The sequence below is a fragment of the Drosophila obscura genome, unplaced genomic scaffold (genome assembly GCF_018151105.1).
Source record: "Drosophila obscura isolate BZ-5 IFL unplaced genomic scaffold, ASM1815110v1 contig_194, whole genome shotgun sequence".
NCBI classification, from domain to species: domain Eukaryota; kingdom Metazoa; phylum Arthropoda; class Insecta; order Diptera; family Drosophilidae; genus Drosophila; species Drosophila obscura.
Window position 1 is genome coordinate 606,167 of NW_024542783.1, and position 576,716 is coordinate 1,182,882.

At 42.6% G+C, this 576,716-nt stretch overlaps 4 protein-coding genes and 3 long non-coding RNA genes across 30 annotated transcripts; 3 read left to right on the forward strand and 4 right to left on the reverse strand.

The window, feature by feature from the left end:
• Positions 1–24,506: 24,506 nt before the first annotated feature.
• On the reverse strand, positions 24,507–25,185 carry LOC121404360. Its single transcript, XM_041593694.1, has 2 exons — positions 25,022–25,185; positions 24,507–24,951 (listed from the first exon to the last, which is right to left on the reverse strand). Exons 1-2 carry the CDS (start codon positions 25,057–25,059, stop codon positions 24,537–24,539), a joined length of 453 nt encoding a protein of 150 aa, XP_041449628.1. The 5' UTR covers positions 25,060–25,185; the 3' UTR covers positions 24,507–24,536.
• A 37,495-nt stretch (positions 25,186–62,680) lies between these two features.
• Positions 62,681–64,749, reverse strand: LOC121404361. Of its 2 annotated transcripts, XR_005967938.1 has the most exons (4): positions 64,710–64,749; positions 64,142–64,646; positions 63,770–64,075; positions 62,681–63,702 (listed from the first exon to the last, which is right to left on the reverse strand). It is a non-coding gene; the product is annotated as an uncharacterized LOC121404361 (long non-coding RNA). The 2 variants fall into 2 exon arrangements; XR_005967937.1 differs by having other exon boundaries at positions 62,681–64,075.
• A 9,835-nt stretch (positions 64,750–74,584) lies between these two features.
• On the reverse strand, positions 74,585–420,192 carry LOC111075397 (forkhead box protein P1). Of its 23 annotated transcripts, none has more exons than XR_005967931.1 (8): positions 419,633–420,192; positions 363,418–363,595; positions 323,526–323,709; positions 314,815–314,859; positions 288,219–288,295; positions 241,365–241,466; positions 142,087–142,273; positions 74,690–74,760 (listed from the first exon to the last, which is right to left on the reverse strand). XR_005967931.1 is itself a non-coding variant. In XM_041593678.1 (8 exons), the coding sequence occupies exons 1-8, from the start codon at positions 420,175–420,177 to the stop codon at positions 231,021–231,023; spliced, it is 1,380 nt and encodes a 459-aa protein (XP_041449612.1). In that variant the 5' UTR covers positions 420,178–420,192; the 3' UTR covers positions 230,822–231,020. The 23 variants fall into 23 exon arrangements, 18 of the variants coding, with proteins under 18 accessions (XP_041449616.1, XP_041449618.1, XP_041449624.1 ...); XR_005967933.1 differs by lacking the exons at positions 74,690–74,760; positions 142,087–142,273 and adding exons at positions 114,369–115,108; positions 115,163–115,512; XR_005967932.1 differs by lacking the exon at positions 74,690–74,760 and adding an exon at positions 141,792–141,993 and having other exon boundaries at positions 142,087–142,270.
• Positions 383,461–384,528, forward strand: LOC111075400. The gene is made up of 3 exons (XR_005967939.1): positions 383,461–383,581; positions 383,654–383,827; positions 383,901–384,528. It is a non-coding gene; the product is annotated as an uncharacterized LOC111075400 (long non-coding RNA).
• LOC111075399 lies at positions 388,419–388,912 on the forward strand. Its single transcript, XR_002607937.1, has 3 exons — positions 388,419–388,556; positions 388,618–388,767; positions 388,823–388,912. It is a non-coding gene; the product is annotated as an uncharacterized LOC111075399 (long non-coding RNA).
• Positions 420,193–451,560: 31,368 nt separating the features above from the next.
• Positions 451,561–461,426, forward strand: LOC121404367. Its single transcript, XM_041593702.1, has 2 exons — positions 451,561–451,688; positions 460,697–461,426. Exons 1-2 carry the CDS (start codon positions 451,561–451,563, stop codon positions 461,424–461,426), a joined length of 858 nt encoding a protein of 285 aa, XP_041449636.1.
• A 90,131-nt stretch (positions 461,427–551,557) lies between these two features.
• On the reverse strand, positions 551,558–553,460 carry LOC121404368. The gene is made up of 3 exons (XM_041593703.1): positions 553,204–553,460; positions 552,489–553,129; positions 551,558–551,610 (listed from the first exon to the last, which is right to left on the reverse strand). The coding sequence occupies exons 1-3, from the start codon at positions 553,458–553,460 to the stop codon at positions 551,558–551,560; spliced, it is 951 nt and encodes a 316-aa protein (XP_041449637.1).
• Between the last annotated feature and the right edge of the window lie 23,256 nt (positions 553,461–576,716).

Here is a 576,716-nt window from a genome sequence, read left to right on the forward strand (position 1 = left end):
TGTTTGCTCTGCCGTCCGTCTGTCTGTCTGTCCGTTCGTCCGTCCGTCTTGTTGAGCGCCTGGATCTCAGAGACTAAAAGAGTTAGGGTAACCAAATTTGGTTTCCAGACTCATGTGATATCACACTGCTACAAGTGTGATTCAAAATTTCGCCCCGCCCCCTTCCGGCCCACTCAAAGGACGAAAATCTGTGGCAGGCACAATTTTAAAGATACGATAAAACTAAAAGCGCAGTATCGTAGAGAATGCCCATATCTACCAGATTGCCGAATCTGAATCAGATCGGATCATAATTATAGCCAGAATGAATTTTCAGTTGCTTCCCCTCCCCCTCCTCCCACAATTGACAACGCAACTCATTTTCCTTCTCGCTCGCACACTCTGCCGCGTTCAGTGCGCGAGCAACCCCTAGCGGAGGAGATGTAGAATCTAAATGGTACATGTAGAATATACATGCTAGATGTATAATATAAATAGTATATGTAGATGTAGATAACAGATGTAGCAAACAAATGTAAATTTTTTTTTTTTTTAAGTTCTAAATAATTATATGCTTAAAAATGTATATGCTGACTGAGTACGGGTATAAGTAGAGTCGCGTCCCCAGAAGCGACTCACACGTTCCTTCTCGTTTTTTTTGTATTCTTTAATATTAAATTTTCGAGTCGGTATATTAATTTTTTTGTGCATGAAAGGGTATATTCGAAGAGTTTTCTTATCCATAATTCTCTTTCATTTTTTTTTACTTTTGTTTCTTAACTCTCCCCTTTAATCAATTCTCCTTATTCCCCGCTGCTTTATCATTATATTTAATTCCGTTTCTTAACCTAATCTTCTTTCCTCTTATTTGCTACTACTCTTATACTACTAAGCTGCTGCTCTCTTTGCTCCGCATTCCTCACAATCTTATGTTACACCCACTGTTAGCTAGCGCTTCTTCGCTCTCATTCTCCCATACGGAGCTCTACTTCTAACTTTTTTTTTCGCTCTTGTTGCCTATGGCTCTACTTCTAACTTTTTTTCCGCTATCGTTGCCTATGGCTCTACTTCTAACGTTTTTCCGCTCTCGTTGCCAATGGCTCTACTGGCTCTCCTCTTTTATCTTCATATGGCATTCCCGGGGCATTACACTTTGGCTTTCATCGAAATTTCACCGGTACTAAATTTCGCTCTTTCGACTACGCGAACTGAACCCTTTTCTACCCTTTCATGCACTTCAGGGATTGCCAACCAGGCTATGGCTAGAACACGGGTCAATAGGTGGCACTTTTTCTCCTTCACATCCAAAAAAATGTCGGTTTTTTCATACTAAACCAAAATTTAAACTGCCCATCTTCGCTAATTGGGTCTAGCCCACAGTGGTTTTTAGAATTTAGTCTTACACACTAGAGACATGCAAACTATAAACGGTTTTTTTGGAGCCTTTTGGGACTAAAAAAAAGATATTTCGGTATCACTTTATATCGCCTTCAACAACCACATATAGGCTTCCCGATATAAACTTCACAGCCCCAGCTACGACGATCCGGCTATGCGCGAGCGCAAAGACTAAAACGTCTTCGTTTCCCTTCTTTTCGGCGCGTTAAAACAGATGTTCCTGGCTGTGGCGCTCCTCTGGGCAGAATTATGGGTGCCAAATCTATTGATAGGAGATAATTGGCTATGACCTGCACCAAGCAAAAGAAAAGGTATCTCAATCTGCTCACTCTTACCCGTGGGATTTGGCAACGGGCGGAAATTAATTATTAATTATAACCGAAGTTACAAACTTTTACTGGGCTTTTGCTACTGCTGCCACCACTTGCACTTTGAAAAAATTGTAACGTTGCTTTTGCTTCTCAACTTTTTGATTTAAATACGTAGTCCGAGCACTCGATACTCTCCGCTTGAGATCATAATTCAAAAAGGAAGATGGAGCTGCCACCGAGCTACCATGAGTCCTATCAGCACAGCCAAATGGCGTCCAAACGTCAAAGTTTTCTCCTCTTTCCTCCCCCAATGGAACCATTCGCAGATAACCCGCACAGTCTTAGAACCACTGACTTTGGACACCATTTATACTACACGATATTATTTTTTTCTACAACTACAGCCCTTACAGCCACTACAAGATCTACTGAAGAAAGGACAGAAATTTACGTGGGGAGAAACCCAAGACAGCGCGTTCAACGATTTTAAACAGTGTTTAAATGAGGCCCATTGTGGCCTGTTCAGACTTCAGAAAAACCGTTCGTCCTACAAACGGACGCAAGCGATTGCGGTCTCAGAGCGGTTTTGACCTAGGAAGATGTGGATGAAGAGCATGTAATTTCCTACGCAAGCCGCAAGCTAAAAAGCAAGGAAACGAAATACTCTGCCAGAAAGAAAGAATGTCTCGCCATCTACTGGGGAATCCACTAGATGAGGATGTACCTCGAAGGGTATCAGTTCATTGTGATCACAGACCACTTAGCCCTGAAATGGTTTAATTCCATCGAAAGTCCTACCGGCCGAGTAGCAAGATGGGCGTTGGGATTGCAACCATTTACATTCGAAATACGATATCGGAAAGGGAAGCTCAACGCAGTGGCGGACGGATTATCCCGCTAACCACGCGAAGAAGTGCGAATCACAGAACTAGTGGAATGCGCTTGGTACGAAACGAAGTGGAAGCAGGTACAAACGAACCCAAAACAATCGGAAGACTACACCATCAAGCACGACCGATTGTACCGGCACATACCAAGCCAAACCAACGAAGACGGCCAGCCATGGAAGCTATGTGCTATGTGTGTTTGTGTGTGTGAGTTGGTAAGGATAGTCCAGATGGACTGCCCTATTGCTCTGGCCACGCTGAATTTATTGCTAAATGTCAGCTGTTGATCAGCCGACAGTGTGCCCGTTTGTGGTTGGTTCAGGGTCACACTGTCCGATCTCATAATTGTCTTCCTTTAGACCGATGTGTCGGATCAATCTTTCTGCCTCTCCAGTTACGGTTGTTTTTAGATACCACATCTTCCGTACTGTGGGCATGTTTGTTTCATGAATCATGCATGAGAACTGGACATAGAACTGGGACCATTTTAGTATGTCCCCATCAAACTTGGGAATGTTGATGCGTTGAAGCTGCACGTCATTATTGCTTGATGTGGCTGGTTTTGCCAATGTCTTTGTACTCTTTTTCCAGGGTCAGGTAGGCTTCCATGTATCCTACTTCTACTGGGTTATCATATTCCTCATGAATAGTGAAATGGACTTCCTGTGCTTGAGTCCATAGTGATTTTATCAAATTACTTGATGTGCGCCCTCCCGCCTCTGAGAATTGTCTCACTATGGCCCTTTGTCGGTGACATAGTGAAGGCAATTTGCTGTAAGCCTCTATTGGAGCAGCAGCAGAAGAAGAGCATAATATAAGAGTTACGTTGGATTGTTACGCTCAGTTGCATTTACAACTCTCTCAGCATGTTCGATCGGCTCCCTTCTGGAGTGGGGCGAACGCTTGCATCGCTGGCTGCAACTAGTGCATCAAATGGATTTAAATTGAACGGCTGCTGCTTTTAATTTCACTGACACCGCATATCACCGTTTCGGAAACAACCATCTTAGAGCTGCTGGACCGGCGTCATCCCCACAAACAAGTATCGTTCTAGGAAAAAAATCCTCTATTTTTCATTGGCGCCCGAGCAGGGACAACGGTTATCAGCATTTTCGTGGAAATTAGCAAGACAAAAACAGTTAACAGTGCATTTTCGTCGTCTCGGCACAAGTTACTGTTTTTTTTTAGTCTTTGTGCGAATCAAGCTCTAGCTGGCTGGTCTGCGATATCTGATTCATCATCATATTAAGGGAAGTTCTTCGGAAAATTCAATGCCGAATCTACAGGTATTCTAGTACCAAAAATTGAGATCAATCAAGCCACCATTTTGTGAGTTGTGTGTGTGTGCCTCTGACACTACTCGACGAATTTTATCTTTTTCTTCCCGCTATGGACCAAAATTACATTTTCTCATGGATTCCGGGAATTAAACATTTTTATAGTACAATTTTTTTTTTATGGTTTAGTTTTTTTTTAAAAGAATTTTTGGTATGGTATCTGGTATTTTTTGTCATGTTTTTTTTCAGAGGAAGTGCTTCTATTTTTTACATAGCTTAAGTATCTTATATCTTATAAAGCACCACAAAAATTTGAAAATCCCGGAGTCTATCAGAAAAAGTAATTTTGGTTCACAGCCTAAATCAAATGTTCAATTTTGTCGAGTAGTGTTATCAGACTATGGATATTATCCTGACCCAATAGGACTAATTTATTGGCAAAATAGCCGCTATGGTCCAGCTCACAGCAAGTTGTGGTCAGGAAATAGCCTATAGCCTATTAAGTTAAGATTAATTAATTTAAGTTATTTTTTAACAAAGATTTTACCTTAATAGAACTAGTGTCGAAGGAAAACAAATGGAAGAAGGCATTGTAGTTACGGCAAAGGTTACGGAAAGACTCATGGTCAGAGTAATTAAAAAGACAGAGTTGAAGATGGAGCGGAAAGTAATGTCTAGTCGGGCGGGAAGGGACAGAAATGCTTATAAGGCTACTGAGGGCAGTGGAATCAACCTCACCAGCGAGAAGTTTGTGAAGAAAAAGCACTCCATAGCAAATCCTATGGCTTTCAAGATAGCGGATATCGAGGAGCCGGAGCCTACTCTCATAAGAAGGAAGATGTCTAGATGGTCCCAATTAAGGCCACGAAGTGCAAAAAGGATAAACTGTTTTTGAACGGACTCAATCATATCCTGATATTTTTGATAATGCGGAGACCAAACACAGGAACCGTATTTAAGGATAGGCCGGACCAGGGATACATATAAAAGTTTAGTGGTATAAGGGTCGGTGAACTCCTTAGAGTACCTTTTGATAAAGCCCAGGACGCCTCTGGCTTTATTCGAAATAGCGGATATGTGTGAGTTATAACACAGATTAGGTACAAAGATAATTCCCAAGTCAGTAATTTTGTAAAGGCGGTTTAAGGAACAGTTATGGATATTATAGTCAAAGAGGTAAGGCTTGCTGCGATGGAATGTCATGACGTTACATTTGGAAATGTTAAAGGGAAGAATGTTTATTAAGCACCAGTTGTTGAGGGCGTACAAATCAGGTGGAATAAAGGGGATATGGGATCACTATAGGAAAAACATAACTTCACATCGTCCGCATACATAAGTACTCGGGAATGAGTTAAGACTTGGGGTAGATCATTGATGAACAAATTAAACAACAGAGGGCCAAGATGGCTACCTTGAGGTACCCCCGACGATACAGAGACAGGCTTAGAAAGAGAGTTATTAAAACAGACACGCGAGATCGATTACAAAGGTATGCATTAAACCAGAAAAGAAGTTTAGGCGGAAACCCTAGGAGAGATAATTTATGTATAAGCAGATTATGATTTACTGAATCAAAGGCTTTACTAAAGTCAGTATAGACAACGTCAGTTTGAGATTGCTTAGCGAAACCCTCATGCACGAAAGTTGAGAATTCCAGGAGGTTAGACGAAATAGACCGACGTTTTACAAATCCATGCTGCGATTCAGAGAATAATGAACAACAAAAATGTTGGAGCTGGGAAGTAAATATTTTTCGAAGAGTTTGGGAATGGCGGATAAATTGGATCCCACGGTAATTAGAAACATCCGATTTAGAGCCCTTTTTATGAATGGGAATAATATATGACTCTTTCCAGACAGTGGGAAAATCGCCGAGCTCGAGAGATAGGTTAAACAGTTTAAGGAGGGGCACACAGAGAGAATCTGAACAAAGTTTAAAAACAGCACTAGGAACCATATCGAGGCCGGTGGAAAAAGAAAATTTACATGACTTTAAATTAATTAAGAGGTCATTATAGTCGATGAAGGGGGGTTAGGTAAAGTTATAACATGTTTTATTAAATAAAAGAAATTTACTCTTAGCGATTGAATACTTAGAGAAGTCAGATTGCGAACCAGCTCTTTTGAATCTTTTATACAAGCGAGATTTAATATTCCGAAGGTTTATCAAACGCGGGGTGAACGAGATAGGGCCACTAACATGACGCGAAGTTGAAATTAAAGGTACTGTAGTCTGGGCAGCAATTCACAACGCGTGCTTTCTCGTCTCTGTTCGACCCAAAACTGATATCGCTTTTCATTTTCTTTTTTTCTTTTCTCCTTCGTATTCTTCGCGCTCTCTTTACATTAAGAGTGTCTCTATATGTGTTGGTGCTGAGAGCACGATTACAGTGGGCTTAATGGCTAGTATTATATGTATGTACAGTGGTATTAGGGAATAGTACTGCTACAACTCGGCCTATCCTGGCAGTGAGGATCTCCTGATTCTCTTTTCCATGTTTCTTGTTATTTTGCTGCTCTCAGCCATTTTTCTAACATTTTTCTTTCTTGCATTTTTTCTTTGCATTTCGCTTGCTATGATCTTATTCCTTGAATCAGCTACATCCTCATCATTCTTATTTAAATTGCTTTCGTGTTCATCATTTTCATTTTCTAATTCAGTATTTACATTTTGTTCATTATTTACATCTTCTTCATCATCTAATTCATTATTTACATTTTCTTCATCATTTAATTCATTGTTAACATTTTCTTCATCATTTAATTCATTTCATAATATTCATTTTCCCTTTCTAATAACATGTCTTTGATTTTTCTTAACTTTTCATTTCTACTTTGTGATATTATTAAATTATCTTCGAAAGTATTTGTTTCTAATATTAAAATATTGTTACGACTGAGTGCATCTACATGCTGCATCCTTTTTCCAGATCTGTGTTCGAGATCAAAATCATAATTTTGCAATTCGAGTGCCCATCTCGCTATACGAGGGTTTAGGGTTTTATACCCGTACTCAAAAAAGAGTTAAGGGGTATATTAGATTTGTGTTAAAAGTGGATGTGTGTAAAGTATATATATTCTTGATCAGCATCAATAGCTGAGTCGATATAGCCATGTCTGTCTGTCCGTCTGTCTGTCTGTCTGTCTGTACGTCTTGTTGAGCGCCTAGATCTCAGAGACTATAAGAGCTAGGGCAACCAAATTTAGTTTCCAGACTCATGTGATATCACACTGCTACAAGTGTATTTCAAAATTTCGCCATGCCCCCTTCCGCCCCCACAAAGAACGAAGATCTGTGGCAGGCACATTTTTAAAGATACGATAAAACTAAAACCGTAGTATCGTAGAGAATGACCATATCTACCAGATTGCTGAATCTGAATCAGATCGGATCATAATTATAGCCAGAATGAAGAAATTCATTTTCAGTTGCTACACCCGTCTCCCCCGGCATGAAACACGATACTGATTCTCTTTCTCGCTCGCACACTCTGCCGCGTTCAGTGCGCGAGCAACCCCTAGCGGAGGAGATGTAGAATCTAAATGGTACATGTATAATCTACATGTTAGATGTAGAATCTTTATTGTATATGTTTATGTAGATAACAGATGTAGCAAAAAAATGTAGGAATCGGGATAGGGCCGGCAGTGCAGGGAGCGACTCGAAGTGGCCGCCAGTATTGAGTAACGCCCTTTTTGAGCAAAGGAGAGAGATCAATTAGAGCAGGAGGTTTGTAGGGTTAAGCAAGCGAGAGTCAGAGTCAGTCGGTGCCAGAGTTTCGCGAACTACACACACACACTACACATTAAGTTACACACACGACATATTAAATACACATAATCATAAGCCAATTCCCATAATATTAAATAAAGTTACAACAACTACCACTATTATAAAACTAACGTCGTCTTGGGCTTTAATCCACATCAGTGCTAAAACCCTGGGCCACACATTTGGGGGCTCGTCCGGGATTGAATTTTGATTAAACGTGTATAAAAACACCAACAATAAAAAGTGTCGTAATTGTGGTCAATGGTGTTGTGTTGTAGTGGAGCTCGAGTCATAAGTCGCAAAATTGCATTAACCAAGTCAAGAGTGTTAATGGACAATTGTTGGAGAGCGACAGAGACAAAAACGGAGCGTCAAAAGAATTTTCGACAATTTCGTGGAATTGTGAAATTCAGAAGCGACGCGCAGAAACGGCAGACTCAATAAGAACCAATTTCAAGGTCTGCGACAGAAGCCGACGAGAAACTGTGAAAGCGAAAGAAAACGACGAAAGCCACGAGAAACGACGAGAGCAGTGATAAAGGAGCTGGAAACGAAGACGATACGAAAGCAGAGGGAGCAGAAATCGTTACTGACAGCGGCGCGGGACTTTTTGGTATACAGACAACAAGCAACTGGCTGGAGTGTTAGTACTGTATAGCTGGAAAAGAGAGGCGTGAAGCAGAACGAGAGCTGTTTGATCTGGATGGGATCAAGCGTTGGGAGGCGGTAAGGTCGGATAGCAGAAGCGAGTTGCAAAGTACAGTTGCGAATTCTGGTGAGTTACGGAAATTGTCCTGGTCAGACGAGAGGATCCATATACATAAGTATTGATCGATGAGGAAGCGGAAACGAGCGACAGTGAGTCAAACAAGAACGAACGTGTTTAAGGAGAAAAATTTGATTTGAGTACAGTTTGAACAGTATGTGATTGCAGTTTGATAAGATTCAAGTAATGTTTGAGAGCCATTGCATTTATAAGAAAAATAATAAACTGTAATTGGAACAGTTGTAGAGCAATTGTAATTGGAAGAATAATAAACTGTAATTGGAAGAGTTTTAGGGAAATTGTAATTGGAAAAATAATAAACTGTAATTGGAAGAGTTTAAGAGCAATGGTAATTGGAAAAATAATAAACTGTAATTGGAAGAGTTTTAGAGCAACTGCAACTGGAGAAAATAAATAAACTGTAACGGCAAAGTTTGAAATTCATAAGTTAAAATAAAGAGAGATTAAAAAATTGGCATTGTTTGAGAGCCATTGTAACCGGCCTAGTAAAAGCAGCTAACTGGAGTGCCGAAGTTTGAGAGAAATTAGAATTAATATTTTTATTGTTATATTCTTTACTACATTATAATACCACACACTTTCGTATATTATTACCCATTACATTCTATATTATAAGAACATAAATTGTACAAGATGAGAACAGACGAGATTCTGGCACTGCTAGTTGCGGATTTGAGGCTTAAGTTGAACGAGCTGGGATTGGAGACGGTTGGTAGAATGGTAGATTTACAAAACAGGCTTCTTAATCACTATGATCTTCAAGCGGAGGTAGATGAGAGTGATGGGGATGAACAGGAACAATCATTCAGGTCAATAGAACCGCGGCAAGTTCAAAATGCAGAAATAGGAAACAGAGTGGCAGGAATTGGTTGCAGAGAAATGGAAGCTACAGTTTCAGCTAGATCGTGGTTCACGCTAAATGATGTTGAAGGTAGCGTTTCAGAGTTTTCAGGTTCAAATAGCTTGGATGTTAATCAGTGGATAATTGAGCTTGAAGAATGTGCACTAACGGTAGGGTGGAATCAGCTGCAGACTTTCATTTACGCTAAGCAATTGTTAGGTGGAGCAGCAAAGTTGTTCATACGCAGTCAGTGGGATATTCGTGACTGGAGTAGATTGAAGGAAGCGTTGATCGAAGAGTTCGGGATTAAAATATCATCGGCAGAGGTTCATCGGAGATTGGTTAGGCGACAACAAAAGAAAAACGAAACGTTGCAGGAATACTTGTATGCTCTGATGGAGATCGCAAAACCGATTGATTTAGAGGACCAAAGTTTGATTGAGTACTTTGTGGATGGTATTCCGGATAGTCGAACCAATAAGGGGTTGCTGTATCAAGCCAGAACCGTGCAGCAGTTGAAGAATCAGATTGAAGTTTATCAGAAGATGCGTGGTCCATTAAAGTCGTCAAACAAATATGAATCACGGAGTTTTGGTAAGGAAATAAATGAGGGAAAAGGTTCAGAGTCAGCTAGGAAATGTTATAAGTATGGAGGTACGTCACATATGAAGAAAGACTGTCCAAAGAACGATTTCAGATGTTTTAAATGCAACCAACTTGGGCATAAGGCCGCTGCTTGCAGGGTTGAAGGACAGGTAAAGCAGGAAAGAGCAAACTTAGTGCAAGGGAAGATTGTAACAAAACCATCAGGTATATTTACTTCTTCCGGGCTAGAGTTAAAGAATGTGGTACACACAAGAGGTACGTTCAAAGGTCTTGTAGACACAGGAGCGGATTTGTGCTTGTTAAGCCGCAGAGTTTTCCTTAAGTTAGGAAATGGTCAGTTGACAGGTCGCCAAAGATGTCTGACTGGAATTGGGGAGTTTCAGATCATCACGATTGGAAGTGAAGTCATTCCTGTGAAGATCGATGGAATCGAAATGAAGGTAGAGTTCAATGTTGTGTCGGATGAAGACATAGCTTTTGAAGCGATTTTGGGCAGGACAATCTTAAAAGACATTGACATGAAAGTCATCAAAGAAGGGACGGAATTCTTTAGACGATCGGAGGTGCAAGTAAAGAGCGAAGGGATACAGGATGAGGGTAACGAGGAACAAGGTTGTTGCTCAGAGCTGTTAAAAGAGTATAAAAGCTTGTGCATGATGAGTTCCGAAGAAAGTGACGATAAGGATGACATAAAGGTTTCACACTTATCGCAGCTAGATGCTTGTAAAGTGAAAGGGATGATCGAGGGATACAATCCAAAAAGAAATGCTAGTAGTCAGATAAGAATGAAATTAGTGTTATCAGACGAGTTACCAGTTTACCAACATCCGAGACGTCTAGCATGCAGTGAACAAAAGATAGTAGATGACCAAGTTCAGGAATGGTTGGACGAGAAGATAATCAAGCATAGCACGTCAGAATATGCATCTCCTGTAGTTTTGGTCGTAAAGAAAAATGGGAAGAAACGACTATGTTGTGATTATCGAAAGTTAAACGAAAAGATAGTGAGAGATAATTTTCCAATGGTGCAAATGGATTGTGTTATCGAGAAGTTAGAGGGAGCACGAGTATTTACCACATTGGATCTGTCGAATGGGTATTTTCACGTGCCTGTCGAGGAACAGTCACAGAAGTACACTTCATTCGTTACCCAAAATGGTCAGTACGAGTTCCAGTATGTTCCATTTGGTATATCCAACTCGACTGCAGTGTTCAATCGTTTCATAATATCAGTAATGCGTGATTTAATTAGGAAAGGTGATGCAGTCATTTACATGGATGACATTATCATCCCAAGTAAGGATGTTGAAGAGGGACTAGAAAGATTGGGAAGAGTGCTTGAAGTGGCAGCACAGAACGGATTAAGGATTAATTGGTCAAAGTGTCAGGTTCTACAGAAGAAAGTAACATTCTTAGGCTATATTGTTGAAAATGGAACGATCAAACCAAGTGAGGAAAAAACCATGGCAGTGGGTAATTTTCCAATACCCAGAGATAAAAAGGCAGTGCAAAGATTCTTAGGGCTGACGTCGTACTTCAGGAAATTTGTAGAAGGATACGCAGTAATCGCAAAACCGTTGCCAGATTTGCTAAGGAAGGATGCAAAGTTCGAGTTCAAGGAGTTACAGCAGATATCGTTCGAGCAGTTAAAGGCTGCGCTGACAAGTAAACCAGTTTTGAGGTTGTATAATCCTAGGTTGCAAACAGAAATACACACAGATGCGTCCAAGTTCGGATTTGGAGCAGTATTGCTGCAGAGAGACCCAGAGGATAGCTTGCTACACCCAGTATTATTTATGAGTCGCAAAACAAGACCTTGCGAAGAGAAATACCACTCGTACGAACTAGAAGTGCTAGCAGTAATAGGAGCATTAACAAAGTGGCGTGTATATGTCTTGGGAACGAAGTTTAAAATCATCACTGATTGTAATGCGTTCGCCATGACGATGAAGAAGAAAGAGGTACCGTTGAGAGTTGCGAGATGGGCGATGTTCCTACAGGACTTTGATTTTGATATAGAGCATAGGTCAGGATCGAAAATGAGGCATGTAGATGCATTAAGTAGAGTATCGTGTTACGTATTGACAGATAGTGTGATGCATAGGTTTGAAAGAGGCGCAATTGGCGGATGACTGGACAAAAGTAATTAGAAGTATTGTGGAGGATAAACGGTATGAAGACTATTACATTGCGAAGCAGATTTTGTTCAAAGACCCCGATAGAGAACTGATCGTAGTCCCATCCCAAATGGAGGGAGAAATAGTGCAAATTGCTCATAGGCAGGGGCATTTTTCTGCAAAGAAGACTCAGGAGCTAGTGGAAAAGTCGTATTTCATACCAAAGTTGAAAGAGAAAGTATGTCGAGTTGTGGAAAGTTGCGTAGAATGTATCTTGGTAAATGCGAAAGCTGGAAAGCAAGAAGGGTATTTGACACCGATAGATAAGGGCGATAGACCGTTAGTGACATTCCACATAGATCATGTAGGTCCAATGGAGATAACCAAAAAGCGCTATAACCATATTCTTGTTGTTGTTGATGGATTCTCAAAGTATGTGTGGTTATATCCAACGCGTAGTACAGGAACTGAGGAAGTCATAAACTGTTTGGAAAAGCAAGCCATCAATTTCGGAAATCCATGTAGAATTGTATCAGATAGAGGAGCCGCTTTCACGGCGAATGCGTTTAGAGAGTACTGTTCAGGGCAGAATATACACATTTGATGATTACTACAGGTGTGCCACGAGGTAACGGGCAAGTGGAGCGAATGCACAGGATCGTAGTTCCTATGTTGTCAAAGTTAAGTGGAGATAGTCCAGGTTTTTGGTACAGGCATGTAGCTAAAGTGCAGCAGTTAATCAACAATATTGAGCCGAGGAGTACAAAAATCACACCGTTTAAGATTTTGACAGGTGTTGATATGCGATGTTCGGATATTTCGGAGCTAAAAGAGCTGGTGAATCAATCATTAGTTGATGAATTGGATGAAGAGCGTGAGCAGATACGCAGAGAGGCTAGAGAGAACATAAAAGTTTTGCAGGAGGAGAATCGATTAGCATTCGATAAGAAAAGAAAGGTAGAAAAAGAGTACAAGGTTAATGATTTAGTAGCGATGAAGCGTACACAGTACACAGAAAGTCCATAAGCATGGAAGGTATGACGTAGAGAAGGTCGGGGATTGAGAAGGACCTTGTAAGACTTCGAGTGTGGCAGAGTACATGAAGGAATTCGGGGCGAATCCAGCGTCAGGAGGGCCGAATGTAGGAATCGGGATAGGGCCGGCAGTGCAGGGAGCGACTCGAAGTGGCCGCCAGTATTGAGTAACGCCCTTTTTGAGCAAAGGAGAGAGATCAATTAGAGCAGGAGGTTTGTAGGGTTAAGCAAGCGAGAGTCAGAGTCAGTCGGTGCCAGAGTTTCGCGAACTACACACACACACTACACATTAAGTTACACACATGACATATTAAATACACATAATCATAAGCCAATTCCCATAATATTAAATAAAGCTACAACAACTACCACTATTATAAAACTAACGCCGTCTTGGGCTTTAATCCACATCAGTGCTAAAACCCTGGGCCACACAAAAATGTAATATGTACAATTTTTTTTTGAATTCTAAAATTCTAAAAAATCATATACTCAAAAATGTATATACTGACTGAGTACGGGCATAAGTAGAGTCGCGTCCCCAGAAGCGACTCACACGTTCCTTCTCGTTTATTTAACGTTAATGTTAATGAATTGCAGTCGTTTCTTTTTTTTTTTTTTATTCCTTTTATTTTTTACAAAATTTTTTTTTTTTTTTTTTTTTTTTTTTTTTTTTTTTTTTTTTGGGGTGCATTAAGTAGAGTATCGTGTTACGTATTGACAGATAGTGTGATGCATAGGTTTGAAAGAGGCGCAATTGGCGGATGACTGGACAAAAGTAATTAGAAGTATTGTGGAGGATAAACGGTATGAAGACTATTACATTGCGAAGCAGATTTTGTTCAAAGACCCCGATAGAGAACTGATCGTAGTCCCATCCCAAATGGAGGGAGAAATGCAAATTGCTCATAGGCAGGGGCATTTTTCTGCAAAGAAGACTCAGGAGCTAGTGGAAAAGTCGTATTTCATACCAAAGTTGAAAGAGAAAGTATGTCGAGTTGTGGAAAGTTGCGTAGAATGTATCTTGGTAAATGCGAAAGCTGGAAAGCAAGAAGGGTATTTGACACCGATAGATAAGGGCGATAGACCGTTAGTGACATTCCACATAGATCATGTAGGTCCAATGGAGATAACCAAAAAGCGCTATAACCATATTCTTGTTGTTGTTGATGGATTCTCAAAGTATGTGTGGTTATATCCAACGCGTAGTACAGGAACTGAGGAAGTCATAAACTGTTTGGAAAAGCAAGCCATCAATTTCGGAAATCCATGTAGAATTGTATCAGATAGAGGAGCCGCTTTCACGGCGAATGCGTTTAGAGAGTACTGTTCAGGGCAGAATATACATTTGATGATTACTACAGGTGTGCCACGAGGTAACGGGCAAGTGGAGCGAATGCACAGGATCGTAGTTCCTATGTTGTCAAAGTTAAGTGGAGATAGTCCAGGTTTTTGGTACAGGCATGTAGCTAAAGTGCAGCAGTTAATCAACAATATTGAGCCGAGGAGTACAAAAATCACACCGTTTAAGATTTTGACAGGTGTTGATATGCGATGTTCGGATATTTCGGAGCTAAAAGAGCTGGTGAATCAATCATTAGTTGATGAATTGGATGAAGAGCGTGAGCAGATACGCAGAGAGGCTAGAGAGAACATAAAAGTTTTGCAGGAGGAGAATCGATTAGCATTCGATAAGAAAAGAAAGGTAGAAAAAGAGTACAAGGTTAATGATTTAGTAGCGATGAAGCGTACACAGTACGGGGTGGGGCTTAAATTGAAAGTAAAGTATTTAGGACCATACAAAGTGGTGAAAGTCCATAAGCATGGAAGGTATGACGTAGGACGTAGGAGAAGGACCTTGTAAGACTTCGAGTGTGGCAGAGTACATGAAGGAATTCGGGGCGAATCCAGCGTCAGGAGGGCCGAATGTAGGAATCGGGATAGGGCCGGCAGTGCAGGGAGCGACTCGAAGTGGCCGCCAGTATTGAGTAACGCCCTTTTTGAGCAAAGGAGAGAGATCAATTAGAGCAGGAGGTTTGTAGGGTTAAGCAAGCGAGAGTCAGAGTCAGTCGGTGCCAGAGTTTCGCGAACTACACACACACACTACACATTAAGTTACACACATGACATATTAAATACACATAATCATAAGCCAATTCCCATAATATTAAATAAAGCTACAACAACTACCACTATTATAAAACTAACGCCGTCTTGGGCTTTAATCCACATCAGTGCTAAAACCCTGGGCCACACAAAAATGTAATATGTACAATTTTTTTTTGAATTCTAAAATTCTAAAAAATCATATACTCAAAAATGTATATACTGACTGAGTACGGGCATAAGTAGAGTCGCGTCCCCAGAAGCGACTCACACGTTCCTTCTCGTTTATTTAACGTTAATGTTAATGAATTGCAGTCGGTCACTTTTTTGAATTTAATACCTTGTAGATAGACACGAAATCTTTTGAGTGCGTTGATGATCGCTAATGTTTCTAGCTCGAAGCTATGATATCTCGATTCGACATCTGTACTTCTCTTGGATAAGTCAAATATTGGATGGAATTTACTATCATTCTTTCTTTGAAAAAGAATGGCTGAAAAATCCGGAATGTTTTTCCCGGAACGATATTGTGGGGATGACGCCGGTCCAGCAGCTCTAGGTGTGGTGCTTCGAAAACGGTGGTATGCGGTGTCAGCGAAATTAACCAAAAAAAGGCAGCCGTTCAATTCAAATCCGTTTAATGCACTGGTCGCAGCCAGCGATGCCAACGTTCGCCCCAGTCCAGAAGGGAGCCGATGGAACATGCTGGGAGATGGCGTAACAGTGACTGAGCGTAACAATCCAATAACTCTTATACTATGCTATTCTATGCTATACTATGCTATGCTATTTTGCTGCTGATGCTCCAACAATGGCTCTTTAACCTAAAGAGCTTGCATCGCAGTGCAGCTCGGTTTCGTCGTGCGGATTGTAAATTGCTAAAATCGGAGTTTCTATCAGCTTATTTTTTAGCGTTTGAAATGCTTCTATCTCTACTTCTCCAAACTCAAATTTGTATCCTTTTTTTTTTAATCATATAATGGCTTTGTTATTATTGCGAAATCTTTGATGAACCTCCTAAAGTAAGAACATAGACCAATGAAGCTTTGAATTTCGTGCACTTTTTTGGGTACCGGGAAACTATTTATGGCGTCTATGCCCGTCTCATTTGTACATATGCCATTTCCTGTTACTGTATAGCCTAGATAATTTACAGACGATTGCAAAAATTCGCATTTATCAAGTCGAAGATTTAAACTCTTGTCTACTACCCTTTAAAAACTTCTTTAAGTATCTTAAAGTGGGTGTTGATATCTTCTGAAGCAATCATTATGTCATCTAAATAAATGATTACTCTACCATCTTTGACCATATCAAAAAAAATATTATTTATGTATCTTTGAAACGTAGGAGATGCATTCTTTAGCCCAAATGGCATTCTGGTGTATTCAAACTGTCCTAAAGGCGTTGTAAACGAGGTGTATTTGATAGAATCCTCATGCATGAATACATGATGAAACCCATTTTTTAGATCTAGCTTGGAAAATAACTTCTTGTTCGCTAACCTTTGTAACAGATCATCTATCAGGGGGATTGGATAGTTGTCTTTTATAGTTACTTTCTTCAGCCTACGATAATCTACACATAATCTTAGCTCACCAGTCTTCTTTTTAATTAGAACTATTGGTGACACGAACTCTGATTCGCTGGGACGTATATAACCTAATTCTAGGTTTTCATCTAGAATCTTTTGTACTTCTGTTTTTTCAATATATGATAATCTCCGTGGTGGACAATTGAATTGTTTATCACTCTCCACCGTGATTTTCATTACAGTTTTTACTTTGGGTTCTAGTGATCTATTGGCTAGCAAATATTGTTCTTCGTTCGAATTGTTCTCTTAATTTATAATTAATTTATTCCCCGACCTTGAAATTACCGTTTCGCTCTTGCACAAAATTGATGGCTAACATTTCTTTATCAAAATCATTTGGCTCGCTCTACGTTGATGTTTACGTTTTCATTGCCTTGTATATGTACCTTGTTTCTAATAGGATTTCGCTACTTTTGGCTTTGAATTTGTAATATTCATTTTATTATTTGATTTAACTTTGTGATAGTTCGCTACATTGACTTTTTCTTTTGGCTCCACTATTTCCGCTACTATTGACTTTACTTTTGGATGTACTTTTGACTCTTCTTTTGACTCTACTGTTGAGACTTTACATTGTCTTATACTTTAAGTTGTTTTTTGTGATGCCTTCCCTTACAGGCTGTACACAGTTATCATACCCTTTTATATCGATCAATCTGGTCTTAATATCGTTCACTGAAATCAATTGTAAATTGCATAGCTCTAAGTATCTCTACCTAGTACCATGTTGTACCTAGTAGACTCGTTGTTCACGACCATAGCTTCAATATTAACAGATATATTTGAAGTTATAATGTTACAAAATATTTTTCAAAAAATTACTAATTTACTATTATTTATTCCAACATAATTTTCATGATCTTCAGTGTAACGAGTTTTAAGTCCTTCAGGAACTATTGATTGTTTAAGAAATGAGATCGGACTTCCAGAGTCTAGGAGGCACTCTATGTAATATACTTTGTCATAACAATGAGGAAATTTTATATTATAATATCATTTCAGTTTCATTTTTAGTTTCTTTGATGTTCTTTTTATACAGCTTGCAATCTCTTGCCACATGCCCGTATTGACTACAGGCATAGCAAGCTCCATCTGGGCGTACGAAGTAGTGGTGGTCCCTTTTGGCTTACATCTGACATAGTTCCTGTGTACTTCTTAACGTCCATCAAGAAAGGGCGTATCTTAGTGGGTGGTGGACGAGGTCTGTTCAGGTGCTGGAATGCCATAATCATAGCCTCTGCCGAGACAAAACATTGAAGAAAGGCTTGATTGAGTAACTGTTGATCCGGGATTCCATCAATCAGGTATTGTATGGTTTGTTCATATTTAGATCTTTGGCAAGTAGAAAATTTTCATGATAGTACCCCACAAACTTTTCATCATATATCCATTTTCGTTGTGCAAACTTGCGACGAGTTTCCAGAATGTTGTCCTTGTTTCCAAACATGACACGAAGTTGATGTAGAATTTGATCAATGCCCGAGGAGAGAGGCGAGTTGTTTGCGAAAAACCAAGCACTGGCTTTGCCTTTAATGCGTGCGCAAATGAGTGAGCGCATAATGTCATCTTCAACTTTGAAAATGGCTTGAACATTTTTTATGCAGGTTAGCCAAACATCTATATCACCTTCGCCATTGAACTCAGGAACGCATTCTTTTATTACATTAAATGGGACAGCTGATTTTTTGCGTAGCTGTTCGTTTTCGTGTTGCAGGTTTTCGATGGTTTGTGGACCTGGAGCTGCCAACTTCTATTAATGTTCCGATTTCTTCTTTGTTGTCTTTTTCGTTGTCTTTTTTTAATTCCAACGAATTCAATTGGCGATTCTTCCTTCCTCAACGTTTCGTTGTGTGCGTCGAAATCAACGAGCAGGTCAGTATATCCGTCCTTGTCTGATACACTGCTAGCTGAAGCTGTGGGTACAGTGCCGTTGTCGGAGTCTCCAGAAATTTCGCCTGTGCCTTTTAATGCGTAGTTGATTTCGTTATTTTCTTTGTGTTTTGGAACTGCGCCTTAATTGTCGATTATTGGTTTAGGTCCACGCTCAAATGTAGGAATTTCATTCAGCATTGCAATCAAGCTGGCCTTACTAGCCTCTGTGGGCAGATTTAATCGAGCACACCACATCAATCCGATAAGTGTTGATGTCGAGACTATCTACGTTGAGCTACTGAGCCTTTTCAGTAGCTTTGTTTTGTGAGGTATTAAAGGGCGGTACTATTTCAAAGTTTACTGGACTTAAGCTTATATATATATGGTTTGTATTGAAAAATAGCGAAAGGTGTGAATTTGCTAGCGAGAGTTTAGTATGGGTCGATTGAAGACGCGGGCCAGTTCAAAACCTTTGAAAGCGATATATTTACGCTATGAACGTATAGAACTTTTGGCAGGCAGGTCACTGTGCCAGACAGCAAAACGTTTAATTACGGTGGTGATTGATCTTGAAGTGCATCTGCTGCGCAGACGAGCCTCCCTCACAGCCTTCGTCGGCTGACGAGTTTCGGGCAGGGGCAAATGACTCAAGAGCGCAGCGTCAGGTAGGCAATGTTGTGCGTAAGATATTAGCTCTGCTCTCTTTGTGCTGCCATGGGCCGGCGCTTAGCCGAACAATCTGTTTTTATTGTTTTAGTCAGTAGCTTTTAGTTGAGTGGGAGTTCTAACTTCAGTGGGCTTCTGAACCACTTCTGAAATTGTAGTCTGGGCAGCAATTCACAACGCGTGCTTTCTCGTCTCTGCTCGATCCAAAACTGATCTCGCTCTTCATTTTATTTTATTTTATTCTTTTCTTTTCTCCTTCGTATTCTTTGCGCTCTCTTTACATTGAGAGTGTCTCTATATGTGTTGGTGCTGAGAGCAAGATTACAGTGGGCTTAATGGCTAGTATTATATGTATGTACAGTGGTATTAGGAGATAGTACGCTACAGTACATAGGTATTGAAGAGATTGAACAAGGATCAATAAAATGCATTTGTAGGCTGCTCAATTTCATGAAAGTCGACGAGAAATGACCAATCGATCTGAGAAAGTGCAAGATTCAGGCACGTAAAATCTGCTTTGCTGAAGCAAAAAATAGCCAGTTGCTTAACGGGAGTTTTGATGGGATCAGAGGAGGGCAACAGCACGAAAATTTCAAGTGTGGGATGTTAAGGGTCTTCTGGGAGAGATAGAGGAGACCCTCTGCAGACCATGGTATTCGATATGTCGGAAGAAAACATTGGCTTTGCTGGACTGCACGTGGCTATAATAATTGCGAAAAGTGTCCGAATTTGATGTGGATTTGATGACAGTGCTGCATCTTCAAGTGTAAGATCCCAATGCATGTCATTCTCAAGCATATTCAATCGTTCGCATGCTTCGCGATACGTCCAACACAATTCTTCATCAACAGTTCGCAAAGATTCAAATGATGTCGGTCCACGAACACTTATTAGCAACAATCGCAAATAATAACACTCTTGATTGTTAGGATGAACTGTATAAATTCGTCCTATCGCATCTGAGTGAAACAATACTGGCTGACCATGAACGGCTTTTCCTCGTCTTCGCATTTGAAAAACTTTTCGGGTACTTCGGCGTATAGCAATGTTTTCGCAAAATCATCTGCTTTGTGAGGTCCTATTTCAGGCTGAGGTATGCATCAGTCTGTCCAGGGTCCGCTACAAGAAAATTTGTAGTTGGTAGGTGACTTCAGGTGTCGGGCTGGCTTAAAAAATGCAGTAGGCAAGCGAGAAATGATGATGCGCGAGTTTTTGTTTGCTGGTTTCTTGGTTTTATTCAGTATTCTTTTTCATTCATTTTAATTCTTTTACGTTGGTACTCTGACTCGTAGTTGAATGGTGCGCTGGTGGACTGCGTAGTGTGGTGTTTTGCTTTTGTGACTGCCTAGTGCAGTGTCTTGGGTGTGTGACTGAGCGACTGCCTAGTGCAGTGTCTTGTGTTCGGGCTGATGGACTGCCTGTGTCTTGTGTTCGGGCTGATGGAATGCCTATGTCTTGTACTCGGGCTGATGGACTGCCTGTGTCTTGTATTCGGGCTGATGGACTGCCTGCTCTTTCGGCCGATCTTGGCGCTTTTATGCAGCTGCCGATCGCACCTGAGACCCGGAAATAATTGCTTATTGCTAACTTTTGATTATTGGGTGACAATAATTGTGGGGCGTGGTAAGTGGGTCGAAGCTGGGTGCTTCGTTGACAATTGCTTAGTGGGTCAGTGTGTTTTGATGAGAGTGTTTTTAGCTGAGGTTGCATCGCAGTAGGTGCGGGCTGCTGTTGGGAATTGGGTTTTTGCTACCTCCTCATCGCGAAGGTGATATCTGTGATTCGAGGCCGAGTGGTTGCGAAATATCGCCAAGAAGTGGGTGACCGAGAATTTCGTGCTGTGTTTTTCGCTGATCGAGAGTTTTAAATTTTAGTAATTGCGTGCGTTGCTTAAGACTATTTTATTTTCCGGGGTGCTGACACACCGCTATTTGTGGAGAACCGTGGCTAGAGCCATTGTTCGTTAGCTCTGTGTATATCAGTTTGGTTATTGTCTCCCGCCAGCGTGGATGCGCTGACCCTCCGCCGTTTGTGACGAGACAATGTAACGAACCATGGATCCCATGGTTCGTCACAAGCAGACGACGCAGCTAACGCTACTCCCAGGTGAAGCGATCAACACCCAGCAAAAATGCAAACTCAGCACACGCCAAAAGACAGGAGACTAGCACAAGGGGCTTACGCAATTGTATTGTATTGTATTGTTTGTTTATTGTATTTCCTAGTGCTACAAGCAAGGGGCTTATAATTAGAGCACTAGTCACTAGGTGTCACATTAGTTTGGGATTAAACTTAGATCTAAATTAATCTTTTAATATGACATACTAATAAGTGGTTACATATATTGATTTGTTTTCTTATGCTTATTATGTTCGTGTTATTTTATTTTAAATTGAATTTGATTTTTAAATCTTAGTCTAGTGTAAGGTGGGCACCTAACTGTGTTTTGAATTGTGAAAGGTTTCGTATTGTTTTCATGTGATGTGGAAGATGATTCCATATGCGAATAACATTCACAAAGAAATGTCTCTCAGAGTTTAGTGTTCTATATCGTATGGTGATAATATTGTTCGTTCTTGCGGAATTGGTAAATCTTAATTTTTCATACAGATATTGGGGTTGTCTGGTGAGGATTATTTTATGTAGGAACGTAAGCATCTTATAGTCAATCCATTTGAAAAGAGTCATGTCGAAAATTTTATGTGAGAATGCAGAGATTCTGTCGCTGCGCCTTAATCTAAATATGTATCTAGCTATATTATTAAAGCAAACGCTCAACTTTTGCCTGTTTTCGTAGCCACAGTTTCCAAATGCCTCAATCCCATAAGTGAGTACAGGTACTAGGTATGCTTTTGCTATCTGCATCCGGATGCTAACTGGTATAAATTGCTTGGTAATATTAAGTGCCCTTAAGATCCCATATGTTTTTCCAACTGCTTTGCTCACATGATCATCCCACGACAGAGTACTATTTATTATAAAGCCTAAATTAGTTGTCTTCTCTATGTAGCTAATGGGAGTGTTTGATATTTCTACACGTCTCAATATAGTTTCATTTATTTTTTTCTTGTTTTTGTATATAATCAAGCATTTTGACTTTGTTGGATTGAGGCATAGACGATTTTTGGTTGCCTACGCACTAATTTTCTCAAGCTCTCTATTGGTAACATTTATACACTCATCTATTCGATTTAACGGTCGACTAACATATAATTGGACGTCATCGGCGTACATGTGCACTTTACAGTCGGACAATACTATTGGCAAATCATTTATATAAATGGAGAACAATATCGGGCCAAGTACTGATCCCTGTGGGACACCACACTTAACATAGGCAAAGGACGACATTTTCCCTTCAGCAACAACAGCCTGGCTCCTATTTAGCAGATGGGATGATAGCAACCGTACTGCAGAGTCAGAGAAGTTGTAGGATTCGCGAAGCTTTGCGATGAGGATGCGATGGTCAACTGAGTCAAAAGCTTTAGTGTAGTCAAGAAGAGTTAGGAACGTTACATTTCCGTCGTCTATTCTTTCACGGATATCCTCTACAATTTTTATCATTGCAGTTGTGCAACTTCTATTTGTTCTGAATCCAGATTGATTGTTGTTTAGTAATGTGTGCTCTGTAAGGAATGAATTTATTTGTTTAGCTACCAAGGTCTCGAACGCTTTTGACAGGGTCGGGAGTATGGATATTGGCCTATATTCTGCAGAGTTTTCTTTTGGGATAGGGATTATTTTAGCCTCCTTCCACTGTTCCGGGAACGTTGATGTGGTAATGGCTGTGTTGAAAATGTGAGTAACGTGCATGATGATTCTAGGGAGTATTATTCTCAAAAATTTCGGGCTCATATCGTCTAGGCCAGTAGCATTTGATTTAATCTTATGAATGGATTCTAGAACATCACAAGGACTAACACAACAGAAACTAAAGCTAGGAACAGTATAATTATAGGGCGCTGATGTCAAGTTCAGGGTTGGTGTTGGGTCCGGTACAACTAATTGCAAAAATTTTTTGTTAACTTCATTTACGTCCATGTCAACTAGTGAGTTTCTTGTTTTTTTGCCAATTCCTATACTTTTAATCACTTGCCATTTCTGCTTGCTACACAGAGCGTTGTTAAACTTTGACGAGTAGAAGGCGGTCTTAGCAGAGTATATTAGTTTAGTTACGTTTGATCTTAATGATTTGTACATATTAAAGTGGCTTTCAGTCTTATATCTTTTAAATTTTTTAAAAGCCTCATTTCGTTTGATGATACCCAGCTTTATCTCCGGGTTGAACCATGAGTTATCTGTTCGTTTGACTGTCTTTCTCTTAATAGGTACATGTTCACAGTAAAGATAGTCAATGTTTGATTGAAGTTGGGCAAGCTGAGAATTTACAGACAACATATAATGTATTGACGTCCAGTCAAGGATGCTAATGTCAGTGTGTAGTTTTTCAAGGTCAATGTTCTTGAAGTCTCTGTAAAAGGTGTCATAATTATCGTAGTCAGGATTAAAATCGTAGGTCAAGAAAATAAGGTCATGTTTTGAATACCCTGGTGCTGTGAGTTGGTCATATAGTAGAATTTTGTCAGTACTGTCGACAAAGAATAGGTCTAGTAGTGTGTTTCTTGTTTTTGTAAAGTGTGTGGGGAGCTGGTGGTTCACTATATTTAAGTCAAGGCTCAACATGCTATCTGCTAATGAGGATTCTCTAAGAATATCACAATTAAAGTCACCTGCTAGGATTACGTCTGTATAAGTCAAGGAAATGTCAGTAATAAGTGATGTCAGGTCTGAGTAGTCAATGTTTCGATTTGGTCGATATATGCAACCAAGAAGCATCTTTCTTCTATTGATGGTGATCGTTAGAAATAAGTATTCTATGGCACTATCTGGTCGTTGCTTACAGAGGATTTTTGCGGATATCTTGTTATTTATATATATTGCAACGCCCCCGGCATGCCCTACACGATCAGAACGAAATACATTGTATCCTCTACATTCAATTAACGAGTCACTTAAGTCGGGGACAAACCAAGTCTCGGACACACATATAACATCCACACCAGAGTCGATAAACATATGTCTGAATTCGTCAATTTTTTTTGTCAGGCTTTGTGCATTGATATGGCAGATTTGCAGACCCGATTTTTGCTTCACCAGAATTCTGAGGACCTGAGATGTATTCACATTTGTTAGTTCTAATGAACCGTCCATATCAAGTGTGTTTTAACACAACGAAAAATTTCATTATAGCTTATAGCTAACATGAAAAATTTGCCTATGGTTATATTATTGACGAAACGAGCTATTCTCGTCTCCAGCTGCAGGGCTCTCAGTAGCAGCTTGCATCTCCCTCAGATCCTCAATTTTGAGAACTTCCCAGATCTCACTTTCTTGGGTCACTTTGACGTGAACCATACCCCTGCGCGTAAACACGGATTGCTGCTTCCGATGCTTTTTCATTTTCAGAGCTTCTCTAAAAATCTGGTAGTTTTCCCTGGTAAGCTGCTCGTTGACATATACTGGGGCTGGTGAGTTTAGGCCGAGTAACTGCAGAGTTAGGGGCTGCTTGGTTTCCCGCCTGTACATACCGATGTTGCGCAGTAATGCCGCTTTGTCGCGCACCAGTTCCAGCTTGACAATGATGATGGGGTCAACGATGGAGTGGGAAAGATTTTTGTTCGGCCTCATACGATAGATATCCCTAATAGCAGGCGCAGGCGTGTGATTTAGGCTGTGGCACAAGTTGTTGAAGATATGTTTCAGCTTTTCACCTTCGACGTACGGAACTCCATGGATCCTCAGGTCGCATGCGACATTGGCCTTAGCCTGTGCATCTAGTTTTAACAAAAGCTGGGCTTCCAGATCCTCTACCTTTTTTGTAAGGTTTTGAGTCTCACCCAGCCTACTTTCTAGAAACTGGACTCTCTGTGTGAGATTCTGGATCTCATCAGCCATACTATTAAGCTTGCCTGTTAGCAAACTTAACAGCCGCTCTTCTGCCTCATTCATCTTTGTTGAAATGAGACTGACTTGCTCCTCAAATCGTTGGTTCAAAAGCTGAACCAATTCCGGGGCAGGCGTTTCTGATGTACGCGGTCCCTTCAGATTTGTTCCAGTATTTTCACGCAGACGTTTTGAGACAGGCTGCATTGTTTTGATTATGTGCTTTAACAGAGGCGAGGCTATACAGAATGTTGGTGCACTATTGGTGGGCGCCCTCTAGCGCGAGCTTTTGCAATATGCGTGGCAGATCGATCGCTAACAGCTGTGTAATGTCACCTCTAGCGCTGTTGTTTTCGTTGTTTACGTTCGTACTCACGTTTCCCACTCAGTATTAAGTGAAAAATTTCGTTTCCCGCTTTTTCCGTGCCTTCCTTTGCCAAGTTTGAGCTACTTTCGAGTTACTCGATGACCAGTTTTTTAAAAACAATAATAAGCCCACGGGCCAGCCGGTGGTGATCCGCTGACAGTGCTCTGATGTTGGTAAGCACCTTATATTTGTATTGACCAGCAGCTGATGTGTTGTTGTTTGCAGGTTTCACCGAAAAAAGCACTTGTTGACGGAGCGTGTAACTTGCACGTCTATTCTGATTGAAGAAAGAACAACAACAATAAGTACCTAAAATAATATTAAATAAATAAATATTCCTAACAATATATATTCCCGAAGTGCCAACGAAATTCCTTTCCCACGGTACCGGTGCACACCGATCACCTTACCTGGGACATTGGACACTTTTTTTTTTTTTGTATGTATAGGAGGGAAAAGCATTGAAAGCCGATAAGTGTGGGACTTGGAATTACCTCACCCACTAAAAACCCCCCTACTCTCCGTATCCCTCTCGCGGTACGACCGTTAAGTATTACTTCGCGAGGGGGAGATGGCATGAAAGCCGTCACTAGATCCTATCTAGGATTTGAATTTCGATTGCGCTGTCTTTCAGCGCGACGCAAGGATTGGATGATCTCTGCAGCGTAGGTGCTCACGGCATCCCAATTGTTTTGCGAGCTAAGTAGGATATCCATCAAGTCATTGACTATGAATGGCCTCCCAATGTCTAGGCTTAGCTCTTCCCGGTCAGCAGAGAATCTTGGACAGACAAAAAATACATGTTCAGCGTCTTCTATGGTCCGTGCACAGTGCGTGCAAAACGGATCCGACTCGCATTTAAACTCTATGTAGGTAGAATTTAAAGCACCCATTAGATAAAAGTTCGTCTCCCCAAAAGTTCTACTCACCCAGGACCCTATATCCGGGACTATGCGTCTAGTCCATATGCCGTTGGGTGTGTTACGCCATCGCTCTTGCCATCTACGTTGGGTCTCCGCCTCGCGGATGGCCTGGTCTTCGATGGTGGTTCCAGCGGCGAGAAGGTCAATTGGCGCCATGCCGGCCAATACTAGGGCCGCATCTTCGGAGACGGTGCGGTAATCACTAAGGACTCTCAGTGCACATTTTCGGTAGGCCGCTTTGCAGGTGCGGCTGTACGTTGGGAGCTCCATAGCTGGTGCCCATATTTGAGCAGACTACATGATGATGGCTCTGACGACAGAGCAGATGAGCAGTCTGCTCCTCTGTCTTGGACCGCCGATATTGGCCATTATGCCGGATAGCACGCTTTCTGCCCTGCCGGCTTTGACTCCGGTTGCTTCCAGGTGCTGCTTGAAGCTAAGCCTGTGGTCCAGCAGGACTCCCAGGTACTTGATAGCCGGGGACGACTCGATTTCGTCTGTTCCAACGACCACTCTGGCTGTCTCTACCTTTTTCCTGGTGCTAATCAGGACCGATTCGGTTTTGTGCGCTGCTAGGCTGAGGCCGTTTTCCTGGAGCCAGCACATCACTCGTCTGACTGTCTCGTTCGTGTTCTCCTCTACTTCTGACAGGGTTTTATGTACCGCTACTACCGCGATGTCGTCTGCGAAGCCAACGATGCTGCAGCCGGTTGGTGTGTCCAGTCGTAGGATGCCATCGTACATGACGTTCCACAGAAGCGGGCCGAGAACAGACCCCTGTGGAACGCCTCCTGTAACTTGCCGTCGTTTTTGTCCCGTCGACGTGTCGAACAGCAACACTCTGTTTTTAACATAGCTGACTACTATGCTCACCAGGTACTCCGATACACCAATTCTGGAGAGGGCGGCGATGATGCTTGGCCACCTTGCAGAGTTAAAGGCATTTTTTACATCTAGTGTAGTTACCAGGCAGTACTTCTTGGTGCCACCGTGCCATCTCTTCCCAGCTATGGCTTCGCGGGCTTTACCCACCACTGCTCTGATCGCGTCGGTGGTGCTTCTCCTCTTCCTAAAGCCGAATTGGAGATCGGATAGTCCCTGTAGGCTGTCAATTTCCGCTTCTATCCGATTCGCGATGATTCGCTCGAACAGCCCGTGGGGAAGACTTGCTCCTGCAGGCATTGGTTAAACGTCTTCGCTATCGCTTCCGGGTATGTTGTGGCTATCGTCCGGACTGCTATGGCGGGTATACCGTCGGGCCCTGGCGCTTTGCCGGTCTTCATGCTCTTAGCCGCATTTAGGAGCTCTTCCGTACCGATCTGTGGGGGTGTGGGGATCTCCCGGTGTCTGGGCACGTAGGCTAGTTCCTGTTGTGTGGGGAACAGTGCATCCACGATCCTGGACAATAATTCCGGACAGGAGGGCATTACCTTGCGCGCCAGCTTGCCCATCACTATCTTGTAGGCTAGGCCGAAGGGCTGCAGGTCTGCCTCCTTGCAGAGGTCCTTCCAGCAGTTTGCTTTGCTGCGTTTGATCTCCTTGGTGAGATGTGCCCGTTGTTGGTGGTAGATGGAGTGAGCTTCTGCCGCTTCCTGGGCTGCTTGGGGGTCTTGTGGTCTCCGCCTTGCCCTTTTCATGCTCCTCTGGTAGCAGCGTCTTGCTGCGTGGCTCCCTCTCCGCAGATCCGCTATTTCCTGCGACCACCAGTGCACTGGCTTTCGCATCCTTCCTCCCATTTGCTTTTTTTACCATGGCGGCTTCGCAGGCAATTTCCATTGCTGTACCTAGCGATTTAGCCTGCTGCTCTGCATTTCCGTGTATACTTTCGCTGCTTAGCCGGAACATGAGAAGCAGGCACTGGGTGTCCATGTCCTCCGTTTTCCAAGCTGTGCGCCTTATGGTTGTGGTCCGTCTGGTGGGTCCGTCGTCGATACAGCACGTTATGGCCCGGTGGTCACTACGCGTATATACACTTGCGACTTTCCAGGTGGCACTCCGTGCAAGTTGGGGGCTGGCAAATGCGACGTCGATTACCGATCCACGGTCACCCTTTGCGTATGTTTGTGTGCTTCCTTTATTCAGGAGCACCACGCTCAGGGTCGCGAACACGTCGAGTAGGACGCTTCCGCGTGCGTTTGTCCTTGTGCTTCCCCACTCGGTCGCCCATGCGTTGAAATCGCCAGCAATGATCACTGGGGAACAACTGCGTGCATCTTCCGCTAGGTCTTCGAGTATGTTGGCGTACTCTTCCAGTTCTATGCTCGGGGCAATGTAGCAGCTATATATGTGGATGCCGGCAATCTTTGCTCTGACGTACCCCACTGACGTATGACGGGCGCTTAAGCCTTGTGGCGAGGTTCCACAGCTCCAGATAGCTCCTCTATAATTTGAGTTTGTATTCTGTATCCATACGTCTGGTTGCATCGCTAGGTGTGGCTCACTCAAGATGGCGACGTCGACGTCCTCTTCTCTCACTGTCTGCATGAGCAGGTCCTGTGCCGCTCTGCAGTGGTTCAAATTAAGCTGCAGGAACTTAATTTTGCCCATTGGTGTGTGTATTTGCTGCCTTGACATATATAGGGCATGCCCTACTGAGGGTGCCATGTGCCGTGTCTTCTAGTCCTGCTCTTGTGCATAAGATGCAGGCGGGCGTCTGTTTGCAGTCCCTCGAGTTGTGCTGCGTACCTCCACAATTAAAGCATTTGCTTGTTTCGTCGTGGCTACTCCTGCATCTTGCCGCGATATGTCCAAATGCTAGGCACTTGAAGCACCTCCTGGGTTCGTTCTTCTGCCGGATTCGGCATACCGACCATCCAATGCGAACTTTTCCCTCATGAAGCAGCTTGTCCGCTGCTTCTCTGGGTAGAAGGATGTTCGCCGTCAGCGTTCCACGGTATGCTTTCCGGAGTTTCGGGACTGACTCGGTCGGCAAGTCTCCGTCTATCTTAGCGAAGATGGCTTCGAGCACTTCTTCCGGCGTTGTCCACTCCGATATGTCCCTGACCTCAATCAGAACCTTCTCGGAGATAGCCTTGACCTCAGCGATATTGCCCACCTTCGTCTGGACTGCCTTGAGGAGTTTTGCAGTGGCGCCGTCCCCGTGCTTCCCCATCTGCAGGAGGAGCTCCCCTGCAGCGGTTCGTCGAATTGCGGATACCGAGTCTCTGAACTCGAGGATCGCTTTATCGGACTTCACCGCCCTGAGTCATATGCTGTCATATGCTGAGGATATGACTCCTGGTCTTTGCACTTAACGACCAGTGCATCTGGCCTCTGTGTTCTCCTGGGCTGATTCACCAGCCGCTTCCGCTCTGGGCTCTTTGTGCTTCTTTTTTTCCGTGTTCTCTGCTGTGGTGTTTCGGCCAGCCTTGGTCTGGCTTCCGCCACGCGTTTTTCTGCATGGCCACGCTCGGGGCGCTTGTCGGGCTTCGGCTGCTTCTCCTTCCGTGTGTCGGTGGCGTCGAGTTCCTTCCATTCCACGCGATTCCTTTCCAGGCATTTCGTGCAGATGGCGTCTACCTGCTCCTCTTCGTGCAGCTTCTCGCTGACTGCAACCTGGATGTGCTTCATTTGGGCCAATGAGTCCTTCATTCCTCGGTTGATCGTCCTCACGATGGGCCTCTTTTCATTTACCAAGTAAATAAGTTCGTCCAGGATGCTTCCCAACTTGTTGAGCTGCGTCCTGCAAGAAGGTGCATTGCCCTTCGCCCTTTTTGATGATGTCCTCCTCGGTGGGGATTCCGGGCTTGCCGATGCTCTGCATCTTTTTGCAGTATCGGACTCCAGTTCGCTCTTATTCTCCAGTATTGTGGGGGGCTCCGATCCCATCGGCGGTGTTCGCGTCATTTTCCGCGACTTGGTAAATGCGATTTCCTGTTCTTCCTCTGTGCTTCCGGTTTTGTTTGTGGTTGGTGTGTTCATTTTTTTTGTGTAAATGGGTCCCCCCTTAGGGCCGTTATTGCTCTCCATGCGTGCAGTTAGCTTAAAAAGATCCCGTGGGTGCCTATCTTTAGAGTGAGGTCCACGCGAGGGTTGACTCCCGCCTTCATGGGGTCTGGGGTTCAGAGCCAGATCAGTAATAGCCAGGACATTGTCAACTGGGCCTGCACGGCCAGGCGGGTGGCGACGGGAGCAAACGTTTCCTAAGGCCTGCCAAGGTTTTAACGGGACGGGGGCAGCTGCAGCATTGGCCCAGCAGCCATTTCGGCACGATATCACTCGGCTTACTCAGGTGCCAGAATGCTGCAATCCGTCAGCCTGTTGTCTACAGTTCAGTAACGGGGCTTCCAGTATACCATAATTGGGACCTTACTGGGCTGGGGTACCAATGAGCCTTGCTAGGGCAAGGTTCACAGGCTTCTGTTTGCCTGCAGGGCGGTGGCTGCCGCCGTTGCATCTGGCGCCATCTGTTGGTGGGGGGGCACCTAACATCCGTGTGTGTATATACACATGTATATGCAGTGTAGGCAGTGTCATCGTGACCGCAGTAGTATGCTGGCGCCATTTAGGTCTCATGGTCTACGTACGTAGGTGTAGATCATGAGTGGCGCCCTCTGCCGGAGTTTGTCGGTAGCTTTTTGTCGGGCCGCTTCCGTGCACTGGTCCACAGCTGACGGCTCGATCAGCTGGCATGACGAGTGAATATCGGAGCGGGACGTGACGGCACAGTCAGATACAAAGATGACAATTAAACAACAAATCACAAGTGCAACAAGTGATAGAGGAGAGAGAGAGAGCAAAGAAAAAGGAGGATAATCTCACTCCTCCCCCCTGATCGACGTCCTGAGTTTCATCTTTCTCGCCGTCTTGGGGTTACAGAGGCTGCGTTGTCCATGCTTTGGAGGCTTCCTCGGTATGTACCGATCTCACGTGTTTTACTTTATTCAAGCTGCGCTCTTTTCCTGCAGGGAAATCGGCAAATTTGCCGTCCGTTCGGGAGCACCAGGAAAAACGCGTCCGCACTGTTTGACACACACACATTGGACACTTGTTGGCAGGCGATTGCTTAGGTAACCCTTGATTACCGGGCAGACCCCCCACATGCGCGAGCCAGTCAGCAGTCTCCGACTTTCCTTACCGGGAATATTGGACACTGACTGCAGGGCTAATGATTAGGTAACCTTCTGTTACCGATCAGCCCGTCTGCACGGCCCTTTCCACATTCTGGAGTAGAAATAAGATATCTGTAAGACATTCATGGGAAAATCGAAGGCCGGCCGATCTATAAAAGGCACTGCCTTGCATGAAGAAAAGGGCAGTCCACCTGCCATCGTCGGAGGCAGTCCACTATCGCCATCGTAGGCAACGAGTCCACCAGCCGAAGCAGTCAGGGAAATAACAAACACGGGAGTCAAACCACCATACGCGTCGTAGAACACTTAAACATAACATAGCCGGGTAGAATAATAATACGGAAGAATAAAGAAACCCATTAAAAATTAAAAGAACCAAAAAGTGTTGTGATTTCTATTTCAGTTTCTGGCAAAGTTCCTGGTTTTCCCGATAAAGTCCTCGTGAATTATAAATAACTTGTAATTCAGGACCCTGGACAGACTGATGCATACCTCAGCTTGAGATAGGACATTACAAGTGGCGCCCGAGCAGGGACTTTAAAGGATTTTTCGTGGAAACTTCAAGAAAACCGAAATCAGGGACTTCGTGAATTAAAGACCCACTGCCATCAAAAAGAAAATTGAATCAATAACAAGTCCGCGCACTTACATAACCCGGGCGAGAAAACAAACGCGAAAGTACACGCAGTGCCGATCCTAAAAGTGCCGTTCAACAGTGACTCAGTGCCCAAAAATCAACAGAAATCAACATGGAACATCACGACGATGAACAACCAGAGGAGGCATACCCTGCGGGACACTTTTCCAATCCAGGGGTCAGCACCGGCTGGATCCACAAACTCCGTAAAGACGAACTAGAAGTCCTCGCCGAAGAATTCGGATTCGGCAGCGAAGGAACGGTCGATGAGCGCCGAAAGAAATTTGCCACACTAGTCGCCGGGCCACTCGCGCAAGAAGCCTGGGTTCGCTTAGGAGATTTCGAGAGGCACTATGCCAAACCAGCCTCACGCTCTCGCTCCAAGTCACCACTGCCCACTACTCCTGGACCATCCGACACTCGCCAAATGGATCCTAAGACCGGATTACAAGTCCCCGCAGCCTATCGCATCTGAGTGAAACAATACTGGCTGACCATGAACGGCTTTTCCGCGTCTTCGCCTTTGAAAAACTTTTCACGAATTATTCCACGTATAACATTCGGGTACTTCGGCGTATAGCAATGTTTTCGCAAAATCATCTGCTTTGTGAGGTCCTATTTCAGGCTGAGGTATGCATCAGTCTGTCCAGGGTCCGCTACAAGAAAATTTGTAGTTGGTAGGTGACTTCAGGTGTCGGGCTGGCTTAAAAAATGCAGTAGGCAAGCGAGAAATGATGATGCGAGAGTTTTTGTTGGCTGGTTTCTTGGTTTTATTCAGTATTCTTTTTCATTCACTTTAATTCTTTTACGTTGGTACTCTGACTCGTAGTTGAATGGTGCGCTGGTGGACTGCGTAGTGTGGTGTTTTGCTTTTGTGACTGCCTAGTGCAGTGTCTTGGGTGTGTGACTGAGCGACTGCCTAGTGCAGTGTAGTGAACCCATGCATGTACATATGTAACACTCTGTTATATATATAAATACATATATAAGCGCGTACATATGAGCAGTGACATAAACAACTTATGTTTATGTTACACATTCCTTTTGCACAGTAACGATCTAAGACTTGAACACAGATCGGACAGCTACCAAAACTGCTGAACAGGCACACATAGGCGATGGGTCTCCCTCTCAAAAGCCCCTTAATCCTGATCTTGCATTTCCATTAGACTCAGGCAGAGACCACGCGCACTAATACTTATGCGGTGGTACTCTTTTCATATAATGCATGGGAGAACTCTCGCTCTCCGTTATACATAAGAACGATTGTACCCTAGGATAAGAACAAAAAGATATTCAATAAACATTCAGCTCGTTATGACTTCGCTCAGCCTTAACATAACATGGCGACCGTGACAAATTCGACACTGCTCGATTAAAACAACTTAATAATTTTAACATCTTAATCAAATCATATTAAAAGCTGTGGCCATGCCAAAGGAACAGATAAATTGTGTGATTGCATTATTGTGTTCCATGCTATGGTGTTACTGCTGCATAAATACAATGATGAACAACTGGAACAACAAGGACAGTGATGAACAACTGGCCCAACTGGAATAATAAGGACAGAAACAGCAAAGAAACATCTGAGTGAGTACAGGGATGAGCACCCAAATTAAACTTAAACCCAGAAGAAGTGGTTTAAAAGAACGGATCAGAAAGAGAAAGTCTGAAATCGTTAAACTTCTGTATAAAAACGACAATCCCCCGAAGTGGGAAGTCGCAGTGAAGTTACAGAGTGAACTCGAACACCTCGAGTCGCTATTAAAAAGTAAAAGCTCACCCTGTGCCACAACACAAAAACAAAATAGACAACTTGTTAATCACCGTCTTGCCCCCAGAGCCATACCAAAACAACAAAAGAAGTGCCCTGGAGACTGCCAAGGACCACTCTACAGCCCGACGTGCAACAACACTTGCATATGGGTGTTGCCGAAACGGAAAGAGCCTGCGAGATGACCAGCTCCAACACCCAATCCAACTAGCCTGTGCGAAGACACAGCACCGGCACCGCCAGCGCGACAAGCTGGAGCACGGACCGATAGCGTTACAGAGAACGCCCATCAAAATAATATTAAATACTATTAAAACAATATAAATAAATTGAATTTTTGTAATACCCGACGACAATTGAGTCGACCGGTAAAATAGATTGGCCTTTAAAGCCATTCGCCTATTAGGTAGGACAAAAATGTAATGATAACACTAGTCAACACGATTTTTCCTCAAGGAACAAAACCAACTTTTTCTTAAAGATTTGGGGCTTAGAAATGGTTTGATGATATTTTTTTTTTCTATGGCAGAACTTTTTTTTAAAGAATTTTTGAAAACTGGTATTTTTTTTTAAAGCTTTTTTCAGAGGTAACGCTTGTTTTTTTCACATAACTCTAATATCTTACGTCTGGTTGTAAAGAACTTTGCTATTTTGAAAAGATAATTGACGCAGCTAGAAGTTGATGCCAAACACTTTGTGATTTCAGCTTACCGTCTGGGAAATATAAAGCATTGAAATGCAAAAATGATGATTTTTGTGGGGTATTTTTTACGAAATTTTGACTTTAAAAACTCAGGAAAAGTCGAAAAAAAATTATATCTTGTGTCCTCTATTTTTTTGTGTAGGTGCGTTAATTTGGCATCGTTTAAGGTATCGCTCATTAAAATCTATGGAGAAACTGGAGCTAAAATTCGTTAACCAAACCTAAAAAATGGAAAAAATGAACAAAAAATACCTTTTTGAAGGCGGCGGCCCGGCAACTGCCAATCGAAACAAAGGAACGCGATCAGCAAGTACCAAAGTAACCCTTGTTCGTTTTTTTTTCCCTTTTTCCATTTTTTAGGTTTGGTTAACGAATTTTTTAATGATTTTACCTTAAACGACGCCAAATAACCTACAAAAAAATAGGTAAGATATAATTTTTTTTCGACTTTTCCTGAGCTTTTAAAGTCAAAATTTCGTAATAACCGCACAAAAATCATCATTTTTGCATTTCAATGCTTTATATTTCCCAGACCGTAAGGAAATAACAAAGTATTTGGGCTCAACTACTAGCTGTTTTAATTACCTTTTCAAAATAGCAAAGTTCTTTACAACCAGACGTAAGATACTAAAGTTATGTGAAAAAAACTATCGCTACCTCTGAAAAAAGCTAAAAAAAAAATACCAGACTTCAAAAATTCTTCAAAAAAAAGTTCTGCCATAGAAAAAAACCATAATTCTTTAAAAAATTTTAAATCCCCATATCTATCAGAAAAAGTCGGTTTGGATCCTTGAGGAAAAAAAAAGTTCGATTTTGTCGAGTAGTGTAATCGGATATTTTGAAATAATTTTTATAAATTAATTTTTTTTTTTTTATATATATTTGTGTTTATATAATGGTTGTTGCGTACTTTTTCTTTTGTATCTTATTGTGCATTGCATACAATTTTAGCAAAAGCATTGTGGATAGCAAAATAATTATTATTAGTAATAGTGTCCACAGTGAACCTATGTCTTCTGTGTGATCTTCTTTCGATCTTTGATTCTGTTTTACCCATGATTGAATTATTGGGTTTTTCTTTTATCTCAAAAATTATTTTTAAAATTTGATATATTATTATACCAATTACACTACTCGACAAAATCGAACTTTTTTTTCCTCAAGGATCCAAACCGACTTTTTCTGATAGATATGGGGATTTAAAATTTTTTAAAGAATTATGGTTTTTTTTCTATGGCAGAACTTTTTTTGAAGAATTTTTGAAGTCTGGTATTTTTTTTTTAGCTTTTTTCAGAGGTAGCGATAGTTTTTTCACATAACTTTAGTATCTTACGTCTGGTTGTAAAGAACTTTGCTATTTTGAAAAGGTAATTAAAACAGCTAGTAGTTGAGCCCAAATACTTTGTGATTTCAGCATGTCTGGGAAATATAAAGCATTGAAATGCAAAAATGATGATTTTTGTGCGGTATTGTTACGAAATTTTGACTTTAAAAGCTCAGAAAAGTCGAAAAAAAAATATCTTGTGTCCTCTATTTTTTGTGTATAGGTGCGTTAATTTGGCATCGTTTAAGGTATCGCTCATTAAAATCTATGGAGAGACGGACTAAAATTCGTTAACCAAACCTAAAAAATGGAAAAAATGAACAAAAAATACCTTTTTGAAGGCGGCGGGCCCAACTGGCCATTGGAACAAAGCAAACGAGCAGGGTTGGTACATTTGCTGCCTTCAAAAAGCGTTCTTTGTTCCATTTTGCCATTTTTTAGGTTTGGTTAACGAATTTTAGTTTCAAAGTTTCTCTATAGATTTTAATGAGCGATACCTTAACGACGCCAATTAACGCACCTATACACAAAAAAATAGAGGACACAAGATATAATTTTTTTCGACTTTTCCTGAGTTTTTAAAGTCAAAATTTCGTAAAAAACCCACAAAAATCATCATTTTTGCATTTCAATGCTTTATATTTCCCAGACGGTAAGCTGAAATCACAAAGTGTTTGGCATCAACTTCTAGCTGCGTCAATTATCTTTTCAAAATAGCAAAGTTCTTTACAACCAGACGTAAGATATTAGAGTTATGTGAAAAAACAAGCGTTACCTCTGAAAAAAGCTTTAAAAAAAAATACCAGTTTTCAAAAATTCTTTAAAAAAAAGTTCTGCCATAGAAAAAAAAAATTATCATCAAACCATTTCTAAGCCCCAAATCTTTAAGAAAAAGTTGGTTTTGTTCCTTGAGGAAAAATCGTGTTGACTAGTGTTATCTATGGACAATGGTTGGATACCGATAACAAAAGCAATTGTAAGAATAAGAGCAGAATTTGATAGATCTTTTAAATGTTTAAATAAAAATGTGCATATCACAATACAAACTATAACAAAGCATACAGAAATACTTATTGCACAATATAATAAAATAGTACTTATCTATCAAAATTGCCAAGAAAGACTTTCAGATTTACATGAAACCCAAATTATAGAAGTATTAGCAAACCTACAAGAAAAACTTCTTAAAATCAGTACAATACATAGCTTGCAACTTTCCTTACCAAATAATTACACCAGTTTAGCCAGCTTTAATAAATCATTTCTGCCCGATACAATACATATAGCAGAATAAGTAATACTAGAAACTACCTAGAAACTGACCAAGAAATAGAAACAACAACAGGCGGAAATGCGCAATTTTATGAGACAAACGAGGAATGGTTTCCAAGATGTTCGGAAGCAATTCAATGCTCTCAACGAGAAGTTCCTTACGTTGGAATCGCAATTTCTGGGCCTCAAACTCTTGAGCGAGTCACCAAGAAGGAAAATACCGAACAACAACCTACTGCTGGTCTTACCTAGTGGAACGCCTGCCTCTTACCTACCACCGATGGACTCATTTTCTACTCCTAGTGGCCAACCTTCACCGATGGATGTCCATCCGCCATCGGAGGATCCAGCCTTTCTCACGCCTAACAACATAGTAGTTGCCTCAAAAATCCATACCCCTGTCAATTTAACTTTGGACTCAGTTGCCAGTGATGGAATTCCTAACAGTAACCAGCTTCCAGTTGCAAATGATTTGCCGGTCTCTGTTACATTGAATGGTGATGGATCGGCAGCCTCTTCTAGCTCCTCAGCTCCCGCCCGGAGACTTTTAGGAGTAGCTCCACCAGCTCGCTTTTCCGGTGTTCCACTCAGCGCGGTGGTCCCCCGCAAAGCAATCTTTGTCTCTCCAGAAAGCCACACCGGATGATGTCAAACTACATCTAAGCTCTTATCTTCAATCGCCGCCGGATAACTTTATTATAACTAAATTTAATTTTACACTGTAAGGATGTTTTCTCAGGCCGGGGTACAGCCTCTCAGTCTGTCCAGGGCCCGATCCTAATATAGCCTATTTGTATTTTTGGGACCTAGAGATTGGAATGAGTGGCGAGGGAAAAGTGTAGCGCTCCGCGCGTGGGACCGGGACGGGGCCCTTACAACCAGGCACGGGAAGGAAATGCGCGGGGGGAATGGGGGATCCAGTTTCGGGGTGCCGTGCGTGCCCGCGTACACACCTTTCAACTGGTCCTCCGGGGGGAAAAAGGCGAGGTTTTCTACGGGGAAGGTGCTACGGGAAGGGGGAGGGGCGGACCACAGTCACCGTGCGTTGACCGCGTACCGATGCTATGGCCCGTCTCCCCAAGGATAGTGGTGGAGAGATGGAAGGGTACAGTTTGGTGGCAGCCGATACAATAGCCAAGAGCGTTTTATATATATTCTTTATTATATCCGTGGTTGGGTCCCTACCTATCGCACCGTCTCTTTCTCTGCCTACACACCCACGTAAGTGAGCCGGCTTACCCGTCCTCTTGCGCCTGGTTTGGTGTTACTTCGCTGATTCTCGGTGGCCTCCGTGTTGGGGAAATCTTCAGCGGGCAGGATTCCGTCGGTGTCGTTGGCTAGGTCCTGTGTTGTTGTCGTTGTTGCCAATCCTGGGGGCGGGGGTCACGGCGATCGCACTCGCTCTGGACTCTGCTCTGGAACTCGACTGCTCACCTCTGACACCATTTTTCGACTCCCGGCCCGCATCTTTTTTGACGCGTGCCAAGCCGCTTGATCAGGCCTCTGCCGGTAATTCTGCCCGGCCCTCGGCTACTTTGTAGCTTAGCTGCCGAACGCTGAGCCGATCGTCGATTATCTCTCGCGTCGCGGCGCTGCTCCTCTCTCGGCTGCTGTGGGCTGGCTTGGGGTGGTTTTCGGCTTTGTGCTAGCATTGCGTCGTTGGCTCTGCTGCTCATTTTTCTGACGCGTGCCAGTTATGCTTGGGAAGGGCTCTCTTCTCCCGACGGTCAGCTATGTTCTCTTTGCTTAGGCCCGCCTATCGCTCTCTTAAGCGTATGCTCCCTTTTCGTTCGCTCGGTTTTTCTCTTTTGTGTTCTTGGTACTGGTTCTTTGTTCTTGCTGCTGGTTCCTGGCTCTGGGTGCTGGTTCTTGGTGCTGGTTCCTGGTTCCTAGTGATGGTACCTGACTGCTCCCAGTGACCATCGTTCCCACTAATCAATGCTTAGTTTAACTTCTTATTATATATATTTTCGTTAACTGCTTACGTCTAATATGAGTAATAATATGGAGTAAATGAATAGTAATGAAAAATGAATAATAGTAATAGAAAATAAGAAATAATTAAATCAAAATACTGGCAGTCCTGTTTGCCGGCCCGCCTCGATGGGCCCGTGTGGGTTTTACCACTCTTGTGGTAGGACGGTGTCCACTGCCCTGTTGTTGTGCAGGAGCCTGCTCCTTCACAACACATAAGCGTAATATCTCATCTTTCAAAATTCTTCTTCCCGATTCTCTTGTATCCAAAGCTTTGGAACCGGCTGCATGGCCTGAGCACACTATTATGCATGAATTTCTGCCTAGAGACTCTACCCAGAATCCTCGAGTTACTCTCCCTAAGATTTCAAAAAACTAAGGAACCATTTCTCGATCCAATATCAGAACGTACGCAGTCTTTTAGGTAAATTGTCTAAAATACATACGGACAGTGCCTCTTTTGAATTCGACGCTATCGCCATAACTGAAACCTGGCTTAACTCCTCTGTCTCCTATCACGAAATTCTCGTCCACAAGTTCACCACTTATAGAATGGATCGTCCATCATTCACTGGTGGGGTTCTTATTGCAGTGAAAACGGCATTTGCATCCGAACTGTTTCCATTCAACAACATCCATGGTATCGAATTCGTTGCAGTCAAAATCCGTATTGGAACAGCATATATCTTTTTGACCTGTTTTTATATCCCACCCAGATCTGATGCCGTTGTTTATTTGAACCACCTTTCTGCAATTCGATCTGTAGTTTCTGCTTTAGGCTGTGCTGATCAGATACTAGTTATTGGTGACTTCAACATCCCATCTCTATTTTGGCAACAGGATGATTCAAACATGTTGCTACCTGGAAGTCAACATGATTTCGTCGAGGGGGTAACTGACGTCTCGCTTTCCCAAATTAACTCTGTCAGAAATAATAGAGATAGACTGTTAGATCTCATCTTTGTCAGTGATGCCTCTCGTACAACGGTTTTAAGAGGCAATCCGATATCTTTTCCTGAAGATCCGCATCATCCTACTTTATCTATATTTTTCGAGGTCTCTATTACTAACACCATTTTACCTTCAAAAAGTCGTATAAAATGTTTTCGCAAAACTAATTTTATCGATCTTTGTCTACATCTCTCGCAAGTTGATTGGTCCTTTCTTCAGTCCTCATCTCATATAGAGCCTACTGTCAATCTGTTTTACGAAACATTATACTCTGCCCTCGATACCTACGTCCCTGAAGTCACCGTATTTGTATCCTCTAAGCCTCCGTGGTTTTCCAAGTGTCTGTCTTACCTTAAAAATAAAAAATACAAAAGGTACCAGATAACTGGTTCTTTGTCTGTCTTTGCTCAATATTCTTCGGTTCGCTCTCAATTTCTTACGGTCAATAAGAAATGTTATAACGTATATCTTTCCCAATGTGGCAAAAATTTCCGTAGTAATCCCAAAAAATTCTTTTCGTTCGTCAACTCGAAACGCAAGTCTAACGCGTTCCCTTCTTCCCTTCAGTTACAGTCTAAAACTGAAACTTCAGATCAAGGAATTGCAAATTTATTTGCCACCTTCTTTCAATCGACGTACTCCTCGGATACTTATGACTCCTCCACCCCTTATCCATATCATCTACCTCATGTAAATAACGTGTTTCTTCCCTTCCTTGATGAAAGTACAGTCTTCGAAGGGTTGTCATCAATTGACATCTGTTTCTCTGCGGGTCCAGATAAAGTTCCGAGCTGTATTTTAAAATACTGCGCTCAAGCCCTAACTCATCCTTTGACCTTCTTATTTAATTTATCCCTGGAGCATTCTCGCCTCCCCATGATCTGGAATGAATCCTACCTTATTCCTCTTCACAAGAAAGGGTCCAGATCTAATATCGAAAATTATCGTGGTATTGCTAAACTGTCTGCCATTCCGAAGTTGCTCGAGCACCTTGTTACTCGTCAATTGCAACACGCATGCTCTAGCATTATATCCCCGACGCAACATGGTTTTTTTAGACATCGATCAAGATCTACTAACCTTTTAGAATTCTCGTCTCTAATCAACCGAGGATTTCAAAGTGGCTTGCAGACTGACGTCATTTTTACAGATTTCAGTAAAGCTTTTGATTCTGTTAATCATACTTTACTGATCCATAAACTCTCTTTATTAGGTTTTCCCACAAATCTTGTAAATTGGATATCATCGTACCTGTCGAATCGCACACAGCGTGTGTTGTTTAACAATGTCTTGTCGAATGTTGTCAAAGTAACCTCTGGATTTCCTCAAGGAAGTCATTTAGGTCCGCTTCTTTTCAATTTGTTTGTGAACGACCTGCCCCAAGTTATTTTGCACTCAGTTACTTTAATGTATGCTGATGACGTTAAAATTTGTTTTTCCTTCTCCGATTGGTACTTGCATACTCGCCTACAACTTGACCTTGATGAATTAAGCATTTGGTGTTCAAATAACCTACTTTTCTTGAACCATTCTAAGTGCAAACTTATGACTTTTCACCGCCGTGCACCACATTTGGTCTCCTATTATCTAGGACACCATGTCCTGGATCGAATCTCCAGGACTTAGGAGTCCTTTTCGATCACAAGCTATGTTTTAATAGCCATATTGCTTCAACTGTTAACAAAGCTAAGGGAGTTCTAGCGTTTATTAAGCGTTGGTCAAAAGAGTTTGACGATCCGTATATAACTAAAGCACTGTACGTCTCGTTGGTTCGCCCGATATTGGAGTATTGTTCTTGTGTGTGGAGTCCACAATACAAGGAGCAACAAATTATTATTGAATCCGTTCAAAAACAATTTTTAATATTCGCCCTTAGACATCTAAACTGGGACTCTGACAGACTCCTTCCACCATACCTATCTAGGCTAAAACTACTGAATCTACCCTCTTTACACCATCGCAGAATTTGCAATGGCGTGGTATTCATGCATAAGCTCATTCTCGGGATTGTGAACTCCCAAACGCTTTTGGGACGAATCGATTTTTCGGTTCCCTCCAGACCAACCCGTACCTTCCGCCCCATCCGATTATCCATATGTAGATCTAATTACTCCCAGCATGAACCTTTCCGGGTTTTATGCAATAATTATAATTACTTGTACCATTTAATATCTCCCGAATTATCCCTTGAAAAAATTATATTTAACATTTATCACCTTAGTTTAGAAAATGTGTAAATTGTATCTTTCCTTTCTGTCTTGTACATATATAATTAGTTTGTTTTTTTTTTCCTTTTTATTCCTATTCCATAATTAGCAGATAATTGTTAATTGAAATAAATAAATAAATAAAAGAAAAACAATGGCACAAACAAATATAGAATTTCTCAGCTCAGCCTCCAGGCTTATACCAGATTTCGATGGTAAACGGCGATTCAGTTGAAGTACTGAACGCTAAAATGTTGAACGTCCATTGAAGGAACTAAAACTGAAGTCGTAGCTGTATCCTCAGGAAATTCAACAACTTAAAAGGACTCTAGGAAGCTATCACATAGCAGACGGAATTTCTATTTCCCTTGCCACTAAAGATTCAACCCAACAAGCTGTAAGAGCTAAAACGAAGAACGTCCACGAACTCCGGCACACGCCCCGGCCCCCGGCCCCCCCCCCGCGTATGCAAGAATTGCTCCATCGAAAAAGTTAAACTTATCATGGAAGCGGGACAGTTCAATAACATGAACGAAGCTGTCTCCAAGTTCCTAAACAGTCGAACAGATGCAACCGGTAAAACTGATACCGTACTATAATCGGCAGAGTAATAACTCATATAGAGGAAACTTATACCGAGGCGGAAGCCGAGGTGGATACCAAGGCAATTACCGAGGTAGTTACCAAAGTAGCCAAAGCAAGACGCGGAAACTTCAGAGGAAATTTTCGACGTTACAACAATAGTAATAACAACAACTAAGTGGAAAAAACAACCGTCAGAACGGTGGATTCTATAGTGGTAATAATGCCAACTCCAACAGGCAAAATAATAATGTCCGACAGGTGCAAACCACACCGGAAAACCAGTAAGCCCCCTTAAGAAAACACAAACAGTAATGGTTCACACTATCAATCTTAACTTCAACCTTTTTGTTTCATTACAAAATGAAAAAACACACAACATGTATACATTATTGGTAGATACAGGTGCGGACATATCTTTAATAAAAGAAAATACAGACACATTTCGTAACATAGACTACAAAAATATCACACAAAGATCAGGTATTGGTGAAGGTTCAACCAATTCCAAAGGATTAGCATTTATAAAACTTTTCTCAGGAAAATATGCTATTCCACATAATTTTCATATAGTAGATTCCAACTTTCCCATTCCTTGCGATGGAATAATTGGTATAGAAAATGATTGGCTCATCCTGAGACCAAATAATTTCAATTATCCCATCAATATTCCAATATATCATACACTAGAAAACAATTTAACAATTTTACCAGCACGATCCGAAGTTGTCCGAAAGATTGCTATAAACACAGCAACTGAATATATATTCATACAAAATCAAGAGATTCAAAATGGAGTATACATTGGAAACTCTATTTCAGACTCTCAAAACACCTTCGTCCGAATATTGAATACAACAAATACAAATGCAATCATTGAATTAAATACTATAAAATTCGAACCATTAGATGATTATGACATAGTAAATACCAATCCTAATCATAATCAGACCGAAATTTTAGACAAGTTAGATAAAAACTTTCCTATTCAATTCAAAACCATTCTTACAGAATTATGCACCAAATACTGTAATATATTCGGAACAGAAAACAAATCGATATCAACTAATAATTTTTATAAACAAAAGATAAGAATGAAAGATGATGAACCGATATATATATAAAACTACAGAATTCCCCACAGTCAAAAAGAGGAAGTAACAAAGCAAGTAGAAAAGCTAATAAAAGACAAAATAGTAGAACCCTCAGTCTCTGAATACAACAGTCCATTATTAATAGTCCCGAAAAAATCATTACCGAATTCAGATACTAAAAGATGGCGCTTAGTGATTGACTACCGCCAAATAAACAAAAAAGTTTTATCAGACAAATTTCCACTTCCCAGAATAGATGATATTCTTGATCAATTAGGTAGAGCTAAATACTTTTCATGCCTAGATCTGATGTCAGGTTTTCATCAAATAGAACTTGAAGAAAGTTCAAGAAATATAACTTCATTTTCAACGAGCAATGGCTCCTATCGCTTCACGCGATTACCATATGGTTTAAAAATAGCGCCCAATTCTTTTCAAAGAATGATGACAATTGCATTTTCAGGTATCGAACCTTCTCAGGCATTCCTGTATATGGATGACCTAATTGTCATCGGTTGTTCCGAAAAACACATGATTAAAAACCTCACCAGCGTTTTTGATATGTGTAGAAAACACAACCTTAAATTGCACTCTGAAAAGTGCTCATTCTTCAGACACGAAGTAACCTTTCTAGGTCATAAGTGTACTGATAAAGGTATTTTACCAGACGACAAGAAATATGACGTTATAGAGAAATACCCAGTCACAACGGACGCAGATAGCGCTAGAAGATTCGTTGCATTTTGCAATTATTATAGACGTTTCATTAAAAATTTTTCCGATTATTCATGTCACATAACAAGATTATGTAAAAAGAATGTTAACTTCGAATGGACAGATAAATGTCAGAAGCAATCGAATATTTAAAAGTACAATTGATGAAACCAACCTTACTGCAATATCCAGATTTTAGCAAAGAATTTTGTATAACAACGGATGCAAGTAAACAAGCATGTGGTGCTGTTCTAACACAAAATTATAATGGAACTTAGCTACCAGTAGCGTATGCATCAAGATCATTCACAAAGGGAGAAAGTAATAAAAACACAACAGAACAAGAATAAGCTGCAATACATTGGGCAATAAATCATTTTCGACCATACATTTATGGCAAACATTTCACTGTCAAAACTGACCATAGGCCACTTACCTATTTATTTTCTATGATTAACCCCAGCTCAAAATGAACACGTATGAGACTAGATTTGGAGGAATATGATTTTACTGTGGAGTATCTTAAGGGAAAGGACAACCATATAGCAGATGCGTTATCAAGAATAACCATTACAGACTTAAAAAATATACAAACAACCAATACAGTATTAAAAGTCACTACAAGAAATCAAAGTAGACAAAAAACCTGCGCAGGTTCAAACACAGAATTTCAAAAGCAATCGATCTCTTCAAAGCCCAATATATACAACGTCATACAAAATGATGATGTTAAAAAAGTAGTGACCTTACATTTATCTTCGACTAAATGTTTCTTTAAACATGGGAAAAGATATTTGTGAGAATTAAAGTTAGCGACCTTTATACTAATGGAACCTTCGACTTAGGTAAATTTTTCCAAAGGCTTGAAAAAGAAGCCGGTATAAATAACATCAGCCAACTTAAAATGGCACCGAGCGAAGAAATCTTTAGTTCATCGGAAATAAAACAAAAAAAAATATATATATATTTTTTTTATACATAAACATACATGTTAGTTCACAAAATTCAAATATGGTTTTAAATAACTTCATATATTACGTTATTTCTTTAAAAAGGGAGGTGTAGTGAACCCATGCATGTACATATGTAACACTCTGTTATATATATAAATACATATATAAGCGCGTACATATGAGCAGTGACATAAACAATTTATGTTTATGTTACACATTCCTTTTGCACAGCAACGATCTAAGACTTGAACACAGATCGGACAGCTACCAAAACTGCTGAACAGGCATTTACCCGAACTCAGGCAGAACCCAAACGCCCTAACACATAGGCGATGGGTCTCCCTCTCAAAAGCCCCTTAATGCTGATCTTGCATTTCCATTAGACTCAGGCAGAGACCACGCGCACTAATACTTATGCGGTGGTACTCTTTTCATATAATGCATGGGATAACTCTCGCTCTCCGTTATACATAAGAACGATTGTACCCTAGGATAAGAACAAAAAGATATTCAATAAACATTCTGAATTAAGCCACCAACCGATGCGGTATGACTTCGCTGAGCCTTAACATAACAGCAGTATCTTGTGTTCGGGCTGATGGACTGCCTGTGTCTTGTATTCGGGCTGATGGACTGCCTGCTCTTTCGGCTGATCTTGGCGCTTTTATGCAGCTGCCGATCGCACTTGAGACCCGGAAATAATTGCTTATTGCTAACTTTTGATTATTGGGTGACAATAATTGTGGCGCGTGGTAAGTGGGTCGAAGCTGGGTGCTTCGTTGACAATTGCTTAGTGGGTCAGTGTGTTTTGATGAGAGTGTTTTTAGCTGAGGCTGCATCGCAGTAGGTGCGGGCTGCTGTTGGGAATTGGGTTTTTGCTACCTCCTCATCGCGAAGGTGATATCTGTGATTCGAGGCCGAGTGGTTGCGAAATATCGCCAAGAAGTGGGTGACCGAGAATTTCGTGCTGTGTTTTTCGCTGATCGAGAGTTTTAAATTTAAGTAATTGCGTGCGTTGCTTAAGACTATTTTATTTTCCGGGGTGCTGACACACCGCTATTTGTGGAGAACCGAGCCTAGAGTCATTGTTCGTTAGCTCTGTGTATATCAGTTTGGTTATTGTCTCCCGCCAGCGTGGATGCGCTGACCCTCCGCCGTTTGTGACGAGACATTGTAACGAACCATGGATCCCATGGTTCGTCACAAGCAGACGACGCAGCCAACGCTACTCCCAGGTGAAGCGATCAACACCCAGCAAAAATGCAAACTCAGCACACGCCAAAAGACAGGAGACCAGCACAAGGGGCTTAGGCAATAAGTACCTAAAATAATATTAAATAAATTAATATTCCTAACAATATATATTCCCGAAGTGCCAACGAAATTCCTTTCTCACGGTACCGGTGCACACCGATCACCTTACCTGGGACATTGGACACTTGTTGGCAGGCGATTGCTTAGGTAACCCTTGATTACCCACATGCGCGAGCCAGTCAGCAGTCTCCGACTTTCCTTACCGGGAATATTGGACACTGACTGCAGGGCTAATGATTAGGTAACCTTCTGTTACCGATCAGCCCGTCTGCACGCGCAGACTATAATTCGGCAATATATATTTATGTAAGAACCCTTTCCACATTCTGGAGTAGAAATAAGATATCTGTAAGACATTCATGGGAAAATCGAAGGCCGGCCGACCTATAAAAGGCACTGCCTTGCATGAAGAAAAGGGCAGTCCACCAGCCATCGTCGGAGGCAGTCCACCAGCCATCGTTGGAGGCAGTCCACCAGCCATCGTCGGAGGCAGTCCACCAGCCATCGTAGGCAGCGAGTCCACCAGCCGTAGCAGTCAGGCAAATAACAAACACGGGAGTCAAACCACCATACGCGTCGTAGAACACTTAAACATAACATAACCGGGTAGAATAATAATGCGGAAGAATAAAGAAACCCATTAAAAATTAAAAGAACCAAAAAGTGTTGTGATTTCTATTTCAGTTTCTGGCAAAGTTCCTGGTTTTCCCGATAAAGTCCTCGTGAATTATAAATAACTTGTAATTCAGGACCCTGGACAGACTGATGCATACCTCAGCCTGAGATAGGACATTACAACATGGATGGAACCATGGTTCGTTACAGCTTGACACAACGAAAATAATGCAGTTAGAGTTGTTGCTGGTGGTTGCGCATCTCTTCGCATTGCATTTCCGGGTGTGAAAGAAACGCGTTGACCGTTTTCAAGATGAACAGCTAAATGAACTACAGTTGGATGCCTATCATGAATCGGGAATGATAATATATGCCCCATACTGCTTCATTTGAACTGATGTATCTGCCCATTTAAAATTGAGTGATTTCATCAGTAACATTAGCAACTGATCCAAAAACAGCCATATCACTGCCCTTATTGATGTATTTGCAAATGTATTTAATAGATTGTTCTGAACTGTAGACCTCTGCGTTTATGTGCGCTTTATACATCTTAGATAATAACGGTGTATATGGCCCAACCCAACGATTATCAATCTCCAAATCTTGATTTTTAACTCTCAAAGTTAAATAATTAATTATAAATAATTTGTAATTCAGGACCCTGGACAGACTGATGCATACCTCAGCCTGAGATAGGACATTACAAGTGGCGCCCGAGCAGGGACTTTAAAGGATTTTTCGTGGAAACTTCAAGAAAACCGAAATCAGGGACTTCGTGGATTGAAGACCCACTGCCATCAAAAAGAAAATTGAATCAATAACAAGTCCGCGCACTTACATAACCCGGGCGAGAAAACAAACGCGAAAGTACACGCAGTGCCGATCCTATAAGTGCCGTTCAACAGTGACTCAGTGCCCAGAAATCAACAGAAATCAACATGGAACATCACGACGATGAATAACCAGAGGAGGCATACCCTGCGGGACACTTTTCCAATCCAGGGGTCAGCACCGGCTGGATCCACAAACTCCGTAGGGACGAACTAGAAGTCCTCGCCGAAGAATTCGGATTCGGCAGCGAAGGAACGGTCGATGAGCGCCGAAAGAAATTTGCCACACTAGTCGCCGGGCCACTCGCGCAAGAAGCCTGGGTTCGCTTAGGAGATTTCGAGAGGCACTATGCCAAACCAGCCTCACGCTCTCGCTCCAAGTCACCACTGCCCACTACTCCTGGACCATCCGACACTCGCCAAATGGATCCTAAGACCGGATTACGAGTCCCCGCAGCCACCGAATACCGCACTCCTGCAGCCCCATTTCCAAGGCCCCTAGCTACAGAGACTCACCCAGCGCCCGGACCGAGGGTCTTGCCAGCGATCGACCGACCCATGGAAGGGCACCACTACAACCACGCTGCACCAATGGCGGAACGCATCCGAAAGTGGGGAATCCAGTTTGACGGCCAAGATGACCCTCTATCATTCATCGAACTGCTCGAAGAACGCGCGCTTTCGTATGGGGTGGACACAAACCAGCTGCCGCGGGCCATGGCCGAACTTCTCACAGACCGTGCCAGCCGTTGGTTCCGCACCAGCCGCCTACAAAGTTCCTCATGGGAAAATTTCCGCCAGGAATTCTTAACGTTCTTCTTGCCACCACGTGATTTTGAACAATTGGAAGACCGGATCCGAGCCCGCAAGCAAGTGGCGGGGGAACTGTTCAAAGATTTCCTCATCGAGATACGTCTACTCATGCACCACGCTGGGTACGACGCAACCAAGGAGCTAACCAGGATCTACGACAACGCGCTTCCAGCATATCAGATGTACGTTCGCCGACACGAACTACAAAGCTTAGCACAGCTCACACTGTTGGCCACAGAGTTCGAGAGCATCCAAGAGCGGACCATTCCGACCACACATGCGTCCGCATACGCCTGGCCGATGGCTCGGTCAGAGAGATCTCACAAGTTCTACTGGCGCACATCAAGCTGGATCAACGAGATGTTCAAATCCCGCTCCTGGTTCTGCCAAACATGTTGGGACAAGTTATTGTCGGCATGGACTTCCTAGATGCCACCGAAACGACGATCCAATGCGGCTCCACGCTGCACACCGTCACCCCATGCCCACTGAACCCGTGCTTACAACCATCCACGTACAAGACGCCGAACCTCGATACCAGAAACTTCAACAAATCGCAACGAACCCTCGTCCACGACCTACCACAACGCTCACGGCACCCAATAACGCAACGCAGCACTTGACACCCAAACCAATCGCAACGAATACGAAGCAACGGCACATTACGGAGAACAGGAATTCAAGGTCAACACCAGCAAACAGCAACCAAGCAATCGGGAAAACGAGTCCCACGGTCACTACGGAGCAACCGCGTCCTAGGCCCAAAACAGGGAACACGCATCCCAAACAAACCACGAGGATCTCACACATGAGACAAACACACTTGAACCCGGCGCTCGACACAGGAAGCCCAGATCGAAGACAAGCAACAGAGCAAGCACGCACAGAATCCGCAACGGAAGAATTGAACACACGGACACCCTCAAAACCGACCACCAGCATCAAAAAAGGGCAACGGCAGCCACCATCCGACAGCCCAGCAACACGGAAAACAGCCACGCTAACCCCACGCTGGTCGGGGCCCATAATTGAACTGATATCCACAGAGCCCCTCAACGCGGGCCCGGAAACCAGGACGATAACCCCACGATACACCGACAGCCGCCCTGTCGTACCCACGGCCGACGCCACACCGATCCTCGCCAACACAATGGAGTATCTTCCGCGTACTGACATGATTCTTAGCGCCATGCAACGAGCCATGCCTAGAGCCATGTCCGAGATCTTCGTCGCCCACACAAGTCGTTGCTGCGATACCAGAGGCGTCATCACGACTCACCTGTTCACGTACCAGTCTGGCTGTAGTATAACACGAGTACTACACCCGGCATACCAAAATATCGTACCCATGGTCGACACCACACCCATCGTCGCCCACATAAACGACTACCAACGGAGGATCGAAACGCACAGCTCCTTCGACACAACCCTCTTACCCGAAGACCCCAGCCAGCCATTTGACTCCGAAGCCGCCGATCCAACCGAACATGAGCCCGAACCAGTCCCGGAGCCGTGGCCGCCGGACTTGGCCCTGCAGACCCAAGCATCCGTCGCCCAAACAAGCCATTGGTCCAACAAAAGAGACATCGTCGAGACCAGCCAGTTCATGCACCAGTCTGGAGACAATACCACCCAAGTGTTCCGCCAGAGCTAAAAAACTACTCTACCCACGTCCAACGCCTCCCCGATCATCGCCCACATAAGCGATTACCACCGGAGCATCGATCCGTCAAGCACATTTGACAAACCCATCCTTCCGAAAAACCCGAATCAAAACTTTGACCCCGAAGCCACCGAACCCACCGAAGACGACCCATGGATCCCATGGTTCGTCACAAGCAGACGACGCAGACAACGCTACTCCCAGGTGAAGCGATCAACACCCAGCAAAAATGCAAACTCAGCACACGCCAAAAGACAGGAGACCAGCACAAGGGGCTTACGCAATAAGTACCAAAAATAATATTAAATAAATAAATATTCCTAACAATATATATTCCCGAAGTGCCAACGAAATTCCTTTCCCACGGTACCGGTGCACACCGATCACCTTACCTGGGACATTGTACACTTGTTGGCAGGCGATTGCTTAGGTAACCCTTGATTACCGGGCAGACCCCCAACATGCGCGAGCCAGTCAGCAGTCTCCGACTTTCCTTACCGGGAATATTGGACACTGACTGCAGGGCTAATGACTAGGTAACCTTCTGTTACCGATCAGCCCGTCTGCACGCGCAGACTATAATTCGGCAATATATATTTATTTAAGAACTCTTTCCACATTTTGGAGTAGAAATAAGATATCTGTAAGACATTCATGGGAAAATCGAAGGCCGGCCGATCTATAAAAGGCACTGCCTTGCATGAAGAAAAGGGCAGTCCAACAGCCATCGTCGGAGGCAGTCCACCAGCCATCGTAGGCAGCGAGTCCACCAGCCGTAGCAGTCAGGCAAATAACAAACACGGGAGTCAAACCACCATACGCGTCGTAGAACACTTAAACATAACATAACCGGGTAGAATAATAATGCGGAAGAATAAAGAAACCCATTAAAAATTAAAAGAACCAAAAAGTGTTGTGATTTCTATTTCAGTTTCTGGCAAAGTTCCTGGTTTTCCCGATAAAGTCCTCGTGAATTATAAATAACTTGTAATTCAGGACCCTGGACAGACTGATGCATACCTCAGCCTGAGATAGGACATTACAACATGGATGGAACCATGGTTCGTTACAGCTTGACACAACGAAAATAATGCAGTTAGAGTTGTTGCTGGTGGTTGCGCATCTCTTCGCATTGCATTTCCGGGTGTGAAAAAAACGCGTTGACCGTTTTCAAGATGAACAGCTAAATGAACTACAGTTGGATGCCTATCATGAATCGGGAATGATAATATATGCCCCATACTGCTTCATTTGAACTGATGTATCTGCCCATTTAAAATTGAGTGATTTCATCAGTAACATTAGCAACTGATCCAAAAACAGCCATATCACTGCCCTTATTGATGTATTTGCAAATGTATTTAATAGATTGTTCTGAACTGTAGACCTCTGCGTTTATGTGCGCTTTATACATCTTAGATAATAACGGTGTATATGGCCCAACCCAACGATTATCAATCTCCAAATCTTGATTTTTAACTCTCAAAGTTAAATAATTAATTATAAATAATTTGTAATTCAGGACCCTGGACAGACTGATGCATACCTCAGCCTGAGATAGGACATTACAAGTGGCGCCCGAGCAGGGACTTTAAAGGATTTTTCGTGGAAACTTCAAGAAAACCGAAATCAGGGACTTCGTGGATTGAAGACCCACTGCCATCAAAAAGAAAATTGAATCAATAACAAGTCCGCGCACTTACATAACCCGGGCGAGAAAACAAACGCGAAAGTACACGCAGTGCCGATCCTATAAGTGCCGTTCAACAGTGACTCAGTGCCCAGAAATCAACAGAAATCAACATGGAACATCACGACGATGAATAACCAGAGTAGGCATACCCTGCGGGACACTTTTCCAATCCAGGGGTCAGCACCGTCTGGATCCACAAACTCCGTAGGGACGAACTAGAAGTCCTCGCCGAAGAATTCGGATTCGGCAGCGAAGGAACGGTCGATGAGCGCCGAAAGAAATTTGCCACACTAGTCGCCGGGCCACTCGCGCAAGAAGCCTGGGTTCGCTTAGGAGATTTCGAGAGGCACTATGCCAAACCAGCCTCACGCTCTCGCTCCAAGTCACCACTGCCCACTACTCCTGGACCATCCGACACTCGCCAAATGGATCCTAAGACCGGATTACGAGTCCCCGCAGCCACCGAATACCGCACTCCTGCAGCCCCATTTCCAAGGCCCCTAGCTACAGAGACTCACCCAGCGCCCGGACCGAGGGTCTTGCCAGCGATCGACCGACCCATGGAAGGGCACCACTACAACCACGCTGCACCAATGGCGGAACGCATCCGAAAGTGGGGAATCCAGTTTGACGGCCAAGATGACCCTCTATCATTCATCGAACTGCTCGAAGAACGCGCGCTTTCGTATGGGGTGGACACAAACCAGCTGCCGCGGGCCATGGCCGAACTTCTCACAGACCGTGCCAGCCGTTGGTTCCGCACCAGCCGCCTACAAAGTTCCTCATGGGAAAATTTCCGCCAGGAATTCTTAACGTTCTTCTTGCCACCACGTGATTTTGAACAATTGGAAGACCGGATCCGAGCCCGCAAGCAAGTGGCGGGGGAACTGTTCAAAGATTTCCTCATCGAGATACGTCTACTCATGCACCACGCTGGGTACGACGCAACCAAGGAGCTAACCAGGATCTACGACAACGCGCTTCCAGCATATCAGATGTACGTTCGCCGACACGAACTACAAAGCTTAGCACAGCTCACACTGTTGGCCACAGAGTTCGAGAGCATCCAAGAGCGGACCATTCCGACCACTTTCGCACCCCCGCGGAACACGCCAAGATACCCAAGGCCAGCTACAGAGCAGAGGAACAGTGACTCGCAGCGGACGCCATTTCGGAGACCACATTGGGAGTCGACAGACACACCAGGGAGACCGCCAGCTCAACCAAACAGTACGACGAATCCCGATATAGCACCTCGCATGATCACGACCCCCATAGCACCGCGTGGGAATGTGGCAAACGCGGCACACGGACCGTCGATTGCTGCCGCCAGAATACCTCGGGAAACGACATGCGTTCCCAACTGACACGGGATCAGCCGGGAACGACGCCTCCTCCAACCCGCGAATAAATAACTCTCTACACGTAAGCAACGGCCGGATAGTGGCGATGGCATGGAGGTAGCCATGCCACAAGTGACACAACACCAACCTGCAGCGCACATCAAGCTGGATCAACGAGTGTCATGTAACGAGATGTTCAAATCCCGCTCCTGGTTCTGCCAAACATGTTGGGACAAGTTATTGTCGGCATGGACTTCCTAGATGCCACCGAAACGACGATCCAATGCGGCTCCACGCTGCTACAGCTACGAGACCGTCACCCCATGCCCACTGAACCCGTGCTTACAACCATCCACGTACAAGACGCCGAACCTCGATACCAGAAACTTCAACAAATCGCAACGAACCCACGTCCACGACCTACCACAACGCTCACGGCACCCAATAACGCAACGCAGCACTTGACACCCAAACCAATCGCAACGAATACGAAGCAACGGCACATTACGGAGAACAGGAATTCAAGGTCAACACCAGCAAACAGCAACCAAGCAATCGGGAAAACGAGTCCCACGGTCACTACGGAGCAACCGCGTCCTAGGCCCAAAACAGGGAACACGCATCCCAAACAAACCACGAGGATCTCACACATGAGACAAACACACTTGAACCCGGCGCTCGACACAGGAAGCCCAGATCGAAGACAAGCAACAGAGCAAGCACGCACAGAATCCGCAACGGAAGAATTGAACACACGGACACGCTAACCCCACGCTGGTCGGGGCCCATAATTGAACTGATATCCACAGAGCCCCTCAACGCGGGCCCGGAAACCAGGACGATAACCCCACGATACACCGACAGCCGCCCTGTCGTACCCACGGCCGACGCCACACCGATCCTCGCCAACACAATGGAGTATCTTCCGCGTACTGACATGATTCTTAGCGCCATGCAACGAGCCATGCCTAGAGCCATGTCCGAGATCTTCGTCGCCCACACAAGTCGTTGCTGCGATACCAGAGGCGTCATCACGACTCACCTGTTCACGTACCAGTCTGGCTGTAGTATAACACGAGTACTACACCCGGCATACCAAAATATCGTACCCATGGTCGACACCACACCCATCGTCGCCCACATAAACGACTACCAACGGAGGATCGAAACGCACAGCTCCTTCGACACAACCCTCTTACCCGAAGACCCCAGCCAGCCATTTGACTCCGAAGCCGCCGATCCAACCGAACATGAGCCCGAACCAGTCCCGGAGCCGTGGCCGCCGGACTTGGCCCTGCAGACCCAAGCATCCGTCGCCCAAACAAGCCATTGGTCCAAAAAAAGAGACATCGTCGAGACCAGCCAGTTCATGCACCAGTCTGGAGACAATACCACCCAAGTGTTCCGCCAGAGCTAAAAAACTACTCTACCCACGTCCAACGCCTCCCCGATCATCGCCCACATAAGCGATTACCACCGGAGCATCGATCCGTCAAGCACATTTGACAAACCCATCCTTCCGAAAAACCCGAATCAAAACTTTGACCCCGAAGCCACCGAACCCACCGAAGACGACCCATGGATCCCATGGTTCGTCACAAGCAGACGACGCAGACAACGCTACTCCCAGGTGAAGCGATCAACACCCAGCAAAAATGCAAACTCAGCACACGCCAAAAGACAGGAGACCAGCACAAGGGGCTTACGCAATAAGTACCAAAAATAATATTAAATAAATAAATATTCCTAACAATATATATTCCCGAAGTGCCAACGAAATTCCTTTCCCACGGTACCGGTGCACACCGATCACCTTACCTGGGACATTGTACACTTGTTGGCAGGCGATTGCTTAGGTAACCCTTGATTACCGGGCAGACCCCCAACATGCGCGAGCCAGTCAGCAGTCTCCGACTTTCCTTACCGGGAATATTGGACACTGACTGCAGGGCTAATGACTAGGTAACCTTCTGTTACCGATCAGCCCGTCTGCACGCGCAGACTATAATTCGGCAATATATATTTATTTAAGAACTCTTTCCACATTTTGGAGTAGAAATAAGATATCTGTAAGACATTCATGGGAAAATCGAAGGCCGGCCGATCTATAAAAGGCACTGCCTTGCATGAAGAAAAGGGCAGTCCAACAGCCATCGTCGGAGGCAGTCCACCAGCCATCGTAGGCAGCGAGTCCACCAGCCGTAGCAGTCAGGCAAATAACAAACACGGGAGTCAAACCACCATACGCGTCGTAGAACACTTAAACATAACATAACCGTGTAGAAAAATAATACGGAAGAATAAAGAAACCCATTAAAAATTAAAAGAACCAAAAAGTGTTTTGATTTCTATTTCAGTTTCTGGCAAAGTTCCTGGTTTTCCCGATAAAGTCCTCGTGAATTATAAATAACTTGTAATTCAGGACCCTGGACAGACTGATGCATACCTCAGCCTGAGATAGGACATTACAACATGGATGGAACCATGGTTCGTTACAGCTTAACACAACGAAAATAATGCAGTTAGAGTTGTTGCTGGTGGTTGCGCATCTCTTCGCATTGCATTTCCGGGTGTGAAAAAAACGCGTTGACCGTTTTCAAGATGAACAGCTAAATGAACTACAGTTGGATGCCTATCATGAATCGGGAATGATAATATATGCCCCATACTGCTTCATTTGAACTGATGTATCTGCCCATTTAAAATTGAGTGATTTCATCAGTAACATTAGCAACTGATCCAAAAACAGCCATATCACTGCCCTTATTGATGTATTTGCAAATGTATTTAATAGATTGTTCTGAACTGTAGACCTCTGCGTTTATGTGCGCTTTATACATCTTAGATAATAACGGTGTATATGGCCCAACCCAACGATTATCAATCTCCAAATCTTGATTTTTAACTCTCAAAGTTAAATAATTAATTATAAATAATTTGTAATTCAGGACCCTGGACAGACTGATGCATACCTCAGCCTGAGATAGGACATTACAAGTGGCGCCCGAGCAGGGACTTTAAAGGATTTTTCGTGGAAACTTCAAGAAAACCGAAATCAGGGACTTCGTGGATTGAAGACCCACTGCCATCAAAAAGAAAATTGAATCAATAACAAGTCCGCGCACTTACATAACCCGGGCGAGAAAACAAACGCGAAAGTACACGCAGTGCCGATCCTATAAGTGCCGTTCAACAGTGACTCAGTGCCCAGAAATCAACAGAAATCAACATGGAACATCACGACGATGAATAACCAGAGGAGGCATACCCTGCGGGACACTTTTCCAATCCAGGGGTCAGCACCGGCTGGATCCACAAACTCCGTAGGGACGAACTAGAAGTCCTCGCCGAAGAATTCGGATTCGGCAGCGAAGGAACGGTCGATGAGCGCCGAAAGAAATTTGCCACACTAGTCGCCGGGCCACTCGCGCAAGAAGCCTGGGTTCGCTTAGGAGATTTCGAGAGGCACTATGCCAAACCAGCCTCACGCTCTCGCTCCAAGTCACCACTGCCCACTACTCCTGGACCATCCGACACTCGCCAAATGGATCCTAAGACCGGATTACGAGTCCCCGCAGCCACCGAATACCGCACTCCTGCAGCCCCATTTCCAAGGCCCCTAGCTACAGAGACTCACCCAGCGCCCGGACCGAGGGTCTTGCCAGCGATCGACCGACCAATGGAAGGGCACCACTACAACCACGCTGCACCAATGGCGGAACGCATCCGAAAGTGGGGAATCCAGTTTGACGGCCAAGATGACCCTCTATCATTCATCGAACTGCTCGAAGAACGCGCTTCTCACAGACCGTGCCAGCCGTTGGTTCCGCACCAGCCGCCCCTCACGAAATTTCCTCATGGGAAAATTTCCGCCTAACGTTCTTCTTGCCACCACGTGATTTTGAACAATTGGAAGACCGGATCTGAGCCCGCAAGCAAGTGGCGGGGGAACTGTTCAAAGATTTCCTCATCGAGATACGTCTACTCATGCACCACGCTGGGTACGACGCAACCAAGGAGCTAACCAGGATCTACGACAACGCGCTTCCAGCATATCAGATGTACGTTCGCCGACACGAACTACAAAGCTTAGCACAGCTCACACTGTTGGCCACAGAGTTCGAGAGCATCCAAGAGCGGACCATTCCGACCACTTTCGCACCCCCGCGGAACACGCCAAGATACCCAAGGCCAGCTACAGAGCAGAGGAACAGTGACTCGCAGCGGACGCCATTTCGGAGACCACATTGGGAGTCGACAGACACACCAGGGAGACCGCCAGCTCAACCAAACAGTACGACGAATCCCGATATAGCACCTCGCATGATCACGACCCCCATAGCACCGCGTGGGAATGTGGCAAACGCGGCACACGGACCGTCGATTGCTGCCGCCAGAATACCTCGGGAAACGACATGCGTTCCCAACTGACACGGGATCAGCCGGGAACGACGCCTCCTCCAACCCGCGAATAAATAACTCTCTACACGTAAGCAACGGCCGGATAGTGGCGATGGTAAGCATAGGAGGATACGCAACGAAAGCCACAAACGACACCGGGGCATCCAGAAGCTTTATCAGCGCAAACCTCGCCCGACAACTAGACATCAACACCAACCTGCAAGATGCATGCGTCCGCATACGCCTGGCCGATGGCTCGGTCAGAGAGATCTCACAAGTTCTACTGGCGCACATCAAGCTGGATCAACGAGATGTTCAAATCCCGCTCCTGGTTCTGCCAAACATGTTGGGACAAGTTATTGTCGGCATGGACTTCCTAGATGCCACCGAAACGACGATCCAATGCGGCTCCACGCTGCTACAGCTACGAGACCGTCACCCCATGCCCACTGAACCCGTGCTTACAACCATCCACGTACAAGACGCCGAACCTCGATACCAGAAACTTCAACAAATCGCAACGAACCCACGTCCACGACCTACCACAACGCTCACGGCACCCAATAACGCAACGCAGCACTTGACACCCAAACCAATCGCAACGAATACGAAGCAACGGCACATTACGGAGAACAGGAATTCAAGGTCAACACCAGCAAACAGCAACCAAGCAATCGGGAAAACGAGTCCCACGGTCACTACGGAGCAACCGCGTCCTAGGCCCAAAACAGGGAACACGCATCCCAAACAAACCACGAGGATCTCACACATGAGACAAACACACTTGAACCCGGCGCTCGACACAGGAAGCCCAGATCGAAGACAAGCAACAGAGCAAGCACGCACAGAATCCGCAACGGAAGAATTGAACACACGGACACCCTCAAAACCGACCACCAGCATCAAAAAAGGGCAACGGCAGCCACCATCCGACAGCCCAGCAACACGGAAAACAGCCACGCTAACCCCACGCTGGTCGGGGCCCATAATTGAACTGATATCCACAGAGCCCCTCAACGCGGGCCCGGAAACCAGGACGATAACCCCACGATACACCGACAGCCGCCCTGTCGTACCCACGGCCGACGCCACACCGATCCTCGCCAACACAATGGAGTACCTTCCGCGTACTGACATGATTCTTAGCGCCATGCAACGAGCCATGCCTAGAGCCATGTCCGAGATCTTCGTCGCCCACACAAGCCATTGCTGCGATACCAGAGGCGTCATCGCGACTCACCTGTTCACGTACCAGTCTGGCTGTAGTATAACACGAGTACTACACCCGGCATACCAAAATATCGTACCCATGATCGACACCACACCCATCGTCGCCCACATAAACGACTACCAACGGAGGATCGAAACGCACAGCTCCTTCGACACAACCCTCTTACCCGAAGACCCCAGCCAGCCATTTGACTCCGAAGCCGCCGATCCAACCGAACATGAGCCCGAACCAGTCCCGGAGCCGTGGCCGCCGGACTTGGCCCTGCAGACCCAAGCATCCGTCGCCCAAACAAGCCATTGGTCCAACAAAAGAGACATCGTCGAGACCAGCCAGTTCATGCACCAGTCTGGAGACAATACCACCCAAGTGTTCCGCCAGAGCTAAAAAACTACTCTACCCACGTCCAACGCCTCCCCGATCATCGCCCACATAAGCGATTACCACCGGTGCATCGATCCGTCAAGCACATTTGACAAACCCATCCTTCCGAAAAACCCGAATCAAACCTTTGACCCCGAAGCCACCGAACCCACCGAAGACGACCCATGGATCCCATGGTTCGTCACAAGCAGACGACGCAGCCAACGCTACTCCCAGGTGAAGCGATCAACACCCAGCAAAAATGCAAACTCAGCACACGCCAAAAGACAGGAGACCAGCACAAGGGGCTTAATATTAATAAATAAATATTCCTAACAATATATATTCCCGAAGTGCCAACGAAATTCCTTTCCCACGGTACCGGTGCACACCGATCACCTTACCTGGGACATTGGACACTTGTTGGCAGGCGATTGCTTAGGTAACCCTTGATTACCGGGCAGACCCCCAACATGCGCGAGCCAGTCAGCAGTCTCCGACTTTCCTTACCGGGAATATTGGACACTGACTGCAGGGCTAATGATTAGGTAACCTTCTGTTACCGATCAGCCCGTCTGCACGCGCAGACTATAATTCGGCAATATATATTTATGTAAGAACTCTTTCCACATTTTGGAGTAGAAATAAGATATCTGTAAGACATTCATGGGAAAATCGAAGGCCGGCCGATCTATAAAAGGCACTGCCTTGCATGAAGAAAAGGGCAGTCCAACAGCCATCGTCGAAGGCAGTCCACCAGCCATCGTAGGCAGCGAGTCCACCAGCCGTAGCAGTCAGGCAAATAACAAACACGGGAGTCAAACCACCATACGCGTCGTAGAACACTTAAACATAACATAACCGTGTAGAATAATAATACGGAAGAATAAAGAAACCCATTAAAAATTAAAAGAACCAAAAAGTGTTGTGATTTCTATTTTAGTTTCTGGCAAAGTTCCTGGTTTTCCCGATAAAGTCCTCGTGAATTATAAATAACTTGTAATTCAGGACCCTGGACAGACTGATGCATACCTCAGCCTGAGATAGGACATTACAACATGGATGGAACCATGGTTCGTTACAGCTTGACGTTGCCCGTCACTGTATCGGAGACCAAATTTTTTGGAAAACGTTTGGAGCATTTCCCTTTAACCATACATGGTGAATTAAAATTCAACGCACAACATGGACCGTGAATCATATTTTTGGTGACCACTTCAAACAATTCAGGATCCACTGTCGGATCTGGAATTTCTGCCAATATCACATCGTCAATTTGATTCGGCCTTATTTTTTCAATCAGCCAAATTAAAATATGTGCATGAGGCAAACCTCGTTTCTGCCATTCAATTGAATACATCCAACATTGAACAGACCCAAATTCACCGTGTTTGACAATTTAATCCATGAGTGATTTCAATTTTTGTCTGCGACGCAGCCAACGCTACTCCCAGTAGAAGCGATCAACACCCAGCAAAAATGCAAACTCAGCACATGCCAAAAGACAGGACCCCAGCACATGGGGCTTACGCAATAAGTACCTAAAATAATATTAAATAAATAAATATTCCTAACAATATATATTCCCGAAGTGCCAACGAAATTCCTTTCCCACGGTACCGGTGCACACCGATCACCTTACCTGGGACATTGGACACTTGTTGGCAGGCGATTGCTTAGGTAACCCTTGATTACCCACATGCGCGAGCCAGTCAGCAGTCTCCGACTTTCCTTACCGGGAATATTGGACACTGACTGCAGGGCTAATGATTAGGTAACCTTCTGTTACCGATCAGCCCGTCTGCACGCGCAGACTATAATTCGGCAATATATATTTATGTAAGAACCCTTTCCACATTCTGGAGTAGAAATAAGATATCTGTAAGACATTAATGGGAAAATCGAAGGCTGGCCGACCTATAAAAGGCACTGCCTTGCATGAAGAAAAGGGCAGTCCACCAGCCATCGTCGGAGGCAGTCCACCAGCCATCGTCGGAGGCAGTCCACCAGCCATCGTAGGCAGCGAGTCCACCAGCCGTAGCAGTCAGGCAAATAACAAACACGGGAGTCAAACCACCATACGCGTCGTAGAACACTTAAACATAACATAACCGGGTAGAATAATAATACGGAAGAATATAGAAACCCATTAAAAATTAAAAGAACCAAAAAGTGTTTTGATTTCTATTTCAGTTTCTGGCAAAGTTCCTGGTTTTCCCGATAAAGTCCTCGTGAATTATAAATAACTTGTAATTCAGGACCCTGGACAGACTGATGCATACCTCAGCCTGAGATAGGACATTACAACATGGATGGAACCATGGTTCGTTACAGCTTGACACAACGAAAATAATGCAGTTAGAGTTGTTGCTGGTGGTTGCGCATCTCTTCGCATTGCATTTCCGGGTGTGAAAAAAACGCGTTGACCGTTTTCAAGATGAACAGCTAAATGAACTACAGTTGGATGCCTATCATGCTTCATTTGAACTGATGTATCTGCCCATTTAAAATTGAGTGATTTCATCAGTAACATTAGCAACTGATCCAAAAACAGCCATATCACTGCCCTTATTGATGTATTTGCAAATGTATTTAATAGATTGTTCTGAACTGTAGACCTCTGCGTTTATGTGCGCGTTATACATCTTAGATAATAACGGTGTATATGGCACAACCCAACGATTATCAATCTCCAAATCTTGATTTTTAACTCTCAAAGTTACCGAATGGCCATTATCTTCAGTTGATCGACGCCGATATTCGGGATATCCATCGTTGCCCGTCACTGTATCGGAGACCAAATTTTTTGGAAAACGTTTGGAGCATTTCCCTTCAACCATACATGGTGAATTAAAATTCAACGCACAACATGGACCGTGAATCATATTTTTGGTGACCACTTCAAACAATTCAGGATCCACTGTCGGATCTGGAATTTCTGCCAATATCACATCGTCAATTTGATTCGGCCTTATTTTTTCAATCAGCCAAATTAAAATATGTGCATGAGGCAAACCTCGTTTCTGCCATTCAATTGAATACATCCAACATTGAACAGACCCAAATTCACCGTGTTTGACAATTTAATCCATGAGTGATTTCAGTTTTTGTCTAAAAACACGTGCTAAAATATCATGGCGATCTTTCGATGTTTGGCCAACAAACAATAATTCAGAGATTTCTTCCCACTGCGGATTACACGTGAAGGTGATGAAGAGGTCTCGTCGACCGTAACGGCGAACGTATGACATCGCATCTTGCGCGTACTCAAACATATGACGTGGACTTCCAACATACGATGACGGTAATATTATCATAGTTCCAACGTTTTGTGCATTACCTTCGTTGTTAATGACATCACGCAAATGAACATACTTTTCGGAACGTAAATTGGCTTGGATGAATCGAAGAAAATTTAACTGTTCCGATTCAATTGTTGCATACATGTCAACAATATACTGGTGGAAAAGTGCTCTACACCTCAGTATGTGGTTGTCTTGATTTTGCCGTATCTGCAGCCTGTATGCGTAATAAGTCATAGCACTAACTTTCTTTGTTCCTTCTCGACCGTTTACTGGATTTACCATTTTAATGTTGAAATTTTAGCCATCTTGTCCGCGCCAAAACAATATGGGATATTGTAGTGCATCATAAAAGCGATTAGTCTCGGATACACGTTCAAGTTGTTCATTTCTACGATGAAGCACAATATCACGATTATGGAATTGCTCACCAACGATGACTATTGCCACTTTGTCACCTGTTTGTGCATTGAAACGCCTTGCATGTTCGCCAACCGGTGTTTTATCAGCTCGAATAACAATTTTATGATCGTCAGATGGCATTCGATCAAGCGATGTTTTGAAAACCTGAACCAATTCGTTTTGCTCATGGAACATATTTTGCAAATCGAAAATAATTTGTCTCCGTGTGTTTGTAATAATGGCACACCGACGATCAGCTTCGTCATGCGCGTTCCCGATAAAATATAATTGCAAAAATTGATGGTCTGATAACAAAGGTAAGGTAGCAAAGAGCCAGCTCGATGGTATATTTGACCTTGAATCTGAATAAAATATATGATAGAATGAGAACAAACGTACAATTTGCATAAACAAAAATATTTAATTACCTTGAACGTTGGCATGAAGTTGTCTCTTATAATATTTGTTGCGCCAAAAGATGTCATTTGAAAACTCGAATTATACTTTCGTATATTGTTCAAAAAATTATTAGACTCAGGTGTCAATCCATTAAGTAATGTGCTCAATGGTTGTGGTGGGCTGCCTAATTCAGGCAATTTCACTTTACCACTCGCACAGCACATCCCATCTGCTTCACCTTTAAATTTTAATGCCTGACAATGGCGACAACGGTCGTTCATTGGACCAATTATAATTTGCCTATGAAAAGCGTAATCGGTGACACTACTGTACGCGAATGCAACACCTTGTAGATTTTGAATATCATTTGCAGTTGCATCATTGTTCCGTTGATTTGAACGGGACCTTGCTGTGCGTAGACGATTATTTTCATTGCGATGTGTAATGTCTTGGCTACTTTCACGGCTCCTTGAAGCCACAACTTGAAACGAATTTCGCGTTCGCCGACCCAAATTTAATCGTCTGGACATTTAACTTTAAAAACCACACAGGTTGGTTTAAAACGCACACATTTTCAAAAGCAACAAATATACTTACACAAATTAAAATTTTTTCAGAAAACAAATTTTCACACAAAAAGTTATAAAAAACAAAATCTATCATCAAATATTCTGTTCTACAGAATGACACAAAATGAAATGAAATAGGCGTTCAAACACACTTTTTTAGACCAAATTTGAGATTTTTTTTTGATTCATTTTATAATTTTTGTGGAGCCTATTTATAGAAAAGTGAAAACTCTGGCTATCATTTAAAAAAAACCATGCAATTTGGTGCACGCGTTGCGGAGAAATGAAATGAAATAGGCGTTCAAACACACACTTTTGGACCAAAGTTAAGATTTTTTTGATTCATTTGTAATTCTTGAGGAACCTTTTTATAGAAAAGTACAAATTTGTTTGTGCAAACCAGGTCACATTCTCTGGCTATCATTTAAAAACAGCATGCAATTTGGTGCACGCGTTGCGGAGATAGCCGCTTATGCACAGATTGTTTTCTACAAATTTATAGTATATAAGATATTTAAAAACAACTAAACAATATTAGGATTAAAAAAAAAACGCTATGGGTTGACAGCTTTCTGATTATTCTGTACTCAGAAAAAGAGACTTCCCATGCATTCGTTGATGACGGACCTGTCGCGCTTTATAAAGTTCTAAGAATTCGCAAACTGCATTTTGGTGTTCTTATCGCACATGCAAATCTATTTTTGGACACTGCTGAGCGGTGTCGGCAACACGAATAAAGACAGAAACAGTAAACTTTTTCCCAACGGGCCCTCGCTCTGCGCGCACTTAGGTTCCTAAATAAACCTTGATGTTGGGCGATCTCAGATTCGCTCCTTCTTAAAAGTTTTATTTTCGAGATTTAATTGAAACTAATTGTGGTTTATTTGTGTACCCTGTGTTGTGAACCGACCGTGCAATCTGTCCACTACCTGTGCTCGTTTAGTTAGCGTATTTTTGTGTACTAATTTCATATTTAAAGTCAATCGCTCTTTTTCATTTCTTCCGTGCATTTGTATTCACAGCTTTGTTGTTGTTGTCGTTTGCTCGATGCACTCTCTATGAGCCGCTCTCTACTCCGTTCTATCTCCGTTCTTACCGTTTCTTCATACATACTTGCACTGACGCTCTCTGTTCGTCGCCTCTCCGTGCCCGCCTAAAGCTCTGTGCTTATCTCGTCTCTCTGTGTTTATCTCGTTTTTCTGTGTTAAGCTTTGATTGCTAACTGCGTTTTGAGCAGCTACCGTCGAACGCTTGTTGTTGTTTTTGCGATCTTTGTTATTGTTTGTGCGTTTATCTGAGTGTTACAAGCGTGAGAGACAGCTTTACCATAAACACCGACTTGATTTCTACCTTTTCCCCATATATTTAGTACTTGCCATGCCAAAAAGTGTCGCTCGGTAGCCGTAAAGCAAATTTTCATCTACTGCTGGCTGTGTGACAACATGCAAATACGGTATGCGCTGACCTCGGCCAAATTGGTGGACGCGTGGTCGACTTGATTAAGTCTCGATGTGTCCTTAACTGGACATGCTGGGACTGCGGGAAGATTGAAAGCGACATGCGAGTTTTTATGAGACAAGCTCATAATGAATTCGCGGCCGTCAACTCTGGATTCCGACTGTTACAGGAAAAGTTTCTTTCTATGGAGTCTCATTTCAAAAATCTTAAAATTTTGACTGAGTCGCCTAAAAGAAAGAAAGGTAACAACAAGGTAAAGAAAGGTGCCCACTGGTATTAATGGTGTTTTCCTTGCAGTTCCTGGATCTCCTCTATCCCCAATTAGTTCACCGTCTTTAATAGACTTTGGTGCTGTCGAACTTGGATGTAATGGGGCACCGACTGTGGCTTATGCATCCGCCTCCTCAACAGCCGCCTCTCCCGGGCCTGTATCTGACTGCGATGTCAGGCGGGAAGTCAATGACGATCCTGTCGCTGGAGCTTCGGTGCCTTCACTGGAACCCACTGACGCTGCGGGCAAGATGGATGTGGAGGCTCCGTCTGCCTCGGCATCCATCGTCAACCCAGAATTTGGCCCATTATCTGCCGATTCTGCCCTTCGGGTTGAATCTGCTCCGCCGGTTCTACCTAATAGTTCTACCATCCCTCCTTCTATCCTAACTGCTGTCGCCCCACTAAAATCTATTTTCGTTTCTCGACTGACGGCATCGGCTACGGATGTCCTGGTGAGGGACTTTATCTTTTCTAAGCTTGACATTGATGATTCCTCAGGTCTTGTTGTCACTAAATTTAACTTTAAAGTTAAGCGCAACATATCTTCCTTTAAAATTCTCGTTCCTGACAAACATGTCAGTAGTTTGCTTGACCCCTCTTTCTGGCCTGAATATACTATCTGTCATGTGTTTACAAATCGTCTCTCTAGCCCTGAACGACAAGTGGGTGTCCTCCCAACTCCATCTCCGACTGCTTTTACTTCTGTCCGTCCAATTTCTCCTCTTTCCCTTAAGATAACCTATCAGAATGCTCATAGGTATGATCGTCCATCTCGTGGTGGCGGTGTCCTGATTGCTGTTCGTTCGGACATAGCTTCCCAAATCTTTCACGTCGAAGGGCATAATAACATTGAAATTATTGTTGTTAAGCTTTATATCTTGCTCTTACATTCCGCCGTCCTACAAATTCTCCACTTATATGCTTCACGTTTCCCATCTTCAGTCTGTTTCGTCCCAACTTAATGACTCTGATCGTTTTATAGTCCTTGGAGACTTTAACCTACCTAATATCTCATATGCATGCGAATGTAACGTAAAAGTGCGCGATTTTTACCATATAATTTTCATTGAAGAGGACTCAAACTTTGCGTTGTAACCTTTCCGCCTTCCAGTTTAAAACGAAGTAGAATTCTTCGCTGCCAACATTTTTTCTTCCCTGACTATACCCGTACTCAAAAAAGAGTTAAGGGGTATATTAGATTTGTGGTAAAACCCCATAAAACCCAACCCCGACCCCATAAAGTATATATATTCTTGATATCAATAGCCGAGTCGATATAGCCATGTCTGTCTGTCGGTCTGTCTGTCTCGATGAGCGCCTAGATCTCAGAGACTATAAGAGCTAGAAAAACCAAATTTGGTTTCCAGACTCATGTGATATCACACTGCTACAAGTGTATTTCAAAATTTCGGCCCCCACCTTCCGCCACCACAAAGGGCGCAAATCTGTGGCAGGCAAAATTTTAAAGATACGATAAAACTAAAAACGCATAGCGTAGAGAATGACCATATCTACCAGATTGCCGAATCTGAATCAGATCGGATCATAATTATAGCCAGAATGAAGAAATTAATTTTCAGTTGCTTCCCCCGCCTCCTACAGCAAGAGACCCGCTACTCATTCTCTTTCTCGCTCGCACACTCTGCCGCGTTTAGTGCGCGAACAACCCCTAACGGAGGAGATAGAATATGAATGGTACATCTATCATCTACATGTTAGATGTAAAATATACATTGTAGATGTAGATAACAGATGTAGCAAAAAAATTTGAAATATAAAATTTTTTTTTAATTTTTAAATTCTAAAAATTCATAAGCTCCAAAATGTATATACTGACTGAGTACGGGTATAAGTAGAAGCGACTCACACGTTCCTTCTCGTTTTTATATGGAGTTTGACACGAATTTTTCGATTCCGCAGTGCTGGATACTATGCTTTAAGCAGCCAAATAGTGGACAAATGCATAGATTATAGCCAGTGGTGCAGCAGTAGAGTAAATCCTTATTATTGTTCGTTGTTTGCACTGCCCACTGTACTAAATTGTCATCTACCTACAAACTCATGCACGCATTCATGCACTCATGCACGGCAACAGCCTATGCAGCCGTTCTCTTTCGCCTCTTCATCTCGCGCCTTTCTTTCTTTCCTTTGCTTTGCTATCATTCTCTCGATCTGTCACTCTCTCGCTCGCATTAGGGCACGGGCAATTCGGCCGCCTGCCATTTGATTCAGTCTTGATCTTGCAATCACTGCAAATTGTCTTGGAATCGAGCTATTCAATCCGACACCGTCTTGAACCAACCCCCGCGTCTTTAATCTGACCCCGTCTTGAAGTCTTTCAAAGGTTTTGAGAAGAAAGGACGATAGACTTATTGGTCTGAAGTCTTTTGGGGTTGTGTGTGAGGGTTTCCCTGCTTTGGGGATAAGAACTATTTTAGCCTTTAGCCAAGCGCGGGGGATTTTTCCCACTGTCAGTATCTTCCTGAAGATACTTTGCAGCCAGTTGATGGCCATGTCCCCGGCTTTTTGTAACTGAGCCGGAATGACTTGGTCCGGGCCAGGCGATTTGAAGGATTTAAAGCTGTTTACTGCCCAGCTAATATTCCGTTTAGTGAGGATGTGCACCATCGAGGTTTCACTTCACTTGGGGTGTATGCCGGCTCGATGGTCGTGCACCCAGGAAAATGAGTATCGAGTCGAATATGTAGGGAGTCCTCACTAGAGTTTGTCCACGTACCATCCATTCTCTTGAGACAGCTAACTATCCTTTTGACTCCGTATCGCTTATTTACTTCACCACAATAAACTGTGAATATGTCTTCTTGTACCCACGGATCTTCGTCAACTATCACTGCGGAGCACGCCTTATACTCCGCCTCGACATCCGCCCAGATACTGAGGATTTGTCCTCGGCGAACCTCGGAAGGAGATGCGGATGGATGTGATGCGCGTTTCCAAGTGAGACCAACGGCCAATAGCGGTGGCTAATTTTTCCCGTGCAGTAGTGGTGGCGGATGTATCCATTGTGATAGAGGGTCGAGAGCTGACGGGACTGAAAACTTTAGAGCTGGTTGGATCGTCTTGGATCCGAGCTGGCACCTTGAGAGTGACGGGAGAAGGGAAGGGAACCGACTTGGTCCACGCAGCAGGGCTGCTACTAGCTGCTCTGGGAGTGACTGGCGACTTGATCTTCTGAGTTGGCGTAGTTCCTGAGGCGGAAGAGGTGCGTAGTCGACGTAGAGAGGTCACAGCCAAAAACCCTTTGCTCTCCTTGTCACCCGTTGGCAAAATACGCACTCACACACGCAGGATTTGAAGGCGAAGGCGGATGTAGAATCCGCGGACTAGCGAAAGAAAGGATCGGCTAGGCACCACGCCCGAAAGCAATAAATCCTTTAAAACATACAAAAAGAACCAACGACTGGGTGAATGAAAGAGAAAATGCCTCGCGCGTTGCTGGAAAACAATTTTTATTACCAACTCGGATTATTTGTGATCGAGGTTCCCAAAATAATGAGTGAATTAAATTGATGCACACTGATCAGAGGAACGGCACACTGGCTGTGGCTCGAAAGAAGCCGACGTAGAGTATGAGTCGAGAGACGAAAATAGATTTTAGTGGAGCGACAGCAGTTAGAGTAGCTGAAAGGATGATCGGATTATTAAGCGGATTAGGTGACAACGGCAAAGAAGATTCAATCCGAAGAGCTTAATCCGAAAAAAAGAGACATTTCTAGAGATGACGAGATCCATACTGACAGCAGCGTCAGCGGCTTCGAGTGCGGGTCCAGAAGCGCCGCCGACGGTACAGTAGACTTCTCGTCTGACATCGCAGTCAGATCCGGGCACAGGGGAGGCGGTAGGTGATGAAGTAAGTGCCTCAGTCACTGGGATTGAGGGTGTCCCAGACAGTTATTATGCTTCTTTCTCTTCGGCGACTCAGTTAAAATTTTACAATTTTTAATGTGAGACTCCATAGAGATAACCTTAGACTCTGCTACTGATGCTGATCAAAAATATATCTACTTTAGAGGGTCGGAAACGGATTCTTCTTTGCGTTACACCACTAAGCAAACAACACATAGAGGCGTCAAATCGACTAAAAAATGCTTGCATACAATTTTTGGACGATTGGCTCCCAGGCCTTCGGGTCGGGAGCTGATAGCTTCGGCAGGGCATTCGGCTCTCTCCGGGCTGAGCCGAGAGAGAGCACCTTTGCAGCTGTGTCGAATATAAACCGTATGCGTGTGTTTTTTGTATTCAGTTCTTTATTATTGCTACACTTATTTTAAATTAAAGATTTTTTAGGGTCTCGTACAGTGTTTGGGGAATAATATGGCAAGGCTGCGCGGTACTTCCGCAAAGCCGTGCTTCGCACTCCCGTTCCGTCTTATCCCGCTTGCACTCTCCCCTCCCTCTCCACAGCCCGAAGTTTCCGCAATATTGTTGCGGCAAACTTGGCCGTTGCGTCCCATGCATTGGGATCCGCTACCATGTGTGGCACGAGGTGTTCGACGCTTATACTTGCACCTAGCTCCTCCTCTAGCAGGCGCCTCTCTTGCTCGAAGCGATGACACTTAAAGAAGACTTGGTGGGCGTCCTCCTCGATTCCGCGGCCGCAAGCTGGACACCATTTCTCTGATTCGTGGCCAAACCGCGTCAGGTACGACCTGAAGCAGCCGTGTCCGCTTAGCAGCTGTGTGAGTTGGAATTCCACCTCGCCGTGCTTCCACTCCATCCAGACCTTGATGTCGGGAATGAGACTATGCGTCCAGTGTCCTTTGGTCGAGCAGTCCCATTGTCTCTGCCATCTCGCGATACTCCCCATTCTAGCAATTGCCTTCGCTGCTCTCGTAGGAAGATTGTGGGTACGCGTTTGGGCCAGCTCGTACAGCTCCACCCTTTCCATCACTTGTTCCGCTATTGGGACAAGTCCCGCGATGACGATTGCGGCGTCGTCGGATATCGTCCTGAACGCACAGGCGATCCTAATCGTGCATAGGCGGTGTGTTGCCTCGACTCCTCGCATGTAGCTTGGCACCTTCGTCGCTTTGGACCACACTGGGGCAGCATACAACATATGGGAAGAAACAACGCTAGCGATAAGTTTCCTTCTTGCCTGTTTTGGTCCTCTGGTGTTTAGCAGGATTCTCGAGAGTGCTCGACATGTCTGTGAGGCCTTTGCGTTGATGTGCTCCAAGTGTTCCTTGAACGACAGTCTGGTGTCCAGCATTACCCCTAGGAATTTTAGTGCCCTTTGGGATGTGACGTCGTGTCCGTCGACCGACACTTTGGCTGTCTCCACCTTCTTACTACTGCTGATCAACACAGCCTCGGTTTTGTGGGCAGCTAGCTGAACCCCCGCTATGGCTAGCCACGACTCCACGGCTCGTATTGCCTCGGTTGTTGCTGCATCCGCCACTTCCAGGTGCTTTGACACCACGATGACCACATCATCGGCGAAGCCAATTATCGTCGTGTTCTCTGGCAGCTGTAGTCGCAGGACACCGTCATACATCGTGTTCCACATTAGCGGCCCAAGTACCAACCCCTGAGGAACTCCAGCAGCTATCCCGTACGTTCTCGAACCCTGGTCTCATACGTCAGGACCCTGTCCAGTCTGCCGTGTTGAATGCATTTTTTATGTCAAGGATAACAAGTAGGCAGTACTCTTTGTTGCCCCCTCTCCAACGTGTTCCGGTGATGGCATTCTCTGCTGTGGTTGTAACCTTTTCGATGGCATCCAGCGTCGATCTTCCTTTACGGAATCCATACTGGTTGGTCGATAGGCCGCCGGCATCTTCTATGGCATCGCTTAGCCTGCGCGCAATAAGCTTCTCAAACACCTTCCCCGAGTTGTCCAGAAGACAAATTGGTCGGTACGAGGAAGGATCACCTGGTGGTTTCCCTGGCTTATTAAGCAGAAGCAGCTTTTGCGTCTTCCATCGATTGGGGAACGCTCCTTCCTCGAGACAGTTGTTAAAAAGAGCTACGAAAGATGCTGGCTGTAATGCGAGTGCCAGTTTTAGCTTTCTGTTCGGAATTGCGTTAGGACCTGGGGCTTTTTTGCTGGGCAGGCTCCTCTCAACCTCTAGGACCTCGGCTTCCGTGATTGCTGCGATGTTTGTTAACGAAGCGTCACTTTCTGGGGGCCTTGTGGCTCTTTGCGGGGCGCTTGGAAACAGGGTGCGGACTATCGCTTCGAGCTTTCCGGGTTCCGTTGGCGCCTTACTTCCGGCGCTGAGCCGCTTCACTACGAGCTTTTAGGCCCTGCCCCAGGGATCGTGCTCAGCTGTGTCGCAGAGTTTGAGAAAACATTCCCGCTTGCTGCCTCGGATCGCGTTTTTTAGCGCTTTCCTGGCATACCTGTACTCCTCGTGGGATGCTTCGAATCGGTCTGTGCGCCTCGCTCTTTGCATCGCTCGTCTGGCCATCAGGCACCTTGTGCGAAGTCCAGCGATCTCTGCATTCCACCAGACGATTGGCTTGTGATGCCGCGTGAACGGCTTGCGCCGTCTCATGCTTGCGTCACAGGCCTCCTCCATTCTCGTCGCGAGCTGATTGGCCATCTCGTTGGCACTTTCACCGCGGAAGGCCTCCCACCTTCCGAGGCCTTGCGCAAGCGCACTAGGGCTGAGTGTGTCCTCCCTGTACGCCTTAACCTGGCTGACTGGTCGGCTGGATCTGGGATGATCGGCAATGGTGCATACAATCGCTTCGTGATCGCTTCCGGTGTACACACCGTGTGCGTGTGTAGCTATGCCTGTATGTGTGTTCTCTGACTTATAATTATAACGGGATGCGAAAGCAAGGCGAGCATTGCAATTGTATGTGTGTACTCAGACACGACAAAATATTTATCAATTCTTATTTTCCGAAACCGTTTTGAGTTTCGTTTCCAGGTTACGTAAATGTGTGTGTGCCATGTATTCACACATACTATGCTTGTGTGTGGGCTCTACAATTTTTTGCCGCTTAAACCGAAATTCGTTTTTCGTTTTGTTTTGAGGGCTGATGTAGCGACCTGAGCTGACCTGCCGCAACATAAATGTGGAATGGGCAAAATGGGTGGGTGCGTGGAAGATAAAAAAAAATATATAAAAATAAAAGCTGTTATTTGTTTATTTATTTGAAATTGCACACTTGCATATACATATCCCTTTTTTACACATGTATATACTAAATAAAATGTGTATGTATATAAATATTGTGCGAATGCCGTCGGCTTTCGAATTCGTTGCTGCCGTAATATCAACTTTGTCATTAAATTTATGTTTTTCAGATTCTATAAAACAAGTGATTTTAACTAAAATACATGTGCATACATGTCTAAAACAGGGCTCATACATGTCTCTCGGCTCAACCCGGAGAGAGCAGAATGCCCTGCCGAAGCTATCTGCTCCCGACCGGAAGGCCTGGGAGCCAATCGTCCAAAAATTGTATGCAATCAGTTTTTAGTCGTTTTGACGCCTCTAAGTGTTGTTTGCTTAGTGGTTACACACATCCATTCTTAGCACAAATACAATATACCCCTTAACTCTCTTTAAGTACGGGTATAATAAGATATCAAAATCTCTCATGGAGACGCCGTTCTTTAGCATCGGTAATGGGCATGTGCATGTGCATTTTGTCGTCACTGTACAATGATCAGGCAAGGCCTGCAAGCGTCACACATTTTGTGCAGCTGCTCGTTGGGAGATGCTTTTTTATTATTTTTTTTATTAATAAGTTATATATTTTTTAAGGATCTTAACATATAAATAAATTAATAAAACTTAAGCAACTTAGAAAAGATGCAATACAATTATTTTATGGTATTTCTAGATCTAATGATTTTTTTTGTTCAAAATAACGTAGAGAATTAATGAGAAAGTCGTTGAGATTTTCAATTCGTCGTGCTAATTTATCTGAAAAAAAAATATTTTTAATTTGTAGTAACTTTATTCATATATACATTTCCTTACCTTTGTCTGTTTGCAGAAATGTTCTTTCCGTTCCCTCACTTTCGGCAATCATTTCATCTTTAAAAATATTTTTTAACTTTGGTAAAACCAAAAGCAAAAAAATCAGCACGATAAATTTAATAGTTTTTTTTAAAATCAAAATCTTTAATAAAATTTTTCCCAGCGTATAAAAGTTTATTTTGGATTTTAGTTTTTCCAAAAGCCAAGAGTTCTGCGAATGGTATGGAATTTGAGCTGATGGCTTATAGTAGTGCGGTCTAGACCCGTACCACGGATGAAAAACTGGAGGCTCATGCCCATATTCCGCTACAAGTGGTGACGTAGCCGGTGGTACAAAGTGGCTGTTCGCCGGTGAAATATATTGATATCCTCCTTCGGTATTATCTAAAAAAAAACACAACTATTACATTAATTGACAAAAATTTTTGAGCAGTGTGATCCAACATTTTTTTAATTTCGGCTGACTTGTGTAAAGGAGGCCCAGGTGTAACGGCACAAAAGATCTTTAATATGTTGTTAAGCAAACGTTCGATTTGAATAATACTATCCAACAAAATCAAACTTTTTTATTGTTGTCTGGAAAATCCCAACTTTTTATACCCGTACTCAAAAAAGAGTTAAGGGGTATATTAGATTTGTGGTAAAAGTGGATGTGTGTAACGCAGAGAAGGAAAATTTTCCGACCCCATAAAGTATATATATTCTTGATCAGCATCAATAGCCGAGTCGATAGAGCCATGTCTGTCTGTCCGTCTGTCCATCTTGTTTGACGCCTGGATCTCAGAGACTTTAAAAGCTAGAGGAACCAAATTTTGTTTCCAGACTCATGTGATATCACACTGCTACAAGTGTATTTCAAAATTTCGCCCCGCCCCGTTCCGCCACCACAAAGGACGAAAATCTGTGGCAGCCACAAATTTAAAGACACGCTAAAACTAAAAACGCAGTATCGTAGGGAATGACCATATCTACCAGATTGCCGAATCTGAATCAGATCGGATCATAATTATAGCCAGAATGAAGAAATTCATTTTCAGTTGCTTCCCCTTCCCCCTCCAGCAAACGTCAAAGCAACTCATTCTCCTTCTCGCTCGCACACTCTACCGCGTTCAGTGCGCGAGCAACCCCTAGCGGAGGAGATGTAGAATATGAATGGTACATCTATAATCTACATGTTAGATGTCAAATATACATTGTAGATGTAGATGTAGATAACAGATGTAGCAATAAAATGTAAAATTTTTTTTTTTCCATAATTCTAAAAAATCATAAGCTCAAAAATGTATAACTGACTGAGTACGGGTATAAGTAGAGTCGCGTCCCCAGAAGCGACTCACACGTTCCTTCTCGTTTCGGATAGACTTTTTCAGAGGTAGCTTGCTTTTTTGACATAACTTAAGAGTACATCTATTAAAAATAGCACTACCCGAAAAAATTGAACTTTTTCTTTCCGCTGTGGACCAAAATGACTTCTCATAGATTTCGACTTTTCCCGAGTTTATAAAGTCGAAATTAAAAAAAAAAACGAGAAGGAACGTGTGAGTCGCTTTTGGGACGCGACTCTACTTATACCCGTACTCAGTTAGTATATACATTTTTGAGCTTATAATTTTTTAGAATTAAAATCAAGAATATATATTCATGTATATACATATCCAGATTCATGTGATATCACACTGCAACAATTGTGTTTCAAAATTTCGCCCCGCCCCATTCTGCCCACACAAAGGACGAAAATCTATGGCAGGCACAATTTTAAAGATACGATAAAACTGAAAACGCAGTATCGTAGAAAATGACCATATCTACCAGATTGCCGATTATAGCCAGAATGAAAAAATTGATTTTTAGTTGTGTCATGAATATATATACTTTATGGGGTCGGAAACGTTTCCTCCTCTGCGTTACTTTTACCACAAATCTAATATACCCCTTAACTCTTTTTGAGTACGGGTATAAAAATAACGAGAAGGACCTGTGAATCGCTTCTAAGGACGCGACACCAGTTTTATACCCGTACTCAGTCAGTATATACATTTTTGCGCTTATGATTTATGTAGAATTTTAAAAAAGTTTACATTTTAAATTCTTTTGCTACATCTGTTATCTACATCTACAATGTATATTCTACATTTAACATCAAGATCCTACATGTACCATTTAGATTCTACGTCTTATCCGCTAGCGGGCACTCTCGCATTGAACGAGGCAGAGAGTGCGAGCGAGAAAGAGAATGAGTAGCTTGGTCTCTTGCTGGAGGAGGTGGAGAAAACAATCACAGTATAAACTTATGTATACAGGTACTAAGTCAGTATTTATTTATTCAAGCTTATGATTAATATAACTTACAAAATGTATGTACGTATATTTCTATTTAAGTTTCTGGCCTATCTATGAAACAACCAAAAAGATCCTATTAGATGTGAGGACATGTCTGACAGCCAGATAATTCTTGATTCGATGTTTTGGATGGTCAACAGCTATGCTGGTGGGTCGATTTGTAAGAGCTTGGATTGTGGTATTAAATTACAATCTGAGTTGAGAGTATGGTTTTCCTCGATTCTCCTTAAGCTTCCGGCTAAAAAAATGGTTATTTACCACTCAGAATGAATCTTACTATTGAAAGAGTTGCGATATGACCAGTTTCCGAAAAAACAGGCAACCACTTGATTTGTAATGGTAATTTTGTGGCATATTTAAATATCCACCCTGCAGTACGGGTAAACGATTTGTAAGCAACCACACATCGATGGCAACGTCATGCAGCTCGATGACATAAGCGATGACCTGCCATACGATGGGTTGTTTACTTTAACACAGGGATGTCCTAGGAGCATAATCGATGACATAGTAAGCGAGAATTAGCCATAAGTCAGGCCTTAATAAGCGATGAATTTCCCTTGAAAAGTAAGGCCTTAATAAGCGATGAATTTCCCTTGAAAAGTAAGGCCTTAATAAGCGATGAATTTCCCTTAAAAAGTAAGGCCCTAATAAGTGATGTATTAAGTAAAAAATTTGGATATTTTGATGAAAAAGGCATGGGTAAATTCTGTTTTAAAATATTAAATTTCTTTTATTTATTGTTTTCTTATAAAAATGTATACACATTCACATTTTTGTGCTGTGTGTTCTTTTTTCCACAGAACGTTTTTGGTTTTTTTGATTTGCTCATGTTCTTAAGGCCGTCGTGCTCATTCCGGGCACTTCAACTAAATCGTCTTTAAAATAAGATGGGTTAATAACACTAGTCAACACGATTTTTCCTCAAGGAACAAAACGAACTTTTTCTTAAAGATTTGGGGCTTAGAAATGGATTGCTGATATTTTTTTTTTTCTATGGCAGAACTTATTTTTTAAGAATTTTTGAAAACTGGTATTTTTTTTTAAAGCTTTTTTCAGAGGTAGTGCATGTTTTTTTCACATAGCTCTAGTATCTTACGTCTGGTTGTAAAGAACTTTGCTATTTTGAAAAGATAATTAAAACAGCTAGAAGTTAAGCCAAAACACTTTGTGATTACAGCTTACCGTCTGGGAAATATAAAGCATTGAAATGCAAAAATGATGATTTTTGTGCGGTATTTTTTACGAAAAACTCAGGAAAAGTCGAAAAAAAATTATATCCTGTGTCCTCTATTTTTTTGTGTATAGGTGCATTAATTTGGCGTCGTTTAAGGTATCGCTCATTAAAATCTATGGAGAGACTTTGGAGCTAAAATTCGTTAACCAAACCTAAAAAATGAAAAAAATGAACAAAAAATACCTTTTCGATGGTTGCGGGCCCAACGCCAATGGGAACACAACAAAGGGTTGTAATTTGGGATCGCGTGACCCATGGGAATTGGGCTCAACCCCAAGGCAAAGGGGACAGCCCCCTAGTTCGAACGGCCAAACAACAAAAAGAATACACAGGATATAATTTTTTTTCGACTTTTCCTGAGTTTTTAAAGTCAAAATTTCGAAAAAATACCGCACAAAAATCATCATTTTTGCATTTCAATGCTTTATATTTCCCAGACGGTAAGCTGTAATCACAAAGTGTTTGGGCTTAACTTCTAGCTGTTTTAATTATCTTTTCAAAATACAACCAGACGTAAGATACTAGAGCTATGTGAAAAAAACAAGCGCTACCTCTGAAAAAAGCTTAAAAAAAAATACCAGACTTCAAAAATTCTTCAAAAAAAAGTTCTGCCATAGAAAAAAAACTATAATTCTTTAAAAAATTTTAAAATTTTATCAGAAAAAGTCGGTTTGGATCCTTGAGGAAAAAAAAAGTTCGATTTTGTCGAGTAGTGTAATTAATTAAAATTAATTTTAATTAAAATATATTGTTCAATTGGTTTACAATGCTCTCAGTAGATCCGCAGTGCATTTGCGCCAAAAACAAAACACCCGCCAAGATATGTACGTGTTCGGCTCAAGACTCGCAAGAACCACTCAAGAACCACTCGGGTGGTTTTTTTTTTCTGTTTTCGTTGTTGGAAATGAAAAATTTTGTCCAAAACGCATTTAATTTCGCAATATCACATTTTCTTCATTTTTTACAACGCACAATAGACTATTTTTAATTAAATGAAACACTGCACTTACCTGATAATAATTTTGCCCAAAATAAACAAAACCTGCGTCTCACTTTTCACCGCACTATTCTAACAACGTTGTCGACGCCGACGCCAAAACCGAATTCTGTTACGGCACGCGTCGTAACAGAAAGAAACAAAGAAAAAAAAAGAGTTTGGTCTGACCGACGCGTCGATCGCGACGTCGACGTCATATTCTACTCGTCTGTTGCAGCGGCAGATAAAGAATCCTGAATGACGCGTAGTTGACATTTGTCATCGCTCACTTCTGGTACTGCAGGGCATGATTTGTCATCTAAGTATATGTTATACACAACATTTGAAGCACGACGATCTTACTTTTGTATAATTTTCTTACACGAATCGATGCGAGCCTCTTTTTAGCCGATTTATAAATTGTATGGGATCCAACGCGAACACACCTTTTTTACCACGAGGTGATCACGGAAAGTGTAATTGATGGACGTTATACGCATGCAATACCTAAGGATACCTCAATCTCACGGTATATTGACCTGACCTGTAAATTGTATCGGAGTCAATTTGTGCCGCATAAGAGACTGTCTCTCTCGTCTTTTTGGTATCGCTGTTCGTAAAAGGGACACTTTGATTTGTTTGTTAACGCGGGGAGGCACGTATTTCGAAGAACTGGCAAAGCAGACATCGTATCTCTCTTTTTTACCATACACAATTTGGGCTCTCAGGCTTGTATATATAGAGTCTGAGCACTAGGCGTTAAAAAACACAGACGAACAAACGGATAGTCTGACATATCAATATTGACTCGGCTTTTGGTTCTGAACAAGAATATAGATATTTTATCGGGTCAAAGGCTGTTGTTTCATATATCTAGAAAAATTAAAACATGGTTCCTTGTACATATGGGTATTTTCGACGAAAAGTTCCACCACGACAAAACACTCAAATGTTAGTAAAAACACATTTGCATAAAATATGTTTCGATATAGATTTCTAAATCTATTGAAATTTAACTAATTTATTTTGTTAAATATTGAAATATAGTTGACATGGTGGCCTCTATGATAAATTTTAAGGAAAAATAGCTCAAAATAGTTTGTAGCAGCAGCATTGCATTAACACGTTAATATTGGAGAAAAAGTTCAAAAAATCGCAGAAAAAACAAATTCTGAGAAGACAGTTTATAAATATGAGACGTTTAACGACTCGAGCCAGATTAAAGCCACAATATATTATACTAAATAGCACACGTGCGTCGATGCATTTGATTGACGGTTGTTTTATAGGCTGTTTACATTGGGACTGCGTCATGCTTCTTTGCGTCTTGCCGGAGACACAGTTTTGTTTACATAAGCCTAGTATGCCTAAGCCTAAGCAGCAGGCATATCCTGGGCTCCCCAATATTTTATTGGCAAGTTAATGTGTCTGACTATCAGCAGCAGCAGATGGCGACGCCACCCGTGCCGACCACCGTGAAGACAAACTGTTTTGAAAGCAATATTTGATTTATATTTATGAAAATTTAAAAAAATATTATATTATAATATCCATATAATTGTCCTTTATATAATGCTGCATTAATTAGATTGTATTTGTCTTCATTATTAAAATATTTCATTTGGTTTCTTGTTCTCTTATTGCAATGTTTGCTTCGTGTTTGCTGGCAAAAGATATTAAATTGATATCTTTTTCGAGGTGGGTCGAAACATACAAAAAAAACAAGCAAATACTTCTGATACTTTTCCAGTATATATCGACCTTTTTGTTTTTTGATCTGAGTACTGCTTTCCGTACAGAGCCTAGAAAACAGTTTTTGCCGTAAAAAATTTCATATCGGTTTCATACGAATATCAACCCTGATTCTGTTCGCTAGGTGTTTTTTTTTTCGATCTGAGTACTAGGCTATAGGTTAAGCATAGGGACCCAGAGGTGGCAAAAAGTTGCGTCGGTCTCTGATTCATGTGCGTCTATTCGATATATTCGATTGCTTTTGCGTTTAACAGCACATTTTTGCACTTTTCTGCCTATCAGTGCAACTATCCCACTAATAACAACAAAAACTTGTGGATAAAAAATTAAATTTTGGCGCTAAAAATGTATGGTTGTGAAAATGTACAAAAAATCATTAAATAAAATAATTGAAACTGATTGTAGTATTATTATAAGAAATTTTTGTGACCCCCTGATGCCATTAGGATACTGCTGGAAACGAACTTCGATGATTTGAATGTTTGAAAATAATAAATAAATATGAGAATAAATTCTCTTTCGTCCATTTTCTTGTAGTCTTGCATTATTCTGTTGATTTTCAAAAATGTGTTTTTCTTTCCTTGTCATCAAGCACCCAAATCAAAATTCAAGACGCACGTCTGCCAATGTAAACGCCTTTTCTGCTTCATTGCGTCTATTCCGATATCGATAGTAGACGCGCCCAGTGTAAAAAGGCTATTAAAGTGGTCAAGGCCATAAGGGTCATGCCCATCTGCTAGATTCCTACTCTTTCCACGAGCCGAGAATGTTTGAGCCTCATATTGAATTATTTATCGTTACCTGATATTGATAAGATACCTCATATGAACCACTCCCATCTGTCAATATGATTAAGTCAATCAATGAATTTCATAATTTTGTTGAATGAAAGTTGACATATTGCTTTACACGATACACTTATATATATTAGGCAATGTAATGCTTTAAAATTTATGTAAGTTACATAAATATAGATATCATCGTACATATTACACTAATTTGGTTTACTTTTGGATGTATTTTTTTAATATCACCCTTTCTCAATGGAAATATGTTTACTTCAACTTTAACTACGCACCGAACTCCATTAAATGTGCATTTTTAATATCGTTAACAAAGCTTTCCTTCAGACAAAAAGACACATCAACCAAAAAAACGTAAATAAACACTATGAACAATATGTTAGACATGGTTTAGACGAATGAATGAATTGAGCCGTTCCCAAAAATCAAATAAACCGTTTTCTTGTCTACCGCCTTTTTATAAATTCCGACCTTTCAACAACATCTTATAAAAGTAAAAAAAATATCATCAAAACAAATTTTGGGCACCGAAGATTATATACTCTAGACTTTTAACGACTTGTTAAACTGCTTTCTATAATGCTTATAATGTATTCTATAATCTGTTTGTTAATCTTTTTGAGTATGCAGTGTGTGAATACAGTGTGTACAGGGTTTATAAGCTATCTTTACTAAAAATAGCTTTACTTGGAAAGAATTGCATTTAGACAGTAGTATTATGGTAAGATTATAGCCGATAGAATCATACGAAATTTCAATATACATTTAGTTGGATTCCATTCAATAAGTAAGCTGCTGATGTCAGCTATATTGTATGATATTAAACCGGGTCGATTTTCATACATGCCACCCTAGAATATAATTTTATTTTTTGATCATTTTATGATTTTACTAACTTACTAAGAACCAGACTGATTCGTGATCAAGAATTAATATATATATATATTTTTATGATTGAATATACTCGTACCTTATTCTGGATATTTTTAACAATTTACAAAAATTACAATACCCTGGTAGTGTAAAGGTATAATAAAATGTGACCACTTTCTGGGTAACTGTCAATTTTACTTTTCTTCATAAGGCTGCCCCTACCAAGTGTTAAGTCACTTGTGTATTCTTGTGGCGAAGACAACTGGCGTCACTGGGAATTTTTAGTATTCATGCTGCGTGCAAGTACTTTGATTGTGTCCGAGATTTCGAAAAGAGAAGTAAGTAATTACATTCGATATAACTTTCTCAATCTGTTTATCAGAACCAATTATTTTAAAAATTTTTTTAGTATTGAATGGTTTTATAAATTCGAAAAACACTTTCTATTGTAATAAAAAAATATGAAATTGATGATCAAGGAAAAAAACTTAGAGATATTTGATGACCGCTACGACGGGGCCATCGGCCATTTTAGCTTGCTAAATTTATAACTTCTGAACGAATCAAGATATTTTCACGAAATAAGCTGCATTTGAAAGGAAAATCTTTCAAAATGTAGTCTGCAAGATAAAATGGTGCTAAAATGTTTAGAAGCTTTGCAATAAATAGTCAAAGTTGAACTTTGATTCGGGATATCGGGATTTACAAATTTTTGTAGTACTTTGTTTTTTTTATGGTTACATTTTTTTGAAAGAATTTTTATTATCTGGTATTTTTTTTCATGGTCTTTTTAGGAGGTAGTGCTTCTATTTTTCACATAACTTAAGTATCTTGGATCTGGTTGCAAAGAACTTTGCAGTTCTGAAAAGCAGCTATAAGTCCGACCCAGACACTTTGTAGCTGCAGCTTAACGCCTGGAAGATATTAAGCTTTCAAATTCAAATTTCATCATTTTTTGTGGTTTTTTTTTTTTTTTTTGAAATTTTGACTTTCAAACTGAGGAAAAGTCGGAAAAAAATAATTTTTGGACAACATTAATTATAGATGGACGAATTAATTAGACTTCGTTTAAGGTATCGTTTGTAAAATCGATGGATAAACAGCCAAGTTGCAGCCGTTTGACCAAAACGACTCAAAACTCATTTTACCTGAAAAATACCGTACGGTACGTTGCTGGTCCAATGCCAAAGGAATACGTTGAGGTAGCAAAAATACAACACTTTTTCGTTTGCTTCGTTCCCAATCGGCAGTTGGGCCCGCAAACTTCCAAATTCCAATTATATTTTGTCTATTTTTGTCATTTTTTGAGAAAAAAATATACATTTTTTTTATTATAAAACTTATTTAAAAAAATTTGTTTTTTTCATACTAATCTACCTTGTAAAAATATCTCATAAACCTAAAATTTCAATAGAAGAACTATTTTCCGATTTCTTTTGAGATATCACATGCCTAATGGATGAAATATATGAAATCATTAGAATATTGACCTCATTTTTTGGCCACTTTGCAATTTTATATACCTGCATATTTGCACCGAACAGCTGTGGCAGCCCGATTTGGCTATCGACAAAGCTCTGTTAAATATAACAGACCTTTTTGTATGAGCTGGTACTAAAGCGTGTGTAAACCAGCAGTAATATTTTCGCTTAACAATACAGGGAGTAAAAAAATCGACTTTTGTGGATTCCAGAGCGCCTTGAAATGAAAAAAATGAAATGACTCTTTGCTGAAAAGTAAGACGCAAAGTGAGTCTGAAAACCGGAGCCTGCCTGATTAAAATAATAAAAGTACTAGGGTGGTCTAATAAATAGTCGGCCTATCTAAGAATATACGACATTTTAGAATTTTTCTTTTTTATTTGCCTCCATACAGGCAAGCTCCGGCTTTTATATTCACTTAATTTGCTCATTCCCATTTTCTAGTAGAATTAAGTTGTTTAAAAGTAACTTAATAAGGTTTTTAACAGAAAAAAATTTTGTCTGAATTTGTAATGAAAAACGTAACATTGTTTTATTGCATAGATTTTTTATACATTTTTTTATTAAATTTTTTAAAAGAATTGTACATTCTTGTCTATGGCAGAAATTAAAAAAAAAATATTTTTTGAAGTCTGGTATTTTATTTAAGCTTTTTTGCAGATGGAGCACTTCTTGCCATTATTAAAAGCTGATAAATGCATCTATAAAGCAGACCTGAACTATATACAGCTCCGCCGTTTGGGAAATATTAAGCTTTCAAATGAAAAAAATTTATGTTAATTATTGCGATATTTTCTTTAAAATATTTACTTTAAAAACTTAGGCGTCGCTGTTTATTACAATCTATGGAGAAACGGCTGAGCTAAAATTGGATGACAAACCCTACGAAAATCACATTTTACCATCAACGGATGGCCCACCAAGCCAGCTGGTTTTGCCATTTTTATACCCGTACTCAAAAAAGAGTTAAACGGTATATTATATTTGTGGTAAAAGTGGATGTGTGTAACGCAGAGAAGGAAACGTTTCCGACCCCATAAAATATATATATTCTTGATCAGCATCAATAGCCGAGTCGATCTAGCCATGTCTGTCTGTACGTCTGTCTTTCTGTCTGTCTGTCCGTCTTGTTGAGCGCCTAGATCTCAGAGACTATAGGAGCTAGGGCAACTAAATTTGGTTTCCAGACTCATGTGATATCACACTGCTACAAGTGTGTTTTAAAATTTCGCCCCGCCGTCTTCCGCCCCCACAAAGGACGAAAATATGTGACAGGCACAATTTTAAAGATACGATAAAACTGAAAACGCAAAATCGTGGAGAAAGACCATATCCACCAGATTGCCGAAGCAGAAATCAGATCGAATCATAATTATAGCCAGAATGAAGAAATTAATTTTCAGTTGCTTTCCCCGCCTACTTCAGCCAGAGATCCGCAATTCATTCTCTTTCCCGCTCGCACACTCTACCTCGTTCAGTGCGCGAGCAACCCCTATCGGAGGAGATGTAGAATATATATGGTACATCTATAATCTACATGTTAGATGTAAAATATACATTGTATATGTAGATGTAGATAGCAGATGTAGCAAAAAAATGTAAAATGTTTTTTTTTTGCTAAAATTCTAAAAAAATCATATGCTCAAAAATGTATATACTGACTGAGTACGGGTATAAGTAGAGTCGCGACCCCAGAAGCGACTCACACGTTCCTTCTCGTTTCGTTTAATTTTCTATAATCTACCACTAATCTCCACTTCTTTTTGTTTGTTGCATCCATCTTTTTTGATACTAGAAACACGGGAGCGCTCCAGGGACTGTGACTATGTTTGATAATATTTTGGTCTAACAGTTTATTTATATGATTTTTTATTTCTTGGGATTCAATTCGACTATATCTAAAAGGTTTTGTATATATTGGAATTTCGTCTGTGGTTTTAATCTTATGTTTGACTAGATTTGTGAATGAGAGATGATCGTTTTCTTCATAAAACAACTTTGGGAATTGTTTGCAAAGATTTTTTAAGGTTGATCTTTCTTCGTCATTAAGGTGTTCTGTCCTTAACAGTTTAAAGTTATCATTTGTGTCGCCATTGCTTGGTGCTATTATATTTGGTAGGGGATTTGATTCTAAGTAATCAGATTCAAAGAATTCGTCTACTTTTAATTGTGAATCTAGAAATAATTTCTGCTTCTGTTCTGAATAGTTCACAACTTCCATTAGACTATGTCCATTCTCTGCTCTATATAACCCTCCGTTGATGATTAAATTTTCGTTAATTTTTATGCTGTCGCAGATAAACACACCATTAGGAATACTAACTGACAATCGAACAAGAGCCTTTGATTCTTCATCGATTATATGTAGTTCAGTAGCTGAATTAAATTGTTGATGTAAAGTGTTTTCGAAATTTTTTCTTCGTAAAGTTGTTTTGGAATATTAACGATGGCTCCCACTTGTTTTAAAATATCCATTCCGATTAATCCATGAAAATATTCATGAAAGTGGAATAGCATTAATTGGAATTGTTGTCTGTCATTAAATTCGTTAAAAAGTGTGTGACGCCCAGCGCCACCACCCAAAGCGCCGGCGACACATATATTCCATATTATTCCTTTACATAGTCATAAATTATATACTCGTACATTCATACATATAAATAAGATTAGAGTAAGCGAAAAAACCCTGAAGTTCCTTAATAAAGACTATAAAACTAAAACGCGCTAGACCCATATCAGGGCACCAACAGCTGATCCCCGGCAATAAAAGGAGGATCGCCAGATCGAATCGGGGCAGTCCAACTCGGAAAGCCCTGGCCTAACAAACCAGAATTTTAACAGCGGATCTTGTGATAAAGGTAATATCTACCTTTCCACTCGTTCTGCTCAATACTTTACCTCTCCTTCCCAGAGTGTGTCCAAACCTCTGAATCCTCGCCAGAGTGTGCCCAAACCTCTGAATCCTCTCCAGAGTGTGTCCAAACCTCTGAATCCTCTCCAGTAGATTCGCGACCCCAGAAGCGACTCACACGTTCCTTCTCGTTTCGTTTAATTTTCTATAATCTACCACTAATCTCCACTTCTTTTTGTTTGTTGCATCCATCTTTTTTGATACTAGAAACACGGGAGCGCTCCAGGGACTGTGACTATGTTTGATAATATTTTGGTCTAACAGTTTATTTATATGATTTTTTATTTCTTGGGATTCAATTCGACTATATCTAAAAGGTTTTGTATATATTGGAATTTCGTCTGTGGTTTTAATCTTATGTTTGACTAGATTTGTGAATGAGGAGATGATCGTTTTCTTCATAAAACAACTTTGGGAATTGTTTGCAAAGATTTTTTAAGGTTGATCTTTCTTCGTCATTAAGGTGTTCTGTCCTTAACAGTTTAAAGTTATCATTTGTGTCGCCATTGCTTGGTGCTATTATATTTGGTAGGGGATTTGATTCTAAGTAATCAGATTCAAAGAATTCGTCTACTTTTAATTGTGAATCTAGAAATAATTTCTGCTTCTGTTCTGAATAGTTCACAACTTCCATTAGACTATGTCCATTCTCTGCTCTATATAACCCTCCGTTGATGATTAAATTTTCGTTAATTTTTATGCTGTCGCAGATAAACACACCATTAGGAATACTAACTGACAATCGAACAAGAGCCTTTGATTCTTCATCGATTATATGTAGTTCAGTAGCTGAATTAAATTGTTGATGTAAAGTGTTTTCGAAATTTTTTCTTCGTAAAGTTGTTTTGGAATATTAACGATGGCTCCCACTTGTTTTAAAATATCCATTCCGATTAATCCATGAAAATATTCATGAAAGTGGAATAGCATTAATTGGAATTGTTGTCTGTCATTAAATTCGTTAAAAAGTGTGTGACGCCCAGCGCCACCACCCAAAGCGCCGGCGACACATATATTCCATATTATTCCTTTACATAGTCATAAATTATATACTCGTACATTCATACATATAAATAAGATTAGAGTAAGCGAAAAAACCCTGAAGTTCCTTAATAAAGACTATAAAACTAAAACGCGCTAGACCCATATCAGGGCACCAACAGCTGATCCCCGGCAATAAAAGGAGGATCGCCAGATCGAATCGGGGCAGTCCAACTCGGAAAGCCCTGGCCTAACAAACCAGAATTTTAACAGCGGATCTTGTGATAAAGGTAATATCTACCTTTCCACTCGTTCTGCTCAATACTTTACCTCTCCTTCCCAGAGTGTGTCCAAACCTCTGAATCCTCGCCAGAGTGTGCCCAAACCTCTGAATCCTCTCCAGAGTGTGTCCAAACCTCTGAATCCTCTCCAGTAGATTCGCGACCCCAGAAGCGACTCACAAACGTTCCTTCTCGTTTCGTTTAATTTTCTATAATCTACCACTAATCTCCACTTCTTTTTGTTTGTTGCATCCATCTTTTTTGATACTAGAAACACGGGAGCGCTCCAGGGACTGTGACTATGTTTGATAATATTTTGGTCTAACAGTTTATTTATATGATTTTTTATTTCTTGGGATTCAATTCGACTATATCTAAAAGGTTTTGTATATATTGGAATTTCGTCTGTGGTTTTAATCTTATGTTTGACTAGATTTGTGAATGAGAGATGATCGTTTTCTTCATAAAACAACTTTGGGAATTGTTTGCAAAGATTTTTTAAGGTTGATCTTTCTTCGTCATTAAGGTGTTCTGTCCTTAACAGTTTAAAGTTATCATTTGTGTCGCCATTGCTTGGTGCTATTATATTTGGTAGGGGATTTGATTCTAAGTAATCAGATTCAAAGAATTCGTCTACTTTTAATTGTGAATCTAGAAATAATTTCTGCTTCTGTTCTGAATAGTTCACAACTTCCATTAGACTATGTCCATTCTCTGCTCTATATAACCCTCCGTTGATGATTAAATTTTCGTTAATTTTTATGCTGTCGCAGATAAACACACCATTAGGAATACTAACTGACAATCGAACAAGAGCCTTTGATTCTTCATCGATTATATGTAGTTCAGTAGCTGAATTAAATTGTTGATGTAAAGTGTTTTCGAAATTTTTTCTTCGTAAAGTTGTTTTGGAATATTAACGATGGCTCCCACTTGTTTTAAAATATCCATTCCGATTAATCCATGAAAATATTCATGAAAGTGGAATAGCATTAATTGGAATTATTGTCTGTCATTAAATTCGTTAAAAAGTGTGTGACGCCCAGCGCCACCACCCAAAGCGCCGGCGCCACATATATTCCATATTATTCCTTTACATAGTCATACATTATATACTCGTACATTCATACATATAAATAAGATTAGAGTAAGCGAAAAAACCCTGAAGTTCCTTAATAAAGACTATAAAACTAAAACGCGCTAGACCCATATCAGGGCACCAACAGCTGATCCCCGGCAATAAAAGGAGGATCGCCAGATCGAATCGGGGCAGTCCAACTCGGAAAGCCCTGGCCTAACAAACCAGAATTTTAACAGCGGATCTTGTGATAAAGGTAATATCTACCTTTCCACTCGTTCTGCTCAATACTTTACCTCTCCTTCCCAGAGTGTGTCCAAACCTCTGAATCCTCGCCAGAGTGTGCCCAAACCTCTGAATCCTCTCCAGAGTGTGTCCAAACCTCTGAATCCTCTCCAGAGTGTGTCCAAACCTCTGAATCTGCTCCAGAGTGTGTCCAAACCTCTGAATCCTCTCCAGAGTGTGTCCAAACTTCTGAATCCTCTCCAGAGTGTGTGCAAACCTCTGAATCTGCTCCAGAGTGTGTCCAAACCTCTGAATCCTCGCCAGAGTGTGCCCAAACCTCTGAATCCTCTCCAGAGTGTGCCCAAACCTCTGAATCCTCCCTAGAGTGTGTCCAAACCTCTGAATCCTCGCCAGAGTGTGTCCAAACCTCTGAATCCTCGGAGAGTGTCCAAACCTCCGCATCAATCTTCTCCTCGGAGTGTGCTCAAACCTCCGCAGCAATCATCTCCTCGGAGTGGGCTCAAACCTCCGCAGCAATCATCTCCTCGGAGCGTGTCCAAACCTCCGCCCCGATCTTCTCCTCGGAGTGTGTTCAAACCTCCGCCTCCATACTCTCGTCGGAGTACCCACGAGCCATTCGACCTCCAAACCTACGCAGCACGCAGCAAACAGCCACGTGCGGCCGAGTAGCCAAAACCGAAGGAAGATCCCGAAGGAAGACACGTCCCCACGATCCAACCTATTTCCAACTCTGTACAATTAAGACCAATAAAGAAACTTTTTTAACTTACTACTTGCTTGCTTTATTCTTGAACCGAGATATCCCTTTCAGTTACCACAGCCAGAAACCTAACAAATTTCTGTAGACCCGGCGCGGCGAGCATACGCCGGCCGAAGCAACGTCACAAGTGGAATTTAGGTTTTCTTACGTATATAATGTGTGTTGAGAATTGTTTTTATGGTTACTGGAATATTGAATTCTATATGATCATGGTTCGGTATTAATGATGGGTCAATAAATGAAATAGATGCGCCAGTATCTATTAAAAATCGAAGTGGTTCTTTGGATTGGCAAAGTTTTATTAAAATATATGGTAGATTAGGGGCATGATCATTTTTGTTTATGTATCCTGTCTGGGATGTGAGGCTTTTTTCGCGAAAATTTGCGCCATCATCTATATTGTGAAGGTGTTCAGTTGCTTGCTGTGCCTGTCCTAAAGTTTGAATATTATTTATATTATACCTAAATCTATTGTTAGGGTTACTTTCCTGTGGTGCAACTCTTTGATTGGGCATAGTTGTTGGTCTATTTCTATTTTCTTGTACGTTTGTACTATATCTATTGTAGTTGTGAGGTGAGTAACGGTTGTCGTAGTTCTTGTGGTTGTAGTCTACATATTTTCTTTGCGAATTTCCTCGATAATATATATCCTGTTCGTATTCTCCATTGGAATATATTGAATATCTTTCGTTTCGACGAAAATTGTTTACGCGTCGCGTCATGTTCCTTCTCGTTTTTTATTTTCTGGTGTCATTTTTTTTTTCTTTTTAAATCTGGTTTTTTTTTCATGGTTTTTTTTCAGATGTAGTGCTCCTATTTTTCACATAACTTAAGTATCTTATATCTGGTTGCATAGAATGACAAATGCAGCTCTAAATCAGACCCAGATACTTTGTATCTACAGCTTAACGCCTGGAAGATACTAGGTTTTCAAATTCAAATTTCATAATTTTTTGCGGTATTTTTTTTTTTAAGTTTACTTTAGAAACTTGTGAAAACTCTAAAGAAAAATAGTTCTTGGCCAACATTTTGAGTTTTAGATATTCATTATTCGTTAAAAATTTTTAAGCCCCGAAATCTATAAGAAAAAGTCATTTTGGGCCACAGCCTAATTCTCGTGTTGACTAGTGTTATCGACATTGACACTTACTAACACTGTAACGAAACATGAATCCCATGGTTCGTCACAAGCAGTCGGTGCAACCAACGCTACTCCCAGGCGAAGATATCAACACCAACAAATTCGAAGACTCAGCACAGGTCGGAAGACAGAGACACGTCGACCGAAGAAAGAAAGGAAACCTAGAACTCAGTCCACAAGCGGCCAATCGACGAAAAGGCACGGGCCAAGATTATATAACCAACCCCAACCACAGCAAAACAAAAAACCAAAGCTCTCAAATGACGAGGTCACAACCCATCTAAATGAAAACTCAGCACACGCGCCACCAAAATCCACAAAAATGGGAACAGCAATAGACAATATAACGAAAGATAACTACCAACCCCAGCACACGCGCGGCCGGCAGACGGGAAAACCCAGGACTCAGCACACGGGCCATCGAACGTCAAGGACATGCGATCACCACACGCAGCAAAATACAACCAATAGCATGGAAAAGTGCCGATCAACACGCTAAAGCGAAACCCGAGCCCGGCTCGGAGCAATGTCCCATACATTGCAGCACTGGCCCTATCAAGAAAGGGAAAACGCTATATACATCTGAGCTCTACCTGTACTAAAGCAGTTCACTTGGAGTTCGCAAATCAGCAGTTCGATTTCGAGTTCGCTTTCGAGTTCGCTTTCGAGTTCGCTTTCGAGTCGATAGGCAGTCCATCAGACAAGGCAGTCCATCGGGAATCAAGAAGCAACCTACACGCCGCTGTCAAGCAGTCAAAACTAACCAAGTAGCATAATAATCCGAAACAATAAACAAAACGATTAAAACTTTAAAGAACCAACCAGTTTTGTGATTTCGCTATTCATTCTTTTCAGTTTTTGGCAAAGTTCCTGGTTTTCCCGATAAAGTCCTCGTGAATTACAAATATCTCGTGATTCAGGACCCTGGACAGACTGATGCATACCTCAGTCTGAGATAGGTCATAACAAGTGGCGCCCGAGCAGGGACTTTAAAGGATTTTGTAGGAAAATTTCAAGAAAACCGAAATCAGGACTTCGTAGATTAAAGACCCACTGCCATCAAAGGAAAAATTGAATAGACAAGCGAAATTCACCAATAACACTACTCGACAAAATCCAAATTTTTTTTTCCTCAAGGATCCAAACCGACTTTTTCTGATAGATATGGGACTTTAATATTTTTTAAAGAATTATGGTTTTTAATGAACAATACCTTAAACGACGCCTAATTAATGCACCTATACACAACAAAATAGAGGTCACAGGATATTATTTTTTTTCGACTTTTCCCAAGTCAAAATTTCGTAAAAAGTACCGAAAAAAATCATAATTTTTGCATTTCAATGCTTTATATTTCCTAGACGGTAAGCGGTGAAATCACCAAGTGTTTGGACTTGACTTATAGCTGCTTTAATTATCTTTTCAAAATAGCAAAGTTCTTTACAACCAGACGTGAGATACTAGAGTTACGTGAAAAAAAGAAGCGCTACCTCTGAAAAAGGCTTTAAAAAAATACCAGATTTCAAAAAGTCTTCAAAAAAAAGTTCTGCCATAGAAAAAAAAAATTATCATCAAACCATTTCTAAGCCCTAAATCTTTAAGAAAAATTTGGTTATGTTTCTTGAGGAAAACTCGTGTCGAGTAGTGTAACTCACTCCCGTAATACGGGCGCGAAAAGAATCGTGAAATTATACGCAGTGCCGATCCTAAAAGTGCCGTTTAACAGGCACAGGAACAACCAGAGGAGGTTGGTCGTTGGTTGGTTACGCACCAGCCGCCTACAAAGTTCCTCATGGGAAAATTTCCGCCAGGAATTCTTAACGTTCTTCTTGCTACCACTGTATTTTGAACAGTTGGAAGACCAGATCCGAGCCCGCAAGCAAGTGGTGGGGGAACTGTTCAAAGATTTCCTCATCGAGATACGTCTTCTCATACATAAGACACTCTTTCAGGCTCCCAGGTCACTGCAGTGTCTTCCAAGCGGAAGTCATAGCGATCAGCGAAGCTTTGAGTTGGCTTTGTGAAGTCGCCACTACGGCAACTCATTTAAACATTTACAGTGACAGCTAAGCTGCGATCAAATCGCTAAATGCGATAAAATCGAGCTCGGCTATCGTGGCAAACTGTCGCAAATCTCCAAAGGCAACTGCATAGAAGATGAGCTGGCCAGAACTGGTACTACAATCCCCCTTCTCCAAGATAATGCCAATGGCCACTTGTAAGCACATTATGAAAGAGCACTTCAAGCTACTAACAGACAATAGGTGGCAAACTGTACCGCAATGTGGCATAACTCGGCAAACATGGCATAGTATCATTAAGAAGAGCACCACTGAGCTCTGCAAGCTCAGGAGAAAAAGGTTCTGACATATTGTCTCACAAGGGAAGAGGACATGATCCACGCGGTATCACAACGGGACGTAACCGGCCTAAGTGTATCGGTTTCCTGGCGATCCCGACGACCGCCTCAACCTAACCTAACCTAACCTACGTCTACTCATGCACCACGACGGGTACGACGCAGCCAAGGAGCTGAACAGGATCTACGACAACGCCCTGCCAGCATACCAGATGTTCGTGCGCCGCCACGAACTGCAAGACTTGTCTGAGCTAACACTGCTGGCCACGGAGTTCGAGAGTATTCAAGAGCTGACCATCCCGACCACTCTCGCACCCCCACGACTTACGCCCAGATACGCAAGGTCGGTTACAGAGCAGAGTAGCGGCGACTCCAATCGGACACCATTTCGGAAGACCAACAGAGTACAAGACAACGAACCCCGACACCAGAAACCGAAGCCAACGGCAGCCGTCATACGTCCGCAACCTATCCCAAACGATTTCGGCACCCATCAGCGCCAACATGACACCCATACCAACAACAGCAAACACACGACCATGACCTACCCCAACGAATAAAACGACCCAGATCACCACGAAGAACACGACACCCAGTCCAGCCCCAGGAAAGGCAAAACGCCGGCCTACAACGGAGAGCACGAGTCCGAAGCCAACAACAAGAAACAGCAACCAAGCAACCGGGAAAACGAGTCACAAGGTCACTACGGAGCAACCGCGTCCTAGGCCAACCACAGGGGACACATACCCCAAAGAAACTACGAGAATCTCATCCACGAGACAAGCACTAACGCACTGGAACCCGGCGCTCGACACAGGAAGCCCAGGTCCAAGACCAGCAAAAGAGCATGTAAGTACCATCTCCTCCAAGGAGAAAGTGAACACAGAAACACCCTCAGAGACGACAATCAGCCCTGAACCAAGACAACAACAACGACACCGACAACGACAGCAACAGATCGACAGCCCACCAACAAGGGAAACAGCCATGCCTCCCCACCCTGGTCGGGGCCCATAATTGAACTGATAGCCACAGAGCCCCTCAACGCGGGCCGGAAACCAGGGTGATGACCCCACGATACACCGACCGCCGACTGCCTGTCGTACCCACGGCCGACGCCACACAGATCTTCGCCAACCCATTGGAGTACCTTTCGCGTACCGACATGATCCTTAGCGCCATGCACCGAGCCATGCCTAGAGCCATGTCCGAGATCTTCGTCGTACAAACAAGTCGTTGTTGCGATACCTGACGCCTCGCGACTCACCTGTTCACGTACTAGTCTGGCTGTAGTATAACACGAGTACTACATCCGGCATACCAAAATATCGTACCAATGGTCGATACCACATCCATTGTCGCCCATATCAGCGAACTCCCCCGCAGAATCAAAGCACCCAGCGCGTTTGAAGCCCCCCTACCCGAACACCCGAACCAACACTTTCACGCCGAGATCGAAGACGAGTCGGAACCAGCCCCGGATGCGTGGCCACCCGACGTAGCACCACAAATTCAAGAATTTCAGGACGAAGAGCTACCGAAGTTCGCTACCCTCCATGGCACCTCAGACATCGCCGAGCATACCATCGTCATGAGGGATAATCGACCCATCAAGCAACGATACTATCCTAAGAACCCGGCCATGATGCGAATCATCGACGAACAAGTAGACCAATTGATAACGGAAGGTCTCATCGAGCCCTCCCGAAGCAATCACAGCGCGCCAATTGTACTCGTGCGTAAAAAGAATGGGAAGTGGCACATGTGCGTGGATTTTCGACAGCTCAACGAACATTCCATCCCGGACGCGTACCCACTGCCCAGAATGAACTACATCTTGGAACGTCTACAAAACGCACGATTTATCACCACTCTAGATCTGAGGAATGGATATTGGCAGATACCAGTGGCCAACGGAAATCGAGAAGCAACAGCTTTCACAGTGGAAAGTGATGCCTTTTGGACTAAATTCAGCGCCGACTACGTTTCAGCGGGCCCTCGACACAGTAATTGGGGCCGATATGGAACCCTACGCATTCGCATACCTAGATGATATTATCGTCATTGGGAGAGATTTTAATGAACACCTACACAATCTAAATGTGGTCTTTTCTCGACTACGAAGAGCTAATCTACGTGTTCAGTCGCATATTTATGCATTAATTAATATTACATCATATACACTTATCGAATAAGTCAGGTCGACCCATGTAACGGGAGACATAATAAAAAACGACAAAGCATTGTAGCTGAGTCAATAATAACCGCTTCTGCAGCAATTTTTGCCAACGATGCGATCGCTCTTCAGAGGTCAAAAACACTGGTGCAATTGCTGACTATCACAATTGCCTAATAACACAATATCATATTAAATCCAAATTAATTCAATATTAATTCCAATTCCATTTTACCATATTCTTACTAGACTCAGCACTTTCTGTACTTTTTGTTACCTATAAATAGAATTTAAGTTTGCTGAATAAAATCAGTATCAGAAACAGTACCATCACTGCCTGTTCACTCATTCTCTACAACTGCAATCAACAGAGGCTGTCGCCGTGTCTTCAGACCCTCATTTGCTCGACGTAGGAAACACTCTCCACAGTCGAACTGGTTCAGGTTCTAGTTGCGACGAAAAATTTGTAAACGGTTTATGTACCGTATGCATACCAAATCACACACACACACAAACATACATTAACACTACGCATAAATTCGGAAAAATGCACTTTCTTTCAAAAGCCGGATCAAATATCTGGGTCACATGATCAGTGAAAAAGGCATCCATACCGACCCCGACAAAATTGCCGCCGTCAAAGAACTCAGGCCTCCTACAAACATGAAAGAACTTCGTCAATGCATCGGGATGGCGTCCTGGTACCGGAAATTTGTACCAAACTTCGCGACAGTCGTCCAACCGATGTCCTGCCTACTCAAGAAGGGACAACCATGGATATGGACCGAAGCACAACAAACTGCTTTTGACCTACTGAAGGAACTTCTCACGACCGTCCCCGTCCTTGCATGCCTCAATTTCAACGTCAAGTTCTCGCTGCAAACAGATGCGAGAGTTACATGCTACACTCTTCCCGAGATGTCTGCAGCCAATACCTTCTAAGCTAATGTCCAACGAGGACACTATAAGAAGACCCCACTGTAAAGTTGTTGGCTAGAGTTGCCTAAACAATTGGCTAGAGTTGCCTAAACAATAGACATACTTAAAGCCAAAACGGAGACACCGATGACATAAGAAGGAATGGACATTCATTCGATTGTCGACAGCAGAACGGACCAGAGACTAATAAATGAGTCTCCACAAAAAAGTCAAAAATTTAAAATTAAAAAGAAAACCAATTTACAAATTGCTGCTGTTTCTTTGGGAAAACCATCCAATTACATAACTGGCGCAGCCGAAAAGGCTCGAATCTTGCTCCTAACTCGGTACCACATATATTCTAGAATTTAGATACATATATATGTACATATGTGAAACAAAGAATCAAAAGGAATCAAAAGCTGCGTAAGTGAAACAAAAACTATATAATTTTATGAGTGGATGTGAAATATGCCATAAATTAAACTAAAAACTAAAAGTTATAAAAAGTAACTAAATTGAGAGAATGCTTAGAAAATTGTGTGCCAGCTTATATGTGTGAGTATTTCCGTCTCTTTCGGTCTCACACGCTAACCATATTGCTGGCTCGAACAGTGCGGTACGGCCTCGATTTTGGGACTTCGTAGACTGCGTGTCGTCACTATCTGTCTCCCTCACACATGCACGCCTTAGATTTGGTACGCCGTGAACTAGGTGACGTCACTTTTTTGTCTCACCCACAAAGAAGGAAAAATGTTAAAATTAAAGAAGAAAGGAAAAAAGAAAAAGAAGAATTCAAAAGAAAAAGTACAATTGATTCGTTCAGTTCAGTGCGAACGGCGTATTAAGTACAAATTTCAACATAAAATTACACAAAATAAAAAAATTTATAAAAAAAAAAAGTTATGGATATAGTACGAATGCATAAAAATATACTCAAAAAAAAAAAAAAAACAACAACAAAAACAAAAAAAGCAAATGCTGTGAGTGTAGTCCAATCCAACATGTTCAGGGCGAACATTGGACGAAGGCAACACTCTGGCGAGAACAACCGACGGTTCAGACAGACACACTGGACGCGAGCAAACAAGTTTGCTCGAACCGGTCACTGAGGTGTGTCTGTCCAGCCACAATAAAATTGGTTAATAATTAACGTATATTTATATATAAAAAGAAAAATAAAAAATTTGAATATAATTATTACATGAAATGAGAAACTAATGTTAAATTTGTAATATTGTAATATTAGGTAAAACTACTCGAAATCCATTCAGACCAGTAGATGCGGTCAAACCAGATTGGCTCGAACTGCAAGTTGCGTGTTGAAGCTGAGTAGCTATACGGTTCCGACTGTGGCTGGTTCAATTCATTTACATGCGAGGTGGTTCCAGCACAACTAGACTGCAATCCTGATATAACTACAAAGCTCAAATCTCACATCCACAAAAGAAAAGAGAATACCAACACATCACACATACATGCATAAGTATCACTTAATAGAATTAATTATATGTAACAAATTAACAATTACAACACCAAATGAACATTATCACTAGAAGTAGAACTAAGCTAAATAACAGTTCGCCAACCATAAGGGAAACAAATCAACTAATTGTACGACCACAAGCCAAATATTCCACCATGGATTTCCCAAACTCTGTGCCAAATAATCCAGCAGATGTATGTTCATCCTTACGTATTCCGGATGCAAGTAGATTCCTACCCGAATATGACGGTGACGCAAAAAAACTTAATGAATTTTTGGAAAATGTCGAAGAAATCGTGTCGCTCATCACTTGTACTGAAAATAATCCGTACGGACTCAATTGGAATGAGATCAAGGAAGCCTTGATCATACACTGCTCTGACAAAAGAGATGAACAAACACTTTTGATTGAACTACACGGACTGGTCCAAAAGCAATTGTCAGTACAAAAACTCTTCGACCAAATTACAGAAATTAAGTCAGCCCTAGGAGAATAACATGACGCGACGCGTAAACAATTTTCGTCGAAACGAAAGATATTCAATATATTCCAATGGAGAATACGAACAGGATAGATATTATCGAGGAAATTCGCTAAGAAAATATGTAGACTACAACCACAAGAACTACGACAACCGGTTCTCACCTCACAACTACAATAGATATAGTACAAACGTACAAGAAAATAGAAATAGACCAACAACTATGCCCAATCAAAGAGTTGCACCACAGGAAAGTAACCCTAACAATAGATTTAGGTATAATATAAATAATATTCAAACTTTAGGACAGGCACAGCAAGCAACTGAACACCTTCACAATATAGATGATGGCGCAAATTTTCGCGAAAAAAGCCTCACATCCCAGACAGGATACATAAACAAAAATGATCATGGCCCTAATCTACCATATATTTTAATAAAACTTTGCCAATCCAAAGAACCACTTCGATTTTTAATAGATACTGGCGCATCTATTTCATTTATTGACCCATCATTAATACCGAACCATGATCATATAGAATTCAATATTCCAGTAACCATAAAAACAATTCTCAACACACATTATATACGTAAGAAAACCTAAATTCCACTTGTGACGTTGCTTCGGCCGGCGTATGCTCGCCGCGCCGGGTCTACAGAAATTTGTTAGGTTTCTGGCTGTGGTAACTGAAAGGGATATCTCGGTTCAAGAATAAAGCAAGCAAGTAGTAAGTTAAAAAAGTTTCTTTATTGGTCTTAATTGTACAGAGTTGGAAATAGGTTGGATCGTGGGGACGTGTCTTCCTTCGGGATCTTCCTTCGGTTTTGGCTACTCGGCCGCACGTGGCTGTTTGCTGCGTGCTGCGTAGGTTTGGAGGTCGAATGGCTCGAGGGTACTCCGACGAGAGTATGGAGGCGGAGGTTTGAACACACTCCGAGGAGAAGATCGGGGCGGAGGTTTGGACACGCTCCGAGGAGATGATTGCTGCGGAGGTTTGAGCCCACTCCGAGGAGAAGATTGATGCGGAGGTTTGAGCACGCTCCGAGGAGAATATTGATGCGGAGGTTTGGACACACTCCGAGGAGAAGATTGATGCGGAGGTTTGGACACGCTCCGAGGAGAAGATTGGTGCAGAGGTTTGGACACGCTCCGAGGAGAAGATTGATGCGGAGGTTTGAGCACACTCCGAGGAGAAGATTGATGCGGAGGTTTGGACACTCTCCGAGGATTCAGAGGTTTGGACACACTCTGGCGAGGATTCAGAGGTTTGGACACACTCTGGGGAGGATTCAGAGGTTTGGGCACACTCTGGCGAGGATTCAGAGGTTTGGACACACTCTGGGAAGGAGAGGTAAAGTATTGAGCAGAACGAGTGGAAAGGTAGATATTACCTTTATCACAAGATCCGCTGTTAAAATTCTGGTTTGTTAGGCCAGGGCTTTCCGAGTTGGACTGCCCCGATTCGATCTGGCGATCCTCGTTTTATTGCCGGGGATCATCTGTTGGTGCCCTGATATGGGTCTAGCGCGTTTTGGTTTTGCCATAGCGCGTCCCGGCTCAGCTTTTTTATAGTCTTTATTAAGGAACTTCAGGGTTTTTTCGCTTACTCTAATCTTATTTATATGTATGAATGTACGAGTATATAATGTATGACTATGTAAAGGAATAATATGGAATATATGTGGCGCCGGCGCTTTGTGTGGTGGCGCTGGGCGTCACACACTTTTTAACGAATTTAATGACAGACAACAATTCCAATTAATGCTATTCCACTTTCATGAATATTTTCATGGATTAATCGGAATGGATATTTTAAAACAAGTGGGAGCCATCGTTAATATTCCAAAACAACTTTACGAAGAAAAAATTTCGAAAACACTTTACATCAACAATTTAATTCAGCTACTGAACTACATATAATCGATGAAGAATCAAAGGCTCTTGTTCGATTGTCAGTTAGTATTCCTAATGGTGTGTTTATCTGCGACAGCATAAAAATTAACGAAAATTTAATCATCAACGGAGGGTTATATAGAGCAGAGAATGGACATAGTCTAATGGAAGTTGTGAACTATTCAGAACAGAAGCAGAAATTATTTCTAGATTCACAATTAAAAGTAGACGAATTTTTTGAATCTGATTACTTAGAATCAAATCCCCTACCAAATATAATAGCACCAAGCAATGGTGACACAAATGATAACTTTAAACTGTTAAGGACAGAACACCTTAATGACGAAGAAAGATCAACCTTAAAAAATCTTTGCAAACAATTCCCAAAGTTGTTTTATGAAGAAAACGATCATCTCTCATTCACAAATCTAATCAAACATAAGATTAAAACCACAGACGAAATTCCAATAGATACAAAACCTTTTAGATATAGTCGAATTGAATCTCAAGAAATAAAAAATCATATAAATAAACTGTTAGACCAAAATATTATCAAACATAGTCACAGTCCCTGGAGCGCTACCGTGTTTCTAGTATCAAAAAAAGATGGATGCATCAAACAAAAAGAAGTGGAGATTAGTGGTAGATTATAGAAAATTAAACGAAAAAATTGTTAAAGACAAATACCCAATGCCTAACATTAACGAAGTTTTAGATAAGATCGGTAGAGCAAAATATTTTACGGCACTAGATCTAGCTAGCGGGTACCATCAAGTGGAAATGGAACCTACAGATACGATAAAAACCGCTTTCTCAGCAGAAGGCGGACATTTCGAATTCATTCGTATGCCATTCGGCTTGACTAACGCACAAGCCACGTTCCAAAGAGTAATGGATAATGTCCTAGCAAATCTAAATGGAAAATGCTGTCTGGTTTATCTAGACGATATAATAGTTTTTTCACCTTCGTTACAGGAACATAATACACACTTAGGGCAGATATTCGAAAAATTATCCAAAGCCGGGTTTAAACTCCAACCAAATAAGTCCGAGTTCTTTAAAAAAGATATAGAATATCTAAACCCAACCCAAAAAAAATTTAAACCATAAAAGCATTTCCAATGCCAAAAACAAGAAAGGAAATAAAGTCATTTCTTGGCCTACTGGGTTATTACAGAAAATTTATTCAGGACTTTGCAAAGATAACAAAACCACTGATCCAAAAATTAAAAGGAAAAGAAGCAGTAAAAATCGATGAGGAATATGAAAGAGCTTTCAAAAAATGTAAGACCTTGCTATGCAATGACCCAATCCTGCGTTACCCAGATTTCACTAAACCATTTATATTGACTACGGATGCTAGTAACGTAGCCATTGGTGCCGTATTGTCACAGGGTGGCATAGGATCAGATAGACCGGTGTCATTTGCTAGCAGGACCTTGTCAGATACTGAACTAAATTATTCCACGGTAGAAAAGGAAATGCTAGCTATAATATGGGCTACTAAATACTTCAGACCATATCTTTTCGGGCAAAAGTTTACTATAAGGACGGATCATAGACCATTAACATGGTTAATGAATTTTAAAGAACCAAACTCGAAATTAGTTCGTTGGAAACTAAAACTTCTAGAATATGATTATGAAATAGAATATACGAAAGGGTCACAAAACACAGTCGCCGACGCATTAAGTCATGTATCAATGGACATTAATATGCATAGATCAGATACAGCAAAAAAATGAAACGAAATAAAAGTATCTGATAGCCCATTGAACGAGTTCAACATCCAAATAATTTTTAGAAGACACACTGATCAAAATTTAAAAGTAGAATTGGTGACACCTTTTAAAAACAAAATACGAAGAATATTTACAGAACAAAATTATACCATAGAAAAATTTGTAAAGATATTAAAAGATATTCTAAAAGCTAACAGAATTTACGCAATATTAGTTTCTGATATGGAATTTGAGTTAATTAAAGAATTTTTATATGCTTCTTTAATTAACTCAAATTCCATATCCATATTTCGCAAGTACAGAGTTGTATAAATTAGTTCGATGTAAATATATGCTGAAAGATATAAGTTCAACTGAGGAAAAAGAATCAGAAATAAATAAAAATCACTCAAATTCTAATCACAGAGGCATTGAAGAAACATATAATCATATTAAAAGAAAAATTTATTTCCCCCAAATGAAAAAAAAAATCTCACAAATAATTAATAATTGTGAGCTTTGTCAAACACTCAAATACGACAAAAGACCTCAAAAATCAAATATCAGGAAACTGAATCGCCTCCATACCCGTTAGCAATAGTTCACATTGACCTTTATTTTATTAACGGAAAAATTCTGTTAACAGTAATAGATAAATTTTCAAAGTTTGCTACTGGATACACTATCCCTGCCAGGGACTGTCCAAATGTAACAAGAGCACTTAGGAATTTTCTTACTACACACGGAATTCCAGAAAAACTTGTCTGTGACCAAGGTGCAGAATTTTCTGGAGAAATCTTTAGGGATTTCTGTGACCAATATAATATACAGCTTCATGTTACTTCATTTCAACAATCATCGAGTAATTCTCCAGTAGAGGGACTACATTCCTCATTAACAGAAATTTATAGGATTATTTTAGCCAACAAGAAAAACAAGATGCTAACTATAGATCATGAAGATATACTTAATGAAACGTTTATTACCTATAATAATGCGAATCACTCAGCAACAAAAATGACACCATACGAATTATTTACCGGACGGACACATACATTCAACAGGGAAGTTAAATTCAATAACGAACACGAATTCCTTAGCGAACTAAATGAATTTGGGGAAAAACTTTACAACAAGGTCCAGCAGGATAATCAGAAACAAAAAAATATTAGAACACAGAAACTAAATAATGAAAGGAATGAACCGATACCGACACAAGAAAATGACATAATTTTCAGGAAAGAAAACCGAAGAAAAAAATTGACTCCCAGGTTTACCAAACACTTAGTATTAGAAGACAAAGGACCGACATTAATAACGAAAAAAAACAAAAATTACACAAATCAAAAGTTAAACGATTGAACAAAAAAAATAATACATAATCATATAAACATACAATACATATACAGAATTATTACACAGAAGATCGATGTAAACATACACTTACTAACCCATATCATATTAGGTTCCCTGAACATTAATGAATTCTTACATTTACCGAAATACACATACATATATTATATAAACTAACCAAATAAATATTATTAATTAAAAATATATATTTATCTATTTATATATTCATATTGGTCTCGACACTATCACATTGGGAGAATTGCTAATCATAATCTTCAAAAGAAACAACATCGTATTGAAACTAAAGGAAAGTTCATCAAGTTTTCGTTCCGACCAATCGTTCCCTCTGGCCGTCTCTTCAATCCAGGGGGGGAGGTGTTACATGCTACACTCTTCCTGAGATGTCTCCAGCCAATACCTTCTAAACTTATGTCCAACGAGGACACTATAAGAAGACCCCACTGTAAAGTTGTTGGCTAGAGTTGCCTAAACAATTGGCTAGAGTTGCCTAAACAATAGACATACATAAAGCCAAAACGGTGACACCGATGACATAAGAAGGAATGGAGTAAAAAAAAGAGAGAGAGAAGAAGAGAAAGGAAGAAGCCCAGGTGCTCAACTTCTGACATTCATTCGATTGTCGACAGCAAAACGGACCAGAGACTAATAAAAGAGTCTCCACAAAAAAGTCAAATATTTAAAATTAAAAAGAAAACCAATTTACAAATTGCTGCTGTTTCTTTGGGAAAACCATCCAATTACATAACTCGAGCAACCTAAGAGTTGGCGCAGTTCCCACCCAAGAAATCGAAGGCAAAAAACGAGTCATAGCATATGTCAGCCGACGACTGAACCAGGCGGAAGAAAACTACTCCGCTACCGACAAGAAGTGCCTGGCGGCTTTTTGGCCTATTCGAAAACTACGCTGTTACCTGGAAGGATACCGATGTAATCACCGATCATCTCGTGGCCGATCATCGGTAGAGTGGCGAGATGGGTCTCCGAACTTCAGCAATACCAATATGATGTGCATTATCGAGCGGGCAAACAGAACGTAGTTGTATATGCACTATTCAGGCAACCATTAGGAACACTCGCAAGGGTCGAAGAGGAGAAGTCAGCCCGCCCTGGCTCCAGCGCAGGAAACTACAAGTCCACGATGAGCCTCAGAAATGCGCCGTCTACACTTACGCCAACGGGGAACTATATCGACATCTGGGCCGTGGCGCCGCCGACTCTGCGTAGGAAAAGATCAACGAGCCAGAATCCTCCACGAATGCCACGACCAACCCACAGCCAGCCCCCCAGGGGTCAGGAAAAACATCCCCGAATATCATAAAGGTACTATTGGCCAGGTTTTTACCGGGACGTGAGGAAATATGTCCTCGGCTGCGCAACCTGCCATAAGTTCAAAGCTCAACAACGCAAGCCGGTGGGTCAGATGCTCACTCGCAAAGCCGAAGAGCCATTCGCCACACTATGCACTGATTTCGTTGGACCACTATCTCGATCGAAGAAGGGAAACACGATGCTGCTCGTCTTTTTTGAACCTTTCACGAAGTTGGTCGAATTGGTACCACTTAAAAAGGCCACAACCGCTATCCTGGAACTGGGTATTCGAGAACGAATACTGAGCCATTTCGGCATACCCAAACGCTTTGTGTGCGACGACGGCACGAAATTTACGAGCCAATCGTTTCGGTCATTTCTACAGACAGCAGGAGTAGAACTGCAACATACCGCACCGTGCTGCCCCCAGGAAAACCTAACGGAAAGGGCCAATCGAACGGTCAAGACCATGATTGCCCAATTTTTAGCGGATCGCCAAAACACCTGGGACGAACTAATACCGGAAATATCACTCGCAGTTAATTCCAGCGTCTCTGAGACAACGGGATTTAGCCCAGCTTTCCTGCTACATGGAAGAGAGCCCCGCTTGCCTGGAGCACTTTATGACGAAGTCATGACAGGTACAGGAAGCCCCCCAGAGACCGCTCTAAGCAAGGCAACCAAACTCAACGAAGTATTCACCATTGTCCGAAACAACGTCCAGAGGGCAAGCCAAGAACAAGAAATGCACTACAATCTCCGCCGCCGGCAATGGCGCTCACGATCGGATCCCTAGTACTCCTACGACAACACCACCTCTCTAACGCGGCCGACGGATTCGCCGCTAAGCTGGCACTAAAATACGATGGACAATATCGAGTCAACGGATTTACATCACCGAACATTGTAAGGCTACAGCACCCGGGCAGCCGAAAATAGAAGATTGCTAACATCAACGACGTGAAGGAATTCCACGAGGTCAGGGATGCAACCGCCGAGGCAAACCCTTCCACTAGCCGTCCGCAACCTCCCTAGCCACGACTTAATCAAAAGTACTAAAAACACGCCCATCCATGAATCCCATGGTTCATCACAAGCATTCGGTGCAACCAACGCTACTCCCAGGTGACGATATCAACACCAACGAATTCGAAAACGCAGCACAGGTCGAAAGACAGAAAGACGTCGACCGAAGAAAGAAAGAAAACCGAGAGCTCAGCACACGCGCGGCCAATCGACGGAAAGGCGTGGGCCAAGATTATATAACCAACCCCCACCACAGCAAAACCAAGTAACCAACGCTCTCAAATGACGAGGTCAACACCCAACAAAATGAAAACTCAGCACACGCTCCACCAAAATCCACAAATATGGGAACAGTAATAGACAATATAACGAAAGATAACTACCAACATCAGCACACGCGCGGCCGGCAGACGAGAAAACCCAGGACTCAGCACACGGGCCATCGAACGTCAAGGACATGCGATCACCCCACGCAGCAAAATACAACCAATAACATGGAAAAGTGCCGATCAACACGCTAAAGCGAAACCCGAGCCCGGCTCGGAGCAATGTCCCATGCATTGCAGCACTGGCCCTATCAAGAAAGGGAAAACGCTATATATATCTCAGTTCTACCTGTACTAAAGCAGTTTACTTGGAGTTCGCTAGGAGTTCGCAAATCGGCAGTTCGCGTTCGAGTCGATTGGCAGTCCATCAGCCATAGTCAATCGGCAGTCGATCAGCCACGGTAGTCCATCGGGAATCAAGAAGTAACATACACGCCGCGGTCAAACTGTCAAAACTAACCAGGTAGCATAATAACCCGAAATAATAAACAAAACGATTAAAACTTTAAAGAACCAACCAGTGTTATGATTTCGCTAACCGTTCTATTTCAGTTGCTGGCAAAGTTCCTGGTTTTCGCGATAAAGTCCACGTGAATTACAAATATCTCATGATTCAGGACCCTGAACAGACTGATGCATACCTGAGCCTGAGATAGGTCCTCACAACACATATGTAATACTAGCTGGGGACTTCAACAGTAATGTACTGAGGGAAAATCACTTATCGGATGACATAGAAGCTACGGGATTAAAGTTAGTAAGCACATCTGAATCTACCCATTTTTCTAATTACTGTGATACTTTACTTGACTTATTTTTTGTAAACCATAGTCATAATGTTTCTACGTTCAGTCAGCTGTCCATGCCAATGTTTCGAAACATGACTTAATTTTCTTGACCTATACTATTAATACAGACTTAAACGAAAACATGATAGTTTATAGAGATTTTAAAAATATTGACTATGTCTTGTTAAGTGCTGACTTAAGTACATATGACTGGGACTCTATATATAAAAATTATAATATTGACTCACAATTGACTGTCCTACAAAATAATATAATATACCTATATAACAGATAAATACCTCTAGTGCCAAAAACTGACAAACCTCGTGGTAATACCTGGTTCAACGTGCAAATTAAAATACTAATAAAAAAACGGGACACTGCATTTCGAAATTGGAAGCGGTACAAAACAAGCCAGCATGCTGAGCAATATAAGCTACTTAGGAAGAAGGTGATTCAATTAAACAACTCAGAGAAACGTAAATATTTGTTTAACAAATTCATTAAGGCAGCATTAAGAAGCTGTATTGGTAAATCCAACAATGCACGCAACTGTGATGTCGATCTTGATGTACTCAATTAACAAGTTTTAGACCAAAAAGTACCTGAATTGAATAATACTGACTATCTTGAGCCAGTGCCCAAAATCTATATAGAAACTGTGATGATGTAAACTGCTTCTGTGATATTTGTACCTGTGATAATAGTTTTAGTTTTTCATGTGCATGAGTCAGATGTCCTTGAATCAATGTTAAAAATTAAGTCAAATGCCACTAGTATTGATGATATAAATCTAAAATTAATGAAATTGTTATTGCCAAAAATACGGCCTTAACTACTCACTACTACAACTCAATGAATAATTCCTGATTCTTGTAAAATAGCCAAAATACTACCAATTCCAAATCAGGAAACGAATACAGGCTAATTTCCATTTTACTTACCATTACTTAAAGCTAATAACACTAGTCAACACGATTTTTCCTAAAGGAACAAAACGAACTTTTTCTTAAAGATTTGGGGCTTAGAAATGGTTTGATGATATTTTTTTTTTCTTTGGCAGATCTTTTTTGTAAGGATTTTTGAAAACTGGTATTTTTTTTAAGCTTTTTTCAGAGGTAGCGCTTGTTTTTTTCACATAACGCTAGTATCTTACGTCTGGTTGTAAAGAACTTTGCTATTTTGAAAAGATAATTAAAACAGCATAGATTTTAATGAACGATACCTTAAACGACGCCAAACTAATGCACCTATACATAAAAATATAGAGGACACAGGATATAATTTTTTTTCGACTTTTCCTGAGTTTTTAAAGTCAAAATTTGTAAAAAATACCGCACAAAAATCACCATTTTTGCATTTCAATGCTTTATATTTACCAGCCGGTAAGCTGAAGTCACAGTGTTTGGGCTAAACTTATAGCTGTTTTAATTATCTTTTCAAAATAGCAAAGTTCTTTACAACCAGACGTAAGATACAAGAGTTATGTGACTAGCACTACCTCTGAGAAAAGCTTAAAAAAATACCAGACTTCAAAAATTTTAAAAAAAAAAGTTCTGCCATAGAAAAAAAACCATAATTCTTTAAAAAATTTTAAAGCCCCATATCTATCAGAAGACGTACAATAAGCTTATGGAAAGGACCCAGCGGCAGGCACTGCTCTGCATTACGGGGGCGCTGAGGTCAACCCCAACAAAAGCTCTCGAAACCATAATCGGAATCGACCCCCTGGACATCCACGCTCAACTGACTGCAGGAAAGGCGGCACAACGCTTAGTAGCATCAGGCAATATGTCTCTACAAGGATTCGGGCACAGCTCAATTGGCCGAGACATGACCAGTATATCTAACTACATGATCCCCCAAACTGGCCTGGATGTAAAAACAACCTCATACATGGGACCCGACGATTGGAAAAGGGGTCGGGACCAGACTCAATACCTCAACATCTATACTGACGGCTCCAAGATGGAAGGAGGAGTAGGAGCAGGCATATACTGTACAGACCCTGAGATAAGGCTATCCTATAAGCGACCGGACCAATGCAGCATATTTCAGGCGGAAGTCTTCGCCATACGGAAAGCGGCAGAGGCTGCTCAGTCTACGGATCGTCCACACGACGTGATCAACCTGTTCGTGGACAGCCAAGCGGCGATAAGATCCATGCAGTCGTCGGCGGTCAGTTCCAGAAATGTCTTGGCAGGCAGGGAGGCACTAGATATCCTAAGCACGATAAAGTCAGTGCGGATCTACTGGGTTCCCAGCCACCAAGGCATCGAGGGCAACGAGATGGTGGACGGTCTGGCTAAGGACGGCGTCGGGCTGCCAAACGACAGAACTGAGAACGTGCCTGTCTCCCTTAGAACGCTCCAAAGCGATTTAGAGAAACGGGCCGACACACAGGCAAGAAGCAGGTGGAGCAGAACCACCACCTGCAGAACCTCAAAAACCATGTGCAAGGAGCGCAATATGAAACTCAGCCACTACATACTGCACCTCCCACGGAAGGACTGCAGAATGTTGGTGGGAATACTCACAGGTCACTGTCTGGCCGCGGCACGCGAAAGGTTCATACACACCCATCCAGACAACTAAGGGCCATATTGGCCTATGCGTGGCCCCGTGAGGGCCGTCTGGGTTAACCTAACCTAACCTATCTATCAGAAAAAATCGGTTTGGATCCTTGAGGAAAAAAAAAGTTCGATTTTGTCGAGTAGATTTTCGTGTGGACAGAAGATTCACAATTGCAATAATAAACATATTGGAAGGTATCACAGAAAAAGTGTACAATGACAATATGTTCTTGACTCTTTTAGACTATAGTAAAGCTTTTGACACGGTTAATCACTAAATTCTTTGTTTTAAGCTAAGTCATCTACGTAATATTTCGCTTGCAGCAACAAAACTGATTTTCTCTTATTAAAGTAATCGGAGGCAGACTGTGCCCATTAATAATGTGTATTCGTCGTTCCTATGTGTCAAGCGTGGCGTTCCTCAAGGATCTGTCCTCGGTTCATTACTATTGTTGAGGAACGGGTGTTGCGTTGAATATTTTGAAGCAATAAAGGGTAGACAAATCTATATAGATTTCCAACAAGAACTATCGATAGATTAGTGGTGAGCAATTTACAATGGTATTTCATGGTGGCTCAAAAATAGTAGTATGTGACTTTAATGTCGTGATTTGAGAAGTAAAGATAATAATAGTAAGAGAGAGCTTTAAAAAACTTTGTGATCTTGCTTCGCTGGTCTATTGTATCCTCAATTGTCTCTCTGTGTTGCCACATCCGTAATTTTTTAGAGTTGCCGAATGGTGGTGCTTATGTGGCGTTGCCGTATGCGCCTAAGTGGCTGATATGATTTAAATTTCAGCTCTATTTTTTTAGGCTTAAATATCGTCGGCAACTTCTAAGTGTACTGCTCTTAATGTGAGGCATGTAAATAGGACTAGCCAACGCTTTTCCTTGTGCCTTCCAACGTTCACTAATATGGGGCCGAAATAATTGATACCCGTATATGTTAAGGGTCTTTCGAAACAAGCCAGTCTGGCAGCTGGTACTGGTGACATTTTGGGTACTTTTGGTGTCGAATTGACGATTTTGCATTTTTGACATTCCTTACGCAAAGTTTTGTACAATACTCGTAGACGTGGTATATAAAATGTGCTTCGAATTAGGTTGATAGTTGACTCGTGGAGCATGTGGCGAGATTTTTCCTGGTAGTACTTTGCAACTATAAAGGCGACTCTGAACTCTATTTGCAATACGATAGCGTTTTCTTTTGGATTCAGGCGATCTGCTCTTCCTTGTACACGTAGGATGTCTTCTGCGTCTAGGTAAACGTTCAGAGCAATTAATGGGCTTGACTTGTCCACAGCCTAATGGTGTTTAAGGGCGCTGATTTCCATACAATATGCCTTTGACTGCGACTGTTTAAATAGCCATGACTTTGCTGCATGTATGATTTCAGGACTTAAGAATTTTGGCAGTGATTTTCTGGCGCACTTTACTTGCAGCCGTTGGATGTATAGGATTAAGGTAGCTACGGCTCTATATAGACGTCTCCTGTCCGAGAATTAATCAAAATGCTTTAGTTTCGTTATTATGAAAAAATGCTTACGTAATTCGGATTGGTCGGTATTTTGATCAAAAACGACATCTTGGTGTGCCCATTTATCTTCCGATTGTCTAAGGAATTGGATCCACCTGGATGCATCGGAAGTTTTTAAGAATATTGTAGCTGAGTCCGCAACGTTTTCCTTCGTAAGAATCCAGCGCCCCTGTTTACGGCTGGTGTTATCCATGATCTCACAAACACTATGCATAATAAAGGATTTAAATTTCCGAGGGTCCGTAGTTAACCATTGAAGAACGGTTTTAGAGTCTGACCAGTTTGTGCTTGAATTGATTCTAAGTCCTGGAGAGTTCATGGTTCTTTTTTCTAGTCCCACTCTCATTACGGCTGCCAAAAGCTCCATGCGTGGTTTCAGACGGGTTTCAATGGTGCGACTTTACATTTGGCTGCAACTTATACCGTCGATGTCCTCTCCTCTATTTATGCGAAGGTAGGTGACTGCGACATAAGCGTCTTCACTTGCGTCTACAAATGTATGCAAGTCGATCTGGTCTGCATTTGCCAGCAGGTATAAGTAGTAGCAAGGGAATTCCAGTTCTCCAGCTTGAAGAAGTACGCTTTTCTGTTGTGTCCAAAATATATGTGTATTTGGAAGCTCTTCGTCCCATGTTATACCAGCTCGCCAGAGGTTTTGGAGTATCATCTTTAGACCAATAGTGTAGCATGATAACAGGCCCAGTGGGTCGAACACGTTCATAAATACTTGTAATGCTTCGCGTATTGTTGGGACTGTTTTACCATTCAAAACGTCTCTTTTCAATCTCGCAAATCTGAAAATATACATAAAACGTATATAAAATAAAATATATAAAATATACGTCTCTGGAGGGTTTCACTACATACCAAGCACCTGCGTCTTTTGGCTCAAGCTCAAATGCGTACCCTTTTGATATCAGATTATCAATTTGGCCCTGTATTTTTTCGAACTGTTCTGGATATTTGCTAATTTTAGCTCGAAGACATTCAAGGCGCTTCAAAGCGGCGGAGTAGGTTTCCGGAAGAATGGCTTCCGTATCTCGCCAAAGCAGGCCGACTTGATTATGGCCGTTAACCTTTTTACAAGTATCCTCGAGAATACTCATGGCCTTTTTGTCATCTTCAGAGTGGAGCTCTCGTAATGTGCTTGGATCTATAATAAAACTCTCCTTAACCGCTGTATCGATTTCACTCCAATTACAGCTACAATTATGCAAGGAAATATGTCTGTTTGTATAACTTGTTCCTTGCTCCATCCTAGTTAACACTTCGATGCGATGGGTGCGTTTCGTCGTCCTTCACTAATTTTACGGGGTACTGCCAAACCCCAGTTATTTGCACCAATTAGCAGCATTGGTTGTGCGTTTGAGTACGATTTTATTGTCAATCCTTGTAGCTGGGACGACGCTTTGTTTTGGTAGCGCGAGATTTTTTACTGAACGTACATTATTGAGCCATAGCATTTTGTGGCTTCCCAAAGTGTTTCGGGAGTCAAGGAAACCTGAACAATTCCCATAATGCTGTCATCGATAAGTGTAACGAATGAGCCTTCATTCAAAAAGGCGGAGAGAGATTTCACCAACAATAAGAAGCTATGGAAGGAATGTATCGAGGTGTTTGGAATGAGAATATGTTGGGCGATTATGTGTGGACTCTCATAAAGGAATCTGATTCGAATGACAAAGGAAGACAGCCACAAAACTTAAATTATTTTAAGAACAGTAATAAGCAGCTGAAAACCAAATTTATCACATACGTTTAAAAACTTGTAGCAACATAACACCAAATAAAAATTCAACCTCTTTTCGTTTGCTTTGTTCCCAATCGGCAGTTGGTCCCGCAACCTTCAAAAAAGTATTTTTTGTTTTTTTTTTTTCTTTTTTTATGTTTGGTTAACGAATTTTAGCTCCAAAGTCTCTCCATAGATTTTAATGAACAATACCTTATACGACGCCTAAATAATGCATCTATTTAAAACTAAAAATGTATGCCACGATAGTACAACGTACCGTACGGTATTTTTCAGGTTAATTGGGTTTTGAGTCGTTTTGATTAAACGGCTGCAACTTGGCCTTTTATTTATCGATTCTTTCAACGGACACCCTAAACGACGCCTAAATCTAAAACCAAAAAATGCATGCTAAGAAATATTTTTTTTTCTACTTTTCCTGAGTTTTTAAAGACAAAATTTCGGAAATGCAGCTACAAAGTGTGGCGTCCGAACTTATAGCTGCATTTGTCAGCTTTTCAGAACTGCAAAGTTCTATGCAACCAGATATAAGATACTTAAGTTATTTGAAAAATAGAAGCACTACCTCTGAAAAAACAAAACATAATAAAATACCATATTTCAAAAATTCTTAAAAAAACTAAACCATACAAAAAAAAAATAGCATAAAAATATTTAAATCCCGAAATCTACAAGAAAAAGTCATTTTTGTCCAGAGCGGGAAGAAAAACTTAAATTTTGTCGAGTAGTTTAATGAAACGAAAAGAATGTGTTTTTCGGGAAAATCAAATCAACTCTACTTGCTGGATCTGCTGCTGAATCGAAGCATTTTCTATCGAACATTACGAAATATAATTCTTGCTTCCAAATTACGTCATTTGTTCCGGAAATTGTGACTGACCAATGCGTGCCAACTTTAAAAATCATAGGGCTAATCTATCACAACGCTCCTCCCTGCTCCCGTTGCCAGATAGGGAACATACATTTCGACAAATGTACTTAATCGGTGATGATAGAGAAGTTGATGCACGTTGTGGAGTAAATACCTACCTGATACCTTCAGTTCCAATATCGCGATACTTTTCTGCATAATCTGAAAAATTGTAGCTTGTTGAAAATATATCTTTTAACTGTATTTTGCTCCTCGCCAAATTGGTAAAAAAGTCCATCATTGTTAAAAACCTCGACGGAACTGGATTAAATTTCACAAACTGCAGTTAAATCGCAAGTGCTTCCGTATGTCGAAGATATTATCCGATGCATACTCATCAGAGCTTTCAGAATTATTGCCTTCTCAATTATGGGTCAATGGATGAAATCTCTGCCAATTACCCACAACATATTCTTCTATTCTTTTTCTTCTGTTCGGATTTCTTGGAAAATAATCTTTATAATCAAAAACCGTCTTCAATATTTCCACCACTTTATGTTGGATCAGTGAGTTATTAATGTTTAGCAAAACATTTAAAAAACCTGCCACTATTAGTCTTTTATTTGCATTAAAATGTATGACAAACTACTAATATCCCTGCAGTTAAAGGGCAATATGAAAGAGGAAAACTATGATGCGGAGCAGACGGGTAAAACGGTAAAGCAATCGCCAGTTTATTGATATATGGCAAAGGTATTGTTTTCGCAATGAAAGTTGCGTATGAAATGAATTTAGTTAAATTGCTCACGGAACTCCAATGAAAAAATCGCTTCTGATCGTCGCAACCACTTAAAGGTAATGATAGAGTCAAGAAGCTATTTAAATGATTTTTACGCGCGCCACACAGAATAGCATACACACAAACACTAACATGTGTACGCTGCTGTTGTTTCCGGCGGGCGCGTCGGTGCGCTGTTGCCGATTATTTTGTCCCGTGAGCCGCGCGTGGCAATGCTGTGACAACGTAGTCGCAATGTTGCTGATTTATTTTCTCGTGAGCCGCTCGTGGTTATGCGTTGACAATGTGGTCGCGTTTTTGCCGATTTTCTCCTATACGTCGCTGCCGCTGCTGGGCGACCGCTTAAACGTGGTTCAGCGGTTGCCAAATTTCATGGCGTTTCTCGACGTCTCCATCTAGCACATGTGTCCAAAATTTGTATTCTCTGCATAGCTGTCAACATCTTGCCGATTCATCAATCAATACGCTTAAAAATTGATTGCGCTGACCTTATTCGTTTCTTCTCCTGAAATATGAATTTATTCAACTTAGTTGTAGAATGAAAAAAATAAGTAATTACTTTTGTCGTCTGTCGTCTTTATATTTAAGTGATAGCGATCCTCTCCACAACAGTACACCAATGTGTATATGACCGATGAGTCTCGTATACACGGTGCAATTGTTAATTGTTTTGTGGTCGTCAGAATGCATTGCATCCAATACGGTTTTAAACAATCTGACCAATTCATTATGCTCATGCAGAAGATTTAGCAATTGGTGTATCATTTTACTTTTAGTCACAGTAAAAATTGCACAACGCCTGTCTAGTTCTATTGTTGAACCTCCAACGAAATAGATCCGAAGAAACATATGATCTTCGTTTGGTGGTGGTCACAAAGCGCCCGCTCGATGGCGAATTTTCCCTTGAATCTGAATGTTTTAAAGCCATTTCGAAAAAAATAAAAATGAGAAATTCATGTTGATGCCATTACCTTATAACTCGGATTGTATCCGGGTTGATCAACAACTTCGGCTCCAAATGACATCATTTGAAAGGAAACGTTATATTTTTGTGTAATCGCCAGGAAATGTTTTGATTGTATTGTTTAATTTTTTTTTTAAAGAATTTTTTAAATCTTTTTTTTTATGGTTTTTTCAGAGGTAGTGCTTCTATTTTTCACATAACTTAAATATCTTATATCTGGTTGCATAGAACATTGCAGTTCTGAAAAGCTGACAAATGCAGCTATAAATCCAATCCTCGGGAAAAGTAGAAAAAAAAATTCTTGGCCAACATTTTAAGTTTTAGATATGCGCATAAATTAAGCGTCGTTTAGGGTATAGTTCGAAAGAATCGATGGATAAATGGCCAACTTGCAGCCGTTTGACCAAAACGACTCCAAGCTCATTTTACCTAAAAAATACCGTTGCTGGTCCAATGCCAAAGGAACACGTTCAGGTACCAAAAATTCAACCCCTTTTCGTGTGCTTTGTTTCCAATTGGCAGTTGGGCCCGCAACCTTCCAAAAAGTATTTTTTGTCTACATTTTCATTTTTGAGGTTTGGTTACCGAATTTTAGCTCCACCACATCTCCATAGATTGAACAATACCTTAAACGACGCCTAATTAATGCGTCTATCTAAAACAAAAAATGCATGCCAAGAAATATTTTTTTTAGAGTTTTCCTGAGTTTGTAAAGTCCAAATTTCGGGGAAAAATACCGCAAAAAAAATGACATTTTAATTTGAGAGTTTAATATCTTCCAGGCGTTAAGCTTCAGCTACAAAGTGTTTGGGTTGAATTTATATTTACGTTTGTCAGCGTAACTGTCACAGCGTAAATGTCGTGTTGACTAGTGTAATCAAAAGCTACAAATATTTTTCATACAAAAAGGTATTAAAAAAAAAAACTATCATAAAATTTTCTGTTCTACAGAATGACACAAAATAAAATGAAATAGTTCTAACACACATTTTTAGACCAAATTTGAGATTTTTATACCCGTACTAAAAAAAGAGCTAAGGGGTATATTAGAGAGAAGGAAACGCAGAGAACGCAGAGAAGGAAACGTTTCCGACCCCATAAAGTATATATATTCTTGATCAGCATCAATAGCCGAGTCGATAGAGCCATGTCCGTCTGTCCGTCCGTCCGTCTGTCCGTCTTGAGGAGCGCTTAGATCTCAGAGACTATAGGAGCCAGGGCAACCAAATTTGGTTTCCAGACTCATGTGATATCACACTGCTATAAGTGTGTTTTAAAATTTCGCCCCGCCGTCTTCCGCCACCGCAAAGGACGAAAATATGTGACAGGCACAATTTTAAAGATACGATAAAACTGAAAACGCAAAATCGTGGAGAAAGACCATATCCACCAGATTGCCGAAGCAGAAATCAGATCGAATCATAATTATAGCCAGAATGAAGAAATTAATTTTCAGTGGCTTCCCCCACCTACTTCAGCCAGAGACACGCTACTCATTCTCTTTCTGGCTCGCCCACTCTGCCTCGTTATGTACGCGCGCCCTCTAGCGGAGAAGATGTAAAATCTAAATGGTACATGTATAATTTACATGTTAGATGTAGAATATACATTGTAGATGTAGATAACAGATGAGGCAAAAAAAATGTAAAAATGCAATTTTTTTTTTAAATTCTAAAAAATCTGATGCTCAAAACTGTATATACTGACTGAGTATGGGTATATGTAATGTCGCGTCCCCAGAAGCGACTAACATGTTCCTTCTCGTTTTTTATTCATTTTTAATTTTTGAGGAACCTATTTATAGAAAATTAAAAACTTTTGTATACCCTTTGGCTATTATTTAAAATGTTAAGATATTTTTTTCATTAATTTTTAATTTTTAAGGATATTTATATGTTAATGTGTGTTTGTGATTTGGTATGCATATGGCACATAAACCGTTCACAATTTTCTCGTCGCAATAAGAACTTAAACCAGTTGGACTGCGGAGAGGGTTTCCTACAGTGAGCAAATGAGGGTCTGAAGACACGGCGACAGCCTCTGATGATTGCAGTTGTAGAGTAAACGAGTGAACGGCAGTGATGGTACTGTTTCTGATACTGATTTTATTCAACAAACTTAAATTCTATTTATAGGTAACAAAAGGTACAGAAAGTGCTGAGTCTAGTAAGAATATGGTAAAATGGAATTGGAATTAATATTGAATTAATTTGGATTTAATATGATATTGTGTTATTGGGCAATTGTGATAGTCAGCAATTGCACCAGTGTTTTTGACCTCTGAAGAGCGATCGCATCGTTGGCAGAAATTGCTGCAGAAGCGGTTATTGTTGACTCAGCTACAATGCTTTGTCGTTTGTTATTATGTCTCCCGTTACATGGGTCGACCTGACTTGTTCGATAAGTGTATATTATGAAATATTAATTAATGCATGAATGTACGACTGAACATTCTCCCGGCTGTTGAACTGGTGTTCAACCATCGCCCAAGTCGACTGAAAAGCGGCGTTATATACGGATCGGGGGTGATGATCCACGTGGCTCTGCTTGGTTGATTGTTGACGGCCTTGGGTTCCATGATTGATATTTATTCATTCATTCATTCTTCCGGAGAATGAACGCAATAATCAATTGCATTGAAATTGCTAGGGCAGCATAAGTAGCGATTTGATGATGCTGCACTGTGTTGAGATGGTGTGGCAGCCTTTGTTGATTGATTGCCACTAATTGCAGGCGTAGATCTTCCAATTCTTGAAGATAGTCTGATGTCTTATTCTCCAATTGTACAGTTTCTGGCGAAGGGGGTGTCGCTTGTAAGCGTATGTGTCCATATCGAGTGTAGGTTGATTTGACTTCACTGATTGTTGTGCTGAAGGTACTGATGCTTATTTCTGTATTGCGAGCAGTGCATCCAGGTGACAGTGAGAGTAGCCAGTTTCTTCCAGTTGTATGGTTGACGGAGAACCATTGCAAACTGCCTGAAGTCTCATTGTAGAGTGTGTTCCAAAAATCCATTTATTTGCTTGTTGAGTTTTGGACCACACCATGTCCGCCTTCGTGTGGGTCACTTCACATAAAGGTGCTGTTTTATTGTGAAACAACTGAAACTCACAGCGATTGTTGACATTGAAGACTTTTTGATGATCAAAGCAGATGTATTATGCGTTGAGTAGTTTAAAGCAGCGTCGAAATTCTTCTGGAGTAAATCCCATGAATTGATCTCGGTAAGTGTTCACAGTGATTTTGGTCGTTTTAAGATTGAACAAGCTCCAACTTCTTGAGTCCCAGACCGGAATTGGCATGATACTGAAAACTTCGAGCTGAACTGTTGAAACTAACGGTAGTGTCACCTTGAAAATTACGTGTGTGGCAGTCAGTGTTCCTTCGGCTCGCATGAGCCTGTATAATTGTATCACATTTTGTGTTGTGACAGGCAGCATTTGATCAGCTGGCAAGTGATCCCGGATTTGGCCTAGTTAATTGCTCAGGAGATACTAGCGTTGGGCTTATTGTCCGATGGTGAATGCCGATTAATACGTCAGATATGTCAGACTGCATACGTTGAAGACTCGTTGTCAGCAGAGTTATTTGTGCTGTGAGCCCTAGGTATGACTAAATTAGATGACCGCCGTGATATGATCCTCTTTCTCGGCTGATGGTTGCCACTTGTTGTTCCAATAACTTTAGGCGGTTGTCCATGGGTGGCTTATTCTTCCTGATTACGTTTACGTACGTACTACGTTCGTAGCAGACGTAGCAGAAAGTCTTCGTTGGTTTGTACCTTTTCGATTACTTCGGCCATTTTCTCAGCATATGTAGAGTCAAGTACGCCGAACAGCTGGTGTGCCACGTGTTCCACTATATCTAGCGGTGATCTGTGTTGTCTAGAAGTTTTTATTAGCATATTTCCTGTTTGTAGTTCTTTGTAAAAATGTTGAAAGTGTTGAAATATGGAGTTGCATGCTGGAAAGTTATTTAGTTCAGGGCACATTTGTCTTCGTTCGGACATTCCGGACATGACTTGCATGTCCTTCCAACATGGATCCAAGTCGTAGTATATAATCATGGTCCATTCGGAAGTGGTCATTCTTGAAGTTCCAAGTTTCTCATAGAATATTACAGGCTTGCTTGCAAATTGCGTCACATTTATTGATTGTGAAAATGCTAATGGCAGCATGAGAAGTAACACTAGCAATGTGTATGTTAGTGTAGGTAATGATAACCTTTTTCGCTGTGTTGGTGGCTCCTGTCTTGACTAGCATTTTTGGAGCGTTTTGTTGCTACCTCCTCTGAGAATAATGGGGCGAGACGACTGATGGGGCGTTGGTATACGCCGGACGATGTTTTGACATCAACCACTCGTACATGGTTGTCTTGCCCAGGATAAGTTTTGATGATGCGACCCATTTTCCACTTCATTGCTGGAAGGTTGTCTTCCTTCACCAAAACTAATAATCCTTCGGTCACGTTTGGAGCGGTGGTTTTCCATTTATGCCGAGTTTGTAGTTCGTGGATGTATTCCGTAGACCATTGTTTCCAAAATGCATGTTTTAAGCGTGAAACCAATTCCCAGCGCTTAACCAGAGTTTTTTCTTGACGATCAGTGTTGACGTCAGTTGCTGCGGTCAAAGGTTCACCGATCAGGAAACGCCCTGGAGTAAGCGCACTTGTATCCGTTGGATCATTTGACATTGGCGTTATGGGTCGGAAGTTGAGAATTGCCTCAATTGCGATTATGAATGTGTTCAGCTCCTCAAACGTCAAGGATGCTGTTTCTGTGGTTGTAATTAACAGCCTTTTCGCTGATTTTACCGCAGCTTCCCTGAGGCCGCCAAACGATGGGGCCCGAGGAGGAATGAATTTAAAATCCACTTGGTTTTTGTTGTAATGATTTGTGATCAGAGCATGTGCCTTTTCGCTAAATATTGCTTCTTTCAATTCCTTTAGCTTGTTGTTTGCGCCGAAGAAATTTGTTGCGTTGTCGCAATGAATAGTCTGACACTTCCCACGTCTGCTAAGGAATCGCCAGAGTGCTGCCAAGAATGCATCTGTTGTTAAGTAACTTACTAACGCCAGATGTACAGCCTTTGTGGAGAAGCAGCAGCAATGTATGCTTTATCTGGCCGTTTTCCTCTGATTTTATGGTGGATCATAATTGGTCCACAGTAGTCAACGCCTGCAATAAGGAATTGCGTGACTCTTTTTTCTGAAAGATTGCCCATGATCTGGAGCATCAGCTTTGGTCTGGCTATGGTGCATCTAATACAGCTATGTATGATGCTTCTAGCCATCGTCTTGTCGTTGATAATCCAATATTGTTGTCTTGCAATTGTCCTTAATGTTTGGGCACCGCAATGCACATTTTCCTCATGAAGTTCTCGAATAGTCGTTTTGACTATTGGGTCGTTGTACGGTAGCCGTAGCTTCTTCTAGTCTTCCACCAACTCGGATGAGTTCATCATCTCCTAGTATGGGAGATAACGAAATGATCGAACTCTTTTTATCCACTCTTTTATATCGTTTAAACTGTTTTAAATCCGCTTTCAACTCAACTTGTTGAATCGTTCGGTGGATCATAGTGCGAGCACGCCTTAGTTCTCCTGCGCAAGGTGTCGTTGCAGGTGCTCTATTAGTTTTCTAGCAGAAGCGAAACATGTACGCTACAATACGTTGTAGTTTGTTGAACGAGTTGCTATGTCTGCATGTGTATAACTCTTCTCCAAAAGAGCTAGATGCGATTGGCAAGCTGACATGCCTTTCTCTCGAGATTGCTGGGCTCAATGATGGGTGGTTTTGTCCATTTATCTCCTGATCCGTTCAAGAATAATAGTCCGTATAGCCATAGACTATGATCACTTAGCTTGCTTGCTAGGATTCCTCTTGAAAGGACATCTGCTGCGTTGTTGGCTGATGAAACATGACGCCATTGTAATTGGTTAGTCAATGTCTAGATTTTGGCGATTCGATTTGCCACGAAGGTGTGGTATGTGGACACCGATGCGTTAATCCTGATACTGTGTCAAGGTTCATATGGAGATCCCTTCTAACTCGATTGGTGAATTCAGCACCTAAAACTGGAGCGCACAGTTCTAGACGTGGTACTTTGAGCATAATAGTCGTACAAAGACCTGATTGTTTTTGTAGGTGGCTCGTACGTACACTGCCGCGCCATAGGCTCGTTCCGATCCTGGGTGACTGGCACTTTTCCATCATATACGTGCCGGGGAATCTCTATTGAGTTTAATGATTATAGGTCCTCCCGGTGCTCCTTCCATTCGTTTTGGAGTTGTAATGGCAGTTCATAGTCCCAATCAAGTTTAACCTCCCACAGCTGTTGCATAAATATTTTTGCCTTGACTATTACTGGGGCACAGAGACCCAGTGGGTGAAAGATTTGGGCCAATTCTGAGCACACGACCCTTTTGGTGATGCGTGTTGCTTGACTTTTTGTGGTTCGTCCTCGCAGTTGGTCTTGTTTTGGTATCCAAATGAGACCCAGCGTTTTCACGCTGTATTTCTCAAATGTTTCACCCAGTTTGACGTCGTTGACAACGTCCTCTTTGGGGATTCCTTGCAATAGCTGGTCGTTGTTGGAACGGTAGCAATATTTTATAAAGTTCTTGTTGAACTTGTATCGCTTCCTGAATGGTATCCGCTCCTGTGAGATAGTCGTCCACATAGAAATCGTTCTTCAATGCAGCAGATATAGGTAATCTGTTTTGGCTCCGAGTTGCCAAATGATCATATGTGACTGTTTTTAAGCGATACTACCTGATATCTTCAGATGAATTGTTTCTCCAGACTATAATCTGATGAAATTGATTTGCATGATGCATTAAAAACGACTGTTTCGTCATGTCATCGTCTTAGTCAATGTTTTATGTTAAGATTATTTTGAATTCTTGAAGTCTAGTGTAAGTAGGTTAGGGCAAGGCGGGAGCGCAATAAAAGCTCGCTCTTTCGCTCAAGGCGAATTCGCCCCGCTTTGCCACCGTAGGTTAGCTAGGCATAGAAAGAATTGTAATGATTTTTAGAATATAATCGTTAAAATTGAATTCGAGCGAGCGCACCGAGAACTTCTTTCGTCCCGCATTTTTAATAAAACTTTACGCCACCCAAGTACTTTCGGTCTTTCGCATTTAGAAAAACTATTCTAAATTTTCAACGACCCGTAAGGTAAATGTCGAAATACACCTTGTTTCTTCTTTTAACGTAAATTATCAGTTTAAACCTGCAAATATATATCTGCGTGTTAAAACATAGTTCCAAAGCATAAAATCAATAAAAAAAAAAAAATACAAAAGACAGCTTAAACTACATTTAATTACAAATAATAGCCAAAACCAAAGCATAAACAAAAAAAAAACCAATAACAAAACACTGTCAAATCACTGCACACACATCTAAGCACTGTTAACAAAGCATAAGTGAGCAGTCGGCCGAACGCATGGCAGCTAGTGCGAGTGAACTGCGATTGCACGGCGTTCCCTACGTGGACGGAGAAAATTTAAGAGCGATCTTCAACAAGCTCTGCTTTAATCTCCAGCTGACCCCACCACCAAGAATCCGGGATGTTTTCAGGGCCCGTAAAACACAAAGTAGTAACGTGGATCCCGTTATATTAATAAAATTAGAAAGCGTCCGAGAGAAGATCAATCTTCTCAGGAAAATTGGGTCATACCGGCGTGAGAGCAAGAGACAACTGAGCTTGCAGTTCGTAGGTTTTGACTCTGAAGCTGCAATTTATGTCAACGAGCAGATTTTAAAAGAGCATTACCTCAAATTCAAAGAGGCCATGAAAATGAAGAAGCACCGAATTCTCTCCGCAGTCGGCACGCGGCGCGGCCTTGTGCACGTGGGCTGTAATGAGAGAGAGGGCGTTCAATGCATTGAACGAATGGAGGAGCTTTTGCTACTAGCACCAGCTAGCGTACCCGCCGAGCCTAGAGAAATGGGCAAAAGAGAATAGCTTGGAAATTAATCCTAAACGAGAAGGAACGTGTGAGTCGCTTCTAAAGACGCGACTCTACTTGTACCCGTACTCAGTCAGTATTTACATTTTTGAGCATATGATTTTTTAGAATTTTAGAGTTAAAAAAAATAAATTTATATTTTACATTTTTTTGCAACATCTGTTATATACATCTACATATATTATGTATATTGTACATCTAACATGTAGATTATACATGTACCATTTATATTCTACATCTCCTCCGCTAGGGGTTGCTGGCGCACTGAACGCGGCAGAGTGTTCGAGCAAGAAGGAAAATGAGTTGCATGGTCGTTGGCATGATTGGGCAGGGGAAGCAACTGAAAATGAATTTCTTCATTCTGGCTATAATTATGATCCGATCTGATTCAGATTCGGCAATCTGGTAGATATGGTCATTCCCTACGATACTGCGTTTTTAGTTTTATCGTATCTTTAAAATTGTGGATGCCACAGATTTTCGTCCTTTGTGGAGGCGGAAGGGGGCGGGGCGAAATTTTGAAATACACTTGTAGCAGTGTGATATCACATGAGTCTGGAAACAAAATTTGGTTCCTCTAGCTTTTAGAGTCTCTGAGATCCAGGCGTCAAATAAGATGGACAGACGGACAGACAGACATGGCTCTATCGACTCGGCTATTGATGCTGATCAAGAATTTGTATACTTTATGGGGTCGGAAACGTTTCCTTCTCTGCGTTACACACATCCACTTTTACCACTAATCTAATATACCCCTTAACTCTTTTTTGAGTACGGGTATAAAAATCAAAATGTTTGGTAATTGCAAAAATAATTATTAATACAAGCAATCTGGAGAAACTTCACATTGACATGATCCGCCCTTTCATAAAATTGTGACGACTCAAGAACCGATTTACCTTTACTGCAAACTCAGCCCTGCTACATCACAACGAATCAACAACTATTTATGCCCTCGAACTGAAACGCTTTGCTCGAAGAGGCAGTTCATTGTCAATGCAATCTACTTATGGAACATCACCTTAAATCCATTAGGAGCGCAACTCAATTTCAAATTAAAATCAAAGAACATTAAGGAAACCATTATAAATAAGCAAAATAAATGAACTCATCAATATACAAAAAAATAAATAAATAAAAAATAATTAAATAAATAAAAATAAATAAAAAAAATTAAAACAAAACAACATTTTAATCTATAAGTATTCGATTTATGTACATAACTCTTGTCAAAACGCCAAAGTATAAGTATTAGATTTAAGTAGACAACATCCAAAATGAGGTATACATATATTCACCGAGTGACTAGAGTAATAAAAATAAGTCGCTCTAATGCCAGGAATCTTGTCGTTGCAGTTTCCAATTGCACAAATGGATGAGGAGTTGTGTGCAGACCTGATTTTTCCTGCCACAATCCATCCCAATTTTGTATTTTGCAGCAACGGGCCTCCTGAATTTGGCTGTTTTTGATCTGGGAGTAGTAGCGAATAATAGTGCTCTGCTCCGATCAGCATGTCGACTCTTCCTGGTTTATAGAAATCCGGATCTGCCTGTGGAATTAATTCTCGCTCGCCCACTCTGCCTCGTTTTGTACGCGCGCCCTCTAGCGGAGAATATGTAAAATCTAAATGGTACATGTATAATTTACATGTTAGATATAGAATATACATTGTAGATGTAGATAACAGATGTAGCAAAAAAATGTAAAAATGAAATTTTTTTTTAAAATTCTAAAAAATCTGATTCTTAAAACTGTATATCGCGTCCCCAGAAGCAACTCACATGTTCCTTCTCGTTTTTTATTCATTTTTAATTTTTGAGGAACCTATTTATAGAAAATTAAAAACTTTTGTATACCCTTTGGCTATTATTTAAAATGTTAAGATTTTTTTGATTAATTTTTAATTTTTAAGGATATTTATATGTTAATGTGTGTTTGTGATTTGGTATGCATATGGCACATAAACCGTTCACAATTTTCTCGTCGCAATAAGAACTTAAACCAGTTGGACTGCGGAGAGGGTTTCCTACAGTGAGCAAATGAGGGTCTGAAGACACGGCGACAGCCTCTGATGATTGCAGTTGTAGAGTAAACGAGTGAACGGCAGTGATGGTACTGTTTCTGATACTGATTTTATTCAACAAACTTAAATTCTATTTATAGGTAACAAAAGGTACAGAAAGTGCTGAGTCTAGTAAGAATATGGTAAAATGGAATTGGAATTAATATTGAATTAATTTGGATTTAATATGATATTGTGTTATTGGGCAATTGTGATAGTCAGCAATTGCACCAGTGTTTTTGACCTCTGAAGAGCGATCGCATCGTTGGCAGAAATTGCTGCAGAAGCGGTTATTGTTGACTCAGCTACAATGCTTTGTCGTTTGTTATTATGTCTCCCGTTACATGGGTCGACCTGACTTGTTCGATAAGTGTATATTATGTAATTTTAATTAGTTTGATGATATATGGCAAAGGTATTGTTTTCGCAATGAAATTTGCGTATAATATGAATTTAGTTAAATTTCTCACAGAACTCCCATGAAAATATCGCTTCTGATCGTCGCAACCACTTAAAGGTAATGATAGAGTCAAGAAGCGTTTTACATGATTTTTACGCGTGCCACACAGAATAACATACACACAAACACACACAAGGTCGTCACCAAGAAGATCAGAAGCCAGGAATAAACGTAACACGCTCTTGCTTAAGCCGGTCGTCTTTTCACCTCGCTCCTGCATTTTTTGCCTTTTTGCCAATTTAATTTCAATATTAATTACAACAAATCGTGTACATCTTAAACTCATCATAATTGGTCCTTTTTTGTGCCAATTATCTTTGTTTCGCTGTTTAACAATTGAGTTAATAATAACTTTATATTTCGAACGCGTATCAGACGTGCGCAAGCAATTTGTTAGTGCTTTTATCCATTCCGCTTTGGATCATTGCTCTCTGCACTAAGAGCAGTGGTACCTCGAAAGTCTATCTTTGTCTCCCGTCTTATACCGGAGGCTACAATAGAGGATGTCAAGCAACATCTTTGCTCTAGACTTAACGCCTCGCTTAATGATATAATTGTGACCAAATTCGTTTTTAGACATAAGCGCAATATTTCCTCCTTTAAGATTGTTCTTCACGAGTCTTCACTATCCAGATCACTCGACCCGTCTATTTGGCCTGAGCATACAATTATGCATGAGTTCCTACATAAAGACTCTATCCAGAGTCCCAATATTACTGGCCCTGGTTGTTCAAAAAACTAAATAACCTTTTTATTATTCATTACCAGAACGTACGCAGTCTGTTAGGCAAATTGTGTCAAATACATACGAATAGTTCTTCTTTTGACTTTAACGCTGTCGCTTTAACTGAAACCTGGCTTAACTCCTCCGTCTATGATCATGAAATTTTCGTTCCAAAGTTTATCACATATAGATTGGACCGTCCATCTTTTGCTGGCGGGGCTCTGATTGCTGTGAAAACGGATTTCTCATCCGAGTTGTTCCCATTCAACAATATCTATGTCATTGAATTCATTGCAGTCAAAGTTTGTGTTGGATCGGTATCGATCTATTTGACTTGCTCTTACATTCCTCCCAAATCAGATGTTGAGGTTTACTCTTATCACCTTTCTGCAATTCAGACAATTGTATCTACTTTAGGTTGCAACGATCATATTATTGTCATGGGTGATTTTAACTTACCACTTCTTTCTTGGCTGCCTAGTGATGAGTCTAACCTGTTGCTACCAAATCACCACAACGATTTTATTGACGGGCTTACCGATGTCTTCCTAGTTCAAATTAATTCCATACGAAATAGTAGGGATAGACTACTTGACCTTATGTTTGTTTGTGATGCTGCTCTTGCTACGGTCTCCAGAGTAAGTCCAGTATCACTTCCTGAAGACCCCTACCATCCAACTTTAGCCATATCCCTTGAGTGTGTCCGATCCAGTTGCGCTGCCAATCCCATGGCACCCACCCGCATACAGTGTTTTCGGAAAACTAATTTTGCTGAGCTAAATATTCACCTCTCGCACATTGACTGGTCTTTTCTCCCCGTGTTCCCGAACATTGACGAAACAGTCAACTCGTTCTATGAAACTATTAACGACGCCCTTAATGTATATGTTCCTGTCATCAAATCTTTGTCGTCAAAACCTCCTTGGTTCTCCAAGAATTTGTCTTATTTAAAGAATAGAAAAACTAGGCTCTATAAAAAGTATCAGAATACTGGATCTATGATTGTCTTCGCCCAATATTCCTCCGCTCGTTCTCAATTCCTCACTGTTAATAGTCTTTGTTATAATCAATACCTTTCCCGATGCAGTAAACATTTTCGTAGTGATCCAAAAAAATTCTATTCATTCGTTAATTCTAAACGTAAGTCCAATGCATTTCCTCCATCCCTCCATTATCAAAACAAATCTGAATCTTCTGCTGCTGGTATTGCAAATTTATTTGCCACCTTCTTCCAATCAACGTACTCGTCACATATCTACCATGCATCTACTCCGTATCCCTACCATTTACCTTATGCCAACAGCATTTTTCTGCCTTTCTTTGAGGAAAGTGATGTTCTAGAAGCTTTGTCAACGATTGACATATCATTCTCGGTGGGTCCAGACAAGGTACCAAGCTGTATTTTAAAACACTGTGCCCAGTCCTTATGCAAACCGATGACATATCTTTTCAACCTATCATTGGAAAGGTCCTGTCTTCCAGTGATTTGGAACGAATCCTATATCATTCCGCTTCAAAAAAAGGGTTCAAGATCACACATTGAGAACTACCGAGGTATTGCTAAGCTTTCCGCCATTCCAAAGCTGCTTGAGTTCCTTATTACCAGGAAATTGCAACACCTATGCAGGAGTCTGATATCTCCATCGCAACACGGATTTTTTAAACATCGATCAACATTGACAAACCTTCTCGAGTTCTCTTCTGCAATTAACCGAGGATTTCAAAGCTCCCTGCAAACAGACGTAATTTTCACGGATTTTAGCAAGGCTTTCGACTCCGTGAACCATTCTCTTCTCATTCACAAGCTTTCTTTAATTGGTTTCCCCACTTATCTTCTAAACTGGATTTCGTCATATCTTTCTAACCGCACACAACGTGTTTTGTTTACTAATGTGTATCGAATGTCGTTAATGTTACATCAGGAGTGCCACAAGGTAGTCATTTAGGTCCACTTCTGTTTATTTTATTTGTGAATGACCTTCCTCAAATTATAACATACTCCTCTACTCTAATGTACGCTGACGATGTTAAAATCTATCTCTCCTACTCTGATTGGTACCTGCACAAACGCCTTCAACTCGACCTAAACGAGTTGCAAATTTGGTGTTCAACAAATCTCCTCTTTCTGAACCTTTCTAAATGCAAACTTATGACTTTTTACCGTCGCACTCCACACTTTGTCTCGTAAGCTCTAGGAATTCATGCCCTCGAACGAATTTCGAGTTCTAATGACCTTGGAGTTATTTTCGATCATAAACTGTGTTTTAATAGCCATATAGCTGCAACTGTAAATAAAGCTAAGGGTGTTCTAGCGTTTATAAAGCGTTGGTCCAAGGTGTTTGATGACCCGTATGTCACCAAAACACTGTACGTCTCCTTGGTTCGTCCGATTCTGGAATATTGTTCTTGTGTGTGGAGTCCACAGTACAAGGAGCAACAGTCCATTCTCGAGTCGGTCCAAAAACAATTTTTAATTTTTGCCTTACGTAATTTTAACTGGAACTCGGATAGAATCTTGTCACCTTATCAATGGAGGCTACAACTTTTAGACCTCCCTTCATTGCGCCATCGCAGAATTTGTAACGGCGTTATGTTTGTACACAAGCTCCTAGTTGACTCAGAAGCACTTCTTGGCCTGCTTGACTTTTCTGTTCCCCTTAGACCTACCCGTACCTTTCGTCCGTTTCGTTTACCCTTCTGTAGGTCTAATTACGCTCAACACGACCCTTTTCGAATCCTATGCTCTAATTATAATAATCTTTATCACACCCTATCCCCTGAATTATCCCTTAAAATTATAGCCAGTTAGATATACATGTCCTTACAGTCCACTAATTTTTAATTATTTCCTATATCCACTTTTTTGTCCTTTAATTTTAATCATAATTTATGTTAGCAGATAGTTGCTAGTCTTCAATAAATAAATAAAATAGAGTCAAGAAGCGTTTTACATGATTTTGACGCGTGCCACACAGAATAACATACACACAAACACACACAAGGTCGTCACCAAGAAGATCAGAAGCCAGGAAACGCCGGAAGAAACGTGCCTGACGCTACTTCGTAGAATCGTGGAGGCACTTTTCCCACAGCACCCACACCAGGATGGGAGTTCTTCGCGCCAAGACCACGAACTGTGGCAGCCGATTTCCGCAGAGGAGGTGACGACAGCCATCCGGAGAGTCGGAGACAAGAAGGCCCCAGGACCAGACGGGATCCCCAACAAGGCCTTAAAGCTTGGAGCAACCACCAGACCGGAGGTACTCGTAGATACCTACAACAGATGCCTAAGGGAAGGAGTTTTTCCCAAGCAGTGGAAAATGCAGCGCCTAATCCTTTTGCCTAAAAGAAACAAGCCCCCGGAGGAACCGTCAAGATACCGCCCAATATGCCTGCTGGATACCGTCGGTAAAGTCTTGGAGAGGATCTTGTACTCTAGACTACTAGCAGTGATCGAAGAGAAGGAAGCTCTGTCAGAGTCCCAGTATGGATTCCGGAAGGCCAGATCCACGGTCGACGCCATCAGAGCGGTCACCGACATCGCATCTATGGCGATCGAGGGAACCCGATGGAGATTTGGCACGAAGGAGTACTGCGCGGTTGTGACCCAGGACATCCGTAATGCGTTCAACTTGGCGAACTGGACCCGGATCAAGGAGACCCTCGGAAGAATAGGAATCTCCATCTACCTGCTCAGGATAATAGACAATTATCTGTCGGATAGGGTACTGAGGTACGAAACGGAGGAAGGACCGAAGCTCTACAAGGTGACAACCGGAGTTCCACAGGGATGAGTTCTAGGACCTCTTCTGTGGAACATAATGTACGACGACGTCCTGAGAATCCAGCTAGCACTGGTCGTAGTGGCCAAGGAGCTCCAGGCGATAGAGGCGACGACGAGTGAGGCAGTCCGGATCGTGTCCAGATGGATGGAGAGTGCAGGACTGGACCTGGCCGGCCATAAAACAGAGGCCGTTCTCATCAATCATGCTGGACAACCGATTGAGCTACCGTGCCCACCTCGAGTACGTCAGCCAGAAAGCCTCCAGGATGCAGGCAGCCCTGTCGATTCTCGCCAACATTGTGGGTCCAAGGACAGGCCGGCGGCTACTCCTGTCAAGAGTAGTGGCCTCGATCCTGTTGTATGCTGCGCCGGTGTGGTCGTCAGTCCTAATCGGCAACAAGAGTCTCCGAAAGAAGCTGTCAGTGCCCTACAGGCTCTGCGCTCTTCGAGTGGTGTCCGGATATAGGACGGTGTCGGATGATGCTGCCCTGGTCCTCGCGGGTATGAAACCGGTGGACATCCTAGCGACGGAGATGACGCAGCTATACGCAGAGCGCCCGGAGTTAGGAAGAACGGCAGAGACCATCCGAGCATCGGCAAGACTGGCGTCGATAGCAACATGGCAGGCAAGGTGGAACACAGCCACTAATGGACGATGGACCCACAGGATTGTTCCAGACATCAAACCATGGATAGGGCGGCGAATCGGAGAGGTGAGTTATCACCTGACCCAATTACTGATGGGCCACGGAGGCTACAGGAAGTACCTGCACAGGTTTAAACACGATGACACCCCCGAGTGCCCGCATGAGAGCGAGGATCCGGAGCATCCGATTTACCACTGCACGAGGAACCGCTCAAGAACATGGTTCGTCCCACCACCAGAGGAGCTGATGGCCTACATGACGGAGTCCGAGGAGAATTGGAAACGCGTCTGCGACACCCTTATAGACATCCAGAGTGATCTTAGAGGGGAAAGTAGGCAACCCATCCCCGCGAAGTAATACTTTGCGGTGATCCCGCGGGGAATGAGGTGCGTAGCTGTGTGTGGTGAGTTTAGCTGGGAAGCCCCGGAGAGGAAATCCAGTTCGTTGACTAGTATTCGTTCGTTCTCTTTCGTAGTGACCAGACGTGTTTTTGTTTTGCGCTCCGCATTTTCCTTTTGTTTAACTTAAACAGCCGGTGTTTTTTATCTATAATTTAACTCTCTTACTAACATACATTAAAATCATTCTTTTACTGCGGGTGCATGCCTGTTAATTGTGTAAAAACACAACTTATTTAATAAATTTTGTGCGTCGGTTAGTCGTGTGTTTGTGTTGTTGCTTTTCGTAAGTACGCCCTCTCATTACATTTAGCCGCTCTTTGTCGTATTTATTGCCTTCTATCACTCTCTCTATCACCTAACTCTCAATAACTGTTCTTTCGCTCTCCCTTGTAACCTTTTGTGCAGTAACGCTCTCACTTATAAGCTGTTGCTGCAACCACTCTCCTCTCTCTCTTTTTTTCCGATTTCGCTTTAAGCATTGCTCTAAGCATTTGCTCTGCACAGTGGTCTGATTGCTATTTGTTTTGAACTTTTTTTTTCCCGAAGTGAAAAAAAAATAAAAGACATAAATATGGAATTTTCTGTCGTCTGTGCCAAAAAAACCTGCAAGAAGCAGATCACCCATGACCAGCCCAATATCCCCTGCTGGCTTTGCGAAAGCGTAGTGCACGCAAAATGTGTAGGGATCTCGGGCCGTGTAGGAGACGCCATTTCCCAAAACAACGGCCTACATTATAGTTGTGAGGAATGCCGTGCTGTGGAAAACGACATGCGTTCGTTCATGAGGCAGACGCGGAGTGGCTTCAAAGAGCTGATCGTGGGCTTTAAACAGCAGTACGATCGGCTCTTGGCCATGAACACTCAGTTCAGCAGTTTACAGCTGCTGGCTGAGTCTCCGAGGCGCAAGAAGTCTACTCTGCGGGACTTGCAAGTGCCGACTGCCTCATGTCCGCCGGCATCCGAAAAACTTACTCCGACCACTCCCTTAGTGCAGCAGTTGATTACGTTTGCTACTCCAAGGGCAACGATCGCTGCTGGTGATGCAGATTCGGGAGCCGAATGCGTCACTTCGGAGAGTATGCAGTTAGAAATGTCTGTAGAGTCCGTGTCCGTCGAGTCCGCACCCAACCCCTTAACTATCCCCTCAGTTTTGCTCCCACCAGCTAATAGATGTCCAGGACCACCGGATACTGCCATCACAGGTACTAGGCCTGTGGTGCCAAAACCACTGGTGGGAGTCCCACCAAAGCGACAAGTTTTTGTCTCGCGGCTAGCCCCTGACCTCACATCCAATGATGTGACCGCTTTTATACAAAGCAAAATAAAAGCCGTCGGCTTAAAGGTGGAAAAATTTAACTTTTCTTACGCCAGGGAGATATCTTCCTTCAAGATAAGTGTCTCCCCAACTCAATTTGAAACCATTTGTTCCGCCAAGTTTTGGCCAGAGCATTTGGTGGTTAAAGAGTTTAAGGCTAAGAAAAAGAATAGGCCCCCCATTACTCTTCCTAGCATTCAGACCAGTGCTCCATCTCTATCCTCATCTTCCACCTCTACTTCCACCCATCCAAAAAACTAACTTCCTCTCTTGTAGTTACCTACCAGAATGCTAGAGGCTTGCGTAGTAAGCTCAGCACTCTTTTCCTTGAGAGTCTCGCATTCTCATCCCACGTTATTGTGTTCACCGAGACCTGGTTAAAGCCGGACATCCTTAGTTCCGAAGTTTTGGCAGGTCGGTACACAATTTTTAGAAATGACCGTTCGTCTCGACGTGGAGGTGGGGTCCTTATTGCAGTGGACTCAAATTTCACGTCGGAACATTTCATGGTCCAGGTTCAACAAGACCTGGAATTCCTGTGCGTAAAACTGATTCTCTCAGGCTTTTCCATTTTCATTACCTGCTCGTATATTCCACCTTCCTCGGATATCTTAATATACGAGCTTCACTTGTCCGCTTTAAAAACTGTTTCGTCCTCGCTATCAGATAAAGACCATATGATAGTTCTTGCTGATTTCAATTTGCCAGGTACTGTTTGGTCTTCGGTAAACGAGACTTTATCGACGGCTTGCTAGACCTATCCCTGTCTCAAATCAACCATGTAAAAATTCCTTGGGTCGATTGCTTGATCTGTGCTTTGTCACGGATCCGACCATAGCGTTGCTAACCCGATCCCTTCCGCTCATTATACCTGAAGACTCCTACCATCCTACATTCGAAGTGTCACAATTGGCCCTACTGTATTGGATCGAATGAGTAGGCTATCCGAACGTGTCCGCTGCTTTCGTAAAGCCGAGTTTACGAAGCTTAATAACCTTATTAGGGATTTTGATTGGTCCGCTCTGTACTTGTGCACTGACGTTATGAAAGGCACACACATTTTTTACAATGTACTTGACACATTTTTTGATTCTTGTGTCCCACTTTCTTGTCCGGTTAGATCTGGAAAGCCTCCTTGGTTTACCAAGGAGTTATCCAGTCTAAAAAATTTAAAATCAAGACTTTATAAAAAATTTCGAGAAGTTGGTTCTCCCTCTTCTCTTTTCTCACTATGTAATAGCTCGGTTAAATTTCTCCGTTCTTAACGCTCAATGCTATAAGAACTACCTATCTCGATGCAGGATACGATTTTCACAGGACCCTAAACAGTTTTACAGCTTCGTAAATAGTAAGCGTAGAACGTCCGTACATCCATCCTCGTTATCTTTTCTCAATATGTCAGCAAACAATGATCAGGCAATTGCCGATCTTTTTGCCAAATTTTTCCAAACAACCTATTCTCATGAAAGCTACTCTGGTCAGCCGTATCCATACAGTTTACCAAGGTCGAATGGCATCTTCAGCCCCTTGTTAAATGAAAGCTCACTGCTTCATGATCTTCGACTAGTTAAGCCGGTGTTTTCACCAGGTCCCGACGGAGTTCCCGGCTGTGTACTCAGGTACTGTTCCGACGCTCTGTGTGGACCCTTGCTTAAACTATTCACCCTATCCATTAACTCTTCATGCTTCCCCCCCATCTGGAAGGAATCTTTTATTATTCCGCTCCATAAGAAAGGTAGCAAGTCTGATGCAAATAATTATAGGGGTATATCTAAGTTATCCGCTATTCCTAAAATGTTTGAAAAAATTTTAACTCCGCACTTGCAACATCTCTGCAAATCACTTATATCTCCGTCCCAGCACGGATTTATAAGGTGACGATCAACAACCACAAATTTATTAGAGTTTACCTCTTTTATCATTAAAGGCTTTCAAGGTAACTTGCAGACGGATGTCATTTACACTGATTTTAGTAAAGCATTTGATTCTGTAAACCATTCCCTTTTAGCACAAAAACTTGACCTTTTAGGGTTTCCGCCTAATCTCTTGAGATGGATTTCTAGCTACCTTTGTTCTAGGTCTCAAAGAGTCCTCTTCAAAAACTCCTTCTCTTCACCTGTTAAGGTTACTTCTGGAGTACCACAGGGCAGCCATCTAGGCCCCCTACTATTCACACTCTTTATTAATGATCTGCCTTCAGTATTAACAAACTCTCGAGTACTCATGTATGCGGATGATGTTAAACTTTGTGTCCAGTATAAGGACATTTCATTTCACTCTCGCTTGCAATCCGATCTCAATAACTTTCAATCATGGTGTTGTGCAAATATGTTACACCTAAATGCCTCGAAATGCAAAGTAATGACATTTCATCGCTCCAGCCCCCTATTGGCTCCTTATAGCCTCTGCGGTGGTTCTCTTGAGAGAATTACCTTGGTTGATGATCTTGGTGTTAAATTAGACCCAAAGTTGAAGTTTTCTGAACACATTTCTACCATGGTAAATAAGGCCATGGGTGTGCTTGGGTTTATAAAGAGGTGGTCAAAGGAATTTGACGACCCCTATATAACGAAGACTCTCTATATCTGCTTGTTCGTCCGATTTTAGAATACGGCTCTTGTGTATGGTGCCCTCAGTACAAAGTACACCAGGACCGTATAGAATCAGTCCAGAAAAACTTTTTACTTTTTGCTCTGCGTGGCCTTAACTGGGATGCAGGTGTGAGACTGCCATCTTATCCTCGTAGATTGCTTTTAATAAACCTTCCAACCTTAGTTAGTCGTAGAAAAATGCTTGGTGTGATTTTTATGCACAACCTGATCAAGGGTGATGTAGATAGCCCTGACTTGTTGAGCCGCATAAACTTTACGATTCCTATTAGATCTACTAGAAACTTCATTCCTCTTTTCCTTCCGCTTTGTAGTTGAATTATTCCTTGCACGAACCATTTAGGGTACTTTGCTCGGACTTCAATTCCCTTTACCACATAATATCAACTACTAATTCCCTTCCTCTTCTTAAATCACTAATACTAACATACCTTTCCCGTAATTAGTTATATTTTTTAGCTATCTTTGCATGCTTAGCTCTTTGAGTTGTGTTTAGCTCTAATTTTCCTCGAATTTTAGTCTAACACCTATCTTTCCCATGCTCGCGATCGGTTCGGTAACACGCGTCGCGCGTCATGCGCAGCGCCCCTCGGTCGGTTGGGCGGGAGGAGGGCTGCGTTTCTGCCTGGGTTCCGCGCGTAACAGGCTTCGGCTTGGTGTCGCATGGGCCACTTGATGGTGCAGTCATTGCATATCAACGTCCAGACAATAGTACGGGCCAGTCACGTCTTTTAAAGATTCTCAGCCTCCATGGCGTATCCATGAAAAAAAAAAAACACACACATGTGTACGCTGCTGTTGTTCCCGCGGGCGCGTCGGTGCGCTCTTTCCGATTTTCTTGTCGTTTGAGCCACGCATGGCAATGTTGTGACAGCGTAGTCGCACTTTAGCCGCACTTTAGCCGCGCGTGGATATGCGTTGACAATGTGGTCGCGTTCTTGCCAATTTTCTCCTAGGCGTCGCTGCCGCTGCTGGCCGACCGCGAAAACGTGGTTCTTGGCGTTACTCGCCGTCTCCATTTAGCACATGTGTCCAAAATTTTTGTTCTCTGTATAGCTGCGACTGCTGGCCGAATGCAAAAACGTGGCTGTGCAGTTGCCGATTTTCACCTGGGCGTCGCTGCCGCTGCCGGCCGACTGCGAAAATGTTTTTGCGCGGTTGCCAAATTTCTTGGTGCGTGGCACCTAAGGGGGCAAAGAAAACCAGCCACAGCCGTACATGAGTTGAAGGTTCGAAAAAGATCTGGTACGGATTCCTGCTACCTGGGGCCGGTAGTGCTGTGGTTCCTGCTTCTTCTGCTGTTCTGTTGACTGCTATATTATCCCTGACGTTGAATTCATGATTTGGGGTGGTCGGCTCTGGGTCTGACTTGTGGGGCACTGTTGTTACTATCACTCTTGCTTGGTTTTCCCCTACACTTCCCCGCACAATAATTCACTTTTCATTTCTCAAATGTCCCTGCTGTACCTGTCCCGGGTGCCATCTGTAAGGAAGTTTTACCAGGACGAGGTACAGTTTCTCAGTCTGTCCAGGGACCCATCCGAATACAGCCTATTTATGTTGACGGACGTAGAGATCAGAAGTGACGCGCAGGTGGGAGATGTGCCACGCCCCGAGATTCCGGAAAGCGCGGGATGGATGCGTGGCCTTTTAACCAGGATTGCAGATTTATACGGGAGGGGAGGGGCGGACCCACAGACACAGTATTTTACCGCGTACCGTGTTGCGGATCGTCTCCCAGGGATTTTGGAAGGGAATACGGGAGGCGAATATGGCTACAAGAGTGGATGGAGATGCTTTGCTTCCCCAAATTTCCGCCATAGCTGCAGCCTGAGGGCATTGAAATTTTTTTAAATTACGTTGTATTTAACTACTTCTGTTTGTCACTCGGTTCCCTACCCATAGCACCGTTTCAAAATCCCGTTCCCACTCATGCAAGTGTGGCGGCTTACCACTCTACCGTATGCCATCGGCCTGATGGCTGAAATTTAAATCTTTTTATAACTACTTCAGTTTGTCACTCGGTTCCCTACCCATATCACCGTTTCAAAATCCCTTTCTTACTCACGCAAGTAAGGCGGCCTACCACTCACCCGTATGCCAGCGGCCTGATGGATGTGCTCCTGTTTGAAGTCGGCTCCTGGGGCTGGGTCCCCGTGTCCTGTGCGGCCGATTTTGGCGTTGTCCTCTGAGCTCTCCTGCGAGGGTAGTTGTGACTTTCCTTTTCACATGCGGCGATCACGGCTTTTGCTTTTCTTCCGGTTTGCGTCGGGACGCTGCATTGCTCTCGGCTTTTGGGGGTGGCAAGGGTGGTAGGGCTTGTTTCTTCCCACTCTCGTTCGGATTGACGTCATTTCTGTCGCACGTTCTGCCGCTCTCTTTCGGTCATTTTATCTAAATTATTACTTTATTTCATGACGACATCATTTTCTGATCCCTTGTTGAGCCAATAAGCGTTTTTAATAGCTATTTTAGGCCTAATTTTAATAAAAGAGCCGAGAAGTTTGAGTACAATAAAAATTTATTAGTATGTAGTAGTGGCAGTACGCGCATTTATAGGATTGATACAAGTATAGAGACCGACGGTTCTGAAGGTCAATAACAGACTGATCGCAGGGCAAATGGGCCGACTGCCCGTGCCCTATGCATTACGAGAGCGTGAGAGCATAGTTCGGCGCGGCTTCTGAGCAGAGCACGAGCGGTAGAACAAGAGAGCTGCTTAAACGCAGCAGGTGCAGCAGCAACACGAAAGCAGCGGGAGACATAGCTGCCAGAACAGCCGCTTCCGGGCGTAGGCATATGCGTTATGCTGCTTGACCCGACATACTCCCCCCGTTGGAAGCCTGACTTTCAACAGCATCTTTAAGGGGAAGCAGACACAGCTTGTAAGCGGCTCGCTTTGTGATTCCAGATGCAGTCTTCAAAACAGCGACTCAGGCGACGCCATCTCTTCCGGGTAATAGTTCGACCACCCTAGCTAGTGGCCACTTCATGGGAGGCAGATTTTCATCCTTAACAAGGACCACGTCTGCGACTGCCAAACTAGGCTTCGGCGTGCGCAACTTTGAGCGCTGTTGCAGTGAAGTGATGTGTTTTTCCTTCCATCGGGACCAGAAGATCTGCTGCAAATATGAATCGCGCTGCCATCCGTGTAGGCAATGGAATTTTTGCTGAGTTACGTCAGGCTCAGCGAACGAAGCAGGAGGTCCGCCATTCAAGAAATGAGCTGGAGTTAAAACGTCCAGATCGGCAGGATTCTCTGAAATGGATACTAAGGGTCTTGAAGTAATACCTGCCATGATCTGGCATAACAGCGTACGCAGTTCCTCAAATCCAAGCACCGAGGTGTCTATAGCACGATAGAAGTGATACTTGGCCGTCTTCACTGCAGCTTCCCACAGGCCTCCAAAGCTCATTCCTGGCGCTGAAAAAATTGGTTGCGTTATCTGACCAAATTTATCGCGGCCTTCGTCTTGTGCATATGATCCGCTTTAGGCCGTGCAGAAAAGAAACTATAGACAAATCCTTGATCAGCTCCAAAGGAACAGCCTTAGTCTGAAGACGCAGACGAAGCATTTGATTGGAGTCTAGTTGCGTGCCTCTGGCTTGTAGAAGAAAGGGCCACAAAAGTCGACGCCTGTGATCTCAAAGGCATGAAAACCGTCTAGCCGCTCCTTCGAAAGATCCGCCGTGATGTGCTCCAATACTCTAGGCTTCGTTCGAAAGCATCTTACGCACTTTTTTATTGCCTTGGTTACCGTCTTTCGTGCATGGAAGCAAAAGAGTTCGCATACTTAGACTCAGATACGATGTCTACGGAGGGCGATTTTACCAGGAGAACCTTCCGACGAAGCTCTAGGGTTGGCTTAACAGGCAACACCATGGGTGGCCAGTCATCAGAGGATCCGCAAAGAAAGGGAGGTCCATGAGTCCAAAGAGGTGACTCGCTCAACTCTACTGGAAGAGCCCCTCGCGAGAGAATGTCGGCCGGGTGCAAGGCTGTGGGAACATAGTGCCATTCAAATTTGAGCAGTAAGTTCCTTTATCGTTGCCACTCTATTTGCGACAAATACGTTGAATCTGGACGGCTCGTCCCGAATCCAAGAGAGCGCAACAGCCGAATCACACCAACAGAACACTTCCCTTTGAATACCTTCATTCCGGCTATCTCAGATATGAGCCTAGCTAACAACTCCGCTCCACAAAGCTATAGCTTTGGTACAGTAAGTGTTTTTAATGGAGCAACACGAGATTTTTCACAGAGTAAGTGGCTGCTAAGCCGCTGACCCTTAGACACAACATAAATGCAGGCACCACCAACATTGAGGCTTATGTTTGGCGTCGCAAAATCCGAGAATTTCTAGCTGAAAATTCGGAATAAGTACGAACCGAGGAAATTCATAACGTCGAAAGTGGCCAAAACTGCTACATATTTCCTGCCACGAGGTGTTCAGTGCTGATGGCAAGCTTTCATCCCAGGACAACTTCTCATTGCACGACTGCTGGAGAAAGATTTTAGCCTTTGTATTGAGAGGTCCAGCTAGTCCAAGGGGGTCGAAGAACCGAGCTATTGTTGACAAGACGGAACGCCTGCAGGGATGCAAAGTCGTCGAACTTCAAATAAGTTTCCTTGTCCTCCTCAGGAACCCCATCGAGGATAGCAGGGACGTTCGAACACCATTTCCTCAGTCGGAACTGGCCTCTAGACAATATTCCTGTAGTTTTCTCACTGGCTCCAGATATCAACGTAGAAGTCACGGCGAAAAATCTCAGCCCCAATAGGAAACGCTATCTATTCATCCATTGCCAGCTGGTGCATCGCCCGCACAGATAAATACGAGGCAGGCTTCGTCCCATAAGTAACGGTGTCCAGCTTGAACACACGCAGGTGAGACCCTTACACATCGGTACATCTTGCAAATATTTCCCGTAATCGCAACTGCATGTGATCGAAATCGAGTAATAATATGGAAAAGGGTTGGATTACAGGACCGGCCATTAAAACGTCGTTCAGGGAATAACCAGATGAAGTAGATGCGGATCCATCGAAAACGACCCGATGCTTGGTAGTAGAGCTATCTTCCCTTGTGAAGCAATGGTGAGGCAAAAAATATCGGCAGGAGCTGATTGAATTTGCAGGGACCAAAGACATATGACCTCAAGGTAATCGTTTATGAAAGCAGCATACATAGATTTTACATCAGGACTGCGATCTAACTTCCGTTCAAAGGATAAGAACCTACGAATAGCTTGATGGTACGATTCTCCCAAGAGATCCAGATTGTATTTTACGGGCAGCCTGACACATTAATCGCCGTGAGCTTCACAATCTAGCTCTTCTTTGGTAGACTTTACTATGGGTTCGGTGCAATTCTCTACCTCCCAAAAACGTCGCAGCACTACCTCAAGTCTCTCGTCTAGGTTATCCTCAACAGCTACGGCCGGAGCGCGCGAAACCATTAAAGAGGACCCCTCTTTTACACGGGAATAACCTCCAGATATGACCCATTCCAAGCGAGTCTTCTGAATTGATGGCAATTTTGGCAATAGCTTGACCTGGCCAACACAGAGGAGTTCGTAAAATAAGCTGGCACCAATTAGAAGATCGACACGCTGCGGTCTATAAAACTCTGGATCACTTAGTGGCAGGTTTGCTGGAATATTCCAGTTGCAAGTGTCCATTCCGAAGCTTGGCTGCCGGTCGGTTATGCTAGAGGCTACGACAGCGGTGATAAGAGTTGAGTATTTCGATGAACGAGAGTGCAGGCTAACGTTGACCGAAACTCCATCCGTGACAAAGGTAGAATCGCCTATTCCTGATACTGAAGTCGATGATTTCATTTTCCGAAGCTGAAGCTGATTTGCGAAGCGAGAAGTAATTAAGTGTAGTTAAAAGCCGGAATCTAGCTACGCTCGACAGGGAACAAAAACTCCGGAACGATTTTTTACCAAGACTGTTGGCGTGGCTAGCAGAACGACATCAACCGTAGCGATGGCGCAGCTTGTATGGCAGTGCCATCGATGGCACTGGCTATGTGGTCGATGGCACTGGATCAGAGCGGCGAGCAAAAGCAGACGAAGGAACGACAATTATGTGTAAATTATTTTGTTAAAATGTAGTTTGTGATGTGCACAACCGAATTGTTTATTGCACAAATCACGTCGGGGTCACCAAATGTTGAGCTATATAGCGTTTTTAATAGCTATTTTAGGCCTAATTTTAATAAAAGAGCGGAAAAGTTTGATTAAAATAACAATTTATTAGTACGTAGTAGTGGCAGTACGCGTATTTATATGATTGGTACAAGTATAGAGACCGACGGTTCTGAAGATCAATAACAGACTGATCGCAGCAGGTGCAGCAGCAACACGAAAGCAGCGGGAGACGTAGCTGCCAGAACAGCCGCTGCCGGGCGTAAGCATATGCGTTATGCTGCTTGACCCGACACCCTAGTACAATTAACAATTAGTTAAGCTGTACGTGGTATTTATATGCTTAAATGCTAAGAAAATAATAAAAATATATAACCCACCCACACCTACCTCGATCTCGGCTGATTTCTACTGACTTGATGGTTGACTTCTTCTAACTGAACGATTGATTGATTCCGACTGCCTGCTGCGATTGTCCTTTTTACGGGGGACTGCTGTTCTCTTCTTTTCTGCTGATTCTGCATCTCTGCTGCTTTCAACCGCTGCTCCTTGAAACGGGACAACCGTCGTACTCCTTCTTACATGTATATATGAATTAGATTGCTTTTTAACAGCTGTTTCTTTTAAAACGAGTACTAGTGTTCATAGTTCCACACAACAGGCAGAAAAGGAAAATCGAACAAGCACAAGAATAACTTGCAGGAATTGAATTTGGTGGGAAGAGATTTGCAAGGCACCACTTATACAGTCTTAAAATCTTCCTGCTCCGTTAAAAATTATTGACCTTGTTATGGGACTTTATGAACTGTACAAGTGCTATTTAAATACTAAAAAATTTATTTCTTAAAAATAAAATTTAGTTTTATTATTTTGGTGATTTATTGTAAGTTATAGGGCTTAGATCAATCTTCTGTTCAATCTTCTTAAACTAGAATTAGTTTATATTAGTTTTAAAATAAATTACTTTTCATTCATATTAAATATGAGTTTTGTGTCCATTTTCCTTAAAAGTATACAAGTATCATTTCCGAACCCGAACCTTCAAGTTTTGCGATGAAAGTGCATTTAAGTATGTATGTTTAAATTGATCTATTACCCACTATTGCGTTACTTTCATATATTTTGGGTATATAATCACCCATATTTATTAGGCTGTTCTCAGTTACGACCGTATCAATACTTGTAAAATGTGTTGAAGTTTTACTTAAAGCATCAATACCAGAAAATGGAAGACTGTTCAATTGGTTGATTTCAGTTTCGGAACTGCCGGTATGGGTTGAGAAACTCTGAGGGCAGTTATCGCAGTGATTTTTGTCAGTAGACAAGCCATTGACAGATTGGCAGGAACTAGGCGATGACGACGGATCATATTTCCGAGGTCGTCCTCGCGATAAGTGTCGCCTCTTAACAAACTCGTTATCGTCGACCATCCAAAAAGAGCCGAAGTCATCTTCATATCGGACAAAACATTTGTGTAGCGATAGATTGGTACGTATCGCATTCTTCGTTATGCATAGCAGTTGTTTATAGAAAATTTATGTATGAGTCGTCAAGAATCGAAAACAGGAAAATGCATTGTAGAAAAACGGAAAAAGGTACATTGAAAAGTCAAATTTTCACGCATATATATATATTTTTGTAATAACACTAGTCAAAACTAAAAAAAAAAAACAAACATCAGACCGACTTAATCTGAAAGATTTAAGACTGCAGAAATTTTTGATAAATTTTAAAATTAATTTTATTTCTCAAGTCCATCAAAAAAAGTTGGTTTAATGCCAGGAAAAGAAGCCTAATTTTGTTGACAAGTGTAATTGATAATGATACTTTTTATATTTAAATATCCTGTCATAGTCAATCTATATTCCGATATCTGTTTTGGACTTCTCTCAGGTTTCGGTTACGCTAAAAATGCGTTGCTACCCGGATACAGTACATTGTACAGTACACTTCAGTACATTGTACATACATGTTAATGAATCACCTTAGATCTTTTTGTTTTAATTAATATATTTATTTTTTTAAGTGCCGAAAATTAAAACGGAGAACTGCGTTTCTATATTTATATCCGCATAGCGGTTTATATAACTCGAAATATATAATGTAAAAATGTGGGGGAAATGCCGTTAGGTACATTAAACTTATGTTCGCTGTGCAGGTATGGCAGGTATGTGTGGAGTTTAAAGAAAATATACCCGTATGTGGAAACGGACGTAGAGGAAAACATCTGACTGACTGGCTGGACCTGGTCCGACCTACACAAAGGCAACCCTTTAGCTACCCTGTGTTCGGCTCCCTTGAAATCAGGAACGACCCAGAAAGAAAGCTAAAGACTTATTTGTTAGTAAAGTACAGTTCAGTTTAATGGTGTTTTTAGAGCTTTTCTATCGCGATTTTCAATAGACAAATAATTTTAATCGATATATGAATCATATATAAGCGTAAATTTAAAAGACAGAAATTATGCCAAGCATAGAAAGGTAAAAATAAAACGGATTTTCAAAATTTGTTTAACATTTCAAGCCCTAACACTGGTGTTAAGGTGGATTTTGGGCAACTATTCGTTTTCGAGAGTTTAGCAAATAACCAAGCCATTCTCACGGGACAAATATGGAAGTGATTTTTGCGGCGATCAATTCAAACTCAGATTTCAGAGAAAGTTGAGGCAATATATTAATGCAAATTTCTCTTTATGTCGTGCATTGCTGATTCGTAGTTTTTTTCTAATTTAGGAAAAAACATCCTATGTGTATAAGAGCATAAGAGTGTATAAAATATAACTTGGGCTGGTGAGTTCGTGTGCGTAAAAAAATATTTGTTTAATATTTGTTTTTTTTAAGAAAAAAATAAAAATAAACCAGGTCAGGACTTGAATTGAGGACTCCCTACACATAAAAAAGATTAGTTTAAGTAAAATAAAAAAACAACCGAGGGACCACCTGTTTGGAAGTCTTGACTTATCCCAACAGACCACACTTTGATTTGATTAAAGTAGGCCTAATGCAGCCTTTTATGAATTTTTTTAGCTGGAAAATTCGGAAAATTCCTTACTTCTGGTACTTACTTCTTGATCCTCCCGAGAATGGGTTCGTTAGCGGGAATCCTTTACCCAAAAGGAACCATTAAAAAAACATCAGTCATTCGAGACAACGCTGAAAGCTGTGGGTTGTTGAGTCCCCAAACATGACTACACAAATATTTATATAGATATATAACACACTATTTTCGGCCCTGCCTTAGCTTAAATAAAAATCTGGTGTTGCTAGCTATAAGCCCCTTGTCTTTCAAATAACAAAATTAAGAGTTAGAATACGTCAAGGATTATCTAAGGATGTCAATAGATTTTTAATATATTTTGCGGGAAAAGAACTCCCAAGAAGTTTGTTAAAGCGTTAGTTTGTCCCGTATGCTTCATACTTTATTTGCAGTCCCTAAGGCTGACCACAAAAACATAAGTCAAATACCTAGGCACAGTAGCTGGCAGTAACCCCATCTTCAGAAGCCGGGAAGAAATGCCCAGCCGACGCGGGACGCCCCAAATGAGCCTAGTATGGCGGACCAATTATGGCCGCAGTCGCTGATGGACGATAGCGCAACGGTAGACACATCCTACCCGTAACACCGAGACCAGTAAGGTGTTACGTACGACCCACTGGAACCCCCCTTACGTGCATTGGACTCTGGGCTGACGGTGAGGGCATTCTGCGACCTGACTAGGCAGTCTGAACCGCTGCTGAAATGGCTCGTAGGCTAATGTCCTCACTGCCCCCGTCTCGTTAAAACCTTGGCAGGCCTCGGGAAACGCTTCCTGGTCGTTCCATTTAGGTGGATGCGTAGGATTGGTTGATTTATATCCCAATTAGCACCGATCTGGCTCTGAACCCTGGTGCTCATAAGGCCCAGGGTCAACCTTCGCATGGACCTCACTCCACGGAAAGGCACCCATGGGATCGCGATGGTGACTACGCACTGCGACCAGGAACAACGAACCCGAGTTGAGACCCTCACACTATGACTTCCACACCACACACCCCGATTGACAACATGACTGAAGAGGCAGTCTTTGGTAAGCGCAGCGCACTTGCCAGATCCCCACCACCTTCGGCACCTGCTAAAGCAACTGGATCGAGCATGTTCCACCTTGGTACCGATGGCAAGGAGGCTGAACGTTCGCATTCCGACCCACTGCAGCTCCTAAAAACCCTAGGCACGCGCGCGAACGATTTGGTCAAGAGGATGAACGACCAGCGCCACGTTGATGTCCCCATGAAGGATCTAGCGCTGAGAATCGTTGCATTGCAGGCGCTAGTTCTCAAAAACTTCGACAAGCTGCACCTAAGGGAGATTGCGACCGCCACCAAGAGCACCCAAACATCCGTGAAGCCGCCACCAGCAGGAACGAAGAGGCTACGAGAGTCTCCCCAGCCGGCCCTTGGGCCTACAAAGAGGCAACGAGGCACCAAGCAGAAGCAACCGACGACTCAGCTTGAGCTGCCAGCGCTGGATGAGGTCGGGATGACACCCTCCGGCGCAGTGGACCATGCTGCCACCCCAGCCGGATGTCAGAGGTCGACACCCAGTGGCTATTGGAGGCGACTTCAACGCATGGGCTGAGGAGTGGGGAAGCGTTGCGACAAATGCAAGAGGCAGGGCGGTGCTGGAGACTTTCGCTCCATTGGACATCGCTCTTCTTAACCAGGGAAGGGAGCACACCTTCTCTAGAGCAGGAGTCGGTTCGGTAGTTGATCTCACCCTGGTCAGCAGCTCGCTCTACAACCTAACTAGCTGGAGCATCAGCAGCGCATACACGGCGAGCGATCATGTGGCAATCATATGCCATATCGGACAGCGGACAGGTAGCACAGTACCGGCAGAGCCCAGATGGAAATGCTACCGCGCCGACAGCATGAACACGGCGCTGTTCGCAGAGCGGGCGGCGAACCTTACGGCTGGTGGAAATGCGGAATGTATGGCAAACCACGTCATGGAGGGCCTGGAGTCAGCATGCGACGCCTCTATGTCCAAGAGGAGTCAATATGGTCGCCACCACCGACCCGTGTTCTGGTGGAGCGAGAATATTGCCCAGCTACGCCGGGAATGCAACCATGCACGTCGACGTTGCCAGCGATCACGCGGAAACCCTTTAGGCGGGCAACTGCAGGTGGCTTTTAGGGACTGCAGACGCGCGCTCAAGACGGCCATAAAGGAGAGCAAGCGCAAGTGCTTCCTGGCGCACTGCTGAGCACGACCCCTGGGGAAGGGCATACCGGTTAGTGGCCGACAAACTGGGCGGCAAAAAGCAGACACCCCCATCGGACCCGGACCTAGTCAGATCCATTGTCGAGGAGCTCTTTCCGCGCATGGCGGACCACATAGAGGAGACCCCCAGCCCACAGGAAACCTCAAACCAGCCCGCCTTCGAAGAAGTGACGCTGGAGGAGGTGAGAATCGCAGCCAGGAGCATAAACCCGAACAAGGCACCAGGGCCTGACTCTATTCCAAAAATAGCCCTGATTCTCGCCCTCTCCCTGCGCCCAGAAATTTTCGCTGCGCTGCTGAACCAGTGCCTTCGAGAAGGAGTCTTTCCTGAGAGGTGGAAGAAGCAGAAACTTGTGCTTATTCCCAAGCCGGGCAAACCGCCAGGACCAGCATCGTCCTACAGGCCAATCTGCCTGATTGACACAGCAGGAAAGCTGCTCGAGAGGGTGTTGTGCTCCCGCTTAACACGAGCCATTACGGAGGCGGGCGATCTCTCACCGCACCAGTATGGATTCCGCAAGGCCAAATCGACCATCGACGCCATAAATCGAGTGGTGGACATAGCTTCCACCGCAATCGCCGGCACGCGGTGGAAAGGGGGAGGGAAGGAGTACTGCCTGATGGTCACGCTTGACATCAGAAATGCGTTCAACACAGCAAGGTGGAGCTGCATTCTGAGGGCCCTCGACCTCGAGAGCTTCAACACCCCAGCTTATCTGCTACGGATGGTGCGTAGCTACTTCGAAGGGAGGCTGCTACTGTACGATACACAGACCGGTACAGAGCAATACGAGGTGACTGGTGGCGTCCCCCAGGGTTCGGTGCTGGGCCCCCTACTCTGGAATGTGATGTACGACGGCATCTTGCGACTCAGGCTCCCCCGAGGAGTGCACGTGGTGGGCTTCGCAGACGACGTGGCCATACTGGTGGTTGCGAAAGAGCTGACCCTGGCGGAGTCGACCTGCAACCAGACGATTTTGCTCATCCAGCAGTGGCTGGATCAAGTCGGACTTGAGCTCGCGCCTCAAAAGACCGAGGCAGTGCTGGTGTCCAGCCGCAAGAGGGTGGAGACGGCCTGCATCAGGGTCGCAGACACCACAGTGACGTCCAAGAGAGCGGTGAAATATCTGGGGGTCATGATCGACACACGGCTCTGCTTCCGAGAGCACCTAGCCTACACGAGTGCGAAGGCAGCGTCCAGTAATGCGGCACTGACAAGACTAATGCTGAACACCCGTGGACCAAAACATTGGCGGAGACTCCTTTTAACTAGCGTGACGAGATCGGTGATGCTCTATGCGGCGCCGGTCTGGTCCAACGCCCTCAAAACGGCGAGCTACGCCCGAGGATTAGTATCCACGCACCGCCTCTCCTCGCTACGGATCATCTGCGCTTTTAGAACGGTCTCCGACGAGGCAGCCCACGTGATCGCTGGAGTGGCTCCCATCGAGCTGCTGGCGGACGAGCGGGCTACGTACTACAGGGAGACTCACGGCAGAGGCATCACCGACGCGGAGAAGAGATATGTGCGCACGGCATGCAAGCAGCAGAGCTTGTCCAAGTGGCAACAGCGCTGGGATACGTCCACCAAGGGACGGTGGACTCACCAGCTCATCCCGGCCATTGAGCAGTGGGTGGAACGAAGGCACGGGCAGGTCAATTTCCACCTGGCGCAGCTCCTCAGCGGCCATGGTTGCTTTCGCAGATACTTGCATCGTTTTGGTCACGAACAGTCTGCGGAGTGCTCATGGTGCGGGCGAGGAGTTGAGGAGGATGCCGAGCATGTAATTTTCTCGTGCGGCAGATTTGCCGAAGCTAGAAGCATTCTTGGAGTCGCCCTGGGTGGTGCCATTACCGCTCAGAACCTGGTGCCGCTGATGCTCCAGTCTTCGGAGCACTGGGAAGCGGCCAGCAACTTCGCGGCGTCTGTCATGACTAAACTGCGCGCTGTTGAGCGCGAGAGAAGGGAGCGGATAGCCTAGGCGAGGACCCCGCATGTGCGAAGCAATGCTTCACGGCCGTACCGCACATGAACGACTCGCCAAGCCAGATCCAGAATTAACTCTGTACATACATACTATTAAGATAATAAATGAATTAAAAAAAAAAAAAGTAGCTGGCAAGGAGATCCAATGTCGTGGAAAGGGTTCTTCATCTCGGATACTTTGAATACAAAAAATAAGGCGTACAATAAGTTTGTGGAAAAACTCAGTTAAGGGTCTTGCTGTGCATTACTGGAGCGTTGAGGTCGACGCCAACAAAAGCAATCAAACCCATGCTCAGAATTAATCCTCAGCAAATCCAAGACTTCAGGAAAGGCATCGGCCTCCAAGAGGACACCAAGGGAATTAATAGCCTTTGCTTAAAAAACCACGATTCTCAAAGATTTCAAAACCTCATAAGTACACTCGAGACGCTTCATACCCCCATACGTCCAGATTAACATAACCTACCCTAAATGTTTTCGAAATGAGTCGGTGAGACGCGTATCTTAATGGAAGCTATCTCTCTGACATAAGAGGACTGACTTGTAATTCTTCAAACTTAAACCGCCAGCTTTTATTTTGCTTTGTAAAAATAATTTGCATCATGAGATGTGAGGTCTGGGGCTAGGCGTGAGACAAAAACTTGCCGCTTTTGTGGGACTTTCGCCAATGGTTTTGGCACCACAGGTCTGGATGTCTATTTAGCTAATAAATTTTGCGCAGTCTCAACGGACACGGACGCTACAGTCGTTTCACAGTAGCACCTTCGATAATTTCTGCTTGCTAAATAATTAAATTATGTCGGCAAATTAAATTTTACTTTGCACAAAATTTAATTTGCCGACGTTTTCTGAAAAATTAAGAACTTTAAAATTGTTAAATGAAGTTGTATTTTTCTATAGCAGAAAAAAATTGTTTTTTTGTCTACACTTTTTCAGATTGTTATCCCTAAAAATCGGACGGGACACGGCTCTCTTCCAACAATCATCACACAGATACAGTTCACTTTCATTAATATTTCACGTGCAAGAGACATATTGGGTACAAACACAAACACGAGTAACTCTACACCTATACATGCACACGGACACCTACATATATACAGCCTCAGGTCACGGTGTTGTTGCGACCACATATGCCCACCCTACCATGATCACCGCTTCCGGCTCGTCCAGCCTCCTAACCACTCCCATTATTGATCCCTCCTTCCCAGCATGGTCCCCGCATAGTAGAACGCTAGCAATTCATTATATTACTAAAACAAACAATTTTAATTCTGACTTCTTATAGCCAAACATTTTTATACCCGTACTCAAAAAAGAGTTAAGGGGTATATTAGATTTGTGGTAAAAGTGGATGTGTGCAACGCAGAGAAGGAAACGTTTCCGACCCCATAAAGTATATATATTCTTGATCAGCATCAATAGCCGAGTCTATATAGCCATGTCCGTCTGTCCGTCTGTCCGTCCGTCCGTCTTGATGAGCGCCTGGATCTCAGAGACTATAAGAGCTAGAGAAACCAAATTTGGTTTCCAGACTCATGTGATATCACACTGCTACAAGTGTATTTCAAAATTTCGCCCCGCCCCCTTCCGCCCACACAAAGGACAAAAATCTGTGGCAGGCACAGTTTTAAAGATACGATAAAACTAAAACCGCAGTATCGTAGAGAATGCCCATATCTACCAGATTGCCGAATCTGAATCAGATCGGATCATAATTATAGCCAGAATGAAAAAATTAATTTTCAGTTGCTTCCCCTCCCCCTCCACCAACAATCGACAACGCAACTCATTTTCCTTCTCGCTCGCACACACTGCCGCGTTAAGTGCGCGAGCAACCCCTAGCGGAGGAGATGTAGAATCTAATTGGAACATGTACAATCTACATGTTAGATGTATAATATACATTGTATATGTAGATGTAGATAGCATATGTAGCAAAAAAATGTAATATGTAAAATTTTTTTTTTTCTAAAATTCTTTAAAATCATAAGCTCAAAAATGTATATACTGACTGAGTACGGGTATAAGTAGAGTCGCGTCCCCAGAAGCGACTCACACGTTCCTTCTCGTTAAACTTATACTACAAACAACAGAAACCATAGGGCTTTGGATGTGCGCTTGCAATTAATTGCTAATTAATTCCCCTCCCGCAAACACAAACGTAAGCATAAAACGACTCCAATCTAAATTTCAGCGCATGTTCGTCGCTGACGGCACCACTGTGCAATCACAAGCTTCGTTTTTCCCGAGAGAGACAGAAGGCCACTCCCCATCTGTTCGGTCTTATACCGTAAAGGAGCCGTCTTTTTCTCTGTCGCTAGGTGCACCTTCTTGGTACCCTATAGGGTCATTGTGGTAAGGGTATGCATATGGGACATTGGTTTGGGGCAGTAGTGATAATGTTTCTCAGCTTCTGTACTCACTCATCTCAATACGGCGGCGAAAGCGCTTTCCTCCAGTATTGCGTTGGTAGAGTGCTGCGAAAGAAAAGAAAGAAGGAAAAGCAAACCCAGCCTAAACTTGGCATACCTTGCCCATTCACCACCCTAACTCGCAACTCCCTAAGGAGATAGTTGGCTACCTGCTCGTTTTCTTTTTTTCGTTTTATGCGTGCATTTAATTGCGCGGGCAAGCCATTTTCCTATGCTTCTATGCTCGCGTTCTCGGAGATTTATGAACTATGAACTACCTATAGCTAAAAATAGCGAGAGCAAAAAAAATTAAATATTTGTGAAAACTTATTTACTAAAATTTTATATTTTTATGCGGAGTAATGTATATGTCTGGGTGGCTCCTCTTTCTGCCACGGCGCCTCTCGCTTCGACTAGGCCTTGGCCTGGTGACGGGTAGCGTAACTCCAATAAAAATGCGTATGACGGCCAACAAAAAAAATGCGTGCTGCATCCGCAGCTTCTGCTCGGTCCCCGCTCTTCCCCGGCTGTGAGACGGCGGCGGCTTGGCTCGTCCGTTTTGGGCTGGCGGCCTCGGCACCTGTACAAGCACATATATACATATATAGGCCCATATCCATATTGACAGCCCGCTTGCTTCATTCACCCCTGTGCTCGACGCTAATTAGCGGAGGATCGGGAACTGGCACTTTTTTGGCTATAGCCTTGGTCCTACCGAATCTGGCACAACACACGGGTTTTTTTTTCTTATGTACCGCGATATTTATATCAGTATGTATATGGACTATGCACTTCCCGCCTTGACACAGAACGACAGAACGAGCAAACCTCGATCCCCGGCGTGAGACCCACTCTCCCCAATTCGATCCCGAAGTGCCCCTCGCCTTACTGGTTCTTTTGGTGGCCGAGCTCCAGCTCGCTGCTTTTGAGCCCAACCGTTCTCTCTCTCCACAATTATAGCTACATTTTGGGTACTGGCCCTGTAGCCTGCTTTCGGGTGGAAGCTTAATACGTTCGACGCTACAAGCCACTTCAAATCCCCCCTACCAAAATCGCACTTTGGGGACAATGGACCAAAAAAGGCGATTCCAGCTTGGAGCGATCCACGCACATCCTTGGAGCCTACTGTTTAATATCTTAAGCATGAAATTTCCCAATCAAACGTCCCTGCAAGTCTTCTATCTCGTAATAGGCTTGCCCCAACTTCCGCCTTAAACGGGACTTCACAAAAGACGGAGCCAGCTTAGCATTGAACCCTTTTACAAAATTACTCTGCTGAAAATTTCGACGATAAACTTCCTGTCCAACAGTGAAGGAAACATCTCTACTCCGTAGATTGTAAGTCCTTTCATTCCACTCATGCTGCGCTCTCATTGCATCTTTTGCCGTGCTACGAATCAGATCGAATGAGTCGTCCCAGGGAACTGCACCCAGCGATCTTATAACAACTCCAGCTGCCGTAACAGTACCATTCGTGAACATCTGTTGTCCAAACGCCAACTGATAGGGACTCGCCCTTACGGCACTGTGCACCGCAGATCTTAACGCACAGGCTATACTGCTACGCTGCTCATCCCAGTTAGCTTGATCCGTATTTATATAGGCCTTTATTGCTGCCAGGATTGACGCGCTGAGACGCGTTTGCTTGCGGAGCATTGACTGCCGTGTACGCGTGTTTTATGCCATATTTCTGCAACAAAGCGTCAAAGCCATGAGCTTTAAACTGGACGCCGTTGTCAGAGATTAGCTTTTCAGGCATTCCAAAGCAGTGGAACAATTTTTTCTCCAAAAACGGTATTATGGCGTCCTCAGTAAACTTTTTAAAGGGTGTAATAAAGGGTAACTTGGAAAAGTGATATTCCCACTGCGACGTCTAGGATAAGGTCCCAGGAAATCTTAATATAACTTCTGAAAGAACCGTTCGGTTTCTCCCGTTTTCACCAGGGGTGGTCTTGCGGTCTATTTGGGTGCTTAGTGCACTTACAGATTTCACACCCGTTAATAAAATCTTTAACATCTTTCAGCAACGTCGGCCAATAACAGTAGCGCCGAATTTTTTCGAGCGTTTTGTTTATCCCTCCGTGTGCAGATAATGGGTGCTCGTGAGCTATTTTCAAGCCCGTCTGTACAAGACCTTTGGGCACCCACATTTTCCAGCACAATTCATCTGCTACCTTTTCGCCGGTCAATGTTTCGAGAACCTTTCCGGTGGCTAATACTAATTTGCGCGACATCAAAGTAATTGGCACTTCATCGCCCTATTCGTTGACCTGCATCAGCACCCCGCCTACACCTGTATGACTAGCATCACAATGGATATAGAAGGGCTTTTGAAAATTAGGAGTGTGTAACACGGGCGCTTCACACATTGCGTTTTTCAACTCCGTGAACGCTGCTTCTGCTTCCTCGGACCAAATGAACTGGCGCTTCTTCTTTAAGGTGTCTGTCAGCGAAGACGCAATGGCCGCAAAATTCTTAATAAACTTTTGGACCATCCCGTCATACCCAAGAATCGACGCACCTGTTTCACCGACTTCGGAGCCGGATATTCCTTGATGGCCTCTATCTTGTCCAAGTCCATGCCTATAATTCCGTGACCCACTATATTCCCCAGGTAATAGACCTCCGGTACACAGAACTTGCTTTTTTGTATATTCAGAGTCAACGCAGCTTCGGGCAACTTTTCGGCTATTACTTTCAATACGCTGAGAAGCCGTTCAAAGGTCTCTGACACTATAAGCAGGTCATCCAGGTATATAAATACTTAATTTCGAAGATTGGCTGGGATAATGCGGTCCATAAGTTGACGGCGCATTGCTAAGCCCAAACGACATAACATTTAATTGACACAGCGCTCGTCCAGGCACAGTGAACGCTGTTTTATCCCTAGACTAGAGGTGGGCGCGGGCCGGGCCGGGCTTCGTGTCCCGCGGGCCTCGTCATGAAAACTGCGGGCTTCGTGCCTCAAATAGAGTTTGGCATGAAGTCGTGCGGGCTTCGTGCGTTAGCTAAAAGCCCGCTAGGCCCGAAGAGGTATATTTATGGTATATTTTGAAAAGGCGAGAAGGTATATTCCGAATATATCTGAGGGTCTGACGGTATATTTCGGTATATTTACAAGGATTGGATGGTATATTTTTGTATATTTCTGAGGATCGGACTGTATGTTTGATCGATAATTCCGCGGTCACACTACTTGTCTTCTTCGTTTCGTCCAGCAAACATATCTTCAACAATGTCGAGGGAAAAACTTTTTAGATTTTTGGAAAAATGCCAAAAACCTTAATTTACTACAAATTTTGGCTAAAAAATATTAGCCATTCCTGCTAGCTCAGCAACGAGTGAGCGCGTTTCTTCCACATCAGGAAATATTTTAAATGATAGGAGGACCAGGCTAACAAGCGCTAATATAGATAAACTAATATTTCTTTATAAAAACATGTAACTTATTTAGATTTAAGAAATAAAAACTAATATGTCTATATGTGTATTTTTATGCAGTTGATAATTGTTGGAAGTATCGGGCCGGGCCCGGGCCGGGCCGGGCCGGGCCCCTTGTTAAATATGACCAGGCCGGGCCTATTCGGGCCTAAAAATTTCATTTCGTGCTCGGGCCGGGCCGGGCCTCAAAAAAGAGCTCGAATTTACACGTCTGTCTTCTCATCCTTAAACTATCCCAACAATGCAGCTTTGAGGTCGACCCCAACAATGCAGCTTTGAGGTCGACCCAACTGATCGTCCTTACAATCTTATGGTAGCGCCAATACCAGTCACTGGCACTTCCGTCAAAGAGATGAGGGATTTGGTGAGCAGCCACAGAGAGCAGCAGAGTCTGTTAAGCTAACAGCGCCCATAACAGATAGAGACACCAGAAGCGACAGTCGAAAGAAAAAAGGAAACAAGAGTTCAACGATCGACGCCAGACAGTTCGGTGCCAAAGTTTCTCTCGAAAACACGCAAGAAGCAAAAGCGCAGCATTCTTTATATCCAATATTATAACCTCGTTCTAAACATACACCCATTGTAACCAGAGCAAATATCTAATAATAATACAAATAAAACATCAAATATAATAAACATTGTCGTCCTGGATCATTCTAACAACTACGAAAAACCCGGGGCCACAGAGATTGCTGGCGTATCTCGAAAGCAGCTCGATATTTCCGTCTAATGTTGGGGCAGTGAGTGCCTCTACCCGATAAATGAAATCATCGACAGATATTCCAGCCCGCCCAGAGAACCTAAGCTTCCAATTAAGCAAAATCTGGCTAACCCGCTCTGGTCGAATGTCCACACTCATTGGTGAACTTCGGCTGACTGATTCGAGTCCCTGCGAAAGCAACGGTGTTGGCTGTCGTGCCAATGTTTCTTCGGCTTGGTGACCGCTTGAGGGAACATTAGCAGCATTTGCTAGTCGCCCGTGAGACAGGCGAGAATACCTTGAAACCCCGTAGCGATCGCCTGGCTTAACATCTCTGTTTGGCGAACAGATGCAGCAACCATGGCCTCGGCTATGGTTCTCTGCAGATCGCTGCTAGTCGGAGTCGATACCACCACTGGTGGACCAACTTCCCTAACCTGCGGGAGATTGGCTGTACCAGAAGGTGACGCTCCCTGTGGCGTAGCCAAATTGGCTCTTCTTCTCGTGTCCGGGAGGCTCTTCTAAGTTTTCGGAGGTGTTACCAACTGTGTCGTCTATTAGACTTGACATCGAGGTCTGCAAGGATGTTTTGCACACGGGACAAACCTTCTTAAAACCTACTCTAGTGCTAAAGCAGGCCCTATAAAGCAGTGGCCACAAGAGGTAGTAAGTAGTTGAGCCAAAAATTCGACCTGAGAATGGCAAATCAGACACTCTCTTGTTTGAACTTTTTCGTTTGCTAAATTCTCGCAGCTGCCAAATACGGGCATTCTTTCCTACGAATATTGCAGGCTCCTACGTCCACCTAACTATTTTCTAGCAACAATCTACTAAATTGGACTTATCAAAAATATAAATATGTAAAGGAATAAAAATATGTAGGTATGTGTATAAATAAATATAGAATAATAATAATAAATAAATAAATATAAAGAAAAAAAAAAATACAAAAAAAAAAAATCGCTCAACAATTTTTAAATAACAGAAACAAAAACAAAAAAATTCAAATAGCTGCTAGGACCATGCTGTATCTCTATCAATATTTATTCTGGCTTTTTACATATACTACACTTACTCAACAAAAATGCGACGCAGGACACATTTCATACTCGCAGCTACCGGCGTTCACGCTATTTCGCGGTAGATCGTAGTTTGGCACCACGTTTCCATCCGGCGATGGCTGACAAACAGCTTAATGAGGATGGCGTATAACAACTAAACTCTCTTGCTCCTCCTTGAAGCATCTCCCTCCATTTTCCTGATCGGAAATCCTGACCGGAAGAACGGGAGTGTGCCCCAGTATTGGCGGAAAGATTAGTTGGAAAAAAAAGAAGGAATAAAGTTCAAAAAGGTTGACGAATCGGGATGGTGCGAAATATTTCGTGCAACTATCATTCCAGCGTTCATCATAGACCCACATGAACCTCCAGCTTGGTCACTTCGTCAGGTGGCAATGGTTTGTTCACCCACTGCTGGTCCAAAAACAAAGTGACTACCAGCAAAAAAAAAAAAAAAAATAGTATGAAACAACAAAGACTCTATGACAAACATCACGTTTGACCCAATATAGGGTTTAAATGTAAGGTGACAACTACATTCAAGAATATTTAAAAACATTTTGGCCTTGCCGGTTGGTTGTCGGCTATGACAACTCGGGCCCATTGTTGGGCGCCAAATAATAAAATAGCTGTAGCATATTGGACCTATCTATAGGAAACCTTTTCCAAAGATTGAGCAGGTGGTGGTTCGGTTTCCGTGCGGGACGCGTGCTTGTTCCGGCTTCCGTCTCATCGGCAAGAAATGGGGGGGTTATCCCTAAAAATCGGATGGGACACGGCTCTCCTCCAACAATCATCACACAGATACAGTTCACTTTCATTAATATTTCACGTGCAAGAGGCATATTGGGTACAAACACAAACACGAGTAACTCTACACCTATACATGCACACGGACACCTACATATATACAGCCTCAGGTCACGGTGTTGTTGCGACCACATATGCCCACCCTACCATGATCACCGCTTCCGGCTCGTCCAGCCTCCTAACCACTCCCATTATTGATCCCTCCTTCCCAGCATGGTCCCCGCATAGTAGAACGCTAGCAATTCATTATATTACTAAAACAAACAATTTTAATTCTGACTTCTTATAGCCAAACATTTTTAAACTTATACTACAAACAACAGAAACCATAGGGCTTTGGATGTGCGCTTGCAATTAATTGCTAATTAATTCCCCTCCCGCAAACACAAACGTAAGCATAAAACGACTCCAATCTAAATTTCAGCGCATGTTCGTCGCTGACGGCACCACTGTGCAATCACAAGCTTCGTTTTTCCCGAGAGAGACAGAAGGCCACTCCCCATCTGTTCGGTCTTATACCGTAAAGGAGCCGTCTTTTTCTCTGTCGCTAGGTGCACCTTCTTGGTACCCTATAGGGTCATTGTGGTAAGGGTATGCATATGGGACATTGGTTTGGGGCAGTAGTGATAATGTTTCTCAGCTTCTGTACTCACTCATCTCAATACGGCGGCGAAAGCGCTTTCCTCCAGTATTGCGTTGGTAGAGTGCTGCGAAAGAAAAGAAAGAAGGAAAAGCAAACCCAGCCTAAACTTGGCATACCTTGCCCATTCGCCACCCTAACTCGCAACTCCCTAAGGAGATAGTTGGCTACCTGCTCGTTTTCTTTTTTTCGTTTTATGCGTGCATTTAATTGCGCGGGCAAGCCATTTTCCTATGCTTCTATGCTCGCGTTCTCGGAGATCTATGAACTATGAAATACCTATAGCTAAAAATAGCGAGAGCAAAAAAAATTAAATATTTGTGAAAACTTATTTACTAAAATTTTATATTTTTATGCGGAGTAATGTATATGTCTGGGTGGCTCCTCCTTCTGCCACGGCGCCTCTCGCTTCGACTAGGCCTTGGCCTGGTGACGGGTAGCGTAACTCCAATAAAAATGCGTATGACGGCCAACAAAAAAAATGCGTGCTGCATCCGCAGCTTCTGCTCGGTCCCCGCTCTTCCCCGGCTGTGAGACGGCGGCGGCTTGGCTCGTCCGTTTTGGGCTGGCGGCCTCGGCACCTGTACAAGCACATAAATACATATATAGGCCCACATCCGTATTGACAGCCCGCTTGCTTCACTCACCCCTGTGCTCGACGCTAATTAGCGGAAGATCGGGAACTGGCACTTTTTTGGCCAAAACCAAAAATGTTGGCCAAGAATTATTTTTTTTTTCAACTTTTCCCGAGTTTTTAAAATCAAAATTTCGAAAAAAAAATACCGCAAAAAATAATGAAATTTGAATTTGAAAGCTTAATATCTTTCAGGCGTTAAGCTGCAGATACAAAGTGTCTCCGTCGGATTTATGGCTGCATTTGTCAGCTTTTCAGAACTGCAAAGTTCTATGCAGATATAGGTACGTATACCTACCAGATATAAGATACTTAAGTTATGTGAAAAATAGAAGCACTACCTCTGGAAAAAAAACAACAACAAAATACCAGATTTTAAAAAATTCTTTAAAAAAACTACACAATAAAAAAAAACCATTATTTGTTAAACATTTTTAAACCCCGAAATCTATAAGAATCTATATATTGGGCCACAGCCTAATTATAGTGTTGACTAGTGTAATTTAACCCTCTAACTAACTTACATTAAAATTAATTTTTACCGCGGGTGCATGCCTGATAATTGTGTAAAAACACAACTTATTTAATTAATTTTGTGCGTCGGTTAGTCGTGTGTTTGTGTGGTTGCTTTTCGTAAGTACGCCCTCTCAATACATCTAGTTATTGCCGTCTATCACTCTCTCTATCACCTAACTCTCAATAACTGTTCTTTCTCTCTCGCTCTTGTAACTTTTTGTGCAGTAACGCTCTCACTTATAAGCTGTTGCTGCAACCACTCTCCTCTCTCATTTTTTTTTTTTACCGATTTCGCTTTAAGCATTTGCTCTGCACAGTGGTCTGATTGCTATCTGTCTTGATCTTTTTTTTCCCGAAATAAAAAAAAATAAAAGACATCAATATGGAATTTTCTGTCGTCTGTGGCAAAAAAACCTGCAAGAAGCAGATCACCCATGACCAGCCCAATATACCTTGCTGGATTTGCGAAAGCGTAGTGCACGCAAAATGTGTAGGGATTTCGGGACGTGCAGGAGACGCCAATTCCCAAAACAACGGCCTGCATTATAGTTGTGAGGAATGCCGTGCTGTGGAAAACGACATGCGTTCGTTCATGAGGCAGACGCGGAGTGGCTTCAAAGAGCTGATCGTAGGCTTTAAACAGCAATATGATCGGCTCTTGGCCATGAACACTCAGTTCAGCAGTTTACAGCTGCTGGCTGAGTCTCCGAGGCGCAAGAAGTCGACTCCGCGGGACTTGCAAGTGCCGACTGCCTCATGTCCACCGGCATCTGAAAAACTTACTCCGACCACTCTCTTAGTGCAGCAGTTGATTACGTTTGCTACTCCAAGGGCAACGATCGCTGCTGGTGATGCAGATTCGGGAGCCGAATGCGTCACTTCGGAGAGTATGCAGTTAGAAATGTCTGAAGTGTCCGTGTCCGTCGAGTCCGCACCCAAACCCCTTAACTATCCCCTCAGTTTCGCTCCCACCAGCTAATAGATGTCCAGGACCACCGGATACTGCCATCACTGGTACTAGGCCTGTGGTGCCAAAACCACTGGTGGTTTTGTCTCGCGGCTAGCCCCTGACCTCACATCCAATGATGTGACCGCTTTTATACAAAGCAAAATAAAAGCCGTCGACTTAAAGGTGGAAAAATTTAACTTTTCTTACGCCAGGGAGATATCTTCCTTCAAGATAAGCGTCTCCCCAATTCAATTTGAAACCATTTGTTCCGCCAAGTTTTGGCCAGAGAATTTGGTGGTTAAAAAGTTTAAGGCTAAGAAAAAGAATAGGCCCCCCATTACTCTTCCTAGCATTCGGACCAGTGCTCCCTCTCCATCCTCATCTTCCACCTCTACTTCCACCCATCCAAAAAACTAACTTCCTCTCTTGTAGTTACCTACCAGAATGCTGGAGGCTTGCGTAGTAAGCTCAGCACTCTTTTCCTTGAGAGTCTCGCATTCTCGTCCCACGTTATTGTGTTCACCGAGACCTGGTTAAAGCCGGACATCCATAGTTCCGAAGTTTTGGCAGGTCGGTACACAATTTTTAGAAATGACCGTTCGTCTCGACGTGGATGTGGCGTCCTTATTGCAGTGGACTCAAACTTCACGTCGGAACATTTCATGGTCCAGGTTCAACAAGACCTGGAATTCCTGTGCGTAAAACTGATTCTCCCAGGCTTTTCCATTTTCATTACCTGCTCGTATATTCCACCTTCCTCGGATATCTTAATATACGAGCATCACCTGTCCGCTTTAAAAACAGTTTCTTCCTCGCTATCAGATAAAGACCATATGATAGTTCTTGGTGATTTCAATTTGCTAGGTACTGTTTGGTCTGCGGTAAACGAGTCTAATAACCTTGTGCCCATGTCACGACATGACTTTATCGACGGCTTGCTAGACCTATCCCTGTCTCAAGTCAACCATGTGAAAAATTCCTTGGGTCGATTGCTTGATCTTGTCTCGGATCCGACCATAGCGTTGTTAGCCCGAGCCCTTCCGCTCACTATACCTGAAGACTTCTACCATCCTACATTCGAAGTGTCAGTCAATATTGGCCCTACTGTATTGGATCGAATGGGAAGCCTCTCTGAACGTGTCCGCTGCTTTCGTAAAGCCGAGTTTACGAAGCGTAATAACCTTATTAGAGATTTTGATTGGCCCGCACTGTACTTGTGCACTGACGTTATGAAAGGCACAAACATTTTTTACAATGCACTTGACACATTTTTTTATTCTTGTGTCCCACTTTCTTGTCCGGTTAGTCTAAAAAACTTAAAATCAAGACTTTATACAAAATTTCGAGAAGTTGGTTCTCCCTCTTCTCTTTCTCGCTTTGTAATAGCTCGGTCAAATTTCTCCGATCTTAACGCTCAATGCTATAAAAACTACCTATTTCGATTCAGGATACAATTTTCACAGGACCCTAAACAGTTTTACAGCTTCGTAAATAGAAAGCGTAGAACGTCCGCACATCCATCCTCGCTATCATTTCTCAATATGTCAGCAAACAATGATCAGGAAATGGCCGATCTTTTTGCCAAATTTTTCCAAACAACCTATTTTCATGAAAGCTATTCTGGTCTGCCGTATCCATACAGTTAACCAAGGTCGAATGGCATTTTCAGCCCCTTGATAAATGAAAGCTCACTGCTTCATGATCTTCGACTAGTTAAGCCGGTGTTTTCACCAGGTCCTGACGGAGTTCCCGGCTGTGTACTCAGGTACTGTGCTGACGCTCTGTGTGGACCCCTGCTTAAACTATTCACCCTATCCATTAACGCTTCATGCTTCCCCCCTCTGGAAGGAATCTTTTATTATTCCGCTCCATTAGAAAGGTAGCAGGTCTGATGCAAATAATTGTAGAGGTATATCTAAGTTATCCGCTATCCGTTATCCGTTATTCCTAAAATGTGTGAAAAAATTTTAACTCCGCATTTGCAACATCTCTGCAAATCACTTATATATCCGTCTCAGCACGGATTTATAAGGCGGTGATCAACAACCACCAATTTATTAGAGTTTACCTCTTTTATCATTAAAGGCTTCCAAGGTAACTTGCAGACGGATGTCATTTACACTGATTTCAGTAAAGCATTCGATTCTGTAAGCCATTCCCTTCTAGCACAAAAACTTGACCTTTTAGGGTTTCCGCCTAATCTTTTGAGATGGATTTCTAGCTACCTTCGTTCTAGGTCTCAAGGAGTCCTCTTCAAAAACTCCTTCTCTTCACCTGTTAAGGTTACTTCTGGAGTACCACAGGGCAGCCATCTAGGCCCCCTACTATTCACACTCTTTATTAATGACCTGCCTTTAGTGTTAAAAAACTCTCAAGTACTCATGTATGCGGATGATGTTAAACTCTGCGTCCAGTATAAGGACATTTCATTTCACTCTCGCTTGTAATCCGATCTCAATAACTTTCAGTCATGGTGTTGTGCAAATGTGTTACACCTAAATGCCTCGAAATGCAAAGTAATGACATTTCATCGCTCCAGCCCCTTTTTGGCTCCTTATAGCCTCTGCGGTGGTTCTCTTGAGAGAATTACCTTGGTTGATGATCTTGGTGTTAAACCAGACTGCACACTCAATGAACACAGTTCGTCCGATATTAGAGTGCGGCTCTTGTGTATGGTGCCACCAGTTCAAATTACACCAGGACCGTATAGAATCAGCCCAGAAAACTTTTAGCTCTGAGTGGCGTTAGCTGGGTTGTAGGTGTGAGACTGCCATCTTACCCTCGTAGATTGCTTTTGATAAACCTTCCAACCTTAGTAGTAGAAAAATGCTTGGGGTGATTTTTATGCACAACCTGATCAAGGGTGACGTAGATAGCCCTGACTTGCTGAGCCGCATAAGCTTTACGATTCCTATTCGATCTAGTAGAAACCTTTCCCTTAGTTCCTTCCACTTTGTATATGAAATTATTCCTTGCCTGAACCGTTTAGAGTCTTATGCTCGGATTATACTTCGCTCTACTTAATAATATCCACCACTAATTCCCTTCTTCTTAAATCACTAATACTAACATACCTTTCCCGTAATTAGTACTATTTCTTAGGTATTTTTTCATGTTTATACTCTCTGCACACTGAGTCCATCCTGGGGGAACGGTGGGAATTTTTGAAAGATGTAAAACACCGATTCACATTGACACCATCCACCATCCATGAGAAACAGCTGTTGCTCACAATTGCGTGCGTGAAAATTTGTTTACTTTAATTAAAATGAATATAAATAACATTTCAATGGTCGTGAATGTGATTCAGCAGCAAAACATATTCTTGCACAAGCTAATCATGTTGTTGGACATGGACGATGATGATGAGGATAACTTTGACGAGGAGGAGATAATAGAATGGATATCTGTTTTGAAAACACTGAAGCCCGGAAGGTTGTGCTCTTTTGTGACTGCTTATACTAAATAAAAATATAAATTATACTGCTTATACTAAAAAAAAATATAAATTATATGTGTGTTGAGAAGCGGTTTGGACATTTTGGGAGAAAGATGTACCCAAAAACAACGAGGCGTTTTTAAAGCTAAGTTATGTACAGCCGTATACTTTGGGCTCTTTGTTTTGAGTAAAGAATAGTCGGAATGCTGTCAGCCTATAGCGTGTGCAATATCCTGCTTGAGTTTTGCAGAGCATTCATAAATGAGAGGATTCCAGAGGATAGTCCACAAACAGAGTTGTGTATCTGAGACAATTTTGATATATCAGATGTTTTGTTGTTGTTTTTTTACCATTTTCCTGTCTGTCATTGTTTACATTTTCGTAGTGAATTCCGATTTTTTGTTGTGAATGTCAAATATTTATTGTTGCATTTGACAATTATCGAAAAAATACCGCACTGAAACGTGAGAATTAGGAACATCCCAGATGGATGGTGGAATAACTGGGAAATTTTTGGAACGGCAAAACCTTACGGACCATCCTAGAAATGGATGGTGGATGGTCCCCAGTGTGAAAAGGCTATTAGCTCTTTGAGTTGTGTTTAGCTCTAATTTTGCTCGAATTTTAGTCTAACACCTATCTTGGTAACAACCAGAGTGATTATTACGTTGATGTCGTTCAAGACATAATTTAGAATTATGAAAAAAACTGGAGTCAACATGGCACTACAAATTCATTTCCTGCACTCCCACTTAGACTTTTATTCCGACAAACCTAGGGGACGTTAGTGATAACACGGAGAGAGATTTCATCAACAATTCAAATCTATGGAACGACGGTATCAAGGTGTTTGGAATGAGAATATGTTGGGCGACTGGACTCTCATAAGCGAATCTGATTCGAATGACAAAGGAAGACATCCACAAAACTTAAATTGTTTTAAGAACAGTAACAAGCAGTAGAAACCCAAATTTATCACATACGTTTACAAACTTTTAGCAATATAACACCAAATAAAAAATTAGTATATCCTTTAAATGCGCTGAAATGACTAAAAATTATGGATTGTTGAATGGGTTAGGGAATGGAATTTTATATATCAGGTATTTGTACTTTAATTTGATTGAAATATGAATAGGTAGACGCGACAAATGTCTAATTTGTGTGGACCTGCACTTGTGAGAATATAGAGGAAACATTTGACCTGAAGAGGTATCCTACCTCAGATAAGGAAAAACGTAATTGTCAAAAACATTTCATACCAAAGGAATGCGATAAGGTACCAAATGTACAACCCTTTTTCGTTTGTTTTGTTCCCAATTAGCAGTTGGGCCCGCAACCTTCAAAAAGGTATTTTTTTTCATTTTTTTCCTTTTTTAGGTTTGGTTAACGAATTTTAGCTCCAGTGCTTCTCCATAGATTTTAATGAGCAATACCTTAAACGACGCCTTATTAATGCACTTATACACATAAAAATAGAGAACACTGGATATAATTTTTTGCTGAGTTTTTAAAGTCAAAATGTCGTAAAAAATACCGCACAAAAATCATAATTTATGCATTTCAATGCTTTATATTTCCCAGACGGTAACCTGAAATCACAAGGTTTTTAGGCTGACTTATATCTGCTTTAATTAAATAGCAAAGTTCTTTACAACCAGACGTAAGATACTAGAGTTTTTTGAAAAAAAAGGCGCTACCTCTGAAAAAAGCTTTAAGAAAAAATACCAGACTACAAAAATTCTTTAAAAAAAGTTTTGCCATAGATAAAAAACCATAATTCTTTAAAATATTTGAAAGTATATCTATCAGAAAAAGTCGGTTTGGATCCTTGAGAAAAAAAAAGTTTATTGTGTCAAGTAGTGTTATCGAGCCTATGCTTCTTCAAAAATTCATCAAACGATTTGTTGACAAATTCAACGCCATTTGTGCTCGGGATACATTTAAGGTTTTTTCCCGTTTGCCGTTCAACCAGTGTTTTGAACTCGAGAAACTTTACCCATTTATAATCGATGAAGATAAGAAAGTACTTCGATCCAGCAAGTGATTGTGTGCCAAATGGATGTCTTGTCTTGTGCTCTATTGGTGGCCGCGCACGGATCTTGCTCAGCATACACGTTTTACAATTCATACTGGCTGGGAAAACCATATTTCAATACCATGCACCATTCCTTTGCTGAGCAAGTCCTTCATACTGCTGATATTCAAATAGTTGTAAATTTCATGAGACAAGACACCATCAGCCTTAATCGCAGCAAAACAGCTGTTTTGTGTTTCTTGAAGCATATACAAGTTTCCAACTTTTTTCGCCGTTATAATGCACTTACCGTCTTGGAATACTTTCGCTTATTCTTGCCCAAAAGTGACAAAACATTTATTTTTTTACAGCGCTGATCATTTTGGAAACATAGAGAACATTTTTTATCAACAGCATACATATTTCTGCCAGCAGCTTAATCTCGCCATTCCCTTCACCATTGGCTTTTCACCATTGTCAATGTAATAAACATGTTGCTTGCCCAACTTTTTGCTGAAAATAATAAAACTGATTTAATAAGCGTTTAACTTGGCTATTTTCAATTCATAGTTTCAAGATGCATTAGTATTGTAGTATTCAGTATTGCTGTTGGATTGAGTGTATCGTCCTGTAGGGCGGCTGGATTGAGTGCATCACCTTTGCTGTGGAGAAATGACCAACTTCGTGTGATCCTTGAATGATTTCCGTTTCCATTAGCTTTGCCATTCACAACTTTGAAGAGAAGACCTCCTTTAAGCTTGTAGTTTTGGGATGGGTGCTGCTTCAGGATCTTTACTATGACTTTGATGAAATCGCCATCCTGCTGTGCCTTCTTTATCTGAGCCGTTACGAAAAGTTGTCGGGAAACGACTGAGTCAGTCCACGTGTCTTATTCTGCCTACTTTCGTCGTGGTCTGCTTAAACGCTTAAACGGTTTGTAGCGATTGCAGCTCTGATTGAGCGGCCGTGCAAATTGTGCGTACCTAGGCTTGAACTGCACTAACATCTTTGGGCGTAGCCCACCAACTGATTGTTTCTGTGTTTTTACCGGGCCAGATTCGCCGTCCTCAATAATATGGCCAAGAAAGGTTATGCGTGGCTGCATGAAGCTACATTTCTTCAAAAGACCGTATATGACTTTAATGCTAGCCCACACGCACATTTTTTAATGTGCTGGCTTCGTCTGTGGCTTCAGTAATGAAACAGCTTGAGCACTCCGCCGGGAACTACCATCAGTTGGATTGGGCACTGCATTTAAACTTGTGTGGGCTGCTTTTTATCATCTGTTCGACGTATTTTGCGATATTGCCGGGGAGCAACAAAGGATGAATCTTCAATTAACGATTAACGATTGGTGAAAATCAAGAAGTTCAGCTGAGGTTAATATATTTAGTTAACTAGTTCGCAAAAACTTGTGAAGGTTTTTTACTGCCAATAACCGATCAATGCAATAGATTTCACGAAATTATCCAACTCATTTAGCAAAAAACAAATTTTTTAAATTTTATTTCTTGAATTTTGTTTGTAAAATTCGGTAGCAACCTCTAAAAAATTTGTTTAAATAAAAATAAAAACTTTAATATTACTATCAAACCCAAGATAATAAAATTAAGGGGTGTCCCGTTTAAATTTCAAAAAAACATTTTATTGGGCTCAACCTAATACTCATCTATCAGCTGTAACGAACCATCGATCCCATGGTTCGTCACAAGCAGTCGGTGCAACCAACGCTACCCCCAGGTGAAGATATCAGCATCAACGAATTCGAAGATGCAGCACAGGCCAAAAGACGCCGACCGAAGAAAGACGAGAACGCAACACGCGCGAAGCCAATGACCGAAAAACCCGCTGGCTCACCACCACAGCAAAACAGAAATAACGAACGCTCTCAAATGACGAGTTCAACACCCAACGAAATGAAAACTCAGCACACGCGCCACCAAAATCCACGAAAATGGGAACAGCAAGAGACCAATATAAGGAAAAATAAAATATCAACCGCAGCATACGCGCGGCTAGCAGACAGAGACCCGAAGACTCCGCACACGTGCCATCGAACGTCAAGAAAATGCGATCACCCCACGCAGCAAAATACAACCAATAGCATGGAAAAGTGCCGATCAAACCGCAAAGCGAAACCCGAGCTCGGCTCGGAGCATACATTGCAGCACTGGCCCTATCAAGAAAGCGAAAACGCAATATATATCTAAGTTCTACCTGTACTAAAGAAGTTCACTTGGAGTTCGCTAGGAGTTCGCAAATCGGCAGTTCGCTTTCGAGTCGATAGGCAGTCCATCAGCCATAGTCAATCGGCAGTCGATCGGCAGTTGATCGTCAGTCCATCAGCCAAGGCAGTCCATCGGGAATCAAGAAGTAACATACACGCCGCGGTCAAGCTGTCAAAACTAACCAAGTAACATAATAACCCGAAATAATAAACAAAACGATTAAAACTTTAAAGAACCAACCAGTGTTGTGATTTCGCTAACCGTTCTATTTCAGTTGCTGGCAAAGTTCCTGGTTTTCCCGATAAAGTCCTCGTGAATTACAAATATCTCGTGATTCAGGACCCTGGACAGACTGATGCATACCACAGCCTGAGATAGGTCATAGCAAGTGGCGCCCGAGCAGCAACTTTAAAGGATTTTGTAGGAAAATTTCAAGAAAACCGATATCAGGACTTTGTGGATTAAAGACCCAATGCCATTAAAAAAACGAGAAGGAACGTGTAAGTCGCTTCTGGGGACGCGACTCTACTTATATCCGAACTCAGTCAGCATATACATTTTTGAGCATATTATTTAGAATTTTAGAATAAAAAAAAAAGTATACATATTAAATTTGTTTGCTACATTTGTTATCTACTTCTACATCTAAAATGTATATTTTACATCTAACATGTAGATTTTAGATGTACCATTTATATTCTACATCTCCTCCGCTTGGAGTTGCTCGCGCACTGAACGAGGCAGAGTGTGCGAGCGAGAAAGAGAATGAATTGCGGATCTCTGGCTGAAGTAGGCGGGGGAAACAACTGAAAATTAGTTTCTTCATTCTGGCTATAATAATGATCCGATCTGATTTCTGATTCGGCAATCTGGTAGATATGGTCTTTCTCCACGATTCTGCGTTTTCAGTTTTATCGTATCTTTAAAATTGTGCCTGTCACATATTTTCGTCTTTTGTAGGAGCGGAATGGTGCGGGGCGAAATTTTGAAATACACCTGTAGCAGTTTTTTTTTGTTATATCAGTTTATTAGGTAAGGAAGTGTGTAGAATAATAATATAATAAGAAAAAGAATTATATGTGGAAGAGAAAATAAATAAATAAAGCCCGAGCCCGATTAAGTCCCTTCGCAGGGACGGGCGGGTCGCCTTAGACCCCTCCTTCTATGCCGTTTCGACTCCGCTCCAGCTCTCTCAGCTTCCGCATAACTTCTGACGCGAATCCGGTTACCCTTGACCAGAACTGTTCGCTCAATACCATCCTGTTAATCAGGTTCTCGGCGTTCAGCGTGTCCCCGCCAATGCAGCTCCGCTGATCTGCAAACCTTGCGCAGATGAAGAGGATGTGCTCTGCGGTTTCTTCGACGCCACACGTCGGGCAGTTAGCGTCGCTGTCGTGCCCGAAACGATGGAGGTAGCTCCTAAAACAGCCGTGTCCACTTAGTAGCTGGGTTAGCCAAAAATTTACTTCTCCATGCTTCCGGTTTACCCACATAGCGATGTCCGGTATAAGGCGGAATGTCCATCTGCCCTTCGCTGAGGTGGCCCATCGTTCCTGCCATCTGTTTAAACTCCACACTTGTAGCAGTGGGATATCACATGAGTCTGGAAACCAAATTTGGTTGCCCTAGCTCTTATAGTCTTTGAGATCTAGGCGCTCATCGAGACAGACAGACGGACAGACAGACATGGCTATATCGACTCGGCTATTGATGCTGATCAAGAATATATATACTTTATGGGGTCGGAAACGTTTCCTTCTCTGCGTTACACACATCCACTTTTACCACAAACCTAATATACCCCTTAACTCTTTTCTGAGTACGGTTATAAAAATTGAATAGACAAGCGAAACTCACCAATTACATTACTCGACAAAATCCAACTTTATTTTCCTCAAGGATCCAAACCAACTTTTTCTGATAGATATGGGACTTTAAACTTTTTAAAAGAATTATGATTTTTTATCTATGGCAGAGCTTTTTTTTTGAAGAATTTTTTAGTTCTGTTATTTTTTTGAAAAGCATTTATCAGAGTTAGCGCTTCTTTTTTTCACAGAACTCTAATATCTAAGATCTGGTTGTAAAGAACTTTGCTATTTTAAAAAGAGAATTATATCAGCTATAAGTCAAGTCCAAATCTTTGTGATTTCAGCTTACCGTCTGGGAAACATAAAGCATTGAAATGCAAAAATGATGATTTTTTTGCGGTATTTTTTACGACATTTTGACTTTAAAAACTCAGGAAAAGTCGAAAAAGCTTTAAAAAATACCAGACTTCAAAAATTCTTCAAAAGAGTTGCCATAGAAAAAAACCATATTTCTTTAAAAAACTTTAAAGCCCCATATCTATCAGAAAAAGTCGGTTTGGATCCTTGAGGAAAAAAAAGTTTGATTTTGTCGGGTAGTGTTATTATAATGCTTTATGATAAACAACATTCTTTGTTTTTCTCTGGCGCGTAAATAGTTTGGTTGGTACTCCGACTCAGGAACAGGCGACATATAACTGGCCATGCGAAAAACATTGATTTTCAAGATTAATGCCACAAACAATTAGCGGCAGCCCTTGAGATTTATTTATCGACATTACCGAAATTTATCGACAAAAGAAGTGGCTGGTTTATTTTCCGCAACATAATAATTACCGATCCGATCCTTAGTTGCAGATTATGAGGTGGTAGTCCGGGCAATTCCATCGAATTTAAGAACTCCGTTGGATAGTTGACAACCTAATCTTGGTTAGTCGTCTTGGTAACTTATTACCACAAATTTAACCCCTTTTCGTTTGCTTTGTTTCCAATTAGCAGTTGGGCAACCTTCCAAAAAGTATTTTTTGTCTTTTTTTTTCATTTTTTAGGTTTGTTTTTAAGCTCCACCGTTTATCCATAGATTTAAATGAACAATGCCTTAAACGACGCCTAATTAAGGCATCTATCTAAAACTAATAATGTTGGCCAAGAATTATTTGTTTTTTTAATAATAAAATTTGAATTTGAAAGCTTAATATCTTTCAGGCGTTAAGATAGAGATACAAAAGGTCTGGGTAAGATTAAAAGCTGCAATTGTTAGCTTTTCAGAACTGTAAAGGTCTATGCACCCAGATATAAGATACTTAAGTTATCTGAAAAAAACCATGAAAAATATACCAGATTTTAAATATTCTTTAAAAAAAAATTACACCATAAAAAAAATAATAAAGCACTACAAAAATTTTTAAATCCCGAAATCTATCAGAAAAAGTCATTTTGGTTCACAGCCTAAATAAAAAGTTCAATTTTGTCGAGTATTGTCATTGATTCCAGGTATAATATTGTGGCATTTCGGAATAAAGCAGTGTTCTTGCAAAGTCATCCTTCTGCCACATTTCAAAGAAGCTGGTCAATGTCGATGGCGGCCTCTCAATTCGTTGTAATACCTTTATCGTTGTAAAGTACACCCTTTGACCATTTTCCAGATGTACGAACTAATGAACAACAGTGGGGTATCTTTTATGTATTGGAAATGAAACGAAAATGAACGTGTTATTCGCTTCTGGAGACGCGACTCTACTTATACCTGTACTCAGTCAGTATATACATTTTTTTGAGCTTATGATTTTTTAGAATTTAAAATTTAAAAATTTTACATCTGTTTTTTGCTTCATCTGTTATCTACATCTACAATGTATATTCTACATGTAACATGTAGATTGTACATGTACCATTTAGATTCTACATCTCCTCCGCTGGAGGTTGCTCGCGCACTAAACGCGGCAGAGTGTGCGAGCGAGGAAGAGAATGAGTAAAATGTCTCTGGCTGAAGTAGGCGGGGGAACCCACAGAAAATAAATTTCTTCATTCTGGCTATAATTATGATCCGATCCGATTCAGATTCGGCAATCTGGTAGATATGGCCATTCTCTACGATACTGCGTTTTCCTTTTTCTTGTATCTTTAAAATTGTGGCTGCCACAGATTTTCGTTTTCTGTTGTAGCAGTGTGATATCACATGAGTCTGGAAACCAAATTTGGTTGCCCTAGCTCTTTTAGTCTGTCAGATCTAGGCGACAAACAAGACGGACAGACGGACAGACAGACATGGATCTATCGACTCGGCTATTAATGCTGATCAAGAATATATATATACTTTATGGGCTCGCAAACGTTTCCTTCTCTGCGTTACACATATCCACTTTTACCACAAATCTAATCTAACTCTTTTTTGTGTACGGGTAGAAAAATACGCCACATCGCCTCATTACTACTGACATAGCGTCCCATCGTTTGAATTTTCGGCAGCAACTCCGAACACAGCCATGTCAGCCACGTACTTGCAGATATATTTGATTGATTTTACGGAATGGCAATATTCTATGTTTATGTGTGCTTTAAATATTTGGAGAGTAACGGCGAAAACGGAACAACCCGTCGATTATCAACTTCAATGTCATGCTGATTCACTTTGACTGTTGTTGTCCTTCCGTTGTCGTCAGTGGATCGCCTGCGATAAAGTGGGTAACCATCATTTCCACTAATAGTTTCTGATACTAATTGTCTTGGAAAGCGTTTTGAACATTTTCTATTCACCATACACGGAGAATTTTGATTTAATGTTCCACAGGGATCATGAATCATATTTTTTGTAACAATCTCATATAAAAATGTTGAATTGTTGTGTGCACAACGCTGATCGACTTGACTTGCTGAATCGCGCATAAAATAAATATGCAAAAATTTTGAGTCACTATCCGGAGTTGGCAATAATGAACCTGTTAGATGATATTTTTGACCCTGAATCTTGAAAGTTGTCATAAAATTGTTTTGAATAACTTTTGTTGCGCCAAATGATGTCATCTGAAAGCAATTATTATATTGCTGGATATTCACGGGTGCCACAGAAATCACTAGTGAAATGGGAAACCGCGCAGAGGATTTCCGCTTCAAATTTTCCGCCGTGCCACAGAATTCAAAGCGATTTCATTTTTCTTAGCATTGTCACAAACCAAATTCGAACTAAGGCTGGGATTGACACCTTTCAAGATTCAATTCGAATAGAGTTCATTTTGCAGTTTTATTGATTTTATCATATCAAAACAATTGGTTTTTATTTTTTTCTTTTATGATATAAAATAATTGATTTTTCAAAGCTGTACTTTTATAATTTCAAAGCAAAAAAATATCGTGCGAGTCAAACAAAACAATGTACTCGGCATCTCTAGCAGTTGTCTGGCAACTCTCCGTGAATGGCAGCAATCAGCTGTTCAAAAACAACAGACATCTGAATTTTACAGTAAACTTAATTAAATGCTTTTACCGAGACTGTTGGCCATCGAATAAGTACGGAGGCAACATATTAGAATACAAACCTTGCAGCGCAGGCTTCTCAGATGCGCATCGGACTCGTTTTCACGTTCAGACGATACGTACAGCCGAACAGGGGTTTTTGACATAAATGCAATAGCAATAATGTGTAAAAATGGTTTGTTAGTTTTGTTTTGCCATTTTGAAGCAATACCACCTGGTATAACTACAAATGACTACAAAATGAGTAAACCATGTCTGGATGATGCAATGACTGCACCATCAAGTGGCCCATGCGACACCAAGCCGAAGCCTGTTACGCGCGGAACACAGGCAGAAACGCAAAGAAATGATCTACAAAGCGGAAGGAACAAAGGAATAAAGTTTCTAGGAGATCTAACAGGAATCGTAAAGCTTATGCGGCTCAACAAGTCAGGGCTATCTATGTCACCCTCGATCAGGCTGTGCATTAAAATCTACGACTAAGGTTGGAAGGTTTATTAAAAGCAATCTACGAGGGCAAGATGGCAGTCTCACACCTGCATCCCAGTTAAGGCCACGCAGAGAAAAAGGTAAAAAGTTTTTCTGGACTGATTCTATACGGTCCTGGTGTACTTTGTACTGGGGGCACCATACACAAGAGCCGTACTCTAAAATCGGACGAACAAGCGCGATATAGAGAGTCTTCGTTATATAGGGGTCGTCAAATTCCTTTGACCACCTCTTTATAAACCCAAGCACGCCCATGGCCTTATTTACCATGGTAGAAACACCAAAATCATCAACCAAGGTAATTCTCTCAAGAGAACCACCGCAGAGGCTATAAGGAGCAAAAAAGGGGCTGGAGCGATGAAATGTCATTACTTTGCATTTCGAGGCATTTAGGTGTAACATATTTGCACAACACCATGACTGAAAGTTATAGAGATCGGATTGCAAGCGAGAGTGAAATGAAATGTCTTTCTACTGGATGCAGAATTTAACATCATCCGCATACATGAGTACTCGAGAGTTTGTTAATACTGAAGGCAGATCATTAATAAAGAGTTTGAATAAAAGGGGGCCTAGATGGCTGCTCTGTGGTACTCCAGAAGTAACCTTAACAGGTGAAGAGAAGGAGTTTTTGAAGAGGACTCTTTGAGACCTAGAACGAAGGTAGCTAGAAATCCATCTCAAAAGATTAGGCGGAAACCCGAAAAGGTCCAGTTTATGTGCTAGAAGGGAATGTTTTACAGAATCGAATGCTTTACTGAAATCAGTGTAAATGACATCCGTCTGCAAGTTACCTTGGAAGCCTTTAATGATAAAAAAGGTAAACTCTAATAAATTGGTGGTTGTTGATCGCCGCCTTATAAATCCGTGCTGAGACGGAGATATAAGTGATTTACAGAGATGTTGCAAATGCGGAGTTAAAATTTTTGCAAACAATTTAGGAGTAGCGGATAACTTAGATATACCTCTATAATTATTTGAATCAGACTTGCTACCTTTCTAATGGAGCGGAATAATAAAGGATTCCTTCCAGATGGGGGGAAGCATGAAGCGTTAATGGATAGGGTGAATAGTTTAAGCAGGGGTCCACCCAGAGCGTCAGCACAGTACCTGAGTACACAGCCGGGAACTCCGTCAGGACCTGGTGAAAACACCGGCTTAACTAGTCGAAGATCATGAAGCCGTGAACTTTAATTTATCAAGAGGCTGAAAATGGCATTCGACCTTGGTAAACTGTATGGATACGGCTGACCAGAGTAGCTTTCATGAGAATACGTTATTTGGAAAAATTTGGCAAAAAGATCGGCAATTTCCTAATCATTGTTTGCTGACATATTGAGAAATGATAGCGAGGATGGATGTGCGGACGTTCTACGCTTACTATTTACGAAGCTGTAAAACTGTTTAGGGTCCTGTGAAAATTGTATCCTGCATCGAGATAGGTAGTTTTTATAGCATTGAGCGATAAGATCGGAGAAATTTGACCGAGCTATTACAAAGCGAGAAAGAGAAGAGGGAGAACCGACTTCTCGAAATTTTGTATAAAGTCTTGATTTTAAGTTTTTTAGACTGGATAACTCTTTGGTAAGCCAAGCAGGCTTCTCAGATCTAACCGGACAAGAAAGAGGACATAGAAGTCATAAAGTGTGTCAAGTACATTGTAAACGAGAAGGAACGTGCGAGTCGCTTCTGGGGACGCGACTCTACTTATACCCGTACTCAGTCAGTATATACATTTTTGATCTTCTGATTTTATAGAATTTTAGAAAAAAAAAAAAATTTTACATTTTACATTTTTTTGCTACATCTGATATCTACATCTACAATGTATATTCTACATCTAACATGTAGATTGTACAATGTACATGTTCCATTTAGATTCTACATCTCCTCCGCTAGGGGTTGCTCGCGCACTGAACGCGGCAGAGTGTGCGAGCGAGAAGGAAAATGAGTTGCGTTGTCGTCGTCTGTAGGGCGGACAGGGGAAGCAACTGAAAATTAATTTCTTCATTCTGGCTATAATTATTATCCGATCTGATTTAGATTCGGCAATCTGGTGGATATGGTCTTTCTCCACGATTTTGCGTTTTCAGTTTTATCGTATCTTTAAAATTGTGCCTGTCACATATTTTCGTCCTTTGTGGGGGCGGAAGACGGCGGGGCGAAATTTTAAAACACACTTATAGCAGTGTGATATCACATGAGTCTGGAAACCAAATTTGGTTGCCCTGGCTCCTATAGTCTCTGAGATCTAAGCGCTCCTCAAGACGGACAGACGGACAGACGGACATGGCTCTATCGACTCGGCTATTGATGCTGATCAAGAATATATATACTTTATGGGGTCGGAAACGTTTCCTTCTCTGCGTTACACACATCCACTTTTACCGCAAATCTAATATACCCCTTAACTCTTTTTTGAGTACGGGTATAAAAATGTTTGTGCCTTTCATAACGTCAGTGCACAAGTACAGAGCGTACCAATTAAAATCCCTCATATGGTTATTAAGCTTCGTAAACTCGGCCTTACGAAAGCAGCGGACACGTTCAGAAGGGCTCGGGTTAGCAACGCTATTGTCGGATACGAGACAAAGCACAGATCAAGCAATCGACCCAAGGAATTGTGCACATGGTTGACTTGAGGCATGGATATGTCTAACAAGCCGTCGATAAAGTTATTAGCTTTGTTTACCGAAGACCAAACAGTACCTGGCAAATTGAAATCACCAAGAACTATCATATGGTCTTTATCTGATAGCGAGGAAGAAACTGTTTTTAAAGCGGACAGGTGATATATTAAGATATCCGAGGAATCTAAATGGTACATGTATAATCTACATGTAAGATGTATAATATACATAATATATGTAGATGTAGATAACAGATGTAGCAAAAAAAAATGTAAAATGTAAAATGTAAAATTTTTTTTTTTTAATTCTAAAATTCTAAAAAATCATCTGCTCAAAAATGTATATGCTGACTGAGTACGGGTATAAGTAGAGTCGCGTCCCCAGAAGCGACTCGCACGTTCCCTCTCGTTTTTTTTTTATTTCGGGAAAAAAAAGTTCAAAACAAATAGCAATCAGACCACTGTGCAGAGCAAATGCTTAGAGCAATGCTTAAAGCGAAATCGGGAAAAATAAGATGAGAGAGGAGAGTGGTTGCAGCAACAGCTTATAAGTGAGAGCGTTACTGCACAAAAAGTTACAAGAGCGAGAGAGAAAGAACAGTTATTGAGAGTTAGGTTAGGTAATAGAGAGGGTGATAGACGGCAATAACTAGTACAAAGAGCGGCTAAATGTAATGAGAGGGCGTACTTACGAAAAGCAACCACACAAAAAAACACACGACTAACCGACGCGGATTGAGCGCGGAATTGTTAAGTGAAAATTCAGTCAGCGGATTGGATAGTGATTTACTAAAATGCTCCGATGATCCTATTGGGCTTTGAGGTGGCTCAGAGGGAGCCTAGCTGAGGCCACCGGACGGGTCGCAGGTTGCGGATAGCGAACGGCCTACCCTAGTGGGTAGGTCGGCTGCGAATAAGCGGGTATCCCAAAGAGTAGCAACTAAGTTGGCTCTGAGGGAGAGTACCGAAATAAGCAGTCCCGGACAGCCAGCGGGTGTTCGCGACGCAGCAACACTGACGATGCGCTTGTGGTGCCGCCTCTCATTAAGTAGCTCACACAATCCCATCCCTACACAATACCTACCCACATCCCAGCCCCAACAATCACCTCACACCGGGCCGGACTAAGGTGTTACTCGACCCGTGCCAAGAGTCAGCCTGGCTGGGGGCCCGGTATAAAACTAGCCCAGTCGTGAACGGAGAGCTCAGGGACTTGGCAGCCCCCTGTTCTAATTATGCCTTACCCGGGTAACGCAGAGCTCTGCCGGGGTGGACCGTTCCCCTTCTCTGCAGCTCGTGGGAATTTTATGGAAAAATACGAAAATATAAACAACAACAAAAACAAAAACGAGAGAGGCACTCCCAAATGCCTGCAGGGAGAAATCCCAAGCGGGAGAAGGCAGCGGCCCAAAGGCCTGGCCCGATCCGCTCAGACGCAGGAAAGACCTGCATGGCGAAGGACGCGGGTATGAATCCGGGTAGGTCTTGTTGAACCTGGATCATGATCATGAACGGTCATTTCTAAAAATTGTGTACCGACCTGCCAAAACTTCGGAACTAAGGTTGTCCGGCTTTAACCAGGTCTCGGTAAACACAAGACCGTGGGACGAGAATGCGAGACTCTCAAGGAAAAGAGTGCTGAGCTTACTACGCAAGCCTCTAGCATTCTGGTAGGTAACTACAACAGGGAAGTTAGTTTTTTGGATGGGTAGAAGTATAGGTGGAAGATGAGGATGGAGATGGAACACTGGTCCGAATGCTAGGAGGAGTAATGGGGGCCTATTCTTTTTCTTAGCCTTAAACTTTTTAGCCACCAAATGCTCCGGCCAAAACTTGGCGGAACAAATGGTTTCAAATTGAATTGGGGAGACGCTTATCTTGAAGGAAGATATCTCCCTGGCGTAAGAAAAGTTAAATTTTTCCACCTTTAAGTCGACGGCTTTTATTTTGCTTTGTATAAAAGCGGTCACATCATTGGATGTGAGGTCAGGGGCTAGCCGCGAGACAAAACCACCAGTGGTTTTGGCACCACAGGCCTAGTACCTGTGATGGCAGTATCCGGTGGTCCTGGACATCTATTAGCTGGTGGGAGCGAAACTGAGGGGATAGTTAAGGGGTTTGGGTGCGGACTCGACGGACACGGACACTTCAGACATTTCTAACTGCATACTCTCCGAAGTGACGCATTCGGCTCCCGAATCTGCATCACCAGCAGCGATCGTTGCCCTTGGAGTAGCAAACGTAATCAACTGCTGCACTAAGGGAGTGGTCGGAGTAAGTTTTTCAGATGCCGGCGGACATGAGGCAGTCGCCCCTTGCAAGTCCCACGGAGTAGACTTCTTGCGCCTCGGAGACTCAGCCAGCAGTTTTAAACAGCTGAACTGAGTGTCCATGGCCAAGAGCCGATCATTTGCTGTTTAAAGCCTACGATCAACTCTTTGAAGCCACTCCGCGTCTGCCTCATGAACGAACACATGTCGTTTTCCACAGCACGGCATTCCTCACAACTATAATGCAGGCCGTTGTTTTGGGAAATGGCGTCTCCTACACGTCCCGAGATCCCTACACATTTTGGCACAAACGACAGAAAATTCCATATTGATGTCTTTTATTATACCCGTACTCAAAAAAGAGTTAAGGGGTATATTAGATTTTTGGTAAAAGTGGATGTGTGTAACGCAGAGAAGGAAACGTTTCCGACCCCATAAAGTATATATATTCTTGATCAGCATCAATAGCCGAGTCGATATAGCCATGTCTGTCTGTCCGTCTGTCTGTCTTGTTGAGCGCCTAGATCTCAGAGACTATAAGAGGTAGGGCAACCAAATTTGGTTTCCAGACTCATGTGATATCCCACTGCTACAAGTGTATTTCAAAATTTCGCCCCGCCCCCTTCCGCCCATAAAAAAAATGAAAATCTGTGGCAGGCACATTTTTAAAGATACGATGAAACTAAAAACGCAGTATCGTAGAGAATGCCCATATCTACCAGACTGCTGAATCTGAATCAGATCGAATCATAATTATAGCCGGAAGGACGAAATTAATTTTCAGTTGCTTCCCCTGCCCACTCCAGCCAACGACAACACATTTTCCATCTCGCTCGCGCACTCTGCCGCGTTCAGTGCGCGAGCAACCCCTAGCGGAGGAGATGTAGAATCTAAATGGTACATGTATAATCTACATGTAAGATGTACATATAATATACATAATATATGTAGATAACAGATGTAGCAAAAAAAAATGTAAAATGTAAAATGTAAATTTTTTTTTTTTAATTCTAAAATTCTAAACAATCATCTGCTCAAAAATGTATATGCTGACTGAGTACGGGTATAAGTAGAGTCGCGTCCCCAGAAGCGACTCGCACGTTCCCTCTCGTTTTTTTTATTTCGGTAAAAAAAAATTCAAAACAAATAGCAATCAGACCACTGTGCAGAGCAAATGCTTAGAGAAATGCTTAAAGCGAAATCGGGAAAAATAAGATGAGAGAGGAGAGTGGTTGCAGCAACAGCTTATAAGTGAGAGCGTTACTGCACAAAAAGTTACAAGAGCGAGAGAGAAAGAACAGTTATTGAGAGTTAGGTAATAGAGAGGGTGATAGACGGCAATAACTAGTACAAAGAGCGGCTAAATGTAATGAGAGGGCGTACTTACGAAAAGCAACCACACAAACACACGACTAACCGACGCACAAAATTAATTAAATAAGTTGTGTTTTTACACAATTATCAGGCATGCACCCGCGGTAAAAGTATGATTTTAATGTAAGTTAGTTAGAGAATTAAATTATAGATAAAAAAAAACACCGGCTGTTTAAGTTAAACCAAAGGAAAATGCGGAGCGCAAAACAAAAACACGTCTGGTCACTAAGAAAGAGAACGAACTATAAAAGGTGGCATTACTGTATTAACTTCGAAAGTCCGAATCAGCGGACGCCAGCGGATTGAGCGCGGAATTGTTAAGTGAAAATTCAGTCAGCGGATTGGATAGTGATTTACTAAAATGCTCCGATGATCCTATTGGGCTTTGAGGTGGCTCAGAGGGAGCCTAGCTGAGGCCACCGGACGGGTCGCAGGTTGCGGATAGCGAACGGCCTACCCTAGTGGGTAGGTCAGCTGCGAATAAGCGGGTATCCCAAAGAGTAGCAACTAAGTTGGCTCTGAGGGAGAGTACCGAAATAAGCAGTCCCGGACAGCCAGCGGGTGTTCGCGACGCAGCAACACTGACGATGCGCTTGTGGTGCCGCCTCTCATTAAGTAGCTCACACAATCCCATCCCTACACAATACCTACCCACATCCCAGCCCCAACAATCACCTCACACCGGGCCGGACTAAGGTGTTACTCGACCCGTGCCAAGAGTCAGCCTGGCTGGGGGCCCGGTATAAAACTAGCCCAGTCATGAACGGAGAGCTCAGGGACTTGGCAGCCCCCTGTTCTAATTATGCCTTACCCGGGTAACGCAGAGCTCTGCCGGGGTGGACCGTTCCCCTTCTCTGCAGCTCGTGGGAATTTTATGGAAAAATACGAAAATATAAACAACAACAAAAACAAAAACGAGAGAGGCACTCCCAAATGCCTGCAGGGAGAAATCCCAAGCGGGAGAAGGCAGCGGCCCAAAGGCCTGGCCCGATCCGCTCAGACGCAGGAAAGACCTGCATGGCGAAGGACGCGGGTATGAATCCGGGTGGGTCCCATCCCAAACCTGGGATGGGTGGAAAGCCAACACCCAAAACGGATACCATGGTAGGGCAGCTAAGCAATATTGCGGCTGCTCAACCTTCCGGTGAAGCGGCGGGTGATGGCTTGCCATCAACCAGTGTCCAAACCAGGAAATATAGCTATGCCGAAAAGAGGAGTGCTGGGCACATACTCCGTCGGCAGAACGCCAGCCAGAAAGTCAGTCCAACAACAGACTGGCTGAAAAAAGTGGAATGGGCCTCGGCGGTGTTGCCCAACTTCAGTGTGGAGCCACAGAAGGTGGACGCACAACCGAAGAGGCAGCGCTCTCAAGAGACGCCCGGACCTGCCGCGAAGCGCCCCAGGGTGATACCAAACGTATCCTTCGCGCAGATTGCCAAGGAGAGGACGCTGATAGGCGTTCTCGACAAAGGCAGCGCGGAGGGAAAAATACCCAGAAGCCAATGGAAGTGGGTGGAAGCAGCACTGGCCGACCGCTGCATCGAGCTTCTCGAGAAGGATCCCGGGCCACCCCCAGTCTGCAAAGACATGGGATGGTTCCAGGGGAGCATTAAAGTGGTGGCCTGCGAAGATGAGCGCTCCATGAAGCTATACAAAGCTGCGGTGGCGCAAATCGGAGAGGTCTACGCCGGGGCAAAGCTCGTCGCTGTGGACTGGAGCGAGGTGCCCAGTAGGCCAAGGGCCCGTATATGGGTACCGGCCACTTTCAAGGAGCCCGAGCGGATCCTCACGATGTTGCAGAGATGCAACCCTACACTGCCAACCTCAGATTGGAAGGTGGTCAAAGTGGAGGCATCAAAGGGCCCCACAAATCAGGCAGTGGTAGTCCTAAATAAGGAATCGCTAGCCCCGATCGAAGCAGCCAAGGGAGAGCACAACTTTGGGTTCAGCTCGGTGACCATGAAGGTCTACAAGTCGGATGCAGCAGCCGAGGCGCGTTCTGTCAACAACCCAGTTGAGCAGGACGTTGCCTCGGAGATCGAGGCACCCGAAGTAGACCCGGAGCCGGAGCCGGCCCTGGAGAGCTACTCCTCGGAGACGGAGCTGATGCTCGATTTTGAGGCGCTGTGTCGGGACGATATCCTCGACGACTCTGACGCCGATATAACAGTGGTGGAGAATGATTCTAACGAAGTTTCTGAGGCTTCTGCAGATAAATCTCCACCACTGTAAAGCAGCATCAGCTGCCCTAATACTCCGCTTAGCCGCAAGTGGAGGGGACATAGTCCTAGTCCAAGAGCCCTGGGTGGTAGGAGGCAGGGTCTGTGGATTAGCGACGAAGGACTACAAGCTGATTGTAGCCCAAACTGAAGGTAAAATTAGAACCTGCATACTAGCAAGAAAGCACCTAAATATCTTTCTGCTCCACAATTTTAGCAATGGCGACAACACGGCGGCTAGCCTAGAGCTACAAGGGACACGCCTGAACCTGGTGTCGTCCTACATGGCTCACGAGGAAAGCGATCCTCCCAGTGACCTTGTTCGCAAGATAGCCAGCGACAGCGAGAGGTCGGATACAAGCCTATTAATAGGCTGCGATGCCAACGCTCACCACACCCAATGGGGGAGCTCGGATACAAATGTAAGGGGTGAGTCACTTTTCAGCTTCATCCTAAACTCCAACCTAATTATTGGTAATCGGGGTAATGACCCCACTTTCATCACAAAAAAACCGTCAAGAGGTTATTGACCTCACTCTATTGTCTCACAAGCTGTCAGACATAATGAAAAGTTGGAGAGTCCTAGAGGACCACTCCTTCTCCGACCACAGGTACATCGAGACAATCCTATCGCTCGAAAGCACCACACCCACAAACTATACTAATCCCAGGAAAGCCAACTGGGATACATATAGTGCAAAATGGAGGAATTAATCCCCCCCCTAGCCACAAAATGCCCGGACACACAAGACGATCTTAATCGTCTTGTGGACAATTTCAGGGAAGCTTGCAATAAGGCCTTCATAGCAGCTTGCCCCCAACCAAACCAAGAGGGAAAAAGAAGCCCCCCTGGTGGTCTAAACATATAGATACCCTCCGGAAAGACTGCAGGACTCTCTTTAACAGAGCCAAAAGCAGCAGCGAGGAAGCGCACTGGGAAAAGTACAAAAGTAAGCTAACCCTATACAAAAAAGAAACAAGGAGAGCAAAAAGGGCCTCTTGGCAAAAATTTTGCTCCGAAATTGAAGACACGTCAGAAGCCGCAAGGCTACGCAAGATCCTGTCAAAAACATCCCCCTCGGTGGGATATCTCAAGATAACGGATGGTACGTGGACAAACTCTAGTGAGGACTCCCTACACATTCTACTCGACACTCATTTTCCTGGGTGTACGACCATCGAGCCGGCAGACACCCCAAGTGAAGGCCCGGAAACCTCGATGGTGCACATCCTCACAAAACGGAATATTAGCTGGGCAGTAAACAGCTTTAAATCCTTCAAATCGCCTGGCCCGGACCAAGTCATTCCGGCTCAGTTACAAAAAACCGGGGACATGGCCATCAACTGGCTGCAAAGTATCTTCAGGAAGATACTGACAGTGGGAAAAATCCCCCGAGCTTGGCTAAAGGCTAAAATAGTCTTTATCCCCAGAGCAGGGAAACCCTCACACACAACCCCAAAAGACTTCAGACCAATAAGTCTATCGTCCTTTCTTCTCAAAACCTTTGAGAGACTAGTCGGGCTGCAGCTGAGGACAACCATAAGTCCTCAGTGGCTGTCTGCCTACCGAAAAGGAAAATCCACGGAAACGGCACTCCATGAAGTAATCTCGGCGGTAGAGAAATCTCTACACGTCAACGAATACTCCTTAATCGCTTTCCTAGACATTGAGGGAGCTTTTAACAACGTCATACCAGGAGCCATCACGGAGGCCCTGACTGACCTGGGAGTGGATCGTCACTTGGTGATGCTCATAGATCAATTGCTCACATGCAGGACAGTGACATCATCAATGGGATCGTCCACTCAGTCTAGGTATGTCAACAGAGGCACCCCGCAAGGTGGTGTCCTGTCTCCCCTTCTATGGAACATAGCAGTCAACAAGATTCTGTGTGACCTGGAAGGGGGGGGGCTGCAAGGTGGTAGCATACGCGGACGACGTTGCCATTATTTTCTCGGGAAAACTCCCTCAAACATTCTGCGATCTAATGACCGCAAAGCTCGCGCGACTCTCAGAATGGACAGAATGGAAACGGAACTTGTGTTGTTTACAACCAAATACAAAATCCCGTCCCTCAACCCCCCAATACTAAACGGATGCAGGCTCTCCTTCAGCGACAGTGCCAGTTACTTAGGGTTGGTAATTGACAAAAAACTTAGCTGGAACCTGAGCATCAAAGACAGACTGAAGAAGGCCCTCTACACTTGCAAGAAGGCCATTGGGCTAAAATGGGGCATGAACCCAAGAATAGTCCAATGGATTTACCTGGCAATAGTTAGACCAACACTACTCTACGGAGTCGCAGTGTGGTGGCCTGCCCTATCGAAGGGGACCATCACTAAACAACTGGGCAAGGTGCAGCGCACTGCAGCCCTATGCATCAGTGGAGCTCTGAGCACCACACCAACGGATGCGCTAAATGCTATCCTATGCCTGCAGAGCCTTGACCTTGCAGGTAAGGAGCAGGCAGAAATGGCAGGAATCCGTCTTAGAGACTCTGACCAATGGGTGTCACATCACACCGGTCATGCGTCCATCCTAAATGGAAAAAAAATCGTCCCCACAAAAACGGACTACTGCGTTCCGAGGGAGTATACAGATACCCCCTTCGAAAAAATCATCCTTCACAGAAACAACTGGCTTGAGGGACCACCTGGTCCAAAGGGAGCCATTCGAATCTTTACTGATGGCTCAAAGCTGGACAAAAAGGTCGGAGGAGGAATCTACTCCGAACAGCTGAACATAAGACAATCCTTCAGGCTCCCGGATCACTGCAGTGTCTTCCAAGCGGAAGTCATAGCGATCAAGGAAGCTTTGAGCTGTCTTCAGGAACTAGCTCCTGCGGCAACTCATATAAATATTTACAGTGACAGCCAAGCTGCGATCAAATCGCTGAATGCGATAACAACAAGCTCGGCTACCGTGGCAAACTGTCGCAAATCTCTTCATGAGATGGCTTATCAGTTCGTCATCAGCCTACTATGGGTCCCGGGCCACCAGGACATTGAAGGCAACTGCATAGCGGACGAGCTGGCCAGAGCTGGTACAACAATCCCCCTTCTCCATGATAAGGAGGATATTCGTATGCCAATGGCCACCTGCAAGCTCAAAATAAAAGAACACTTTAAGCGATTAACAAATGACAGATGGCAAACTGTGTCACTTTGTCGCATAACTCGGCAAACATGGCCTAACATCAATAAGAAGCGCACCGATGAGCTTTGCAAACTCAGTAGGAGTAGGTGCAGCTCAGTCATACGCTCCCTTACGGGACACTGGCTAATAGGCACACATGCAAACAGGCTGGGCGCCCCATATAACGACTTCTGTCGAAGCTGTAGAGATGAGGACGAGGAGGAGACTGTGGAACACCTGTTCTGCTCCTGTCCGGCTCTCAGTAGAAGGAGACTGCAATACTTGGGCGCTCCTTTTCTAATTGACATTTCGGACATGTCTACAATCAGTCCCAGACGGATCGCAGGCTTCATAAAGGCATCCGGATGGGATAATGTGTAACATAGGGTCTCACGAGGGAGAAGGGAACGATAAATGCGGTATCACAATGGGCCGAAACCGGCCTAGGTGTGTCGGGTCTCTGACAATCCCGACAGCCGCCTCAACCTAACCTAACCTAACCTACTAAAATCCTTATTTTATTAACTTAACATGTATAATGTTAAATTATTTGGATGAGGGTTAACCACCAATTGAACAACCTTTATGGGAAAGTAAGATTCGAATCGTTTTGGGTGTGTTTTTTGTGTGTATTTAATCAAATCGCTGATAAACTGTTAGCGATTTTGATTCCGCTGAAAAATCGGTGTGTGGCACGGCGGAATGGAATTGAGGTGATTTTCCAGCGGAAGTAATTTCTGTGGCACCCCTGATTATTCAAAAAATGATTTGAATATGGCCCATTTCCTGAAACCAATAAATGAAGTGGCTCTGGTGGCGGTACCAATGATATCAATTTGACTTGACCGCTCGCGCAACACAATCCAGTAGCTTCATTTTTACACACAACGTTCATTTGTCCAATAGCAACGATTTGCTGTGAAATGTAATCTTTTACCGCGCTATAATTGAATGCAGCTCGATAGGGGTCTAAAGCAACATTTCTATGTTGTTGATGATTTCGATTCCATTGATTCCGTTCAACTTCATTCCTCGCTTCGCGTTGCGTCGGTTTGACGTTATCTGTGACTTGCAGAATTGTGAGTTATGCGACTTAAGCCTGTACGTCTAATTGCTGGCATTTTTAAAACCGAAAACTCCTTTGTAAATTAAAGAAAACTATTACAACGCATCATATGATCGAAGTGTTTCATATACAAAGCTAGCTTTTCTACTGATAGGTCTCTCTGTCAAAGCTATAACCATTTGTTCACGTTTTTTGCAGCCAATATATCGGGGATTCTAGAACCTAAAACTTTCTCCTGTCAATAACCAACACAACAAAAAAAGAATTAGCGAAATCGGTCCAGCCGTTTACGCGTGATGCCGGGACCAAGGGAAAAAGGGATTCATTTTTATATATATAATTTAGTGAAGTAACCTTTTTTCGAGAAAAAATATAGGCCTAGTTGTGGACCACCCTGAAAAATTCGATTAAAATTAAAAAATATGAAAGAAAATCACCACAAATAACGAAATATTGAAAGTTTATTTTTTTTAAGAGCCTACTGGCTTAGAAGGACTCTTTAACATCAATCATCGTAATCAGAGTCGCAATGCTTGAAAGTTAAGTTACGTGCACGCATATTAGCGCACTTCATATGCACCGGACGATTTTGCGGCGGTCAATTTTTTTGGCAGAAGGTGCAGACAGATGATGCAAAAATACTGATCATCGTCCGAAAGACCCTTGGTTCGCATAGCTGCTGGTTTCGCTAATGATGCCTTCCGTCCATTTTCTGTGCACAAACAGATGCCTGCATATTTTTTTAGCTTCGAATCTTCGAATCTGCTTTTACCTCCAAAGAAACAATGCATTCAGAAGAAATAAGCACGGCTCCATCTAGCTTTCTACCACGATTCGAAGGCTTCTGTGGTGTAGCCCTTTGCAGAGGACCAATTTCTTCCAAAAGTGATAGGCAGCTCGTTGAATACATACAGTGATTTAAATGTTATTATTTTGTACTACATTATCATAAACAACGATATTATGCAGTTTCGTACCCAAATACACGCATTACTCTAGTCAACACGACATTTAGGCTGTGGCCGAATATGAATGTTCAGAGTGAAGACGGCGCTGGCGGGGCAACCGCTCTGTGGGCATTCTAGCCACACATCGCTGTTAGTGTTCCAGCTACACAAGCGATCGCCCTCGCTCTCGCCCTCGTACTTAAGAGCATTTTTTCCCCGGCGACGCGCTCACCACGCTTGAGCTCCCGCCCACGCTCACGCTCCCGCTCTCGCTGCCGACAGCCCTTGGCAGCTTGAGCAACACCGAGATGGAATAATGCGCTTCTTCACCCCAAGCAAAACGGCCGGTCTATTTGCACACGACTACCTACTGTTATATATATGTGATAAAACCAACGAATATATCCATACATATTGAAATTGAAATTGGACCACTGCACTCGATTTATTTGGGATTTGATCTTGGGCCGTCGCCCTACGCTCAAACGGTCCCGCCGGTATACCGCCACCCCAACCATATCCACATTCGAGCAGCATCGCCCACCACCAGGATCCTAAGATAAGTACGTTTCGGGCCACAAATCCCTCCATCGCGTGTGTCCCAATTCCGAAAACGAGTTCCGCGATATAATAGATATATATATTCTTATACATGTACTTATTTCTTCATTCTGTGCCATCCGTTATCCGTGTCACTTCTTTTTTCGACACCGCCATATTATCGGCGATTCCGGCCGTTCTCCCGTCATTCACCTCCAACTACCAGTGATACGGTAGGTTTTTCGATTACTTGTGTCTGTCCATTATTTGCGGACAAATTAAAGAAATAAAATTTAATTCAAAAAAAGTGCATTCCGAGCATATGTATCCGCCCAAACCCCCAGCTCAGAGGGGCTGGGGCTCACGTCGACTGCGCTCTCGGCCTTTTCACTCAACGCCGAGGGGCTCCCGCCTTTTTTCTTCCTTTTTTCTTCTTTTCTTCTACGATTCCCATTTTCTCGGCTGCTTCACATTTTTCACTCCAGGCACCTCAGCTGTGCAACTGGTATACCAGGGCTGGAGAGCGCAGGTCGCTAACCAGCTGATCGAGTGCAGTGCTGTGAAGGGACACTAGGTGTCAAAGCAGCCAGCTCTTGCCAGCGATCGCTGCGGAGAATTTGTAGCACCCACATCAGCTAGCTTCTGCCAGCGACTGTACCGGAAGGGAAGTACTGCCTAACCCCTAGGCGGAAAACGTTTATATATAAGCAAGACACTTCACACCACTCACTGACTGGAAGCACCGGGGAACCCGAAGGATCGGCTACCAGGGAGGAACCGGCTAAGGCCAAGGATCCGGCCGCCAGCCGCCAAATCACCTCCGCCCAGGCGGCGCCTAGGCCGGCAGGATGCTCGGGGGCTCGAATCTGGCCCAGCTCTCAGACTCTGACGACCTGCAGGCGTTCGCTCAGAGAGCGAAAATCGCGAGGTCACCCTCTGGGTCTGCACCCCATTGCGACGCGAACATGGACGCCGACACGCCCAAAAGAGGCAGGGAGCAAGGTAGCCCTGCTAGCACGGAAAGGGCGAAAAAGAAGAAGAAGAAGGTCCCCAAAAGCCTACAGGCCTTGGCGTCCGAAATGGGAGAGATCCTAGACGGGCTGGTCCTCGAGATCATAGAGAGGAGACCGGTAGCGCGGTACATAAACCAGGCGACAAGGGACTCTATAGTAATCCTTAAAGAGTTGCACTCGTCAATGTGCGCGAGGATTCAAGAGGAGCAGCTCAAAGTCCACACACCTGAGACGGCGGACCAACAGACATCCCCGTTCGTAGGCAAGCTAACGGAGGCATCGACACAAACGGTAGAAGCACCGCAGGCAGAGACATGGTCTACTGTCAGCAGCAGGCCCAGAAGCCGGCCTAGCCAAGCGCCGGTAGTACGACCAAACAGACCCAGAGAGACTACATCCCACCCGCCCAGGCGTAATAGGCCAGACGCTCTTGCTAGAGCTGAATGGTGCGCTAAAGGAGAACACAGCCCAGCTAACGGAGGATATAAGCCAGGTGCTTGGCACTCAGGCAGGCGTCCGGGCGGTGGTAAGCGAAGCGTTTGTCGAGATCCGCGACATCGACGACCTAGCCACGAAGGAAGAGATCGCCGAGGCAATGTCTGCCCAACTGGAGCATCCGGTGGGTGTAGGAAGCATCAGGGCCCTGCGCCCTGGATACGGAAGTTCGCAGGTGGCTATCGCTGGACTTGCGTACCCTTTGGCGAAGCGTCTCACGGAGGTGGGCAAAATAAAGATTGGCTGGACGAGATGCAGGATCGTAGAACGATCAGGCCAGAGGCGCTGCTTTAAATGCCTAGAGTTCGGGCACATTTCAGCCAGGTGTACGAGCAACATCGACCGCAGCAACTGCTGCTACAAGTGTGGAAAGAGTGGCCACAAAGTAGCCGGATGCACGGACGAGCCAAGGTGTTTTCTCTGTGCAGAAAAGCATCCTGCAGCGACTGACCACATAGCTGGCAGCAAGAGATGCCCGGGTAGACGAGCAGAGACTAAGAAACGGATAGCAAAGTGAGGTTTTTGCAGCTAAACCTCAACCACTGCGAAGCTGCGCAGAATCTACTCTGCCAGCTAGTCAGAGAAATTACAGCGGATGTGGCAGTTCTCTCCGAACCATACCGCAGAACCAGCAACACCAACTACATTCTTGATAGCACGAAAACGGCAGCGATATGGGTATGCGGGCACTCCACCCCCCAAGCTGAGTCTGTTCGCAGGGGAAACGGCTACGTAAGAGCCAAGGTTGGCCAGTTTTGGCTGTACAGCTGCTACCTGGCACCACGCCTATCTATCCAGGAGTTCGGAGCCATTCTCGATGAGATAGCAGACGACGCTAGGGGACGGCCAAACATCATCATGGCCGGCGACTTCAACTCCTGGTCAGAGGAATGGGGATCGAGGTCCACCAATGCTAGAGGTCGCACTCTCATGGAAGCCTTTGCCACTCTAGAGCTACAACTTCTCAACACCGGATCAGAGCACACCTTCTCCCGAGCTGGGTTGGGATCTATCATCGACCTTACCTTCTGCAGCACCGCTCTCTTTGGGAGAACAGCGTGGGGACTCAGCAGCGCATACACGGCTAGTAACCACAACGCCATCATCTGCAGCATCGAGGCCCACCCACAAGGGACAGCTCTCCAACCAAGGACGACCTTCAATGCCAGAACCCTCAGGCCGGATATCTTCTTGTCAGAGCTGAGCATTCCCGAGGCCCCGGGATCCGCAGAGGACTGCGCAACGAACCTTATCGGCGCATTGACAACGGCATGTAGGGCAAGCACAAGGCAGCAAAGAAGCCACTCTCGCCACCGCGAGCCGGTCTTTTGGTGGAGCATGGAGATTTCCGAGGCTCGCACCGAATGCATTCGTGCTAGAAGACGCCAAACTCGCGCGAGGGGATCCCAAGCCTTCCCATTGATGTCCCAGGAGTACGCAGCGAAACGCCGTGCTCTTAAAAGGCTTAGCAGAGGAAGCAAGAGGAATTGCTTCCTTGAGCTGTGTGACTCAGCGGAGAACGACCCCTGGGGCCTCGCCTACAAGGTGATAGTCAAGAAGCTTAACGGCTGACCCCGTTAAAATGAAAACCATCGTCGAAAGCCTCTTCCCTACCGTCGACCCAGCTGTCAGCCCGTCGCGAACTCCTTATCGCCACATCGGATGGAGCGACATAACGGAGAGCGAAATCCTGGAAATCGCTGGAGCAACCCCAGCCGGCAAGGCGCCAGGCCCGGATGGCATCCCTGACACCGCAGTCAAGCTGGCAATGACTGCGCACCCGTCGGATTTCGCGCAGGCTTTCAACATGTGCCTCCGCGAAGGAGTCTTCCCAACGCCTTGGAAGCTCCAGAAGCTAGTCCTGCTGCCGAAGCCTCAAAAGCCTCCCGAGGACCCCTCGTCGTACAGGCCCATCTGCCTAATCGACAACGTGGGCAAAGCACTGGAGCGCTGCATTTGCAGGAAGCTCCAAGCCGAAATTGCGCAGGCAGGTGACCTGTCCCCCATGCAGTTCGGTTTCAGGAAGGCAAGATCGACAACTGACGCGATCCGCATAGTGACGGACATCGCGGCAAAAGCCATAGAGGGCACCAGGTGGCTTGGAGGGCGGAAGCAGTACTGCCTCGTTGTCCCATTGGATGTCAAAAACGCATTTAATTCGGCGAGGTGGGACGTCATCCTCAGGTCCCTCAAGCGGCTGGGAATCCCAGACTACCTGGTGGCCATTATCGAGGACTACTTTCGAAGCCGGAGGCTGCTGTACGACACCGACTGCGGCTCCGTGGAGTACCAGGTCACATCCGGCGTTCCCCAAGGCTCTGTCCTCGGCCCGACCCTCTGGAACGTAATGTACGATGCTATCTTCAAGCTACAGCTCCCTGCCGATACTCGGACAATAGGCTTTGCAGACGACGTCGCGCTGGTAGTGGTTGCCAAGCACCTCGGAGAAGTGGAGGCCAGGTGCAACCAAGCGGTGGCCGTGATCCAAGAGTGGCTGACATCAGTAGGCCTAAGGCTGGCTGATCACAAGACGGAAGCGGTGTTGATTTCCAGCCGCAAGAAAGTGGAGGTTGCGACGGTGCGTGTCGGCTCCGTCGAGATCACATCCTCGCGAGCAATCCGCTACCTTGGGGTACTGCTGGACACTCGCCTCTCCTTCCGCGAGCACCTCGAAGCAGCCAGCAAGAAGGCAGCAGTCCTAGGCAGGGCCCTGTCACGCATGATGCTGAACACGAGGGGACCCAAACAAGGCCGCAGACTCCTGCTTCAGTCAGTCCGAAAGGCGGTCATGATGTACGCAGCCCCAATCTGGGCTGAGGCGGCGAGGATCAAGTCCTACAGGAAGGGGATAGATGCGACGCACCGGTTGGGAGCCCTGCGAGTTTGCTGCGGCTTTCGAACCATCTCGGAAGATGCGGCCCTTGTCATCGCTGGAATGCTCCCAGTGGTGGACCTAGCCGAGGAAGCTAGGGAAATCTCGCTGGAGCTCGACGTTCCCGCACAACATCGTTCCCCGGCAGAGAGGAGACGCATAAAGACGGCAGCGAGGGAAAGAAGCCTAGCTAGGGGGCAGAACCGCTGGGCCACATCACAAAAGGAAGATGGACTCATACCCTAATTCCGGACATCCGTAGGTGGGTCAACAGGAGGCATGGAGAAGTCAACTTTTGGCTAACCCAACTCCTAAGCGGGCACGGCTGCTTTAGAAGCTACCTCCATAGATTCGGGCACGACGACGACGCAAACTGCCCAATGTGCGGCGTCGAGGAGACCGCGGAGCATATACTCCTCACCTGCCCAAGGTTCGCAGAGCAGCGGTTGAACATAGGTGGAGACTCGCTTAGCGCGGGTGCCCTCACGAGCGAGATGCTTCGCAGCGAAGACTACTGGTCCCGAGTATCTGAGTACGCATCAGAGGTCATGCGGAAGCTGAGAGAGCTGGAGCGGCTGCGCAACGGCAACGAAGGAGGGGTCTAAATCGACCCGCCAGTCCCCTGCGAAGCAAAGCTTCGCGGCAGTCCCGCAGGTTTCTGGCACCACCCCCCCCCTTTTTTCCACCCTTAGTTATAATCTACTGTTACCCTACTGTTACCCAATAATAAATGATATAAAAAAAAAAAATAAAAAAACCCCCAGCTCATCCGAATCTCAGCCCAACGTACAGAGCTATTTCGTCTCCAGCACAAGTACCGTTCTTCTTGCCACCTGGTGACCAATTTCCGTGCCCGCGCTCTGATTGACTCAGGCTCCGAGGCGACGTTCATCACTGAACGTCTCTTTAAGATTATTAAGCCACCGTTCGAAGCCATCCAGGCTCAAGGCGCAGGTTTAAACCTAACCGTAGCGGCTAAGGCGCAAAGGCGCTGTCATTTCCTGATCGGGGCCGCCTCCAGGCCTGGCCTCAAGATCGAGACCATGGCATATGTTTTGCCTCAACTAGCAGGTAACCTCCCCTCATATCTGATACCGCAGCACTTCTTGGACCGCTGGCAGACCCCTCCTTCCACCGAAGCTCGCAGATTGATGTGCTTTTAGCCGCTGACATCCTTCCTTCTATCCTGTTGAGCGGCTTCCGGTCTGACATTTGTTGCTCGCTGCTGGGACAAGAGACCATCTTCGGATGGGTCCTATCCTTCACCACTAAGATCTCGTTAGATTCGGATGTCCGACTCGAGAAGCTTCTCACCAAATTCTGGGAGGTGGAGGACCTTCCGAGGAGACCGACGAGTGAGTCAGATTCTGTGTGCGAGGAAAACTTCCGCCAGACCACTAAACGAGCCCCCGATGGGAGATACATTGTAACTCTCCCTTTTAAATGTCTATCTAGTACATTCCAGATGCACGGCACAGACCCAGTTCCTTAGAAACGAGCAGCGTTTGCAGCGGAATTTTCCGCTCAAAGAGTAGTACGACGCCGTTTTCCAAAAATATTTAGAGCTAGGCCACATGACAGCGGTAACACCCAGTCATGACTCCGGCCAATTTTACCTTCCACATCACGCCGTGTTTAAGCCCGACAGCACCACAACCAAACCCGGCGTGGTCTTCAACGCCTCCAGCCCGTCTTCCAAGGGTAAAAGCCTAAACGGCATTCGGGGCTAGTCCTTCAGTCTGACTTGACCATGCTAATCCTGAGGTGGCGAGTCTTCCGCTATGTTTTCTATATAGACATCAGCAAGATGTATCGCCAGATCCAAGTGTCTTCCCAACACACACCCTATCAGCGAATACTCTTTCGCGACCGTAATGGGGACGTGTGTGACTACGAGCTTGCCACTGGCACCTTCGGAGTCAATTGCGCCCCGTACCTCGCCCTTCGCATCATTAAGCAACTCGCACAAGAGGTGCGCCCACAGTTGCCAATGGCAAGCGACATCCTGGAGAGCTACATGTACGTGGACGACGTGCTGGCTAGTGCTCACACTCAGTCGCAGGCAATTTCCGCCATTTCTGAATTACGCAAAGCACTCGACTCCGCAGGGTTTCCACTCCGAAAGTGGACAGCGAACCATAAGGGCGTACTGCGCGACATTCCGGTCGACCACCTACTTCGAGCTGACTTCCTAGAGCTTGAAGAAAGTGGCATCGCTAAGACGTTGGGGATCCGATGACAAGCCAGTGCCGATTAATTCTTCTTTGCTCCTCCGGAATTAATTCATCGGGAGTCCTGTACGAAGCGCAAGTTTCTATCTCAGATTGCGCAGCTGTTCGATCCAGCGGGATGGCTTGCCCCCTTTGTCATCCAAGCAAAAATGTTCATGCAGAAAATTTGGTTAAGTGGTGGGATGACGTCCTCCCTAGCGATCTATCGAAAACCTGGGAGACGTTCCTGAAGAGTTTTCCGGCCATCCAGGATATCCGCATTCCGCGGTCGTTGCACGTTTGTCCAATGGCCAAGGTGCAGATACATGGCTTCTGCGACTCGTCTCAACGTGCCTATGGGGCAGCGATTTACATCCGAGTTGAGCGACCGCAGGGCATTGTCTGTGCCCTTCACACAGCTAAAACCCGCGTGGTCCCCGTGAAAACGGTTTCCTTGCCTCGACTCCAACTGTGCGGAGCCGTCCTTCTGACAGAGCTTCCCGAGGCCATCCTTCCTCAACTGCCACTAGACAGCCAAGTGTCTTTCTGAAACGATTCCACGATTGTGTAGGCCTGGCTGAACAGACCTGCATGCGATTGGACCACTTTCGTGGGCAATCGAGAAGCCAAAATCACTCAATGTTGGCCCAGCGAGCGATGGAGCCACGTCCGTTCCGAGGACAATCCGGCCGACCTGGCCAGTCGTGGGCTAGGACCCACTGACCTGGTCGGAAGTGATATGTGGTGGAATGGCCCTGCTTGGTTGCGTGGTCCAAAATCGGAGTGGCCATGTCCGCGGGACTCAGTCCTTGAGACTGACCTGGAGAAGCGAGTCGTCAAGGTGCACCATGCCACTAGCAGCGCCTCCGATATCCTTTGCCGTTTCTCCGAACTCGAGCACGCTCTGCGCGTGATCGCCTACGTTCGGCGGATCACCCAGCGAGGTAAAGGGCAGACGACCCATGTCTCCGAGGAGCTGAACGGAAAGGAGGTCGCTGATGCTCTCCAAGCGGTCACCCTAACAACCCAACGCTTCCATTATGCTGGGGAGCATCGGTGCCTGCTAAACAAGCAGACACTCCCGACTACGAATTCCTTCAGAATCTTAATCCGTTCCTTGACCAGAACGGAGTCATGCGGGCATGTGGCCGAGTCCAAGCCTCGGCGTCCATGTACTACAACCAACGGCGTCCAATCCTGTTGCCACCCGCATGTCTCCTGGTTCGCCTGCTGGTTCGATTCACACATCATTACTACATGGTGGGAACCAGCTGGTCATCCGCCTTATCCGGGCAACATACTGGATCCCTCGACTACATCACGTAGTGAGGGCAGTGATCCATTCTTGTAAGGTTTACGTCCTCCATCGTAAGCGACTCCAAACCCAACTAATGGGCGACCTTCCTGCCTCACGAGTCACATTCTCCCGGCCGTTCACATACACCGGAGTCGACTTCGATGTTAAAAGTTTCACAGGTCGCGCATGTCGCATCTCAAAGGGGTATGTGTGCGTGCTCGTCTGCTTTCCCACGAAGGCCATCCACTTATAGGCCACGTCCGATTTATCCACCGACACCTTCCTAGCCGCCTTCGCTCGTTTCGTCGCGAGACGAGGTTGTCCTCATGAAGTTTAATGCGACAACGGCAGGAATTTTGTCGGCGCGTCCCGCTCTCTGGCTGTGGATCTTCTCCAGGCCACTCAGACTTCCACGGTGTACAGCCAGCAGGGGCTATCCGAGGTTGGAGACCTCGTGGTGATCATGGAGGAGAACATCCCCGCTCAGGAATGGCGTCTCGGCCGTGTACAGAACGCGTATCCTGGAGCCGATGATAAGGTCCGTGTGGTAGACCTACTCACGGCCCGCGGTCTTATCAAGAGACCGATCACGAAGGTGGTTCTGCTGCCTATGGAATCAGAGGTCCTTTCCACCTACTCTCACGTAGGCTCCGATTCATAAGCCTCCGTCCTTTTGTTATGCTTAAATCCAGCTTTGTTATCCGTATCCGTATCAGTATTCGTTCGTTCTCTTTCGTAGTGACCAGACGTGTTTTTGTTTTGCGCTCCGCATTTTCCTTTTGTTTAACTTAAACAGCCGGTGTTTTTATCTAGTTATTGCCGTCTATCACTCTCTCTATCACCTAACTCTCAATAACTGTTCTTTCGCTCTCGCTCTTGTAACTTTTTGTGCAGTAACGCTCTCACCTATAAGCTGTTGATGCAACCACTCTCCTCTCTCATCTTTTACCGATTTCGCTTTAAGCATTGCTCTAAGCATTTGCTCTGCACAGTGGTCTGATTGCTATTTGTTTTGAACTTTTTTTTCCCAAAGTAAAAAAAAATAAAAGACATAAATATGGAATTTTCTGTCGTCTGTGCCAAAAAAACCTGCAAGAAGCAGATCACCCATGACCAGCCCAATATCCCCTGCTGGCTTTGCGAAAGCGTAGTGCACGCAAAATGTGTAGGGATCTCGGGCCGTGTAAGAGACGCCATTTCCCAAAACAACGGCCTACATTATAGTTGTGAGGAATGCCGTGCTGTGGAAAACGACATGCGTTCGTTCATGAGGCAGACGCGGAGTCGCTTCAAAGGGCTGATCGTAGGCTTTAAACACCAATATGATCGGCTCTTGGCCATGAACACTCAGTTCAGCAGTTTACAGCTGCTAGCTGAGTCTCCGAGGCGCAAGAAGTCGACTCCGCGGGACTTGCAAGTGCCGACTGCCTCATGTCCACCGGCATCTGAAAAACTTACTCCGACCACTCCCTTAGTGCAGCAGTTGTTACGTTGCTACTCCAGGGCAACGATCGCTGCTGGTGATGCAGATTCGGGAGCCGAATGCGTCAATTCGGAGAGTATGCAGTTAGAAAGTCTGAAGTGTCCGTGTCCGTCGAGTCCGCACCCAAACCCCTTAACTATCCCCTCAGTTTCGCTCCCACCAGCTAATAGATGTCCAGGAACACCGGATACTGCCATCACAGGTACTAGGCCTGTGGTGCCAAAACCACTGGTGGTTTTGTCTCGCGGCTAGCCCCTGACCTCACATCCAATGATGTGACCGCTTTTATACAAAGCAAAATAAAAGCCGTCGACTTAAAGGTGGAAAAATTTAACTTTTCTTACGCCAGGGAGATATCTTCCTTCAAGATAAGCGTCTCCCCAATTCAATTTGAAACCATTTGTTCCGCCAAGTTTTGGCCGGAGCATTTGGTGGCTAAAAAGTTTAAGGCTAAGAAAAAGAATAGGCCCCCATTACTCCTCCTAGCATTCGGACCAGTGTTCCATCTCCATCCTCATCTTCCACCTATACTTCTACCCATCCAAAAAACTAACTTCCCTGTTGTAGTTACCTACCAGAATGCTAGAGGCTTGCGTAGTAAGCTCAGCACTCTTTTCCTTGAGAGTCTCGCATTCTCGTCCCACGTTATTGTGTTCACCGAGACCTGGTTAAAGCCGGACATCCTTAGTTCCGAAGTTTTGGCAGGTCGGTACACAATTTTTAGAAATGACCGTTCGTCTCGACGTGGATGTGGCGTCCTTATTGCAGTGGACTCAAACTTCACGTTGGGAACATTTCATGGTCCAGGTTCAACAAGACCTGAAATTCCTGTGCGTAAAACTGATTCTCCCAGGCTTTTCCATTTTCATTACTTCCACATTCCACCATCCTCGGATATCTTAATATAGGAGCATCACCTGTCCGCTTTAAAAACAGTTTCTTCCTCGCTATCAGATAAAGACCATATGATAGTTCTTGGTGATTTCAATTTGCCAGGTACTGTTTGGTCTTCGGTAAACGAGTCTAATAACCTTGTGCCCATGTCACGACATGACTTTATCGACGGCTTGCTAGACCTATCCCTGTCTCAAGTCAACCATGTGAAAAATTCCTTGGGTCGATTGCTTGATCTGTGCTTTATCTCATATCCGACAATAGCGTTGCTAACCCGAGCCCTTCCGCTCAGTATACCTGAAGACTCCTTCCATCCTACATTCGAAGTCGATATTGGCCCTACTGTATTGGATCGAATGGATAGGCTATCTGAACGCTGCTTTCGTAAAGCCGAGTTTACGAAGCTTAATAACCTTATTAGAGATTTTGATTGGTCCGCTCTGTACTTGTGCACTGACGTTATGAAAGGCACAAACATTTTTTACAATGCACTTGACACATTTTTTGATTCTTGTGTCCCACTTTCTTGTCCGGTTAGTCTAAAAAACTTAAAATCAAGACTTTATACAAAATTTCGAGAAGTTGGTTCTCGGCATCAGTATCAGTATTCGTTCGTTCTCTTTCGTAGTGACCAGACGTGTTTTTGTTTTGCGCTCCGCATTTTCCTTTTGTTTAACTTAAACAGCCGGTGTTTTTATCTAGTTATTGCCGTCTATCACTCTCTCTATCACCTAACTCTCAATAACTGTTCTTTCGCTCTCGCTCTTGTAACTTTTTGTGCAGTAACGCTCTCACCTATAAGCTGTTGATGCACCACTCTCCTCTCTCATCTTTTACCGATTTCGCTTTAAGCATTGCTCTAAGCATTTGCTCTGCACAGTGGTCTGATTGCTATTTGTTTTGAACTTTTTTTTCCCAAAGTAAAAAAAAATAAAAGACATAAATATGGAATTTTCTGTCGTCTGTGCCAAAAAAACCTGCAAGAAGCAGATCACCCATGACCAGCCCAATATCCCCTGCTGGCTTTGCGAAAGCGTAGTGCACGCAAAATGTGTAGGGATCTCGGGCCGTGTAAGAGACGCCATTTCCCAAAACAACGGCCTACATTATAGTTGTGAGGAATGCCGTGCTGTGGAAAACGACATGCGTTCGTTCATGAGGCAGACGCGGAGTCGCTTCAAAGGGCTGATCGTAGGCTTTAAACACCAATATGATCGGCTCTTGGCCATGAACACTCAGTTCAGCAGTTTACAGCTGCTGGCTGAGTCTCCGAGGCGCAAGAAGTCGACTCCGCGGGACTTGCAAGTGCCGACTGCCTCATGTCCACCGGCATCTGAAAAACTTACTCCGACCACTCCCTTAGTGCAGCAGTTGATTACGTTTGCTACTCCAAGGGCAACGATCGCTGCTGGTGATGCAGATTCGGGAGCCGAATGCGTCAATTCGGAGAGTATGCAGTTAGAAATGTCTGAAGTGTCCGTGTCCGTCGAGTCCGCACCCAAACCCCTTAACTATCCCCTCAGTTTCGCTCCCACCAGCTAATAGATGTCCAGGAACACCGGATACTGCCATCACAGGTACTAGGCCTGTGGTGCCAAAACCACTGGTGGTTTTGTCTCGCGGCTAGCCCCTGACCTCACATCCAATGATGTGACCGCTTTTATACAAAGCAAAATAAAAGCCGTCGACTTAAAGGTGGAAAAATTTAACTTTTCTTACGCCAGGGAGATATCTTCCTTCAAGATAAGCGTCTCCCCAATTCAATTTGAAACCATTTGTTCCGCCAAGTTTTGGCCGGAGCATTTGGTGGCTAAAAAGTTTAAGGCTAAGAAAAAGAATAGGCCCCCATTACTCCTCCTAGCATTCGGACCAGTGTTCCATCTCCATCCTCATCTTCCACCTATACTTCTACCCATCCAAAAAACTAACTTCCCTGTTGTAGTTACCTACCAGAATGCTAGAGGCTTGCGTAGTAAGCTCAGCACTCTTTTCCTTGAGAGTCTCGCATTCTCGTCCCACGTTATTGTGTTCACCGAGACCTGGTTAAAGCCGGACATCCTTAGTTCCGAAGTTTTGGCAGGTCGGTACACAATTTTTAGAAATGACCGTTCGTCTCGACGTGGATGTGGCGTCCTTATTGCAGTGGACTCAAACTTCACGTCGGAACATTTCATGGTCCAGGTTCAACAAGACCTGAAATTCCTGTGCGTAAAACTGATTCTCCCAGGCTTTTCCATTTTCATTACTTGCTTGTATATTCCACCTTCCTCGGATATCTTAATATACGAGCATCACCTGTCCGCTTTAAAAACAGTTTCTTCCTCGCTATCAGATAAAGACCATATGATAGTTCTTGGTGATTTCAATTTGCCAGGTACTGTTTGGTCTTCGGTAAACGAGTCTAATAACCTTGTGCCCATGTCACGACATGACTTTATCGACGGCTTGCTAGACCTATCCCTGTCTCAAGTCAACCATGTGAAAAATTCCTTGGGTCGATTGCTTGATCTGTGCTTTATCTCATATCCGACAATAGCGTTGCTAACCCGAGCCCTTCCGCTCAGTATACCTGAAGACTCCTTCCATCCTACATTCGAAGTCGATATTGGCCCTACTGTATTGGATCGAATGGATAGGCTATCTGAACGCTGCTTTCGTAAAGCCGAGTTTACGAAGCTTAATAACCTTATTAGAGATTTTGATTGGTCCGCTCTGTACTTGTGCACTGACGTTATGAAAGGCACAAACATTTTTTACAATGCACTTGACACATTTTTTGATTCTTGTGTCCCACTTTCTTGTCCGGTTAGTCTAAAAAACTTAAAATCAAGACTTTATACAAAATTTCGAGAAGTTGGTTCTCCCTCTTCTCTTTCTCGCTTTGTAATAGCTCGGTCAAATTTCTCCGATCTTAACGCTCAATGCTATAAAAACTACCTATCTCGATGCAGGATACAATTTTCACAGGACCCTAAACAGTTTTACAGCTTCGTAAATAGTAAGCGTAGAACGTCCGCACATTCATCCTCGCTATCATTTCTCAATATGTCAGCAAACAATGATTAGGAAATTGCCGATCTTTTTGCCAAATTTTTCCAAATAACGTATTCTCATGAAAGCTACTCTGGTCAGCCGTATCCATACAGTTTACCAAGGTCGAATGGCATTTTCAGCCTCTTGATAAATGAAAGTTCACGGCTTCATGATCTTCGACTAGTTAAGCCGGTGTTTTCACCAGGTCCTGACGGAGTTCCCGGCTGTGTACTTAGGTACTGTGCCGACGCTCTGTGTGGACCCTTGCTTAAACTATTCACCCTATCCATTAACTCTTCATGCTTCCCCCCCATCTGGAAGGAATCTTTTATTATTCCGCTCCATAAGAAGGGTAGCAAGTCTGGTGCAAATAATTATAGGGTATATCTAAGTTATCCGCTATTCCTAAAATGTTTGAAAAAATTTTACCTCCGCACTTGCAACATCTCTGCAAATCACTTATATCTCCGTCCCAGCACGGATTTATAGCGACGATCAATAACAACAAATTTATTAGAGTTTACCTCTTTTATCATTAAAGGCTTTCAAGGTTACTTGCAGACGGATGTCATTTAAACTGCTTTCAGTAAAGCATTCGATTCTGTAAACCATTCCCTTCTAGCACAAAAACTTTACCCTTTAGGGTTTCCGCCTAATCTTTTGAGATGGATTTCTAGCTACCTTCGTTCTAGGAATCAAAGAGTCCTCTTCAAAAACTCCTTCTCTTCACCTATTAAGGTTACTTCTGGAGTACCACAGGGCAGCCATCTAGGCCCCCTACTATTCACACTCTTTATTAATGATCTGCCTTCAGTATTAACAAACTCTCGAGTACTCATGTATGCGGATGATGTTAAACTTTGTGTCCAGTATAAGGAAATTTCATTTCACTCTCGCTTGCAATCTGATCTCAATAACTTTCAATCATGGTGTTGTGCAAATATGTTACACCTAAATGCCTCGAAATGCAAAGTAATGACATTTCATCGCTCCAGCCCCCTTTTGCCTCCTTATAGCCTCTGCGGTGGTTCTCTTGAGAGAATTACCTTGGTTGATGATCTTGGTGTTAAATTAGACCCAAAGTTAAAGTTTTCTGAACACATTTCTACCATGGTAAATAAGGCCATGGGTGTGCTTGGTTTTATAAAGAGGTGATCAAAGGAATTTGACGACCCCTATATAACAAAGACTCTCTACATCTCGCTTGTTCGTCCGATTTTAGAGTACGGCTCTTGTGTATGGTGCCCCCAGTATAAAGTACACAGGGACCGTATAGAATCAGTCCAGAAAAACTTTTTACTTTTTGCTCTGCGTGGCCTTAACTGGGATGCAGGTGTGAGACTGCCATCTTGCTTTGCTTTTAATAAACCTTCCAACCTTAGCTAGTCGTAGAAAAATGCTTGGTGTGATTTTTATGCACAACCTGATCAAGGGTGACGTAGATAGCCCTGACTTGTTGAGCCGCATAAACTTTACGATTCCTATTAGTTCTACTAGAAACTTCATTCCTTTGTTCCTTCCGCTTTGTAGATCGAATTATTCCTTGCACGAACCATTTGGGGTACTTTGCTCGGACTTCAATTCCCTCTACCACATAATATCAACTACTAATTCCCTTCCTCTTCTTAAATCACTAATACTAACATACCTTTCCCGTAATTAGTTATTTTTTAACTATCTTTGCATGTTTAGCTCTTTGAGTTGTGTTTAGCTCTAGTTTTCCTCGAATTTTAGTCTAACACCTATATTTCCTGCATGCTCGCGATCGGTTCGGTCGCGCGTCATGCGGCAGCGCCCCTCGGTCGGGTGGGCGGGAGGAGGGCTGCGTTTCTGCCTGGGTTCCGCGCGTAACAGGCTTCGGCTTGGTGTCGCATGGGCCACTTGATGGTGCAGTCATTGCATATCAACGTCCAGACAAGAGTATCCGTATGACAACCGGTGCCAGCTCTTTACTAATGCTTCCTTGACTCCTTTCTTTCATCCTAGTTTTTTCCGGAAGGCAGATATGGCCCCTCCAACTTCCTCACGGTCCCGATCCAGCCGCAGTTCGGATCGCACACGGGCACGAGTGTGCCTGCTTCCAATGCCGAGTGTGTCCAGGAGTACACCCATTCAGGAACTGCCGGAAATTTATCCGCTTGAGCGTCGAGAAGAGACTCCGAGCCGTCCTCCTACATAAATATTGCTCAAATTGCCTGGCTCACGAGCACTCGGGCAAAGACTGCTGCAGTGGAGACCTGTGTAAGGTGTGCACCCGCAACCACCACACGCTGCTCCACCTGCCCGGGACTCGGCGCCCTGCCGGCTCCTCTTCGGCACCGTCTAGTTCACCTCCGTCTTCCCGCGCCGAGCCACGCCCTCGTCTTCCGGTCAGCCGCCCTGTCATCGGAAGTCCAGCCCCGACAGCAAACTCCTTGCTCCAAAACCGGAGCATCAACGTCCTCCCGACGGCACTGGTGGTCCTCGCAGTGCAGCAAGGCACTAAGGCGATGGGTGCGCTGATCGATCCCTGCACGCCGGTCAGCTGCATCGACGCCGACGCCGTTGCTCACCACCTGCATCGGGGACGAGAAGGTGTGCACCGCCATGATCCGGGCTAAGACAGGAGACTTCCAAGTGGAGGCCGTTTTCAAAATCGAGCCCCGTCTGCGCGTCCGTACGCCGATCCGTCCACTGAGCGACACCGTCCGTGCTCGCTTCGACGACTTGAAGTTGGCCAACGAGCAGTTCCATAAGCCGACGACCATCTCGCTCGTCTTGGGTGCAGATCTGTTTCCAAGGGTCATCCCACCTGGGTTTCGCGCCCGCGCAGACGGCCTTCCCGTGGCTCAAACACGGTGTTTGGATGGATCGTGTCTGGTGCGTGCACGGAGACGTAAGAAAATCTTTGCAATCCTGCAAGGGGGGGGAGAATGTTCAGAGTGAAGACGGCGCTGGCGGCGCAACCGCTATGTGGGCATTCCAGCCACACATCGCTGTTAGTGTTAGTGTTAAGAGCATTTTTTTTCCCCGGCGACGCGCACTCGCACGCATACTCACCACACTTGCGCTCCCGCCCACGGCGGCAACACCGAGATGAAATAATGCACTTCTTCACCCCAAGCAAAACGGCCGGTGTATTTGCACACGACTACCTACTTTTATATATAAGTGATAAAACCACCGAATATATCCATACATATTGAAATTGAAATTGGACCACTGCATCTCGTATTTATTTTGGGAATTGATCTTGGGACTTCGCATCGCCTCTACGCTCAAACAATGACTTTTTTTTTTAGATTTCGGGGTTTAACATTTTTTAACGAATACCGCAAAAAATTATGAAATTTGAATTTGAAAACTTAATATCTTCCATGCGTGAGCTGCTTTATAGCTGCATTTATCAGCTTTTCAGAACTGCAAAGTTCTATGCAACCAGATATAAGATACTTAAGTTATGTGAAAAATAGAAGCGCTACTACTAAAACAGGGTGTCCTCAACAGGTATCATGGCGTGTGTCAAAACCGGGCAAAACAGACAATTTTTCCAAAAAACCAAAAAAATATGTTGTGCATTAAAAACGAAAACAATTCATAAACTACAATGACCACACTACAAAGAACCGAAATACTAACATTTTTGGATAAAATTGACATCCATTTTTTCCCACTTGAAAAATAATAAAATTTACTTTTAGCGTTCTTTCCCCCATTATTTCTATTATGCTCACAGCACCTAGACCAAAGCAGCTATTTGTTTCGGTATTACCGAATACCGACTCCCAATACTCAGATCAGCATCTGCTTGCTGTACAAGCTTTTGGGGGGTGGGTCACAACTAGTACCTGGTCCACAACAGGGCTCTACCTTATAGCTGTTGCAACTTATATTCGGTTTGATACGCAGATAATGAGAAAAAGACGACACGGCAATTATTTCTTATATTCAGTAAGGTATTAGGAATCGATAACGCACAGAAATTTTAACAGATTCTGGCATGAAGTGTTGAATTTAAATGGAGTTAAATTGACAGTTTTCGACTTTACGCGGCTCGAAAATCACAACTATAATATTTTTTTTGTAAGGCCTACTTTATCGATTTCAGAATTTTAGTATAAAGTTGGCTACTCAAGGCTGTCAAATGAATGGTAACTAAATAATTGATGTAAATAAAATAGTTCAATATCAGCTACGTCATCAACTTGACTTGTATGTTCTGCTTTTCGTTCTTGAGTACAAGGGCTATAGTGCATATTACTATAGACGTCGTGTTTGCCGTGAACAAGAAGATCGAATCTTTCCCAACGGCGCAATTAGGCTACGGAAAATTGCGAATCAATTAACTGATGTAGAACAACAAATTGCACGAGAATGGCGCCGCGTTGGTGTTGCACGAAAGTCTGCGAATATTGTGGGGTATTGAAATTTGCTGGAGAAGCACCTGGATAGTGCTGCCTTAATGGGAATGTGAAATTGTAAAGTCTGAATAGTACAAGAAGATGGTTTTCGAATATAAATAAGGAAGAGCGGGAATCCGTACGAGAGAAAAACACAAAGCATCTACATGCGACGCGGGAGACAGAATGGGAGACGATCAACTGAAGATGATGGAAATGAGAATAAGGGTATTTTATACACTCCAATTATTTAAAAAATAAATTAAAAGTATTCGAATTACTTCTCGTCCATACAATGTGCCAAAGTGAAGCGTGGCCATGCCGCTAGTGAACTATATTTGATCGAAACTTAAAATATCAGGGGTGCCACAGAAATCACTTCCGCTGGAATTTCATCTCAATTCCATTCCGCCGTGCCACACACCGATTTTTCAGCGGAATCAAAATCGCTCACAATTTATCCAGCGATTTGATTAAATACACACATAAAACACGAATCTTACTTTCCCATAAAGGTTGTTCAATTGGTGGTTAGCCCTCATCCAAATAGTTTAACATTATACATGTTAAGTTAATAAAATAAGCATTTTAGTAAATCACTATCCAATCAGCTGACTGAATTTTCACTTAACAATTCCGCGCTCAATCCGCTGGCGTCCGCGGTGGTCACCTAGGGTGATTCGGACTTTCGAAGTTAGTACAGTATTGCCACCTTTTTTAAGCCGAATTCGGAGCAAGATATTTAATATTCATTATATTGAAACCAAATCAACCGTCAACGACTACAGACGTATTTTTTAATCGCTCCGCGGTGAAAATTCAATAAAGTCAATTAATCGCGATTAATCATAAATTAAATTCGCGAAAAAAGCGCTCGGGGTAGGCATGGGTACTAGCGATCGTGCTGCCCATGAATACCATCCAATCGAGTAATAAAGACTAATAGAAATAATAGAAAAGAACAAGTGTCAACGTTTAAGAGCACCAGCTCGGTAAGGAACACAAGCACTGTAAGCAAAGCCAAAATGAGCCAAGCCCGGCAACAACAACAAGACGAGCGTCGGCTCTCGCAAGCAAAAAGCAACGCGTACTTCTCTATACGCTCGCCAAAGGCAGCAGTACCAACAAAAACTGCATCATTGCAAGTGAACGAGGAGAGAGCACGCTCTCTCTCCCCTGCATTGCAAAGTGGGTCATGGAGTGCTCAGTGCCCATCCCCCGACTCGTACTGCCTAACCAGCGATTTGCTAATATCGACAACAACTAGTACAATGCCCTCGCTCAAAACTGTGTCTTCGACCACAACAACGACAACAACCACAACAACAACCACTGCAATTGCCCAGCGCCCGATACTGTCGACCCACTGCGACAAGCCCCAACTCTCCCAACCAATAAGTTCAAAAAATGCTAACGGAGCGTTAATTCAGACTGGGCTCGATCGCTATGTGCAAATCAAAAGAAAATTGAGCCCACAAAATGTGAAGAACAACAATGCAGCCAAAATAACTAAAATAACCGAGAACACTGTGCCACATAAGGCACTAGCAAACAATAGATTTGCGATACTAAGTGTCCCAAACGAAGATGAGATCACCCAAACACCCAAGGCCAAAAAATTAAGACCGCCACCTATTTATGTTCGACAGGCAAATTGTGCTGAACTGGTCAAAAAAATAACTGATACAATTGGCGCAAACACATTCTATGTCACGTACATAAAAAGGGGTAATATAAATGAAACAAAAATACAAGTCAATGACGAACAAAACTATCGATCAGTTGCGAAATATCTCGAAAATGAAAAAATGAATTACTACACCTACCAACTTAAAAGTAGCAAAGGATTACAAGTGGTTATCAAAGGAATCGAACCAACAGTCCCAATCAATGAGATAATAGATGGACTTAACGATAAGGGCTTCGAAGTCAAAATGGCAATGAACATAATAAATAGAAACAAAATTCCTCAGCCAATGTTCAAAGTAGAACTGACACCTGAAAGTATGCATATAAGGAAAAATGAAGTTCACCCAATATACAAGCTTCAATACCTACTGCACCGTAGGATCACCGTTGAGGAACCACACAAACGAAATGGACCGGTCCAATGCACAAATTGCCAGGAATATGGACACACGAAAACCTATTGCACTCTACGGGCAGTCTGCGTTGCCTGTGGTGATGTTCATCTCACTGAGGCCTGCCCCGTAAATAAGGAGGACCCATCTGCCAAAAAATGTAGCAACTGTGGGGGAAACCATACTGCCAACTATAGAGGTTGTCCTGTCTATAAAGAATTGAAAAATCGCCTAAACCAACAAATAACTGCAGCTCGTAACCCGGTCGTCCGACAAAACTTAACATATATACCATCAACTACGACTCCAGGAGTTTCTTTTGCTCAGGCGTTAAGTTACAACAACGGGTCGTACGCCTCAGTCTCTAAGCCGACACTTCAACCAACCACAGCTGGAATAATGCAGAATCAGGCATCAAATCAGATCCCAGAAATCTCTGCCCAACATACCCCTGCTAATCCATCCCAATTGCCTAGTGGAATTGAGTCAATGCTGGTAACTATAACAAATACAATGGTAGCAATACAACAAACGATGCAGGAGCTTATGCGCAACCAAAATCTCCTCCTGGAGCTCCTAATCAAACAGAAATCTGTTTAAATGTCCTGTCTAAATATATGTTTCTGGAATGCAAATGGCATTTCTCAGCACAAATGCGAGCTCTTACAGTTCCTCGCTCAACACGACATTGACGCCATGCTCATATCAGAGACTCACCTAACAAATAAAAACTATTTTCACCTCAATGGCTATAACTTCTATGCGACAAATCATCCCGATGGTAAGGCACATGGAGGTACTGGCGTTCTGATCAAGAATCGCATTAGGCATTATCCATTGCCTTCATTTGCTACACCTTATCTACAGGCAACAGCAATTCATATTGAAATTCAGAGCGGCTACCTAAACCTAGCCGCAGTATACTGCCCACCACGTTTCTGCATTTCCGAAACAGAATTTGTAACATTCTTCGACCTACTAGGTTACCGATTTATAGCAGCTGGTGACTACAATGCCAAGCACACCCATTGGGGATCTAGACTTACCAACCCGAAAGGAAGACAACTATATAACGCTATAATAACCCCACGAAACAAGCTAGACTTTATCTCTCCGGGCAAGCCCACATATTGGCCCACAGATCCAAACAAGCAACCCGACTTGATTGATTTTGCAGTTACACGAAGGGTGCTGCAAGCTCAGATTAATGTAGATCACTTAACAGATCTATCATCGGATCACTCGCCCATTCTACTTCACCTTTACGACCATCCACAGCATTCGGAACGCCCACACTTTCTAACTTCTAGCAAAACAGATTGGCTCAAATACAGGAAGTACATAAGCTCTCATATTGATAGCTGCCCAAACATTAATTGTAAAGATGACATTGATAGGTCAGTCGAAGCATTGGTTTCCTCAATGTCACTGGCGGCAAAACACTCAACACCAATATTAGCATCTAATAAACTTTCCAACAGCAGTCGTATTTCTAGGCACATTGAAGTGCTGCTACGCGATAAAAGAAGGCTTCGCCGAGAGTGGCAAGCACACAGATCACCTGCATCGAAAGAGCGGCTAAAAATAGCCAACCACCTACTACGCAGAGCCCTAGAAGATGAAAAAAACCGAGCTCAAATATCCTATATGGAGCAACTCTCCCCAACTAGCAAACGATTCCCACTGTGGAAAGCAAAATCAGGCGTATGCCCACCAATCGAGAGTGAATCACCTTTGCGTACACAAACAGGAGAGTGGGCTCGCAGCAACAAAGAGAAGGCAAATACATTTGCCGTCCATCTAGAAAACGTCTTCAAACCGCACCCAGCAACGAATAGCTTAGTGCTCCCACCAACCAACAATCCCGAAGCTACTCCGCCTATCATATTCCAAACAGGAGAAGTCACAAGGGTCATTAAAGACCAAATCTCAAAGCAAAAGAAAGCTCCGGGCCACGATTTCATCTCTCCTAAAATGATCATAGAATTGCCGAGCTGTGCAGTGTATTTTCTTACTATGATATTCAACAGCATGATGAAATGGGGCTATTATCCTCAAGAATGGAGGAAATCAGTCATCACAATGATCCATAAAGCCGGAAAAGACAAGTCCAAGCCATCATCATATAGACCTATCAGCCTACTGCCTTGCCTATCAAAGATATTTGAAAAGCTGCTCCTGAATCGTATCAAACAACACCTACACATCAACGGTGCCATCCCGACTCACCAATTTGGATTTCGCGAAAAACACGGAACCATTGAACAAGTAAACCGTATAACCTCTGAGATACGAAATGCATTTGAAAGACGGGAGTATTGCTCCGCTGTTTTTCTGGATGTCGCACAGGCTTTCGACCGCGTTTGGTTAGATGGCTTAATCCACAAAATCAAAATATTACTTCCACAGAACATCCATGGAATAATGGAGTCATACCTACAGCAAAGAAGTTTCGCAGTACGATGCAAAGATTTCCTCTCTGAATATCATCCAATTGAAGCTGGTGTACCGCAAGTCAGCGTGCTTGGACCGACACTGTATATCATATTCACAGCAGATCTACCGACAAACAGCCTAACAACAACTTCGACATTTGCTGATGATACTGCCATATTAAGTCGCTCCAAGTGCCCAAGAAGGGCCACGGATCACTTATCATCTCATCTCGTGGCCTTAGAAAAATGGCTAGCAGACTGGCGGATACATGTAAACGAGCAAAAGTGCAAGCATGTCACCTTCACGTTAAACAGACAAACTTGCCCTCCATTATGTCTGAACAATATCAACATTCCACAAACCACCGAAGTAACATACCTTGGTGTTCATCTGGATAGAAGGCTTACTTGGCGTAAGCACATCGAAGCGAAGAGAAATCTACTTAAATTTAAAGCTAGTAATCTACATTGGCTAATAAACACCCGTTCACCACTAAAACTGGAGTACAAAGTACTTTTGTACAATGCAGTTCTCAAACCTATCTGGACATACGGCTCCGAGCTATGGGGAAATGCTTGCGTTAGTAATTTAGAAATAATCCAGAGAGCTCAATCGAAGATACTAAGAACTATTACTGGGGCACCATGGTACATACGGAATGAAAATATCCATAAAGACTTAAATGTAGGATCAGTTAAAGATGAAATTGCCAAAGTGAAAGCAAAGTACCAGGCCAAGCTTCAAGCCCATCCTAATAGACTTGCGCAGTCTTTAACTTGGCACACTAGCCATACACGACTCCGGCGAAGAGACCTTCCCACCCAGCAATAATACTTAGCTAGGGGGGACTACTCTAAGTAATTAAGTGTAAATAATTAAATAAATATATTAGGCTAAGATTTGTATACTTGTCGTAAGTCTCTAATAGGGAAGATTCGATAAATAAAATCCCGTAATAAAAAAAAAAAAAAAAATTATATTGAAAGCATTCTGGTTTTCTTTAATTAAGCATTACAAAAAATAGCTCATTCCTGTAAATTTTCCTTTACGTCAAACGTGTGCATACTTTTTATGCAAATTGTGAAAACATTTGTAGTCATTTGTAGTTATACTGCCACCTGGTATCGCTTCAAAATGCCAAAACAAAACTAACAAACCATTTCTGTCATGCATTTATGTCAAAAACCTCTGTTCGGCTAAGCGCAAACCCATGGCAGCACAAATAGAAGCAATCATTATACCGAAAACTGATAATTGTAATGAACCAAATTAGCAGTAGTTTGAGAAAACAATCACAACCACATTCGTATCGTCTGAACGTGAAAAGGAGTCCGATGCGCATCTGAGAAGCCTACGCTGCAAGGTTTGTATTCTCCGTGTTGTTCTCCGTAGTTCTTCTATGGCCAACAGTCTCGCTTAAAGCATTTTTATTAAGTTTACCCTAACATTCAGATATCTGTTTTGGTTGAACAGCTGATTGATGCCAGGCACGGAGATTTGCCAGACAACTGCTAGAGTTGCCGAGTACATTGCTTTTTTGACGCGCACGATATGGGATAAGGTCTGATATTTATAAGACCACCCTCGTGCACCGAAAATTGCCCTTTAATTCTAATTTTTAGACAATTTTTTGCATTATATTTGACCGGAGAGTTTCAGTACTAAAATGGAAGAGCTTTCCCATACATACTGACAATAATATGTTCTAAAAGTTTTTAGTATAGTCCATATTAAAAACTTATATACAGGGGTGCCACAGAAATCGTGAGGGAAATGCGAATCCTATCAGAGGATTTCCGCTTTCCCGACCTATCTAAGAGAATTCTCATATTTTTGTATCCCTTCGAAAAATAGGATTTGTTGATGTTGTCAATATAGACATTTTTTCTGAGATGACTTCATCGTTGGACTCAAATATTTTTCCGCCGAGCCATTTCTTCAGGTTTGGAAACCAGAAATAGTCACTAAATCCATAGATTAGGGTTGAGCAATATCGTAGCCTAATTCATAGATTTTCACAATGGAAACTGCACATGACTGCACCCTTGCATTGTTCTGGTGGAAAAGATTTTTATACCCGTACTCAAAAAAGAGTTAAGGGGTATATAAGATTTGTGGTAAAAGTGGATGTGTGTAACGCAGAGAAGGAAACGTTTCCGACCCCATAAAGTATATATATATATTCTTGATCAGCGTCAATAGCCGAGTCGATAGAGCCATGTCCGTCTGTCCGTCTTGTTTGACGCCTGGATCTCAGAGACCATAAGGTCTAATTTGGTTTCCAGGCTCATGTGATATCACACTGCTACAAGTGTATTTCACATTTTTAAAGATACGATAAAACTAAAAACGCAGTATCGTAGAGAATGCCCATATCTACCACATTGAATCTGAATTAGATCGGATCATAATTATAGCCAGAATGAAGAAATTAATTTTCTGTTGGTTCTTCAACCCCTCCTGACAGAGACCCGCTACCTATCTCTTTCTCGCTCGCACACTCTGCCGCGTTCAGTGCGCGAGCAACCCCTAGCGGAGGAGATGTAGAATCTTAATGGTACATGTTCAATCTACATTTTCGATGTAGAATATACATTGTAGATGTAGATGTAGATAGCAGATAGCAGATGTAGCAAAAGAATTTAAAATGTAAAATTTTTTTTTTTAAATTCTAAAATTCTAAAAAATTTATATGCTCAAAAATGTATATACTGACTGAGTACGGGTATAAGTAGAGTCGCGTGCCCAAAAGCGACTCACACGTTCCTTCTCGTTTACAATTGAAATCGATGGAGAACGGTAAAAATGGTAAAATGGCACCATTGATCAGGTTGTGCATAAAAATCACACCAAGCATTTCTCTACGACTAACTTATTAAAAGCAATCTACGTGGGTAAGATGGCAGTCTCACACCTGTATCCCAGTTAAGACCCGGCAGAGAAAAAAGTTTTTTTGGACTGATTCTATACGGTCCTGGTGTACTTTGTATTGGGGGCACCATACACAAGAGCCGTACTCTGAAATCGGACGAATCGGTAGAAATGTGTTCAGAAAACTGAAACTGTAACTAAGATCATCAACCAAGGTAATTCTCTCAAGAGAACCACCACAGAAGGTAAAAGGAGCCAATAAGGGGCTTGAGCGATGAAATGTCATTACTTTGCATTTCGAGGCATTTAGCTGTAACATATTTAAACAACACCATGACTGAAAGTTAATATCTAATAATATCATCATATCAATATCGTCTAATATCATCCGCATACATTAGTACTCGAGAGTGTGTTCATACTGACAGCAGGTCATTAATAAAGAGTGTGAAAAGTAGAGGGCCTAGATGGCTGCCCTGTGCTACTCCAGAAGTAACCTTAACAGATTAAGACAAGGAGTTTTTGAAGAGGACTCTTTGAGACCTAGTATGAAGGTAGCTAGAAATCCATCTCAAAAGGCCAAGTTCTTGTGCTAGAAGGGAATGGCTTACAGAATCAAATAAAATCACTGAAAGAACATCCGCAATTAACATGCAAGTTACCTTGGAAGACTTTAATGATAAAAGAGGAAACTCTAATAAATTTGTGGTTGTTGATCGTCGCCTTATAAATCCGTGCTGAGATGGGGTGATATAAGTGACTTGCAGAGATGTTGCAAATGCGGAGCTGAAATTTTTTCAAACATTTTGGGGAATAGCGGATAATATAGATAACACTACTCACTGCATCTACAAAGGGTCTGGGTTGGATTTATAGCTGCATTTGTAAGCTTTTCAGAACTGCAAGGTTCTACGCAACCAGATATAAGATATACCTCTAAAAAAAACATTAAAAAATATCAGATTCCAAAAAATGTAAAAAAAAAAAACCATAAAATAAACATAATTCTTTAAAAATTGTTAAGTCCGGAAATCTATCAGAAAAAGTCGTTTTGGGCCACAGCGTAAATGTCGTGTTGGCAGGTAGCAAACCTTTCTTATGGAGCGGAATAATAAAAGATTCCTTCCAGATCGGGGGGAAGAATGAAGAAGGGAAGCATGAAGAATTATTGGATAGCGTTTAAGCAGGGGTCTACCTTGGTAAACTGTATCGATACGGCTGACCAGAGTAGCTTTCATGAGAATAGGTTGTTTGGAAAAATCTGGCAAAAAGATTGCCTGATCATTGTTTGCGGAAATATTATGAAATGATGGCGAGGATGGATGTGCGGACATTTTACGCTTACTTTTTACGGAGCAGTAAAACCGTTTAGGGTCCTGTTAAGTCGTATCCCGCATCGAGATAGGTAATTTTCAGAGCTCGGAAGAAGTGGTCCCTTTCTGCAAGCAGTCATTAAAAAACCGGTTGTTCGCGGACACGCTTAAAAACGGAATCGAAAAGACCCTTCCGCTTCGTTTTTTCGCTCTTCGCTCTTTGCTCAACAAACGAGAGTGTCTTGTCGCTCTCCTTATGCATTCGTTCACTTGAGACACTTCGTTGAGCCGAAAGTGTCTTTTGCGAATGTATGTGTGTGTGTGTGTTCTGCTCGCGTGCCTCATTTGTTTTTTTTTCGTTGAAGCGTGTGGATCAATTACGATGTGCCGTCAGGGAAATAATAAAGTGCACTTTTGTTTTGCTATGAAGAATATGTGGAAGTATGGATATTAAATCTTTTAAGTTTATAAATTTACCTATGATTTTGTATTTACATTCTCGTTCTTCGTTATCCCTTCCTCTTCCACGCTTTGCCTGCGAGGGAATATATAGTAGCAACAACAAATACCTAACGCAACTACAACAAAAAGCCCGTGCCGCGGCCGGCGTGACTGATCCAGTGTAGCGCCGAACGAGGTTCCTCGTCGCTGAAAACCACGTCGCCGCCAGCCGGCCGTAACCGGCCACCGGGCCGTCTGTCCTCTTCCGCGACGACAGCATACAAAATTGGTTGGCATCTCTCTGGAGTAGCGAGCGTTAAGAACGGAAAAATTGACCGAGCTATTACATAGCGAGAGAGAGACGAAGGAGAACCAACTTCTTGAAATTTCTTTTAAAGTTTTTTAGACTGAATAACTCTTTGTTAAGCCAAGGAGGCTCTCAGATCTAACCGGACAAGACATAGGAGTCATAAAGTGTGTCAAGTACATTGTAAAAAATGTTTGTGCCTTTCATAACGTTAAGTGCCAATCAAAATCGCTCATATGGTATTAAGCTTCGTAACTCGGACGAAGCGCGGCCGTTCGTGGGCTGGGTAGCAACGCTATGTCGGATATGAGTAAACCAGCAAGCAATCGACCCAAGGAATTGTGCACATGGTTGACTTGAGACATGGATATGTCTAACAAGCCGTCGATAAAGTTATTAGACTTGTTTACCGAAGACCAAACAGTACCTGGCAAATTGAAATCACCAAGAACTATCATATAGTCTTTATCTGATAGCGAGGAAGAAACAGTTTTTAAAGCAGACAGGTGATGCTCGTATATTAAGATATACGAGGAAGGTGGAATATACGAGCAAGAAGCCTGGGAGAATCAGTTTTACGCACAGGAATTCCAGGTCTTGTTGAACATCGACTATGAAATGTTCCGACGTGAAGTTTGAGTCTACTGCAATGAGGACCCCACCTCCACGTTCAGACGTTCCGACGTGACGGCTGTGATGCTGTCTTGGTGGCAAGATCTTGCTCTGGTAATGGTGTCAATAAAATGTTGTTGCATTAAGCTTTTTCAGAAGCGTAGTTTTCGATTTGTTTATCTAAAGTCGACGATTCTTCACGTTAATTCATATGGTTTATTGTGGATAATAATAGCGGCCGAGAAATGGACAGACTGATGCATACCTCAGCCTGAAATATGACCTCACATGATAGATTTCGGGATTTAAAAATTTTTGTAGAACTTTATTTTTTTTTTATGGTATAATTTTTTTTTAAAGAACTTTTAAAATCTGGTATTTTTTTCAAGGTTTTTTCAGAGGTAGTGCTTCTATTTTTCACATAACTTAAGTATCTTATATCTGGTTGCATAGAACTTTGCAGTTCTGAATAGCCGAACCAGACGCTTTGTATCTGCAGCTTAACGCCTGGAAGATATTAAGCTTTCAAATTCATATTTTGGGTTACGTTTAATTACACTACTCGACAAAATCGAACTGTTTTTTTCCTCAATGACCCAAACCGACTTTTTCTGATAGATATGGGACTTTAAATTTTTTTTATACATTTTTTTTTTTTCTATGGCAGAACTTTTTTTTTAAAAAATTCGGGCCCAATTGCGGGCCCATCTGCCAATTGGGAATTGGGATCGCGATCAGGTACCAAATGTACAACACCTTTTTCGTTTGGTTTGTTTCCAATTGGCAGTTGGTACCGCAACCTTAATGTACCTATACACAAAAAAATAGAGGTCACAGGATATAATTTCCCCAGTTTTTAAAGTCAAAATATCGTAAAAAATACCGCAAAAAATCATCATTTTTGCATTTCAATGCTTTATGTTTCCCAGACGGTAAGCTGAAATCACAAAGTTTTTGGGCTTGAATTCTAGCTGTTTTAATTATCTTTTTAAAATAGCAAAGTTCTTTATAACCAGACGTAAGATACAAGAGTTATGTGAAAAAAGCGCTACCTCTGAAAAAGCTTAAAAAAAATACCAGAATTACAAAATTCTTAAAAAAAAAGTTTTTGGGCTTGAATACTAGCTGTTTTAATTATCTTTTTAAAATAGCAAAGTTCTTTATAACCAGACGTAAGATACAAGAGTTATGTGAAAAAAAGCGCTACCTCTGAAAAAGCTTAAAAAAAATACCAGAATTACAAAATTCTTAAAAAAAAAGTTTTTGGGCTTGAATACTAGCTGTTCTAATTATCTTTTTAAAATAGCAAAGTTCTTTATAACCAGACGTAAGATACAAGAGTTATGTGAAAAAAAGCGCTACCTCTGAAAAAGCTTAAATTCTTAAAAAAAAAAGTTCTGCCAAGAAAAAAAAATATCATCAAACCATTTCTATGCCCCAAATCTTAAAAAAAAAGTTGGGTTTGTTCCTTGAGGAAAACTCGTGTCGAGTAGTGTGACTTAAGTAATATTATTTAATTTTACAAAAGTAATTTCGACAATGACTCGTCAGCGAGGTTGCATCGTTGATCTATAAGCATTATTTTGGGAGCCGAAAACGATCTTTCAACTCTCACTCGTGTTGCAGGAACCGAATGCACCACTTTGGCCAGCTGGTATAAATGAGGATATTCGTATCGTTTTTCTTCCCAATACTCCATAATATTGGAGGTAAAGCTAATTGGCTTTGGGCTATAGCAGTTAATTTCAGCATATCCCTTCTTTATTTGGTCAGTTTCATCATCTGAAGTTACCTCAATGTTCTGCAAAAACTCGTTCAAGAGCGAGCTGGTGTTTGAGCTTTGCGATATAAATAGACTTTCAGGCTTGATGGGTTTGAGTTAGGCGTACTTGAGCAAGGCTGCGCTATTGGAATATTGAATATTGAAACGCCAATAGGCTCTTTTTCCGTTCACGGATGCACTGGCTCAAAGTTTGGGTTTCAGTTGTATTTCCTCCTGCAACAGTGAACTTCAGCTCAAGCCATAGCTTATAAAAGTCACCCATGAATAATTGGAGTGCTTTGCAGCTTTTCTGTGGCAATGTGCGCAGGTTCCAGGGTATCAACAACACGAAGCAACAATTGCAATAAGAGAACAAAAAACCAAATGAAATATTTTAATAATGAAGACAAATAGAGTCTAACTAAGAGTCTAATATTATATGAATGACAATTATATGGATATTATGATTTATTATTTTTATTAATTTTCATGAATATAAAACAAATATTGTTTACAAAACATTTTTTCGTCACGGTGTCCGGGGGGGGGGGGGTCGCCATCTGCTGCTGCTGTGCCGCCCCGGCCCCGCCCCCCCCCCGGTGCCCCCCCCTGTGTAGTCAGACACATTACCTTGCCAATAAAATGTTGGGGAGCCCAGGATATGCCTGGTTGTAGTTCTAGTTCCTTTTTCTTAATAATGTACCTTTGCTCAATAATACTATTAATACCTGTACCTTAAAAACGCGATCTTATGGAAAAAAATGGAGATCAGATTTGAAATCAACGACCTCAAGTTAGTAAAAAACTTCAACAAAGTTCTAGGAAACATGGCTCAGTAATGGTAGATTAAAACAAAAGGAAAAGAAAAAAAATTACAAATTTTAATTTTCGTCAAGTTTATTGGCTGGGGAGGCAATTGTGCTTTTATTAGCTTAATGAAAAATTATATTAAAGTAGCTTTCTATGTAAATTTAATCTCTAAACAAAATAATTATAATCTTATAAAAGAACATTTTTCGATTAGTTCCAAGTACATTATAATACTTATAATTTTCTTTTTGGACTACCGATTGGAATGAAATAAATTTTATCTTATTTAAAATATGTTTAACCAACTGTTTTTAGACCAAAACTTTGATTTTTGTGGCTATTATTTTTTGTATTCATTTTTAAACAAGAAATTATTTTTTTTTTCGTTAATTTTTTGTTTTGTTTTTTCAAAACTGCAACGATATCACTGCATCTGTTGGGCAAATCTAAAATCTCTTCCACGGCAGAGACTTTCTTTTAAACCCTTTAACAAAATACAATATGAGACGGCTCTTAACACAGCTGAAAAAAGCCTTAGCAAACTTTCTCTAGACATCTCCCATTTTCTTACAAACAACAATAATATGAATATAGATACTAGAAAATTCCTAGAGGAACTACATACAACAATTTTACAAACAAACTGTAAAATTGATTTAAGTAAAATTTATAACTAATATCTATTAATTTCAAGACTCTTAATTTGATTAATTTTTGTTTTTTTCCATTCATATATCTATTATTTTCTTTAGTTCTTTTTTTATTTACATTGATTCTAATTATCTCAAATGAATATACAATACAACACTCAAAGTCTTACTACAAATAATAATGAGCATCTACTAGAAATTTTCTTGATTAACCATAACATTGATATTGCCATAATATCTTAAATTTGGATCAAAAATAATGCCATGTGTAGTTTATTAAATTTCAACTTTATCTGTAAAGAGCAGGAGGATGGTTACGGAGGTGTTGGAATTTATATAAAGAAAAATATACAATTTAAAATTTTGAAATGCAATACAAGTCTTGAAGTCAAAAGGTCTAAGTACAGAAAATCTCTCCCAAAACATAAATATTTTTAGTGTGTATTGTGCCCCAAACATCAACCTTCAAACTTTTGAATCAGGATGGAAGAATTTATTTACTAAAGCAGCTTCGTTAAATGGCCTGACTTTTATGGGGGGCGACCTTAATGCCAAATCGTCCATATGGGGAAACATCATACAGAATGCTAGAGGTAATTATTTGGAGAGAGCTTTATTGAATTCAGGTTTTTTTCGCATAAATAATGGCACTCCAACTTTTTCACCCAATCCAAATTATTCTTCAGCACTAGACATTACACTGGTAAATAAATCTAATAATAACATAAGCTGGTCCGTTCAAAACTCTAAAATTTCAAACAGCAACCATTTCCCTATAGTTATTGATATTTCGAACTACTCTATCAAACCTAGCAATAAAATTGTACACAAAAGAGTAATTGAGGATTTCTCTAAGATAAAAATTAGCACATTAGAAAACCTAAATAGTTGAACCAAAAAAATAATCTACAAATAATACCATAAAATTATCTGTAAATAGCAATTATATTCCTAAAAAATAATGGGACGAGACGAGTGAAAGACTTTTTAGATTAAGAAATGCTAAGAGACAAAAATATTAAAAAACTAAACTCCTTACGGACGCATTTGAATATATTAAAGCTAACAAAACTCTAAACAATGAACACACTTTCCGATGCAATTTCAAATCCATCATCTCCAAATGAAATGTGGCAAAAAAATTAAAAGTCTTAAGTTTTATAAACAAATCAAGCCAACAAAAAGTACTTGGAATTATGTTCCACATTCAACATCAAAATTTTCGTAAGAATATTGCAGACATACCCAACACTAACTCTTGTGAGAATACTACCATTCCAAAGCGATGGGACCATTCACTAACTAGAAATAATTTTAACTTAGATGAACTTTTATTTTTTCTAAAATCCAGAAATCCCGACTCAGCTAAAGGAATAGATAATATATCTTATAAAATGCTATTCTCTCTTCCCTTGGACCAACAAGATAACCTTCTCTCATTATTAAACGAAATTTTCTTCAGTGGAATTATTCCCAATAGTTGGCGAATAATAAAGGTTATTCCTGTACCAAAAAAAAAATGTAGACGTAGACGTAGATGTAGATGTATAGTCTCAAACAACAGACCTATCTGCCTCCTAAGCGTTTTATTTAAAAGCTTGGAGGGTATGATAAAGATTCGTATGGAATCGTTTGGAATCTTTTATAAATAGGCACAATCTACTGCCCAATAGATCTTATGCCTTTAGAAAAAACCACTCCACTGCACACTGCATAAATGATGTAATAAATAATATAGCCAATTTCAAAGCCAAAGGCTTTCAGGTTGTTGCAGCGGTTTTGGATATAAGCAAGGCATTTGACGCAGTCAACATACCTCTGCTGTGTCGGAAGCTAATAGATTTGGAGTTTGACATAGACAATATTAGGGTTATAATTAGTTTTTTGGAGAAGAGTTTTAAAATGCGGCAAACAGGAAAAAACTGTTCACAAGGGTGTGTATCAAGGTAGATGCCTTAGCGCAATACTTTTTAATATCTATACATCAGACTTTCATTCTATAAATGATGAAAATTGTATTCTATTTCAGTATGCAGATGACTTTTTTTATTTTATGTTTTCACAAAGTTTTTGATTCGGCTAAGAACATTTTAAAAGAAAAAATAAATTAATTCAACATGGTATGCAGCAGTAAAAACTTAAGATTCAATTCGACAAAATCTACCGTAATTCATTTTAGTAATAGAAGACGTCCATTAAATATAGTACATAACAATGAAACACTCAAAGGTAAATTATCTTGGTAGAATAATTGCTGCCAATAACTCCCCAGTACTTCACATAGATGAAATAATTTCAAAATCAAATAAGAATAACATGTTTTTAAAAATGCTCAGTGGATGTCACTTCGGAGTTAGTCTTTAAAGTTTTACAAAGCCTTTGTACGCTCCAAGTTAGAATACTCTTGTTCCTCATTTGCAAATATTTCTAAGGTGGTATCCAACAAAATTAAAGTTCATATACATTTTCATCTTAGGCGAGCACTAGGCCTAATAAAAACCACCCCGGTAAATATAACTTACAATCTAGCTGCCGAACTTCCACCTGAATACAGGCTAAAGTTTATTACAGCAAAGGAGCTGACTAAGGTTTTTGCCTATGGTCTTCCGGCGTCATCGCTTTTGGTCAGTTCTTTTGCGGCACGGAATACCAGCTACGCCAAAGTCTAGGACGAGTTTAAAGACATTTTGAATGCAATTGTACCGATCACAGATGTACGTAGTTTTAACAACAAAATTTCAACCGACACAGAATTTTTCAAGGGCTCATGTCCAAACAAAAGATCTGCAAGTATTGTTCTTATAAATTCGTTCGCTCAAGAAAAATTAACTCATTTAAAATCTAAACACTTCAATTTAATTTTCACGGATGGTTCAGTCACAGACAATCACGTGGGTTTTGCCGTTATCCATAAAGAATCAGGATCCGTTAAGTTTATTTACCAACAAAAGGTTATCGTCACTCACAGCTGAGCTTTTAGCCATTAATAGGGCCATTGACTTTGCCTTCTCCGAAAACTTTCTTAAAACTGCAATCCTCACTGATATCCTCAATGGGATTTTAAATTTAAAAAAGATCAACCCAGATATTTACATTGTCAAAGAAATAATAAAAAAAATTAAAAACGCTCCCTGTTTGCTCGTAGTGGAATTTCATTACATTCCAAGCCATGTACACATAAAAAAAAACGAACTAGCTGATATTGCTGCAAAGAATGCTAAAATTAATGGCACATTCTTTATTTCTCGCTGGCCTCTTAAAGACGCCATCACAAATATTTATAATAAAATTAAAGAAGATTGGGAAAGAGAATATATGACCTATGCCACGGAAAGAAATAAAGGTTACACAAAATTATTTCCTTATATACGGGACAAAACATGTTTTAAAGTCAAAAATTGTAATCTAAGCCGTCTGGAAATCAAACAAATTAACAGACTTCTAAGTGGTCACGGAATAGACAAAGTTTCGCTTACTAGAATGAAAGTAATAAATAACAATTTATTTGATTCCTGCAACCTACCAGAAGACATTTCACATATACAGGGTTGCCACAGAAATCACTAGTGAAATGGGAAACCGCGCAGAGGATTTCCGCTTCAAATTTTCCGCCGTGCCACAGAATTTCGAGCGATTTCATTTTTCTTAGCATTGTCACAAACCAAATTCGAACTAAGGCTGGGATTGACACCTTTCAAGATTCAATTCGAATAGGGTTCATTTTGCAGTTTATTTATTTTATCATATCAAAGCATTTTGTTTTTATTTTTTTCTTTTATGATATAAAATAATTGATTTTTCAAAGCTGTACTTTTATAATTTCAAATCAAAAAAACATCCCATATCGTGCGAGTCAAACAAAACAATGTACTCGGCAACTCTAGCAGTTGTCTGGCAACTCTCCGTGCATGGCAGCAATCAGCTGTTCAAAAACAACAGACATCTGAATTTTACGGTAAACTTAATTAAATGCTTTTACCGAGACTGTTGGCCATCGAATAAGTACGGAGGCAACATATTACAGATGCGCATCGTTCAGACGATACGTATGTGGTTTTTGTGACTGTTTTCTCAAACAACTGCTAATTTAGTTCATTACAATTACCAGTATTTGGTATAATGATCGCTATGCTTCTATTTGTGCCGCCATGAGTCTGCACTTAGGCGGACAGGTCTTTTTGACATAAATGCAATGGCAATAATGTGTAAAAATGTTTTGTTAGTTCTGTTTTGACATTTTGAAGCGATGCCACCTGGTAGAACTACAAATGACTACAAATGTTTTCACAATTTGCACAAAAAGTATGCACACGTTTGACGTAAGGGAAGCTTTACTGCAAAGAGTTTTTTTTTTAATGCTTAAAAAAAAGGTGGCATTACTGTATTAACTTCGAAAGTCCGAATCGCCCTAGGTGGCCACCTCGCTCTGCAGCGGATTGACAGCGGAATCGTTAATTGAAAATTCAGTCAGCGGATTGAATAGTGATTTACTAAAATGCTTATTTTATTAACTCAACCTGTATAATGTTAAATTATTTGGATAAGGGTTAACAACCAATTGAACAACCTTTATGGGAAAGTAAGATTCGAATCGTTTAAGGGTTGTTTTATGGGTGTATTTAATCAAATCGCTGGATAAATTGTGAGCGATTTTGATTCCGCTGAAAAATCGGTGTGTGGCACGGCCGAATGGAATTGAGGTGATTTTCCAGCGGAAGTGATTTCTGTGGCACCCCTGAAAATTTTTATATGTCCCGCTTACTCTGTAAATCAAGCTAACAATTTACTAACAAAAACGTCATTGCATGAGCATCATACATACACTTCCAGTCATCATATTTAAAAGTTAAAACAATTAATCAAGTCTTTCAAGAAAACAATCAGGAGGTGGCGTTTACCCGTATCAGACGTGGAGGCCAAATAAATCGTTTAACTAATCACAGCTGAAAGTAACTTAATATCAAAAAAAAAAAATTTAGGCACGACCTGAAGACAGTATTGTTGGCAAGTTTTGCATTTTTTTTAGCTGAATATGGTTAACCGGTTTCAAGTTAGCCCACTCTATGTAAGGGAAGTGCCTTAATTTTGGATATAACGGTTTATTGCGAAAACTCGATCTGATAGGAAAAAACCAAGGGTTGGATTCAGCGTCCCCAATTACCTTAAAAACAACATTCAGTTCTTAATCAACAAAACCCTTGTACCCTTGTGTAGTCATTACCATATGACTCTTAAAATATAACTTATAATGATTACGGTCCCTGGTTAGTACGAAAACGTATTATTGCCCTGACCAATTAAACTAATCGACAAAATTGAATTTATTTTGTGTCGAACCAAACCGAGTTTTTCTGATAGATTAGGAGCTTTTAATTTTTTTTAAAGAAATTTGTTTATTTCTCTATGCCAGAACTTTTTTAATAGCCTATTCCCACAGGCCACCATCCACCATTCATTTCGGGGATGGTCCGTAAGGTTTTGCCGTTCCGAAAATTTCCCAGTTATTCCACCATCCATCTGGGATCTTCCTAATTCGCACGTTTCTGTGCGGTATTTTTTCGATAATTGTCAAATGCAACCATAAATATTTGACATTCACAACCAAATATCGGAATTCACTACGAAAATGTAAGCAATGACAGACAAGAAATTTGTAAAAACAACAATAAAACATCTGATATGTCAGAATTGCCTCAGGCACAAAAACTCGGTTTGTGGAATATCCTCTGGGATCCTCTGATTTATGAATGCTCTGCAAAACTCATGCAGGATATTGCACATGCTATGGGCTGACAGCCTTTCTACTATTCTGTACTCAGAAATAGAACCCAAAGTATACAATGCTATGGCTATACAAAACTTTCCTTAAAAAACGCATCGTGGTTTTTGGGTACATCTTCCTCTCAAACCGCTTCTCAAAAAACATAGAATATATAATTGTATTTAAAACATTGATTGAATTTAGTAGAAGCAGTCACAAATGACCACGCTTCAGTGTTTTCAAATCAAATCCATTCCAATAAATTCTCCTCGTCAATGTTGAGCACATTATTATCATCATCCTTGTCCAGCAACATGATTAGATTATACAAGAATATATTTTGGTGCTGAATAAAATTCACAACCATTGCAATATTATTAATATTCATTTAAATTATAAAAGAAAAAATTTTCCGCCGCACCAAATTGTGTGCATCAGCTATTTTTCATGGATGGTGGATGGTGCCAATAGAAATCAGAGATTCACATCTGTCAGAAATTCCCACCGTTCCTAATGGATGTGCTGTGATGGAAAAGGCTATAAGAATTAATAAAAGTTTTTATTTTTTACGCTTTTTTCAGAGGTAGCGCTTCTTTTTTTCACATAAAATAAGTATCTTATGGGCTGTTTACATTGGGGCTGCGTCATGCTTCTTTGCGTCTTGCCGGAGACGCAGTTTTTTTTTTTACATAGGTTAGGTATAGGGCCCCAGTGGTGGCAAAAAGTTGCGTCACTTTCTGATTCATATGCGTCTATTCGATATATTCGATTGCTTATGCTCATTTTTGGGATTTTCTGCCTATCAGCGCAACTATCACCACTAATAACAACAACAAATTGTAGATCAAAAATCAAATTTTGGCGCTAAAAATGTATGATTGTGCAAAAAGGTGAAAATATACATGAAGTCATTAAATAAAATACTTGAAACTGATTGTATTATTATCATATGAAATTTTTCGGACCCCCTGATGCCATTAAGACACTGCTGGAGACGAACTTCGGTGGTTTTCATAATTTGAAGAAGAACTCCCACAAACTCTACAATGAAATGTCTGAAAATAATATTTAAATATGAGAATCAATTCTTTTTCGTCCATTTTCCTGACGTCTTGCTTAATTCTGTTGATTTTCAAAAATTTGTGTATCTTTCCTTGTCATCAAACACCCAAATCCAAATTCAAGACGCACGTCTTCCAATGTAAACGCCTTTTCTGCTTCATTGCGTCTATGCCGATATCAATAGCAGACGCGCCCAGTGTAAAAAGGCTATTACATCTGGTTGTAATAAACTTTTCCATTATAAAAAGCTTATAAATTCATCTATAAAAACGACCTGAATACTTTATACCTTGAGCTTACCATCTGGGAATTATTTAGCTTTTAAATGCAAAATTTATCATTCTTTGGGTCATTTTTGTTATATTCCTTTAATAACTAAGGAAAAGTCGAAAAAAAAAATATATTTTGTCCCTATATTTAATAAGGTTCATTAATAGTATTGTTCATTAAAATCTATGAAGAAACGGCTGAGATAAAATTGGATGTTACACAAAAAGTTAAAGAGTTCAACTATAGAAAAAACAAAATATCGCTAAGCATGTTTAAGGCCCAGATTTATTAAAATAAGTTAGTTTGTGTAAAAAATTGTTAGCAAAAACAGGAACCAATTTTTTGTTTTCAAAAGCCGGCGACCGGCCGATTAACTATTTCTTTGATAAAAAGAAGTTAAAATATATTGTTTTGATGAGTTAGATCAATTTTTTACAATGAATCTAAGACGGACTAAAGCACTCCACACCAAACAATTGTTAGCTAACAATGATAGCTACGATTTTAAAATAATTTGTTTCCTCTTCATCATGCAATTTTGTTATTAAAAAGATTTGATACAATAAATTTCGAGAAATAAATGCAGGAGAAAAAGGATGAACAAACAGTTAGATAAAAGCCCACGTACCCAAAGTTCAGAGCTACGAAATAGTTTGCATCAGGCAAATTGGTAGCTCCCTGTAAGTTGTTACCAATGCTAGTTGTACGCTGTGGTCGTCGTTTGTAAAACTCGATTTCATCAACCGTCCAAACTGCTCCTTTTACATTCTCAACACGCATAAAGCATTTATGAAGCGACAGATTATGCCGAACTGCATTCTGCATAGTATGTTTATTTGGTTAGCTAATATTACAAATTGCATTTTGATAAATAAAATTACACAACATAAAAATAATATCTAGCTTCGGGGGCCGAGCTGTTTATGCTCTGGCAGAATAATTGGTAAGTCATTCAAAGTCATTCGGCTTTAATATGAATTAAATTATAACTATTAAAAATTGGGGTAAAAATAGTTTTCGTTTTCTGTTTCTAACTTGATGTTGGACTAAGTTATTTTGATAAACAAAAACAAATTTTTCACTTGACTTGTTTCTTTTTGCCGGTGGTTCAGCTTTTTGGTCGAAATATTTGACATTGGTGATTCCGACATATGTATCAACCATAAAAGTCTGTAAATGTGTATTTTTGTGGGACTAGTTTGCAAAAAAACAGACAGACGGAAGCAATTAATCAAATTCCAGCTCGTTAAGAAAAAAACTTACATAAATGCTTAATGATATTATGTGCAAATCCGGCTTTAGGACAAGGTAAGCAAGTTTTGGTGGCGCAAACTATAGACGACTAGAAGCTGTTTTTGTCAAGGCTTCCAATATCAAAAGGTGGCTCCTCATTTCATGTACGCCCTGGGAGTCATAAGACCTAAAGCCGGCCCTGATTCTGTGTATTGGAAGCATCTGAAATAATTAATTATTCTTCTACAAGAGTATAAAAAATCCATCTAAAAATAGTAGGTTGTTGTTCGACCGATCGCATCATATTAATCACCGTTGATACAAGTGTATGGGAATTCGAAAATGATCTATTTTACTGATATTGCTATATTTTCTATAAGTATTTCCAACCCCCAAATAGTTTCTGTACGTAAATTATTGGTGATTGCGGTCAATTTCGTTTGTGTTGTTTTTGTATTGAGCGTTGGAAGTCTTCTCATACCCGGTACACGTTTAATATATACATATGTAAGCTTATTATTTATATGACATACAATATATTGACGATTCGTTTTCTATATTTTTTTTTTCATTAAGAGATCGCGAACGTACGTTCGCTTCCCGCGGATATGCCCATTTGTATATATTAAATACTGAAGTTCATGCTGTACATATGTATATACAGGGGGGCCACAGAAATCGCTAGTGAAATGGAAAACCGCGCAGAGGATTTCCGCTTCAAAGTTTCCGCCGTGCCACAGAATTCCGAGCGATTTCATTTTTCTTAGCATTGTCACAAACCAAATTCGAACTAAGGCTGGGATTGACACCTTTCAAGATTCAATTCGAATAGAGTTCATTTTGCAGTTTTATTGATTTTATCATATCAAAACAATTTGGTTTTTATTTTTTTCTTTTATGATATAAAATAATTGATTTTTCAAAGCTGTACTTTTATAATTTCAAATAGAAAAAACCATATCGTGCGAGTCAAACAAAACAATGTACTCGGCAACTCTAGCAGTTTTCTGGCAACTCTCCGTGCATGGCAGCAATCAGCTGTTCAAAAACAACAGACATCTGAATTTTACGGTAAACTTAATTAAATGCTTTTACCGAGACTGTTGGCCATCGAATAAGTACGGAGGCAACATATTACAGATGCGCATCGTTCAAACAACTGCTAATTTAGTTCATTACAATTACCAGTATTTGGTATAATGATCGCTATGCTTCTATTTGTGCCGCCATGAGTCTGCACATAGGCGGACAGGTCTTTTTGACATAAATGCAATGGCAATAATGTGTAAAAATGTTTTGTTAGTTCTGTTTTGACATTTTGAAGCGATGCCACCTGGTAGAACTACAAATGACTACAAATTTTTTCACAATTTGCACAAAAAGTATGCACACGTTTGACGTAAGGGAAGCTTTACTGCAAAGAGTTTTTTTTTTAATGCTTAATTAAAGAAAAACAGAAAACAATATATATTGCTCCGAATTCGACTTAAAAAAGGTGGCATTACTGTATTAACTTCGAAATTCCGAATCGTCCTAGGTGGCCACCTCGCTCTGCAGCGGATTGAGAGCGGAATCGCTAGGTGAAAATTCAGTTAGCGGATTAGATAGTGATTTACTAAAATGCTTATTTTATTAACTTAACATGTATAATGTTAAATTATTTGGATGAGGGTTAATCACCAATTGAACAACCTTTATGGGAAAGTTAGATTCAAATTGTTTTGGGTGTGTTTTAAGGATGTATTTAATCATAATCATGATAATATATTTATCAGGGGTGCCTCGCACGATATGGGATGTTTTTTGCTTTGAAATTATAAAAGTACAGCTTTGAAAAATCAATTATTTTATATCATAAAAGAAAAAAATAAAAACCAATTGTTTTGATATGATAAAATCAATAAAACTGCAATACGAACCCTATTCGAATTGAATCTTGAAAGGTGTCAACCCTAGCCTTAGTTCGAATTTGGTTGTGACATACTAAGAAAAATGAAATCGCTCGAAATTCTGTGGCACGGCGGATATTTTTAAACGGAAATCCTCTGCGCGGTTTTCCATTTCACTAGTGATTTCTGTGGCACCCCTGTATATTATATTATAAGCTATCAGTTTATCCAATAAATTATTAAATTTTCTATTTTCTATAAGATTTGCTAATTTTAAAAGATGTAATTTTATAAAATTTTATTTTAAAAATTTGTAAAAGAAAAAGTTCTAACATTAATCAAACAAGATTGGCAAAATGAAACATGGAATCTTGAAACTTTTTTTGGACAAGGGTTAACAATGGTTTTAGTACTGTGGAAATGTCCAATATTAAATCTATTATCCCCAATCGTAAGATTTTTTAAATATTTATAAAACAGTCCTTTTTGTTTGCTGCGACTGCTGTTGCAGCGACTCTACTTTTATACAAAGCGAAACACAAAGCGAAAATTTAGAACAATGTGACATCACAAAATTTGGTTGCTTTAGCTTTTAAAGTCCCTGAGAATCAGGCACTCATCAAGACGGACGGACAGAAGTACGGACAGACATGTCTATATCGACTCGGCTCTTGATGCTGATCAAGAATAGAACTGTATAATTTTTGCGGTAGGAAACGATTCTTTCTGTGCATTACATACATCCACTTCGACAATAAATCTAATATACTCCTTAACTGTTCAAGTAAGGGTGTACCAAAGGCTTTTAATAAAATAAATATAATAAAACGATTCAATTACACTACTCGACAAAATCGAACTTTTTTTTTCCTCAAGGATCCAAACCGACTTTTTCTGATAGATATGGGGCTTTAAATTTTTTTTAAAGAATTATGGTTTTTTTTTTATGCCAGAACTTTTTTTTGAAGAATTTTTTAAGTCTGGTATTTATTTTTTTAAGCTTTTTTCAGAGGTAGCGCTTGTTTTTTTCACATAACTCTAGGATTCTACGTCTGCTTGTAAAGAACTTTGCTATTTTGAAAAGATAATTAAAACAGCTAGAAGTTAAGCCTAAACACTTTGTGATTTCAGCTTACCGTCTGATTGAAATGCAAAAATTATGATTTTTGTGCGGTATTTTTTACGAAATTTTGACTTTAAAATCTCAGGAAAAGTCGAAAAAAAAAGTTTGTATTTTTTACGCTTTTTTCAGAGGTAGCGCTTCTTTTTTTCACATAACATAAGTATCTTACATCTGGTTGTAATAAACTTTTCCATTATAAAAAGCTTATAAATTCATCTATAAAGACGACCTGAATACTTTATACCTTGAGCTTACCATCTGGGAATTATTTAGCTTTTAAATGCAAAATTTATCATTCTTTGGGGCATTTTTTTTATATTCCTTTAATAACTAAGAAAAAGTCGAAAAAAATAATATATTTTGTCCCTATATTTAATAAGGTTCATTAATAGTATTGTTCATTCAAATCTATGAAGAAACGGCTGAGATAAAATTGGATGTTACACAAAAAGTTAAAGAGTTCAACTATAGAAAAAACAAAATATCGCTAAGCATGTTTAAGGCCCAGATTTATTAAAATAAGTTAGTTTGTGTAAAAAATTGTTAGCAAAAACAGGAACCAATTTTTTGTTTTCAAAAGCCGGCGACCGGCCGATTAACTATTTCTTTGATAAAAAGAAGTTAAAATATATTGTTTTGATGAGTTAGATCAATTTTTTACAATGAATCTAAGACGGACTAAAGCACTCCACACCAAACAATTGTTAGCTAACAATGATAGCTACGATTTTAAAATAATTTGTTTCCTCTTCATCATGCAATTTTGTTATTAAAAAGATTTGATACAATAAATTTCGAGAAATAAATGCAGGAGAAAAAGGATGAACAAACAGTTAGATAAAAGCCCACGTACCCAAAGTTCAGAGCTACGAAATAGTTTGCATCAGGCAAATTGGTAGCTCCCTGTAAGTTGTTACCAATGCTAGTTGTACGCTGTGGTCGTCGTTTGTAAAACTCGATTTCATCAACCGTCCAAACTGCTCCTTTTACATTCTCAACACGCATAAAGCATTTATGAAGCGACAGATTATGCCGAACTGCATTCTGCATAGTATGTTTATTTGGTTAGCTAATATTACAAATTGCATTTTGATAAATAAAATTACACAACATAAAAATAATATCTAGCTTCGGGGGCCGAGCTGTTTATGCTCTTGCAGAATAATTGGTAAGTCATTCAAAGTCATTCGGCTTTTATATGAATTAAATTATAACTATTAAAAATTGGGGTAAAAATAGTTTTCGTTTTCTGTTTCTAACTTGATGTTGGACTAAGTTATTTTGATAAACAAAAACAAATTTTTCACTTGACTTGTTTCTTTTTGCCGGTGGTTCAGCTTTTTGGTCGAAATATTTGACATTGGTGATTCCGACATATTTATCAACCATAAAAGTCTGTTTTGTGGGACTAGTTTGCAAAAAAAACAGACAGACGGAAGCAATTAATCAAATTCCAGTTCGTTAAGAAAAAAACTTACATAAATGCTTAATGATATTATGTGCAAATCCGGCTTTAGGACAAGGTGAGCAAGTTTTGGTGGCGCAAACTAGACTAGACGACTAGAAGCTGTTTTTGTCAAGGCTTCCAATATCAAAAGGTGGCTCCTCATTTCATGTACGCCCTGGGAGTCATAAGACCTAAAGCCGGCCCTGATTCTGTGTATTGGAAGCATCTGAAATAATTAATTATTCTTCTACAAGAGTATAAAAAATCCATCTAAAAATAGTAGGTTGTTGTTCGACCGATCGCATCATATTAATCACCGTTGATACAAGTGTATGGGAATTCGAAAATGATCTATTTTACTGATATTGCTATATTTTCTATAAGTATTTCCAACCCCCAAATAGTTTCTGTACGTAAATTATTGGTGATTGCGGTCAATTTCGTTTGTGTTGTTTTTGTATTGAGCGTTGGAAGTCTTCTCATACCCGGTACACGTTTATTATATACATATGTAAGCTTATTATTTATATGACATACAATATATTGACGAGTCGTTTTCTATATTTTTTTTTGCATTAAGAGATCGCGAACGTACGTTCGCTTCCCGCGGATATGCCCATTTGTATATATTAAATACTGAAGTTCATGCTGTACATATGTATATACAGGGGGGCCACAGAAATCGCTAGTGAAATGGAAAACCGCGCAGAGGATTTCCGCTTCAAAGTTTCCGCCGTGCCACAGAATTCCGAGCGATTTCATTTTTCTTAGCATTGTCACAAACCAAATTCGAACTAAGGCTGGGATTGACACCTTTCAAGATTCAATTCGAATAGAGTTCATTTTGCAGTTTTATTGATTTTATCATATCAAAACAATTGGTTTTTATTTTTTTCTTTTATGATATAAAATAATTGATTTTTCAAAGCTGTACTTTTATAATTTCAAAGCAAAAAATATCGTGCGAGTCAAACAAAACAATGTACTCGGCAACTCTAGCAGTTTTCTGGCAACTCTCCGTGCATGGCAGCAATCAGCTGTTCAAAAACAACAGACATCTGAATTTTACGGTAAACTTAATTAAATGCTTTTACCGAGACTGTTGGCCATCGAATAAGTACGGAGGCAACATATTACAGATGCGCATCGTTCAAACAACTGCTAATTTAGTTCATTACAATTACCAGTATTTGGTATAATGATCGCTATGCTTCTATTTGTGCCGCCATGAGTCTGCACATAGGCGGACAGGTCTTTTTGACATAAATGCAATGGCAATAATGTGTAAAAATGTTTTGTTAGTTCTGTTTGGGCCCGTGACATTTTGAAGCGATGCCCCCGGGGGAACTACAAATGACTACAAATTTTTTCACAATTTGCACAAAAAGTATGCACACGTTTGACGTAAGGGAAGCTTTACTGCAAAGAGTTTTTTTTTTAATGCTTAATTAAAGAACAACAGAAAACAATATATATTGCTCCGAATTCGACTTAAAAAAGGTGGCATTACTGTATTAACTTCGAAATTCCGAATCGTCCTAGGTGGCCACCTCGCTCTGCAGCGGATTGAGAGCGGAATCGCTAGGTGAAAATTCAGTTAGCGGATTAGATAGTGATTTACTAAAATGCTTATTTTATTAATTTAACATGCATAATGTTAAATTATTTGGATGAGGGTTAATCACCAATTGAACAACCTTTATGGGAAAGTTAGATTCAAATTGTTTTGGGTGTGTTTTAAGGATGTATTTAATCATAATCATGATAATATATTTATCAGGGGTGCCTCGCACGATATGGGCTGTTTTTTGCTTTGAAATTATAAAAGTACAGCTTTGAAAAATCAATTATTTTATATCATAAAAGAAAAAATAAAAACCAATTGTTTTGATATGATAAAATCAATAAAACTGCAATATGAACCCTATTCGAATTGAATCTTGAAAGGTGTCAACCCTAGCCTTAGTTCGAATTTGGTTTGTGACAATACTAAGAAAAATGAAATCGCTCGAAATTCTGTGGCACGGCGGAAATTTTTAAACGGAAATCCTCTGCGCGGTTTTCCATTTCACTAGTGATTTCTGTGGCACCCCTGTATATTATATTATAAGCTATCAGTTTATCCAATAAATTATTAAATTTTCTATAAGATTTGCTAATTTTAAAAGATGTAATTTTATAAAATTTTATTTTAAAAATTTGTAAAAGAAAAAGTTCTAACATTAATCAAACAAGATTGGCAAAATGAAACATGGAATCTTGAAACTTTTTTTGGACAAGGGTTAACAATGGTTTTAGTACTGTGGAAATGTCCAATATTAAATCTATTATCCCCAATCGTAAGATTTTTTAAATATTTATAAAACAGTCCTTTTTGTTTGCTGCGACTGCTGTTGCAGCGACTCTACTTTTATACAAAGCGAAACACAAAGCGAAAATTTAGAACAATGTGACATCACAAAATTTGGTTGCTTTAGCTTTTAAAGTCCCTGAGAATCAGGCACTCATCAAGACGGACGGACAGAAGTACGGACAGACATGTCTATATCGACTCGGCTCTTGATGCTGATCAAGAATAGAACTGTATAATTTTTGCGGTAGGAAACGATTCTTTCTGTGCATTACATACATCCACTTCGACAATAAATCTAATATACTCCTTAACTGTTCAAGTAAGGGTGTACCAAAGGCTTTTAATAAAATAAATATAATAAAACGATTCAATTACACTACTCGACAAAATCGAATTTTTTTTTCCTCAAGGATCCAAACCGACTTTTTCTGATAGATATGGGGCTTTAAATTTTTTTAAAGAATTATGGTTTTTTTTTTATGCCAGAACTTTTTTTTGAAGAATTTTTTAAGTCTGGTATTTATTTTTTTAAGCTTTTTTCAGAGGTAGCGCTTGTTTTTTTCACATAACTCTAGGATTCTACGTCTGCTTGTAAAGAACTTTGCTATTTTGAAAAGATAATTAAAACAGCTAGAAGTTAAGCCTAAACACTTTGTGATTTCAGCTTACCGTCTGATTGAAATGCAAAAATGATGATTTTTGTGCGGTATTTTTTACGAAATTTTGACTTTAAAATCTCAGGAAAAGTCGAAAAAAAAAGTTTGTATTTTTTACGCTTTTTTCAGAGGTAGCGCTTCTTTTTTTCACATAACATAAGTATCTTACATCTGGTTGTAATAAACTTTTCCATTATAAAAAGCTTATAAATTCATCTATAAAGACGACCTGAATACTTTATACCTTGAGCTTACCATCTGGGAATTATTTAGCTTTTAAATGCAAAATTTATCATTCTTTGGGGCATTTTTTTTATATTCCTTTAATAACTAAGAAAAAGTCGAAAAAAATAATATATTTTGTCCCTATATTTAATAAGGTTCATTAATAGTATTGTTCATTAAAATCTATGAAGAAACGGCTGAGATAAAATTGGATGTTACACAAAAAGTTAAAGAGTTCAACTATAGAAAAAACAAAATATCGCTAAGCATGTTTAAGGCCCAGATTTATTAAAATAAGTTAGTTTGTGTAAAAAATTGTTAGCAAAAACAGGAACCAATTTTTTGTTTTCAAAAGCCGGCGACCGGCCGATTAACTATTTCTTTGATAAAAAGAAGTTAAAATATATTGTTTTGATGAGTTAGATCAATTTTTTACAATGAATCTAAGACGGACTAAAGCACTCCACACCAAAAAATTGTTAGCTAACAATGATAGCTACGATTTTAAAATAATTTGTTTCCTCTTCATCATGCAATTTTGTTATTAAAAAGATTTGATACAATAAATTTCGAGAAATAAATGCAGGAGAAAAAGGATGAACAAACAGTTAGATAAAAGCCCACGTACCCAAAGTTCAGAGCTACGAAATAGTTTGCATCAGGCAAATTGGTAGCTCCCTGTAAGTTGTTACCAATGCTAGTTGTACGCTGTGGTCGTCGTTTGTAAAACTCGATTTCATCAACCGTCCAAACTGCTCCTTTTACATTCTCAACACGCATAAAGCATTTATGAAGCGACAGATTATGCCGAACTGCATTCTGCATAGTATGTTTATTTGGTTAGCTAATATTACAAATTGCATTTTGATAAATAAAATTACACAACATAAAAATAATATCTAGCTTCGGGGGCCGAGCTGTTTATGCTCTTGCAGAATAATTGGTAAGTCATTCAAAGTCATTCGGCTTTTATATGAATTAAATTATAACTATTAAAAATTGGGGTAAAAATAGTTTTCGTTTTCTGTTTCTAACTTGATGTTGGACTAAGTTATTTTGATAAACAAAAACAAATTTTTCACTTGACTTGTTTCTTTTTGCCGGTGGTTCAGCTTTTTGGTCGAAATATTTGACATTGGTGATTCCGACATATTTATCAACCATAAAAGTCTGTTTTGTGGGACTAGTTTGCAAAAAAAAAACAGACAGACGGAAGCAATTAATCAAATTCCAGTTCGTTAAGAAAAAAACTTACATAAATGCTTAATGATATTATGTGCAAATCCGGCTTTAGGACAAGGTGAGCAAGTTTTGGTGGCGCAAACTAGACTAGACGACTAGAAGCTGTTTTTGTCAAGGCTTCCAATATCAAAAGGTGGCTCCTCATTTCATGTACGCCCTGGGAGTCATAAGACCTAAAGCCGGCCCTGATTCTGTGTATTGGAAGCATCTGAAATAATTAATTATTCTTCTACAAGAGTATAAAAAATCCATCTAAAAATAGTAGGTTGTTGTTCGACCGATCGCATCATATTAATCCACGTTGATACAAGTGTATGGGAATTCGAAAATGATCTATTTTACTGATATTGCTATATTTTCTATAACTATTTCCAACCCCCAAATAGTTTCTGTACGTAAATTATTGGTGATTGCGGTCAATTTCGTTTGTGTTGTTTTTGTATTGAGCGTTGGAAGTCTTCTCATACCCGGTACACGTTTAATATATACATATGTAAGCTTATTATTTATATGACATACAATATATTGACGAGTCGTTTTCTATATTTTTTTTTGCATTAAGAGATCGCGAACGTACGTTCGCTTCCCGCGGATATGCCCATTTGTATATATTAAATACTGAAGTTCATGCTGTACATATGTATATACAGGGGGGCCACAGAAATCACTAGTGAAATGGAAAACCGCGCAGAGGATTTCCGCTTCAAAGTTTCCGCCGTGCCACAGAATTCCGAGCGATTTCATTTTTCTTAGCATTGTCACAAACCAAATTCGAACTAAGGCTGGGATTGACACCTTTCAAGATTCAATTCGAATAGAGTTCATTTTGCAGTTTTATTGATTTTATCATATCAAAACATTTGGTTTTTATTTTTTTCTTTTATGATATAAAATAATTGATTTTTCAAAGCTGTACTTTTATAATTTCAAAGCAAAAAAACATCCCATATCGTGCGAGTCAAACAAAACAATGTACTCGGCAACTCTAGCAGTTGTCTGGCAACTCTCCGTGCATGGCAGCAATCAGCTGTTCAAAAACAACAGACATCTGAATTTTACGGTAAACTTAATTAAATGCTTTTACCGAGACTGTTGGCCATCGAATAAGTACGGAGGCAACATATTACAGATGCGCATCGTTCAGACGATACGTATGTGGTTTTTGTGACTGTTTTCTCAAACAACTGCTAATTTAGTTCATTATAATTACCAGTATTTGGTATAATGATCGCTATGCTTCTATTTGTGCCGCCATGAGTCTGCACTTAGGCGGACAGGTCTTTTTGACATAAATGCAATGGCAATAATGTGTAAAAATGTTTTGTTAGTTCTGTTTTGACATTTTGAAGCGATGCCACCTGGTAGAACTACAAATGACTACAAATGTTTTCACAATTTGCACAAAAAGTATGCACACGTTTGACGTAAGGGAAGCTTTACTGCAAAGAGTTTTTTTTTTAATGCTTAATTAAAGAACAACAGAAATAAATATATATTGCTCCGAATTCGACTTAAAAAAGGTGGCATTACTGTATTAACTTCGAAATTCCGAATCGTCCTAGGTGGCCACCTCGCTCTGCAGCGGATTGAGAGCGGAATCGCTAGGTGAAAATTCAGTTAGCGGATTGGATAGTGATTTACTAAAATGCTTATTTTATTAACTCAACCTGTATAATGTTAAATTATTTGGATGAGGGTTAATCACCAATTGAACAACCTTTATGGGAAAGTTAGATTCAAATTGTTTTGGGTGTGTTTTAAGGATGTATTTAATCATAATCATGATAATATATTTATCAGGGGTGCCTCGCACGATATGGGCTGTTTTTTGCTTTGAAATTATAAAAGTACAGCTTTGAAAAATCAATTATTTTATATCATACAAGAAAAAATAAAAACCAATTGTTTTGATATGATAAAATCAATAAAACTGCAATATGAACCCTATTCGAATTGAATCTTGAAAGGTGTCAACCCTAGCCTTAGTTCGAATTTGGTTTGTGACAATGCTAAGAAAAATGAAATCGCTCGAAATTCTGTGGCACGGCGGAAATTTTTAAACGGAAATCCTCTGCGCGGTTTTCCATTTCACTAGTGATTTCTGTGGCACCCCTGTATATTATATTATAAGCTATCAGTTTATCCAATAAATTATTAAATTTTCTATAAGATTTGCTAATTTTAAAAGATGTAATTTTATAAAATTTTATTTTAAAAATTTGTAAAAGAAAGAGTTCTAACATTAATCAAACAAGATTGGAACTTGAAACTTTTTTTGGACAAGGGTTAACAATGGTTTCAGTACTGTGGAAATGTCCAATATTAAATCTATTATCCCCAAATCGTAAGATTTTTTAAATATTTATAAAAAACAGTCTTTTTTGTTTGCTGCGACTGCTGTTGCAGCGACTCTACTTTTATACAAAGCGAAAATTTAGAACAATGTGACATCACAAAATTTGGTTGCTTTAGCTTTTAAAGTCCCTGAGAATCAGGCACTCATCAAGACGGACGGACAGAAGTACGGACAGACATGTCTATATCGACTCGGCTCTTGATGCTGATCAAGAATAGACATGTATAATTTTTGCGGTAGGAAACGATTCTTTCTGCGCATTACATACATCCACTTCGACAATAAATCTAATATACTCCTTAACTGTTCAAGTAAGGGTGTACCAAAGGCTTTTAATAAAATAAATATAATAAAACGATTCAATTACACTACTCGACAAAATCGAACTTTTTTTTTCCTCAAGGATCCAAACCGACTTTTTCTGATAGATATGGGGCTTTAAATTTTTTTAAAGAATTATGGTTTTTTTTCTATGGCAGAACTTTTTTTTAAGAATTTTTTAAGTCGTATTTATTTTTTTAAGCTTTTTTCAGAGGTAGCGCTTGTTTTTTTCACATAACTCTAGGATTCTACGTCTGCTTGTAAAGAACTTTGCTATTTTGAAAAGATAATTAAAACAGCTAGAAGTTAAGCCTAAACACTTTGTGATTTCAGCTTACCGTCTTATTGAAATGCAAAAATGATGATTTTTGTGCGGTATTTTTTACGAAATTTTGACTTTAAAAACTCAGGAAAAGTCGAAAAAAAAATATCTTGTGTCCTCTATTTTTTTGTGTATAGGTTCATTAATTTGGCGTCGTTAAAGGTATCGCTCATTAAAACCAAGGGAACAAAGCAAACGAAAAAGGGTTGTACCATTTGGTACCGAGCGTTCCTTTGTTGGAAGGTTGGGCGAGCCCAACCTGCAAAAGGCTTTTTTGTTAATTTTTTCCAATTTAGGTTTGGTTAACGAATTTTAGCTCCAGAAAAAATTTCGTAAAAAATACCTAGTTTTTAAAGTCAAAATTCAAAAATCATCATTTTTGCATTTCAATGCTTTATATTTCCCAGACGGTAAGCTGAATTGTGTTTGGGCTCAACTTCTAGCTTTTTAATTATCTATTCAAAATAGCAAAGTTCTTTACAACCAGACGTAGGATACTAGAGTTATGTGAAAAAAACAAGCGCTACCTCTGAAAAAAGGTTTACAAAAAATACCAGTTTTCAAAAATTCTTTAAAAAAAAGTTCTGCCATAGAAAAAAAAATATCATCAAACCATTTCTAAGCCCCAAATCTTTAAGAAAAAGTTCATTTTGTTCCTTGAGGAAAAATCGTGTTGACTAGTGCTATCGACTAAACTGAAAAGGTAATGCTGTGTTATTACCTAAGCTTAGGTATTTACATACATTCATAGATTTATTGTCCATAGACTTTTTAAAGGTGTTAGACATTAAGCCTGTCTCCAGCACCACGGAAAATTCCTGCCATGAATTTGCTTGTTATTCCGTGAGGCTGTGGAACACAGCTTAAACAGGGTTTAACAGCTGTGTTTTGTAAACAGTGCCAACTGTAAAATTCTGATAATATTAAAAAAGGAAAAAAATGCACTCTGATGATGAAGTGATTGTGGTGGTGGCGGCATATATTGTTCCAAAAAAAAAAGAATAATTCTGCTAAAATAAAAAAGGAAAAAAAAGCACTCTGATGATGAAGTGATTGTGTAGGTGGCGGGATATATTTTGTTGCAAAACAAAAAATAATAATTTTCATCTCTCATTTTGGTTTTGCGGACAGTTTTTGCCTACATCATGCACCATTCATTTCAGGAAGAATTGTAAAGTATATATTCCTGAGCTGGGTATCAGCTGTTCTCTCAGTCCCCACACGGTCCCGATAGGCAACTATCGATATAAATCTGTGGATTCCGATCGCGTTGCTGGATACACACTCCAGGAACACGTAAACGAAAAATTCCTGCCACAGTTTTTTTTATATGGAGTTTGACAGGAATCCCGCGGTTCTAGATACTATGCTTTAGACTTTGCTAATTTTGCTGCCTAGAGAGTGTTAGCATGAGAGTAAAATTGTAGTCTCATAGGCTGTTTACACTGGGGCTGCGTCATGCTACTTTGCGTCTTGCCGGAGACGTAGTTTTTTTTTCCATAGGTTAATAGCCATATGACATTAGACTTTGCTAACTGACTAGCTGGAAAAGTAAAGATGGGCTTATGGGAAATGCCTGCAGTCAGAGCGAGAGAACTATATGGCTGTCCATTTGAGCTGGGAAAGAATTTATCGAAAATTTTACTTTGCGGATACAATTTTGCTGGCTTGGCGTCTGTGTTCTGCTGGAAAACATTATTGTTTGTCAAGTAGTGCCTCAGTTGTTCTACTAAAAGCTATTAGACGTGTCTAGAGACGGCTACGAACAATAATGTTGCATTTTTTTTCTAGTGCTATCCCTCTCTATGCAGCAAAATTGTCTAAGTCTAATATCATATAGCTATGAGCATAGGGCCCTAGTGGTGGAAAAAAGGCTATCAAAGTAAAACACTCGATAAATTCTGACTTTCCGGTTTTATCGTATTTTCAAAATTTATAAAAAATTCGATTATTCTGCAAAAATGTGCTGTTAAGCGCAAAGGCAATCGAATATATCGAATAGACGCACATGAATCAGAGACAACTTTTTGCCACCTCTGGGTCCCTATGCTTAACCTATGTAAAAAAAAACTGCGTCTCCGGCAAGACTCAAAAAAGTACCTATACGCAAACTTAATATTTTCAAAGTGTACCTATTATTATGATCATATGTGTATCTTTGAGTACCAGGTATAAATATACCTGTAGCTTTCGAGTATTTACAGTTACAAGATTATTTCAAATATTTAAAATACATCCAAATCAATTCAAAAGACGTCCGCATCAAAAATACATACAAATAAATACATACATATGTATGTAATAAATATTATGTATGTACTTTTATTAAAATAGATTCCTCTTTAATTTACTTTGACACAGAACATTTAAACATATGGTCATATACATATGTACATATATATAATTACCTTCCAAGTAGCTGCGTTACGACGAAAGTAACAAAAGGTATTTTGAAACCAGTTATAAATTTCGTTCAGTGTTAATTGTTTGTCTGGAGAATCAATGATAGCCTATAAAAAAAAATAAAAAAACAAGGTAAAAAACTTACTATCTTTTATGAACTCATGTAAACATTGAATAGTTTTAAACAAGCTATTTACAAATATAAGGTTTTTTTTTTTTTTTTATTATTACGGGATTTTATTTATCGAATCTTCCCTATTAGAGACTTACGACAAGTATACAAATCTTAGCCTAATATATTTATTTAATTATTTACACTTAATTACTTAGAGTACGTCCCTAGCTAAGTATTATTGCTGGGTGGGAAGGTCTCTTCGCCGGAGTCGTGTATGGCTAGTGTGCCAAGTTAAAGACTGCGCAAGTCTATTAGGATGGGCTTGAAGCTTGGCCTGGTACTTTGCTTTCACTTTGGCAATTTCATCTTTAACTGATCCTACATTTAAGTCTTTATGGATATTTTCATTCCGTATGTACCATGGTGCCCCAGTAATAGTTCTTAGTATCTTCGATTGAGCTCTCTGGATTATTTCTAAATTACTAACGCAAGCATTTCCCCATAGCTCGGAGCCGTATGTCCAGATAGGTTTGAGAACTGCATTGTACAAAAGTACTTTGTACTCCAGTTTTAGTGGTGAACGGGTGTTTATTAGCCAATGTAGATTACTAGCTTTAAATTTAAGTAGATTTCTCTTCGCTTCGATGTGCTTATGCCAAGTAAGCCTTCTATCCAGATGAACACCAAGGTATGTTACTTCGGTGGTTTGTGGAATGTTGATATTGTTCAGACATAATGGAGGGCAAGTTTGTCTGTTTAAGGCAGGGCTCGGCACGGCCCTATCCCATGGGTGCGGGACAAGGCGCTGCTGCTGCGCTGCCGGTACACCGACAGTATAAAAAAGCAGCGGCGCTTCGTATGGCTTCGGCAATGCGACTTCGGCACTTGTTGTCTCGTTTTCACACCAGATACAGAACGAAAATGGCATCAGTTGCTGATCAGCCGTCATCAATGTGAGACCACGCTACGCAACTACTGAAATATACACTGAGACAAAAAATGTTCGATGGGAATTGGGAAAACAAATTTCTGTCCAAATATGGATGGCGATCCAATGCACAATTTGCGATTGTGTTGCGTACCGCTGTAATTTATATGTCATTGAAAGACATTACAATTTAAACCATATTGATTATAACTAATAAGGGGATTGATCATGTCCAAAAAGTTTTGGAATTGCAGGCCAAATATTTTCTATTATTTGTAGCGGAAGATAATGACAGCCTAGCTTAAAAAAAGCCTCTTTTACAATTGCACTAGCTTTAGCTAAGCAATCCGCCCCTTCACCGATGGGATATTTTTTAAAAACCTTATGTGTGATGTTCTAAGCTCTTTTGGAACTAAAAGCAATGCACTTTAAAACTTTGCCGGAACCTTTCATTATCTCCACGAAACATCACACGTATGACGGAAGAGATAAGCCTATTTATTAAAGCTGAAGCGAACAAAAGACTAGCGAATTGCAAATATTATTTTTGTATTATTATTTTGTTATGGTTTTGTTATTATTTTATTATTATTTTATTTACGTTTCTTTTTTATAATTTTACTCAATTTTTTGTATTATTTTGCTTTAAACTTTTGTTTTCCTTGAAAGTTTCAACACGAAATAATTGCAGCATCAACCACAAATAGATTCGTGCAGTGTAAAGCAAGAAACCGGTTTCGGCGTAGGCATCTTCGTGTTTTAGCTACGCACACAAGCGCACTTCACTGTATGGGTGCCGAGCCCTGGTTTAAGGTGAAGGTGACATGCTTGCACTTTTGCTCGTTTACATGTATCCGCCAGTCTGCTAGCCATTTTTCTAAGGCCACGAGATGAGATGATAAGTGATCCGTGGCCCTTCTTGGGCACTTGGAGCGACTTAATATGGCAGTATCATCAGCAAATGTCGAAGTTGTTGTTAGGCTGTTTGTCGGTAGATCTGCTGTGAATATGATATACAGTGTCGGTCCAAGCACGCTGCCTTGCGGTACACCAGCTTCAATTGGATGATATTCAGAGAGGAAATCTTTGCATCGTACTGCGAAACTTCTTTGTGTAGGTATGACTCCATTATTCCATGGTGTTCTGTGGAAGTAATATTTTGATTTGTGGTTAAGCCATCTAACCAAACCGGTCGAAGCTGTGCGAATTCCAGAAAACGCGGAGCAATACTCCCGTTTAAATGCATTTCGTATCTCAGAGGTTATACGGTTTACTTGTTCAATGGTTCCGTGTTTTTCGCGAAATCCAAATTGGTGAGTCGGGATGGCACCGTTGATGTGTAGGTGTTGTTTGATACGATTCAGGAGCAGCTTTTCAAATATCTTTGATAGGCAAGGCAGTAGGCTGATAGGTCTATATGATGATGGCTTGGACTTGTCTTTTCCGGCTTTATGGATCATTGTGATGACTGATTTCCTCCATTCTTGAGGATAATAGCCCCATTCTCATGTGTTGAATATCATAGTAAGAAAATACACTGCACAGCTCGGCAATTCTATGATCATTTTAGGAGAGATGAAATCGTGGCCCGGAGCTTTCTTTTGCTTTGAGATTTGGTCTTTAATGACCCTTGTGATTTCTCCTGATTGGAATATGATAGGCGGAGTAGTTTCGGGATTGTTGGTTGGTGGCAGCACTAAGCTATTCGTTGCTGGGTGCGGTTTGAAGACGTTTTCTAGATGGACGGCAAATGTATTTGCCTTCTCTTTGTTGCTGCGAGCCCACTCTCCTGTTTGTGTACGCAAAGGTGATTCACTCTCGATTGGTGGGCATACGCCTGATTTTGCTTTCCACAGTGGGAATCGTTTGCTAGTTGGGGAGAGTTGCTCCATATAGGATATTTGAGCTCGGTTTTTTTCATCTTCTAGGGCTCTGCGTAGTAGGTGGTTGGCTATTTTTAGCCGCTCTTTCGATGCAGGTGATCTGTGTGCTTGCCACTCTCGGCGAAGCCTTCTTTTATCGCGTAGCAGCACTTCAATGTGCCTAGAAATACGACTGCTGTTGGAATGTTTATTAGATGCTAATATTGGTGTTGAGTGTTTTGCCGCCAGTGACATTGAGGAAACCAATGCTTCGACTGACCTATCAATGTCATCTTTACAATTAATGTTTGGGCAGCTATCAATATGAGAGCTTATGTACTTCCTGTATTTGAGCCAATCTGTTTTGCTAGAAGTTAGAAAGTGTGGGCGTTCCGAATGCTGTGGATGGTCGTAAAGGTGAAGTAGAATGGGCGAGTGATCCGATGATAGATCTGTTAAGTGATCTACATTAATCTGAGCTTGCAGCACCCTTCGTGTAACTGCAAAATCAATCAAGTCGGGTTGCTTGTTTGGATCTGTGGGCCAATATGTGGGCTTGCCCGGAGAGATAAAGTCTAGCTTGTTTCGGGGGGTTATTATAGCGTTATATAGTTGTCTTCCTTTCGGGTTGGTAAGTCTAGATCCCCAATGGGTGTGCTTGGCATTGTAGTCACCAGCTGCTATAAATCGGTTACCTAGTAGGTCGAAGAATGCTACAAATTCTGTTTCGGAAATGCAGAAACGTGGTGGGCAGTATACTGCGGCTAGGTTTAGGTAGCCGCTCTGAATTTCAATATGAATTGCTGTTGCCAGTAGATAAGGTGTAGCAAACGAAGGCAATGGATAATGCCTAATGCGATTCTTGATCAGAACGCCAGTACCTCCATGTGCCTTACCATCGGGATGATTTGTCGCATAGAAGTTATAGCCATTGAGGTGAAAATAGTTTTTATTTGTTAGGTGAGTCTCTGATATGAGCATGGCGTCAATGTCGTGTTGAGCGAGGAACTGTAAGAGCTCGCATTTGTGCTGAGAAATGCCATTTGCATTCCAGAAACATATATTTAGACAGGACATTTAAACAGATTTCTGTTTGATTAGGAGCTCCAGGAGGAGATTTTGGTTGCGCATAAGCTCCTGCATCGTTTGTTGTATTGCTACCATTGTATTTGTTATAGTTACCAGCATTGACTCAATTCCACTAGGCAATTGGGATGGATTAGCAGGGGTATGTTGGGCAGAGATTTCTGGGATCTGATTTGATGCCTGATGCTGCATTATTCCAGCTGTGGTTGGTTGAAGTGTCGGCTTAGAGACTGAGGCGTAGGACACGTTGTTGTAACTTAACGCCTGAGCAAAAGAAACTCCTGGAGTCGTAGTTGATGGTATATATGTTAAGTTTTGTCGGACGACCGGGTTACGAGCTGCAGTTATTTGTTGGTTTAGGCGATTTTTCAATTCTTTATAGACAGGACAACCTCTATAGTTGGCAGTATGGTTTCCCCCACAGTTGCTACATTTTTTGGCAGATGGGTCCTCCTTATTTACGGGGCAGGCCTCAGTGAGATGAACATCACCACAGGCAACGCAGACTGCCCGTAGAGTGCAATAGGTTTTCGTGTGTCCATATTCCTGGCAATTTGTGCATTGGACCGGTCCATTTCGTTTGTGTGGTTCCTCAACGGTGATCCTACGGTGCAGTAGGTATTGAAGCTTGTATATTGGGTGAACTTCATTTTTACTTATATGCATACTTTCAGGTGTCAGTTCTACTTTGAACATTGGCTGGGGAATTTTGTTTCTATTTATTATGTTCATTGCCATTTTGACTTCGAAGCTCTTATCGTTAAGTCCATCTATTATCTCATTGATTGGGACTGTTGGTTCGATTCCTTTGATAACCACTTGTAATCCTTTGCTACTTTTAAGTTGGTAGGTGTAGTAATTCATTTTTTCATTTTCGAGGTATTTCGCAACTGATCGATAGTTTTGTTCGTCATTGACTTGTATTTTTGTTTCATTTATATTACCTCTTTTTATGTACGTGACATAGAATGTGTTTGCGCCAATTGTATCAGTTATTTTTTTGACCAGTTCAGCACAATTTGCCTGTCGAACATAAATAGGTGGCGCTCTTAATTTTTTGGCCTTGGGTGTTTGGGTGATCTCATCTTCATTTGGGACACTTAGTATCGCAAATCTATTGTTTGCTAGTGCCTTATGTGGCATAGTGTTCTCGGTTATTTTAGTTATTTTAGCTGCATTGTTGTTCTTCACATTTTGTGGGCTCAATTTTCTTTTGATTTGCACATAGCGATCGAGCCCAGTCTGAATTAACGCTCCGTTAGCATTTTTTGAACTTATTGGTTGGGAGAGTTGGGGCTTGTCGCAGTGGGTCGACAGTATCGGGCGCTGAGCAATTGCAGTGGTTGTTGTTGTGGTTGTTGTCGTTGTTGTGGTCGAAGACACAGTTTTGAGCGAGGGCATTGTACTAGTTGTTGTCGATATTAGCAAATCGCTGGTTAGGCAGTACGAGTCGGGGGATGGGCACTGAGCACTCCATGACCCACTTTGCAATGCAGGGGAGAGAGAGCGTGCTCTCTCCTCGTTCACTTGCAGTGATGCAGTTTTTGTTGGTACTGCTGCGTTTGGCGAGCGTATAGAGAAGTACGCGTTGTTTTTTGCTTGCGAGAGCCGACGCTCGTCTTGTTGTTGTTGTTGCCGGGCTTGGCTCATTTTGGCTTTGCTTACAGAGCTTGTGCTCTTTACCGAGCTGGTGCTCTTAAACGTTGACACTTGTTCTTTTCTATTATTTCTATTAGTCTTTATTACTCGATTGGATGGTATTCATGGGCAGCACGATCGCTAGTACCCATGCCTACCCCGAGCGCTTTTTTTTCGCGAATTTAATTTATGATTAATCGCGATTAATTGATTTAATTGATTTTCACCGCGGAGCGATACAAAAATACGTCTGTAGTCGTTGACGGTTGATTATGGATGAGGTATTTTTATTTAATTTGGTCTTTTAAAATTTATTCCGACTAATTTTTTAAAACAACTCCATGTTCCCTTTTTGCTGATTTACCCATTAATTTTTTCGAGCTTCTCGAGGGTATAGCGAAGATTTCGGCACGAATATTTACGTCGAGCTCGTCAATGAAATAAGGCTTAGTGGCAACCTATAATAATAAGAACGTAGGCGTAAAATCTGGAGGACCTGGTGTAAAAATGGCCCTTTGATGATTTTGGTACAACGTCCAAAAATTTTCTCTTACCGCTTTAATCAGTTCATGGAAACGTCTTGGTCGTTGCTGAACAACATGTAGACGATCTGACACTATCCCGTGCTCAAAAAAAATTTGACAGCAAACGAGGAATAGTGTTGCCAAATGGTGCCTGTTTACAGCGTTATCTTCGACGATATGCACGTTGAGTTAACACACCTTAACGACTATTTTTAATGTTAAGCTTGTGAAATCCCATTCTAGGCTGAGGTAAGCTTCAATCTGTCCAGGGTACGAACTAAAAGTTATTTGTAATTTGCGGGGACTTTTAAGGAGTATAACTGGACGCCCGAAATCTAAATTGAGAAACTAAAGATCCCAACACTTGGTTTATATGTTCTTAGGTTTTTTATACCCATACTCACAAATGAGTCCGCTGGCGTCCGCGGTGGTCACCTAGGGTGATTCGGACTTTCGAAGTTAATACAGTAATGCCACCTTTTTTAAGCCGAATTCGGAGCAAGATATTTAATATTAATTATATGGAAAGCATTCTGTTTTTCTTTAATTAAGCATTACAAAAAATAGCTCATTGCTGTAAATTTTCCTTTACGTCAAACGTGTGCATACTTTTTGTGCAAATTGTGAAAACATTTGTAGTCATTTGTAGTTATACTGCCACCTTGTATCGCATCAAAATGCCAAAACAAAACTAACAAACCATTTCTGCCATGCATTTATGTCAAAAACCCCTGTTCGGCTAAGCGCAAACCCATGGCAGCACAAATAGAAGCAATCATTATACCGAAAACTGATAATTGTAATGAACCAAATTAGCAGTAGTTTGAGAAGACAATCACAAAAACCACATTCGTATCGTCTGAACGTGAAAAGGAGTCCGATGCGCATCTGAGAAGCCTACGCTGCAAGGTTTGTATTCTTCGTGTTGTTCTCCGTAGTTCTTCTATGGCCAACAGTCTCGCTAAAAGCATTTTTATTAAGTTTACCCTAACATTCAGATATCTGTTTTGATTGAACAGCTGATTGATGCCAGGCACGGAGAGTTGCCAGACAACTGCTAGAGTTGCCGAGTACATTGCTTTGTTTGACGCGCACGATATGGGATAAGGTCTGATATTTATAAGACCACCCTCGTGCACCGAAAATTGCCCTTTAATTTTAATTTTTAGACAGAGTTAAATATTGCATTATATTTGACCGGAGAGTTTCAGTACTAAAATGGAAGAGCTTTCCCATACATATTGACAATAATATGTTCTAAAAGTTTTAAGTATAGTCCATATTAAAAACTTATATACAGGGGTGCCACAGAAATCGTGAGTGAAATGCGAATCCTATCAGAGGATTTCCGCTTTCCCGACCTATCTAAGATCTACTTTTTTTTTATTATTCTTTTTTATTTGTCTACATATTCTTTTTAATTCTATATACTTTGTCCGGAATTTCTCATATTTTTGTATCCCTTCGTGTTCAGTCGCATATTTATGCATTAATTATTATTACATAATATACACCTATCGAATAAGTCAGGTCGACCCATGTAACGGGAGACATAATAACAAACGACAAAGCATTGTAGCTGAGTCAACAATAACCGCTTCTGCAGCAATTTCTGCCAACGATGCGATCGCTCTTCAGAGGTCAAAAACACTGGTGCAATTGCTGACTATCACAATTGCCCAATAACACAATATTATATTAAATCCAAATTAATTCAATATTAATTCCAATTCCATTTTACCATATTCTTACTAGACTCAGCACTTTCTGTACCTTTTTTTACCTATAAATAGAATTTAAGTTTGTTGAATAAAATCAGTATCAGAAACAGTACCATCACTGCCTGTTCATTCATTCTCTACAACTGCAATCATCAGAGGCTGTCGCCGTGTCTTCAGACCCTCATTTGCTCGACGTAGGAAACCTTCTCCGCAGTCCAACTGGTTCAAGTTCTAGTTGCGACGACAAATGTGTAAACGGTTTATGTACCGTATGCATACCAAATCACACAAACACACATTAACATTCGGTGACCCCGACGCAGGAAAACCTGCAGATCACACTGAAGAAATCACCAGGACTTTTCAACATAAACTGGCAACAAGCGGTAGAATCTCCTACCAATAAGTAGAACAAATTGGCAGATCTGTCACTTTCAGATCATCAGCCACAAGATCAACGATTAATAATATCAAGATCACAAGTGCGTTTCACCAGCACGAAACCTCCATCCAGTACGTCGTCTGTACTTATACTTTGACCAACATCGGTTGCGAATAGGAGCGTATTCAGCTGCAAAGCGAATAAAATACTCCCAACGGGTCAAAGTATAAGTAAGAGGCGAAATGGATTCCCACAAGGAGGAACACGCTGTCACCACGGAGGCTTACAGCAAATTGCCTGCACTATGTCGCCGACAAAATGCCATAGTAGAGTCAATAAAACGCATTTTGGGACAATTCTCAGAGGCGGGAGGACGTACTTCAAGTGATTTGATAAAATCACTATGGACTCAAGCACAAGAAGTCCATTTTACTATCCACGAGGAATATGATAACCCAGAGGAAGGAGGATACAACATGAAAGGCTACCTGACCCTGGAAAAAGAGGTACAAAGAGCATTGGCAAAACCAGCCACATCAAACAATAATGACGTGCTGCTTCCACGCATCAACATTCCCAAGTTTGATGGGGACATACTAAAATGGTCCCAGTTCTATGACCTGTTCTCATGTATGATACATGAAAAAAAAATGCCCACAGTGCGGAAGATGTGGTATCTAAAAACAACCGTAACTGGAGAGGCAGAAAGATTGATCCGATCTAAAGGAAGAAGATTATGTGAGCGCCTGGGAAATTCTGATTGATACATACAACAATCCCAGAGACGTCGCTAGCACGGTACTGAACCGCTTCCTAAATTAGTTGTACGTTACAACTATCGAATCCCTGGCATCACTAAAGGGATTGGGCATCAATATATCCTGGGATCCATCATCAAAAATAAGCTGGATGTCAATAACAGAGCCTTGTACGAGCAATCATTGGGAAGCTCAAAGGAAATACAGGCCTTGGACACAATGCTTCAGTTCCTAGAACAAAGAGTTCGATTTCTAGGAACAGTCAAAAAGACACAAATGTCAAGGAAAGAGCCAAAAGGCACAACATGTGCAACAGTAAACACTGGAAAATCGAGGACGCCTCTCTGCTCATTCTGCAAGAAGGCAAGCCATTGGCTCTACAGATCCGATGAGTTTCGCTCCAAATCACCATCAGACCGACTAAATTGGGTACAAAAGCAGAAATTATGTGTCAACTTTTTTAAAACAAGCCACAAAACAAATGCATGCCCAGGTCGGGCGTAAGTATAGAACCAAGTGCACCGACGGTTGGCGCACCAAGTAACAATAATTACAACCTGTTAGCTACAGCAAAAGTAGCAGTAGAAGCAAACAATCGACAGAGAGCCAATTTCAGAGCTTTGATGGATTCAGGATCACAGATCAACCTGATCTTTGAACGATTGGCATCAATGTAAAATGTAATCAGTAAAACTTAATGATAGAACATTACGCATCGAAGGAATTGGAGGTCAGTCAAAGACCAGCAGAGCAAGAGTAAATATTCTAATAAAATCCGTTCACGGCGGATTTACGCAAAGAATTGAAGCATTCGTACTACCTCAGATACTAATACCGTACTAGCTGATCAACCAGCGCAGGCACTCGATGAAATGAACTTGAACATACCAAACAATAGCCCACTGGCAGATCCGGATTTCTATAGACCGGGAAAAGTCGACATACTCATCGGAGCAGAGCACTATTATTCGCTACTACTCCCAGATCAACAACAGCCAAATTCAGGAGGCCCGTTGCTGCAAAATACAAAATTGGGATGGATTGTGGCAGGAAAAATCAGGTCTGCACACAACTCCTCATCCATTTGTGCAATTGGACTCAACGAGCTAATGGAAAATTCTGGACTCTGGACAACTTAGAAACGGACGAAAAACCACGCACGCCAATCGAAGAACATTGCGAAGCTCACTTTATAGAGAATTTACAAACAGCATCGGATGGCATGTTGATAGTAAAACTCCCATTTTCCGAACACTCTTCAGCCCTGGGGGGTCTTTGGAAACTGCAACGAAAAGATTCCTGGCATTAGATCGACGGATTTCACCAGACACCTGGAAAGGCTATGTGGAATTCATGAATGAATATGAAGGACTTGGTCACATGAAGATGGTCCCAGCGACACAAGTGCCGGAGAGATACTACTTCATACCAAACCAGTGTGTACTCAAACCTGAGAGCACCAGCAGAAAGTTACGAGTCGTTTTTGATGCATCATGTAAATCAACAAGCGGAAAGTCTCTAAACGACATTCTGCATGCCGGACCCATAGTTCAGAGTGAACTAATGTCCATTCTACTACGTTTTCGTATACATAAGTACGTATTCACAGCGGTCATCGAGAAAATGTACCGACAAGTGTGGATAAATCCCGAGGATCAATTTCATCAGATGATAGTATGGAGAAACAATCCATCTGAAGATATCAGGTACTATCGCTTAAAAACAGTCACATATGGGACCACATCTGCTCCATTCCTGGCAACGAAATGTGTGGATCATTTGGCAACTCGGAGCCAAAACAGATTACCTATTGGATCTGCTGCATTGAAGACCGATTTCTATGTGGACGACTGTCTCAGTGGCGCGGATACCATTCAGGAAGCGATACAAATTCAACAATAACTTAATAAAATATTGCTCCAACAACGACCAGCTCTTGCAAGGAATCCCTAAAGAGGACGTTGTCAACGTCAAACTAGGTGAAACATTAGAGCAATACAGCGTGAAAACGCTGGGTCTCATTTGGATGCCAGAACAAGACCAACTGCGAGGACGAACCACAAAAAGCCAAGCAACACACATCACCAAAAGGGTCGTGTGCTCAGAATTGGCACAAATCTTTGACCCACTGGGTCTCTTTGCCCCAGTGATAGTCAAGGCAAAAATATTTATGCAACAGCTGTGGGAGATTAAACTCGATTGGGACGATGAACTGCCATTACAACTCCAAAACGAATGGAAGGAGTACCGGGAGGACCTACAATCATTAAACTCAATGGAGATTCCTCGGCACGTATATGATGGAAAAGTGCCAGTCACCCATACCTTTGTACAGGCATCGGAACAAGCCTATGGCGCGGCAGTATCCGTACGAGCCACCTACAAAAACAATCAGGTCTCTGTACGACTATTATGCTCAAAGTCTCGAGTAGCACCCACCTCCAAACAATCCCAACCACGTCTAGAGCTGTGCGCTGCAGTTTTAGGTGCCGAACTCACCAATCGTGTTAGAAGGGATCTCCATATGAATCTTGACACAGTATCAGGAAGCTTCTGGACTGATTCCTCCGTTGTACTGTCCGGGATTAACGCATCGGCGTCCACATACCACACCTTCGTGGCAAATCGAATCGCCAAAATCTAGACATTGACTAACCAATTACAATGGCGTCATGTTTCATCAGCCAACAACGCAGCAGATGTTCTTTCAAGAGGAATCCTAGCAAGCAAGCTAAGTGATCATAGTCTATGGCTATACGGACTATTATTCTTGAACGGATCAGGAGATAAATGGACAAAACCACCCATCATTGAGCCCAGCAATCTCGAGAGAAAGGCTAAGCATGTCAGCTTGCCAATCGCATCTAGCTCTTTTGGAGAAGAGTTATACACATGCAGACATAGCAACTCGTTCAACAAACTACAACGTATTGTAGCGTACATGTTTCGCTTCTGCTAGAAAACTAATAGAGCACCTGCAACGACACCTTGCGCAGGAGAACTAAGGCGTGCTCGCACTATGATCCACCGAACGATTCAACAAGTTGAGTTGAAAGCGGATTTAAAACAGTTTAAACGATATAAAAGAGTGGATAAAAAGAGTTCGATCATTTCGTTATCTCCCATACTAGGAGATGATGAACTCATCCGAGTTGGTGGAAGACTAGAAGAAGCTACGGCTACCGTACAACGACCCAATAGTCAAAACGACTATTCGAGAACTTCATGAGGAAAATGTGAATTGGGTGCCAACATAGGACAAAGACAACAATATTGGATTATCAACGACAAGACGATGGCTAGAAGCATCATACATAGCTGTATTAGATGCACCAGAGCCAGACCAAAGCTGATGCACCAGATCATGGGCAATCTTCCAGCACAAAGAGTCACGCAAGGACGCCTATTCCTTAATGCTGGCGAAATGCAAAGCAATATTTAGCGAAAAGGCCCCATCGTTTGGCGATTAACAGCATCCTTGACATCCGCCAAACGATGGCTTCCCAGAGGGTAATGAATTTAAAATCCACATGCGTTCTTGTGCACTGGATTCGTGATCAGACGCGGGATGTGTCAACTTTTCGCTACAACTATTGCTTCTTTCAATTCCACAAGATTGTTGTTTGCGAAGAAGAAATTTGTTGCGAGGCACATGCTCTGATCACACAAAAGATTCCCGTGGTCTGCTAAGGAATCGCCTCTGGGAAGCTGCGGTAAAATCAGCGAAAAGGCTGTTATTTACAACCACAGAAACAGCATCCTTGACGTTTGAGGAGCTGAACACAGTCATAATCGAAATTGAGGCAATTCTCAACTTCCGACCCATAACTCCAATGTCAAATGATCCAACGGATACAAGTGCGCTTACTCCAGGGAATTTCCTGATCGGTGAACCTTTGACCGCAGCACCTGACGTCAACACTGATCGTCAAGAGAAAACTCTGGTTAAGCGCTGGGAATTGGTTTCACGCTTAAAACATGCATTTTGGAAACAATGGTCTACGGAATACCTCCACGAACTACAAACTCGGCATAAAGGGAAAACCACCGCTCCAAACGTGACCGAAGGATTATTAGTTTTGGTGAAGGAAGACAACCTTCCAGTAATGAAGTGGACAATGGGTCGCATCATCAAAACTTATCCTGGGCAAGACAACCATGTACGAGTGGTTGATGTCAAAACATCGTCCGGCGTATACAAACGCCCCATCAGTCGTCTCGCCCCATTATTCTCAGAGGAGGTAGCAACAAAACGCTCCAAAAAAGCTATTCAAGACATTGCGGAAACAGAGGAGCCACCAACACAGCGAAAAAGGTTATCATTACCTACACTAACATACACATTGCTAGTGTTACTTCTCATGCTGCCATTAGCATTTTCACAATCAATAAATGTGACGCAATTTGCAAACAAGCCTGGAATATTCTATGAGAAACCTGGAACCTCAAGAATGACCACTTCCGAATGGACCATGATTATATACTACGACTTGGATCCATATTGGAAGGATATTTAAGTCATGTCAGCCGGAATGTCCGAACTAAGACACACGTGCCCTGAACTAAAAAATGTTCCAGCGTGCAACTCCATATTTCAACACTTTCAACATTTGTACAAAGAACTACAAACAGGAAATATGCTAATGAAGGACTCTCGACAACGCAGATCACCGCTGGATATAGTAGGAAACGTGGCACACCAGCTTTTCGGTGTACTTGACTCTACATATGCTGAGAAAATGGCCAAAGTAATCGAAAAGGTACAAAACAACGAAGACTTTCTGCTACATCTACTACGAAATCAAACGTCAATTGTCGACTCCACAATGAACGTGATCAGGAAGGATAAGTCAGCCATGGACAACCGCCTAAAGGTATTGGAACAACAAGTGGCAACCATCAGCCGAGAAAGAGGAACATATCACGGCGATCATCTAATTCAGTCATACCTAGGGCTCACAGCACAACTAACTCTGCTGAGAACGAGTCTTCAACGTATACAGTCTGACATATCTGACGTATTAATCGGCATTCACCATCGGACAATAAGCCCAACGCTAGTATCTCCTGAGCAATTAACTAGGCCAAATCCGGGATCACTTGCCAGCTGATCAAATGCTGCCTGTCACAACACAAAATGTGATACAATTATACAGGCTCATGCGAGCCGAAGGAACACTGACTGCCACACACGTCATTTTCAAGGTGACACTACCGTTAGTTTCAACAGTTCAGCTCGAAGTTGTCAGTATCATGCCGATTCCGGTCTGGGACTCAACAAGTTGGAGCTTGCTCAATCTCAAAACGACCATAATCACTGTGAACACTCACCGAGATCAATTCTTCAATGTCGACAATCGCTGTTAGTTTCAGTTGTTTAACAATAAAACAGCACCTTTATGTGAAGTGACCCACACGAAGGTGGACATGGTGTGGTCCAAAACTCAGCAAGCAAATAAATGGATTTTTGGAACACACTCTACAATGAGACTTCAGGCAGTTTGCAGCGGGTCTCCGTCAACCATACAACTGGAAGGAACTGGCTTGCTCTCATTGTCACCTGGATGCACCGCTCGCAATACAGAAATAAGCATCAGTACCTTCAGCACAACAATCAGTGAAGTCAAATCAACCTACACTCGATTTGGGGACATACGCTTACCAACGACACCCCCTTCGCCAGCAACTGTACAATTGGAGAACCAGACATCAGACTATCTTCAAGAATTGGAACATTTACGCTTGCAATTAGTGGCAATCAATCAACAAAGGCTGCCACACCATCTCAACACAGTGCAGCATCATCAAATCGCTACTTATGCTGCCCTAGCAATATCAATGCTATTGATTATTGCGTTCATTATCCGCAAGAAGTATCAATCATGGAACCCAAGGCCGTCAACAATCAACCAAGCAGAGCCAAGCGGATCATCACCCCCGATCCCTATTCCACGCCGCTTTTCAGTCGTCTTGGGCGATGGTTGAACACCAGTTCAACAGCCGGGAGAATGTTCAGTCGCATATTTATGCATTAATTAATATTACATCATATACACTTATCGAATAAGTCAGGTCGACCCATGTAACGGGAGACATAATAAAAAACGACAAAGCATTGTAGCTGAGTCAATAATAACCGCTTCTGCAGCAATTTCTGCCAACGATGCGATCGCTCTTCAGAGGGAAAAAACACTGGTGCAATTGCTGACTATCACAATTGCCCAATAACTCAATATCATATTAAATCCAAATTAATTCAATATTAATTCTAATTGCCTTTACCATATTCTTACCAGACTCAGCACTTTCTGTACTTTTTGTTACCTATAAATAGAAATTAAGTTTGTTCAATAAAATCAGTATCAGAAACAGTACCATCACTGCCTGTTCACTCATTCTCTACAACTGCAATCAACAGAGGCTGTCGCCGTGTTTTCAGACCCTCATTTGCTCGACGTAGGAAACCCTCTCCGCAGTCCAACTGGTTCAAGTTCTAGTTGCGACGACAAATTTGTAAACTGTTTATGTACCGTATGCATACCAAATCACACACACACACACAAACACACATTAAAACTTCGAAAAATAGGATTTGTTGATGTTGTCAATATAGGCATTTTTTCTGAGATGACTTCATCGTTGGACTCAAATATTTTTCCGCCGAGCCATTTCTTCAGGTTTGGAAACCAGAAATAGTCACTAAATCCATAGATTAGGGTTGAGCAATATCGTAGCCCAATTCATGGATTTTCACAATGGAAACTGCACATGACTGCACCCTTGCCTTGTTCTGGTGGAAAAGATTTTTATACCCGTACTCAAAAAAGTGTTAAGGGGTATATTAGATTTGTGGTAAAAGTGGATGTTTGCAACGCAGAGAAGGAAAGTATAAAGTATATATATTCTTGATCAGCATCAATAGCCGAGTCGATATAGACATGTCCGTCTGTCCATTTTGTTGAGCGCCTGGATCTCAGAGACTATAAAAGCTAGAGCAACCAAATTTTGTTTCCAGACTCATGTGATGTCACAATGTAACGAGTGTATTTTAAAATATTGACCCGCCCCCTTCCGACCATACAAAGGACGAAAATCTGTGGCAGGCACAATTTTAAAGATACGATAAGAGGCAGTTCGTAGAGAATGCCCATATCTACCAGATTGCCGAATCTGAATCAGATCGGATCAGAATTATAGCCAGGATGAACAAATTAATTTTCTGTTGGTTCCCCCGCCTCCGCCAGCCAGAGACAGACCGGCTAATCATTTTTTTTTCATTTTCTCCATGCAAAGAAGTGCTTTTTATGAATAGTGGCCGCCATCGATCGATCCACTGATTTCCCAGAAATATCTATATTTGCTTATTGATATATGTTGGAAAAGTTATTATTTAAGCTTAGGATCAAAATTGATGTTTTCTTTATATATTGAATATTGGTAAGCCGATAATTTTTTGTGATAACTGAATATATCGATGGATGTGTATGATCACTTAAAGCCTAGTACTCAGATCGAAAAAAACACCTAGCGAACAGAATCAGGGTTGATATTCGTATGAAACCGATAAGAAATGTTTTACGGCAAAAACTGTTTTCTAGGCTCTGTACGGAAGGCAGTACTCAGATCAAAAAACAAAAAGGTCGGTATATACTGGAAAAGTATCAGAAGTATTTGCTTGTTTTTTGGTATGTTTCGACCCACCTCGAAAAAGATATCAATTTGATATCTTTTGCCAGCAAACACGAAGCAAACATTGCAATAAAAGAACAAAAAACCAAATGAAATATTTTAATAATGAAGACAAATAGAATCTAATTAATGCGGCATTATATAAAGGACAATTATATGGATATTATAATTTATTATTTTTATTAATTTTCATGAATATAAAACAAATATTGTTTTCAAAATTGTTTTCTTCACGGTGTCCGGCACGGGAGGCGTCGCCATCTGCTGCTGCTGATAGTCAGACACATTACCTTGCCAATAAAATGTTGGGGAGCCCAGGATAAGCCTGGGGAAGAGCGCCCCCAGCCGAAGAAGTGCATTTTAATAACTTTAAACAAAACCAAGCTGCGGTGTGAGCAGTTTAACCGTTCGGAATGTATGCATACCTCTGGTCACACCACTTGCCGCTCGAAGAATATATGACATTTGTTTGCTTGCAAACAGTTTTTGGATCTGAGTACTAGGCTTTAAGAAAAAAGAGAAGAAGAAACGAGAGGAACGTGTGAGTCACTTCTGGGGATGCGACTCTACTTGTATACCCGTACTCCGTCAGTATATACATTTTGAGGCTATGATTTATGTAGAATTTTAAACCATTTTAAATTTTTACATTTTTTTTGCTACATATGCTATCTACATCTACAATGTATGTTCTACATCTAACATGTTGATTATACATGTACCATTTATATTCTACATCTTCTCCGCTAGCGTATTCTCGCGCACTGAACGAGACAGAGTGTGCGAGCGAGAAAGGGAATATGTAACGGATCTCTTGCTTGTGGAGGAGGGGATGCAACTGAAAATTTATTTCTTTATTCTAGCTATAATTATAATCCGATCTGATTCAGATTCGGCAATCTGGTAGATATGGGTATTCTCTACGATACTGCGTTTTATCGTATCTCTAAAATTGTGCCTGCCACAGATTTTCGTCCTTTGTGGGGGCGGAAGGGCGCGGGGCGAAAATTTTAAATACATTTGTAGCAGTGTAATATCTGGTTTCTCTAGCTTTTATAGTCTCTAAGATCTAGGCTCATCGAGACAGACGGACAGACGGATGGACAGACAGACATGGCTATATCGACTCGGCTAGTGATGCTGATCAAGACTATATACTTTATGGGGTCAGAAACGTTTCCTTCTCTGCGTTGCACACATCCACTTTTACCACAAATACAATATACCGCTTAACTCTTTTTTGAGTACGGGTATAAATATTATGATTACAGCAATTGCTTAACTTGTGTTGACTTGACCAGCCGGTTGTCAGCTCACGTGCTACGCGGACGACGTAGCCCTTTCAGTGGTGCCCAAACATTTGAAAGCGGCAGAAGAAACCTGCAACGTGGCCATACAGATGATAGCAGACTGGCTTCTGTCTGCGGGGCTGGAGCTAGCTGCTCAAAAAACGGAGGCAGTGTTGGTCAGAACTCGATCAACTGTGGGACTGCGCACGTCCGAATAGGAGACCAGACAATAGAGTCGAAGCGAGCCATCCGCTACCTAGGCGATCATAATCGACACCAGGGTCTGCTTCCGGAAGCACCTGAGCACCAGCACCAACACATGCCGAGCCCTATTTCGCCTGCTACTAAACACCCGTGGACCGAAGCAGGAGAGAAGGTTATTGCTGACCAGCGTTGTTCGTTCAGCCATAACGTACGCTGCAGCAGTATGGGCGGACGCCATAAAAATCGCCATCTAAGCCAGGGTCGTCAAGTCGATACATCGGCTTTGCGCGCTGCGAATATTGTGTGGATTTCGAACTATATCAGTCGACGTCACGCTGGTTATAGCAGGAGTTCTCCCCATCGATTTTCTGGTCGTTGAGGAGAAGAACGTAGCATTGGCCATTCGAGCAGGAGCCGAACGGAAGGCGGCGCGAGAGCAGGCAAGTAAGGAGAGCCTCAGTGTCTGGCAAAGTCGCTGGGACAGCTCGGACAACGGCCGGTGGACCCACCGTCTCATCCCGGACTTAAAAAGATGGACCCGCAGGAGCGCAGGCACTGTGAACTTCTACACCACGCAACTCCTCAGCGGACACGGCTGCTTCGGCCAGTACTTCTTTAGATCCGGGCACGAAGTTTCGCCACATTGCAGATGGTGCGGCTGCGGAACAGAGGACGCGGAGCATACCATGTTTGTCTGCGGGCGTTTCGACCAGACGAGGAGCGAACTATGTCAGTCAGTTGGCTAGCCCCTGACCCCACACCGCTAACCGCTTTTATACAAAGTAAAATAAAAGCCGTCGACTTAAAAGTGGAAAAATTTAACTTTTCTTACGCCAGGGAGATATCTTCCTTTGAACCATTTCTTCCGCCAAGTTTTGGCCGGAGCATTTGGTGGTTAAAGAGTTTAAGGCTAAGAAACAGAATAGGCCCCCCATAACTCTTCCTAGTAGTCAGACTGGGTCTCCATCTCCACCCTTATCTTCCACCTCTACTTCTACCCATCCAAAAAAATAACTTCCTCTCTGTTTGGATCGAACGGGAACGCTATCTGAACGTGTCCGCTGACTTCGTATAGCCGAGTTTACGAAACTTAATAACCTCATTAGGGATTTTGATTGGTCCGCTCTGTACGTGTGCACTGACGTTATGAAAGGCACATACATTTTTTACAATATACTTAACACTGTTCGGAACATAATATTAGCCAGAATGAAGAAATTAATTTTCAGTTGCATTCCCCACCTCCTCCAGCAAGAGACTCGCCAATTACTCGTTCCTTCTCGTTTGATTCTTGTGTCCCACTTTCTTGTCCGGTTAGATCTGGGAAGCATCCTTGGTTTACCAAAGAGGAATTCAGTCTCATAAACTTAAAATGAAGACTTTATAAAAAATTTCGAGAAGTTGGTTCTCGCTCTTCTTTCTCTCGCTATGTAATAGCTCGGTCAAATTTCTCCGTTCTTAACGCTCAATACTATAAAAATTACCTATCTCGATGCAGGATACGATTTTCACAAGACTTTAAACAGTTTTACAGCTTCGTAAATAGTAAGCGTAGTACGTCCGCAAATCCATCCTCGCTATCATTTCATAATATTTCGGCAAACAATGATCAGGCAACTGCCGATCTTTTTGCCAAATTTTTACAAACAACCTATTCTCATAAAAGCTACTCTGGTCAGCCGTATCCTAATAGTTTAAAAAGGTCGAACGGCATTTCCAGCCACTTTTTAAATGAAAGCTCACTGCTTCATGATCTTCGACTAGTTAAGCAGGTGTTTTCACCAGGCCCTGATGACGCTCTGTGTGGACCCCTACTTAAATTATTCACCCTATCCATTAACTCTTCATGCTTCGCCCCAATCTGGAAGTAATCTTTTATTATTCCGCTATATAAGAAAGGTAGAAAGTCTGATTCAAAAAATTGTAGAGTATATCTCAGGGACCGTAATCATTATAAGCTACAATTTAAAAATCACACAATAATCATTTTTTTTTAAGTTTTTGGGATAATTATTATTGATAATAATTATTTTTTTTATTATTATTAATGATTATCCATAATAATTATGTTTGAGCAAAAAAAATAAAACTCAAAAATAATGATTAAACTTTGAGTTTTATTTTTTCGCTCAAATATAAAACTCAAAGTTAAATAATGAAAAAATCATTGGAAGCTGAGAAAATATTGATACATATCCTTACGGAACGCATAAAACATGTTTTAAGGAAATTTTTTTTAATAATTTATATATATAATTTTTTTTTTTTAATTGATTTATTTGTTTAATTTTACAAAAAGAAGTTTTTGCAAAGACTCCGGTAAGAGGCGCACCCTGTAGATCATCTCTTGCATTGGAAGGCATAGTAAAGCACTTCCAGAATCCAGGCGTGCTCTTACTGCAAGCTAGAATACGATCATGATAAGCTCATCTAGAGCCAAAATTTTGTGCATAACATTAAAAGCTTTCTGGCAGTTCGACCGCACATTTTGTTTACAATTTTGAATGTTTGTTAAAGCTCTGCAACTACTAAGATTCTCCGCCTATATTTTCGCTCAATATCTATGCAAGCTTATGTATGGCGAGGGAAGCTTCTACTAGCAACCAGTTCGGAAATGAATGCATGTACAAAGCAAGCAAGCTTTACCACAATTTAATAATCATGTACGTATTTTTATTTGTGTGCCATGTTTTTGATTTATACGAAATAATTAATAGGCCAATTGGGCCTATACATTATTTCTTTTTTTGCTTTATATAGTTAAGAAGCACAAATACAAGGCCATCTTGGCTCTACCTCAAAATCCTAAAAATGTATACATATTTTCATAAAAATATAAGAAATTTTTTTTTTTATTGAAAAACATGTTTTATGCGTTCGTCTTGACTTAATTAGTAAGGATATGTATCAATATTTTCTCAGCTTCCAATGATTTTTTCATTATTTAACTTTGAGTTTTATATTTGAGCGAAAAAATAAAACTCAAAGTTTAATCATTATTTTTGAGTTTTATTTTTTTTGCTCAAACATAATTATTATGGATAATCATTAATTATAATTAATAAAAATAATTATTATCAATAATGATTATCCTAAAAACTGAAAATTTTAAAATTTTTTTTGTGGATTTGCATAGTTTGCTTAGAGCAGACTATAGGTCTATTTAATTCTTCTGTGCGGCTACTTTAAGTGGATGATTTTTTCGAAAAAAAAAATAAAAAATAATCATTATTTACGGTCCCTGGTATATCTAAGTTATCCGTTATTCCTAAAAAGTTTGAAATACACCAGGACCTTATAGAATCAGTCCAGAAAAACTTTTGTGTGAGACTGCCATCTTACCCTCGTAGATTGGTTTTAATCAACTTTCCAACCTTAGTTACTCGTAGAAAAATGTGTTGGGCTAGCGAGCTTTTTCACTAGCGTAGTTTTACGATATGTTTATTTACGAGACGATGGTTGTTCAGATTAAATATGGTTTATTGTTATAAACAGTATAGAAGGCGATACAGAGTCAAAGGGATAGTGTAGTGAACCCATGCATGTACTTATGTAACACTCTGTTATATATATAAATACATATATAAGCGCGTACATATGAGCAGTGACGTAAACAACTTATGTTTATGTTACGCATTCCTTTTGCACAGCAACGATCTACGACTTGAACGCAGATCGGTCAGCTACCAAAACTGCTGAGCAGGCATTTACCCGAACTCAGGCACAACCCAAACGCCCTAACACTGAGGCTCTCAAAAGCCCCTTAACGCTGATCATGCATTTCCATTAGACTCAGGCAGAGACCACGCGCACTAATACTTATGCGGTGGTACTCTTTTCATATAATGCGTGGGAGAACTCTCGCTCTCCGTTATACATAAGAACGATTGTACCCTAGGATAAGAACCAAAAGATATTCAATAAACATTCTGAATTAAGCCACCAAGCTGAGCGGTCTTGTTTCGCTAAGTATTTGTAACTTAACAATAGCGAAGGGTTCGAGTTAGGTTGATGACGAGTCGGTTGGAGAGTTAGCTGGATTCAAGACGGGGTCAGATTGTTGATGCGGGGGTCGGTACAAGACGGTGTCAGATTGAATAGCTCGATTCCAAGACAATGTGCAGTGGTTGCTAGGTCCAGACTGAATCAAAGGGCAGGCGGCCGAATGCGAGCGAGAGAGCGACAGATTGAGAGAGTGATAGCAAAGCAAAGGAAAGAAAGAAAGGCACGAGATGAAGAGGCGAAAGAGAACGGCGCATAGGCTGCTGCCGTGCGGGAGCATGAATGCGTGCATGAGTTTGTAGGTTGATGAAAATTTAGAATAGTGGGCTGTGCAAACAACGAACAATAATAAGGATTTACTCTACTGCTGCACCACTGGCTATAATCTATGATTATTTGGCTGCGTAACCAAACAAAATGCTTGGTGTGATTTTTATGCACAACCTGATCAAGGGTGACGTAGATAGCCCTGACTTGTTGAAACTTTACGATTCCTTTTAGATCTAGTAGAAACCTTTTACCTTTGTCCCTTCCACTTTGTGTATCAAATTATTCCTTGCCTGAACCGTTTAGGATCTTATGCTCGGATTATAGTTCGCTCTACCTTATAATATCCACCACTAATTCTTTTCCTCTTAAATCACTAATACTAACAAGCCTTTCCAGGATTTAGTACTCTTTCTTAGGTATTTTTTCATGTTTAGATCTTTTAATTGTGTTTAGATCTAGTTTTCCTCAAATATTAGTCTAGCCCCTATCTTTCCTGCATGTTCGCGATCGGTTCGGTAACACGCGTCGTCATGCGGCAGTGCCCCTCGGTCGGTTGGGCGGGAGGAGGGGCTGCGTTTCTGCCTGGGTTCCGCGCGTAACAGGCGTCGGATTGGTGTCGCTTGGGCCACTTGAAGGTGCAGTCATTGCATATCAACGTCCAGGCATACTTACGTGACCCAACAATGTATAGGACAAATCTACGAAATCATGCAGAATAGATGTTAACATCCGATTGGAATCCACAGGAGGAGACCATGAGATATAAGGTAGGTTAAAGTCTCAAAGCACTATAAGACGATCAGAGTATTGAGTTGGGACGAAACAGACTGAAGATGTAAAAAGTAAAGCATATAGGTAGAAAATTCGGAGGATGGTGGAATGTAAGAGCAGGATATAAGAAGATTGAAAGACGTCAAGCGAAGTTTAACTACAATTATTTCAATGTTGTTTTTCGTTTCGAAGAAAAAGAGTTGAGACGCTATGTGCGAGCGAACGGCAACCAGGACACCGCCAACACGAGTTGGACGGTCCAACCCATATATATTAAATTTATCCATTAGAATCTCGGAATTATAAATTGAAGAGTTCAGCCAGGTTTCAGAAAAGGCGATTATATCCGACTCGAAAGAAGCACTGTCAGTATATAACTTATTTAGTTTTCTGAAAAAGCCGCAAAAATTCTGATTTGATATCTTTAGAGCCAGGGCGCATTTAGTTCTTGAAACTGAAGGTAATGCAGCCAAGGATGGTGTTGGACGAACGAAAGTTTATGTGGACGAAGATGGCTTAGGGAGGACACCCACTCGAAGTTCAGGGTTATAGGAACGATTAATAAAAATATGCCAAATCGTATGTTCCGGACAGAAAGAGGTGTGGAGCATACTATTGACGTGTTTGTCAGGAAACAGAGGAGGAAATGTTACGTTTGACTTTAAAATTAAATTTAGTAACTACCAAACCAGAGGAACTATGAATATTAAGTTTAGATTATATAAAGTCTCTAACCAGAACTTGTGTGGCCGATGCCATAAGTCGAGAAACGAAAATAGATTTTAGTGGAGCGATAGCAGTTGAAGTAGATGGAGGGGTGATAGAATTATTAGGTAGCAACGGCGAAGCAATTTTATTCCGAGGATCTGAATCAGAAAACAAAAAACCCTTTTCAGAGATGACGATGGAAGCCGTGTTAGACGGAACATCCACATCCATGCTGACAGCATCGTCGGCGGCTTCCAGTGCGGGTCCAGAAGCGCAGCCGAGAGGATTGTAAACTTCCCGTTTGACATCGCAGTCAGATACGGGCGCCGGAGAGGCGGTAGGTGATGAAGAAGGTCCCTTAGTCGTTGGAAGTGAGGGTTTCCCAGGAACTGCAAGATAGGCATTTATATTACTAGAGGGCAGACTGTTATTACCCTTCTTTCTCTTCGGCGACTCAGCTAAAGTTATTAAATTTTAAAAGTAAGACTCCATAGATATAAACATATCATGAAGAATACAAAACCCAACATTGACGGCCGCGAATTCATTATGAGTTTGACTCTTCTATCGGCAGTCCGAACAAGTCTAGATGAGGCCACAGCGAGACTTTATCAAGTCGACGCGTCCACGAGTAGGAGCAAAGTCATCGCATGAAGTATGTGCCATGTTGTCATATAACCAGCAGTATGTGAGCTGTTGCCGTTGAGCTGCACCTTTTAGCACAGTATATACAGTATATATATAATGAAAAATGGTACTATTTATTATTGAAAAACTGGGAGACATGCTAAGGAACAGCGTAAGTCAGGTAGGGAGAGGCGGCAAATACAGTGCGTCAGTATGTGTGAATGTGTAAAGAAAGAAGAAGCGATTTGTGAAAAGCGAAGCGAACATACAAATTGAGAGTGGCTCAGAGAGAGTGTTCGTACCAGCGGCTATTTAAGCGTCTATTTCATAATATTAAATGAAGCTGTACCTATTTGTATAAGAGTATCTAAACCTAAACTTATGTAGTTCGGCAGTGCTGCTGCTCTCTCTCTGTTAAAGGGCGCTCTGCACCTGCCGCTTCGGCTCTTGCTTTGATCGGCCGTCGAGGCCTAAGTTAGTTCTATGCTAATCTCTCCCCGCATAGGTTGCATTCCGAACCCCGCTTTGTGTACATTTATCTGGCCGGGCAAAAGAGCGAGGAATTGGCTTCAGCTAGCCGCCGGTATAGATAAATATTATAGCGTTTTAAATCGAAAGATATAGGTGCCAAAAAGCTTTTGATCTCAAACATTGGTGACCCCGACATGATTTAACTAAATTTTTTAATCGCGTTTCGTTTATAAAAATCGAACAAGATATTCGTTGCTGTGCCGTTTAACGACCAACAAATAGTGCAAATAATAACAGTTAAAGTGCATGTTCAGAGAGACTGCAGCCGTCTAATATTCCGTTGCTTAATCGCCGAATCTCTCTTTCTCTGCGTCGCTGCAGCCGCGGCCCTTGACTTTCCGTGTCTTCTATTCTCGCTCCCGTTCTGTTCTTCGTCGCGTCAGCGGTCTTACATTTTCCGTTGTTTCGTTGCATTACACCGGTTGGCATGGACAAAGAGCCGAATACAGGCGCGGACGTAAATATTTAGATGGAGGAAAAATGGCTGGAAGTCAACTTGCATACGCGTGCCCTGCAGACATTAGGAAGTGTTGAGGAGATGTCGGTATGCATGGTAATCCACATGCTGCTGCAAAAACTAGTTGCGAAGACCCAAACCAAATGGGAAGAGACTGCGTCATCGGACAGGATACCCACAGCTGGGGAGCTGGGGAGTTCTACGATTTCCTGGAGAAGCGATGCCAGAAGATGGAGAACGTGCAATACGCTATAGCGACACACGCTGGTAGCGCTCAGGTGGGAAAAGCCAGTCTACACATCCAAAGAAAACCGTTGTTGCCTTTAACTCTTCCGCCGACCCGTCTGTATGCCCTTTCTGCCATTCAGCGGCCCACGGAATATACTCGTGCAGCATCTTCACACATTTATCTCCTTTTCTGCGTCACAAGGAAGTGAAGAAGCTGTCAGTTTGTTTTAACTGCTTAAAATCGGGTGCATGTACAGGTGGCCAGTGTAGAGTTTGCGGAAGGAGGCATCATACCTTATTGCACTTCGACTCATCCATAGTGCAAAGCTCCCCAGCTGTTTCTCCTCCAGAACGAGCAGTACAACCAGGACCTATTACGCCGGTTCAGGATTCTGCTAGCAGTGTGCCGTCTCATGCGGCTTTCTCTCTTGCTGCCCAAGGTCTCCACTCCGATGTTGTGCTGTTGGCTACAGCTGTTGTTTTTGTGAAAAATCGATCTGGCGTTTTGGTTCCTTGTCGCGCCATTCTAGATGCAGAATCCCAGCTTTATCTCGTTACATCCAGGTTCGCCCAGCAGCTTCAGCTTAGGAGAACTCAATCGTCTGCCCTTGTTTCTGGTCTGGGCGATAATAGCGTGTCCACTGAGGGATCCACCGTCAGCATTTGCATGCAGTCTCGCACTTCGGACTATTCGACCACACTCACTGCTCTCATCGCACCCACAATTACAGATAGCCAACCAGGTCTGGCAGTTAATGTAGACGATTGGAACATTCCCTCCAATATTCAGCTTGCCGATCCTGCATTCTTTAATCCTGAGCGAGTAGATCTCCTCATTGGCGCGAGCATATTCTATGACCTTCTCTGGGTAAGGCAAATCAAGCTCATAGATGGATTGCCTCTTTCGCAGAAGACCCGGCTTGGGTGAATCGTATCTGGTGGTGGACAGGGGGTATCAAGCTCGTCGCTTTTGGCAACCCAAAATTCTCCGGATTCGGAGGCTAGAATGAATGCAAGGTTGGTTGGAGAATTGTGTGGAGGCTAGTTTGAGCACAAAGGAAGAAGTAGATTATGAGGAGCATTTCGTAAGCCACTTTTCACGTTTGCCATCAGGGGAGTACTCCGTTCGACTGCCTTTAAAGCATGCTGCTGATCGCTTGGGAGGCTCCTAAACTCAGGCGTATCGACGATTTCTCAGTTTGGAGCGAAAACTGGATCGTAAGCCCACGCTCAAAGAGCGTTACTCAGCTTTTATGAAAGAGTATACTGCTTTAAAGCATATGTCCAAAGTCCATCCTGACTCACGTAGCCTCTGCAAGTATTTTCTGCCTCATCACTGCGTTTTAAAGGAGGATAGTACCACGACAAAACTCCGTGTCGCAACTGGATGCTCTTTTAATGATGTGATGATGACAGGTCCTGTTATCCAACCTGCATTGTTTAACATACTGATACGGTTCCGCACATATCCCGTCGCTCTCACTGGTGACATTTGTAAAATATACCGCTGCGTAAAGGTATCTCCACCTGAATAATTTTCTCCAGTGTATCCTATGGCGAGATTTGATCCAGTCCGAGGTTCAGGTCTACATATTAGACACCGTCACATACGGTACGAGGGCTGCATCGTTTTTAGCTGTCCGCGCAATGCACCATCTGGCCATCGACGAGGGTAATCCCTATTCTCTTGGCTCAGCTGCTCTGCAACAGGAGTTCTATGTTGATGATCTCATCTCTGGCGGCAACTCGGTCGCAGAGGTCATGGAAAAGATGCGCCAAACTTCAAGTCTATTGTCTTGCGGTTACTTCAAGCTTAGAAAATGGTGATCGAGTAACCAGCAGGTGCTTGATAGAATTCCAGAAGACGACGTGGAGGAATTTCTACGGTTTCATGATGGCAGCGACATTACCAAAACTCTTCGTTTAGCTTGGGACCCTGCGTCGGATCAGCAGCTGTTTGCCTTGTCCGCGCTGGACACGAATTCAAGGCCCTCCAAGCGGTCAGGTATCAACGATTTTAACCCTCTTGGATTGGATCCTGTTATTGTCCGGTGCAAAATCTTCCTTCAGCAGCTTTGGAGAGAACATTTGGACTGGGATGAAAGCCTACCGACAGCGCTGCACTCAACTTGGACTGACCTGAGAAACAGTTTGGCAAGCATCTCTCGCATTTCATTTCCTCTTGTCGTCCATCAAGGGCAAGGGGAGTCGTCGAGCAATGTTTTGTGCTCAAAGTCTCGAGTGGCGCCACTAAAATCATTGTCGATTCCAAAGCTGGAATTGAGTGGAGCCTTTTTTGCTTGCGAAGGTTATGCGTAACATAAAGGAGACGGGAATCTTCCCAGGCCAGTTTTACTGCTGGTCGGACTCGTCTACGGCGTTATCTTGGATACGGGATGAGACAGCCAAATTTCAGGTTTTCGTGGCAAATCGAGTGGCAACAATTCAGGAGTTGACGCAAGACATGGAATGGCGCTATGTCCCCACATCGTTGATCGGGAACCCCTTATGTTACTGTTGTACGAAATGAGGGCGTTCTACCGGAAGGAGAACGACCTTTGCGACCGGGCGTTTGAGGACACCGCGGGCCGTGAGAATGTCTACCACCCGGACCCTCTTTTCGGCGCCGGGATACACGGACTGTACTCTTCCGAGTCGCGAGTCATTAGAGGGCAGGTTAGCTTCCTTGACGATAACCATATCGCCGACCTGAAGATTGGGCATCGCTGTCTGCCACTTGTTGCGCTTGTGGAGTACTTTGAGATACTCATCTTTCCACCTCTGGCAGAACTGCTGTTTGAGGGCCTTCAAATGCTTCCACCGATCAATGATCGCCTGGAGGTTCTCCTTTATTTCGGGGTCTGCTGTCGCCATTAACGGTGCTCCAATAAGGAAGTGCCCGGGAGTAAGGGCCAGCAACTCCGTCGGACATTCGGACATGGGTGAGAGCGGCCTGGAATTAAGGCATACTTCAATCTTCGTGAGAAGCGTCGAAAGCTCTTCAAATGTATATTGCCGGGTCGAAGTGGCTTTGTAGAAGAGCGTTTTAAAACTGTTTACGCCGGCTTCCCACAAGCCCCCCATGTGTGGAGCTCCTGGCGGGATAAACCTCCATGAAACCCGCTGATGGCTATATGCATCAGTCACCGAGCCCTGGAACGCCTCGAGGAAGTCCCGAGAAAGGACAGTGGCTGCTCCCACGAAAGTTTTCCCATTATCTGAATGGGTTTGCTGCGGACAACCTCGTCGAGCGACGAAACGAGCAAAGGCGGCTAGAAATTTCTCTGTGGTCAGTCGGAAGTGGCCTCCAAATGAATAGCCTTTGTGGAAACACATACGAATACGCACACATAACCTTTAGTGATCAGGCAAGCTCTCCCAGTATAATTCTTTATGTCAAAAGGACCGGCGTAATCAATTCCTGTATGGGTAAACGGTCTGGAGAAAGAAGTTCGTTCTGTCAGGAGATCACCCATCAGTTGGGTCTGTAACTTCTTCTTGTGGGCGATGCATACTTTGCATGAGTTCACCACACCCTTTATAAGGTTCCGGATCCTCTAGGATCTAGGGTCATAATTGGAGCTGCATCGGCTTGGGTCGGCCATTGATCACGTGGAGATTGCAAACAAGCTGGCCCATGCCACCAGAGTTGGTTATCGACCAGTTCCTGTAGAGCTACGCCTCTACTGGCTAAGTCAGCAGGGTTGTGTTCGGAACGGACATGAGCCCAATTCTTGGTTCCGGTAGTTTGAGCTATTTTGGTCACTCGGTTGGCCACAAAGGTAGTCCAGTGGCAAGCGTGCTTGTTCAACCAGGCCAGTACAATTGTAGAATCGGTCCAGTAATAACATTGAGGACTTTCCGTCGGCATGCTTGGCAGGATAGCCGTCGCCATTTCGGAAAGGAGTACTGCACCGCACAGCTCTAATCGGGGAAGCGAAACGGTTTTTACGGGTGCAACTCGTGTTTTCGCCGACAACAGATGCACCATAATATGCTGGTCACACTCGACGCGCACGTAGATCGTGGCACCGTACGCCTTTTCAGATGCATCGCAGAAACCGTGATGTTCGATCTTTACCGGTGGCTGGGCACCAATCCATCTTGGAATCTTGATCTGGGGGAGGAAAGCGTGACTTTACAGAAAGTCTAGCCAGCGCTGATACAACGCATTTTGGAGATGTTCGTTCCATCCCATCTCTTGCAACCAGATCTCCTGCATGAAAATCTTGGACCGGACGATGAATGGGGCCAGCCACCCCGCGGGGTCAAACAGCTTTGCAATCTGAGACAGAACTCCTTTTGGTTGCACGTCCAGTTACGCAGTGGAAAACCTGCAGAGCTGAGGGCGGCCTGCAATTCGAGGATAGCCAGCTGAGCCTCCTTGATGGAGTCTGTCCCGGCTACGACGTCGTCGATGTACATGAACTGCCGCACAATGTGACTTGCCTTTGGATATCGAGACTGGATGTCGTCGGCAAGCTGTTGTAGTACCCGGATGGCTAAAAACGGAGACGGAAACGTGACCCCAAAGGTTACGGTTTTCAGTTCGTAATCGCGAATCTCCCCCTCCTGGTTGCGAAATAATATTCGCTGGAAGGGCGTCTGCGTAGGAAGTACCAAAATCTGGCGATACATCTTTGTAATGTCGGCGTTGAAGACGTATCGGAAATAACGCCACTTCAGGATTTTGGAGAGTTAAATCGGATTTGTCCCCAGGTGGCAAATGTTGATTATTGCAGTGCCGAGAAGCACAGCCCTTGTTCCTGAGGCAAAATAGTTCTGAACGTTGGGTGGAGTGACGGAGGAATCGGGATCCTCCACTGTGGTGGCTGTCGATTCGCTGGGAGCTGGAGTACCACGGTGAAGAAGCGTGTGGTGGCGGGATCCACAAGTGAAGCAACTGTGGGCGCTTTGGCATTCGCGGAGCTGATGACCTCTGACGAAACAGTTCAAGCACAGCTGCCTCTTTTTTATACAGCTGGCACGTGCATCCACGGTAATTTGTAAGAAGTGCGGACATAGTCGAATCGGGTGATTCTCTTTGGAACAGAGATCGCACGGACTTAGGATTGCCACTTGTTTTAGCGGTGAGATGGTATAACTTCTTTACCGGAGACAGCCGAGAATTATTTATATAGATCGCCGTAAATAAGTCCCGGAAAGTCGGCCAGCGGACGTAATCTCCCTTGAAGACCTCAATGTTGCAGGGGGGCAGTCGACAGCCGCCCTGGTAGGTTTGCCGAGCAGACGGATAGACTGATGTTTGGGCTAGCTGAGCATTGAGGTCAGCTAGGCACTGTTCAAATACCCCATAACACTCGCCGTACTTCTCACGGATGTCTTCTTGTACCCCTGGATCCAAGTCAACCATCACTGCGGAGCACGCCTTATACTCCGCCTCGACATCCGCCCACATACTGAGGAAACCTCGGCGAACCTCGGAAAGAGATGCGGATGGAGCGGCAGTGATGCGCGCTTCCAAGTGAGACAAGCGGCCAATGGCGGCAACTAGTTTTGCCCGTGCAGTAGTGGTGGCGGATGGATCCATCGTGATAGAGTGTCGAGAGCTGACGGGACTGAAAACGAAAGTGCTGGTTGGATCGTCTTGGATCCGAGCTGGCACCTTGAGAGTGACGGGAGACGGGAAGAGAACCGACTTGGTCCTCGCAGCAGGGCTGCTACTGGCTGCTCTGGGAGTGACTGGCGACTTGATCTTCTGAGTTGGCGTAGTTCCTGAGGCTGAAGAGGTGCGTAGTCGTCGTAGAGAGGTCACAGCCAAAAACCCTTTGCTGTCCTTGTCACCCGTTGGCATACTACGCTCTCACACACGCAGGATTTGATAGCGAAGTCGGGTGCGGGATCCGCGGATTGGCGAACAAAACAAACAGGCTTGGCTGGGCACCACACACGAAGGCAATAAATCCCTCAAAAAATACAAAAAAGAACCCACGACTTCTGAATGGAAGAGAAAAGGGCCTCGCGAGTTGCTGGAAAACAATTTTAAATACCAACTCGGATGATTTGAGGTCGCTCTTGACCAAAGTTCCCAAAACAATGAGTGAATCAAATTGATGCACACTGAGGAGAGGAACGGTCACACTGGCTGGTGCAATATTTAAAGAAATATTGTTAGTACAGCGTTCCTCCTTTTACCTTTTGATGGACTTGTGCAGTGGGCAAATTATTTTGCTTGCTTTGTGCGGATGAATTGCAGACGTAATTTTTCTCGATTTCTTGCTCCCGTGTTATGCCTTGGCGATAGTAGAGCCGATCTGAGACAAGAACACGAGATTTGGAGTCAAGAAATTAAATGCGTGATTGCTTCGTCGGTAGTACCGATAGTGTTTTAATTTTGTCACCACTAGTTTCTCTCCGTCACACACATACAAAATACAAATATAAAAATATTCAGAGAAAAAATGCGAAATAGCTGCGGAAAAGCGCTGTGCCTGGGTTAAGGATAATTTAGAGATATTATTCTTTATTGTGGCGCCCGAAAGGTATGGAGGGAACGCGTAAATTGCTCGGAATCGCAGAATTTAATATAAACGAGAAGGAACGTGCCAGTCGCTTCTGGGGACGCGACTCTACTTATACCCGTACTCAGTCTGTATATAAAGCAACTGAAAATTAATTTCGTCATTCTGGCTATAATTATGATCCAATCTGATTCAGATTCGGCAATCTGGTAGATATGGTCATTCTCTACGATACTGTGTTTTTAGTTTTATCGTATCTTTAAAATTGTGGCTGCCACAGATTTTCGTCCTTTGTGGGGGCGCAAGGGGGCGGGGCGAAATTTTGAAATACACTTGTAGCAGTGTGATATCACATGAGTCTGGAAACCAAATTTGGTCGTCCTAGCTCGTATAGTCTCTGAGATCCAGGCGTCAAACAAGACGGTCAGACGGACAGACAGACATGGCTCTATCGACTCGGCTATTGATGCTGATCAAGAATATATATACTTTATGGGGTCGAAAACGTTTCCTTCTCTGCGTTACACACATCCACTTTTACCACAAATCTAATATACCCCTTAACTCTTTTTTGAGTACGGGTATAAATATATGCCGTTTTATGAGAGTATGTGTGGGCTGCGTTGGTTAGATGTCGAGAGTGGTATGTAGATGTAGAGTGGTATGTAGATATGGAGTGTTATGTATATGTTTGTATATATGGAGTTTGTGTTAATACAATAATTATATTATTTTAATGTGCACTATAATTTTAAGTAGATGTTAAATGTTAGGACCACTTGGGATAATATGTTAGTTATTTACAGAATCCGATGCGGAAATAAAATGACAAGACACCAACCTAATTTGGCTCTGTGACATGTATTTAAGTATTTTTATTTATTCGTGCTGAGAGCGCGTATTTATTACGGGGGTGGATTGCACCCGTGTGCGTGTGTATATGCACTTATGTAGATCAGTCGTTCTTTTGGACTGGAATTTGTGTTGTCTTTCTTTTGGCAGCTGGATTTGGGTGAATTTTTTTTTTTTTTATTTAAATTCACAAGCGTAAGCCCAGACAAAGCGGAATGGATGCACCACCGTAACACTGGTAGTTGGCGGCGAACGAACGGAGAACGGCTGGACTCGCCGATAATATGGCGTTGGCGAAAAGGAATGTAAAACGGACACTGGATAGCACTGTATGTACAGATATGTATATAAGAATATATATAAATATATCGCGGAACTCGGAATTGGTGGGGAATAAATCAAAATCGCACTAGGAAGCGATTTGGGAAGACGAAATCGTACTCATCTTCGGAACGTAGCGATGTAATCCACCGATGCTTGCAGGTTGGACTCCTCCTTATGGTGAAGGTGAAGATCCGGCTCGAAGGACCAATGTTTGTAGTAGGGTGGATGTGGTCGGGTCGGCTTCGGTTTCCCAAGAGTATGATTCCCAATAAATAGTCTTCAGATGGTGTTTTAATTTATCGAAGGTATATTGTTGGATCCTGACAGATATACGTATGTTTGGCGGGGGTGGAAACGATACTGAATCGCACAGCTCGGCCGGCGGCTAGCGCCCGTGATGGAGAGCCGTGAATCGCATTCACGCAGCGCGAGAGCGAAGGGCACGGGAGAGCGCGCGAGCTAGCGGCGCGATGTTAATAGCATTAACAGCGCTGCTGCCCTAGACAATAGGCAAGTCAGTAGACTGATGGGCTTATATGATGATGGCTGGAACTTGTCTTTTCCAGCTTTATGGATCTTTGTGATGACTGATTTCCTCCATTCCATAGCCAAATTTCATCATGCTGTTGAATATCATGGTGAGGAAATATACTATACAGCTCGGCAATTCTATGATAATTTTAGGGAAGATGAAATCGTGGCCCGGAGCTTTTTTTTTTGCTTTGATATGTACCCTTGTCACTTCTCCTGATTAGAATATGATTGGCAGATTGTTGGTTGGTGGAAGCACAAAGCTATTTGCGGCTGAGTGTGTTTTAAAAACGTTTTCTAGATGGACGGGAAATGTATTTGCCTTCTCTTTGATGATGCGAGCCGATGCAATCAACGCTACTCCCAGATAAAGATATCAACACCAACGAATTCGAAGACGCAGCACAGGTCGAAAGAAAGAAAGACGAACGAAGAAAGAAATAAAAGAGAGGACTCAGAACACGCGCGGCCAATCGACGGAAAGGCGCTGGCCAAGATTAGGGGCTTACGCAATATGTATCGATTTATTGTGTATTATTGTATTGTATATTGTATTGTATATTATTGTATATTAAATAAATAAATATTCCAAAAAATATATATTTACGAAGTTCCAACGAAATTCCTTTACCACGGTACCGGTGCACACTGATTACCTTACCTGGGACATTGGACATTGTCGCCAAAAAAAATTTGCCGCACTCGTCGATGGGCCCCTCGCGCAAGACGCCTGGATTCGCCAAGGAGAGTTCGAGAGACACTATGCCAAACCAGCCTCACGCTCTCGCTCCAAGTCACGACTGCCCACCACTCCCGGACCATCCGACACTCGCCAAATTGATCCCAGAACCGGACTACGAGTCCCCGCAGTCACCAAATACCGCACTCCTGCAGTCCGGTTTCCAAGGGGTCTAGCTACAGAGACTCACATAGCGCCCGTACCGGGGATCGTGCCAGCGAGCGGCCGACCAATGCAAGGACACCACTGCAACCACGCCGCACCCATGGCTGAACGAATCCGAAAATGGGGAATCCAGTTTGACGGCCACGATGACCATCTATCGTTCATTGAACTACTCGAAGAACGCGCGCTTTCGTATGGGGTGGACACAAACCAGCTGCCGCGGGCCATGGCCGAACTTCTCACAGACCGTGGCAGTCGTTGGTTCTGCACCAGCCACCTACAAAGTTCCTCATGGGAAAATTTCCGCCAGGAATTCTTAACGATCTTCTTGCCACCACGGTATTTTGAACAATTGGAAGGCCAGATCCAAGCCCGCAAGCAAGCGGTGGGGGAACTGTTCAAAGATTTCCTCATCGAGATGCGACTACTCATGCACCACGCTGGCTACGACGCGGTTAAGGAATTAAACAGAATCTAGGACAACGCCCTACCAGCGGCCAGGAACTGCAAGACTTGTCTCAGCTAACACTGCTGGCCACGGAGTTCGAGAGTATTCAATAGCGGACCATACCGAACTCTCTCGCACCCACGCGACACACGCCCAGATACGCAAGGCCGACTACAGAGCATAGGAGCGGCGACTCCAATCGAACACCATTTCGGAAGCCCCATTGGGACTCGGCAGACTCACCAAGGAGGCAGTCATCGAACCCAGCCAGTACGATAAATCCCGATGTAGCACATCGCATGATCACGACCCCCATCGCCAACCCACGCGCAGCCTGTCGCCGGTGTGGTGAATCAGGGCATGCGGCATACGACTGCCAAAACCCTTCGATCTTATTCTGCTGGGAATGTGGTAAGCGCGGCACACGGACCATCGATTGCTGTCGCCAGAACACGTCGGGAAACAACTCGCGTCCTAGACTGACACGGGATCAGCCGGGAACGACGTCTCCCCTGCGAATAAAAACCGCGCTACACATGAACGAGAACTGGATAGTGGCAATGGTAACCATTAAAAGGAAGACACCGTCGACACAGGGGCATCCCGAAGCTTTATCAGTGCAAACCTCGCCCGACAACTGGACAACAACACCAACCTGCAAGATGCATGCGTCCGCATACGCCTGGCCGACGGCTCGGTCAGAAGATCACACAGATTCTACTGGCGCACATCAGGCTGAATCAAAGAGAAGTTCAAATACCCCTCCTTGTCCTACCAAATATGTTGGATCAAGTCATCGTCGGCATGGACTTCCTATGCGCCATTGAAACAACGATCTAGTGCGGTACCACACCTCTACAATTACGAGATCAGTGCCCCACACCACATATCCACACCGTTCCGACCAACAGAGTACAAGGCAACGAACCCCGACACCAGAAACCGAAGCCAACGGCGGCCGTCATACGTCCGCAACCTATCCCAACGATTTCGGCACCCAGCAACGCCAACATGACACCCATACAAACCTCAGCGAACACACGACCACGACCTACCCCAATGAACAAAACGACCCAGATCGCCACGAAGAACACGACATCCAGCCCAGCCCCAGCAGAGGCAAAGCGCCGGCCCACGAACATGAAACCGAAGCCAACAACACGAAACAACAATCAAGCAACCGGGAAAACGAGTCACAAGGTCACTACGGAGCAACCGGGACACATACCCCAAAGAAACTACGAGAATCTCATCCACGAGACAAGCACTAACGCACTGGAACCCGGCGCTCGACACAGGAAGCCCAGGTCCAAGACCAGCAAAAGAGCATGTAAGTACCATCTCCTCCAAGGAGAAAGTGAACACAGAAACACCCTCAGAGACGACAATCAGCCCTGAACCAAGACAACAAAATCGACACCGACAACGGCAGCAACAGATCAACAGACTAGCAACAAGGGAAACAGCCACGCTGACCACACACTGGTCGGGGCCCATAATTGAACTGATATCCACAGAGCCCCTCAGCCCGGGCCCGGAAACCAGGACGATGACTCCACGATACACCGACCGCAGCCCTGTCGTACCCACGGCCGACGCCACACAGATCTTTGCCAACACATTGGAGTACCTTCCACCTACCGACATGACCCTTAGCGCCATACACCGAGCAATGCCTAGAGCCATGTCCGAGATCTTCGTCGCCCCAACAAATCGTTGGTGCGATACCAGAGGCGTCATCGCGACTCACCTGTTCACGTGCCATTCTGGCTGTGGTTTAACACGAGTTTTCCACCCGGCATACCAAAATATCGTACCCATGGTCGATACCACACCCATTGTCGCCCACATAAGCGAATTCCCACGCAGAACTAAAATGGGAACAGCAAGAGACAAAATAAAGAAAAATAGCTACCAACCTCAGCACACGCGCGGCCGGCAGCCAGGAAAACCACGAACCCCGGCACATGCCAAAAGACAGGATACCGGTACAAGGGGGCTTACGCAATAAGTATCGAAAATAATATTAAGTAAATAAATAGTCCTTAAAATATATATTCACGAAGTTCCAACGAAATTCCTTTCCCACGGTACCGGTGCACACTGATCACCTTACCTGGGACATTGGACACTTGTTGGGAGGCGATTGTGTTAGGTAACCCTCTGTTACCGGGCAATCCACTCGGCAATATATATTTATGTAAGAACCTTCAAAAATTCCGAAATAAGATATCCGTGAATTGATGGAAAAATCGATGACCGGCTGATCCATAAATGGCACTGCCTGGCGTGCAGACGAGGCAGGTCGCAGATCGGATATTTGGATATATTTTTTTTTTTTTTTTTGCATCTTCCAGGGCTCTGCGTAGTAGATGGTTGGCTATTTTAAGCCGATCTTTCGAGTCAGGTGATCTGTGGGCTTGCCACTCTCGCCGAAGTTCTTTTTTTATCGCGTAGCAGCCCTTCAATGTGCAATTTGCAACACGACTGTTTTCCTATAAGTTTAAAAGTGTGGGCGTTCCGAAAGCTTTGGATGGGCATAAAGGTAAAGTAGAATGGAAATCTTTAAAATTGTCCCACCGATTTTCGTCCTTTGTGTTGGTGGAAGCGGACGGGGTGAAATTTTGAAATACGCTTGTAAAAGTGTGTATCATCTAAGACTGGAACAAAATGTGATTACTTTAGCACTTAAAGTCTCTGAGAACTAGGCGCTAGGACGGACAGACAGACATGGCTATATCGACTCGGCTATTGATGCTGATCAAGAATACATATTATATATTTAATGGGGTCGGTAACTTTTTTTCTCTGTGTTACACACATCCACTTTTACCACAAATCTAATGGTTCGAAGCGTAAATAAAAAATTCAATTTTGTCGAGTAGTGTTATCGGTGTGTGTTGGCCATGAACTCAAGATTAGTGTTTCTTCTTTGAATCGGAATTTCTCGTGCGGTCGCAAACCATGAACCGAGTAACGTTGTCAGCAACAGGATCTTTGAATCTACGCACGTCATCTCCATCTAGTGTTTTATCAGGAATTATGTCCCTTTTCCATTTTTGCATTTAATTATTTATTTTTGTAATTCATTGTGCTCATTCAGTAGTTCGTACATCTTTCCGACTATGACTCTGGCTATTGGCGAGTCTAAGCGATTAACGATTGCGCTTTCGTGCTCCATACGATTTATGTCCTCGCAGCCTATTGCCACTAAATGTGGCAAATAATTAACAACACCAAATATAATCTTTATGCTTCGAAATACATTTATTTATGCAAGCACTACAGTTATGATTTATTAAATTGTGTTGTCGTGCCGCCGTTTTTTCTTTTACTCTACTCTCCGTTCTATTTTCTAGAGATCGGCGACGCGACTTTATGCCAATATTTTACTCGCTTTCAGAAATATCGATAGCAGGCCGGTAAGTTTAGGGGTAGGACCGGTGACCGTTGAAATTTAAAATTCGAATTCAAATCAGCAACCGAAAATTTAATGAACCAGCAACATACCGCCCACCGTAAAACTAATCCGGTGGTTTACCTAAGACATCCAAAACGGCTAATTTTGATACTGGACGTTTAAGAATGCTTGTGGATGATTCAACTTCTACTAATCTAATATGACCATCTTTGGCTGGAATTACAAATTGGCAAATTACACTACTCGACAATATTGAACTTTTTATTTAGGCTGTGAACCAAAATGACTTTTTCTGATAGATTTCGGTATTTAAACATTTTTGTTATACTTTATTATGTTTTTTATGGTGTAATTTTTTTTTAAAGAATTTTTAAAATCCGCTATTTTTTTCATGGTTTTTTTCAGAGGTTCTGCTTCTATTTTTCACATAACTTAAGTATCTTATATCTGGTTGCATAGACCTTTGCAGTTCTTAAAAGCTAACAAATGCAGCTATAAATCCGACCCAGACCTTTTGTATCTGCAGCTTAACACCTAAAAGAGATTAAGCTTTCGAATTCAAATTTTATTATTTTCTGCGGTTACGCTCAGGACTCGTTCTGTTGATCCTACCAAGCGCTCCTAGCAGCCTCCTGAACTGGGCTTCGAAGCGAAAATGAAGTTCCAGTCGATTCCTTTATTTGACATCTCAGATTTTATGTAATCCCAGTGAAATAAATCCTTAACCTGTTTTAATTCGTTATCTGCTCCGACGAAATTTGTTTCCATATCTGATCGTATTGTTACGGGAACACCTCTTCTGTTCACGAAGTTCCTTATACATAAAATACAGGCGTCTGTGGATAAATCAGCAGCTAGTTCCAAGTGCATGGCTCTGATTCTTAAACACGTAATCTATCTTTTTTCTTGTCGTCTTCTGATAGTAACCATCACCGGACCAAAGTAGTCTAATCCCACAAAGGTGAAAGGTCGTTGATATGGTGTCACTCTCTCCTTGGGTAGTTGACCCATTAAAGGAACGATTTGTTTGGCACTATAATTTTTTCAATATTGGCAAAAATCTTTTGCCCGACGAACCGTTTTTCGTAGATTTGTGATCCAGAATTTGCATCATATTTCGTTTAGCTATGTCGTGGCGGCAGTATTATTGGTTGACGTTGTATTTCTGGTATAGCGATGGCTTATCCAATCTTCCCACGACAACTAAAACTTTTGGAGAGAGCGTATAAATGGAACTACTCCTAGAAACTGATTCAGAGTTTTGTAATTCAGCCAACTCATCTGCGTATACTTGATTTTGTACCATTTTACATAATTTTGATTCAGCAATGACTATTTCAAGTGCTAATAATTCTCCTTTTTCTCTTTGTTGAATCTCCTTCCGACAATTATGGTATGCACCATACCATCATACATTTCAACCGTAGATAGTCTGAGAATCGACTGATAACTACAAACTGGTTAGTTTTTACAGTCATTGTGATTCTGGCTTATAGCATCTATCCAATTGAAAATGTTTTACTTGCTCTAACTGAAGTACCCAAATCTTGAATTTTGAAGAGAAATTTTCCGGTAATAAGTCATTCCAATGTATTCCAGTCCTCCAAACATCTTGTATCAAGATTTTTCCGTGTATCATTAAGTCCGCTAACATTCCGAAGGGATCAAGTACAGACCTGACTAGACTTAGTATTTGGTGTTTAGTAGGGCACTTCATTCCCTCTACAGTTTCTTTGTCGACACGGTTTAGCTTGAGATCGAATACAAAGTTGTCGGACTTACTATCCCAATACATGCCTAATATCTTGTCTGTTGATTCGTTACTCATTTGGACGGCTTGTGCTACTAAGTCGTTTTCCTTCGTGTCATTTAGCAATTCCTGAATTCGTTTGGAATTATATACAAAGCTCCTGAGTTCAAATTTTCCCATCTTATGTACTCTCTTGACTTCCTGACTGATTTGAAAGGCTTCTTCTTCGGATTCAAAACTAGCAACGAAGTCATCTACATAATGCATCGTCTGAATGGCATCGATTTCTTTCTCCCTATAACTTTCAGCGTTTTGTGCATTGATATTCTTTATGTATTGGGTACAACAAGGAGAGCATGATGCTCCAAATATAAGGACAATCATCTTATATGTTTCAACCTGAGCATTACGATTGCCATGTCTCCAAAGGTATCTTAAAGAATCCTGGTCCTCTTTTCGGACTTGTAAATGTAAATGTAAAAACATTTCCTTTATATCAGCACAAACTGAAAATTTCCCCTGTCGAAATTTGTTAAGAATCGTTGTTAATGGTGGGTTTTCATCAGGTCCCTTTAAGAGCATGGTATTTTGGCAAACAAAATTGATAGTCGCGGCTGCATCGAAAACCAGTCTCATTTTCTTGGGCTTGTTTATGTTAACAACACCGAAGTGCGGTAAATACCAATTCCTTGGTTCAATAAGAGCTGCTTAGTGCTTTGACATTTTAACAGCGTATCCTTTTTGAACAAAATCCATAATGGCTTTGTCATATTCGTCCATCTTTCCTAATCCGTGCATTTTGTTCTCTACTCCGTGCAACCTCTGAAGAGCCATGCTGTAGCTATCCGGGAATTTAACCACATCCTCCATTCAAAGGAGTCCAGTCTCGTAACACCCTTCTAGTTTTCTAGTTGTGTTCTTTAATATATCCCTAGCTCTAGATATATCCCCTGATTCCAATGGTTTTATTGGTATCTTTACTCGAAAATTCTCCGTTGTGAAGTAATCTGCTTTCAACTCATGGATTTCTTGTTCTGAGCTGTCTTCTTTTGGACATGCATGTAAAACCACTGACAATCGTGTTAACCCAATCTTTTGGTCTCCACTCGAGCCATACACAAGCCAGCCCAACGGCGTTTTAGCTTATATTAGATTTATATCTAAATAAACACTTTTGATGTTGACTACCAAATGACAATTATTAATTCCGATCAAATTCATAGGATTAGCGTCTGTATATTGGCAAATTTTTTAGCCGTGTGTATTTTTCAGTAAGTTTCTCAACATCTACTGACTGCAAGGGTAGATCTAATTGAGGTACTGAGTTCCCAGCCATACGTAGCCATTTTTTATCAGCTCCAGGTGATCTAATGCGAAGGTTGCATTCCATTGACAAAATCTCTTTTGCGTGATTTTCTATCCAGTTCAAAGTTAACTTTCTTTTTTGGTCATTTACGCCCAGCATATCTGATAAATTCTCGTTTATCAATGTGGCAGATGATCCTTCGTCTAAAAATGCGTATGTTCGAATGATCTTGTTGTTTGGTCCCATAATTTCTACAGCCAAAACCTTGAAAAGCAATTTTGAAGTGTTTGGCTTCATCGTATTTATCGTAGCCTATTGCGGCTCAACTTTCTATTCCTCTTTAGCATCTTCTGGGTGTAAAGACACATAGTGCTGCTTCTTGCATCCATTTTTCTTACACTTGCGTTGGTATTTGCAAAATGTCAGTGTTTCCCTTCCGAAGGCAACCATAACACAATCGAAAATCCTTAACGATTTTCCATTTTTCTTTTCTTTCAGCCTTTAAATATTGTTCACATTTATTTAAATAATGTTCACCCTGACAATGAAGACATTCCACTTTGTTCCGGCTATGTTCTTTTTTGGAGGAGTGTAATATAGAACTTTGTGGACCTTTATATTCACCCTTCGACTGTTTTACGTTAATTGGGCCTGCAATCGTTGCTCTTGCTATACTTCTGGCTATATTGCTCAGTCAGTTGCTAAAGTTGTCCAAATTATGATAGGGCTGTATTTGCGATGAATATTCAATCCATTGAATACGTTTACTAAGTGGCATCTTTCCTACCAAGCTTTCTATCAAAGATGGATTCTGTAAATGCTGAGCAGCATTAGCTGATTTCAAAAATATTACTAAATTATCTAGTTTAAAAGCAAATACGACTAGCTTTTCTAGATTATTCTCTGTTACAGCTGCTATTTGATTAACCATATTCATTTAACTACTAATTGACATTTCTGGCCTTTCATATGTAAACTGTAGTCGTTCCATAATAAACCCAACATTTACAGAATTAATTAATAGGCACTAAACTTCTTCTCTTGCGCCTCCCTTCAGACTCTTTTGCAACCTCAACAGGTTCTCCAAATTTGTATACCTATGTATATGCATTCGATGATTCCCAAAACATTGTTGAGAATACGGGCCAAGACACAGGGTTGCCATCAAATTCTGGTAATTTTCGTGGGTTTATATTTCGGGTGTGCTGATATTCATTCAAATTACCATTAATGTCAGCATGCAAATTGTCTCCACCAACATTATCAAACCTGTATATACCAATATTTCTGTTGACATCAATATTTCGAAAGGGTTGACTTCTAGTTGCTTCTCCAGCAGTGCTGAAGCCATGTCTTCCTTCCGTAGTTCTAAAACCATGTGCACCTTCAGTAGCGCCAGGATTGAGTACGCCAAGACCATGTGTGCCCCCAATGACACCGAGATTCTGTGCGCCTCCAATAGCGTCAGGATTATGTGCGCCTCCAGCAGCGCCTCCATATGCACCAGGACCATGTGTGACTCCAATGGCACCGAGATTCTGTGCGCCTCCAATAGCGCCAGGACTAAGTGCGCCTCCAGCAGCGCCTCCATATGAACCAGGACCCTGTGTGCCTCCAATGGCACCGAGATTCTGTGCGCCTCCAATAGCGCCAGGATTATGTGCGCCTCAAGCAGCGCCTCCATATGCACCAGGACCATGTGTGCCTCCAATGGCACCGAGATTCTGTGCGCCTCCAATAGCGGCAGGACTGTGTCTCCTCCAGCAGCGCCTCCATATGCACCATCAAGACCATGTGTGCCTCCAATGGCACCGAGATTCTGTGCGCCTCCAATAGCGCCAGGATTATGTGCGCCTCCAGCAGCCATAATCACCCTGTTGTCTTGCTTCTGCAGAAATTTATTTGGTTGCTCCGGGTGTACCAATGTACGCTTTGCTTCCTCCATTGTTTCACATGCAGATCTAATATCATTTTTGTACATCAATCGCTTTTCCAACAACGTGACTTGGTTTTCCTGACCATCAATTCGGCCATTTAATTGATCTTTCATGTTAGCTTGTTCTTCTTTTATGCTTTTCATCGTATCCATTAAATCCCGGAAGATGTCATTATTCGAATCCTTTTCTTTTGTTTCCACCATTGTAATTTCCCTGTCGGAATCCATATTGTCCTCTGAGTTTGATCCATGGTTTGATCTTGGTGTAGATGTACCAGGCATGTCGCTCTAATAAAATTCCAATTTTTTCTTGCTGCGCAGATTCATCTCCGCATATGTATTAACTTTTCAAAGTGTGCACGGCTTCGTACGTGCATGTATTTGTGAATTTCACCACTTCGTGAAATTTCTCTTCGACGGTCAAAGTTACAAATTTAATAAAGATGTTACCACTCCGTGTGGTAAATAACACTAGTCAACACGATTTTTCCTCAAGGAACAAAACGAACTTTTTCTTAAAGATTTGGGGCTTAGAAATGGTTTGATGATATTTTTTTTTTTTTCTATGGCAGAACTTTTTTTTGAAGAATTTTTGAAAACTGGTATTTTTTTTTTAAGCTTTTTTCAGAGGTAGCGCTTGTTTTTTTCACATAGCTCTAGTATCTTACGTCTGGTTGTAAAGAACTTTGCTAATTTGAAAAGATAATAAAAACAGCTAGAAGTTAAGCCCAAACACTTTGTGATTACAGCTTACCGTCTGGGAAATATAAAGCATTGAAATGCAAAAATGATGATTTTTGTGCGGTATTTTTTACGAAATTTTGACTTTAAAAACTCAGGAAAAGTCGAAAAAAAAGTATATCCTGTGTATTCTATTTTTTTTTGTATAGGTGCATTAATTTGGCGTCGTTCAAAGTATCGTTCATTAAAATCTATGGAGAGACTTTGGAGCTAAAATTCGTTAACTAAACCTAAAATATGGGAAAAATGAACAAAAAATACCTTTTCGATGGTTGCGGGCCCAACTGCCAATTGGGAACAAAGCAAACAAAAAAGGGTTGTACATTTGGTACCTGATCGCGATCCCGATTCCCAATGGGAATTGGGCTCGCAACCTTCCAAAAGTTATTTTTTGTTCATTTTTTCCATATTTTAGGTTTGGTTGCAACCTTCGCAACCTTCCAAAAGTTATTTTTTGTTCATTTTTTCCATATTTTAGGTTTGGTTAACGAATTTTAGCTCCAAAGTCTCTCCATAGATTTTAATGAACGATACTTTGAACGACGCCAAATTAATGCACCTATACAAAAAAAAATAGAATACACAGGATATACTTTTTTTTAGACTTTTCCTGAGTTTTTAAAGTCAAAATTTCGTAAAAAATACCGCACAAAAATCATCATTTTTGCATTTCAATGCTTTATATTTCCCAGACGGTAAGCTGTAATCACAAAGTGTTTGGGCTTAACTTCTAGCTGTTTTTATTATCTTTTCAAATTAGCAAAGTTCTTTACAACCAGACGTAGCATTGGCTTTATATTTCCCAGACGGTAAGCTGTAATCACAAAGTGTTTGGGCTTAACTTCTAGCTGTTTTTATTATCTTTTCAAAATAGCAAAGTTCTTTACAACCAGACGTAAGATACTAGAGCTATGTGAAAAAAACAAGCGCTACCTCTGAAAAAAGCTTTAAAAAAATACCAGTTTTCAACAATTCTTCAAAAAAAAGTTCTGCCATAGAAAAAAAACCATTATTCTTTAAAAAATTTTAAAGCCCCATATCTATCAGAAAAAGTCGGTTTGGATCCTTGAGGAAAAAAAAAGTTCGATTTTGTCGAGTAGTGTAATCAACAACAACACCAAATATAATCTTTATGCTTCGAAATACATTTATTTATGCAAGCACTACAGTTATGATTTATTAAATTGTGTTGTCGTGCCGCCGTTTTATCTTTTACTCTCCTCTCCGTTCTATTTTTATAGAGATCGGCGACGCGACTTTATGCCAATATTTTACTCGCTTTCAGAAATATGGATAGCAGTCCGATAAGTTTAGAAAAATAATTTTAAATTTAAATTAATTTTAAATGCACCCAAACCACCCCCCAACCCCCCTTGGCGCGACACTGTTGCCCGGTGCAAAATATCAATATGTGGTCGAAGTTCAATAAGGTAATAATAATATATGTTTAAGTGCAGACGGCTCCGGTTTTCACTTTCGCAGACTTTCCGACGCACTTTTTAAAACGAAAAGTTTGGAGCTCCCGTTTTCCCTCTAAAATCTCTATCTCTCATAACAAAGGATTTTTGGAAGCAATACACTAAAGCGTGCGCTTAACAGCACTAATTGTTCTCTAAACAGAACATGTGCAAAGACAATATAAGTATAAGATGCGTAACGCTGATACATTTCAATTGCCATATGCAAGACAATTTTTCGGCCAGCGACGAAATTCGCGCCATCTCGCTCGCACAAATTTGAGAGCGTACGAATCTAAAAATAGAATCCGCTTGCATGTGTGAGTACACACAGAACCAGCAAGTGTGTATGTGTGCGTTCTTGTGCTAAGCGGACGATTTTCGAGACGGAAACCTTTTTATGAGTTGAGAAACGAAATTATTTACCGGGTTTGAATACGTTGCATGCTAAATACCCTACATATATGAGTTTTTTAATATTGGGGTGGTAAGCGTCCTGCAAAATTAACTTACACTTATAAAGTGAAGGGTATATTTCGACAGCGCTGTAAAAAACGTATGCATGTGCACACATACAGTCGTCGCGACGACTCGGCCCGGCTTTCGCATCGGCAAAGAACTAACTTCGTGTGCCTTCGTATGCTGTATGCATACAAGAGAGCGGCTGGCTCTAGATCGCTCTCTCTCTAAAAAATTTCAAGAGAGCCTGGTGCCAGCTCTAGAGCCAGCATTCAAAATTCGTGTGCAGAAATTTCGTATGGCGTTACGCATCTTATACTTATATTGTCTTTGACATGTGTAAGTAAATCATCTTAAAAACGAACGTTTTGGTTGAAAACGTAAAAAGAAAATGTATGTGAAATCCGGAGCCTGTCTGGTAATATCGCTTTTGGTAGCCACACCCCATTCAATATTACCTGTCTTATGAGAGACGCATAAGTAAAAGGAGGTCGTACATCAGCATTCTTGTAGAATTCTCTGTTTCGCTGTATTTCTGCAAATGACATTATATTTAATTATAATTATATTACATATATTATATTTAATTATAGAATTTTAATTCAGACTAAAATAATTATTCGATCGGACTGTGTTTCTGCAATCTGGTATAATAATAATAATATATTATTATAATATAATGATTATTTTTCATGATTATTCGTAAAATTTTTATTTCACCATTAAAGTTGGTGGTGGGGTTCGTGTCCAATTCGATTGAAACACACTTAATATATGTAGTATGATGTCATAGGAGTATAAACACCCAATCCGGTTTCTCTTGCTCTTAGCACTCAGATACAGGAAGGATGAAGACACAGAACTTTACATAGTGCCAAAGAAGTCGAACTTGACTTTCAAGGAAATTGTCTGGAAGGCAGGGAGCCGGCTTTCTCACAGGGAGGTAGATATCAAGGGAGACAGAAGTGATCTGTCGTTCTAGCCACTGAGAAAAAGGGGATTAATTTTTTTAATTATAAAAGAAAACAAATTTTCCGCAGCAGCAAATTGTGTGCTTTAGATGTTTTTCATGGATGGTGGATGGTAGATGGTGTATGGTGCCAGTGAGAATCGGAGTTTATATGTCATAGCTATTATATTTATTTTGGTGAGTTAAAATTTGGATGCCATTCGATATAATATTATTAAATATAGTAGGATATTTTTTATTTTAATTCGCGAGCTCTGCAGCAATCGGTTTTAAATCGTCAGAATCTTGCGACTTACGGAAACCGGAGCACGCTTTGTTGCGAGTTGACTGTCAAATCGCAATTTTTTACGATTTTCGATAACCGGAGCATGTGTGATAGTTTTTTTCTATGACTACAGATTTGATCGGATCAGTCGCTCGCTTTGCTGCCCGCTCTCATATAGCTTGCGCTCCCACTTTGCGTTCTTCGTGAACAGTGATTCAACTGCTATCAAAAAAAAAAAAAAAAACACAACATGAATATCTTCTGCAGCGCGAAGAAGTGCGTATTCGGTGACACCATAGCCGGTGATCTATACCTTAGCTGCTGGCTGTGTGACAATTTTGCCCATTTAAAATGTGTTGTTGGTCGGCTACATGATTTAATTTTAAGACGTTTTTGCCTGACTTGGTCATGTTTAGCTTGCCGGGATTTTGAGGCTGAAATGCGTACTTTTATGAGACAGACTCGAACTGGTTTTCTAGATGTCCGGAAGCAATTTGTCGCTCTCAACGAGAATTTCCTGAGCTTAGAATCTCAATTTCTTGGCCTCAAACTTCTGAGTGAATCTCCTAGACGGAAAATCCCTAACAGCGATAACAACAACTTCTTGCAACATAATGGAATCGGAACGCCTTCTTCTCACCTACATACATCAAGCCAACCAAAAATGTTGGCCAAGAATTTATTTTATTCGACTTTTCCCGATTTTTTAAAATCAAAATTTCGAAAAAAAAATACCGCAAAAAATTGATGAAATTTTAATTTGAAAGCTTAATATCTTCCAGGCGTTAAGCTGCAGATACAAAGGGTCTGGGTTGGATTTATAGCTACCTTTTCAGCTGCAAAGCTCTATGCAACCAGATATAAGATACTTAAGCTATGTAAAAGCTTTGGTTCTATGCAGGACCTGATAAAGTTCCGAGCTGCATTTTAAAGTATTGTGCTCGAGCCCTATGCCCTATGTTACTCGTCAATTGCAACACGCATGTCGTAGTTCAATATCCCCGTCGCAACATGGTTTTTTTAGTCATCGATCAACATCGACTAACCTTATAGAGTTCTCGTCTCTAATCAACCGAGGCTTTCAAAGCTGCTTGCAAACTGACGTAATTTTTACAGATTTCAGCAAAGCTGTTGATTCTGTTAATCATACTCTGCTGATCCATAAATTCTCTCTGTTGGGTTTTCCTCCAAATCTCGTAAATTGGATATCGTCGTATCTGTCAAACCGCACACAGCGTGTTGTGTTCTCTAATGTTTTGTCAAATGTCGTGAATGTAACCTCAGGTGTTAACCAAGGAAGTCATTTAAGTCCGCTGCCGTTCAATCTGTTTGTGAATGACTTACCTCAAGTTATTTTTCGCTCAGTTACATTAATGTATGCTGATGACGTCAAAATCTGTTTTTCGTATTCCGATTGGTACTCGCACACTCGCCTTCAACTTGATCTTGATGAATTAAATAAGTAGTGTTCGCCTAACCTACTGTTTTTGAACCTCTCTACATTTGGTCTCCTACTCTCTGGGACAACATGCTCTGGATCGACCTAGGACCTAGGACCTAGGATTCCTGTTTGATTATAAACTATGCTTTAACAGCCATATTGCTTTAACGGTGAACAAAGCCAAGGGAGTTTTAGCTTTCAATAAGCGTTGGTCAAAAGAGTTTAACAAAAGCACTGTACGTCTCATTGGTACGCCCGATATTGGAGTACTGTATGGAGCCCTCAATACAAAGAGCAACAAATTCAAATTCAATCCGTTCAAACACAACTTTAACTTTTAACTTTTGCCCTTAAGAATCTGAAGTGGGACTCTGGCAGACGGTTACCTCCATACCGATCTAGGCTAAAACTACTCGACCCACCCTCCTTACACTATCGCAGAATTTGCAATGGCATCTTAATCATTTACAAGCTCATTCTCGGGCTTGTTGACTCCCAAACACTGTTGGGACAGATAAATTTTACAGTTCCTTCCAGACCATCCCGAACTTTCCGGCCTATCCGTTTAACCTTCTGCAGATGTAACTTCGCGCAGCACAAACCTTTCCGTGTTCTTTGCAATAATTACAATTCCTATTACAATACCATATCTCCCGAAATATTCCTTGATACGATTGTACGTAACGTTTACCATCACCTGAACCTAGCAAATTAGTAAAACCTTTATTTTCTTCATCTATTATATTTTTCTTTAGGTATTTATATTCCTATTAAAGTTCATTGTTAGCAGACAATCGTTAATTAATTGAAATAAATAAATAAATAACTAATTCTAATAACATTACACGGATGACAGTATCAAAAGCAATACAAAAATCCCTTCGATGGACCCTGATTTAGAAAGAATTAACGTGGATAAAAAAAAATTTTCACGATCCAAATCTTTTTTATATAACAGAGAGATAGATAATGCAAATGATTAACGGCTGGATGTCGCCCCTCTCCAGGGACTCCCATAAAAAGATGAGATTACATATTTATATACTATATTAACTGAGTACCAGGTATTCGTCTGTGTGAGTACCTGGTACTTTTATGTATATAAAATGTATAATGTATATTATATATATTGTATATTCTTAGTCAACATCAAAATTCGCGATAGAACCGTTATTGTCTGTCCATCCGTTTTGAGGAGCGCCTAGATCTCGGAGACTATGAGATGTCGCGCACACTGTGATTGAAAGCGGAGGTAAACACTTTTTAAAAGCTAACTTAGTTTTTTTTTTAACATGTACAATACACAAATGACAACTTTGCGTCACTGTTATCGATGTAAAAGACAAACAACGCAAAACTGCATATAGAGATTTTAAGCTTAGGTAACGGATTATGCAAAGATTATGTATAAAAAAAATTTCGGGAATACAAAAACATACTTTTTTTAAATTCAGGTCAAAGTTGAAAAACGGCCAAAAATGATTTTTAACTATTATATGTAGTGATAATAACCATTAAAATTTATTTATCAATGGAAAAAAAATGTTAGCACATAATGCACCGAAAACAGGCAAATATTCACCCGAATCAAAGTTCAAATTTCACTATTTATTGTAAAGACTCTAGGTATTGCAGCCCCATTTAATCTTGCTGACTAAATTTTGAAAGATTTTCCTTTCAAATACAGTTTATTTTAAGAAGACATTTTGATTGGATCAGACATCTATATCAGCGGCCGCTGGCAACGTCGAACAGTGGGGCCTTCGGCCATTTCAGCTTGCTAAATTAATAACTTCTAAAGGAATCAAAATGTCTTCTTAAAATAAACTGTATTTGAAAGGAAAATCTTTCAAAATTTAGTCAGCAAGATTAAATGGGGCTGCAATACCTAGAGTCTTTACAATAAATAGTGAAATTTGAACTTTGATTCGGGTGAATATTTGCCTGTTTTCGGTGCATTATGTGCTAACATTTTTTTTCCATTGATAAATAAATTTTAATGGTTATTATCACTACATATAATAGTTAAAAATCATTTTTGGCCGTTTTTCAACTTTGACCTGAATTTAAAAAAAGTATGTTTTTGTATTCCAGAAATTTTTTTTATACATAATCTTTGCATAATCCTTTACCTAAGCTTAAAATCTCTATATGCAGTTTTGCGTTGTTTGTCTTTTACATCGATAACAGTGACGCAAAGTTGTCATTTGTGTATTGTACATGTTAAAAAAAAACGAGAAGGAACGTGTGAGTCGCTTCTGGGGACGCGACTCTACTTATACCCGTACTCAGTCAGTATATATGTAAGCTTATAATTTATGTGTTTAACCTATACTATATATTTAATACGTAAGCTCCGCTCGAATCAGCTACCAATTTAATATATAAAATATATATAGCTAATATATATAGCTATATATAGCTTATATATATTTAATATAGTTAATTGGTACCCAGGGAACACCACGGGGAGGCCATCGCGAAGCAATGGGGTCACTCTAGCCAAAACATAATCTTGGGGACCTACGAGTTGACTTGAGCTGCTTTTAAAAGCATTTTAAGCTCTTTATTCCCCAAAAAATTAAAAAACAGGATTCCAATCCTTCGCTAAAAATATAAATACATAAATATACGTAAATAAATCTAATTAAAATAAAAAGCCTTAAACAAATTAAATAATTAAAAAAAGAGCTAAAGTACTAATTACGCTTAAATATAAATAATATAAAATATGTACACTAATGCCTGCTAGCTAAAAGAAATCTTTACTTCTGCCTCCCTAACATTAACTAAAATTCCACTATGATAACTATAGACAGTCTCAAAGGTGCGCGCGGTGGCCCTGCTATCGGAAATGTTTGAAAACGCCCAGTCAATATGCGTATTGCAATTGGTTGTGGACGAGTCCAAACCTAACAAAGACCTAAAATTCCTTTCTAAAAGGAATTCATAAAGTTCCCTACAGCAACCAGAACGAGAATGCAGGCATAAATTAAAATCACCTAACACTAAAGAATTGCTACCTAAAAACGGAAAACGCTGAACTAAGTGCTTAAATTCGTGTTTAAACTTTGGCAACGGATAACTGGGGGTTCTGTAAATAACAATAAAACCGACAGATTTGTACGTAAACAAAGCATATTCGAACACCGGAGATGCTAAGTTTCCGGAAACAGCATAAAATCGATTACTTTCAACAAAACTAAAGTGATTGTTGAGCTACTGAGCTTCTTCAGTAGCGTTGTTTTGCAAGATTATTTAAGAGACGATGATTGTTCAGTTAATATATTCACAATTTATTTTACTTAAGTTAATGTATATGTATTATCCGAAACTAGCGAAAGGTGTGCGAATTTAATGACGAGAGTTAATGATGGGTCGATTGAAGACGCGGGGGCCGGTTCAAGACTGTTGAAGTTGATATGTTTATGTTAGGGTTAGTTTAGAACGTTTTACTGACGCAGTGATCGGTGATGATCGAATTTGAAGTGTGTTCTGCTTTTTCTGATGAGCCTCCCCCACAGCGGCTGACTAACGCCGAGAAAGAGCAACGCACCAGCAAGAGCATAAGTACAAGCAAACAAACGGTTATAAAGAGAGACATTAGATTAAGAGATGATCAACTACTCTTTGTGCTGCCATGGGCCGGCGCTTAGCCGAACATACTCCCCCCGTTGAAGAGCACGGGTCTTTAACATCCTTCTTTGGCAGCCACATTTCCTTTGTTGATCCAGGTGACGTCTTTAGTATAGCCACTCCGGAAACCATGCCTGACTCGACGAAGAGGTCCAATACTCGTGCGAGGGGGCACTTTAGACTGGGTAACTGAAAATAACACAGGAGAAAGTGGATCTGATGCGCGAGACTGAGACACCTCTCCTGCAATTATCCATCCTAGCCTGGTTTCCTGAAGACGTGGCAGACCAGCTCCCAATTGGATTTGGCCAATGCAGAGAAGCTCAAAGAACAGTCCCGCTCCAATAAGAATGTCAACAGGTTGAGACTTGTAGAACTTGGGATCCGCTAACTGTGTGTTGCAGGGAATGTTCCAGCTGTTTAGGTCGATATTGCAGTTAGGTTGACTGGACGTAATGGTGGGAGCAACTACTGCCGAAATGGTCGTGGCATAACTTGATGTGCGTGATTCCAGGTTGATATCTACGCAGCATCCTTCCGATGTGGCACGCGACTCGCCGAGACCAGACACCAAAACATCCGACACTTTCCTTTGAAGCTGCAACTGCTGAGCCAGGCGAGAAGTAATGAGATGCACCTGCGATCCAGAATCAAGCAAGGCACGGCATGGAATGAGTGTACCAGAGCGATTCCTTACGCTGATTATGGCAGTGGCAAGAAGAACGATGTCCTGCCTGTGACTCTGGGCCAAAAGCGATGTGGCTGACGCTGTTGCAGTATGTACAACGCCAGAGGGTCCCGCGGGCAATTGCGGAGCTGATGTAGAATGTGACAGTGATGGCAGAATGGATTGAGAACCGAAAGACGGGGACTCGAAGTGAAGTAGAGTGTGATGTCTGGCACCACATATTCGGCAGGATCGAGAATGACATGCACCCTGCGTGTGGCCTGCTCGGAGACAGTTGGTGCACAGTGACAGCTTCTTAGTTTCCTGAAGCCGAAGTTGAGCGGAAAGATTCCCAAATTGTGAACACGCATAAATGGAGTGTCCTGGATCACCGCAGAATGTACAGACCTTGGAGCTGGTTGCGATTAGACAGTGTTTCCGACTGTTCTGGGTGTACATATCATTTGCGTGCTCTTGGGTTTCCAACCTCTGGCATCTCTGCTCCAGAAACGTGGCGAATTGCTGGCTGGAGGGAGGTATGCTATCCAACGACGAGCATTCCTCCCACTTGGTTTGTGTGGCGCTGTCCACCTTCTGTAGTAGGCTGTGTATTAGGATGCAGTCAGCAATCTGCTCCTTTGTCCCCATACTTTGTAACGCTCGCAGATTGGCATTAACTGTATCCGAAAGGGACCGTAGTTGGGAAACAGATGAGGCCTCGAAACGCTGCAAGCTCAGAATGTCTGTGACATGTGCCTGAAAGATGAGACGCTTGTTATTAAATCGTTTGCTGAGTAAATCTAGAGCAATAGGATAGCTGGCGTGGCTAAATTCCAGCGACGAGATCGTGTCCAGCGCTGGTCCCTTTAGGCATGATCGTAAATGCTGCAGCTTCTCGACATTCGTAAGGTCAGGGTCCTTATCTATAATGGAGGAGAACATGCCCCAAAACGAGGAATACTGAGCGTAGCCCCCACCGAACTCAGGTAGCTTCAACTCCGGCAGGCGTGGCCGACTTTGCACGACTACCGTAGTTGGGGCCTCTCCTACATGGTCCGCCCGCATTGTTGAACATGGTAGCATTGTGGGCTGCCGCTTGTTTAACTCTCGCTTCATGCGAATCTCCAGCATGACCACGCACTCGTCAAACTCATCCCTCAAGGGACTACCGATCTCATCGAGATCAATCTTCTCCAGGGCATTATGGTGCTCGTTGAATGAAGCTACAAGATCCGCTAGCAGCTTCAGCCTCACGTTCAGCTCCTCCTCACTGAGCTCGCTAATCCTCTCCTTGCCGACGGCCGTTTCGATTCTCCGTGCCGCCCCTAGCATGGATTGCACCTTGCGCTTGTAGAATGCAGCTTCCGAATCGACGAACAATGGTGAGGGGGGCAAGATCGAAGGGGTGCTATTAGAAGCCATCGTGTATGTTCAATAGAAAAGCTGGGCTTAGAGTCACTGAGAGAGTGTAGAGGTTAACAGCCGGTGAATAACCTCGAACAGTTTTACACGAACTGTACAATCGATCGCAGCTTTTAAAAAAACACAGTCTTGCAGTTTTACAGAGCAGCAGCGAGAGCTAACAGTTTGAAACGCACTGCACTTGTGCATCCGACAACAACAAAGGCATGCACACTGAGAGCACGAAACCGAAACGAAACAACAGCAAGCAAGCAGACCGCAAAGCAGATGACGCGAGAACCGTTTCTGTTGCTTGTGCACAAACGATGAACCGAAACACCGTGGTTCAAAGCGAATTTATCCAACGAAAATGTTTTTTGTGATACAATTTAAAGAGTTTATGTTTATATCACGTCGGGGTCACCAAATGTTGAGCTACTGAGCTTCTTCAGTAGCGTTGTTTTGCAAGATAAGAGACGATGATTGTTCAGTTAATATATTCACAATTTATTTTACTTAAGTTAATGTATATGTATTATCCGAAACTAGCGAAAGGTGTGCGAATTTAATGACGAGAGTTAATGATGGGTCGATTGAAGACGCGGGGGCCGGTTCAAGACTGTTGAAGTTGATATGTTTATGTTAGGGTTAGTTTAGAACGTTTTACTACGGTGATGATCGAATTTGAAGTGTGTTCTGCTTTTTCTGATGAGCCTCCCCCACAGCGGCTGACTAGCGCCGAGAAAGAGCAACGCACCAGCAAGAGCATAAGTACAAGCAAACAAACGGTTATAAAGAGAGACATTAGATTAAGAGATGATCAACTACTCTTTGTGCTGCCATGGGCCGGCGCTTAGCCGAACAGTGATCTAAAAGATCATTCCTAACAAATATTAGAATGCCTCTTTTCGGTCTAGCTCCGCTGGCTACGGACTGGCAATCTAACCGCACTGCTGTGGAATAGCCAGGAATATTATAAGCTTCATTTGAGTAAGTGGAAGCCTCAACAAAGCACAAAATAGAAGATTTGAGCATTAGCTCATCAGAAGAGACATCGCTAAAATGGCAGTGCAAGTTTTCCGTATTATGGAAGAAAATATTAAATTCGGACGGATTGAGTAAACAATCGAAGTGGGTGTGAAGTAACTAAGCGGAACGTAAGCTCTCCATCTCTCTCGCGACAGGACAGTTCTGCTTGGGTTTCGGGGGAATGAAAGGCCCAACGATATAAAGTCCATTCGCACTGGTGGCCCTACTGCAAGCTACATACAATGCTTCTCTTTGCATATTGGAGGAAGTGTGGACGACAACTTTGCTGTATGTAGCTCCCTGACTCTTATGAATAGTTATAGCTTCTGCAGCTACAACCGGAAATTGTTTACGGTCTATAGTAACCTGTTCGTTTTGGTGGTATTGAAAACTCTTTGTGATTTTCTGAATTGGTGTCCATGAAGATTCGTTACTATGGCTGCGTTTCGACCGTGCGTTAACTCCTACGCTTTCTTCGAGAAAATGTATCCAAAGAAGTTCGGGTGTATTGGATGAGCTAAGATCTATCTGCATTAAAACACCAGTGGCTCCGTTAACAAGGCCGTCTGATGTATCTACATTGACTGTCATCATATATTTAGCCGTGGTTTTGAGAACCAATGAAGTACACAAACCTTGTGTATTAGAAGTTTTGAAACTCTTAACAGCCTCCAGATATCTAGTTTTAATATCTGGGGTAAGATGTTCGGCTTTGATGCAGTCTGAAGCTATTGAAGTATATTCTGCTGTCATAGTCGATGATAGCTTCTCCCTATTGTACCTTTCTGTCTCTTTATTGCTATAAAATAAGTGGATCGCATCTCTTGGAGCTTGACTGCCGTCAACTAATCTGTCCCTAAGCAATTGAATATCTTCAGACGACATTTCGGCCGATGCCATGTTATTTAGTGCGATTGCAAAAGGTTGGTCATCTCGCCGTCGCATAATCTCTGTAAGTTCGAAAAACTTGAAGCCATCCCAGAGACTAGAGCCAACTATAGCACTGTATGGATTAAGCGCACTTGATGAGGATTTGAATATCCAACGATCACCTACTGGACATAACTGCCTTAGATCGCCGAACACGATAACAGAAATGCCACCAAAAGGACTTTCGTGCCTTGAAAATATTTGCTTTAGGCGCCTATCCAAATATGAAAACATTTTTTCACCGACCATAGAAATCTCGTCAATTATAAGAAGTTTAAGATCAATAAATCTTGAACTCAAGGTATTTAATAAATCTGGGCCCAGTTGTTTAAAAGCATGGTTGGATTGATTGAGGGGTAATGAAAACATTGAGTGAAGTGTGGCACCTCCAATACCAAATGCAGCTTTTCCTGTGGGAGCACACAGAAGTACTTTTACAGTATTTGGGTCAGATCCTGGTATACGAATAAGCTCCTGAGAAATGGTCTGAAAAATGGTAGATATTGTTCTACTCTTGCCGACGCCTGCGCCGCCACCTACAAACTCATAAAAAAGTGCCTTATCTCTCACATTATGAAGAACATGTGTGAGATAAGTTTTTTGCTTTAAATTAAGCGATCTTATCATATTGGCTAAATCAGTAAGGGAAACAAATGTGGGAAGCTGCCTGGTCATTCAAGTTTAGAACATTTATTTGAGAACCTATTTCAGGAATCGCTAAAGCTCTAAATTCCTCATCAATTGCCTCATCACCTGCCTCACCTGCATTTTCTACCCTATTGGCTTCGGCTTCCATGGCCCTCCTAAGCACGTCTTCTAAATCTGCTAATGCATTGTATTTTTGGAAATTCGAACTAACTAATTCCTGATGATCCCTATAAACATCCTCACAATTCCTGCTCACTAACTCTGCCTCTTCATTTCTCCACGGATAAAACAGCATCACTAGTGCTCTAAAATAGTTCGACCTATCTGTGTTTATATTAAACCTCATATATTTTAAAATCGAAGGCTTGGTCCGTTCCCTAATAAAACCACTACTATCGCAGAGAGGGAAATATACTTTTACTAGGACCTCATTTTCTTCGTCCTCTTCATCATCATTTTGGCCAGTTCTTTTATTGCTTTTAGAAAATTCATAATTTGCTGCAAAGTCGGCTAAACACAGGCCCTCAAGAAAAGTTGGTCTTTGTTCATACCGCTCCAGCAATCCTTTGACGAATATGTCAGTGGAATCCTGATTCATATTTTGAAGGTTGCTTGTGGATTTGAGCATTCGAACTCGTTGCTCTGGAGGGAAAGTATTTACTTGAACACATTTGTTGCTGGTTCCGGACAACGGAATGCCTAGACAACAGTATACGGCTTCCTGAGCAATGTGCTGTAGCTTTTCTCTGATCGTGTAATTGCCCCCTTGAACTTCGCTTACCGCCGCGCGCATAAGCTTTGAAATACCCCTTTGGGATTTATTTATATAGCTAATTATATAGCTACAGCACGCATAAGGGTCCAAAATGTATTGGATATCCATATTGGCCCTTTGCATTGAAAGAATGTGTTTATTATAAGCATTAATGTTAATCTCAGCAAATGACCTTTTTAGAAAAATTGTTGGTTTCTTCAAACCAGAACATATTGCATATTTGTAGTCCTCGTAATTGAGGCTCACTTGTTCGTGCGAAAGAATGTTTTCAAATATGCTCAAGTGATCAATCATATCAGGGGATTGATCAGAATTTAATAGGTCTTTAATTTTCTTAAAATTTCCTTGGTGAAAATCAAGGTTTGGAGTTTCCTCCGGCAATGGACTCAATATCTCCGTTTGGGGCATTGGAGGGTATGGAATACCGAATCTGCAAACTTTGTTTCCACTTTTACCAACTGTCTTAAGACATGACCTGTTTGTGTGCTTATGCTTTTGGTATTCAACATACGGAGCTAATTCTGAGTCTGTTATATCTACTGTAATATGTTTATTAATGAAGGCTACAACTGTTGAAATTGACTCAGTTCTGGTTAAGTCCACTGCTGGGGCATCTTTCAGCCAAAACATGCCGTGAATATGGGGAGAACCTCTCTGTTGAAATTCAACACGCCAATAGAATTTGATGACGAAGTTTTCTCCGAAAATGCCCTCTGGACTCCTCATAACTTTTAAAATCTCGCGATACCTATAATCGAAATACCTAGCACAAGTAACTGGATCTGCCCTAATAAGACGCGCCTTTTCGTCCCAAACTAAATCAATGGCCTCTTCTTCGCTAATTATGATCCTATCTACGTTTTTTTTTGAGCAAACCAAGCAACTCTGGCCACCGCGTTTCAGCAGCAGACAGAGTGATAAAAAAAGTCGGCAGGCCGAACTGACGAATCATGGCCATAACCTTCTTCTTTTCATCCTCCCAGTGAGCTGGAGACGAGCGAATATCTCGAAGAACTCTATATCCCTCATCGTGGTTAATAAGTCCCCTTATGAAATTCTCATTAAGAGCGTTGGCTGCCGTTACTGCACTGGAAATGCTCCGCTTACGTAAGCAGATTGAAATATTATTGCGAATCTTAATGAGTTCTAATTTCTTGTAATTGAAAAACAGTTTATCAGTTCTACAACCCCTCCTATCTACATTTCGAAGCTCTGATCTAACTATGGTTGTATAACTTTCTGAGCATGGTCTCTTGACGCCTGCGCATATTGTGGGAAAGGATAACTGTTCCGAGTCAATATCTAGGATCATGTCGAGAGGTCTTTGGCCTTCGCCTGGTGCTATTCTTACAGGTGTATCATTAAATGCAATGTTATTTTCAAGCAGAGTTTCCTGACCTCCAGGATTGAGTTGATCAGCTTCCAAATCCTCGTCAGGATGGGCTGGCTCTGCGTCTACAATCCTATCTCTATTCTGCATCGCTTCTAATACGGCAGCGTCTGCCTGAGATGCTACAAATGGAACTATATCGGATCTAAATTTAGACATCCATTCCTCGTTAACTTTAACACCATGCTTTTTATATAGATCTGTGGTAACTAAATAGCTGAGAGCCTCAAAAACTTTTAAAGGTCTAATGGTTTCAGCCATGAAATCAGCACCAATTGCCAGTCTACGTTTCAGGTGGAGCTGAACAACCTGGGCTTCATGGAAAGCACGTGGAAGCTTTTTTACGGCTTCGTCTATTGAAATAGGGACGTTTACTACTGCTCCTTTAATGGCATTTTGGCCTCGCGATCCGTCTAATAGACTCATAATTATCATAAATGGAAGTCGAGGAGAAATCAGTCGTTCCTCTAATTTAGTAAGCCCCTTTAAACAGTCGGGCAGCATAGGGAGATCTAATCCATTTTGGAAGAAAAGCTTAGGCCTGTTGCCTTTCTTTATTTTGCTGTGACATGTTCGGCAGAACTTTAATTTTTGGCAGTCAGAAGGGAATTCTAGAAGGCTTTCAAGAGCGAAAATTTCTGCACTAAACTCGCAACAATTTTGTAAAACCTCGCGAGAAATTTTACAAATTTGTTTGGGGAACCAGAGGCCTTTACAAGAAAGGCAAACCTGATCAGGACCCATCTTTACATTCCTATTGTAAACTACTTTTAGAGCTTCTAGACCACTAAGCCTTATTCTGGGTCCTATCTAAGCCCTATCCTGGGAGATATTTGCTCTTTCTCCCTGCATTCGGGAGGCGTTTCTCAAGTTTTGCTCAAGCCTATTGCTGCTATCGCTCCTATATTGGCTAAGCCTCTGACTAGCACTTCTGGCAGCGTCAATTGCGGACCGTCGAGCTGCGGCACGAGCAGTTTGACGTGCCAGAGTTTCTCGCTCTCGTAAGATATGCCTACGGTCTATTAAACTTCTTTCTTGGGCCCTGCGAACTCTATCCTGCTCTCTTTCTAACAGTCGTCTCCGTTCGTTATATCTACGCAGGCGCTGTCGCCTCTCTGTATTTGTCCTTTGCTCCTCACGTCTAATCTGCGCGTCCGTTCGTCTTACTACGTGTTCTACTGTGTTTTGTTCCTGCTCTCTATTCCTATAGTCTAAATCCTGTCTTCGTCTGGACCGACGCGCAGTATCGGCCACTTGCTCCTCACGTCTAATCTGCGCGTCCGTTCGTCTCACTATATGCCCTACTGTGTTTTCTTCCTGCTCTCTATTCCTATAGTCTAAGTCCTGTCTTCGTCTGGACCGACGCGCAGTATCGGCCACTTGCTCCTCACGTCTAATCTGCGCGTCCGTTCGTCTCACTATATGCCCTACTGTGTTTTCTTCCTGCTCTCTATTCCTATAGTCTAAGTCCTGTCTTCGTCTGGACCGACGCGCAGTATCGGCCACTTGCTCCTCACGTCTAATCTGCGCGTCCGTTCGTCTCACTATATGCCCTACTGTGTTTTGTTCCTGTTCTCTAATCCTATAGTCTATGTCCTGTCTTCGTCTGGACCGACGCGCAGTATTGGCCACTTGCTCCTCAAGTCTAATATATGCGTCTGTTCTTCTAACAGTATGTGCGGCTGTATTTTGTCCCTGCTCTATAGTCCTATACCTTTGGCTCCGTCTCCGTCTGGCACGACGCAGAGTGTCGGTCACTTGGCCCTGTCGTGGAATCTGCTCGCCTACTCGTCCTTCTATATTTCCTAAAGATTGGTTCCGTATCCGTCCGGACCGACGCACAGAATCGGCCACTTGTCGTCTTGTCGTATGTCCTCGTGTATCTGGAATCTCTTCAACAGAGATGGCTGCATGCTCTCCCAGCGCTACAGCTAGAACCTGCCTACCTCCTACCTGTCCTTGCACCTCAATCTCCTGTTGCTGGTTCCTATCAGACTCTGAATTTTCTAAATTTTCCCTATTTTCTAACTGTTCCCTATTTGATCTGTTTCTCAACCTGCGTCTCTGAGACTGTTGAGAAGCAGATTGTCTGTTCCTACGTGGCATTTTACAAAAATGTATAAATTTAAAAATAATAATATGAAAAAATATATAATAATAATATATAATATAATAAAATAATAATATAAATAATAATAAAATAATATAATAATAATATAATATATTAATAATTATAAGAAAAGAAACTACAGGAAATAATTAGAAAATAAAAAAACTACATATAAAATCTACAACTACAAAAAAATACTCCCCAAAGCGGAGCGAGCAGCAGCGACGTCCGTGGGAAGGCAGCAGCGACGTCCGTTGGAAGGCAGCAGCGACGTCAGCAGCGACGTCAGCAGCGACGTCAGCAGCGGCACCAAAAAGCGCGCGCGATTGCACCGACGTAGTTAGCTACTACTAATAGCTTCTAACTCACGATCGGGGCAGAAAAACTAAGTCCCTATATCACTCCCTAGCAAGCACTACTTTTAGCTATTAATCTAAGAGCTAAACTAGTTTAAATATGATTATTTAACGCACTTTATCGCAATCGGCAATCGGGAAGTCTCTATCGCTCACGGTGGCTCGATATCGACTGGTCAAACCAATACAATTGCGTACTGAGATTCCGCGGTTTTTTTACTCAAGAGCAAGTAAAAAAGTAGAGCGCAAAAGGAAGAAAAAACCGAGTCAAAACATGCATGCGTAACGGACAATTCAATGCATATGTATGTATGTATTTACATATGTACAGCAGAAAACCAATCTGTCTGAGCCATTTCTATGCAAATGTTTTAACTAGAATATGTTTATACTTCTAATTGCATTCCTATGGCGTGGGGTGGTGGGTGGTAAATGATTTTATTTACAATTTCTCTTTGCTATCGCTGTTCGCTGTATGTATGTGCATGCATGTGTGTAAATAGACAGCCGCGCATATTCTCAATTGAGAGAGCACTTGTCTGAGTGGGCAGAGAACTCTCAAGTGGAAACAGAGAGATAGAGAGAAAGACTCAAAGACATTTCGGCGGTTTTTTTTTCTCATTCCTTTCACAGGAATTTTAAGAGTCAAAACATTTGCGTGTCACCCCTCCCCTACGTAAATAAACGGCTGATTTTAACAGCGCATGTAAAGGCTAAATGAAAGAGCGGCAATATCTTAAATATATATTTAATATTAATATATTTTATTACTAACATAAATATGTAAATATACATGTACGTGTAGTCATACGTGCATATGCATGTAAATTTATGAAATTGCCAACAAATTGTTTACCAATTGCTTGGGTGGAAGGAGAAGATGCTCTATCTCTCTCTCTCTCTCCCTCTCGTTGGTCGCGCTGTTGCCAAAAGGGTCATATTGAAATGTTGGTTAATGCGGGAGGAGCGGAAGATAGCGCATCGCTCATCTGACTTGTGGAATTGTGGACAGGGCCGGCCCAAGCCCGGGCCATGTTGCCAAATATAACCGAAATATTTCGCACTCCATCTAGCTATACTAATATACATTTTCAATCAATTTCCCTTTTGGCGCCCCTTAAAATTTTGCGCCCAGACGCTAAAACCGGCCCTGATGTGAAAGGGGAAAGAGAGAGATAGAGAAAGAGACAGAGCCAGCCGCTGGTGTTTTAGATTTCGCCTTTGTTTTAACGGACAATTCTCATTATTTTCAAAGGGAGTTTAGATGGGTGGTTAATGTGTTGTTGCGAACATGTGATATTGTTAAGAACGCTGTCTCTCTTTGGTCTGGCTGTTGGCAAAAGAGGCAGGTTGATTTGATAATGTGGGAGGGGGATTGTTTTAAGGCATCAACAGCAGATAAGGAGAGAGAGGGGTACGGCTGATGCACACATACATACATATGTACATATGTATGTTCATTGGCTTTAATAAAAACTTATGCATACATATGTAACTCATTTAACTTATTGCCGTGGTTGGTGGGCGGGCGGTCGATGGTTGTTGTCTGTTTTAAAACACGTGATATCGCAAGGCATGCTCTTTCTCTCTCTCTCTCTCTCTTTCTGTCTCCCATTTTCTGCCTGGTTGTTGCAAAAGGGCCAAACTGATTTGTTTATGTGGGAGGGGGTGATTGTTTTAAGTCATAGAATCTAATACATCAACAAGCAGACTACGCTTCTTGGTCACAATAGCTAGCAGAGAGAACCCAGCAGCTAGAGTAGGGTTTGCTGTTTAATTGCGTGGGATTAATATTAATCATTATGGGTAAAGGAGCAGTGCAGGGGTAAAGCAGACCGCGCACTACACGCTAAAGAGTGTGTGAGTGAGAGAGAATGAGTAAGCGCATGGGGTAGGTTAGCTATGGAAAAAAATTTATTTTTTCTGGCTATAATAATGATCCGATCTGATCCAGATCCGGCATTCTGATAGATATGGGCATTCTCTACGATTCTGTGTTTTTATTAGTTTTCTAGTATCTTCAAAACTGTGGCTGCCACAGATTTTCGTCCTTGGTGGGGGCGGTGCAAAATTTGGAAATACACTTGTAGCAGTGTGATATTACATGAGTCTGTACATCTAACATGTAGATTCTACATGTACCATTTATATTCTACATCTCCTCCGCTAGGGGTTGCTCGCGCACTGAACGCGGCAGAGTGTGCGAGCGAGAAGGAAAATGAGTTGCGTTGTCGTTTTCTGGAGGAGGGGAAGGGGAAGCAACTGAAAATTAATGTCGTCATTCTGGCTATAATTTTGATCCGATCTGATTAAGATTCGGCAGTCTGGTAGATATGGTCATTCTCTACGATACTGCGTTTTTAGTTTTATCGTATCTTTAAAAATGTGCCTGCCACAGATTTTCGTCCTTTGTGGGGGCGGAAGGGGGCGGGGCGAAATTTTGAAATACACTTGTAGCAGTGTGATATCACATGAGTGTGGAAACAAAATTTTGTTGCTCTAGCTTTGATAGTCTCTGAGATCCAGGCGCTCATCAAGACGGACGGACGGACAGACGGACGGACAGACGGACATGGCTATATCGACTCGTCTATTGATGCTGATCAAGAATATATATACTTTATGGGGTCGGAAACGTTTCCTTCTCTGCGTTGCACACATCCATTTTTACCACAAATCTAATATACCCCTTAACTCTTTTTTGAGTACGGGTATAAAAAACTAAGTTAGCTCCGCTTTCAATCACAGTGTGCGCGACATCTCATAGTCTCCGAGATCTAGGCGCTCCTCAAAACGGATGGACAGACAATAACGCTTCTATCGCGAATTTTGATGTTGACTAAGAATATACAATATATATAATATACATTATACATTTTATATACATAAAAGTACCAGGTACTCACACAGACGAATACCTGGTACTCAGTTAATATAGTATATAAATATGTAATCTCATCTTTTTATGGGAGTCCCTGGAGAGGGGCGACATCCAGCCGTTAATCATTTGCATTATCTATCTCTCTGTTATATAAAAAAGATTTGGATCGTGAACATTTTTTTTTATCCACGTTAATTCTTTCTAAATCAGGGTCCATCGAAGGGATTTTTGTATTGCTTTTGATACTGTCATCCGTGTATTTATTTATTTCAATTAATTAACGATTGTCTGCTAACAATGAACTTTAATAGGAATATAAATACCTAAAGAAAAATATAATAGATGAAGAAAATAAAGGTTTTACTAATTTGCTAGGTTCAGGTGATGGTAAACGTTACGTACAATCGTATCAAGGAATATTTCGGGAGATATGGTATTGTAATAGGAATTGTTATTATTGCAAAGAACACGGAAAGGTTTGTGCTGCGCGAAGTTACATCTGCAGAAGGTTAAACGGATAGGCCGGAAAGTTCGGGATGGTCTGGAAGGAACTGTAAAATTTATCTGTCCCAACAGTGTTTGGGAGTCAACAAGCCCGAGAATGAGCTTGTAAATGATTAAGATGCCATTGCAAATTCTGCGATAGTGTAAGGAGGGTGGGTCGAGTAGTTTTAGACTAGATCGGTATGGAGGTAACCGTCTGCCAGAGTCCCACTTCAGATTCTTAAGGGCAAAAGTTAAAAGTTAAAGTTGTGTTTGAACGGATTGAATTTGAATTTGTTGCTCTTTGTATTGAGGGCTCCATACAGTACTCCAATATCGGGCGTACCAATGAGACGTACAGTGCTTTTGTTAAACTCTTTTGACCAACGCTTAATGAAAGCTAAAACTCCCTTGGCTTTGTTCACCGTTAAAGCAATATGGCTGTTAAAGCATAGTTTATAATCAAACAGGAATCCTAGGTCCTAGGTCCTAGGTCGATCCAGAGCATGTTGTCCCAGAGAGTAGGAGACCAAATGTAGAGAGGTTCAAAAACAGTAGGTTAGGCGAACACTACTTATTTAATTCATCAAGATCAAGTTGAAGGCGAGTGTGCGAGTACCAATCGGAATACGAAAAACAGATTTTGACGTCATCAGCATACATTAATGTAACTGAGCGAAAAATAACTTGAGGTAAGTCATTCACAAACAGATTGAACGGCAGCCGACTTAAATGACTTCCTTGGTTAACACCTGAGGTTACATTCACGACATTTGACAAAACATTAGAGAACACAACACGCTGTGTGCGGTTTGACAGATACGACGATATCCAATTTACGAGATTTGGAGGAAAACCCAACAGAGAGAATTTATGGATCAGCAGAGTATGATTAACAGAATCAACAGCTTTGCTGAAATCTGTAAAAATTACGTCAGTTTGCAAGCAGCTTTGAAAGCCTCGGTTGATTAGAGACGAGAACTCTATAAGGTTAGTCGATGTTGATCGATGACTAAAAAAACCATGTTGCGACGGGGATATTGAACTACGACATGCGTGTTGCAATTGACGAGTAACATAGGGCATAGGGCTCGAGCACAATACTTTAAAATGCAGCTCGGAACTTTATCAGGTCCTGCATAGAACCATAGCTTTTACATAGCTTAAGTATCTTATATCTGGTTGCATAGAGCTTTGCAGCTGAAAAGGTAGCTATAAATCCAACCCAGACCCTTTGTATCTGCAGCTTAACGCCTGGAAGATATTAAGCTTTCAAATTAAAATTTCATCAATTTTTTGCGGTATTTTTTTTTCGAAATTTTGATTTTAAAAAATCGGGAAAAGTCGAAAAAAATAAATTCTTGGCCAACATTTTTGGTTGGCTTGATGTATGTAGGTGAGAAGAAGGCGTTCCGATTCCATTATGTTGCAAGAAGTTGTTGTTATCGCTGTTAGGGATTTTCCGTCTAGGAGATTCACTCAGAAGTTTGAGGCCAAGAAATTGAGATTCTAAGCTCAGGAAATTCTCGTTGAGAGCGACAAATTGCTTCCGGACATCTAGAAAACCAGTTCGAGTCTGTCTCATAAAAGTACGCATTTCAGCCTCAAAATCCCGGCAAGCTAAACATGACCAAGTCAGGCAAACACGTCTTAAAATTAAATCATGTAGCCGACCAACAGCACATTTTAAATGGGCAAAATTGTCACACAGCCAGCAGCTAAGGTATAGATCACCGGCTATGGTGTCACCGAATTCGCACTTCTTCGCGCTGCAGAAGATATTCATGTTGTTTTTTTTTTTTTGATGTTCACGAAGAACGCAAAGTGGGAGCGCAAGCTATATGAAAGAGCGGGCAGCAAAGCGAGCGACGATCAGCAGCAGCGGCAGACGATCCAGCGAGGTGACGAAAAAAAATGGTGAAGCTCACGAAAGCAGAGACACCGAAAGAGCAATTGAAGAAGAAGCAGAGAGTGAGAGCAATAGAGCTTGCACTTTTGCGCTCAAGAGCGTGTATAAGTAGGCGATGCAGCAGTCGCACGAGCGATGAGCACAGAGAGCGTTGATCCAAAGCGGAATAGATAAAAGCATTAACAAATCGTTTCAGCAAGTTTGTTTAACGTTCGGAATGTTTAATTTGTATTGAATCAATTCTTAGCAAGTGAAAAACATATAACCGGCAAAACCAGTGATCAGCTATGATAGGTTCAATGATGTACACAATTATTAGCAATTAATATTGAGTTATTATCGCAAAAAGGCAGAAAAGGCAGGATCTGTGTGAAAGAACGACTGGCTTAAGCAATTGACAACACTAGTCAACACTAGATTTAGGCTGTGGCCCAAAATATAGATTATTATAGATTTTGAGGTCTACAATTTTTTAACGAATTATGGTTTTTTTTAAGGTGTAGTTTTTTTTAACGAATTTTTTAAAAATTTTTTCAGAGGTAGTGCTTCTATTTTTTACATAGCTTAAGTATCTTATATCTGGTTGCATAGAGCTTTGCAGCTGAAAAGCTGACAAACGTAGCTATAAATCCGACCCAGACCCTTTGTATCTGCAGCTTAACGCCTGGAAGATATTAAGCTTTCAAAGTCAAACTTCATCAATTTTTTTTCGTTTTTTTTTTTTTTTGAAATTTTGATTTTAAAAAATTGTGAAAAGTCGAAATAAATAAATTCTTGGCCAACATTAAAAAAATTTTTCTTTCGACTTTTCCCGAGTTTTTAAAGTCAAAATTTCGAAAAAAAAAATACGCCAAAAAATAATGAAATTTGAATTTGAAAGCTTAATATCTTCCAGGCGTTAAGCTGTAGATACAAAGTGTCTGGGTACGATTTATAGTTGCATTTGTCAGGTTTTCAGTTTATCAGATACTTAAGCTATGTGAAAAATAGAAGCACAACCTCTGAAAAAAAACATGAAAAAAATACCAGATATTAAAAATTCTTTAACAAAAAATTACACCATAAAAAAAATAATAAAGTACTGCAAAACTTTTTAAATCCCGAAATCTATCAGAAAAAGTCATTTTGGTTCACAGCCTAAATAAAAAATTTTGTCGAGTAGTGAAATTCGCGAATAAGTTACTACTACAGTACTACAGAAGTGGCATTTGCGTCATAATGGGTTCTGTACATAAATATATTCATGATAAATCGACTATATGAATATACGGACAGTGTTATTGAACGAATCTACACTAATTTTTCACATTGAAAATATAAACGGTTAGAAACTGTAGGGCTGTAAATCATAACCAAAAGGAAGACATCGAACTTCAGTGCAATGATAGTGCAACAGACTTTGTAACATTACTTTTATAAAAATAAAGGTGGCAGTCGATTTTTTCGTGTTTTTTTTTTTACAAAAAGGACAACGTCGTTTGCTTTTATACATATATGCGTTACGGAAACTTGGGCAAAGCTGGCTTAAGATATAAGAGTACATTGGGCTAACAAAGGCACTGAAGAGGGCATAATTCCTTGCGAATTTTACAAAAACGGGCCACTGGAATTACATACATGAGCTTCTCATACTGGTGATGAAACAAAGAAACGAAACAAAAAAGTCCAACAGGGTAACAGAATAGGTTGAAGAATACGGAACGTCTAAAGCTATCTTCAACTCAACAGCAGTGTACATTTTTTATCTGGACTTCAAAATAAAATGAAAAAAGGAAAATTCAAAAAATGTTTTCATAGTTTTCTCTCCTGTCGACGCACATACCATGTCCGTTACAAATTATTATTGGAATACTCAAAAATGATAGAACTAATGGAGGAAGTAAACTAAGCCGAAGCCGATTTACAGAACTAAAAAATTGTTCTTTTAAGGAGAGCCTCGGAGTGAGAAAACGGCCAGGCCGGTGCTACATGTGTAGGTACTTAACAGTGTGAATTGTGGATGGCGCCTGTATTTCGCACTCGTTATCTATTTCTACTTTGGCAGACATCCAGATATTTTTGGTTGACGCGTGCCGACCTTGCTCACTCTTTTTTATGGAGCAGAAGCGTAGGGAAGATATTTGAAGAATTAGATCAGTGGCGATCTATGCACCTTGAGAAAGGTCATCTTTGCACATTAAATCTGCACCAAAAAAATATTTTGTGATCGAAATTGTATACATAATTTCAAACGAGACTTCGAAGTTTTAATCTCATCACGATTGCAAAGCAACATAACTCACGTCAGATTACTGCCCATTAGGCTGGGCCAAAATTTGACCACCCAATTTTTTTTTCTTTTTTCAAGGGGACTTTTCTTTGTTATTCAATAAAAGTATACAATTTTTTTTTCAAAATTTTAGTTTAATTTTTGTGGATTGTTACCACAAAAAGAAAATACAAATTTTTGGGTAAAGGAACGAGAAGGAACGTGTGGGCTTTTGGGCTTATGATTTTTTAGAATTTTATAATTAAAAAAATAATTTTACATTTTATATTTTTTTGCTAAATCTGTTATCTACATCTACTATGTATATTAGAAATATGCATGAATGTATCCAAATGTGCAAATGAATCATTCATTCTGAAAACGGGTACACGTTTTTGACTGTACAGCGTCAAAGGAGTGTGAGTGAATGCTGTCAGTGCCTGTATTGACAGTTAGTGTTCTCACTCACTCCTTAGTTGTACAGTAGTAGTTAATAAGTACAGTAAAATTAGTGTACAGTATACATACTGTACAGTGAGTGAAAACAGGAAGTAAAAGAAAAAATCAGATATGTCATTTGCAAGAAAAACAATATACAATAAATATAAATTTTATTGCTTAAAATTTTTGTCATCATTTAACTAGTTAAGTAGTTATGTGAATTCTGAGTTAACACAATTATACTTGAATACCAACGTGAAGAAAACTCGCATTTATATACATACAAAAACTACTTTTCGATTGCTATTTTTCGCCTCTACATTAGCATTTACTTACAAAAGGACAGCCACAAACATATGATCAAACACAGTTCTTTAATAGATTAAGCAATGAATTAACATCATCGTTTTCTTTACAAGGCATGTCAACGTTTTGCAAACTACTACTGCACACAAAGTGTTAGAAAGATACAAAACTAAGAGAGTACAACTGTCATTTTCACTCACTTCACTTTTAGTGTTGAACATTTTTTCTAGGATATAGAATATACAGCAAGAAATGAGCGCAGTATTTTCGAGTACAGTATACCACTGTACAGTACTGCCAAGTAGGAAATGCATATACTGTACAGCATGAAATGAGTATAGTATTTTTGAGTACATCACACTACTGTACAGTACTGTCCTGTAGGAAATGAATGTAATCATGCAGACCTCTAATTTATATTATACATCTAACCTGTAGATTACACATGTACCATTTAGATTCTACATCACATCCGCTGGAGGGCGCTCGCGTACATAACGAGGCAGAGTGTGCGAGCGAGAAAGAGGATGAGTAGCGGGTCGCATGCAGGAGGAGGGGGAACCAACTGAAAATTAATTTCTTCATTCTGGCTATAATTATGATCCGGTCTGATTCAGATTCGACAGTCTGGTAGATATGGTCATTCTTTACGATACTGCGTTTTCAGTTTTATCGTATCTTTAAAATTGTGCCTGCCACAGATTTTCGTTCTTTGTAGGAAGAGGAAGAGGGCGGGGCGACATTTTGAAGTACACTTGTAGCAGTGTGATATCGCATGAGTCTGGAAACCAAATTTGGTTGCCCTAGCTTTTTAGTCTCTGAGATCTAGGCGCTCAAAAAGACGGACAGACAGACAGATAGACAGACGGACAGACAGACATGGCTATATCGACTCGGCTATTGATGCTGATCAAGAATATATATACTATATGGGGTCGGAAACGTTTCCTTCTCTGCGTTACACACATCATCTTTTACCACAAATCTAATATACCCCTTAACTCTTTTTTGAGTACGGGTATAACAAAAAATAGAAAAATGTAAATTATTATTAAATTCAAGGTAACAAAACTAGAGGGTGTCCCGTTTGAATTTCGAAAAAAAATTTGGTTGGCGCAACCTACTGCCCATCAATATAGCTAGGTCAAGTGGTTTGCGGGTATACTCCTGGACTATGGAGTTGGGGACGACTTTTCCAACCCATATGCATAAAAAGAGGATGGAAAAAATAAAAACTTTTAAATGTACTTTGCAAGAACTTTTCTTTGTGCAAAGTACAAAATCACTGTGTGACTGAAAATCAGTCCAATACAAACTAAACTTGGTCGAGCATGCTCAGCCTTTCAACTGCACTAAGCAGGAAGACATGCAGAATTTTTAAGGAACATCCACAATTCTGTCATTACCTTTAAAAGTTCAAATGAAATAGCAAGCAAGTATTTGCCTATTTGAATGGTGTCTTATTAATAAATTTGGCTGTCTATATATCAAACTGGTTATTATAAATACATAGGATATAATTGTAATCAAAGTGTGTTGAAGAATTGTTTAGTGTCATTATTGAAACTTGATTTGTTTTTGTAAGGTTTAATTGTGTGATTAATAAAAACAAAAACGAGGTTGAAAGTTGTGAGGAGCATCTAAAGTTCCGCCTTTAATTTTATACCCGGTCCTCAGTCAGTCAGATTTTATAGTATTTTATCTGTTTTAATTTTTTTGCTAATGTTTTTAATTTCGCTACATATGTCTCTCTCTCTTCTTACATGAACACCCCGTTCTAGCTCGATATCCGACAGAGGGCGCAGGGCCCCCTTTGCGAGGGTGTGCAAAATTTGGAAATAAACTTGTTGCAGTGTGATATCACATGAATCTGCACAACAAATTTGGTTGCTCTAGCTTTTATAGCCTCTGAGAAATAGGCGCTCATCAAGACGGGCAGACGGAAGGACAGACAGACATGCCTCTATCGACTCGGTTATTGATGCTAATCAAGAATATATATACTTTATGGTGTCGGGTATAAAAACCGACGAATTAAATTTTTTTTTATGTATATTTAACCAAAAAAGTGTATTTTCTTTTCGTGGTAGCAACCCCCAAACATCAAACTAAAGATTTGAAGAAAATTTTATAATTTTATTTACTAACAAAAAAAAACGAGAAGGAACGTGTGAGTCATTTCTGGGGACACGACTCTACTTATACCCGTACTCAGTCAGTATATACAGCTTATGATTTTGTAGAATTTTGGAAAAAAAAAAATTATACATTTTACATTTTTTTGCTACATCTGCTATCTACATCTACATATACAATGTCTATTCTACATCTAACATGTAGATTTTACGTGTTCCATTTAGATTCTACATCTCCTCCGCTAGGGGTTGCTCGCGTTGAACGCGGCAGAGTGTGCGAGCGAGAAGGAAAATGAGTTGCGTTTTCGTGTTCTTGTGGGGTGGTGGGTGGGTGGGGGAAGGGGGGGGGGGGGCAGGGGAAGCAACTGAAAATTAATTTCGTCATTCTGGCTATAATTATGATCCGATCTGATTCAGATTCGGCAGTCTGGTAGATATGGGCATTCTCTACTATACTGCGCTTTTAGTTTTATCGTATCTTTAAAATTGTGGCTGCCACAGATTTTCGTCCTTTGTGGGGGCGGAAGGGGGCGGGGCGAAATTTTGAAATACACTTGTAGCAGTGTGATATCACATAAGTCTGGAAACCAAATTTGGTTGCCCTAGCTCTTATAGTCTCTGAGATCCAGGCGTCAAACAAGACGGACAGACGGACAGACAGACATGGCTCTATCGACTCGGCTATTGATGCTGATCAAGAATATATATACTTTATGGGGTCGGAAACGTTTCCTTCTCTGCGTTACACACATCCACTTTTACCACAAATCTAATATACTCCTTAACTCTTTTTTGAGTACGGGTATAAAAAATGTTTAATCAAATTTCGGCCCAGCCTACTGTGCACACATCCACTTCGACCACAAATCGTATATAACCCTAAGCTCTTCGAGTACCGGGTATAATAAATAACATCTATTACTGATACAATACGAGTATTTAACAGCGTCTAGTTTCGTTTATACGGGTTTAAGGTCTTGATTCCCAAAGCACTGCTCTTTAATGATTCAGGCTGGACACATCCCACACTCACCTTGTTGTACATCTAGCCCAGCTCTCTCTAGCATATATGGCAAGCCTAAAAATAAATTAAAAAATTAATATTAATCCGTTCCTAACGTGAAAAATCACTCTTCAACCCGCTACTCAGTTTTTATATATAAATGCAATATTATGGTTTATGTGACTTATTCAATATATTTCTGCACTCCGTCTATCCGATTTACATACTACATCTGAGCCACACTGAACAAGAGAGAGACGTTTGATAGTGTGGCAGGGGACCCAGCCAAAAGAAATTGTTTTAATCATTATTGGACGTTTATTATAATGATCCGATCAGATTTTTAAACTTGGAAGACAGGACATGACATAATTCTTTATGATTTATAGGCTCATCTTATAGGCTCTGAGAACTAGGACAGACGGATGGAAAAACGGACGACTCGACTCGGCTATTGATGGTAATCATAAATATATATCATTTGTGGAGTCGACAACTTCAACAAGTTTATAATTATGTTTTATATACAGAATATATATTGGCGTATGGAAACAGAATAATGATATGGGCATATCCCCCAAAATGTCCATCATGTGAAATAACATTAAAAATCAATTTTAAAACGAGAAGGAAAGTTGTGAATCGCTTCTGTGGACGCGACTCTACTTTTATACCCGTACACAGTCAGTATATAAATATGTGAGCATATTACTTATGTAGAATTTTAAAATCTGTATATATATATATAAATGTTGTGTTTGTATCACAAGCGTCACGAGCATACTGGAGCATTGCGAAATATTTTTGGACGTTTAGTTTTCGGCCCGGCACTTTGGTCGAATCTGCCAATCTAGCAAGCAATAACACTACTCGACAAAATCTAACTTTTGTTTCCTCAAAGATCTAACCGACTTTTTCTGATAGATATGGGACTTAACAATTTTTTAAAAAATTATGGTTTTTTTTCTATGGCAGAACTTTTTTTTAAAGAATTGTTGAAGTCTGGAATTTTTTTAAACCCTTTTTCAGAGGTAGCATTTCTTTTTTTCACATAACTCAAGTAGAAGATAGAAGTTAAGCCCAGCCACTTACACTTAACTTACCGTCGAGGAAATACAAAGCATTAAAATGCAAAAATGACTTTAAAAACTCAGTAAAAGTCGAAAAAAAATTATATCCTGTGTAAAATCTATGGAGCAACTTTGGAGCTAAAATTCGTTAACCAAACCTAAAAAATGAAAAAAATGAAAAAAAAAACACCTTTTGGAGGGTTGCGGGAACAAAGCAAACGAAAGAGGGTTGTACATTTGGTTGTTGTCACGGCGATGGCAATATGTCCGGGCATTGCTGTAGATCTCGACCGCTCGTTTTCGACTCCATTTCGTGACTCCTGCCTCGCATCTTTTTTTTTCGCGTGCCAAGCCGCTTGATCCAGCCTCTGCCGATAATTCTGCCCGGACCCTCGCCACTTTGTAGCTTAGCTGCCGAACGATGAGCCGATCGGCGATTCTCCCTTGTATTTTCTCTCGGGCTGCGCTGCTCCTCTCTCGGCTGCTGTGGGCTAGCTTGGGAGTGTTTTTCGGCTTTGTGCTTTGAGCACGTACACGACACCTGCGTCGTTGGCTCTGCCGCTCTGCCGCTACGACGTTGCATCGGGATGGCATTGTGGTATCGCAGCTTTGTCCCCAACATCACTACGGTAGCCTACTTGTTCACACTCCCTTTTTATTTCGGGGGCGTGATGAGATAAAAACCGTTGTCCAGCAAAGTCCTCTTGAGTTCGATTTCCTCGGTGCTCGGGGGACGCCGTGCCTGACCGACTCGCTGCTCAAAGTTTCTGGCGAGTGCCCTCCCGTTGGTGAGTAGGAAGGCGTCCGAGGTTCGTAGCTTGCCTGAGGACGATGAGTCGCCCTCCCTGACTCCGGATTCTTGTTCTTCAGACTCGCTGCTCAGAGCTTCTGGGTCTTCCTCGCTGTCGTCCTCCGAACCCTCTGCCTCACTGCTGCTTGATCGCTTCCCGCCTCGGCCCGTTCGCGGTTGCGCGCATCCTTCAAGGCCTGGAATGCCTGAACGGCCTTCATCCACGGAGTCCCTAGAGCTCCTGCTGCGTGAGGAGCCCTTACATACAGCCCTTACAGCCCTTCATATTGGGGTGCCAGCTTTGCGGCGAAGTTGTCTGCTGCCTTAGACAGGTGATGTCGGCGCAATATAACCAGGGATCCTATCGTGGGACGACTCGCGTCGTCGGAGATTGTATGCTTTCTTCTGCTCGTGGAAGGCCTGTTGAGTGTTCTGGCTTACTACGTTGAATATGTCCTTAAGTCGGTCGACATTCTCGTGTGGTGCTTCGCTGGTTTCCCCCAACCCTGGGGTGGTTTCCTCGTAGGGAGCCCCGGGTAATCTTGGCTCTCGGTCAAGTACGATGAGCGCAGGGCTGAATCCAGTGGTGTCGGAGACGCTGCTGTTGATGGCCAAGCTGAGTTCTGGGAGGAGGTCGTCCCATGTTCGTTGGTCGTTGTATTGGGCGATCATGGTTTTGTATGGGGCCGTATGCTCCAATTCCATGCCGGCGAGTTTACAGACATCCCGGAAGGAGAGACTGGTGAATTGTGTCCCGTTGTCGCAGACGAACCTTCTGGGGACTCCGAAGCGACTCAGGATTCGTTCCCGGAACGCCTTTTCGGGCTACATCTCGATAGAGTCCAGGCCAGTAATACCGCTGGGTCACTCGGGTTGCCGTCTTCCGAATTCCCAGGTGTCCCGCTGTCGGGTGGTCGTGGCACTCCTCTAACACGCGTCGGCGGTGATCTTTTGCGACGCATAGTTCCAACTCGCTTGATTGTACTGTTGGTTATTACAGTACAGCTTGTCCACGATGAATTCGGGGTGCTTTTCGGGCTGCTCCATTATTTGTATAATGTTTGCAGGGGCAGGTGTTCCTTTCCTCTTCCGTGCGCTGCAAAGTTTCCAAGCACTGTCGCGAGAGTGTGTTGGCCACGATGTTCTGACTTCGACGACAGTATTGTATGTCAAACATGTATTGTTTGAGCTCCAATGCCCAGCAAGCGATCCTACCCATCGGGTTGCTGATCGATTCAACTATTTTAGCGCGAGGTGGTCCGTGATCACGTCGAAATGGTAGCCTTCCAAAAAGACCCGATCCTCTTCGACTATTTTCTGTATCAGCACGGCTCCCAGGCCGTATGCACTGGCGTCTGTTTGGAGTACGAACCTCTGGGTGAAGTCAGGGCACGCCAAAACTGGAGCCTGAGTCAATTTCTCCTTAATTGTTACGAACGTCTGCTGTTGCTCCTCTGTCCACTTTTGGGTATTTTTGAGAAGGCTCGTCATCGGCTGGACCACCGTAGTGATTTTGGGGACAAAGCTGCGATACCACAATGCCATCCCGATGCAACGTCGTAGCTCTTTTAGGTTGCTGGGTGGTGCCAGCTTCCTTCCTGTATGCCCTGCTCGATGATGATGTGTCCCAGGTAGACCAGGCTTTTCCTAAAGAAGCTTCACTTGTTCTTGTTCAGCCGGAGGTTCCCGCAATCTCCTGAAAACTTCTCGAAGGTTCTTGACGTGTTCCTCTAGTGTGGCTACGAAGACGATAATTTCATCCGATACGCGAAAGCGTATGCGCTGTGACAGCTCGTTTACCTGGGCATCGATGATCTTTTGCATGGCAGGGTTCTTCGGGAAGTATCGCTGCTTCACGGACGTATCGTCCCTCATAGGCATTGTGTGCTCGGCGATGTGGGAGATTCCGCTTAGTTCCTCAAATTTGGCCAGTTCTTTTTCCAGAAATTCGGCTGCCCAGGGCGTGGGAGGTTGTTCAGGATCTAGGGCTGGTTACCATGGCAAGAAGTCCCCAAATTCCATTGCGGTGGCGGCCGCCAATATAGCTCTGTCGTAGTCCTTGTCACCTGTACGAAACGGGTTCCGTTCTCGAGCTGTTCCAGAGTCGTCGCGTGGTTCCAGCCTGTAGTCCATAGTCATGTTCTGGCTGTAGTCGTCCCGTTGTGTCGGGGCGCTGCATTGGCTTACCGGGTTGTATCCTCTGGTGTCGCGCGCTCGATGTAATTTCAGACTGGAGGCATATTCTACCGTTCCTGGAAAGTCGCGGCTGTTGTTCCCGTGTTACTTGATGGTGGTGACACTCAGTGCGCCTGAGTGGCCCTGGAATGATCCAGCGGAGGCACAGCCATTTGGGCCGAAGTCCCTTGGTCCTATCGATGCGTTGAAGGCGAGTTACGAATGGGGGAACTGGCCATGGTTGGACCCATCAGTGTCCCAGCTTTTCTCGTCATAATCGGACTTGGGTCCGGTTTGAGTGTCGAATATGTTGTCCTGCTTTGGGTGTCGTGTCCGGCTTGGTTGTGGCTGTGCATTAGGTTGGTGGCGAGTGTTGTGGGCAATGGCGTTTGGGTGGTGGTCAGGCTGTTGTTGCTGTCGTTGTTGCAAACGTCACAGCTCGTTGACACAGCGGCGCCGTGACTTCTGGTGTGTTCTTGGAAGGGCAGCTCGATTCTCCAGCTATGCTGCCCTCTCAAGGATAATGCTGAGCATGGCGTGGACCAAAACATTGTCGTAGATTCCTGCTGAAGAGTGTTACGAGATCGGTGATGGTCTATGCGGCGCCAGAGCCAATGCCCTTAAAACGTCGAGCTACGCCAGGGGGTTGGTAGCCACGCACTGTCTCTCCTCGCTACGGATCATATGTGCCTTCCGAACGGTCTCCGCTGAGGCAGCCCATGTCATCGCTGGAGTGGCACCCCTCGAGTACCTGGCGGACGAACGGTCCACCTACTTCATGGAGACCCATGGCAGGGGCATCGCAGAGGCGGCGAAGAAAATGGTGCGCACGGCGTGCAAGCAGCAGACCTTTGAAAATTGGCAAAACCGATTAGATACCACCAAGCGACGGTGGACGGATAAGCTGGTATATCCCGACCATCGAGCGGTGGCTAGCAAGGAAACACGGGCAAGTCCACTTCCACCTGACCCAGCTCCTCAGTGGTGGCCACGACCAGTCTGCGGAGTGCTCATGGTGCGGAAAAGGAGTGGAGGAAGACTCCGCACATGTCATCTTCTCGGGTGGAAGATTTGGCAAGCAAAGGCATCTGCTGGAAGTCGCCCTGGGTGGTGCCCTTACTACCCGGAATCTGGTGCCGTTCATGCTCCAGTGTCCGGAGCACTGGGAAGCGACTAGCAACTTCGCAGCGACCATCATGTCAGAACTGCTGTTGAGCGAGAGAGAAGGGAGCGGATTAGCTAGGCGGCGCTTCCGCATGTGTGAAGCAATTCTTCATGCCCTACCAAACATGAAGGGCTCGCCCAGCCATTTACCTAAATCATTTAAGTTGGTACATACATAAATATGGACTAGAATAAATAAAATAACTTTAAAAACCAAAAAAAAAACGAATTATTCTCGCACGGACACCACACAAAAAGTCGAGCTCCAGAATGATGTCGTCCAGTACTGTGGGTAATACTAAGAGGGATACCTATGTTTCCTGCTGGTCGAGGCGCACAGTCGCTGCTACCGCTTGGGTGATCTTCTTCCTTAAGTGGTCGGCTAGGCGGATAGTGGGTCTCACTGCTTATTGATTTTCTGCCGTTCCTATCTCTTCCGCTATCCGCCGGCTAATGAAAGACCGGGTGGCGCCTGTGTCGAGAGTGGCTGAGCAACCCCATCCGTTGATATTGGGTGTGCGTCTCCGCCCGTGTCCCAGTGGGGCGGAGACCCGACTCGTTTCCCCACTCGGGCTGTCGGCAGCAATTGATGGCCCGAACTCCTCGGCGGCCGCACTCCCAACAAAATAGCTTCTGCTGATTGTTGCAATCGTTGCAAAAATGGGCATCTTCTCCGCACTTCCGGCAGGCGCGTCGCACGTCGACTGGTCTTCTTCATCCTGACACTTCCCTTGATGGGCGGCCTCTGACTTTCCAGACGCCTCGTGGGTGGCACCTCGTTGGTTTGCGGCCCCTTGGGCTACGTACGAGTCCCTCTGTAGGTACGTCGGCGCAGATACGCAGGTGCGTGATAAACCGCGGTCCCTAGCGGTCTCGTATGCAGAGATGAGCTGAGTTAGTTCCGTCAGTGATTGGAAGTCTTGCACGGCACGGCACTGGGCTAGGAATCGGTGCTCCTTGGCAGGAGACGCGGTGCGTTACCAAACGGTTGGTGTCAACGAGAGTGGCACGGCGCAGTACAAGGCGGGAAAGGATGCTTGGTTTGGCACTAAGGACTTATTTGTATTTGTATTTCACACTTATGATCAGAGTGTTTGGCTGAAAAGTTTCAGTTGAAAGTTTGAGCTTTATTTTGTTCACTGTCCCGGTCAAAGGCTAGACCTCCATTCTCCCCTCCTGGGCTTGGGCGCTGACTTGAATTGTAGTTTTTCCGTGTAATTTTGTCGCTGCTGCCCCTCTGGGGCGTCGATGCGCTGTTGCCGATTTTCTCGTCGCGCGATTTGAGCGTTGCGATGCTGCGACAGCGTGGTCGCGCCGTTGCCAAAGTTCTCGGCGTCACTTGCTATCTCTTTCTTGCATGTGCGCCAATGGATTCCTGGGCGTCGCTGCTGCTGTGGTCGACCGCGAAACGTGATTGCGCAGTTGCCAATTTTCTTGGCGCGCTGCTGCTAGGGGCTAACGAAACCAGCCTCAGCTGTACATGAGTCGGAGGGTCGAAAAAAATATATGTTGCTGATTTATGCTGTCTATGGTTTTTGAGTGTGTTGTTTCTCGGCTCCTTATTCTTGGGTGCTTCTATGGTATCCCTGGAAAGGAAAGGCAAGGTTTTCTACTTGGAAATCTCTACGAAAAGAGGGAGGACTGGACAGTCAACGTGCTTGACCGCGTACCGATCATGTGGCCCGTCTCCCCAAGGAGAGTTCAAGGAGTAGGAGAAGTTAGAGGTTTGAGGGCCTTTTCTGCCCCCACCCACCGTCAGCCTATATAACAGTCAGGGAGTTTTGCATATAATCTTTTATTTTCCTTTTGGTGGGTCCCTACCTATCGCACCGTCTCTTCTACTCCCTACAGACCCACACAAGAGAGATGGCTTACCCGTCCTCTTCCTGGCCTGGTGTTGCGTTCCTTCCGCATTGCTGTAGATCTCGATCGCTCGTTTTCGCATCTTTTTTGTCGCGTGCCAAGCCGCTTGATCCAGCCTCTGCCGATAATTCTGCCCGGACCATCGCCACTTTGTAGCTTAGCTGCCGAACGATGATCCGATCGGCGATTCTCTCTTGTATTTTCTCTCGGGCTGCGCTGCTCCTCTCTCGGCTGCTGTGGGCTAGCTTGGGAGTGTTTTTCGGCTTTGTGCTTTGAGCACGTACACGACATCTGCGTCGTTGGCTCTGCCGCTCTGCCGCTCATTTCTGACGCGTGCCACCTATGCTAGACTATGGCTCTCTCTCTCTCGACGGCCAGCTCCATTCTCTTCGCTTAGGTCTGCCTTTCGCTCTCTTTGCTTAGGTCCGACTCTCGCTCTCTTTGCTTAAGCGTATTTTCCCTTTCCGTTTGCTTGGTGTTGGTTCTCTTCCGGGTTCTTGGTTCTGGTGGTTCTGTTGGTTCCCCGGCGCTGGTTCCTCAGGGCTGGTTCCGGTGCTGGTTCCCGGGCTGGTTCCTATGTTGGTTCTTAGTGATGGTACCTGACTTCTCCCCCAGTGGTCATCGTTCCCACTAACCAATGCCTAGTTTAGCTTACTTATTAATTATATTTCCGTTAAATGCTTACATCTATAAAAAAAAAGGTAACAATGGATAATAATGCTTAGACAAGGGAAAAGATAATAGGTTGGCAAATAGTAGGCTTCAGCCTTGGTATTAAAGGATAAAGAAAATAGAAATTAAAGAATAACAAATGTATCGCATATCGGTATGCTCTGTCTCGCCCCGATGGGCCCGTAGGGGCGTCGCCGCCCTAGCGATAGGACGGTGTTCTCTGCCCTGTTGTTGTGTGGGAGCCTACTCCTTCACAGTGGTCAAAGGAGTTGGACGATCCCTATATAACAAAACTCTCTATATCTCGCTTGTTTTTCCGATTTTAGAGACGGCTCTTGTGTATGGTGCCCGCAGTACAAAGTGCACCAGGACCGTATAGAATCAGTCCAGAAAAACTTTTTGCTCTACGTGGCCTTAACTGGGATGCAGGTGTGAGACTGCCATCTTACCCTCGTAGATTGCTTTTAATCAACCTTCCAACCTTAGTTAGTCGTGGGCAGGATGACATTCATACATAAACGATTCGATTTACTTTAGTTATTGTATGTATCAGTCATATATATAGTCATGTTCCTAAACTCTTCATATAGATATCATAATAAAAGGTAAAGTATCTATCTTAAGTTATGGCCTCAGTTTTTTTTTGAAGAGCCATTGAACCCGTTTCTAAGTCACTGGACCAATACCCGAGTTATTTCTTCTCCACTGCTCCCACAAACCATAGTAACTTCCGCTAAGTCTCCCACAGCATATTACTGTTTAGCAGGTCCAGCAACATTCAAACCGACTATTAGACAAGAAGTGGAAAAAGCCACTGCTCGGGAACATGACCGAACAGTGTAAAAAAAAAGGTCCCATTGAGCCTTATTAACTCTTTTGAAACACGTACTGATACGTTTATTAAGAAAACCAGTTGGATTCCCTTTTAAACTATCCTGTTGTTACTCAATAACATATTGATATAACCACTTAATAAATATGTATAACACTTTCAGATTAGTACATACCACCATTTATTGAAAACGCTGTTTTATCCATACTTCTTTTCTTTATTGTGCACAAGTTTGCTGAATTCACCATGGGAAGGTTAATAGAGCTCGGAGAATTTGATTGTCGAATTGTTCGTCCTAAGCTAGTCATTGTATGGGGACTCGTCATCCTGCAATAATTTCCATCTTTTCCGGAAGTATCCTAAAATTATAATTTTAAACTTTTTATTAAGAATTTTTTTTTTTTTTATATTAAGTTACTTTCAACCGTGATTAGTTGAAGGAATTATTTGGCCTCCACGTCTGATACGGGTTAACGCCACATCCTGATTTTTTTCTTGAAAGACTTGATTAATTATTTTAACTTTTAAATATGATGACTGGAAGTGTATGTATGATACTCATGCAATGACGTTTAAGTTAGTAAATGGTTAAGCCTAGTACTCAGACGCGCTAAATTTTCCGTCGACCGAAATCAGGGATGATATTCGTATGAAACCGATAAGAAATCATCCCTGTTTTTTGGCCGACCGAAAATTTCGTAGCAGGCGTTTCGCAGACCGGTACTCAGTTCCGAGAAAAATCCATTCGATACATACTAGAAAAGCAACCGATGGTATTTTCCCATCTCGATCGGAACATTGAAAATTTTCATCTTCCGTCGTCTAATGACATGACACAAAAACACACACAACACACACAATTTAAATATGGATGGAAACAAGTGCAAGCCAGCTAAAAAAGTGCAATAATGAAGATAAATTAAATTTAATTAGGGAATGAATACCGATTATATGGATATTATTATTTATTAATTTTACTCATTTTAATCTTTAAAAAGAAGATTAAAACCATGTTGATTGCATATCTTTCCTGCAGGATCGGATTTATTCAATAGTGCCGTGTGCATTATCGCCCTCCAGCTCCACAGCGCCCACAAATAAGACATTTCTGCTTACTTTAGCAAAACATTTGAAATTCAAACAGATTTCTGTTTGTAAACAAACACCAACCAGTGTAACCGTAGAGCATACATTTTGCCAACTTAGGTCACACTAGGAACCGAGCGGAATATATAGCACTTCCGGTCGACTGAAAATTTAGCGCGTCTGAGTACTAGGCTTTAGCGTGCTTGATTTACACTTCGATATTTGCGATGCGTATGAATTCAACAATGTATTTTTAAGATGCGATAGGTTCTTTTTCAAAGAAACGATATATATCAGTATAGGATTTAAATACTGGAAAACAATTTCTTTCTTGAGAGTAATACCACTAACCATACAGTATATAGATGTGCCAGTTCATACAATGAAAGGGGCGCAGCTGAGGTTTCTGTCCCAGCACCCCCAGGTCTTCGGCTAGGGTGCTGGGACCATTCGGCTGTGGTGCTGAGACGTTCGGGTCGTGGGCCTGAGACGTTCGGCATTTTTTCGACATGTTCGATTCATGACGAGATGCCAAAGCAAGCTGAGAATTGCAAATGTATGTGTGTAAACAGACACGACAATATTTTGTATCAATTCTTATTTTCCGAAACAGTTTTGAGTTTGTTTTGAGTTTCGTTTCCAGGTTACGTAGATGTGTGTGTGCCATGTATTCACACATACTGTGCTTGTGTGTGGGCTCTACAATTGTTGGCCGCTTGAATTGGTTTTTCGTTTTGTTTTGAGGGCTGATGTTATGTAGCGACCTATTCAGGGCCGCATCAACCCTCAACTGGGCCCTGGGCAACCATCAATCTGGGGCCCTCCATTTTTTCACGCCAGTTCCTTCTTTTTTCATTTGAAATAAAAACTTATAAATTTAATGTTTGCTTTATTAATTTGTATTTTTATCAGTGGCTATTATATTTTTTATTCATTTTTTGGAGTTTTGTTTTTTCAACAACATTTTTCTGTTATTTCTAGGAGGGCCCTAGGCAACGCTAATCCGGCCTGGACCTGTTCCCCGTCGTAAGACTTCATATTTTCTTGGTGTGTTCTGTCGCTCGACTCGACGCGGGTCGGGTCGAGGCATTGACGAAGCCGAAAGCAGAGGCAAAGGCAAGCCGAAAGGAGAATGGAAGAAATACACCACGCGCCCGTCGCAACAACAGCTTTTCAAAACAAAACGAAAAAATATTTTATGAACGGCTTCGTCAATGCCTCAACCCGCGTCGAGTCGAGCGACAGAACACACCAAGAAAATATGAAGTCTTACGACGGGAATAGGTCCAGGGCCGGATTAGCAGTTGCCTAGGGCCCTCCTAGAAATAACAGAAAAATTTTGTTGAAAAAACAAAACTCCAAATAATGAATACAAAATATAATGGCAACACAACTCCAAATAATGAATACAAAATAGAATAGCCACTGAGAAAAATACAAAATAAAGGAGGGCCCCAGATTGATGGTTGCCCAGGGCCCGGTTGAGGGTTCAGGGAATAGGTCGCTACATAACATCAGCCCTCAAAACAAAACGAAAAACCAATTCAAGCGGCCAACAATTGTAGAGCCCACACACAAGCACAGTATGTGTGAATACATGGCACACACACATCTACGTAACCTGGAAACGAAACTCAAAACAAACTCAAAACTGTTTCGGAAAATAAGAATTGATACAAAATATTGTCGTGTCTGTTTACACACATACATTTGCAATTCTCAGCTTGCTTTCGCATCTCGTCATGAATCGAACATGTCGAAAAAAATGCCGAACGTCTCAGGCCCCGCGTCTCAGCACCACAGCCGAATGGTCCCAGCACCCTAGCCGAAGACCTGGGGGTGCTGGGACAGAAACCTCAGCTGCGCCCCTTTCATTGTATGAACTGGCACATCTATATACTGTATGGTTAGTGGTAATACTCTCTGCACACTGAGTCCATCCTGGGGGAACGGTGGGAATTTTTGAAAGATGTGAAACACCGATTCACATTGACACCATCCACCATCCACCATCCATGAGAAGCAGCTGTTGCTCACAATTGCGTGCGGTGAAAATTTGTTTACTTTAATTAAAATGAATATAAATAACATTTCAATGGTCGTGAATGTGATTCAGCAGCAAAACATATTCTTGCACAAGCTAATTCATGTTGTTGGACATGGACGATGATGATGAGGATAACTTTGACGAGGAGGAGATAATAGAATGGATATCTGTTTTGAAAACACTGAAGCCCGGAAGGTTGTGGTCATTTGTGAGTGCTTCTAATAAATGCAACCAATGTTTAAAGTACAAATATATATGTTATGTTTTTCAGAAGCGGTTCGGTACATTTTGGGAGAAGGATGTACCCGAAAACAACGAGGCGTTTTTTAAGGAAAGTTTTAGGATGGAGAGATCCTGCTTTTCTCTGTTAGTAACTCGCTTGGAAGTGCTACGGAAGAAGGACACAAACTGCCGAGCTGCAATTCCTCTGGAGAAGCGTATCGCCATATCTTTATATACTTTGGGATCTTATTCTGAGAATGGTGTTTTTCGGAGTGTCAGCCAACAGCGTCTGCAATATCCTGCATGAGTTTTGCAGAGCATTCATCAACGAATTCTCAGAGGAATACATGTCCAAAAACTATCTCACTTCAGAGAAAATTGACGAGTGTGTCCAAGCATTTGAAGAAATTGGGTTTCCTCAGTGCCTGGTGCAATTGGTAATAATGCAATAAAATCATCCATAATATATGTATATACATATATGTAAATTAATTTTATCACTTAATTTTTATGTTAGATGGATGTCACATCGAAATAAAATCACCTGCAGCTGATATTTGATATTTTTTTATTTTTTGCGTGCTTTGTGAGATCGGACGGGGCTATTTTGTTTTATTTTTATATTTTCCTGTCTGTCATTGTTTACATTTTCGTAGTGATCTCCGATTTTTTGTTGTGAAATATGGTTGCATTTGACAATTATCGAAAAAATACCGCACTGAAACGTGAGAATTAGGAACATCCCAGATGGATGGTGGAATAACTGGGAAATTTTCGGAACGGCAAATCCTTACGGACCATCCCAGAAATGGATGGTGGATGGTCCCCAGTGTGAAAAGGCTATAAAGCCTAGTACTCAGATCGAAAAAAACACCTAGCAAACAGAATCAGGGTTGATATTCGTTTGAAACCGATAAGAAATTTTTTACGGCAAAAACTGTTTTCTAGGCTCTGTACGGAAGGAAGTACTCAGATCAACAAAAAAAGGTCGGTATATACTGGAAAAGTATCAGAAGTATTTGCTTGTTATACCAGTACTCAAAAAAGAGTTAAGGGGTATATTAGATTTGTGGTAAAATTGGATGTGTGCAACGCAGAGAAGGAAACCTTTCCGACCCCATAAAGTATATATATTCTTGAGCAGCATCAATAGCCGAGTCGATATAGACATGTCCGTCTGTCCGTCCGTCCATCCGTCAGTCCGTCTTGTTGAGCGCCTAGATCTCAGAGACTATAAAAGCTAGGGCAACCAAATTTGGTTTCCAGGCTCATGTGATATCACACTGCTACAAGTGTAACGCGTCCCCAGAAGCGACTCACACGTCCCTTCTCGTTTCTTTTGTCTGTTTCGACCAACCTCGAAAAAGATATCAGTTTGATATCTTTTGCCAGCAAACACGAAGCAAACATTGCAATAAGAGAACAAAAAACCAAATGAAATATTTTAATAATGAAGAAAAATAGAATCTAGCTAATGCAGTATTATATGAATGACAATTATATGGATATTATAATTTATTATTTTTATTAATTTTCATAAATATAAAACATATATTGCTTTCACAACATTTTTTCTTCACTGTGTCCGGCACGGGAGGCGTCGCCATCTGCTGCTGCTGATAGTCAGACACATTACCTTGCCAATAAAATATTGGGGAGCCCAGGATATGGCTGGGGAAGAGCGGCCCCAGCCGAAGAAGTGCATTTTATTAACTTTAAACAAAACTAAGCAGCTGTCTGAGCAGAGTAACCGTTCGGAATGCAGTGCACACCTCTGGTCACACTGGCTGCTCGAAGAATATATGACATTCGTTTGCTGGCAAACAGTTTTTCGATCTGAGTACTAGGCTTAAGAGGGACATATAAAAATTATATGTGAACTGTCTTCTGGTAGGTTGCAGGAATAACATAAATTGTTATTTATTACTTTCATTCTAGTAAGCGAAACTTTGTCTATTCCGTGACCACTTAGTAGTCTGTTAATTTGTTTGATTTCCAGACGGCTTAGATTACAGTTTTTGTCTTTAAACCATGTTTGTCCCGTATATAAGGAAAAATTTTGTGTAACCTTTATTTCTTTCCGTGGCGTAAGTAATATATTCTCTTTCCCAATCTTCTTTAATTTTATTATAAATATTTGTGATGGCGTCTTTAAGAGGCCAGCGAGAAATAAAGAATGTGCCATTAATTTTAGCATTCTTTGCAGCAATATCAGCCAGCTAGTTCGTTTTCTTTTATGTGTACATGGCTTGGAATGTAATGAAATTCCACTACGAGCAAACAGGGAGCGTTTTTAATTTTGTTTATTATTTCTTTGACAATGTAAATATCTGGGTTGATCTTTTTTAAATTTAAAATCCCATTGAGGATATCAGTGAGGATTGCAGTTTTAAGAAAGTTTTCGGAGAAGGCAAAGTCAATGGCCCTATTAATGGCTAAAAGCTCAGTTGTGAGTGACGATAACCTTTTGTTGGTAAAGAAACTTAACGGATCCTGATTCTTTATGGATAAAGGCACAACCCACGTGATTGTCTGTGACTGAACCATCCGTGAAAATTAAATTGAAGTGTTTAGATTTTAAATGAGTTAATTTTTCTTGAGCGAACGAATTTATAAGAACAATACTTGCAGATCTTTTGTTTGGACATGAGCCCTTGAAAAAATCTGTGTCGGTTGAAATTTTGTTGTTAAAACTACGTACATATGTGATCGGTACAATTGCATTCAAAATGTCTTTAAACTCGTCGTAGACTTTGGCGTAGCTGGTATTCCGTGCCGCAAAAGAACTGACCAAAAGCGATGACGCCGGAAGACCATAGGCAAAAACCTTAGTCAGCTCCTTTGCTGTAATAAACTTTAGCCTGTATTCAGGTGGAAGTTTGGCAGCTAGATTGTAAGTTATATTTACCAGGGTGGTCTTTATTAGGCCTAGTGCTCGCCTAAGATGAAAATTGATATGAACTTTAATTTTTTTAGATATCACCTTAGAAATTTTTCCAAATGAGGAACATGAGTATTCTAATTTGGAGCGTACAAAGGCTTTGTACAAATTTAAAGATTTGCTTGGACGAACTCCGAAGTGACATCCACTGAGCATTTGTAAAAACATGTTATTCTTATTTGATTTTGAAATTATTTCATCAATGTGAAGTAATGAGGAGTTATTGGCAGCAATTATTCTACCAAGATAATTTACCTTTTAGTGTTTCATTGTTGTTCGATCAAACTCTTAAGGCCATAATATAATATAATAATAACTTAAATGACCCTCGCCTTGTAGTACCTTACGCTCATTTTTACTCTCTTTGTTACGCTCTTGCACTAAATTTGTAATTGAATTCACCACATTGGAAGCCCGTTTATGCTCAGTGCTCATGCACTTAGAAACCAAATAAATAGTCATTGGCTAGCACTCAACTGAACCCCCTCGACTTTGCGGATTATTATTGGATTCCAGCAGATATTCTTCGCATCGAGTATAATTAGCTCACTTGGAGATTGACACACCCCCATCCTTGAACAACGATATTGAGGAAAACGCTCCTCGATCAAACATTTTGGTGCCCAACGTGGGGCACGTGTGTTAATTCTGTGAACAATTAAATTACTCGCATTTATGTATATTCCATCAAACAGTTTCGTCGGTACATAATTTGCAAGTGCAACAACTACACTTTCGTTTCGTCTCGCAGTCGCCGTCGAAATTTCTGAAAATCATATCAGAAGCGAACTGATCGATCGCGGGTTCATCAACCTCTCGCTGTGCTCTCGCCATTCTCGCTTAATCCTATCATTCGCTTATCACCCACATCGCATTTAACGGCGCTTGCGCTCTCGTTTCGTTTGCATTGCTGCTACCTGCTGTGGTCCATCGGTCAACGCAGTTATCTATCTCTTCGAATTTCTCTGCTTCACTTTCGCTTTCGTTGCCGTCGTTGGAATTTTTGCTCACTCTCTGGACTGGAATTGCGCTCAACCCTTTTTTTTTGTCGCCGTCGCTCGCTTCTAAATTTGTTCTCTTGCTACTGCTGCTGCCGATTTGGTGCCTTCTTGCTTTTGTTGCGTGCATTGCCTTTGGAATCTCTAGTTCTGTGTGCGTGTAATTTACACTACACAACAAAATGACGACGCTCGAAGATTTGAAACGCCAACGGAGCAATATAAAGCGCAATATTTCTCGTATCAAATCTGTGGTGGAAGGCAAATCGGAAAACCCAATTTGTAATGATGAGCTTCGCTATCGCTTGAGCATCTTGGAAACGTATTTCAAGAAAATTCTAAACGTTCAATCTGACATCGAGGATCTTAGTCCGAACGATGAAGGACGTGCGGACTTGGAAGATACCTACATAGCAATAAAGCTATCCATAAAGGAAAAACTAGGAGGAGATCTGAACGCTAGCATATTGACGCCGGATCACCACCCGCCGCCAGTGCGGTCATCGTTGCCGAGGTTGTCGCTGCCAACGTTTGACGGCACTTATGCGAATTATAAGAATTTCATAAATTCGTTCGATCAACTTATTGTGCGTGAGTCTGGACTGTCTAACATAGAAAGGTTTAATTATTTGCTGACCTGCCTAAAGGGGCCGGCGTTGGACACAGTTCAGGCATTCCAGGTTACCAGCGAAAACTATCCGAAGGCTCTTGAAAAATTCAAAGAACGTTATGACAATTCTACTCTTATTTTTCTAGAAGGAATCGAATCATTGTTTGCACTACAACCTGTGGAAAGGGCTAACAGTCAGCAGCTTCGTAGTTTAGTGGATAAAGCCTCCGCTATCTTCAGCTCTTTGGAATCCATCGGCAAACCTGAGAATATTGCTCAAGCTATGCTCATATATATAGTTATGGAGAAGTGTGATCAGCCAACTCGGATTAAGTGGAAGGAATCGCTGGACTACAAGACTCTGCCGACCTGGCTAAAATGCACACAGTTGTTGGAACGCCACTGTCAGTTTCTCCATTCGTCTGGAACCTCGGCTGGTACTTCGTCGCAACGAAAGGCTGAAACCAATAAGTCCAATCGTCATTCAAATCACCATACAACCTCATCGTTTGCCATTACTAATTTGTCTTGTACCCTTTGTTCTAGTTCTGGTCATAAAATTACGAACTGTTCGCAGTTCAAGGCTATGAACAGCAATCAACGGTTCGATAATGTGAAACGCCTCGGTCTCTGCATCAATTGTCTTGGAAACGGCCATAGAGTGGCACAATGCTCATCGACTCATCGTTGCCGTACCTGTAATCGGAATCATCATTCAACCTTGCATCACTCTCAGCCGCAACAAACACCACAATCGTCAGAAGGACAAACCTCAACTCCAGCACAAGAAACACAATCATCGCTACCCTCCTGGCCACCTACTGCTAGTCAGTCTCATCAAGCAGCGTCTCATTCACACATGGAAGTAGCAGCAGAGGATCAGATACTGTTAGCGACAGCGATGGTATTGGTCAAGGATGTCTCAGGTGAATACAAACATGGTAGAGCATTGCTTGATTCGTGTTCGCAGGTTAATTTTGTAACCGAGAACTTCGCTCAAAAACTTCGCCTTCGTCGTGAAAAGCACCACATCGGAATCCGCAGTATCGGAGAGTCCCTTACTAACCTTAAGGCTCGTACGACGACTTCTATTAAGTCGCGCACATCTGGCTATCAGCTAACTCTCCAGTTCGGAATAACCTCTCACATTGCCTACCAGCCAGATAGTGAGATCGACATATCAAATTGGAACCTACCTGCCAATACTCCACTGGCAGATGAATCGTTCTTTAGGTCTAGGCGCATTGATTTGTTATTGGGAACCGAAGCCTTCTATGGAGCTCTTGCTGTTGGCCAGATTCGCATTGGTCCCAATCTTCCCACGTTGCAGAAGACTCTGTTCGGTTGGGTTGTTGCTGGGAGGTACCAACGCCAGCAGAATATACAGCCATCGTTGTGCTTGGTGACTGTAGAAGAGTCGATCGACAAAAACTTACAGCAGTTATGGAAGGTTGACTTAATCGGCGATTCAAGAGCTAAAAGTCTCCCAACTCATCGTCGCTGTGAGGAACACTATAGGGATACAACGCAGAAGGATGCCAGTGGGCGAATTGTCGTGCGCTTGCCATTCCAAGAAGACCCAAACTGTCTTGGAAATTCAGTCGATACAGCTAATCGATTTTATGCCATTGAGAGACGTCTTGCTCGTTTACCGGAGATTCGCTCGCAGTATCTATCGTTTATGCAGGAATATGAAAGTCTTGGTCACATGTCCATAGTACCGAAGCCAAACTTAGAGGAAGCACATTATTACATTCCTCACCATTTCGTTCTCAAGCCAAGCAGCACCTCGACGAAGCTCAGAGTCGTATTTGACGCTTCTTGCCGTACAACATCGCAGAAGTCACTTAACGATATTCTGTTAGTCGGTCCGACCATTCAGGAGGATTTGTACCAGCAATTGCTACGATTCCGCATGCATAGGTTCGGCATCACTGCTGACGTCACTAAGATGTATAGACAGGTGCTTGTGGGGGAGAAGGATCGAAAATTCCAGTATATTTTGTGGCGAACGTCCCCAAATGCCGAGCTTCAAACCTATCAACTCAATACCGTAACATATGGGACCGCGTCCGCCCCATACCTCGCAACTTGTAGTTTGGATCACTTGGCGGATGATTGTAAGGATATGTGGCCCTTAGGAGCTGCGGCTGTTAAAAAGGCGTTTTATGTTGATGATCTTCTGGGAGGGGCTGATGAAATAGAAACTCTTCTCAAACTCAAAACAGAAATCACAGCTACCCTCGCTTATGGTCAGTTTCCCTTATGCAAATGGCATTCCAATCATCCAGGCGTGATGGAAGATGACTCTATTAAGAAACTAAACACATCAGAGAATGAGAGTAGTAGCACACTCGGCGTAACGTGGCATCAACAAATTGATGTATTTAGCTTTACCTTCACTCCCAAGGAAATCTTTGCCACCACCACAAAACGAACAATCTTATCCACTGCATCATCGCTATTCGATCCAATCGGTCTGCTGTCGCCGCTAGTCATCGTCGCTAAGATTATTCTTCAGGAGTTGTGGCTGTTAAAACTGGATTGGGACGAGTCTATTTCACAGACTCTAAGCAATGCATGGAGCAACTATTTGGAGTCATTGAATTCACTCTCGTCACTATCGGTACCGCGGTTTTGTTTGCAGCCCGACGCCAGGACTATTCAACTGCATGGATTTTGCGATGCCTCGATTCGGGCATACGGCTGCTGTATTTAGGTGCGCACTGAGAATTCGCTAGGACAGGTCGCAGTGAAATTGTTCACGTCTAAGTCGAGAGTAGCACCAGTGAAGAAACAGTCTCTTCCGAAGCTTGAACTGTGCGGCGCACATTTGCTGTCTCAGCTGTTCTACAAAATCAAGGATATATTCTCTGAACACAACATCACGTCATATTTTTGGAGCGACTCGCAGCTCGTATTGCATTGGCTGCAACAACACTCAATCACGTTATCGACCTTTGTTGGGAATAGGGTTTCTGACATTCAGGAGATGACGTCTGGTGGGAAGTGGCGCTACGTTCCAACATATCAAAATCCAGCTGATCTTCTGTCGCGAGGCTGCAACGTTAGCGAGCTTATCAAATCGACATGGTTTTCTGGTCCCTTATTTCTGCTGGAAGATTCGTTGAAATGGCCCACCAGCAGTAAACAGCTTGTCATTGACATGGACGTGGTCAACTCGGAGAAGCGGAAAAGCATGTTCACCGCGGTACAGGAGAGAAATTATATCCTCGAGATAGTCGATAATGTCAGCTCGTACAGTCATAGTCTTCGTCTCATTGCCTGGATGGTAAGGTTCATAAAGAGATGTCGGAAGCAATCGACGCCTACCACATCCTCACCGACACCAAATGAGCTTCGTTTTGCGTCGCACTGCCTTATTTGGAACATTCAACAAACTCATTTCACAGAAGATATTCGTTTACTTCAGAAGCAAAAACCATTGAAGAGTAGTTTGAAGTTTCTTACTCCCTTTTTAGAACTCGTAAATGGATTCGAGCTCGTCAAGGTTGGTGGACGATTGGAATATTCAGACCTACCAGACGGTCAAAAACATCCGTTGCTGCTGCCCAGCCAGTCTAAACTTGTTTGGAATTATATTCGTCACTTGCATGTTCGCAACTATCACGCTGTCCCTAAGGCCTAAGTCGCGATCATTCGTTTGGAATACTGGATCGTTAACGCCAGAGACTTGGCACGTCGAATTGTCCGCTCCTGTGTACACTGTGTTCGCTACAGACCAAAGCTGCTACACCAACTACACCAATTACCACCGTCTCGACTCTTTCCTGCCCGACCGTTTGAACGCTGTGAAGTGGATTTTTGTGGACCCATTAATCTACGGATTCGAGGAAAGGGGCCCACAAAATCGTACTTGGCCGTGTTCGTTTGCCTTCTCGCCAAAGCTGTTCACATTGAAGTAGTTTCGGACTTATCAACGAAGGCGTTCTTGAAATACAAGGTTTACGTTTGAAGAACTGAACACCGTCGTAGTGGAGATAGAAGCGATCCGTAACTCGCGCCCGATATCGCTACTCTCGTCAGACCCGAACGACTTCAACGCTCTTACGGCTGGTCACCTCTTGGTTGGCGAATCATTGCGTTCGTTGCCTGAGAGATCCCTCGAAAACGTCAAGTTGTCGAATTTGGACCGCTACGACATGATCACCGCCGTCAAGCAACGGTTTTGGCAGCAATGGTCGATGGATTACGTCAACGAATTGCGATCTCGCACGAAATGGACAGCACCCTCAACGAATCTCACTGAGGGCACAATGGTCATCATTCATGAGGACAACCTGCCCCCACTACGCTGGAAACTAGGCCGAGTGCAGTCTACAGTGCTCGGAAGGGATGGTCGTGTACGCGTGGTGCACCTCCGCACCGCGAATGGAACTTGCTGCAGGCCAGTACACAAGTTGGCAATTCTTCCGGTAGTTTGAAAGCAATCCTTTCAACGGGGCCGGGATGTTCGATCAAACTCTTAAGGCCATAATATAATATAATAATAACTTAAATGACCCTCGCCTTGTAGTACCTTACGCTCATTTTTTCTCTCTTTGTTACGCTCTTGCACTAAATTTTTAATTGAATTCACCACACAGAAGCCCGCTTATGCTCAGTGCTCATGCACTTAGAAACCAAATAAATAGTCATTGGCTAGCACTCAACTGAACCCCCTCGACTTTGCGGATTATTATTGGATTCCAGCAGATTTCTTCGCATCGAGTTAATTAGCTCACTTGGAGATTGACACACCCCCATCCTTGAACAACGATATTGAGGAAAACGCTCCTCGATCAAACAATTGTTATGTACTATATTTAATGGACGTCTTCTATTACTAACATGAATTACGGTAGATTTTGTCGAATTGAATCTTAAGTTTTTACTGCTGCATACCATATTGAATTCATTTATTTTTTCTTTTAAAATTTTCTTAGCCGAATCAAAAACTTTGTGAAAACATATAATGAAAAGTCATCTGCATACTGAATTAGAATTCAATTTTCATCATCTATAGAATGAAAATCTGATGTATAGATATTAAAAAGTATTGCGCTAAGGCAGCTTCCTTGACACACACCCTTGTGAACAGTTTTTTCCTGTTTGCCGCATTTTAAAACTCTTCTCCAAAAAACTAATTATAACCCTAATATTGTCTATGTCAAACTCCAAAACTATTAGCTTCCGACACAGCAGAGGTATGTTGACTGCGTCAAATGCCTTGCTTATATCCAAAACCGCTGCAACAACCGGAAAGCCTTTGGCTTTGAAATTGGCTACATTATTTATTACATCATTTATGCAGTGTGCAGTGGAGTGGTTTTTTCTAAAGGAATAAGATCTATTGGGCAGTAGATTGTGTCTATTTATAAAAGATTCCATACGAATCTTGATCATACCCTCCAAGCTTTTAAATGAAACGCTTAGTAGGCAGATAGGTCTGTTGTTTGAGACTATGGAGGAACCTACATTTTTTTTTGGTATAGGAATAACCTTTATTATTCGCCAACTATTCGGAATAATTCCACTGAAGAAAATTTCGTCTAATAACACTAGTCCGATGATCCTATTGGGCTTTGAGGTGGCTCAGAGGGGGCCTAGCTGAGGCCACCGGACGGGTCGCAGGTTGCGGATAGCGAACGGCCTACCCTAGTGGGTAGGTCAGCTGCGAATAAGCGGGCATCCTAAAGAGTATCAACTAAGTTGGCTCTGAGGGAGAGTACCGAAATAAGCAGTCCCGGACAGCCAGCGGGTGTTCGCGACGCAGCAACACTGACGATGCGCTTGTGGTGCCGCCTCTCATTAAGTAGCTCACACAATCCCATCCCTACACAACACCTACCCACATCCCAGCCCCAACACTCACCTCACACCGGGCCGGACTAAGGTGTCACTCGACCCGTGCCAAGAGTCAGCCTGGCTGGGGGCCCGGTATAAAAACTAGCCCAGTCGTGAACGGAGAGCTCAGGGACTTGGCAGCCCCCTGTTCTAATTATGCCTTACCCGGGTAACGCAGAGCTCTGCCGGGGTGGACCGTTCCCCTTCTCTGCAGCTCGTGGGAACTATATGGATAAAAACGAAAATATAAACAACAACAAAAACAAAAACGAGAGAGGCACTCCCCAAATGCCTGCAGGGAGAAATCCCAAGCGGGAGAAGGCAGCGGCCCAAAGGCCTGGCCCGATCCGCTCAGACGCAGGAAAGACCTGCACGGTGAAGGACGCGGGTATGAATCCGGGTGGGTCCCATCCCAAACCTGGGATGGGTGGAAAGACAACACCCAAAACTGATACCATGGTAGGGCAGCTAAGCAATATTGCGGCTGCTCAACCTTCTGGTGAAGCGGCGGGTGATGGCTTGCCATCAACCAGCGTCCAAACCAAAAGATTCAGTTATGCCGAAAAGAGGAGTGCTGGGCACATACTCCGTCGGCAGAACGCAAGCCAGGAAGTCAGTCCAACAGCAGACTGGCTGAAGAAAGTGGAATGGGCCTCGGTGGTGTTGCCCAACTTCAGTATGGAGCCACAGAAGGTGGCCGCCCAACCGAAGAGGCAGCGCTCTCAAGAGACGCCCGGACCTGTCGCGAAGCGATCCAGGGTTGCACCAAATGTATCCTTCGCGCAGATTGCCAAGGAGAGGACGCTGATAGGCGTTCTCGACAAAGGCAGCGCGGAGGGGAAAATACCCAGAAGCCAGTGGAAGTGGGTGGAAGCGGAAGCCCGAGCGGATCCTCACGATGTTGCAGAGATGCAACCCCACACTGCCAACCTCAGACAGGAGGGTGGTCAAAGTGGAGGCATCAAAGGGCCCCACAAATCAGGCAGTGGTAGTCCTAAATAAGGAATAAATTAATGCACCTATATACAAAAAATAGAGGACAGGATATCATTTTTTTTCGACTTTTCCTGAGTTTTTAAATTCAAAATTTCGTAAAAAATACCGCACAAAAATCATCATTTTTGCATTTCAATGCTTTATATTTCCCAGACTGTAAGCTGAAATCACAAAGTGTTTGGGCTTAACTTTTAGCTGTTTCAATTATCTTTTCAAAATAGCAAAGTTTTTTTACAACCAGACCTAAGATACTAGAGTTATGTTAAAAAAACAAGCGCTACCTCTAAAAAAAGCTTAAAAAAAATACCAGACTTCAAAAAATCTTCAAAAAAAAGTTCTGCCATAGAAATAAAACCATAATTCTTTAAAAAATTTTAAGGCCCCATATCTATCAGAAAAAGTCGGTTTGGATCCTTGGGGATAAAAAAGTTCGATTTTGTCGAGTAGTGTAATGAGAGAAGGTTTTCTTGTTGGTCCAAGGGAAGAAAGATTAGCATTTTATAAGATATATTACACTACTCGACAAAATGGAACTTTTGATTTAGGCTGTCAATCAAAATGACTTTTTCTGATAGATTTCGGGATTTAACAATTTTTCGTAGTACTTTATTATTTTTTTTATGGTGTAATTTTTATACCCGTACTCAAATTTTTAATAGCCGTTGAAACTCGTTTGATTTTAAGAAAAAGGTCTAGCGTTTCAATGGGGAATGTACAATTTATTTTGTATTGGTAATTAAAGTAGGCGTTAGTATGACCGATATAATAAAGCGATGCGATTGATACGAAGATTATCTCTCCCTAATAGGCCAATATTGGGATCGAATTAATCCCAGTAGAGCTCGAGGACCGGCGTGTAGATTCCGCTCATGAAAGTGAGAGGTTATTGCAAGAGTAAGCGGATGGCTGCTGGGCAAGATGATGGGATGACGGCCATCAAAATCCAACGAAGAATTCTTCAGCCGACCATCAACTCTTAGGAGTCCAAAATGATCCATGAAAGGGCACAATGATGAAAGTGAGCTGGATGAGGCGACCACTCCCCTAGAGCGCAGTGACTTCATGTCTTCCCAGAGCTGCGTACGCTGGACCAGCCGCACCAGTAGCTGGGTTCCACGTTCAATGTCAGAGACGGTGAGTCCAGGGCGCCGAATCCGTTTGCAAAATTTGTGAATGTAGCCAAAAACGCGTTGCAAAGAAGCGAATGAGTGCGCATACTTAGATTTGGCTACAATGTCCAAGTAGGGTGATTTGGCCAAGAAAACCTTACGACGCAGCTCCAGGGTTGGCTTATCGGGCAACACCGTAGCTGGCCAGTCATCTGAAGAGCCGCAAAGAAAGGGAGGTCCATGAGCCCAAAGGGGTGACTCACTCAACTCGATTGGTAGAGCTCCTCGTGAAAGAATGTCGGCCGGGTTCAAAGCTGTGGGAACATGATGCCATTCCATTTTTTCAGTCAGTTCCTGTATCGTTACCACTCTATTTGCGACAAATATATTGAATCGGGATGGCTCGTCCCGAATCTCAGAGAGCGCAACAGCCGAATCACACCCACAGTAGCACCTTCCTTTGAAGACACTCCTTTATTCCTGCTACCTTAGATATGAGCCTAGCTAGCAATTCCGCTCCACAAAGCTCCAGCTTTGGTATGGTTAGTGTTTTCAATGGAGCAACACGAGATTTTGCGCAAAGTAAGTGACTGCTGGATCGCTGACCCTTCGACACAACATAAATGAAGGCACCATAAGCCTCAATGCTGGCGTCGCAAAAGCCGTGAAAATCTAGCTCAGAGTTCAGAATGAGTACAAGCCGAGAAAATTCATAAAGCCGAATCTGGCCGAAGCTGCTGCATATTTCCTGCCACGAGTTGTTGTTGTAATGATAGGCCCAGCTGGTCCGAGGGGATCGTAAAGTTATTGTTGACAAAACGTAACGCCTGCAGGGGAGCGAAGATGACTGTAGGGCCGAAAACGGGAATAAAAGCTGATCAGAAACCGGATCCCAGGCAAGTCCTTAAGTTTTGGTAAATTTGCTGCCATTGTCGAACTTCAAAAAGGTTTCCTTGTCCTCCTCCATCAATCTCAGTAGGCACGCTCAAACACCATTTTTTGAATCGGAACTGATCTCAGGACAAAATTCAAGTAGATTTCTCGGATAGCCTCATCCTGAGAGCTGGCTCCAGATATCAAGTTATCGACTTAAACTATGATAACTATGAGGCAGGCTTCATCCCATAATAAACGGTGTCCAGTTTAAACAAAATACACCAAAAGTTACTATTCTCGGGTGAGACCCTTACATACCGGTACATCTTGCAGATATCACCCGTAATTGCAGCTGCATATTACCGAAATCGAGTAAGAATATGGAAAAGCTTGGGTTGGATTGCGGGATCGGCCATTAAAACGTCGATTAGGAAATAGCCAGATGAAGTTGATTCGGATCCATCAAAAACTACCCGTAGAGCTATCTTCCTTTGTGACGAAATCATGAGGAAAAAAGTATCGGCAGAAGCTGATTGACTCGGCAGGAACCGGAGACACATGACCCATGATCAAGGTTCTCGTTTATGAAAGCAGCATACTGGGATTTCACATCAAGGCGACGATCTAACCTCCGCTCAAGAGATACAAATCTACGATGAGCTTGTTGGTAAGATTCTCCCAAGAGGACCAAGTTATATTTAGCTGACAGCTCAATAATTGCCGGTTTGTATCGATGGAAATATTGAACAAAATGAGCCTCACAATCTAGCTCTTCTTTTGTAGACTTTACAATGGGTACCATGCAATTCTCTGACTCCCAAAACCGTCGAAGAATTAGCTCAAGTCGCTATTAGCTATTATTAGCTAGCTATTATTCTCTGTTATTTGTGATTTCAGCTTACCGTTAGGGAAATGTTAGACTTTCAAGTTAAAAATTGATGATTTTTGTGGGGTATTTTTTCAAGCAAAAAAATCATCAAAAAATTTCAAATCCCCAAATCTATCACAAAAACGTGGGTTTGGTTCCTTGAGGAAAAATCGTGTCTTGTAATAAAAATTTTAACTGTTCTTTTTTTTCAGAAGCTCATTATTCTTTGATCGCCTTAAAAATTATGCGAATGCTGACAACGTTTTTCCTTTGGTGGCTTTTGGATTGTCTACAATTCTTATCTTAATCTATATTACAAAACATATATCAAAAATAATTTTCCGAGAAACGCTAGACACAAATTATAAAATAAAATAATAAAAAAAAAACATTAAACGAAAATTTTTTGTTTAACTAATCGTCTTTAATTTCCGCAGTCTTTAAAACATTCCCCATCGAACATGGTTTTTGCATAGCTACACATTTCATACGTACATATCATTAAGCGATTCATAAAAGCGATTCAATAGCTATGAAGATTTTCTCTTGACTGACTACAAGGCAGATGGACCGAATTGCCAGCACCCTATGCAGCAAATCTTGGAAGAGAGCGAGAGTGAGCGATAAGAGGAGAGCAGCTCGGGGCAGATGCTAAGCCGAGCACGAACGTCATATGGAGCGCGAGAGACCAGCTTAGATGCTGCAACTGCAACAACAAAGCGAAGAAGGCGGGATAGAAAGGAAAGAGCGGCTGCTGCCGTGCATAAGCATAGGCTTATTAACAATAACAATAACAATATTAACACCCGACATTCTCTCCCCGTTGGAAGCCGCCTGACTTTCAACAGCATCTTTAAGGGGAAGCAGACACAGCTGGGTTCACTAGCTTGGTGGTTCCAAATGCAGTCTTCAGAATAGCTACTCGGGCAACTCCATCTCTTCCGGGTAGTAGCTCGACCACCCTCGCTAGTGGCCACGTCATGGGAGGCTGATCCTTGCCAAGGACCAAGTCGCTTACTGCCAAACTCGGTGGAATTAGCTACAATGTTCAAGTATGTTGATATGGCCAGAAGAACCTTTGAGCATATCAGGCAACACCGTAGATTGCCAGTCATCCGAGGAGCCACAAAGAAAGGGGGCTCCATGAGCCCAAAGTGGTTACTCGGTCAACTCGACTGGTAGAGCACCCCGCGAGAGAATTTCATCCGGGCTCAAAGCTGTGAACGGCTTGTCCCGAATCCCAGAGAGAGCGCAACAGCCGAATCACACCATGACCCTAGCTAGCAACGCCGCTCCACAAAGCTCCTGCTTTGTGGGTGAGTGTCTTCAATGCAGTAATTTTGGACAAAGTTCTGGAATGCAGACCCTTCGACACAACATAAATGAAGGCACCATAAGCCTCAATGCTGGCGTCGCAAAAGCCGTGAAAATCTAGCTCAGAGTTCAGAATGAGTACAAGCCGAGAAAATTCATAAAGCCGAATCTGGCCGAAGCTGCTGCATATTTCCTGCCACGAGTTGTTGTTGTCATGATAGGCCCAGCTGGTCCGAGGGGATCGTAAAACCGAGTTATTGTTGACAAAACGTAACGCCTGCAGGGGAGCGAAGATGACTGTAGGGCCGAAAACGAGAATAAAAGCTGATCAGAAACCGGATCCCAGGCAAGTCCTTAAGTTTTGGTGAAATTGCTGCCAACGTCGAACTTTAAAAAGGTTTCCTTGTCCTGTTCCGGAACTCCATCGAGCACAGCAGGCACGTTCGAACACCATTTCCTCAACCGGAACTGACCTCTCGACAAAATTCCAGTGGTTTGCTCACGAATGTGGATAGCCTTATCCTGAGAGCTGGCTCCAGATATCAAGTCATCGACGTAAAAGTCCCGGCAAAGAATCTCAGCCCCAACAGGAAACGCTACCTGCTCATCCATTGCCAGCTGATGCATCGCCCTCACTGATAAATATGAGGCAGGCTTCGTCCCATAAGTAACCGTGTCCAGCTTAAACACACGCAAAATCCTCTTGCATGGAATTCCTCCACAGAATACACTGCAAGTTACTATCCTCGGGTGAGACCCTTACACACCGGTACATCTTGCAAATATCTGATCTGAGCTGATTGACTCGGCAGGAACCAAGGACATGACCTAGATCAAGGTACTCTTTTATGAAAGCAGCATACTGAGATTTCACATCAGGGCGACGATCTAACCTTCGCTCAAGAGATAAGAATCTGCGTTGAGCTTGTTGATAAGATTCTCCCAAGAGATCCAAGTTATATTTAGCAGGCAGCCGAAAACAATAATCGCCAGTTTGAATCGATGGAAATGTTGAACAAAGTGAGCCTCACAATCTAGCTCTTCTTTCGTAGACTTTACAATGGGTTCCATGCAATTCTCTACCTCCCAAAACCGTCGAAGCAGTACCTCAAGTCGCTCTTCTAGGTTACTATTAACAGCAACTGCGGCCGGAGCACGCGACACAATCAAAGAAGATTCCTTTACCGGAGAAAAACCTCCAGATACGACCCATACCAAACGAGTTTTCTGAATTGATGGCAATCCTGGCAGTAATTTGACTTGACCAACACAAAGAAGCTCGTAGAACAGACTGGCGCCAATTAAAAGATCGACACGCTGAGGTCTATGAAACTCTGGATCAGCAAGAGGTAGGTTTGCTGGAATGTTCCAGTCGTGAGTGTCTATTCCGTAACTTGGTTGACGATCGGTTATGTTAGAGGCTACAACAGCAGTGATGAGAGTTGAGTAGTCCGTCGAGCGAGAGTGCAGGCTAATGTTGACCGAAAATCCATCCGTGACGAAGTTTGAATCACCTATTCCAGATACTGTAGTCGATGATTTTATTTTTCGAAGCTGAAGCTGATTTGCAAAACGAGAGGTTATTAGGTGCAGCTGAGAGCCGGAATCAAGCAAAGCTCGACAGGGAACGAGGACTCCTAAACGATTTTTAACCAAGACTGTTGCCGTGGCTATCAGAACAACATCATTACTGAAACCTTGGGCAATAAGAGCCGCAGAGGTAGACGACGAGGTAGAGGGTGCAGTGGCATTATGAGACAACGTAGGTGCTGAAGTAGATGTTTGAGTGCTGAGATTAGACGATGTGCAAAAGAGTGTGGTGCCTGCGCCCGCAGATACGACAGCTGCTCGAGCTGCATGTAGTCACCCGATGACCTGTTTTGAGACAGTTTAAGCATCTCCTGACTTCCTTAAGGCGATTCGCAGGGGACAGGGCCTTGAACTTCGAGCAATAATGGATTTCGTGAGCAGTTTCACTGCAAAGAGCGCATCCCGATGAGCTGTGACTTGTGGCAACAAGTGCGGATCTAGAAGGGTTAGTTTTTGTACTTCTTCCCACCTGACTGCTCGGCGCAAAAGTTGCCATAGCGAAATCCACGGTTTTCAATGTCCTGCATCGCTGTTCCAAGAACATTGGCATATATTGCCGGTTGTTCGTTATTGTCGTTTGCCCACGGCTTCAAGTGTCATCGATCAAATGTTAAGCTATTAAGCGTTTTTAATAGCTATTGTTTTAGGGCCTAATTTTAATAAAAGCGCCGAGAAGGTTTATTATAATATCAATTTATTAATGTTTAGTAGCGGCAGTACGCGTATTGCTAAAGGTAAAAGGACCGACGGTTCTGATGATCAATAACAGAATGTGAAAGGGCAGGCGGGCCGAATTGCCCGTGCCCTAATGCAAGCGAGAGAGAGAGCAAAATAAGCGATAGAAGCTCGGGCTGCTGCAGACCCGAGTACGAGCAATAGATAGAGAGAAAGAATGCGAGAGAGCAGCATAGATGAAGAGAACGATAGCGAAAGAAAGCTGTAAACGAGATGCATATATAGACCGCGATTCGTGTGTCACCTATTGACCGAATATATGCGTATGTATATATGCGACGGCAGAAAAGTTCGAGAGATTGCAAAGGCATGCAAGTGCGGGACCAGATCATGACCATTGCGAAGGCATGTTAGGGCAGACGGACCGAATTGCCCGTGCCCTACGCGATGCTACGAAATAGAGAGCGAGGGAGTGTTCGAGAGAACGAGAGAGCTGATAGATCGAGAGAGTGATATAGCGAGATAGTAAAGTAAAGGAGAAAGGTACGATTAGAAGAGACGAAAGAACGGTTGCATAGGCTATTAGATTGAGTAATTATAAGCGTATACAATATTTATATGCAGTGGGCAATGCAAATAGCAAACAAAGGTGAAATTACGTTATTTTGCGCCACTGGCTATTATTCGAGGAATTTGTTGGGGAATTTGAAGCTGGGAAACCAGACATACTCCCCCCGTTGAAAGCCTGACTTTCAACAGATGCTGAAGGGTTTCACAGCCGTCGCTTGTGGCTGATTCGATGTAGCTCCTGATGCCATTTTAGCACTGCAACACGGGAAACGACAGCTCCTCCGGGAATAAACTGCAACACCTTTGCTATGGGCCAAGAGACTGTCAACCCAGGGTTAGGAGTGAGATTTGAAAGCAGCTGCAGAGTCGACATGTAGACTTCCTTCCATGGCAACCAGTAGATGTGAAGCAAGTAGGCAACTTCTAATCGACGCAAAATCAGGCATGTAACGCTAGGCCCAGGAAACGAAGAGAGAGAGCCGCCATTCAAAAGCGCCAGACAGAGCACACCGAGATCGGCAGGCCTCTCTGTAATTAAAGATGCGGTTTTAGAATTAGTAGAGATTAAAATGTGGCCTGATATTGGCCAATATTGGGATGGACTTAGTGCAAACTGAGCTCGAAATCCATCGCGAAGACTCTGCTTGTGCGCGTTGATGAAAGTTGAAGTGTTGGTGAGCTGAGCTGGAGTCCTCTTTGGTGCGATGAATTGATGATGGCCTGCAAAGTATAAGGACGATCGGTATTGAGGTCCACATGCCAAACGAGGGGGCTCCCTCAAATCATTCAAAAGAATCCCACGCCAAAAAAATCTCAGACCTTTATGCCAAGACATGTTGGCAAACCTGAACTTCTGCAGGGACGCGACAATGACGAATAGTCCGAAAACGAGAAAGAAGGCTGATCAGTAGCCGTATCCAAAGCTAGTTCAAGTGGTGTGGGAACATTGGTGTCAATGTCCAACTTCCTACGGGAATTCACGTAAGATGCCGGAGCTCCATCACTTGAGGGTAATTTTGACATTAAATTGTAGTTTGTAATTTGCACTATTGTTTATTGCACAAATCACGTCGGGGTCACCAAATGTTAAGCTATTGGGCGTTTTTAATAGCTATTGTTTTAGGGCCTAATTTTAATAAAAGAGCCGAGAAGGTTTATTATAATATCAATTTATTAATGTTTAGTAGCGGCAGTACGCGTTTTTCTTAAGGTATAAAGACCGACGGTTCTGATGATCAATAACAGAATGTGAAAGGGCAGGCGGGCCGAATTGCCCGTGCCCTTATGCAAGCGAGAGAGAGAGCAAAATAAGCGATAGAAGCTCGGGCTGCTGCTGACCCGAGTACGAGCAATAGATAGAGAGAAAGAATGCGAGAGAGCAGCATAGATGAAGAGAACGATAGCGAAAGAAAGCTGTAAACGAGATGCATATATAGACCGCGATTCGTGTGTCACCTATTGACCGAATATATGCGTATGTATATATGCGACGGCAGAAAAATTCGAGAGATTGCAAAGGCATGCAAGTGCGGGACCAGATCATGACCATTGCGAAGGCATGTTAGGGCAGACGGACCGAATTGCCCGTGCCCTACGCGATGCTACGAAATAGAGAGCGAGGGAGTGTTCGAGAGAACGAGAGAGCTGATAGATCGAGAGAGTGATATAGCGAGATAGTAAAGTAAAGGAGAAAGGTACGATTAGAAGAGACGAAAGAACGGTTGCATAGGCTATTAGATTGAGTAATTATAAACGGATACAATATTTATACGCAGTGGGCAATGCAAATAGCAAACAAAGGTGAAATTACGTTATTTTGCGCCACTGGCTAAGCTGGGAAACCAGACAGTTATATTAGATTTGTGGTAAAAGTGGATGTGTGCAACGCAGAAAAGGAAACGTTTCCGACCCCATAAAGTATATATATTCTTGATCAACATCAATAGCCGAGTCGATATAGCCATGTCCGTCTGTCCGTCCGTCTCGATGAGCGCCTGGATCTCAGAGACTATAAAAGCCAGAGAAACCAAATTTGGTTTCCAGACTCATGTGATAAAACACAGCTACAAGTGTATTTCAAAATTTCGCCCCGCCCCCTTCCGCTCCAACAAAAGACGAAAATATCTTACAGGCACAATTTTCAAGATACGATAAAACTGAAAACGCAGAATCGTGGAGAAAGACCATATCTACCAGATTGAATCTGAATTAGATCGGATCATAATTTTAGCCAGAATGAAGAAATTAATTTTCTGTTGGTTCTTCAACCCCTCCTGACAGAGACCCGCTACCTATCTCTTTCTCGCTCGCACACTCTGCCGTGTTCAGTGCGCGAGCAACCCCTAGCGGTGGAGATGTAGAATCTAAATGGAACATGTACAATCTACATTTTAGATGTAGAATAAACATTGTAGATGTAGATGTAGATGTAGATAGCTGATGTAGCAAAAAAATGTAAAATGTAAAATTTTTTTTTTAATTCTAAAATTCTAAAAAATCATGCTCAAAAATGTATATACTGACTGAGTACGGGTATAAGCAGAGTTGCGTCCGCACAAGCGACTCACACGTTCCTTCTCGTTTTTAAAGAATTTTTAAAATCTTTTATTTTTTTTTTTTTGGTTTTTTTCAGAGGTAGTGCTTCTATTTTTCATATAACTTAAGTAGCTTATAGTAGCTTATACATAGAACTGTTTTGTTCTGAAAAGCTGATAAATGCAACTATAAATCGTACCCAAACATTTTGTATCTCCATATTAACGCCTGAAAGATATTAAGCTTTCAAGTTCAAATTTCATCATATTTTGCGGCATTTTTTTTTTTTCGAAATTTTGACTTTAAAAACTCGGTAAAAGTCGAAATAAATAATTCTTGGCCAACATTTTTGGTTTTAGATAGACGCATTAATTGGGCGTCGTTTGAGGTATTGGTCATTAGAATCTATGGATAAACGGTCAATTTGCAGCCGTTTGACCAAAACAACTCAAAAATAATTTTACATAAAATTAGTGCTTTTTTTTCACATAACTTAAGTATCTTACATCTGGTTGCATAGCATTTTGTAGTTCTGAAAAGCTGCCTAATGCAACTATAAATCGTACCCAGACACTTTGTATCTGCAGCTTAACGTCTGGAAGATATTAAGCTTTCAAATTTAAATTTCATCATTTTTTTGCGGTATTTTTCCAAATGCGTCCGTAAAGAGTTTAGTTTTGTAATATTTTTGTCTCTTAGCATTTCTTAATCTAAAAAGTCTTTCACTCGTTTCGTCCCAGTATTTTTTAGGAATATAATTGTTATTTACAGATAATTTTATGGTATTATTTGAGATTATTTTTTTTGTTCAATTATTTAGGTTTTCTAATGTTCTAATTTTTATCTTAGAGAAATCCTCGATTACTCTTTTGTGTAAAATTTTGTTGCTTGGTTCGAAATATCAATAACTATAGGGAAATGGTTGCTGTTTGAAATTTTAAAGTTTTGAACGGACCAGTTTATGTTATTATTAGAATTATTTACCGGTGTAATGTCTAATGCTGAAGAATAATTTGGATTGGGTAAAAAAGTTGGAGAGCCATTATTTATGCAAAAAAAAACCTGAATTCAATAAAGCTCTCTCCAAATAATTACCTCTACCATTCTGTATGATGTTTCCCCATATGGACGATTTTGCATTAAGGTCGCCCCCCATAAAAGTCAGGCCATTTAACGAAGCTGCTTCAGTAAATAAATTCTTCCATCCTGATTCAAAAGTTTGAAGGTTGATGTTTGGGGCACAATACACACTAAAAATATTTATGTTTTGGGAGAGATTTTCTGTACTTAGACCTATGACTTGTATTGCATTTCAAAATTTTAAATTGTATATTTTTCTTTATATAAATTCCAACACCTCCGTAACCATCCTCCTGCTCTTTACAGATAAAGTTGAAATTTAATAAACTACACATGGCATTATTTTTGATCCAAATTTAAGATATTATGGCAATATCAATGTTATGGTTAATCAAGAAAATTTCTAGTAGATGCTTATTATTATTTGTAGTAAGACTTTGAGTGTTGTATTGTAGTATTTTCATTTGAGATAATTAGAATCAATGTAAATAAAAAAAGAACTAAAGAAAATAATAGATATATGAATGGAAAAAAACAAAAAATTAATCAAATTAAGAGTATTGAAATTAATAGATATTAGTTATAAATTTTACTTAAATCAATTTTACAGTTTGTTTGTAAAATTGTTGTATATAGTTCCTCTAGGAATTTTCTAGTATCTATATTCATATTATTGTTGTTTGTAGCTGTAAGAAAATGGGAGATGTCTAGAGAAAGCTTGTTAAGGCTTTTTTCAGCTGTGTTAAGAGCCGTCTCATGTTGTATATTATTTCTGGATGTTGAGGGAGTGAATCGTTCACTTGGAACATATTCATGCTCTCTTAAAACATTCTGCCAAGCTTTTATTGTGTTTTGTGCATTTAGACTTTCCGTATTTTTATATTTATTGTTTTTAACAATTTTGTTAAAGGGTTTAAAAGAATGTACAGTCTCTGCCGTGGAAGACATGTTGTTTTATAACAGTATATTTTCATTTTTCGATTTTTGCCAAAAAGGTTGCGGAAAAGAATCGTGATCAAAAATATACACTGATTCCGTCTTGCCAAACAGAGCCAGATATCTAGTTTTGACCTCCAATCTAGATAAATTTTCCACCGTCATACATTTTTGTATAGCATACGCTCGCTTTCTAGCAGGACAAGAAACAAATGTAGCTACATGATTTTCTTTGCAATTTGCACAGATCACATCAGTACAGATAGCTTCTAATGAATGCGAACGTGAACATTTATGACAATTTTGCTCTGTTTGTTTGCAATGTTGAGTAAAATGTCCAAATCTATAGCATCTATAACATCTATTAAAGGGAACATAATGAATCACTGGTACTTTTGTATAAAGAAATGCAACTTCTGAAGGATTTTGTGCACCTTTAAACAAGAGTTTAACTCTTGAAGTTGGAACAAATAAATCTTTGTTATTCTTATCTCTTGTTTTAATTCTAATCAATTTCTCAATAGGAACCGGAGAGTCGATGTATTCAGCTAATAATTCGTCGGAAATGGATTTTGGTATCTTAAAAATTAGACCCGTTTTATAAACGAAATGATTAAAAATTTTAGGTTCATAACCATGATTCTTTAAATTAATCATCACAAACTTATTGGCACTCATTGAGTTTTTAAATTCAATTTTGCATCTGCCAAAGCCAATCTTTGACACAGTCAGAACACCGTCAACTTTCAGTTTCATTAATATACAACTAAGATCAATGGGGTTAATGGGAAATCTTTTTGATTCATTTTCTTTGCCAGTAATTTTGTCTACATAAACTATGTTGGGTCCCTTGTGTTTGTCATCGTAAAATATATTCACATTTTTTTCTTAAGCTACTTTTGTTTTCTTTTCCATACTCGTTTTTGTTCCAGAAATTTCTGACATTTCTGTCGCCATATTTTTTTTTTCACACCTAATCTTAAAATTTTTTGTTACTTGTTCAAAATAATTATTTTTTCCAGATTCCTGTTTTGATCCAATCGTATCGGCCTCAGTAACCTCCATTTCTTCATATTCGCTACTGAACTTACTGTGATTATCAGATTTTCTTTTAGAAGTTAATCTTGCTTTTTTCGCTTTAGCATATTTTGAATCCGAGGCCAGGAGTTTCTCCTTGGCCAGGGAGGCCATCTTGTGTTTTGGTTTGTAACTAATGTTATATTTGTTGGTTTTTATCACTTTAACAAAAAATATTTGCCAAAAATAAATTTATTCGATATTCAGAACCAGAAAAAATAGTTGACTTGCTTTTTTTGACGTTTAATTTTTTTTTTTTTCATCAGACTGTTCACCTTGAAGGTTTGATTCCGACTGATAATTAGCTTTTAACTTGGCTATTTTCAATTCATAGTTTCAAGATGCAATAGTATTGTAGTAGTATTGCTGTATTGTAGTATCCAGTATTGCTGTTGGATTAAGTGTATCGTCCTGTAGTGATGCTGGATTGAGTGCATCATCTTTGCTGTGGAGAAATGACCAACTTCGTGTGATCCTTGAATGATTTCCGTTTCCATTAGCTTTGAGACAACCAATACGTCATTGCCATTCACAACTTTGAAGAGAAGACCTCCTTTTAGCTTGTAGTTTTGGGATGGGTGCTGCTTTAGGATCTTTACTATGACTTTGATGAAATCGCCATCCTGCTGTGCCTTCTTTATCTGAGCCGTTACGAAAAGTTGTCGGGAAACGACTGAGTCAGTCCACGTGTCTTATTCTGCCTACTTTCGTCGTGGTCTGCTTAAACGGTTTGTAGCGATTGCAGCTCTGATTCGCCAATGTTGAAAACTGCTTCCTTCACGAGAAGATTCAAAGGCGGCCGTGCAAATTGTGCGTACCCAGGCTTAAACTGCAGTAACATCTTTGGGCGTAGCCCACCGACTGACTGTTTCTGTGTTTTTATGGACAAGAAATATGGCCAAGAAAGGTTATGCGTGGCTGCATGAAGCTACATTTCTTCAAAAGGCCGTATATGACTTTACTGCTCGCCCATACGCACATAGTGATAAAATCCGTTTTCAAGGTCCATTATGGTAAATTACTAAGCCGACTACATCTTTTCTAAGACTTCTTTCATGATCGGGACTGGGAAACAGTCCCCCAATACAATGCTGTTTAACTTCTTGCAAACTCTAGGTTTACAATCTTTCTTCTTCACGAAGAAAACTCTGCTTACCACATTGATTTTTTAATGTGCTGGCTTCGTCTGTGGCTTCAGTAATAAAACAGCTTGAGCACTCCGCCGGGAACTACCATCAGTTGGATTGGACACTGCATTTAAACCTGTGTGGGCATCTCGTAACTGCTTTTTATCATCTGTTCGACGTATTTTGCGATATTGCAGGGGAGCAACAAAGGATGAATCTTCAATTAACGATTAACGATTGGTGAAAATCAAGAAATTCAGCTGAGGTTGATATATTTACTTAACTAGTTCGCAAAAACTTGTGAAGGTTTTTTACTGCCAATAACCGATCAGTGCAATAGATTTCACGATATTATCCAACTCATTTAGCAAAAAACAAATTTTTCAAATTTTATTGCTTGAATTTTTTTGTAAAATTCGGTAAACCTCTAAAAAATTTGTTTAAATAAAAATAAAAACTTTAATATTACTATCAAACCCAAGATAATAAAATTAAGGGGTGTTTAAATTTCAAAAAAACATTTTATTGGGCTCAACCTAATACTCATCTATCTGCTGTATCGAACCATGGATCCCATGGTTCGTCACAAGCAGTCGGTGCAAGCCACGCTACCCCCAGGTGAAGATATCAGCATCAACGAATTTGAAGATGCAGCACAAGTCAAAAGCCGCCGACCGAAGAAAGACGAGAACGCAACACGCGCGTAGCCAATGACCGAAAAACCCGCTGGCTCACCACCACAGCAAAACAGAAATAACGAACGCTCTCAAATGACGAGTTCAATACCCAACGAAATGAAAACTGAGCACCCCGCGCCACCAAAATCCACGAAAATGGGAACAGCAAGAGACAAAATAAAGAAAAATAACTACCAACCTCAGCACACCCTCGGCCGGCCAGGAAAACCGAGAACCTCGGCACATGCCAAAAGACAGAAGACCGGTACAAGGGGGCTAACGCAATAAGTATCGAAAATAATATTAAACGAGAATCAACGTGCAAGTCCCTTCTGGGGACGCGACTCTACTTATACCCGTACTCAGTCAGTATATACATTTTTGAGCATATGATTTTTTAGAAATTTTGAATAAAAAAAAAATAATAAAAAATAAAAATGTTTATGTACGCTGTCGTACATAATTGACCTAATGCTTTGCTTGCGATCATCAAGCTAAGGTTTTCAGTAGCGATCAATGCTTCGATGTAAATTTCCGGCGTATAGCCCATATATCACCAGTTTGACGGCGCACTCGATGCAAATCCTCTGGCAAATGATTTTGATGTTTTGCCACAGTTGGCTTTGCTGCACTGCATGTCATTCTCAAGCAAGTTCAATCCTTCGCATGCTTCGCGATACGTTCCACACAATTCTTTATCAACAGTTCGCAAAGATTCAAATGATTTTGGTCTACGAACATTTATTATCAACAATCAAAACAATCGCAAATAATAACACTCTTGATTGTGGAGATGAGCTGTATAAATTCGTCCTATTGCATCTGAGTGAAACAATAGTGGCTGACCACTTGTCCGCGTCTTCGCCTTTGGAAAACTTTTGAATTATTGGAATTATTCCATGCTTAATATTCGGGTACTTGGGCGTATAGCAACTTTTTCGCTAAAAACGCAGTGGAGTTGTTGCTGGTAGTTGACCGTTTTCAAGATAAACAACTAAATTAACTACAGATGGATGCCTGTCATGAATCGGGAATGATAATATGCGCCATACTGCTTCATTTTAACTGCTGTATCTGCCCATTTGAAATTGAGTGATTTCATCGGTAACATTAGTAACTGCTCCAAAAACAGCCATATCACTTCTTATTGATGTATTTTTAAATGTATTTAATAGATTGATCTGAATTGCAGACATCTACGTTTATGTGCGATGTTTGGTCTCCCAGCCGAGCATTATTCAGTATTTATAGTCATTGCTGTATCCTTAAAGTAAATCCTGTTATTTGTTCGTTATTTGCACTGCCCACTGTTCGGTCTGTATGCCCTAACATGCCTTCGCAATGGTAATGATCTGGTCTAGCACTTGCATGCCTTTGCAATCTCTCGCACTTTTCTCTCGTCGCATATATAAACACGAATCGCGGTCTTTATATGCATCTGGCCTTCTCTTTTTTTTGTTTCGCCTTCACTATCGTTCTCTCCATCTGTCTTTCTCTCGCTTGCATTAGGGCACGGGCAATTCAGTCCGTCTGGCCTCAGTGAGTCTTGACGTGACATCGCCTAATCAATTCAGCCTATTTAATAAATGAACATATATGTATATTAATCTATTCGTGACGTTTTAATATAAATCAAGGTGATTCATTTGGTATCCTCCTCTAAACATGCGCTTTATAAATCTTAGATAATAACGGTGAATATGTCACAACCCAACGAATATCAATATTGCAATTATTTCAGAAAACAATTTTTAACACAAAAAGGTATAAAATCAAAATCTATCATAAAATGTTCCTGTTTTGTCATGTCATCGTCGTAGTCAATGTTTTATATTAAAGCTCGCTCTTTCGCTCAAGGCGAATTCGCCCCGCTTTGCCACCGTAGGTTAGCTAGGCTTAGAACGAAATTTATGAAGTTGTTAGAATATAATCGTAAAATTGGAATTCGATAGAGGGCACACATTATTTATTTCGTCCCGCACTTTAATTAAAAACTTTTCGCCACCCACAGTATTTCGCTAGTTCTCATTTAGAAAAACTATTATAAATTTTCCGCCCCCAGGTGGCCAGTAAAGAACAAATTAAAAGGCAACAAATAAAAGTGACAGTGACACAGTGATAGCAAAAATAGTATAACAAAAATAGATACACACACAGACAGTTATAATTAATATATTCTATATTATAGAATAAAATTGAATTGTATCGTTGCCCGCGTCGATTTTATGTATCCAAAAATAAAAGCCTTGCCAAAACCATCGTATCGGCCGCGCAATACCCTCACCCGCTTACTGCTGATCTACCCTGCTGTGACCCTGTGACCCTATCCTGCTGTGTCGACAGAGTCACCAGTGACTAGGCAGAAGTGAAAAGAACATCTTGACTTCGAACAGTTGCCGCTTTGGACCGACTTTAAAAAAGTTTTAAATCGTCGATACCAGCATTTGTCTGCGGAAAAGTCGACAAAGCCAAGGCACGAAAACTTCATGCCAAGCAAGTCGCACAATCCCACTTCATTTGCTTATTCTTCCACTCCCCCCAACAGTAGAGCTCCATCTACATTGTCAACGTTCGTTTCGAATAGGGTGGCTGAGATTCAAGAGTGGTCAGAAGATGCAACGTGGCGGCATGTCTCTACAATACAGAACCCAGCAGATATTGTGTCAAGAGGTTGTGACGTCAAAGAAATCGTCCAGTCAATCTGGTTTGAGGGACCATCATTTCTGAAGGATGAAGAAGAGAACTGGTTTAAAAACCCTCATTACGAGCTTTCAGAAGATGTTGAGCTGGAGAAGAGGAAGAACGCGATTGGGCTGACCGCTGCTGTAGAAATTTCGGACTTGGTAAATGTCTTCGAGGGTTTCTCGTCACACCTCAAGTTGCTTAGAGTGTTTTGTTATATGTTCCACTTTATAAGAAAATGTACGAATCCGAGCATAACGTTTGAAAAAACGGTCTTACCGACCGAGAAAGTTCGGAAAGGATCTAGAGTTTGCCTAGTCTTCAGCGGCTGAACCCATTCATCCATGAAGACACTGATAATTGGTGTAATTTTCGTTGTTAAGAGTAGCGGGGGCGACTAGCTTATGCTCCTATATCATACGATGCCAAGTTAACGTTGCTTTTGACGAAGCGCTCGCAATTTGTGCAGAGCTATATTCGTCATCTGCACCGTACAAATTTTCATTTCGGCCCACGAGCACTTGTGCAGCTTTTGGGCAGCTTTTGGGCATTAACTCTCAAGCTTTTCACACGTCGAGCAGTAGTGCATGTAACTCAATCTGCGGGAGCAAAGGTATTGATGATATTTAACTTGAAAGAGATCCATGCACTAAGCGTCTAACCTCCCCCAATTGATGCTAATACTGGGCACAGTGAAGAGAATAGAGAAGAGCAGGCAACAATTCCTAAAAAATTATGATAACTTTCGCTAAACCGATTCTCTCCCCAGCTCTCTTACCTGTCAAGTTAAGTTTTAGTTCTGTAAGTAATGCGTGTTTCGCACTAAATGTTTTGTTTCTATATTTATACTTAATTTGTAAATTGCGTGTGCTACTGATAGGGAAAATATGCACACTAATATAAGTAGATACACAGAGAATAGCAACACACATATCAAGGTTCTTGCTAAGCAGAAAATCGGCTTACAAATATGCGATATAAATGCACAAAGTCTATGCCAAAAAATTGAAGAGTTCAGGAATTTGTTTGTAACAACAAACTGAAATCCAAACTAGTTAGTAAACAACCCAGTGGAAGCGCAATAGAATTGTTGTTTCTTGAAGTCACTGGTAGAGGGAGTTCAACGAGTATTCTTATTGGCTGCCGACGACTTTATCTTTAAGTTACGAAGATATCGTCATAACTGGAGACCTTAACAGCAATATGCTAACTGAACGACACCTTGCCGATGCAATGTCTTCTTTGGGCTTAAACCTTGTTATTTGTCTATGCCAAAACACTTTTCTAATACTACTAATACGCTACTAGTTGTTTTTTTTCGTTAATGATATTAATAAAATTCTCTTATATGACCAAATTTACGTACCAGTATTTTCTAAGCATGATTTAATTTACCTGACGTATGAATTTAACCCACATCTGACTGACCAAATCGTGTATTTAAGGGACTTTAAGAACATTAATATTAGGCTACTTTGTACTGAAATTTACTTATGTAATTGGAATGCAATATACTCACTAACGGACGTAAACTCTCAATTAAGACAATTGTCCGCGTTGTAACGAACCATGGTTCTAGCCATGGCTGGTCACAAACGGCGGAGGGTCAGCGCATCCACGCTGGCGGGAGACAATAATCAAACTGATATACACAGAGCTAACGAACCATGGCTCTAGCCACGGTTCTCCACAAATAGCGGTGTGTCAGCACTCCGGAAAAATTACTAAAATTAAGAACTCTCGATCAGCGAAAAAAACACAGCACGAAATTCTCGGTCACCCACTTCTTGGCGATCTTTCGCAACCACTCGGCCTCGAAACATCGACCAAAATTCAGATATCACCTTCGCGATGCGGAGGTAGCAAAAACCCAATTCCCAACTGCTGCCCGCACTTACAGCGATGCAGTCTCAGCAAAACCTTTTCCTGAAACACACTGACCCACTAACAATTGTCAACGAAGCACCAAGCTTCGACCCACTAACTAGGAAATGCTTTAGTTGGCCGCCATCGACCACTTTAAACTCGTCAGCAATGGCAGTCTTGACGCTTTCGAGATATCCTCTGTCGGAACTGGCTATTAGAAGATCATCTACGTATACAACAATAATACAAATATTAGTAGAAACTTTTCTAGAATACAAACACGGCTCGCTTGCACATGGTAGAAATCCAAGCTTGATGAGTGTAGAATTGAGTTTCTCGTTCCATTCCCTGCCGCTCTGCTTTAGACCATACAACGATTTGTGCAACTTTAGCACACGCTCAGGATATTGATGATCAATGAATGCCTCCGGCTGACGCATGTAGATGACATCATGTAACTCGCTATTAAGATACGCTGACGAAACGTCCATTTGGTGCATATACCACCCGTGTTCTGCAGCCAATGCCATGACCAGCCTGATCGTTGAGTATCTGGCAACTGGTGAAAAAGTCTCGGTGAAGTTTACTCCATATCGGTGAGCACAGCCCTTGGCAACAAGTCGGGCTTTGAAGCGCTCGACATTGCCATCTTTGTCACGCTTTAGTGCGTACACCCACATACATCCGATAGGTTTTTCACCCTTTGGTAGATTGACCAGAGACCAAGTCTTATTTTTGAGAAGACTGTTCATTTCCGTTTTCATTGAAGCACGCCAGTCTGCTGCATGATTACTCGTTAATGCCTCATTTGCATTAGCAGGGACACTAATAGCTTCAGCCGATATGGTGTTCAGCATGTTATATTCCTTCGCTGGGCGTCCAGGCCGACCCGTATAAACCTTTTTCGGTCTCCCGCGACCCCTTCGTGCTCCTTCTGAAATCGGCTGTCCGACGACCGACTGTCTGTCATCGTCAACTCGATCTGAACCTTCTGGCTCCTCTGTGTTTCGCATATCGTCCATTTCAACTAAGGATTCATCCTCACTAGCCACGTCCAGGGCCTCTTCGTCCGGAATCTAATGTTTCTGGAACTCTACAAGCTGCGGCTGCACATATTCAGCAGCACTCGACGAAGGCATGCGATTCCTATACAGGGAGCTCTCGATAAAAATTACATCTCGTGCCTCAATCACTTTTTGTTTTTCGGGATTAAACAGCCTATATGCCTTTGCTGTTTCAGAATAGCCGACCAAATAATGCTCTTCGCCTTTTGGCGAAAATTTCTTATGTTGAGTTTTATTCAACACAATTGCCTTCGCACCAAAGATCCGCAAATGGCCGACACAGGGCTTCCTTCCTGTCCACACTTCAAACGGTGTCATGCCAGGTAAAGTTGAAGATTCTGCACGGTTACGCAAATATGCAGCAGTTTTGATTGCTTCTGCCCAGAATCGCTCGTCCAATCCTGCATGAAAGAGCATGCTGCGGGCCATTTCTACCAATGTACGATTGGCTCGTTCCGCGACACCATTCTGTTGGGGGGTATGAGGCACAGTTAATTGTCTTTTTACCCCGTTGTCAACAAGACATGACTCAAACGCGTCACTCAAGTATTCGCGACCGTTATCGCTTCTCAAGAGTACCAACTTCTTTCCCGACTGATTTTCCGCGAATGATTTAAATTGTTTGAACTTGACTAAGATTTCGTCTCTTGTCTTCAGAAAATCAACAAACACATAGCGCGATTTGTCATCGATGAATGTTACGAAGTACCGAGCTCCGCCTAAGGAGTTTTTATTCATTGGTCCGCAAATGTCAGTATGCACCAATCCAAGAACATGGTTTGCACGGCTTGCACTAGCTTTTGGGAATTGCTTTACACAAATTTTGCATTTTGCACAGGTTTCGCACACCTGGCCGTTCATGTCATTTAATGGACTTGTTTTAATACCGTTAACAATTTTTTCACACATTATCTTTTTTAGGCTTGCATAGTTTAAATTTCCGAAACGATCGTGCCACACGTTTACTGGGTTTGTCTGTACATTTAAGCATTTGTTTTCTTGATTTTGGAACAAGAACAAACCGTGCTGCTTTTTTGCAACCATTATGGCGACGCCTTTATTGTTTTTCACACAACGCTCGTTGTTCACTTTTCTCTGCGCATTCTTGATTTGCCTTGCGCCTGTCTCCTTCTTCATGAAGCTTTACTTTCAGAGAGTTCAAATTTGGCAAACAATCACGTGTCTCCATTGCTACCACAAAATTTTCGTAGGCCTCGGGCAGGCTCGATAGCAACAGAATAGACAAAATTTCTTCAGGAACTGATAAGTCAATTTCTTTCAGTTTTTCCACGATCGCACAAAAATTATTTACGTGGTTCACTACCGATTCATTTTCGCTCATTTTTACGAACAACAACTGCTTTAACAGGCTTATGCGACGCGCGGGGCCTGATGGCATATGGATACCCGCTAGAACTTTCCATGCTTCTTTTGCAGATGTACAGTTTTTCACATAGTTTATCTGGAATGGCTTGATACACAGCATAATACTCGCAAGAGCCTTCTCGTCTTTTAAATCAAACTGTGCCTTCTGCGCATCATTATCTTCTTCGTTTTTCACTTCTCGACCGCACACTACTGACCACAACTCAGAGTGTATTAGCACGCTTTTCATTTGGATTACCCACGCACTATAATTCTCATTGTCGAGCTTATCGATTGAATGGAAAGACGAACCCATTTTCGCAATCGATCGAGTTACAATTTCAGAAAGTCAGAAAAATCACTTTCAACCGCCGCAGACAGAAATTCTGGGCCCATAACCTATTCGTTGTGGTATTTATTTGTGACTAAAAATGAAGAGCAAAAAGATGTCCGTCAAAGGCAGACGGAATACAAATCAAAAAGGGAAACGAGAGAATGCCGCTTCATTGCGACTCATACATACACGTTTACTTATGCTGGATAATGCATAACAGAAAGAAAAATAGAGAAGACACAGTGCGTTGTTTAAGTTTACATATTCAACAATAAGCGATACCTTAAACGACGCCAAATTAATGCACCTCTACACAAAAAAATAGAGAACACAGGATATAATTTTTTTTCGACTTTTCCTGAGTTTTTAAAGTCAAAATTTCGTAAAAAATACCGCACAAAAATCATGATTTTTGCATTTAAATGCTTTATATTTCCCAGACGGTAAGCTGAAATCACAAAGTATTTAGGCTTAAATTCTAGCTGTTTTAATTACCTTTTCAAAATAGCAACGTTCTTAACAACCAGATGAAAGATACTAGAGTTATGTGAAAAAAACAAGCGCTACCTCTGAAAAAAGCTTAAAAAAAAATACCAGACTTCAAAAATTCTTCAAAAAAAAGTTCTGCCATAGAAAAAAAACCATAATTCTTTAAAAAATTTTAAAGCCCCAAATCTATCAGAAAAAGTCGGTTTGGAAAAAAAAAGTTCGGTTTTGTCGAGTAGTGTAATCATAAGTTAGCAATAAGCAATTATTTCCGGGTCTCAGATCGCCAGCTGCATAAAAGGGCCAAGATCGGCCGAAAGAAGAGGCAGTCCATCAGCCCGAACACAAGACACTGCACTAGGCACTCCATCAGCCCGAACACAATACACTGCACTAGGCAGTCCCTCAGTCACACACCCAAGACACTGCACTGGGCAGTACATCAGACCGAAAACAAAAGAGGCCAAGAACACAAGACACTGCACTAGGCAGTCACAAACGTAAAACACCACACTACGCAGTCCACCAGCGCACCATACAACTACAAGCCAGAGTAGCAACATAAAAGAACTAAGTGAATAAAAAAAAAACTGAATAAAACCAAGAACCAACAAAACAAAAACTCTCGCGTCATCATTTCTCCCTTGCCTACTACATTTTCAAGCCAGCCCGACACCTGAAGTCACCTACAATCTACAAATTTTCTTGTAGCGGACCCTGGACAGACTGATGCATACCTCAGCCTGAGCTAGGAACTCACAGCGTACATTGACGCACTGTATGATAGGCATGTACCTTTAAAAAAAAAACCCTTAAAGCTAGCCAAAAACCTTGGTCCAATCGAGATATTGCTTGTAAAATAAAGGAACGTAATATTGCATATTCTAAGTGGAAGAGATAAAAGACTCCTGAGAATTACCAGCAGTTTAAAATTTTACGACGGACAGTAAAAAAAATGATCTCAACTGAAAAAAGTCACCATTACGCTGAAAATTTCAGCAACGCAATATAAACAAAGCAAAGATGGGGTGAGCTTAAAAAACTTGGCATAGGAAACCTGAAAGCTTCCCCTAAAATTACTGCTGATGCCAACGAACTGAACAGAAAATTTGTGCAATCGACCGTACCTGATGTCATGACAAAACCTTACATTGACGCCGTAACAAGTACCGACTGTGATAATAACTTTAGGTTTATGTGCGTAACTCCCTGTGATGTCCTGAGTTCCGTCCTTAAAATTAAGTCAAATGCTGTTGGCATGGATAATCAGCATCCAAAATTTATTACAATGATTTTGCCTAGGATAATCAATCATGTAACTCATATATGCAACACTGCAACATCAAATTTCCCATTTGGAAACTGGCCAAAGTAATTCCAGTACCAAAAACAAATAATGACTACAGGCCAATATCTATCCTGCCCTACCTATCAAAGGTACTCGAAACTCTCATGGCGCAACAAATCAATAACTACCTAGTACAACATTCGTTATTGTGCAATAAACAATCCGGCTTCCGTACATTCCGAAGCTGTACTACTGCCATTTTAAATGTGACAGAAAACATTAGAGAGGAACTTGACGATAGTAAGGTTACATTTCTGACACTCTTGGACTTTAGTAAAGCTTTTTACTAAGTTAAACAAATTCTTTAATTTTTCTAACACTGCAGTAAAACTAATATCGACCTATCTGCATGGAAGAAGCTAAGCTGTGATAACTGACACTGAAATATCAACATTTTTACCTGTGAGACGCGGAGTACCCCAAGCTTTAACCCTTGGTCCACTCCTCTTCACCTTATACGTAAATGATCTCCCTGGTTCGTTATCCAAGTGTAAATTTCATATGTATGCCGATGATGTCCAAATATATGTTAGTTGTCCGTTAAGCAGAATAAATGAGTGTGTATTTTTGTGTAATGTTGAACTGTCGAACGTTAGTAAATGGGCCAACTGTAATGGATTGTCGCTAAACCCTTTCAAATCTAAATGTATTATTATATACAAAAGGTTGCTCAGCACGGAAAATCTGCCAAAATTATCAATAAATAACACGCCAATTGAATATGTGGATCAGGCTGTTAGTCTTGGTATCACCATAAACAAGACATTGTCCTGGAGTGACCAAGTAACCAAGGCAGCCGGTAAAACGTATGGTATAATAAGACTACTTTCCTTGACTCAGCAATTTTTGCCAAAACACCTCAGACTCTTGATAGCCAAAACATATCTAATACCCACGCTGTGTTATGATATTGAAATTTTTGGAAATTGTGATAGTGCATCTCAGCACCGAGTAAAGGTAGCATACAATAATGTAGCTAGATATATCTTCAATGTTAAAAGGGGTGAGCACATATCCAGTTTGGCTGACAGCATTTTAATTTGCGGCGTTGATTTTTGTGGACCGGTCTAGACGACATTGAAAATTTGAGAAAGGCCCCCATACAAGTCCTATAAAGCGGTTCACTTGGAACTTGTATCAGACTTGACTACTGACTCTTTTTTATTGGCTTTCCAAGGAGGACTATGGGAGGCAGATGTGCAAAGAGCCTGCAAAGAGCCTACTCCTACGGGCGTTAGGCAGCGCGCTCTTGACCGCCGAAGAGATCGCCACAGTCCTCGTCGGACAGGGGAAAAATGTCTTCTGTTCTTAATTCACAGATTTTTTGTTTAGCTTTGGTATAATATAATGCGATGGCCAAAACAATGGCATATTTATCTAATATATTTCCATTTCCAAAGCAATCAATGATTTTTTCAAGACAAATATAGCAGAGCAATTTGGGAATGAAACACTATCGATAGAAAAAAAGTACGATAGCTGGAGCGCACACAATTTCAATTTGCACGAATTGTTCCAAAATCATAATCGCAAAATTTTACGAAAACTGTAACATAGCGGATAATATTGAAATTTGAAATATTTTTTTAAAAGCAATCTGGAGTTTACCTGAAGGCGCTAAAATGGGGCAAAACAACGTTCACCGGGTGCACTAGTATGAATATAAATATCTGATAGTTCGCGACGCTCATTCGAATAAAAAAATATGGAATTATGAAGTAATTGGGATCTCAGTAAATACCTTTCGATCCGACTTTGTCGGCGATAAAAGTTGCTTAGAAAGATACAAGTGGTGCATCATAGCTTGCAAGCGATCTCTTTCTTTTTGAAGGTGAGACTCCAATTGAGAAACAACTTGCATTTGTACACGAGCTTGAGCAGTTGACCGGTCATCCAATCCATGTTCCGAATTAAGATGCCTAGAAAATGTATAGAATTTTTAGTTTAAAAATTAATAAAGACCTACATTATAATTTTGTTAAGACAGAAATACTTTTGGATTTACTTAGATACAAAAAATTAAAATCTATAGATATTCAGATAGTTATGCCCTTACTCAAAAAAGAGTTAAGGGGTATATTGTATATGTGGTACAAGTGGATGTGTGCAACGCAGAGAAGGAAACGTTGCCGACCCCATAAAGTACATATGTGCTCGATCAGCATCAATAGCCGAGTCGATCTAGCCATGTCCGTCTGTCCGTACTTTTGTCCGTCCGTCCGTCTGTCCGTCTTGATGAGCGTGTAGATCTCAGAGACTATACGAACTAGAGCAACAAAATGTTGTTTCCAGACTCATGTGATATCACACTGCTACAAGTGTATTTCAAAATTTCGCCCCGCCCCCTTCCGCCACCATAAAAGACGAAAATCTGTGGCAGGCACAATTTTAAAGATACAATAAGACTAAGAACGCAGTATCGTAGAGAATGACTATTTCTACCAGATTGCCGGATCGGATCGGATCATAATTATAGCCAGAATGAAGAAATTAATTTTCAGTTGCTTCCCCTGTCTACTTCAGCCAGAGAGCTACTCATTCTCTTTCTCGCTCGCACACTGCTAAAAGTTGTGTTAGGATAACCCCTATCAGCCCCTATGTATATTAACCCACTGCCAATACGGCAGACCTATCGTATGTAAATAACCCCTATATATAAGGTCACACTGAAGAAATACCGAATGTAAGGTCTCTTAAGAAAAAAGATCGACGCGACGGCAATCGAAAAGAGGGATTAAAGAAGAAAAGACGTGTTCGTCGAAGAAGAGTAAAAGAAAAAGTGCATAGCCGTGTTTTATCTCTTCAATCTCACTAGTGGGTCTTACTCACAATGTGCGACATCGATCAAAATCAATTCTCGTCAGCGCAACTAAAGAGATGGCTGGCTGGACTCGGGCTACCAACTCAAGGTCCCAAAGCCGAACTGATCGCACGCGTAAGCGCAATCTCACCAAACGCATGCGGCGATCCACCAGAAGGTTCGATCGACCGAATGGAACATCAGCATGCGGCAGGCGAAGCACCAACCTTGGCATCGTCGGTCGAGGAAGAGGCAGCAAAATCAACTCTAGGCATGCAGGAGAAAAACACTCCAAGCATGGAACAGTTGAGCACGGTGGAAGCCGAGTACGACGCTCTGATGAAATTGCGCGCAGAGATTGAAACAGGAAAAACCATGCTGCGGCAAATCCATGACGAAGTAAACAAGATCATTCACGTCGGCCAATCCAATGACGTCATCAACGAAGACAACGACGCAGTTAACAGCGACAATTATAACAGTGCTACAGTTAACAGCGCCACAGTCAACAGCACCGTTTGCGTTAACAGTACCAATGTTAATAGCACCCCTGACAGCAGTGATGAAAAAGACGACAGCTCAGACGGTGTTGCCAAAAGTCAAGACACAAATGTAAACAACATATGGGGATCTCCGACAGCATCCCTTACGTTAGCAAAGGAAGTGACTATGGAATACGATGGGTCACAGTGCGCCAAGAACTGGGTCATACGGATGGAGAACATTTCCCAAAATTTACAAACTGGACAATATTACCAAACGAATGCTGCTGATTGCCAAGATCACAGGAAACGCTCAGCGCTGGCTCCATGCAGATTCCTCGCGCATCGTGAAATCAGCTGATCACCTGTGCGAGCAATTGATCGTGGCATTCGGGGAAACTATCACCAAAGGAGAACTCAGAGACAGGTTCCATAAGCGCCAATGGAGAAAATTTTGCCACATACTTCGAGGAAAAAATGATGTTGGCTAGGAACATCAAAATAGATAAAAAACAATTGAAAGAGAAGATAATCGAGGGAATTCCGGCTTCGGGCTTGCGAGATCAGGCTCGCATTCAGTGCTTCTCCGATCAGAAGCAAATTTTACGTGCTTTTTCGGAGATTCGCCTTCCGAAGCGTATGCAGCATGCCACACCATCACGGGACCTGGCAAATTCTTCGGCGACCAAGGACCTACGTTGCGCCAACTGCAACTTGCGAGGTTCGCCAAGGACTGCCTCAAACCAAAAAGGGAGCCCGGATCCTGCTACGCCTGTGGAGCATTTCGACATCTGGTCGGATAATGCCCGGAGAGAAAGAGCGTAACATACAACAATTATGTAAGATTTTCTTTTGCAACAATGTTATAACACCATTAATTTCAGCGTGCCTCATAGACTCTGGCAGTACCATATCGTTCATCAAGAAAAGTGTAATTACTAAAGAAATTAGTTTGGAACCAGTTTTGGAATTATATTTTGGGCTAAATAAAAGCCAATTGAAAACATTTGGAAAAATTGTATGTTATTTTTGGAAAGTGTGAGGTCCTATCTCAGGCTTAGGTATGCATCAGTCTGTCCAGGGTCCGCTACAAGAAAATTTGTAGATTGTAGGTGACTTCAGGTGTCGGGCTGGCTTGAAAATGTAGTAGGCAAGGGAGAAATGATGACGCGAGAGTTTTTGTTTTGTTGGTTCTTGGTTTTATTCAGTTTTTTTTTTATTCACTTAGTTCTTTTATGTTGCTACTCTGGCTTGTAGTTGTATGGTGCGCTGGTGGACTGCGTAGTGTGGTGTTTTACGTTTGTGACTGCCTAGTGCAGTGTCTTGTGTTCTTGGCCTCTTTTGTTTTCGGTCTGATGTACTGCCCAGTGCAGTGTCTTGGGTGTGTGACTGAGGGACTGCCTAGTGCAGTGTATTGTGTTCGGGCTGATGGAGTGCCTAGTGCAGTGTCTTGTGTTCGGGCTGATGGACTGCCTCTTCTTTCGGCCGATCTTGGCCCTTTTATGCAGCTGGCGATCTGAGACCCGGAAATAATTGCTTATTGCTAACTTTGATTATTGGTGACAATAATTTTGGGGCGTTGTAAGTGGGTCGAAGCTTGGTGCTTCGTTGACAATTGCTTAGTGGGTCAGTGTGTTTTTGCTGAGAGTGTTTTCTGAGGCTGCATCGCAGTAGGTGCGGGCTGCAGTTGGGAAAGGTGATATCTGAATTTGGGTCAATGTTTCGAGGCCGAGTGGTTGCGACATATCGCCAAGAAGTGGGTGACCGAAAATTTCGTGCTGTGTGTTTCGCTGATCGAGAGTTCTTAATTTTAGTAATTGCGTGCGTTGCTTAAAACTATTTTATTTTCCGGATGTGCTGACGCACATTTGCTATTTGTGGAGAACCGTGGTTCGTCGGCTCTGTGTATATCAGTTTGATTATGGTTCCCGAACTGCGTAGATCCGTTGACACTCCGCCGTTTGTGACGAGCCATGGCTAGAACCATGGTTCGTGGTGGCTCCGGGGTCAAAGGTTTGATTCGGGTCTTTCGGCATGATGGGTCTGTCGAATGTGCTGGACGGTTCAATCCTCCGGTCGTAATAGCTTATGTGGGCGATGATCGGGGTGGTGTCGACCATGGGTACGATGTTTTGGTATGCCGGGTGTAGTACTCGTGTTGTACTAGACTTGTAGCCAGACTGGTACGTGAACAGGTGAGTCGCGATGACGCCTCTGGTATCGCACCAACGACTTGTGTGGGCGACGAAGATCTCGGACAAGGCTCTAGGCATGGCTCGTTGCATGGCGCTAAGAATCATGTCAAAACGCGGAAGGAACTCCATTGTGTTGGCGAGGATCGGTGTGGCGTCGGCCGTGGATACGGCAGGGCGGCGGGCGGTGAATCGTGGGGGCATCGTCCTGGTTTCCGGGCCCTCGTTGAGGGGATCTGAGGATATCAGATCAATTCTGGGCCCCGACTAGCGTGGGGTTAGCGTGGCTGTTTCCCGTGTTGCTGGGTTGTCGGATGGTGGTTGCCGTTGTCCTTGTTCGATGCTTGTGGTCGGCTTTGAGGGTGTCCGTGTGTTCAATTCTTCCGTTGCGGATTCTGTGCGGGCTTGCTCTGTTGCTTGTCTTGGACCTGGGCTTCCTGTGTCGAGCGCCGGGTTCAAGGGTGTTTGTCTCGTGTGTGAGATCCTCGTGTTTTGTTTGGGATGCGTGTTCCCTGTTGTTGGCCTAGGACGCGGTTGCTCCGTAGTGACCGTGGGACTCGTTTTCCCGATTGCTTGATTGCGGTTTTCTGGTGTTGACCTTGGATTCGTGTTCCGCAGTGTGCCGTTGCTTCGTATTCGTTGCGATTGGTTTGGGTGTCAAGTGCTGCGTTGCTTTATTGGGTGCCGTGTTCGTTGTGGTTCGTTCGTGGTGGGTTAATTGCGATTTGTTGGGGTTTCTGGTATCGGGGTTTGGCGTCTTGTACGTGGATGGTAGTAAGCACGGGTTCAGTGGGCATGGCGCGATGGTCTCGTAGCTTTAGCAGTGTGCTGCCGCATTGGATCGTCGTTTCGGTGGCACCTAGAAAGTCCATGCCGACAATAACTTATCCCAACATGTTTGGCAGGACCAGGAGCGAGACTTGAACCTCTCGTTGATCCAGCTTGATGTGCGCCCTAGTAGAACTTGTGAGATCTCTCTGACGGAGACATCGGCCAGGCGTATGCGGACGCATGCATCTTGCAGGTTCGTGTTGTTGTATAGTTGTCGGGCGAGGTTTGCGCTGATGAAACTTCTGGATGCCCCGGTGTCGATTGTGGCACCATTGCCACTATCCGTAGCCATTCTCCTTCATGTGTAGCGGGGCTTTTATGCGTGGGTGGGGGGAGATGTCGTTCCCGGCTGATCCCATGTCAGTCGAGGACGCGAGTCATTTTCCGACGTGCTTTGGCAGCAGCAATAGACGGTTCGTGTGCCGCGTTTGCCACATTCCCAGCAGAATAGGATCGAAGGGTTTTGGCAGTCATATGCTGCATGCCCGGCTTCACCACACCGGCGACAGGCTGCGCGTGGGTTGCCGATGAGGGTCGTGATGGTGCGATGTGCTATATCGGGATTTGTCGTACTGTTTAGATCAGATGGCGGTCTCCCTAGTGTGTCTTTCGATTCCCAATGCGGACTCAGAAATGGCGTCTGGTGCAAGTCGCAATTCCTCTGTCCTAGTGCCGGCCTTGCGTATCTTGGTGTATTCCGCGGGGGTGCAAAAGTGGTCGGGATGGTCCGCTCTTGGATACGCTCGAACTCTGTGGCCAACAGTGTGAGCTTTGCCAAGCTTTGGAGTTCGTGTCGGCGCATGTACATCTAGTATGCTGGCAGGGCGTTGTCGTAGATCTTGTTCAGTTCTTTGACTGCGTCGTACCTGGCGTGGTGCATGAGTAGACGTATCTCGATGAGGTAATCTTTGAACGACTCCCATACCGCTTGCTTGCGGGCCCGGATCTGGTCTTCCAATTGTTCAAAATACCGTGGCGGCAAGAAGAACGTCAATAATTCTTGGCGGAAATATGCCCATGAGCTGCCTTGCAGTTGGCTGGTGCGGTACCAGCGACTGGCCCGATCGGTGAGAAGCTCTGTCATAGGCCGCGGAAGCTGATTTGTGTCCACCCCATTTAAGAGCGCACGTTCTTCGAGTAGTTCCCGAAATGCAACTTGGTCGTCCTGTCCGTCGAACCTGATTCCCCATTTCCGAATCTGTTCCGCGATGTTGGCGGTGTGGCTGTGATGGCGTACATCTATGGAAGAGTCCATGGCTGGTACGATCCACTGTGTGGGTGAGCGGCTGGTCTCCGTAACTGGAGGTCTAGGCAAATCGGCTGGCGTTACAAGGCGTGGTGGGCCAGGTGTGCTGTATTCGGCCGCGGTGGGGACTTGCAACCCGATTTTTGGGTCTGTTTTCCGCTGGTCAGATGTCCCAGAAGTGGTGGGCATGGGCGACCTGGAGCGTCTTGCTGGTTTGGCGTATTGCCGTTCAAGGTCTCCTAGTCGAACCCAGGCGTCCTGCGAGAGTGTTCTGGCGACTAATGCGGCGAATCTCTTTCGTCGTTCCTCGACCGTTCCTTCGTTGCCAAATCCGAATTCCTCGGCAAGGGCTTCCAGCTCGTCCCAAAGGAGTTTAGAGATCCAGCTGGTGGTGACCCCTGGATTGGTATGGTGGTATGGTTCGTCGGGTTGACCATATTCGTGGGCTTCCATGGTGTGTTTCGGTGGTTAGTGGCACTGACTTACGTTTTGTTTGTGTTACTTCTGTACTGTAGCACTTTCGTTCGACACTCGTAGGTACGGCGCTGCGGCACTACTTGTTCGCGACCGGATTTTTCGTGGGCGGGGTTTTTGTGCTTCACGGGTATTTGTCCTCGCTAGCCTAGTCTCTTTCGGAGGCCGTGGGTCTTTACTCCACAAAGCTCCTTATTAAGGTGTTCTCAAAGTTTCCTTAAAGTCGCCTTAAAGTTAAAGCCTCAAAAGTCCCTGTTCCGGCGCCACTTGTAAGATTCCTATTTTAGGCTGGGATATGCATCAGCCTGTCCAGGGTCCTATCAAGAAATTTTTAGATCTACTGGAACTTCAGGTTCGGGGCTGGCCTTGAAACGTCCGAAACAGTAGTAGGCAAGATGGGGGGAATTGATGACGCGCTAATTTCTGTTGGTTTTGGTTATTATTAAATTTTTATTCGTTTTACTTGTGTACAATTCGAGACCTGCTGGTCTTGCTAGAAGTGCTGTGGGCTGGTGGACTGCTCAGGGTAGTGTCTTGAGTTTGTGACTGCCTAGTGCAGTGTCTGATGGACTGCCTAGTACAGCCTCTTGGGTTCGGGCTGATGGACTGCCTTATACAGCCTCTGATGTTCGGGCTGATGGACTGCCTGTTTCTTTGGCCGATCTTGGCCCTTTTATGCAGCTGACGATTGCACCTGTCTTTGACCCGGAAATAATTAATTATTGCTAACTTATGATTGGGTGACAATAATTGTGGTAAGTGAGTCGAAACTGCGTGCTTCGTTGACAATTGTTAGTGGGTCAGTGTGGTTTTGCTGAAACTGCATCGCGGAAAGTGCGGTCTGCAGTTAGGATTTTTTTTGCTAACTCCGCATCGCGGAAGGTGATATCTGAATTTGGGCGATAATTTGAGGCCGGGTGGTTGCAAAATATCGCAAAGAAGTGGGTGACTGAGATTTAAGTGCTGTCTTTGCTGATTTCAAAATAATGCAAGAGGTGGGTTCTTTTCAATTGATGTGTGGACAAGAATGGGTAGAGTTGTTGATCGAGAGTTATTAATTTTAGTAATTGCGTGCGTTGCTTAAGACTATTTCCGGAGGTGCTCACACACCACTATTTGTGGAAAACAGTGTCTAGAGCCATGTTTCGTTGGCTCTGTGTATATCAGTTTGATTATTGTCTCCGACCAGCGTGGATGCGCTGACACTCCGCTGTTTGTGGCGATCCATGGTTAGAACCATGGTTCGTTACAGTCTACACCTACATGTCCCATTTCATCGTCATTTCATCATAAAACACTTTCGATCATTGATTCTGATACACAAAATAAGAGTTCTTCGTTGTGCTTTTTATAAATTACACCGTTGCACATTTCATAATATTCATGTTCCCGTTCTAATAATTTCTAATCTTTCTAATCTTTGACTTTTATTTACTTTTGCATCGCAGTGCAGCTCGGTTTCGTCGTGCGGATTGTAAATTGCTAAAATCGGAGTTTCAATCAGCTTATTTTTTAACGTTTGAAATGCTTCTACCTCTACTTCTCTAAACTCAAATTTTTTGATTCTTTCTTGTTGCATCATATAATGGCTTTGCTATTGTTGCGAAATCTTTGATGAACCTCCTAAAGTAAGAACATAGACCAATGAAGCTTTGAATTTCGTGCACTTTTTTGGGTACTGGGAAACTACTTATGGCGTCTATGCCCATCTCATTTGCACAAATGCCATTTCCTGTTACTGTATAGCCTAGAAAATTTACAGACGATTTCAAAAATTCGCATTTATCTAGTCGAAAATTTAAACTGTTGTCTAATACTCTTTTAAAAACTTCCTTAAGTATCTCAAAGTGAGTGTTAATATTTTCTGAAGCAATTAATATGTCATCTAAGTAAATAATTACTCTACCATCTTTGACAATATTAGAACAAATTTTATTTATGTATCCTTGAAACGTAGGAGATGCATTCTTTAGACCAAATGGCATTCTGGTGTATTCAAATTGTCCTAAAGGCGTTGTAAACGAGGTATATTTGTTGGAATCCTCATGCATGAATACATGATGAAACCCATTTTTTAGATCTAGCTTGGAAAATAACTTCATGTTCGCTGACCTTTCTAACAGATCATCTATCTGAGGGATTGGATAGTTGTCTTTTATAGGTACTCTGTTCAGCCTACGATACACTACTCATAATCTAAGCTCGCCAGTCTTCTTTTTAATTAGAACTATTAGTGACACGAACTCTGATTCGTTAGGACGTATATAACCTAGTTCTAGGTTTTCATCTAGAATCTTTTGTACTTCTGTTTTTTCCATATATGATAATCTTCGCGGTGTACAATTGAATGGTTTATCACTCTCAACCGTGATTTTCATTACAGTTTTTACTTTGGGTTCTAGCAATCCATTGGCTAGCAAATATTGTTCTTCGTTCGAATTGTTCTCTTAATTTATAATTAATTTCTTCCCGACCTTGAAATTACCGTTTCGCTCTTGCACAACATTGATGGCTAACATTTCTTTATCAAAATGATTTGGCTCGCTCTACGTTGATGTTTACGTTTTCATTGCCTTGTATATGTACCTTGTTTTTAATAGGATTTCGCTACTTTTGGCTTTGAATTTGTAATATTAATTTTATTATTTGATTTAACTTTGTGATAGTTCACTACATTGACTTTTTTGCTTCACTTTTGGATGTACTTTTGACTCTATTGTTGAGACTTTACATTGTCTTATACTTTATGTTGTTTTTTGTGATGCCTTCCCTTACAGGCTGTACACAGTTATCATACCCTTTTATGTCGATCAATCTGGTCTTAATATCGTTCACTGAAATCAATTGTAAATTGCATAGCTCTAAGTATCTCTACCTAGTACCATGTTGTACCTAGTAGACTCGTTGTTCACGACCATAGCTTCAATATTAACAGATATATTTGAAGTTATAATGTTACAAAATATTTTTCAAAAAATGACTAATTTACTATTATTTATTCCAACATAATCTTCATGATCTTCAGTGTAACGAATTTTAAGTCCTTCAGGAACTATTGATTGTTTAAGAAATGAGATCGGACTTCCAGAGTCTAGGAGGCACTCTATGTAATATACTTTGTCATAACAATGAGGAAATTTTATATTATAATATCATTTCAGTTTCATTTTTAGTTTCTTTGATGTTCTTTTTATACAGCTTGCAATCTCTGGCCACATGCCCGTATTGACTACAGGCATAGCAAGCTCCATCTGGGCGTACGAAGTAGTGGTGGTCCCTTTTGGCTTACATCTGACATAGTTCCTGTGTACTTCTTAACGTTCATCAAGAAAGGGCTCATCTTAGTGGGTGGTGGACGAGGTCTGTTCAGGTGCTGGAATGCCATAATCACAGCCTCTGCCGAGACAAAACATTGAAGAAAGGCTTGATTGCGTAACTGTTGATCCGGGATTCCATCAATCAGGTATTGTATGGTTTGTTCATATTTAGATCTTTGGCAAGTAGCAAATTTTCATGATAGTTCCCCACAAACTTTTCATCATATATCCATTTTCGTTGCTCAAACTTGCGACGAGTTTCCAGAATGTTGTCTTTGTTTCCAAACATGACTCGAAGTTTATGTAGAATTTGATCAATGCTCGAGGAGAGAGGCGAATTGTTTGCAAGCACTGGCTTTGCCTTTAATGCGTGCACAAATGAGTGAGCGCATAATGTCATCTTCAAATTTGAAAATGGCTTGAACATTTTTTATGCAGGTTAGCCAAACATCAATATTACCTTCGCCATTGAACTCAGGAACGCATTCTTTTATTACATTAAATGGGACACCTTTTTTTTGCACAGCTGTTCGTTTTCGTATTGCAGGTTTTCGATGGTTTATTCTAGTGTTGCAAAAGTACTATTTATCGGAGTTGGGCTGGAGCTGACATCTTTTTTGGTCTTCACTACTAATTCCATCGGCAATTCTTCCTTCCTCAACGTTTCGTTGTGTGCGCCGAAATCAACGAACAGGTCAGTATATCCGTCCTTGTCTGATAATGGTTTAGCTGATGCTGTGGGTACAGCGCCGTTGTCAGAGTCTCCAGAAATTTCGCCAATACCTTTTAATGCGTAGTTGATTTCGTTATTTTCTTTGTGTGTTTGGAACTGCGCCTTTATTGTCGATTATTGGTCCAGGTCCACGATCAAATGCAAGAATTTCATTCAGCATTGCGAACAAGCTGGCCTTACTACCCTCCGTGGGCAGATTTAATCGAGCACACCAAGCCTTAAATCCGAAAAGTGTATAGTTGTTGATGTCGAGACCATCCATTTTTATAGTTTTAGTCAGTAGCTTTTAGTTGAGTGGGAGTTTTAACTTTAGTGGGCTTCTGAACCAGTTGACAACGCGGGCTTTCTCGTCTCTGCTCGATCCAAAACTGATCTTGCTCTTCATTTTATTCTTTTCTTGTCTCCTTCTTATTCTTTGCGCTCTCTCTACATTGAGAGTGTCTCTATTTGTGATGGTGCTGAGAGTAGGGTTGGCTATCGTCAAGCAAATATCGATAATGATATAAAACAAGATATCACATAGAATATCATATCGAAGATATCATATCGTAATTAATATCGTCATATCGCCTTGAATATCGATAAAATCGGTATTAATGAGCTATATATTTTTGTTGTTAAAGCCTAGTACTCAGACGCGCTAAATTTTCCGTCGACCGAAATCAGGGATGATATTCGTATGAAACCGATAAGAAATCATCCCTCTTTCGGTCGACCGAAAATTTCGCAGCAGGCGTTTCGCAGACCGGTACTCAGTTCCGAGAAAAAGCCATTCGATACATACTAGAAAAGCAACCGATGGTATTTTCCCATCTCGATCGGAACATTGAAAATTTTCAATTTCCGTCGTCTAATGACATGACACAAAAACACACACAACACACACACATTAAATATGGAAGTGCAATAATAAAGATAAATTAAATTTAATTAGGGAGTCGAATGAATACCGATTGTATGGATATTATTATTTATTAATTTTATACCCGGTACTCATTTTAATCTTTAAAAAGGAGATTAAAACCATGTTGATTGCATATCTTTCCTGCAGGATCGGATTTATTCAATAGTGCCGTGTGAATTATCGCCCTCCAGCGCCACAGCGCCCACAAATAAGACATTTCTGCTTACTTTAGCAAAACATTTGAAATTCTAACAAACACCAAACAGTATAACCGTAGAGCATACATTTTGCCAACTTAGGTCACACTAGGAACCGAGCGGAATATATAGCACTTTCGGTCGACTGAAAATTTAGCGCGTCTGAGTACTAGGCTTAAATTAGTTTTTTTTAGCATGTGTATAAAAGTATAATAGTGCTATAAACCATACAGTATATACACTTATGGACAATATAATAGGTGTAAAGTTGTTTTTTTTTTGAGATATCGGTTTAAATCGATATAGACATAACATTTTATAAGGAAACTATCCTTTTTTAATATGATCACACTGTTTCGGTGGGAATTGGGGAAATTCCCGGATTTAATTAGCTTTCGGATTGGCTAATAGCCATATGACATTAGACTTAGCTAACTGACTAGCTGGACTAATGTTCCATTCTGTCTCTCATGCTATCCCTCTCTACGCAGAAAAATTGTCTAAGTCTAATGTCATATGGCTATTAGACGGCAAATTCGGCTGGTCAATTAAATAGGTGTATGAAGCAAAACATTAAAATGTAGTTTATCAAGATAACTATTTGGTTTCAGAAGGTAAGGTATTAGGAATATTTAACTAAATTGGGACTTAACAGTCATTAAAATTGTAATAGATGGGCTGAGGGCGTCACTGCAGTGCGGAGGAGAGAAGGCTCATTCGACGAGATGAAGGAAAAATCCATAAATCCATGGCCAGGTTAATAAAACGATCTCAAAACTTCGTAACCAATGCCTTAAAACCGGGAAAAATAGGTGAAAATTATCTTTTAGGACCGACGATCGTATGGTTCAGTTGGTAAAACGCGACCTGTTCATGTCATCACGGACCGTTCGGCGACGATTGGCAATAGGAAACCTACCAGGGTAGGATTGCTCGCAAGGTTCCTTCGCATCGGTCGGCAAATTTACAGATGGCGAAAAAATGTTCACTAGATCGTAGAACCTGGTGCGGACCGGAGGGTGAGAAAAAATGGCGTAATATCCTCTGTAGTGACGAAACTAAGATAAATTTATTTGGAAATGATGTCAAAAGGAATGTTCGTCGTCCGAAAGGCAAAGAATTTGATCCCAGGTACACATGTAAAGCTGTGAAACATGGAGGTGGTAACCTAATGGTATGCGGCTGCTTTTGCGTGGTATGGTGTTGGTCCGATTCATCGTATTAACGGAATAATGGACAGATTCGTATACAAAGATCTATAGAAGACGGTGATGCTACCATATGCCGAGGATAATATGCCAAGTTTTATGGAAGTTCCAGCAGGATAATGACCCGAAGTAAAGTAAAGTAAAGTAAAGTAGTAAAGGATTGGTTCCGAGAGAAAAGTGTGGATGTTCTTGGGTGGCCAAGTCAATCCCCGGAACTTAATCCCATCGAGAATCTCTGGGGTGAACTCAAAAGAGAGGTCGGAAAGACTTTTTGTCAGAATAATAATCAACTTTGGGATATTGTCCAAAAAGCATGGTACAACATTCCAATTGGAACTTGTCTCAGGTTAATATCCTCCATGCCAAGACGAATGGAGAAAGTCCTGCAAAATAATGGCGGATATACCGGGTATTAGCTGCCAGATACTCAATTTAATTTAAAGCAAGACCTAAAATAGTGAAATATCGATTTAATTTAAACATTTTTCTTCGTACACCTATTATTATATCCAGACAAAATTGGAGGATTTAAGGAAATATATAATTTTGTTGTAAATTTAACTGTTTTTACTTTTTGTTTAAGGAAAATTAATATAAGTTTTGAAAAAATCTTGATTGGTTGACATTAGAGAAGATTTTAATTGGAAATCAAATTTTTAAAAAGAAAAGTAAAGCACACCTATTATTTTGTCCATAAGTGTATACAGGAACAGAACATTCAGCTGAGCCACATTCGTATGAACTGGCACATCTACATATATACTGTATGGTTAGTGCTAGTTCGCACTACCTAAATATAAGATCAAGAAAAAATAACTAAAATATGAGATGAGATCCATTTTTCTCTGATTTCATCTATATGCAGTCGAATTAAGACGTAAAACTCAGAAGTTAGTTTGTCCAGTCCTTCCGTTCCAAATTTTCGCGAAATATGTATTTTGACAATATTTCTGGCATTAGGCGATTTCGAAGTGGGTTGATTGCTTTTATATTATTCTGAAAGGTACCCATCGAAAGTGCACAGTACAAAGTAAGCATGGGGGTGGATTTTTTTCTTCGGCAATTCTAACACCAAGCAAAATGTGCTTTTTTTCTCCGAGCCGACAAAAATTGTTCGATATATTGTAAGAAATATCGATTTTCGTCAAATATCACTTTGAATATTAATATCGTTTTGAACTAAAATATCGCAGTTAAGTATCGATATAATATCGAGACCCATCCCTAGCTGAGAGCACAATTACAGTGGGCTTAATAGCTAGTATTGTATGTATGTACAGTAGTATTAGGGGATAGTACTGCTACACATTATACATGTTAAGTTAATAAAATAAGCATTTTAGTAAATCACTATCCAATCCGCTGACGGAATTTTCACTTAACAATTCCGCGCTCAATCCGCTAGCGTCCGCGGTGGCCACCTAGGGCGATTCGGACTTTCAAAGTTAATACAGTAATGCCACCTTTTTAAGCCGAATTCGGGAATATGCCCATGAGCTGCCTTGCAGTTGGCTGGTGCGGTACCAGCGACCGGTGAGAAGCCCGATCGGTTAGAAGCTCTGTCATAGCCCGCGGAAGCTGATTTGTGTCCACCCCATTTAAGAGCGCACGTTCTTCGAGTAGTTCCCGAAATGCAACTGGGTCGTCCTGTCCGTCGAACCTGATTCCCCATTTCCGAATCTGTTCCGCGATGTGGGCGGTGTGGCTGTGATGGCGTCCTTCTATGGAAGAGCCCATGGCTGGTACGATCCACTGTGTGGGCGAGCGGCTGGTCTCCGTAACTGGAGGTCTAGGAAAATCGGCTGGCGTTACAAGGCGTGGTGGGCCAGGTGTGCTGTATTCGGCCGCGGTGGGGACTTGTAACCCGATTTTTGGGTTTGTTTTCCGCTGGTCAGATGTCCCAGAAGTGGTGGGCATGGGCGACCTGGAGCGTCTTGCTGGTTTGGCGTATTGCCGTTCAAGGTCTCCTAGTCGAACCCAGGCGTCCTGCGAGAGTGTTCCGGCGACTAATGCGGCGAATCTCTTTCGTCGTTCCTCGACCGTTCCTTCGTTGCCAAATCCGAATTCCTCGGCAAGGGCTTCCAGCTCGTCCCGACGGAGTTTGTAGATCCAGCTGGTGGTGACCCCTGGATTGTTATGGTGGTATGGTTCGTCGGGTTGACCATATTCGTGGGCTTCCATGGTGTGTTTCGGTGGTTAGTGGCACTGACTTACGTTTTGTTTGTGTTACTTCTGTACTGTAGCACTTTCGTTCGACACTCGTAGGTACGGCGCTGCTGCACTACTTGTTCGCGACCGGGTTTTTCGTGGGCGGGGTTTTTGTGCTTCACGGGTATTTGTCCTCGCTAGCCTAGTCTCTTTCGGAGGCTGTGGGTCTTTACTCCACAAAGCTCCTTATTAAGGTGTTCTCAAAGTTTCCTTAAAGTCGCCTTAAAGTTAAAGCCTCAAAAGTCCCTGTTCGGGCGCCACTTGTAAGATAACTATTTTAGGCTGGGATATGCATCAGCCTGTCCAGGGTCCTATCAAGAAATTTGTAGATCTACTGGAACTTCAGGTTCGGGGCTGGCCTTGAAACGTCCGAAAGAGTAGTAGGCAAGGTGGGGGGAATTGATGACGCGCTAATTTCTGTTGGTTTTGGTTATTATTAAATTTTTATTCGTTTTACTTGTGTACAATTCGAGACCTGCTGGTCTTGCTAGAAGTGCTGTGGGCTGGTGGACTGCTCAGGGTAGTGTCTTGAGTTTGTGACTGCTTAGTGCAGTGTCTGATGGACTGCCTAGTACAGCCTCTTGGGTTCGGGCTGATGGACTGCCTTATACAGCCTCTGATGTTCGGGCTGATGGACTGCCTATTTCTTTGGCCGATCTTGGCCCTTTTATGCAGCTGGCGATTGCACCTGTCTTTGACCCGGAAATAATTAATTATTGCTAACTTATGATTGGGTGACAATAATTGTGGTAAGTGAGTCGAAACTGGGTGCTTCGTTTACAATTGTTAGTGGGTCAGTATGGTTTTGCTGAGACTGCATCGCGGAAAGTGCGGTCTGCAGTTAGGATTTTTTTTGCTAACTCCGCATCGCGGAAGGTGATATCTGAATTTGGGTCTATAATTTGAGGCCGGGTGGTTGCGAAATATCGCAAAGAAGTGGGTGACTGAGATTTAAGTGCTGTCTTTGCTGATTTCAAAATAATGCAAGAGGTGGGTTCTTTTCAATTGATGTGTGGACAAGAATGGGTAGAGTTGTTGATCGAGAGTTATTAATTTTAGTAATTGCGTGCGTTGCTTAAGACTATTTCCGGAGGTGCTCACACACCACTATTTGTGGAAAACAGTGTCTAGAGCCATGTTTCGTTGGCTCTGTGTATATCAGTTTGATTATTGTCTCCGACCAGCGTGGATGCGCTGACACTCCGCTGTTTGTGGCGATCCATGGTTAGAACCATGGTTCGTTACAGTCTACACCTACATGTCCCATTTCATCGTCATTTCATCATAAAACACTTTCGATCATTGATTCTGATACACAAAATAAGAGTTCTTCGTTGTGCTTTTTATAAATTACACCGTTGCACATTTCATAATATTCATGTTCCCGTTCTAATAATTTCTAATCTTTCTAATCTTTGACTTTTATTTACTTTTGCATCGCAGTGCAGCTCGGTTTCGTCGTGCGGATTGTAAATTGCTAAAATCGGAGTTTCAATCAGCTTATTTTTTAACGTTTGAAATGCTTCTACCTCTACTTCTCTAAACTCAAATTTTTGATTCTTTCTTGTTGCATCATATAATGGCTTTGCTATTGTTGCGAAATCTTTGATGAACCTCCTAAAGTAAGAACATAGACCAATGAAGCTTTGAATTTCGTGCACTTTTTTGGGTACTGGGAAACTACTTATGGCGTCTATGCCCATCTCATTTGCACAAATGCCATTTCCTGTTACTGTATAGCCTAGAAAATTTACAGACGATTTCAAAAATTCGCATTTATCTAGTCGAAAATTTAAACTGTTGTCTAATACTCTTTTAAAAACTTCCTTAATTATCTCAAAGTGAGTGTTAATATTTTCTGAAGCAATTAATATGTCATCTAAGTAAATAATTACTCTACCATCTTTGACAATATTAGAACAAATTTTATTTATGTATCCTTGAAACGTAGGAGATGCATTCTTTAGACCAAATGGCATTCTGGTGTATTCAAATTGTCCTAAAGGCGTTGTAAACGAGGTATATTTGTTGGAATCCTCATGCATGAATACATGATGAAACCCATTTTTTAGATCTAGCTTGGAAAATAACTTCATGTTCGCTGACCTTTCTAACAGATCATCTATCTGAGGGATTGGATAGTTGTCTTTTATAGTTACTCTGTTCAGCCTACGATACACTACTCATAATCTAAGCTCGCCAGTCTTCTTTTTAATTAGAACTATTAGTGACACGAACTCTGATTCGTTAGGACGTATATAACCTAGTTCTAGGTTTTCATCTAGAATCTTTTGTACTTCTGTTTTTTCCATATATGATAATCTTCGCGGTGTACAATTGAATGGTTTATCACTCTCAACCGTGATTTTCATTACAGTTTTTACTTTGGGTTCTAGCAATCCATTGGCTAGCAAATATTGTTCTTCGTTCGAATTGTTCTCTTAATTTATAATTAATTTCTTCCCCGACCTTGAAATTACCGTTTCGCTCTTGCACAACATTGATGGCTAACATTTCTTTATCAAAATGATTTGGCTCGCTCTACGTTGATGTTTACGTTTTCATTGCCTTGTATATGTACCTTGTTTTTAATAGGATTTCGCTACTTTTGGCTTTGAATTTGTAATATTAATTTTATTATTTGATTTAACTTTGTGATAGTTCACAACATTGACTTTTTTGCTTCACTTTTGGATGTACTTTTGACCCTTCTTTTGACTCTATTGTTGAGACTTTACATTGTCTTATACTTTATGTTGTTTTTTGTGATGCCTTCCCTTACAGGCTGTACACAGTTATCATACCCTTTTATGTCGATCAATCTGGTCTTAATATCGTTCACTGAAATCAATTGTAAATTGCATAGCTCTAAGTATCTCTACCTAGTACCATGTTGTACCTAGTAGACTCGTTGTTCACGACCATAGCTTCAATATTAACAGATATATTTGAAGTTATAATGTTACAAAATATTTTTCAAAAAATGACTAATTTACTATTATTTATTCCAACATAATCTTCATGATCTTCAGTGTAACGAATTTTAAGTCCTTCAGGAACTATTGATTGTTTAAGAAATGAGATCGGACTTCCAGAGTCTAGGAGGCACTCTATGTAATATACTTTGTCATAACAATGAGGAAATTTTATATTATAATATCATTTCAGTTTCATTTTTAGTTTCTTTGATGTTCTTTTTATACAGCTTGCAATCTCTGGCCACATGCCCGTATTAACTACAGGCATAGCAAGCTCCATCTGGGCGTACGAAGTAGTGGTGGTCCCTTTTGGCTTACATCTGACATAGTTCCTGTGTACTTCTGAACGTCCATCAAGAAAGGGCGCATCTTAGTGGGTGGTGGACGAGGTTTGTTCAGGTGCTGGAATGCCATAATCATAGCCTCTGCCGAGACAAAACATTGAAGAAAGGCTTGATTGCGTAACTGTTGATCCGGGATTCCATCAATCAGGTATTGTATGGTTTGTTCATATTTAGATCTTTGGCAAGTAGCAAATTTTCATGATAGTGCCCCATAAACTTTTCATAATATATCCATTTTCGTTGTTCAAACTTGCGACGAGTTTCCAGAATGTTGTCTTTGTTTCCAAACATGACTCGAAGTTTATGTAGAATTTGATCAATGCTCGAGGAGAGAGGCGAATTGTTTGCAAGCACTGGCTTTGCCTTTAATGCGTGCGCAAATGAGTGAGCGCATAATGTCATCTTCAAATTTGAAAATGGCTTGAACATTTTTTATGCAGGTTAGCCAAACATCAATATTACCTTCGCCATTGAACTCAGGAACGCATTCTTTTATTACATTAAATGGGACACCTTTTTTTTTGCGCAGCTGTTCGTTTTCGTATTGCAGGTTTTCGATGGTTTATTCTAGTGTTGCAAAAGTACTATTTATCGGAGTTGGGCTGGAGCTGACATCTTTTTTGGTCTTCACTACTAATTCCATCGGCAATTCTTCCTTCCTCAACGTTTCGTTGTGTGCGCCGAAATCAACGAACAGGTCAGTATATCCGTCCTTGTCTGATAATGGTTTAGCTGATGCTGTGGGTACAGCGCCGTTGTCAGAGTCTCCAGAAATTTCGCCAATACCTTTTAATGCGTAGTTGATTTCGTTATTTTCTTTGTGTGTTTGGAACTGCGCCTTTATTGTCGATTATTGGTCCAGGTCCACGATCAAATGCAAGAATTTCATTCAGCATTGCGAACAAGCTGGCCTTACTACCCTCCGTGGGCAGATTTAATCGAGCACACCAAGCCTTAAATCCGAAAAGTGTATAGTTGTTGATGTCGAGACCATCCATTTTTATAGTTTTAGTCAGTAGCTTTTAGTTGAGTGGGAGTTTTAACTTTAGTGGGCTTCTGAACCAGTTGACAACGCGGGCTTTCTCGTCTCTGCTCGATCCAAAACTGATCTTGCTCTTCATTTTATTCTTTTCTTGTCTCCTTCTTATTCTTTGCGCTCTCTCTACATTGAGAGTGTCTCTATTTGTGATGGTGCTGAGAGTAGGGTTGGCTATCGTCAAGCAAATATCGATAATGATATAAAACAAGATATAACATAGAATATCATATCGAAGATATCATATCGTAATTAATATCGTCATATCGCCTTGAATATCGATAAAATCGGTATTAATGAGCTATATATTTTTTTTGGTAAATTAGTTTTTTTTAGCATGTGTATAAAAGTATAATAGTGCCATTAACCATACAGTATATACACTTATGGACAATATAATAGGTGTAAAGTTGTTTTTTTCTGGAGATATCGGTTTAAATCGATATAGACATAACATTTTATAAGGAAACTATCCTTTTTTAATATGATCACACTGTTTCGGTGGGAATTGGGGGAATTCTCGGATTTAATTAGCTTTCGGGATTGGCTAATAGCCATATGACATTAGACTTTGCTAACTGACTAGCTGGACTAATGTTCCATTCTGTCTCTCATGCTATCCCTCTCTACGCAGAAAAATTGTCTAAGTCTAATGTCATATGGCTATTAGACGGCAAATTCGGCTGGTCAATTAAATAGGTGTATGAAGCAAAACATTAAAATGTAGTTTATCAAGATAACTATTTGGTTTCAGAAGGTAAGGTATTAGGAATATTTAACTAAATTGGGACTTAACAGTCATTAAAATTTTAATAGATGGGCTGAGGGCGTCACTGCAGTGCGGAGGAGAGAAGGCTCATTCGACGAGATGAAGGAAAAATCCATTAATCCACGGCCAGGTTAATAAAACGATCTCAAAACTTCGTAACCAATGCCTTAAAACCGGGAAAAATAGGTGAAAATTATCTTTTAGGACCGACGATCGCATGGTTCAGTTGGTAAAACGCGACCCGTTCATGTCTTCCAGGACGATTGCCAACGAAGTTGGGAATAGTGTGTCATCACGGACCGTTCGGCGACGATTGGCAATAGGAAACCTACCAGGGTAGGATTGCTCCCAAGGTTCCTTCGCTTCGGTCGGCAAATTTACAGATGGCGACAAAATGTTTACTAGATCGTAGAACCTGGTGCGGACCGGAGGGTGAGAAAAAATGGCGTAATATCCTCTGTAGTGACGAAACTAAGATAAATTTATTTGGAAATGATGTCAAAAGGAATGTTCGTCGTCCGAAAGGCAAAGAATTTGATCCCAGGTACACATGTAAAGCTGTGAAACATGGAGGTGGTAACCTAATGGTATGCGGCTGCTTTTGCGTGGTATGGTGTTGGTCCGATTCATCGTATTGACGGAATAATGGACTGATTCGTATACAAAGATCTATAGAAGACGGTGATGCTACCATATGCCGAGGATAATATGCCAAGTTTTATGGAAGTTCCAGCAGGATAATGACCCGAAGCACGCCTCTCGAGTAGTAAAGGATTGGTTCCGAGAGAAAAGTGTGGATGTTCTTGGGTGGCCAAGTCAATCCCCGGAACTTAATCCCATCGAGAATCTCTGGGGTGAACTCAAAAGAGAGGTCGGAAAGACTTTTTGTCAGAATAATAATCAACTTTGGGATATTGTCCAAAAAGCATGGTACAACATTCCAATTGGAACTTGTCTCAAGTTAATATCCTCCATGCCAAGACGAATGGAGAAAGTCCTGCAAAATAATGGCGGATATACCGGGTATTAGCTGCCAGATACTCAATTTAATTTAAAGCAAGACCTAAAATAGTGAAATATCGATTTAATTTAAACATTTTTCTTCGTACACCTATTATTATATCCAGACAAAATTGGAGGATTTAAGGAAATATATAATTTTGTTGTAAATTTAACTGTTTTTACTTTTTGTTTAAGGAAAATTAATATAAGTTTTGAAAAAATCTTGATTGGTTGACATTAGAGAAGATTTTAATTGGAAATCAAATTTTTAAAAAGAAAAGTAAAGCACACCTATTATTTTGTCCATAAGTGTATACAGGAACAGAACATTCAGCTGAGCCACATTCGTATGAACTGGCACATCTACATATATACTGTATGGTTAGTGCTAGTTCGCACTACCTAAATATAAGATCAAGAAAAAATAACTAAAATATGAGATGAGATCCATTTTTCTCTGATTTCATCTATATGCAGTCGAATTAAGACGTAAAACTCAGAAGTTAGTTTGTCCAGTCCTTCCGTTCCAAATTTTCGCGAAATATGTATTTTGACAATATTTCTGGCATTAGGCGATTTCGAAGTGGGTTGATTGCTTTTATATTATTCTGAAAGGTACCCATCGAAAGTGCACAGTACAAAGTAAGCATGGGGGTGGATTATTTTCTTCGGCAATTCTAACACCAAGCAAAATGTGCTTTTTTTCTCCGAGCCGACAAAAATTGTTCGATATATTGTAAGAAATATCGATTTTCGTCAAATATCACTTTGAATATTAATATCGTTTTGAACTAAAATATCGCGTTTAAGTATCGATATAATATCGAGACCCATCCCTAGCTGAGAGCACAATTACAGTGGGCTTAATAGCTAGTATTATATATATGTACAGTAGTATTAGGGGATAGTACTGCTACACATTATACATGTTAAGTTAATAAAATAAGCATTTTAGTAAATCACTATCCAATCCGCTGACGGAATTTTCACTTAACAATTCCGCGCTCAATCCGCTAGCGTCCGCGGTGGCCACCTAGGGCGATTCGGACTTTCAAAGTTAATACAGTAATGCCACCTTTTTAAGCCGAATTCGGAAATATGCCCATGAGCTGCCTTGCAGTTGGCTGGTGCGGTACCAGCGACCGGTGAGAAGCCCGATCGGTTAGAAGCTCTGTCATAGCCCGCGGAAGCTGATTTGTGTCCACCCCATTTAAGAGCGCACGTTCTTCGAGTAGTTCCCGAATTGCAACTGGGTCGTCCTGTCCGTCGAACCTGATTCCCCATTTCCGAATCTGTTCCGCGATGTGGAAGAGTCCATGGCTGGTACGATCCACTGTGTGGGCGAGCGGCTGGTCTCCGTAACTGGAGGTCTAGGCAAATCGGCTGGCGTTACAAGGCGTGGTGGGCCAGGTGTGCTGTATTCGGCCGCGGTGGGGACTTGTAACCCGATTTTTGGGTTTGTTTTCCGCTGGTCAGATGTCCCAAAAGTGGTGGGCATGGGCGACCTGGAGCGTCTTGCTGGTTTGGCGTATTGCCGTTCAAGGTCTCCTAGTCGAACCCAGGCGTCCTGCGAGAGTGTTCCGGCGACTAATGCGGCGAATCTCTTGTCGTTCCTCGACCGTTCCTTCGTTGCCAAATCCGAATTCCTCGGCAAGGGCTTCCAGCTCGTCCCGACGGAGTTTGTAGATCCAGCTGGTGGTGACCCCTGGATTGTTATGGTGGTATGGTTCGTCGGGTTGACCATATTCGTGGGCTTCCATGGTGTGTTTCGGTGGTTAGTGGCACTGACTTACGTTTTGTTTGTGTTACTTCTGTACTGTAGAACTTTCGTTCGACACTCGTAGGTACGGCGCTGCTGCACTACTTGTTCGCGACCGGGTTTTTCGTGGGCGGGGTTTTTGTGCTTCACGGGTATTTGTCCTCGCTAGCCTAGTCTCTTTCGGAGGCTGTGGGTCTTTACTCCACAAAGCTCCTTATTAAGGTGTTCTCAAAGTTTCCTTAAAGTCGCCTTAAAGTTAAAGCCTCAAAAGTCCCTGTTCGGGCGCCACTTGTAAGATACCTATTTCAGGCTGGGATATGCAACGGCCTGTCCAGGGTCCTATCAAGAAATTTGTAGATCTTCTGGAACTTCAGGTTCGGGGCTGGCCTTGAAACGTCCGAAAGAGTAGTAGGCAAGGTGGGGGGAATTGATGACGCGCTAATTTCTGTTGGTTTTGGTTATTATTAAATTTTTATTCGTTTTACTTGTGTACAATTCGAGACCTGCTGGTCTTGCTAGAAGTGCTGTGGGCTGGTGGACTGCTCAGGGTAGTGTCTTGAGTTTGTGACTGCTTAGTGCAGTGTCTGATGGACTGCCTAGTACAGCCTCTTGGGTTCGGGCTGATGGACTGCCTTATACAGCCTCTGATGTTCGGGCTGATGGACTGCCTATTTCTTTGGCCGATCTTTCTTCTATCGCAAAGAAGTGGGTGACTGAGATTTAAGTGCTGTCTTTGCTGATTTCAAAATAATGCAAGAGGTGGGTTCTTTTCAATTGATGTGTGGACAAGAATGGGTAGAGTTGTTGATCGAGAGTTATTAATTTTAGTAATTGCGTGCGTTGCTTAAGACTATTTCCGGAGGTGCTCACACACCACTATTTGTGGAAAACAGTGTCTAGAGCCATGTTTCGTTGGCTCTGTGTATATCAGTTTGATTATTGTCTCCGACCAGCGTGGATGCGCTGACACTCCGCTGTTTGTGGCGATCCATGGTTAGAACCATGGTTCGTTACAGTCTACACCTACATGTCCCATTTCATCGTCATTTCATCATAAAACACTTTCGATCATTGATTCTGATACACAAAATAAGAGTTCTTCGTTGTGCTTTTTATAAATTACACCGTTGCACATTTCATAATATTCATGCTCCCGTTCTAATAATTTCTAATCTTTCTAATCTTTGACTTTTCTTTACTTTTGCATCGCAGTGCAGCTCGGTTTCGTCGTGCGGATTGTAAATTGCTAAAATCGGAGTTTCAATCAGCTTATTTTTTAACGTTTGAAATGCTTCTACCTCTACTTCTCTAAACTCAAATTTTTGATTCTTTCTTGTTGCATCATATAATGGCTTTGCTATTGTTGCGAAATCTTTGATGAACCTCCTAAAGTAAGAACATAGACCAATGAAGCTTTGAATTTCGTGCACTTTTTTGGGTACTGGGAAACTACTTATGGCGTCTATGCCCATCTCATTTGCACAAATGCCATTTCCTGTTACTGTATAGCCTAGAAAATTTACAGACGATTTCAAAAATTCGCATTTATCTAGTCGAAGATTTAAACTGTTGTCTAATACTCTTTTAAAAACTTCCTTAAGTATATCAAAGTGAGTGTTAATATTTTCTGAAGCAATTAATATGTCATCTAAGTAAATAATTACTCTACCATCTTTGACAATATTAGAACAAATTTTATTTATGTATCCTTGAAACGTAGGAGAGGCATTCTTTAGACCAAATGGCATTCTGGTGTATTCAAATTAACCTAAAGGCGTTGTAAACGAGGTATATTTGTTGGAATCCTCATGCATGAATACATGATGAAACCCATTTTTTATGGGTTCGTTCGGGCTTTCTCTGCTCGATCCAAAACTGATCTCGCTCTTCATTTTATTCTTTTCTTTTCTCCTTCTTATTCTTTGCGCTCTCTCTACATTGAGAGTGTCTCTATTTGTGTATATATAGTATTATTTATATGTACAGTAGTATTAGGGGATAGTACTGCTACACATTATACATGTTAAGTTAATAAAATAAGCATTTTAGTAAATCACTATCCAATCCGCTGACGGAATTTTCACTTAACAATTCCGCGCTCAATCCGCTAGCGTCCGCGGTGGCCACCTAGGGCGATTCGGACTTTCAAAGTTAATACAGTAATGCCACCTTTTTAAGCCGAATTCGGAGCAAGATATATAATCATTATTTATTTATCAATTATATTGAAAGCATTCTGTTTTTCTTTAATTAGGCATAAAAAAAAATGAATTGCAGTAAAACTTGCTTTTTGTGGTCATTTGTAGTTCTACCAGGTGGCAGGGCTTTAAAATGTCATCAGCTGAGTAAAGAAAAATAATCATACTAGCCAAAAAAAGAAGAAGAGAACACGCTCAAAATGTAAGTAAATTTTGCTCGTTTTTTTTTTGTTAATTGTTATACAATATGACTTTTTTTTAAGGGGAAAGCATCGCAAACCGAGTCAGCGTTCGGACATTGCCAGCAATTTTAACAAAGAGGACAGGGTGGTTGTTAGCGCAGCTTTGGAGGACTTGGGGCTTCAGCTGAATGCTTTGGGCCTCTAATTAAAACTGCAGAGGAGTGGCGAATTGTAAGTAGATTTAAAAAAGGAAATAGGATATTTTATTGACCATTGCCTTTTACAGGTATGGAAAGACTGAAGACCGGCCTTCAACAAAATTTCGCAAAAACAAGTCAGATGTTTGTTCTTTTTAAACAGCTGATTTCTGCCAGGTACGGAGAACTACCAGACAACTGCTAGATTTGTCGAGTAATTTATTTTGTTTGTCGCGCAAGAAATGGAATGTTTTTTTGCTTTAAGATTATAAAAGTACAGTTTTAAAAAATCAATAAATATCATCAATAAATATCATAAAATAACAACACTGCCCGTGCCCTAATGCAAGAAGCTCGGGCTGCTGCTGAGTACGAGCAATAGATAGAGATAGAGAATGCGAGAGAACAGCATAGATGCTGCAGCTGCAGTAGCAAAATGAAGGAGAAGATATAAAGAGGCGAAAGAACGGCCGCTGCCGTGAGTAATTATGGGCGGTTAAAATATTTATATAGAGTGGGCAATGAAAATAGCAAACAAAGGTGGAATTACGTTATTTTGCGCCACTGGCTATTGTTTGAGTAAAACTGCGAAATGAACCCTATTCGAATTGAATCTTGAAAGGTGTCACCTCTAGCCGTACTTCGAAGTCGGTTTGTGAAAATCTAAAAAAAAATGAAATCGCTCGGAATTCTGTAGCACGGCGGAAATGCGCGGATTCCCATTTCGCTAGTGATTTTTGTGGCACCCCTTATATTCTTCTAGCGGCCTGTTGTGTGAACAAAGATGTTCACTGCATTCCGTACGGTTACACTGCTCAGATAGCTGCTTGGTTTTGTTTAAAGTTAATAAAATGCTCTACTTCGGCTGGTGTCACTCTTCCCCAGGCATATCCCAAATATTTTATTGGCAAGGAAAATTTTGTTTATAAAAACCGTTCCACATACTTTTGCTATAATTTAAAAATCCATGCAATTTGGTGCACGCGTTGCGAAGATAGCCTCTTAAACATACATTTTTTTCTACAAATTTAATTAGGATATTAAGTATATATTTAAAAAATTGTATATTTCCCTTTTTTTTTTGCTACATCTGTTATCTACATCTACAATGTCGATAACACATCTAAAATGTAGATACTTCATACACAATGTAGATTCTACATCTTCTCTCAGAGTGTGTGCAAGTAAGAAAGAGAATGAGTAGCGTCAGAAGCGCTGCTGGAGGTGGGGGAACCAACTAAATATTAATTTCTTTATTCTGGCTTTAATTATGATGTGATCTGGTTCAGATTCGACAATTTAGAAGATATGATCATTCTCTGCGATTCTGAATTTTTAGTTTTGTCATATCTTAAAAAATGTGCCTGCCATAGATTTTCGTCCTTTGTGGGTACGGGGTAACATGAGTCTGGTAAAAAAATGCGGTTGCTCTAGCTTTTATAGTCTCTAAGAACTTCTGAGAACTTATTTTGCCGTTACACCTACTACCCCAACTAACAATGATTTCAATAAGCCATTTCCTGAAATTCTTACTGCTCCCTCTCAGCTGTATTCTCCTCTCAAGGTTATCTCTAAAATCACTACTACGGTTCTCGTTACCATTCATCATATTCCTTACTCTATTCCTGCTGCTCTGATTCCCTACACTCAAAAACAGTGTTCTCTACGGTACTTCTATGCTCACTACTAATACTGGCTTCTCAATCACAGGGTTCTCCATCGGCAAACCTGAGAATATTGCTCAAGCTATGCTCATATATATCGTCATGGAAAAGTGTGATCAGCCAACTCGGAAGACATTCGTTTACTTCATAAGCAAAACCCATTGAAGAGTAGCTTGAAGTTTCTTAATCTCTTTTTAGAAATCGTGAATGTATTCGAACTCGTCAAGGTTGGTGGACGATTGGAATATTCAGACCTACCAGACGGTCAAAAACATCAATTGTTGCGAATTATATTCGCCACTTGCATCTTCACAACTATCACGCAGGACCTAAGGAATTAGTCACTCTCATTGCTTTGGCATATTGGATCGTCAACGTCAGAGACATGGCACGTCGCTCCTGTTCGCTACAGACAAAAGTTGATAAAACAACCTATAGGTTTTCTTTACTTTCCTTACCACCATCTCGACTCTCTCCTACCCGATCTTTTGAACGCTGTGGAGTGAATTTTTTCGGGGCATCAAATGAACTGCTTGAACTCAAAAGGTTTATGGTCATGAAGGAGACTTTATTAATTTTTAATTTATTACTCCCAGGGCACCTTTGGGAAGCAGCCGTCAAAAGTGCGAAGGGACTCTTCAATCGAACATTGGCAAACACTAGGATCACGTTTGAATAGAACATGCTGCAGGCCAATACACAAGTTGGCAATTCCAGTAGTTTGAAAGCAATCATTTCAACGGTGCCGGGATGTTCGGTCATACTCTTACTATCATAAAATGTTGCATTGTATGTATGAACTTAAATGTATAATCACTTAAATGACCGTCGCTTTGTAGTACCTTACGCTCATTGTTACTCTCTTTGTTACGCTTTTGCATTAAATTTGTAATTGAACTCACCACATTAGAGGCCCGCTGTAACGAACCATGGCTTTACCCATGGCTAGTCACAAGCAGTGGAGAGGCAGCAGATCTACGCCGTTCGGAAACAATAATCGATCTAACATATAGCATACAGCCAACAAACCCTGGCTTTAGCCACGGTTCTCTACAAATAGCGGTGTGTTAAGCAACGCACGCAAGTTTTACACAGCAAAACACTTCCTCAACTCCACGGACCAACTAGCCAATTGTCAACGAAGCACCAAGCTTCGACCTTCTTACCCCACCCCACAATTATTGTTATTATTATTATTACTCATAAGTTAGCAATAATTAATTATTATTGTCAGCTGCTTAAAAAGTCCAAGATCGGCCGAAGAAGCAAGCAGTCCATCAGCCCGAAACCAAGACACGGCACTTGGCAGTCCATCCGCCCGAACACAAGAAACTACACGAGGCAGTCCATCAGCCCAAGCCCAAGACACTGCACTAGGCAGTCGATCATCCCGAACGCAAGACACTGCACTAGGCAGTCACAAACTCAAGACACTATACTAGGTAGTCCACCAGCCCGCATCACAACTTGCAAGACAAGCAGGTTCAAATTGTAAACAAACCAAGAACACTAAAAGCATTAAAAATAATAAACAAAACGACAGAAGTTATCGAGTCATCGAATTTCCCACCTTGCCTACCACTCTTTCGGTCATTCAGGGCCAGCGCCGAACCTTAAGTTCCGGCAGATCTAAAAATTTCTTGTAGAGGAACCCTGGACAGGCTGATGCATATCCCAGCCTGAAATAAGGTATCTTACAATTGGCACCCGAGCAGGGACTTTTGGTAACTTTAAGGCGAGTTTAAGGAAACTTTGAGAACACCTTAACACGCAGCTTCGTGGACTAACGGACCCACGGACACAGAAAGAAACTAGGCTAGCGAGGACCAATACCCGTCAAGCACAAAAACCGCGCCCACGCAAAGTCCGGTTGCGAAAAGAAGTGCCGCAGTGACGAGTGTTGAACGAAAGTGCTACAAGAAGTACCAAAAACCAAACGTAAGTCAGTGCCACTAACTGCAGAAATACACCATGGAAGCCCACGAAGACTGCCAATCCAATAAATTTTTGCCTGAGGGAGTCCTTACCAATGCAGGGGTCACAGTCAGCTGGGTCTACAAACTCCGTCGGGACGAGCTGGAAGCCCTTGCGGAAGAAGTTGGATGGAACGATGGAACGGTCAAGGAAAGAGATTCGCCGCATTAGTAGCCGGAACACTCTCGCAAGACGCCTGGGTTCGACTAGGAGACCTTGAACGGCAATACGCCAAACCAGCAAGACGCTCCAGGTCGCCCATGCCCACCACTTCTGGGACATCTGACCAGCGGAAAACAGACCCAAAAATTCGGGTTACAAGTCCCCACCGCGGCCGAATACAGCACACCTGGCCCACCACGCCTTGTAACGCCAGCCGATTTGCCTAAACCTCCAGTTACGGAGACCAGCCGCTCGCCCACACAGTGGATCGTACCAGCCATGGACTCTTCCATAGAGGGACGCCATCACAGCCACACCGCCCACATCGCGGAACAGATTCGGAAATGGGGAATCAGGTTCGACGGACAGGACGACCCAGTTGCATTTCGGGAACTACTCGAAGAACGTGCGCTCTTAAATGGGGTGGACACAAATCAGCTTCCGCGGGCTATGACAGAGCTTCTAACCGATCGGGCTTCTCACCGGTCGCTGGTACCGCACCAGCCAACTGCAAGGCAGCTCATGGGCATATTTCCGAATTCGGCTTAAAAAGGTGGCATTACTGTATTAACTTTGAAAGTCCGAATCGCCCTAGGTGGCCACCGCGGACGCTAGCGGATTGAGCGCGGAATTATTAAGTGAAAATTCCGTCAGCGGATTGGATAGTGATTTACTAAAATGCTTATTTTATTAACTTAACATGTATAATGTGTAGCAGTACTATCCCCTAATACTACTGTACATACATATAATACTAGCTATTAAGCCCACTGTAATTGTGCTCTCAGCTAGGGATGGGTCTCGATATTATATCGATACTTAAATGCGATATTTTAGTTCAAAACGATATTAATATTCAAAGTGATATTTGACGAAAATCGATATTTCTTACAATATATCGAACAATTTTTGTCGGCTCGGAGAAAAAAAGCACATTTTGCTTGGTGTTAGAATTGCCGAAGAAAAAAATCCACCCCCATGCTTACTTTGTACTGTGCACTTTCGATGGGTACCTTTCAGAATAATATAAAAGCAATCAACCCACTTCGAAATCGCCTAATGCCAGAAATATTGTCAAAATACATATTTCGCGAAAATTTGGAACGGAAGGACTGGACAAACTAACTTCTGAGTTTTACGTCTTAATTCGACTGCATATAGATGAAATCAGAGAAAAATGGATCTCATCTCATATTTTAGTTATTTTTTCTTGATCTTATATTTAGGTAGTGCGAACTAGCACTAACCATACAGTATATATGTAGATGTGCCAGTTCATACGAATGTGGCTCAGCTGAATGTTCTGTTCCTGTATACACTTATGGACAAAATAATAGGTGTGCTTTACTTTTCTTTTTAAAAATTTGATTTCCAATTAAAATTTTCTCTAATGTCAACCAATCAAGATTTTTTCAAAACTTATATTAATTTTCCTTAAACAAAAAGTAAAAACAGTTAAATTTACAACAAAATTATATATTTCCTTAAATCCTCCAATTTTGTCTGGATATAATAATAGGTGTACGAAGAAAAATGTTTAAATTAAATCGATATTTCACTATTTTAGGTCTTGCTTTAAATTAAATTGAGTATCTGGCAGCTAATACCCGGTATATCCGCCATTATTTTGCAGGACTTTCTCCATTCGTCTTGGCATGGAGGATATTAACTTGAGACAAGTTCCAATTGGAATGTTGTACCATGCTTTTTGGACAATATCCCAAAGTTGATTATTATTCTGACAAAAAGTCTTTCCGACCTCTCTTTTGAGTTCACCCCAGAGATTCTCGATGGGATTAAGTTCCGGGGATTGACTTGGCCACCCAAGAACATCCACACTTTTCTCTCGGAACCAATCCTTTACTACTCGAGAGGCGTGCTTCGGGTCATTATCCTGCTGGAACTTCCATAAAACTTGGCATATTATCCTCGGCATATGGTAGCATCACCGTCTTCTATAGATCTTTGTATACGAATCTGTCCATTATTCCGTCAATACGATGAATCGGACCAACACCATACCACGCAAAAGCAGCCGCATACCATTAGGTTACCACCTCCATGTTTCACAGCTTTACATGTGTACCTGGGATCAAATTCTTTGCCTTTCGGACGACGAACATTCCTTTTGACATCATTTCCAAATAAATTTATCTTAGTTTCGTCACTACAGAGGATATTACGCCATTTTTTCTCACCCTCCGGTCCGCACCAGGTTCTACGATCTGGTGAAAATTTTTTCGCCATCTGTAAATTTGCCGACCGAAGCGAAGGAACCTTGGGAGCAATCCTACCCTGGTAGGTTTCCTATTGCCAATCGTCGCCGAACGGTCCGTGATGACACAATATTCCCAACTTCGTTGGCAATCGTCCTGGAAGACATGAACGGGTCGCGTTTTACCAACTGAACCATACGATCGTCGGTCCTAAAAGATAATTTTCACCTATTTTTCCCGGTTTTAAGGCATTGGTTACGAAGTTTTGAGATCGTTTTATTAACCTGGCCATGGATTTATGGATTTTTCCTTCATCTCGTCGAATGAGCCTTCTCTCCTCCGCACTGCAGTGACGCCCTCAGCCCATCTATTACAATTTTAATGACTGTTAAGTCCCAATTTAGTTAAATATTCCTAATACCTTACCTTCTGAAACCAAATAGTTATCTTGATAAACTACATTTTAATGTTTTGCTTCATACACCTATTTAATTGACCAGCCGAATTTGCCGTCTAATAGCCATATGACATTAGACTTAGACAATTTTTCTGCGTAGAGAGGGATAGCATGAGAGACAGAATGGAACATTAGTCCAGCTAGTCAGTTAGCAAAGTCTAATGTCATATGGCTATTAGCCAATCCCGAAAGCTAATTAAATCCGAGAATTCCCCCAATTCCCACCGAAACAGTGTGATCATATTAAAAAAGGATAGTTTCCTTATAAAATGTTATGTCTATATCGATTTAAACCGATATCTCCAGAAAAAAACAACTTTACACCTTTTATATTGTCCATAAGTGTATATACTGTATGGTTAATGGCACTATTATACTTTTATACACATGCTAAAAAAAACTAATTTACCAAAAAAAATATATAGCTCATTAATACCGATTTTATCGATATTCAAGGCGATATGACGATATTAATTACGATATGATATCTTCGATATGATATTCTATGTGATATCTTGTTTTATATCATTATCGATATTTGCTTGACGATAGCCAACCCTACTCTCAGCACCATCACAAATAGAGACACTCTCAATGTAGAGAGAGCGAAAAGAATAAGAAGGAGACAAGAAAAGAATAAAATGAAGAGCGAGATCAGTTTTGGATCGAGCAGAGACGAGAAAGCCCGCGTTGTCAACTGGTTCAGAAGCCCACTAAAGTTAAAACTCCCACTCAACTAAAAGCTACTGACTAAAACTATAAAAATGGATGGTCTCGACATCAACAACTATACACTTTTCGGATTTAAGGCTTGGTGTGCTCGATTAAATCTGCCCACGGAGGGTAGTAAGGCCAGCTTGTTCGCAATGCTGAATGAAATTCTTGCATTTGATCGTGGACCTGGACCAATAATCGACAATAAAGGCGCAGTTCCAAACACACAAAGAAAATAACGAAATCAACTACGCATTAAAAGGTATTGGCGAAATTTCTGGAGACTCTGACAACGGCGCTGTACCCACAGCATCAGCTAAACCATTATCAGACAAGGACGGATATACTGACCTGTTCGTTGATTTCCGGCGCACACAACGAAACGTTGAGGAAGGAAGAATTGCCGATGGAATTAGTAGTGAAGACCAAAAAAGATGTCAGCTCCAGCCCAACTCCGATAAATAGTACTTTTGCAACACTAGAATAAACCATCGAAAACCTGCAATACGAAAACGAACAGCTGCGCAAAAAAAAAGGTTTCCCATTTAATGTAATAAAAGAATGCGTTCCTGAGTTCAATGGCGAAGGTAATATTGATGTTTGGCTAACCTGCATAAAAAATGTTCAAGCCATTTTCAAATTTGAAGATGACATTATGCGCTCACTTATTTGCGCACGCATTAAAGGCAAAGCCAGTGCTTGCAAACAATTCGCCTCTCTCCTCGAGCATTGATCAAATTCTACATAAACTTCGAGTCATGTTTGGAAACAAAGACAACATTCTGGAAACTCGTCGCAAGTTTGAACAACGAAAATGGATATATGATGAAAAGTTTGTGGGCCACTATCATGAAAATTTGCTACTTGCCAAAGATCTAAATATGAACAAACCATACAATACCTGATTGATGGAATCCCGGATCAACAGTTACGCAATCAAGCCTTTCTTCAATGTTTTGTCTCGGCAGAGGCTATGATTATGGCATTCCAGCACCTGAACAGACCTCGTCCACCACCCACTAAGATGCGCCCTTTCTTGATGGACGTTCAGAAGTACACAGGAACTATGTCAGATGTAAGCCAAAAGGGACCACCACTACTTCGTACGCCCAGATGGAGCTTGCTATGCCTGTACGGGCATGTGGCCAGAGATTGCAAGCTGTATAAAAAGAACATCAAAGAAACTAAAAAATGAGTTTCATCATGTATTCATGCATGAGGATTCCAACAAATATACCTGGTTTACAACGCAGTTAGGACAATTTGAATACACCAGAATGCCATTTGGTGTAAAGAATGCATCTCCTACGTTTCAAGGATACATAAATAACATTTTTTCTAATATGGTCAAAGATGGTAGAGTAATTATTTACTTAGATGACATATTAATTGCTTCAGAAAATATTAACACTCACTTTGAGATACTTAAGGAAGTTTTTAAAAGAGTAGTAGACAACAGTTTAAATCTTCGACTAGATAAATGCGAATTTTTGAAATCGTCTGTTAATTTTCTAGGCTATACAGTAACAGGAAATGGCATTTGTGCAAATGAGATGGGCATAGACGCCATAAGTAGTTTCCCAGTACCCAAAAAAGTGCACGAAATTCAAAGCTTCATTGGTCTATGTTCTTACTTTAGGAGGTTCATCAAAGATTTCGCAACAATAGCAAAGCCATTATATGATGCAACAAGAAAGGATCAAAAATTTGAGTTTAGAGAAGTAGAGGTAGAAGCATTTCAAACGTTAAAAAATAAGCTGATTGAAACTCCGATTTTAGCAATTTACAATCCGCACGACGAAACCGAGCTGCACTGCGATGCAAAAGTAAAGAAAAGTCAAAGATTAGAAAGATTAGAAATTATTAGAACGGGAACATGAATATTATGAAATGTGAAACGGTGTAATTTATAAAAAGCACAACGAAGAACTCTTATTTTGTGTATCAGAATCAATGATCGAAAGTGTTTTATGATGAAATGACGATGAAATGGGACATGTAGGTGTAGACTGTAACGAAACATGGTTCTAACCATGGATCGCCACAAACAGCGGAGTGTCAGCGCATCCACGCTGGTTGGAGACAATAATCAAACTGATATACACAGAGCCAACGAAACATGGCTCTAGACACTGTTCTCCACAAATAGCGGTGTGTGAGCACCTCCGGAAATAGTCTTAAGCAACGCACGCAATTACTAAAATTAATAACTCTCGATCAACAACTCTACCCATTCTTGTCCACACATCAATTGAAAAGAACCCACCTCTTGCATTATTTTGAAATCAGCAAAGACAGCACTTAAATCTCAGTCACCCACTTCTTTGCGATATTTCGCAACCACTCGGCCTCAAATTATCGACCCAAATTCAGATATCACCTTCCGCGATGCGGAGTTAGCAAAAACCATCCTAAACTCAATTCCCAACTGCAGACCGCACCTTCCGCGATGCAGTTTCAGCAAAACCACACTGACCCACTAACAATTGTCAACGAAGCACCCAGGAAACTCAAACTCAAACTCCCACCACTCAAAGGAAACTTTGAGAACACCTTAATAAGGAGCTTTGTGGAGTAAAGACCCACGGCCTCCGAAAGAGACTAGGCTAGCGAGGACAAATACCCGTGAAGCACAAAAACCCCGCCCACGAAAAATCCGGTCGCCAACAAGTAGTGCCGCAGCGCCGTACCTACGAGTGTCGAACAAAAGTGCTACAGCACAGAAGTAACACAAACAAAACGTAAGTCAGTGCCACTAACCACCGAAACACACGCCGCTATGCTGCACATCGTCGCGAAGTATTGTATTCATTACTTTAAATTTTTCGCGCCTCCGGTCGCTTTTCAATGTCCCTCGCTCAAAGAAGTTGAACAATTCTGCTCGCATCATTTCCCATGTCACATGATCACATGATCGATATATGCCTTTGCCAATCCGCCCAGCAACCGCTTCGCCAATATCTAGAGTTTTGACCCGTATACGTAAAAATTCTTAATGTCCTTTAAGTTACTGATCAAACTAGTTACAGCATGGTCGTTATTTCCAGAAAATGGCCGCACCAATGCATCAATGTGAGTCAAAATACCATCGTTTGCTTTACAGGTTTGTATCGAATGTCCTTTTTTCGGAACTGAGTACCGGTGTGCGAAACGCCGGCTAGAAATTTTCGGTCGACCGAAAAATAGTGATGATTTCTTGTCGGTTTCATACGAATACCATCCCTGATTTCAGTCGACGGAAAATTTAACGCGTCTCAGTACTAGGCTTTCTGTTTGTCTTCCATGATTTTTTTCACTGCAGTACGTAATTGGTATATTGATCCAAATATAAATTCTGCTCCCGTAATATGCCCACTTTTTTTTTTCATATATCTGCATATTTCATCACAGAATTTTCGGGCATTCATTCAATTTTATAGGCTGTTTACATTGGGGCTGCGTCATGCTTCTTTGCGTCTTGCCGGATAAATACTAAATAATAAATACTATAAATACCTTGCAACGTTTCGCTGTGGTGTATTATGGTTGCACGCATAAGAAATGAGGAACCTAACAAATCATAAGATATAACTACTTTTCATTTTGCATTACTTGTTGGTATAAAATATTTTTCGTTTTTCCATTCTGCGCGTAAATATGAAGGCTATTGGTTTACCGACACGGGAATACGCAACATACAATTGTCCGTGTGAAAAGTAATCCACATCTAAGTCCAAACCACACAATTGCAGGTCAATCTCTGCATTTTATTAACTGTCATTGCGATTGACAATCGGATGGGAAATTGCCATCTTTTGAATTCAAATGGTGTATCCGTCGGGATCGTGGGAATCCAAGGAATGAAGACATCTTTACCTTTGAAAGGTCCACTCCAAATCGATGCTTCCACCACGTTGTTCATCTAGTTTTTAACCGCGAGACGCGTTCCGTTGCGGAGTTTTAGCTGATTAATATTCCGGAACATGATAATTGACCCACCTATTTTCAATTTCATCAACAACCCGTACTGCATTCCTGTCACCATTTTAAGCTTGAACACCAAAAACTTCCATATGGCTGCCTTTATTCACGTAATTGCAGATGTCGTTAATCAATTTCAGAGATCTGCAATAGTCTACGTTAATTTGCGCTTTGTATGATTCTGACAATAGAGGCGAATATGGAACCACCCAACGATTGTCAACCTCAATATCACCAATCCGCATGTGTAAAGTTGAACGTCTCCTATACAAAGGATATCCATCGTCTTCTGTTACCGTGTTGGCTGCAAATTCTCGAGGATGTCGCTGGGAAAATTTCCCGTCTACCATTCATCGTTTTGAATTGAGTGTAATCATGGTCCATTGATCATGTGCTTGATGACAACTGGATGCATATCCGTATCAACATCAGGCCGCATGTGGCAATCCTCTCCTCTGTCGTTCTACTGAATACATCCAGCACCAAATACTCCATGCTTCACAATGAAATCCATCAGTGACTTGAGATTTTGTCTAAAAACACGGGCTGTGATGTCATGCCCATCCGCGGACGATTTTCCAAAAAACAGCTGCACTATCTCGTCCCAAGCTGGATTACATGGGAAGTTGATGAATAAGTCTGGACGGCCGTCATAGCGAACATATGCCATGGCATCTTGAGCATATTCCTGCATGTGACGTGGACACCTATGTATAAAGATGGCAAAATCGTAAAATTTCCAACGTTGGTTGTAATAAAGTTATTTAACACGACATCTCCCAAGTGAATATATTCTTCGGAGCGAAGTTCAGTCTGATGAAATCTGAGAATCAATTTTTGCATACATATCCACAATGAATTGATCGTTTCGTCGATGGAGAACACTATCGCGAGGTTGGAACTGATCCCCGACTATGATAATTGCCACTTGGTCTATAGTTGGAGCATTATATCTCTTGACATGTTCTGCAGCGGCTGTTTTATCTGCATGAATGACAATCCTGTGGGATGCGTTTTGAACAAACGCATCAAATTTTTCCATATGGAGTAGGCCGAGCCAAAAAACTTATTTTTCGAAATTCAAACGGGACACCCCCTTGTTTTGTTACTTTGGATTTAATAGAGATTGCTACCGAATTTGTCAAAATATTTTAATTAATAAAATTCAAAAATAAATTTTTTTTGTTTGAGTTGGATAATTGGTGAAATCTATTGCATAAATATTGATAACATTCAAATCGTCATTAATCGGTAGTTAAAAACCTCCACAAGTTTCTGTGAACTAGTTAACTAAATATATCAACCTCAGCTGAACTTCTTGATTTTCACCAATCGTTAATTTTTTAACAGTAACTAAAAAAAAAAAAAAAAATACCTTATAAATATGAACTAGTTTCTAAGTTTCAATATTATTTGAAAAATCCGACGAATTTAACTTTTTTTAATGTATATTTACCCAAAAATATGTATTATCGTTTCATGGTAGCAACTCCCAAACATTAAACTAAAAAATTGTATAATTTTATTGAATAACAAAGAACAGAATTGGGGGGTGTCCACTTGAAAATACAGAAAAAGAAATTTTTTGTCAAATTTTGGCCCAGCCTAGTATGGAGGTATATAATCCACAACGTGCATCAACTTCATTAACATCACCGATGAAGTACATTTGAAGAAATGTATGTTCACTATCTGGCAACGGGAGCAGAACGCCAGCTTTGTGATATATTGACCCTATGATTTTTAAAGTTGGCATGAATAAGCCAGTCCCAATTTCTGCACCAAATTATATCATTTGGAAGCAAGAATTATACTTCCTTATGTTCGATAGAAAATGCTTCGATCCAGCAGTAGATCGAGCAAGTAGAGTTCGCAGTAGCTCTGGTGGTGCTTAAAGCTGAAGTAATTTGATTTTCCCGTTAGCACAACACATTCCTTTCGTTTCAGTTTTGAACTTTAGAGCCTGGCAGTAAGTGCGGACATGACTCATCTGGCCAATGACGACATGGCGACTGCCGCTATAATCAACAGCTGCATCATATCGAAAAGCAAGACCATTGTATGGCTGATTTCGATCTACTGTTACCTGTGCACGTAATTCAGCTACCCTCAAGATTGGCTGCATGCCTTTCTGCTGCTTCCATGATAATCCTCTGCATTTGTCTTAACCGATCCGCCTCTCGCACCGACTTCCGCTCTTCCTCAATTCTATTCGAAGCATTTCTTCTCGCAAGTGCGCGACCTTTGGTGGAGAATTTGTAGAATCTACATTGTAGATGTATAATCTACATTGTAGATTTATAATAGACTAGGCGACCCGGCGAACGTTGTATCGCCCCATTTTAACTTTTGTATCCGTTTGTTCCACATGAAAATCATTTCTAGCGGACCCGACAGACGTTGTGCTGTCTTAACTATAAATATTGATTTCGAATTGGTATAATTAACTAAAAAAATATTTCAGAAAGAAAGTGTTTATTATTGTAATGCCTTATGACAAACAACATTCTTTGTTTTTCTCTGGCGCGTAAATAGTTTTGTTGGTACTCCGACTCGGGAACTGGCGACATATAACTGGCCATGCGAAAAACATTGATTTTCAAGATAATGCCACAAACAATTAGCGACAGCCCTTGAGATTTATTTATCGACATTGCAAACACTAGCCTCACTGGAAACTGTAACCGTTTAAAGTCGAATGGCATGTCGTTCGAAATCAAAGGAATCCGTGAAATCAAAACGTCTTCTCCTTTATATTTCCCTTTCAAAATTGTGGCTTCGATGACGTTGTTCATTAATTTCTTCTGCCATTACAAAGAAGTGGCTGGTTTATTTTCCGCAACATAATAATTACCGATCCGATCTTTAGTGGTAGATTATGAGGTGGTAGTCCGGGCAATTCCATCGAATTTAAGAACTCCGTTGGATAGTTGACAACATCATCTTGGTAAGTAACGGAATCAATCGATTTGTATGTTATTAATTCGCCAGCTATATTATTTTGAATTTGGAAATTCATTTCGTTGACATCAACCTTTTTTGCAGCCAATATATCTCTTTCGCTCAACCATACATGATTTTTAAAATCTTGAGCAATTTTTGGGAAAACCTTCTCGATGAGTTGTGTCTTTGTTTCAGTAAAGTTACAAAAATTGGTAGGAAATGTGATGTATCCAGACAATGAGTCAACAGGTATTTTTCCATTACCAATATCTAGCAATTGTTTGCAAAAAACTTCTCCAAATTGCTCGTTATGCAATTCGACTCGCATGTTTATATTTAATTTGAGCGTTTTAACGTTTTTCCATACAACAGATGACTTTAAACATGCGTTAAGTTCGTCGGCTGGTGTTGATCATGGTATTACTGGTAGTGTTTGGCGAAAATCTCCTTCTAATAAAATCATTGCACCACCAAACCGGGTTTGGTTCTTTCGGAAATCTTGCAACGTGCGGTCTTATGCTTCCAATGATTTTTTGTGTGCCATCGTGCACTCATCCCAAACTATTAATTTGCTCTGTTGCAACATTTTGGTCATCGCAGAATTTCTTAAAAGGTTGCAAGTTTGTTTTTCATTTATTTGCATGTTCAACGGCAACTTGAGTGTGGAATGAACTGTTCGACCGCCTTCCAACAACGTAGCTGCAATAGCTGACGAAGCAAGTGCAAGTGCGATACTATTTTGCGATCAAATCGTTGCCAAAATCAATGATATCAAAAACGTTTTCCCAGTCCCACCGGGAGCACTCTTGATTAAATGCGTCGTGCCTTTGGCGATTGGGCGCTGTCATTCCTAACTATGCCTATTCCCATTAATACTTTGTTGGCAAGCATCAAGCACATGTCTTCAATTCAAATTAATGCTTTATTGTACATTTCTTCTTTTATTTGCAATTTATTATTTGAGGTTCTTACACTCTCCTGATGTAATATATCTTCGGCCATGTGATCTTTATATTTGTTCCATAAATCAATCGGTGTTGATGGGAAGCATGTAGACAAAAGTATGGCAAACAATGTTCGTATTTGTTTAGCATTTGACGAAATCTTCGAGAGTGTGGTCCCAATGAGTGTCATTCTCGAGCAGTCCCATACGTTGACATGCTTCTCTGTATGTGCCGCACACTACACCATTAACAGTTCGCAGATGTTGGAATGATGTTGGGCCACGAACATTGACTAACAGTAAACGCAAATAAAAACACTCGTCTTGGCTGGGATGCACTGTGTAAAGACGTCCTAGTGCATCTGTGGAAAATACTAGTTGGTAATTTGGAACTGGCTGTCCTTGTTTTCGTCGTTGAAATGGGTTTAATGATTGATTCCAGGTATAATATCGTGTCATTTCGGAATAAAGCATTGTTCTTGCAAAGTCATCATTCTGGCACATTTCAAAGAAGTTGGTCAATGTTGTCGAAGGTGGCCTCTCAATTCGTTGTAATATGTTTATCGTTGTAAAGTACACCCTTTGACCATTTTCCAGATGTACGGCCAAATGAACAACAGTGGGGTATCTTTCATGTATTGGAAATGAAAAAATACATCGCCTCATTACTACTGACATAGCGTCCCATTTGAAAATGAGTTATCTCATCGTTTGAATTTTCGGCAGCACTACCTTTGTTCACGTACTTGCAGATATATTTGATTGATTTTACGGAATGGCAATATTCTACATTTATGTGTGCTTTAAATGTTTTGGAGAGTAACGGCGAAACCGGAACAACCCAACGATTATAAATATCAATGTCATGCTGATTCACTTTGACTGTTGTTGTCCTTCCGTTGTCGTCAGTGGATCGCCTGCGATAAAGTGGGTAACCATCATTTGCACTAATAGTTTCTGATACTAATTGTCTTGGAAAGCGTTTTAAAAATTTTCCATTTACCATACACGGAGAATTTTTATGTAATGTTCCACAGGGACCATGAATCAAATTTTTTGTAACAATCTCATATAACAATGGATCTTCATCATTATTAGGAACCAAATGAGGATGTGCGCATATGGCAATCCGCGTTTTTGCCATTCGACTGAATACATCCAACATCGCGTTTCGCCGAATACACGATGCTTAACAATGTAATCCATGAGTGATTTTTACTTTCTTTTGAACACCCTTGCGGTAATGTCGTGGCGATTAATGGGTGATTGGCCATGAAATAATTCTTGTCTAATTTCTGTCCACTTTGGATTGCATGTGAACGTTGTAAACAAACAAACACACTCGCGTGCTCTTGCTTAAGCCGGTCGTATTTTCACCTCGCTCCTGCATTTTACGCCTTTTTCCCAATTTAATTCAATATTAATTAAAACAAATCGTGTACATCCTTAAACTCATAATTGGTCCTTTTTTGTGCCAATTATCTGTGTTTCGCTGTTTAACAATTGAGTTAATAATAACTTTATATTTCGAACGCGTATCAGACTTGCGCAAGCAATTTGTTAGTGCTTTTATCCATTCCGCTTTGGATCATTGCTCTCTGCGCTCACTGTGCGTGCACTCCATCCGTTACATCGCCTATCAACACACGCTCTGGAGAGCATAAGTGCAAGCTCTCTTGCTCTCACTCTCACTGGACTTCGCCTGCATCAGCATCTTCTTGAATTGCTCTCTCGGTGTCTCTGTTTCGTGAGCTTCACCGTTTGTGCTGATCGTCGCTCGCTCTGCTGCCTGCACTCTTATATCGCTTGCGCTCCCACTTTGCGTTTTTCTTCGAGCACAGTGATTCAACTACTGTCAAAAATGGTTCTTGTCTGCAGTGCAAAGAAATGCGAATTTGGAGGCAACATAGTCGGCGATTCATTCCTCTGCTGTTGGCTGTGCGACAATGTCGCCCATATAAAATGTGTTGGTGGGGGTAATTTTGGACGTCTACACGATCTCATCTCAAAACGCATGGGTCTGACTTGGTCATGTTTGGCCTGCCGTGAGATTGAGGCCGAAATGCGCACTTTTATGAGACAGACTCGTACTGGTTTTCAGGATGTCCGGAAGCAATTTATCGCTCTCAACGACAAGTTCCTGTCCCTGGAAACACAATTCCTTGGCCTCAAACTCTTGAGTGAGTCTCCTAGACGGAAAATCCTTCATACTGATATCAACAACCTCTTGCAACCTATTGGAGTTGGAACGCCTGCCTCTCATCTACATACATCGGAATTCTTTGCTACTCCGAGCGGTCATGCCTCGCCGTTAGTCAATCCGCCTTCAGTCGTTCCGGTGTTTCTCACACCGAATAGCAATGAAGCAGTTACTACGTCCATCATTGTCGGCTCCGCTGTGCTCCCAGTGTGGACGTGCTGACCGCTGATGATGTCCCCACCGTTCCTGTCACTGTTCCTGTTCCTTCCGTTGCTACCGACGCTGCCATCGTTTCTGCCACGAGATCTCTTTTGGGAGTGGCTCCACCTTCTCTCTCTCGCTCGGGACTTCAACTAAGAGCAGTGGTACCTCGAAAGGCTATCTTTGTCTCACGTCTTATACCGGAGGCTACAATAGAGGATGTTAAACAACATCTTTGCTCTAGAGTTAACGCCTCGCTTAATGGTATAATTGTGACCAAATTAATTTTTAGACATAAGCGCAATATTTCCTCCTTTAAGATTCTTCTTCCCGATTCTTTACTATCCAGATCACTCGACCCGTCTATTTGGCCTGAGCATACAATTATGCATGAGTTCCTACATAAAGGCTCTATCCAGAGTCCCAATATTACTGGCCCTGGTAGTTCAAAAAAGTAAATAACCTTTTTATTATTCATTACCAGAACGAACGCAGTCTGTTAGGCAAATTGTGTCAAATACATACGAATAGTGCCTCTTTTGACTTTGACGCTGTCGCTTTAACTGAAACCGGGCTTAACTTTTCCGTCTATGATCATGAAATTTTCGTTCCAAAGTTTATCACATATAGAATGGACCGTCCATCTTTTGCTGGTGGGGTTCTGATTGCTGTTAAAACGGATTTCTCATCTGAGTTGATCCCATTAAACAATATCAATGAATTCATTTTTTGGCAAAGTTTGTGTTGGATCGGTATCGATCTGTTTGACTTGCTCCTACATTCCTCCCAAATCAGAGGCTGAGGTTTACTCATATCACCTTTCTGCAATTCAGACTATTGCATCTTCTTAAGTTTGCAACGATCATATGATTGTCATGGGTGATTTTAACTTACCACTTCTTGGCTGCCTAGTGATGAGTCTAACCTGTTGCTACCAAATCACCACAACGATTTTATCGACGGGCTTACCGATGTCTCCCTTGTCCAAATCAATTCAATAAAAAATAGTGGGGACAGACTCCTAGACCTTATGTTTGTTTGTGATGCTGATCTAGCTACGGTCTCCTGAAGACCCCTACCATCTAACATTAGCTATATTCCTTGAGTGTGTCCGATCCAGTTATGCTGCCAATCCCGTGGCACCCAGCCGCATAAAGTGTTTTCGGAAAACAAATTTATCTGAACTATGTCTTCACCTCTCGCACGTTAACTGGTCTTTTCTCAACGCGTTACAGAACATTGACGAAACAGTCAATTCGTTCTATGATAATTCGTTCTATGATACTATTAACGAAGCCCTAAATATATATGTTCCTGTTATCAAATCTGTTTCGTCAAAACAGGGAAGTTTTTCAAGTTCTCCAAGAATTTGTCTTATTTAAAAAATAGAAAAACTAGGCTCTATAAAAAGTATCAGAATACTGGATTTATGTCGGTCTTCGCCCAATATTCCTCTGTTCGTTATCAATTCCTTACTGTTAATAGTCTGTGTTATAATCAATACTTTTCTCGGTGTAGTAAAAATGTACGTAGCGATCCAAAAAATTCTATTCGATCGTTAAATCTAAATGTAAGTCCAATGCATTTCCTCCATCCCTCCATTATCAAAACAAATCTTCTGCTGCTGGTATTGCAAATTTATTTGCCACCTTCTTTCAATCAACGTACTCGTCACATATCTACCACGCATCCACTCCGTATCCCTACCATTTACCTTATGCCAACAGCATTTTTCTGCCTTTTTTTGAGGAAAGTGATGTTCTAGAAGGTTTGTCAACGATTGACATATCATTCTCGGCGGGTCCATACAAGGTACCAAGTTGTATTTTAAGACACTGTGCCCAGTCCTTATGCAAACCGTTGACATATCTTTTCAACCTATCATTGGAACGGTCTTGTCTTCAGTGATTTGGAACGAATCCTATATCATTCGGCTTCACAAAAAGGGTTCAAGATCTCACATTGAGAACTACCGAGTTATTGCTAAGTGTTGAGCTAGCGAGCTTTTTCACTAGCTGTTGAATTTAGATTAAATTAAGAAGTCGAGCGATTCAATATACTTTATGTGTGTACAGTTTATTTGTTAAGTAGGCGAAATATAGGGTGCGTAGGTGTAGCGAAATAAAGCGAGAGGTGCCGGTTGATCAAATCAAAGCGAGAATTGAAGACGCAGGGTCTGTTCAATATGCGAGAGAAGTGAGTGATTGATCAAGACGGTAAAACGTGAGTGCGATAATGATGACGATCAATTAAAGACTAAAAGAGGGCAGGCGGACCGAATTGCCCGTGCCCTAATGCAAGCGAGAGAGAGAACGAAAGAAGCGATAGAAGCTCGGCTGCTGCTGAGCCGAGCACGAGCGATAGATAGAGAGAGAGAATGCGAGAGAAAGCATAGATGCTTCAGCTGCTGTAGCAAATTAAGAAGGAGATATAAAGAGGCGAAAGAACGGCCGCTGCTGTGAGTAATTATAATCGGTTACAATATATATAGTGGGCAATGCAAATAGAAAACAAAGGTGAGATTACGCTAATTTGCTCCACTGGCTATTTTGAGGAATTTATTGGAGAATATCAGGCTGGGAAACCAGACACTAAGCTTTCCGCCATTCCAAAGCTGCTTGAGTTCCTTATTACCAGGCAATTGTAACACCTATGCAGTCTCCATCGCAACACGGTTTTTTTAAACATCGATCAACATTGACAAACCTTCTCGAGTTCTCTTCTGCAATTAACCGAGGATTTCAAAGCTCACTGCAAACAGACGTAATTTTCACGGAAGGCTTTCGACTCCGTGAACCATTCTTTGCTCATTCACAAGCTTTCTTTAATTGGTTTCCCCACTAATCTTCTAAGCTGGAGTGCCACAAGGTAGTCATTTAGGTCCACTTCTGTTTATTTTATTTGTGAATGACCTTCCTCAAGTTATAACATACTCCTCTACACTAATGTACGCTGACGATGTTAAAATCTATCTCTCCTACTCTGATTGGTACCTGCACAAACGCCTTCAACTCGACCTAAACGAGTTGCAAATTTGGTGTTCAACAAATCTCCTCTTTCTGAACCTTTCTAAATGCAAACTTATGAATTTTTACCGTCGCGCTCCACACTTTCTCTCGTACGCTCTAGGAATTCATGCCCTCGAACGAATTTCGAGTTCTAATGACCTTGGAGTTCTTTTCGATCATAGACTGCTGCAACTGTAAATAAAGCTAAGGGTTTTCTAGCGTTTATGAAGCGTTAGTCCAAGGAGTTTGATGACAGGTATGTCACCAAAACACTGTACGTCTCCTTGGTTCGTCCGATTCTGGAATATTGTTCTTGTGTGTGGAGTCCACAGTACAAGGAGCAACAGTCCATTCTCGAGTCGGTCCAAAAACAATTTTTAATTTTTGCCTTACGTAATTTTAACTGGGACTCGGATAGAATCTTGTCACCTTATCAATCGAGGCTACAACTTTTAGACCTCCTTTCATTGCGCCATCGCAGAATTTGTAACGGCGTTATGTTTGTACACAAGCTCCTAGTTGGGCTTGTTGACTCAGAAGCACTTCTTGGCCTGCTTGACTTTTCTGTTCCCCTTAGACCTACCCGTACCTTTCGTCCGTTTCGTCTACCCTTCTGTAGGTCTAATTACTCTCAACACGACCCTTTTCGAATCTTATGCTCTAATTAAAATAATCTTTATCATATCCTATCCCCTGAATTATTTTAATCATTTCCTATATCCCCTTTTTTCCCTTTAATTTTAATCATAATTTATGTTAGCAGATAGTTGCTAGTCTTCAATAAATAAATAAAATCTGGTGTGCCATAATTACGTACATACGACATAGCATCCTGAGCGTGTTCATGCATATGTCGAGGACTTCAGACGTAAGTTTCTGGGAGAATAGTTGTTCTACCTACGTTCTGTGCATTTCCGTCAGGATTGATAGCATCCCGAAGATGAATGTATTCTTCAGAACGCAGTTTTGCTTGGTTCAACCTGATAAATGTCAATCACTCCGTTTCAACTTTCACGTACATATCCACAGCATATTGGTGGAATAGACGCCGACATTTTCATATATGATTGTCCACATTTTCCCGAGCCACCAGTCTGTATGAATAATAACAAAAGTCAACACGACACATCCGCTGTGGCCCAAAATGACTTTTTCTTATAGATTTCGAGGTCTAAAATTTTGTAGCGAATTATGGTTTTTTTTAATGGTTAATTTTTTTTTCAAGAATTTCTTAAAATCTGGTATTTTTTAATGTTTTTTCCAGAGGTAGTGCTTTTATTTTTCACATAACTTAAGTATCTTATATATGGTTGCAGAATGAACAATACCTTAAACGACGTTTAATTATTGCGTCTGTCTAAAACTAAAAATGTTGGCAAAGAATTATTTTTTTTTCGACTTTTTCCGAGTTTTTAAAGTCAAAATTTCGGGGAAAAATACCGCAAAAACTGATGAAATTTTAATTTGAAAGCTTAATATCTTCCAGGCGTTAAGCTGCAGATACAAAATGTTTGGGTCGGATTTATAGCTGCATTTGTCAGATTTTTAGAACTGCAAAGTTCTATGCAACCAGATATATGTAAGATGTAAAAAAAAGCAGCACTACCTCTGAAATAAACCATGACGACAATTCTGTAGTTATCAGACGGTATTCGGTCCAATCGTGAAAAACACTACTCGACAAAATCGAACTTTTTTTTTCCTCAAGGATTCAAACCGACTTTTTCTGATAGATATGGGGCTCTAAAATTTTTAAAAGAATTATGGTTTTTTTTCTATGGCAGAACTTTTTTTTAAGAATTTTTGAAGTCTGGTATTTTTTTTAAAGCTTTTTTCAGAGGTAGCGATTGTTTTTTTTCACATAACTCTAGTATACCTTAAACGACGCCAAATTAATGCACCTATACACAAAAAAATAGGGGACACAGGATATAATTTTTTTTCGACTTTTCCTGAGTTTTTAAAGTCAAAATTTCTTAAAAAATACCGCACAAAAATCATAATTTTTGCATTTCAATGCTTTATATTTCCCAGACGGTAAGCTGAAATCACAAAGCGTTTGGGCTCAACTTCTAGCTGTTTCAATTATCTTTTCAAAAAAGCAAAGTTCTTATGTGAAAAAAACAAGCGCTACCTCTGAAAAAAGGTAAAAAAAAAATAACAGTTTTCAAAAATTCTTTAAAAAAAGTTCTGCCATAGAAAAAAAAATATCATCAAACCATTTCTAAGCCCCAAATCTTTAAGAAAAAGTTTGTTTTGTTCCTTGAGGAAAAATCGTGTTGACTAGTGTAATGCAAACAATTCGTTATGTTGATGGAAAAAAGTTTGGAGTTGTTCCACAATTGGTCTTTTCACTTGTTGTGTGCACAACGCTGATCGACTTGTCTTGCTGAATCATAAAATAAATTTGAAAAAATTTTGAGTCACTATCCAGAGTTGGCAATAATGAACCTGTTAGATGATATATTTGACCCTGAAACTTGAAAGTTGTCATAAAATTGTTTTGAGTAACTTTTGTTGCGCCAAATGATGTCATCTGAAAGCAGTTATTATGTTGCTGGATATTATTCAAAAATGATTAGAATATTCCCCATTTCCTGAAACCAATGAATGTAGTGGCTCTGGTGGCGGTACCAATGGTATCAATTTGACTTGACCGCTCGCGCAACACAGTAGCTTCATTTTTAAACTTAAATGCCTTGCAGTATTGGCACACAACGTTCATTTGTCCAATAGCAACGATTTGCTGTGAAATGTAATCTATTACCGCGCTATAATTAAATGCAGCTCGATAGGGGTCTAAAGCAACATTTCTATGCTGTTGATGATTTCGATTCCATCGATTCCGTTCAACTTCATTCCTCGCTTCGCGTTGCATCGGTTTGACGTGCTCTTCTATATCTGTGACTTGCAGAATTGTGAGTTATGCGACTTAAGCCTGTATTTTTATTTTTTATTTTTATTTAAAAACGAAAATTCCTTTGTAAATTAAAGAAAACTATTGCAACGCATGATATGATCGAATTGTTTCGTATACAAAGCTAGGTTTTCTCCTGACAATAACCAACACAACAAAACGAGAAGGAACGTGTGAGTCTCTTCTTTGAGATTTTTGAGATTATGATTTTTTAAGTTTTAAAATTAAAAAAAAAATATTACATTTTACATTTTTTTGCTACATCTGCTATCTACATCTACATCTACAATGTATATTATACATCTAACATGTAGATTGTACATGTTCCATTTTGATTCTACATCTTCCCCGCTAGGGGTTCCTCGCGCACTGAACGCGGCAGAGTGTGCGAGCGAGAAAAAGAATCAGTAGCGGCAGCAGCGCTGGCGAAGGAGGGGGAACCAACAGAAAATTAATTTCTTCATTCTGTTTATAATTGAGATCCGATCTGATTCAAAATCGGCAATCTGGTAGATATGGTCATTCTCTACGATACTGCGTTTTAAATTTTATCATATCTTTAAAATTGTGCCTTCCACAGATTTTCGTCCTTTATGGTAACGGAAGGGGGCGGGGCGAAATTTGTAAATACACTTGTAGCAGTGTGTTATCACATGAGTCTGGAAACAAAATTTGGTTCCCCTAGCTTTTATAGTCTCTGAGATCCAGGCGTCAAACAAGACGGACGGACGGACAGACGGACAGACAGATATGGCTCTATCGACTCGGCTATTGATGCTGGTCAAGAATATATATAATTAATGGGGTCAGAAACGTTTCCTTCTCTGCGTTACACACATCCACTTTTACCACAAATCTAATATACCCCTTAAATCTTTTTTGAGTACGGGTATAAAAAGAATTAGCGAAATCGGTCCAGCCGTTCACGCGTGATGCCTTGATCCCGGGACACAGGGATTCATTTTTATATGTATAGATAAAGATGACAGATGTAGCAAAAAATGTAAAATATTTTAAAACTCTTCATAAATCATAAGCTCATATATTTATATACTGACTAAGTCCGGGTATAAGTAGAGTCGCATCCACAGAAGCGACTCACAACTTTCCTTCTCGTTTGATTAACATATTTATACAGATTTCTTAGTCGTCGAGGTTTAACTTTAGCACGCTGAATAAAGATTTCTTATTAGTGCTCAGATGAGCTCCATACGCATTCCTTAAGGGTAAATTAGCAAGAACAAGCAGTTACCACTTTCGTAGATACAAGGACAAACAGTGCCCTAAAAAATCGCCGTAGCAGCTGTTGTCTTGGACCACAATGGTAAAAACGGCCTCAAAGTGACATCGACTTCGCAGTAGAGGTGGAGAAACATCGATGCATCGATGTTGTTAAGCTTTTTGGATCATCGTAAAAACATACTGTTTGAGATGCCAAGCTTTTTGGGCACCTATATCTTTCCAAAATCAGTTAAAAGACTTTCGATTGACAATGTTATAATATTTATTTATACCGGTGGCTAGCTGAAGCCAATTGCTCGCTCTTTTGCCCCGCAAGATAAATGTGCACAAGAGGGGGTTCGGTATGCAACCTAGTGCAACCAAATCGGCTGGTGCAGGGCGCCCTTTAACAGGGAGAGCGCAGCAGCACTGCCGAACGCTGGAGACATACATAAGTTTAGGTTTCGATACTCTTATACAAATAGGTACAGCTACATTTAATATTATGAAATAGAGGCTTAAATAGCCGCTGGCCCGAATACATACATATTTATAATTTTAATATTGCATATTGAGTACCATAATGAGCATGAAGACTGTGACCCACTAAACTTTTGGAAGGTAAACCATGCTAAATTTATTATATTACATGTTTATACAGTCGAAGTTCGGAAATTAGAACCACTTTGTTTTTGGGGTGGTTCTAATTTCAAAAAGTTATTATTTCTGGACATCTGCACATCTTTTGGACATCTTGCTCGTATATTCCACCTTCCTCGAATATCTCAATATACGAGCATCACCTGTCCGCTTTAAGAAATTGTATTTCCTCGCTATCAGATAAAGACCATATAATAGTTCGTGGTGATTTAAATTTGCCGGGTACTGTTTGGTCTTCGGTAAACGAGTCTAATAACCCATGTCACGACATGACTTTATCGAGGGCTTGCTAGACTTATCCCTGTCTCAAGTCAACCATGTGAAAAATTCCTTGGGTCGATTGCTTGATCTGTGCTTTGTCTAGGATCCGACCATAGCGTTGTTAACCCGAGCCCTTCCGCTCACTATACTTGAAGACTCCTACCATCCTACATTCAAAGTGTCGGTTGATATTGGACCTACTGTATTGGAACGGGTAGGCCCTGAACGTTTCCTCTGCTTTCATAAAGCCGAGTTTACGAAGCTTAATAACCTCATTAGGGATTTTGATTGGTCCGCTCTGTACTTGTGCACTAACGTTATGAAAGGCACAAATATTTTTTACAATGCACTTGACACATTTTTTGATTCTTGTGTCCCACTTTCTTGTCCGGTTAGATCTGGGAAACCTCCTTGGTTTACCAAAGAGTTATCCAGTCTAAAAAACTTAAAATCAAGACTTTATACAAAATTTCGAGAAGTTTGTTCTCCCTCTTCTCTTTCTCACTATGTAATAGCTCGGTCAAATTTCTCCGCTCTTAACGCTCAATGCTATAAAAATTTCTTATCTCGATGCAGGTCACGATTTTCACAGTACCCTAAACAGTTTTACAGCTTCGCAGCTTCACATCCATCCTCGCTATCATTTCTCATTATGTCAGCAAACAATGATCAGGAAATTGCCGATCTTTTTGTCAAATTTTTCCAAACAACCTATTCTCATGAAAGCTACTCTGGTCAGCCGTATCCATACAGTTTACCAAGGTCGAATGGAATTTTAGGCCCCTTGTTAAATGAAAGCTCACTACGACGATCAAAAACCACAAGTTTATTAGAGTTCACCTCTTTAATCATTAAAGGCTTCCAAGGTAACTTGCAGACGGATGTCATTTACACTGTTTTCAGTAATGCATTCGATTCTGTAAACCATTCCCTTCTAGCACAAAAACCTGACCTTTTAGGGTTTCCTCCTAATCTTTTGAGATGGATTTCTAGCTACCTTCGTTCTAGATCTCAAAGAGTCCTCTTCAAAAACTCCTTCTCTTCACCTGTTAAGGTTACTTCTGGAGTACCTACTATTCACACTCTTTATTAATGACCTGCCTTTAGTATTAACAAACTCTCGAGTACTCATGTACGCGGATGATGTTAAACTCTGCGTCCCGAATAAGGACATTTAATTTCACTCTCGCTTGCAATCCGATCTCAATAACTTTCAGTCATGGTGTTGTGCAAATATGTTACACCTTAATGCCTCGAAATGCAAAGTAATGAAATTTCATCGCTCAAGCCCCTTTTTGGCTCCTTATAGCCTCTGCGGTGGTTCTCTTGAGAGAATTACCTTCGTTAATGATCTTGGTGTTTAACTAGACCCCAAGTTAAAGTTTTCTGAACACATTTCTACCATGGTAAATAAGGCCATGGGCGTGCTTGGGCTTATAAAGAGGTGGTCAACGAAATTTGACGACCACTATATAACGAAGACTCTCTATATCTCTCTACGGCTCTTGTGTATTGTGCCCCCAGTACAAAGTACACCAGGACCGTATAGAATCAGTCCAGAAAAACTTTTTACTTTTTGCTCTGCGTGGCCTTAACTGAGATTGCTCGTAGATTGCTTTTAATAAACCTTCCAACCTTAGTTAGTCGTAGAAAAATGCTTGGTGTGATTTTTTTGCACAACCTGATCAAGGGTGACGTAGATAGCCCTGACTTGTTGAGCCGCATATTCCTTATTCCTTGCACGAACCATTTAGGGTCCTATGCTCGGACTTCAATTCCCTCTACCATATAATATCCACTACAAATTCCCTTCCTCTTCTTAAATCACTAATACTAACATACCTTTCCCGTAATTAGTTCTATTTCTTAGCTATCTTTACATGTTTAGCTCTAATTTTAGTCTAACACCTATCTTTCCTGATGCTCGCGATCGGTTCGGTAACATGCATCGCGCGTCATGCGGAATTGAAAAATTCGTGTCAAACTTCATATATAAAAAAATGTGGCAGGCATTTTTCGTTTACGTTTCCCTGGCTTAAGTATCCATCAACATGAGCGGAATCCACAGATTTATATCGATAGTTGCCTATCGAGACCGTGTGTGGACTGCAAGAACAGATGATACACAGCTCAGTAACATATGTTCAACGATTATTCCTCAAGTGAAATGCTAGAGTTTGAGCAAAAACTGTGCGCAAAACCAAAAAGGGAGATGCAAATTATTTTTTTTATACCCGTACTCAAAAAAGAGTTAAGGGGTAGTTAGATTTGTTGTAAAAGTGTATGTGTGTAACGCAGAGAAGGAAACGTTTCCGACCCCATAAAGTATATATATTCTTGATCAGCATCAATAGCCGAGTCGATATAGCCATGTCTGTCTGTCCGTCTGTCTGTTTGTCTGTAAGTTTGGTTGAACGCCTAGATCTCAGAGACTATAAGAGCTAGGGCAACCAAATTTGGTTTCCAGACTCATGTGATATCACACTGCTACAAGTGTATTTCAAAATTTCGCCACGCCCCCTTCCGCCTTGTGGCAGGCACAATTTTAAAGATACGATGAAACTAAAAACGCAGTATCATAGAGAATGCCCATATCTACCAGATTGCCGAATCTGAATAAGATCGGATCATAATTATAGCCAGAATGAAGAAATTAATTTTCAGTTGCTTCCCCTGCCCACTCCTGCCAACGACCACGCTACTCATTTTCCTTCTCGCTCGCACACTCTGCCGCGTTCAGTGCGCGAGCAACCCCTAGCGGAGGAGATGTAATATCTAAATGGTACATGTACAATCTACATGTTAGATGTAGAATGAATAGCAAAAAAATTTAAAATGTAAATTTTTTTTTTTTTATTCTAAAATTCTAAAAAATCATAATCTCAAAAATGTATATACTGACTGAGTACGGGTATAAGTAGAGTCGTTCCTTATCGTTTGTTTTGCAACAATATACAGTAGTGGACATTGAAATGTGGACACTCATGTTCGTTGACTTTAAGCCGATGGCGCGAATTCATAAACATCTAAGTCAGTCGGGAAATATTTGTATTGCATAGATACATTCATGAGCTGTTAACTGATGACTTGTTTTCATTTCAAAAAGAAAAAAATTTCAACAAAAAATTAAAAGTATAAAAAATGTTGAAAAAAAACTGAAATTGAGAAGGCAGCCATTTTGTGTTTGCGGTCAAATAATTTTAGTTTTGGCGCTATTAGTACCAAATTTATTATGAGTAAGTCCTCAAAACACAATTTTCTAAAGGATTTCGAAATATTCTGTCCGGTAAAACGACTACCCGGCTCAGGAAGTAAGAGGAAGACCATCCAAAAGGACCTTCAAAGTAGCATCATATTCGTAAACAATTGAGCGTTGAAGATCGGTTCAAAACTATATAAGATATTAGTAGAGAGTTTTTTAAATAAGTAGGTATCGATATTAGCACCGAAGATAAACGGAGGGGTCTTCAGGTCGTGGGCCAGCAATATGACCACTATTAACACTAAAAATGCGACAAAAGAGGATCCAATGGGCCAAACTTCACGAATCTTGGACTGTACAAGATTGGAGAAACGTTATTTTCTGCTCCTTGCCACCTAGCAAAATTGGTAAGTAATATGTCGTTTTAACTTTGTTATTCAATTGTCTATTGATTTATAAAAAAAATTTAATTTGTCACCCATTTTTTTAAATCAAAAATTATTTAAAAGAAGTGGGAATTTCGAAGTTGGAGTGGCCAGGAAATATTCCTGACCTCAACCCGATCGAAAACCTTTGGCACATTATGACGGATTTTGCTACGAAGCAGAGACCCAAAACATTGTCAGAATCGGATAACATAATTGAAAAATCTAAAAAAACTGGTTATCAAAAATAGAGGAGGCGCAACTAAATTTTAATATAACAAATTTTGTATTTCCTGATAGTCGTGTTCTTAAACGCAATAAAAGAAGTTTGGTTTTTCCTTACCAAAAATTTGTAATGAATTTTTTTTGTATATATGAAAATTGTATGAAAAAGTGAATAATTATTGATTTAAGGATTCTTTCGAAAACAAGGAAATTTGTGTTCTAACTTTTGGAGATTTTGGTATTTTAAATTCTTTACTTAGTTAAATAATTTTTTTTTTTCATTGGAATCATACCAAAACTTTCTAAAACTGAAAAAATCACTGTGTGTACACAGTCACGACAAAATTTATATCAATTTTTATTTTCCAAAAGCGTTTTGAGTTTCGTTTCCAGGCTGCGTAAATGTGTGTGTGCCATGTATTCACACATACTGTGCTTGTGTGTGGGCTCTACAATTTTTGGCCGCTTGAACTGAATTTCGGTTTTTCGTTTTGTTTTGGCCGGATTAGCAGTTGCCTAGGGCCCCCCTAGGGATAACAGAAAAATTTTGTTGATAAACAAAACTTCAAATAATGAAGGAACGTGCGAGTCGCTTCTGGGGACGCGACTCTACTTATACCCGTACTCAGTCAGTATATACATTTTTGAGCATACGATTTTTTAGAATTAAAAAAAAACAATTTTACATTTGTTTGCTACATCTGCTATCTACATCTACATCTACAATGTATATTCTACATCTAACATCTAACTGAACGCGGCAGAGTGTGCGAGCGAGAAAGAGATAGGTAGCGGGTCTCTGTCAGGAGGGGGCGGAAGAACCAACAGAAAATTTCATCATTCTGGCTATGATTATAATCCGATCTACATCAGATTCTGCAATCTGGTAGATATGGGCATTCTCTATGATACTGCGTTTTTAGTTTCATCGTATCTTTAAAATTGTGCCTGCCACAAGGCGGAAGGTGGCGTGGTGAAATTTTGAAATACACTTGTAGCAGTGTGATATCACATGAGTCTGGAAACCAAATTTGGTTGCCCTAGCTCTTATAGTCTCTGAGATCTAGGCGTTCAACCAAACTTACAGACAAACAGACAGACGGACAGACAGACATGGCTATATCGACTCGGCTATTGATGCTGATCAAGAATATATATACTTTATGGGGTCGGAAACGTTTCCTTCTCTGCGTTACACACATCCACTTTTACCACAATTTTAATATAACCCTTAACTCTTTTTTGAGTACGGGTATAAAAAAAATTCCTGTCACAGTTTTTTTTATATGAAGTTTGACAGGAATTTTTAGATTCCGCGGTACTGGATACTAGACGCTTTAGACGTCAAATATTTTTACTTCAAACGAAAAAAGTCGATGTTTCATTGATGTTTGCTTTGAAAACATCGACATGGAGGTCCGCGACCATCAATGTTTCTCCACCTCTACTTCGCGGCCTATATTACATACCTTATTGATATTCATATTTAAAGAAAATGAAAAACGCAACAGAATGATGAAATGTTTCTTATATGTTAAGTACTTACTTTACAAACGATGTGATGTCTTCTAAGTCCATTTCACAACCAGGCCACCGGCAAACACCGTGCGCAAAGAGAGGGTGATAGTATTTCCTCATGGTAAATTCATCATGTACATAATCATTTTCATTACTGCATACTTCTTTTTCTTTTGACCTTAAGAACCGCTCAGAATCTGAAAAAATATGCTTTTCCTGCTCCGAAATATATTCAGGCACATTGTAAAAACTATGTTCCGAAATAGGAGCTATTGTGTGTTGACCTTGGGATATATGCATTCGGGAATGTGTTGTGAGTTGACCAGTAGGTATGGATTCATCAAAGCTCGAAATAGGAGAGCTACATTTTACGACATGAGAAGCAAATGATATTGTATTGTTTAAAAATCCAGATTGTTGAAAGCAAGTATTTTTAACGTTGTCTGTGCAAATATCTGGGAGAGAAATATGGTATCTTCTCTCTCTATCCTCATGTTCCTCCTGTTGGACGGCTCCCTCATGACCAGAATCTTTAATGTCTTTAGAAAAATGTTCATCATGTCTCCGGAGCATATTTATAAATCTGTAATACGCACTAAATTAATATGCAATTGAAAATAAAAACAAAATGAAAAAGGTTAGCAGACAACAAAAATATATCTCAGGTATGTGATAAAGTGATTTTTTGCTAAATTATGTATGTATCTGTGCGTATTAGAGTGTTCTGAAATTCCAAAAGTTTTGAATTTTAGGTCGGCTCGGTAATAGCCATATGACATTAGACTTAGACAATTTTGCTGCGTAGAGAGGGATAGCCGTCGTTAGTAGCCGTCTCTAGATATGTCTAATGGCTTTTAGTAAAACAACTGAGGCACTTCTTGACACACAATGATGTTTTCCAGCAGAACACAGACACCAAGCCATCCGCAAAGTAAAGTTTTCGATCAGTTCTGCCGCAGCACTGCTCCCAGCTCAACTGGACAGCTTGAAGCATATAGTTCTCTCGCTCTGACTGCAGGCATTTCCCATAAGGCCATCTTTGTTTTTTCAGCTAGTCAGTTAGCAAAGTGTAATGTCATATGGCTATTATAGCCATAGTGCCTCAGTTGTTCGAATAAAATCCATTAGACGTGTCTGGAGACGGATACGAACAATAATGTTGCATTTTGTCTCTAGCGCTATCCCTCTCTACGCAGCGAAATTGTCTAAGTCTAATGTCATATGGCTATAATAGAAATTTGTTGTTGGAGCAGCAGCAGAATAGCATAGAATAGCATAAGCATAAGTATAAGAGTTAGATTGTTACGCTCAGTCGCTGTTAGACCTCTCCCAGCATGTTCGATCGGCTCCCTTCTGGAGTGGGGCGAACGCTTGCATCGCTGGCTGCGACCAGTGGATGTGAATTGAAAAGCTGCTGTTTGTTTTAATTTCGCTGACACCAAATATCACCGATTCGGAACCAACCACCAAAACCTGCTGGTCAGCGTCATCCCTTAACCAAGTTTCGTTCCGGAAAAAACATTCCGGATTTTTCATTGGCGCCCGAGCAGGGACATCGGTTTTCAGCATTTTCGTGGAAATTCGCAAAACAAAAACAATAAACAGTGCATTTTCGTCGACTCGGCACAAGTTACTGATGTTTTTTTTTAGTCTTTGTGCGAATCAAGCTCTAGCTGTCTGGTCTGCGTCATCTGGTTCATCGTCATATTAAGGAAAGTTCGTCGGAAAATTCAATGCCGAATTTACAGGTATTCTATTTATATTTATATGTGGAACTCAATGAGGTCCATAGTGAGGTCCCACTGTACCCGCTAATCAGAAGCAACGGAACGGGCATTGCCTCTGTTGTCAATTCTCTTTTATCAAGTACCGCTTCTTGGTGGTCTATTGGCTTCGGTAACGCTATCGTTGTGTATAGTTTGGCGACGTTTTGGTTGTTTGCGCTGACAGCATAATTTTTTTTTCGTCTCTTTTGCTGTCGCCGCATTAACCCATTAAGGCCGATACACAGTCTTTAGACATTGCTGTGTCGGTGCTTGTGTAATTAATTTTGGATAATAAACTCGGGCAGTTTCGGCTGTGTGCGTTGGCATCATAATTCTGTAACGTTGTAACGTTGCGATCGCTGCATTAAACCGTCAATAAAGAATTTTGGGAAACTTATTTTTTTTTGGTTTGGTGGTTATTTGAAATTAGCTCGTTAAATACTTTGCGTCACCCTCATATCAGCCTTTTTGAACCGTGCCAAAACCTGCGCATTAGTTTTCGACTTTAGTAATTTGAGTAATCGTGTCAAAATGAGTGAAAAAGAGAAGGAAGTCGTGGCCAAGAAAGGAGGGTCCAAGCTCAGCCAAAAGTTACTGACGGTAATGCAGAAAAACGACAAGGTGATGAACGACATTAGGCGACAGAAAACGGCTTTTGAGGAAAAAACTATATCGTTTGACCGTTTGCAAATTGAGTGCAGATTATAACTGATCACACATTATTGCGACAAGTTAATGGACATTCAGGCAGATGTGGACTCGTTGAATCCAAGCAACGATTTAAGGCAATGGTCGAAGATGTGTGTATTACCACGAGGGCTATGTATATGTCCGCAGTAAAACAACCTGAGAGTCAGCAAGAACATAGAACAATATAGAACAAATATCGCTGCGATCAGCGTCATTCGTCACACCTGCCGAAAATGAATTTGCCTAAGTATAGTGGAAAACATTCCGAATTTAAAAACATCATTAGCAGGTTTGAGAGTTTGGTGCATATCGACCCATCGTTAACGAATGTGGAAAAGTTCAACCACTTGCTGGCGTGTCTCACTGATGATGCATTGGGCACAGTGAAGGCGTTCCAAATCTCTGAGAGCAATTATGAAAAGGCTCTGGACAGCTTAAAGAATGTTTACGACAATAAGTGTTTGATCTTTTTTGACATTCCCTAAATAACAAAACCCTTTGCTTCATGCCTGAGGTCCCTCATTGACACGATGTCTGCCCTCTACTCCTCTCTGCAGTCGTTAGGAAGTGAGAAGGACCTAAATAGTGCACTGTTGATTCATATAGTAATGTCTAAAGTAAATCATACGACAAAATCACGATTCGAAGAGCAATTGGAATACGAAAAATTGCCGTCGTGTTCCGGACAGTTCCAATATGCTAGGGCACTGCCAGATTCCGGCTCCCGAATAAATTCTATTTCCGAGGATCTCGCACAGCGCCTTAGACTGCACCGTGAAGAGTCATGCCTTAGTATCACAATTGTTGGAAAAAGTTCGTCCGTCGTAAAGAACAAGGTTCACATGTCCGTCCAACCTCGTGTCAACGCCTCGTTTCAAGCCTGCCAAGGCCGACTTACTGCTAGGGGCAGAAACCTTCTTCGATATGTTTAGGCCAAATAAAGCCAAGTTCCGAACATCCATCAATCCAAAAAACATTGTTGGGCTGGATTGTGTCGGGAAAATATACTGCATCAAAGCAGGATGTTGTATGCAATAATGCTATTGGTAGCGAGACGTGTTCTCTCTGGTAAAGCGCTTTTGGGAATTAGAACATGTCCCAGAGAAGTCGAAGGCTGTACATACAGTTGAACAGTTGGCTTGCGAACGCAACATCAAGCAGACATCACGCAGGCCTGAGTCGGGTCGGTTCGAAGTAAAGTTTAAAGTGAATCCCAAGGTTTTTAGTTTCTCTTTCGAGACGGCAAAACGCCGCTTTCTATCCCTGGAACGCGGAATCGTGAGTGGTCAGTACCTGCATGGCATGTATATGGAGTTTATGAAAGAGTATCTCAACCTTGGTCAGGCACTCCTCCAGGACACCATTACTATATTCCGCATCAATGTGTCCTGAGACCTGATAGCAGCACCACCAAGCTCCATGTCGTCTTCGATGCATCGAGTAAAGCTTCAACTTCAATCTCTTTAAACGAGACTGATGGTGGGAGCTACTATTCAGAGGGAGCTTTTTGCAACTATTGCACGATTTCGACTTAACCGGTTTGCGCTTACAGCGGATATCTCCAAGATGTATAGGCAAGTGCAGGTTGCTGAAGAAGATCGAAATTTTCAATTAATAGTGTGGAGGGTGAAAGCAAATATCGATGTGCATACTTATCGCCTGAATACGGTCAGGTATTCAGTACGATGTCTCGCTGAGTTAGCAAAAGTCTATGCTAAGTCCCATCCTGTGGCCTCGCAATTCATAGCAAATGACTCTTACGTTGATGATATGCTGACAGGAGCAAATAGTCTGGAAGAACTAGAATTCGGAAGGAAGTGAGTGAGCTCCTGGAAACAGGGGGTTTCATTTCGATTTCGAAGACTTTTATATCTCGCTTGTTCGTCCGATTTTAGAGTACGGCTCTTGTGTATGGTGCCCCCAGTACAAAGTACACCAGGACCGTATAGAATCAGTCCAGAAAAACTTTTTACTTTTTGCTCTGCGTGGCCTTAACTGAGATTGCTCGTAGATTGCTTTTAATAAACCTTCCAACCTTAGTTAGTCGTAGAAAAATGCTTGGTGTGATTTTTTTGCACAACCTGATCAAGGGTGACGTAGATAGCACTGACTTGTTGAGCCGCATATTCCTTATTCCTTGCACGAACCATGGCCTTATTTACCATGGTAGAAATGTGTTCAGAAAAATTTAACTTGGGGTCTAATTTAACACCAAGATCATTAACGAAGGTAATTCTCTCAAGAGAACCACCGCATAGGCTATAAGGAGCCAAAAAGGGGCCGGAGCGATGAAATGGTATTACTTTGCATTTCGAGGCATTAAGGTGTAACATATTTGCACAACACCATGACTGAAAGTTATTGAGATCGGATTGCAAGCGAGAGTGAAATGAAATGTCCTTATACTGGACGCAGAGTTTAACATCATCCGCATACATGAGTACTCGAGAGTTTGTTAATACTAAAGGCAGGTCATTAATAAAGAGTGTGAATAGTAGGTACTCCAGAAGTAACCTTAACAGATGAAGAGAAGGAGTTTTTGAAGAGGACTCTTTGAGATCTAGAACGAAGGTAGCTAGAAATCCATCTCAAAAGATTAGGAGGAAACCCTAAAAGGTCAGGTTTTTGTGCTAGAAGGGAATGGTTTACAGAATCGAATGCATTACTGAAATCAGTGTAAATGACATCCGTCTGCAAGTTACCTTGGAAGCCTTTAATGATTAAAGAGGTGAACTCTAATAAAATTGTGGTTTTTGATCGTCGTAGTGAGCTTTCATTTAACAAGGGGCTGGAAATGCCATTCGACCTTGGTAAACTGTATGGATACGGCTGACCAGAGTAGTTTTCATGAGAATAGGTTATTTGGAAAAATTTGGCAAAAAGATCGGCAATTTCCTGATCATTGTTTGCTGACATATTGAGAAATGATAGCGAGGATGGATGTGCGGACGTTCTACGCTTACTATTAGGGTCCTGTGAAAATCGTATCCCGCATCGAAATAGGTCATTTTTTTATAGGTAGGAGTCTTCAGGTATAGTGAGAGGAAGGGCTAGGGTTAGCAACGCTATGTTCGGATCAGAGACAAAGCACAGATCAAGCAATCGACCCGAGGAATTTTTAACCTGATTGACTTGAGATAGGGATAGGTCTAGCAAGCCGTCGATAAGGTCATGTCGTGACATGGGCACAAGATTATTAGACTCGTTTACCGAAGGCCAAACAGTACCTGGCAAATTGAAACCACCAAGAACTATTATATGGTCTTTATCTGATAGCGAGGAAGAAACAATTTATAAGGCGGACAGTTGATGCTCGTATATTAAGATATCCGAGGAAGGTGGAATATACGAGCAAGTAATGAAAATGGAAAAGCCTGGGAGAATCAGTTCCGAAGTGAAGTTTGAGTCCACTGCAATGAGGAACCCAACTCCACGTCGAGACGAACGGTCATTTCTAAAAATTGTGTACCGACCTGCCAAAAGACTCTCAAGAAAAAGAGCTGAGTTGAGCTTACTACGCAAGCCTCTAGCATTCTGGTAGGTAACTAAAAGAGAGGAAGTTAGTTTTTTTGATGGGTAGAAGTTGAGGTGGAAGATGAGGGTAAAGATGAAGCACCGGTCTGACTACTAGGAAGAGTTATGGGAGGCCTATTCTTTTTCTTAGCCTTAAACTTTTTGACGACCAAATGCTCCGGCCAAAACTTGGCGGAACAAATGGTGTCAAATTGAGTCGGGGATACGCTTATCTTAAAGGAAGATATCTCCCTGGTGTAAGAAAAATTAAATTTTTCCACCTTTAAGCCGACGGCTTTCATTTAGCTTTGTATAAATGCGGTTACATCATTGGATGTGAGGTCAGTGGCTAGCCGCGAGACAAAAACTTGTCGCTTTGGTGGGACTCCCACCAGTGGTTTTGGAAGCACAGGCCTAGTACCTGTGATGCCATTATCCGGTGGTCCTGGACATCTATTAGCTGGTGGGAGCGAAACTGAGGGGATAGTTAAGGAGTTGGGTGCGGACTCGACTTACACGGACGCTACAGACATATCTAACTGCATTCTCTCCGAAGTGCCGCATTCGGCTCCCGAATCTGCATCACCAGCAACGATCTTGCAAGTGACGACTGCCTCACGTCTGCCGGCATCCGAAAACTTACTCCGACCACTCCCTTAGTGCAGCAGGTGATTACGTTTGCAAGTCCCGCGGAGTATACTTCGTGCGACTCGGAGACTCAGCCAGTAGCTGTAAACTACTGAACTGAGTGTCCATGGGCAAAAGCCGATAGCCCACGATCAGCTCTTTAAAGCCACTCTGCGTCTGCCTCATGAACGAACGCATGTCGTTTTCCACACAACGGCATTCCTGACAACTATAATGCATTCTGTTGTTTAAGGAAATGGCATCTCCTTATACGGCCCGATATCCCTACACATTTGTGCACTTCGCTTTCGGAAAGCCAGCAAGGGATATTGGGTTGGTCATGGGTGATCTGCTTCTTGCAGGTTTTTTTGGCGCAGACGACAGAAAATTCCACAATAATGTCTTTTATTTTTTTATTTCGAGGAAAAAAAAAATTCTAAACAAATAGCAATCAGACCAGTATGCAGAGCAGATGCTTAGAGCAATGCTTAAACTGAAATCGGTAAAAATAAAAAAAGAGAGGAGAGTGGTTGCAGCAACAGCTTATAAGTGAGAGCGTTACTGCACAGAAAGTTACGAGAGCGAGAGAGAAAGAACAGATATTGAGAGTTAGGTGGAAGAGAGAGAGAGTGATAGACGGCAAAAGCTACGACAAAGAGCGGCTAAATGTAATGAGAGGGCGAACATACGAAAAGCAACAGCACAAACACACGACTAACCGACGCACAAAATTAATTAAATAAGTTGTGTTTTTACACAATTATTAGGCGTGCACCCGCGGTAAGGATGGATTTTAATGTTACTTAATTAAATTAAATTAATTAAAAGATAAAAACACCAGCTGTTTAAGCAAAATTAAAGGAAAATACGGAGTTCAAAATAGAAACACGTCTGGTCACTACGAAAGAGAACGAAAGGATTCCATTAAAACACTCCCAATTCGTTCGAATCTGCAAACTGATTTGTTTCACTATCAGTTAGACGACTTCTTTGATTCATTATCCCCTACAAAGCGCAACATATTGTCAGTTGCGTCGCGATTGTTCGAACCATTAGGGTTGCTATGTCCTTTAATTACCAGGGCAAAGACCTTGGTGCAGCATCTGTGGAGGCAATAGTTGGACTGGGACGAGTCAGTTCCCATGAGTCTGCATACGAGTTGGAACAGGCTCGAGCAGAATTTGCTCGAACTAGACAAGATGTCTGTACCTCGCTTTATTGGTCTTGCCAATAATTCAACTGTCCAAATCCGGATTCGCTGATGCACAGGTGATGCGTACGGATGCTGTATATACGTCCGTACCAAGGACGACAAAAATGTTTTATCCCGACTTCTTACAGCAAAGGCACGAGTATCTCAAAACAGATGTAGACGGTGTAACGTGCTCATTGTGGACTAATGAGTCGCATTTTCTTCTTAGTGGTCCTGAGAATTGGCCGCGTCTTGATCAGGTTGAGTTGTCCCCAGAACTGGAAAAGTCGGAAGACAAGAAAAGTCGGACAGCACATTCTGTGGCAAAGGGTCAGACCAATGAGGTCATCAAGCTGATTGGAAAATGCTCGTCGTATCAGAAGTTGCTTCGGATCATGGCATATGTGAATTCCTCTACTGCTGTTGCAAAAATCGCAGTTCGTGACAATGTTTCTACGCCATTTGCATCGTGCTCATTATCATGCAGGTGCAAAAGTAATGGTTTCCCTTCTAAGGGATAAGCAGATTTGGCTCGTGAACGCCCGAGAAGCATGCACAAGGATCTTGAGGAATTGTGTGCTCTGTTTCCGATACAAGCCCATCCTGATGGGACAGATCATGGGAAAGCTGCCAGCTGACCGAGTGCGAAGAGCTCGCCCCTTTCTGATTTGTGGGGTAGATTTCTGCGGTCCGTTTCAGGTGTTCGTGTGTTTTGTTTCATTGACTGTTCACCTCGAGTTAGTAGTCCACTTATCAACTGACAGTCTTTTTAAGTGTATTCAAAAGGTTCGTCGGAAGGAGAGGTCTTCCGGAGAAGATCTACAGCGCCACCAACTTCGCGGGCGCGAGCCGAGTGCTGGAAGAGCTTCACGCAGAGTTTCAGAGGGATCAGGATCGGCTCAGGACGTACGCAGCACGGCATCGAGTGGTGTTTCATACCACCGAGAGCACCGCACTTCGGCGTGCTTTGGGAGGCGGCAGTCAAGGCAGCCAAACAACGGCTGATACGCGGAGTTGGCAACGCCAAGCTCACCGCGTACGAGATGAGCACCCCTCTGGTCGAAGTAGAGGCCATCCTCAACACCCGACCAATCGCTTCGCCAGGCAACGACCCCAACGATGGAGAAGCCCCGACGCCAGGCCACCTGCTCATCGGGCAGCCACTTCTTTCGCTGCCGCCCGAATCCGAGCAAGACGCCAAATGCAGCAAGGGCAGCTTCGAGTTTTTGAAGCGGTGGCGTGCTCAAGCTGCAGTTTTGGCAGGGCTGGTCCAAGGACTACCTGGCCAGCCTGCAGCAGTGACAGCATTGGTCCACCAAGGGCCGAACCTCGAGGCAGTCCTCGTCCATGAGGACAACACACCGCCTCAGAAGTGGACCACAGGGAAAGTGGTGGCAACGACGGCAGGAGAAGATCGGAGAGTGCGCGTGGCAGAGGTGCAAACTTCCGCAGGCGTTGTACACAAACTGGCAAAATTGCCAGAGGTCTTCAACGGGGACGGAATGTTGGAGCAGCAGTATAGCAAAGAACAGCATAAGTATAAGAGTTATAAGTATAAGTATAAGAGTTAGATTGTTATGCTCAGTCGCTGTTAGACCTCTCCCAGCATGTTCGATCGGCTGCCTTCTGGAGTGGGGCGAACGCTTGCATCGCTGGCTGGATTCAAATTGAAAGGCTGCTGTATGTTTTAATTTCGCTGACACCAAATATCACCGTTTCGGAACCAACCACCAAAATACTGCTGGACCGGCGCACAGTGGCTCGTTTTCCGAAAACTCGTTGCAAAAGTCGGATATCGCGTTGTTGAATTTGGGAAAACTTTTGTTACACTTCAATTAGAAATTGATCAAGCTATTCAAAACCAGTATTTTATAATTTACAAAAAAATTTTAAGATTTATAATCGTTGTTCAAATTTGGACCATTTTTAAGGTTAATGCATTTTTCTTAAAAAGTACTCAAGCTAGGAAGCTAGGAAACAAAATTTGTTTCCCTAATTTACTGAACAAATCTAAAATATGAATTAAGACAAAAAACTAAATATTTCTTGCGATTATATTTTATTAGATTTTTTTTAAGAAACGTCATTTTTTGCTCTATTTTCCACTTTTAGCGGAATATAAAAAGAGGCCCAATTTGGCCGAGCATTGGACTACACGAAAAAATAGTGGTGGTATTCAGCAAACAAACAAAAGAAACCGAGAAGGAACGTGTGAGTCGCTTCTGCGGACGTGACTCTACTTATACCCGTACTCAGTCAATATATACATTTTTGAGCATGATTTTTTAGAATTTTAAAATTTAAAAAAAACGAGAAGGAACGTGTGAGTCGCTTCTGGGGACGCGACTCTACTTATACCCGTACTCAGTCAGCATATACATTTTTGAGCATATAATTATTTAGAATTAAAAAAAAAACGAGAAGGAACGTGTGAGTCGTTTTTTGGGACACGACTCTACTTATACCCGTACTCAGTCAGTATATACATTTTTGAGCTTATGATTTTTTAGAATTTTAGAAAAAAAAAAAAATTTTACATTTTTACATTTTTTTGCTACATCTGCTATCTACATCTACATATAAAATGTCTATTCTACATCTAACATGTAGATTTTACATGTTCCATTCATATTCTACATCTCCTCCGCTAGGGGTTGCTCGCGCACTGAATGAGTTTAGTTGTCGTCGGTGGGAGGGGGAGGGGAAGCAACTGAAAATTAATTTCTTCATTCTGGCTATAATTATGATCCGATCTGATTCAGATTCGGCAGTCTGGTAGATATGGTCATTCTCTACGATACTGCGTTTTTAGTTTTATCGTATCTTTAAAATTGTGCCTGCCACAAGGCGGAAGGGGGCGGGGCGAAATTCTGAAATACACTTGTAGCAGTGTGATATCACATAAGTCTGGAAACCAAATTTGGTTTCGCTAGTTCTTATAGTCTCTGAGATCCAGGCGCTCATCGAGACGGACAGACGGACGGACGGACGGACAGACAGACATGGCTATATCGACTCGGCTATTGATGCTGATCAAGAATATATATACTTTATGGGGTCGGAAAATTTTCCTTCTCTGCGTTACACACATCCACTTTTACCACAAATCTAATATACCCCTTAACTCTTTTTTGAGTACGGGTATAAAAATTTTACATTTTAAAATTTTTTGCTACATCTGCTATCTACATCTACAATGTATATTCTACATCTAACATTTAGATTGTACATGTTCCATTTAGATTCTACATCTTCTCCGCTAGGGGTCGCTCGCGCACTGAACGCGGCAGAGTGTGCGAGCGAGAAAGAGATTGGTAGCGGGTCTCTGTCAGGAGGGGGCGGAAGAACCAGCAGAAAATTTCTTCATTCTGGCTATAATTATAATCCGATCTAATTCAGATTCGGCAATCTGTTGGATATGGGCATTCTCTACGATACAGCGTTTTTAGTTTTATCGTATCTTTAAAATTGTGCCTGCCACAAGGCGGAAGGGGGCGGGGCGAAATTTTGAAATACACTTGTAGCAGTGTGATCTCACATGAGTCTGGAAACCAAATTTGGTTTCTCTAGCTCTTAAAGTCTCTGAGATCCAGGCGCTCATCGAGACTAACAGACGGACGGACGGACAGACGGACGAACAGACGGACATGGCTATATCGACTCGGCTATTGATGCTGGTGTCGGAAACGTTTCCTTCTCTGCGTTGCATACATCCACTTTTACCACAAATCTAATATACCCCTTAACTCTTTTTGAGTACGGGTATTAAAACATTACCACAATTGCACCTTTTAGAAGATATTAGTTATTTTCCATTTCAGCCCATGCTTACTAAACGACCCTACATAGTCGGCCATTAGAGAAAGCAGCAGAGAGGTTACTCAATATATACTTTGTTTCAAATTCTTAATAGCTAACAATTAACAAACACATTCATATGGTATAAGTGCGTAAATTTTAGATTAGCCAAGTTACGCCCCCTTGCACACATATATGCATATGCATTTAATTAAATATTTCCATATTTAACGAAGCAATGTTCCCTATTTTCAAATGTGGCAACCATTTCAGAGGAATATACTAATTTTAAGTCCGGAACGGCTCTCATCCGGGAAGCTAACAGCAAGTTGAGCAAATGTTCGTTTTAACGCTTTTCTTTTGAACTATAGGTGTTAGCCATTTGCTGGGAAAGCTTTTCTTTCGCAGTTTCGAAAAACGCTTCGATTACATCTCTATTTCGTGATTCAAAAACCTAAAAAAATCGATTGTTCAATATTTTTACTTGACGTTTTTTGGACGTTAACTTCGTGCTATCATCTCAGAAAGTGCAAAATAAATAATTTAAAAAAAAATTTTTTTAATTTTACTAGTAGAAATTTATTAAAAACTAATACTTATTGTACAAAAATATATTTGCATATTATTCAATATTATTTTTTATTTTGTATGCTGGTTTTTAGGGTAAAAAAACGAAATTTCGAGTTTGACCGTTAATTTCGCCCCTTCCAGTATAACGCCTACATCAAATTTTCTTTTAAAAAATTATTTTAATTATTGTAAATATATGTATTAAATTTCAGACTTATACCTAGCCGGGTTTAAAAGTTATTAATTTTGCGGCATCATCCAAAAAACCAAGTTTCGTTCCGGACAAAACATTCCGGATTTTTCAGTTGTGAATAAGAATAGGGGAAAACAAGTTTTTGAAATCGGTTAACGTTTTTCCTTGCGCATCGAGGTCAAAATATTTACTTTTGACCAAGTAGTCAAAATTTCGGTACATGTTTACTTCATGAGTCTATACTCCCTCAAAACAAATAAACTGTTGATAGACAGTGAATTATAAAGAATTTACGTGCAAAAACTAACTGGTTGTCGAATATATATGTATATATATTTTTTTTCATAAAATTTCAAAGTTGCAAAAATCATTTCTCGGTCGGATATTGTTCTGTTTTAAGTCGTTGAACACGTGCTGCGGTACCTATGTCTTATGATCTTATGATTTATATAAGTTATACAATAAATTGTATACGTTATTATAAGCAAACGCCAGAATTGCTCATTTTCTCTCTTTTTGCTATCGCTATTCGCAAAAGGGACAGATTGATTTCTCTTAATACAGCGATGCACACAAAAAAGCCAATTTAGCGGAATAAACGTCATAAACGCCGTGTTCTTATTTATTTCGAATAATTATTCGACCAATCGGGGATAAAAACCATTATCCCTACATCATTTTTGTGACCCCGACGTGATCATCTGAATTGCAGTGTCAAGTAATTGAACAATCATTTTCGGGTTAAACAATCGCAAACCTTAGCAGTTTCTCGGTGCTTTGAGCACAGTTCGGTGTCAGAGCATACACACACTAACTTACATTGCTGTCTATTCCATTCCCTGTGTCACGACAATTCGATCAGTGCAGTGGGCAGTGCAGTGAAGTCACCAATAAACAGAAGCGCATTCGAAGCGGAATTGGACAGCTCGCATAGCTGCACATTTACGCGCATTAGCTGTAATCTCTTGCTTTCGGTTCCCAAAGACATACATATACAGGGTGGCCGACACTCAGTGCCTGCTCCTCAAGCAGCCTCAAAAGCACACGCCATCTACCACCAACAACGGGAAAATCTCATCAAGGAGATCAAACGCAGCAAAGCCAACTGCTGGAGGGACCTCTGCAAGGAGGCAGACCTGCAGTCAACAAAATGGTGATGGGCAAGCTAGCGCGCAAGGCAATTCCCACCTGTCCGGAATTATTGTCAAAAATCTGCTCATCTGCTCTGTCGTCAGAGCCATCATTATGTACGCTGCTCAAATATGGGCACCAGCTATGGAATTCCCAACGTACAGCCGCACCTGCAAGGCGTCTTACCGAAGAAGTGCACTGAGAGTCCTTAGTGCGTACCGCACAGTTTCCGAAGATGCAGCCCTAGTATTGGCCGGCATGGCGCCAAATGACCCTCTCGGCGCTGGAACCATTATTGAGGACCAGACCATACGCGAGGCGGAGATGGCAGGAGCGATGGCGTAACACACCCAACGGCAAATGGAATAGACGCATAGTCCCGGACATAGGGCCCTGTATTTTTTTGTCTGTCCAAGATTCTCTGCTGATCGGGAAGAGCTAAGCCTAGACATTGGGAGGCCATTTACAGTCAATGACTTAATGGATATCCTACTTAGCTCGGATTCCGTGAGCACCTACGCTGCAGAGATCACCCAATCCTTGCGTCGCACTGAAAGACAGCGTAATCGAAATTCAAATCCAAGATAGGATCTAGTGACGGCTTTCATGCCATCTCCCCCTCGTGAAGTAATACTTACCGGTCGTACCGCGAGAGGGATATGGAGAGTAGGGGCGTTTTTAGTGGGAACTTCCAAGTCCCACACTTATTGGCTTTCAATGCTTTTCCCTCCTATACATACAAAAAAAAAAAAGGTTGTTTTTTCTGTCGTGCTAAGTGGTTTTTAAAACATTGAAATGCCTGCACCTCGGCCATTCCGCAGAGAGATTTCGATTTTTATAGGCAAAAGGCAGGGTCCATCGCGCGGCAAATGAAGGCATTCATTTCTTACCAAAGATTAGCTAACTCATTTGGATGACGCAGAGCTTCAAGTTCGCGGAGAGCAGCTCGAGCGAATGTTCGCGGATTTCGATGCCGCGCAAATGAGCCTTGAAAGGCTGGATTTACTGTAGTTAGCTATTGATGCCCGGCTGGAGTTTTCAAATGTTTATATGAAGGTCAGGTGCAAGCTGTCGCGGGAGTTGATGGCTGCTTGCTCGGCTAGGGCGGCTCATTTAACGGCTCCGCATACTCTCGAGGAGCATTCATCTTCGTTTGGCTATGATATAGGCCGTTCTCGACTACCCGAGCTGCAGCTTCCTCGAGTTAGTGGAAACTTAATGGATTGGCCAGAGTTCCACTCAATGTTCTCGACAATGGTGCACAAGCTGCGTATACCAATCATCAAAAGATTCCAGAGTCTTAGTGGATGCCTAGGTGGTGCTGCGCAAGACACTATTTGTTCCTTAGAGCTCTATGAGGAAAATTACAACAAGGCGATAAATTGATTAAAGTTGCGATTTAATAATAAAAATGCATTTTCAGGCACATGTGAAATCTATTTTCGGACTTCAAGCTACACCTGGAGAGATTTTGTATGGCTTGCTGATTTACATAGAGTGTGTAACGAACCATGGATCCCATGGTTCGTCACAAGCAGTCGATGCAACCAACGCTACCCCCAGGAGAAGATATCAACACCAACGAATTCAAAGTCGCAGCACAGGTCGAAAGACATAAAGACGTCGACCGACGCGCGGCCAATCGAAGGAAAGGCGCTGGCCAAGATTATATAACCAACCCCCACCACAGCAAAACCAATTAACCAAAGCTTTCAAATGACGAGGTCAACACCCAACAAAATGAAAACTCAGCACACGCGCCACCAAAATTCACGAAAATGGGAACAGCAAGAGACAAAATAAAGAAACATAACTACCTACCTCAGCACACGCGCGGCCGGCAGACAGGAAAACCGAGGACTCAGCACACGGGCCATCGAACATCAAGGAAATGCGATCATCCCACGCAGCAAAATACAACCAATAGCATGAAAGAGTGCCGATCAACACGCTAAAGCGAAACCCGCGCCCGGCTCGGAGCAATGTCCCATACATAGCAGCACTGGCCCTATCAAGAAAGGGAAAACGCTATATATATCTGGGTTCTCCCTGTACTAAAGGAGTTCACTTGGAGTTCGCAAATCGGCAGTTCGCTTTCGATTCGCTAGGCAGTCCATCAGCCATAGTCAATCGGCAGTCGATCGGCAGTCCATCAGCCAAGGCAGTCCATCGGGAATCAAGAAGTAACATACACGCCGCGGTCAGGCTGTCAAAACTAACCAAGTAGCATAATAACCCGAAATAATAAACAAAACGATTAAAACTTTAAAGAACCAACCAGTTTTGTGATTTCGCTAACCGTTCTATTTCAGTTGCTGGCAGTGTTCCTGGTTTTTCCGATAAAGTTCTCGTGAATTATAAATGTCTTGTAATTCATGACCCTGGACAGACTGATGCATATCCCAGCCTGAGATAGGAGGAAATTGGACCACAAAACACAGGAGAATTTGCAGTTTGAGTTTGGACTTATCGACGCAATTATCGACTATTCTAACGCATTCTAACATAACATTCTAACACACATTGCAAATCCTCCGATCATTATATATATCTCGATGTCAGGCATTTTTAAACCTCCCTATTTTTCTCGATACAAAGAGGGGAAGATGAGCCACTTTTATCCAAACTACCTCAACAAAGGTCATTTATTGCAGCGTTGCAGGTCAGGAACATGCATGCATTGCCAGACCAAGCATGCTCCACATGAAACCAGACGCTGAGGCTGCGTTAGCGTCGCTGAGCACAGAGCCGAGCCAACATGATCCAGCGACTGCCTTAGTAGCAACGTAATATCATAGCCCTTTCCCCTCGAGCCCGAAATCTCTCCCCAGCCAAAACGTGTTGCTACTGCAAGTGTATATGTCAGCCGTTATAGAGCACTTATTCCATGTCGTGCCATTTTGGATTCCGCCTCTCAGGTTAATTTTATAACATCGAGACTCGCAAATATGCTGCAGTTGTATCCTCATCCGTCTCACGTTCAAATTGCCGGTATTGGAGAGACACTTCTTCCTTCAAGCAAGGCTGTGGATATCACCCTGCAATCCCAAGACGAAAGCTATCTCGGGTTTCTCTCTGCAAATACCCTGCCTCCATCACAGGAATGCAGACAAACTTTGGCCTGGACGCAAAGGACTGGCCAATGCCTAATAATCTCAATCTAGCTGACCAATAGTTCTCCAAGCCCAAACAGGTCGATCTGTTAATAGGTGCTGGTCCGTTTTTTGATCTAATCTACGTCGGGCAGAACCGACTGTTGAGCAATTGCCGACGTTGCAGAAGACAAAACTTGGCTGGATAGTTTCATGAAGCATTAATAGCTCTGAGAATAAAAGTGCTTCCCCTACCATATCCGCAGATGAGACTAATTTGTGCGACATTGTAAGGCAGTTTTGGGAGGTATGTGCAGATTATTCGCCTTCAACCATTTCGGAGGAAGATGTTCATTGTGAACAGCATTTCGTCACTAACTACGAGCGCCTAGATTCCATAGCTTACTCCGTGCGATTGCCATGAAAATTCAGTCTAAAGCAATTAGGAGAAGATAGCCAAAAATGCACAGCCTGAGGAAATATATACCAAATTTCTCTAAGAGTACCTTGATTTAGGACAGATCTCCCCAGCTTCCCGTGCTGTGAATCTTATGGCGAATGACCCGATGAAGGAGATCCAGGTGTTCAAGTTGAAACTGTTACCTACGCAACTAAACCTGTCGCTTTCTTAGCAATTCGTGCTATGCATCAATTGGCAAATGATGAAGAGTCCCACTTTTCACTTGTTGCCGATATTGTTCGAAGAGATTTCTTTGTCGATGATCTCATATCAGGGGGTGGGGGATGTCCCCCATTGATTCGGTCATCGAGATTCGTCATCAGGTGAAGGAGCTACTTTCGAAAAGATGTTTTCCTGTACGTTAATGGTGTTCCAATTAATCCGCTGCTTCGAAAGGGTAATCTGAGGCAGATCGTTACCTTTCATGACGGCACGGATGGAACTATAGCTATTCGTCTAGTTTTGGATCCCACCACGGACAATCTTCTATTTAGCTTCGCTCACGTCGGAAACGGTACAGGCCCAATATAGAAGTGCTCGGTCCTGTCTACGCTAGCCAGGTTCTACGATCATTTAAGACTCATCTCTCCCATCATTACAAAAGCGTAAATATTTATGCAGTCGTTATGGAACGAAAGCCTAAAATTGAATTGGGACGAAAGCCTGCCCCAGGATCTATAGCAACTTGTAACGAACTAACTTCCCAGTTGTCGATGGTCAAAAACTTAAGTTTCCACGTTATGTGCTTCAGCAGCGGGCTAGATTGCAAATGCACACATTTTGTGATGCGAGCCAGGCATCATATGGCGCATATGTATATGTTACTATATTTTACTACTATTTCTCCAGTTTCTGCACTCAGGGCGCTGATACAGCATATTACGCTGTAGAGGGCTGCGCCCTGACATCATTGGCCACCATCATCGCCTGATGTTGGGTTCATGTAGCGTGGTCACCATTTTCCGCTCATGCGCAACCGGCTTGCGGGCAATGCTTCAGTTCTGTTTTAGATATAGATTCAGTTTCAGTGAAGTAGACGACCGGCCGACCCGCACCCCCCTCAACAGGGGGATTCGACGGCAGTCGCCTCTCAGCAGCAGCGGAGCAGCGCTTCGCCATCAGTCGCCCCTTGCCCGAGACACGCGAGACGGAATAACGGGGTAGGACAACCATTAAACAATAATTTATACATGCGTTGAGAAGCTCTTGGAATTGTACGCAGTCCTCTTTTATGCGCCAAGTCCAAAGTCACACTTTTAACGAGAAGGAACGCTTCTGTGGACGCGACTCTACTTTTATACCAAAGACAATATTAGTATAAGATGCGTAACACTCATACATTTCAATTGCCATATGCAAGCCAATTTTTCGTCATGCGACGAAATTAGCGAAATCTCGCTCGCACAAATTACAGAGCGTACGAATCTAAAAATAGAATCCGCTTGCATGTGTGAGTACACACAGAACCAGCAAGTGCGTATGTGTGCGTACTTGTGGGAAGCGGACGAATTTCGAGACGAATACCTTTTTATGAGTTGAGAAACGAAACGTCGTTGAATACGTCGCACACCGAATACCCTAATGACAATTACTCCAATGTAAAGTCATGCATTAAATATATTATGTATTTTTATATATGTATGTATATCCGATCATTATTATCGAATATACCACCTTAAAATAAATTATCGTTGGAGGGATATATACAATATAAGAGTTTTTCAATATTGGGGTGGTAAGCGTATTGCAAAATTAACTTACACTTATAAAGTGAAGGGTATATTTCGACAGGGCTGTAAAAAACGTATTCATGTGCACACATACAGTCGTCGCGGCGATTCGGCTCGGCTGTCGCAGCGGCATAGAACCAACTTCGTGTGCCTTCGTATGCTGTATGCATACAAGAGAGCGGCTGGCTCTAGAGCGTTCTCTCTCTCTAAAAAATTTCAAGAGAGCCTGGAGCCAGCTCTAGAGCCAGCATGCAAAATTCGTTTGCAAAAATTTCGTATGGCGTTATGTATCTTATATTTATATTGTCTTTGTTTATACCCATACTCAGTCAGTATATAAATTTGTGAGCTTTATGTCAATTTTTTAAATATTTTAGTTTTTTTGGCTATATCTGTTATCTACATCTACAATTTCGATTACACATCTAAAATGTAGATTCTACAAATTCTCCACCAAAGGTCGCGCACTTGCGAGAAGAAATGCTTCGAATAGAACTGAGGAAGAGCGGAAGTTGGTGCGAGAGGCGGATCGGTTAAGACAAATGCAGAGGATTATCATGGAAGCAGCAGAAAGGCATGCAGCCAGGCTTGAGGGTAGCTGAATTACGTGCACAGGTAACAGTAGATCGAAATCAGCCATACAATGGTCTTGCTTTTCGATATGATGCAGCTGTTGATTATAGCGGCAGTCGCCATGTCGTCATTGGCCAGATGAGTCATGTCCGCACTTACTGCCAGGCTCTAAAGTTCAAAACTGAAACGAAAGGAATGTGTTGTGCTAACGGGAAAATCAAATTACTTCAGCTTTAAGCACCACCAGAGCTACTGCGAACTCTACTTGCTCGATCTACTGCTGGATCGAAGCATTTTCTATCGAACATAAGGAAGTATAATTCTTGCTTCCAAATGATATAATTTGGTGCAGAAATTGGGACTGGCTTATTCATGCCAACTTTAAAAATCATAGGGTCAATATATCACAAAGCTGGCGTTCTGCTCCCGTTGCCAGATAGTGAACATACATTTCTTCAAATGTACTTCATTGGTGATGTTAATGAAGTTGATGCACGTTGTGGATTATATACCTCCATACTAGGCTGGGCCAAAATTTGACAAAAAATTTCTTTTTCTGTATTTTCAAGTGGACACCCCCCAATTCTGTTCTTTGTTATTCAATAAAATTATACAATTTTTTAGTTTAATGTTTGGGAGTTGCTACCATGAAACGATAATACATATTTTTGGGTAAATATACATTAAAAAAAGTTAAATTCGTCGGATTTTTCAAATAATATTGAAACTTAGAAACTAGTTCATATTTATAAGGTATTTTTTTTTTTTTTTTTAGTTACTGTTAAAAAATTAACGATTGGTGAAAATCAAGAAGTTCAGCTGAGGTTGATATATTTAGTTAACTAGTTCACAGAAACTTGTGGAGGTTTTTAACTACCGATTAATGACGATTTGAATGTTATCAATATTTATGCAATAGATTTCACCAATTATCCAACTCAAACAAAAAAAATTTATTTTTGAATTTTATTAATTAAAATATTTTGACAAATTCGGTAGCAATCTCTATTAAATCCAAAGTAACAAAACAAGGGGGTGTCCCGTTTGAATTTCGAAAAATAAGTTTTTTGGCTCGGCCTACTCCATATGGAAAAATTTGATGCGTTTGTTCAAAACGCATCCCACAGGATTGTCATTCATGCAGATAAAACAGCCGCTGCAGAACATGTCAAGAGATATAATGCTCCAACTATAGACCAAGTGGCAATTATCATAGTCGGGGATCAGTTCCAACCTCGCGATAGTGTTCTCCATCGACGAAACGATCAATTCATTGTGGATATGTATGCAAAAATTGATTCTCAGATTTCATCAGACTGAACTTCGCTCCGAAGAATATATTCACTTGGGAGATGTCGTGTTAAATAACTTTATTACAACCAACGTTGGAAATTTTACGATTTTGCCATCTTTATACATAGGTGTCCACGTCACATGCAGGAATATGCTCAAGATGCCATGGCATATGTTCGCTATGACGGCCGTCCAGACTTATTCATCAACTTCCCATGTAATCCAGCTTGGGACGAGATAGTGCAGCTGTTTTTTGGAAAATCGTCCGCGGATGGGCATGACATCACAGCCCGTGTTTTTAGACAAAATCTCAAGTCACTGATGGATTTCATTGTGAAGCATGGAGTATTTGGTGCTGGATGTATTCAGTAGAACGACAGAGGAGAGGATTGCCACATGCGGCCTGATGTTGATACGGATATGCATCCAGTTGTCATCAAGCACATGATCAATGGACCATGATTACACTCAATTCAAAACGATGAATGGTAGACGGGAAATTTTCCCAGCGACATCCTCGAGAATTTGCAGCCAACACGGTAACAGAAGACGATGGATATCCTTTGTATAGGAGACGTTCAACTAAAGATGGCGGGAATCCGGCAACTTTACACATGCGGATTGGTGATATTGAGGTTGACAATCGTTGGGTGGTTCCTGTTGAAAATTACCATTGCTATCAATGCACGCATGTATTGACACACATATGAACACATATTTACATGTATGGGTGAGAGACGTGTCGAAGCAACGTCTTCTTATCTTCTTTTTATTTTTTGTTTTCTTCTTTTGTTTCCATCTGCCTGCGAGCAGAACTTCTCAGTCAGTCACAAAAAAACATTGCAAATGAACGAACGCAACGGCTACGTCTTTTATGTTAAAATATAATTTCCACGGCATTGGTCAAACTCTGTTCAACAGGTTATGGGCCCAGGATCGGATATTTAGATCGGAAAATAAAAGAGATTGTTTTAGTTAGGAACTAAAAACATCGGTGTGACTCAGAAAGAAAACGATAATCAGCTATGAGCGGAATTTATCAAATAGACAAATTGGAGGAGGGAAACTATGACTCATGGTCCATTCAAATGCGGTCTTTGTTGGTGCACGCGGAGTTGTGGAGTGTGGCATCTGGTGAAGCATCTGGTGATGTCACAGCATCGGATGTCCCTGAAGGTGCAAGGGCCAAGGATGAGAAGGCACTGGCAATGATCACGCTATGTGTGAAAACTTCACAATTTGGATACATCAAGAACTGCAAAAAGTCGGCTGAGGCATGGAAAAAATTAAAAAATGTCCATCAACCAAGTGGACCAGTACGAAAGGTTCAACTGTACAAGAAATTGCTAAGCAAGCGCATTGACCAGAGGCAAAGCATTTCAAGCTACATAAACGAATTTATTGATATTCTCGATGGCCTTAGTTCGGTAGGAATCGACCTAAATGATGAACTTCGCACAATTGTTTTGTTGTCGAGCCTTCCAGAACATTATGAAAATTTTGTAGTCGCCATAGAAACGCGCGACAGTCTCCCATCTTTTGACGTTCTATGTATAAAACTGAAAGAAGAAGGCGAGAGAAAGGGAAGCATTTGTTGCGACGCAGAAGCCGGCCGTGCAGAGAGCGCAAAAGAAGAGAAACAAAACAATTATATGTTTCAAGTGTGGTGAGCACGGGCATATGAAGGCTCGTTGTAAGAAAGAGAGCTCAAACGAAGGAAAATCAGCAAGAGGAGAGATCAAGCAGTGCAGCCTATTAAATGCGATGGACGCAGATAATTTGAAAAATAGTATGTGGTGTTTGGATAAAGGTGCGACGAGCCATATGTGTTGTGATAAGCAGTTATTCACAAAGTTAGAAAAACACACAGAACTGATTGGCCTGGCTGACTCCGGTTTTCTAAAAGCTGAAGGGAAAGGAGAGGTTCAGCTGAAGACAGATCTATGTACGCTGTCGTTAAAAGATGTTCTCTATGTTCCCAAAATGAATGGACATTTTTTCTCCGTGAGCAGCGCAGTAAAAAATAAATGTTTTGTCACTTTTGGGCAAGAATATGCGAAAGTAGTCCAGGACGGTGATTGTATTATAAAGGCAAACAAGGTTGGAAACTTATATATGCTTCAAGGAACACAAAACAGTTGTTTTGCTGCGATTAAGGCTGATGGTGCTTTGTGGCATGAAAGGTATGGCCATTTGAATATCAGCAGTATGAAAGACTTACAAACCAAAGGAATGGTGCGTGGCATTGAAAATTTGGTTTTCCCAGCAAGTATGAGTTGTAAAACTTGCATGCTCAGCAAGATTCATGCGCAGCCATTTCCTGTTGCATCCACCAACAGATCGCAAGACATTTTGGAATTAATTCATGCAGATGTGTGCGAACCATTTGGCACACAATCACTTGCTGGATCGAAGTACTTTCTAAGCTTCATCGATGATAAATCAAGACGTATATTTGTGTACTTTCTACGGCGGAAGGATGAAGTCTGTAATAAGTTTGTCGAGTTTAAAACACTGGTTGAACGGCAAACGGGAAAAAACCTTAAATGTATCCGGAGCGACAATGGCGGTGAATTTGTCAACAAATCGTTTGATGAATTTTTGAAGAACCATGGGATCGAGAGGCAGCTGACAGTTGCCTACACTCCACAACAAAACGGCGTTGCTGAGAGAACAAACCGCACCCTGGTAGAGATGTCAAGGTGTATGCTGGTCCAGTCAGGATTAGGCGAATCCTTGTGGGCTGAGGCAGTCAACGCCGCTGTATATGTACGGAATCGATCACCAACAAGTGCGCTGACCAGTATGACGCCTATGGAAGCGTGGACTGGTAAGAAACCTTTTGTTGGTCATCTAAAAGTTTTTGGCTCCATTGCAGTTGCCTTGGACAAGGGTCCAAGGAAGAGTAAGCTTCAACCAAAAGGCAAAGAATATCGCATGATTGGGTATTCGGTAGCAGCTAAAGGCTATCGACTGTATGATCCGGTGTCCCATCAGGTGATTGAGAGGCGAGATGTCCTCTTTAACGAGCTCCAAGGCGACAGGGATGCAGTCGCAATCAAGTTTCCTATGAAGGAAGTTACCATGAAGTCGGAAGGTACTGAAGGAAACGCTGATGAGGGTGACAGCGACGACCCTGATGAGAATGACAGCAGCGATGGAGGAAGCAATGTCGAAGACAATACCAGTAGCAGCGACTCTAACCCCTACGAGAGCGCAACTAAGAAAGCAGACTCAGATGATACGGTTCCTCGTGTTGGACCTGGCAGACCAAGGCTGATTCAAACAGGCAAACCTGGCCGCCCGAGAAAGGAGTACAACATCCTTGGTTCTCTGGTTGCCAGCAACGTGAAGATTCCATTATCCTATGAGGAGGCATTGAAAAGTACTCAAGCATCACAGTGGTCCGAAGCGATGCAACGTGAATATGATTCACTAATGGCGAACCAGACATGGCAGTTGGCAGACCTACCAACAGATCATCGGGCAGTTGGATGCAAATTGGTGTATAGCCTGAAACGCGGTAAAGATGGCCAGATTGAGCGGTTCAAAGCACGGTTGGTAGCTATGCCGAAACATTTTCACCAGTTTGCAGACTGGAGAGCGTGCGATTTATTCTCGCTCTAGCAGCAGAATTGAAATTGTTTGTCAACCAAATGGATGTGTGCACGGCATACCTCCACAGTGACCTGAGTGATACGGTGTACATGAAGCAACCACAAGGGTACATTGAACGATCTCATCCAACTAAGGCGTTGTTGCTTAAAAAGGCAATATATGGATTGAAGCAATCAGGAAGGGAATGGAATGCTAAACTAAATGGCGTCCTTATTAAATTGGGATTTGTTGCCTGCGATAATGAGCCTTGTCTCTACCAGCAAATAGGTAAAGGTAACTTATCGTTAATCCTGATATATGTTGACGATTTACTTATAGCATGCCAATCCAAAGAAGACTTGCTCAGTATTAAATCGGCTATTTCCAATTCGTTCGAATGCGTTGACAAAGGTGTTCCAGAGCTGTTTTTGAGTATGGAGGTGCACCGTGAAGGTGAGCTTGGGCCTATCACCATAGGCCATTCGCAATATATCAAGGAACTATTGCAAGCTCACGGCATGGAGAAATGTAGACCAGTGGCTACTCCGTTGGATGCGGGTATCCAGGTAGATTGTACTAATGAGCAGTGTCAAAGAGTTGATCCTGTCAAGTATCAATCCATGATTGTGGATTGTGGATGTGGCTGGCACTCACAACCAGACCAGACATTTTGCATTCAGTTGCAAAGTTGGCTCAGAGAAATCAAGATCCGCAAGCTGAGCATCTGGCTGGCGTAAAACACGTTCTAAGGTACCTAGGAGCAACGGTCAATTTCAAATTACACTACAAAGAGTGTCATCAGCCTCTGACTGGATATGTGGATGCGGATAACCGGAAGTCCTATACGGGCTACGTTTATTTTTTGGCAGGTGGTCCAATTTCTTGGCGATCCGAGAAACAACGAAGCGTGGCACTAAGCAGCACGGAAGCAGAATACATGGCACTGTCGGCTGCGTGTATTCTTACTGCAAAGTACTGCAAAATGAAAAGTATTTATATCTTATGAATTGTTGTGTTCCTCATTTCTTATGCGTGCAACCATAATATACCACAGCGAAACGTTGCAAGGTATTTATAGTATTTATTATTTAGTATTTATCCGGCAAGACGCAAAGAAGCATGACGCAGCCCCAATGTAAACAGCCTATAAAATTGAATGAATGCCCTAAAATTTTGTGGTGAAATATGCAGAAATATGAAAAAAAAGTGAATATAGCGACATATTACTGGAGCAGAATTTATATTTGGTTCAATATACCAATTACGTACCGCAGTGAAAAAAAATCAGGGAAGACAAACAGAAAGCCTAGTACTCAGACGCGTTTAACTTTCCGCTTCAACACGATTTTTCCTCAAGGAACAAAACGAACTTTTTCTTAAAGATTTGGGGCTTAGAAATGGTTTGATGATATTTTTTTTTTTCTATGGCAGAACTTTTTTTTAAAGAATTTTTGAAAATTGGTATTTTTTTTTAAAGCTTTTTTCAGAGGTAGCGCTTGTTTTTTTCACATAACTCTAGTATCTTACGTCAGGTTGTAAAGAACTTTGCTATTTTGAAAAGATAATTCAAACAGCTAGAAGTTAAGCCCAAACACTTTGTGATTACTGCTTACCGTCTGGGAAATATAAACCATTGAAATGCAAAAATGATGATTTTTGTACGGTATTTTTTACGAAATTTTGACTTTAAAAACTCAGGAAAAGTCGAAAAAAAATCCTGTGTCCCCTATTTTTTTGTGTATAGGTGCATTAATTTGGCGTCGTTTAAGGTATCGCTCATTAAAATCTATGGAGAGAATTTGGAGCTAAAATAAAAAAAATCTAAAATCTTTAAAAAATTTTAAATCTCCATATCTATCAGAAAAAGTCGGTTTGGATCCTTGAGGAAAAAAAAAGTTCGATTTTGTCGAGTAGTGTTATCGAAATCGGTTGTGGAGATAAAACTACAGCAACTACCCTCTATGGCCCCCCTCGGAGAACTACCATCTTGCCGCGATGAGGGGGCTTAGTAAGCGTGAGGAACCCAAGAGCTTTACCGGCGGTAGCGTAATGCTGCCAGAAGGGCCACCCAAGCCGGGCAGGTCTTGGGGGAGCGCCGAAGCTAAAAGTAGTTCACCCTGGCGGTAGGGATAAAACGCATCCGTTATGGGGGAATGTCCAATAACGAAAAAACTAGTTAAGGTGCAGGGAGTCGGAGACCCAGTACCGGCGGTGATTGGGGGTGCGAGCGCAGGCCCCCCGGCGTCGATATCCTGTGACTGCAGGAAACCCGAGATGGCAGTGGAGTGCTTGGCTGCCAAATCGTGTAATGCTACAAGCAACAGAAGGATCCACAGACAGAAAGGGACGATAGAGGATCTGGAACCGGGAACCACAGACGGAAGCTTCGTCTTCACTGGTCCCGCAGTGTCGGAGGCAGAGTTGGCTACCGCCTTCTCTCGACTCGGATACAACGAGGAGCCGCAGAAGGCGGAGCCACAAGTCACGGCTCCCAATATCCAGGTCGACTCGGGTCCACTACCTGTGACGGATGAGAAGACGGAGGCTGAGACCCTACGCAAACGGCTGTCGGGATACAGGGCATCGGCAAAATACCTCCGTGGTATTAGCCAAAGACCCCCCGATACGCTGACGGCGAGGGAAAGGAGCCTCAAGAAGAAGCACGAGCAAAACGTGCGGAGGTACGAGCGGCTTAACGGAGTCGCTCCTACCAACGGAGACAAAGCCCCCCCAAGCGCACACGCGGCGGTGACTGAGGACCCCAAACCGTCGACTTCAGCGTCAGCATCAGCTGACACGAAGACGAAGGTGGACCAACCCTCAAAGTCATCGTCTGCGAACGCGCGAGGGAGAAAGGGGAAAGGGGAAAACCTCTGACGCAGAACACGGCGAGTGCCAAGGCACCACCAACGCCCTCTGTACAGAAGGCACCGGTGGAACCGACTGGTCGAGAGCCAAGGTTCAAGCGACAGAGAACGGACGACTCCACAAAAGCTTCCGAGTCCAAGAAGGCGAAACCAGAGGACATTCTGGCCAGCCTAGGATCGCCGGCCGAGCTGCAGGTAGCCATCATCGACCAAAGTCACCCAGAGGGGAAGATATCGGACGTCAATTGGCTGAAGGCAGAATCGGAGATCCTGACCGCCATGAAGGATGCCATTGTGCGCGCAGATAACCCGTTTGTCTGCGAGTTCAAGGGTATCAAGTGGTATAAGGGAGCCAAAGCAGTGGCCTGTGGCAATGCAGAAACTCTTGAGTTTCTAAAAACCACGGTCCAAGGTTTTGGTGAACTTTGGCCAGGAGCGGCACTCCGCGTGGTCCCGACGGATCAGATTCCCAGGAGAACGATCATGAAGGTATAGATTCCTCCCCCGATTAAGGCGGATGAGGACACACTCGTTCTGATCAAGGCACAGAACCGGATCCTGGAGACATCGGACTGGACCATCACAAGAGCGATAGCGCGAGACAAGGGGAACGGCAAGGAACTCTGGATCAGCATTGGTCAAGAAAGCCTGGCCAAACTCCTTGCAACGGACTGCCGCATATCCTTTGGTATGGGCACCCTGGCGGTAGCAGTACCGCGACACCCCAGGTCCGCTGAATAGCATGAAGGTGGTGCAGATGCTGCAGATGAAGATGCTGCATCACTCAAGTGTACCATCGGCGGACCTGCTGCGGTTTATGGAGGAGAAGGCGGTGGACGTGGCCCTCATCCAAGAGCCCTGGATCGTAAGTGAAAGGGTTCGGGGACTGAACGGTCGCGGATACCGCCTTCTCACGCCACACCCCGCGTGTAAGCCAAGAACCTGTATCGTGGTAAGGAACTAGCTTAATGTTCTGTTTTCTTCCAGGTACAGCACTCCGGACCTAACGGTGGCACTATGTGAGAGGGAGGACGGGAAAAAACCTATACCTAGCCTCTGCATACCTGCCGTACGAAGAGGAAGACCCACCCTCGGAGGATGTCAGCACCCTGATCCACCAAGCGCGGAGGGAGGGACTTGATATTGTCTTAGGCTGTGACGCGAATGCCCATCACTCCCTCTGGGGAAGTACGGGCACAAATTCTAGAGGAGAGTCGCTGTTCGAGTACATTCTGTCCACAAATCTTGTTGTGTGCAACCGGGGAGACCACCCCACCTTCCGCAACAGGAACCGTGCAGAGGTTATAGATATAACACTGGCCTCGAATAGCGACTCCCTTACCATCGATGACTGGCACGTGTCCAGTGAGTGTTCCTTTTCGGACCACTACAGGATAGTGTACAGCATCAAATGGAACAAGGAGAGGCCCAAGGCCTACCGCAATCCCAAGCGGACAGACTGGAACCGCTTCTCCGCAACCGTACAGAAGGTGCTGCCTAACCCACCGGAAGGGGACATAATTCAAACGGAAGCACTAGAGAAAGCTACGCAGACCGTCACTAATGCTCTACAGATGGCGTTTCTCAAATCCTGCCCGATCAGCCGACCCCCAAAGTCCAATCACAACCCGTGGTGGACACGGGAGTTGAGCGAAGTCAGAAAGGAATCGAGGAAGCTCTTCAATAAAGCAAAAGTGACAAACACACAGGAAAGTTGGGACGAGTATCGCCGCAGCTTCAATACCTACAAAAACACCTGTAGGAGGGCGAAAAGGGAATCATGGGCAGCCTTCTGCGATGCCATAGATGGTACCACTGAGGCCTCAAGGCTTCGACGCGCCAATCTAGGCTCCTCCTCGACAAGAAAGACGGTCACACGAGGTACTCCGCAAGGGGGAGTTATATCCCCTCTACTGTGGAACCTGGTCCTCAACGACCTCCTTCTTCAGCTGGGGAGGAGCGGATATAAGGTTACGGCCTATGCAGACGATCTAGTAATACTGGTAACGGGTAAATTTCTGCCCACAATCAGTGACCTTCTAGAATCTGCACTGGGCACTACCGCTAGCTGGGCACGCCAGAACGGTTTGGGGGTCAATCCTCAAAAAACAGAACTGGTGCTGTTCTCACGAAGATATAAGATACCGAGTTTCAAACTACCAGCAATCGGTGGAACGACACTCGAGCTATCGAGCGAAGCCAAGTATCTTGGTGTCATCCTTGACTCCAAACTCTCCTGGAAGAGAAACACGGAGGAAAGGAAGAAAAAGGCAATGGCAGCTTTCTACACCTGTAAGAAGACTTTTGGACGAACATGGGGCTTACAGCCGCACATCATCCATTGGATGTATACAGCGGTAATAAGACCCATCCTGACATACGGAGGCATGGTATGGTGGGAAGCGGTTAACACCAAATCCCACCTGGAGAACCTCCGTAAGTGCAAGGCTGAGACAAGTGCCGCTAGGCTATTAGCCGCGCAGTTCTTCAAGCCATCGCCTTATGGCCACGCCACTATACTCCGTATGGAAGATAGTGGAACGGCCAGGTGGAGTGACTACTGTGTCTCAGAGTTCTCACGGAAAAGAAACTTTAAAGGACACATACCGGATAGGGAGAAATGGAAGAGTAACACTGTCCTGGGGCAGAACGAGCTCTCCATTTTCACCGACGGGTCAAAGACGGCCGAAGGGACAGGAGCTGGAATCTTCTCCGAAGAACTAGCAACCAACATATCCCTAAGACTACCAGACTGGTGCAGTGTATTCCAGGCGGAGATATATGCAGTATGGCAAGCGGCAAAGTTGGTATACACCTTGGAGATACCTCCGAGGAACATAGCAATCTGCGTTGACAGTCAAGCTGACATCAAAGCCCTGGTATCCTGCAAGACCACAAGCAGACTCGTACGTGATACGGTTAACGCACTAAACCAGATCAGCGCGCACTCAATCACACTCACGTGGGTTCCGGGTCACACCGACATAGCGGGCAACGAGAGTGCGGACGAGTGTGCCAGAACTGGATCGGCCAAGCCAATGGCGGACGCAGTCAGCGACATAAGGAGACCACTACGAGACATCATCTCGCAGATGATGGGCCGAGCCAGAACGAGATCGGACAGGAGGTGGAACACCACACCCAACTGTGAGATCTCTCGCTCGCTCTGGCCCCACTACGACCTTAAACGCACCAAGACTCTCCTAAGCTTCAGGAAGAGTCGGGTGCGAACACTGACGGGAGTTATAACGGGGCACTGTGTCATCGGCCGCATGGCCACAAGGTACAGACTGCCCCACCATGACTTCTGCCGCAGCTGCAGGGACGAGGAGGAAATAGAGAGCATCCAGCACCTTCTCTGCAACTGTCCTGCACTCATGGGGAGGCGTCACCGAGTACTTCTATGAAGATCTGGACAGCCTGGCAAACATGCCTCTAGAGAAACTGGTGCTCTTTATAGAGGCCTCGGGATGGTTCGCGAAACCTCCCTAGGCACCGGACAATATCCCGTGACGAGTGTGGGCATCACAATGGGCAGACTTGCCTCCGAGTGACCTCGACTTCAGTCGAGCAGCCCTATAAACCTAACCTAACCTAACCCTCTAGGGCGATAATCTGAGTGCGCAGGAGCTGGCTAAGAACCCAGTTCATCACTCAATGACAAAGCATATTGATATAAGATACCATTTCGTTCGTCAGGTTGTAGAAGAGGGTCAAGTTAACTTAAAGTATGCTAGTACAAACGAAATGATTGCTAATGTCTTGACTGCAAATGATTGCAAATGAACGAACGCAACGGCTACGTCTTTTCTGTTAAAATATAATTTCCACGGCATTGGTCAAACTCTGTTCAACAGTTCCATATTCGCCTCTATTGTCAGAATCATACAAAGCGCAAATTAACGTAGACTATTGCAGATCTCTGAAATCGATGAACAACTTTGAACAACGTGGTGGAAGCAGCGATTTGGAGTGGACCTTTCAAAGGTAAAGATGTCTTCATTCCTTGGATTCCCACGATCCCGACGGATACACCATTTGAATTCAAAAGATGGCAATTTCCCATCCGATTGTCAATCGCAATGACAGTTATTAAAATGCAGAGATTGACCTGCAATTGTGTGGTTTGGACTTAGATGTGGATTACTTTTCACACGGACAATTGTATGTTGCGTATTCCCGTGTCGGTAAACCAATAGCCTTCATATTTACGCGCAGAATGGAGAAACGAAAAATATTGTATACCAACAAGTACTGCAAAATGAAAAGTATTTATATCTTATGATTTGTTGTGTTCCTCATTTCTTATGCGTGCAACCATAATATACCACAGCGAAACGTTGCAAGGTATTTATAGTATTTATTATTTAGTATTTATCCGGCAAGACGCAAAGAAGCATGACGCAGCCCCAATGTAAGCAGCCTATAAAATTGAATGAATGCCCTAAAATTCTGTGGTGAAATATGCAGAAATATGAAAAAAAAAAAAAAACAAAAAGTGAACATATTACATTACGACATATTACGACATATTACGGGAGCAAAATTTATATTTGGATCAATATACCAATTACGTACCGCAGTGAAAAAAAATCAGGGAAGACAAACAGAAATCCTAGTACTCAGACGCGTTTAACTTTCCGTCGACTGAAATCAGGGATGATATTCGTATGAAATCGATAAGAAATCATCCCTGTTTTTCGGTCGACCGAAAATTTCTAGCCGGCGTTTCGCAGACCGGTACTCAGTTCCGAAAAAAGGCCATTCGATAAGGCTATGACGGAGGCTATGATGGCCAACACTGGAGGACCACGGTAGCGCAGCAGACAACCCATCGCCGGGGTGGGCACCTCCATCATCCTATATGGATCAGCCGTGTACCAGCAATGGGGGTTCCTACGTAGAGCAGAGAGAGCAGAAGCGCATACCGACGCTGTGCACTCAGGGTTGCATGCCTCAGGACGGTGTCCTAAGACGCCGCGCCAAGAACCCGTAAAGCCTGATGACCTTACACGGAGCACGAATATAACTAAAGCAAAAGAGAATGAATCTCTAGGAAAACCTAAAACCTCTTAATATTTATTTATTTCTACATAACAAGTTTTCCATAACTTCAGCCTCCTTCTTAAACATAAGTGCTATTCAGATGGTAAACTACATAATTATAGAATGTTTTCCCTGATAAAAATAGGCGAAAAAAACGAAATTGCATAAACTTTACTGGCAATGCCAGTGCTCTGCTACTTCAACTTTCTTTCTATTTCACGAGAAGGAACGTGTGAGTTGGTTCTGGGGACGCGATTCTACTTTTATACCCGTATTCTCAGTCAGTATATAAATTTTTGAGCTTATGATTAATGAAAAAATTGTTTAATTATTTTTTTAAATGTAGATTCTACATCTTCTCTGAAAGGGTCGCACACTGCACAGAGCAGAGTGTGTGCGAGCGAGAAAGATCATAAGTAGCGTCAACAGCGCTGGAGGAGGTGGGGGAAGCAACTGAAAATTAATTTAAATCTTTTGTGGGGTCGGAAGGGAACGGGGTGACATTTTGAAATACACTTGTAGCAGTGTGATATCACATGAGTCTGGAAACAAAAATTTGGTGTCTCTGAGGTCTAAGCGCTCATCAAGACGGACCGACAGACAGATATGGCTATATCGACTTGGCTATTGATGCTGATCAAGAATATATACTTTATGGGATCGGAAACGATTAATAATCATTAATAAACTAATAAACAGCAGCCTATGGATTTCTGGACCACCGTTATTGCTGCGTAGCAGCTCGGAGTGGTCTGCAGACCTGCAATTGCCTACTGATGTACTAGAGCGTCGTCGTGTAGCACTTGTCAGTTCAAAGGAAAGGGATATATCGTACAATTGGAAATTTCAAAACTCCGTTGGATCGATGCAGCGCGTTTTAGCCTAAATATATCGATTTTACATTCTAAAGGACATCATTTGCATCTACATTTTCACTCTAGATGAGCTTCAGACCTTGACATGTGAAGTATCTGCTTGTTTAAATTCCCGTCCGCTTTATGCATGGGGCAGACGCGAAGTCTCCTGGCTGAGTCTCCGAGGCGCAAGAAGTCTACTCCGAGGGACTTGCAAGTGCCATCTGTTTCATGTCCACCGGCATCTGAAAAACTTACTCTGACCACTCCTTCAGTGCAGCAACGGCAACGATCGCTGCTGATGATGCAGATTCAGGAGCCGAATGCGTCACTTTGGAGAGTATGCAGTTAGAAATGTCTGTAGCATCCGTGTCCGTTGAGTCCGCACCCAACTATTTAGCTATCCCATCAGTTTCGCTCCCACCAGCTAAAAGCCGTCCAGGACCACCGGATATTGCCATCAAAGGTAGGCCTCTGGTGCCAAAAACACTGGGGGGAGTCCCACCAAAGTGACAAGTTTTTGTCTCGCGGCTAGCCCCTGAAATCAAATCCAATGATGTAACCGCTTTTATACAAAGCAAAATGAAAGCCATCGGCTGGAGTGGAGAAATTTAACTTTTCTTACGGCAGGGAGATATCTTCCTTCAAGATAAGAGTCTCCCCGACTCGATTTGAAACCGTTTGTTCCGCCAAGTTTTGGCCAAGCATTTTGTGGTTAAAGAGTTTAAGGCTAAGAAAAAGAATAGCCCCCCCCCCCCACAAATTTTCCTAGTAGTTAGACCAGTGCTCCATCTCCACCCTACTCTTCCACCTCTTCTTCTACCCATCCCAAAAACTAACTTCTTCTAACCCCCAATCTGGAAGGAATCTTGTATTCTTCCGCTCTATTAGAAAGGTAGCAGGTCTGATTGAAATAATTATATGGGTATATCTAAGTTACCCGCTTTCCTATAATGTTTGAACAAATTTTAACTCTGCATTTGCAACATCTCTGCAAATCACTTATATCTCCGTCTCAGCACGGATTTATATGGTGACGATTAAAAACCACAAATTTATTAGAGTTTACCTCTTTTATCATTAAAAGCTTCCAAGGTATCACTTACCTGCCTTCAGTAATAACAAACTCTCGAGTACTCATGTATGCGGATGATGTTAACCCCTGTGTCCAGTATAAGGAAATTTCATTGCACTCTCGCTTGCAATCCGATCTCAATAACTTTCAGTCATGGTGTTGTGCAAATTTGTTACACCTAAATGCCTCGAAATGCAATGTAATGACATTTTATCGCTCCAGCCCCTTTTTGGCTCCTTATAACCTCTGCGGTGGTTCTCTTGAGAGAATTAACTTGGTTGATGATCATGGTGTTAAAATAGACCCAAAGTTAAAGTTGTCTGAACACATTTCTACCATGGCCTACCATAAGGCCAAGGGCGTGCTTGGGTTTATAAAGAGGTGGTCATAGGAATTTGACTAACTCTATATAACGAAGACTCTATCTCGCTTGTTCGTCTGATTTTAGAGTACGGCTCTTATGTATGGTGCCCCAGAACAAAGTACACCAGGACCGTATACAATCAATCCAGAAAAACTTTTTACTTTTTTCTCTACGTGGCCTCAACTGGGATGCAGGTGTGAGACTGCCATCTTAGCCTCGTAGATTTGTTTTAATCAACTTTCCAACCTTAGTTAGTCGTAGAAAAATGCTTGGTGTGATTTTTATGCACAGCCTGATCCAGTGTTACGTAGATTGCCCTGACTTCTTGAGCCGTATAAACTTCACGATACCTATTAGATCCACTAGAAACTTTATTCCCTTGTTCCTTCCACTTTGTAGATCGAATTATTCCTTGCATGAACCGTTTAGGGTCGTATGCTCGGACTAAAATTTGTTCTACCTTCTAATATCCACTACTAATTCCATTCCTCTTCTTAAATCACTAATACTAACATACCTTTCCCGTAATTAGTACTATTTCTTAGCTATCTTTGCATGTTTAGCTCTTCGAGTTGTGTTTATCAAATAAAATACTAAATTAAATACTAATATACCTTTCCCGTAATTATCACTATTTCCTTGTGTATCTTTGCATCTTTAGCTCATTTAGTTGTGTTTAGTTGTGTGAAGGACTGAAATTCCTGCTTTTGAGCGTGCACATGGACCAATAGTCGACAATCAATTCGCAGTTCCAAACACATAAAAAACGAAATCTACGAAGCATTAAAAGGCATTGGCGAAATTTCTGGAGACTTTGACAACGGCGCTATACCCACATCTTTAGCTAGCAGTGGGGCAGACAAGGACGGATATGCTATGCTACCACTCGGTAGCCGTAAAGCAAATTTTCACCTACTGCTGGCTGTGTGACAATATCGCACATACGGTATGCGCTGACCTCGGCCAAATCTACGTGGACGCGTAGGCGACTTGATAAAGTCTCGTTGTGGCCTTAACTGGACATGCTGGGACTGCAGGCAGATTGAAAGCGACATGCGAGTTTTTATAAGACAAACTCATAATGAATTCGCGGCTGTCAACTCTGGATTCCGACTGTTACAGGAAAAGATTCTTTCCATAGAGTCTCACTTCAAGAATCTTAAAACTTTAACTGAGTCGCCTAAGAGAAAGAAAGGTTACAATTGTCTGCCCACTGGTAACAATGGTGTTTTTCTTGCAGTTCCTGGATCTCCTCTACCCCCAATTCGTTCGCCGTCTTTAATAGACTTTGGTGCTGTCGAACTTTGATGTAATGGGGCACCGACTGTGGCTTCTGCATCCGCCCCCTCAACAGCCGCCTGTCCCGTGCCTGTGTCTGACTGCGATGTCGGTGCCTTCACTGGAACCTGCTGACGCTGCCGTCAGCATGGATGTGGAGGCTCTGTCTACCTCGGCATCCATCGTTAACTCAGAATATGGCCCATTATCAGCTGATTCTGCCCTTCAGGTTGAATTTTCTCCGACGGCTCTGCCTAATAGCTCTACTATCCCTCCTTCTATTCTAACTGCTTTCACCACACTAAAGTCTATTTTCTTTTCTCGACTGATGGTATCGGCTACGGATGTCCTGGTCAGGGAATTTATCTTTTCTAAGATTCATATTGAAGATTCCTCAAGTCTTGTTGTCACTAAATTTAACTTTATATCTTCCTTCAAAATTCTTGTTCCTGACAAACATGTGAGTAGTGTGCTCCGCCCCCTTTCTGGCCTGAACAAACTATCTGTCATGTGTTTACAAATCTTCCCTATAGACCTGAACGTCGAGTGGGTGTCCTTCCAACTTCATCTCCGACTGCTTTAACTTCTGTCCGTCCAACTCTATCTCCGGCAGCATTACCCTCGAAAAACAAATTTATCTTGTTTCCCTTAAGATAACCTATCAGAATGATCGTGGCGTGGGCAGTTAGCTTAACAAGCTATATACTGACAGTACATCTTTCAGGACTGATGTAATCGCTTTTTCTGAAACCTGGCTCAACTCCTCTATTTATGACTCCGAGATTCTCATTGATAAATTTAACATATATATGTATGATCGTCCATCTCGTGGTGGCGGTGTCTTGATTGCTGTTCGTTCGGACATAGCTTCTCAAATCTGTCACGTCGAAGGGCATAATAACATTGAAATTATTGTTGGTAAGCTTTGCTGGCCCTCTTTTAATCTCTTTATATCCTGCTCTTACATTCCGCCGTCCTCCGATTTCTCCACTTATATGCTTCACGTTTCACATCTTCATTCTGTTTGTCTGTCATTCTCTGATCGTCTTATAGCCCTTGGAGACTTTAACCTATCTAATATCCCATGGTCTCTGTTCAGATTGAGGACGGCGCTGGCGGGGCAACAGCTCTGTGGGCATTCCAGCCACACCACTGTTAGCAATTCAGCTACGCAAGCTGTTACCCTCGCTTTTGCTCTCACGCCTATGAGCGTTTTTCCCCCAGAGTCTGCAGAGGGTCTCCTCTATCTTTTCCAGAAGACCCTTATCATCCCAAACTTGAAATTTCCGTGCAGTTGCCCTCCTCTGATCACATCAAATCTTCCGTAAAGCCACCATCTATATTTGGCTTCAGGAAAGCAGATTTTACGTGCTTGAATCTTGTACTTTCACAGATCGATCGGGCATTTATTGTTCCTTGTTCAATGTCTTTAATACCTATGTACCTTTAATTTCACCTTCGCGTCATGTTAGTGGCCCTATTTGGTTCACCCCGCGTTTGATAAACCTTCGGAATATTAAATCTCGCTTGTATAAAAGGTTCAAAAGAACTGGTTCGCAATCTGACTTCTCTAGGTATTCAATCGCTAAGAGTAAATTTCTTTTATTTAATAAAAAATGTTATAATGACTACCTGTTCAAATGTAGACTTAGCTTTAAGCGTGATCCGAAGCAATTTTTTTGGTTTGTCAACTCGAAACGTAAATCTTCCCAATTTCCGTCATATTTTTCTTTGAATGGCAGAAAAGCTGATTACGATTGTGATATTGCTAATCTCTTCGCTTCATTTATTCAACTCTGCTACTCACTTCCGTCTAATAACCATCCCTCTATTCTGATTTTTTTTACATACTTTGTCCCAATCAATCTTATCCTTTCCATACGAATAGTTCGAACTGTATCTATCCCCCCTTCATCGACTATAATAACCTCTTGTCTAATTAAAAGTCATGTAAATTTTCTTTTCCTACCGACCCCGATATGGTTCCTAGTGCTGTTCTTAAACTTTGTGCAGATTCTCTATGTGTGCCCCTCCTCAAACTGTTTTGCCTTTGATTAAGTAAATCATAATCTGCTTATTCATAAATTATCTCTCCTAGGGTTTCCGCCTAAACTTATTTTCTGGCTTAATGCATACTTTTGTAATCGATCTCAGCGTGTCTGTTTTAATAACTCTCTTTCTAAGCCTGTTTCTGTATCGTCGGGGGTACATCAAGGTAGCCATCTTGGCCCTCTGTTGTTTAATTTTTTCATCAATGATCTTCCCCAAGTCTTAACTCATTCCCGAGTACTTATGTTTGCGGACGATGTGAAGTTATGTTTCTCCTATAGCGACCCCATTATGTATCCAATCTGATCTTGTCGCTTTCAACAACTGGTGCTTAATAAACATTCTTCCCCTTAACATTTCCAAATGTAACATCATGACATTTCATCGCAGCAAGCCTTACCTTTTTGACTAAAATATCCATTATTGGTCCCTAAACCGCCTTTACAAAATTACTGACTTGGGAATTATCTTTATACCTAATCTGTGTTATTACTCGCACATATCCGCCTTTTCGAATAAAGCTAGAGGTGTCCTGGTGGTCAAAAAGGTGGTCTAAAGAGTTCACGGACCCTTATAACACTAAACTTTTATATGTATGGTTCCTGCGTTTGGTCTCCGCACTATCAAAAATATCAGGATATGATTGAGTCCGTTCAAAAACAGTTTATTCTTTTTGCTTTTCGTGGCCTTAATTGGGACCCCTCTAGACATCTTTCTTCTTATGAGAGTAGGCTCCGGCTCCTCGATATCCGCTCTCTTAAAAGCCGCAGGATTTGCCATGGAGTTATTATTCTTATTATTCTTATTCTGCCCTCAGTAGCCTTATTAGCATTTCTGTCCCTTCCCACCCGACTAGGCATTACTTTCCGATTCATCTTCAACTCTGTCTTTCTTACTCTGACCATGAATCTTTCCGTAGCCTTTGCCGTAACTACAATACCTTCTTCCTTCTTCTGCGGCGGTAAAATCAATCCAGAAAAACTTTTTTCTCTACGTGGCCTCAGCTGGGATGCAGGTTGGAGACTGCCATCTTACCCTCGTAGATTGGTTTTAATCAACCTTCCAGCCTTAGTTAGTCGTAGAAAAATGCTTGGTGTGATTTTTATGCACAACCTGATCAAGGGTGACGTAGATAGCCCTGACTAGTTGAGCAGCATAAACTTTACAATTCCTTTTAGATCTACTAGAGACTTTATTCCTTTGTTCCTTCCACTTTGTTTATCAAATTATTCCTTGCACGAACCATTTAGGGTCCTATGCTCAGTCCTATTGAATTCCCTCTACCATACAATACCTATTCCGCGCGTAACAGGCTTCGACTTGGTGTCGCAAAAAAAAATGACGTGCGTTTGAGACGATATTTTCGGACTCTTCAAGTAACAGAGTGAAGCTTACGACCCAACAGATTGGAGGTAATTTGTTGACAGCAGCAAGAAAAATTCAAAGGCTGTTTTATTACACGATCGAAACCAAAAGCCCATCGCCCATGCTGTTAATATGAAGGAAACATATCAAAAAATTACTAAATTATTTGAAAATATTAAATATAAAGAACACCAGTGGAAGGTCGCATGTGACTTAAAAGTCGTAGCCATGTTAACTGGATTGCAAGGTGGTTACACAAAATACTGCTGCTTCCCGTGTCTATGGGATAGTAGATCTAGAGAAGAGCATTACTCAAGAAAACTCTGGTCAAAACGGGAGGAACATACTTTGGAAAATTACAACATACAGAATTCAGCTCCTGTGAAGTTTAAAGACGTTTTTTTACCACCATTACACATTAAGCTGGGACTAATGAAAAATTTTGTTAAAGCACTGGATAAGGAAGGTGAATCGAAAAGTTACTTAAAAACTGTTTTTTCACGTCTGTCGCTGGCAAAAGTTAAAGATAGCGTATTTGATGGCCCCCAAAATTCGAAAACTACTAAAAGATGATGAATTTGAATATATGTTATATACAAATGAAAAGAAACAAGAAAAAAACTTGAAATTTGATTGAAATTAATATGGACAGTTAAGCTAATTATTTCCTGGTGACATGGGGACATAATGGGATAGGGTGAAAACGTAAAAGGATTTCCGAAAAATTATCGCATATCAGAAATCGTGGAAGGGTGGATAAGGAATAGTGCGGGTCGATTTTTGATCTTATAACACTAGTTGACGCGAGTTTTCCTCAAGGAACAAATCCAACTCTTACTTAAAGATTTTGGGCTTAGAAATGGTTTGATGATATTTTTTTTCTTTCTATGGCAGAACTTTTTTAAGAATTTTCGAAAACTGGTAAGCTTTTTTCAGTAGTATCTTACCTCTGGTTGTAAAGAACTTTGCTATTTTGAAAAGATAAGACAGCTAGAAGTTAAGCCGAAACACTTTGTGATTTCATCTTACCGTCTGGGAAATTTAAAGCATTAAAATGCAAAAATTATGATTTTTGTGCGGTATTTTTTACGACATTTTGACTTTAAAAACTCAGGAAAAGTCGGCAAAATATTATATCCTGTCTTCTCTATTTTTATACCCGTACTCAAAAAAGAGTTAAGGGGTATATTAGATTTGTGGTATAAGTGGATGTGTGTAACGCAGAGAAGGAAACGTTTCCGACCCCATAAAGTATAGACGATATAGACATGTCTGTCTGTCCGTCTGTCCGTCTGTCTGTCTGTCTGTCCGTCTTGTTGAGCGCTTAGATCTCAGAGACTACGAGTATAAGAGCTAGGGCAACCAAATTTGGTTTCCAGACTCATGTGATATCACACTGCTGCAAGTGTATTTTTTAAATTTCGCCCCGCCCCCTTCCGCCCACACAAATGACGAAAATCTGTGGCAGGCACATTTTTAAAGATACGATAAAACTAAAAACGCAGTAGCGTAGATAATGCCTATATCTACCAGATTGAATCTGAATTAGATCGGATCATAATTATAGCCAGAATGTAGAAATTAATTTTCAGTTGCTTCCCCTGCCCCCTGCCCCATCCTACCAACGACCATGCAACTCATTCTTTTTCTCGCTCGCACACTCTGCCACGTTCAGTGCGCGAACAACTAGCGGAGGAGATGTAGAATATGAATGGTACATCTATAATCTACATGTTAGATGTAAAGTATAGATTGTAGATGTAGATAACAGATGTAGCAAAAAAATTTAAAATGTAAAATTTTTTTTTTGTAATTCTAAAATTCTAAAAAATCAAATGCTCAAAAATGTACTGACTGAGTACGGGTATAAGTAGAGTCGCGTCCCCAGAAGCGACTCGCACGTTCCTTCTCGTTTTTTTTTATTCTAAAATTCTAAAAAATCAAATACCTTTATATTGTGTTTATCCAGGTTTGTTGGACGTCGTGGGCCCCTTGTCAAGCTGTATTGCGACAACACCACGAATTTTGTTGGTGCAGCTCGCATGCTAAAGGAGCGTGTGGAGGGCATGGATGCCAAGGACGAGGCTCTCAACGCTTATGCTGCGGCCCACCGGTTTTCAGTGGAGTTCATCCCTCCTCGAGCTCCGCACATTGGAGGCCTGTGGGAGTCAGCGGTGAAGTCCGCCAAACATTTGCAGCTCAGGGCCATGGGCAACGCAGTGCTCAAGGAGGTGCTTCTCGTGGAAGTCGAGGCCGTACTCAACTCCAGGCCATTGGTGGTCGACAGCGGCAGTCCCAACGACGGGGAGGTGCTGACTCCCGCGCATCTACTAGTCGGCAGAATGCTAGTTTCTCTGCCGCCCGAATTAGGGCTGCCCAGACTAGACAACAGCCTATCGTATCTGCAACGATGGCAGCTCGTGTCTGCCATCAAGCAAAAATTCTGGAAAGATTGGTCCAGAGACTATCTTCTCAGCCTTCAGCAGCGAGGGAACTTGTCCGAGGAGGTCGCCAATCTGGAGCCAGGCAGAGTGGTGGCAATCCACGAGGACAACGTGCCCCCTCAAATGTGGCTCATAGGAGCAGTGGAGGAGGCAATCCCAGAAGCCGACGGGAATGTTCACGTGGCCGTAGTGAGGACTAAGGCCGGAATTTATAAGCGGTCCATCCATCGATTGGCGCCGATTCCAACAGATTGAAGCCTATAGGCTCTCAACGCGGCCGATGTTGAGGCAAATCACTCGACTGTGTTTAAATGTTAAGACCCTAGCAATTGAAATAAACTTGAATTTATGTTAACGCTCTTGAAATGTTAGATCTAGTCTCTTATACGATCGAAACTTATGCTAGCAGCGGCCGCTCATGATGGGGGCGACGCTGCCAAAATACATTCACTCATATTCTGAAGTCGCACCAGCGTACAAGTTTCTCTGTCGGTCTGTCCGGTTCCGTGTCTACCATCCAACTATATACTCGTGCCTAACGGCAAAAGAATAGTTGTCCATCATTCAGATTTGCACAACTAGGGTTCATTTTGCAGTTTTATTGATTTTATCATATTTTAAAGCTGTACTTTTATAATTTCAAAGCAAAAAAACATCCCATATCGTGCGCGTCAGACAAAAACATGTACTCGGCAACTCTAGCAGTTATCTGGCAACTCTCCGTGCATGGCAGCAATTAGGTGCTAAAAAAAAACAGACATCTGATTGTCAGGGTGTAACGAACCATGGTTCTAGCCATGGCTCGTCACAAACGGCGGAGAGTCAGCGCATCCACACTGGTCGGCAACAATAATAAAACTGATACAGACATACAGAGCCAACGAACCACGGTTCTCCACAAATAGCGGTAAGTCAGCACATCCGGAAAATAAAATAGTCTTAAGCAACGCACGCAATTACTAAAATTAAGAACTCTCGATCAACAACTCTACCCATTCTGCATTATCTCTACCACTCAGCTATCCCTTTCTGCGATGCAGAGTTAGCAAAACCTCATTTCTAAACCCAAGCCCCAGCTGCAGCCCACACCTACCGCGATGCAGTCTCAGCAAAACACTTTTCTCAAACCCACTGACCCACTAACAATTGTCAACGAAGCACCAAGCTTCGACCCACTTACCACGCCCCACAATTATTGTTACCCAATAATCATAAGTTAGCAATAAGCAATTATTACCTCAGCCTGAGATAGGACCATACATGGGTAAACTTAATAAAAATGCTTTTAGCGAGACTGTTGGGCATAGAAGAGCTACGGAGGCAACATATGTATACATATATATACATACCTATGTGGCTTTTGGGATTGTCTTCTGAAACTACTGCTAAGTTAGTTCATTACAATTACCAGTTTTTGTTATAAAGATCGATAGCTTCTCTTTGTGCTGCCATTGGTCTGCACTTAGCCGAACAGGGGTTTTTGACATAAATGCAATGGCAATAATAGGTAGAAATGGTTTGTTAGTTCTGTTTTGGCATTTTGAAGCAATGCCACCTGATAGAATTACAAATTACAATTTTTTTACAATTTGCACAAAAAGTAGGCACACGTTTGACGCAAAGGAAGTTTTACTGCAATGAACTATTTTTTGTAATGCTTAATTAAAGGAAATCAGATTGCTAGGTGGCCACCTCGGACGCCAGCGGAATGAGCGCGGAAAAATTTACTAAAATGCTTATTTAATTAACTTAACATGTATAAGCTTAGATTATTTGGAAGAGGTAGTAACCCTCTTCAACTTAAACAAAGACAAGCTATTGCAAAGAATTCTCAAAGGGGACATTGTCAGCAACGTCAATATGTGCGAAACTTTGGAGCAATACAGCGTGTAGAAACTCTGGGCCTAATTTGAATGCCCAAACAGGACCACAAATGGTAGACGAACAACAAAAGGACAAACGATACGCATTACGAAAATTGTTGTTGGCCCAAACCTTTGACCCACTAGGTCTCTTTGCACCGGTGGTAGTCAAAGCAAAAATATTAATGCAACAACTGTGGGAGGTTAAACTCAATTGGGACGATGAATTGCCATCAAAACTCCAAACGAATGAAAAGAATACCAGGAATATCTTCAATCGTTGGGAAAGTTCCGGTTACCAAGGATCTGCATACCTTTGTAGACCCATCAGAACGATCAGTTTAAGTACGAGCCACATACAAAAACAATCAGGTGTTCGTTGCACTACTCTGCTCGACTACTCTACTCTCGAGTGGCACCCACCGCAGAACAATCCCTCCCACGTCTAGAACTGTGCCCTGCAGTTTTAGGTGCCGAACTCACCTACCGATATAGAAGGAATCTCCATATGATCCCTGCCACAGTAACAGGAAGCTGCTGGACTGATTCCACACTTTTACTGTCCTAGATTAACGTATCGGCATCCACATACCATACCTACGTGGAAAATCGAATCGCCAAAATCCAGTCATTGACTAACCAACTACAGTGGCATCATGTTTCATCAGCCAACAATGCAGCAAGAGGAAACACCGCAAGAAAGTTAAAGGATCACAGCTTATGGTTATACGGACCATTATTCTTTCACGGATCAGGAGATAAATTGTAAATAAAAAAAACACCCGTCATAGAGCCAAGCAATCTCGAGAGAAAGTCTAAGCATGTCAGTTTGTCAATCGCACCTAGCTCTCTTGAAGAAGAGTTATATACATGCAGACACAGCAAGTCGTTCAACAAACCCCTTCGTAATGTATCGGTTATGTTTCGCTAACGCTATAAGACGGTGGATAAAAAGAGTTCGATCATATCATTATCTCCCATACTAGGATATGATGAACTCCAATCCTGCTACCGTACAACGACTCAATAGTTAAAAATGATTCTGCGAGAACTCCGTGAGGAAAATATGCATTGCGGTGCCCAAGTATCAAGGGCAATTGCAAGGCAACAGTACTGGATTATCAATGATATGACTATGGCTAGACGCATCATACACAGCTGCGTTAGATGCACTATAACCAAAGCTGCTGTACCAGGTCATGGGCAATTTTCAAGCACAAAGAGTCACACAAATATGCCCATTAGTTAATGCAGGTAGACTACTGTGGACCAATTATGATCCATCATAGGATACGAGGAAAAAGGCCAGATAAGGCATACATTGCCGTGTTCTGCTGCTTCTCCACAAAGTCCGTACAACTGGAGCTATTAAGTGACTTGACCACAGATGGATTCTTGGCAGCACTCCGGCGGTTCCATAGCAGACGTGGAAAATGCCAGACTATTCCTTGCGACAATGCCACAAATTTCGTCAGTACAAATAACAAGCTAAAAGAATTGGAAGGAGCAATATTTAGCGAAGGGCACATGCTTTGATCACATTCATTCCTTACCGGGCCCCATAGTTTGGAAGCCTCTGAGAAGCTGCGGTAAGATCAGCGAAAAAGCTGCTAATTAAAACAACAGAAATTGACGATTGAAGAGCTGAGCAAAGTCATAATCGAAATTGAGGCAAGTCTTAATTCCCGACACATAACTCCAATGTCTAATGATCCAATGAATACCATCGCAATTACTCCAGGGAATTTTCTGATCGGTGAACACATATCTTTTTGTTAAGCGCTTGGAATTGATATCACGCTTAAAACATGCACTCTGAAATCAATGGTCTACGGAATGGAAAACCACCGCACTAAACGTGACTGAAGGATTATTAGTTTTGGTGAAGGAAGACAACCTTCCAGTAATGAAGTGGCCAATGGGTCACATCATCAAATATTATCCTGGGCAAGACAACACAGAACAAGTGGTTAAAACAGCGTCCGGTGTATACAAACGCCCTATCAGTCGATTAGCAACATTATACTCCGAAGAAGTTGTGACAAAACGATTCCACAACGCGTTTGAAGACATTGCGGAAACAGAGGAACCACTAACACAGCGGAAAAGGGTCTTGTTACCCATACTAACATCAACATTGTCAGTGCTACTTCTTATGCTTCCATTAGCATTCTCACAGTCAATAAATGTGACGCAATTTGCAAACAAAATGTCAAATGTAGCTGGGACTTTACAGCGGTAAAGATGCATTCATTTTACAATAACGTAAGGAATAGGATAGGTTACGTTACGCATAAAGTAGGAGTGACAAGAGAGGAGCGAGAACGACGAAATGTAAAAATTGACATCTCTCTTCTCTTGTGAGATCTATTGGAGGCATTGATAAATCGAAGAGGGAGAACAATTAGAATCAGTGTATATTATGGTGGGCCAAAGTTTGATCAAAATATAAATATATTTTTTTTTTTCAAGCTTATGCTGTTCTTTGTTAGTAAGTAAAATTAAACTTTTTAAAATCTGTAGTGTAATGTTTGACGGCTACTACCACTTTTTTGGTTTGATTTTTATACCCGTACTCAAAAAGAGTTAAGGGGTATATTTTATATGTTGTAAAAGTGGATGTGTGCAATCCAGAGAAGGAAACATTTCCGACCCCATATAGTATATATATTCTTGATCAGCATGTAACGAACCATAGTTCTAGCCATATCTCGTTACAAACAGCGGAGTGGTAACGGATCTACGCCGTTCAGGAACAACCATCAATCTAATATACGCAGAGACACCGAACAATGGCTGTGGCCACTTTTCTCCTCCCAACTGGCGGTGCCTCAGCACCCCGGAAAATACAATAGTCTTAAGCACCGCACCGCAATTATTAAAGAACTCTCGATCAACAACTCTACCCATTCTGCACTATTTCGCAACCAGCACAGAATTCCCAACCGCACCTTGCTGATGAAGCCTCAGCAAAACCACCCCGACCTACTAAAAATTGTCAACGAAGCACCAAGCTCCGACCTAGTTACCACACCCCACAATTATTTTTACCCAATAACCTTAAGTTAGCAGTAAGCCATTATTTCCGGGTCTGAGGTGCGATCGCCAGCTGCATAAAAAGGCCAAGATCGGCCGAAAGAGGAGGCAGTCCATCAGCCCGAACACGAGACACTGACTAAGCAGTCCAGCGCACCATACAACTACAAGCCAGAGTAACAACGTAAAAGAACTAAGTGAATGAAAAAATACTGAATAAACCAAGAACAACCAAAACCCAAACTCTCGCGTCATCATTTCTCCCTTGCCTACTGCATTTCAAGCCAGCCCGACACCTGAAGTCACCTGCAATCTACAAATTTTCTTGTAGCGGACCCTGGACAGACCGATGCATACCTCAGCCTGAGATAGGACCTCACAAGTGGCGCCCGAGCAGGGACTTTTTTAACACCTTAATACGGAGCTTTGTGACGTAAAGACCCACGGCCACTGAAAGAAAACTAGGCTAGCAAGGGCTAATACCCGTTCAGCACAAAAACCGGCACCCTCGCAAAATCCGGTCGCAAGCAAAAGTGCTACAGTACGGAAGTACCACAAACAAAACGTAAGTCAGTGCTACTAACCGCAGAAACACACCAAGGAAGCCCACGGAGACGGTCAACCCGACGAATTTTACCCAGAAGGACACCATACCAATCTAGGGGTCACCACCGGCTGGATTTCCAAACTCCTGCGGGACGAGCTGGAAGCCCTTGCCGAGGAATTCGGATTTGGCAACGAAGGAACAGTCGAAGAACGACGAAAGAGATTCGACTGGGAGACCTCGAACGGCAATACGCCAAACCAGCAGGACGCTCCAAGTTCCCCATGCCCACCACTCCTGGGCCATCTGACCAGCGGAAAACGGACCCAAAAGCCGGGTTACAAGTCCCCACCGCGGCCGAATACAGCCCACCACGCATCGTAACGCCAGCCGATTTGCCCAGACCTCCAGTAACGGAGACCAGTCGCTCGTCCACACAGAGGATCGTGCCAGCCATGGACTCTTCCACCGCCCACATCGCGGAACAGATTCGGAAATGGGGTATCAGGTTTGAAGGACAGGACGACCTACTTGCATTTCTGGAACTACTCGAAGAACGTGCGCTCTCATATGGGGTGGACACGAATCAGCTGCCTAGGGCCATGAGAGAGCTCCTCACCGATCGGGCCAGCCGCTGGTACCGCACCAACCAAGGCAGTTCATGGGCATATTTCCGCCAAGAATTCTTAACTGTCTTCTTGCTGCCACGGTATTTTGAACAATTGGAAGACCGAATCCGGGCCCGCAAGCAAGCGGGAGGAGAATTGTTCAAGGATTACCTCATCGAGATACGGCTACTCATACACCACGCCGGGTACGACGCAGCCAAGGAGTTGAACAGGATCTACGACAACGCCCTGCCAGCATACCAGATGTACGTGCGCCGACACGAACTACAAAGCTAAGCGCAGCTCACAATGCTGCCCACCGAGTTCGAGAGCGTCCAAGAGCGGACCATCCCGACCACTTTCGAACCCCCGCGAAGCACCCCAAGATACCCAAGGCCGGCCACAGACCCAAGGAACGGCGAGCCGCACCGGCTACCATTTCGGCGACCTCAATGGGAGTCGGCAGACTCGCCAAGGATGCAGCAAGCACCCTCAAACAGCCAGATGGCTCCCGAGGTGGCGCATCGCATGATCACGACCCCTATCGCAAACCCACGCGCAGCCTGTCGCCGGTGTGGTGAAGTGGGCCATGCGGCATACGGCTACCAAAACCCTTCGATACTATTCTGCTGGGAATGTGGCAAGGGCGGCACACGGACCGTCAATTGCTGCCGCCAGAACACGTCGGGAAACGACACGCGTCCCCACCTGACACAGGATCAGCCGGGAACGACGCTTCCCCCGAACCGCGACTGAAAAACCCATTACATGTGAACAACGGTCGGATAGTGGCAACGGTGACCATAGAAGGACACGTAACGGAGGCTATCATAGAAGCCATCGAAGCCACGATCAAATGCGGAGGCACCCAACTGCAATTCCCCCAACCGAAGCGGGTCTGCCGGAAGATGACGATCTTCCCGGTGCAACACAAGCACAAGATCTTGGACTTCAGCGAGGGAAACGCCGTAGCGGAATGCGGAAGTCAAACCATCAGCCTGGGGACGTGCGAGAACACCATCGGCGCCACGTTCTGTAAAGAACGGCAAGGACCCACCTGCGCTCAGCAACTAGTGGCAGGGACCATCGCCCACTGCACTACCCTACCCGGCCACCTGGACGCAATCACCATAGTGGATCATGGCACGTTGATCCTAAATGAGGCCGTCGTGACCGTGGGGGACAAAGCAGGTGAAATCCAACACGTCTCCGGCACATACCTCGTGGCCTACACCAGCCAAGTCTCCCTCAACGGGACATGGTATGTGGACCCCTGGGCGAATCTCGGAAGAAGGCAATGGTCGCCTAGACGACAACCGTAAACGTCACGGGGCACCCCGACAAATTAAGTCTGCTTTTCTTAAGAGAACTGAGCATGGAAAACTTGAAGCACATTGAAATGCTGACGGTCAAGAGCGCCGCCTCACGCCTCCTCACGCCTCCTCACCTGTGTCATCGCCGCGATACTTTGCGTAAGCATATGGTGCTTACGCCGACGACTCCACAACCGGCCTTCTAACAACAACGCAACGGATTGCGAAGCAGCGGTATCAGAAATACCAACCAGCGTCCCAGCAACAACCACCATCGGCACCAACCAAACGCCGACGATTCACAAACAACCAGCAAAGTTTACGCATCCACTTCCAAGTCGAACCAACACTGGAAGTCATGCCAGCCTTGGCCCTCGCCTACCCCGGGAAGACTATCCGCCAACTCCGCAAAAATAAAATAAAGCTGACCACGACCTCTGTCCAAGGCGCCACCCTACAACCACTGTGGACCCGAGAAGTCGTCACATATAAATATAAGCGCCAGACGACAGCCAACCAGAAGAACATTGATTCCCAAAAAAAACCCACTGCACCCAGAAGAACATGAACAGAAGATGAACAGGAAAAACGAAGATAACCCCATCCGCATTTACGCCACCGACAGCGAACCGGAGAAGTCAACCTCAGAGACGACGTCCGGCAGCGACACGGAGGATGACAGCTCCTCCGAGTTGTCAACCCATCAGGCATCCCGGTTCTCATGGGACATCCTGTGGTCGCCTCCCCCAGACCACGATCCCCCATCGGTTTCAAAAAATTGTGATAAAGGTTTATAAAAAATTATGAATCCAATTAGGCTGATGCAGATAAATTATAAAGGAAATAGAATTTTACCGAAAAGGAACGTTGTGAATTGCTGCTGTACTGACTCTACTTTTATACCTCACTCACCGCACTCAGTCATTTTTATGTGGAATTTTTAAATATTTTACTGTTTCCATTTTTTTGCCACGTCTGTCAACTACATCTACAATGTAGATTCTATATCTCCTCCGCCAGAGGTCGCACACTGCAAGCGGAATAGTGTGTGGGAGCGAGAGAGAGAATGACTAGCTCTTCAGCTTTAACAGGTGAAAATTTGTTTCTTCATTCTGGGTATAATAATGTTCCGATTCGGCAATCTAGAAGATATGGTCCTTTTCTACGATACGGATTTTTTTCCCCCTAATCTTTTAAATTGTGGACACCACAGATTTTCATCCTTTGTGGGGGCATATTGGGGCGGGGCGTAATTAGAAAATACGCTTGTTACAGTGTGATATAACGAGTCTGGAAACAAAATTTGGTTGCTCTAGCGGACAGACGGACGGTGGAACGGATGGACGGATAGACGGTCGGACGGATAGACGGACGGACGGATAGACGGAAGGACAGACAGAAATGGCTACATTGATTCGGCTATTGATGCTGATCAAGAATAAATATAACTTATGGGTTCGGAAATATTTTTTTCTCTACGTTACACACATCCACTTCGACCACAAATTTAATGAACTAAATAACTGTAACATTTCAAATGCGTGAAATGTGTTTTAACAATGTATTGTACCAATGTACCAATTTTTTTTATACTTCACGAAGGTTACGTTGTTTTTTGTGATACAAGGGGCCGACCCAGTCTTAAGAAACACAGTATACAGGAAATTTAAGAAAAGGAATGGGAGATCATGTAGGGCTAGGAAATAATTATTCTTTGGTCAGAGTTGTTTGAATATTTCAGAGCTGATTGTGTTTATGATGCCACAGACAGCGGTACCTGAAGTAATTTGAGAACTGGGCGTGTGGATGGAATGTCTCGGTGAACCCGCAGAAGTGCCTGGTGTCGACCCACACGCTCCGAAGAAAAACGTGAGCCGGAGTCTTCCTACACGGTGAGATGCTGGAGCAGCGGAAGGAGGGTATATACCTGGGAGTTACTATAGACACTCGGCTGACCTCGCCTGACCTAAAACACAACAGCAAGCTAAGACTATCTAACAAGATCGTCATCGACAAGCATGGCAATTGAAGCTGACTGGTATATCTGCAACAGGGACATAGACATAGACACAGCGGTACCCCCGTTGGCGACATTATAAATGCGCAGGCTGGACGCTACTTGACTAAGCTTATTCATAACCCGAACGTTTTGGCAAGAAGACGTCGACGTCGACTAAAACGATTTTACCCGGCAGATCCAGTTAATACGAAAATATAATTTAATATCTTAAAACTACCGGAACCCTAGTTTCACAAAAACCACTAAACGCCACCAACTGTCCCGTAATTTTTCTCTAAAAATCTTTTAAATAGAAATTTTTCATAGCCCCTTAACATTAGTTGCTACTCAAAGTAACAATAAGTTAAGTAATTGTTTTTCTCTGTTTGTTAAATTTTTGTAACAATTTAAAAATAAAACAATAACATAAAATAAAAGAGCTGCTTAGAACGACACATAAATTGTTATCTCAAATAAAGTCTCAAATAATTGTTGCAGTAACTCTCGGTTTATATTCGTCATTCCTTAAATACACATAGCAAAAACTATATTTACGTGTAACAGTTAGAGTAAGCCGGCAGCAAAAAAAATATTGTTTTTGTCGGCCTGTTTTTATTATGTATGAATTGACCCCATAAGAGATTCTTCTTTTCGTGCGGCAAAAACATATAATAAAAATAATGAAAGCCTCGGCAGCGGAATAAAAAGATGAATATGGGATTTCTAATTGCTCGGGAAAATTTATAAATATGAATTTTACGCTTAATATAGAATCGATGATACAAATTCCAAGCTTATCATACTGTAATTAATTCTGTCACTTTTCAATAACATTTTCAAAACCTGGCATCAAACCGACTTTTTTTATAGACTTTTTTCTCTAAAATGGAATGAATTTTTTCTTTATTTGTATTTAAAAAATAAAATTGATTTTTAATTAAAAATTATTATTTTAAAATAATAGTTTTTTAAACATTTTTCTAATAGAAAAGTCATTGCAAATTAAAACGCGAAGCAAACTTCTGAGTCGCTTCTCTGGCAGCGACTCTACTTTTATACCCGTACTCAGTTAGTATATTTATATGTGTGGTTATGATTTATGTGGAATTTTAAAATTTTATATCAGCTTACATTTTTTTTCTACACCTGTCATGTAAATCTACATCTACCATGTAGATTATACATCTGCTCCGATAGAGGGCGCTCGCGCACTGAACGAGGCAGAGTGTGCGAGCGAGAAAGAGAATGGATAGCGATACAGCACTCAAGGAGGTGGGGCAACTGCAACTGCAAATTAATTTCTTCATTCTGGCTATAATAATGATCCGATCCGATTCAGATTCGGAAATCTGATAGATATGGTCATTCTCTATTATACTCAGTTTTCTCGTATCTTAAAAATTGTGGACATCACAAATTTACGTACTTTGAGTGGTCGAAAAGGGGCGGGGTGAAATTCTGAAATACGCTTGTAGCAGTATGATATCACATGAGTCTGGAAACAAAATTTATTTAATCTAGCTCTTGTAGTCTCTGAGGACAGACGGACGGACGAACAGACATGTCAATATCGACTCGGCTATTAATGCTAATCAAGAATTTATATACTTTATGGGGTCGGAAACGTTTCCGTCTCCACTTTTACCACAAATCTAAAAATAATAAAATGTTTGATTTTTTTTCATAAGCACTGGTGGTTTCATAGTGGAGCTCTGGTTGGGTCTTCCAGCTGTAGGTCACACAGTGCGACATCAGTTGAAGCTCAATGCAGTACAACGGATTTTTATAGCCATAGCAAAAAGACCTTTAGGCTGAAAAAAGATAATATATAAAATTGTTAGATATAGTGAAATTTAACAGTATTGATAAAAAAAAAAGTAAAAATATAGCATTTGTTTTGTGTTTGTTTACAAACGGAAATTTGTTAAAATTTCAAATGTTGTATTAACGCAAGCAGAAATGTCTTATTTGTGGGCGTTGTGGAGCTGGCGCACACTGCACACTGCAAAAGTGGGATAAATCCGATCATGCAGTACAGATATCCAATTAACCTGGTTTTTATCTGTTTTTAAATGATTAAAATGAGTACATATCGGGTATAAAATTAATAAATAATAATATTCATATAATCTGTATTCATTCGACTGACTTAATTAAATGTAATTTTTGCAATAATCAAGTACTTGCACTTATTTCCTTTCCTTTTTAATTTTTGTGTGTATGTATGCGTGTCTTTTGGACGACGAAACATAAAATAATTCTATATTCCGTTCGAGATGGGAAAATACAATCGTTTGTTTTTCCAGTATGTATCGAATGGCCTTTTTTCGGAACTGAATACTGGTGTGCGAAACGCCTGCTGCGAAAATTTCGGTCGACCGAAAAACAGGGATGATTTCTTATCGTGTCCATACGAATATCATCCCGGATTCGGTCGACGGAGAGTTGTAGGGCGTCTGAGTACTGAGTACAAAAAAGTGTAACCGTAGAGCATGCAATTTGGTCACACTGGGCACCGAGCACTTTTGGTGGACGGAAAATTTAGCGCGTCTGAGTATGTGAACATGTCTACATGTCGACGCAGCACTGTTGAATCAATCGGCGATAGCTCAACGGAAGATTGTCAACATGGTGCCGAATTGTCAATCGACATGCATACAAATTTATTGAGCTAAGCTCTTATTCGTTTCTTCTCCGAAATATGAATTCGAACTAAGTTCTAAAGTGAAACAGAACTGATGTCTTTTTAACATAATCTGTCGCTGATTTGACCATTTTTATATTGAATTGACAGAAAATCAATGGGTATTGTAGTGAATCATATGACCGATGAGTGTTGCCTAGCATGGCGTTCAGTGGATATTTCGTCTGTTCTGATGCCCATGCAGAAGATTTGGCAATTGTTCTATCATTTCATTCTATCAAATTACAAATCAATTATCTAATTCAGTAACCGAATCACCAACGAAATAGATCTAAAGGAACTTATGATCTTCGATTTGTGGTGTTAACAAAGCACCTGCTCAATGGTGAATTTGAAATTTTTTAATCAATTTAAAAAAAATGAGAATTGTTCATTTTGATAATTACACAAGGCAACAACTGGTATCGTAGAGAATGATCATATCTACCAGATTGCCGAATCTGAATCAGATCGGATCATAATTATAGCTAGAATAAAGAAATTAATTTTCTGTTGGTTTTTTCGCCCCCTTCACAAAAACCCCTAAACGCCACCAACTGTCCCGTAATTTTTCTCTAAAAATCTTTTAAATAGAAATTTTTCATAGCCCCTTAACATTAGTTGCTACTCAAAGTAACAATAAGTTAAGTAATTGTTTTTCTCTGTTTGTTAAATTTTTGTAACAATTTAAAAATAAAACAATAACATAAAATAAAAGAGCTGCTTAGAACGACACATAAATTGTTATCTCAAATAAAGTCTCAAATAATTGTTGCAGTAACTCTCGGTTTATATTCGTCATTCCTTAAATACACATAGCAAAAACTATATTTACGTGTAACAGTTAGAGTAAGCCGGCAGCAAAAAAAATATTGTTTTTGTCGGCCTGTTTTTATTATGTATGAATTGACCCCATAAGAGATTCTTCTTTTCGTGCGGCAAAAACATATAATAAAAATAATGAAAGCCTCGGCAGCGGAATAAAAAGATGAATATGGGATTTCTAATTGCTCGGGAAAATTTATAAATATGAATTTTACGCTTAATATAGAATCGATGATACAAATTCCAAGCTTATCATACTGTAATTAATTCTGTCACTTTTCAACAACATTTTCAAAACCTGGCATCAAACCGACTTTTTTTATAGACTTTTTTCTCTAAAATGGAATGAATTTTTTCTTTATTTGTATTTAAAAAATAAAATTGATTTTTAATTAAAAATTATTATTTTAAAATAATAGTTTTTTAAACATTTTTCTAATAGAAAAGTCATTGCAAATTAAAACGCGAAGCAAACTTCTGAGTCGCTTCTCTGGCAGCGACTCTACTTTTATACCCGTACTCAGTTAGTATATTTATATGTGTGGTTATGATTTATGTGGAATTTTAAAATTTTATATCAGCTTACATTTTTTTCTACACCTGTCATGTAAATCTACATCTACCATGTAGATTATACATCTGCTCCGATAGAGGGCGCTCGCGCACTGAACGAGGCAGAGTGTGCGAGCGAGAAAGAGAATGAATAGCGATACAGCACTCAAGGAGGTGGGGCAACTGCAACTGCAAATTAATTTCTTCATTCTGGCTATAATAATGATCCGATCCGATTCAGATTCGGAAATCTGATAGATATGGTCATTCTCTATTATACTCAGTTTTCTCGTATCTTAAAAATTGTGGACATCACAAATTTACGTACTTTGAGTGGTCGAAAAGGGGCGGGGTGAAATTCTGAAATACGCTTGTAGCAGTATGATATCACATGAGTCTGGAAACAAAATTTATTTAATCTAGCTCTTGTAGTCTCTGAGGACAGACGGACGGACGAACAGACATGTCAATATCGACTCGGCTATTAATGCTAATCAAGAATTTATATACTTTATGGGGTCGGAAACGTTTCCGTCTCCACTTTTACCACAAATCTAAAAATAATAAAATGTTTGATTTTTTTTCATAAGCACTGGTGGTTTCATAGTGGAGCTCTGGTTGGGTCTTCCAGCTGTAGGTCACACAGTGCGACATCAGTTGAAGCTCAATGCAGTACAACGGATTTTTATAGCCATAGCAAAAAGACCTTTAGGCTGAAAAAAGATAATATATAAAATTGTTAGATATAGTGAAATTTAACAGTATTGATAAAAAAAAAGTAAAAATATAGCATTTGTTTTGTGTTTGTTTACAAACGGAAATTTGTTAAAATTTCAAATGTTGTATTAACGCAAGCAGAAATGTCTTATTTGTGGGCGTTGTGGAGCTGGCGCACACTGCACACTGCAAAAGTGGGATAAATCCGATCATGCAGTACAGATATCCAATTAACCTGGTTTTTATCTGTTTTTAAATGATTAAAATGAGTACATATCGGGTATAAAATTAATAAATAATAATATTCATATAATCTGTATTCATTCGACTGACTTAATTAAATGTAATTTTTGCAATAATCAAGTACTTGCACTTATTTCCTTTCCTTTTTAATTTTTGTGTGTATGTATGCGTGTCTTTTGGACGACGAAACATAAAATAATTCTATATTCCGTTCGAGATGGGAAAATACAATCGTTTGTTTTTCCAGTATGTATCGAATGGCCTTTTTTCGGAACTGAATACTGGTGTGCGAAACGCCTGCTGCGAAAATTTCGGTCGACCGAAAAACAGGGATGATTTCTTATCGTGTCCATACGAATATCATCCCGGATTCGGTCGACGGAGAGTTGTAGGGCGTCTGAGTACTGAGTACAAAAAAGTGTAACCGTAGAGCATGCAATTTGGTCACACTGGGCACCGAGCACTTTTGGTGGACGGAAAATTTAGCGCGTCTGAGTATGTGAACATGTCTACATGTCGACGCAGCACTGTTGAATCAATCGGCGATAGCTCAACGGAAGATTGTCAACATGGTGCCGAATTGTCAATCGACATGCATACAAATTTATTGAGCTAAGCTCTTATTCGTTTCTTCTCCGAAATATGAATTCGAACTAAGTTCTAAAGTGAAACAGAACTGATGTCTTTTTAACATAATCTGTCGCTGATTTGACCATTTTTATATTGAATTGACAGAAAATCAATGGGTATTGTAGTGAATCATATGACCGATGAGTGTTGCCTAGCATGGCGTTCAGTGGATATTTCGTCTGTTCTGATGCCCATGCAGAAGATTTGGCAATTGTTCTATCATTTCATTCTATCAAATTACAAATCAATTATCTAATTCAGTAACCGAATCACCAACGAAATAGATCTAAAGGAACTTATGATCTTCGATTTGTGGTGTTAACAAAGCACCTGCTCAATGGTGAATTTGAAATTTTTTAATCAATTTAAAAAAAATGAGAATTGTTCATTTTGATAATTACACAAGGCAACAAAATTGAACTTTTTGTGTGTTGATTGAAAACTAATTAAAGTTTTTTACTAATTTGGGCTCGCTGATTTCAAATCTGATCTCCATTTTTTTACCATCAGATCGAATTTTTAAGTTACAGGTATTAATAGTATTATTGACTTTTTAGATTTTTGGTAAAAGTAGATGTGTGCAACGCAGAGAAGGAAACGTTTCCGACCCCATAATGTATATATATTCTTGATCAGCATCAATAGCCGAGTCGATAAAGCCATGTCCGTCTGTCCTTCCGTCCGTCTTGATGAGCGCCTGGATCTCAGAGACTGTAAGAGCTAGAGCAACCAAATTTGGTTTCCAGACTCATGTGATATCACACTGCTACAAGCGTATTTCAAAATTTCGCCCCGCCCCCTTTCGCTCCCACAAAGGACGAAAATCTGTGGCAGGCAAATTTTTAAAGATTTGATAAAACTAAAAGCGCAGTATAGTAGAGAATGCCTATATCTACCAGATTGCCGAATCTGAATCAGATCGGATCATAATTATAGCCAGAAAGAGTTTACTGTTGGTTCCCCCTCCTTCTCCAGCGCTGCTGACGCTACTGATCGTTTTTCTCGCTCGCACACTCTGCCTGGTTCAGTGCGCGAGCAACCCCTAGCGGAGGAGATGTACTAATATAAATGGTAGATCTATAATCTACATGTTAGATGTAAAATATACATTGTAGATGTAGGTGTAGGTAACAGATGTAGCAAAAAAATGTAAAACGTAAAATTTTTTTTTTAATTCTGAAATTCTAAACAATTATATGCTCAAAAATGTATATGCTGACTGTGTACGGGTATAAGTAGAGGCGCGTCCCCAGAAGCGACTCACACGTTCCTTCAACAAAAGTTCAAAAAGTCATAAAATTACTCCTCATTCAGCGATTTTCAAAAATTTAATTGTTTTGCAAAGCTAACAGTTACATTTTGAAGAAAAAATAACTACTTTAAAACGCCCGATGAGGAGTTAAGTTATGACTCTTTGAACTTGAATTTTTTTTGGAAAAAAGTCAAAAACACTTTTAGTACCTGTAACTTTTGTTGATGGCACGAGAAGGAACGTGTGAGCACTTCTGGGGACGCGACTCTACTGATACCCGTACTCAGTCAGTATATACATTTTTGAGCATATAATTTTTTAGAATTTTAGAATAAAAAAAATGTTTATATATTAAATTTTTTTGCTACATCTGCTATCTACATCTACAATGTATATTCTACATCTAACATGTACATTGTACATGTTCCATTTAGATTCTACATCTCCTCCGCTGGAGGTTGCTCGCGCACTAAGCGCGGCAGAGTGTGCGAGCGAGAAAGAGATAGGTAGCGGGTCTCTGGCAGGAGGGGGCGGAAGAACCAACCGAATAATATATAATTATTATCTGATCTAGTTCATATTCGCCAATCTGGTAAATATGGGCATTCTCTACGATACTGCGTTTTTAGTTTTATCGTATCTTTAAAACTGGGTCTGCCACAGATTTTCGTCCTTTGTGGTGGTGGAAGGGGGTGGGCCGAAATTTTGAAATACACTTTTAGCAGTGTGATATCACTTGAGTCTGGAAACCAAATTTGGTTTCTCTATCTCTTAAAGTCTCTGAGATCCAGGCGCTCATCGTAACAGAAAGACGGACGGACGGACGAACAGACAGACATAGCTATATCGACTCGGCTATTGATGCTGATCAAGAATATATATACTTAATGGGGTCGGAAACGTTTCCTTCTCTGCGTTGCACACATCTACTTTTACCACAAATCTAATATACCCCTAACTCTTTTTTGAGTACGGGTATAAAAAAAAAAGAAAACAAAAATTGTGGCAATTGGTAATTGTGCTTTTATTAGCTTTATGTAAAATCATATTTAAGTAGCTTTCTATGTACATTTAATCTCGAAACAAAATAATTATAATTTAAGAAAAATTTAATTTAAGAAAAACTTATAAAAGAAATTTTTTTGATTTGTTACAAGTACATTATAATACTTAAAACTTTCTATTTGGACTACCGAATGGAATGAAGTAAATTTTATCTCATTTAAAATATGTTTAACTAAATGATTTTAGACAAAACTTTTACTTTTGTGGCTATTTTCTTTTTTATTCATTTTTAAACAAGAAAATATTATTTTTTTCGTTAATTTTTTGTTTTTTGTTTTTCAATACTGCAACGATATCACAGAATCTGTTGAGCAAATTCAAAATCAATGTAGGCACGGCTTAAAGACAGTATTGTTGGCGAGTTTTGGATTTTTATACCCGTACTCAAAAAAGAATTAAGGGATATATTGTATTCGTGGTAAAAGTGGATGTGTGCAACGCAGAGAAGGAAACGTTTCCGACTCCATAAAGTATATATATTCTTGATCAGCATCAATAGCCGAGTCGATATAGCCATGTCCGTCTGTCCGTCCGTCTGTCCGTCTTGATGAGCGCCTGGATCTCAGAGACATAAAAGCTGGAGCAACCAAATTTTGTTCCCAGACTCATGTGATATCGCACTGCTACAAGTGTATTTCAAAATTTCGCCCCGCCCCCTTCCGCCCACACAAAGGACGAAAATCTGTGGCAGGCAAAATTTGAAAGATACGATAAAACTGAAAACGCAGTATCGTAGAGAATGACCATATCTACCAGATTGCCGAATCTGAATTAGATCGGATCATTATTATAGCCCCCGCCGTCTCCTGCCAACGACCTCGTTACTCATTCGCTTTCTCGCTCGCACACTCTGCCGCGTTCAGTGCGCGAGCAACCCCTCACGGAGGAGATGTAGAAACTAAGTGGTACATCCGTAATCTACATGTTAGATGTAAAATATACATTGTAGATGTAGATAACATATGTAGCAAAAAAATGTAAGAAGTACAATTTTTTTTTTAATTCTAAAAATGTAAATCTCAAAAATGTAAATACTGACTGAGTACGGGTATAAGTAGAGTCGCGTCCCCAGAAGCGACTCACACGTTCCTTCTCGTTTTTTATCTGAATACCGCTAACTTTTTTCAAGTTAGTCCACTATATGTAAGGGAAGTGCCTTAATTTTTGATATAACGGTATATCGCGAAAACTCGATCTGATAGGAAAAAACCAAGTACAGGGTTGGATTCAGCGTCCCTGATTACCTTAAAAACAACATTCAGTTCTCAATCAACAAAACCCTTGTTCCCTTGAATTATCATTATTATGTTATAATTAATTATATTAATTATATAACTCGGATTATAGCCCTGTTGATAAAATCTTCGACTTCAAATGATGTTTTTGAAAGCATCTGTTACATTTTGTTGTGTATTCGCCAGGAAATCTTTTGATTGGATTGTATTTCCATAGAGAACCGAATACTATGGCTCTGGCGGATGAGTCGAAAAGGGACATTTCCCCTTTTCACCAGCGCAGCATATGCCGAAAAATTAATAAATAATGCAACGCTGTCAATGACACCACAGACAGTCCCAGCCAGGACAAGGCTGCTCGAGCCGGGCTCAAACGTGTCTGTTCGAGCCAAGCCCCTCCAACAGTTTCGTAGTGGAATTCATCAGCAATCCTGATATTGCTCAATCCGCTCGATGTTAGTTCTTGCTCGTTCGTTTATTTTCTCTAGCTGAACCCTGCCAAAGGGTGCCGGCCGGGAAATGGAAACTGCATTATACCGGATCGGGCAATGCATTGCCGCTTGCTCTGTCCGAGGTAACGTAGTGTCTAGCTAAGGCCAGGTCCAGGTCTTCCCGATATAAAATTGGGGAAACTGAACCATGGCCATGGCTGGAGGGGCCTGGCGGTCAGGCATAAAACGCTAGGGGGTGGTCACCCCTATAAATATTAACCACATGGAATGGAGCAAGGATCGAACAGGGACTGGGATGTCAGTCCAAACGTCAGTGGAAAACGTGACTGCTACCACCGGCGGGCACGGAGAGGAGCTATCCTCTCTGCGTGTCGCCAGCGGTCACAACTCTAATATGGCGGAAACAGGTCATATTAGTTTCAAAGCTACTGCCACCAAAACACCTCTCTGCAACCTGAGCCGCACGGGTGCCGTGGTCGAAGCCCTATGCCCTTTGGTATCCGAAGCCGGCTACAAAGCAAAGAGAACATTTCCCAAGAGGAGAAGTTCAAACTAGCCTAGGCTGAGCAAAAGGTAGAAGAGGGGCGTCTTCACTACGAGCAGCTGCCTCAGATGAAGTTGGGGAGATGATGGCCACCAAAAGGCAACGCTCGATCGAGAGTGCCAAGGACAGTCCGGCGGGCAAGCGGCAGCGCGGGCCAAAGGTGTTTATACCTCAACCTACGATGAAGAAGCCCAAGCAGAAGGCCAAGTTGAGCGACGTGTCCAAAAGACACCTCATCGTGGCCCTGATCGACCGCAGCGATGAAAATGGGAAGATGACGGCGGCGCTGTGGAAACAGGTCCACGCCCAGCTGGTAGAATCCCTTTTCGCGCGAATGGAGGACGCGCCGGACGGTCCCATGCCCACCTTCGACGGTGCGGGATGGCTGAACGGGGTGAAGATCCTCAAGTGTAATGATGACCTGACGAGGAAGTGGCTGGTGCAAGTGCCCAAATTGGTAGCTCTGTGGGAGGGGGCCAAGCTGGAGGTAGTAGACAGGGAGATGATCCCGTCCATCCCAAAGGCGAAGGTGCTCTTCCCTGTTGCAGTCCAGGGGGACCGAGCACTAAAACTCCTCCAGAGGCAGAATACAGATGTGCCAACGGCTGACTGGCAAATCTTGCATGCTGGTAGCCTATTACCCAATGAGGGGGGCCAGCACATGATCCTCCAGATCAATAAGGAGGCAGAGGTCATCCTCTACCCGAGATTCGGGAAGATGGCTTGGGGCGTAGGCACCTACGTACCTACGTACCTACGTCTCGAAAAGCGCCACCCCGAAGACAAGGACGCGCACACCCTGCAGGCAGGCGAGGTCGAGAAAGACCTAGGTCTGGAGTCCTTCGTGGACGCCGCCCAGGATCTTGCGCTGGACGACTCTGATGCCGCAGAGGACGAGGACGGTGACCTGACTATAATAGTCAACCCGTCGAGTGCAGTTGAGCCAGCCTCCCATGACATTGAGAGTGCTGCAGTTCAACTTGCATAAAAGCAAGGTCGCGTCGGCGGAGCTCCTCATTGCCTTGGAGCAAGGGCCCGTCGGCATAGCTTTGGTCCAGGAGCCATGACTTGCCTCAGGCAATGCTGTGGCCGGACTAAAGTCCTCTAATTACAATCTTTTCCACCCACCATCGGTAAGCAGGACCAGAACCGTCGTACTCGTACGCAAGGGCATCCATGCTTATCTTATGTCTCATTACAGCACTGAAGACCGGGCTGCGGTGATGCTTGAAAGCGAGGACAAGCGCCTTATGGTAGCATCCTGCTACATGGCACACGACAGGCCAGCTCCACCGGAGGAGCTAAGGAGTCTGGTGGCAAAAGCCAGTCCGAAAGACCAGCAACTTCTAGTTGGTACGGACGCCAATTGTCCATTGCCCACCATAGCATGTGGGGAACCCCAGATATCAACGACAGAGGTGAGTCACTTCTTTATACTATCCACTAATCTAGATGTAGCAAACGTGGGGGAGGAGCACACCTTCGTAGGCCCCACCTCGTCTAAGGTACTAGATCTAACACACGTAACGGGGAACAGTACTTTGGTATCTGGCTGGAGAGTCCTTGAAAGACCATCCATCTCAGACCACAAGTACATTCAACTTAAGTGCAAATATAAACACTCTCCGAAGATAACTGTCTATAAAAACCCGCGGAACAAAAACTGGGAAAAGTTTAAAAAGACAGTTACTTCAAAGCTTGCGACTCGTCCGGGCACAGTGAAATCCCCGGAAGAAATTCTTAAGAATCGCCAAACTGGCGAACGACAAGACAATCAATGAGGAATACAAAACCCTACTCAGGGAATACAAGAAGGAAATACGCAAGGCACAAAGAGGAGGAACTTCTGCTCCAATATCGAGAAAGTCCCAGAAACGGCCAGACTCCGGATGTTGCTATCAAAGCAACCCGCCATACAGAGTCTGCTGAAGCGAAATGATGGACAGTGGACTGAGGGCAGTGAAAAAGCCCTAACAGCACTAATGGAAGTTCACTCCCCAGGATGCACTGAGGTCGCTGACGCTACAGAGCATCAGGAACTAGCAACTGAGGAACAACACCCTCCAACAGATCTCATATCGCCTAAGAGAATCCACTGGGCTATAGAATCCTTTGCGGGTACAAAAGCACCTGGACGAGACGGTATATTTCCAGCCACCAAAGACGTGATCACCCCATGGCTCTCTGCAATATACTCAGCTTGCCCGAGCACAGGCTTTAACCCTATCCATTGGAGAACCTCGAGGATTGTCTTCCATCTAAAGGCAGGAAAGTGCAGCCATATGAGCCCCAATGATTATAGACCGGTAAGCCTCACCTCTTTTCTACTCAATACACTAGAAAAGCTGCTGGATCTACACATCAGAAACGATGTAGGGGGGGGCGGATGTCAACCAACCAGCATGCCTACACCAAAGGGAAATCGGTAGAGACGGCACTGCATTCGCTAGTAGCCACCATTGAAAATGCCCTCCAAAATAAAAAGTATGCTCTAGGAGTGTTCGTAGACACATCCGGAGCATTCAACAACGTGAATACGAGCGCGATAATGGACCGCCTAGAAGCGATCAACACACATCCCGCAATCAACCTCTGGATAAAGAACCTTCTGAGTTCTAGACGGGTGTACTCAGAGTGGGGCACCGCTTCCATGGTGAAAGGGGCACACAGAGGCACACCTCAGGATGGGGTCTTGTCGCCCCTCCTATGGAATCGGGTGGTCGACGACCCAATAAAGAGATTCGACAGGAGAGCCCCAAAAATAACAGCTTATGCGGTCGACATAAGCATAATTTTTACGGGAGTATGCCCATCGAGCCTCAGCTCTATAATGGAATCAACACTCAGGTGATATGTGAGTGGGCGGGAAAAGTAGGACTCAGTATCAACGCGGACAAGACAGACCTCATCCTCTTCACCAAGAGGTACAAGGTGCCGGCATGGATCCCCCCGAAAATTGATAAAACCAGGCTGACCCCAAAAGCACAAGTCAAATACCTCGGCAAAGTACTGGATAGCAAGCTGGCATGGAGGCCCAATTTAGTGGAAAGGGTGAAGAAGGCCACCATTGCGCTATATGCATCCAAAAAGATGCTTAGCAGGAAACATGTATCTGCAAGGATTCGGGCACAGTTCAATTGGCCGAGACATGACCAAACAACCTCATTTATGGGACCCGACGACTGGAAAAGGAGTCGGAATCAGACTCAACACCTCAACATCTACACCGACGACTCCAAAATCGAAGCAGAAGTAGAAGCAGGTATATACTGTACAGACCCTGAAGGCTGTCCTATAAGCTACCGGGCCGGCGTGGTAACCCTGTTCGTGGACAGCCAGGCGGCGATAAGATTCATGAAGTCGTCAGCGGTCAGTTCCAAAAATGTCCTGGCAAGCAGGGAGGCACTAGATTTCCTAAACACGACAAAGTAAGTGCGGATCTATTGGGTTCCCAGCCACCAGAGCATCGAAGGCAACGAGACAGCAGACGTGCTGGCTAAGGAAGGCGTCGGGCTGGCGAACGACAGGACTGAGAACGTGCCTGTCTCCATCAGAACGCTTCAAAGCGATCTAGAGAGACGGGCACACATACAGGCCAGTAACAGGTGGAGGAGAACCACCACCTGCAGGATCGCCAAAACCATGTGCAAGGAGAGCAATGGTAAACTCAGACACTACCTACTGCACCTACCACGGAAGGACTGTAGGATACTCACAGGTCACTGCCTGGCTGCAGCACATGCAGTCAAACTAGGCATTACCAACAGTAGCAAATGCAGGAAATGTGATGAATCTGGGGCTATCGAAACCCTGGAACATCTAATCTGCCAATGCCTGGCTCTCTCAAGGGCAAGAAACAAATACCTTGGCAGCCCGGTACTGTCATCGCTGGAAGATGCATCCAAGAGGACGCCAGGGGAACTCCTTGCCTTTGCGAAATTCGCCTCGATCTTCACGGACTTAAAAACCGCGTAACACACTCAGAAGGCCCATACGCACTTATCCGGACAACTAAGAGCCATTATGGCCTATGCGTGGCCCCGTGAGGGCCGTCCGGGACAACCTAACCTAATTCTAGTGATCATAAATCTTCATACATGTTTTTATCGATACTATCGATTGCGCTTCTCTTCTTGTATATTTTCTCTTTAGCGCCAAATTCAAATTCATTCACAAATTCATGTTAACATTGCTTAAGTTCATTAAGCTTAATTAATATATGCTTAGAGCTTACCCTGCAGCTAAGGACTCCCAAGGGTGTTTATGACGCGGTGGACACTCTCGTGACCAAGGTGCGTGACGCTGCTGTAGCTGCTGCACACGTGGCCCACAAGGCACTCAGAGGTCACAGGTTGGAGGTCACAGAAGCGGCTCTTCAAGTAGAATTGAGGGCCTTTTTCTCCTCAAAAAAAGACTCCGCCCGTACATCCGCACCAACGACCCGCAGGTTGATCGACTCTACAGAAGGGTCTCAAATCGGATGCGGAAAAAGCCAAGTCGAGGACAGAGGCCACCGACAGAATGTTGGAAGAGGCGACTGCAGACCTTGGCTCCAATTACGCACTTTGGAAGCGCACTGGCAGATATAAACGGCAAGCCTCGCCAAAAATTTCCCATAAGGAAGGCAGATGGCTCCTGGGCAAGGGCTGCCTCTGATAAGGTCGAGTCGTTCGCTGCCAACCTTGAGCAAAGGTTCCAACCCTTCCAAACGACCTCACCAACAAGAGCCTCCAATAACTCTGCAGGAAGATAAGGACGACATCAGGAAGCTGAAAATGAAGAAGGCCCGTGTGGCAAAGGCGCTGACCCACAGAGCAATACTGTTCCTGATGCTCATATTCAACGCTGCGCTTAGGTTGAGTCACTTCCCGAGAGCCTCGAAGGTCGCCCGCATTGTCATGCTGCCCAAGTCGAATAAGCCCCCGGACGACGTGGGTTACTATAGGCCTATTAATCTGCTTCCCACCTTCAGCAAACTTCTGGAGAGGTGCATCCTGAGGAGGCTAATGAATACCCCAGCTGTAAAGAGAGTGATCCCAAACTTCCTGTTTGGGTTCAGACTGAGACATGGTATTCCGGAGTAGCTACACAGGGTAACGGAGTTTATTTTGAACGGGTTTCACAATAAGCAGTACGTCGTAGCGGCGTATCTAGATATCATGCAAACCTTCAACAAGGTATGGTACGCCGGTCAAGCCTATGACCAATCATCAGCTCTATCAGCTAATCGGCAGCTTCCTGAAGGACCGAACATTCAGGGTTGTGCAAAACGGGGTAGTCTCTTCAGAGAGGGGCATAGTGCCGCAAGGCAGTGTAATTGGGCCATCACTGTACAGCCTGTTCACTCATGAAATGCCGAAAAGCTACGCCAGAACACCGTCCCAGCGGATCGACCTACAGATTGCAACTTTTCATACGACACAGAGTACTGTCAAGAGCTTATTGTGTGTATGATGCCACAGACAAACAGACAACCAAGTCGGACGGATGGATACGGTTTAACCTTCGCCTGGTTCTGCTCCTTAGCAATCTTGTAGCGAGGACGTTCGGGTGGCTCCTTAGTTTGGTCAAGTATCTTGTGGCTTGCTCGTTAATAATGTCACTGACTGAGGGAACACCAAGGTCTGGGGGTTTATCTGGGGTTTTATCTTCGCAAGTAATCCGTCGTGCCAAACTCTGTCGAATGCTTGCTGGATATCCAGGTACGCTGCTACGACGTACTGCTTCTTGTGGAATCCATCCAGGATATGATCCCAAGTGTCCCAATCTCAGCGTTGCATTCAGTATTTGTAACATGTACAAAAGCGCTCTGAGTGGCAGCACTTTTGCCACTATGTTATCTATATTGGGGAAGTGCCGCCAAGATCCTCCTGCTACCCCTCTACAGGGCAATATATTTGCCATCTTACGAGAGCAGGTCTCTTCAAATCCTGTCCTGATCGCGGAGGCGGTCCGCACGGCTCCCTCAGCGGACCTCAGAATCTATGCCAAGGACGCTGCCACTCACAGGCAGGTGATCAGGGTCCTCAAATCCCTGCAGGTGCAATACACCCACTTCTATCTCTCCGAAGACAGGGTCTACCGTGTAGTGGCTAAAAATATAGCAGCTTCCACCCCAAAGGAAACTATAAGCAAGACCTTTAAGGAATTGGGACACCTCCTCTCTGCTGCTCGAACTGTGGAGGACAGATCATATAAAATGTATGTAATGATGCTGAGAAATCGCTAATCGATCGTGAATATTGCACCGCAGAGCCAAGGAAACATACCACAAAGGGCTAGAAGGGCGACGAAACTCGTTCACGGATGCATCCAGGTTTAATCAGCACCAGCAAGCATGGCACCAAGGAGGCCAACAGAACGCATCATAACTCCCACAGGACTACAACAGCTCCTTTCCGGTATACCAAGGCAACCGCAGGCAGCCCACCTCCCTCGCCCACGACCAATGCCCTCCCCCTGGTGTAGGGACTACCAAAATCCGTGGCAGATCTCACAGCAGCAGTTGCAGGGATCTGCAAAGCTTTGACCAGCTGCGAATTACAAAAGCACCTCTTCTCTTACACACATCCAGAGATGTCGGACCTACGGATCGGACTCTGGAATGCTCGCAGCATTGCTCACAACTCCAAGGAACTGGCGCTATTCTTGCATGCTCACAATGTCGACGTGATGGTAGTCACAGAGACTCAGCTGATAGAGGGAAGGCATTACACGATGGATGGCTACGATGTATACAGAGCGGATCGCCCGAGCAACAGGGCCAGAGGAAGAGCTGCCGTCCTTATAAAGAGTGGAAAACCGCACTACCACCAGCACGAGATAAGACTAGGGCAGATACAGCTAGCAGCGGTCATGGTGGACACCCAGCGTGGAGAAATACTGATCGCAGCCGCCCAAATACCACTTTCGACCCATTGGACCAGTGCGGAGTTCGACAGCTTGCTAGCCAGCCTAGAATCATTTTCACAGAAGCACAGAATGTGGGGCATCTGCAGAGCAGACCGCAGAGGAGCGGCACTGGACGACGCCCTCAAAAACTGCGCGGCCCAAGTACTAGCGACAGACCATTCAGGACGGCCTTAGCGAGGAGAGCAAGACTAGTTTCTGTTAAGCTGGATGAAATCCACCAAAGACGTCTAGTTGTCTTTATTGCTTGGGTCGGAGATTCGAAAGGGGGAAACAGATTTTTATATCTATGATATGATCTACAAATAAGGCATTTTCTCGGGTTCTAACAAGGGTTCTTTCTCTGTCTTCTTCTGTCTCGTTTTTATATGATATGGGGGCAAAAACTGTATCAGAAATCGTAAAAAACTGCTCAAAATACATGAGGAGTGATGTAAAGGGAGAATTAGAAGGGAATCCCTTCCAGATTAGCTTCGTTTGAATTTTATAAAATATTTTGCAGTGCCAATGCTGTGGTTTTAAATCGAAATATTGAGCTAATTCTCACTTTTCTTTGCAGAACGAAAGGTTTTTTTTCGTATAGAAAATGTCAAAAATTCGATGGGGTAATCGATTCTCGCTTTTGAGTCAAAGGCAGTCAGAGGCGACCAAAAACCTGATAAGCAAGGCAGAAAGCGCTGACCCAACCCAGAAGTGGAGTGAGGTCAGAGGTAGGCGTGGCAAACATAAGAAGACAGCCCGGCCAGACGCAGTGCTGGTCAAATGCACCGAGGAGGCATCATACGCCGACATCCTCAAACTGGTGAAGGCAGCACCAACTCTCCAGACCCTAAAAAACAACGTTCAGGGCATCCGGAAGACTGCCTCGGGGGAGCTGCTACTCAGGATGAAACAACCCTCCGACCCTGACACCCAGGAGCTACAGGTGGCCATTCAAGAAGCGCTTGGCGGTAAGGCAGCAGTGAAGACCATCCAGGAGACGACTGCGGTTGACATAGACGAGGTAACGACCAGCGAGGAGGTATCGGAGGCGATATCCGACGCGCTTGAAAGCGCACTACCACACGCATCAGCGCCGTACATGCGGAGCGACGCAAAGAGCCACATTAAACCTCCATCCCGACCTCGCCCATAGGCTCCTCGAACTTGGAAAGGTGCAAATTGGCTGGGTGGTGTGTCGCATACGACGCCGCATTGCGCCAAAACGATGCTACAACTGCTTGGGCTTTGGACACACTGCAGCCAGGTGCACATCCAAGTGCCCAGTGGCAAGAGATGTCTGTTTTAGGTGCGGAGGGGAGGGCCACATGCATAACATATGCAAAAACCCGCCAAAGTGCATACTATGCGTTGGCAAGTCAGGAGACACCCGCTCGGCAGCTCACTCAGCCCTTAGCCGCAGCTGCCCTGAGTTCAGAAAGGCCCTGTCTAAACTGGTTGATGGGTAAGCTCCTCCAGCTTAAACTAAATCACTGCCGAGCTGCTCAGGACCTGTTGGCGCAAACAGTCCTGGAGCAGAAGATAGACATAGCGCTACTCAGCGAGCCCTACTCGGGAAAACACGAAGGAAACTGGCAGCTCAGACAGAGGAGCGGATATCTGGAGCTGTGGCCCACAGCCAGGCCAGCTCACGCACAGATTATCCAGAGTGGGCTATGTGAGGGCTAAATATAATGGTATATTTGTATTTAGTTGCTACATAGCACCACGATTCACCCAACAAGAGTTCGAGGAGATTATCAGCAGCATCGCCAACGACGCCCGAGACAAATCGCCGGTCCTGATAGCGGGCGACTTCAACGCCTGGGCCACGACTTGGGGCATCACCAAAAACACACCTTGCGGGACATCGCTTCTAGACGAGTTAGCCAGCCTGAAAATCTGCCTCCTCAACAAAGGCAGCACACCAACCAACTGTCTCTCGCACTTGCGCTTTGGCTGGATCGAAAGACGCAGTAGGTGTCTTAAATAGCTTTCGCTCTTAATCACATACTCTAAAGCAGGGCTCGGCACGGCCCTATCCCATGGGTGCGGGACAAGGCGCTGCTGCTGCGCTGCCGGTACACCGACAGTATAAAAAAGCAGCGGCGCTTCGTATGGCTTCGGCAATGCGACTTCGGCACTTGTTGTCTCGTTTTCACACCAGATACAGAACGAAAATGGCATCAGTTGCTGATCAGCCGTCATCAATGTGAGACCACGCTACGCAACTACTGAAATATACACTGAGACAAAAAATGTTCGATGGGAATTGGGAAAACAAATTTTTCTTTGTCCAAAATATGGATGGCGTTGCGCAATGCACAATTTGCGATTATGTTGCGTACCGCTGTAATTTATATGTCATTGAAAGACATTACAATTTAAACCATATTGATTATAACTTAATAAGGGGGATTGATCATGTCCAAAAAGTTTTGGAATTGCAGGCCAAATATTTTCTATTATTTGTAGCGGAAGATAATGACAGCCTAGCTTTAAAAAAAGCCTCTTTTACAATTGCACTAGCTTTAGCTAAGCAATGCCGCCCCTTCACCGATGGGATATTTTTTAAAAACCTTATGTGTGATGTTCTAAGCTCTTTTGGAACTAAAAGCAATGCACTTTTAAAACTTTGCCGGAACCTTTCATTATCTCCACGAACCATCACACGTAGGACGGAAGAGATAAGCCTATTTATTAAAGCTGAAGCGAACAAAAGACTAGCGAATTGCAAATATTATTTTTGTATTATTATTTTATTATTATATTGTTATGGTTTTGTTATTATTTTATTATTATTTTATTTACGTTTTCTTTTTTATAATTTTACTCAATTTTTTGAATTATTTTGCTTTAAACTTTTGTTTTCCTTGAAAGTTTCAACACGAAATAATTGCAGCATCAACCACAAATAGATTCGTGCAGTGTAAAGCAAGAAACCGGTTTCGGCGTAGGCATCTTCGTGTTTTAGCTACGCACACAAGCGCACTTCACTGTATGGGTGCCGAGCCCTGCTCTAAAGGTTCTCCTAAACGCTGAAGAGGCTGCACGGGAAGCTTTTATGTTGATGTGATGGACGCTTTGTTCACACACTGCAGCATTTCGCAGGCAGCTTTGCTCCCATAGAGGGCAGAGCGAGAAAGAAATAGCTAAAAGCTCATGACTCAGCGCAAATATCTAAATCAGTTTAATATTCTGTGCAGCATGTGCATGTATGCGTGAAATGTGATCGTATACGTAGCATGTACACATGCTGCCTTGCAGCCGCTGCATCGTTTAGTAGCACCTTTAGTTTAAATAATTAGGTTATTTATATCATTAATTTTTCATAATAGCTTTGACTTAAATTTAATACATTGTTCTTCGTATATTGAGATTGCGCCCCTTATAATTTCTCACTTTAAAACTAAATGGTGATATAGGTAGTTCCCTAACCGATAGCATGATAAAAAATTATTAGCAAACACCGAAATGGTCTCAAAGTTGTCCACATACTCGTAAATGCACAAAGGCTGCTAAAGAAAATCGATGAGTTTAGATTACTCTTTACCAATTAAAATGTGGATGTTATATGTGTGTACGAGACGTAGTTTGTACCTGAGTTTTGTGACTTGTCAATTATGTGTAACGGTTGTTGTTTTTCATTCTGATTATAGGATATGCAGGTGGTGTTGTCAATTGAGTATTTTAAATACCAATATTTAGTACCTATTCAATAAGTTTGTACCTCTAAAAACAAAAGTAACCAATCCAAACAAAAACCATGGTTCAGCAGCTATATCAAATATCGAACGCATCAGCGAGACGTTGCTTTCCTTAAATGAAAGCGTTACAAAACAGATGAATTTCGTTTAACGTACAAATAATTAAGAGCAACTGCTGAAACTGTTGAAAACCAACAGAATTCTGCAGGACGGCAAGAAAATGGGCGAAAGAGAATTGTTTCTCATATTTATTTATTATTTTCAGACATTTCTTTGTAGAGTTTGTGAGAGTTCTTCTTCAAATTATGAAAACCATCGAAGTTCGTCTCCAGGAGTGTCTTTATGACATCAGGCGGTCACAAAAATGTCGTATGATAATAATACAATCAGTTTCAAGTATTTTATTTAATTTTTGTATGTATTTTTTCACATTTTTGCACAACCATACATTTTTAGCGGTAAAATTTGATTTTTGATCTACAAGTTTTTGTTGTTATTAGTGGTGATAGTTGCGCTGATAGGCAGAAAAGTGCAAAAATAGCTGTTAAGCGCAAAAGCGAACGAATATATCGAATAGACACACATGAATCAGAGACCGACGCAAATTTTTTGCGCCACTAGGGCCCTATGCATAACCTATGTAAAACGAGAAGGAACGTGCGAGTCGCTTCTGGGGACGCGACTCTATTTATACCCGTACTCAGACAGTATATACATTTTTGAGCATATGATTTTTCAGAATTTTAGAATAAAAAAAAAATTTACATATTACATTTTTTTTGCCACATCTGCTATCTACATCTACATCTACAATGTATATTCTACATGTTCCATTTAGATTCTACATCTCCTCCGCTGGAGGTTGCTCGCGCACTAAGCGCGGCAGAGTGTGCGAGCGAGAAAGAGATAGGTAGCGGGTCTCTGGCAGGAGGGGGCGGAAGAACCAACCGAATAATATATAATTATTATCTGATCTAGTTCATATTCGCCAATCTGGTAAATATGGGCATTCTCTACGATACTGCGTTTTTAGTTTTATCGTATCTTTAAAATGTGCCTGCCACAGATTTTCGTCCTTTGTGGGGCCGGAAGGGGGCGAAATTTTGAAATACACTTGTAGCAGTGTGATATCACATGAGCCTGGAAACCAAATTTGGTTGCCCTAGCTCTTATAGTCTCTGAGATCTAGGCGCTCAACAAGACGGACAGACAGACAGACGGACAGACAGACATGGCAATATCGACTCGGCTTTTGATGCTGATCAAGAATATATATACTTTATGGGGTCGAAAACGTTTCCTTGTTTGCGTTACACACATCCACTTTTACCACAAATCTAATATACCCCTTAACTCTTTTTTGAGTACGGGTATAAAAATCTGCGTCTCCGGCAAGACGCAAAGAAGCATGATGCAGCCCCAATGTAAACATCCTATTAAACAAAGGTGGACTGAAAGGAACAATTTGGGAATATGGAAATGTAAACAGAAGGCTGAGCACGATGCAAATGTCGAAGAACTTAACAACTAGTATTCAGTTATTGATGTACCTGATGTGACAAGCAACATGTATTTGAATTCAATCCTACTCTGTGATAATAGTTTTAGCTTTGTGTGTGTCAATCAATGCAATGTTCTTGTGTGTATACTTAAGGTCAAGTCCAATGCTGTAGGCCTGAAGGCCCTTTACTTCATAAAATTTTGTCCCACGTCATGTATATATTTAACAACATTACTACGTCCTCGTTTCCGACAGTATGGAAAAAGGCAACAATTTAACCCATCCCAAAACATACCAATGACTTCAGACCCATTTCAATACTTTCATTTCTCTCAAAAGTTCTTGAAGATCTTATGTCTGCACAGATTGAAAACTTTTTGACTCAAAACTTGCTGCGGAGCCAAAAGAAGTCGGGAATTCGAAAAAAAAAAACGAAGTTGTATAAGTGCTATAACGGATATTGTGGAAGATATACGACAGCAACTTGACAAAACCTGGGTTACGTTCTTAACATTTCTTGACCATATTAAGGCATTTGACTCCGTAAACCATAACATACTCTGCACAAAATTGACGAACTTAGTCAATTTCTCAGACACTGCAGTCAAAATATCAAAATATTTGGAATTGCAAAAATAAGCTATCAGGAAGCTTCCGGTTTTCACATTCCCTTTGCGTTTTACTTTTCAGCAAAAGTTCATACTTTACATTTCAAGGCGCTCTGAAATCCACTTTTGTGAATTTGTTTACTCTCTGTACTGTTAAGCGCCAAATTTACTGCTGTTATACCCACGCGTTAGTGCCAGCTCATACAAAAAGGCCTCTGTTATGTTTAACAGAGTTTTATCGATAGCCAAATCGGGCTGACACAGATGTTAAGATGAATTCTCTTTTTTTTTTGCCCTGACAAATTTTTTCAGATCCAATTTTGAGGTTGGCTTAAATAAAAATGATTTAAAAAAGGAGCGCAACCATAATTTGTAACCCCTACATATATACTATATTAAACAAAGCCGTGTCCGTTAGACCGCTTTATAACTCTAAAACGGCTGAACCGATTTGCATGGTATTTGATTTATTGATTTTTTTCTCCATCCAGGTTAACAGAGTAGCTTGGAAAATCTATGGAAAAGACGACCGCGGCTCGGAAAATCGCGATTTTAGAACGGCTGAACTGATTTTCATGGTCTTTGACTTTTTTAGTTTGTCTCCGTCCAGAATAGAAGTAGGCCTTTCCAGGACTATCAAACGTTTGCTTGTTTTTTTTGTATGGAAAGTGTTACATAAACCAAAAAGAAAATTCAGAAGCTGGCCTCAAATCATCAAATCTGTGGTTCTATGTGAAGAAACTTCAACTGGCAGCAAACATGACAGTTGCATTGTTGAACGACCCATCTGCTAAAGATTGCTCCAAGCAATTGCCGACTATCGGCAAATGGTTGGTACATTCCAATCAGCCACTGCAGCCACTAATTACTCTACTCGACAAAATCGAATTTTTTTTTTCCTCAAGGATCCAAACCAACTTTTTCTGATAAATAGGGGGCTTTAAAATTTGTTAAAGAATTATGGTTTTTTTGCTATGGCAGAACTTTTTTTGAAGAATTTTTGAAGTCTGGTATTTTTTTTTAAAGCTTTCTTCAGAGGTAGCGCTTGTTTTTTTCACATAACTCTAGTATCTTACGTCTGGTTGTAAAGAACTTTGCTATTTTGAAAAGATAATTGAATTGAGCTTAAACACTTTGTGATTTCAGCTTACCGCCTGGGAAATAAAAAGCATTGAAATGCAAAAATGATGCTTTTTGTGCGGTATTTTTTACGAAATTTTGACTTTAAAAACTCAGGAAAAGTCCTCTATTTTTTTGTGTACGTCTTTACAACCAGACGTAAGATACTAGGGTTATGTAAAAAAAACAATCGCTTCCTCTGAAAAAAGGTTAAAAAAAATACCAGTTTTCAAAAATTCTTTAAAAACAAGTTCTGCCATAGAAAAAAAAAATATCATCAAACCATTTCTAAGCCCCAAATCTTTAAGAAAAAGTTAGTTTTGTTCCTTGAGGACTAGTGTTGACTGGTGCTATCAATTAAAAAAACTTCATGCAATTCGGTGCATGCGTTGCCGCGGTAACCCCTTTTTCTACACATCTATGTATATAAAACAAAGTCATCTCCGTTAGACCAATTTTAACTCGGCAACGGCTGGACCGATTTGCATGGTATATGATTCGTTGAATTTATATTCATCCAAGTTAAAAAAATAGCCTGAAAAAAATTATGGAAAAGGAAAATCGCGATTTTAGAACGGCTGGACTATCTCAAATTTTGTCTCATCGAGCCCTCCCGAAGCCTACATTCAGCGACTACATTCAGCGCCGGCAACGTTTCAGCGGGCCCTCGACACAGTAATTGGGGCCGATATCGAACCCTACGCATTCGCTTATCTCGATGATATTATCGTCATTGGGCGAGATTTTAATGAACACCTACACAATCTAAAAGTGGTCTTTTCTCGACTACGAAGAGCTAATCTACGTGCAACACGCTCTACAATGAGACTTCAGGCAGTTTGCAATGGGTCTCCGTTAACCATACAACTGGAAGGAACTGGCCTACTCTCACTGTCACCTGGATGCACTGCTCGCAATACAGAAATAAGCATCAGTACCTTCAGCACAACAATCAGTGAAGTCAAATCAACCTGCACTCGATTTGGGGACATACGCTTACCAACGACACCCCCTTCGCCAGCAACTGTACAATTTGAGAACCAGACATCACACTATCTTCAAGAATTGGAAGATTTACGCCTGCAATTAGTGGCAATCAATCAACAAAGGCTGCCACACCATCTCAACACAGTGCAGCATCATCAAATTGCTACTTATGCTGCCCTAGCAATATCAATGCTATTGATTATTGCGTTCATTCTCCGGAAGAAGTATCAATCATGGAGCCCAAGGCCGTCAACAATCAACCAAGCAGAGCCACTCGGATCATCACCCCCGATCCCCATTCCACGACGCTTTTCAGTCGACTTGGAAGATGGTTGAACACAAGTTCAACGGCCGGGAGAATGTTCAGTCGCAGAATTATGCATTAAATAATATTACGTAATATACACTTATCGAATAGATCAGGTCCACCCATATAACGGGAGACATAACACACGACAAAGCATTGTAGCTGAGTCAACAATAACCACTTCTGCAGCAATTTCTGCCAACGATGCGATCGCTCTTCAGAGGGCAATAACACTGGTGCAATCGCTGACTATCACAATTGCCCAATTACACAATATCATATTAAATCCAAATTAATTCAATATTAATTCCAATTCCTTTTACCATATTCTTACTAGACTCAGCACTTTCTGTACCTTTTGTTACCTATAAATAGAATTAAAGTTTGTTGAATAAAATCAGTATCAGAAACAGTACCATCACTGCCTGTTCTTTCATTCTCTACAACAGCAATCATCAGAGGCTGTCGCCGTGTCTTCAGACCCTCATTTGCTCAACGTAGGAAACCCTCTCCGCAGTCCAACTGGTTCAAGTTCTAGTTGCGACGACAAAGTTGTAAACGGTTTATGTACCGTATGCATACCAAATCACACACACACACAAACATACATTAACATTTATGGAAGTCAGGTCCCAGCTGAAGGCGCCAGCGGAGGAAAGGATAGAGCCAGGAGACTGCCAGTGCCACTGCCAACCTGCAGGCCCCCTACCCAAGCTGGACCAGTGTGATCCACTCCCCACGAAGCCCAGTGCGACTAAGGCGACGCAAACTGAGGAGAAGAGTGCTCGCGCCAAGCCCAGGCCATCCTGACACCATCCGGCAAGAGGCGACCAAAAGCCCCATAAGCAAGGCAGAAAGCGCTGACCCAAACCAGAAGTGGAGTGAGGTCAGAGGTAGGCGTGCCAAACGCAAAAAGACAGCCCGGCCAGACGCAGTGCTGGTTAAATGCACCGAGGAGGCATCATATGCCGACATCCTCAAAATGGTCAAGGCAGCACCAACTCTCCAGAACCTAAAATACAAGGTTCAGGGCATCCGGAAGACTGCCTCGGGCGAGTTGCTTCTCAGGATGCAGCAACCCTCAGACCCCGCCACCCAGGAGCTACAGACGGCCATACAGGAAGCGCTTGGCGACAAGGCAGCCGTGAAGGCCATGCAGGAGACAGTCGCGGTTGAAGTCCTCGACATCGACGAACTAACGACAGGCGAGGAAGTATGGGAGGCCATAGTTGCAGCGATCGGCGGCCACTTACCCCAAGGAGCAGTGCCGTACATGCGGAAAGCATATGGTGCCACGCAGGTAGCTACCTTGAACCTCCAGCCCGCACTCGAAAAGAAGCTCCTCGAGCTTGGCAGGGTGCGAGTCGGTTGGGTTGTCTGCCGCATGCGGCACCGGATTGCTCCAACCCGCTGCTTTAAGTGCATGGCCTATGGACACACTGCAGCCAGGTGTAGATCCAAGCGGCCTGTGTCAAGAGACGCCTGCTACAAATGTGGAGGAGAGGGGCACAAGCACAACCAGTGCAACAACCCGCCAAAATGCATACTATGCGTTGGCACACCAGGAGGCACCCGCTCAACAGCCCACTCGGTCCTGAGCCGCAGCTGCCCTGAGTATAAGAAGGCCCTATCCAAACTGGTTGATGGGTAAGTTACTACAGCTTAACCTAAACCACTGCCGGGCTGCTCAGGATCTGTTGGCGCAAACGGTCTTTGGAGCAGAATATCGACATAGCGCTGCTCAGTGAGCCCTTCACGAACAAACACGAAGGAGTCTGGCAGCAAAGATCAGACGGAGGAGCAGCAATCTGGAGCTGTGGCCCGCGACCAGGCCAGCGCCATCTCCAGGACCGTCATAGCGGCATGTGATGCAGCTATGGAGGGAAGGAAGATCGGAGGAAGCTGTCACCGCCCTGTACCATGGTGGAACGAACAAATCTCGCAAGCCAGGAGGGAGTGCTGTGGGGCCCGTCGCGCCTATCAGCGATCAAGAGGCACCCTGCAGTTTGTGAGCAATGGAGTGGCATTCAAGGCCAAACGGCGAGCCCTAAGAGATGCCATTAGAAGCAGAAAGGCCAAATGCTTCCAGGAGCTCTGCGATGCGGCAGATGCCGAACCCTTCGGGGGAGCTTACAAGCTGGTCATGGGAAAGCTGAATAGACAGCCTATGCCCAAGTGCCCCACCCAGTTGAAGGAAATCGTTGACGCCCTCTTTCCTAGGCAACCACCACTACAAGAGGAAGTGAACGAGGAAATCACGGAAGTCACTGAGCGAATGGACAACACCATCACCGCTAGAGAGCTGTTAGAGGTCACAGCCAAGCTGAAGAACGGCAAAGCGGCAGGACCAGATGGAGTACCAAATGCGGCATTAAAATGCTTAATCAGCGCACACCCGGACGCATTCACACGGATGTTCAATCAATGCCTAGCGGAACGGACAGTGCCACGCGACAGCGTGGAAGCGACAAAGGCTTGTCCTGCTGCCCAAGCCGGGCAAGGACCTAAGCGACCAATCTGCATACCGGCCACTATGCATGCTGGACACCATGGGCAAAATATTTGAGAGGCTCATATGCAATCGCCTTGAAGCTGAACTGGCTGAGCGCCACGGCCTTTCCGACCAGCAATTCGGGTTTCGAAAACAAAGAAGCACCACAGACGCCATCAAAATGGTAACGGATCTGGCCAGAGCTGCCATTGCGGGATCGCGATGGGCTGGAGGCACTAAAGAATATTGTTTAGCATGCACGCTAGACGTAGGAACGCCTTCAACTCAGCCAGCTGAAGGAGCATACTGGAAGCCCTGACGAGGAGAGGCATTTCTGCGTACCTCATAAAAACGCTGAAGAGTTATTTTACAGACCGAGTCCTGCTCTATGACACGGAAGAGGGAGCAAAGCAACACGGCATCACGGGTGGCGTTCCCCAGGGTTCTGTCCTAGGCCCTATTCTATGGAACGTCATGTATGACGATATCCTGCGGCTCGCACTACCGGAAGGATGCACTCTGGTGGGCTTTGCTGACGACATCGCACTGCTGACGGTAGCAAAGCACAGTAGAGACGCTGAAGTCAAATGCAACGAGGCTGTCGGAAGAATAGTATCCTGGCTTGCAGAGAATGGACTGTCCCTGGCGGAGAAGAAGACGGAGGCTGTGCTTATAAGCAGCAGGAAGAAGGTCGAGCAGGCATGCGTGAGGGTCGGAAGCACCACCATCGTGACCAAACCTGCGGTAAAATACCTTGGGGTGATGCTGGATCAAAGGCTATCTTTCAAGGCCCACCTTGCATACGCAAACGCGAAGGCAGCCACAGCAACCGCAGCAATAAGCAGGATGATGGCCAACACAGGAGGACCTCGACAGCGCAGCAGAAAGCTCATCGCCGGGGTGGTTACCTCCATACTCATGTACGGATCGACAGTGTGGGCGCCAGCGATGAGGGTGCCCTCGTACAGTGCAGGCAGCAGAAGCACATACAGACGCTGCGCTCTTCGAGTTGCGTACTGGTTCCGGACGGTGTCAGAAGACGCAGCATTGGTTGTGGCAGGCATGGTCCCGCTGGACCTTCTGGCGGACGAGCGACAGAGCGGAACGTCGGTAGTCAGCGAGCGGCGAGATGGCAGCATAGCACGCTGGCAGCAGCGCTGGGATCAAGCTGCTAACGGAAGGTGGACGAGAAGGCTCATCCCTCAGCTTGGCCAATGGCTGAAGCGAAGAAAAGGACTGATGGACCACTACCTGGGCCAACTGTTAACGGGGCATGGCTGCTTCAAGAACTACCTCCATCGCTTCAAGCATGCCGACGACCCCGTACTGCAGCCATTGTGGGCCTGGAGTAGTGGAAGACGCAGAACATGTGTTTTTCTCCTGCCCCCGCTTATTGCAAGAACGCGCGAGGCTACTAGAGATGAGCCCAGGTGCCAACCCAGACAACATAACTGCACGGATGGTAGCGGACGAGAAGATATGGAAGACGGTCGCCACGATGGCAGCAACCATCATCCGGGAGCTGCGTAGGCTGAAGCGAAGGCCCGGCTAACTCCGCTTACTGAATTTCCCCACCCCTCCGTCCCGCGAAGTAATGCTTAGCGGCAGTCCCGCGGGAGCGGATTCAACCTTCACAAACTGGCAGCAAGCCACATACTTACGGTAGAATCTCCTACCAATAAGTAGAACACTTTGGCAGATCTGTAACTTTCAGATCATCAGCCAACAAGATCAACGATTAATAATATCAAGATCACAAGTGCGTTTCACCAGCACAAAACCTCCATCCAGTACGTCGTCTGTACTTTTACTTTGAACAACATCGGTTGCGAATAGGAGCGTATCCAGCTGCAAAGCGAATAAAATACTCGCAACGGGTCAAAGTATAAGTAAGAGGCGAAATGGATTCCCACAAGGAGGAACACGCTGCCGCCACAGAGGCATTAAATGAGCAGCAAGAAATTTGAGATGAAATTTCGAAGATAATTACGAACTTCAAAAAAGACTCTCCAGAAAGGAAGCAAAATATAACGTACTTCCGAACAAAAAAGGCGGCTCTCGAGGATGCATGGAATAGATTTAACGAAATCGACACCAAGATATCAAAGGCATATAAAACCGAACATTACGTTAAATTTCGTGAGGACTTGCGTAAAACACTAAAAACTTACGTTGCGATGTTTTCTGAAAGCATGTACAAGCTAATTCAGGCATCAAGTGCTGATGTGGGACAAAATGTAAAAGCACAATCGAATGATCGAAGCCAGCAATTCCCGGACGCTTACAGCAAATTGCCTTCACTATGTCGCCGACAAAAGGCAATAGTAGAGTCCATAAAACGCATTTTGGGACAATTCTCAGAGGCGGGAGGACGTACTTCAAGTGATTTGATAAAATCACTATGGACTCAAGCACAAGAAGTCCATTTTACTATCCACGAGGAATATGATAACCCAGAAGAAGGAGGATACAACATGAAAGGCTACCTGACCCTGGAAAAAGAGGTACAAAGAGCATTGGCAAAACCAGCCACATCAAACAATAATGACGTGCAGCTTCCACGCATCAACATTCCCAAGTTTGATGGGGACATACTAAAATGGCCCCAGTTCTATGACCTGTTCTCATGTATGATACATGAAAAAAAAAATGCCCACAGTGCGGAAGATGTGGTATCTAAAAACAACCGTAACTGGAGAGGCAGAAAGATTGATCCGATCTAAAGGAAGAAGATTATGTGAGCGCCTGGGAAATTCTGATTGATACATACAACAATCCCAGAGACGTCGCTAGCACGGTATTGAACCGCTTCCTAAATTAGTTGTACGTTACAACTATCGAATCCCTGGCATCACTAAAGGGATTGGGCATCAATATATCCACCTGGGATCCATCATCAAAAATAAGCTGGATGTCAATAACAGAGCCTTGTACGAGCAATCATTGGGAAGCTCAAAGGAAATTCAGGCCTTGGACACAATGCTTCAGTTCCTAGAACAAAGAGTTCGATTTCTAGGAACAGTCAAAAAGACACAAATGTCAAGGAAAGAGCCAAAAGGCACAACATGTGCAACAGTAAACACTGGAAAATCGAAGACGCCTCTCTGCTCATTCTGCAAGAAGGCAAGCCATTGGCTCTACAGATCCGATGAGTTTCGCTCCAAATCACCATCAGACCGACTAAATTGGGTACAAAAGCAGAAATTATGTGTCAACTTTTTTAAAACAAGCCACAAAACAAATGCATGCCCAGGTCGGGCGTAAGTATAGAACCAAGAGCACCGACGGTTGGCGCACCAAGTAACAATAATTACAACCTGTTAGCTACAGCAAAAGTAGCAGTAGAAGCAAAAAATCGACAGAGAGCCAATTTCAGAGCTTTGATGGATTCAGGATCACAGATCAACCTGATCTTTGAACGATTGGCATCAATGTTTTCAGTAAAACTTAATGATAGAACATTACGCATCGAAGGAATTGGAGGTCAGTCAAAGACCAGCAGAGCAAGAGTAAATGTTCTAATAAAATCCGTTCACGGCGGATTTACGCAAAGAATTGAAGCATTCGTACTACCTCAGATACTAATACCGTACTAGCTGATCAACCAGCGCAGGCACTCGATGAAATGAACTTGAACATACCAAACAATAGCCCACTGGCAGATCCGGATTTCTATAGACCGGGAAAAGTCGACATACTCATCGGAGCAGAGCACTATTATTCGCTACTACTCACAGATCAACAACAGCCAAATTCAGGAGGCCCGTTGCTGCAAAATACAAAATTGGGATGGATTGTGGCAGGAAAAATCAGGTCTGCACACAACTCCTCATCCATTTGTGCAATTGGACTCAACGAGCTAATGGAAAATTCTGGACTCTGGACAACTTAGAAACGGACGAAAAACCACGCACGCCAATCGAAGAACATTGCGAAGCTCACTTTATAGAGAATTTACAAACAGCATCGGATGGCATGTTGATAGTAAAACTCCCATTTTCCGAACACTCTTCAGCCCTGGGGGGTCTTTGGAAACTGCAACGAAAAGATTCCTGGCATTAGATCGACGGATTTCACCAGACACCTGGAAAGGCTATGTGGAATTCATGAATGAATATGAAGGACTTGGACACATGAAGATGGTCCCAGCGACACAAGTGCCGGAGAGATACTACTTCATACCACACCACTGTGTACTCAAACCTGAGAGCACCAGCAGAAAGTTACGAGTCGTTTTTGATGCATCATGTAAATCAACAAGCGGAAAGTCTCTGAACGACATTCTGCATGCCGGACCCATAGTTCAGAGTGAACTTATGTCCATTCTACTACGTTTTCGTATACATAAGTACGTATTCACAGCGGTCATCGAGAAAATGTACCGACAAGTGTGGATAAATCCCGAGGATCAATTTCATCAGATGATAGTATGGAGAAACAATCCATCTGAAGATATCAGGTACTATCGCTTAAAAACAGTCACATATGGGACCACATCTGCTCCATTCCTGGCAACGAAATGTCTGGATCATTTGGCAACTCGGAGCCAAAACAGATTACCTATTGGATCTGCTGCATTGAAGACCGATTTCTATGTGGACGACTGTCTCACTGGCGCGGATACCATTCAGGAAGCGATACAAATTCAACAATAACTTAATATAATATTGCTCCAACAACGACCAGCACTTGCAAGGAATCCCTAAAGAGGACGTTGTCAACGTCAAACTAGGTGAAACATTAGAGCAATACAGCGTGAAAACGCTGGGTCTCATTTGGATGCCAGAACAAGACCAACTGCGAGGACGAACCACAAAAAGCCAAGCAACACACATCACCAAAAGGGTCGTGTGCTCAGAATTGGCACAAATCTTTGACCCACTGGGTCTCTTTGCCCCAGTGATAGTCAAGGCAAAAATATTTATGCAACAGCTGTGGGAGATTAAACTCGATTGGGACGATGAACTGCCATTACAACTCCAAAACGAATGGAAGGAGTACCGGGAGGACCTACAATCATTAAACTCAATGGAGATTCCCCGGCACGTATATGATGGAAAAGTGCCAGTCACCCATACCTTTGTACAGGCATCGGAACAAGCCTATGGCGCGGCAGTATACGTACGAGCCACCTACAAAAACAATCAGGTCTCTGTACGACTATTATGCTCAAAGTCTCGAGTAGCACCCACCTCCAAACAATCCCAACCACGTCTAGAGCTGTGCGCTGCAGTTTTAGGTGCCGAACTCACCAATCGTGTTAGAAGGGATCTCCATATGAATCTTGACACAGTATCAGGAAGCTTCTGGACTGATTCCTCCGTTGTACTGTCCGGGATTAACGCATCGGCGTCCACATACCACACCTTCGTGGCAAATCGAATCGCCAAAATCTAGACATTGACTAACCAATTATAATGGCGTCATGTTTCATCAGCCAACAACGCAGCAGATGTTCTTTCAAGAGGAATCCTAGCAAGCAAGCTAAGTGATCATAGTCTATGGCTATACGGACTATTATTCTTGAACGGATCAGAAGATAAATGGACAAAACCACCCATCATTGGGCCCAGCAATCTCGACAGAAAGGCTAAGCATGTCAGCTTGCCAATCGCATCTAGCTCTCTCGGAGAGGAGTTATACACATGCAGACATAGTAACTCGTTCAACAAACTAAAACGTATTGTAGCGTACATGTTTCGCTTCTGCTACAAAACTAATAGAGCACCTACAACGACACTTTGCGCAGGAGAACTAAGGCGTGCTCGCACTATGATCCTACGAACGATTCAATAAGTTGAGTTCACAGCGGATTTAAAACAGTTAAAACGCTATAAAACAGTGGATAAAAAAAGTTCGATCATTTCGTTATCTCCCTTACTTGGAAATGATGAGCTCATCAGACTAGAAGAAGCTCAAATTCCGTTCAATGCAAGACATCCAATCCTGCTTCCGTACAACGACCCAATAGTCAAAATGATTATGCGAGAGCTTCATGAGGAAAATCATGAGACAACAATATTGGATTATCAACGACAAGACGATGGCTAGAAGCATCATATATAACTGTATTAGATGCACCAGAGCCAGACCAAAGCTGATGCACCAGATCATGGGCTATCTTCCAGCACAAAGAGTCACGCAAGGACGCCCATTCCTTAATGCAGGCGTTGACTACTGTGAACCAATTATGATCCACCCTAAAATCCGAGGAAAACAGCCAGATACGGCATACATTGCCGTATTCTGCTGCTTCTCCACAAAGGCTGTATATCTGGAGTTAGTAAGTGACTTAACCACAGATGCATTCTTGGCAGCACTCCGGCGATTCCTTAGCAGACGCGGGAAGTGTCAGACTATTCATTGCGACAACGCAACAAATTTCGTGGGCGCAAACAACAAGCTAAAGGAATTGAAAGAAGAAATATTTCGCGAAAAGGCACATGCTCTGATCACAAATCATTGCAACAAAAACCAAGTGGATTTTAAATTTATTCCTCCTCGGGCCCCATCGTTTGGCGGCCTTTGAAAAGCTGCGGTAAAATCAGCGAAAAGGCTGCTAATTACAACCACAGAAACAGCATCCTTGACGTTTGAGGAGCGGAACACAGTCATAATCGAAATTGAAGCAATTCTCAACTCCCGACCCATAACTCCAATGTGAAATGATCCAACGGATACAAGTGCGCTTACTCCAGGTCATTTCCTGATCGGTGAACCTTTGACCGCAGTACATGACGTCAACACTGATCGTCAAGAGAAAACTCTGGTTAAGCGCTGGGAATTGGTTTCACGCTTAAAACATGCATTTTGGGAACAATGGTCTACGGAATACCTCCACGAACTACAAACTCGGCATAAATGGAAAACCACCGCTCCAAACGTGACCGAAGGATTATTAGTTTTGGTGAAGGAAGACAACCTTCCAGTAATGAAGTGTCCACTGGGTCGCATCATCAAAACTTATCCTGGGCAAGACAACCATGTACGAGTGGTTGATGTCAAAACATCGTCCGGTGTATACAAACGCCCCATCAGTCGTCTCGCCCCATTATTCTCAGAGGAGGTAGCAACAAAACGCTCCAAAAATGCTAGTCAAGACATTGCGGAAACAGAGGAGCCACCAACACAGCGAAAAAGGTTATCATTACCTACACTAACATCCACATTGTTAGTGTTACTTCTCATGCTGCCATTAGCATTCTCACAATCAATAAATGTGACCCAATTTGCAAACAAGCCTGGAATATTCTATGAGAAACTTGGAACCTCAAGAATGACCACTTCCGAATGGACCATGATTATATACTACGACTTGGATCCATATTCGAAGGATATGCAAGTCATGTCAGCCGGAATGTCCGAACTAAGACACATGTGCCCTGAACTCAAAAATGTTCCAGCGTGCAACTCCAATATGCTAATGAAGGACTCTCGACAACGCAGATCACCGCTGGATATAGTAGGAAACGTGGCACACCAGCTTTTCGGTGTACTTGACTCTACATATGCTGAGAAAATGGCCAAAGTAATCGAAAAGGTACAAACCAACGAAGACTTTCTGCTACATCTACTACGAAATCAAACGTCAATTGTCGACTCCACAATGAACGTGATCAGGAAGGATAAGTCAGCCATGGACAACCGCCTAAAGGTATTGGAACAACAAGTGGCAACCATCAGCCGAGAAAGAGGAACATATCACGGCGATCATCTAATTCAGTCATACCTAGGGCTCACAGCACAACTAACTCTGCTGACACCGAGTCTTCAACGTATGCAGTCTGACATATCTGATGTATTGATCGACATTCACCATCGGACAATAAGCCCAACGCTAGTATCTCCTGAGCAATTAAGAGAGGAACAAGACCAAATCCGGGATCACTTGCCAGCTGATCAAATGCTGCCTGTCACAACACAAAATGTGATACAATTATACAGGCTCATGCGAGCCGAAGGAACACTGACTGCCACACACGTCATTTTCAAGGTGACACTACCGTTAGTTTCAACAGTTCAGCTCGAAGTTTTCAGTATCATGCCGATTCCGGTCTGGGACTCAAGAAGTTGGAGCTTGTTCAATCTTAAAACGACCATAATCACTGTGAACACTCACCGAGATCAATTCATGGGATTTACTCCAGAAGAATTTCGACGCTGCTTTAAACTACTCAACGCATAATACATCTGCTTTGATCATCAAAAAGTCTTCAATGTCAACAATCGCTGTGAGTTTCAGTTGTTTAACAATAAAACAGCACCTTTATGTGAAGTGACCCACACGAAGGCGGACATGGTGTGGTCCAAAACTCAGCAAGCAAATAAATGGATTTTTGGAACACACTCTACAATGAGACTTCAGGCAGTTTGCAATGGTTCTCCGTCAACCATACAACTGGAAGAAACTGGCTACTCTCACTGTCACCTGGATGCACTGCTCGCAATACAGAAATAAGCATCAGTACCTTCAGCACAACAATCAGTGAAGTCAAATCAACCTACACTCGATATGGACACATACGCTTACAAGCGACACCCCCTTCGCCAGAAACTGTACAATTGGAGAATCAGACATCAGACTATCTTCAAGAATTGGAAGATCTACGCCTGCAATTAGTGGCAATCAATCAACAAAGGCTGCCACACCATCTCAACACAGTGCAGAATGAATGAATATCAATCATGGAACCCAAGGCCGTCAACAATCAACCAAGCAGAGCCACGTGGATCATCACCCCCGATTCCCATTCCACGCCGCTTTTCAGTCGACTTGGGCGATGGTTGAACACCAGTTCAACAGCTGGGAGAATGTTCAGTCGTACTTTCATGCATTAATTATACCCGTACTCAAAAAAGAGTTAAGGGGTATATTAGATTTGTGGTAAAAGTGGATGTGTGTAACGCAGAGAAGGAAACGTTTCCGACCCCATAAAGTATATATATTCTTGATCAGCATCAATAGCCGAGTCGATAGAGCCATGTCTGTCTGTCCGTCTGTCCGTCTTGTTTGACGCCTGGATCTCAGAGACTATAAGAGCTAGGGCAACCAAATTTGCTTTTCAGACTCATGTGATATCACACTGCTACAAGTGTATTTCAAAATTTTGCCCCGCCCCCTTCCACCCACACAAAGGACGAAAATCTGTGGCAGCCACAATTTTAAAGATACGATAAAACTAAAAACGCAGTATAGTAGAGAATGCCCATATCTACCAGACTGCCGAATCTGAATCAGATCGGATCATAATTGTAGCCAGAATGACGAAATTAATTTTCAGTTGCTTCCCCTGCCCCCCCCCCCCACCCAGAAAACGACAACGCAACTCATTTTCCTTCTCGCTCGCACACTCTGCCGCGTTCAGTGCGCGAGCAACCCCTAGCGGAGGAGATGTAGAATCTAAATGGAACACGTACAATCTACATGTTAGATGTAGAATAGACATTGTATATGTAGATGTAGATAGCAATGTAATGTAAATGTAAAATGTAAATTTTTTTTTTTTTCCAAAATTCTACAAAATCATAAGCTGTATATACTGACTGAGTACGGGTATAAGTAGAGTCGTGTCCCCAGAAACGACTCACACGTTCCTTCTCGTTAATATTTCATAATATACACTTATCGAACATGTCAGGTCGACCCATGTAACGGGAGACATAATAACAAACGTCAAAGCATTGTAGCTGAGTCAACAATAACCACTTCTGCAGCAATTTCTGCCAACGATGCGATCGCTCTTCAGAGGGCAATAACACTGGTGCAATTGCTGACTATCACAATTGCCCAATAACACTATATCATATTAAATCCAAATTAATTCAATATTAATTCCAATTCCCTTTTACCATATTCTTACTAGACTCAGCACTTTCTGTACCTTTTGTTACCTATAAATAGAATTTAAGTTTGTTGAATAAAATCAGTATCAGAAACAGTACCATCACTGCCTGTTCATTCATTCTCTACAACTGCAATCATCAGAGGCCGTGTCTTCAGACCCTCATTTGCTCGACGTAGGAAACCCTCTCCGCAGTCCAACTGGTTCAAGTTCTAGTTGCGACGACAAATTTGTAAACGGTTTATGTACCGTATGCATACCAAATCACACACACGCACAAACACACATTAACAGATTGATTTGATGGTTAATTCTGGGTAAGACAAAGACATACGACCACGTAATTTATCAATTTTTCTTGCAACTGTCATGAGAAAGACAATGGAGTCGGAAGAAACCTGGATAGAACGTAATCTGCTCATTTTTTAATTTTAATTCGAGCACTTAGTCTTTTCACATTTCAACTAATGTCCAATATTCTAACTATTTCCAAATCGCACCGTGCGTTCGGTATTTCATTCTGACTCTTTCACTCTCTTTCCACCAACGAATTACAATCAGACCGTTGAATCACGTTTACTCCGACAGGGGGAACTGGACGCGGAAGAGTGTGTGAGAGAGAGACACAGATAAAACATGTGGCTATACTAATAATAAAAGACTGCAATCCAGCTTCGTTTCCAGATTGCAGACTCCAATCATTAGATATGGTCATGGAACCATTAAAATATGTGATTTGGAATTATTTGAGTCCGTACACAAAATCTGATTGCTTCAGCTTTTATAGTCTCCGAGATTTTGGCCCTCATAAAGACGGACGAACAAACGGACTTGGCTTTACCTAAAACATCCAGCAGGCCAAAAATCATGAAAAGTCAATTTAAACAGATTTCATTATTCCTTTATCCCGATATTATTTTCTAAATTTACCACTATCTCGTAGAAAAATGGTGATTCTTCCCTGCGCGGACAAAAAAAGCAGAAACTAGGAAAACTAACACAACATATTTCATATACATATATGTACATATGTATGCACACACAAAAATGGTTACACAGATAATCCAACCCAGTTCAGAGTTATCCAATTATCTACCCCAACCTCGAAAGGCACTTCCTTTTTTTTTAACGTAACGTCTGGGAATATTTTGTTTATATTACTATTACTATTCAATTGCAAACTTTTTTTTTTTTAATTGTTTTTGTACATGTATGTTTCAACGAATTTAATATCTTTTTAAGTAGCGGTCGAACAAATGCATATTATCTATATAAATATGTGCTTGCACATATACATATACTCGTTAAAAAAATTTCACATGCGGTCGATAAGTTAAGCTCTTGACTTCCGTTTGTGTAGGAATATTTTAATCATTTATATGTATGGAAATAGGCCTATGTTTATGTCTGTATACTTTATGCCTGAAATTTTTTATATTTCTGTATTTTATGTACATATGTTTTTACAATTAAAAGAACATTTGTTTATGTTTAGTTGTTAAAAGTGATTTTTCTTAATAATAATTACAGCACATATAAGCAACACCCGTTTCAGCATTTTCATAGCTGATTATTACACACAGTCCATATGTACAAACTCATGCGCTTGCGTAGAACTTTTCACAGCTCAAATTACACGGAACGATTGAAAATCATTACTAAAAATAATCTATACTAAACTCTTTCCAAATTCCACTTAAAAATACAAATTATTCTACAAAATAGAAAGTATTCGAAACCTATGGTCACAGATTATAAATATGAGTTACAAAATATTAAAGTCTATAAAGGGTATATTAAAAAAATACAGTTGTGCAATTTTTTGAAGAGGTATCCTGTAACAGGATAAACTTTTATAACTTATTTTTATACCCGTACTCCAAAAAGAGTTAAGGGATATATCGTATTTGTGGTAAAAGTGGATGTGTGCAACGCAGAGATGGAAACGTTTCCGACCCCATAAAGTATATATATTCTGGATCAGCATCAATAGCCGAGTCGATAAAGCCATGTCCGTCTGTCCACACGTCTCTCCGTCTATCCGTCCGTACGTCTTGTTGAGCGCCCGGATCCCAGATACTATAAGAGCTATGGCAACCAAATTTGATTACCAGACTCATGTGATATCACACTGCTACAAGTGTATTTTAAAATTTAGACCCGCCCCTTCCGCCCACACAAAGGACGAAAATCTACCAGAGTGCCGAATATGAATCAGATCGGATCATAATTATGGCCAGAATGAAGAAATTAATTTTCTGTTGGTTCCCCCGCCTACTTCAGCCAGAGAACTCATTCTCTTTCTCGCTCGCACACTCTGCCGCGTTCAGTGCGCGAGCAACCCCAAGCGCAGGAGATGTAGAATATAAATGGTACATCTATAATCTACATGTTAGATGTAAAATATACATTGTAGATGTAAATATCAGACGTAGCAAAAAAAATGTAAAATTTAAAACTTTTTTTAATTCTAAAATTATATGCTCAAAAATGTATATGCTGACTGAGTACGGGTATAAGTAGAGTCGCGTCCCCAGAAGCGATTCAAACGTTCTTTCTCGTTAAGTTCAGTCATGATATTAATTTTTTTAGAAAAATTATTTTCTTAAAAAAATATATAGATACTAGCAGACCCGCTCGTTTCCCTGCTTACTAATTTTTGTTTAGGAATTCATCGAAATGATAATTTTGATATAATAAAATTTTATTTATTGCAATGATTTGTGATAAAGAATATTCTTTGTTTTGCCGTCGGTACAATGAATGATTAAGGCCGATGGTTTGTCTGTTTGTGAGCACGCTACATACAGTTGACCATGTGAAAATACCGGATGCTCCAAATTTAAACCACTCATTAAAAATCAAATGGCATGTCAATCGGAATCACCGGAATTCTCGGAATTAAAACGTGTTCAAAACAAAATTTCCCAGTCAAAATAGTTGCTTCAAGTAAATTAATCATAATTTTTTTCACAGCAAGTCTTATACCATTGCAAAGTCATGGTGGATTAAGATTCCTCAGCATAATTACGGTGGCTCTAACTTTTACTTGTAAATAGTATGGCGGCAACCCAGGTAAATCCAATGAATTTAGAAATTCGACTGGATAATTTACAACATCATCTTGATTGATATTGGTATCAATCGACTTATACGCAACCATTTATTCTGGGATGGAATTCCAAATAGATGCTTTGATCTCTTTCCGGCCAAAATTGCTCCTTTCCTCAACCAGTCATAGTTTCTATAATTTTGTACAATATTTGGAAACACACTCTGAATCAAGTCTTCCTTCGATGACACAAAAGTGCAAAAATTATTTGCAAGCGTTATAAACCCAAAATTGTCAACGGAAAGTATGCCATTACCAATGTCGAACAGTTGTCTGGGAAACACATCTGCTGAATCATCGTTTTTCAATTGAGAACGTACATTTTTAGTCAATCTAAAAAATTAGATGTTTTCAAACACGCATGAATTTTATCAGCATCTGTTCCTAGTTTAACCACAGGCAATCTTTGTATGAAAAATCACCTGCTAACCCTGTCTCACGTCAACCATGTAAAAAATTTCTTGGGTCGATTGCTTCATCTGTGCTTTGTCTCGGATCCCACCATAGCGTTGCTAACCCGAGCCCTTTCGCTCACTATACCAACCTACATTCGAAGTGTTGGTCGATATTGGGCCTACTGTATTGGATCGAATGGGTAGGCTATCTGAACGTGTCCGCTGCTTTCGTAAAGCCGAGTTTACGAAGCTTAATAACCTCATTAGTGATTTTGATTGGTCCGCTCTGAATTTCTGCACTGACGTTATGAAAGGCACAAACATTTTTTACAATGTACTTGACACATTTTTTGATCCTTGTGTCCCACTTTCTTGTCCAATTAGATCTGGAAAGCCTTTTTGGCTTACCAAAGAGTTTTCCAGTCTAAAAAACTAGAACGTCCGCACATCCATCCTCGCTATCATTTCTCAATATGTTAGCAAACAAAGATCAGGCAATAGCCGATCTTTTTGCCAAACTTTTCCAAACAACCTATTCTCATGAAAGGTCTGCCGTATCCATACAGTTTACCAAGGTCGAATGGCATTTTCAGCCCCTTGTTAAATAAGAGCTCACTGCTCCATGATCTTCGACTAGTTAAGCCGGTTTTTTTTACCAGGTCCCGACGGAGTTCCCGGCTGTGTACTCTGGTACTGTGCCGACGCTCTGTGTGGACCCCTGCTTAAACTATACACCCTATCCATTAACTCTTCATGCTTCCCCCGATCTGGAAGGAAACTTTTATTATTCCGTTCCATAAGAAAGGTAGCAAATCTGATGCAAATACTTATAGAGGTATATCTAAGTTATCCGCTATTCCTAAAATTTTTGAAAATATGTTAACTCTGTATTTTCAACATCTCTGCAAATCACTTATATCCCTCTCAGAACGGATTTATAAGGCGACGATCAATAACCACAAATTTATTAGAGTTTACCTCTTTTATCATTAAAGGCTTTCAAGGTAACTTGCAGACGGATGTCATTTAAACTGCTTTCAGTAAAGCATTCGATTCTGTAAGCCATTCCCTTCTAGCACAAAAACTTGACCTTTTAGGGTTTCCGCCTAATGGATGGATGGATTTCTAGCTACCTTCGTTCTAGGTCTCAAAGAGTCCTCTTCAAAAACTCCTTCTCTTCACCTGTTAAGGTTACTTCTGGAGTACCATAGGGCCGCCATCTAGGCCCCCTACTATTCACACTCTTTATTAATGATCTGCCTTTAGTATTAACAAACTCTCGAGTACTCATGTATGCGAATGATGTTAAACTCTGTGCCAGTATAAGGACAATTCATTTCACTCTCGCTTGCAATCCGATCTTAATAACTTTCAGTCGTGGTGTTGCGCAAATATTTTACACTTAAATTTTTTGGCTCCTTATAGCCTCTGCGATGGTTCTCTTGAGAGAATTACCTTGGTTGATGATGTTGGTATTAAACTAGACCCAAAGTTAAAGTTTTCTGAACACATTTCTACCATGGTAAATAAGGCCATGGGCGTGCTTGGGTTTATAAAGAGGTGGTCAAAGGAATTTGACCCCTACATAACGAAGACTCTATATCTCGCTTGTTCAACCAATTTTAGAGTACGGCTCTTGTGTATGGTGCCCCCAGTACAAAGTACACCAGGACCGTATAGAATCAGTCCAGAAAAACTTTTTACTCTTTGCTCTGCGTGGCCTTAACTCGCGGTCGGGGCTGCGCCCCTCGATCGGTTGGGCGGGAGGATGGGCTGCGGGTCTGCCTGGGTTCCGCGCGTAACAGTCATTGCACATCAACGTCCAGACAAAAAAAAAATATATCTTTCAACATACGATTAAGTACTTCCAGTGACTTCTTGTTGGCCATAGTACAATCATCCCATACAATAAGAGATCATTGCTGCCGCACTTTCGCCATTGCAGATCCTTTTAAAAATTTGCATGTAGGATTATCGTCAGCCTGCATGTTCAAGAACAATTTAAGGGCAGAGTGTGCGTGCGACCACCATCTAAAACTATGGCAGCGATGCCATACAAAGCCAGAGCCAATGCGATTTTACCTTGTGTACGAATAGTACGGAAAAGTTTTTTCGGTACCTCAAGTGTATCCAAAAAGAACAGTCCACCATGTTGTTCTTCGATAGCTCGCAATAATTGGTCATAGACCGGTGATTGATATCTTTCGATATCTATCGTGGCTGATTTTTGTGTTTATCTTCGCTCCTACTAATAACACTAGTCAACACGATTTTTCCTCAAGGAACAAAACGAACTTTTTCTTAAAGATTTGGGGCTTAGAAATGGTTTGATGATATTTTTTTTTTTTTCTATGGCAGAACTTTTTTTTAAAGAATTTTTGAAAACTGGTATTTTTTTTTAAAGCTTTTTTCAGAGGTAGCGCTTGTTTTTTTCACATAACTCTAGTATCTTACGTCTGGTTGTAAAGCACTTTGCTATTTTGAAAAGATAATTGAAACAGCTAGAAGTTAAGCCTAAACACTTTGTGATTTCAGCTTACCGTCTGGGAAATATAAAGCATTGAAATGCAAAAATTATGATTTTTGTGGCAAAAGCAAACGAACAAGGGTTGTACATTTGGTACTTGATCGCGTTCCTTTGTTCCCAATTGGCAGTTGGGCCCGCCGCCTTCAAAAAGGTATTTTTTGTTCATTTTTTCCATATTTTAGGTTTGGTTAACGAATTTTAGCTCCAAAGTCTCTCCATAGATTTTAATGAGCGATACCTTAAACGACGCCAAATTAACGCACCTATACAAAAAAAAAATAGAGGACACAAGATATAATTTTTTTTCGACTTTTCCTGAGTTTTTAAAGTCAAAATTTCGTAAAAAATACCCTACAAAAATCATCATTTTTGCATTTCAATGCTTTATATTTCCCAGATGGTAAGCTGAAATCACAAAGTGTTTGGCATCAGCTTCTAGCTGTTTCAGTTATCTTTTCAAAATAGCAAAGTTCTTTACAACCAGACGTAAGATACTAGAGTTATGTGAAAAAAAACAAGCGCTACCTCTGAAAAAAGCTAAAAAAAAAAAATAGCAGACTTCAAAAATTCTTCAAAAAAAAGTTCTGCCATAGAAAAAAAACCATAATTCTTTAAAAAATTTTAAAGCCCCATATCTATCAGAAAAAGTCGGTTTGGATCTTAGAGGAAAAAAAAGTTCGATTTTGTCGAGTAGTGTAATTATTATTTTCTGTGTTTATTGGAAATTAATTGAATTTAATTAGTGTCTCCTGTGCTGTTAATTGACCGTTCTATCTATCCACTATCTGTTCTCTATCTGCAAATGCCATTTTGAGTGTTTATTTTGTAAAAAAAAGTCAATTTGTGCTTTCTCTCTGTCTCTGTGCTTTCGTATTCACAACTGTGTTGTTATTGACCCAAACCTTGTACGTCGCACTCTCTCTGAGCCACTCTCAATTTGCATGTTCGCATCGCTTTTCAAACTTCTCCTCTCCTCACTCATTATTATATTGACGCTCTGCATTTGCTGCTTCTCCGTGCCTGACTTACGCCTTGTTCTCTATCTCGTCTCTCAGTTTTTCAATAATAATAAACAGTACCTTTTTTCATTATGAGTACATGCTGTGCTAAAAGGTGCCGCTCTGCAGCTCAACGACAAGTGTTCACATACTGCTGGCTATGTGATAACATGGCACATACTTCGTGTGCTGCCTTCGGTCCTACTGGTGGACGCGTAGTCGACTTGATAAAGTCTTGTTGTGGCCTCAACTGGACTTGTTGGGACTGCAGGCCGATTGAAGGCGACATGCGGGTCATTATGAGACAAACTCATAATGAATTCGCGACCATCAACGCTGGGTTTCGAACTTTTCATGATAAGTTTGTCTCTATGGAGTCTCACTTAAAAAATTATAAAATTTTAACTGAGTCGCCGAAGAGAAAGAAGTGTAATAACTGTATGCCCTCTAGTAATAATAATGTCTATCTTTCAGTTCCTGGGAAACAAATTGTATACTGACAGTGCTTCTTTCGAGTCGGATATAATCGCTTTTTCTGAAACCTGGCTGAACTCCTCAGTTTATAATTCCGAGATTCTAATGGATAAATTTAATATATATGGGTTGGACCGTCCAACTCGTGTTGGCGGTGTCCTGGTTGCCGTTCGCTCGCACATAGCGTCTCAAATCTTTTTCTTCGAAGGGAAAAACAACATTGAAATAATTGTAGTTAAACTTCGCTTGACGTCTTTCAATCTTCTTATATCCTGCTCTTACATTCCACCATCCTCTGAATTTTCTACCTATATTCTTTACTTCTCACATCTTCAGTCTGTTTCGTCCCAACTCAATACTCTGATCGTCTTATAGTGCTTTGAGACTTTAACCTACCTTATATCTCATGGTCTCCTTCTGCTGACTTATCTGATGTTCCCATCTATTCAGCATGATTTTGTGGATTCCTTGTCCGATTCATCGGTGGGTCAAGTAAATGCTATACGCAATAATATGGACAGGATTTTAGACCTCGTTTTTACCAACGAGTATCCTGGTCTGCAGAGGATCTCCTGTATCTTTGCCTGAGAATCCTTACCATCCTTACCAGCTCCTGGCGGGATGAAACTAGCTATGCAACCCGCTGATGGCTATATGCATCAGTCACCGAGTCCTAGAACGCCTCTATGAATTCCCGAGTAAGTACAGTTGCTGCCCACGAAAGATTTTCCATTGTCTGATTGGATATGCTGCGGACAAACTCGTCGAGGGACGAAACGAGCGAAGGCGGCTAGAAACTTTTCGGTAGTCAGGTCGGAAGTGGCCTCCAAGTGAATAGCCTTTGTGGAAAAACATACAAATACGCACACATAACCTTTGGTGATCAGGCAAGCTCTCCCGGTATAATTCTTTATGTCAAAAGGACCGGCGTAATCAATTCCGGTATGGGTAAACGGTCTGGAGAAAGAAGTTCTATCTGTCGGGAGATAACCCATCAGTTGGGTCTGTAACTTCTTCTTGTGGATGATGCACACCTTGCAGGAGTTCACCACACCGTTCATCATGTTCCACATTCTCGTAATTCAATACTTGCAGCCAGTCATCAGTTGATTGCCGCCATGGAGAGTTATTCTGTGCGTGAAGTTAGCAAGCAGACGAGACAGGCAGCAACTATAGGAAAGGATGATTGGAAGCTTTGACACGGCCACAGTCTCTCATGATCCCATGTCGGTCGAGAAAGGGGTTCAGGTTCAAAATAGAGCTCGCACTTGGCACGGGACGTTTACAACTCAGGGAGAGGAAAGCGTGACTTTGCAGAAAGTCTAGCCGGCGCTGATACAACGCATTTTGGAGATGTTCGTCCCATCCCAACTCTTGCAACCAGATCTCCTGCACGAAAATCTTGGACTGGACGATGAATGGGGCCAGCCACCCCGCGGGGTCAAACAGCTTTGCAATCTGGGACAGAACTTCGCGTTTGGTGTATGATGACTCGAGCGTGAATACGGGACGAACAAAAAATAGCTTATCGGACGTTGCCTTCCAACGAATTCCGAGGGTCTTTGCAGTGCTCTCGGCCTCAATTTCCAGCAAATCGTTGTGATGGAGGTGATCCTTCGGAATCCCGGACAAAATCTCCTATTGGGTGGACGTCCATTTACGCAGTGGAAAAGTGGAAAGCTTGCTTGATGGAGTCTGTCCCGGCTAGGACGTCGTCGACGTACATAAACTGCCGCACAATGTGACTTGCCGTTGGATATCGAGACTGTATGTCACCGGCAAGCTTTTGCAGGACCCGAATGGCTAAAAACGGAGCGCAATTGACTCCAAAAGTCACGGTTTTCAGTTCATAATCCTGAATATCCCCCTCCTGGTTTCGAAATAATATTAGCTGGAGGGGCGTGTGCTTCAGATGTTACCCAATCTGGCGATACATCTTTGTAATGTCGGCGTTAAAGACGTATCGGAAATAGCGTCACTTCAGGATTTAGATGGTTAAATCGGATTGGAGGACCGGACCAGCATGAAGAAGATCATTTAAGCTCGCGGTCACGAAACGGTAGTGTTACCACATTCTTGACGTGGTCGAAGGTCCTATTGCTTTGGCAATAGGAGTCCGACTCTCCTACTATCTTGATCCTCAACCTCCCAAAACTTTGTGAGAAGTTAGTCCAATGGAGCGTCGCGGATGTGGGAAATTCGGGTGGAGAAGAATGCAATTTGGTCTGAAACATTACTCGGGACTGGGCCGGTAAGCACCCACCCAAAAATATTTTCCTGTCCGAGGAGGGACCCACAGATGTCGGTCTGTGAGCCGCTTAACAGGATGGACGGAAGGATGTCGGCTCCGATCAGAATATCTATCTGTCAGCTCTCATAGAATGTAGGGTCTGTTAGTGGCAGTTTCAGCAAGTCGTGCAGCGCACTTTGCGGGATCGGATAGGACGGCAGATTGCCGGCTAGGACGTAGGCCGTGGCGTTAAATTGTACGCCCGGCGTAATCAGCGGATGGAAAAATCGCAGAGCTTCTTGGACTGAGCTGCTACAGTCTGATTAAGACCTGAAACTTGGGCCTGAATAAGGCGGAATGCTAATTTGATAATATTGAAGTGACGTTACGTAATGAACGTTGCCTCGGAGCCTGAGTCGATCAGAGCACGGGCACGGAAATTTGTCCCCAGGTGGCAAATGTTGATTATTGCAGTGCCGAGAAGCACAGCCCTTGTTCCTGAGGCAAAATAGTTCTGAACGTTGGGTGGAGTGACGGAGGAATCGGGATCCTCCACTGTGGTGGCTGTCGATTCGCTGGGAGCTGGAGTACCACGGTGCAGAAGCGTGTGGTGGCGGGAACCACAAGTGAAGCAACTGTGGGCGCTTTGGCATTCGCGGAGCGGATGACCTCTGGCGAAACAGTTCAAGCACAGCTGCTTTTTTTTTATACAGCTGGCACGTGCGTCCACGGTCATTTGTAGGAAGTGCGGACTTAATCGAATCGGGTGGTTCTCTTTGGCACAGAGATCACACGTTCTTCTCTTCGGACTCACTTGTGTCTGGAAAGAGTAAAACTTTCTTGGCACGGGACTACCATGAGACCGGAACGGATTGCAATTACTTTCGGAGTGCTGGGGATTCTGGGTACCTTTTGGACGGTTGTGGATTCGGACGTGAACGGGTCGCTCTCCATGGCCTCTAGCGTCAAATAGCGCTGAGTGAGGAAGGTCGATTTCTGTCCATGGAGGCACCTCCATCTTGTCTGTGACGGACGCAGAGACCGGGTCAATTTTGGCAACTTGGAGGCACAGATCGTAACGAGGAGGCTATCCCAGTTGTCGGTGCAGACCTTGGGCGGTGAGGACCCCCTACATCGTGCTTTGCAGCTCTTTCAAAGCCCGACAGGTCTCGGACTCGACGCTAGGCAAAAAGAGCAAAATATTTATCTGGTTGGTCACCAGGAGCGGATTATTTTCATAACGGTTTCGGAGGGACGACCATGCCGATTCGAAACCATTGTTGTTGAGCGGGGACTTCTCGACTATGGACTTAGGATCACCACTTGTCTCAGCCGTGAGACGATATAACTTCTCTACCGGAGACAGCATGGAATTATTGATGTAGATTGCCGTAAATAAGTCCCGGAAAGTGGGCCAGCCGTACTTCTCTCGGATGTCTTCTTGTACCCATGGATCTTTGTCAACCATCACTGCGGAGCACGCCTTATACTCCGCCTCGACATCCGCCCACATACTGAGGATTTGTCCTCGGCAAACCTCGGAAAGAGATGCGGATGGAGCGGCAGTGATGCGCAAGTCCAAGTGAGACAAACGGCCAATGGCGGCGGCTATTAAGGTCAATTTTAGCGAATTACCAAGAGAATATCCAAACAGAGAAGATGATAGTGACCTGAAGATAGGAATAGAGAGCGATCAGAAATTAGTGGAAAGACTTAAACACATGTTTAGAACAGTTTATTTATTTAGAAGCAAAAAGGCCAAACTTACCAGAAACCAAATGGGAAATGAAGTTAAATCTTGAACACGAGAAACGATTCCACTGTCCACCTAAAAGACTATTCTACAGCGAAAAATCTGAAGTACAAAAAATGATCGAAACATAAGAGCCAGCGAATCAGAATAGGTGTCACCAATAGTTTTAGTAAAAAATAAAACTGGGGAGCTTATAGGCTGTTTACATTGGGACTGCGTCATGCTTCTTTGCGTCTTGGCGAAGACGCAGTTTTTTTTACATAGGTTAAGCATAGGGCCCTAGTGGTGGCAAAAAGTTGCGTCGGTCTCGGATTCATGTGCGTCTATTCGATATATTCGATTGCTTTTGCGCTTAACTGCACATTTTTGCACTTTTCTGCCTATCAGCGCAACTATCACCTCTAAGAACAACAAAAACTTGTAGTTAAAAAATCAAATTTTGGCGCTAAAATGAATGGTTGTGCAAAAAGGTGAAAATATACATAAAATCATGAAATAAAATACTTGAAACTGATTGTATTATTATCATACGACATTTTTGTGATCCCCTGATGCCATTATGACACTGCTTGAGACGAACTTCGATGGTTTTCATAATTTTAAGAAGAACTCCCACAAGCTCTACAAAGAAATGTCTGAAAATAATAAATAAATATAAGAATCAATTCTCTTTCGTCCATTTTCTTGTCGTCTTGCATAATTCTGTTGATTTTTCAAAATTTGTTTACTTTCCTTGTCATCAAGCACCCAAAACAAAATTCAAGACGCGCGTCTTCCAATGTAAACGCCTTTTCTGCTTCATTGCGTCTATTCCGATATCGAATAGTGTATCGCCCAGTGTAAAAAGGCTATAAGATTGTGCGTCGATTACACTACTCGACAAAATCGAATTTTTTTTTTCCTCAAGGATCCAAACCGACTTTTTCTGATAGATATGGGGATTTAAAATTTTTTTAAGAATTATGGTTTTCTTTCTATGGCAGAACTTTTTTTTTAAGAATTTTTGAAAACTGGTATTTTTTTTTAAGCTTTTTTCAGAGTTAGCGCTTGTTTTTTTCACATAGCTCTAGTATCTTACGTCTGGTTGTAAAGAACTTTGCTATTTTGAAAAGATAATTAAAACAGCTAGAAGTTAAGCCCAAACACTTTGTGTTCACGACTCCTATGGAACAGTACGAGTGGTTAGGGATGCTGTTTGGTCTACGAAACGCTTACGCGGTATTATAAAGGTTCACAAGCAAGATCTTCGCAGACATGGTAAAAGAAGATATAATGATAGCCACAAAAGATAGCGATAGTCACATGAAAATTTTGCAAGAATTATTAAGACGGTTAATAGCAAACAATTTAGAGTTAAGGATAGATAAATACGAGTTCATAAAATCAGAGGTCGAGTATCTCGGCTGCTGCATATCAGGAAACGGCATCAAGCCAGACGTGAAAGGGATGCAAGTAGTAAAAGATTTTCCAGTACCAAAGAAAACAAACAAAGTGCAAAGTTTCTTAGGGTTAGGTTCATACTTCAGACGGTTCATACAAGAGCCAGAGAATTAGAGTGTTTCGAACATTTGAAAAACAATTTACTAGAAGCACCGATATTAGTGCTGTATAATACTAACGATCCTACAGAATTACATTGCGACGCAAGTTCATTGGATTTTGGATCAATTCTGATGCAAAAGAAAAGTGACGACAAAATTCACCCAGTGTTCTATTTCTCAAAATGAACGACAAAAACAGAATCTAAATACCACAGCTTCGAACTGGAAAAGCTTGCTATAATAAACGCACTACAACGATTCAGAATATACGTTCAAGGCATACCCTTCAAAATAGTGACAGACTGTAGCACGCTATCCATGACAATAAATAAAAAATAATTAAACCCACGAATCGCCCGCTGGGTACTAGAATTGCAAAATTAGGACTACAAATTAGAACACAGATCAGGAAACGGAATGCAAGACGTAGACGCATTAAGCAGGATCTCACAGGTACTAACAATAGACACAAACACATTCGAAGAAAATTTAGTAACATGCCAAAACAGAGACGAAAAATTGATAGATCTAAAAGAAGAGGTCAGCATTCAGAACGTAAACATTATGAGATGAGAAACGGCGTTGTAAACAGGAAGAGAGATAATGACACCCTATTTTTCTGTGTAAATGGAAAGCCACGTACTGTACAAGTACCATTACGAACTAGGACATATCGGCATAGACAAAATGACCGATGCCATAACAAAAAGCTACTGGTTCCAGAACATTAGGTCCAAAGCCAAGCAACACATAGAAAACTGTTTCAAGTGTATAGCGTACTCGGCATAACATTGAAAAGAAGAGGAATTTTTTTAGAACATACCAAAAGGATCAGTACCGTTTGGAGTAGTACATATAGATCATTTCGGACCTGTCTACAAAGGCAGTGCGAACAAACATATTTTAGTTGTCATAGATGCGTTTAAAAAATTCGTAAGCCTCTACACAACAAAAACCACTAACACAAAAAAAGGCAGTGTTTAGAATGCTCTAAAACATGAAGGGTAATAATAACCAATTTAACGACCACACTTGTACACCAATGTAAATTGATATTTAGACACAAACTCATAAAACTCAAACTCAAACTCATAAGTGCACAGCCGAGAAATCGCTTAAAAAGGTCCCACGCTGACAGATGTCTGCGATGCGTTGGTCGCCGATGTCACACCAATTGTACACACATGTGTTATCTTATTTTGTTACCAGAGCTCCAGTGTGCTCACACACAAACACATACCACTGCGTTGGCACTAGACCTAAGCCTAGTTTTGCTTCACAGTGGAGCTACCTAATCTCATACAATTTTAATAAAGATCCAGTTTTAATATTGAACTCAACAAATGTGGATGTCTTTTCATCTTGGTTTGGTCAAGGCATTTACAGGCAGTAAGTGAACTTAAGGATTATTTTCGTGCCTACAGCAGACCCAGGTGCATTATTTCAGACAGGGGAAGCTGTTTTACTTCAAAAGAGTTTACAAAATTTGTATAGTATAACAATGTTAAGCACATAAAGATAGCAACAGGATCGCCGCAAGCCAACGGACAAGTAGAGAGAGTGAACAGAAGCTTAAGATCTATGATAGCAAAGTAAGTCAACCCAGAGAAAGGTTTACATTGGGATACAGTAATAGAAACAGTAGAGCACGCACTAAATAACACTATGCAAAGAACAATTAACGACTATTCTGTGTTATCCGATCAACAAGTAACAAGGGATTTAAAAGAAATTAGATCTAAAGCAAGCACTCAACAGGAAAAGACACAGACATCTGTACTTCTCTATACGCTCGCCAAAGGTAGCAGTACCAACAAAAACTGCAACGCTGCAAGTGAACGAGGAGAGAGCACGCTTTCTCTCCCCAGCAATGCTAAGTGGGTCATGGAGTGCTCAGTGCTCATCCCCCGACTCGTACTGCCTAACCAACGATCATATCGACAATAACTAGTACAATGCCCTCGCTCAAAACTGTGTCTTCGACCACAACAACTACAACAACCACTGCAATTGCTCAGCGTCCGATACTGTCGACCCACTACGATAAGCCCAACCTCTCCCAACCGATAAGTTCGAAAAACGCTAACGAAGCGTTAATTCAGACTGGGCTCGATCGCTATGTGAAAATCTAATGATGATGTTTTGGCGATGAATAAATAACAGATTTGACCAACTTATACTTTCGCGCTGCACTTTGACTAGGAATTGACCTTGCCTTTGCACGGGGCAATGGCACTGGGTCAGATCTACACAATTTGTTTTTATACCCGTACTCAAAAAAGGGTTAAGGGGTATATTAGATTTGTGGTAACGCAGAGAAGGAAACGTTTTCGACCCCATAAAGTATATATATTCTTGATCAGCATCAATAGCCGAGTCGATATAGCCATTTCTGTCTGTCCGTCTGTCTTTCTGTCCGTCTGTCCGTCTTGTTGAGCGCCTAGATCTCAGAGACTATAAGAGTTAGGGCAACTAAATTGTGTTTCCAGACTCATGTGATATCACACTGCTACAAGTGTATTTCAAAATTTCGCCCCGCCCCCTTCCGCCACCACAAAAGACGAAAATCTGTGGCAGGCACAATTTTAAAGATACAATAAAACTGAAACCGCAGTATCGTAGAGAACGACCATATCTGATGTACTCAATGAACAATTTTTAGACTGCAAAGTACCCGACGTGACTAAAACTGACTATGTTGAGCACTTGCCCCAAAATCTATATAAAAACGGTGATGATGTAAACTGCTATGTGATAATGGTACCTGTGATAATAGTTTTAGTTTTTCATGTGTAACTGAATCAGATGTCCTCGAATCAATGTTAAAAATTAATTCAAATGCCACTGGTATTGATGATATAAATCCAAAAATTATAAAATTGGTATTGCCAAAAATACTGCCATACATAACCCACTTATACAACACAGCATTGACTCAATCCATATTTCCTGATTCTTGGAAAGTAGCAAAAATACTACCAATCCCAAAATCTGCCAATGAATACGGGCCAATCTCTATATTACCTTTTTTTTATCAAAAGTGTTAGAACGACTAATGGCTGGTCAGATGACAAATTACTTGACAGCTAATAAACTCTTGACTGACAAACAGTCAGGTTTTCGTGTGGGAAGAAGCTGTACAACAGCAATAATAAATGTAGTGGAAGGTATCAGAGAAAAATTGGACAATGACAATATAACGTTCTTGACTCTTTTAGACTATAGTAAAGCTTTTGACACGGTTAACCACGAAATTCTTTGTTTTAAACTAAGTCATCTATGCAATTTTTCGCGTGCAGCAACAAAGCTGATATTCTCTTATTTGAGTAATCGGAGGCAGACTGTGTCCATTAGTAGAATTAATGACTGTGTGCGTGTGTGTAATAGTGTATTAAAAGCCGTAAGTCAGTGGGCAAAAATCAATGGGCTAGGATTAAACTCAAATAAGTCAAAATGTATAGTCATAGGTAAAAGACAGTTCAACACTGACACTCTACAAAAATTATCGATTGAAAATATCCCTATAGAATATGTAAAACGGGCCAATAATTTGGGTTTTACATTTAATCAAACGTTGACATGGCATGACCACATAAGTAAATCAGTTGGAAAAACATATGGAATCCTAAGATCGCTATATATAACAAAAGACTTTTTACCACTGAAAATCAAACAAACAATTGCAACAATGTACCTCACACCAGTACTTCTTTATGGTATCAAAGTCTTTAGCGACTGTAACTCCGCTAGCCAACGAAAGCTGCAAGTTGCTTTTAATAATATCGCGATATATATTAATAATAGACGTAGAACTGCCCGTATTTCTGACGTAATGATTAAGATATTCGATATGCCACTTAAATCCTGGACAAACCATAGGGTCTTGACATTATTGCAGAAAATTATATACACCAAAGAACCTTGTTACCTATACGAAAGACTTAGGTTTAGCACGTCAAGAAGGACCAGAAACATTATGCCAGTTAAATACAAGTGTTTTTGCACAATGCGACAATTCTTCGTATATGCTGTCCGCATTTGGAACCAACTTCCCCACGGCCTTAAGGCCATAAGTGGCGCGAAGCAATTTAAGATCGCACTGGAGGAACATCTGCGCACTGCCTAAATCTAATTATTTAAACTTTTTAATAGTGGGGACGGATGAAGAGAGGGCGAGACTTATAGAAGTAAAATTAAATATATTCTGTCAGTAAATGTTAGTACATATTCTGAACTTTTTTTTTAAATGTTAATAACTTTTAGAATTGTTGTGACTAGCGCCTTAATTTATAAGTATTTATATGCTTGTCGCACTAGGATGGAAAATGAAAAATTCAAATACAAAATACCATATTGCCGGATCAGATCGGATCATAATTATAGCCAGAATGAAGAACTTCATTTCAGTTGCTTCCCCCGCCTTCTCTGGCAAGCGACCCTACTGATTCTCTTTCTCGCTCGCACACTCTGCCGCGTTCAGTGCGCGAGCAACCCCTAGCGGAGGAGATGTATAATCTAAATGGAACATGTACAATCTACTTGTTAGATGTAGAATATACATGATAGATGTAGATAGCAGATGTTTTTTTTATTCTATATACTGACTGAGCACGGGTATAAGTAGAGTCGCGTCCCCAGAAGCGACTCGCACGTTCCTTCTCGTTTCACTTGCGTTCACGCTGACGGCAACGAGGAGAAAGAGATCGATACCTGGACTACGAGGTAAAGTAGCCCACGTTTTTTTTCACTCTACTGGGTTCTGCTTCTGTTATACAGATTTCAGGCAAAGCAATTGTTTATAAAATTAAATGCATATGTATCGAAGATACTAAGACCTATCACTGGGGCACCATGGTACATACGGAAAGAAAATATTCATAAAGACTTAAATGTAGGATCAGTTAAAGATGAAATTGCCAAAATGAAAGCAAAGTACCAGGCCAAGCTTCAAGCACATCCTAATAGACTTGCGCAGTCTTTAACTCAAATATGACAATGTTGCCACTTCCTCGTGAAGCATATGATTAGAAGCAAAAAGCTAAAAAAAACTAAAAGCTCCCACGTTCAACAACCACAATTTATTTACTGCCAAGTTTTAGGTGGTAATATCCAACTAACCGTTTATATTTCAAAAGGACAAATGCACGACAAGTGTCGAATATTACAAAATAGCTGATAAAATTGACGCAAACACATTCTATGTCACGTCCATAAAAATGGGTTACATAAATGAAACAAAAATACAAGTCAATGACGAACAAAACTATCGATCAGTTTCGAAATACCTCGAAAATGAAACAGTGAATTACTACACCTACCAACTAAAAAGTAGCAAAGGATTACAAGTGGTTATCAAAGGAATCGAACCAACAGTCCCAATCAATGAGATAATAGATGGACTAACGATAAGGGCTTCCAAGTCAACATGGCTTTGAACATAAAAAATATAAATAGAATCCCAGAACTGACACCTGAAAATATGCATATAAGTAAAAATGAAGTTCACCCAATCTACAAGCTTCAGTACCTACTGCACCGTAAGATCACCGTTGCGGAACCACACAAACGTAATGGACCCGTCCAATGCACAAATTGCCAGGACACACGAAAACTTGTTGCACTCTACGGGCTGTCTGCGTTGCCTGTTGGGATGTCCATCTCACTGAGGCCTGCCCCGTAAATAAGGAGGACCCATTGGCTCAAATACAGGAATTTCATAAGTTCCCATATTGATAGCTGTCCAAATATTTATTGTAAAGATGATATTGATAGGTCAGTCGAAGCATTAGTATCCGCAATGTCACTGGCGGCAAAACACTCAACACCAATATTAGCAGCTAATAAAAATTTCCGAGGCAGTCGTATTTCTAGGCACATTGAAGTGCTGCTACGCAATAAAAAACGGCTTCGCCGAGAGTGGCAAGCACATAGATCACCTGTCTCGAAAGACCTGCTAAAAATAGCAAACCACCTACTATGCAGAGCCCTAGAAGATGAAAAAAACTGAGAAAACCAAAGGTTCACCACTAAAACAGGAGTACAAAGTACTTTTTTACAACGCAGTTCTCAAACCCATCTGGTCATATGGTTCCGAGCTATGGGGAAATGCTTGCGTTAGTAATTTAGAACTAAGCCAGATAGCTCAATCGAAGATACTAAGACCTATCACTGGGGCACCATGGTACATACGGAATGAAAATATCTATAACGACTTAAATGTAGGATCAGTTAAAGATGAAATTGCCAAAGTGAAAGCAAAGTACCAGGCCAAGCTTCAAGCACATCCTAATAGACTTGCGCAGTCTTTAACTCAAATATGACAACGTTGCCACTTCCTCGTGAAGCATATGATTAGAAGCAAAAAGCTAAAAAAACTAAAAGCTCCCACGTTCAACAACCACAATTTATTTACTGCCAAGTTTTAGGTGGTAATATCCAACTAACCGTTTATATTTCAAAAGGACAAATGCACGACAAGTGTCGAATATTACAAAATAGCTGATAAAATTGACGCAAACACATTCTATGTCACGTCCATAAAAATGGGTGACATAAATGAAACAAAAATACAAGTCAATGACGAACAAAACTATCGATCAGTTGCGAAATACCTCGAAAATGAAACAGTGAATTACTACACCTACCAACTAAAAAGTAGCAAAGGATTACAAGTGGTTATCAAAGGAATCGAACCAACAGTCCCAATCAATGAGATAATAGATGGACTAACGATAAGGGCTTCCAAGTCAACATGGCTTTGAACATAAAAAATATAAATAGAATCCCAGAACTGACACCTGAAAATATGCATATAAGTAAAAATGAAGTTCACCCAATCTACAAGCTTCAGTACCTACTGCACCGTAAGATCACCGTTGCGGAACCACACAAACGTAATGGACCCGTCCAATGCACAAATTGCCAGGACACACGAAAACTTGTTGCACTCTACGGGCTGTCTGCGTTGCCTGTTGGGATGTCCATCTCACTGAGGCCTGCCCCGTAAATAAGGAGGACCCATTGGCTCAAATACAGGAATTTCATAAGTTCCCATATTGATAGCTGTCCAAATATTTATTGTAAAGATGATATTGATAGGTCAGTCGAAGCATTAGTATCCGCAATGTCACTGGCGGCAAAACACTCAACACCAATATTAGCAGCTAATAAAAATTTCCAAGGCAGTCGTATTTCTAGGCACATTGAAGTGCTGCTACGCAATAAAAAAGGCTTCGCCGAGAGTGGCAAGCACATAGATCACCTGTCTCGAAAGACCTGCTAAAAATAGCAAACCACCTACTATGCAGAGCCCTAGAAGATGAAAAAAACTGAGAAAACCAAAGGTTCACCACTAAAACAGGAGTACAAAGTACTTTTTTACAACGCAGTTCTCAAACCCATCTGGTCATATGGTTCCGAGCTATGGGGAAATGCTTGCGTTAGTAATTTAGAACTAAGCCAGATAGCTCAATCGAAGATACTAAGACCTATCACTGGGGCACCATGGTACATACGGAATGAAAATATCTATAACGACTTAAATGTAGGATCAGTTAAAGATGAAATTGCCAAAGTGAAAGCAAAGTACCAGGCCAAGCTTCAAGCACATCCTAATAGACTTGCGCAGTCTTTAACTCAAATATGACAACGTTGCCACTTCCTCGTGAAGCATATGATTAGAAGTAAAAAGCTAAAAAAACTAAAAGCTCCCACGTTCAACAACCACAATTTATTTACTGCCAAGTTTTAGGTGGTAATATCCAACTAACCGTTTATATTTCAAAAGGACAAATGCACGACAAGTGTCGAATATTACAAAATAGCTGATAAAATTGACGCAAACACATTCTATGTCACGTCCATAAAAATGGGTTACATAAATGAAACAAAAATACAAGTCAATGACGAACAAAACTATCGATCAGTTGCGAAATACCTCGAAAATGAAACAGTGAATTACTACACCTACCAACTAAAAAGTAGCAAAGGATTACAAGTGGTTATCAAAGGAATCGAACCAACAGTCCCAATCAATGAGATAATAGATGGACTAACGATAAGGGCTTCCAAGTCAACATGGCTTTGAACATAAAAAATATAAATAGAATCCCAGAACTGACACCTGAAAATATGCATATAAGTAAAAATGAAGTTCACCCAATCTACAAGCTTCAGTACCTACTGCACCGTAAGATCACCGTTGCGGAACCACACAAACGTAATGGACCCGTCCAATGCACAAATTGCCAGGACACACGAAAACTTGTTGCACTCTACGGGCTGTCTGCGTTGCCTGTTGGGATGTCCATCTCACTGAGGCCTGCCCCGTAAATAAGGAGGACCCATTGGCTCAAATACAGGAATTTCATAAGTTCCCATATTGATAGCTGTCCAAATATTTATTGTAAAGATGATATTGATAGGTCAGTCGAAGCATTAGTATCCGCAATGTCACTGGCGGCAAAACACTCAACACCAATATTAGCAGCTAATAAAAATTTCCAAGGCAGTCGTATTTCTAGGCACATTGAAGTGCTGCTACGCAATAAAAAACGGCTTCGCCGAGAGTGGCAAGCACATAGATCACCTGTCTCGAAAGACCTGCTAAAAATAGCAAACCACCTACTATGCAGAGCCCTAGAAGATGAAAAAAACTGAGAAAACCAAAGGTTCACCACTAAAACAGGAGTACAAAGTACTTTTTTACAACGCAGTTCTCAAACCCATCTGGTCATATGGTTCCGAGCTATGGGGAAATGCTTGCGTTAGTAATTTAGAACTAAGCCAGATAGCTCAATCGAAGATACTAAGACCTATCACTGGGGCACCATGGTACATACGGAATGAAAATATCTATAACGACTTAAATGTAGGATCAGTTAAAGATGAAATTGCCAAAGTGAAAGCAAAGTACCAGGCCAAGCTTCAAGCACATCCTAATAGACTTGCGCAGTCTTTAACTCAAATATGACAACGTTGCCACTTCCTCGTGAAGCATATGATTAGAAGTAAAAAGCTAAAAAAACTAAAAGCTCCCACGTTCAACAACCACAATTTATTTACTGCCAAGTTTTAGGTGGTAATATCCAACTAACCGTTTATATTTCAAAAGGACAAATGCACGACAAGTGTCGAATATTACAAAATAGCTGATAAAATTGACGCAAACACATTCTATGTCACGTCCATAAAAATGGGTTACATAAATGAAACAAAAATACAAGTCAATGACGAACAAAACTATCGATCAGTTGCGAAATACCTCGAAAATGAAACAGTGAATTACTACACCTACCAACTAAAAAGTAGCAAAGGATTACAAGTGGTTATCAAAGGAATCGAACCAACAGTCCCAATCAATGAGATAATAGATGGACTAACGATAAGGGCTTCCAAGTCAACATGGCTTTGAACATAAAAAATATAAATAGAATCCCAGAACTGACACCTGAAAATATGCATATAAGTAAAAATGAAGTTCACCCAATCTACAAGCTTCAGTACCTACTGCACCGTAAGATCACCGTTGCGGAACCACACAAGCGTAATGGACCCGTCCAATGCACAAATTGCCAGGACACACGAAAACTTGTTGCACTCTACGGGCTGTCTGCGTTGCCTGTTGGGATGTCCATCTCACTGAGGCCTGCCCCGTAAATAAGGAGGACCCATTGGCTCAAATACAGGAATTTCATAAGTTCCCATATTGATAGCTGTCCAAATATTTATTGTAAAGATGATATTGATAGGTCAGTCGAAGCATTAGTATCCGCAATGTCACTGGCGGCAAAACACTCAACACCAATATTAGCAGCTAATAAAAATTTCCAAGGCAGTCGTATTTCTAGGCACATTGAAGTGCTGCTACGCAATAAAAAACGGCTTCGCCGAGAGTGGCAAGCACATAGATCACCTGTCTCGAAAGACCTGCTAAAAATAGCAAACCACCTACTATGCAGAGCCCTAGAAGATGAAAAAAACTGAGAAAACCAAAGGTTCACCACTAAAACAGGAGTACAAAGTACTTTTTTACAACGCAGTTCTCAAACCCATCTGGTCATATGGTTCCGAGCTATGGGGAAATGCTTGCGTTAGTAATTTAGAACTAAGCCAGATAGCTCAATCGAAGATACTAAGACCTATCACTGGGGCACCATGGTACATACGGAATGAAAATATCTATAACGACTTAAATGTAGGATCAGTTAAAGATGAAATTGCCAAAGTGAAAGCAAAGTACCAGGCCAAGCTTCAAGCACATCCTAATAGACTTGCGCAGTCTTTAACTCAAATATGACAACGTTGCCACTTCCTCGTGAAGCATATGATTAGAAGTAAAAAGCTAAAAAAACTAAAAGCTCCCACGTTCAACAACCACAATTTATTTACTGCCAAGTTTTAGGTGGTAATATCCAACTAACCGTTTATATTTCAAAAGGACAAATGCACGACAAGTGTCGAATATTACAAAATAGCTGATAAAATTGACGCAAACACATTCTATGTCACGTCCATAAAAATGGGTTACATAAATGAAACAAAAATACAAGTCAATGACGAACAAAACTATCGATCAGTTGCGAAATACCTCGAAAATGAAACAGTGAATTACTACACCTACCAACTAAAAAGTAGCAAAGGATTACAAGTGGTTATCAAAGGAATCGAACCAACAGTCCCAATCAATGAGATAATAGATGGACTAACGATAAGGGCTTCCAAGTCAACATGGCTTTGAACATAAGAAATATAAATAGAATCCCAGAACTGACACCTGAAAATATGAATATAAGTAAAAATGAAGTTCACCCAATCTACAAGCTTCAGTACCTACTGCACCGTAAGATCACCGTTGCGGAACCACACAAACGTAATGGACCCGTCCAATGCACAAATTGCCAGGACACACGAAAACTTGTTGCACTCTACGGGCTGTCTGCGTTGCCTGTTGGGATGTCCATCTCACTGAGGCCTGCCCCGTAAATAAGGAGGACCCATTGGCTCAAATACAGGAATTTCATAAGTTCCCATATTGATAGCTGTCCAAATATTTATTGTAAAGATGATATTGATAGGTCAGTCGAAGCATTAGTATCCGCAATGTCACTGGCGGCAAAACACTCAACACCAATATTAGCAGCTAATAAAAATTTCCAAGGCAGTCGTATTTCTAGGCACTTGAAGGCTGCTACGCAATAAAAACGGCTTCGCCGAGAGTGGCAAGCACATAGATCACCTGTCTCGAAAGACCTGCTAAAAATAGCAAACCACCTACTATGCAGAGCCCTAGAAGATGAAAAAAACTGAGAAAACCAAAGGTTCACCACTAAAACAGGAGTACAAAGTACTTTTTTACAACGCAGTTCTCAAACCCATCTGGTCATATGGTTCCGAGCTATGGGGAAATGCTTGCGTTAGTAATTTAGAACTAAGCCAGATAGCTCAATCGAAGATACTAAGACCTATCACTGGGGCACCATGGTACATACGGAATGAAAATATCTATAACGACTTAAATGTAGGATCAGTTAAAGATGAAATTGCCAAAGTGAAAGCAAAGTACCAGGCCAAGCTTCAAGCACATCCTAATAGACTTGCGCAGTCTTTAACTCAAATATGACAACGTTGCCACTTCCTCGTGAAGCATATGATTAGAAGCAAAAAGCTAAAAAAACTAAAAGCTCCCACGTTCAACAACCACAATTTATTTACTGCCAAGTTTTAGGTGGTAATATCCAACTAACCGTTTATATTTCAAAAGGACAAATGCACGACAAGTGTCGAATATTACAAAATAGCTGATAAAATTGACGCAAACACATTCTATGTCACGTCCATAAAAATGGGTTACATAAATGAAACAAAAATACAAGTCAATGACGAACAAAACTATCGATCAGTTGCGAAATACCTCGAAAATGAAACAGTGAATTACTACACCTACCAACTAAAAAGTAGCAAAGGATTACAAGTGGTTATCAAAGGAATCGAACCAACAGTCCCAATCAATGAGATAATAGATGGACTAACGATAAGGGCTTCCAAGTCAACATGGCTTTGAACATAAAAAATATAAATAGAATCCCAGAACTGACACCTGAAAATATGCATATAAGTAAAAATGAAGTTCACCCAATCTACAAGCTTCAGTACCTACTGCACCGTAAGATCACCGTTGCGGAACCACACAAACGTAATGGACCCGTCCAATGCATAAATTGCCAGGCCACACGAAAACTTGTTGCACTCTACGGGCTGTCTGCGTTGCCTGTTGGGATGTCCATCTCACTGAGGCCTGCCCCGTAAATAAGGAGGACCCATTGGCTCAAATACAGGAATTTCATAAGTTCCCATATTGATAGCTGTCCAAATATTTATTGTAAAGATGATATTGATAGGTCAGTCGAAGCATTAGTATCCGCAATGTCACTGGCGGCAAAACACTCAACACCAATATTAGCAGCTAATAAAAATTTCCAAGGCAGTCGTATTTCTAGGCACATTGAAGTGCTGCTACGCAATAAAAAACGGCTTCGCCGAGAGTGGCAAGCACATAGATCACCTGTCTCGAAAGACCTGCTTAAAATAGCCAACCACCTACTATGCAGAGCCCTAGAAGATGAAAAAAACTGAGAAAACCAAAGGTTCACCACTAAAACAGGAGTACAAAGTACTTTTTTACAACGCAGTTCTCAAACCCATCTGGTCATATGGTTCCGAGCTATGGGGAAATGCTTGCGTTAGTAATTTAGAACTAAGCCAGATAGCTCAATCGAAGATACTAAGACCTATCACTGGGGCACCATGGTACATACGGAATGAAAATATCTATAAAGACTTAAATGTAGGATCAGTTAAAGATGAAATTGCCAAAGTGAAAGCAAAGTACCAGGCCAAGCTTCAAGCACATCCTAATAGACTTGCGCAGTCTTTAACTTGGCACACTAGCCATACACGACTCCGGCGAAGAGACCTCCCCACCCAGCAATAATACTTAGCTACGGACGTACTCTAAATAAATAATTATTAAGTTAAGATTTTCATACTTGTCGTCAGTCTCTAATAGGGACGATTCGATAAATAAAATACCACAATTAAAAACATGATTATTGGGCAGCAATAATTTTGGGGTAAGTAGGTCGAAGCTTGGTGCTTCGTTGACAATTTGATAGTGGGTCAGTGGAGTTGAGGAAGTGTTTTGCTGCATCTGCATCGCGGAATATGATAGCTGAATTTGGGTCGGTAGGTCTATGCTGACTTGAATGGTTGCGAAATAACTCAAAGATGTGGGAGACCGAGAATTTATTGCTGTCTTCGCTGATTGCGAAATAATGCAAGAGGTGGAGTGATTTATTTTGGTGTGTAGAATTGTTGATCGAGGGTTTTTAATTTTAGTAGTTGTGTGCGTTGTTTAAGACTATTTTGTTTTTCGGAGGTGCTGACACATCGCTATTTGTGGAGAACCGTGTCTAGGGCCATATATCAGTTTGGTTATTGTTTCCGACCAGCGTGGATGCGCTGAGACTTCGTTGTTTGTGACGAGCCATGGCTAGAGCAATGGTTCGTTACATTAACTTTCTTTAACTTCAATGTTCCCTCTCGGAGAACTACCATCTTGCCACGATGAGGGGCTCAGTAAGCGTAAGGAACTCAAGGGCTATACCGGCGGTAGCGTATGCTACCAGAAGGGCCACCCAAGCCAAGGGCAGGGGGAGCGCCGAAGCCAAAAGTAGTTCACCCTGGCGGTAGGGATAAAACGCACACGTTATGGAGAAATGTCCGATAGCGCAACAACAGTTAAGATGCAGGGAGTCGGAGACCCAATACCGGCGGTGATTGGTTGTGCGAGCGCAGGCCCCCCGGCGTCGATATCCTGTGACTGCAGCAATCCCGAAATGACAGTGGATTGCTTGGCTGCCAAATCGTGCCAAATGCCTGCCAAATACCACAAGCAACAAAAGGATCCGCAGACAGAAAGGGACGATAGAGGACCTGGAACCTAGAACCACAGACGGAAGCTTCGTCTTCACTGGTCCCTCAGTGTCGGAGGCAGAGTTGGCTACGGCCTTCTCTCGACTCGGATACAACGAGGACCCGCAGAAGGCGGAGCCACAAGTCACGGCTCCCAACATCCAGGTCGACTCGGGTCCACCAACTGTGACGGAAGAGAAGACGGAGGCTGAGACCCTACGCAAGCGGCTTTCGGGATACATGGCATCGGTAAAAAACTTTCGTGGTATAAGCCAAGGACCCACCGATACGCTGACCGCGAGGGAAAGGGAAATTAAGAAACAGCACGAGCATAGCTTGCGGAGGTACGAGTGGCTTAACGCCTTCTGTACAGAAGGCACCGGTGGAACCGACTGGTCGAGAGCCAAGGTTCAAGCGGCAGAAGACGAACTTGAGTTTCTCAAAACCACAGTCCAATGTTTTGGTGAACTTTGGCCAGGATCGGCACTCTGCGTGGTCCCCACGGATCAGATTCCCAGGCGAACGATCATGAAGGTGTGGATTCCTCCCCCGATCAAGGCGGATGAGAATACTCGTTCTGATCAATGCACAGAACCGGATCCTGGAGACATCTGACTGGACCATCACAAGGGCGATAGCGCGAGACAAGGGGAACGGCAAGGAACTCTGGATCAGTATTGGTCAGGAAAGCCTTGCCAAACTCCTTGCAACGGACTGCCGCATATCTTTCGGTATGGGCACCCTAGCGGTTGCAGTACCGCGACACCCCAGGTCCGCTGAATAGCATGAAGGTGGAGCAGATTAATCTGCATCACTCAAGTGTACCATCGGCGGACCTGCTGCGGTTTATGGAGGAGAAGGCGGTGGACGTGGCCCTCATCCAAGAGCCCTGGATCGTAAGTGAAAGGGTTCGGGGACAGAGCGGTCGCGGATACCGCCTTCTCACGCCACACCCCGCGGTTAAGCCAGGAACCTGTGTCGTGGTAAGGAACGTGCTTAATGTTCTGTTTTCTTCCAGGTGCAGCACTCCGGACCTAACGGTGGCACTATATGAGAATGAAGACGGGAAAAACCTATACCTGGCCTCTGCGTACCTGCCGTTCGAGGAGGAAGACCCACCCTCGGAGGATGTCAGGGCCCTGATCCACCAAGCGCGGAGGGAAGGCCTCGACATTGTCTTAGGCTGTGACGCGAATGCCCATCACCCCCTCTGGGGAAGTACAATCGGGGAGACCACCCCACCTTCCGCAACAGGAACCGTGCAGAGGTTATAGATATAACATTGGCTTCGAATAGCGACTCCCTCTCCACTGATGACTGGCACGTGTCAAGTGAATTTTTCTTTTCGGACCACTACAGGATAGTGTACAGCATCAAATGGAACAAGGAGAGGCCCAAGGCCTACCGCAATCCCAGGCGGACAGACTGAAACCACTTCTCCGCAACCGTACAGAAGGTGCTGACCAACCCACCGGAAGGGGACAAACTTCAAACGGGAGCATTAGAGAAAGCTAGGCAGAACGTCACCTATGCTTTACAGAAGGCGTTTCTCAGATCATGCCCGATCAGCCGACCCACAAAGTCCAATCACAACCCGGGGTGGACACGGGAGCTGAGCGAAGTCAGGAAGAAATCGAGGAGACTCTTTAACAAATCAAAAGTGATAAACACGCAGGAAAACTGGGACGATTAAATCGAGGAACTCATACGAGATATAGGGGCACCAGACAAGATTATGTGGGCCCTTAAATCATTCAGTCCCTAGTCACCGGGACCGGATGACAGCCGACCAGCCATGCTGCAAGTAGCGTGCCTGCACCTACTACCATGGCTGAAGAAAATTTTCAAAGGATGACTCCTCACTGGGTAAGTCCCCCGTGGGTGGAGGGAGGTGAGAGTGGTCTTCATCCCCAAGGCAGGGAAGATAAACCACATATCCTCAAAGGACTACAGACCCATCAGTCTGTCCTCATTTTTACTAAAAACGATGGAGCGACTAATGGATCTATATATTAGAACCAAGCTAGACAAACAAGTGTTCTACCTCAAAGGTAGATCAGTTGAGACCGCACTACATGAAGTTGTTGGGCATATCGAAAAGACTCTAATCCATAAGGAATATGCCTTGGCGGCCTTCCTAGATATAGGAAGTCAACAACGTCAGGATCGAGTCAATAACGGCCGCACTGGCCAGGATTGGCACACACCCGACGGTAACCAGATGGCTAGACAGGAGGAGGAGCAGAACGATAAGCGCTAACCTGGGCTCCCCTCGTCAAGGGCGTACCGCCCCCGGAGGCTTATCAACTCTCCTGTGGAACCTTGTTCAACAACGTCAGGATCGAGTCAATAACGGCCGCACTGGCCAGGATTGGCACACACCCGACGGTAACCAGATGGCTAGACAGGAGGAGGAGCAGAACGATAAGCGCTAACCTGGGCTCCTCCTCGTCAAGAAGGACGGTTACACGAGGCACTCCGCAGGGAGGAGCTATATCAACTCTCCTGTGGAACCTTGTCCTCAACGACCTCCTTCTTCAGCTGGGGAGGAGCGGGTATAAGGTCACGGTCTATGCGGAAGATCTAGTAGTACTAGTAACGGGTAAATTTCTGCCCACAATCAGTGACCTTTTGGAATCCGCACTGGGCACCAAGCTGGGCACGCCAGAATGGTTTGGGGGTCAATCCCCAAAAAACAGAACTGGTGCTGCTCTCAAAAAGATATCAAATACCGAGATTGAGCAATTGGTGTAACGACACTCGAGCAATCAAGCGAAGCCAAGTATCTTGGTGTCATCCTTGACTCCAACCCTCAACGACTTCAGACGTATTTTTGTATCGCTCCGCCGTGAAAATAAATTAATCGCGATTCATCATAAATTAATTCGCGAAAAGCGCTCGGGGTGGGCATGGGTACTAGTGATCGTGCTGCCCATGAACACCATCCAATCGTGAAATAAAGATTAATAGAAATAATAGAAAAGAACAAATTTCAACGTTTAAGAGCACTAGCTCGGTAAAGAGCACAAGCACTGTAACCAAAGCCAAAATGTGCCAAGCCCGGCAAAATCAACAAGACGAGCGTCGGCTCTCAAGCAAAAAACAACGCGTACTTCTCCAACAAAAACTGCATCACTGCAAGTGAACGAGGAGAGAGCACGCTCTCTTTCCCCTGCATTGCAAAGTGGGTTATGGAGTGCTCAGTGCCCATCCCCCGACTCGTACTGCCTAACCAGCGATTTGCTAATATCGACAACAACTAGTACAATGCCCTCGCTCAAAACTGTGTCTTCGACCACAACAACTACAACAACCACTGCAATTGCTCAGCGCCCGATACTGTCGACCCACTGCGACAAGCCCCACCTCTCCCAACCAATAAGTTCAAAAAATGCTAACGGAGCGTTAATTCAGACTGGGCTCGATCGCTATGTGCAAATCAAAAGAAAATTGAGCCCACAAAATGTGAAGAACAACAATGCAGCTAAAATAACTAAAGTAACCGAGAACACTGTGCCACATAAGGCACTAGCAAACAATAGATTTGCGATACTAAGTGTCCCAAATGAAGATGAGATCGCCCAAACACCCAAGGCCAAAAAATTAAGACCGCCACCTATTTATGTTCGAAAGGCAAATTGTGCTGAACTGGTCAAAAAAATAACTGATACAATTGGCGCAAACACATTCTATGTCAAGTCCATAAAAAGGGGTAACATAAAAAAAACAAAAATACAAGTCAATGACGAACAAAACTATCGATCAGTTGCAAAATACCTCGAAAATGAAAAAATGAATTACTACACCAACTTAAAAGTAGCAAAGGATTACAAGTGGTTATCAAAGGAATCGAACCAACAGTCCCAATCAATGAGATAATAGATGGACTTAACGATAAGGGCTTCGAAGTCAAAATGGCTATGAACATAATAAATATAAATATAATTCTGGGGAATGTTCAAAGTAGAACTGACACCTGAAAATATGCATATAAGTAAAAATGAAGATCACCCAATTTACCAGCTTCAATATCTACTGCACCGTAGGATCACCGTTGAGGAATCACACAAACGAAATGCATAAATTGCCAGGAATATGGATACACGAAAACTTATTGCACTCTACGGGCAGTCTTCGTTGCTTGTGGGGATGTCGAACTCACTGAGGCCTGCCCCGTAAATAAGGAGGACAAATCTGCCAAAAAATCTAGCAACTGTGGGGGAAACCATACTGTCAACTATGTAGGTTGTCCTGTCTATAAAGAATTGAAAAATCGCCTAAACCAACAAATAACTGCAGCTCGAAACCCGGTCGTCCGACAAAACTTACCATATATACCATCAACTACGACTCCAGAAATTTTTTTTGCTCAGGCGTTAAGTTACAACAACGTGTCCTACGCCTCAGTCTCTAAGCCCAACCAACCAACCAACCACTTCAACCAACCACAGCTGGAATAATGCAGCATCAGGCATCAAATCAGATCCCAGAAATCTCTGCCCAACATACCCCTGCTAATCCATCCCAATTGCCTAGTGGAATTGAGTCAATGCTGGTAACATTAACTAACACAATGGTAGCAATACAACAAACGATGCAGGAGCTTATGCGCAACCTAAATCTCCTCCTGGAGATCCTAATCAAACAGAAATCTGTTTAATTGTCCTGTCTAAATATATGTTTCTGGAATGCAAATGGCATTTCGCAGCACAAATGCGAGCTCTTACAGTTCCTAACTCAACACGACATTGACGCCATACTCATATCAGAGACTCACCTAACAAATAAAAACTATTTTCACCTCGATGGCTATAACTTCTATTGTCGCATCATCCCGATGGTAAGGCACATGGAGGTACTGGCGTTCTGATCAAGAATCGCATTAGGCATTATCCATTGCCTTCATTTGCTACACCTTCATACCTTCATATTGGAATTCAGAGCGGCTACCTAAACCTAGCGGCAGTATACTGCCCACCACGCTTCTGCATTTCCGAAACGGAATTTGTAACATTCTTCGTCCTACTAGGTGACCGATTTATAGCAGCTGGTGACTACAATGCCAAGCACACCCATTGGGGATCTAGACTTACCAACCCGAAAGGAAGACAACTATATAACTATAATAACGCCACGAAACAAGCTAGACTTTATCTCTCCGGGCAAGCCCACATATTGTCCCACAGATCCAAACAAGCAACCCGACTTGATTGATTTTGCAGTTACACGAAGGGTGCTGCAAGCTAAGATTCATGTAGCTCACTTAACAGATCTATCATCGGATCACTCGCTCATTCTACTTCACCTTTACGACCATCCACAGCTTTCGGAACGCCCACACTTTCTAACTTCTAGCAAAACAGATTGGCTCAAATACAGGAAGTACATAAGCTCTCATATTGATAGCTGCCCAAACATTAATTGTAAAAATGACATTGATAGGTCAATCGAAGCATTGGTTTCCTCAATGTCACTGGCGGCAAAACACTCAACACCAATTTCCACAATACAGTCGTATTTCTAGGCACATTGAAGTGCTGCTAAGCGATAAAAGAAGGCTTCGCCGAGAGTGGCAAGCACACAGATCACCTGCCTCGAAAGAGCGGCTAAAAATAGCCAACCACCTACTACGCAGAGCCCTAGAAGATGAAAAAAAACCGAGCTTAAATATCCTATATGGAGCAACTCTCCCCAACTAGCAAACGATTCCCACTGTGGAAAGCAAAATCAGGCGTATGCCCACCAATCGAGAGTGAATCACCTTTGCGTACACAAACACGAAAGTGGGCTCGCATCAACAAAGAGAAGGCAAATACATTTGCCGTCCATCTAGAAAACGTCTTCAAACCACACCCAGCAACAAATAGCTTTGTGCTCCCACCAACCAACAATCCCGAAGCTACTCCGCCTATCATATTCCAATCAGGAGAAGTCACAAGGGTCACTAAGCCCCAAATCTTAAAGCAAAAAAAAGCTCCGGGCCACGATTTTATCTCCTCTAAAATGATCATAGAATTGCCGAGCTGTGCAGTTTATTTCCTTACTTTGATATTAAACAGCATGATGAAATGGGGTTATTATCCTCAAGAATGGAGGAAATCAGTCATCACAATGATCCATAAAGCCGGAAAAGACAAGTCCAAGCCATCATCATATAGACCCATCAGCCTACTGCCTTGCCTATCAAAGATATTTGAGAAGCTGCTCCTGAATCGTATCAAGCAATACCTACACATCAACGGTGCCATCCCGACTCACCAATTTGGATTTCGCGAAAAACACGGAACCATTGAACAAGTAAACCGTATAACCTATGAGATACGAAATGCATTTGAAAGATGTCGTTTCTGGATGTCGCCCAGGTTTTCGACCGCGTTTGGTTAGATGGCTTAATCCACAAAATAAAAATATTACTTCCACAGAACATCCATGGAATATTGGAGTCATACCTACAGCAAAGAAGTTTCGCAGTAAGATGCAGAGATTTCCTCTCTGAATATCATCCAATTGAAGCTGGTGTACCGCAAGGCAGCGTGCTTGGACCGACACTGTATATTATATTCACAGCAGATCTACCGACAAACACCCTAACAACATCTTCGACATTTGCTGATGGTACTGCCATATTAAGTCGCTCCAAGTGCCCAAGAAGGGCCACTGAATACTTATCATCTCATCTCGTGGCCTTAGAAAAATAGTTAGCAGACTGGCGGATACATGAAAATTAGCAAAAGTGCAAGTGCAAGTGAAAGTACGTTAAACAGACAAACTTGCCCTCCATTATGTCTGAACAATATCAACATTCCACAAACCACCGAAGTAACATACCTTGGTGTTCATCTGGATAGAAGGCTTACTTTGCGTAAACACATCGAAGCGAAGAGAAATCTACTTAATTTTAAAGCTAGTAATCTACATTGGCTAATAAACACCCGTTCACCAATAAAACTGGAGTACAAAGTACTTTTGTACAATGCAGTTCTCAAACCCATCTGGACATACAGCTCCGAGCTATGGGGAAATGCTTGCGTTAGTAATTTATAAATAATCCAGAGAGCTCAATCGAAGATACTAAGAACTATCACTGTCACCATGGTACATACGGAATGAAAATATCCATAAAGACTTAAATGTAGGATCAGTTAAAGATGAAATTTCCAAAGTGAAAGCAAAGTACCAGGCCAAGCTTCAAGCCCAACCTAATAGACTTGCGCAGTCTTTAACTTGGCACACTAGCCATACACGACTCCGGCGAAGAGACCTTCCCACCCAGCAATAATACTTAGCTAGGGACGTACTCTAAGTAATTCAGTGTAATTAATTAAATAAATATATTAGGCTAAGATTTGTATACTTGTCGTAAGTCTCTAATAGGGAAGATTCGATAAATAAAATCCCGTAAACTCTCCTGGAAGAGAAACATGGAGGAAAGCAAGAAAGAGGCAATGGCAGCTTTCTAAACCTGTAGGAAGACCTTTGGACGAAAATGGGGCTTACTGCCGCGCATCATCCACTGGATGTATACAGCGGTCATAAGACCCATCCTTACATTCGGAGGCATGGTATGGTGGGAAGCGGTTAACACCAAATCCCACCTGGAGAACCTCCGTAGAGTCCAACGGACGGTATGCCTTGGGGTCACCGGATCTCTCAAGTCCACCCCACAGGCAGCTCTGGAGACCATGCTAGGCCTGGAACCGATAGACCTCCATCTTAAGTGCACGGCTGAGATAAGTGCAGCTAGGCTACTAGCCGCGCAGTTCTTCAAGCCATCTTCTCTGAGGAACTAGCAACCAACACATCCCTAAGACTACTAGACTGGTGCAGTGTATTACAAGCGGAGATATATGCAGTATGGCAAGCGGCTAAGTTGGTATACACCTTGGAGATACCTCCGAGGAACATAGCAATCTGCGTCGACAGTCAGGCTGTCATCAAAGCCTTGGTATCCTGCAAAACCACAAGCAGACTCGTACGTGATACGGTTAACGCGCTAATCCAGATCAGCGCGCACTCAGTCAAACTCACTTGGGTTCCGGGTCATACCGACATAGCGGGCAACGAGAGTTCGGACGAGTGTGTCTGAGCTGGATCGGCCAAGCCAATGGCGGACGCAGTCAGCGACATACGGAGGATACTACGAGACATCATCTCGCAGATGATGGGCCGAGCAAGAACGAGATCGGACAGGAGGAGGAACACCATACCCAACTGTGAGATCTCTCGCTCGCTTTGGCCACACTATGACCCTTAACGCACCAAGACTCTCCTAAGCTTCAGGAAGCTTATGACTTCTGACCATGACTTCTGCCGCAGATGCAGGGACGAGAAGGATATAGAGTGCATCCAGCTTCTCTGCAACTGTCCTGCACTTATGGGGAGGCGTCACCGAATACTCGGCGGCGCCTTCTACGAAGACCTGGACAGCCTGGCAAACATGCCTCTAGAGAAACTAGTGCTCTTTATAGAGGCCTCGGGATGGTTCGCGAAACCTCCCTAGGCACCGGACATTATCCCATGACAAGTGTGGGCATCACAATGGGCACACTTGCCTCCGAGTGACCTCGACTTCGGTCAAGCAGCCCTATAAACCTATGTAACGACCATGGATCCCATGGTTCGTTACAAGCAGTTGGAGCCACCAACGATACACTAAGGAGAATATATCTACACCAACAAATCCGAAGACGCAGCACAGATCGAAAGACAGAAAGACATCGACCGAAGAAAAAAAGAAAACCGAGAACTCAGCACACGCGCGGCCAATCGACGGAAAGGCGCTGGCCAATACCGAAATGATTTTTAGCGCTATGCACCGAGCCATGCTTAGAGCCATGTTCGAGATCTTCATCGCCCAAACAAGTCGTTGTTGCGATACCAAAGGCGTCATCGCGACTCACCTGTTCACGTACCAGTCTTTCTGTAGTACAACACGAGTACTACACCTGGCATACCAAAACATCGTACCCATGGTCCATACCACACCCACTGTCGCCCACATCAGCGAACTCCCCCGCAGAATCAAACCACCCAGCGCGTTTGACACCACCAGCCTACCCGAAGCCCCGAACCAACACTTTGACCCCGAGATCGAAGAGGAGTCAGAACCAGCCCCGGATCCTTGGCCACCTGACATAGCGCCACAATCTCAGGCATTTCTGGACGAAGAGCTACCTAAGTTCGCTACCCTCCATGGCACCTCAGACATCGCCGACCATACCATCGTCATGAGGGATAATCGACCCATCAAGCAACGATACTATCCTAAAAACCTGGCCATGATGCGAATCATCGACGAACAAGTAGACCAATTGATAACGGAAGGTCTCATCTCGTGCGTAAAAAGAATGGGAAATGGCGCATGTGCGTGGATTTTCGACAGCTCAACGAACATTCCATCCCGGACGCGTACCCACTGCCCAGAATCAACTACAGCTTGGAACGTCTAAATAACGCACGATGTATCACCACTCTAGATCTGAAGAATGGATATTGGCAGATACCAGTGGCCAGCGAAAATCGAGAAGCAACAGGTTTCACAGTACCAGGCCGAGGCCTCTATCAATGGAAAGTGATGATTTTGCGTGGGCCCTCGACACAGTAATTGGGGCCGACATGGAACCCTACGCATTCGCTTACCTAGATGATATTTTCGTCATTGGGATCAAATATCTGGGTCCCATGATCAGTGGCATTCATACCGACCCCGACAAAATTGCCGCCGTCAAAGAACTCAGGCCTCCTACAAACATGAAAGAACTTCGTCAATGCATCGGGATGGCGTCCTGGTACCGGAGATTTGTACCAAACTTCGCGACAGTCGTCCAACCAATGTCCTGCCTACTCAAGAAGGGAAAACCATGGATATGGACCGAAGCACAACAAGTTGCTTTTGACCTATTGAAGGAACTTCTCACGACCGCCCCCGTCCTTGCGTGCCCCAATTTCAACGTCAAGTTCTCGCTGCAAACAGATGCGAGCAACCTAGGAGTTGACGCAGTTCCCACCCAAGAAATCGAAGGCAAAGAACGAGTCATAGCATATGACAGCCGACGACTGAACCAGGCGGAAGAAAACTACTCCGCTACCGACAAGGAGTGCCTGGCGGTTTTTTGGCCCATTCGAAAACAACGCTGTTACCTTGAAGGATACCGATTCGATGTAATCACCGATCATCTCGCGCTAAATTGGCTAAATACGCTTGACAGCCCATACGGTAGAGTGGCGAGATGGGTCTCCGAACTTCAGCAATACCAATATGATGTGCATTATCGAGCGGGCAAACAGAACGTAGTTGCAGATTCACTATTCAGGCAGCCATTAGGAACACTCGCACGGGTCGAAGAGGAAAAGTCAGCCCACCCTGGCTCCAGCGCAGGATACAACAAGTCCAGGATGAGCCTCAGAAATACGCCGTCTACATTTACGCCAGCGGGGAACTATATCGACATCTGGCCCATGGCGCCGACGACGACGACTACATAGCATGGAAACTCTGCGTAGCAAAAGATCAACGAGCCAGAATACTCCACGAATGCCACGACCAACCCACAGCCGGCCACTTAGGGGTCAAGAAAACCATCACCCGAATATCCCAATGATACTATTGGCCAGGTTTCTACCGGGACGTGAGAAAATATGTCCGCGGCTGCGGAGCTGCCAGAAGTTCAAAGCTCAACAACGCAAGCCGGTGGGCCAGATGCTCACTCGCAAAGCCGAAGAGCCATTCGCTACACTATGCGCTGACTTCGTTGGACCACTACCTCGATCAAAGAAAGGAAACACGATGCTGCTCGTCTTCTTTGACACGTTCACGGAGTGGGTCGAATTGGTGCCACTCAAAAAGGCCACCACCGCTACCCTGGAACTGGCTTTTCGAGAACGAATAATGAGTCATTTCGGCATACCCAAACGCTTTGTGTGTGACAACGGCACGCAATTCACGAGCCGATCGTTTCGGTCATATCTACAGACAGCAGGAGTAGAAGTGCAACATACCGCACCATACTGCCCCCAGGAAAATCCAACGGAAAGGGCAAATCGGACGGTCAAGACCATGATTGCCCAATTCGTAGGGGATCGCCAAAACACCTGGGACGAATTAATACCGGAAATATCACTCGCAATAAATTCCAGCGTCTCTGAGACAACGGGATTCAGCCCAGCTTTCGTACTGCATGGAAGGGAGCCCCGTTTTCCTGGAACGCTTTATGACGAAGTGACGATAGGCACAGGGAGCCCCCCAGAGACCGCTCTCGGCAAGGCAACCAAACTCAGCAAAGTATTCCCCATTGTCAGAAATAATATCCAGAGGGCAAGCCAAGAACAAGGAAGGCATTACAATCTCCGCCGCCGGCAATGGCGCCGCAGTATTGGATCCCTAGTACCCCTACGACAACACCACTTCTCCAACGCGGCCGACGGATTCGCCGCTAAGCTGGCACCAAAATACGATGGACCCTAACGAGTCAAAGGTTTTGCATCACCAAACATTGTACAACTACAGCATCCGGGCAGCCGAAAATCGAAGATAGCTAACATCAATGACTTGAAGGATTTCCACGAAGACAGGGATGCAACCGACGGGGAAAGCACTACCACTAGCCCCCCGTAATCTCCCTAGCTACGACTTTGTTTCCGTACATTGGTAGCTGACCAGCCAAAGTCAACGAATTTACAGACGCAGCGCAAGTCAAAAGACGCCGACCGAAGAAAGACGAGAGCGTAGCACGCGCGCAGCCAATGCCATGCAATCACCCCACGCAGCAAATTACAACCAATAACATGGAAAAGTGCCGATCAACCCGGAAAGCGAAACACGAGCCCGGCTAAGAGCAATGGCCCACACATAACAGCACTGGCCCTATCCAGAAAGGGAAGGACCTGAGTTCTCCCTCTACTAAATCAGTTCGATTTGCAATTAGATCGGAAAACGATTCTACAGTTACCCAACGCCAATTCCACGCCCCGCCGAAATACCACCAACACCTACCAGAACAGCAGCTAGCCATCATTCTACCAACACCAACGAATATCCCTCAACAAGCCGCAGCCAATACAATATGGACACCACCTGGATTTTTATCACCCTGATCACTTCGGCACAGGCGCTCGTCAAACTACATTACTATTCAAATGCCGACTACATCCCCATAGTGGATGGAGATGCCGTCATCTGGGATAGCTACGGATACCTACGCCACACGACAAACGTAACCTCTTACGAAGAATATGTGGTCCAAACAGAACAGGGCGCCGAACTATTCGCCGTCAATCGGATGACCGAAGTAATTACTACCGATTTAGGCCACATCCGCAACTTAATCGCTACGCTGAAAATCCACCATCGAGAAAGTCGGAGCATCAACATCCTCGGGACGGCCCTTAACGTCTTCGCCGACACACCCGATTTCAACTGGTGGAAGCAGAGGCCAACCAGATGGAAATCAATACCAAGATCCAGGACCGTCTAAATGAGCTGACTATGAACACTATAAACAAATCCGACGACGCCGAGAGAAAGCAACTGGTGGAGATAATTCTGGCTAAGAACAGGATTATTATCACCGATCTGGAAAACCTCATCCTCGGACTAACTCTAGCACGGATCCATATAATCAGTCCCAACCCTACTAGACGGCGCCGACATCGAAGAATTCGAGGCACAGCATCTAACCAACATCAGCTTGGTGGAACCTTTAGGAGTCTCAAAAGTGAGCGTCTTCCAGAGCTTCCTGATAAAGTTCCCCCAACCCAAACGAACGTGCCGAAAGCTACTTATATTTCCAGTACAACACCACTGGAAAATACTGGATTTCGGCGAGGGAAACATCGTAGCAGAATGTGGAACAGAAGCCGTCAAAGTTGGCGACTGCGAAGCCACCGTCGGCGCCACATTCTACAGCAGATGGTTGCAGGGTCTGTCGCACATTGCGCACCGCTGCCAGAGCATCTAGAGGCAATCCGCCCCGTGGATCATAGAACCATCATCGTTAACGACGCCTAAATAATCATTCTGGAGGCGAACGGCGCTCAACAGAACATCTGGGACCTATCTGGTGACGTATCCCCACCGGATCGCGCTAAATGGGACCTGGTATGTAAACCATCTATGGGACTTGAGACGAAAAGCCGTGGTGTCCGCGATGACACAGGTGAATGTGACGTCACATCGAAAGCAACTGAGTCTACCCTTCTTGAGGGGACTCAGCCTGAAGAATCTTAAACACATCGGCCACCTACAAGAAGTGCTAACGGTGAGGAGCGCCACCGCATATATTCTCACGGTAAGCATCGCACTACCACTCTGCGTAATCATTTGGGTCCTACGTCGCCGACTGGGAACCCAGGCCACCACCGCCAGCGCCGGGGAAGACGAGGAGGAGCCCAGGTAGAAGAACCGTACGCCCGCCGCGTCTGCAAAAGGGGGTGTAACGAACCATACATCCCATGGTTCGTCACAAGCAGTCAGAGCCACCAACGATACACCAAGAAGAATATATCAACACCAACAAATCCGAAGACGCATCACAGATCAAAACACAGAAAGACATCGACCGAATAAAAAAATAAAACCGAGAACTCAGCACAAACGCGGCCAATCGACAGAAAGGCACTGGCCAATATTATATAACCAACCTCCATATAACCAACAGCAAAACCAACTAACCAAAGCTCTCAAATGACGAGGTCAACACCCAACGAAATGAAAACTCAGCACACGCAACAGACAGGAAACCTGAAGACTCAGCATGGTACGTATCAAATCATACCTAGCAGCGCTGGCCCTACTATTAAGAATAGGAGAACACTATATACATCGGAGATCTCCCTGTACTAAGGCAGTTTGTTTGGAAGGTCTTTTGCAGTTTGCTTGCAGTTCGCTAGGAGTAAGTTGGCAGTTAGCTAGCATTTTACTTGGATTCACACGCTTCACACACATTAAATAATGATAAAAATTAAAACTTCAACTTAAACCAAACGTGTTGTGATTCCAAATAACCAATTCTATTTCAGTTGCTGGCCGAGTCTCTGGTTTTCCAAATAAAGTTCTGCGAATTAAAAATAACTTGTAATTCAGGACCCTGGACAGACTGTCGGGGGGTTCAAGCTCTGGACCTAGAACAGCTGAGATAAGCTTGAGCCAGTGCAGTGCAGCGCATCAAAGAGAAGCTTTCGCCCTCTCCGTTTAGATCTTTAGATAGTATTTAAACATCTCAAAAGGCCAGGTCGTTCTCTTTTGAAAATTCTATGCTGTGTGGTTTCCCAGCTTCAAATTCCCCAACAAATTCCTCGAATAATAGCCAGTGGCGCAAAATAACGTAATTTCACCTTTGTTTGCTATTTGCATTGCCCACTACATATTAATATTGTATCCGCTTATAATTACTCAATCTAATAGCCTATGCAACCGTTCTTTCGTCTCTTCGACTCGTACCTTTCTCCTTTACTTTACTATCTCGCTATATCACTCTCTCGATCTATCAGCTCTCTCGTTCTCTCGAACACTCCCTCGCTCTCTATTTCGTAGCATCGCGTAGGGCACGGGCAATTCGGTCCGTCTGCCCTAACATGCCTTCGCAATGGTCATGATCTGGTCCAGCACTTGCATGCCTTTGCAATCTCTCGAACTTTTCTGCCGTCGCATATATACATACGCATATATTCGGTCAATAGGTGACACACGAATAGCGGGCTATATATGCATCTCGTTTACAGCTTTCTTTCGCTATCGTTCTCTTCATCTATGCTGCTCTCTCGCATTCTTTCTCTCTATCTATTGCTCGTACTCGGGTCTGCAGCAGCCCGAGCTTCTATCGCTTATTTTGCTCTCTCTCTCGCTTGCATTAGGGCACGGGCAATTCGGCCCGCCTGCCCTTTCACATTCTGTTATTGATCATCAGAACCGTCGGTCTTTATACCTTTAGCAATACGCGTACTGCCGCTACTAAACATTAATAAATTGATATTATAATAAACCTTCTCGGCTCTTTTATTAAAATTAGGCCCTAAAACAGTAGCTATTAAAAACGCTTAATAGCTTAACACTGTGAATACGTTCGAGAGTTCAAAATGTTCGAAAAAAAACGCTATTATATATTTTCCACGTGTCCGAAAAAGTACAGTTACATAACTGTCCGAAGTAAATGAGAAAATTTTACAAAATTTAAATCCTGTGCTGTGTTGTGCTGTGCTGTGCGTGAAGCTTACAAACAAGCAAAAATAAAAAGTGCCGAGGGTTCGGAGAAAACTCCCTTGGCCTTGCGGCCGCCACGCTGCTGCCACTCCTACCGCCCTGCCTCACACCACGTTGGTGGAAAAGACCCGACCAACGATCCTCCCAAGTTCGAAAACAGACAAGAACAAGACAAGAACAAACAAGGCGTCCTACCAGGCCGGTGTGGGCCACTTATACTTTCACCCCGATTGGAAACGACAGAATTTTCCCGGCGTGGTTACATAACCTGCACCGGCCGTAACCTCTGCGTAACCGCCACGCGTTGCCGTCGCTGCACAGAGCAAGCTGCTGGAAGTAGCCCACCACCCACTTAGCTCAGATGGTGCCGCTTGTGTATTTTTTCTAAATCTTTCTCTACTTATTTTCTTGCCTTTATACCGTTTTTGGTTCCTTCCATTAAACTTAAGTACAGTAAACCCTTTAAAGTACCGCTACCTTTAATTTTCAAAATGAACTGTAATAGGAATATACATAATTAAAGAAAAAATATCATGGAAGAAGAAAAGAAAGGGTTTAAAAATTTGCTAGGTTAAGGTGAAGATAAACGTTACTTTCAATCGTATCAAGATTTCGGGAGATATTGTATTGTAAAGGAATTGTAATTATTGCAAAGAACACGGAAAGGTTCGTGCTGCGCGAAGTTAGATCTGCAGAAGGGTAAACGGATAGGCAGGAAAGTTCGGGTTGGTCTAGAAGGAACTGTAAAATATATCTGACCCAACAGAGTTTAAGAGTCCACAAGCCCAAGAATGAGCTTGTGAATGAATAAGACGGCATTGCAAATTCTGCGATGCTGTAAGGAGGGTAGGTCGAGTAGTTTTAGCCTGGATCGGTATGGAGGCAACCGTCTGCCAGTGTCCCAGTTCAGATTCCTAATGGCAAAATTAAAAATAGTTTTTGAACAGATTTAATTTGAATTTGTTGCTCTTTGTATTGAGGGCTCCATACACAAGAACAGTACTCCAATATCGGGCGTACCAATGAGACGTACAGTGATTTTGTTGGAAAATATTGGGAAAGATAAAGGTTATAACATTGACTTTTGATAGTAAGAAATTTAGAGCGAACAGACGAGTATTGAGCAAAGTCAGATAAAGAACCAGTTCTCTGGTACTTTTTATATAGCCGGGATTTTTTTTATTTTTTAGGTAGGACAGATACTTGGATAACCAGGGAGGTTTGGAGGATACCTGAACGTTAACTTCAGGAACATAGGTGTTGAGAGCAGAGTTTAACGTGTCATAATCAATTTTAAAGAGATGTAAACTTAAATCGGTGAAATTCGTTTTACGAAAACACTTTATTCGATTAGTTGAAGGTATAATGGAATTAATATTCGAAAGCTCGACAACTAAAAACAAAGTTGTATGGTACGGATCTTCAGAAAAAGACATAGAAATACCTGTGACAACCGTTGCTCGAGAAGTACCGCTGACGAAAGTGAGATCTAACAGTCTAATTCTACTGTTTTTGACGGAATTAATTTGGGCAAAGGAGACATCAATTATACCATCAACAAAATCAAGTTGACTCCCAGGTATCAGCATGTTTGATTCATCCTGCTGCCAAGAAAGAAATGGTATGTTGAAGTCGCCCATTACTATAATATGATCAGCACAACCTGCAGCAGAAACTACAGAATGAATGGCAGAAAGATGGTTAAAATAAACAACAGCATCAGATCTAGGAGGAATGTATGAACAGGTCAAAAAGATAAACGACGCTCCAATACGGATTTTGACTGCTACAAATTCAATTTCATGAGTGTTGTTAAATGTAAACAGCTCGGACGCAAAATCAGTTTTTACTGGAATAAGAACCCCACCATCAAATGATGGTCGATCCATTCTGTAGGTGGTGAACTTGTGGATGAAAATTTCATGATCGGAGACGGAAGAGTTAAGACAGGTTTCAGTTATAGCCATAGCGTCGAATTTAAAAGAGGCGCTATCCGTATACATTTTGGTCAATTTACCCAAAAGACTGCGTACATTCTGATATTGGATGGTGAAATGTTTCCTGTTTTTTTAAATCTGAGGGACAGTGACGCTAGGACTCTGGGAAGAACTTCTTGGGAGAAATTCATGCAAAATTCTGTGCTCAGGCCATGCGGACGGTTCCAGGGCTTTGGATAGAAGAGAATCGGGAAGAAAAATTTTGAAGGATGAAATATTACGCTTATTTTTAAAATTAAATTTAGTTATGACAAAGGCATCAGGCGGTGTGTGGAGATAATGACTAAGATGTAGTTTAACATCTTCCGGTGTGGTTTCTGGGAGGAGGCGAGAGACAAAGATTGCCTTTTGAGGTACTACTGCTCTTAGTTGGAGTCCCGGGGCAGAAACGATGGCAGCAGCTGAGGCAATGGATGGAAGAGGAAAGGTGGCAGGAACAGTGAGGACAGTGAGTCCCGGGGCAGAAATGAAAGCACTTTCAGTAGATACTGGTGGAACAGGAACGGTGGCAGGAACAGTGGGGACGTCATCGGCAAGATGCATACGCACACTGGAAGCACTAACAGCGGTGTCAGCAGTGATGGATACAGTGAGTGGCATAACATTGTTAGTCGGTGTGAGAAACGGATTGATTTCCGGAAAGGCATGACCACTCGGCGAATCCAAGGATGCCGATGTATGTAGGTGAGAAGAAGGCGTTCCGATTCCAATAGGTTGCAAGAAGTTGCTGTTATCGATGTTAGGGATTTTCCGTCTAAGAGATTCACTCAAAAGCTTGAGGCCAAGAAAGTGAGATTCCAAGGTCAGGAATTTCTCGATGAGAGCGACAAATTGCTTCCGGACATCCAGAAACCAGTACGAGTCTGCCTCATAAAAGTGCGCATTTCGGCCTCAATCTCTCGGCAGGCCAAACATGACCAAATCAGACCCATACGTTTTGAGATGAGATCGTGTAGTCGTCCAAAATTACCACCACCAGCACATTTTATATGGGCGACATTGTCGCATAGCCAGCAGCTGAGGAATGAATCGCTTATTATGTTGCCACCAAATTCGCATTTCTTTGCACTGCAGACAACAGCCATTTTTGACAGCAGTTGAATCACTGTGCTCGAAGAAGAACGCAAAGTGGAAGCGCAAGCTATATGAGAGAGGGGGCAGCAGAGCGAGCGACGATCAACAGCAGTGGCAGACGATCCAGCGAGGTGACGAAAACAAACGGTGAAGCTCAAGACAGCAGAGGCACCGAAAGAGTAAGTGAAGAAGAATGCAGGCAAAATCCAGAAAGTGAGAGCAAGAGAGCTTGCACTTGTGCGCTCCAGAGCGTGTGTAAGTAGGCGATGCAGCGGGCTCACGAGCGATAAGCACAGAGAGCGTTGATCCAAAGCGTAATAGATAAAAGCACTAACAAATCGTTTGAGCAAGTTTGTTAAACGATCGGAATGTTTAATTATATTTAATCAATTGACTAGCAAGTAAAACAGATATAACAGGCAAAAACAGTGATCAGCAATGATAGGATCAATGATGTACACAATTATTAGCAATTAATATTGAGTTATTATCGCAAATATTCAGGAGCGAGGTGAAAGAACGACCGGCTTAAGCAGTTGACAATTGACATACATATACATATTTCCTGGTGACATGGGGACATAATGGGATAATTTTTCCGAAAAATTATCGCATATCGAACATCATGGAAAGGTGGGTAAAGAATAGTGCGGGTCGAATACCATCTCAAGGCCTCGTGCATACCATCTTTCGGAGCCATCGACAAAAGTTAGTTGTTTTTCCATTCCGGTTTGTTTGTATAGAAAGTATGCATTTTGTTGTTTTCGGAGTGAAGCTCATCGCGGCAAGATGTTAGTTCTCCGAGAGTGGAAGGACAAGGCGACCAGGATTATCGGATCGAAACCACAGGACAAGAACAACGACCAACGACCAGAATAACAGGGATCACCGATTACAAGGACCATCGATCAGGATAACAAGGCAGTTCTTTTGAAGGTCAACGACAAACTGGAGTAACAAGGCAGTTCTGGGGACCGTCACTCCACCTGAATAGACCTGTGCATATCAGTCGCTACCCCAAGTGGGATTAAACCCTTGTACCGCTTGTGTGTGTGCAGTGACCAAGGGTGGAGAACCCAGACCCTATCCATAGTAAGAAACACATTCGAATACCAAATGCGACCGTGACCAAAACAGGACAACAGTCCTACGGCGAAACGGATTTCGCGAGTATCACTCAGTTTTTGGAGTCCACTCCTTAGTAAGTTCCTCAAGTGGTAGTTCACTCGACATCCTATGGGTGTGCAGTCGATTTCGTATAGGCGCAAAGACGAGTTGCAGGCCATCGCCATAGATCTTGGACTCGTTGAAAATGGCACCGTGGAGGAGTTACGTAGCCGGATATCGTATTCATCTCACGACGTGAACACTCGGAGGCGGTCAAACAACGGATAGAGGAATTAGGAACTATGTACAGCAGTGCCCCTAGTCCCAGGACCCGGAGAACTCCTTTCTTGTCACCTGGACCGACCAGCCGGGAGCAGAAAGAGGGAGCCCACCTGCAGCAGCTCTTACAAATTGTAATATAAGTGATTTTGTTGTTTTAGTCGGAGCTGCCCGTGTGGCCAGGCAACTTCGAAATATTCTTTATTTGTATATTTAGCTTAGTAGCTAAGGCTAGGGCTGCCCGAAAGGCCAGGCAGCTTCTGTTCTAGTCCATGAAGGGCATGGCCTTTTTATACTAATTGGAATGGTCAGTGCTTCAGGTTTGACATGATAGCCCCTTTTTCATCGCATTTCCTGCAGTTACCACTGTTGGTGATGCCTAGTTTGACTGCATGTGCTACAGCCAGGCAGTGACCTGTTAGTATTCCCACTTACATTCTGCAGTCCTTCCGTGGTAGGTGCACATTAGGCCCGGCCAAAAAACTAATTTTTTGAAATTCAAACGGGACACCCCCTAGTTTTGTTACCTTGGATTTAATAGTAATTTACATGACTTCATTTTTTTTATTTATTTTTTTATTTGTGAACTAGTTAACTAAATATATCAACCTCCGCTGAACTCCTTGATTTTCACCAATCGTGAAGTTTTAAACAGTTACTAAACAAAAAAATAAAAATACCTTATTATCAATATGAACTAGTTTCTAAATTTCAGTATTATTTGAAAAATCCGACGAATTTAATTTTTTTTAATGTATATTTACCCGAAAATTTGTATTTTTGTTTCGTGGTTGCAATTCCTAAACATTAAACTAAAAATTTGAAAAAAAAAATTGTATAATTTTATTGAATAACAAAGAACAGAATTGGGGGGTGTCCACTTGAAAAAACAAAAAAAAACTTCCACCTGTTACTGGCCTAGATCGCTTTGAAGCGTTCTGAGGGAGACAGGCACGTTCTCAGTCCTGTCGTTCACCAGCCCGACGCCTTCGTTAGCCAGCACGTCTGCTGTCTCGGTGCCTTCGTTGCCCTGGTGGCTGGGAACCCAATAGATCCGCACTGACTTTGTCGTGCTTAGGTAGTGTAATGCTTCCCTGCTCGCCATTACATTTCTGGAACTGACTGCTGACGACTGCATGGATCTTATCGCCGCCTGGCTGTCCACGAACAGGTTGACCACATTATGTGGGCGTTCCGTACATCAAGCAACCACCGCCGCTTTCCGTATGGCGAAGACTTCCGCCTGGAATATGCTGCATTGGTTCGGTAGCTTATAGGTCAGCCTTATTTCAGGGTCTGTACAGTATATGCCCGCTCCTACTCCTCCTTCCGAGTATTGTTTCGAGTGCTTTTGTTGGGGTTGACCTCAGCGCCCCATTGATGCAGAGCAGTGCCTGCCGCTGAGTTCTCTCCATTAGCTTGTTGTAGGTCTTAGCAGAGTCGGTCGCACTACCGAAATGTAGATCCAGTGCATTAGTGCAGGTGATAGGCCCTATGTGCTGCTAAGCATCTTCTTGGATGCATATAGCGCAATGGTGGCCTTCTTCTCCCTTTCCAATACATTGGCTCTCCATGTCAGCTTGCTGTCCAGTACTATGCCGAGGTATTTGACTTGTGTTTTTGGGGTAAGCCTGGTTCTGTCGATTTTCGGGGGGATCCATGCTGGCACCTTGTACCTCTTGGTGAAGAGGATGAGGTCCGTCTTGTCCACGTTGATACTGAGTCCTGCTTTTTCCCGCCCAGTCACATATCTCCCTGAGTGTTGATTCTATTATAGAGCTGAGGCTCGATGGGCATACTGACGTAATAATTATGCTTATGTCTTATGTCCGCATAAGCTGTTCTTTTTGGGGCTCTCCTCTCTCAGGCTCTCTGAGGTGTGACTCTGTGTGCACTTTCACCATGGAAGTGGTGCCCCACTCTGAGTACATCGGTCTACAATTTAGAAAGTTCTTTATCCAGAGGTTGATTGCGGGATGTGTGTTGATCGCTTCTAGGCGGTCCATTATCGCGCTCGTATTCACGTTGTTGAATGCTCCGGATGTGTCTACGAACAGTCCTAGAGCATACTTTTTATTTTGGAGGGCATTTTAAATGGTGGCTACTAGCGAATGCAGTGCCGTCTCTACCGATTTCCCTTTGGTGTAGGCATGCTGGTTGGTTGACATCCGTCGAGTTACTTTAAGCAACTGTGGAATGTTTATTTTGTAGTATAAGCAGTCACTCATAAGAACTACCAAATAGATCAACAAAACATTTGTATAAACATGAACGGCAAGCATAGACCGATCGTGCCAAAGTTAGCGTCGTCGCTTCGTCGGCGCTGCGCTGCCGCTATGTGTGCACATGCATACGTACATACGTATGCATACGTATGCCCCTGCAGAAGCCCCAGTCAATCCGTTCGACTTCAGCGGCGAGACTGGCGAGGGGAGCAATATGGGGACGGAGGTAGCCGCAGACCTGCGGACTATCCTCATGACTCTGGTCGATAGGTCGACTGAGCTGTCCAAAATGTTGAAGGACGCCCGCTACCTAAACAAGGATATGAAAGACCTGACGCAGAAGGTGCTGAGACTGCAAAAGTCGGCCCTATTTAGTTTCGACGCTAATTCCCGGACGAACAAGAAGGAGGGGCAGAAGGAGCAGGAGACACAGTGGTCACCAAAACAGGACGAAGTCAAAATGCCAGCGAGGCCCACAGCCCACAGAGCTATCCAGCCAAAGGTCTGCTCGGCGGACGGAGACAGTCCCACCAACAAAGGAGTGGACGGAAGTCAAGGGCAGGACACGGGGTCGACAGCTGCGGCCGCGTGCAGATGCCATCATTATTGAGCCGAAGGACAGGATGTCGTACGCTGAGGTGTTAAACCTGGTAACACGCAGCCAGAACGAAAAGTTGAGGAGTGTTGGCGAGAGCGTGCGCAGAGTAAAGTGCACAGCCAAAGGGGCACTGTTGCTGGAGCTTAACGGCGCCGATCTGGAGACAACCCAGCAGATAAGGGATAGCATAAGCGATGCCTTGCAAGGGAAAGTGGAGGCGAGAGCACTCACCCAACAGACGAGGCTGGAAGTATTGGATCTGGATGAGATGGCCACGGTAGAAGATCTCCAACTCGCTTTAAAGAGCAAATCGGCGTCACGCTCGAAGAGGCAGACATAAAAAGCCTGCGCCCAGCGTTTGGTGGCACGCGGCGCGCCATCATCAGCCTCTCGGCGACCAGGGCTACAAAGGTCCTTTCTGTGGGGAAGATCAAAGTTGCCTGGTCCATTTGCCGCATTCGGGAGCGAAACCTTCCCACTAGATGCTTTAGGTGCTTGGAGCAAGGCCACATAGCAGCAAACTGCCGCAGCCCAGAGGACAGAAGCGGATGGTGTTTCCGATGTGGAGCTGACGACCACAAAATCCGAGACTGCCATAAGGAAGTGAAATGCTTTCACTGCGCCGGGAACGGAAAGCCGCACAACCACATGGCTGGAAGTCAGAGATGCCCAATGGCATCCAAAGCGAACGGGAGGGTGAAGAACAACGGCCATGATTAGATTCTACCAGATCAATCTGAACCACTGCGAGGCGGCCACAGACTTACTTTCGCAGTCAGTGCGAGACTTGAGGACGGATGTTTGCATCATTAGCGAGCCGTACAGATCGCCAGAAGATGGTTGCTGGGTCCACAGCTCGTCGGGGAAAGCAGCGATTTGGTCCTGCGGCGTACAATGCTTACGGCCAACAGCAGTCGCAGAGTATAGACACTTTGTTCGGGCGAAATTTGCGTCCCTCTGGATCTACAGCTGCTACCTACCACCTAGCCTGAGTCGCCAAAGCTTCGCAGCAGCAATAGACGACCTAGTTGTAGATGCCAGAGACCACAAGCCTGCTATAATAGCAGGGGATTTCAACGCGTGGGCTCAGGAATGGGGTAGCGACATCTCAAAAACCAGCAGCTCGGATGCCATAGCAAAGGGACAGGCCCTTCTGGAGGCCTTCGCGACGCTGGACGTTGCTTTGCTGAACCAGGGCTCAGCAAACACGTTCAACCGGGGAGGTGCAGGATCGGTCATCGATCTCACCTTCGTCACGAGCTCCCTCTCCCCGCAGGCCAAATGGAGTTTGGGAAATCACTACACTGCCAGCGACCATGAGGCACTGGTGTTCTCGATCGGCGGTGGATCTGGAAGAACCCAGAACCAACCGACACGGAGACTAGCCTTCAAAACAGAGACTCTCCGGGTTCCTGTCTTTCTGGAGGCGATTAGCGGCGTGGAAGTAGAAGGAACAGCGCAGCAGATGGCCACCCAGCTCTCAGACCAGGTTCTGCTCGCCTGCGACGCTAGCATGAACCGCAGGAAGTCTTTCAGGGGCGCGCAGAAGTCGACCTACTGGTGGAGCGGCGAGATCGCAGAGGCCAGGCGCACCTGCCTGTCCGCCAGAAGGCGTTACCAGAGAGCACGCAAACGGAGTGACAGCGACTGGCCGGGATTACACGTAGCGTATGAAGTGGCCAGGAAAACGCTGAAGACAGCCATCAAGAGGAGCAAGCGGGAGTGCTTCCTGCAGCTGTGCGACGCAGCCGAGCATGACCCATGGGGAAGAGCATATAAAATGGTGACGAAGCGATTACACGCCAGTAACGCAGAAGCGCCGTCGGACCCAGATCAACTCCGGGTTATCGTTGAAGCGCTGTTTGCTACTCACATCAGCAACCACACGCAAGGAGTCGACGCGCTCCAGCCGCCACACGAGGTGGAGCCAGTGACGACCGAGGAGCTACTGTCGGCAGCGAGGAAGATGAAGCCAAATAAGGCTCCTGGCCCGGATGGAATCCCGAACAGGGCAGTAAAACTGGCGATCTCGTTCAAGCCGCACGAGTTTGCGCGTGCGTTCACTCAATGCCTACGCGAAGGAGTTTTCCCAAGGCAGTGGAAGACCCAGCACCTAGTGCTCATCCCAAAACCCGGAAAGCCGCCAGACGACCCTTCCTTATATCGACCGATATGTCTGATCGACGGATTGGGGAAGACGTTGGAGCAGATTATCTGCTCAAGTCTGGAGAGCGCGCTTGAAGAGTCGGGAGGCATTTCAGAGAACCAGTTCGGCTTCCGGAAAGTGGACGCCATAGGCAGGGTGGTCCGCATCGCATCCGAGGCTGTAGAAGGAACACGCTGGAAGGGTGGCAAGAAGGAGTACTGCCTGATTGTCACCCTGGACATCAGGAATGCCTTCAACTCGGTGAAGTGGGGGTGAATAACGGACGCGCTGAGCCAGAAGGGCATCCCTCCATACCTCCAGGCGATGGCTAGAAGCTATTTTGAGGACAGGATCCTCAAGTACGACACGGCGAGTGGGGCTCAATCACACCCCATCTCGGCAGGAGTTCCCCAAGGCTTAGTGATGGGCCCTCTACTGTGGAACGTGGCTTATGATGGAGTTATGCGGATTCCACTTCCAGCCGGCTGCCATATGACCTGCTACGCTGACGACGTGGCACTCTCAGTGGTGGCCAAACACCTGCATGAGGCGGAAGAAGTCTGCAACACGGCAATACGGCTGATAGCAGATTGGCTTCTGACAGCGGGGCTGGAGTTAGCGGCGCACAAAACGGAGGCAGTCCTGGTCAGCAGCCGTTCGATCGTGGAGACAGCGCACGTCAGGATTGGAGACCAGACGATAGCGTCAAAGCGAGCCATCCGCTACCTCGGGGTGATGCTCGACACCAGGCTCTGCTTCCGGGAGCACTTCGGCTATGTTCAGGAGAAAGCGGCAAACACGTGCCGAGCCCTCTCCAGAATATTGCCTAACACACGTGGACCTAAGCAGTAGAGGAGGCTGCTGCTGACCAGCGTTGTCAGGTCAGCCATCACCTACGCTGCTGCTGTGTGGGCGGACGGCATAAAGGTCGCCAGCTACGCCAGGGGCGTCAAGTCCACCCATCGTCTCTGCGCACTCCGGATCTGCTGTGGGTTTAGGACCATGTCGGACGACGCTGCGCTGGTCATCGCAGGAGTTCTTCCCATAGATCTCCTGGTCGTCGAGGAGAAGAACGTGGCATTGGCCACCCGAGCAGGCACCGAGCGGAAAGTGGCGAAGGAGCAGGCTAGAGAGGAGAGTCTCAGGATCTGGCAGTGTCGCTGGGACAGCTCAGAAAACGGCAGGTGGACCCACCGTCTCATACCTGACGTGAGAAGTTGGGTTAGTAGGAGCGAAGGCGCGGTGACTTTCTACACCACGCAGCTACTGAGCGGACACGGATGCTTTGCCCACTACCTGTGTAGATTCGGGCACGAGGAGTCGCCAAATTGCAGATGGTGCGGCAGCGTGATAGAGGACGCGGAGCACGTCCTATTTGTCTGCGGGCGCTTCGAGCAGAGTAGGAGGGTGCTTTGGCAATCCGCTGGAAGGCAGCTAACACCAAGCAGCCTGGTGGAGGCGATGCTAGGAGACGCCGCGGTATGGTCGGCAGTAAATACTTTTGCTGCCGTCGCGATGAAAGAGCTCCGGCGATGCGAGAGGCTTAGAAGAGAGAGAGTCTAAGAGGAACCACGGCTTCGCGGCCGTCCCGCAAGGACTAGGTATCTTTAAACGGCTCTACAAGATCTTGGCCATCAACTAATGTTATTATAGACTAGTATTTTTATAAACACTAGTTTAGTTATATATGTACATACCTATGAGAAATAATTAAAATAATCGAGATAATGGAAAAAAAAAAAAATATGCATATCTGTGCTTATCATAAGCTGAAGATGATGACGCGACGACGCTGATAGCAGATCGGCTCTGCTGCCGATATCATGTCAAACCTGAAGCACTGACCATTCCAATTAGCATAAAAAGGCCATGCCCTTTGTTCGGCTAAGCGCCGGCCCATGGCAGCACAAAGAGTAGTTGATCATCTCTTAATCTAATTTCTCTCTTTATAACCGTTTGTTTGCTTGTACTTATGCTCTTGCTGGTGCGTTGCTCTTTCTCGGCGTTAGTCCCCCTCCGCTGGGGGGGAGGCTCATCAGAAAAAGCAGACCACACTTCAAATTCGATCATCACCGTAGTAAAACGTTTGGCTGTCTGGCACAGTGACCTGCCTGCCACAGAGTTCTAAACTAAACCTAACATAAACATATCAACTTCAACAGTCTTGAACCGGCCCCCGCGTCTTCAATCGACCCATCATTAACTCTCGTTATTAAATTCGCACACCTTTCGCTAGTTTTGGATAATACATATATATTAACTTAAGTAAAATAAATTGTGAATATATTAACTGAACAATCATCGTCTCTTAAATAATCTTGCAAAACAACGCTACTGAAGAAGCTCAGTAGCTCAACACCCTTCATGGACCAGAACAGAAGCTGCCTGGCCTTTCGGGCAGCCCTAGCCTTAGCTACTAAGCTGGCCCGGGCCCCACACAAAACCCTTTTTTGCCTGGGCCCCCCCCACATATACAAATAAAGATAATTTTCGAAGTTGCCTGGCCACACGGGCATTTACTCAGTCAGAATACTTTGGCTAGTAAAATAAAAAAAAAAAATTTTACATTTTTTTTTTTTTTTTAAACAACAAAATCACTTATATTACATGGCGATCTTTGCGCAGGAAGCCCAAAACATGGCGGGGGGGGCAGAAGGAAGACCTTCATTAAGATGAAAATTGTTTTCTATACATGAGTGAAGGGGGGGGAAAATTTTGTATGACTAAATAATAGTAAAATTACACATGAGTCTGCCCGCCCCATCAAGACGGACGGACGGAAAAGACGGCGGCGGACGGCCGTCCGTTAAAGAAAAATACTTTATGGGGTGACGTTTCCTTCTCTGCGTTGCACAAATCCACTTTACCCAAAATACTTAACCTTTTTAAACGGAGAAGGAGGACGTGTGAGTCGCTTCTAAAGACGCGACTCTACTTATACCCGTACTCAGTCAGTATTTACATTTTTGAACATATGATTTTTTAGAATTTTAGCATTAAAAAAAAAAATTTACATTTTACATTTTTTTGCTACATCTGTTATCTACATATATTATGTATATTCTACATCTAACATGTAGATTATACATGTACCAGAAATCATATAAATGTCTCAATAAGACGACATATATCTCAAAAACAACAATAAATATGCACTCATTTATTTTGGTAGAAACGTTAAACAATATAAAACAATTAATCCATGTAGGAGAACCCATATATGACAATTCACAAAAACATGAAATAGTAGTATTTTTTTTTTAAGCTTTGTTCAGAGGTAGCGCTTGTTTTTTTCACATAACTCTAGTATCTTACGCCTGGTTGTAAAGAACTTGTAAGGTAGTCTTTTCGAAGGCTGAGGTAAGCTCAGCCTCTCCAGGGCCACCTTACAAAGAAATTTGTTAAGTGCCGGGACCCGAGATTGCGGAAATGGAGACGCCGTGTGTGGAAAGGTGATCCGGTCATCCGGTGGTTAGCGGAGGCGCCTTCTGGCAGTGTAGCCGCCCCTGTCTGCTCCGACTCGAGTGCCCCTGGTAGTACCTAGGAAGCACCCGTTCCGGAGACAGGCACGCGCCGTTTGGGAGCCCGCAGTCTGGCGCGGTAATGACCTGCGACCAGCCCAGCGGAGCCTCCAACGGTGGGCGACCACACTTACCGTCTTGCACTTTGGGAGGGGGAAAGGGTTAACTTTTACACTATTACACTCGAGCACATTGTTTAGTTCTGCTTCTTTTATTCCTTTCCTAGTTCTTGTCTTTTTCTTAGCTTAGTGAAGAAATTTACATTTCCTACGTCCCTACCTATTGTGAGGTCCTATTTCAGGCTGAGGTAAGCATTCAGCCTGTCCACGGTCCACTACAAGACAATTTGTAGATCGCAGGTGACTTTTAGGTTCGGAGCGGCCGAAAGAGAGGTAGGACGCAGGAGGAGCGTTTTGTTGCTGACGAAAATACTTCAAGAAAATCGTGGTTGGCGGTTTTGCTGGTGTTTATTATTTTTATTACTTAATTCTTGGTGGGTTTTGTTTACGGTGGATTACTCGCGGATCGTGTTACTTGGCCTGTGAGCCGGTGGTTGGTTGTTTTTGTTGGTGTTCTTTGCGTTGTTCTTTTATTATTTAATTCTGGTTTGTTTACAATGACTTAACTCGCGGAGCTAGTTACTTGGCCTTGGAGCCGTTGGACTGGGGTGCCGACTTTGGCCGTGCTTGGCCCTTTTATGTAGCTGGCACCCGGAAATAATTGCTAACTTATGATTACGACAATAAATGTGGGGCTAGTAAGTGGGTCGAAGCTGGGTGCTTCGTTGACAATGGTTAGTGGGGCAGTGTGTTTTTGCTGCGGCTGCATCCCGGAATTAGCAGTTGCAGTTGGGAAAGGTGATATCTGAATAATTTTATGTTAGCTGGATTTATTGTGAGATAACGCAAACCATGCGCACCGTCGATTGCGAAATGTCACAATTGTTGTGTGGACAAAAATGTGTAGAGTTGAGAGTTCTTAATTAAATTGTGAGCGTTGCTTAGAAGTATTTTTATTTCCTGGGTGCTGACACACAATATTGGTGGAGAACCGTGGCTAGAGCCATGGTTCTTCTGTTCTGCATATCTTAGTTTGCTGCCTACCGTGGAGGTGTCGCGGTGGGAGTTGTTTGCAACGAACCATGGGTAGAACCATGGTTCGTTACACCCCCCCCCCTTTCTTCCGGGTGGGTGATGGAGAGATTAGTGGCGTCGCTTGGCGGGTGCTGCCGATGGTTTTCTCGGCGGTTTTCTTCGGTCGTTCTTTGTCCAGGCATTCTTGAATCGGCGGTGCTATGTCGGGTGGCCAAGGATCCGTCGGTAGTTCTGGGTCGTCTTCGGTGGCTCCGGGGTCAAAGGTCGTCTTGTACGTGGATGGTAGTAAGCACGGGTTCAGTGGGCATGGTGTGACGGTCTCGTAGCTGTAGCAGCGTGGAACCGCATTGGATCGTCGTTTCGGTGGCATCTAGGAAGTCCATGCCAACAATAACTTGTCCCAACATGTTTGGCAGGACCAGGAGCGGGATTTGAACCTCTCGTTGATCCAGCTTGATGTGCGCCAGTAGAACTTGTGATATCTCTCTGACCGAGCCATCGGGCAGGCGTAAGCGGACGCATGCATCCTGCAGGTTGGTGTTGTTGTCTAGTTGTCGGGCGAGGTTTGCGCTGATGAAGCTTCTGGATGCCCCGGTGTCGATTGTGGCTTCCGTTACGTGTCCTCCTATGGTCACCATCGCCACTATCCGGCCGTTGCTTACGTGTAGAGAGTTATTTAGTCGCGGGTTGGAGGAGGCGTCGTTCCCGGCTGATCCCGTGTCAGTTGGGGACGCATGTCGTTTCCCGACGTGTTTTGGCGGCAGCAATTTACGGTCCGTGTGCCGCGTTTGCCACATTCCCAGCAGAATAGGATGGAAGGAATAGGATGGAGGGATTATGTCAGTCGTATGCCGCATGCCCCGCTTCACCATACCGGCGACAGGCTGCGCGTGGGTTGGTGATGGGGGTCGTGATCATGTGATGGGCTACGTCGGGATTCGCCGTACTGTATGGATGAGCTGGTGGTCTCCCTGGTGTGTCTGTCGATTCCCAATGGGGACTCAGAAATAGCGTCTGGTGCGAGTCGCAATTCCTCGGCTCTGAAGCCGGCCTTGCGTATCTTGGAGTGTTACGCGGGGGTGCGAAATTGGTCGGGATGGTCCGCTCTTGGATGCTCTCGAACTCGGTGGCCAACATTGTGAGCTGTGCTAAGCTTTGTAGTTCGTGTCGCCGCACGTACATCTGGTATGCTGGCAGGGCGTTATCGTAGATTCTGTTCAGTTCCTTGGCTGCGTCGTACCTGGCGTGGTGCATGAGTAGACGTATCTCGATGAGGTATTCCTTGAACAATTCTCCTACCGCTTGCTTGCGGGCTCGGATCTGGTCTTCCAATTGTTCAAAATACCGTGGCGGCAAGAAGAAAGTCAAGAATTCTTGGCGGAAATATGCCCAGCCTTGTAGTTGGCTGGTGCGGTACCAGCGACTGGCCCGATCGGTGAGAAGTTCGGTCATGGCCCGGGGCAGATGATTCGCGTCCACCCCATATGAGAGAGCACGTTCTTCGAGTAGTTCCAGAAACGCGAGTGGATCGTCCTGTCCGTCGAACCTGATCCCCCATTTCCGAATCTGTTCCGCGATGTGGGCGGTGGAAGAGTCCATGGCTGGCACGATCCTCTGTGTGGGCGAGCGGCTGGTCTCCGTAACTGGAGGTCTGGGCAGATCGGCTGGCGTTACGATGCGAGGTGGGCAGGGTGTGCTGTATTCGGCCGCTGTGGGGACTTGTAACCCGGCTTTTGGGTCGGTTTTCCGCTGGTCAGACGGCCCAGGAGTGGTGGGCATGGGCGACTTGGAGCGTCCTGCTGGTCTGGCGTATTGCCGTTCGAGGTCGACCAGTCGAACCCAGGCATCCTGCGAGAGTGTTCCGGCGACTAGTGCGGCGAATCTCTTTCTTCGTTCCTCGACTGTTCCGTCGTTTCCGAATCCGAATTCCTCGGCCAGGACTTCCAGCTCATCCCGCCGGAGTTTGTAGATCCAGCCGGTGGTGACTCCTGGATTGGTATGGTGTCCCTCCGGGCAAAATTCGTCGGGTTGACCGGCTCCGTGGGCTTCCATGGTGTGTTTCTGTGGTTAGTAGCACTGACTTACGTGTTGTTGGTGGTATTTCTGCTTGCGACCGGATTTGCGTTTTGTGCTTGACGGTTATTGATCCTGGCTAGCCTAGTCTCTTTCAGTGGCCGTGGGTCTTTACTCCACAAAGCTCCGTATTAGGGTGTTAGTCTCCTTAAAAGTCACCAAAAAGTCCCTGCTCGGGCGCCACTTGTGAGGGTCCTATTTCAGGCTGAGGTATGCTTCAGTCTGTCCAGGGTCCACTACAAGACATTTTGTAGATCGCAGGTTACTTTTAGGTTCGGAGCGGCCGAAAGAGAGGTAGGACGCAGGAGGAGCGTTTTGTTGCTGACGAAAATACTTCAAGAAAATCGTGGTTGGCGGTTTTGCTGGTGTTTATTATTTTTATTACTTAATTCTTGGTGGGTTTTGTTTACGGTGGATTACTCGCGGATCGTGTTACTTGGCCTGTGAGCCGGTGGTTGGTTGTTTTTGTTGGTGTTCTTTGCGTTGTTCTTTTATTATTTAATTCTGGTTTGTTTACAATGACTTAACTCGCGGAGCTAGTTACTTGGCCTTGGAGCCGTTGGACTGGGGTGCCGACTTTGGCCGTGCTTGGCCCTTTTATGTAGCTGGCACCCGGAAATAATTGCTAACTTATGATTACGACAATAAATGTGGGGCTAGTAAGTGGGTCGAAGCTGGGTGCTTCGTTGACAATGGTTAGTGGGGCAGTGTGTTTTTGCTGCGGCTGCATCCCGGAATTAGCAGTTGCAGTTGGGAAAGGTGATATTTGAAAATTTTAATTTAAGTTAGCTGGATTTATTGTGAGATAACGCAAACCATGCGCACCGTCGATTGCGAAATGTCACAATTGTTTTGTGGACAAAAATGTGTAGAGTTGAGAGTTCTTAATTAAATTGTGAGCGTTGCTTAGAAGTATTTTTATTTCCTGGGTGCTGACACACAATATTGGTGGAGAACCGTGGCTAGAGCCATGGTTCTTCTGTTCTGCATATCTTAGTTTGCTGCCTACCGTGGAGGTGTCGCGGTGGGAGTTGTTTGCAACGAACCATGGGTAGAACCATGGTTCGTTACACTATTCGCACCAGACTCAGCCAAGAAAAGGGGATGCATCACGCAGCCTCGCTTACCCGATCTTCTAGAGCAGATCGTTCTAGGTGTCTCCTCGCCCGGCGCCTTGTCCTCGTTGCGGTCCTGGTACTCCTGCCCACTGACTTGGGACCCTTGTTTCCGCCGCGATCGCGACTGGTTTTCTTGGTTGCCAAAAACTAACTCCTCGAGGCGAGCTCTGCCTGGCGATCGCGAGCCCTTAGCTGCGGACCCTTGTCCGGGCTGCGCTGCCGCTGCTGCCGTCGCTGCCCACGCCCGTGGCTTTCGTGCGGTTGGCCGCTCTCGGGCTGCGGCCGGCGCCCTTGCTCTCTCTCTCGCTCTCTGGGTCGCGCCTTCGTTCCTTGTTCTGCTTGCGGTTCTCGGCTCTCGTCGTCGCTCTCTCTCGGTTCTGCGTGGGGTTCTCGGCTCTCGTCGTCGCTCTCTCTCGGTTCTGCTTGGGGTTCTCGGCTCTCGTCGTCGCTCTCTCTCGGTTCTGCTTGCGGTTCTCTGCTTTCCGGATCGCTCTGCTTCGCTCTGCTGCTCTGCTCTCTGCTCTGCTCTCTGGGTCGCTCTGCTTTGCTCTGCTGCTCTGCTCTCTGGGTCGCTCTGCTCTGCTCTGCTCTCTGGGTCGCTCTGCTTTGCTCTGCTGCTCTGCTCTCTGGGTCGCTCTGCTCTGCTCTGCTAGCTACCGTGGGTCTCGAACTTAAATTACAACTTCAGAATTTCCCCTTACTTATTTAATAATAATCAAAATTATAAACTTCATAATATACAACAAACTTCATAATTCCTCCATATGGTGTCCCTGCTCAATACTTAAATCTACCAATTATAACTATTTATAAACTATAAAAATTGTGAGTCGTCACACCCCCCCCCCCCCCCTTTCTTGATATTTGATGGTGACGCCGCCGGACGGGGTGATGGTGACTTTAAAAGTGCTTTCCGGCCACTCCATGGTGAAACGTCGCCGCCAGGTCCCCTGTTGTTGGCTGGTACGGACCATCTCCACGAGGCTCCGGGGAATGAGTCGGCGTGGGGTATTCGCCCGCCATTCGGCCGGGGCCTCGACCCACTTCTCCTCTTCCTGTAGCAGCTCCGCTGTGAGGGCTTTGACGTCCACTCCCGGTCCTAGCAGCGTCTGGATGTCGCTGCTGCCAAACGACAAGTCCAGCTCGTCGGTGTCGTGGGCTGGCGATAGCCTGAGTGGAGCGGATGGAGCAGTCGGTGTTGCTGCTGTTCGCGAGGTCGACACCCCTACCTCGTCGCTGATGATGGCCACACTCTCCACCCTCTCTTCGTTCTCCGGCTGCAGCCACGAATCGGGTTCCGGGTACAGGTATCTGAGCATGGCGCTCGCTGCACCGGGGAACAACTCCGTGCTGATGTCGTCGAACTGTCACATAGCTCGGGCGGGTTCGGCCTCGTTTCCCTCGTCGTCGAACTCTTCGAACCCCTCGAACCGGCGCTGGTACTGGGGGACCCAGCCCCAGTCGTTTCGGCGTTCTTCCGCCCACTGTTGCCTCGGCTCCTCGATCTCCTCGACGTCCATGGTCGTGCTCAGTGCTGTGGGATATAAACGAAGTTATACCCCTGTGCCTATGGACAGACTATGCTCTAAACGACTATGCTCTAAACGAAGTTATATCCCTGTGCCTATGGACAGACTATGCTCCACAGGACAACAGTCTGGTGCGATGTTTGAGACTTGTAAATACCCTAACGTAATACTACTACCGATGTTATACAATGTCTTATACTAATCCGCTTTGTGAGCGGCCCGAAATTTACTTGCTAGTCCTGGCTGGTCGTCTGTGTTGCGGTCGAGCGGGTGCTCGCCGTCTTCGCTGTCTGGCTGTTCCTCGTCGTCGTGTTGCTGGAAGGCTTTCAGGTCGGCTACCCCGGCGGTGCGCCGGTGTCCGGTCTCCGTGTGGTGAACTCTGGCTATGTTGGGTGAAATGAACTTGGTTACCTTATACGGGCCCTCGTACCGTGGGGCTAGCTTGGCGGCGAATCCGTCGTTGGCTTTTGATAGTACGTGTTGCTTCACTAACACCAAGCTGCCAATGGTTGGTCTCCAATCGCGTCGTCGTAGGTTGTAGTGGCGGCCTTGTTCCGCCGATGCTCGCTGTGTGTTGTCCCTCGCCGTCTGGAAAACTTCGCATAGCTGTTTCGCCCTGGTTTCGGGATCGGTAGTGACTATTCCGGATCCTGGCGTGACTTCCTCGTACAATGCTCCTGGTAGTCTCGGCTCTCGTCCTTGGACCAGGAACGCCGGACTGAATCCCGTTGTGTCGGACACGCTGCTATTGATTGCCAATGAAATCTCCGGTAGCAGGGCATCCCATGTACTATGTGGTCCCTCGATGTACTGTGCGATCATGGTCTTGATGGTCCGGTTCGCTCTCTCCGTGCTCCAGTGTCATACCTGCCCGCTTGCAAAACGCCTTAAAGGAACGACTGGTAAATTGAGTCCCGTTGTCGCAGATGAACTTCCGGGGTATCCCAAATCGGCTGGGGATCCTGTCGCGAAAAGCTTTCTCCAAGTAGGTTGCAGTGGCACGGCGCAGAGGTATCAGCTCCACCCATTTGGAAAACATATCTAAGAAGACGAGTAACACTGTGTTACCTTGTTTGGATCTCGGCAGCGGTCCAACGAAGTCGGCGCAAATGGTAGCGAAAGGCTCGCTTGCCTGTCGTGTTAGCATCTTCCCTGCTGGCTTAGCTTGTTGCGTCTTGAACTTTTGGCATACAGCACATTTCCTTACGTAGCGGGCGACGTCTCTGAAGATTCCGGGCCAATAATACCTTTGACATACCCTTGTTGTTGTCTTGCGTATTCCCAGATGTCCCGCGCTTGGTTGGTCGTGGCATTCTTGCAGCACACGCTGCCGTTGTTCCTTGCCGACGCACAGCTTCCATGGTACGCAATCTTCCTCCAGGGGCCGTCGTCCTACGTTCCTGTACAATTGTCCGTTCTCCAGGGTATAGTCGGGGTACTTCTCTGGTCGCTCCAGTGTCTCCTGTGTGCGTCGTCGTATCCATGCGCATGTGTTCTGCTCCTCGATGATTGTCTGTAGGGCCTCGAGCGGCTGCCGTGACAAGGCGTCTGCGACAACGTTCTGTCGCCCTTTCCGGTAGTGTATGTCGAACTGGAACTGTTGGAGTTCCAGTGCCCATCGTGCGATTCGTCCCGTGGGATTTTCGATCGTGTTGAGCCACTTGAGGGCCAAGTGGTCCGTCACGACGTCGAACCTGTATCCTTCCAAGTAGCAACGCAGCTTCCTGATGGCCCAGACGATTGCTAAGCATTCCTTCTCGGTGGCGGAGTAATTCTCCTCGAAAGTCTCCGGCTCACATATGCAATGACCCTCTCGCCGTCGGCACTCGGCTGGGTTAGTACTCCTCCTAGTCCGTAATCGCTGGCGTCAGTCTGTAAAGAGAACTTACTGGTAAAATCCGGACACGCGAGAACTGGCGCCTCGGTCAGTAGTTCCTTTAGTTGTGCGAACGCTTGCTGTTGTGGTGTTTCCCACGTCCATTTCTTGCCTTTCCGAAGTAGTTGTGACATCGGTTGTACCACGGCTGCAAAGTTCGGGACAAATCGCCTGTACCAGGAGGCGAGACCCAGGCATCGGCGTAGTTCTCGTGCACTGGTTGGAGCTGCGAGCTTCTGTACCGCGGCGATCTTCTCGGGATCGGTGTGAATTCCTTCCTTGCTAACGACGTGCCCCAGGTACACCAACCTGCGCTGGAAGAAGAGGCACTTCTTCCGGTTAAGCCTGAGGTTCGCTTGTCGTAAGCGCCTCAACACTTCTCTGAGATTCCTGACGTGTTCCTCCAATGTTGTTCCAATGATGATGATGTCATCGAGATATGCGAACGCGTGGGGTTCCATATCTGCCCCGATGACGCTGTCGAGTGCCCGCTGGAAGGTTGCGGGTGCCGAGTGGAGTCCAAATGGCATAACACGCCATTGGAAAAGACCTCGCCCTGGTACTGTGAACGCGGTGCATTCACGGCTTGCCTTGGCCATGGGTATCTGCCAATACCCGCTTTTCAAGTCCAATGTGCTAATATACTTAGCGTTCCGCAATCTCTCCAAGATTGAATTTATCCTCGGCAGGGGGTATGCGTCCGGTACCGATCGTGCATTGAGTCCACACACCTGCGGGTTTCTCCAGTCTTCTTGCCTACCAACACAATAGGGGCACTGTGTGGGCTTTTGGAAGGCTCGATGCATCCATCTCGTAGTAACTCGTCTACTTGCGCGTGAATTATCCCTTGCATGGCTGGATTCCGTGGATAGTATCGCTGTTTGATCGGGCGATCGTCGCGCATCACTATCACGTGCTCGGCGATGTCGGACACGCCGGTCATGCCGTCGAATTTCGCCAATTCTTCCTCCAGGAATTCCTGTACCCATGATGCTATCGGTTCTGCTGAGCTAGGACCGAGCTGGTTTGTGACAGCTGGTTGGGCCTCTGGCCCCATCGCTGCTCCGTCGTCGGGCTGTGCACCTCCTCCTGCTAACGTTGCGTCTGCTATGCTGGCCAGTACCCCAAGGGGTACTGGTAAGTCTTCTGGCATGCTGCGAAACGGGTTCCGTTGGGTAGCTTTTAGTCGTGGGGGGCAAGAGCGCTTCCCCACCTTCTGTCTCGTTCTCTGCCGGGGTCATCTTGAACCATTGTTGTCTCTTCTGATGAGACGACCGCCTCGCGGATGCAGGCGTCGTCCTGGTTTGTCCTCGTTGTTGATGATGGTCCGCCGGTCACCTCGCGGTTGCAGGTGCCGGGGTCATCTTGAATCCTGGCCCTCCATGCTGATGTGACGACCGCCTCGCGGATGCAGGCGTCGTCCTGGTTTGTCCTCGTTGTTGATGATGGTCCGCCGGTCACCTCGCGGTTGCAGGTGCCGGGGTCATCTTGAATCCTGGTCCTCCATGCTGATGTGACGACCGCCTCGCGGATGCAGGCGTCGTCCTGTGTTGTCCTCGTTGTTGATGATGGTCCGCCGGTCACCTCGCGGTTGCAGGTGCCGGGGTCATCTTGAATCCTGGCCCTCCATGCTGATGTGACGACCGCCTCGCGGATGCAGGCGTCGTCCTGTGTTGTCCTCGTTGTTGATGATGGTCCGCCGGTCACCTCGCGGTTGCAGGTGCCGGGGTCATCTTGAATCCTGGTCCTCCATGATGATGTGACGACCGCCTCGCGGATGCAGGCGTCGTCCTGTGTTGTCCTCGTTGTTGATGATGGTCCGCCGGTCACCTCGCGGTTGCAGGTGCCGGGGTCATCTTGAATCCTGGTCCTCCATGATGATGTGACGACCGCCTCGCGGATGCAGGCGTCGTCCTGTGTTGTCCTCATTCTCACTGCCAAGGTGACGACCGCCTCGCGGATGCAGGCGTCGTCCTGTCTTGTCCTTGCCGGTGATGTGACGACCGCCTCGCGGATGCAGGCGTCGTCCTGTCTTGTCCTTGGGGGTCGACGACCCTCTGTAGTTCCGTGCTTGGATCTGCTCAAGGGGATGAGAAATCCTCCTACCTGCAGCTTGGCATCTATGGCGGCAAAGAAATCCAAGCCGAGTAGCACGTCGTCGAGAGCCGTTGGCAGGACCAGCATCAGGATGCTAGCCCGTGATTGTCCGAGTCGTACCTCTGCTTGAATTGCCCGCGTTAGTTCCATCCTTGTCCCATTTGTCAAAGCTATTGTCGTCCTCACTGTTCGTCCGTTAGCCGGGGTCTCGATGAGTCGTGCCTTCTGCTCGCTGAGGAAACTCCGCGTGGCCCCCGTGTCCAGTGTCGCTATCATTACCTCAGCCTCGATGCTTGCCTCGGCGGCAAGCCTGCCATCTCGCGGACGGATGACACCCGCTAGTCCCAGGGCTCGCTCGTCTGCCCTCTCATCTGTCCTGGGTTTGATGAGGGGCGCTGGGCGTTTCCCGTCTCCTTGGCCTGGCAGCAGTCGATGGTCCTCACTCCTCGTCTTCCACAGTTCCAGCAGAAGAGTGTCCGAGTTCCACGGCATTCTCTGGCAAAGTGTCCGGGTACTCCGCAGTTCCGGCACGCATTACGCGTGTCCACTGCTTGCTCGTTGCTGGTATTGCCTATCGTTCCTGGATCCTTTCCCTCTTTAGGAACCGCTGTTGCGCTCGAAGTTGTCCACTGTGAGCCGGGTTTGGGGCTCGTTGCGCCGGTTCCCCGCTTTGGCGCCGCTGCTGGTCCTGTCCTGGTTCTGGCTTGACGTTGATGCTCACGTTCCCGGGTGACTTCAAAGTTTATCACCAGTTGCGTTAGCTGTTCGAAAGTGCGGAAGTCTATGCGTCTCACGTACAACTGGTACTCAGGCAGCAGATTCTCGTACACCCGCTCCAGTTCCTGGGCTTCCGAGTAACCAGCGCGGTTCATCATTAGGCGAATGTCCACTAGATACTGCTTGTATCCCTCGTTTTCCCTCTGGTAGCGCATCCTGATCTCATCCTCCAGTCTCTGGAAGTACCGCGGGGGTAGGAAGAAATCCAAAAATTCCCGGCGAAACACGTTCCATGGCTCTCCCTGTAGATGACTGGTGCGGAACCAGTCCTCGGCAGTACCTTTTAAAAGTTCCGGCACTCCTTGGGCCAAACTTCGGGTGTCGACTCGGTGTGAGACGGCTCTTTCCTCCAGACGCTCGATGAATCGCAAGGGATCGCTGGCGCCGTCAAAAGTGACTCCCCAGCGTTGCATGCGCTCCACTCCCCGAGCTCCAGAGCCGTCGCGTGGATTTGTTAGCATCGCCCTCTCGTTGGTTCGTGACACGCGCTGCTGCTGTCCAGGCACCGGTATGCTTAGGTAATGCATACCCGGTCCGGTTGGTTCTCCTTGTGGGATTTCCTTCGCTTGGGTTCCATTTCCACTCGTAGTAGGCAACAGGCTCCGAGATCGCTGCTGGGCTTCTGGCTTGGGGTCGGGAGTCCGTGCTCGTCCAAAGGCGTCTTCAAGTTCCTCTAAGCGGGCCTGGATGATAGCCGAGTGTCCCCCACGATTCACAAAGGCAGACATGCGGCCTCGGAGTTCCTCCACGGTGCCTTCTCGTTCCAATCCGAATTCCTTGGCGAATGCCTCCAGCTCCGCCTTGCGCCGGTACGAGATCCTCCTGTGTCCTGGGTCCGGTGCCTTGATTTCTGTGCCGCTGGTATCCTTGTTGTATGCCAGTTGTGTCCCGTGCAATGCCTGTGCAATGTATCCTTGGTGTATTCCCAGTCCAATCCTGTTCGATGTCCTTGTTGCTTCTATCCTTGGTGTATTCCCAGTCCAATCCTGTTCGATGTCCTTGTTGCTTATAGCCTTGGTGTATTCTCAGTCCAATCCTGTTCGATGTCCTTGTTCCTAGTATCCTTGTTGTATCCTAGTATTATCCTGTGGGGTGTCCTTGGTTCTAGTATCTGGTGCGAGGTCCTTGTTGTATACCCCGATCGTCTTTTTTTTTCCACTTGGCAAGAATTTATGATTAGGAACGATGTGCACTGCTCAATGACTCTGGGTCGACTGTCCTCGTTGATGCTCTGCCAGCTCTATTTATGGGGAATTCATGTGCGGCCGAACGATCGTGACCGAGAGTTCACGAGCGCTGCGTGGCCCGCCTCTCTCTCTTCCGACCTTCGTAGATGCGATAACCCAAAAAAAAACCCTTTTCTGTTCGATCTCTCTGCTCCTCGTAGCTCCGAAATGTGTACTCTGTATGCTCAGTAGACCCTGAGAACCTCGTGTATGCTCACTCCCGCATGCCGCGCCCTAGCACGTATAAGTGCCTTGAAAACTGGGCATTTTCCCGTTCATGTCGGCATCAGCGTGTAAACCGGAAACAAACAAAACCTTGACCAATGATTTTCCAACTGTTCACGTGTGACTTTGGGTGCCCAGTGTCCGAAAAACTGGGAAATTGTCAAAAGTGCCGAAACTCGTACAAAACAAAACCTTGCCCAATGAATTTAAAACTGTGCACGTCTGCTTTTGGGTGCCCCAGTTTCCGTAAAACTGGGCAGTTTTCAATAGTGCCGAAACGCGGGCAAAATAAAACCCTGGCCAATTACTTTAAAACTGTGCACGTGCGTTTTCGGGTGCCCCGAAAGGCGGTAAGGCGTTTGGGAAGTGCACTTGTGTGCATGCAGACCTGCCTATGTTAAGGGAAATCAAAAAAAAAAAATATTTCACAGAAAAATGAAACGCACCTCCCCCCCCATGCGGAAATGGAGACGCCGTGTGTGGAAAGGTGAGCGTATGGGGCGACAAGGGAACCTGATCGACACCGGTCATCCGGTGGTTAGCGGAGGCGCCTTCTGGCAGTGTAGCCGCCCCTGTCTGCTCCGACTCGAGTGCCCCTGGTAGTACCTAGGAAGCACCCGTTCCGGAGACAGGCACGCGCCGATTGGGAGCCCGCGGTCTGGCGCGGTAATGACCTGCGACCAGCCCAGCGGAGCCTTCAACGGTGGGCGACCACACTTACCGTCTTGCACTTTGGGAGGGGGAAAGGGTTAACTTTTACACTATTACACTCGAGCACATTGTTTAGTTCTGCTTCTTTTATTCCTTTCCTAGTTCTTGTCTTTTTCCTAGCTTATTGAAGAAATTTACATTTCCTACGTCCCTACCTATTCGCACCAGACTCAGCCAAGAAAAGGGGATGCATCACGCAGCCTCGCTTACCCGATCTTCTAGAGCAGATCGTTCTAGGTGTCTCCTCGCCCGGCGCCTTGTCCTCGTTGCGGTCCTGGTACTCCTGCCCACTGACTTGGGACCCTTGTTTCCGCCGCGATCGCGACTGGTTTTCTTGGTTGCCAAAAACTAACTCCTCGAGGCGAGCTCTGCCTGGCGATCGCGAGCCCTTAGCTGCGGACCCTTGTCCGGGCTGCGCTGCCGCTGCTGCCGTCGCTGCCCACGCCCGTGGCTTTCGTGCGGTTGGCCGCTCTCGGGCTGCGGCCGGCGCCCTTGCTCTCTCTCTCGCTCTCTGGGTCGCGCCTTCGTTCCTTGTTCTGCTTGCGGTTCTCGGCTCTCGTCGTCGCTCTCTCTCGGTTCTGCGTGGGGTTCTCGGCTCTCGTCGTCGCTCTCTCTCGGTTCTGCTTGGGGTTCTCGGCTCTCGTCGTCGCTCTCTCTCGGTTCTG

Coding starts and splice junctions, on each gene's coding strand:
- LOC111075397 (XM_041593676.1), bottom strand. CDS start 420,177: ATGCTCCGGAGACATGATGAACATTTTTCTAAAGACATTAAAGATTCT. Junction 314,860..323,525: donor AGCGTTTTCAATAAATGGTG/GTATGTACTAAT, acceptor ATTTATTTTTAG/GCTTGCCATATATGCTAGAG. Junction 143,199..241,364: donor GTAACGCAGCTACTTGGAAG/GTAATTATATAT, acceptor TGCATAACGAAG/AATGCGATACGTACCAATCT.
- LOC121404367 (XM_041593702.1), top strand. CDS start 451,561: ATGGATCAGCCGTGTACCAGCAATGGGGGTTCCTACGTAGAGCAGAGA. Junction 451,689..460,696: donor AGACGCCGCGCCAAGAACCC/GTAAAGCCTGAT, acceptor GTGTTTATCCAG/GTTTGTTGGACGTCGTGGGC.
- LOC121404360 (XM_041593694.1), bottom strand. CDS start 25,059: ATGCGACCTGAGGATCCATGGAGTTCCGTACGTCGAAG. Junction 24,952..25,021: donor TGGAGTTCCGTACGTCGAAG/GTGAAAAGCTGA, acceptor GCCTGCTATTAG/GGATATCTATCGTATGAGGC.
- LOC121404368 (XM_041593703.1), bottom strand. CDS start 553,460: ATGGCTGTTGTCTGCAGTGCAAAGAAATGCGAATTTGGTGGCAACATA. Junction 553,130..553,203: donor TGGATGTCCGGAAGCAATTT/GTCGCTCTCATC, acceptor TGAATCTCTTAG/ACGGAAAATCCCTAACATCG. Junction 551,611..552,488: donor GCATGAATTTCTCCCAAGAA/GTTCTTCCCAGA, acceptor GTTAACGTTCAG/GTATCCTCCAAACCTCCCTG.